At 40.3% G+C, this 576,716-nt stretch overlaps 7 protein-coding genes, 1 long non-coding RNA gene and 1 other non-coding gene across 23 annotated transcripts; 5 read left to right on the top strand and 4 right to left on the bottom strand.

Moving 5' to 3' along the window:
- Positions 1 to 21,336: 21,336 nt before the first annotated feature.
- Positions 21,337 to 74,457, top strand: LOC109621941 (hexosaminidase D). 4 transcript variants are annotated; one of them, XM_062860844.1, is made up of 5 exons: positions 21,337 to 21,729; positions 21,787 to 22,027; positions 57,202 to 57,539; positions 61,819 to 63,392; positions 63,457 to 74,457. In XM_062860844.1, the coding sequence occupies exons 3-5, from the start codon at positions 57,209 to 57,211 to the stop codon at positions 63,619 to 63,621; spliced, it is 2,070 nt and encodes a 689-aa protein (XP_062716828.1). In that variant the 5' UTR covers positions 21,337 to 21,729; positions 21,787 to 22,027; positions 57,202 to 57,208; the 3' UTR covers positions 63,622 to 74,457. The 4 variants fall into 4 exon arrangements, 3 of the variants coding, with proteins under 3 accessions (XP_062716828.1, XP_062716827.1, XP_019931705.3); XR_009999455.1 differs by lacking the exons at positions 21,337 to 21,729; positions 21,787 to 22,027 and adding an exon at positions 46,187 to 47,112 and having other exon boundaries at positions 63,457 to 67,251; positions 67,317 to 74,457; XM_062860843.1 differs by having other exon boundaries at positions 21,337 to 22,027.
- On the bottom strand, positions 74,443 to 93,260 carry LOC109411644 (uncharacterized). The gene is made up of 3 exons (XM_062860845.1): positions 92,638 to 93,260; positions 75,120 to 75,860; positions 74,443 to 75,028 (listed from the first exon to the last, which is right to left on the bottom strand). Exons 1-3 carry the CDS (start codon positions 92,755 to 92,757, stop codon positions 74,603 to 74,605), a joined length of 1,287 nt encoding a protein of 428 aa, XP_062716829.1. The 5' UTR covers positions 92,758 to 93,260; the 3' UTR covers positions 74,443 to 74,602.
- A 10,323-nt stretch (positions 93,261 to 103,583) lies between these two features.
- LOC134291749 (uncharacterized) lies at positions 103,584 to 505,178 on the top strand. Its single transcript, XR_009999268.1, has 3 exons — positions 103,584 to 103,823; positions 315,648 to 315,983; positions 504,957 to 505,178. It is a non-coding gene; the product is annotated as an uncharacterized LOC134291749 (long non-coding RNA).
- Positions 135,518 to 219,486, top strand: LOC109411686 (phosphatidylinositol 4-kinase type 2-alpha). 3 transcript variants are annotated; one of them, XM_029873540.2, is made up of 6 exons: positions 135,518 to 135,997; positions 136,091 to 136,705; positions 201,217 to 201,335; positions 202,947 to 203,077; positions 203,158 to 203,997; positions 218,221 to 219,486. In XM_029873540.2, exons 2-6 carry the CDS (start codon positions 136,153 to 136,155, stop codon positions 218,303 to 218,305), a joined length of 1,728 nt encoding a protein of 575 aa, XP_029729400.1. In that variant the 5' UTR covers positions 135,518 to 135,997; positions 136,091 to 136,152; the 3' UTR covers positions 218,306 to 219,486. The 3 variants fall into 3 exon arrangements, with proteins under 3 accessions (XP_029729400.1, XP_062698519.1, XP_029729406.2); XM_062842535.1 differs by having other exon boundaries at positions 135,518 to 136,705; XM_029873546.2 differs by lacking the exons at positions 135,518 to 135,997; positions 136,091 to 136,705 and adding an exon at positions 173,501 to 174,574.
- On the top strand, positions 236,306 to 268,827 carry LOC109411655 (stabilizer of axonemal microtubules 1). Of its 3 annotated transcripts, none has more exons than XM_062842534.1 (7): positions 236,306 to 236,670; positions 258,952 to 259,208; positions 264,181 to 264,390; positions 266,105 to 266,393; positions 266,473 to 266,819; positions 267,527 to 267,812; positions 268,252 to 268,827. In XM_062842534.1, the coding sequence occupies exons 2-7, from the start codon at positions 259,074 to 259,076 to the stop codon at positions 268,545 to 268,547; spliced, it is 1,563 nt and encodes a 520-aa protein (XP_062698518.1). In that variant the 5' UTR covers positions 236,306 to 236,670; positions 258,952 to 259,073; the 3' UTR covers positions 268,548 to 268,827. The 3 variants fall into 3 exon arrangements, with proteins under 3 accessions (XP_062698518.1, XP_062698517.1, XP_019540771.3); XM_062842533.1 differs by having other exon boundaries at positions 258,911 to 259,208; XM_019685226.3 differs by lacking the exon at positions 236,306 to 236,670 and adding an exon at positions 258,470 to 258,711 and having other exon boundaries at positions 258,911 to 259,208.
- On the bottom strand, positions 276,615 to 291,838 carry LOC109411708 (eukaryotic translation initiation factor 1A, X-chromosomal). Its single transcript, XM_019685283.3, has 2 exons — positions 291,471 to 291,838; positions 276,615 to 277,191 (listed from the first exon to the last, which is right to left on the bottom strand). The coding sequence occupies exons 1-2, from the start codon at positions 291,672 to 291,674 to the stop codon at positions 276,949 to 276,951; spliced, it is 447 nt and encodes a 148-aa protein (XP_019540828.1). The 5' UTR covers positions 291,675 to 291,838; the 3' UTR covers positions 276,615 to 276,948.
- LOC109416217 (uncharacterized) lies at positions 298,005 to 325,434 on the bottom strand. Its single transcript, XR_003897508.2, has 7 exons — positions 324,981 to 325,434; positions 313,293 to 315,063; positions 311,807 to 312,895; positions 311,641 to 311,737; positions 300,410 to 300,490; positions 300,216 to 300,340; positions 298,005 to 298,425 (listed from the first exon to the last, which is right to left on the bottom strand). It is a non-coding gene; the product is annotated as an uncharacterized LOC109416217 (transcript).
- On the top strand, positions 326,195 to 336,369 carry LOC109411724 (SWI/SNF complex subunit SMARCC2). 4 transcript variants are annotated; one of them, XM_062859887.1, is made up of 8 exons: positions 326,195 to 326,405; positions 326,710 to 326,829; positions 326,892 to 327,005; positions 327,079 to 327,393; positions 332,647 to 334,191; positions 334,344 to 334,578; positions 334,889 to 335,410; positions 335,491 to 336,369. In XM_062859887.1, the coding sequence occupies exons 1-8, from the start codon at positions 326,289 to 326,291 to the stop codon at positions 335,958 to 335,960; spliced, it is 3,438 nt and encodes a 1,145-aa protein (XP_062715871.1). In that variant the 5' UTR covers positions 326,195 to 326,288; the 3' UTR covers positions 335,961 to 336,369. The 4 variants fall into 4 exon arrangements, with proteins under 4 accessions (XP_062715871.1, XP_062715869.1, XP_019540852.3 ...); XM_062859885.1 differs by having other exon boundaries at positions 334,820 to 335,410; XM_019685307.3 differs by having other exon boundaries at positions 327,064 to 327,393; positions 334,820 to 335,410.
- On the bottom strand, positions 350,167 to 574,004 carry LOC109411737 (mucin-19). Of its 5 annotated transcripts, none has more exons than XM_062859880.1 (20): positions 573,564 to 574,004; positions 493,254 to 494,060; positions 430,611 to 431,734; positions 402,081 to 402,783; positions 401,346 to 402,015; positions 400,951 to 401,062; positions 400,666 to 400,884; positions 400,481 to 400,602; positions 373,696 to 374,177; positions 371,795 to 373,309; positions 371,319 to 371,688; positions 358,988 to 359,365; positions 357,597 to 357,883; positions 354,128 to 355,017; positions 353,815 to 354,053; positions 352,800 to 352,967; positions 352,519 to 352,718; positions 352,319 to 352,457; positions 350,424 to 350,530; positions 350,167 to 350,360 (listed from the first exon to the last, which is right to left on the bottom strand). In XM_062859880.1, exons 2-19 carry the CDS (start codon positions 493,596 to 493,598, stop codon positions 350,457 to 350,459), a joined length of 8,037 nt encoding a protein of 2,678 aa, XP_062715864.1. In that variant the 5' UTR covers positions 493,599 to 494,060; positions 573,564 to 574,004; the 3' UTR covers positions 350,167 to 350,360; positions 350,424 to 350,456. The 5 variants fall into 5 exon arrangements, with proteins under 5 accessions (XP_062715864.1, XP_062715865.1, XP_062715867.1 ...); XM_062859881.1 differs by having other exon boundaries at positions 352,519 to 352,700; XM_062859883.1 differs by having other exon boundaries at positions 354,128 to 354,768.
- Positions 574,005 to 576,716: the final 2,712 nt, after the last annotated feature.

Raw genomic sequence — 576,716 nt, 5'->3', positions numbered from 1 at the left:
AATAGGAAACAAATTACATATTATAGAATTTAGCACGCAAGAAATGGCATAATAGCCGTCTCGTAGGGGAAGCGTTCGAGCCTGGGAGGTGCGCGGAATGGTCAGAGAGCGAGCACGCGGCAAGCCGATTAGCGATTGGGGGCATAATGGGCAACTTAAGCTGATATTAAGAGCCGATCGAAGAGGCATTAGGACTCTCTTATTTTCCTAATCTTCACTAAAACTGATAAGAATATATGTACTTGTTTAAGCTTAGGAACGATTGCCCCAATAAAACAAAATGGACAAAACGAAGTTTGTCGGGACCACTAGTTTAGCTATCTATTACGCCCCTCATTCCCTCCCTTACGTTTGGGAAAGAAATTCCCATCTTCAATGGTGCGCGGCTCAATTATTCTGCCATCATCCACACCTATCTTTAAGAGTAATATCGATCTCTTTCATGGCAATCACTCTCCGTTTGGGGTCTGTCTAGTGCTGGCTGGGGGCTGGGGGTTGGTGCCATGGAATGCCTATCCCTAGTTGCGTTGCTATTCGGCTGCGGGGTGTTTTGGGCTCCTCTTTGCGAGTAGGGGCATCTGGGGTAATATGCACTGTCGAGGCAAAACGCACCCCCTTGATTTTTCAGGAATTATCGGTTTTGGAGCTTTGAAACCTTGCCAGTCTAATAGAACGTCCTTATAAATGAGCACCTGGAAAATTTTACATATCTGCGTTACGTAATTAGTGAGAAAAATGAATTAAATCAAAACTCAGGTTTCTGATGTAATTTTTCCGATCATTTGTCGAACGATTTGATGATGAAAACCGACCAAATATCTTAAGCTGTTGTATTTATTCAGGTAATTGAGGGTAATACTAAGCGTAGAAATAATAACATAAACAGTAATGTACATAAATTATATATTTTAAACAATTTTATTTTTTACTCTTGATTGGGGCAATATGCACTCCATGTGTTGGGGCAAAACGCACCTATAGAAAACAAGCTGTAATCATATCTATGAGCACTGTGTAAGTAATCGCAAATGAAATTGAGCTATTATTCGTCTTAAAATCTTAGAAAACATGCATTTTCTCTAAAAAGGGAAGAGATTTATAAACTCGACAATGCATCTTGCCCCAATGTTGTGGTGCGTCTTGCCCCTTTGTTTGAGTGCATCCTGCCCCATTGTTGTAGTGCATTTTACCCCGAGCATGGGTGCATACTGCCCCGCATAAACATACGAAGCCGTAATGTTGGTCTTTACAAGAAACGTTATTTTCAAAAGCTATACTATATTAAGGCCAAAGTTTTGTTCGAGATCGCTTGGAATGCAAGTATTTGCAATGAATGCATGCATTAATACAATAAATTATTGTCGTTTTATATGCATTTGGACGCATCTTCCTTAACTGGTGCGTATTACCCCAGAATCCCCTAAAATCTAAGGAATGCGCGCAGGTTTTCTTCCGTTGTTGGTCGAATCCCCTCTCGGACCTGGGTACAAACATAATTCGGTTAATTGATTTGGGCACATTGAATTTCACACATTTTTGTCTGTGAACAGATTTCCTCTGGCTCCGGATTACTGATGGGCGTACAATGGACCAATTGGCTAGTATATAGGAGCGTAAGTTTCTAAAACGAATGATGGAAGTATTAAGTCGCACTTTCGTACTTGGAGTAGAAAGAGTTAATGTATTTTTTTTTGTCTGTATTAACGAGATTTTTAACCCTAGGCTAGTTCATCTCGGGACCCACGCTTTACTTCCCTTCCTAAGGACGACCCACATTTTGTGAGTATGTCGGGAGTGGGATTCGATCCCAGGTCCTCGGAGTGATAGTCTTGTGTTCTAACCACCACACCAGGTCCGCTCCACAGTTAATGTATATGAGTCTGTCCGGAAGGAGCGCTCAATATAGCTAGTTCTCGTAAGTTTCTATGTTAGGCTTCAACGGGTCGATTGATAACAAAAACCACAAGCTCTAAGTTGCATAATTACACAAGAAAGTGGCCCAAACAGAACATTATTGACATCAGGACGCTATCTTCCTATTTTATGGTACAAATGACCCAAACGGAGGATAACGTACCTCTGGAGTCGAACTTATGATACAGTAAAAGCAGACATAAACGACGCAACTGGGCACTGTCGAGTATGAAAAACGGAGTCTACAGAACAAATATTTTGACGAGAAATGCAACGATTTGATGGGAGCATCCTGACGGATGGACGGGAGGTGATTGAAAGGTGGAGGCGGCATTTCGAAGAACACTTGAATGGCGTAAAGACCAAGGTAACGGAGGAAACAAGTGCAGCAGTGGACGAAAATTAACCAATTCCCACGCTGAGGGAAGTAAAAATGCCATTCTCCAGTTCAAAACCAACCAAGGGATTCCTCCAGGCATTCATCCAGAAGTTTCTCCAGGAATTCTTTCAGGTGTTCCTCCAGGGATTGCTCTAGGTATTTCTCTAGGCATTCTTTCTGACATTACTCCAGTAATTCCTCATGGCGTTCCTCCAAGAATTCCCCAGGCATTCTTCCAGGATGTCCTATCCATGAATTCCTCAAGGAATTTCCCCAGAACTTTTTCCAGGAATCCAGGAAAAACCCCCTACAGCAGCTCCTTCAGAGTTTCCGGGAAATCCTTCAGGGATTGCCCCAGGAATTCGTCCAGGAAATTCTTCTCCGGGCATTCCTCTAGAAACTCCTCTAGAGATTTCTCTAGTAATTCCTTCAGAGATTTCTCCAGGGATTCCACCAAGGATTCATATAGAAATTCCTCCAGGCATTCCTCCAAGAATTCTACCATTATTTCAGAAGTTTACCTACAGATTGGTTAAGGAATACCCCCTGAAGCTCCTGCAAAGGATTTTTTTTCAGAAATTCGTTCTGCAATTTCTCAGATTTATACCCTCAGGAATATATCCTGAGATTATGTTTTATTCTTCCAAGAAATCCTGCAAGAAGACATCCATGGATTTCTTTACGATCTCCTCCAGTGGTTCCAGAAATTCCTTCTAATTTTACGATGCCGTCTGAAATTTTTCTTTCCATATAACCAGATGTCCACTCTTCCCGGGAAGGGAATTTCGTGGAATTACAAGCGATTGTAAGATCACTTGGAGCAAGGACAACTTTGTCCCAATTCACCAAAAGTGGAAACAATGAGGTGTGTGTTGAACTGCGGTTCACAGGAGTTTAATCTACACAGATAAAAATAATGAGGTTTACACGTCATGTAAACTTCATTTAAAAAAAAAAATTCCATTTATGATGGTTTACATGATGTATCATGTAAATTTGAGTTATATGTCATGTAAAAACTCAGAGTCATTTTGAATTACATGACATAAAAGGGAAGTCTACATGATATTTCACGAGATTTACATGACATTCCCTGTAAAGTTCTGTGAAATCCCACGCTCCAATTATGTGCATTATATTATGATTCCAGTTCTAAATAGTATTAGCGACATTTATGCTTTGACTGCTTTGCTGCTTTTGCCTTGCGTTAAACACAATGTCGGAAGTGGGGCGCTGTATTGTACACCTGGTGCTCTATACAGCGCCCTACTTCCGACATTGTGTTTAACGCAAGACAAAAGCAGCGAAAGTCAAAGAAAAAATGTCGCTAATTCGGTTTTGAACTGAAAACATAATATGTCACAGAAATTCGATCTGTGTAATTAACCAAGTACCCATAGACGGTAAGAGCAAGAAAGTGCTTCTTGTTTGAGATAAATGTGTAGTGGGGCAACGTCAAAGAGAACTTCGAGCGCTGCCGTAGGAGTTGAAGAGATCGCTCCAGACATCGCCATTAAGCACATCCTTTGGAGATGGCCTAATTTTGATTGGACCGTTCTCACTTCGCCTTTTTGCCACCACACCAGACATCCATAAGCCAATATTGGCCGAACAACAGTTGTGTAGATCCATTCGATATACTTGGGATTTAGACTCCAAGTTGTACCAAAGGTTCGCCGGCATTGGCCGAAGGCCATACAAGCTTTCTTGATTCTGAACTCAATGTGAGGTGTCCAGGAAAGCTTGGAATCAAGAATGACTCCAACATATTTCACCTGTTCAGTCACATCGATTTCAGAATCAAAGAGACGCAAAGGTCGAACGCCATTACGGTTTCACCTTTCCGTAAAAAAAAAAGATGTTTTACTCGGATTAACCGAAAAGCCATATTGGCGACACCAACCCTCAACTATCTGAAGGGCACTTTTTTTTTTTTAAAGACACGGACACGTTCAATGCTTCCAGTGAGCTTTCCGCTCTTTTGAAGGAAGCACGACACTAGACAACGGACTAGCATGCAACGCCCAGTGGCACAGCCGAAAACTTTTCCTGACAGCTGCGGCGGGAATCGAACCCGCGCTCCTCAGCACAATGCGACTAAGAGCTTGGTGACCCTAGCCACACGACCACGGAGCCGCACAATTTGCATCAGGTCGAAAAGGGTGCTGATGCACATACTGACTAACAATGTTAGATAGTCATCGGCAAAACCATAAGTAGGAAAACCGCTATTATTGAGTTGCCTCAATAGCGTATCAGCTACGAGATTCCACAAAAGTGGTGATAAGTCTCCCCCTTGGGGGCATCCACAAACACTCAATTTCCTAATCGCCGCTTGACACAATGTCAAGAAGAGATGTCGGTTTTTGAGCATTTGGTGAATCCAATTGGAAATCATTGGAGATATACCATGACCCCGTGCGGCTTCCAATATGGCATCGAAAGGCACGTTGTCAAAGGCACCCTCGATATCTAAGAAAACACCCAAGCAGGATTGCTTTTGAGCGAATACCTTCTCGATATCGTGAACAACTGTGTGTAAAAGAGTCACAGTGGACTTTCCAGATTGGTAATCATGTTGGTTCACATAAAGAGGCACATTCGCCAGATGAACATTACGGATGTGATGATCGACAATGCGTTCTAAGCATTTCAGAAGAAAAGCGGTCAAATTGATAGGTCTTAAACTTTTTGGTTCTTCATACGACGCACGATCCACTTTCGGAATAAACTAGTAATATGCTGCCAAGATTTGTTAATATACTCAGTAGCAAAACTGCAAACAAGTAGTCTTTTCAAAACATGTTTGAAATAATCAAATCCCTTCTGAAGCAAAATAGGATAAATCCCAATGAGAGTATATTACAGGTGGGGAAGAAGAAGAGATGGCTATGTATTAGTAAGGAAAGAAATATGTAAACGCAAATAGTAACGTCACTATTTGACACGCGTTCTTATGGGAGCTCGCTTTGCTTGTAGTAGTGACATGCTTTGCACCAGACACGGATCTCACCCCGAGCAGAAGAAAATAACAAATGAATAACATATCTAGGTATTTATCTTAAATACTACCATACCTTGATATGCCCTTCATTAGGTGGTAATAAGAGGCAAAATAACATAAATGAATACCAAAATTTCGTATAAATAACACCTAGAAAATAACAAGTCTTGTTATTTCAATAATGAATGCATACCTAAAATTTCAAATGCTGTATTTGTTATACAAAAGTTATTGAATAACAAACTAATAACATTCGTTTACTTGAAAACTCTTAGATTTTGCACGAAATTTGTTCGACCGACTGACTTCACTTAAACTGGAAACATTTCTAAAAATGTTTATCCAGCCGGATCGTTCAGCAGACCGAAGAGCTTTCTGGTAGGCCTTGCGAGCCGACCTGAAAGCCTCCAATCCAGCCGAATGTTGTCTTTTCCAACTCTTTCTACATTGTTCCTGAGCTTCGCCAGATCAGAGTTCCACCAAGGGGTTCCTCTTGTGGTCTTCACAGACCGCAGAGGGCAAGCTTCTTCAAAAGCTTCCATGATGAAGGCCTTTGTAGTATCAGCGGCATCATCTAAATCACTTGGAGTGTGAATGGATGGTGAGTATGCATGAAATTTGGCTGCAATCAAATCGGTAAAGAGATCCCAGTTGGTTGACCGGGGGTTCCTGAAACGCAAAGTTTGCGAAGTAACATTCATATGTTCAAAACAGATGTAGCGATGGTCAGATAAAGATTCTTCATATGGCACATGCCAATTGGTCAGCTCGTGACTAATTCTGCTAGAGCAAAGCGTTATGTCTAACACTTCTTCTCTAGCAGATACCATGTTGGTTGGTTGGTTGCCTATGTTAAGTAATGCAAGATCTGTACTACTTAAGTACTCCATCAAACTGGAGCCTCTCAAATTTATGTCTGAGCTGCCCCAGATTCATTGGCGAATCTAGCTTTTTCTTTTTTCTTGCTCACTCTCATAATCAAACACGAGAAAGAGAAGGATGGAAAGGGGTGCCGTGGCACCCCTTTGTATATCGCTCTTTCTCGTGTTTGTTTATGAGAGTGAGCAAGAAAAAATTAAAAGCTGAATACGCCAATGCCAAGATTATATGGTGAGCATTAGCATCACTGCCAACAATTAGCGGAAGGCCTTTTGAAGTGCAATATGCAAAGACTTGTTTGAAAGCATCCGTAGGGGATGGTTCATGATGCGGTGAATAAACCGAACAATAAACATATTTCGTGTTGAGGTTTGCAACAGATACATCGATTGTGATAGCACATACCTCTCTAGTGATTAGTTCAGAGATGAGTGTAGCAACTATTGCGTTGTTGACAAGCACACTTGCTCGATGCATGACACGCTAGTTTGCCATTTCATTTTTACTGAAAGAGCAAACACCGGATTCCCAAGGTTTCCTAGATAGAAATTCCCGTTACGAAAGTAAGGTTCTTGGACTAACGCCACTTGTACTGTACCATTTTGCATAAGTCTGCAAAGATTGATCGTTGCTGTTCTTTTGTGCTGAAGATTGATCTGAGCTATCCCAACCGTAGCCACTACCCAAACTAGGCTAGATAAAACTCTTAACAATCACAGCACAAAAAAGAACAGCAACAATAAAGTCAGATCGGTATCGATTTGAACGCGCCAATGGCGAGGATGCACAGAATACACTGTGTAAAACGCATGGTGCGAAATTTAAACTATTTAATAACTTCTTCGTAATCCCGCCCTTATTCAGCCCAAGTATGAGATTGAAGATGGGCAGCTGATTGTCTCGGAGAAACACAAGGTCCACCGCGCTATTGCTTCGGTTAGGCCAGTAAGGGCAAAATACTGTGGAGGGTGCCCTAGAATTCCACAGGCTCCGTTTGCGATTAAGCTTTTATAAGTTCTCCCTAACTATTCATTCCTAGACACATAAAGCCACATAACACCTTGAAATAGGGGTCACCTGATTAGAGGACTCCTACCACTGGAACAGGCGATCCGTAGTGCTATTCTTAGCCAGTTGAACCAACCGCTACCGTCACTACACAGCTATCTAGGGTGATCGGTTAAAATAGTCAACTCACCATTAGTCGCTTGCGTGTACTGAGTACACGCGTTTCGGAAAAATGCAAAAACATCATCGAAATTCCCACTAAATTGAACCGGGTGTTGATCCTATTCTAAGATCCACTCTTCTTCTTGTTAGCGAAACAAAAATAAACAGGAAAAATGCACGGAAAGTACTTGAAAATTACGTATTTCTAACCTCAAATTTTAAATGTGTACTCAGTACACCGGCGCTACCGCTGGTGTAACTTTTTTGGAACCAGACCGTTACACGAGCGGTCGCGTCGTGTATTCAGTACACGGCATATGCATTCAAGTATGGTTTTAATGCTTGACTAGATAGAATGTTGGTATCTTCGACAAATTTGTCCAGCTGAATGACGCGCGTCTGGTAGTGGACATGTGGAACTGGCCCACTCGAGCTGGTCCAGACGCGGGCGTCGGAATGGCCCCCGCGGGAACCTGTTCCGTGGACATTTTGATCAGGGCACCAAAACCAGGCATGTGACGTGTTTATCTTCATGATTTCAAATATGCATCATCAGTAAGCTTCCTGGTCATCCCGTAATACACTTAGCCAAATATGCCTAAGATTTTCAAAAGTTCTAGCTTAACCCTTAAAAGCCCTATACGAACTACTTTTTTTTTCAAACGGCTTCTTAGAGTACCATACAACAAAAAAAATTGAAACCAGTTGGTCTTCCAATATCTGGGTGTGGCATTCCCCCTGACCCCTTCCCTTTTCTGGATATTGAGAAATGCCTTATTACGAGGGTATTTTTCGGCAGTTTAATTGAATCTTACACATATTTTCGTTCTGAAATTTGTATTGTAAAATATATTTGGTCATAAAATAATCACTCTGTGCTATGGGCATGCCGCCGCTACGGAACCAGTTATACTGTGGTTCGCATTCATAATCCTTTTTTGCGGCTTCAAGTATTGAATTTATAAATTCATACCTCTATAGAGGTATGATGTCTTAGAAGAGTTCGTTCTATATATTTAACTCTTAATTATGAAATTTTCACCTTGATGATTAATTCACCTAAAAGTGTGGTTGGAATTCACTTTTCTCAAAAACTAAGAGAGTATTGATGCCTTCTACAAAGTAGCAGAAAAAGGTATTATTGGAAAGTTTTCCGAACAAACTATTACCTTATTTGTTCAACTTTAAGAGTTATGTGCCACTGTTTGTGTAATAGGTTTTCTGATATAACTTTCACTATGGATTTTAAGATTTTTCGAGTGTTCTTGAAAGTTCTGCTTATGCTTTTTTCTTCGTACTGGAATAACACTCCAAGTTGAACAGAGCATGTATCTCAACTTGCAAAAATCCCAAAAAGACTCCCTAGACGAGTCTGGAGAAATTCCCATTATTTTAAAGGAATTCATGGAATGATTATAATACTACTCCAAAAATGATTATGTACTGTAATCTCTCATGCAATTACAGCTGAGATTTCTACATACAGAAACATGCTGTAATCTTTCCATGCATTTTTCAATATGTCCTGTGTGACTCCTCCAGTGATTTCTATGGGGATTTCTACAGAAACTTTTCTTAGTATTTATCCAGTAATTCATGCTGAAAATTTACTTGAGATTCATTCAAGAATTTTTGCTAGGATTACTTAAGGAATGCTTCTCGGATTCATTCAGGAATTTCTGAAAGAATCCACCAGGAAGCCTTGTTGAAATTCCTCAACCCATGCCTGCTGGTAATTTACCAGAAATTCTTGGTGGACTCCTTAGAGCAATTAATGAAGAAATCTTAGCTGATACTGTTTGAGAAATTCCAGCAAGAATTCCTGAAAAAAAATAGTAGGTATATCTGAAGAAATCCTAACAAGAACTTCAGCTGATGTTGCAAGATAAATTCCCAAAGGTTTCCTTGAAGAATCTCTGTAGAACTCACAATTAGAATTTTTATATGAACCCTTGCAGGAATTACAGGCAGATCCTTGGAGAAATGTCTGGGGCAATCTCAGCATCTCAGTATCTCAAGAGAAATCCCATCATTAATTTGTGGAGGAATTCCAAGAGGATTTCTCAAAAGACTTTTCCTTTGATTCCTCCATAAATTTCTCTCTGCATTTTTCTGTGTATTTCTCATAGAATACCCAGCCCACAGAAATTTCCTTTTGGGTTTTTTACAGGCTTTTTTTTAAACATTTCTCCAGAAATTTCACTTCAATCCACGAATTCCTCAAGTTGTTCCTCTATTAATACCTCTTGGAATTTATCCAAGAATTCTTCTGGGATAACCTCTAGATTCCATTGTTGGGATTCATTGAATTATTCTTGATATGATTCATCCAGAAACCACTACTGTAACTTCTCTATGAGTTCCGCCAGAAATTCACCCTGAGATTTTTTCCAGGAATTCCTTCAGAATTTCTCTTGGTCTTCTTCCAAGAATGTATCAAGGGATTGTTTCAGGAATTCCTCTACGTTTTCTTGTAGGAAATCCTCTTCAGATTCCTTTGAAAAATTATGTTGAAATTGCTTCAGATTTGTCGAAGAATTCGTGGTGGTAAACCTCTAGGAAGTCTTGCTTAGATTCCTCAAGCAATTAATGGCGGAAATTATTCAGCAATTCCTGGAGGATTCTTAAGAGCAATTACTGCAAAAATACCATCTGGAAATGCTTGTGAAATTCTAGCAAAAAGGCTTGGAGAAATCGTGGTAGGAGTTCTTGAAGGTATCCCACCAAGAATTTATTGACATATTCCGAGAGGATTTGAATAAACTGTAGAATGTTTCTTAAAGGACATTCTTTTCCGAGGGAAGAATCCCGGCAGAAATTTCCAGTAGAATCTCATAAGGCATTCCTGGAGGAATTCTAAGAAGATTTTTCAAAACATTTCTCCAGAAATTTTATAGAGATGACTGCTGGGTAGGTTGTCCCAAAATAGCACATGGTCAAAAAGCTTGGGGGCTCACCCTGCAAATGATAGCTAAGGGTGTTAGAAACAAACTTTTGTATGACGGCAACTTTCAGAAATGACGTTTAGAGGTCGCCCCGGCAAAATTTTTGAAAAATGGCAATTTTTCGTAATAAATTTCATACAAATATTTTTTACCGTACAAAAATTGGCAATACCCACTATTTTTATATTTTTTACAGCTTGATATGGATCCAAACTTCTTGGGAAAAACTATTAACGACATGTTTTGCAGGTAACTTTTTGATACTGAATTTTTGAATTTACTAAGATTTGTAATTTTTTGATATACTGTGCATTTTACCCATCATAAAAAGTATCTGAACCTAATGCTAATTTAAAACAATTTCCATAAAAAGATAGGAAATTTTATGAGAAAAAACTTTGCCGAAGACAGCGTTGCGTTTTTTTTTTCTATCCGTTTTATGGTGGTAAGCTCCACAGCGTCCTAGACGCCAATCACGTATTATCCTCGATTTTCTCAAGCACCAAACGGTATTATCCTTGATTTTAATCTGAGATTTAACTTTAGTGCGCCGATTTCGGCGCATTAAAAATAAATCTCGGATTTACAAGAACTGACTGCGTGCGGAGCACGCCTGCTACGCAATCATGTTGGGAAAACGTCAGAGCATAATAATCAAAACAAACTGTAGAACAAACTGGAGTTTTTGTGGCGGGCGTAAAGTTAAAATTACTTTTTAATCGTAAAACGGTATTTTTCGGAGGAAATCCAACTGGATTTGTGGCAACGTTGGAATGTTACTGAATTTCACGATCATTTACCGCTTGAATTGACGGATCAACGGAACGAAACTTGTGTATGTTCCCGCCACAGAATTGGAACATCGGCATGGAGATCTCCATCTGCGGCTTGCAGGAGAGGCTTTTGCTTCTTATTTTTGGCTTAACCTACCCACTGGAACAAAGCCTGCTTCTAGTAAAAAATCAACCAGTGAATCAGTGATTTTTTTCGGGGATGCCTCCAGGATTTCTATGAATTGCCGTCGTGTTTTTTTTTTTTGAAGATGCCTCCAGAAATACCTTCGCGGATTCTCGCAGGATTTTCTAGGGGGATTCTCCCAGGAATTCCCTCAGAAACTCCAGAATTTTTTTTCATGATTTTCTTCAAGAACACATTTGGGAATTTTGTCGTGTATTATAAAAGGATTTTTTTTTTGGGATTCTCCGGGATTCCTTCGCAAATTCCTGTAGCAATTATTCCGGGAATTGCTTCAGCGATGCCTCCAGGGATTGCTTCGCAGATGCTTCTAGGGATTTTTAAAAGATTCCTTCATGGTTTTGTTTTTGTTTGTTTTTATCTGCGAGTATCTTCAACGATTCTTCGTAGTAATACTTTCTAGGAGATCTCCAGGAAAAGTTTTAAGAATTTCTCTGATTTTTTCAAAGATGCTTCTAAGAAATCCTTTGCAAAATCCGTAAGGAATTTTATCAAACATTCTTTAAGGAATTTATCTAGGACTCCCCCCGAGGAGTCCTTCGGGAATACCTCCAAGAATACTTTCAAGAATTCTCCAACTATAACTTCGGGGATACCTCCAGAAATTTCGTCGGAGATTCCTTCAGGATTTTTTCCATAGATTTCTCGAGAAATTTCTTCGGAGATTCTTCGAGAAATTCCTTCGGGGGTTCCATTGAAAATTCCTGCAATGTTTTCTCTATGACTTCTTTCTTATTTTTTTTTTTTTTGCAGAAAGACCTACAAAAGTTCCTACTCGGATTGCTTTCAAGAATTCCGTCTGGGATGTTTCCAAGAATTCATATAATTTTTTACTGGGATTTCTCCACGTACATTTTGGATTTTGGGGGTTTCTCCAGGAATTTATTCGGGGATTCCTCCACGAACTCATTCGAGGATTCTTCCAGTAATTCCTTTGGAGATTCCTCCAGGATTTTTTTTTTTCAGGGAATCCGCCAGCAATTCTTTCAGGGATTCCTCCAGGATTTTTTTTTTCAGGAAATCCTCCAAGAGATCCTTCAGGGTTTTCTTTCGGGAGTTGCTTCAGGGATTCCTCCAGAAATTCCTTCAGGGATGCCTCTAGGAATTCCTTCAGGGATTCCTCCAGGATTTTTATTTCAGGAAATCCTCCAAGAGATCCTTCAAGGATTCCTACAGAAATTGCTTCAGGAATTCCTCCAGCAATTCCTTCAGGGATTCCTCCGGAATTCCTTCAGAGATTCTTCCAGGAATTCCTTCAGAGATTCCTCCAGGAATTCCTTCAAGGATTCCTCCAGGAATTCCTTCGGGAATTCCTCCAGGAATTCCTTCAGGAATTCCTCCAGGAATTCCTTCAGGGATTCCTCCAGAAATTCATATAGCGATTCCTTCAAAATTTTCTTCAGGGATTCCTCCAGGAATTCCTCCAGGTATTCCTCCAGGAATTCCTCCAGGTATTCCTCCAGGAATTCCTCCAGGGATTCCTCCAGGAATTCCTCCAGGGATTCCTCCAGGAATTCCTCCAGGAATTCCTCCAGGGATTCCTCCAGGAATTCCTCCAGGAATTCCTCCAGGGATTCCTCCAGGAATTTCTCCAGGGATTCCTCCAGGAATTCCTCCAGGGACTCCTCCCAAGAATTTCCTGGGGATTCCTCCAGTAATTTCTTCGGAGATTCTTCCAGGAATTTCCTCGGGAATTCGTCCAGAAATTCCTTCGGGGATTCCACCAGGAATTGATTCGGGGACTCCTACAGGATTCCCTCCAAGAATTTCTTCGGGAATTCTTACAAAAATGCTTTCGTAAATTCCTTCGGGAAGATTCCTCCAGGACTTCCTTCGGGAATTCCTCCAAGAAATTATTCGGCAATTTCTCCAGGATTTTTATTGGAAATTCCTCCAGGATTTTTTTGTTTGGAAATTCCTCCAGGAATTTCTTCAGGAATTCCACAAAGAATTACCTCGGGAATGGCTTTGGGAATTCCTCCAGGATTTGCTTCGGGGTGTCCTCCAGGAATTTGAGGGTTCCTCCAAATATTCCTTTGATGATTCCTCCAGAAGCCATCACTGAGGGATTTTTTTTAGGATTCCTTGAGAATTCTCTGAGGAAATTACTCAAGAAATTCCGAAGAAATTTCTTAAGTAACCACTGCAAAATTTTTTTCAGTAGTCCCTAAAGGAAAGCCTTGAGGATGTTCTGATGTACTTGAAGAATTCGTTAAGTAATGCATGTGGAAATTTTTTATGGATTTTTGAAGACATTTTTTGAGGATCCTTGCCGATGTTTTATGAAATTTCACTGAGGAAGCATATCTGGATTCTCTATAATTCTCGGAGGAATATCAGAAGAATTTCCGGAGAAATTTCTTAAGGACTTTCTGGACGAATTCCCGTAGGAATTTCTGGAGAAACTCTCTGAGGAATTTCAGGAGGAATTTCAGGACAAATTCCCGGAAGAATTTCTGAAAAAAAATCTGGAACAGTTTCCAGAAGAGTTTTTGGGTGAATTCCTCGAGGACTTTCTTGAGGAATACATGGCAGAATTTTTGAAGGAATTCCCGGAGGAAATTTGAAGTGAATTTCAAGAGAAAATCCTAGAGGAATTCCCAGAGGATTTTCTGAAGGTATTATCGGAGGAATTTCTGGATGTATATCCAAAGAAATTCCTTGAGATATTTCATGAAGAATTTCCGATCAAATTTATGGAAGAACTTCCTGAGGAACGCCCGGGAAAAATATGGTGGAATTCCAGAATAAATTTCTAAAGGGTTCCTCCTAAGAATTTTTAGAAGAATTTCTGGAGGAATTTCCGAAGGAATTCCTGGAAGAATCCGTAAAGTAATTCCTGGAGGAATCTCCGAAGAAATTCCTGGAGGAATCTCCGAAGGAATTCCTGGAAGAAACCCCGACGCAAATCCTGGAGAAATGTCCGAAGAAATTCCTGGAGGAATCCCCGAAGAAAATCCTGGAGAAATCCCCAAAAAAATCCTGAAGGAGTTTCCGGAGAAATTCCTGGAGCAATTTCCGAAGCAATTCCTGGAGGAATTCCCGAAGAAATTCTTAAAGGAATTCCTGGAATAAACTTCGAAGCAATTCCTGAAGAAATGTCCGAAGATATTCCTGGACGAATTCCCGAAAAAAATCCTGGAGGAATCCCCAAAGAAATTCCTGAAGGAATTTCCGAAGAAATTCCTGAAGGAATTTCCGAGGAAATTCTCGGAGGAATCCCCGAAAAAAATCCTGGAGAAATCACCGGAAGAATTCCTGGAGGAATCCCCGAACAAATTCCCGTAACCCCGCAGGAATTCCTGGAGGAATATTCCTGAATATAATCCTGGAGAATCCCCTAAGCAATTCTTGGAGGGATTCCCAAGGAAATTCATGCAGTCATTTCCGAGGAAATTTCCAAAGGAATTCCCAAAGAAATTCCTGAAGATATCCTCGCAGCAATTCCTGAAGGAATTCCCGAAGAAATTCCTGGAAGGATTTCTGAAGAAATTCTTGGAGTGATCCTTGAAGGAAGTCCTAGAGAAATCACCGGAGGATCTCCCGAAAAACAAATCCTGGAGAAATTCCCAAACAAATTCCTGGAGGAATCCCCAGAGGAATTTCCGAAGAAATTCAAGGAGGAATTCCTGGAGAAATCACTGCAAGAATATTCCCGAAGAAATTTCTGGAAAAAATCCCGAAGATATTCCTGGAGGGATTCCCGAAGAAATTCCTGGAGGAATTCAACCCGGAGTAATTCCCGAAGCAATTCTTGGAGGAATTTCTAAGGAAATTCCTGGAGGAATTCCCGAAAAATTTCCTGAAAAAATTTCCAAAGGATTTGCTGGAGGAATTCCCGAAGAAAATCCTGGAGGAATCTCTAAAGAAACTCCTGGAGGAATGTCCGAAGAAATTCCTGGTGGATTCCCGAAGGAATTCATGGAGGAATTCCCAAATAAATTCCTGGAGGAATTTCCGAAGAAATTCTTGGAGGAATCCCCGAAGCAATTCCTGGAGAAATTACCGGAAGAGTTCCTGGAAGAATCCCTGAAGGAATTCCTGGAGGAATATTTCCGAAGATATTGCTGGAGGAAATCCCGGATGAATTCTTGGAGGAATTTCTTAAGAAATTCCAAGAGGAATTCTCGAAGAAATTCCTGGAGGAATTTCCGAAGAAATTCTTGGAGGAAATCCTAAAGGAATTCCTGGAGGAATTTCCAAAGGAAATCCAGGAGGAACCCCCGCAGAAATTCCCAGAGGATCTACCGAAGATTTCCCAGAGTAATGTGTTGAGATATTTCCAGGGGATTTTATGGAGTAGGTCTCCAAGCAATTTCTGGACAAATTGCCAGTGAAATTTCTCGAATAATTTCCAGATGAATTCGTGGATAAATTTCTGGAAGGATAGCCGATGGAATTTTTGAAGGAATTCCAGGCGAAGTTTTAGAAGGAACTCGTGTAGTTTTTTTTTTTTCAGGAATAACCGGAGGACCTCCTGCAGAAATTCTCTGAATAATGTCTAGTTTCCCGACGAAATTTCTTGAGAAATTCCTTTATGAATGCCAGGAGAATTTCGTGGACGAATGTCCGGAGGCGTTCTCGTAGGAATGTGTGTTATTACTTCCGTGAGGATTTTTTGAAGTAATTTCAACGGAAATTTTGACCCACAGGCGTTTCTGCTAGAGAAACCTTACAGAAATTTTGATTTGAGGAATCCTTGAACTAATTGAAGAAAATAATCATGGATGAACGTTTCGAGCTACGTACTTCCAAAGAAAATCCTGAAGCAATATGCACTTGAGGAACTTAGGTTGAATTTTAAAAAAATATTTTACGGCAAGTTTTGTAATCTCTCGGTGAATAAGGAGGAATTTAGGAATGAATTTTGTGTAGAGATTTCTGGCATGATCCACCGAAGCAATGGAAAAAAAATCTGGGAAAGAGCTTCTCGAGGAGCCGCCGGGCGGGTTATGTGGTGCTTTCTGTTTGAACTGGAAAACTGACAGCGGTGGGGCGTCTGATAGTATCCACTTATCATCGTTGGGTAAATAACGTTTGCGTTGTGCATCCAACCTAGGAAAGGATGTGACACCTGCAACTTCTCTGTCTAATTTCACAGCTTGCTGTCTTGTTTTTTGCGTTGCTAAGATTATTGGTCCCCAAATTGGTCTCTTTTGGGCTGACTAGTTGGCGTATCCTATCCTAGCATCCAACGCTCCTTCCTGCCCACCGATCATGGGCCATTACGCAGGAGAAACAAACATTTTTTTGCACGAAAAAAAAGAGTAAATAAACACCAGCTGATTGAATGCTGAAGCTAACTGAATTGACAATCACGAGAGAGAAAATGGCTGCGTGCTTTCTTTTTTTTTTTTTTTTATGTCTTTATTTATGAGATTTTCAGCCCGAGGCTGGTTCATCTCAGGTGCTTTCTTTGTTAAATCCTCTCTTGAAGCTCTTTGGTGCTTACCGAACGGGGTATCAAATTTAATCTCGGATTTGATAAATCCCAGATTAAATCGCGGCTAAGACGCGTTGGTGCTTATCACCATAGAGTTATTCACGATTTACTATTTGATAAATTTGATTTTTAGGTACTGTTCTAAAAATGTCACATAAGAACTTCTTAAAAACACATACAAAGTAAGAAATCACGTATGCTTAACAAGTTTTTGTCTTGATTGTGTTATGGAATTATGGTGACATCATTAATTGATTTTTATTTTTTGTTATTCAATCCCTTCATATAGAAATTAACTAGCAAAACTTTCTTAAGAAGCTAGCTCTCTTGACAAGCTTCGTACTGCCTATTGATTTTTAAAGATATTCTCCACAAAATGTTGAGCCATATTTTCGCGTTTATCTTACTTTCCTGTCGATATTCTCAATTATTTTTCTACACGAAGACGAATGAGTCCAGGACCAGTGAAACAGCCCAGGAAACAGTGACAAAGTGAATAAAAGCGAATACGTTGATCCACACCAAATTCAAATCGCGATTACGAACATCTTACGTAAGAATACCAATTTTTAGATACTAATTTGCAATTCAAGACATTCTAAAAAGCAGAGTACATGTGGAGCGGACCTGGTGTGATGGTTAGAACACTTGACTATCACGCCGAGGACCTGGGATCGAATCCCACTCCCGACAGATTCACAAAATGTGAGTTCTTCCTTCGGAAGGGAAGTAAAGCGTGGGTCCCGAGATGAACTAGCCTACGGTTAAAAATCTCGTTAATAAAGATAAAAAAAAAAGCAGAGTACATGTATGTCTTTTTTATATTTACTGACTTGAACTATCTTATCAACACCGAACATAAGATACACCGAGGCAAATTGAAACGGGTGGGATGAGATAAACAAGCGAGTTAACGTAATGTTATTGCGAATCTTTTCTGAAATCCGCATACCGGCCAACAACTGGTGCGCCGACAGCCCATGCGCCGGGCTGTGCGCCATACAAAATGTAAATAAACAAGTGTCAAAATGGTTCGCGCCAAGAGCTTCATCTCTCTTAGGGTTCGGTTCCATTTTTTGTCTAAAACATTGAACGTCTTTATGTCTGGAAATAATGTACAACAAAGATGTTATTGACGGTAACAACGCTTTTACTTCATTAAACCACTGATTAATAGTGATTTGGCTAGTGAAAAACTTGGCGCATAGGCAATCGGCGCGCAAATTGTGCGCTGGTGTGCGGATTTGAGTTAATCGTCGCAAAGTGCCCAACACACATTATACCCTGGCGCGCAACCTAGAGGTCGAAGAGAAACTTGTCGAAATGCTAAAAATTCTCGAGAAGCTCAATATCCAAGGTTAGAACAATTTGATTACCATAACACACACACGGCATACAATCAGACAAGGTAGGCTATTATTGATAAACAACAGTTTTGGACGTAAACAAGTGACGTCATTTTTATCATCCTATATGTTGATCAAAATGATAGGGACTACTAGAACGTTTTATTCATGTCTTTGAACGACTTGAACAACATCATTGAAAAACAAAATCGGCATGTTTTGCAGAATGTATCACCTTCTAAACGATATAGAAAATGTGCCGTGCGTTTGATTGTGTATTATGCTCGTATAAACCATTGTCAGTACATTACCGTTAAAAATGTCATGGCCTACTGAGGCATCTCAAAATGGTGGTACCCAATGATAAAGTCTCTAGCTAGTAGGTACCTTTCTACATCAAAGAAAATGGATTTGTCAACGGAAACAAAAATTCAATAAATGATGCCACATAATTCCTAAATACAATCAAGACAAAAACTTGTTGAGCATACGTGATTTTTTTACTTTGTATGTGTTTTTGGGCAGTTCTTTTGTGATTTTTTTTAAATACCTAAAAATTCAAATTTCACCAAATAGTAAATCGTGAATAACTCTAAACAATAGATAGATAGAAAAAACGCAACGCTGTCTTCGGCAAAGTTTTTCCTCATAAAATTTCCTATCTTTTTATGGAAATTGTTTTAAATTGGCATTAGGTTCAGATACTTTTTATGATGGGTACGGTAAAAAATATTTGTGTGAAATGTATTACGAAAAATGGCCATTTTTCAAAAATCTCGCCGGGGCGACCTCTAAACGTCATTTCTGAAAGTTGCCGTCATACAAAAGCTTGTTTCTTACACCCTTAGCTATCATTTGCAGGGTGAGCCCCCAAGCTTTTTGACCATGTGCAATTTTGGGACAACCTACTGCTGGGGTTCTTCTGATGATCCCTCTAAGATTCCCTCCAGAATTTCTTCCTGGAATTCTTCTCCAAGGATTCCTCTAGGAATTCCTCTTGCAATACATCCAGTTAACAGCAGAGACCTTCTGGAATTTCTTCGGTTATTCTGACTGAGATTTCCATGGAATATTTTCAATAAATATTACTTTTAATTTTAAAGTCCTGCAGAAATTCCTGGAGGATTCTCTGCAGATATTACATGGGAAACCCAGAAAAAAAAAGTTGGAGGGTACCTTCCTGAAATGTCTAGAAAAACCCCCGTAGCAGTGCTGGAGCAATTCCAGCAGTAGTTCTTAATTTATTTTTAAAGGATTCCCAGTAAGAATCACTCATTTCTGGAGAAATCCATGAATAATTTACAGCAGGAATTACTGGAGGAGTCCCAGCAAAAAATACTTTTACGCTTTACTAAACATCGCTTGAATCAAGGCCCAAGTTATTTGAAAAACCTTTATCAGAATGCGTATCTCGAAAAGTTTTCGAAAACCTAGCTATGGCCTTGATAAAAGAACATGTCCAGATACGAGCCAGAATCCCGACGCTTCCACATGATACCAAGCAGTTGTTGCGTCGCAGAAGCCAACACTACAGGGAAGAACAAAAGGACGATGTAAGACTTACATTGTAACTTTAAATGGAATGTATCAAAAAACTTGAGGGCTTTGTTTTATTTTGTATTGTCTCCGAAACAGGTTCCTCCACGGTACATTCCAGAGTCCACGGGTTGGCCAGGGAGGTCACTGGTCCTTCAAACAGTTACTAAGATGATTTACATGAAAAATCCTGAAGATAGAGCCGTCGCCTAGATTTGGCGCCATGGCCGGATTGTCTTCGAAACAGGTTCCTCCGGGGTTCGTTTCGGTGGTCCCGGGTTGGCCAGGGAGGTCATTGGTCCTTTTAACAGTTACTAAGATGACGTGTATGAAAAATCCTGAAAATAGAGCCGTCGCATGCCTAGATTTGGCACCATGAGCAAAATGTCCACGGAACAGGTTCCCGCGGGGACCATTCCGACGCCCGCTCCTGGGCCAGTTCGGGTGGACCAGTTCCACATGTTCACTACCAGACGCACATCAACCATCTGGACATATTTGCCGAAGACACCAACATTCTATCTAGTAAAGCATCGAAACCATTATTGAAAGAACATACCGTGTACTCAGTACACGATGCGACCTCTGGTGTAACTTTTATTGGCGCTACTAATGGAGGGTTAATATTGGTGATCAACTTCATACGGGCCCGAAAAACCGTTGAATCAATTTCAATACTATAATAAATGCTAATATCACTTGGCCCCACAAAAACTAACTATTTGTGTGAAAAATTGATCATGTAAAAGATACAATTACAATAAAATCCAATTTTCAAAAACCGCTCACTAAATAATGCAGGCATCCGTTTTGCATTACAACCTATTACAACTGCATTTCTTCCCCATTAGCTGTAGATAGGTACAATGTAAGCGTTATTATAAATTTAAGCGTTTTGACACGCTTCCGTCAGGGGATGGCCTACATCTGGGCGCATTCACTTTCTCGTCAGACTGGCGCATTCAAGCGTTCTTATTATTGTCCGGTGGTGATGGTAATGGACCACCATGCGCCTCCATCCCACAGCAGTGGTGGTATACGTTGTCCTAGGAGGGACTCGAAGTAGGTTACCGTGCTTTCGGGTGAAACTGCTCTATTTCAGAAGTCAAAAGTAATCAATTCAAGCATAAAAAGTTTGTATATTATGATGTATGAATACATTTTGCCCCGATTTGTTTCCGAATAACGTGCTTCATTTTTTCCAAACCATATAGGCCTTTTTTACGTTTTCCTGAGCGTTGATAAACATTTCTTGAAACTGTATTTTGCACGATCTATAACGACATAACCATCTTTCAATTTGCACTTTCATTAAAATGAAATATAGCACAATAAAAAGTTTAACCCATTCCACAGTGTCACAGTAACGGTATCAATTCAAAAGTTTTACTCAATAAGGTAATGGTCAAAAATGATCAATTCCACCCGAAACGACGGTATCAAAGTGCGAGTGGAATGGGTGCCAATTCATCGCACACCGTAAACAATGTTTCACATGCTTGCGAGTAGGGTACGATTCTGATGTTCGTCATGTAAGATCACATACTTACCTATTGCATACTTTTCAATATTATTTGATCATGTTCATAATCGAGTTTTTGAATTTAGTATCTGGATGATAATATGACTATTAACAGCATATATGACAAATTATAACAAACGAAATGTTAGTTTACCCTAGCCCCACTTTCATTCATAAAACTCGCCCCAGTTGGCACCGTCCACCAAATGGCTGCAATAATTATGTACCTTGACCGGTATGTAAATGGCGCTGGTAAGTGGGACGGAGACACCACCACCCCGAGAGGTCCTCGCACGCGATGTGAACCCTTTCCGAATGAGTCGACAGTTTGCCCCAGTATCGGCCGGTGAGTGGTTCGTGACGGCCAGTAGGTGTGAAAGATAGAAAAGTCGGTAGATCAATTAGTGAGACAAAGACGATGACAAATCAAACCAATGAAACGGTCAATACCGTGAGTGGCAGCGTTGACGACAATGATCAACCAGAACACTTTGTCAATCGGGCCGTTCCGGTACTGTTCAGCAGTCGGCGTGGACTTCAGCTGCGGAAGTTCCACTCGGTGCTCAGCACGGGTCAGGCCAGCTACGTGGTTCAGTTCTGTGACCTGGAACGATGGGTCAGTTAGAAGTGAAAATCTGTTTTTTGTCTTCCTAATTTTCCACCAATTTTTCAGTCCAATCACTTCAAACTGTCGTCCGTTGGGCTAACCCCGGACAGTTCAGTGTCCGAATCAATCGCCATTTCCAAGCGAGCAAAAACCGTGCAATTCGTTCGACAATCTCCGGAAAGCCAATCGAACCGGGATAACGGATAGGAAACAGCTTTTCCCTTAGTTCAATCCCTGAGCCAATGGAAAGCATCGGAAGCAAATCTGGTGTAATGGCAGAAGTCGTCAATTAATCGTTGACTTGCAGGTGAGTCATTAGCACGTCGTCGTCGATGTCGTCGACGTTTCACAACATGCTCTTGTCGAGTCGAGTGCTCTTACACATGGTTTGTGTTTGTACGGGCGCAATTTATACGTGGCACGTCAGGTGCGGAGTCAAATTCAATCGATATTCACTATTATGACGATAGCATCTGTTCAGGGACGTCGGTGATTTCTGACACGTTTCCCAGCACACAGTGGTCGGTCGGATGTAATAACTAAATTGAATCGATATCAATTTGCTATGTAATTCAAATAAGCTATGCAAATAATTTTTAAATTGTCTGCAATTGGTTTCTAGAATCTAGATAACTGAAACCAGATATTTCATAAATTTTGCCGTCTTTTCGGGCCCGTATGAAGTGGATCACCAATATTAACTTCTTTTCCCGCTCAGCCTAGATAGCCGTGCTTGCTGTGCACTGTCGGTAGCGGTTGGTTCAACTGGCTAAGAATAGCACTACGGACCGCCTGTTCCAGTGGTAGGAGAACACTAATCAGGTGACCCCTAATTCATGGTGTGATGCGGCTATATGCTTACCGTGCCTAGTAATGAATGGCTAGGGGGGTCTTATAGAAACCAAATCGCAAACGGAGCCTGTGGAGTACCAGGGCACCATCCACAGTATTTTGCTCTTACTGCGCTAACCGGAGCAATGGTGCAGTGGACCTTGTGTTTCTCCGAGACAATCAGCTGCCCTTCTTTTGTCTCAAACTTGAGGCTAAATAAGGGCGGGATTATGAAGATGTTGTTGTGTTGGTGGTTCATCAATTGTTTTCAGCGAAAAAATAATAAAACTTTAGTTTTGTCAGATTTCCCGGAGGTTTCGTTCGATTTTACTGGCCTAAGACCATCTTCTGCGGACTAATCTTCTAGTCGTCGTTTCACTATCTAACAGCCAGTAAAATCGACCAAAACGTCCGGACAATCCGAAAAAACTGAAGTTTTATTATTTTTTTCGCCAAAAACAATCGATGAACCACCAACACATCAATTCACGGCGATGGAACCATCCATATCATCAGAAGATGTTGTTGATTAGTTTAAATTTTTACCTAGGTATATGGTTTTGCATTATGCGATTTACACAGTGTACAGAGTGCGGCAGGAAAAAAAAATGTGAAAAGTACAAGGCACTATTACACGCTAAATATGGGATATATATGCACGGAGGCAAATTTCGTTGGTTTGAAACAAAAATATTCATGTTTATTCGGTAAACTGATGAAATGTTTAACTAACTCAATTACACATTTATTTCGACAATACCCATTGAGAAGTCCCCCGTTCAGCCGTCGAGAACATAAACAAAGCTCACGAGTTCCAGCTGCAACATCAAACAAGATTTTCTCCTGCACAAAAAAAAAATTCACCGAAAGTTTCCACAAAATCCCGTTGTTTTCGGGAGCGTATGTTATCTAATAGATGTAAACATGATGTTGGCATTGAAAGTACAACCCGGGAGGTGGGTTTTTCCTCTGTTAAGAAAATGACTTTATAAGTTTAATGGGAAAACAAATATTTCCGTAGAGCCGACCTGCCCCAAAAAACAAAAATATTTACATTAATTTCTAACATAATCTGACAGAAGATACATTTTTGTTTCAAACATGGATTGCATTTGCTTCAAATGTGACGTTCAATTTGCTCCAAACAGTTTTATTTTTGTGGCCTGAACAAATTGACAATTTATTTGAATTTACCTCAAATATTTTTGATTTTGACATAGTTTTTTTCTGCATGTGACTATTTTTTCATGACAGTGTATCAGTCAGTGTCTATATTCTAGCACTGCAACATTTGATGTTTAACATGTGATAATGTAAGCCTAATAAGCGGGTTTCAATAAACTCCTCGCCCAATGATCATTAAACAAATTGACTATAACAGTAAAAAATAGCTTAAATTTGATGAACATCCAGACCACACTGATCCAGAGCCATGTAGTTTCACATACTAGATGAAATAAGTACATATATTTGATGATATTGTAGAGAAAATTAAAAACTTTGTTTTATCACATACGAAATTTAGCGACCTGTGTACTTTTCTGCGGTTTGAAAATTCTGATTGTCTTCAGCTTCAGGCGCCGCCCTGTAAAGGTTAGTGACCAAAATGGGAAATTTTTTAATTAACTTTTCAGAAAACTAGCCTTAGAGATCATGGAACATTGAAACATAGATTGGTTAACGTCAAATGGACGAAAATAAGGTTGGAAAACACTTTCGCATTTTTTTTCCTGCCGCATACTGTATTCTGTGTATCCTCGCCTTTGGCGTTTTCCAAACGATACCGATCTGGTTTTATTGTTGTTCTTTGTTGTGCTATGATTGCGAAGAGTTTAATCTTGCCTAGTTTGGGTAGTATCTACGGTTAGGATAGCTCAGATCAATCTTCAGCATAAAAGAACAGCAACGATCAATCTTTGCAGACTTATGCAAAATGGTACAGCCCAAATGGCCAAGGTCCAAGAACCTTACTTTCATAAGGGGAATTTCTATCTAGGAAACCTTGTGAACCCGATGTTTGCTACTTTCAGTAAACATGGCATGGCAAACTCGCGTGTCATGCCTCGAGCCTGTGTGCTTGTCAACGACGCAATAGTTGCTACACTCATCTCTGAACTACCAGAGATGTATGTGCTATCACAATGGATGTATCTGTTGGAAACCTCAACAGGAAATACGTCTATTGTTCGGTGTATTTACCGCATGATGAACCATCCCCTACGGATGCTTTCAAACAAGTCATCGAATACTGTACTTCAAAAGGCCTTCCACTAATTGTTGACAGTGATGCTAATGCTCACTATATCATCTGGGGCAGCTCAGACATTAACTTGAGAGGCTCCAGTTTGATGGAGTACTTAAGTAGTACAGATCTTGCATTACTTAACATTGGCAACCGCCCAACCTTCATGGTATCTGCTAGAGAGGAAGTGTTAGACATAACGCTTTACTCTAGCAGAATTAGTCACGAGCTCACCATCTGGCATGTGTCAAGTGAAGCATCTTTATCTGACTATCGCTATATCTTTTTTGAACATTTGAATGTTACTTCGCAAACATTGCGTTTCAGGAATCCTCGGTCAACAAAGTGATTTAGATGATGCCGTTGATACTACAACGGCCTTCATCATGGAATTTTTGAAGAAGCTTGATCTCTACGGTCTGTGAAGATCACAAGAGGAACCCTTTGGTGGAACTCTGATCTGGCAAAGCTCAGAAAACAATGTAGAAAGAGTTGGAATAGACGACGTTCGGCTGGATCGGAGGCTTTCAGGTCGGCTCGCAAGGCCTACAGGAAAGCTCTCCGGTACAAATGTTTCCATATGATAATTGAATTTTATTGGCTTTTCTCGGTGAACTTAATACTACTCAAAGAAGGAGGGAGTAACGAAAGTAATGGAAGAAACGGTGGATAGAATCGCAAGTGTGCGACGAGAGAAATTGAATAGAAGTTGAAAATTAACAGAGGACCATAATTGAACAACACAAATGTTTCCAGTTTGAGTGGAGTCAGTCGGTTAAACAAAATCCTTAAGAAATCTAAGGATTTCCGAGTAAACGATCTTCGTTTGCCAAATGGTAATCTCACTTCCTCTGATGAGGTAGTTCTGGAATGCTTATTCAGCACACACTACCCTGGATGTGTGAATATTACATCTTCGGAAGAACCTGATGTATTTTCTTGCAGTTATGACTCCCTGGCTTCGACTCGGAGTATTGTTACTATAGAATTGATTGAGTGGGCACTTAATAGCTTTGCTCCTTTCAAATCTTCTGGGGCAGATGGGATTTATCTAATTTTGCTTCAGAAGGGATTTGATTATATCTCAAACATGTTTTGAAAAAATACTTGTTTGCAGTTTTGCTACAGGGTATATTAACAAATCTTGGCGGGATATTACTGTGAAGTTTATTCCGAAAGTGGGTCGTGCATCGTATGAAGAAGCAAAGAGTTTCAGACCTATCAGTTTGACCTCTTTCTGAAATGCTCAGGGTCTGTGTCAATTTGTGAATTAAAAAGTATTTTCACTTAAACTTGACAGTTCGATAATTGTTTCCTTAGGAAAACTGTCAAGTTTAAGTGTTGAACTGTCAAATTTAAGTAAAAATTAATTTTTATTCACCAATTGACACAGACCCTTAGAACGCATTGTGGATCATCACATCCGTGATGTTCATCTGGCCAACGTGCCTCTTCGGTTCTGTCACATTCGCCCGAAAACCATTCGCCCGAATTCCAAATGCCCGAATGACAAACACCCGAATGTAACAAACGCCCGAAAACCATTCGCCCGAAAAGACCATTCGCTCGAAAAGTCCATTCGCCCGAAATACCACTCGCCCGAAAAGACCATTTGCCCGAAAGACCATTCGCCCGAAAACCATAATAATCTAGAACACTTTTCTGAAATCAGTTTAGGCGTTGTCCACGCGTATGGCTGAACGTCATTATCAACTAAAAGTTACTGCAACTATTTTCATCAGAGGTTTTTGCTTTCTTTGAACACAGTCTGATTTAAGACTTATACTGTTACAAACATTTTCGGCAATATGGCTGTGGAAACATTGATTGAAATTGTCCCTTCTTTTGTTAATAGGCATTTCTTTCTCGTTTCACCTCCAAGGAAATTAAATTCAATTTTATGTCATTTGTTACCAGAAATTTGCCCTTCTTGCAATCATGGGCTGTTCTGTGAAGTTATTCTGTTATGGGGAAACTTGACGTTTTACGTTTTTACAACTTCTGGATTCCAAACATGATTTCAAAACAATAGCTTGCTCAAATAAGAATGCTGAATTAGCTCACACGTTCTAATTTTTATTAATTATTGTTCATTTTAACGAAACGTAGTTATTCCGAGTAGATCAGACGTGAACACTATTAACTTAAAAGTGTTGACTACTCTGTGCTGAAGTATTGTCTTTATCCTTTCGATCAGCAATGCTGTAACAATTGATGACCTAATATGTAATATTTTCACAAGCAATTAGGCCTTCTTCAAAACATAGGCCGTTCTTTCAAACTAAGCTGATATGATTATTATTGGCGCTAGTCTAGCTGTTCTTGCGATTGGTCGGATATTAAGTACACCATGGGCCTGTCCTTAAACTTTCATCATGGCAAACAAAAAAAAAAACTTGTCCTAAGAAATTGCATGGAATTGGTGCATGACTTTCGGGTAAATGGTCTTTCGGGCGAATGGTCTTTTCGGGTGAATGGTTATTCGGGCGAATGGTTCATTCGGGCGAATGGTCTATTCGGGCGATTGGTCTATTCGGGCGATTGGAATTCGGGCGTTTGTCATTCGGGCGTTTGTCATTCGGGCGAATGGTTTTCGGGCGAATGTGACAGAATCGCCTCTTCATGTGAGCCAACATGCCTACCAATCTAGTAAGTCCAATATGACTCTTTTACACAAAGATGATTACGATATCGAGAAGGCATTTGCTCAAAAGCAATCCTGCTTGGGTGTTTTCTTACATATCGAGAGTGCTTTTGACAACGTGCCTTTCGATGCCATATTGGAAGCCGCACGGGGCCATGGTATATCTCCAATGATTTCCAATTGGATTCACCAAAAGCTTAAAAACCGAAATCTCTTCTCGATATTGTGTCAAGCGGCGATTAGGAAATTGAGTGTTTGTTCATGCCCGCAAGGAGGAGTCTTATCACCACTTTTCTGGAATCTCGTAGCACATACGCTATTGAGGTAACTCAATTATAGCGGTTTTCCTACTTATGGTTTTGCCGACGACTACCTAACATTGTTAGTCGGTATGTGCATCAGCACCCTTTCGACCTGATGCAAAACGCTCTTCAGGTAGTTGAGGGTTGGTAATGGTGTTCGACCTTTACGTCTCTTTGATTCTGAAATCAATGTGACTGAACAGGTAAAGTACGTTGGAGTCATTCTTGATTCCAAGCTTTCCTGGACGCCTCATGTTGAGTTCAGAATCAAGAAAGCTTGTATGGCCTTCGGGCAATGCCGGCGAACCATCGCACAGTGGGGAAAAACCGACCCAAAAAGGCACCTAATTATTGCGGCTGATTGCGATCTTTGAAGTCCATCTTTTCGGAATGGAAAAATGTCAAGGAATCAATTGGTGATAGTTTCATTCACCGGAATTGAGTGTAAGTGTCCATTTTGCCCCATTTTCCCCTAAAAACACTGTTTTTCTGAATTAAATAATGGTTTCAACTGATTGCGGCTAACCAACCATTTTTTTTATTGATGCAGAATTGGCAGGTGCATTCTATGAGGCATACATCGATCTGTGTCTTTGACTGGAAGTGCCCATTTTGCCTCATTTTCCCCTAAAACACTGTTTTTTCTGGATTAAAAAATAGTTTCAACTGATTGCGGCTAACCAATCATTTTTTTTCTTGATGAAGAATTGACAGGTGCATTCTATGAGACACACCTTGATTTGTGTCATTGACTGAAAGTGCCCATTTTGCTTCATTTTCCCCTAAAATATTGTTTTTCTAAATTAAAAATTAGAATCAACTGCTTACCTACCATTTTTTTTCTTGGTGTAGAATTGACAGGTAAATTTCATGAGGCACACCTCCAGTCAATGACACAGAGCGAGGTATGCCCCATAGAATGCACATGTCAATTATACATCAATAAAAAATTGGTTGGTTAGCCGCAATAAGTTGAAACCATTATTTAATTCAAAAAAACAGTGTTTTTTAGGGGAAAATTAGGCAAAATGGACCCTTACACTCAATTCCGGTGAATGAAACTATCACCAATCGATTCCTTGACATTTTTCCATTCGGAAAAGATGGACTTCAAAGATCGCAATCAGCCGCAATAATTAGGTGCCTTTTTTGGTCGGTTTTACCCCACTGTGCATCGGTACAACCTGGGGTCTTAAACCCAAGTATATCAAATGGATTTACACAACTGTTGTTCGTCCAATATTGGCTTATGGATGTCTGGTGTGGTGGCAAAAAGGCGAAGTGAGAACGGTTCAATCAAAATTAGGCCATCTCCAAAGGATGTGCTTAATGGCGATGTCTGGAGCGTTCTCTTCAACTCCTACGGCAGCGCTCGAAGTGCTCTTTGACGTTGCCCCACTACACATTCATCTCAAACAAGAAGCACTTTCTTGCACTTACCGTCTATGAGTACTCGGTTTACTAGAGGAAACTCCTGTGAACCGCAGTTCAACACACACCTCGTTGTTTCCACTTTTGGTGAATTGGGACAAAGTTGTCCTTGCTCCAAGTGATATTACAATTGCTTGTAATTTTCCATATAGGACATTTTCCACGATATTCCCTTCCCGGGAAGAGTGGACATCTGGTTATCTGGAGAGAAGTATTTCAAACGGCATCGTATGTTACACTGATGGCTCTCTTCTCGAAGGTCGAGCAGGTGCTGGTGTTTATTCTCGTGAGCTAAGGCTGTATCAGTCTTACTTACTTGGTAGACACTGCACCGTTTTTCAGGCCGAAATCTTTGCTCTTATGTGCGGAGTGCAATCAGTACTTCAGCAGCACGTAATGGGAAAAGTAATATACTTCTGTTCAGATAGCCAGGCTGCTATTAAAGCACTTGCTTCGGCCAACTCCAGGTCGAAGGTAGTTATCGCTTGTCGAACTCAAATCGAGGAGCTGAATTCAGCAAACGCTGTTCACCTTGTATGGGTACCTGGCCATTCTTCCATCGCTGGAAATGAATTGGCTGATGAGTTAGCTCGCACTGGAGCATCACATGACTTCATTGGCCCTGAGCCAGCTATTCCGGTATCCGATAAGTGTTGGGTGAAGCTTCAGATTGACACCTGGGCTGCCACTCAGCACAAACAATACTGGAATAGTTTGAAGTCATGTCGTCAAACAAAATTGTATTGTACTGAGCCATCTCTAGGGGTGGCAAAGTATCTAACAAATCTGTCAAAGCAGAATTGCAGCATGATGGTCAAAGCATTGACTGACCACTGCCGTTTCAGCTATCATATGGCGAATATTCAGCAAGCTGATTCATTTGTATGTGATAGCTGTGAATCCGTTTATGGAACTTCGTATCATTTTGCCTTCGTTCAGTTTTTGCACGATTGCGGTTTCCGAGTACTCATCCGAGCAAGATTAGCAAAAGGTACATGAATGTTGTTAGTATCCAATCTACGAAGTATACCGTAACTACGCCAGCGCTAACGCTAATTGCGGTTTCCGAGTACTCGGTAAACATTTATTAAATGAAACTGACTTCAGAAACCTGAATCTTCAGGATGTTTTGTTGTTCTTGACCCGCTATGGTAAAGAGCTAGAGGCTCTATTTACGCTTTATGCGTTATCACAGTGCCCTTTTCAGGACGCTATGTGAACCCATTGTGGTAAGCTTATGCGTGTATGACCTGATACTCAGGTATCCTACAGGCTCCGTTAAACGATCGAACATACATTTTTCGACATGGGTCACTTGACACTTTGAATTGGGGTTACCCCATGTGGTGGAATCATTCCTCAGGAACAGGTCATCCGTAGTTCTATTCATAGGCAACAACTGTTTCTACTTCTTCAAAATGGAAATGGTTCAGTGGTTCAAGAAGGTTCGAGTATGTCCTACCTCCTTCGTTGACTGTTGGAGACGGTCCCCAACCCACACTACCGGAAGCTCCGGCTTAGGTGTCTGATGAGCAGATACACTCAGGATCAGGATGCACCTCAATTTAGCGGAAGTCATAAGGAAATCAATGCTCAAGCTCCTTGGCAACTAAGCACACAATTCATAGCTAACAGTTTTTGTTATCAACTTATAATTTTGCAGCTCAAAAACAAAAAAAAGTTGGATAATAGTAACTATTCTATTTGTCAGCCACCTTTTGTATTATTCATATTGGAGCGGGCCTGGTATGACGGTTGAAACACGTGACTATCACGACGAGGACTTGAGATTGAATCCCACTGCCGACAAACTCACAAAATGTGAGTTCTTCCTTCGGGTGGGTCCCACGATGAACCCGCCTAGGGCTTAAAATCTTCTTGATACAGATAAAAAAATATTAATGGTTAGTTTCAAAAGACTGATTGATTGCAACAGAAACATATTTTCAACCACCCTGCAATAGTGGAAAACTCATCAGTTTAATTGTGAACGCAGCACTATTAATTGCACAGGTTCACAACGGCTACTCGCGTCGTCGTCGTAGTCGCCGTCGTCATCGGTGTAATATTGAATGTGGTACCCGATTCCCCGCGAAAGACTTCCTCTATTTAGAATGCGGAAGGCAAACAAAGCACATATTGCTTGCTTGCTCGCTTGCCATTGATTGCCAACTGAATCGGAAGAACGGGAAAAGGCCCACTCGTTCGATAGAATTTTCCCGTTCTTGCTCCAGGACAGGATACCCAACGATGTGTACGTCGTCATCGTTCACAACCGTAGTGTAGGTAGGCCGGAGCAAACGCAAACATTCCGCCAATTTCGAACGAAAACTATAACGGGATCGAGCAATTGAAAATCTAATGAAGTTTAATTGTTCTGTCAAACGAATAATGGAAAGGAGCAGAAGTGCAGAGCAAGTCAGAGCCCGTTCGGGCACTAATTGGAAAGTTTTTCTTCGGAGAGCAAATATGATATGGAATTGGAATGTTTGTAGTCGGGATTCGTGGGAATTTTTCAAATGCTTGCCCGACTGGAATAATGACCGCTGGTGACGGTGACGACAGCTGGCAAATCTGTGATTGCATTGTTCGGGTTCGGCAGCAAGGTACGGTGGCAGGATTAATATAGTTATTTATTTGAATTGAAGAAAGATCAATTCGTTGCTTTTATCAACCCGAGTGAGATCCAAACATTTGAATGTAAGCTCAGTTTAAATGCGACTTAGGTCTGTTTTATTTTTCATATTAGAATTGTAGCCCTGATATTGAGATCATGACGTGCACTGCCCGTGGTAGGGTAAATTGCTTCTAAACGCAAGCAAATAACGATAAATCACGACACGAAGTTTCTCCAATTATCTATACTAAGTATTCCTAGGTACCCAATTTCCCATTAAAAAAAATACATTTTCCAAATTTGAACAGAGCTTTCTAACTGCTTGAAAGCCTTAACCTTCCGTTAATCGCGCTGTTGTACTTTGTACAACACATGAGTATTATCGACTATTACTTTGAAACCATCTTTTCTATCGATGTCAACCCCATATGTATTCTACAGGAATGTAATATTATAAGACCTTTTTTTGAAAACAGTATAACTCCTTATAATGCGGAAAATTGAAAATCGCAATATGAAGAACGTACTATATTTATGATAAGATAGACAGTTGAATGTGAATTAGTGTATTTCAAAATCTAAATGATCTAGAAATATGGTGTCTTCGGCAAAGTTACTTGGGATATCAAGGGCCTTCGCGAGGTGATCTGAGAAATTCAGATTTCAACCGATAGGCGGCGCTAGTGAGCATGTCATTTTTATATCCCATATAACTCAGGATCCTGAGTACTTAGAAAGATGGTGTCTTCGGCAAAGTTGTTTGGTTAGTTAAACACTATCTGATGGAGAGCCGTTTGGTTTGAAACTCCACATCTAGGTGGCGCTAGTGGGCATTGAAATTTTATAACTCATATATCTCAGGACCCTGATAACTTAGAAAGATGGTGTCTTCTGCAAAGTTGTTTAGTAGATCAAACACTAACTGATGTAGAGCCGTATGATTTGAAACTCCACATCTAGGTGGCGCTAGTGGGTATTCAAATTTTATAACTCATATGTCTCAGGACCCTGATTACTTAGAAAGGTGGTGTCTTCTGAAAAGTTGTTTAGTAGATCAAACACTAACTGATGAAGACAAATATGACTTGCAATTTCACATCCAGGTGAGCATTTCCATTTTATACCTCATACACTACCAGTCATAGACGCCAACTTAGGGGGGCAAGCATAGGTTTGCCCCCCCAATAATTGAGGATTTTTTTAATTTTCCCATACAAAAAATCAGAAAAAAACAGGCTTTGCCCCCCCAATAATTTGACCAAGTTGGCGCGTCTGCTACCAGTCATGAGTACGGACTCACAAAAAGTATTGCAACAATATTGCATCACACTGACTCACCTCAATATCTCTAAAACCAGAACACTTACAAAAATACCGCCTTCAGTAAAGTTATTGCTTTTGAGCTTCTGAATAACTTTGCTGAAGACAGCATCTTTGTAAGTCCTCAGGTTTTGGAGGTGAGTCAGGGTGATGCAATATTGTTGCAATACTTTTTGTGAGTCCGTACTTTTGACGGGTAGTGTATATCTCAAGATCCTGATTACTTAGAAAGATGATGTCTTCGACATTGTTATTTGATGGATAAAGGATGGATGTACTTATCCCGTGACATTGACAACCTTAAGATAGAGTATATTGAAATACGACGGTCAGATATTGAATATTTTACTAAACGCTTTAACTTCATGTAAAATTAATCGATCTAGTGCAAATTTAAACAAATTATAATCAACTAGTTGTGTAATTTTCAAATTTTGAAAACTTTCGGAAGTATACAAATTTACAGCTTGTTGATTTTTTTCTAGATGAATAATAACACGTTCATGCTTTTGCAAATTTACAACTAGCGTCTTCTGGTGGCAGAAGCACGAATCAAATGGTCAATCAACTGAAAGCCCTTGATCGGTAAACCAACCTTGCCAAAGATATCAACTTCCCAGGGAATCAGACTCGGAGATATAAAAGATATAAAATTTACATACTCAATAACACCACTTACTGGCGAAATATTGATTTCAACGACCATCAACCAAATGCACTTAACCTATTTGACAACTTTGCCGAAACCACCATCGCTCTTCTAGTAACCAGGATCCTGAGAACTATTGCATATACATTTTTATGTTCACTAGCGTCATCTAGTGGTGAAATTACAATTCAAACGGACAACTATCTGTAAGTTTTCGATCTTTTAGAAGGTCGGCACGAGAGGTAACTTTTCCTCCATTTGGTCTTTGATCTACCAAACAACTTTGCCGAAGACACCATCTTTATGAGTAAAGTGGAGCTTCGTGGCCGTTCGGTTAGCGTTACCAAGCGTGTAACCGCACCATGCCATCCACTGGTGCATGTAATGTATGTCGTGTCCATGGTCTAGTGTTAAGTTCTGTTCAGTCTGTACAGCCTCTGGCTGAAGACGGTGTCCCGTGCCTTTTTAATCGGGATCCTGAGCTACATGAGATTAAAAATTTACATGCTCACTAGCGCCTCCTAGTGGTGGCATATGAAATCAAACTGTCACTTTTCTATAAGCCCTTGATATACCAAACATCTTTGCCGAAGACACTACCTCTCTAAGGAATAAGGGTCCAGAGATACATTCTATATGATATTGACGTGCTCACTAGCGCCGCCAAGTGATGAAATTTCAAATTAAACTGCGAATCATCCGTAAGTCCTTGACCTACCAAACAACTTTGTCAAAGACACTATCTTTCTAAGTAATCAGGATCCCGAGATACATAGGATATAAAGTTTATTTGCTCACTAGCGTCGCCTAGTGGTGGAATTTCCAATTAAACGGCAAATAATCGGTTAGCCGTTGACTTGCCAAACAACTTTGCCGAAGACACCATCTTTCTAAGACATCAGGATCCTGAGATATAAGATATAACATGATATTGCTCACTAGCGCCGCCTAGTGGACGTATTACGAATCAACTTTGTCAGCATCAAGTAGCCCATGAAATTAACAACAACTTTGCCAAAGACAGTCCTCCTCTAAACAATCAGGATCCTTAGATATTTCAGAATGTATGGGTGTTGTACAAAGTACAACGCGCGACTGCTCGCGTTACAAAAATTGGCGCGAGTACTGAAAGGTTAATAGTAGTTTACGCAACAAGGTGCAGAATGACGATTTTTACAGCACGAGTCGTACATTTATCCAACGAGGCTTGCCGAGTTGGATAATTACGACAAGTGCTGTAAAAATCGAGTTCTGCACCGAGTTGCGTACAACGTTTTTTGCAAGTTCATAAATTACCGCTTGAGGAAAGTTTCAAACAAAACTTTTTCATCAAACTGCATACTGATGCTCATAGCCAAGTTTAAGAAAATCTGATCATAGCAAGTTATACTGTGCAGTTGTCACCATTTTTCAAAACTGCATCCAGAAAGCATCAAGAAGTTTGTCATAACTGAAAACAGTGCTGTAATGGTTCATTACGCAACGCAAATCAGTGCTGTAATGAACCATTACAGCACTGTTAATTTGGTATGGAAAAGTAGGCGTTTTCCTGTCAGATATGCGTGAGGTAAAACAGCCTATTACGATGAGAAATTGCAAAATAGTTATTTATGTGACGAGTTGCAAAAAGTTGATTTTTTCAGCACGAGTCGTACTTTTATCCAACGAGGCTTGCCGAGTTGGATAAATACGAAGAGTGCTGAAAAAATCGAGTTTTGCAACGAGTAGCATACAAAATTTTATGCAATGATTTTTTCATTATACAACTCATTTGAGTTGCATAATGTTCATAATGCAACTCAAATGAGTTGCATAATGAACATTATGCAACTATTTTTCATTATGCAACTCATTTCAGTTGCATAATGAACCAGTTCGGAAAAATTGACCATTATGATACCGAAATGAGTTAAATAAAATAAAAATTATGATACTGAATTCTAAAAAGTTTTTTTATGAAAAAACTTGCCAAACAAACTTTTGCTATATCTGCGCAGTTTTTAGAGATATGTGCCATTATTTATTTATGATTCCTTAAAATCAGTTTATTCGTTGTACCTACACTGAAATAAATTTTGTTGTGGGAACTACAGATTCCATAGTAAAATTAATAACCGTACCTATGGTTTTCAACCAGAGTTGATGTACACGTGCTGTAGTCCCATGTACGGGAGCCACATTGCAAGCGAGCTCCCAGGAGCACTAAGGATCCGAGGTAGACAAATTCCTCCACCACCTCGAAAGTATCCCCGTCTATCGTACATTACTACCAAGACGGATCCGGTCGTGCTCGGTTTCGCCTACCAGCATGTAGGGGCATCTGGGGTAATACGCACTGTCGAGGCAAAACGCACCCCCTATGTTTTTCAGGAATTATCGGTTTTAGAGCTTTGAAACCTTATCAGTCTAATAGAACGTCTTAATAAATGAGCATCTGGAAAATTTTACATATCTGCGTTACGTAATTAGTGAGAAAAATGAATAAAATTGAAAAGCACGATTCTGATGTAATTTTCCCGATCATTTGTCGAATGATTTGATGGTGAAAATCGACCAAACATCTAATGCTGTTGTGTTTATTCAGTTCATTGAGGGCAATGCTAAGCATAGGAAAAATAACGTAAACAGCAATCTACGTAAATTATATGTTTTAAACTATTTTATTTTTTGCTATTGATTGGGGCAATATGCACTCCATTGGTTGGGGCAAAACGCACCTATAGAAAACAAGCTGTAATCATATCTATGAGTGTTCTGTAAGTAATCGCAAACAAAATTGAGCTATTGTTTGTCTTAAAACCTTATAAAACATGCATTTTGTCTAAGAAGTAAAAAGATTGCTAAAGTCGACGGTGCATCTTGCCTCAATGTTGTGGTGCGTCTTGCCCCTTTGTTTGAGTGCATCCTGCCCCATTGTTGTAGTGCATTTTACCCCGAGCAAGGGTGCATACTGCCCCGCATAAACATACGAAGCCGTAATGTTAGTCTTTACAAAAAACGTTATTTTCAAGAGCTGAACTGTATTAAGGCTGAAATTTTGTTTGGTTTCTCTTAGAATGTAAGTATATGCAATGAATGCATGCATTAAACCAATAAATTATTGCCTTTTTATATGCATTTGGACGCATCTTCCTTAAGTGGTGCGTATTACCCCAGAATCCCCTACTTTGTTTCTGAGGCATTAACCACCAGTCCGACCTTTGCTGCTTCGCGTTTCAGGCGGGTGTACAGCTCTCCCACCGTTCCAAATGTTCTGGCGATAATGTCCATGTCATCCGCAAAGCACACAAATTGATCAAGGATGGAAATCTAGTGATCATGATAAGATCCCGAATGTGTCGCGGTTGAAGCATACGCGCGATCATAGCAACAACGATAGAACGTTGTCGTCAACAAACCACGCTCCGCAAAAATTGAATCGCGAGGCATGTGCGGCCATGATGCGATCGTTATCATAAAGTCGAAATGATAAATACCGAAAATCATTCGCTTTTTGTGCATTATTGTTGTTCTAATATCAAGATATGCCAATGAAACTCTAGAGCGTCGTCGGACCATCCAACAAGCAGTGACGGTGGCAAAAATCCTCAATTGTGAAATAGACTGCCCAACCCTCCTTGCACAGCTGCCGTTTCCTACTAGGATTCAACGTTGGACTCTTGACCGTATGCTTGCGATACCATTTCACCGTTCACAGTTTGGCTTCTATGAACCTCTTTCCGCTATGGTAAGAGCTTTTAACGACGTGGCAAATCTCTTTGAATTCGGGATTTCTTCAGTAGAATTCAGACGGAAAATTATTGTTTCAGCACGTCCTGTAAATGTCAATTAGTTTAGTATACATTCATTAAAACCTAAGTCAGAAGGATTAAATAAAATAACAATAATAATAATAATATTGAATGTATTGTTTTTAATCATAAGTTCTGTTTATTGGTCCATAAGTGGTTTAAATCGTAATGAATAAAATTTATCGCGCCTTGTTACCTACTGCAGGAGCAAAGGCAATCTTGGATTGTTCGTATCCTGTTTCATTTGTCACAAGAAGTGATTTTCTTCCACCCTTGAAATTGACCGGATTTTGTGAAAATCGTTCCCCGGCTGTTGAGCCCGGCTCGTCGCATCACACCTTCCAGAGTGATGTTGAAGAGTAGGCATGAGAGTCCATCACCTTGTCGCAGTCCCCGGCGAGATTCGAATGAACTGGATAGTTCACCCGAAACCCTTACGTTGCACACCGTCCATCGTTGCTTTAATAGGCTTTAATCAGTCTAGTCAGCTTCCCAGGAAAGCCGTTTTCGTCCATGATTCTCCATAGCTCTGCGCGGTCGATACTGTCGTATGCCGCTTTGAAGTCGATGAACAGGTGATGCGTTGGGACTTGGTATTCACGGCATTTCTGGAGGATTTGCCGTACGGTAAAGATCTGGTCCGTTGTCGACCGGCCGTCGATGAAGCCGGTTTGATAACTTCCTACGACCTCATTCGTTTTAGGTGACAGACGACGGAAGATGATCTGGGATAGCACTTTGTTGGCAGCATTCAAAATAGTGATCGCCCTGAACTTCTCACATTCCAAACGGTCGCCTTTCTTGTGAATGGGGCAGGTAGGAACTTGTGAGGAACAGAGCTATGTTGGACGCTCTTCTTATCGACTCACCGTTTTGCAGCCCGACTCGTAGAGCTTGATAACGCGTTAAATGGTTAACATTTCTTTCACGACGATACCTGCACTCAAAGTGTTTAAGTTTGATAAAAATAAGAATAAAAAATCGGCCAGAGAAGTATACGAGAAAACCCTGACATCTTTTTTTTTCAGATTTTTTTTCATACATCTGCATATAAAAACGTGGGTACAATGTTGGCCAGGACAACTACTTTCAATTCAATAATTCATGCCAAACATTTCTATAGGTCCTAAGTGCAGATGAGAAGCTCTCTTTAAGTCTCCTCTATTTCTATTATAACGTGATTGTATTTATAAATTTTGATTTACTTCTTGCGTCGAAAGGTAGATTAAACAAGCTTTTTCCAATCTACACATCACACATTGTCAAAATGTCCACTGTGACATCGTAATAATTTAAAGAGAATCGGAACAAAGAGAGCCTTTTTTTGCAGATTGGACCTTTAGATATAGTTGGTTTAGAACGCCAGAAAATGTTATAGAAGAGCTGATATTTTTTTCAAATTTGAGTAGTTGTTTAATCGATTATTTAAGAATAAATGGGCATCCCCACCATTAGAATAGCCCGATCTTTTTCATATTTGGATCACTGATTCACAGCTAGTTTATCAACTTACAGTACAAATTTGAGAATATTTGATGCACTTTTCGGAAAATTACAGCTAGTTGAACATTTTTGAACAGTGGAAATTTTGCCTGTCCCGATCATTTTGTCTATCTCCTGTATTATATGCACATCTGTAATTTTCATGGGGTCCCATTCCTAGCTACACCACTGTTTCATACACACTCTAATGAAATAGCAAACATTATTATATCTATTGTCCTAATGATTCCCAGCTGTCAACGAAAAATAGTTGATTTTATTAGTTGATTAGTTGATACTCCAAGCAATGTATCATGTAGGGTCTGAGTACCCAGCTTCATTCTATGCCCCTATGTTCATCCTATTTCAAAAACAGACGATTTAGGCTCCCATTGTGTCCGTTCTATTTGTTATCATACATGTTCATTTCTAACAAAAATACAAAAATGAAAAACAAAACATAAAGTGCATTATAAGCTTCATTTTAGATAGGATGGAAATGGGAACGCTATGCTTAAGTTGAGTTTCGTTCTCCTATTTGTATGCACACTGTACACATCGTGTATCATGTATTGAACATGTGCCACTAAATACACCGGTGTTGTGTGACACAATTCGGAATCAACAAAATCCATGGAAACCAGTATTTAGATACGGAGCCCAGTCCTGCGCAAACGCATCTCGGAATTGAGCTTGTACGCTCATAATGAACTTCTGAAAACAAGGAGAGAAATGCTACCAGAAGCAAAAGTAAAAGCACGTCGCCTGGTCGGGATTGAGTTGTTTTTCTCGTGACAGAAAATTTTGCTCACACATGCTGGCTGTATAGGAGGACGGTGCGTCTTTCTAACTTTTGATTAAAAATAAAAACTGAAAGAGATATAGAGTAACCCGGAGTAATACGCACCCCCGTGGCAAAACGCCCTCACGCTATTTCTTTGTATAAGTGAAGTTTCGTCCGATGTAAGCAAACTAGACGTAAAATTGAGCCAGACAAGCCCAAGAAAGACAAGAATATATAAATGAAAAGCGTGAAAACGATGATTTCCCACATTTGGAAAGATTGTCTAATTTGAAGCACACGCAATTTAAGCGATTGCGTGCTGATTAGGGGAAAGAGGGGCATCACACCCCGGCTGAGCATTTGTGGTCATAAACCTCAAATGATGCCTATTCTGCCTTGGAGAGCAGTTCACTCCATCACCTAAGAGATTTCAACTTTTGGCCCGCGTGTTCACAAAATTTCCCAAAAAAGTGCTACTTTTTAGGTGCCGGAAAACTGCAGGAGGCAAAACGCTTTTTTGGGTGAGGAAAAACGCCCGCTGGCATTTCCCGCTTTAAAGGCAATTGCCTTGTTGTAAAATACCAAGGGGCTCCATGGAACTCTTCCCAGCAGCAAATGAAGGAATAAGAGGCGCGTGGTAGGTTCATGAGTTGTTTCCATATAATCACCGCGCAATGTCTTATATTCCGGAATCATTCCAAATGTGGAAAATCGTCGTTTTTCACGCTTTACTTTCGACAATAGCAGCCGTTCTTGGGCTTAACCTGCTCAGTTTGAGTTCTAGTTTGCTTGCATCTAACGAAAACCTCCATAATATGATGAAATCGCGTGAAAGCGTTTTGCCCCCGGAGCGCGTTATGCCCGCGGTTTCCCTATATGGAATCAACCCATTAACTATCATCCGCCTCTTACACCTTCCATTTGCTGCCGTAAATACCTAAGATGGAGACGCCTGGAATTCAAAGCGGGTAATGCCAGAGGCCGTTTTGCCCCACCTCAAGTTGCATTTTGCCCACAACAGTTTTTCAGCACACACAACGTAACACTTTTTCAAATTGTTAATTTGATCCGGTAAAATTTATATCACGCGGACCAAAAGTTGGCGTCTCTTAGTGAAAAAAGTAAATTGACTTTCAAAACGCAAGTCACCCATAAAATCATATTAAGCTTAGTTATAGGGCCACGTTTGCTTAGGGGGTGCGTATTACCCCACCTTCCCCTATTGTCCATAATGCTTTTTCCACATGCACTGTGGTAACATGTATTTGTAGGGTCCACTTCCGGAAGCAACTCTCGCAACGGCAAACTCCAGCTCTCCAGTTCAGAAGCTTTCTCCGGTCGTTCGGATTCACCAGACTTCCCACAGGTTCGCTGTCCGTCGTCCGCCGACGCTCCACTTTATCGCAACTGTCACCCTACACGCTCATTTGTAACTGCTCAATTCGCACCATCTACACACTCAATGTAAACATAGAGAGTGCATGCCAGTACAAACCTTACACCCCCATCTTTCTTTAAAAAATGTTATGAACCTGACATCTGAACAATCTCTCTTTATGTAACACTAAAACTACAAGCTCCCTTGAATTCAGCAAATTTAACCCATGCTCTGAAATGCAATACCAGCCTTATTATCACTCAGCACTCATCATTTACGCTATGCAACGCAATACTTGAAAACAACGCTAAAACACCAACACAATAAACGGACCGTAATGTAGACGGTTCAACAATACCGCATACTGTTCGAATTGTACCCCGAATGGGTGGTTAAGCAAATCGTATGGTTATCGTTTATGCGGGAACAATCCACAATGCCTCCGCTGGACTTTGGCCTGCCCAGTAGCAACATTCCATAAGCAATCTAACATCAAGGACCTTCCCGCCTGCTATTGGACGAACTTGCACATTGTGGAAAACTCATTGATATATCACATCCAGGAAATCTCGAATACCTTACGATCGAGACGGGAATCCAACCGAGCAGGAGAAAATAGCAGAAGAATACCAAACTCAGGTATGGAAAACCGAATTACCTACAACCTGAATGAGGTATTAATAAGCCCTGCATAAGAGTTAAAATACCTAAAATAGTAACTGATGTGTATTCTGTGCATAACACGTAAATAATGACATCAGGTATGGCAATACCTAAATAATAATCGGCGATTTTTCCATACAAACAGTGATTTTTCCATAATTGAATAATACCTCAAGCAGTCCTCAACACCAAACCAATAACTCGTTGAGGTATTATATCAATACCAACACAATACCTAAATGATTTATTTTCCCCACCGGGATAACCGACCAATACCTTGTCTTGGTATGATACCTCACTTTGGTATGCTGCAGTTATGTGTCAGTTATTTGTTCGTGCTCGGGCAACTCAGCTTCTCTGTGTTAAGTGCCCCACACAATGCATACGTTTGCGTGTGCGTGACAGTAGTTTGACACATTTCCCATGAGGAAACTGTCAAAAGAACGCAAACCTCGACGGAACGGACGCTATGTGTTCCAGGCTTTAGAAATTGCAAGCCCTATCCATTAGACCAGTGTTGCTCAAACTGCGGCCCGCGGCTTAGACGCTAAATTTCAATTTAGCCCGAGGTATGCTTCAGCCCAAGCACCACTGCATTTGACTAACTGGAGATCCAACATCTGTCAAATACGAAAACACATCCGCGAAACCAGAAACAATTATCCATAACCTTCCCCTCCTTAATTATCAAACCCCGTCACACAAATTATCAGAACAATCCACAAAACAAGACTTTGTGTTCAGCAGCTACCATCAATCTTCTTGCATTTTTTTTTTTGCTTGCCGGCCCACATGCTCCCCAACATCAACGTGATGTGACGTGGCTCAACTATTTCGAATAACATCCCCTTGGCTTTTCAAACCTTTTCCAATTCTAATTCCAACCTTTTATCAATGAACAACAGTCAATAGCTTTGTCAATTGTTTCACATGATGTTCACTTTTCCATAACAAGGAAATAATTTAGTCAAAGTTCAATAGAATTCTATTAGCCGCACTGCACCGATGCGTCAAGCAAGTGAATGAATGAATATAAAAAATGTATATGAGAGAAACTAGACAAAGTATACTTATAAGACAACTTTTAACTCTTCAACCAGTTGATTTTTCCCATTGGTGCAGAGGTAAATCCAAACAAAAACATACCTTAAGGATTTGTTTACCTCTCAAAAATCTCAGTTTTCATGGCACAACACATCTTGGCCATCCACAATGAACCCAAAACTTGAAGTCACTATTTTCTGTCTGTGCCTTATACTCATTTGGTTTGATAGGAGCCACGTGTGTCACTCTCTGAACTTATGCTTCATTTGAACTACTCACTGCTTTTCATAATATTGCTGACCCCTTCGGTCAACCGTGTAAGATATATTATTCATAGACGTCAACTCTTTTCAACACTAGATACAGTGGACGTTTGATAACTGCAACATGATTACGTTTCACTTACCAAATGAAATTTGATAACTGCAATAACTGACAGACGTCACATAGCTGTTAGTTGCTGCAGACGAAAAACATCGCATAGCAACAAAAGTGCATGCGAAAAGCATCGCATTGCTGTTGACATTTCATTTTGACGAATAGCGGTGCGATAACTGCAAAATTGTTGCACTTAACGGACTTGCAGATAAAGCGTTTGCACCGAGCGAACGTCTACTGTATTTTATTTTTCAGCCAACTTCTCAAATGCGCAATTCAATGACGCACAAAGTCCAACCAAAATTTTCTCGTTCCAATACCAACCATCCGCGTACAGATAGCTAGCCAACCTTCAACAACCAAGTTTCAACAACCCTTGGTATAATCAACAATCCATTCTTGAATCCAGCATCCAAGTCAGTAAACAAAACATGTCTCGCTTTCCCTTCCACTCCATGCACAAACCATCAAACATCACACGTTCGCTTGGTGTGACAACTGTTGCATCAAATCCATCGAACTACGAAAACCCTGTTCTCCTCTTCCATGACAGAATCAATGGATCAATGAAAGCAAACTTTTCTAGTGTTCACCGCACAAAGGCGCCAGCGTAAATGGGCATTAACATTGTGACAGCAGTGGAGTTACGTCAAACACACAAGGCTACAGTGGCACTTTCTGTTCGCTTCATAGCAGCCGTTTTAGTTATTTTAGTGATCCATTATATACATGTATTACCCTTTACAAGTACTTTCAAACCATGGAATACAATAATTCATGCCCGCACGTCTCTCGCAAGAACTATCAGGCGATAATACGATTTACTTCTAGTCTCTCGAAAGTCTCAAGTGCAACTTGGAATCTCTAAGTCAGACCAATCTTCTTAGAGGCATCCTCAAACCATGGGAACACTACACTGCCTTCAAACACAACATGCAAGGTATCGCCCCTCCATCATCCAGCCAATTATCACACTGTTCCCAATTAATGGATCCACTTATATACCCAGGTTTTCTTCCTGAAGGAAGGAGCTTCTAAAGCAAATTATTTTATTGTCATGCGCCCCCAGCCATGGAAATGTTACCATGTTGTGGTTACAGGAACTGTCAAAACCACTACCAACTACTATTGTGTATTCAACGCACCCTTAAGTCATGACAACACAACACCTCGATGTCATCTGATTGCAGGAATTTACGGATCCTTTTCCGGGCGCCCCCAAGCCGCAGACAGACGTTCTAGCTCGAACAAAATTATTCAAGTTTTCTATATAAATTTTCACTAGCGACACCTAGGCAACCGAATGCCACAGTGCAGTTGACAGTTTGAGAAACCACGTGCTTCCAGCCGCTTACTTACCACCCAATTCACCACCCACCGAGAAATAAAATCAAAACAAACACTGTCAAAATCATTCCTACATTTGCGTCACATTCACAAAGATTTTCCAATGCCAGTGAAGTTCATCCAAATGCAGTTCTATTCAAGCAAATCTATGTGATATAAAAGTTATAATGTGTAAAATAGTTTACAAGAGTCCTGCGCTAATTTGTGCAAAAGATTTTAGACATTAAATAAAAGTCATTTACTCTGCACAAATTATGTGGAAATATTATTAGATTGCAACACGTGCGATCTTTTCCCGCCATCCGGCTGGAAGACGACCGTGGTGACAGTTGTTGGTCGCAACGCCCATGTGAGGCAGCGATTGAATATGAACGTCGCTAACGCCATCTGTTCGCTGATTGCCACTTGGCAATTTGTGGCGGCCATGTTTTTTACACAAGCTGCTGAGTCAAACTTGAACGTCTGTCTGCGTCCAAGCCATGGAATCACTACCTTGCTCCCAAGCACCTTTGCAGAGACTTTCAAGGTTAATCATTCTCTTTGATCGGCAACCCGCAACGATCAAATGTTCCTTTCGACCGGCAACCCGCAACGGCCTCGATTATAACCGGCACCCACAACGGTTAAATTCCTTTCGACCGGCACCCGCCACGGTCTCAATTGTCCTTTCAACCGGCACCCGCAACGGTTGAATTTCCTTCGACCGGCACCCGCCACGGTCTCATGTGTTCCTTTAACCGGCACCCGCCACGGTTAAAATTTTCTTCAACCGGCAACCCGCCACGGTTGAAAAAAAAAGTTCAGGTAAATACCGATTGTACCACGCACATTCACACTTCTCCACTGAAAATATCATACAAGCACGCTCTCTCAATGAGCTGTCCAAAATTATTAATCAACACGTGCATGTACAAAACACTGTGTCATCAATTCCGTGCAAATAATTACACTTCCTCTTTTAATTTCACCTGCCGAATTGTTGCACCGTTTCTCCCATCATCATAACACCAACCAACCTGCCAGCAATCCATTTGAAAACAAACACGTTCAAAGGGTCAAAAAACATTCACCGTTTACGAGGTCTTCCATCCCATCCTCGTCGCCAATTGTAGGGTCCACTTCCGGAAGCAACTCTCGCAACGGCAAACTCCAGCTCTCCAGTTCAGAAGCTTTCTCCGGTCGTTCGGATTCACCAGACTTCCCACAGGTTCGCTGTCCGTCGTCCGCCGACGCTCCACTTTATCGCAACTGTCACCCTACACGCTCATTCGTAACTGCTCAATTCGCACCATCTACACACTCAATGTAAACATAGAGAGTGCATGCCAGTACAAACCCTACAGTATTATCATTGGTTGAAGTTATGGAATCTTTATTATTGAGAGCAAATTATACTTGAATACATCCCTGGAGATGATTAATACTTTCAAAACATAATCAGGGGCCGTTCATAAACCACGTATACTTTTTGAGGGGAGGGGGGTCTGGCCAAAGTCTACGCTCCATACAAATTTTAAAATTGTCGTATGAACAAAAGTCTACGAGGAGGGAGGGGGGGGGGGTTCTGAGATGGCCAAGTTTTGGTCTACGTGGTTTATGAACAGCCCCTCATCAAATAACAAACGACCACCAACCCAAAACAGAGAGCACGAAAGCTCGCTCACCGCTCTCACTTCATGCGAATCACTTTATCACGCGAGAGAAACCCGAGAGGATCCGCCGCTGGTTGCTCCTATCACGTTCGCAACCGAGATGAGCTCATCCAGCATCCTTTCGTGTCCACCTTCTATCATATAAAACCAAACTCCCGAGCATCAAACGCGCCAGTTTCGTTCACGGGTGGAAGCTTTCCTCATACGCTTCTTTACACCAAGCCTAGCGAGCTCTCCGTTCAGAGCCCCCGGTTCGCGAGCCCCGGACTTGGCCGACCACAAACAGAACCAGAAAGGATTATTTTTTCAAGCAAATTTTCCACCCGTCGTCATCGCCAGCATTTCCTTTCGTTTGCAAGGGGTGCAATTTCACTATCGTTAGACCCGGAGGGTGAAAAGTCGAGCCAGTCGTCGTCGCCATGGAGGATTAAGTGCAAATTTGCAGTTTTGTTTGATTGGAAAATTGAGCTGTGAATGCGGAAAGTGCGTCGGGTGTGAAATTGTGGCTGTGCGAAGTGGGCTCACGGGAACCAGGGAAATGGATGCAGAACGTAAAGTTGCGCTGTGGGGAAAATAATTTTCCTGGTGGACGAGTGAAGTGTGAGGAGGATAATTGAGACGCCGTCAGCCGGGAGCAAAATGTGTATCGCATAGTGGATAGTGGCGAGAAGAAGTAAAAAAAGTGTCATTCAATTTAAAGTGACCAAAAAGTTGGAAGCGGAAGTCATTTTCTCGGAAGTAATTAGGGACAGTGCTGGGTTGTGCCGAATATCTGAGGACTGCCAATTAAAGGAAGAACCATTTTTATTCTGGATTACAAGGAGCTGCCATTCTACAGTAAGCATGATAAAATATTTTATATTTGAAGAGTTTTTGGAGAATATTTCAAAATTGAGGGGGTTAAAAGCAAAGGGGTGTAAGTGACCAAAACCCACGTTTGAGTAATGAAGCTCAAAATTTGTCATCTATTTTTCATCCCATACAAATTTTAGGGAGTTTTAAAATCAACCCAATTTTCTCCTATTTATTGTATATTTTTTAATCATAATCTTAAAAAAGTTTTTTTTGAAAATATTTTTTTTATCTTCTCGGCTCAAAATCGACAAGAAGGTCACTTACATTTATTTTGCATGTATATCCCTCAAAAAGATGAACATATGAAGGAAATTATGTATTTTCGGTAGTTTTGTTCGCATTCATGGTTTTTTAAACCTGTTTAACTCAGAGTTGGTCTCAAATCCTTTCCAACCAAACTGAAATATAGGACCAAGTTTAAGGAAATTTGGCCGCCAAAATCTCTTCATGACGAAAAGAAAAACCTGCCAATAATATCCAAAGCCAAACTAATTGAAATTTATTAAAAACTGAAAGTTTGAAACCTAACTAAGCCGGTTGATAAGAACGAAAAGATGCAAAATATAGTTCATATAGGGGCCCCAAACCCATCTTCAGCCTAGTGCTCTCATTTTCATCATATCGAAAACAAAGCCAGTAAGCATGATTGCCACCAAAAAGCTAGTTTTTAGGACACATTTTGTTTGCAAGAATTTTAATATTTTTTGCTCAATTTCTATAACAATGACGTCAAAGAGGCAAATATTTAATCACAAAACATTAGGGAATATGATGCCGTTGAAAAATATTCAGCTTATTACGTATTATAGAGTGTTCCAGAGCCGTAGCGTGGTCATGGCACCCTTGGCAAGCATCCAGGTTAGCGCACCACTACAATTAGACATTGTTAATTTGATAAGTTTGTAGTTATTCCTTTTTTCACAGTTTCTTTAAAAGTTGTATTTTGATGTTTCGAAGAAACAAATTTTCTTCGATTTTATAAGTAAAAAGAAAATCGGGTTAAGTACTGTTCCTTTGAACTCCACTAAGAATTTGCATCCTTTGATAGATACGTATTTCGACCTCAACTGTAAGGTCGTCTTCAGTGTCAATGAGTCGAGTCAAGTACAAGACACTGAAGACGACCTTACAGTTGAGATCGAAATACGTATCTGTCAAAGGATGCAAATTCTTAGTAGAGTTCAAAAGAGCAGTACTTAACCCGATTTTCTTTTTACTTACAGATATTCCCCTAACAAGCCCAGGTTAATCATCATCATTAGATTTTGTGTTAATATTTTATTGAATCATTCAAAAATTATCCAAAACCTGTTTCTCTTATACTAGTATAAGTACGATTTGCATTTCAAGAATCTCACTAAGAGTAGCACAATAATTGGAAATAACTTTTCAGATTCATAACATAAATTATGCATAATTTTCTTCAGGAAATCTTGCAGTATTTTTTTTATTTTTGCTTGTTTTGTACTTATTTGATTCTCACGGGTTTTAGGGAATCCTCGAACGAACTATTTAAAAAAATTGTGGCAATAATTAAGATTATTGGTTTTAGGGAGTATCCATAAATGACGTAGCATTTTTTACCGATTTTTTACTTCCCCCTCCCCCATAGTAGCGTATCCCATACCTAATACATGGCTCGTCACACAGTTCCAGACTCCCCCTCTCCCCTAAAAAGCTACGTCTTTCATGGACGCTCTCTTACCAGAATTTTCCAATAAATTTACCAAAGGTTTCTTCTATAGTTTAATCAAAATATTTTTCTGAAGATCTGCAAGAAAACTTTTAGTAATCATAAGACGAACCATGGACATAGAAGAATACCAGGAGGAATTCCTGAAGGAATCTACATAAGTTTTTGTTGAAATCTCTGGAAGAATTCCTGTTGGAATCTGTGGATAATATTATTGAAGAATCTCTGGAGGAAGTTCGACAAAAATATCCAGAGGAGTACTTGATGAACATCCTGGAGAAATTTCCGCAAGAATTTTCAGTGGAATCTCTGGAGTAATTCTTGCAGGAATTTATGATCTAGTTTTTGGAACAGTTTGTGAAGAATGCCTGTAAGAATTTGTAAAGAACCACCGGAAGAATTTCTGAAAGAATACTTGGAAGAATTTTTGAAGGACTGCCTGGAAAAATTTCATATACAATCTTTTGGGGATTTAGGAAAAAAAACCTTTAGAAATATTTTGAATGGAATCAAAGCGATTGGTATTACCGAAAATTTGCACTTTGAGTGAGTCGTTTTCGAGCATCTACCTCTACGTAGTTATCCGTCGTATCAAACAGAATGCGAACGACGCGTTTGATCGCCTTCCAGGTAGCAATTGTGCTTGTATGATAGGCATACAGTTTCAAACAATAAACAAATCGCTTTCGCTCTTTGTACATATGTACAACAGAGATGGTTATATTTGTGGTTTAGGGGAAGATGATATAGATCAGGGGTTCTCAAACTTTTCGTGCTTGCGACCCACTTTTGGTTGTAATAGAATTTGGCGACCCACCAGTAGGAATTTCCATAATATTAGTAAAGATAGAAACATTTTAAATTGATTTTCAAAAACATGAATTCTATCGCTTTGTAAAGTAAATTTGGTTGTAAAAAAACAATTAAAGGTTGTAATTAGCTGAAACTTTCAGCGCTCTTCTGGTTCACTAAAAAAATCAAATGTCCAAGCAACCAGTTTTAGTTAACTTCCCATTCTTAGAATTTTGGATAAGTTGACAAGTTTTGTTATACAAACTCAATCACTCTGGGTCCTATTTCCTTCTACAGAACTCCATTTATTAATAGATTCATAAGTTTTTGCCTTTCTCGTACACCAAGGTGTACCGAAAGGCTATATGTTCACTCCAAAAATGAAAATTTGATAGAGCCTCCGGAGGGGTCAAGTCTTATATACCAATCGACTCAGCTCGACGAATTGAGGTGATGTCTGTGTGTGTGTATGTGTGTGTGTGTATGTGTGTATGTGTGTATGTGTACAAAAAAACTCACATCACTTTTTGGCAGTAAACCTCAACCGATTTTAATGACCGACGGTTCATTCGACGCGGAATCTGGTCCCATTGTTTCCTATTGAAAATGGTTCGGATCGGTCCAGCCGTTCCGGAGTTATGGCCATTTAGGTGTTCCGGACCGGTACCCCAGGAAGGGGCCAGATATGAAAATGCATTTAACACATGCATGCGACACATCAAACCACGGGATTTTCGATAACCTGATGAACGGTAAGCAGGAAAATAGTCGCAGACCATATCTGAACCAGTAGTGTTCCGGAACCGGTTCCGGGTGTCCAGCCGGAAGTGGCCAAACATAAAAGTGGACTAAACCCATGCATGCGACATATCAAACTGCGGCTTTTTCGATAACCTGCTGAACAATAAGCAGCAAAATAGTTTCAGACTATATCTGAACCGGTAATGTTCCGGTAAGAGTAAGTACGGTAAGTGGGAAAATAGTTCCACACTATATCTGAACCGGTTGTGTTCCGGAATCGGGCCTAAGTGTCCCACCGGAAGTGGCCAATTGAAAAACTGAACCAAACCCAGGCATGCGGCACATCAAATAGCGAGTTTTTAGATAATCAGGTGAATGTTTAGCAGGAAAATAGTTTCAGACCATATCTGAACCGATTGTGTTCCAGAACCGGTTCCAGGGGTCCCGCCGGAAGTGGCACATTAAGAAAGTGAACCAAACCCATGCATGTGACACATCAAATAGCGGCTTTTTCGATAACCAGATGAACGGTAAAGAGCTGTTTGCAGTTCGGAAGGTATTTCTCACCCTATCTTAATGCATGGGAAATTCCTTGCCTGAATCACTCAAGAAATCGTTTTTCTTCGATTGCAGTACGCAGTTGAGAAGAAATGACAGTTCCAATGGCAGTAATTAAAGAAAGTTTCTGCCAGGAATCGGTCAAGAAATTTCTTGAGCGATTCCTTTCGAACATGAAACTGGGCTTTTAGCAGGAAAATAGTTTCAGATCATATCTGAACCGCTTATACTGACGGAGTCGAAGTGGTGAATCCAGCTGAAGGCATCTGATGCAGACCGAAGAATAGCAGGTCGAAAAGCGTCACGCCAAACAAGCTGCTTCCGTTATTTGTCAACGATAATTGCCAATAAATCCAGATAATAAGATATCTGAACCGGTTGTTGCGGGAGGTGCCCGACACCACCGACTCTTTCAGCAGAAATTAGACAAGTATTTGTCATGATCAGCTACATAGCTGCATACTCAAATTTATTAAATTATAAGTACAAATATACAATAACACTAGTTTACAAAATAAAACGAAAGTCGTGAACTTCCGTCAACGACCAAAATTTTTGAAGCATAATTTAGCGCTGATTTCGAAACCGTGCTTCAAAAAATTTAAAGTAGAACAGTTTTTGAGTTTTAACTCAATATCGAGTTTTACAACTTTTTAAAATATGGAATTTAATAAAATTTAAAAATCTTGCGTTTTGTTCAACCAAATTTAAATCTTTTTCCATAAATTAAAAGCTGAATATAATACAATTCGATCACCTGAATGCAGGTTTTGCGTCAGATTGATGAAATTCAAGATATTGGCGAGTTTTGGGGACGATCTCCTTAAATTTTAGCAAATTTTCCAAAAATATATGATGAAATGTATTTTTTTCAATAAGAAAAAAATAATTTAAAAATTATTTCTTAACGTTTATTTGACATATCATATGTGGGCGCGTTACATTAAAAAAATCAGCTCAATCGGAGCATTGATTACGGAGAATGAGATGTGTGAACTGAGCGACTTTGCTTAAAAATAGAACAAAAATCGATTTCAAATCATCAACCTTGTATGGAAAGTCGAAAAAAAATCTGCTCTACTGTAATTTTTTTCCTTCGCGTTTTTGAACTCAGGGCATGATTCTACACCAAAAACGATCATCAGCTTACCGAGTTCAAAAATGCTGTAAACTAGTGTAATTAACTTACAAATTCGTTGATAAAATTAGGGAGCAAGTTTTGCTCATTTACTGAAGGTACCTTCTCGCTAGCTACTAAATGTCTTTACTGAACTACTGCACAATCATGTCACTGATATGATTTAAAGGGGTGTTCATATTTTCAATAATGTTGGGTTCAAATTTAAGGCTACGCATCTTTGCGTAACACCGGTTGTGTTCCGGAACCGGCTCCAGGTGTCCCGGAGATAAACGGTCAGCAAGAAAATAATCTCTGACCACACCTAAGATTATCGGCTATTCTGATTGCTGCGCTGAAATTACGGAAGTGAAAATTTAAATTTTATCGCATCAAGCCCCTTTTGCGTTTAAAATTGCTGCGCCCAATTTTGATGCAAATGGTTTGTTAAATGTAATGGGTTTCATTCACGTGTTTGCCTTTTTTTCGACAAATTTTATAAGAATCTTATATTCAACGATAATAAAATATAGACTGAAGTGTGCAGAAAAAAATCATCGAATTGTCTTGATAATGATCGGCATCCAGTGCTAGGGAAAGCGGTCAAGCAGTCAACTGAGAGTATAAGTTTCCAAATTTGACTATGGCTTTGATGAAACTCTTGCTTTTCTGAATACTGACACAAATTCCGATTTTCTCCTATGTTAACCCCTCCCCCTCTTGGAAAATTTTAGTCGGAATTCAACATTTTGAGGAAGGGCACAAACAAATAAATCAAGAAATTTTTAAATTTTAAGGTGAAAAAGAGTCCTCCATAAAATTTCTCAACAAATCGCTCGACTAGATTTTGCTTAATTGATTGGGTATTTTTTCATCAAATACATTTATTATTTATCATCTCCCCATTGGCGAGTCAACGAGCACTGTGACAAAAGAAAGAGAAAGGGATTTGTTCTGTTCTAAAGTATCCTCAGGATTCAGGAACACTTTGGCTAACGTCGACGGAAAAATACTGATTACTTATTCGACGAGAAAGGCACTATCACCACTAGGTGGATTAATCTGGGTTTTTTGGTGACAATTTTATACTTCTGTGGAACTTTAAGACTTTGTTTTCAAATGCAAATAATTTAATTTCGTTTCTTCTCGTGCATACATTTTTGGTTCCATTAAAATCAATCAATATCAACATTTTCTGAACACGGGCATTATTGAATGGTCATGAAAATTTTTCATTCTCATGAAAATTTTAATCTTCATACTTATTTTATTTGAACCACTTATTCAGCTTATACGGATTTCAGAAACTAATCATATTTCACCGAAGTTTGGCAAAATGTACAAATAATCCAGAAGAGATTACTGAACGTTCGATGGTTTCTTGTATTCGGCTTTTTTGCTGGGTTTCGGTATACTGGCATGATTTAGAACTTTTAACTACTGAGTATGTCACTAAATATTGTTCCATGTAAATCTGATGAAAATACAAATTCTCAGCAACAAATTGTACTATCTTGGAATACGAATAAGAGCTTGAACATTCGTCATACTAAGACTCATCTTACACAAATTTTTATAGAGTTAAGATGAAACATCACTTCTTTAAATTATTTTGCTGATTCTAGAGAATAGTATTTGTAAATTTCTAATAGGGTTTACTGCTAGGTATGCTGTATAATTTGATATTTGATTTGAGAAGACATTTATTACCATATTGAATAAAACCTTCGCGACCCACCAAAAATTAGACCGCGACCCACCAGTGGGTCGCGACCCATAGTTTGAGAAACGCTGATATAGATCGATGAGATTAGAATTGAACGTTATGACAACTAAGTTGCCGGGTCATTAATTGGCTCGGTAGCTTAGTTGGTAAAGCACTTGTCTAGCGAATAAGGGTCGTGAGTTCAAATCTCACCTGAGCTGTGGATTTTTTCCCAATTTAACCAATAATTTACCCATCTGTACAAATGTACGTTGAGTTATTTGAAATTCATAAATAAAATAGTTTTGTTTTCACCTGGCAACGTGATGCAAAGAGCCGTATTATTCCTGTAGAAAGCACGCCAATACCATCAAGAAGTAATCCAAGGTTTCCACCAAGATTTTTCCAAGAGATGTTTATTGCTCAAGTGATTTCATCAGAGACAAATTCTTTGTTTTAAGGATAAGTTTTAAAATCCTCTTTAGAAATTCCGCTACCGATTTTACCTCAATTAAAGACAGTTATTTGATTTGTATCTGAGACGTATCTAAGATGTGTACGAATTCATAAACCGATTCTTTAAGGATTTCGATGGAAAGTCCAGAAGTTTGTATTGCGATTTTACAGGGCCCATTCCACCCAACTCCTTAAGTGTTAATCGTGTGATTTATCCTGGAATTCTTACGGCGCTCTCAAGTTGCTTGAGAGGCTAACATTGAGCCTTGCTGAAACTTATGTGCGATGTTCCACGAAGGCTCATTTTAATTTCTGAAGCAGCCAGAAAGTTCCATTTGGAACTTTATCTGAACTTATGTGAAGCAAAAGTTTTGGTTACTTGGTAAGACACTACACTTCTTCGAAGAACAGATCTTGAAGTCTACACTCATACTTAATAGTATCCACTTTACAGAGTACCGTTGCTTAATCACCTACATATATGGCTACTGGATCTATAAGATAGTATTGCATACTTTAAGGATAGTCAGGGTATTCCAAACTGTTTTGGAGTTTGCTCTTTGCCATTCACAGCTGTACAATAGCTACTTTCTCTTTTAATTGTTATTCAATTATTATCTATGAGCCCCTTGGAATTGTACGATCCTTTCCAAAATTTATTTGGGGTGTTCCTGGTTTAGATTGAATGAATACTCCCAGAAGCAGAACTTTAGATTTACACTCGTAACATTAGCCATATCCGCTATACAGAGTAAAGTTGTATAACCAACTGAAGTTACTGGACTTAATTGCAGAATGATATAAATTTTTATATACTTTTGGGATATTCAGCGTCGTCCAAACTGTCCTGAAATGTACTCCTAGACATCTAAAGCCGTTACATTAGTTATAAACGGCAACATCACATATCCTACTAAAAGGCTACTATTATCTATAACCAGGGTTGCCACTACATTTTTGAACTTATCTGGCAAGTCCGTAATTAAAAATCTGGCAAAATCTGGCACTACACGTTGCTAAGAAAATCCTTAACTTTGGTCAAATTTGTACTGAATTTATGATTTGAATAATAAAGCAGTGTTAAATAATATTTGTTTTATTAGATTGGAATTCCTTCAAAACAATTTCATATGTAGTATGATAAAAATCATTATCAGTAGTTCAAAATTATCTTAAATTTTAGTATTGTGTTCAAGATGCAAAATGTTTACATTTATTGAGAAAGAACAGAGTTAACTGGACTATTTCTGCATTGAATATTCAAAGCAAAAATACATTGCCGTTTCCCCTCTTCGTCGACTTAGTCATTTTAGTCAATAATATTGCGCAGTTCCCACCCAACTGGACCCCTTTCGCAGTTAGTATAAGTGCGGGATCGTGAATAAAACTGCGATTTTGCATCGAATCGTTTCGGTGTCTTCTGCGCACTTATTCAGCACTTTGTAATGCATAAGTGCGCAGAAGACACCGACACGATTCGATGCAAAATCGCAGTTTTATTCACGATCCCGCACTTATACTAACTGCGAAAGGGGTCCAGTGGGGTGGGAAATACGCAATACGAAGTCGAATAGAATTATTCACCAGTATAGCTACAATTTTCACCAAACCAACTAAACAGTATACAAGCTGTGTAACTCATATTTTTTCAAATGTATCAAAAACGCAAATGTAATTTTATACTTAGATAACATAATTACAAATATTCTCTAAATCTTATTCAGCTGAAAAACGAGAACCGACAATAATTATCGATGATTATTTGAATGAGCAAGAAAATTAACGAGTTTTCGGCAAACAGATTAAGATAAAAGACGCCGAATTTTGTGTTGCCTCAAAATTGCTAGATCGATAAGATTATTTTTCAAAAATCCAAGGAGGAGTTGCGTTGATAAATAATCTGGCTTCAAATAAAAAATCTGGCAAAATCGATGGTTTCTCTTTTTGTCTTTTTGCCACCTGAAAATCTGGCAGCGCCAGATAAATCTGGCATAAAGGCAACCCTGTCTATAACCCCCTTGGAATTGTATGGATCATCCCAAAGTACTGTTCGGTTAGTTACTCCAAATGGCAGGACTTCAAGTCTGCATTGTTAGCAGTAGTTATGTCCACTTTTCAGAGTAACGTTGCATAATAATCTATTTTTGGAACTTATTGGGACACTGATTAATATAATTATATACTTTTGAGACCTTCAGGGTCGTCCAAACTATCCTGCAAGTTAGTCCTTGACATCTACAGTAGTACAGAAATCATTTTCGCAATAAACTGTTATCCAATAATAATTTTTGATTTCGTTAGAATTAGGGATTCTTTTGGGATATATCAGACCAGATGTACACTCGTTACAGAATATCCGTTAAATGAGGTATTTTTTTAATACACTGAGAGTAATATTCATCAGGATTTATATTTGAATTTTCCAAAAACCTTTTTTTGTTCAGCCCATAAACAAAATCTCATTCAAATTGAAAAATATCGAGTCAAAAACGTCAATTTTTCCGTATTTTGGGCTGGAAATACTCTATGGCCAAAATATGAGGCAGGCAAAAACTGATGTTTCTGCCCTAATTTATTAAAAACTTTTCACGAAATCAAATTTTACATTACTTAAATTGTTTATATCACTGAAAGGTAAATTGATCAAACGACCTGATGAACGAATGATTGAAATTAAATTATCGAATGACTTTTTCATTGTCAAGTTCACTCAGCATTTCGATAATATATTCATGTTTAAAATTCTTTAGCGCTGCCATCCGTCTGGTCCACGCCGCTAAATTCCCATGCCAAATGACACATTGGCAGCATTACACAGTCAAAAGTGCCGTCGAAGAATTTCCAGACGACGGACGACGACGGCTTTTAACTGAAAAAGGAATTGAAAATTGAATCCACACCGGTTGGTTGTGAAACGATTGATGACAAACCTGACCTGCATTAGAAATGAGCAATTCAAGCGAGAAGAAGTTGCCCTTCCTAATAAAAAAACATCATTTCAAATTCCAGATTCACAATGCACTCCCGGCTGTTGATGCTGCTATGGCGAAGGAAAATGCTGCTGCTGACTTCGACGCTTCTTTTTCTGCTAGCGCTCTGGTTCTGGGGATTCCTCTACACGACGCATGTGAGCGATAGCGGTGGCAAAATAGTGTCGGTAAAAGAATTGGTGATGGGTTCCGGTGGAAACCCGGCTGGTGGCAGTAGTGGAGCACATCATGAAAGTCTTCTCCAGCGGTTGGGTTTCTACGATGATGCGTCGTTGGACGATGGGCAAGCGGATGGTGCCGGTGCTGGAGGGGTTAAGTTCGTAAGGCCGACGGGGAGCACAGTGAATAGAATAAGAGGTAGGTACACTAAAATCTCTTTTTATGCAGGTTATTTTTATGCACTTTGAATTTATGCAACTTTTTATGGCTGTGCCTTTTTTATGTTGTGACGGTCACAATGGTATCGGCGACAAGGTGACGTTTACACGGGATCGCAAAGGGAGGTTATGGAGGCGTTCCAAGGGATCCCAGGGGGTTTCAGGGGCGTTTCAAGATGGTTCCAATGGGTTGAAGAAGTACCAGGAAATCTCAAAGGTGTTTCAGGCGTCCCCAGCGGATTTCAGAGGGGTGCCTGTAGGTCTTCCAGGGGGATTCAGAGGTCTTCAAGAGGGTCCGATGGGATTTCAGTGGCGTTTCAGGAGGGCGGGATCCAGGTGGCCTCAGGGGCGCTTCAAGGGGTCTTAGAGGCGTTATAGGGGCATTGCATGGAGTACCCGAAGATTTCAGGAACGTTTGAAGGGTGTCCCAGGGGGGCCTCAGGAGCATTTAAAGTGGTCTCAGGTGACGGTTCCAGTGGGTTCCAGGGGATTCTAGGGGGTCACAGGACCACTTCAAAGTGTCTCAGGTTCCAGGGACTTCAAAGACATCAAGGGTTTCAGAGAGGCTTAGGGGCGTTTCCAGGGGATACCATTAGAGCTCAGATGCTGTTCCAGGGTATCCCAGGGTGTTATGGGGATGCACCAGAGGCATTTAAGTAGAGTCAGGGTTCTCTCTGTGGATTTCAGGGGCAGTGCTTTAAACGTCATGACCATGTTGCATACTATCGTCACACACTACATTTATGCTGCCTTCGATGCTTGAATGTCGTTAGCCATGAATGTAGCATATGGCTCCATGATTGTAACACGAATCAAGATGATCGGAGTACAAAATGACAGTTTTGCAATGTAGACCTGGAGTTCCGTGGTTTCGAAATCTGCGAAAGAAACATGCGGATAACTCGAGCTAGAGGGTTTCAGGAGCGTTACATGGGTTCTGGGTGGTTTAAGGGGGATTTTAGAGGCATTCCAAAAAGCTTCAGAGCATTTTCAGCGGGTTGCAGAGACGTTACTTGCCTATGATCGCCTATCAATCCCATATTTGCTGGCTTTCCTATTCATATGGGACAGTTATGCGATCATAGGCAGTTCGGAGGCTCTGAGGTGCGTTACATGGGATCCGAGGGGGCTTATGGGGGATTTCAGAGGCATTCCAAGAAGCTTCAGAGCATTTTCGGGGGATTTCAGAAACGTTACCGATGCCTTACACAAGGCCCTCCGTATGCGTTTCAAGGCGGGGGTTAAAGGGGGATTACAGTGGCATTCCAAGAAGCTTCAAAGTATTTTCGGGGGTTTTGAGGGCCTAATGTGCGTTACATGGGGCCCGAGGGGGTTTAAGGGGGATTTCAAAGACATTCCAAGAAGCTTCAGAGCATTATCGATGGATTTCAAAAACGTTACGGAGGCGTTAAATAGGCGTTTTTGGGGGATTCAGAGAGTCTAGGGTGCATTACATGGGATCCGATGGGGTTTAAGGGAGATTTCAGAGGCATTTCAAGTAGCTTCAATTGCAGCGGGTATCAGAGACAATACGGAGGCGTTACATCGGCGTTTTAGGGAGTTTCAAGGGTCTAAGGTGCGTTACATGGGGTCCGAGGGGAATTTCAGAGACATTCCAAGAAGCTTCAGAACATTTTCGGTGGATTTCTGAGACGTTATAGAGTCGCTACATAGATGTTTCGGGGTTTATAGGGCCTTAGGTGTGTTACATGGGGTCCGAGGGGGTTTAAGGGGTATTTCGGAGGCATTTCAAAAAGTTTCAGAGCATTTGCGGCGGATTTCAGAGCCGTTTCAGAGGCGTTTTTGGAGATTTCTTAACCCCCAGTAGTGCCCCTATATTGTCCCCGAAACCGTAAGCCAATTTCAAATTGGCGTAGGATATCGGGTTCAATGAGCCAGGTCCGAAAATATCCATATGACATGAGTCTTTTTCATTTATTAGACGTGGGTCATAACTATTTAGTTGGGAGCCACTGACTTTTGTTCCACTGCTCAATTGGTGGTTATAACACTCGGAACGCACAATTCGAAAATCTTTGTCTCCGCTTCTTCACACTTCAGATTCCTTAGCTATACGTATGACCCATTCGCACTTTTCGGAATCACAGGTATTTCATTAGTTCACTCAATTTGCCAATCCACTACGATTTTTGTCGTGATTCAAAAATATGTCGCAGTCACCCACGAATGTTTCATCTGGGCATGCGTGAATGTTTTTGTTGCATGATAGTTGCACGATTATCATACAAACTACGGATTTCGACAGTACATTTTAAATCGCTGTTCAAGGGCATTCAGGGGGTGTCAGTGGTGTATCATGGGAGGCTCCAGGGGGCCTCAGGAACCCTTCAAAGAGTCACAGGGGATACCAGGGGACTATCAGAAGGGCTCGTTTCAAGGGGCTTCAAAGGCATTTCAGGGGGTACCATGTGTTTTCAGAGGTGTTAAAGGTGGGTCTTGATACCCTCTGAGAAAACCCTTAGACGCCCTGAAACGCCCCTGAGACCTCATGGTACCTCCTGAAACCCCCTGGAACAACCTTGAAACCCCTGGTACCCTCTAGATACGCCCTTGAGATACCCCCTGAATTCCCATTAAAGGCCCCAGAGACCTTCTGGAATCTCCCTAGAAACCCCTGAGAATCTTTGAAGTTTTCCAAAACCCCACCGTAAGACTCATGAGACCCCATGAAACGCTTCTGAGACCCCTTGAAGCATCCCTGAGACACCCTGAAACATCCCAGGGATCCCCTGCAACCCCACGGATACTTAATGAAACTGAGGAGTTCTCAGTCCTCAAGCATCCTGAGATCCCTGGAGCCCCCTGTACCTCCTGAAGCCCTCTAAAACGGCCCAGAGATACACTTGAGTTCTCTGGGTACCCCTTGAACCTCTTTGAGGCCCTCTAGTAACCCCCTGAGATCCCCTGAGGTCCAGTGAGACTGCCTGAAATGCTCTTGAGACCCCCAGAAACTCCATGAAACGACTCTGAGACCACATGGTTCCTCCTGAAACTCCATGGGACCCCTTGAATCACCACTGATATCTCCTGGTACCCCACTGAAATGCCCCTTTAACTCTCTGGAACTTCCCTGGGAGCTTCTGGGAAGCGCCCTGAGACCAACTGGAAGCCTCCAGAAATGCACTGAAACTCCTCGAAACTCGAAAACTCCCATGAGACTCATAAAGCGATCCTGAGGTCCTCCTGAGGAACCTCCTAAAACCACCTGAGAGGACCCTGAGACTCAATTAAACGCCCCTGAGTAACCCTGAAACCTCCGTTAACGCCCATGAAACTCTCTGAAATGCCCCTGAGACACTTTTATTCGTCCCTGAGGCCTCGTGGAACTGCCTGAGATTATTTAAAGTGCTCTCTCTCTCTCTTCTTGGCGTAACGTCCTCACTGGGACAAAGCCTGCTTCTCAGCTTAGTGTTCTATGAGCACTTCCACAGTTATTAACTGAGAGCTTCCTCTGCCAATGACCATTTTGCATGTGTATATCGTGTGGCAGGCACGAAGATACTCTATGCCCAAGGAAGTCAAGGAAATTTCCTTTACGAAAAGATCCTGGACCGACCGGGAATCGAACCCGTCACCCTCAGCATGGTCATGCTGAATACCCGTGCGTTTACCGCCTCGGCTATATGGGCTCGTGTGGCCCCAAACTTCTCGAGATAGTCCTGAGATCCCCTTGAACGCCCTTGAGCCTGCCTGGTATTGCCTGAAAGGCCCCTGAGATTATTTTAGAAATCTCTAGAGAAATTCTTAAAGAAAATCTTGCATTGGAAGATTTTTTGGGAGGAATATTTGAAGGATTCCTGGAGTTACATCCTCCTCTTGACGTCTCTAGAGTGCACTAGCTTCTTTCCATAATTTCTAACTTCTTGGGGCTTTCGGCTCAACTTGCCTGCTTATTCCATGGTTGACTGGCTTCTTCTTGGTATCTCCATAACCTCCAGTGTTTTTGCATTATTCTGTTAATAACTGCAGCATTTTCTAACTCACTTATTATACTGAATCACTGGCCACTTCAGCCTTGATCTAGTTCAGATTTCCATCAATTCCTTTATTTCCGTGTTAAGGCTTCGTTGCCACGAGCACCTGGCATTGTCTTTGCTGTGATGCCACCATACCTGTAACATCAAACGCAGGCATTGGTTGATGAAAGCGTCTAAATTCTAAAATATTGTTTGTAAATCTTTCTTATCATCATAAGGTATAATTATAAGTGATTCATCATAGAATGTGTTTCTTTCCAGGTAAATTCATCGACGGTTGGGAAAGCATTCTGCAAGACCGCGATGGCAAGCCAAGTAACTCCAAACAAGAACAAGCTAAGCGAAAGTCTGCCGAAGAGCTCCGGATAGCTGTGGAAAAACAGAACCACTACGAACACGAACTGAAAAAGATGGGCGTTCCGGTAATAGCCGGAATCGGTCCCGGAGGTCATCCACCTCCCGTACAGCGGCTGGTTCATCTGGATCTAAAAGGGGCACCGCCGAAGGTTTCCTACCTGAAGAGACTCATGCCAATCATGAAGACCTTGGGAGCCACTGGAATTTTGCTGGAGTACGAAGACATGTTTCCGTACAGTGGAGTGCTCTCTTCAATATCCGCGAAGAACGCGTACAGCAAGGACGATATCTTAGAGATCCTGAAGACGGCCTTCAGTTTGGGACTCAACGTCATTCCTCTGGTACAAACATTCGGGCATTTGGAGTTTGTACTGAAGTTGCAGGAGTTTCAGCATCTTCGAGAGGTAGAGGACGCCCCTCAAGCACTGTGTCCAAGCCAAAATGCTTCAATGGTTTTCTTGGAGGAAATGCTTGACCAAGTGATTGAGTTCCATACGCCCTCGCAAAACATGAATCTTTTACACAAAGAAGACATAGAAAAGCTAACCCCCAAACTGACGCATATCCACATTGGCTGTGACGAGGTGTTCCAGATAGCGCAATGCAATCGATGCAGGAATCGCCAAAAGGATCTGCTCTTCTTGGATCACATCTACAATGTGGCCACGATGATCCGCAAGAAATGGCCTCACCTGAAGATCATCATCTGGGATGATATGTTGCGACACATGTCTATCGACACGCTGCAAACCTCCGGCATCGGTAAACTCGTCGAGCCCATGATCTGGGTCTACGCCGAGGACATCTACAAGTTCATCCAGTCTTCCACGTGGGACAAGTACGCCAATGTCTTCACTACAGCTTGGGCCGCATCGGCCTTTAAAGGAGCCCATGGAGAAGCTCTCATACTTCCACCGATTCGTCGTCATCTGGAAAACACACTTCGATGGCTGGCTGTGATGCAAGGTGAAGGAACACGATTCACCAATGGTATCCAGGGTCTAGCTCTGACCGGATGGCAGCGGTACGATCACTTTGCCATCCTCTGTGAACTGCTTCCGAGCGCTCTTCCATCTCTGGCCGTGTGCCTATCAACGGCTTCACGAGGATACTTCGACGTTAACCCGAAAACCAATCCCGTACTGAGTAGCTTGACCTGCCCGGAACCCACGAGCGAACGGCACGCGTGGGTTGAACTGCACAAAGATTCCGTGTTGTCCACCTTCTCGCGGTGTATGTTTCCGGGCAGCGTAATCTACCGGTTCATGCTCCGACTCATGACGTTGATGACCGAGGCCAAGGAGTACATCGACGAGGTGAAGAACAAACGCGGTTGGCTAACGGAGTACAACATTAGGCACAACTTCTCGGTGGGGACACGTGTGGATGACCTTCTCGGAGAGGACTACCATCTGCTGAACTCCATCACCAACCTGGCGAGGAACGCCGCCTCGACGTTGGCCGATGTCTACGATCACGTGAGTATACTAGCTACAGAGAACTTATCTCACACATGTAACCGCAACTCCGTCTTCGTTTCAGTGGACATCCGGAGAGTTCATCGAGCAGCGCATCTTCCCGATAATGGCCGAGCTAAAAAATCTGGAACGCATTGGGGAATCTCTGAAAAAGCGGAAAACGTGGCCCCAGCGTCCACTGCCATACGTCAAACCGTTCGACGCACTAGGAATTGACGAGAAAACCTAGCTGCAGGAGTACGTCAAGATTCCGCTGAGGCACTAGAGGGTGCATTCCGGCGAGAATCTGGACGGTAGCGTAATGTGATGATGATAACGATGATCAGTTTTTTAATGATTTAGGGTGTGATTTAGAGAGACGATAGTGTTCTACATATTTGTAGTTTAAACTAAAAGGTTCGAGTAGGTACACTTAGAAACGAGAAAAACGGTTGTAGAAAAACAAATGCGAAAATATGTAGAACTGTGTGTTTGGGGTTGTTGCACTTGGGAGATCTCAGCAGATATAAAGAGTCATTTCCTACACACTTTGCATTCCTCCAGTAGTTTGTCTGGATGTCGGAAATTTTCACTTTCAAATTCCATGGGAGTTTCAGCAGGATTTAGAAGGGTTCCCGGAGGTTCAGAGAGCTTCCAAAGGGAGGTTTCAGGGGTGTTTCAGAGGTGTAACAAGGCTTTTAAGGGAACCATCCTCTATGGGATTTCCGTTGGATTAATGAAGAGGAGTTTCAAAGCGCTGGAAGGGGTTCTACAAGGTTTCAGGAGGCTTTCAAAAAGGTTCCAGGGACTCTTTCAGTGGCGTTTTAATGCGTACCTACTACCTAGGCATTTCAGGAGGTTTTAGGGTGCCTTCAAAAGAGAAAGTTTCAAAGGGATTTCAAGGCGTTTCAAGGCATTGCATGTGATTTCACACGTCTGAAAACATCTGAAAACCTCTGAATCCTCTGAATTTCCCTGACGACCTCCGAAGCCCCCTGGAAACCTTCATCACGCCCTTGAAATTCCCTGAAACGCTCCTTGAAACCCTTGAAATCTAATGAGACTCCTGGTACGCCCTTGAAACCTTATGAAACCCCCTGAAATGCCTCTGAAACTCGTTGAAATCCCCTTAACTCCTCTGGGACGCGTCTGCAACCCTCTGAAATATCCTGGGGGAAGTTTTAACCCCCTGAAGACCTCGGTAACGCTCCTGGAACCCTTCTGAAAGCCCTTCAAACCCTCTGGAACGTCATTGACACTCCTGAAACTCCCTACCCATGTAACATTTTGATGGCCAATTAGTCTTGTAGAGGTTTTCGTAACCGTCATATAACCTAATACCTTTTATTTTAGTTTTGTGATAGCATAGCATAGCATAGCATAGCATGAATAATTGCACAAATCTTAGATGGAGTTGCAAAGTCGAATATTTCCATTGACATTGCTGATGTCGCTACTATCTACAATGTCATAGATTCACTCAGCTCCACACACCTGGCCAAGTCCTTGCAGGCATTTATAAATCCCTTCATCAACTTAGAAAGAGCCCAAAACTGAAGCATCTTCCAATAGATGAAAGGATGTTGAAAATAGCGAATTTTCAACTTATATGCAGTAATAAAGTAAATATACTGAAGTAAAATTATTTATCTACCTTTTATTTTAGTTTTGTGATGGTCATAAAAACCTCGTCTAGTCTGGGTAAGACCCCCTGGAACACTTCTGTAAGCAATCTATGCTTGCTCTCCCGGAAATCCAAAAGAAATAGTAGAAGAAATTCCGAGGGAAATTTTCTCAGAAAATTCCTGGAAGAATCACTAAAAAGTATCACAGGGGGCATTTCAAACGAAGAGTGGAGAAGCGCTGACAGGAATCAGTGGAAAAAAGTCATTAAAAATCCCGATGTAAATGTCGGGAGGAGAAATGCCTGGAGGAATCTCCTAGATAAATCCCGAAAGGAATCCGGTCAGATATCCCGGAAATAATCCTTAGAGGAGTTCCTGGAAAAATCCAGGGATTTATCGATGCAGAACCTCCTGGAGAATTCTCGAACGGAGTTCTTGTAGAAGGTCCGGGAGAAATCTTCAGAGGGTTTTAGGGAGTAATATCTAAAGGAATCCCCGGAGCAATCACTGGAGGAATTGTGAGAGCATTCCCTGGAAAAACCGAGAGGGATTCTTGGAGAAATCACTGGAGGATTCCCGGAACAAATCCTTTGAGGCTCGAGACAAATCCTGAGGGACATCTTTTTCACATGTAGAACTTTAGTTATATACTTTGATCCTAGGTTCCTAGGTGAAAAACATGTGTTCAACCGTTTTAAGAGCTCCACCTGTTTCAAGAATTTACCATGACATTCTTAAAATTTCGTTTTAGAGACGAACCAGTCAAGGGCTGAAAGTCTCTTTAATAATACAATAATGAATCAATCAATTAAAATTTCGGGAAATTTAGAGTTTCAGCAAAATGTTGTACAAGTGACTGCAACGTTAAATCAGATTTCTATGTTTCTTGATGTATACCTCTGAAAATCTACTAGAAAAGCCAGAAAAACCTCAACCAATGCAACTATGATTTTTTTTTGGCAAATTCAGTAAGGCGAGAACAAATTTCATTTTGCTTTTTTGTCTGAAATGGGGCATAGTATTTGCCCATTTTTGAAAAAAAATATGAAAATGAATTCTGATTCCAGACCTATGTAAGTGCACAAATGATAGATACAGGGGATGGCCAAAATGTTTGGGATAGGCAACTTTTTTTCTCCCACAAAAAAATTCAACATGCTGTAACTTTTCATAGAGTGCATCAAAAAATCGCAAATTTTGACTGTTTATCAACCTGTTATATGTGCATGATTGGTACAAAATTGGGCTCGATTGAATAATTTTTCGCGAAGTTAGAACCGTTCGGGTAAAACACTATTTTTTAGACAACTCATTTTTGAGCTGTCATATCTCGGAAACCAGTGAACCGAATTGAATGAATTTTTTAACGTTTATGAACAATATATTGATACTTATCACAACGTTATAAAATGTAATATTTTCTCACGACGAATTAAGTTATACCGGGTTGAAATTTTTACCCATATAGAGGAAAATAAGTTAAATTTACAATACCATACAAAAATTGCTAAATGTGTTCTTTCTTCAATCTAGATAGGCTCTAATATATCTGATTAGAGATAACTTGAGAACAGAAGTGGAAAATCTTTGGACATCAACACTAAAATTTATTGACATTGACGTAAAAAAATTACCTTTTTTCGAGAAAAATCCAAAAAGTGCCAATCCATGATAACTTTTTGCAACGTTCAAAAACTATCTATGTTTTAATAGTTTGTGAAGCATTTGTATATTGTTAGTGTACGTTCAAAATTTCATTCAATTCGGTTCATTGGTTTCCGAGATATGACAGCTCAAAAATGAGTTGTCTAAAAAATAGTGTTTCACCCGAACGGTTATAACTTTGCGAAAGTTTAATCAATCGAGCACAAATTTGTACCAGTGATGCACATATAACAGGTTGATAAACAGTCAAAATTTGAGATTTTTTGATGCACTCTACGAAAAGTTATAGCATGTTGATTTTTTTTTTTGAGAGAAAAAAAGTTCCTATCAGGCTTGGTATTGGTCATGAACTTCACAAGCATGCTACGGTTTGACTCGAATCATGCGTCGCTATTGAACGCGAAGTAAGCAAACAAAGATCACATAGGCAAAGCACATTTTCGCGATTTAGAAACCATGGGCAACCGTCATGATTTGCTTTATTACTTGACCTTCAATTAATCTGACCATCGGCTGTTTGACCATCGTTGAAGAAGACTGCAGTGGCAGTACATTTTTGATTTATTGAATTGAAATGGACTTATTCAAAGGTTCGTTCCTCAATATTATTAGCTAGCCAGTCTGCATATTTATACAAGTTATCTTGCTCTTTCAGATGAAGTACGAATTTGGATGGCTCCAGGGCTTAAAAAATGTTTCTTTCCTGAGCAGAAGAGAATAATACAGAGGATAATACAACTTACGAAGAGTCTTTTAGTCAGGCATTGAAAAAGCTCGGCTCACGAGCAAAACTCAGCCAATTTCATGCCAACTTGATGCTCATCAGAAAGATAGGCCTTGAGTGTTCAAGTTCATTGAACTAGGCCGCTCATCAGTTAAATGAGCATTGAGCACCGCAGCTCACTGTACCTAAACTAGCTGAGCTTGGATTTATTATAGAAAAAATGTCACATTTTCGACCGCATTTTTCGTGTATGAAACCTTTACCAATATAAATAACTGTTGTATTTCGATGTTTCTCTTATTCTGAGTAGCCTTTTACAGGCTAAGGTTGGGCCAGGACCGTCTCCAAAGGGCTCAAGATAGTAATGATGCATTTTGACACTTCCTCCCTCATCGTATCCTTTTTTCCCAATCCTAATACATGGTTCGTAGTAAAATAAGAGGGTCCCCCTCCATCTCAAAATACTACGTCACTAATTGATGGTCCCACTCGGTCCGTAGTCAGTGTCGAGCTGTCAAACTATTATTCCTCGGATCGTAGTGTCCTAATCTACAAACATAATGCGGTCTCGTTCGTGGACCATCGATTGCGTCAACAAAGGAAAAGCCACCCAAGCCACTTTCGTAGCAATACGCCATCGCCCAATCAAGCGGCACCGCCACCATTGAAGTGTGCGAATACCAATCCACTAGACCAGTCAATAAGAACTTCACAGTTTTCCATCCGTTTTTTTTGGCGTAGCCCCTCCGGATTACCCATCAACATGCCGGCCCTGTGACTGACTGTGTCAAACGTTCCATACTTCTGACGCTGAGTTTTTTATCCGGAAGTCGTGGTTTATCCGCTGGTTCAATTGAGCAGTTTCTCAGCCTCAGTTAGTATCAACTTCTACAAATTCAGGTCATGACAGAAGTGACTGCATGAAAAAAGTGATGGTTTGCTATGATTTTCGACTGGCACATAATCGACCAAGAAGAAAGGCGTCGTCAAGCAAACTCTAGCTCATTGTTTATTGCAGAAGTGAGCGATGCATTCCTCCGATAACATACGTTCTCTGGAGTTTCAACGATGGTTGAGTAGCCTTGCATACTCATCACCTGCATTGAAGCCGCGTTTTCCAAATGATTCGTTTTTGCCATGTAAATAAAAGATGATTTTTACCAAATTCAAATTCAATAAATTTCGCTCGACTTTTGAACCGACTTCAATCGTACACAAATTAAGCAACATTACACCGTTTTCTTCCACTGATGCCAATTTTTGCGATTGACTTTACAACAAACGGGCGTCCTTCAATTTCAACCATACTCCTGCTTTTCCCATAAAGGGCTATGTTTATTACCAGGCCTGGCCCCGGTAAAATATTTTTTTAACAATATTTGTAGTGGAAGATGATATTTTACCATCTACCAGACGACCATTTTAAAAACTGCATTCCCGGTGAGAACTGGTGTTTGACTGCTTCTACCTAGCTAATTAGTTACTGTATCTAAATACCTATCCTGAGGAAATGCCGATGCAGAAGGTGTCTCGTATCAAAAAATGACCTTTGGCGTCGACTTAGTTTTGCTAGAGCCCAGGCTAGAGTCCGCTTAGCGAGTTCGCAAGAAAACGTCCACTCAAATAAAACCATACGAAAGAAATTCATCTATGCTGGATGGTAAGCATACTGTGGAAAACCCCTCACGACCGTCATTTCACTGTCAGTGAAGGTCGTTTTTCCTAAAACGTTCAGTCGTTTTCTCTATGGTAACTGAACGTCGTCGTCCAATGCATGCTCGCTACACAACAAGCTCTCGAGCAACGTACTTGATGATTTCATGAGCCTATTGCGATTGCACTATACTGAAGACGCCAAACTGGTATTCGTTATTTGAACATGACCACTAACGGTGATTAATCCCAAGCCTGGTTCCTATCCCAAACATTTTGGCCATCCCCTGTATATGTGTCTGAATGTTAATCTCGGTCACTAAGTGCTTTAGACCCGCGTTACAGATGTTCCGGGGAATCGAAGCCGGGGTAAATTTTTGAATATGATTCACCATGGGGCTCCTCAAACTTCGTGGCTTTAACATCACTCTGAGCTGTTTTTGCATTATCTGAAATGTGTAATTTTGACCAGATGAACAAACACCATTTTCCGACATACAGATTCCAAGAATTTCTTCATACTCACTAACAGCTGCGCTATTAAATCCTTCGGAAAATTTAATGATTGTTCTAGATTTGCTTTGGGAACTGCCCAAAATTTCTCCGAATATTCTGTAAAACTATCCTTTATTAACTCTGGTGAAAATTGTTACAAAGCAAGTAAAAGTTCCTCCAGTGTTTCGGGAAATTTCATAAATTTCTTCAAAAAAATATGCTCCAAACGATTTTTTTCAGAAATTTTGCAACATTTTCAGGATTTAAAAAAAAAAATCTGAAAGCAAACACCCAGATAAGGGGGAAACTAATGTATTCGTCAAATAAATTCATCAGGAATTTGCGTCTTAATTCATTAAAATCTCTAGAATTTGAAATATTAATAAAATTTGGAAAAGGAACATAAAACATTTTTTTTTCTAGAATATCCATCAGACGTATAATGTCCTTCTTCTTCTTCTTCTTTTTCTTCTTGTTTTTCTTGTAATAACGCTTCACCTGGAATAAAGCCTGCTATTTGAGAAATTCCAAAACGATTTTCTAAAGGAAATCTTGGGGAAATTCCTGGAGGGATTCAAGGAGGAATTCTTGAAAAATTCCTGCAGGGATTCCAGGAATCCTTCAGAAATTATTGCCGGAATTCCTCCACAAATGTCAGCTGTGATTCTTTCAGTAATTTCTTCATAATTTTCTACTGTGGGGACTTCTACAAGGATTCCTCCAGAAATTATACTTGTAATTTCTCAGTAATTGCTGCCGGGAACCCACTAGAGTTTGCTTTAGGAATGTTTGCTGGAACTGCTTCAGGGCTACTGGCATTTGTTCAGAAAGTGCTGGATGAATCCACGATGTATTCTTGCTGCGATTCCACAGTCAATTTGTGCTGGTAATCCTCCTTTTTGAAAGCTCCCTAGAGCAATTGTCCGGCAAGGATTTCTGGAAAATCCTATCAAGAATTGCTGAAAAAATCCTACTAGGCATTCGTGTTGGCATTCCAAGAGAAATTCCCAAAGGAATCCTTGGAGAAAATATCTCTGAAAAATGACGAATTCTTGAGGAATTTCTCGAGGGATCCCAGGAATCCTGCAGAACCTTTTGCTGGAATTCCTCCACAAATAGCTGCTATGATTGTTTCAGTAATTTCTTTGAAATTTCCAGCTGTGATTCCTTCAGGAATTCCTACAAAAATTCCTCCAAAAATTCTTCTTGGAATTTTCCCAGTGATCTCTGCTGGAAACCCACTAGCGATATTTTTGGGAATTATTGCTGGGATTTTTTCAGGGCTGCTGCTGAGATTTAGTGAGAAATTTCTGGATGAATTCACCATGGAGACTTGCTGGAATTTCTCAGTCAATTCCAAATGTGAAACAACAATTGTTGGATGACAATGCTTGAGAAATCCCTGCAAGAGTTCCTGGAAAATCCTACTTCATGTAGAAATCTAAGCAGGAATTTGTGCTGGTATTCCAAGAGAAATTTCCAAACGATCCGTTTGGGACACCTCTGTAGTAGTCCTAACATGAATTTGTAGAAGAAGCTCATCATGAATTCTTGGAGAAATTTCAAGAGGATTTTTCGGAAACTTTCTCCAGGAATCCCCCTTGGCATTCTTCCAAGAGTGTCTAAAAAAATATCTGGGATTCCCCCTAGCAATTCTTCATGGATTCTCCCAGCGATTCCTGCTGTAATATCTTTATGGATTTCTCCACAAATTCATGCAGAGATTTTTTTTTCAGGGATCCCATCAGAATTACTTCAGTGATTCTTCCAGGAATTTCTGTAAGTACATCTACTGGAAATCCTCTTAAGATTTCTTTGGGAGTTTGTGTAGCAATTGATCCAGGAAATCATTATGGGAATGCTTTTGGAGGTGTTGCTAGTATTCCAACAGACATCATTACTGTACTATGGATGAACAAACTGCTCTTAGGCTTGATTTTAAAAATTTTATCTTAATAAGCTGTTATTCAGCTATCATTGTTACTTTGAGTAGTAGTTCTAAAGCAATCCCGACTAGAAAATTATATCAAGTTTGTATCATATTGTGTTATGATGTTATAATATTTTTCTCTAACTTATTATGTTATAAACTAGCTGCAGGATGATGTTAAAATAACTTAAATTGTAACAAAAAGTACACTGGTCTAATCAAGATTATAACCTATTTTGTTATAATCATATCAAAATTATAACAAAATGTGATATGAATTGTAGCCTCAGGATTGCTGGTTTCTATCATAATTTGATATAACTTTGTTACAATATTTCTCAAATGTCGAAGATTAAAACTAAATTATAATACAATGAGTTATGAAACAACATTTATAACACAATGTGATAAAATTAAGTGATAGTATTTTAAAACACCAAGAATGTTGAACATGTTTATATCACAATGAGTTATAAATATCATGATTTGTTATGATTATGTTCCATTTTTGTTACAATTTCCTAGTCGGGATCTCACCAAGAATTTAAAAAAAAATCAAGAGAATTTTCAGTATAAATATTAAAAAGAATGCATGAAAATGCATGAATTCCAGAAGAAATCTTTGAACGAATTTCTGGAGCAATCCAGGGATTAAGGGGATTTAAGAAAACCTGGAATCCCAGAAAAAAAAACTTCTAAAGATATAATCCCATAGGAATTTCCCTGAATCTGGAGGATTGCATGGAGATATCCCTTAAGCTCTGGAAGATTCCCTGCAGATATTGTATGGAGGACTCGTACCAGAAATGTCTGCAGCAATCCCAGCTGTAGTCCTGGAGCAAACGCTCAAAGAAATTCTAAAAAAAAATCAATAAAGAGGATTTTCAGTACAAATAGGTATCAAGAGAAATTCATGGAAGAATCCCTAGAGGAGTTCCTGAGGAAATCTTTGTATGAATTTCAGGAGAACTTCAGGAATTGCTAAAAGAAGACCATCAAGTGTACCTGCCCGGGTAGAGGTGAAGTACTGACGATCAAAACGTGATATTGGTTTGATTGATATAATTGATAAAAGATCTGAATATAATATCAGAAAAATATTCCTGGAACATCTGAACAATATCAAAATGTGATATTTCAAGATCAAACGAATAGCTTGCTGCTATTGGTTCGATCTTACAAGATCTAAATATGATCTGATGATGATTTCCCAGGAGTAAATTTTAGATACAATTTTTAGATCTTTTATCTCTTATATCAATCAAACCAATATCACATTTTGATCTCAATATCATAATGTATTATTATCGAGCTCTTTTCCTCTACCCGGGTGGAGGAATCCCAACAAAAACTTCTAGAGGTAATTCCAGAGAAATTCCTATACTGCAGTTCTACGCATAGTTGTCCCATGTTATAAGGGAATTCCATGTAACATGGGACAATTGTGCTTAGAACGGCAGTACAGAAGAAATCTTTGAACGAATTTCTGGAGCAACCTAAAGATTGAGAGGATTTAAGAAAACCTGAAGGAATCCCAGCAACAACTTCTAGAGAGATAATCCGATAGGAATTTCCAGATGAATCGTTTTAAAATTTCCTGGAGAAACTTCAGTAGTTGTTAGAGGAATCATTTGAATTCCCCTGTAGAAACCACAGGCGGAATCCCGCAGGCATTGAAACCTCTCTGTAGAAATTACAGAAAGTTCTGCAAGAATCCCAGCGGGAATTCATAGATGAATGTCTGCAAAAACTCTTGGAAAATCTGCAGGCTTTGAAGGAATCCGTGTAGAAATATCTTCAAGAGTCACAAGAAGAGTTTATCGATCAAATCCAGCAGGTATTTATTACTGGAAGATTCCCTGCAGATATTGTATGGGAAACTAAAAAAAATCCTGGAGGATTTCTACAAGAAATGCTTGAAAGAACCCCAGTAATAGTCCTTGAGCAATCCCTGCAAGAATCACTAAAAAATTTATAGGAATTTATGGAAGAACAAAAGAAATTTGTGAAGGAATTTTTAGAAAAAAAAAATCTTTGGATGAATTTCTGGAGAAATCCCAGGAAAATCTTTTAGATATAATCACAGAGGAGTTTCTAGATGAATCGTTGAAAAAAAAGCATCCACAGAGGAATTTCTGGAAAAACTCTTGAAGAAGCCGTGGAAGAATGCTAAAAGGAATACTTGGAGATATCCACGGAAAAATGCCCTGAGAAGTCACAAGAAGTATTCCTGGATGAGTTCCAGCAGGTAATTAATCTTGACTAAGAGCAATTCCTGAACGAATTCTGGAAATATCCTTGAAAGAAACACAGAAGGAGCTTCAAGTGGACCCCCTGGAGGAATTTCTGGAACAATGCCAGCAGGAGAAAACTTTGAAAAAAATCTTTTGAAATTCATCCAGATATGGGATTCTTCTAGATGTTCCTGCTAGGATTGCTCCAAGGATTCCTATACAAATTCTTCCTGTGCTTCCTCCAAAAAATTTCCAAAAAACTCCCTTGTCATATTTGGCCAAATTCAAAAAAAAAGTTCTTCGACAAAACATTTCCATCGAATGGTAAATCCTGCAGAAATAAGGGAAAGACATAAATGCACAGATAAACATTAGGTTTACAATAATTGTAAGGAACACGACTAAAGACTAATTTAAGAAAAAAAATATCCAGAGGGAATTGTTGTGTTTCAATCTACGTTAAGTTTACAAAAGTTCACAAAAATTGAAGTTTTATGTATTCTTGATCGAACCCCAGTGCAATACGTCTCATCACGCAGTTACATCCAACAGGTATAAGCCAAATTCTAGTATCACCTTCATTAACTAGGTATCGTTGAAAAAAAAAACACAAAACGTTTCGGTAAAAAACAAGACTGAAATTCTAAAACATGTGTTATAAATGTTACAGAACCTAACTCCATAAACGACGAACCGAATGCAAATCTTTGTCTATACACTTCATGAAATAAAACAAACGTTGCAGTAGTCTACCATCTAACTGTTTAACTGTTTTAATTTTATTGTTACAATCATAATTGTACTACCATTAATACCACATAAATAATGTTCCTTATCATTCGAATACTGCTGCTTCACGAACCCTGACGTGCGGAATCACCTACCCACCCCTTCACAAACACCCCTTAGATCATCCCCCCATCGACCATCTCCAACACAATATCCGTCATCTTCCGCCGGCACAACTCATTCGGAGGTACGTTCAACTCCGGCGGCGTCGGTGCCGTTTCCGATCCGCTTACATACAAATCGGGAGCCTCCTCCGACGAACAGGTACTGATGGGAAGCATGTCCATTGCCGTTCCCAGTCCGAACGGGGCACAGCTTCGAAACTCGTCCTGAATTTGGCGCAGCAGATCAGCCTCGTCGGTGCAGTAGTCCTGCAGAGATCCCAGCACTTTGAGGGACTTCACCAACTGCTGGTGGTAGATGGAGAGCCACGTCTGCAGGTTGGCCTTCCGTAGTGCGGACTCGGTAAAGCAGTAGATCAGGTAAGCTAGGTCCAGCGCGAGTGAACCGTGGCGGATCAGCTGGAAGTCCAAGAAACATATCTGAAAGGGTGGAAACTTCGTTAACTTTTTGAAAAGTCATAAAAAGCATTATTACATAACATAACAATTGTTTTACCCATCGTCTACAAACCTCAGTTATCGAGCCTTTTTCGTCATGCTTGAACAATATATTATTTGTCCAACAATCGCCATGGCAGATGACCGACAGCTTGCTCTTCCGGCTTACCAACTCCACCAAATTGCCGAAGCAATTATCCAAAAAGCCTTTCATTTTCGCCAAGTACTCCTTCTGATCCGGAATGGTCTGCGTCACCATCTGTAAAGCGTTCTTCGTCAGAATCTCATAGTAGTTCCTGTACCACTCGGTGTTCTCTTTCGTGAATATGCCCTCCGATATCTTCGAAGTCAACCGCTTGAACTCATTCGGATGTTGCATCTTGTAAGCCAAGCTAACCGCATGGAACTTGGACAGTTCCACCAATATAGCCTTCATCTGCTCCATGCCAAGTCCCGCCTGTCGATCGGGCATGGTAAAGCGACGAACCCGCAGATCTTCCAGCATTACCAGATCGTTCTGCGCCAGGTAGCACCGTGGAACTGCCATAAAAATATGGCTCACGTCCTTGGTTTTACGCTTCTGAAACGCGATAAACTCCGGCATGATGCAGTTGTAGAACTCCACCTCATTGCGAAACAGGGCTTCACTTTTGAACGCTTCGCGTTTTATTTTGCAGTCCGGAAGTCGTTTGCAGATGACCGTTCGTTCCCAACGGAGCTTCTTCGATGCGTCCTTGGGACGGGTGTAGCCTTTGAGAGTTATTCGGAAAAGGGCCGCAGTGTAGTTGTCTCCACGGCCGGATCCTTTGGCTTCCTGTGGAAGATAATGGATGTTATACAGATAGCTTTAGAACTTATTTTTTGTATTACAATAAGGATTTTGGAAGTAAATTAATCTTTACGAGGATGTAGCTTATTTTATTATTTTATTATTATAACTGGTGTATCTAACATGTGTTCAAACTGTAGGGGAGACTGGGGAGACTTGATCCCTTTTTCTTAATTAACCTGTAACTTTAAGAAAAACACGAAACTAGATCCGATTTCCGTACAGAATGGCAGGTAAACATCTATTGTAAGTTACCCGACTAGAAGCACCTAACAAGACAATAACAAAATTATAACAACCGTTGTTAGAAATAACATGATTCGATATAATTTTGTTGTAAGGATTCTTATATATGAATGACCATAACGAAATTGTAACAAAATTTGTTATTTTAGAAACAAAATTATAACAAAACTTGTATTATTTATTGAAACAGGTGTATAACAACATTTGTTACATTATGCATATTAAGATAATTACCTATAACATAATTTCCTAACAGATTTATTATAATATTTGCTATGATTTTTGTAACAAAATAATTTCAAAATTTGTTGGTTTTTACCCTTCTTACACCCATAAGAAGGGTATAAATATCGCTCGAAAAACCGACTTTCGATTCGAGGCCCGGAGGGCCGAGTCTTATATACCAATGAACTCAGCTCGACGAACTGAGCAAATGTCTGTATGTGTGTGTGTATGTGTGTATGTGTGTATGTGTGTGTGTGTGTATGTGCGTTACAAAAAAAAGTCACGCACGTTTCTCAGCCGTCTGTCAACCGATTTGAGTTCTATTGGAAGCAAATGAAAGCTACTACATCCTAGTAGAACGCTATTGATTTTTTTTTCGATTGGACGTTTGGTTACCGAGATATCTCTCGAAGAGTACTTATGAGTCATACTTCTAAACTTTTTAAGATTTTTGACCAAGTGTATCATAATAAATATTTCGGCCGTTTGTCAATCGATTTAAGTTCTCTTGGCACCAAATGAAAGCTACAGCATCCTAGTAGATCACCCAGAAATTTTATTTCGATTGGACATTTGGTTACAGAGATATCTTTCGAAGAGTACTTAGGATTTATACAACTAAACTTTTTGAGATTTTTGACCAATTGTATAATAATAAATATCTTAGCCGTCTGTCAACCGATTTCGGTTATCCTGGCACCAAATGAAAGCTACAACATTCTAGAAGAACCCTATACAATTTCATCAGGATTGGACATTTGATTACCGAGATATCTTTCAAAGAGTACTTGGGAGTAATACAGGTTAACTTTTTGAGAGATTTTGGACCAAGGTTACCATAATAAATATCTCAGCCATCTGTCAACCGATTTGGGTTCTCTAAGCACCAAATGAAAGCTACAATATCCTTGTATAAGGCCCTGAAATTTTATTTCGATTCGACATTTGATTACTGAGATATCTTACGAAGAGTATTTCAATAAATTCTTTTTTATTGATATATTCACTTGTTATCTTGCATTAGTTTTTCACCAGTCTATGGGAAATTATTTTCAATAAATTATGCTGATCTCATACAAAGTGTATTCTAGCAGGTTATTGTTTTCAACAAAATTATAATTAACAAATTACAAATACACAGAAATTTTATGAAAACTAACAATATGTTAAATGAAAGCTAGCTTTGAATTTATATATTGTTGGAAAAATGCAAGAACCGGACAGCCAAAATAACTAGTTAATGCCAAAACTGATTAACTTAGTAGATATATCATTTTTTGTCCTTTTTACACCATAGCCATGAATACCAAGTACTTCGGAGCTAATTTATTCGACTGATTAAGAGATATTAGACAAAGTGCATCTCTTTGTTAATCGATTCAAGATTATTTGGCAGTTAACAAAAGATACAATATTCCAGAATATGAAAGATATTTTTTTAACATTCCATATAAGATTCTAGGAGGTGACTGGCATTTCTGGTAAGTCCATGGTCTGATGCTATTTGGGAACCAATTCATTAGATGTCAAACCCACAATATTTTCTAGAACTTTTGGTCAATCACACAAAATAGATTTGCTTAATACGCATAATACAACAATATTTTTAATAAGTGTAAGAAGGGTTCTGTTCACCATAGGTGGATTAAATCGGGGTTTTTTTTTATATTGACGCGTAAAAGTTTGATCATTTGCATAATATTGACCACTCGAGCCAGAAGATAAAAACAAAACGTATAAGCATTCATGTATAACGTAACACTAAAATCGTCGTTTTAACAACCCCCCCTCCTCTTCCGTTACGCTTTTCAGTATGAAAGTCCTAAAATTTTTGTATTGGCCGTATCGCTCGATTGTTCCCTCTTCCTTGAGCGTTACGTAATTTGTGGACGGCGTCATATTTGTTATGAAAAATGAAACAGAACTTATTATCATTTAGTTTTAATCTACCAAATTCACTAACAAGTAGTGTTTTGAAGCAATAGTTATGCGATATCATTATAGCTAAAAGCTGTAGTAAAAAAAAACTGTTGGGATATCAATATGACTGGTTGGAAGTAAACATTATTATCAAAATAAAGTGTAAGCTGGATATATGACTGCAAATCAAATGCTCCACAGGTATCTGTTTTCTAGTGTTTTGGGATTCTTTTATTGCACTCTAATCCAAATCTGAAATAGTTGCTGGATGATGAGCCAATCGAATAAGAATCCGCACCAACAAAACAGCTGCTTTTATACTGTTTATTTGGTAATGTTGCAGCGGTTTGTAGCGTTCTCTAGCAGAAATTGGAGGACCGGCGGAAAAAAAGGCTAACAGGAATGAAAAATCTTCTCTAATGAACTATGCGTATCTTCGAAACTGTGGAAAAGCCGCGTAGAGAAAGTCGTGTAGAAGTGAATCCAGTACATAGCAAATCTGCGCGAAATCGGTAAACGAGAAAACTTTAATATCTCGGTTTCAGGCGAAACTAAGCTAAAGTATTCAGCATAACAGCTTAAGTATTTTGACGTGAGAAAAGATTGTTTGGTTTCGAGAGTAACTTTTGAGAAGAACGTATATGTTTTTGACATAAATGTTCTTGAAAAACTGTAACTCGGAAACTATTCGTATTTTTTACTCATAAAAATCATATTTTAACACAAAAACTCAAATTCCCAAAATACGTTTTTATGCAGTGTATAGTTTTGAAGGAAACTCGGGTGTTTTGGTGACAAAAGGAACATGAAGCACACATTATTGAAAAAAAAAGTTTTTTGAATTGCATCTTTGAGGAGTTTTGAAAAATCGCTTTCAGATAAAAAAAACCCGGATTAGTCCACCTAGTGGTGATAGTGCCTTACTCGTCAAATAAGTATTCATGATATCTCCATTGACGTAGAAGTGTTCTTGAATCACCGTAATACTTGATTTAGAAAAACAACTATAATAGCCATTTTTGAATTGGGAAACTTAATGATTGCATTTATTCCACTGATCATCATTAGAAAACTGAGAGTCTGAGCTTTAAAAACATTCAAATACAGTCGGGTCTCCCATTGGACGCTGCCACCCACTTTACGCCCACAGCGTTTTCCAGGTTGTCCTCTAACCAATTTAGTTCATATTTTTGTATGTGATGAGTCTATAGTAGGCACTTACTACACTTAAAAATTCAGCTAGATTGGATGTAAGACAGTTGAGAAATTGCGGTGGGCGTAAAGTGGGTGGTAGTGTCTAATAGTTAAATAGCTAATCACGAACACAGTGAAAATCGCAATTTAATGATAAAATTCAAAATGGCGGCCAAATTCAAGATGGCTGTCAAAACATTTTCAACTTAAAATGAAAGGTGTATACTTTCTATTCATAGAAATGGTAAGTATTGTACATGTTACAACATGAGTTTTCGAGATATGACGCGATAAATTAGGTGAAATTTGAAGAAAAATCGTCATTTTTGTCACCTTCTTAGCCTCTTGGCAAGAGAGGGGTTTAACAAAGTGGTTTTCATTCTTTTTTATCATTATCTAGCGAATAAGTAAGAAAAAAAATGAAATTCCAGCCTTTTTGTAAATGACGGCTTGGTTTCAGCAAGAATTACCCATGCATGGGTTTGGTTCTCTTTTGCATCTGAATATTTCCGATGGGACATCCAGAACCGGTTCCGGAACAATACCGGCAGTTTCTAATATAGTCTGAGGCTATTTTCTTGATAATTGTTCACCAGGATATTGAAAGAGGCGCCATTTAATGTGTCGAAAGCATGTGTTTGGTTGACGTTTATATTTGACCACTACCGGCGGGACACCTGGAACTGGTTCCGAAACAATGCCGGTTCAGATGTAGCCTGAGACTATTTTTCTGCTTACCGTTCATCAGGTTATCGAAAAACCCGCGGCTTGATATGTCGCATGCATGGGCTTGGTTCCATTTTATGTTTGACCACTTCCGGTGGGACACTCGGAACCGGTTCCGGAACTCTACCGGTTTAGATATGGTTTGAGACTATTTTCTTGCTTACCGTTTGATGTGTCGCATCGATGGGCTTGACTCCCTTAAATTTTTATCCACTTTTGGCGGGACACCCGGAACCGGTACCGGAACAATACCGGTTCAAATATGGTCTGAGACTGTTTTATTGCTTATTGTTCGTCAGGTTATCGAAAATGCCGCAGTTCGATGTGTCACATGCATGGCTTTGCAGCATTTTCATGTCTGGCCCCATCCAGGGGTACCGGCCCGGAACACCTAAATGGCCATAACTCCGGAACGGCTGGACCGATCCGAACCATTTTCAATAGGAAACAATGGGACCAGATTCCGCGTCGAATGAACCGTCGGCCATTAAAATCGGTTAAGGTTTACTGCCAAAAAGTGATGGGAGTTTATTTGTACACACACATACACACACACATACACACACACATACACACACACAGACATCACCTCAATTCGTCGAGCTGTGTCGATTGGTATATGTGACTCGACCCTCCGGGCCTTCTATCAAAAAGTCATTTTTGGAGTGAACATATAGCCTTTCCAGTACACTTAGTGTACGAGAAAGGCAAAAAATATGTTGCAATGCCAGAATATCTAGATTGAGTTTAAATAAGGGCGAAAGTAACATGAGAGAGTTCTCTTCATCGACTCTCTCTTCTGCAAATTAAAGTGACAAGATGCAAATTCAATCAAACTTTTTTACACTTAGACGCTAGATTGCATCGCAACCTAGCGATTCATGACCAAAAAGTTTAACCATACTTCCTTTTTGTCACTTTAATTTGGAGAAGAGAGAGTCGATGAAGAGAACTCTCTCATGTTACTTTCGCCCTTATTTAAACTCAATCTAGATATGATTCTATCAGAAATTGTGGAGCCTCGTAGCCGTGCGGTTAGGGTCACCAAGCTTATAATCGCACCATACTATGGGGTGAGGGTTCGATTCCCGCTTCGGGCGTTGAAACTTTTCGTGAGAATAGTTTCTTCCCCGTTTCCACTGGTGCCTGCTCCGTTGTCCGTTGTCTAATGTTAAGTTTAAAACAGTCTGTACAGCCGAATGCTGAAGACCGTTGTCCGTGTATTTTATTTTTTTTTTCAATCCTTAACCTCGAAACAGCCACGAGTACTTCGGCTTCCCAAACTAACATAGTTTTAAGGCAGTAATAAATTGTAAAATGTAAAACCATTGTAAAAACAAAAGATTTCGGTTCAGTTATGCCCATGTGGCGCCCGAGCCTTCCAAATAAACGAATAAGTAAAAAAACTTGGAAAAATTTCCTTGGTACGTTTCCATGTAACAGTATCAATACGCATTTCTAAAAAAATACTGGGATTTCGATTATCATTTACAATAGATAAATTTGATAAATTTTTGATTGACGGTCAAGCTCATAAAGATATATTAAAACTAAGAATTATTACCGTTTTTCGTGTTCCTCGTTTCCACGGATTCGATGGTGATTCGAGTTGCGCTACGCCACTCAGATTGCGGTACGTGCGTGGAAAACTTTAAAATGAAACCTCTGATTTATAGAACGTGAAATAAGCCATTAAATCATCAAGTTATTAATAGAATACGGTCGATAAATCAGAATATGATATAAAAAGTTTGGCTTAAAAAGAAAAGTGTTCTATCTAATAAGATCGAAAAAAGCTAATAGGAAGAACACGCCGCGATATAGGCATACCCCTACAAACGGAGTGCGAATTCCGAAAAAGCTACTGATCGACAGAACTTGTGATGAAAACAGAACAATACAAAGGCAGTCGGGTGCCTGAAACTTTTGCCAGTCTTGGTCAGGTGGTATAAACTACCAACCAAGCCGATCTGTTTAAAACCACAGGTCGTACGGCAGAAGTTTCACGCATTCGATGTATTCGTTCAATACATGGCCTACTTGCCTAATTTCACCTTCTATAAACAAATTCACACTTGTTCGCTACCCAGCGAATACTATCATATCCTAGATCATATCTATCATTTCATTATCCACTTTGATCTCTACTCCCTTATGCTATGAGTAGAAAAAGACCGATATAGCCATTAAATCATTAAGTTTTTAACTAAGTAAACAACAAATGCCATGGGTCCATCACCAGCCTTACAGGCAAATCCTTAACCTAATACGTCTCACAACCACACACTCCGTAGTCATACGCGCCAACTTGTGACGTAGTTGGGGGGGGGGGCGAGGCCTCTCAAAATCAACCAAATTTGTAAAATTTCGACGCAGTTCATCTAGTTTAGGCATATTTACGTGAAAACTAGTGTATTGAGCTAAAAACAGTTGAATTTTGTCCAATTTTGGAGAGCTTCGCCCCCCCAACTACGTCACAAGTTGGCGCCTATGGTAGTACTTATGAGAGTGTCACTGAGTCGGAGGCCTCTTAAGTAAGTCCTATATCAATATTTCCTTCCCCGGTTCCAAGTTACGGTAAAAATGGTCGTGGCGGGGAATAATAACATTTGTGCTTTTGATATTCTTGCTTAAGATTGGAGCAAAGTTTAACTCCCCGGCCTTATTCCGAAAAGCAATCCGTGCGCGATTATCAAAAGGTGCATGAAAGTTGTTAGTATTGCGGAGATTCCACCTGTTTAGACTCCTGCGCGAAAATAAGTTGCGTTAATTTTTCTTGCGTGGGCCCACAGATATAAAAACAGACCGCATGCAGGGGAATATTTTACGCTGCGTTGTTGAGGGCACCTTTGGCAATATTGTTACATTGAAAACAAACAATTATAATGCACCCACGCTAAAAATAAGCCTAATCATTTTTTAGCGCTGGAATCTATATATGTCCGCAACGAGCAATATCCGATCTACGAAGTATACCGTAACTACGCTAACGTTAACGCATACACTAACGCAAACTGCAAAAATTTGTCATTCGCCGCACGATGCTGGAAATTATTGTATCGGACCCGTTTTACCCCACTCTCTCTTTTTCACCTTTCTGCAAAAATCCTGGAGCGCAAAATAAATGATTTATTTAATTTGTGTTTGTGTAAAAACTTCCCTAGTATCGAACGGAGCTGATTTCACTTACCGCAAGCCATTTATTTTAAACGCCAGCCGGGAATAGATGAGGATTTACGCAAAAAGGTGTGTGAGAGAAAGCGGGATAAAACGAGCTCAATACACTGATTTCCACCATCGTGCGGCGAATGACACCCTCCCTATCTGAAACTTTAGAGATTTTAGCATTTTGTATCAAAAATTCATTCAAATCCATCCACTCCGAGTAAAAATATTGAATTTATTCGCTTTTTATGCCAATTTTTTGCCCTGTGATAACGCATAAAGCGTAAAGAGAGCCTATAGCTCTTCCCGAATAAAAAATACAGTAGAAAAACCGAACGTTATATTGTAACAGTACTATTTAGAACCATATTTTTACAATAGACACCACTGTAAAAATAAAAATACAAAATCAATAAGATGTAATGTTGGATACCATACCGTGAATTGTAAATAAGATTTTTACAATATATTATACAGGTTGTTAAGTATCGTAACAATATAAAAAAATATTTTTCTCCATATATATTTTTTTGCAAAACCATACATTTTATTGTTAATGAATTGTTCAAAACACTGATACGTAGGTTTAAATATACCGTACATTGTATGGTACATGAATGGTTTCAAACAATAAAATGTACCGTAAATAAATTGTTTTTAATTGTAATTTCACTACTGGTTATACATTTAATCAAATGGTTTTGGAATGGTTCTCTTTTGTTATGTTGAATTGTTTTACATCACATAAACCATAGATTGTTAAATTATCTTGCCATTTTCCTCCTGTTAATGGCATCTTAGGCTTATTAGATTTATTAGAATGCGCTTTGGGAATTCCCAGAGCGTTTTGGATAACCCTTCATATATAGGATCGCCCACGTCTAAGTCTGAGTAGTCTCTGATTGCATTAACAGTTGAAGCTTAGGCTCCCATTCCCCACCAGCCAGATAACCGGGTTTCGCAAACTAAGCATTATTTGTGGCAACACTTTGAGCGGCATGATGGAACTATGCCGAGCGCACTAAGTGTTATTAGACCACTAATGTAGTTGCATGAAGTGGGTGACGAGGTACATAAGTATTATTACAGCGTGCTTAACCGTTATTGCAATATTGAGGCACCAGTTTGACTAAAGTTTGAAATACATAACAACTCATGAGATAACTCTCAAGTTCGATTCAAATATTGTCTATCCGGTTGGAATCAAGACCGACATTCAATCAAAAATTGTCATTTTCTTGGTCCACAAGTGTCGCAACTGTTTCGCATCTAGTGCGCTGTGTTGCTGACAACAACGGGAAGGATGCGAACTACCTTTGACATGATTGAAAAACGTCGCGAGTTGGGTCGCGTCGCGACTTCATTGTGCGAAGTCCGGTTTGGTGGCGGCCCGACAATATAAGTTAGGTTAAAAAGCGAACCCGCGGACGAACCTATATTAAAAGTCATTTCAGTGTTCAGTCCAGTCCATATGTTAAAGATGGCTCTACGTCAAAGATAAAGTTTGTCAACCGCATTTGATTCGATTGTGGTCGAAGGCAAGTTCACATGAGAGAAGAGGAGAAAACTCCCCTAAATGCAAATACAGAAAGAATAGTGTTGAAGTGTTGAACTCATCTACTGATTTACGGTAATCTGACCTGCATCTTTCCTGGTTGGCCTGCATTGCATTCGTATTTATCTCATCGCACTCTACACACCTAGCCCGCCCTCGAGCCCGCCATATATCTTGGACCCCTGCTTGGACCTGCAGTTCTTAGGACATCTGGTTTACCACTGATTTAAACATGTTATTGGCATTAACCCTTTGGAGCTGGAGGGGTCATATATGACCCCGGCGATGAAACCGAGCATAACAAACGTGTTCGACACCAGCGAGGTTGCGTCAACTGCGGCGAAAAAAATCGATTCCAAAAGGTTAAATTGATGTTTCAACTTATTCACTTTTTTTTCTTTCCTTTCCTTTGCATCAAAAAAGTCACAAACATCAACAAAACAAAGCACGGAAAAAATCTTAAACTGAATAAATCTGGTGTTCGATTTGAATAGGACGAATCTGCATAGGAATCACAGCAAACATGCGATCTATTCAAATCGAACAACAGAAATAATTAAAAATTCACGGAAAAATAATGTTTCGGAAAAGTGAATGGTTCAAACGTAAGAAAAACAGTATAATATATTGTTACATAAAAATCCAATGTAAATGTATAGTATAGCGAACCATTTCATTACAATACACTTTATTGTAGCTGGTACACTGTATGGTGCAGGAATGGTTTTCACCATACACCCTATGGTTAGTTTTTATCCGGGTTTACCACAGCGGGTCAAGAACAACAGAACGTCCTGAAGATTCAGGTTTCTGAAGTCAGTTTCACTTAATATTTAAGTGTTTACCGAGCACCGCAATATTTAAGTGTTTACCGAGCATATCAAATGATACGAAGTTCCATAATCGGATTCACAACTATCACATAAAATAAATCAGCTTGCTGAATATTCGCCATGTGATATCTGAATCGGCAGTGGTTGGTCAGCGCTTTGATCAGCTTGCTGCATTTCTGCTTAGACATATTAGTTGGATACTTCGCCATAACAATACAATTTTGTTTGGCTACTCTTATCGGCGCTGCAGTCTTGAGGAATCTAAAACAGTCGTTTTGATTCCCCAAGACTGCAGCGCCGATTAGAGTAGCTAAAATCTCTCACATCATCAGTCGAACTCTTTCAAGTATCAATTTTGTTTGACGACATAACTCCAAACTATTCCTAATATTTTTTCCAAACTATTTATAATATTTTTTGTGCTGAGTGGCAGCCCAGGTGTCAATCTGAAGCTTAACCCAACACTTCGATATCGGAATAGCTGGCTTAGGGCCAATGAAGTCATGTGATGCTCCAGTGTGAGCTAACTCATCAGCCAATTCATTTCCAGCGATGGCAAAATGGCTAGGTACCCATACAAGGTGAACAGCATTTGCTGAATTCAGCTCTTCGAATCGAGTTCGACAAGCGATAACTATCTTCGACCTGGAGTTGGCAGAAGCAAGTGCTTTAATAGCGGCTTGCCCATTACGTGCTGCTAAAGTGCTGATTGCACTCCGCACATAAGAGCAAAGATTTCGGCCTGAAAAACGGTGCAGTGCCTACCAAGTGAATAAGACTGATGCAGCCTTAGCTCACGAGAATAAACACCAACACCTGCTCGACCTTCGAGAAGGGAGCCATCAGTGTAACATACGATGCCGTCTGAGATACTTCTCTCCAGGTAACCAGATGTCCACTCTTCCCGAGAAGGGAATTTCGTGGAAAATGTCCTATATAGAAAAATTACAAGCAATTGTGAGATCACTTGGAGCAAGGACAACTTTGTCCCAATTCACCAAAAGTGGAAACAACGAGGTGTGTGTTGATGTGCGGTTCATAGGAGTTTCCTCTAGTAAACCGAGTACCCATAGACGGTAAGTCCAAGAAAGTGCTTCTTGTTTGAGATGAATGTGTAGTGGAGCAACGTCAAAGAGAACTTCGAGCGCTGCCGTAGGAGTTGAAGAGAATGCTCCAGACATCGCCATTAGGCACATTCTTTGGAGATGGCCTAATTTTGATTGGACCGTTCTCACTTCGCCTTTCTGCCACCACACAAGACATCCATAAGCCAATATTGGACGAACAACAGTTGTGTAAATCCATTTGATATACTTGGGTTTAAGACCCCAAGTTGTACCAAAGGTTCGCCGGCATTGCCCGAAGGCCATACAAGCTTTCTTGATTTTGAACTCAATGTGGGGTGTCCAGGAAAGCTTGGAATCAAGAATGACTCTAACGTACTTTACCTGTTCAGTCACATTGATTTCAGAATCAAAGAGACGTAAAGGTCGAACACCATTACGGTTTCGCTTTTCCGTGAAAAGAACAATAGATGTTTTACTCGGATTTACCGAAAGGCCATCTTGGCGACACCAACCCTCAACTACCTGAAAAGCGTTTTGCATCAGGTCGAAAAGGGTACTGATGCACATACCGACTAACATTGTTAGGTAGTCGTCGGCAAAACCATAAGTAGGAAAACCGCTATTATTGAGTTGCCTCAATAGCGTTTCTGCTACGAGATTCCACAAAAGTGATGATAAGACTCCTTTACCAATCGTCACTTGACGCTATGTCGAGAAGAGATGTCAGTTTTTGAGCATTTGGTAAAACCAATTGGAAACATTTAAGATATACCATGACTCCATGCGGCTTTCAATATGGCATAAGGCACGTTGTCAAAAGCACCCTCGATATCTAAGAAAACACCCAAACAAAATTGCTTTTGAGTAAATGCTTTCTCAATATCGTAAACAACCTTTTGTAAAAAAAAGTCACAGTAGACTTTCCAGATTGGTAAGCATGTTGGTTCACATGAAGAAACACGTTGGCCAAATGAACTCACGGATGTGATGATCGACAATGCGTTCTAAGCATTTCAGAAAAAAAGAAGTCAAACTGATAGGTCTGAAGCTCTTTGCTTTTTCATACGATGCTCGACCCACATTCAAAATAAACTTTACAGTAATATTCCACCAGGATTTGGGAATATACCCTGTAGCAAAACTGCAAACAAGTAGTTTTTTCAAAACATGTTTGAAATAAACAAATCTTTCCTGAAGCAATATGGGATATATCCCATCTGTTCCAACAAATTTGAAAGGAGCAAAGCTATTTAGTGCCCACTCAGTTTATTCTTTAGTTATGATACTTCAAGCCGAAGCTAAAAAGAAATATATCAAGTTCATCCGAATATGTAATATCCACACATCCGGGGAAGTGTGTACTGAATAAACATTTCAAAACTTTCTCATCAGGAGAAGTAAAGTCACCATTTGGCAAACGAAGTTCGTTCACTTGGAAATCCTTAGATTTTGCAAGGATTTTGTTCAATCGACTGAGTTCACTCGAACTGGAAACATTTGTACAAAGGTTTTTCCAGCCGGATCGTTCAGCAGACCGGAGAGCCGACCTGAAAGTCTCCGATCCAGCCGAACGTCGTTTGTTCCATCTACCAAGGCATTCCCCTGGTGGTCTTCACAGACCGTAGAGGACAACCTTCTTCAAAAGCTTTCATAATGAGGGCCGTTGTAGTAGGTATCAACAGTATCATCTAAACACTTGGAGTGTCAATGGATGGTGAGTATCAATGAAATTCGGCCGCAACCAAATCAGTGAAGAATTCCCAGTTGATTAAAAAGTTTTCCACTTATTCTTCCAGGTATTGGTAAAAATTCTCCAAAATTCATCATACTTAAGAAGTATGTACATTCCTCGAGCAGTACATTACATTACCAGGGGCCAGATTTATGAGATTCTCCTTGATTTCCCACAGAGCTTCATTACAAACTGCAATTCTTTGAACATGTTCTTCCACGAATTCTTTATTCAAATTTAATAGTAAATTACATATTCTCTGGAGAAAACGTTGTAATGTTGCGCTGAAAAATGACAAGAATATAACACTTTTTGCTCATCTCACAAGTATTTTAAAAAATATTTCAAAGCAAAAGTTAGTTTTGAATAATGATTAGTATTGGAAAGTTATGAGGAAAATAAAACTGTATATAAAATAAAGCCTCATTTTGCACAAGAGATCCGTCATTTAATTCTGTCTAATATTTGTAAAAATAGTTTGGGAAAATTTTGGGAATTCTGTCAGAGACTTTTCGCCAGGAATTATTTCAGAACATTTTGGCAACATAATTTGATGTGACGCATAGCACATAAATTTTTTGACGTAAACTACGTCTTACGGGAAGTACTGGGTGTAAAATGAAAATCTAAAATTTTGCGACCGTCACGAAAAATTGATAGGTTTTGAGCGCTAATAACTCAGCCGTTTCACGACCGATTTTCAAAATTTTTGCACCGATCGATCAGAAATTTATCTACGCGTTGAAATAATTATAGCTAACTATTGATTTTCAACAGCAAACTATTGAAAATTTGGGAAAAGTGAACCCATGTTTTAAGATTTATCCAGCCAATCACGTGCGAGCACATGCATGAGGTTTTCTGTCGAGCACTGGCCCGGTATAAAAGATAACTTCTTCTTCCCATCTTCCTTCATTCTTCATTGACCCATCGAGGGGAACGCATCGGAGGAGAGCTAGCCAGTTTCTCCGTTTGCATTTTCGCTGTCAGTATGCTTGCACATGTCGAGCGCGGTGGTTGCCGACGGTCGCGCGTCGTCGTGCCTGGCCTGAGCTGCTGACCAGTGCAGAAGGGAACGCACAGGGGGGAGTCAAGTTCCTCCGTTGGCATTTTCGCTCAGCATTCTTTGAAAAGCCGAGCGCGGTCGTGCGTGCGTCTTCGCGTCGGAGTGCGCGGCAGCACGAGTGGACCTGACGACCACATCAGAGTTGGAGCACAGGGCAGTTTCTCCGTTTGCATGTTCGTTCAGTATTCTGTGTGACATGCGGAGTGCGGTGGCTGTCGATGGCTGTGCGCGTCGTGCGCGGCGTGCGGTGGTAAAATTGGAGCAGCAAGCCGGATGAGGACATTTCATCGTCGGATGGAAATTATATGAATTAAAACAGTCCTTCTGAGGGCTATAAAACTGTCCCACAAGAGAGAACGGATAATTTTCCAGGTTACGGTTTCAAGTGAAATTACTATGAGATAGCTGTTATAAATGGAAAGAACAAAATCAGCAAAATTTGTACGACTTTGTACGACTTGATTGAAAATTTGTTCATTTCCTTCAACTTAGAAAAATGGTAACTTTGATGAAGAAAATGAGCATTGTTAAACAGTGTTGCCAAATTTGAATAAGTATGTTATTCGTTTAAAATCTGAAATACTTAACCATGTTATGAATTTATTATTTTTAAATATTCAACTTTTAATCAATCTAGTCTACCAATTTGCAAAAGTATGATTTGCAAATTATAATGAATTTGATGAACATTAATCAAACAAATATTGCAAAGAAATCCTATGGCATCACTGATTGTTACCCCTCTCTCATCGAACCAACCACGTTCGAGAGGGGAAAACGAACCGCCTTGCCGCTTGCCGCATAAAAGCAAACTGCTTCTTCCCATTTTCTCTTATTCTTTGCCAACTCTTTGACGGGAACGCATCAGCGGAGCGCTCACTTCACTTCCTTCAGTATGCTTTGGCAAGCCGATCGCGATGGTCGAAGGCGGTTGCGCGAGAGTGCGTCCACTTTAGCATCGTCACGTTTTGCACAGCATCGCTTCGCAAACCCACCATCGGAGTCAACGCCACCGTCGCCGTTCTGGATTTCGCAATCGTACAATTCAATATTTTCTGCAAGAGTTGATTCCGAATTAAGTGAAGACATGCAAATTCCGACATTTTAAAACCATCTACTAATGCGAATGCGGTAAAATTGCATGCAATGGGGTACTTACGCTACCACGGCACTGGAAATCTAAAATTTTACGACGGTCACGAAATTATGTCAGATTTTGCACGCTAATAACTCAGCCATTAATAGTATTATTTCCAAATATTTCATATTAATCGATTGGAAATGTACGTTCCATTTATGACAAATAATCAAAATTATTGATTTTCAAAAGCAAACTATTGAAAAGTAAGCCTCCATCAGTATGCTTTGGCAAGCCGAGCGCGATGGTTGTCGGCGGTTGCGCTCACCTTCACAACGTCGTGCGCAGCGCCAACCGATTCAGACTGGCACACGGCAAAGCTGACACGGTGCGGCAGCAACGAGGTCTTTCTTTTGCCCTGACGTTTTCTCAGCATCGCCATCGCAAATCCATCAGCGAAGTTAACGCCACCGTTGCCATCCTGGATTTATATGGCATAACTACCGAATTTCATCTATACTATGCAATAATAGAACGATTGTTGTACCACTAAGAAATGTAAACAGCCCTTCTCAGGGTTTCGAAAATGTTCCCCCACAAGAATGAACCGAATAATTTTCTAAGGAAGACGAAGCGCCGGGTCACAAATGTGTCAAAATCGGCACAGTCTCGAAGTAGTGGAAATATAATTGCTTATTGTAGCATCTATGATACATTCCATATAAATTTACAAAAGCGAGTTGCTGCGAGTTGATCGGAAATTTTCAATAGTTTTCTTAAACTTGCACGTTTAATAAAGAAATGAAGATAATTTCTCAACCAAATTTCAATTTGTATTATGTCTGCAAAAATCAAAAATCTACCTCTCTTATCAAACTAATTCTTCTTCTATCTATCAAACCAATTCTTCTTCTTCTTCTTCTTCTGGACGTCCTGGTAGAAAGCCTCGTCGCTGTTCTGACTTTTGCTGCCAGAACAATGCAATTTGTGAAACTCACGTGCAATAATTTGATTAAATTCTGGTTCGAATAGCCCTTTCAAGGGCTTTATCAATTTTCTGAAAGAGTAAACGGTGGATTTTCCGATAAAGTGACGCTGGTTACATAATTGTCAAAACTGCCGAATTTTGAAACCTACTACTAAACAACATGCATCAGCACTGTGCGGAAATAAAACCGTGTCTTTACGCCTGGTCGTGTCTCTGAATCTAGCGAGTGCGCTTTCTTCTTACGCTACCACCAAAGCAGCGTATAGTTATAAAGCACGTATATGGCAACCAAAATCCCACCTAATGCATCTGACAGGAGCCAATATCTATCGTGTATCCACAATGGAATGCTTTGTGGATACCCAAATGTTTACATACAAGATGTTGGATTTCTAAGAATGGCGGCCTCGCACCCTGGTGTTATAAAGAGCTTTCCACCTGCTTCGCTTAGGCTTCAAACTGTGGATAACTGATACTGTGGAAGATTGCAAGTGGTAGTCGATACGCGTATCTGTCAATGGATAAGCAAAATAGGGCGGAATTTAAAGGTACAAAACTTATTACACTCATTTGAAGAGGGTATTCTGCTTAGAGAAAAGTCGGTACAAGTTAAAACTATGTTATAATTATTTCCAATACACATTTCCTTGCACCAGAATTGTCAGACTTGCAAAATTTAACTTGTTTCTTATGAAATGATTATTTTTATTGATTGAAACTATTGGTTCAACCAATCACAAATTGCTTTACGTAGTTTACGTCATGCGGTTGTGTCTTGTACACACCCCTCTAATTTTTCTGGGTTGATTTGTTAAACTTGTTGCTTCAGTTAAACTATTGTTGTACCCTACCAGCTTATAAAACATAAAAGACTATTCAAATCCATAAATCATATTTTTTCAAATTTCTTCGACGAGTTTCTAACCTATACCTCACGTGGAATTAAAAATCAATACCACCCACTTACTTCATATGAGTCTATAACCAAGTCCGGTTCATGCTTGACGAAAATTTTCTGCAGCATCTGCAAATCCATCTTCGATGTCGAGGAGACAACCTCTTCATTATCACTATCGTTCACACCCATTTTGTTAAAACTAGTAGTCGAAATTTTCACCAACTTCAGCAGTGAACTTCGATATTTATATAAGAACCGCACTATGCACAAACCGGAATAACTTTTCTTCGTACAGCTTCTTCTGGATACCGATTCACCGAGCCTTTTTCCTGGTGACGTAAAGTCGGCTGACTGCCAGACACAACCGAATGTGAGATTCCTGACCACTCCACTACATCTTGGAAAACAGATGATTTCTCTTCTCACACGAAGTACAGGTTACAGCTTTTCCAGAAAAGCTTCCTTTTTGACATGGGATACCCAGCTACACGCACACAATCACCACCCCAGGAAAACTTCAATCGATTTTCCACTCCTTGTCTGTCAGACTGGCCGCTGTCTGCTCCCAAAAGAGAAAATCTTTTCACGTTTCAATCGCGTCCACGTGTGATACTCGTACCGATAGAGAATCGCAACCGTCTCGAACGCGTGCAAGTGCACTACTGAACCTCCGCTGGTGGCGAAGTAAGTAAGATCTCGTTCAATGATAGACCACCACGACCGCATGTGGCCACTTAACGGAAAGCGACGACGAGTAATTTAAATGATTCTGTTGAATACTAGCCTGTGAATCAACATTAAATTATTTAGCGGGGCGGTTTGTACAGATGTAGCAAGAATAGCAAACAAGAGTCTGAGCCAGATGGTATACGCGCGGAGGATCATTCACCAGTCGGAAGGGTTGCCGTACCATAAGTTCTTTAAGATTTAAACTTAAACTAAGTCTCAATATCTAAAAAAAATAAAGAAAATATAAATAGTTCATAGGTAATTCTGGAAATGTTTTCTCAACAATACTGGAAAAGCTTTCCCTAGATAGTTGTAAAAGCTTTTTCCAGACAACTGAAAATGCTTCTTCCAAAAAGCTGAAAAACTTTCCCAGGAAGCTGGGAAGCGTCCCCCAACAAGCTGGAAGATCTTCTCCAGTAAGTTAAAAAACCTTCCCCCAGGAAGCAGAAAATGTTTCCCCATTCCTTCAGGAAGCTTAAAATGTTTCCTGGGAGAAGCTTTTCCAGTTTCCTGGAGGAAGCCTTTCCAGCTTCCTGGGGAAAGTTTTTCCAGCATTTTGAGGAAGCTTTTCCAACTACCTGGGGGAAGCTTTGCCAGCTTAGAGGGACAAGCTTTTTCAACTACCTGGGGAAAGCTTTTCCAGCTTCCTGGGAATGGTTTTCCAGCTTCCTGGGGAAAGCTTTTACAGTTTCTTGGGGAAAGTTTTTACAGCTGCTTGGGGAAAGCTTTTACAGCTTTTTGGGGATAGCTTTTCTAGCTTCCTGGAAAAACACTATCCAGCTTCCTGGAGGAAGGCTTTTCTAGCTTCCTGCTAGAAAGCTTTCCAGCTTCTGGGATAAAGCTTTTCCAGCTTCTTGAGGAAGGGTTTTCCAGCATCCTGCAATCTTTTCCAGCTCTCTGGAGAAGATTTCCAGGTTCCTAGGGAAAGCTTTTCCAGCTTCCTGGAGAAAGACTTGCCAGCTTCCTGGGGAAAGCTTTTCCAGCTTCCTGGAGAATGCTTTTCCAGCTTCCTGAGGAAAGCTTATCCAGCATTTTGAGGAAGCTTTTCCAACTACCTGGGGGAAGCTTTTCCAGCTTAGAGGGGCAAGCTTTTTCAACTACCTGGGGAAAGTTTTTCCAGCTTCCTGGGAATGGTTTTCCAGCTTCCTGGGGAAAGCTTTTACAGCTTCTTGGGAAAAGTTTTTCCAGCTGCTTGGGGAAAGCTTTTACAGCTTTTTGGGGATAGCTTTTCTAGCTACCTGGAAAAACACTATCCAGCTTCCTGGAGGAAGGCTATTCTAGCTTCCTGCTGGAAAGCTTTCCAGCTTCTGGGATAAAGCTTTTCCAGCTTCTTGAGGAAGGGTTTTCCAGCATCCTGCAATCTTTTCCAGCTCTCTGGAGAAGCTTTTCCAGCTTCCTAGGGAAAGCTTTTCCAGCTTCCTGGAGAAAGACTTGCCAGCTTCCTGGGGATAGCTTTTCCAGCTTCCTGGAGAAAGCTTTTCCAGCTTCCTGAGGAAAGCTTATCCAGCATTTTGAGGAAGCTTTTCCAACTACCTGGGGGAAGCTTTTCCAGCTTAGAGGGGCAAGTCTTTTTAACTACCTGGGGAAAGATTTTCCAGCTTCCTGGAGAAAGCTTTTCTAGCTTCCTGGAGAAAGCTTTTCCAGCTTCCTGGGGAAAGCTTTTCCAGCTTCCTGGAGAAAGCTTTTCCAGCTTCCTGGGGAAAGCTTTTCCAGCTTCCTAGGGAAAGCTTTTCCAAGAGGCAGCGGACCTGGTGTGATGGTTAGAACACTTGACCATAACACCGAATCCCACTCCCGACAAACTCACAAAATGTGAGTTATTCCTTCGAAGGGAAACACAGCGTGGGTTCCGATATGAACTAGGCTAGGTCTTAAAATCTCGTTGATGCAGAAAAAAAAAGCTTTTCCAACATCCTGGGGAAAGCTTTCCCAGCTTCCTGAGGAAAGCTTTTACAGTTTCCTCGGGAAAGCTTTTCCAGCTTCCTGGGATAAAGCTTTTCCAGCATCTTGGGGTAAGCATTTCCAACTACCTGGGGAAAGCTTTTCCAGCGTCCTGAGGAAAGCATTTCCATCGAACAGAGGAAAGCATTTCCAGCTTCCTGAAGAAAGCTTTTCCAGCTTAATAGGGAAAGCTTATCCAGCTTCCTAGGGAAAGCTATTCCAGCTTCCTAGGGAAAGCTTTTCCAGCATACTAGGGAAAGCTTTTCCAGCATCCTAGGGAAAGCTTTTCCAGCTTACTGGAGGAAGCTTTTCCAGCTTCCAGGAGGAAGCTTTTCCAGCTTCCTGGAGGAAGCTTTTCCAGCTTGCTGGAGGAAGCTTTTCCAGCTTCCTGGAGGATGGTTTTCCAGCATCCTGGAGGATGGTTTTCCAGCATCCTGGAGCAAGGTTTTATAGCTTCCTGGAGGAAGCTTTTCCAGCTTCCTGGAGAAAGCTTTTCCAGCTTCCTGGAGGAAGCTTTTCCAGCTTCCTGGAGGAAGCTTTTCCAGCTTCCTGGAGGAAGCTTTTCCAGCTTCCTGGAGGAATCTTTTCCTGCTTCCTGGAGGATGCTTTTCCAGCTTCCTGGAGGAAACTTTTCCAGCTTCCTGGAGGAAGCTTTTCCAGCTTCCTGGAGGAAGCTTTTCCAGCTTCCTGGAGGAAGCTTTTCCAGCTTGCTGGAGAAAGCTTTTCCAGCTTCCTAGGTAAAGCTTTTCCAGCTTCCTGGGGCAAGCTTTTCCAGCTTCCTGGGGCAAGCTTTTCCAGCTTCCTGGGGAAGCTTTTCCAGCTTCCTGGAGGAAGCTTTTCCAGCTTCCTGGAGAAAGCTTTTCCAGCTTCCTGGAGGAAGCTTTTCCAGCTTCCTGGGGGAAGCTTTTCAGCTTCCTGGGGAAAGCTTTTTGAGCTTCCTGGGGAAAGCTTTTCCAGCTTCCTGGGAAAAGCTTTTCCAGCTTCCTGGGGAAAGCTTTTCCAGCTTCCTGGGGAAAGCTTTTCCAGCTCCCTGGGGAAAGCTTTTCCAGCTTCCTGGGGAAAGCTTTTCCAGCTTCCTGGGGAAAGCTTTTCCAGCTTCCTGGGGAAAGCTTTTCCAGCTTCCTGGGGAAAGCTTTTCCAGCTTCCTGGGGAAAGCTTTTCCAGCTTCCTGGGGAAAGCTTTTCCAGCTTCCTGGGGAAAGCTTTTCCAGCTTCCTGGGGAAAGCTTTTCCTGCTTCCTGGGGAAAGCTTTTCCAGCTTCCTGGGGAAAGCTTTCCCAGCTTCCTGGGGAAAGCTTTTCCAGCTTCCTGGGGAAAGCTTTTCCAGCTTCCTGGGGAAAGCTTTTCGAGCTTCCTGGGGAAAGCTTTTCCAGCTTCCTGGGGAAAGCTTTTCCAGCTTCCTGGGGAAAGCTTTTCCAGCTTCCTGGGGAAAGCTTTTCCAGCTTCCTGGGGAAAGTTTTTCCAGCTTCCTGGGGAAAGCTTTTCCAGCTTCCTGCGGAAAGCTTTTCCAGCTTCCTAGGGAAAGCTTTTCCAGCTTGCTGGGGAAAGCTTTTCCAGCTTCCTGCGGAAAGCTTTTCCAGCTTCCTGGGGAAAGCTTTTCCAGCTTCCTGGGGAAAGCTTTTCCAGCTTCCTGGGGAAAGCTTTTCCAGCTTCCTGGGGAAAGCTTTTCCAGCTTCCTGGGGAAAGCTTTTCCAGCTTCCTGGGGAAAGCTTTTCCAGCTTCCTGGGGAATGCTTTTCCAGCTTCCTGGGGAAAGCTTTTCCAGCTTCCTGGGGAAAGCTTTCCCAGCTTCCTGGGGAAAGGTTTTACAGCTTCCTGGGAAAAGCTTTTCCAGTATCCTGGGGAAAGCTTTTCCAGCTTCCTGGGGAAAGCTTTTCCAGCTTCCTGGGGAAAGCTTTTCTAGCTTCCTGGGGAAAGCTTTTCCAGCTTCCTGGAGGAAGCTTTTCCAGCTTCCTGGAGAAAGCTTTTCTAGCTTCCTGGGGAAAGCTTTTACAGCTTCTTGGGGAAAGCTTTTCCAGCTTCTTGGAGAAACACTTTCCAGCATCCTAGGGAAGGCTTTTCTAGCTTCTTGGGGAAAGCTTTTCCAGCTTCCTGGAGAAAGCTTTTCCAGCTTCCTGCGGAAAGCTTTTCCAGCTTCCTGGGGAAAGCTTTTCCAAGAGGAGCGGACCTGGTGTGATGGTTAGAACACTTGACCATAACACCGAGGACCTGGGATCGAATCCCATTACCGACAAACTCACAAAATGTGAGTTATTCCTTCGGAAGGGAAGTACAGCGTGGGTTCCGATATGAACTAGCCTAGGACTAAAAATCTCGTTAATGCAGATAAAAAAAAAGCTATTCCAGTTTCCTGGAGGAAGCTTTTCCAGCTTCCTGGGGCAAACTTTTCCAGCTTCCTGGGGATAGTTTTTCCAGCATTTTGAGGAAGCTTTTCCAACTACCTGGGTGAAGCTTTTTCAACTACCTGGGGGAAGATGTTCCAGCTTCCTGGGACAAGCTTTTCCAGCTTCCTGGGGAAAGCATTTCCAGCTTCCTGGGGAAAGCTTTTCCAGCTTCCTAGGGAAAGCTTTTCCAGCTTCCTGGGGAAAGCTTTTCCAATTTCCTGATGAAAGCTTTCCCAACTTCCTGAAGAAAGCTTTTCCATCATCCGAGAGAAAGCTTATCCAGCTTCCTGGGGAAAGCTTTTCCAGTTTCCTGATGAAAGCTTTCCCAATTTCCTGAAGAAAAATTTTCCAGCATCCGAGAGAAAGCTTTTCCAGCTTCCTGGGGAAAGCTTTTCCAGTTTCCTGATGAAAGCTTTCCCAATTTCCTGAAGAAAAATTTTCCAGCATCCGAGAGAAAGCTTTTCCAGCTTCATTGGGAATGCATTTCCTGTTTCCTGGAGGAAGCTTTTCCAGCTTCCTGAGAAAGCTTTTCCAGCTTCCTGGAATAACTTTTCAAGCTTTCTGAGAAAGCTGTTCCAGATTCCTGAGGAAAGTTTTTCCAACTTCCTGGAGAAAGCTTTTCCAGCTTCTTGGGGAAAGCTTTACCAGCTTCCTGGGGAAAGCTTTTCCAGCTTCCGGGGGAAAGCGTTTCCAGCTTCCTGAAGGAAGCTTCCTGGAGAAAGCTTTTCCAATTTCCTGAGGAAAGCTTTCTCAACTTCCTGAGGAAAGCTTTTCCAACATCCTGGAGAAAGCTTTTCAAACTTCCTGGAGAAAGCTTTTCCAGCTTCCTGGAGAAAGCTTTTCAAACTTCCTGGAGAAAGCTTTTCCAACTTCCTGGGGAAAGCTTTTCCAGCTTCCTGGGGAAGGCTTTTCAAGCTTCCTGGGAAATGCTTTTCCAGCTTCCTTAGGAACGCTTTTCCAGCTTCCTGTAGCAAGCTTTTCCAGCTTTTTGGGGAAAGCTTTTCGAGCTTCCTGCGGAAAGCTTTTCCAGTTTCTGAGAAAGCATTTCCAGCTTCATGGAGAAAGTTTTTTCAGTTTCCTGATGAAAGCTTTCCCAACTTCCTGAAGAGAGCTTTTCCAGCATCCTAGAGAAAGCTTTTCCTGCTTCCTGGGGAAAGCTTTTCCAACTTCCTGGGGAAAGCTTTTCCAAGAGGAGCGGACCTGGTGTGATGGTTAGAACACTTGACCATAACACCGAGGACCTGGGATCGAATCCCATTACCAACAAACTCACAAAATGTGAGTTATTCCTTCGGAAGGGACGTACAGCGTGGGTTCCGATATGAACTAGCCCAGGACTAAAAATCTCGTTAATGCAGATAAAAAAAGCTATTCCAGTTTCCTGGAGGAAGCTTTTCCAGCTTCCTGGGGCAAACTTTTCCAGCTTCCTGGGGATAGTTTTTCCAGCATTTTGAGGAAGCTTTTCCAACTACTTGGGTGAAGCTGTTTCAACTACCTGGGGAAAGATGTTCCAGCTTCCTGGGGAAAGCTTTTCCAGCTTCCAGGAGGAAGCTTTCCCAGCTTCCTGGATTAAGCTTTCCCAGCTTCCAGGAGGAAGCTTTTCCAGCTTCCAGGAGGAAAATTTTCCAGCTTCCTGGAGGGAGCTTTTCCAGCTTCCAGGAGGAAACTTTTCCAGCTTCCTGGAGGAAGCATTTCCAGCTTCCTGGAGGAAGCTTTTCCATCTCCCTGGGGAAAGCTTTTCCAGCTTCCTGGGGAAAGCTTTTCCAGCTTCCTGGAGAAAATTTTTTCAGCTTCCTGGGGAAAACTTTTCCACCTTCCTGGGGTAAGCATTTCCAGCTCCCTTGGGAAAGCTTTTTCATTGTCCTGAGGAAAGCTTTTCCAGCTTCCTGGAGAAAGCTTTTCCACCTTCCTGGGGAATGCTTTTCCAGCTTCCTGGGGAATGCTTTTCCAGCTTCTTAGGAGAAGCTTCCAGCTTCCTAAGGAAAGTTTTTGCAGCTTCCTGGGGAAAGCTTTTCCTGTTTCCTGAGCAAAACTTTTCCTCTTCATAGGGTAAGATTTTCCACATTCCTAGAAAAAGCTTTTCCAGCTTTCTGATTGATGCTTATCCAGATTCCTGGGGGAAGTTATCCAGCTTCCTGGAGAAAGCTTTTCCTGTTTCCTGGGGAAAGATTTTCTAGCTTGCTGGAGGAAGCTGTTCCAGCTTCCTGGGGTAAGCTTTTCCGTTTTTCTGAACGAAGCTTTTCCTGCCTCCTAGAGAAAGACTTTCCACCTTCCTGGGGGAAGCCTTTCCAGCTTCCTGAGCGTAGCTTTTTAAACATTCTGGAGGAAATCTTCACAACTTTGTGGGAAGCTTTTCCATTTTACTGTGGAAAGCTTTTCCAGCTTCCTGGGTGAAGGTTTTCCAGCATCCTGGAGGAAGCTTTTCCAGCTTCCTAAACAAATCTTTTCCAGCTTCCTAGGAGAAGTTTTTCTAGCTTCCTTTCTGGGGAGTCTATTTTAGTTCACTGGGGGAAGCTTTTCCAGCTTCCTGGGGCAAGCTTTTCCAGCTTCCTGGAGAACTTTTCGAGCTTCCTGGAGGAAGCTTTTCCAGTTTCCTGGGGCAAGTTTTACCAGCTTTCTAGGAAAAGATTTTCCAGCTTCCTGGGAAACCTTTCCGTCTTTCTGAAAAAAGCTTTTCAAGTTTCCTGGGAAAAGCTTTTCCAGCTTCCTGGGAAAGGCTTTCCCAGCTTCCTCGTTCCCGGCGGGGGAAAGTTTTTCCAGCTTCCTGGGGAAAGCTCTTCCATCTTCCTGGGGAAAGCTTTTCCAGTGTGCTGGGAAAAGTTTTTCTAGCTTCCTTCCTGGAACAAGCTTTTCCTGGAGGAAGCTTTACCAGCTTCCTGAAAGAAGTTTGTCCAGTTCCCTAAGGGAAGACTTTCTAGCATCCTTGAGGAAGCTTCCTGCTTCCTGAGGGAAGCTTTTCCAGCTTCCTGAAGGAAGCTTTTTATTGGAGGAAACTTTTCCATCTTCTTGGAGGAAGCTTTTCTAGCTACCTGTTGGAAGCATTCCCAGCTTACTGGAGGAGGTTATGCCAGTTTCCATAAGGAAGCTTTTCCAGCTTCCTGGACGAAGCTTTACTATCGTCCTAGAGGAAGCTTTACCAGTTTCCTGGAGCAAGCTTTTCCAGCTTCCAGGAGCAATCTTTTCCAGCTTCCTCAGGGAAGTAAAGCTTTTCCAGCTTCTTTAGGGAATCAAAGCTTTCCGAGCTTCCTGAGCGAAGCTTTTCCAACTTCCTGAAGAAAGTTTTTCCAGCTTCTTGAAGAAAGCTGCTTCCAGAAGATTTTTTTTGGACCTTCCTATAAGAAGCTTTTCCAGCATCCTGCGCGAAGCTTTTTCAACTTGCTGGAAGAAGCTATCCCAGCTTCTTGAATGAAACTTTTCCAGCTCCCAGCCCCAGCTCTAGCGCCAAAACAATCCTGGAGGAAACATTTCCACCTTCCTGGAGGAATCTTTTCCAGCTTCCTAGAAGAAGCTTTCAGCTTCTTAGGGAAGTATTTCCAGTTTCCTGAGGGAAGCTTTTCCAGTTTTCTGGGGAAGCTTTTCTTGCATCCTGGGAGAGGCTTTTTCAGCTTTTGTAGGATGCTTTTCCAGGTTTCTGAGGGAATACTTTCCCAGCTTCTGGAAGGAAACATTTTATTATAGAAGTTTCAATTTAAACATAAATTTTCTATATGTACTGGCATCATTGCCATGTTCTCCACAATTGAAGACTTCACAATAAATGATGCAGGGCACTCAAATTGCCACTGGTTTTACCCTTTGATCTATCCAATTCCACGTACCGTACTTCGTATCTACTCTCACTCAACGCAACGGGACAAAACGTTTGATTCATTTATGTAGTGTCTGATTCTACGCGATCGTTGACGATGTTATACTCAGAGAGACGACGCTTCTAGGTAGGCCTACAAAGACGTATCGCAACATTGAATGTGATAAACAAATTACAGCTAAATGGCGATTTGAAAACGACACAAACAAAAAGAGTCAAAGGCCAACAATACATACGATATCCTAGGAACAACGCAGAAAATACTAGATTTCAAAATTTGGAGAAAACAACTTGCGCGTGGAAACATTCGTCGTAAGTCAGTCTGTCGGTCGGCCGATGGTTGGTTGGTTGATAGATGAGATTGATTCAATTTATTTTACAGCGCCCACCCCCCAATAGACGAGGGTCATGAATCTTCGTAAACGAGGCCCTATTTGTCAATCTAAATAAATGCATTTGAAACAAAACCCGGACCATGGCTACGGCTACATCTACATCGGAATCGTAATAAAGATGAAACGTGACGGTGGAGAATGTTCCGAACGAATGGGGCTCGTTTAAGTCACTTAATTTTACGATGTTGCATACGGAGCGATTCTGTATAGAATGGAGGCGCATGGTTGTCGTTAAGGGAGAAACTATCCACGGTTCTATACATTGTAAATCTAACGATTTATCAAAGTCAAAGTGGAAAGGCATCAGGAAGCAACGCATGTTGAGGATGTTAAGCGAAGTCCTTCACATTCGCCTCAGCTTCAGGGTTTTCCAAATTCCTTACTCAATTTTCTACAGAAATTTCTAGAAAATGTTCAGTTCATGTTTAGTCCAAAAGTTTCTAGAACTTTTCTCTAGAAATTCCTCCTGGTCTAGTAATATCTATCTGAAATTTCCCCAAATCATGAAAATTATTTTTCTCCAGGTATTTCCCGAAAGATTCTGGTAAACATTGAAAAATAGATTGGCTCCTCAAACTAGATACGTCATGCTAAGAGCAAAGTACCTGCGATTTCTTTCTGAATTCTTTCAAGGACACCTTCACAAATTCCTTCAGGTATTTCTTCAGGAACTTCTCCAGGGATTCTTTCAGGAATTCATCAAGTGATTTCTCCAGGAAAATCCTTCGTAAATTCTTCCATGGGCATCTTGCAAGGTTCCGATAGTGATTGTTTCAGGGTTTGTTCCAAAAAATGCTTCAGGAATTTCGCCCACGATTTCATCAGAATTTTTTACAGATACTTCTGCAAGGATACATCGACGAATTCCTTCAGGAATTTTTCCATAGCTTCCTTCAGTGATTCCATCATTAATTGCTCCAGAGATTTTTTCAAGTATTCCTCTAGGTGTTTTGCCAGGCATTCCTCCGGGAATTTCTCCTGGAATATCCTTAGAAGTTCCGCCAGTAAATTTTTCCAGTGCTTTTATCGAGGATACCTCCAAGAATTTCTCCAGGGATTCCTGCAAGTGTTCCTTCACAAATTTCACCAGGCATTTCTCCACATATTCTTTCAAGAATTCTACTAGCGTTTGCTCCAATAATTCCATCTGGAACATCTTCTGTGGTCTCCATATAACCTAGTGGTTAAGGCTATGGATCGCCAATCCGGAGGCGGCGAGTTCGATTCCCGTTCCGGTCGGGAAAATTTTCTCGACTTCCTGGGCATAGAGTATCATGCCACACAATGTACAAATTCATACAATGGCAAGCAAAGAAAGCCCTTCAATTAATAACTGTGGAAGTGCTCCAAAAACGCTAAGTTAAAGAGAGGCAGGCCTAGTTCCAAATGCGAACGTCGAGCCATAAAGCAGAGGCGTCTCGTGACTAGCAGACTGACCTGTTCTACAGATTACTATTTTACTAAATGAAAACACATTAGAGTTATTTTATACTATGCTTGCTGTTTTTTTAGTATTGTGAATTTTAACAAAAGCTGATTCTTATTTTCTTGTTTGTTAACAATTTTCTGAAAAATATCTTCCGCATTTTCATCACAAATAATGATGCGATTCGCATTCAGATGCGCCTTAGAGCGACTTCCGATGTTTGGTATCTCACATAGACTTTAAGAAAAATCCTTTTTCGGTGGAAGTCATTTACTAACGTTCTTCACACACCGACGATATGTACTTGTTTTTTTTTTTCAATCATGTCCAACATGCTCTCTTTTCCGCAAATGTTTGAAATTTCCACCTCCATGAATTCTTTAAGCTCATATCATGGCCTCGAAGTTAAAATTTGGAAACCGTTGTCAACGAGCTTGAGCACATTCGGCACCCCCAGCTTCATCCACGCTGGATGTAATGCATAACAAGCGCGCACGACATTGGGTGTGCCAAAATGTGCTCTAGCTGCGCAAGTTGTTCTCAGCCTACGTAGAACGACAAACCGAGAAGCCACAGTCCAAGCTTTCATTCATTGCTGGTTTTGCTACACACATGTAAACTTTCCACTGAAGAAGCTCTTTGTGTTTAGCTGTGTGCCTCTGGTATCCATCGCTTTTTTCTCTGAAGAGTATACCGAGCAGCATGCTAACAATCATTTACACACATATGAGAACCTGATCGGTAAGCATAGCTGGCAAAGTATCTATTAAATACTGTGCAATCAATGTTCGTTATTCCATTTTTTTTAGATATTGTTAAATAATCCTTTAATTTCCAACAACGATACAACATACATTTTTTAGCATTCTAAAACTGTAAATTTTCAACATGATTTTAAAGACTTTAGTCGATTGCGCTTAGCGTGCGTGTACGCGTGAGAAGCAGGCGGGAAGTGAAAAATGAAAAGAGACGTTGACAACGCTGCTGCTGGTTCTAGACGAGTAGGGAACGTATGAGCGACAGAGTAAAGTGAAATGAATTCGAATGAACACTGCCATTCGGAGGCAAAAAAAGTGAGGAAACGGTTGGTTTGGGAACAGCATCCATCGTTCGCATGAATCGGGGAACCGGTGGCATGTAGTTTCGAAGAGTCGAGCAAGAGAGAGCTGCGCAAGGCTGGCTCTCGCATGCTCTTGTTATATGGTTTCTGCCGGTGGATGGCTTGGAGTCGTCTTTCGTTCTTCATAAACCGGGAACGATGTTTGCGCCTTGTGTGCAAGTTGTTATGGGGTATGTGCGGTGAGAGTTTTAAATATAGTTTATTCTTTTGGTATATCTACTTAAAGATTATTTAACGAGTTTTATTCTCAGCCTATACCCGTTCCAAGAACAGGTCGAACATGTGGACGAGGCGCCTCTGCCATAAAGAAGAAGAAGAAGAAGAAGAAGAAGAAGAAGAAGAAGAATCTTCCAGAAACCCTTTCAGAAAAATTTACTAGAGATTATCTAAAAATAAATCCAGAAATTTCTTTAAAAAAAATGTACAAAACATTCTTTTGGGAGTCCATTCAAAGATTCCTGTAATAACTCCTTCAGAAATTATTGCAGGCATGGATTCCTTTAGATTTTTTTAGGTATTCCTACAGAAACTCTTCCTTCCAAGAGTTTGATAAGAAAGCTTTCCTGGGATTTCCTAAGGAGCTCCTCATGGCGTTTCTTCAGAAATTTTTCCAGGTTTTCCTCCAAGAATCCCTCTAAGGATTCATCCGAGAATTTATTTTGTGTTATTCTTTCAGGAACAACGGCAGGGATTATTTAAAAAAAATCCTCCAAGGACTTCTCAGGAACACTTTTTAGAATTCTTCAAGGAATTCCTCCAGGAATCACAAATTAAATAAATTCATATTGAATATTGAAAAAAAAAAACATCTAAACTATTGTTTAAAACTACTCCTACAAAATCCAACATTTTGCGGAGCTTCTCATGGGTTCAGCCATTATTATCTAGAAGTTTTATCAACTATGTATTCCTTTCAAGGGATTTGTTAAAAATTAATTTCTTAAAAAATTTCATGATTTGTAACGAAAAAATCTATTAGAAATGACTTAAGCAATTACGCCAGTCATTTTTAAGGAATGTCAATTCAACTAAAATCCTCACTCTTGAAAGTTTGTAGAAAGTTTGTTCATACATTTTGATAAAGATATGTTAAGAATTCCATCAGGCATTTTTCCGGGACTTCTGGGTCTCCATTTGATACTTTAGAAACGTTACTGTTCATAATTTTTATCAGAAAATGTTCCGTCCATGTTTAGTCCACCAATGTCTAGAACTTTTTTCTAGAAATTCATCCTGGTCTAGTAATATCTATCTGAAATTTCCCCAAATCATGTTTAAGGAACTGATTTTGCTCCAGGTATTTCCCGAAAGTTTCTGGTAAACATTGAAAAATAGATTGGCTTCTCAAACAAGATACATCATGCTAAAAGCAAAGTACCTGGGATTTCTATCTGAATTCTTTCAAACACACCTTCACAAATTCCTTCAGGTATTTCTTCAGGAACCTCTCCAGGGATTCTTTCAGGAATTCATCAAGTGACTTCTCCAGTAATCCAGAAAAATCCATCGTGATTTCTTCCATGGGCAACTTGCAAGGTTCCGATAGTGATTGTTTCAGATTTTGCACTCCTTTAGAAAAAAGTAAGATATTCCCTAAAGGATTTCCTAAACGAATGCTTTAGAAAATTCTGAATTTTTTTTTTTCAAGAATCTGGAATTTCCTTCTAGAAATTTTCGCCAAGCCTTTAGTCACATCGTGTTGAGGAGCGCGGGTTCGATTTCCGCCGCAGCTGTCAGGAAAAGTTTTCGGCTGTGCCACTGGGCGTTGCATGCTAGTCCGTTGTCTAGTGTCGTGCTTCCTTTAAAGAGCAAATAGCTCACTGGAAGCATTAAACGTGTCCGTGTCTTTAAAAAAAAAAAAATAAATAAATAAATAAAAAAAAATAAAAAAATAAAAAAAAAAAAACAAAAAGAATTGCAAGCAATGGTTATATACATTTCACCAGAATTTCTTCATGATATTTCAGGTTTTCCAGGTAGTAGACACCTTGTCTAAGGATTCCTTCAGGATTTCTCCAAGAATTTCATCTGCGATTCCTCCAGGAATTATTTCAGGTATTCCTCTACGAATTCTTTGAAAGATTCTTCCAGAAATATTTTCTGGAATTCCTCAAGGAATTCTTTCAGGGATTCCTCTGGGAGTTCCAACAGGAGTTTCTCTAAAAATTCCTCCAGAGATTCCTCTAGAAATTCCTGCAGAAATTCTTCAATGAATTGCTCTAGAGATTTTTCCAGGAGTTCCTCTAGAAATTTCTTCAGATATTCCTACAGGCATTCCTGTAGGATATCCTCTAGGGATACCTCCAAGAAATCCTACAGGAATTCTTTCTTGCATTCCTCCAGAGATTCCTCCAGGAATTGCTTCAGGGATTCCTTTAAAATTTACACCAGGAAATTCCCTAGGAATTCTTACAGGGATTCTCCAGGAGTTCTTCAAAGAATTCCTCTAAGCATTTTTCTAGAGACTTCTACAGGAATTCCTCCAAAGATTTCTCCGGAAATTCTTCAGGAATTCCTCAAATAATTCCCCAACGCATTCTTCCAGGTATTTATCTAAGCATTCTTCCAAGGACTTCTCTTTGGATTCTTGCAGAGATTCCTACAGGAATTCTTTCAGCGTTTCCTGCAGATATTCCTCCAGGAATAGCTTCGGAGACTCCTCCAGGAATTCCTCCGGGAATTCCCCAGGAATGCTTCCAGGAGTTTCTTCCTGGGATTTCTCCAGGCATTCCTTCAGGATTTTATCTAGGAATTTTTCAGGGTCTTCTTGGGAAATTCCTCCACAAAGTACCCCAAGAATTTCATCAGGGATTCCTCCAGGAAATTCACCAGGAATTGATCTTCGGGGGTTCCTTCAAAAACTCTTCCAGGATTCTCTCTAGCAATACCTTCTGGATTTGTTTTCAGGGATTCCAGGAATTATTCCAGATTTTCCACCAGGAGTTACTGCAGGAATTCCTTCAGGTTCCTCCAGGAACTTCTTCAGGGATTTTTCCAGGAATTTCTCTACGAATTTCTTTAAGGATTCCCCCAAGTGTTCTTTCAGGAATTCGTTGGAGGATTTCTTCAGGGATTCCTCCAAAAATTCCTTTTGAAATTCCACCAAGAATTTCTCAATGGATTTTTTTCAGAAATTTCTCCCACAGTGCCTCTTAAGACTCCTACAAAAATTCATCCAGTAATTCTTTCAAGAATTCTTCTAAAGATTTATCCAGAGGTTCCTTCAGGAATTTCTCTAAGTATTTCTCCAAAGATTCCTCCAGGAAATCCTTCGGAGATTCATTCAGGAAATCCTCCAGATATTTCTTCAATGATTCTTCCAGGAAACCCTCTAGGTATTTCTTCAGGGATTCTTCCAGGAAATTCTCCAAGAATACCCTAAGAAAAGTTTTTCATGACATTCTCCAGGCATTCTTCCAGTAATTCCACTACAGATTTCTCAAGGAATTTCTTCGGGGATTCCTTCAGGGATTTCTCCACAAATGTCTCCAAAGATTGTCCCAGGAATTCCTTCAGGAATTACTTCGAGGATTTTTCCAAAAGTCCTTCCAGAAATTCCTCTAGAAATTCCTTCTAGAATTTCTCAAGTGATATTTTTTTCAGAAAAAGAAAAATAATAGAAATAAAAAGCTCCCAGAATTCTAGAGGTTCCTTCAGTAATTAATCCAGTAGTGCTTTCAAGAATTCCTCTAGAGATTCCTCCAGGAATTTCATCAGGGATTCTTCCAGTAATTCCCACAGAAATACCTCTAGGAATTGCTCCAGGCATTCCCCCAGGATTTTATCCAGGAATTTCTCAAGGAACTCCTCTGGGAATCTCTCATGGAATATCTCCAGATATTTTGTCATGAATTGCTCCAGGAATTGGCTTCTTTAGCGGTGTTGAGATAATTCCATATTCTGAATCTGCATGCCAAACTGAGCCGAAATTTTCATCAATTTTGGTGCCCGGGAACCTATTTAAAAATCAATTTGAAATTTGTATGAGAGCGATTTGTCGAATCACCCCTCGTCGCATTTTGTACTGAACGGAGCTGTCAAGCAGTTGCCCAGCTGTCAAAAGGTGATTTCAAAAAATCTCTTTGAAATTGATTTTAGATACCAAAATAAAGTTCTAAAAATCTGAAAAAAAACATAGTGGCTCAGAAAAAGGTGCTCTTTCGTTTAAAAATAAAAAATCATTGAATTTTTCTTAATTTAAGAATTTCTAATTTTCTAATTTAATTTAGTGGCTCAGAAAAAGGTGCTCTTTCGTTTAAAAATAAAAAATCATTGAATTTTTCTTAATTTAATAACGCAATTGATCCAAAAATGGCTTCTGGACATCCTTCAGATAGGAAGCGGGACATTTGGCATAAAGTCATTTGGCATAAGGTCATTTGGCATAAGGTCATTTGGCATAATGGACATTTGACATAATGGACATTTAGCATAACGGGCATTTGGCATAATTTTGGACAGTTTTTATGAAGGAGGTCATTTGGCATAATAATGAACAGTGAACATGGCAAAGGTCATCATAATTTTGCAAATTGATTGCGATAAAGACCTTTTGACAATGGACATTTGACATTCATAATGATCTATGATTTTTATAATGTTGGTCAGTAAGGCTGACACAAATTTCGATTTTCTCTAATGTCACCCCCCCCCCCCTCGGAAAATTTTTGTCGGAATTGAGGGGGGGGACAAATAAATTATTTAGGAAATTTAAAAAAATTTAAGTGAAATTTAGAGTCGTCGAGAAATTTCTTAACAAATTCAATGAGTTTGACGATTTTGCCTACTTGTTTGGGTATTTTTTTCATGAAATACGTTTATTATTTATCACCCCCCCCCCCCCTTGACGTGTTGACTCGTAGCAAAGTGACAAAAGAAGAAAATGAGATTTGTTCCGGCCTAATTATAATAGTAATTTAACATATAATAGTCGGGCTACCCAAGTAACACAGTTAGTTGTATAACAGTAAAATATTCACGTTTAAGACATAATCTGATGTTTTTTCGTAGTATTTTTGACTTAATATTAAATACCTATAATATCAAAACAGCGCAAAAAATGGCGGCTTATAAAACATCTTGGAAGTTAGATGAGATGTATCCCAGTACTCAAATATAACTAAAATGATGTTTAAAATATGTGTCATCTAAACCTGATAAGTTATTGCCAAGTCAATTGGTGATAACATAAACTAGCAAAATACCTATTTTATGCAATCAATCAACAATCAATCAATCAATCAATCAATCAAATCTGACTATACATGTCAATGGTTGCTACTCCGTGATTGATCTGAGCTGGTACCAATTGCACTGAGATCCAAATGAATAAGGGCTGGGACACTCCACTTATTCTCAAAGTGCAATTCTAGCAGCTCATACATTTTTTGATCAATAACGGCGCCGGCCACGTCCTTATAGTCAGTTGGGAAGGGAAAGGAATGTTAGAGTGTGCTGGTTGTTGCTACTAAAGACCGAGATCACCTCTGCATCCCCACAACCAGCACGGACTGGGGTATTTGTTAGACTGAAAGGATGGGAGATCTGGGAGTCACCGTTGGGTCGGTGATGCGATCCATGGATATGGGGTTATTTATTTATAGTGTTCGTAAGGTAATAGATTGTGTGGTGAATGAGGTGAATAAGGTCAAGCGGCACAGCACGCTTTGGTTGCATAACTTATAGGCGTTATATACACTGTGCTGTGAGTGGAAATTGGAAGGGAGGCAAACGACTTTTTTCCAATTCGTTTCTGGTTCTAGCGATGGCTATGAACATATGAATATACATGAGTTGTATATATAAAGAAGAGAGAGAGAGAGGAAGTGGATAGAAAGATACAAAGTAGGATGAAAGGGACGGGCCAGGGATTGAACCCATGACCTTCTGCATATGAATCAGAAGCGGTAGCCACTAGACCACCAAGCCCGGTCAAAATACCTATTTTATGCAATCGCAGACAAAGTTAGAATATGGCTATTTTCAAGTTATTTGGCTGACAGAATACATTTATGTTACATGTTGTAGTCATACAAGTTAAACCTGTGATTTTGCCAACTATATAACTTGCAGAAATCATTTATGATACAAACTAACAAGATACCGTAATGTTTGCTGTCAACAAGCTGGCGAAAAGTCGAAAGAAAATAAAAATGTATAAAAGATAAAGCAGTAATATTGTATACCCGCTCCATCCTTAAAAATAATTTGGTTGTGATAAAGCCAATGGTCATGGCCCTATATGATAATATTCGGACGACAAGTTATGCAATAGGTTACGCTTATTAATGATAATGCTCACTGCTGTTCAAAATTTATGGTGAACGTCATGATTTTACTCGCTTATTTTTTAAGCGCCATCCCCTTGAACTAAATAATGTTTCATGATTTCAAATTTATGACATTTTTGTTAATCCCCAGGAAAAAAAAACAATATGGCAGACTCTTCTTGATGCTAACACTGCCGTTCAAAAATGTTAGGAATAGTTTCTTTTTTGTTTAATGACACATTCTACCGTGACGTTACAACGTTTTGACGCATTCGTAGTCAGATTTTCCTCTATAACTCATGAAAACGAGCGTAAACCGCAAAATATTTTTTCATATTCGGATTCCTTGTAAAATTTCTGATATATTTGACCTATTGAACAATTAGTTTTCATTATAAAAACGTGTTCAAAATGCGTATTTGTAGCGTGACGTTACAACGCGCTGGAATCCGACCCTCTCTAACGCGCTATCCACATCTTAAAAAATCTGCTCGGATTTTTATGATATTCTGATTTTTTTTTTCCACCATTGAAATTTATTGGTTTGTTCTTCAATTCAATGGAATAAAACATTTAAATTTCGGATTTGTTTTTGAATAATCGACTTTTACATTTCGTGACGTTACAACGCCCGTTCAGTTTCAAACAGGGTTCTGCTCGCGTTGTAACGTCACGAAAATGCACATCGTTTTTGAATCAGAATAATCAGACAAAATTGTCTGAATTGGTGAATATATTATTGCTTTATTTTTACTGCTCTGTAACTCGCTAGCTCGGGGGTGGGAATCTGCAGGGTCGATGAATGACTTTTCTTTCCCATACATCCACTGCCATGAATGAGATCTAAATCGTTGCAGGAACAGTATGCAATGGAACTCTGACTCACATGAGGGGCAAGTGTCGGAGTAAGGGTGTCCAAACTAAACATTTAGGGGACAAACGCTAAGAAATAACCAATCACTCCAAAGGCGAGGCTTGAACGGTTCTCTATCGGAACCCGGAAACAACGCACAAAGAAAAGGGGTGAGAAAGTCTATAATTCAGGGCTGCTCTCTCTAAATAATGGGCTACCACTGAAGCTATCTAATAACATAGGGTTTATTTACAAGGGTGACGTCACTTAAGGGTACTTATCTTTCGCATGCTTGGTACTTGAAGTCTGGATCCGGATCCTGGCGACGGTTGGTAGTGGTGGTAGCGGGTTTGCTTGGTTCTTCCCGTTGGTTGCTGAACTAGGGTGGGCCAATTCTTGGTAGTTGGCCAGAAGGCGAGGCATCTCTATTGCCGACGGAGTATCGGACAATCGGTTCTTGGTAGCGGTTTGGCTGATTTGATGTCGACGGTACCGAACTAGGGTGGGGCAGTTCGTGACACTTGACTTCCCACGTGCCGACGGATCGCCAAACGGTAGTTGGTTGGTGGTTGGGCTACTTCCATAGAAGCTTTGGGAAACAATGACGATTGGTTCACGGTGACGGAACATGGAAGATGGCGGATGTGCTTCAGCAAGGCGGGTGGATCACAATGGCGTTCTTCCGGCGTGCGCTTCTCACAAGTTGTTCGAACCGGAGACGATTATAACGGAAAATCCGGAACAGCCACCTCATCCACTACCCAATCTTCGGAAATGTCAACCGTTGTTCATCTGTCACTGTTGGAACAATAATACAAAAGAAAAAGGTCCCTGGTGTGGACCTTATCACCAGAAATTAGCACCCGTGACGCACCATACCTAACCTCAAACACCCTCACTATTTAGCTTTATTATAATTACCTTTTTCTTGATTTTAGCCAGTCATAGTGACTATTTTAACAGTTGTTGTGGATCGTTATTGTTATTTGTTCTATGAATTTTAACACACATTAATTTTTATGTTTGTACTAACACTTATTAACATTACTAACCAATTGTTTGTTTTGTTTCTGCATGGCAATTATTAACACTTATGCTGACAAACAACTCTGTACTTTGATCCTAAATTTAAGAAAAGACAACACAAAATTATAGAAATTTTCACCACTAAGAGGTTTCTTTTTAACAATTATTCTAACCTCGAATTATTACACTACTCGCGCGCGCACTACAATTCCTTTCGAGGATCGGTATTAAAAAGAGAGCGTCTTCTGCCAACAAGGAGGCTTTTATAAAACTTCCCCTTCATAGAAATTAATTCTTACTATTATTATTTTATTTTTATTTTGACAGCTATGTTAATTTTATGTTCATGTTTCCACACCCTAATGTCCGCTGGTCACTAGCGTCATCTGTCAGTGAGAATTCAATAAGTATTAGTGGGTATATTTTACCCACGCTCAAACTGCACGACTTTTGTCTGGCATCAATGTCAGGAACACGGGAAAGTGAAACAGGCTCACTCACTGACAAATCATTAACCAGTGAGTGCCAACTGCCTCTGCATGTGTATTTTGTTTATTTTCAGGGTTGTAGTCGGGAGGGGAAAGGAAAAGGGACTTGCGGTGGAGCCAGCAAGTGTAAACTGGGAACCGAACGGTTACAGCTCCAAGAGCAACTTTATTCTATTAAAAATCCGTTTTGTGATAAATGGCTCGGAGGGCCAAGTTATTGCTATCAGCAGTATGAAAACTCCTTCATGAAGGTTAATGGTACCCATCTTCGGCCTAGTACCACCCATATTCATCTAATATTGTTTCAAAGACTAAACCGTTGATATTCATTACTTCGCACCGCCAGATATTTAGATTTTGCAGCATAAAACTAATCACGCCGTCGAATTAAACATTTTTTCAATAATTTATGCATTGTCATTGATTCAATTAAAAACGCTTTAAGATGTGCGAGCAGTTATTGAACCAAAGACATACCTGAGGATCTGCATACCACTTAGGGGCATCAATTTCTGTGATCCAGAGACAAATAGACCTAATTCTGACAAAAAAATCCATCCTATATATGTGACATATTTACTTAGAGAGTTAGGGCCGATTTCTTCATCTACCCGGCTTAACGACGTAAGCCTGGTTTATCTTAAACCACACTTAAAGTTAAGCCAAATTCTTAAGCCAGGTTTAAATATTTGCATTTCTTCACACCGGCTTAGCAAATGAAGGCGATGGCTTACGCTAAGCCAAGCTTAACGAAATTTCCCATATCATTCCAGTGACTTTCCAATGGAAACGTCATTTTAAGCCGCCAATATTTTGAAATGCCCGTTATATGCAGTATGGAGTAACAACAACAAAACATCCGCTGAAATTTTAGTAGGAAAAGCGGAATCGGTAAATTTTTCGGATGCAGAAGGTAATTAACAACGATGAACTATCTATAGTGTTGATATTTTACCCAACGCTAGTATCGAAGATCTTCGATTTAGTACCTACTCCATATGATCGTTCTACAACATTTGGTGTTCAAATTTGCCTTTCATTGTACAAAATGTGAGTGCCACCAGTGCCACATTGCATCAGAGCCGTTGCAATGTTGATTTTATGCTTTGATATCCAGAATCGCCTTCGAATAAATAATCTCCATTATCGCCCTGTTAGAGTTGCATTTCGATAGTGAGTTTTTGAAAATGTGTTGATCGTGAGATACTCCAGCGTCCAGACCATTTTTCGAATATGTTTAAAATTTTGAAGTGTGTATGAAAGCCACAGCAAAGTTCAAGTTCATCTAGAAACTGAAATCCCTCAATAGAAACAGTTTGTTCCACTTTTATTCCATTCGTTGGTGTTTTTAAATACTTTATTTTAAAAATGCTTATGTGCCGTTCACAAAATACGTAACGCTCTTAAGGAAAGGAAAATATGATCGTGCGTTACGGCCCATACAAGATTTAGGATTTTAATATAAAAATGCATTAATACGATGATGGTTGTGGATCAAACAATTGCATTATGATCATTATGAATCGATTCATAATATGTACAACCGAAATCAGTTGCATTATGAATCATATTGCAATTGTTTGGTATAGTACGAAAAACTAGTCCGTTGTGATCTCTTCTTCTTTTCTTCTTCTTTATGGCTCTACGTCCCCACTGGGACTTGGCCTGCCTAGCTTCAACTTAGTGTTCCTTGAGCACTTCCACAGTTATTAGTTGAAGGGTTTTCTTTGCCTGCCATTGCATGAATTTGTATATTGTGAGGTAAGTGCAATGATACACTATGCCCAGGAAGTCGAGAAAATTTACTCGACTGGAACGGGAATCGACCCCGCCGTCTCCGGATTGGCGATCCATAGCCTTAACCACTAGGCTAACTGGAGTCCGTTGTGAACCGGCAAGTATAAATCAAATTTCATACTGCTGATTTACAAAAAGATATTTAAAATCCACTTGCGTCATTTTTAGATATGCGAACTTACGTATTTTCGGCAGTTTTGTTCTCTTCGTCATGGGGGGTTTTTTGAAACTTGTTGAACTCAAAGTTGGCCTCAAATCCTTCCAAAGTGAGCTGAATGATATGCCCATGTTTCAGGCATTTTGGCCGACAAACACCCCCTACGACGAAGAGAACAAACCTGCCGATAATATCCAACGTCACCCTATTAGGTATTCAAAATAAGTCATGTTTAGAAGTACACCACGAATAATACTTTTTATATTAAGAATTATAAGTCAAAATGTTGAATATTCGATGGGCTAAACGTGCTTTGAACTAAGTTTTTCTAAGAAATCAATGTATAAAATGTTATCAGAAGATTTTTTTTTTTTGAGTGTCATCCTAATTTTGTTTGTTAAAAAAATAATACAGTGACGATTCGTTCGTTGAGAGCTCGTTAGATGGGCTGTCTCGATGGTTGAATGTTCACTGGTTGGGGCAAAAACCAACTAAAAAGCACTGTCAATGTCAAAATAGATGTCAAAACGAGTTTGAAGTTTGACCGCCGTCGCATCACAGCTCCTGTATACAGAACGTTTGCGCAAGTATGTGAGTGTTCCGTGCCGTATTTCTCGTCACTTGCGTGTGTATAGAGCATTTTGATCAGTTTTCAGTTGCCCCAACGAACGAACACGATTCGCTAATCGGGGCGCAGTCGTGACCCAACCAACGAATCCGGACTGTATGTCTTGAACCATAAGAGACAAAAATATGTTTATTGTGACCTGAAATTATGGAAGGACTTGACTTCAAATAAATAGAACTTCAATGCAAATGTACTTTCGACTTCTAAATCAGGATGACAAATTTCCAAAAGTATCAACACGGTGCCTTTTTGAAGACTTTCAATCTAATGTAAAAACTTGATTGTCCCAAAAACCGATGTTGAATATTTTATATTGACGACGCACCGGCTGTAGATTATCATTTTCTTTATCATCGCCTCCATCCGTATCCAAACGTTTTACAATTGTATACATACTATATAATGTTTTTTTTTTTAAATATTGTCTGCTGTTTCAAAAATTTTACCATGAAGCAGGTGAAGAAACCCAAACTCTGCAATTTGCGGCTTAAGCCTGGCTTAGCGCTGCTAAGCCACCTCAGAGCACCGCTTAAGATAAGCCACACTTAACGTAAACCGTAGCTTTATTAAACCGGGTTTAGTGGTTAAGCCGAGGTGAAGAAATCGAAAAAATGTTAAGCCCGGCTTAAAATTTTGCTAAGCCTGGTTTAAAATTTAAGCCCGAGTGAAGAAATCGGCCCTTAGTGTCTTTGGCAAAGTTGTTTGATAAGTCAAAAACTTACATCTGATTTACTATTTGATGTGAGATTCAGACACACTGGGCGACGCTTATTAAAAGTTTACAATAGTGTAGAATTTTCCAAAAAGTTTTCAACAAATTTTGATTAGTTGTGCAACTATTTTTTGGCAAAATCTTTGGGCACATTATAAGAAGTTACAACATGTTGAATATTTTTTGACTAAATATAAAGTGCATTATTTTTCAAAATTTCAACTACCACTAGTCAGTTAGAAACATGAACCAAACGGCCTTTAAACTGAAAATTCTTGACAAGATAAACAACTTTTCCAAAGACATCAACATTCTAAAAGTCTAAAGTTTAAGTAATTAGAGTCCCGAGATATATGAGTTTCAATTTCGTAGGTGTTACGTCTGTTTGTCGGTGATTCATGTTATATCAAAAATAGATGTAACACTGACGTAATATCCATCCCATATATTTCAAGATCCTAACTATTTAGACAGTTGGTGTCCTCGACAAAATTGTTTGGCTGGTCAAGAACTTTCAATTGATGGGTCGTATGATTAGGAGGCGCTAGAGGGCATACACATTATTAGTTTTACTTATCTTAGGATCGTGATTAATTGGAAAGATGGTTGCTTCATTAAAGTTGTTTGGTAGATCACTAGACTTTTAGTTTAATAGCCGCATGGTATTAATTTCTGCCACACAGTGGTAGCAGTTGCAAATTTTCAAAGGCATGCCACTTTTAATAATTACCCAAAACACATTCAACAAGCCGTAACTTTTTATAAAATATATCAAAAATTTTCAAATTTTGACTGATAGTTCCTCATCTTGTTATCTGTAATTTCTACAATTTTGGACTTGGTTGGTTAGCTCTACACAAAGATGGAGCGCTTCAAGCAGAATCATATTTTTAACTGTGTTCTATTAACTCTTATATCAAAGGAATAAGTGAATCAAATCAAATTAAATTTTGAGAGTTAAGAATTATATAGGGTATCGGGATGCTTCGTTGGCATAGTCCCCTCGTTTGGCCTATCTCAACGTAAACCAAAAACTCAAACAAACACGCATAACTGGATATCGGAAAAGCTATGCGCCAAACAACTGTAACATTTCGTTTCAATTTAGCATTCAAATTGAATGAAAATGTCATTTTGTTTAGCTTTTGTAGCCGCCATGATTCTTCGGCTTAGTGGGTAGTCTATACACATGATCATAAATGGCATGATTCTGGAACATTTCGAATTGACTTTTCAATAACTGAACATTTTATGCGGCGGTCAAAGACGCTATTTTGACCTTGTATATTTGTTTTCAATGAATAATAACTATTTTACAAATTGAATGTGGGCCGAATATTGAGGACATTTTTTTCACTATGTACCCAAATCTTGGCCAATCAATAAAGTGACGTCAACAAAACCGAAAAGTGACGTCAGAACATTGCTTCCGTAAGAACCACAAAGAACGAACAGGAAGAAAGATTTTTTGTGCGGTAACTCTAAAAATATAACACAAATATAGGGTTGCGTTGTTTTCGTTACTAAATTAAGAAAGAACTTTAGTTATGTGATTTATTTATAGTTTTTTGAGAATTTGGCTCCGAAAATGTAATTTAAAAGTAAGATTGGTGAACAAACAGAGATAATTCTTCAGCAGAAATAATTGGAAAAATGATATAATAAGTGGTTCTAGTGCATGGAAAGCAATAGGCCAACGTTGTATCCACTAATAGGCCAATTTTCGTACCATAGACCAACGTTGCATACCATCGCATCGAATCTTTTCAACTTAATTAAGTAAATTCTTGAATATTTACGTTAGTTTACTTCCTATTGGTGAAACATGCAGTGCCTAGAGTGTATAATAGGGTCAACATATTATTTCTAATGCTTTTAATTCATGAGTTATGGTCAAAATTGTCAAGGCGGCTTGCAAATTAGGCCAAGGAATGGTACATATATCCTATTGATCTTGGATTACAATTTGATTTGAATACAATATGTCCAAAGTGAATAAAGTTCCAGCTTGTAGAATACTTTTCAAGAAATTCTAACCCCTTGCCTGCTTTTGCAAAATGGAAACTAACGTCTTCTAATGGCAAAATCTCACATCTATTGGTAAATCAACTGCAAGTCCTTTACTTACCAAACAACGTTACCGAAGAAATCGTATTTTTATGTACAATGGATCCTTAATGAAATTTAAAATTTGTAAGTTCTCTAGCGCCGCCTGTTGGTGGAACTTTAAATCAAACTGTCCATCAACTGTAAGTCTTTGACCAACTCAATAACTTTGTAGTTTAGTCAGTGTTTCGCCTGTTGGCCACTCATATCACAGAAATTTTCGGTTTGAGTGGTATTAGATGACGATTAAAAGTTTTTACATTATTACAGTGCAATTACATCGTAGATTTTGGCCAAACACCATCTCCCCCGTTCTTCGAAAATCTACGTAGTTTATTAGCCGGCAATGGTACGCAATTTATAAACGATATCTCGAAAAAGAGCTCATACACAACGAGAACGAAACTGTTTTGAATATAGGACTACGTTTGTCCAATTCAGAAGCCGTCCAAGCCAGAAAGATTTGGTCTTTTCCACAGAACTTTTTTTTCGTGACGTTACAACGCAAACTTCAACCAGGTGAAACTCAGGCTTCCGTGAACCGATTTTCTTTTTTTTAGCTCATTTGAAAGATCTTTTCGAGTACAAAGAGCATACAAAATTTCATATATGTAACGTTTTCCGTATTTGAATAAAATTTAAAAATGTTGATTTTTCGTGACGTTACAACGCAATAAAAACCCATGCTATGATCAGCCATATTTCAAAGTTGTAAAGTCTTCCGATTGAAAATCTTTTTTTGCTAAAAAATCTACATACATTTATCGACAAATGATGGAATACTTTTGAAAAATCAGTGTGTTGGTGTTTAAAATACGATAGTTTGGATGAAAAGTGTGCCTAAAAGACTTAAAATCACGATTTTAATGTTAATCTTAATCGTCGTTCAATTTATATTTATTGTCATACTAATATCATGTCGAATACATTTTTGGATGACAAAAGTAATGTAGAATGTGATAAAAATGTCAAATATGTCATTACTCAACTTTGAAAAGTTGGTATTGATGATACGGGGCCCGTAGAATGTGTCTAATCAAGATTAAAGTTGAGCCCCATATTAATTATTGTACATGGCTATTATAAGATGCGAGCGTTTTCAAGAGAAAAAAGCAGGGTCAAGAGAAAAAATATTCCTTTTATTTCACATAATAATTTGTGCATACATACATTCATCTGTCACTGTTATATATATAATTTTTGTAGCAGATTTGGAAATCAGTAAATATTACTCAAAAATTACGCTAAAACAACATCGTGAAAACAACTGTATAATAAACTGTGGAACGTATTTTAATGGTGTTATCAATACGTCTTGGCAGCATCTTTTAAACATGTTCACATATTAGCTACGATAATGTAATGCGACAATCACAAATACAACTTCAAAATAACTTAATTATAACTTACTTCCCAGCTGGACTTCAACTGTCAAAAGAGCAAAACATTGTTTTTCTTTCAGTTTTTTTTGAAGATGGACCAGCGGATCGTCGCAGTTTTATAAAAAAAAATTCTTTCCACGGGAATTTATGTACCTCCGTGCAAAGTGACCAGTCTGTGTGGGAAATATCTAATTCACCGTTGCATGATTCACGCCACCACGGGCAACAAATTGGTCAGCAGCTGGGCAAGAAGGATAACACGACAACAAATCGGATCGCTGAGACCAGATTGCGTTGGAAGTTAAGCCCGCTGGTGGTTCCGTTTGTCATCGGCCACCGGTAGTTATCACTAGTGTCACTGTTCTGAGGTAGAAGGAATATTTAGCATGGGATTTAGATATTTAGCGAATCCTTTCTTGCTAGTAAATGCAAGTAGTGGAGTCGTGGTAAGTAAAAAGTGTGGACCCTTTTTGTGATGCCGAATTTTGTTATAAGAACAGCACAATCTTTGATGATATCTGGAAATTAATAAAAATTTGTTTGTGAACACAAGCGTAGAAAAATGAAGTTCTGCGGCTACGAGGTTTTATTTAGTCAGTTATCTTAAATATTGTTTTTGTTATTACGTATTTGATGCTCTATTTATGTTATACAATTGTAAATTTACCCAAGTTTTAAACCTGGAAAATCTGATAATGTTTGTTTTCAGGTAGTCATCCACAAACATAATTAGAGCTTCTTTATAGCACAAGATGTATTCCTATTCAGTTATATTACACTTATATAACTGAACTGAGTTATATTACACTTATACAACATATTTTATTTTTTTCATTTTTGAAGATGTTTTCTGTGTTACTTGGGTAGAGATCGTTAATCAGTAATAAACCCGTGGAAAGGATTCACTATAGCAAGATTGAAAATATGTAAGTTTTTTTGTACGAAATATGTGGAGAAGACGTTGGATTTGTTATTATCGCCAAGAACAATAAAACAACATAAATTATGGGATATATTTATAAGACTATATTGAATAACAAGAAAAGTGTATAAAAAAAGTAAATAAAATAGTTTTTGCGCTTTTGAATGGGTAAACATTATGTTTCATTTGAATTGATTTGCAACCTGGAGCTCCAGGTAAATGATACATACTAGATACAAACGACGTCCACATTTTTGTCATGTTAAAAATAAAATCTATGGAAATGTTTAAACTACATTGTAACATGAATTAAATATTTGAAAAAATGTACAGTTACTTACATTATTCCGTGGCATTGAACTTCGTTAATTACAAAAGGTTGGCGCTTCTTTGTATTCACTCAACTTTTCGACAAGGTCCATGATCTTCTTGTCATTTTCCTCGGCGCCAGGCTTGCGTTTGCGGCTCGATTTCCCAGACATCAATGCTAAAATCTGCCCACGAGTGTGCTTTTCTTCGAGTTCAGACAGCATTTTCAGAACTCCCACGTGGCTTCCGACTAGGCCATTCCACCGTCTTGTAGTAAACAGTCGTTGAAACACTACACGTCTATGCCAGGCCTCGATCTGATTTGTTGTTCTCGGAATTTCGTTAATGATGCTGTCGTAAACAGACCACCAACACGGTGGGAACAGAGGATCAATGCGAATGATTCGTCCTGTTTTCGTTGTCTTGCGTATCTTACCTGCAACATTGATTGTCTCGAAGTAGGACACGAAGTCGCGAAGAATCGCAGGTGCAGCTTGTTTCAATTTATCGAAAGCATCTGGTATCTTTTCTGAAGGCAGAAATGCCAGAGCTTGGATCTTTTTGAAGAAAATGAAAAGTTCAGGATCATTTGTGAACGTAAGCTGCAGTCCACTTGACTGAATATGCTTCCACATATTTTGACTCAAATGGAAAAAAACATGTGTTGTGTAGAGAATCTGGAAATTCTGCCCTAGAAGCATTGATCAATGCTTTTTCCAGATCGCTCAAGATCGGGTGTGGATTAGGTTCAACGTCCAGCTCTTCAGCTTTTTCGATCAAAACACTTTTCGATAAGTGATTCAGTTTTCGACGACATCAGCACGTACACCATAGGGTAAGTGTGATTATGCGATGGCGCAATGCTGGCGTGTATAGTGAAAAGCTGTCTGAATTGGTTTGGCACGGTGTCGAAGGTTCCGTCACATACCCAATATTTGGCCTCAGACAACTTTTTCAGACTGTCGTTCGTAACGTAAACCAAAGCACGGTTGTTATCGTCGGCGATGCCGGGCGTCGGCACACAAGAATCGATCCCCATCAATAGTATTAGTCAGTTCTTCCGGGACTGTAAACTCATCCAGTGTTTCTGGATCTTTTTCTTGGGTCACTTCAACATTCCGCGTCCTTTTGATGAGTTTTTGTTGTGCTTCGGTTGAGATCCTGTTCTGCATGTGGGACGGGAAATCTGCTGAGGTTTTCTGTATTAATTTCGCAGGCCCACCGGAATCATCACGTGCCCGGCGCTAGAGGTTATTCCTCATTTTAATTTCCATTATTTTCAGCGGGTCATTTCCATGGTTGTGCTTGCTCGTTGATGTGATATTATGACGTCCATTATGAAACACCGACACTACTCGAGCAGGGCATTTTTTTCCTTTCCGTTTATTGCCGTGCGAGCGTTCTCGGCACTCCCAGTAATGGATGTTGTCGACCTAAAACGAATCAATAATACATATGTTCATTCTATTCTGAACCCGAGCACATCGCCCTTGCGAATGATGGTAACATTCAGTTCGTGTATGAAAAGATACAGGAGGCTGAATACACATTTTAGGTTAGGTCATCAAGCACGTGTTTATGTTAGGAAATAATCAAAACAATAAAATAATTGATATTTTTTTCGTCACGAATTCCATTTAGCTAAATGTTATGTGTGCATTTTTTTACATAGTTTCATTGCAAAAGCTTAGAAAGCACAAATTGAAAGAAATAATATCACGAACGCAGGCCTGACTTGCTAAAGCATGCTGCCCGTATAAAAAATACAGTAGAAAAACCGAACGTTGTATTGTAACAGTACTATTTAGAACCATATTTTTACAATAGACACCACTGTAAAAATAAAAATACAAAAACAATAAAATGTAATGTAGAACCCAATACAGTAAATTGTAAATAAGATTTTTACAATATACTATACGGGTGGTTAAGTATCGTAACAATATAAAAAAATATTTTTCTCCATATATATTTTTTTGTAAAACCATACATTATATTGTAAATGAATTGTTATAAATACTGATACGTGGGTTTTAATAAACCGTACATTGTATGGTACACATATGGTTTCAAACAATAAAATGTACCGTAAATATATTGTTTTTAATTGTAGTTTCACTACTGGTTATACATTTAATTAAATGGTTTTGGAATGGTTCTCTTTTGTTATGTTGTATTGGTTTACATTACATAAACCATATAATGTTATATTATCTTGTCATTTTCCTCCTGTTAATGGCATCTTAGGCTTACTAGCATTATAAGAATGCGCTTTGGGAATTCTCCAGAGCGTTTTGGATAACCCTTCATATTGGTTCGCCCATGTCTAAGTCTGAGTCGAGGTCTGAGTAGTCTCTGATTGCATTAACAGTTGAAGCTTAGGCTCCCATGCCCCACCAGCCAGATAACTGGGTTTCGCAAACTAAGCATTATTTGTGGCAACACTTTGAGCGGCATGATGGAACTATGCCGAGCGCGCTAAGTATTATTAGACCACTAATGTAGTTGCATGAAGTGGGTGACGAGGTACATAAGTATCATTACAGCGTGCTTAACCGTTATTGCAATATTGAGGCTCCAGTTTGACTAAAGTTTGAAATACACGGGGAAATACATAACAACTTATGAGAAAACGGTCAAGTTCGATTCAAGTATAAGTTAGGTTAAAAAGCGAATCCACAGACGAACCTATATTAGAATTTCTTTCAGTATTCAGTCCAGTCCATATGTTAAAGATGGCTCTACGATAAAGTACGTCAATCGTATTCCTCTCATCGCACTCTACATACTTAGTCCACCATATCTCTTGGATCTGCAGTTCTTAAGAGATCTGGTTTACTACTTATTTAAACATTTTATTGACTTTAAATTAATGATGATGATTAACCTGGGCTTGTTAGGGGAATATCCGTAAGTAAAAAAAAATCGCGTTAAGTACTGTTCCTTTGATTCTTAGTGGAATTCAAAGGAACAGTACTTAACGCGATTTTCTTTTTACTTTTAAATTGATGTTTCAACTTATTCACTTTTTTCTTTCCTTTCCTTTGCATCAAAAAAGTCACAAACATCAACAAAACAAAGCACGGAAAAAATCTAAAACTGAATAAATAATTAATAATGCACGGAAAAATAATGTTTCGGAAAAGTGAATGGTTCAAACGTAAGAAAAACAGTATAATATATTGTTACATAAAAATCGAATGTAAATGTATAGTAGCTACAATGTGCGAAGCTTTTAGTGAACCATTTCATTACAATATACATTATTGTAGCTGGTACACTGTATGGTGCAGGAATGGTTTTCACCAAACACCCTATGGTTAGTTTTTATCCGGGTGACCTTCGCAAGAAAAAATAACCTCAATCAACACGTGTTCCATCATTCTGACATGTAATTTCTACTTACCGGTCTTCTGTTAGCATAATAAGTAAATCCTTCATAGGTAGGCAAATCTTTCCCTTTCGAAGTTCGGAGAATCTCTGGGGATGGTTCGTCGGATCGGCTGTCATCATATTTCAAAATGTTATCCTCCGTATGAGACATTGCACAACTTTTCACTCCGGCTTCTTGATAGAGAAAGAACTGAGCTATCAATTCAACTAGTCGAGTGGCATTAATAATTATGGAACAAGAGAGAATCTGAGAGAAATGGTGAGAGGCTAAAGAGAAAATGGCCAGGTATCAAATGAAAAGGCCTTTAGACAATCTAGATACAAACTAGTCGATTACAAATGTCTTTATACGAACCTTGTTATTAATTCTGCTATTGTAGTATTTATTTACAAATTTCTGGATACCTTTGGGTTGCCATTTAAGAACTAAGAATTCAAGCCAGCCTTCATGGTCTCGAAAGCCGTTTATGAAGAAAAACGTTGTCAATTTTATTCTCTCGTGGTAACGAAATGCTTTCGATCTTAAAATGTGTTTAATATACAAAGGCCATGTATAGACAGGGCCGATACAATCTTGGACACGAAATAACACATCTTCACTCCATGTATTCTCTCTGTAAATCCTTGACATAACTTCAAGAATATTCACCATTTTTTTAAATTATAATCGAATTTTTACTAGCTATTAGGCAAACCAATCTCCACACAAGACTGTTACTATAGCTGACAAGATAGCTGGTATAACATCTCAAATAGGCTTTTGATTAGTAGTACCACATTAAAACAGACATATCACATTAATCGTTACCAATTGTTCTCATTTAAACTGTAAATTTGAATCGCTGAACCACTTAACCTTTTCTTTGCCGCATTGCCGCAATTATTTTTATGCCAACAAAGAGATTCCGGAAAAAGTGCAAGAAAAACAAAAGTTATTGAAAAACGGCTAACTTTTTCGAAATCAATTTAAACAATTTTAGTTGTAAATCAATAGGTTCATTATTTAACAATAGTTTCACTATTGAAACAAGCAGTTAGCAGTTTGATTAACCATATGAGGTTACAATCACATTCTAAAACTAGTTGCCAAGCTATTTGCATAATTTCGTTTGTCTCAAGTTCGTCGAAAATCGATCGTGCTTTAGAGGGTTGTACTACTTTTCCCTGAATCTCGGTTCCCCGAATTTCGTTTCCCCGAATGACACTTTTCCCCGAATTACACCCTTCTCTTTCCATAGGCTGAAACAGTACTTAACAAATAATGGTGTTATGATTCCTTCTTTCCATTGCTGCCAATGCTTTATAGAAGCAAATTGAACCTAACGAGTAGTCAAATTATGGTCGGATAACTTTTTGAACAGCCTAGTCCCCATGATCACGAACATTTTGAGGTAAGTGATCATTTTGAACATGAATGTACTTTTCAAGGAAACGGGTCATTCAGAGAAACGGGCCATTCAGGGAAACAACCATTCGAGCAACCGACATTCGGGTAAAATTAGCACAATCGCTTAACCATCGGAAGTAGAAGGTTAAAGCGAAGACGACAAATCATTCAATTTTTTTTTTCAGTACAAAACCGTTATTTAGTTTTTAGATTTATGCCCTCGTCCTACCTTCTTCTTGGCGTGACGGCCTCACTAGGACAAAGCCGGCTTCTCAGCTAAGTGTTATATGAACGCTACCATAGTTATTAATTGAGAACATCCTCTGCCAGTGACGTTGCATATGTGTGTCGTATGGCAGACACGAAGATACTCACTCTATGCTCAATAAAAGCCAAGGAAATTTTCTTAACGAAAAGTGCATGGACCGACCGAGAATCGAACCCGTCATCCTCAGCATGGTTATGCTGAATATCTACGCCTTTACAGTTGGTTATAGGGGGCTTCACATTAAATGCGGCATAATTTTGCAAGGTAATAGAGATGCACCCTTCTTTTGTATCTGATGTTAGAAAGTAAAGCATTTGCCCAAAATTGAAAATACATAGTATTACAGTAGACGTTCGGTCGGTGCAAACGGTTTAACTGCAATGCTTTTTAACTTCAAGTCCAATAAGTGCAACAAGTTTGCAATTATCGCACCGCCATCCGTCAAAATGATGCGCCATGTTAGCCCAAATGAACAGTCGGATGAAGTTCACGTTCATTTTACGTCAGTTGATGGTTTGTTGACACTGTCAGGCGTTGCAGTTATCGAATTTTCGTTCGCTTAGTGAAACGTAAATATGTTGCAGTTATCGAACGTCTACTGTACATCAATTTGTCAGAATATAGAATTAAACTTTCAAAAGATGTGTTTTCTTCTGAATATATCAAAATGTGATGAAATCCATCGCCCAGTTTACAATATCATTACTATTGGAGGGTAAAAGAAAGACAACCGTAGGTGTCGAGTGCTCAATATAAACTAAACATTTATTTCGAATAAAAATCTTAGGCTACTATGATTGGTCTCTGCTACCGAGTTGCTTCGTCATACTCCATCACTCCTCCTCAAGCTCGAAGTGCTGAAGACCAATCTTCTCTCGTAATAGCTGCAGCTTGATTCTTGCTAACGGCTTCGTGAGAATGTCAGCAATCATCGTTTCTGTTGGACAGTACACAACGTTCATGACACCGGTACTATTCAGCTCCTTCACGAAATTGTACCGCGTATCGATATGCTTTGTCCGGCTACTTTCTCCTTCCGATCGCAGCATCGCAATACAGCTTTGATTGTCCTCCCGAACCTGTATGGGCTGGTCAACAATCTCTCCTACATCGTCCAACAATTTGAGCAACCAGAGTAACTCCCGACTTGCTTCGGATAAAGCAACATACTCCGCTTCGGTTGACGAGAGTGTCACACACTGTTGCTTCCTGGCTGTCCAGCTGATAGGTCCACCGAGCCGGAATACGAATCCCGTGTTGCTTTTCCGGTCCACACGATCGCCGGCCCAGTCGGCGTCTACGTAGGCTTCCAGTGGTCCTTCATCTCCCAGTCTCAGCTTCAAGTCCGCGGTTGTGTACAAATACCGCAGAGTTCGCTTGGCTTCTGTCCAATCAGCTTCCGTGGGATGACGCACCTTACGCCCTAGAATGGACGCGCTGATCGCAATATCAGGCCTCGTATTTACCGCAATATACAGTAAAGCACCTACAAGGCTTTGGAAATCTTCTTTCCGGGGCATTGGGCTCTCCTCCATTTGCTGCATATTCGGGTATCCGGGGTCCATTGGGATATGCGATGGCTTCGCTTTGTCTTGTCCGAACCTCACCGCTACTCTCCGGATGTACGCGCTCTGGTCCAGCAGGAACTCACCGTTTTGTGTTCGCTAGATCCAGATTCCCAGGTAATTTGACACTGGTCCGAGGCACGTTATCTTGAAGTTTCGTTGCAAATGCAAGCGCTTGCAGTACCTCGTTGATTTTTCCGTTCCACACTCTTCCTGCTGCTTCAGACCGTACAGGCTTTTCCGCAAATGGCAGACCTCACTGTTAGATCCGGTTGCGAAACCTGCAGGCTGCTTCATGAATATCGTCTCGGATAATTCGCCATGCAGGTATGCCGTCTTGATATCCACGTGGTGTACCAAGAGGTTCCGACGTGCAGCGATACTCAAAACGGGGCGAATCGTCGTTTGCTTGGCAACTGGTGCGAATACCGCATCATAGTCCGTTCCGTATTTCTGGTTGAACCCTTGAGCAACCAGACGGGCCTTGTACCGGATCACGTTGCCATTATAGTCCAGCTTCTTCTTGTAGATCCATTTGCTGCCAATGGCCTTCTTGTCCGCCGGTAGACGAACGATCTCCCAAGTGGCATTTTCTCGGTGCGATTCAATTTCCTCGTCCATGGCTTGTTTCCACTGCTCGCGTTCGGGACCATTCATGGCCTCCTGGTAGAAACTCGGCTCATGCTGACGGTCCGTCACAAGATTTACCTCGTCCCGCAAACGATTTGGCGGTAAACCTTTGTTGGCACGGTTGGAACGTCGTGGTGTGCCAACCCCTCGGTCGACACCATTCTCCTCCTGACGCTCGGATGACCTGATCTCTTGCAGAGTTTCATCATGATCGTCGTCAGTCTCTTCGCTGAAGCCGAAATTGTCGTAGGTTGACTCGTAACCGCTGAAGTCCTCTTCGCTGGAACCGCTGTCCTCGTCGTGGTCGTTCACTGTAACAACGGGGACGTCATCAACTTTGGCAGGTTCAGTGGGTTTGAACGGATAATCAATGATACTTCCCTCATGAGGTTCGGTTGCCCGAACCTCCTCCGGTGTCAGGAACACAGCGTCGCGGCTTACAGTCAGCTTGTCGTTCTCGGGGTCCATGAAGCGGTATGCCTTGTGTTGCTGGGAATACCCGACGAACAGCACCTTCCCTGATTTCGCTTCCAGCTTCGATCTCTTCTGTTGGGGAATCCACACATACGCCGGCGATCCAAAAATCTTCAGGTGACTTAGGTCCGGCTTCTCCCCACTCCACATTTCGAACGGGGTCTCCTGCAACAGCTTGGTGGGTAAACGGTTTTGCAGATAGTTGGCCGTGTTGACAGCCTCGGCCCAATACTTCAACGGCAGACGGGAATCCAAAATCATACAACGCGCCATCTCTACGAGTGAGCGATTCTTTCGCTCCGAAACGCCGTTCTGCTGGGGCGTATACGCAACGGTAAATTGCTGCTTGATTCCTTCCTCTTTGCAGAACCTGTCCAACGTGTTGTTTTGGAACTCGCCGCCTTGGTCCGAGCGGATGATTTTGGGCGTCCTCTCAAATAGCGTTTTGACGTACCTCACATAATCTTTGATGCAGTCACTCACCTCTGATTTATTTTTCAGGAAGTACACTACGCAATAGCGGGAGAAATCGTCGATCAAGGTCAGAAAATAGCGGCAACCCCCAGGCGTTGATATTCGCATGGGGCCGCATACGTCCGTGTGGATTAGATCCAGCACCCTGGTGGACCGACGTTTCGATATTTTCGGAAATGGAAGACGTGTCAGCTTACCTTCGAGGCAACATTCGCAAACGACTCGGCAGTCACAATCTTGAATATTGATGCCGGTTGCCAATCGCTTCGTCTCCAGCTCTCGAACCGCATCGTTGTTCCGGTGTCCTAAGATGCGATGCCACGTGTGTTGGCAACTTGATGTGTGCCGGCTCTCTCTTGACGCCAAAGCTTCTTGTGCAACAGCCAGGTGATACAGCCCACCAGCTGACGTGGCCATACCGATGACCTTCTCATTCTTGAGGATACGGCATCCGCTGGCATCAAAAACGATCGTGGCTCCTTTTGCGGCTAGCTTCTTCACCGAGATGAGATTTGACTCGAAGTGCGGCACGTACAGCACATCAGAGAGCCCCACCTTGGATTGCTCACCCTTGGGGGAAACGAATGTCAGATGGCACGATCCGATTCCCTTGGCCGACACTTTCTGACCGTCCGCTAGGATGACCTCCTGCTGCACGCTCTCATCGATGTCCACGAATTGATCCAGGTTTGCACACATGTGGGAAGTTGCTCCAGAGTCGATCACCCAGGCTCTTGCTTGTCGCCCGTTGCCCATCGCCGCAAATGAGTATTCTGGATGCGCTTCACTCCGGGTTTCTTGACGAGCTGCTCTCACCCTAGGAGCGCTCCGCTTCTCACCTTGCGCACGAGACTTGTTCTGGTTCCCACCTGCTTGATCTGCACGTTGCTCGGCCATAGCGCGACAGTCTTTCTGCTTGTGGCCGGACTTGTGGCAAAAGTGGCACGTTACCTTCGATTTCTTCAAATCCGCCTTGAGAACTGACTCACCACGTGCTCCACTGCAGCGCTTCGACACTTCGTCTACCAACTTGGATTTGATGAGCTCCAGCGTAAGCTCGTCGTCCGCTCTGGTCTCCAGTGCCGTCGTCAACGTGTTGAACGATTCTGGTAAGCTCCGGAGTACCATGGCCACCTGCAGATTTTGGTCCAATTCCTGGCCTGCCACCGTTAGCCGTTCGAAAAGCTCCTCCATTTCGAACACGTGTCTCTCGATGTCGTCGCCGTCGGAATACCGTTTATCGCAGATCTTCTTGAGCAGGGACACTTTCGAGGTTAGCGTTACCTTTTCATAGTGTCCTCTCAGCTGCTCCCAGGTCTCCTTCGCCGTTTTGGATCCTTTGATGAGGTTCAACTGGTTGTCCTCCAGCAAAAGCCCAATTGTCGCACGAGCACGTTGGTCACCGCTGTCCCAAGCTTCAGCCATCGCTTCATTCGCCGCTCCAGGTCCTGCACCCGGTTCCGGACGTCTTCCGGTCACGAATCGCCAAAGGTCCTCCCGGATGAGCAGGAACTCCACCTTCGTCTTCCAGGTCGAATAGTTCGCTCCGTTGAGCTTGACGATGCCCAAACGCTCCATTCCGCTGCAGAAATTTTCACTTTTCTTCAAACGGTTGAAAAAATCTTGAGGCTTGAGAAAAATTTTCACTCTTGTTTATCGGTTGCTACGGTAACCACTCCAATCGAGCAAAGGCCCATAACCTATTGGAGGGTAAAAGAAAGACAACCGTAGGTGTCGAGTGCTCAATATAAACTAAACATTTATTTCGAATAAAAATCTTAGGCTACTATGATTGGTCTCTGCTACCGAGTTGCTTCGTCATACTCCATCAATTACCTGGTGGGCATCGTCAGCAGAAAGCGCTAGTGTAAAATGTCAAACGCAAAACAAACGATACACGCGTCTCTGGTTGTAAAGGCCTCAACTATGAAGATTTAAAATGGTCGTTAAAACGGTGGTCTATGAAGATTTTGCCAGTGTTACGTCTGTTTGTCTGTGGATACACCCTTTTTTATTGATGCTGTTGGCGCGAGTTTCTTCGGGATTATGGCAACACATACTGAGAGCAGCGTATTTCACGGCAGCTTCAAAGCTATATTAAATAGAATTCATTTTTAGTATTTTACACTGTTTTTAACTTAAAATTACTTACATGATAGTTTCTTAATCTCTAACGAACTCTTCGACTCAACGCTCAACTTAACACTAAATCTCCTTACAATTCTAATATGTACATTCAATTTAATTAATTCCTATTGGATAGGACAGTTGCCAGATTCACCCAAATACATGAGACTCCGTCGCAACAGATGCATTCATTCAATTTTAAACTTCAATAATGATGCACCCTTCTTTAATTCCAACTTAAATCCGTATCTATCAAAGGATGAAAATACATAGTGGGAATAAAATGAAACATTATCTAACAGGATTTTCTTTTACTTGCAGGTATTAGTATTATGCCAAATGTCATTTAGACCTAATAATCGTTACTTTTCGAACAACTTTCATTATGCCAAATGACCTTATTTTGCATAATTAGAAATTATGCCAAATGTCCATTATGCCAAATGTCCATTATGCCAGATGACCTTATGCCAAATGACTTTATGCCAAATGGCACAGACCCCTTCAGATATTATGTTAGCAATGCCTCCAGGAATTTCTACGCGATATCTTCAGGAATTCCTCCAGACATTCGTCCAGAAATTCCTGCTGGAATTGCTTCAAGGATTTCTCCACGAACTTCTCCAGGGATTTTCCCAGGAATTTCTCCAGAAAACCCACCGAAAACTCCTCCTGGAAATTCACAAGGGATTTTTTTTTTCAGAAATTTCTCCACGAATTCCTCCCTGAATTCCTCTGTAGATTTCTCCAGGAATTCTTCCAGGGACTGCTTCAGGAATTCCTGCTGGGTCTCACCCCATTATACCTCCTGGAATTGCTCCAGCGATTACGTCAGGAATTTGTCCAGAAGTTCCATCAGGCATTTCTCCAGGATTCAGGGATTTTTCAAAGAATTCCTTTCATAGGGCCCTAACATAAGGATCAGACGCTGTTGTGCCACGCGGAGGTAGGGATAGGAGTTGCTGGACAGAGGCTAGTGATCTCAATGGGATCTGTATTGCGCGAATTACCCAGCCTTTACCGTGCCATAATGTCTGCAAGAGTCGACATAAAATCCTGGCTTGTTCTATAAAAAAGAATTTGAATGGATTTTAAATGGGCCAATATGTTTGAAACTATAAGAATTCACAAAATGTCAAAAGAAATTGAATAAATTCAACAAGTGCTTATTGTTTTGTTTCAATGTGAACAATTTTGTCCGTGAAGCAGCAAAAATCTCGCCCACTATGCCCACGTTTTACATTTTCACCACGAAGCATTACAAATGCGCATTTTGCTACCAAACGCAAACACACCACTCACAGCGAGCGCTACCATCTTTGTAAAGCCTACGGGGGGCGCATCAATGCATCTAATGAACGAAAATTGTTAGATAACATTTTCATTAATTTATTTAATCATTGATTTCTTTCACACGGAACTACAAATCAACCCAAATTTAAGTTGTTTTGACGCAATCCCGGTCTTCCGTGGAATAACTCAAATTTGCGTCAAACAGCGAAAGTGGTGAGTGAGTAGTTCTCGTTTGAGAGCGGCAAAAAAATTAACCCACTGGTAAGTTATTTTCACCCAACGGAGGCCTCAAATGACGCAAATTTGGGTTAACTCAAGAAAACCCAAATTTGGCTTCTTCCACGGAAGAGCAGCGGATGCGTCGGTGCTTCTCTCTTTGTTTTCGACAACATTGCGGTGGGGCGAGGGAGAAAACAACCCAACTTTGAGTTAAAACTAAAAGCAGTTTAGCCAAATTTGAGTTTTTAAAACTTATTCTTTGGGTTTTAATATTTTTCCGTGCATACTTTCTTCCTTGTCTGTAAATTAAGCTTTGTGTAAATACTATTTTTGGATAACGGCAAAGCATTTCATTATTGAATATTTATAAATTCATTTACATAGACCTTATCTAATAATGTAACGAGTAAAACAAAATTATCAAAATTTGGTTTTTAAATTAAGAAAAATGTATTAGCTTTTGGTTTTATACGAAAGAGCACCTTTTTCTGAACCACTATAATTTTTTTCAGATTTTTTGAACTTTATTTTGGTACCTAAAATCAATTTCAAATAGATTTTTCGAAATCACCTTTTGACAGCTGAGCAACTGCTTGACAGCTCCGCCCAGTACAAAATGCGACGAGGGGTGATTCGACAAATCGCTCCCATACAAACTTCAAACTGATTTTTAAATAGGTTCCCGAGCACCAAAATTCATGAAAATTTGGATTTCGGCTCAGTTTTGCATGCAGATTCAGAATATGTAATTATCTCAACACCGTTAAAGATGCCAATTTTAAGAAAATCTTTTTTTGTTACCCACGCCCATGGAGTCGCCCCTCGGACGCGCTTTGTTGTTGATGCGCAAGTCGGCCGAGCGGCCGACGAGAAACGTCATTTTCCGCGAAGTCTTTTGTGTCTTGTTGTCTCGCCTTGACGTTTTTGCGTTTTTTTTTCGTACAATCTTTTATCGCACGCGAATTTCCGAACCAGCAGCAGCAGGAGGAACAACCAGCAGCTGTCATCCATCGTTCGTTCCGTTCCGTTCCGTAGCAGATATTGCGGTAAAATAGAAAAAATCGAACGGGGTTGCGGTGGTTCCACGGGGGTGATCACTTCGTTAATATTATTTGATATGGATATTAACACGCATAAATATATTTAATAATTTATGGCAGTAGTCTATGCTATAAAAATCTTTGAACTGAAATTTAGATCGCAGCAAACTTCGTTCAATTCTCTGTTTAATTGTTTATTTGACTGTCAAAGAAAAAACTATCATCTTTCTGTATCGAATGAGAACCATTTTCATTTCATTTAATTTTATTTCCAAAATACTAATGGGTTCTCCAACAGGCGTTAAGTTTTAAATGACAAAATTAGAGCTCTTTTTTGTAGTCCAAGGTGGTCCAAGACTACTCAATCCCAGAAACAAGCATTTCCAATTGAATTGCCAATCTGGAATCATCAGTAGTTGTGGTGTGGGAACTGAAGATCCCACGGACTGACCGAACCGTAGAACAAATGTAATTCTGGACAGATCCTGGCATGTTTCCGGTTATTCCGAAGGACTTCTGCATTTCATTTTGTCAGTGGAGCATCCGTAGAATGTGGGTTCCGCTGGATCTATTGAGGAGCAGGTTGAAAAGTAACGATTAGGAACGGATTTGCTGGACAAGCATGTCCATGTCCATGTCCATGTTTTTTGCAAATCAAATTTGAAATCGCGCATTTCTCACCTCGCTGGACTGCTTCCTCTGTTCTGTACGTGCATATTTATACGATAACTACGAAATTCAAAAACTGTACAGTGGGGTAGGAAATGCCTGATACTTTTCTACGTTACGATCAACAATCGTTTCTTTTATTAGATAATAAACACAATTAATAATAATTAAATTTCCAAGCACTTTATTACCAATATGAACTTTATGTAAAATTCTAAATGCAAGCTTCAGATGTTGGGAAGTCAGTTTCCCAACACGCGATAGATCTCTTTCAAATCAGAGTTCATAAAGCATTGACCGTTGAACTCGTATATAGTCTGCAGGAAAAAAAATGCAGGTAGAAATCCGCGAAAATTTCCTGTCTTTTCATCCTACAATTAAAGAGATTAAGTAAAATTCAATCAAATTTACCTAAATTTTAAGAACCATCGCTTCCGAAAATGTCAGATACATACAATCAACAACAGGACGGCAATGATTGCTGCGATTGAAGATTGTCATTTCAGTTCAGTGAATGAAATTTTATAACATGCATATTTATGGAATTTGCATAAATATATTTAAAATTCGCTAATATTATTGAAGTGATCAACCCCGTGGGTGGTTCCGACCGCCGGAGTCCTACCGCAAATGTCAAAAGTGCTCGATGCACGCTAAGAAGCATTCACTCAGGTGGTTGCTATAAAATTCAAAAATATTCAAAAAATTTCAGTTTTTGGTTTATGTTATCACAATTACTACTACAATAAGTAAATTGTTTTTAAACTATATTAAGCGTAGTTTCAGCACTTTTGAATACAGTTAAACGTCATTAAACATAAATTTAATTTTCACTAATTTATTTTAGTTGCAAGTTTGTGTGCATACTTTTTAAAGTGTGCAGTGGTTTGACGTTTGCGGAACAGGTCTTCTTTGTCTTCTTTACTCCGCAAGGTCGGATGATTTCTCTTGATAAGCAATAAGTGGCTAGTTCGTAAAGTGTCTGAAGCCTCGGCAGCGGGAGAAAGAAAACCTTCGACAGGTGAATTCTCGGATTCGGATGTGATTCAATCTGTAGTGTGTTGTGTTTAGTTCGATAGGTTTATTTTTTCGAAGACGTAGTAAAATCCAAGTGCGACCAACAGCCATTATTTTTGTGTTGTGCTCGAGGAGGTGATTCTAGGGAAAGGAAAATCATCCCCCCAACTCCCGGACGGAATCCGGATCGGTGAAGATTGTGTTTCTCCCCGGGTTGGAATCGTACGAGGCAGCAGCAGCTGGTTGCTTTGAAACGCTCTCGGAAATCGGAATCGGACGGTGGTGGGTGAGGCTTATCAGTGTGCGTTGTGTGTTCTACCCAGCTTTGATTGTTGAAAGGTCACCGGAGGCAGTGAAGTGAAGTCACAGTGAAGCAGTGATTGCTGATAATGGTTCCCAGCAGAAGGAGCTAGTGCACGAACGAGTGAGTCTGCCCGAGAGAGATCTCGCAAGGGGCGAAAGTGTAACGAAAGTGATATTTATTTTTTTGTTTCTATTGTGTGTACCGCTGCTGCAGCGTTTGATGGTGTTTCCGGTGCGGAATAACATCAACCGGAGCCAGCGAGTAAAATACTTCCGATGACCTCAGACGGACCGCTAGTCAATTTGGATTTCGAAGAAACCCACACGAAAGCCAACTTTCCGGTCGGAACGGCGACTACCACGGTAATAGCCGCTGTCCACCACCAGCAGGAACGGGAACCATCGTCCCAAAGGTCGCCACCGTTGCCCACCTCTTCGCTGCTGAACGGAGGCGGTCCCTTTGCCGGAACGGGAGGCGGAGGTGGCGGTGAACCGATCCCAAACACCCGATCCGCATCCCATGTAGTAGACAGCAAACAAGCCAAAGCCAGAACGAAACAATATGAGATAAGCGGAGATCTGTCAACGTCGTTGTCGGACTACGAACGGAACAACGGCAGTGTCAACTCGCTGTCCAGCGGAGATTTTGTTGTGGGAACCGGTGGTGGCGGAGGTGTTGTGGTGGGTAGCAGTACACTGTTCTCGAACTCGCTGACGCTCATTCCGGAAGTGCACTTCGAAGGCATCACGCTGGATTCGGGGATCGATCGGGAGTCGCAGCCGCTGCTCGGCGGCCGCGAGCATGAGATTACCTACAATCAATTCCCAGGTGAGTAGAAAACTGTTCAGCAAGCTGTTTGGTGTAGGGTTATCTTTCTCTCTTCCCTCAAGAAGGGTATTGGAATCGAAACAAAATTTTAACTATTTCAATTTTGAACATAAGCGGCGCACTTTTTGCACTTAGTTCGGACTTTGCATACACTCGAAAAATCATAAACTTTATTTTTAGTGTATTGTCAAAAATGCTTAGTTCTACAAATTATTTCAAAGCAATAAATAATAAATTTACCACAATACAACTTCCAAAAATACTACAAACAGCATGCTTGATTTGAATAGAAGTATTTATTTACTGCAATTTTTAAGTTTGTTCACTCCAGAGGTTGCTAGTCAATGCTGAAGCAAAATGACTATTACAATTTTACAATTTTGATTGAAAACTGGTGACAATGATATGCAGGTATTGTAATGGATGCTGGTATGTAAATCCTGAAAAATGCCTGGAAGCTCAAGAACTCTACGAGAGATTCGTGCAGGAGTTTGTTTGGAAACCATATCAAAATTCTTCCACAAATATTTCCTGAATGTCCGGCTGTACCTTGCATTTCTTACAGAACTTCTTCTGTGATTCCTTCTGACATTCCTCTGAAAATTTCATCCGTGATTCTTCTTTTCAGTGTATAATACACTCGGCAGTTTTTTTTCTTCCCTTGGGGTTGCCTCATGTCTGATCCATAACGGTGTCTGTGTAATAACAACATGGTGTCTACCAAGAAAACCCGGGAATCCTCGAGAAATTTTGTTTGACAGGGAAAAACTTAGAATACTCGGGATCTATCGTAAATGTTTAGGGAACTTTTACGCCGATAACAAAAATATAATATTACAAAATATAACACCTCACATCTAGAAAATCGGCTTCAATTTTCCCAGAAATTCCGTCAGGGTTTCTTTCTGGAATTTCTTTGGAATTACCTCTTGAAATGCCTCCCAGGTTTTTTTCGCGATTCCATCCAGTGTTCCTCTTGAGACTTCCCCAGGAGATTTTCATGAGATTTCTTCCAGCGTTGCTACAGGAGTTATTCCTGGGATTTCTGCTAGAACTCCTCCCAAGGTTTAAAGGAGCTTTTGACTAATTTTCTACAGGAATTTCTCAAGAGATATCACCCAAAATTTCTATTGTAACTTCTTCAAGAAACTTCCCATAGCTTTCTAATTGAGTTTCTCCTTGGATTTCCACAGAACTTTCAGCTGCCCTAAGGTTTGCAATAAATGATGATAAACCTACTTTTTCAAATGCAATCAGACAAAAGGTCTTGGATCTAACACTGTGCAATGCTGCAATCTGTGACAAGATTACAAACTGGCACGTGTCAGATGAGATTTCTCTATCTGATCATAAACAGATAATCTTCAGTTAGAGTGATGGAGATTATTCTAGAACCGCATTTAGAAATCCCAGGAAGACAAACTAGGATAAATACGTAGAATTGTTAAATTCATTTACAATGGGAAAAACTATCGATTCAACCCAAAAGTTAGAATCAGTAGCGATGGGATACTATCCTACGGCGTTTCAAGCAGAGATTCTTGCTATTTTATAATGCGCAAATATCTGTCTTGAGAGAAAATACAGATATGCAAATTTTTGTATCTTCTCAGATAGTCAAGCTGCACTAAAAGCATTATGCGCTTACAAATGCACTTCAAAGCTTGTTCATGTTTTTTCAAGGAGTTTTTTTTCTCGAAATGTCTCCTAGTATAACTTACGAGGTTTCTTGTAAGAAATATCTGAAGAAATCCCGATGAAATTTTGCGAAAAACTTCGCAAAAAATTATTGAAGAATCTCGAGAGGAACTTCAAAAAAGATCCTGACACATACATCTCGAAAAGAACATGTGTGAGTCTCAGGGAGAAGTATTAAGGAAATTTAAAGAGGAACTCTAAAAACCTAAAAAGAAATTCTTGGAAAAGCTTCGGAAAAATGTTGGCAGGATCTCCGATGAACTTTGGAAGAAATCCCTGGGGGTACATACTCTAGTAGAGCCCCATGTGAAAAACTCCTTATGAAATTCTGGGAGGAATTCCCAAGAATACCGAAAAAATCTTGGAAGGGATTATTTATGGAAGCAGATATGCAAATAACTCAGGATATACTTGGAAATACTGGAAAAGCCAGAAAAAAAGCTTTTGATAATTTCAATAAAGAGCTCGCGGGAAGAATTCTGCATGAATTCCGGATGAAATTCAATTAAGAATTCAAGGAAGAATCATAGATAGAATTTCGGAATCTCAACATAACTACGCCACCAGCACAGGGATTAGACATTTAAGTTCAGTTTCAAAACTGTGTAAGAAATCTAATGGTAATAGTAATGGTAATGGTAATGGTAGAATTACTGATTGGACTCCTGCAAGTTTTTTTTTTCTAATTTTTTAAAGTGTTTGGATGTTTATTGTAGGTAAAAATTCAAAGCAATTTCTTGCAATTAACCCATAACAACTCTGGGAAAAATCTAGAAAAACCGAGTTTTGTATTATGTTCCAAAGAGTTTTATTTTAAAAAAAGTTCCTGAGAGAATCCAGGAATTTGATGGGTTCTTTTGGTTCCATTTCGGGTCCTGAAAGACTGTGCAAAATTTGAGCACAATAAAACTTATAACCTACTGATCCTCTGAGTGTGCTTAACATTTAACATGAAACGGAATAGCTTCAATAATTAAATCTCAATTTTTTTACCAGAATTGCCAAGAGTATATCTTTTTCCACATGCATCGGATCGCTTTGCGGTCTTCAACAAAGTTTTTCGACACATCCTGACCTATACTTTGCCATTAGCGATTATAAAGTATAGGAGAATTTTGAGCAACTTTCTTGAAAAATACGAAAAATTGTGTTTTTCAATGTAAAATCCCATACAAACTTCAATCGCGATTCGCCAAATGTATGCCTATAGGCTTAACCAGTCATGCCGAAATTTTGCACATTGTTTGGGACCTCAAAGAGTATCTAAAAAACTTTGATCTAATTGAATCTGAATATTCGCCATGTGATAGCTGAGTCGGCAGTGGCCAGTCAACGCTTTGACCAGCATGCTGCAATTATGCTTAGACAGATTTGTTAGATACTTCACCACCCGTAGCGATGGCTCCGTACAATACAATTTTGTTTGACGACATGACTCCAAACTATTCCAGTATTGTTTGTGCTGAGTGGCAGCCCAGGTGTGAATCTGAAGCTTTGCCCAACACTTTGATACCGGAATAGCTGGTTCACGACCAATGAAGTCATGTGATGCTCCAGTGCGAGCTAGCTCATCAGCCAATTCATTTCCAGCGATGGAAGAATGGCCAGGTACCCATACAAAGTAAACAGCGTTTGCTGAATTTAGCTCCTCGATTTGAGCTCGACAAGCGATAACTATCTTCGACCTGGAGTTGGCCGAAGCAAGTGCTTTATAGCAGCCTGGCTATCCGAACAGAAGTATATTGCTTTGCCCATTACGTGCTGCTGAAGTGCTGATTGCACTCCGTACATAAGAGCAAAGATGCTCGACCTTCGAGAAGGGAGCCATCAGTGTAACATACGATGCCGTCTGAAATACTTCTTTCCAGATAACCAGATGTCCACTCTTCCCGGGAAGGGAATTTCGTGAAAAATGTCCTATATGGATAATTACAAGCAATTGTAAGATCACTTGGAGCAAGGACAACTTTGTCCCAATAGGCTCCTAAAATGAAAAATATTTTCCCGATTTTGTTGTACAACACGAAGAAGCATGCTATTCTGATCTCAATAGCATTATTTCCGAACGTAAACAATGACAGAATAATTAATAAACTTGAAAATAAAACAATGGTTAACAGTTCTTGTTTGACATTCGAGGTCAACCTTGACGTAACAAAAGTGGACCGACGGGTTGCAAAAGAAATCACATTGGCTCACTTTTGACAACAAATGTTCCTGTTTGACATACACGGTAAACAAAATTTATTCAAAATTGAGTGCTAAACAAGGAGAGTTTTAAAAATTATTAAATTTTTCAAAAAGTTATTTTATGGGCTTTACTTGATAGGAATACATGAAAACTGAGTAAATATGTCATATTAACCAATGCTTGACCGATTTATGCAAAAATTGAGATAGGCCTTTAGGAGCCTATTCACTAAAAGTGGAAACAACGAGGTGTGTGTGTTGAACTGCGGTTCACAGGAGTTTCCTCTAATAAACCGAGTACCCATAAGCGGTAAGTGCAAGAAAAAGAAGGTGTTTGAGACGAATGTGTTGTGGGGCAACCTCAAAGAGAACTGCCGTGGGAGTTGAAGAGAACGCTCCTGACATCATTATTAAGCACATCCCTTGGAGATGGCCTAATTTTGATTGGATTGTTCTCACTTCGCGCTTCTGCCACCACACAAGACATCCATAGGTCAATATTAGTGGACCAACAGTTGTGTAAATCCATTTGACATACTTGTGTTTTAGACCCCAAGTTGTACCAAAGGTTCGCCGGCATTGCCCAAAGGCCATACAAGCTTCCTTGATTCCTAACTCAATGCGAGGTATCTATAAAAGGTTGGGAATCAAGAATAACAACGTACTTAATTTGTTCAGTCACTTCTATTTTAGAAACAAAGAGGCCCGGTTTCGCCTTTCCGTGAAAGGATTTACCGAAATGCCATACTGGCGACACCAATCCTCAACTACGTCAAGAGCGCTTTGCATCGGGTCGAAAATAAGTAGGAAACCACTATTTTTGAGTTGCCCGACATCCGACTTAATTCCCTTTTCGCTGCCTGACGCAATGTCGAGTTGTCAAGATGTCGGTTTTATAGCATTTGATAAAACCAATTAGAAATCGTTAGAGATATACCATGGATCCGTGTGGCTTCCAATAAGGCATCGAAAGAAACGTTGTCAAAAACACCCTCGATATTTAAGAAAACACCCAAACAAGATTGCTTTTGAGTAAATGCTTTCGCAATATCGTAAACAGCCTTGTGTAAAAGAGCCAAAGTGGACTTTCCAGATTGATTAGCATGTTGGTTCACATGAAGAGGCACGTTGGCCAGATGAACATCACGGTTGTGATGATCGAAAATGCTTTTTAAGCATTTCAGAAGAATAGAAAACGAAGTGATAGGTCTGAAACTCTTTGCTTCTGCATACGACGCTCGACATACTTTCGGAATAAACTTCACTGTAATATTCCGCCAGAATTTGGGAATATACCCTGTAGTAAAACTGCAAATAAGTAGTTTCGGCAGAACATGTTTGAAACATTCAAATCCCTTCTGAAGCAATAAAGAATATATCACAGACAAACAGACGTTTCACTCTACTCACTTCCTATCGTTTTCCTTTTGAACGGATTATTTAAATATTTCGTAGTTCGCAAATCGATCGCTCATGGCGCTCGCATCGTTTTTGCTCCTGTTTGACGTTTGCTCACTACCGCCATCTTCTCAGTGGGTTTGCGTACCACCGCGTAATTAGCTTTGGGCGATTATGTTTGCGTGACGATGGTTTTTTCCAAGGTTTTTTCGCATTTTGTTCCAAGTGATACGTCTGTTTGTCTTTGGATATTCCATCTGCTCCAGGAGATTTGAAAAAAGCAAAGCTATTTAGTGCCTACTCAATCGATTTCATAACTATGATACTCCCAGCCGAAGCTAGAGAATCATAACTATAAGAAAAGACGTCAAGTTCATCCTGAGATGAATTATCCGCCTTGATATCCGCACATCCGGGGAAGTGTGTACTGAATAAACATTTTAAAACATCCTCATCAGAGGAAGTGAAGTCACCATTTGGCAAACGAAGTTCATTCACTCGAAAACCTTCGATTTCGCAAGGATTTGGTTCAACCGTCTGATTTCGCTCAAACTGGAAATATTTGTACAAACGTTCAGCAGATCGAAGAGCTTTCTGGTAGGCCTTGTGAGCCGACCTAAAAACCTCTGATGAAAAAGATGTAGTGATGATCAGATAAAGATGCTTCATTTGACACATGTCAACTGGTCAACTCGTGGTTGAATCTACTAGCGCAAAGCGTTATGTCTATCACTTACCATTAAGGTTGGGCGGTCTGCTATGTTAAGTAATCCAAGATCTATACTACTTCAGTATTCCATCAAACTTGGGCCTCTCAAGCTAATGTCTGAGCTTCCCCAGATGGTATCACTGCCAAGAATTAGCGAAAGGCCTTTTGATGTACAGTATGCGATTACTTGGTTGAAAGCATGCGTAGGGGATGGTTCATCATGCGGTGAATAAACCGAACAATAGACGTATTTCTTGTTGAGGTTTCCAACAGATACGTAAATTGTGATAGCACTTCTTTGATGGTTAGTTCAGAGATGAGTGTAGTAACTATTGCGTTGTTAACAAGCACACAGGCTCGAGGCATGACACGCGTTTTTGCCATTGCATTTTACTGAAAGTAGCAAACACTGAGTTCACAAGGTTTCCTAGATTGAAATTCTTCTTACGAAAGTAAGGTTCTTGAAGTAAAGCCACTTGGGTTGTACCATTTTGCATTAGTCTACAAAGATTGATCGTTGCTGTTTTTTGCTGAAGATTGATCTGAGCTATCCTAACCGTAGTCACTACCCAAACTAGGCAAGATTAAACTCTTTACAATCACAGCACATAAAAGAACAGCAGCAATAAAACCAGATCTGTATCAATTGGAAAACGCCAAAGGCGAGGATACACAGAATACACTTGTAAATCGCATAATGCGAAACCATGTATGTGAAAATTCAAACTAATCAATGACATCTTCATAATCCCTTATTCAGCCTTAAGTTTGACACTAGAGTAGGGCAGTTGATTGTCTCGGAGAAATACAAGATCCATCGAGCTATTGCTCCGGTTAGCGCAGTAAGGCCAAAATATTGTGCAGGTTGCTCTAGTACCTCCCTAGCCATTCATTCCTAGGTATGGTAAGCCGCATAACACCATGAATTAGGGGTCACCTGATTAGTGGACTCATACCACTAGAACAGACCGTCCGTAGTGCCATTCTTACAGTCAAACTAACCGCTACACAGATATCTAGGCTAATCGGGAAATGAAGTTAATATTGATGAACAATTTCATACGGACCCCAACCGCTATTTATTTATTTATTAATGTAAATTTTAACAAATAATTGTGAACTGATTATATTCACAATAATTATTTGTTTTCAACTATAAGAAAGCTTCATGCTCACCATAGGCAAATGCAAGCTTTAGCTATTTGTATTCCCAATAGTCTTCTCTTGAGTCATTCGCTCTTCGTTCGGTCGTTCATCGCTTCGAACCAACTGCGCACGATGCGTAATATGACTCATGGCTATAATTTAGCGCAGTTGTTGTTGCATCGTAGTTAAACTGCGGGCGCTATCCGCTGTCGTCAGTCAACCAACTCTCCTCGGCTGATGAAATTCATCTCAAGACCTGTGTGAACCGAGAGCGTTATCATTCATACAAATTATTCCCCATCAGTAGTGTGTTTGCGCCTGAACAACTTTTAATCTGTTTTCAGCTCTTGCGAGGAAACGACCTTCAAAACTCGACGTCGTCGCTGACTGTTTCTTTCAGTTTTGTTAGCTTCCTACATGTGTACCCAACAATTGCATCGCAGGCAGCGAGCTCGTCCAACCACTCGGCAATCAATGGCTTCCCCGCTGTTATTTTAGCAAACAGGTTGCGACTGCGAGTGCATTTTTCAATATAGGTGTAGATGAATCCCTACAAATGGTACTTGTTCCCAGACACGGCACCAAAGTCTCAAATAACTGCGGTCAATTATCGCTCGAATTTCGGCTTGTACAAAATTTGCGGGCCCGTATGGATCAATTTATAATAATTGACTGAGTCATTGATGAGCCGAATGGTGGCGAATGGCGAATGATAAATAATTGTACATGCAGTAGGACATAGTTGATTGGATTTGTTTGGTATCGGCTGACTGCGAAACGACCGTGGCATTCAATTTTGTTTTGTGTGCAAGTGGAACTGTGTATGTATATTTTATTTTTCTTGCTGACTTATTAACCCAAGGGGGTTGCAGCCAGCTCCTTTGCGGTGTTTCCCAGAAGAACTTATACATTTAGGGTGTCGATAAAGTATGTCACAACCAAGGATGGGAACACTCACTTGGAAAGAATTACACTCATTTGCAGTTTTCTCAACTCAGAAGCGTACAATCCAGAAACGATGTATGGACGACTTTTACCTTGTGATTTCGTCTAAAACTTTGCCGAATAGAGTAGGGGTCGCACATGCATACCGAAGTCGTGAGGGAGCTGCGAAGGCAACTCTCCAAGAGGTGAATGTAAATTACACTCACATCGTGGAGAGTTGCTTTCACAGCTCTGTCATGACCTTGGGATTCGTGTGCGACCCCTACTCTATTCGGCAAAGTTTTAGACGACATCACAAGGCAAAAGTCGCCCATACATCGTTTCTTGATTGCACGCTTCTGAGCTGAGAAAATAGCAAGTGAATGTAACTCGTTGCAAGTGAGTGTTCCCATCCCTGGTCACAACGTTCCAAAAATTTCGTAAAGGATATTTCTTTGACTTCCTTGCAGATAGAAATAATCTTCGTGCTTGCCACACAATACACATTTGATGTGTAGTTGCCGTTCTAGAATATCTCTACGGGAATGACCTGTTCCGGTGGTAGGGAGTCCACCAAACAGGGTAACCTCAATTCAAGATGTCAAGCGACCCGTGCCAAGAAATGAGTGATCGCTGGGATGAAAAGATGCTCCATCGTTCATGGAGCTTGTGGGACACTTGATTGGCCACCCCTCAAAGTAATGTTTTGCTTACCGTGGTAATGCAGGGCTCTGCTGTGCTCCCGTGCAACTCGTGGCATTAAAATATGAGCGCAACCCAATAATAATCAGAGAATAAGTAAGTAATAGCGGTAGTGACGAGATTAACCCCTTCGCAAGAATTTAACTAGGTGATTAAAGTGGCTTTAAGGAGAGCAAGGACAGTAAGACCGCTGACGAAGTGCCAGCGCAGGGAGTGCCAGCGTCACAAGGTCATGGACAGAGCATGGTTGATAAGGGTCATCCATAACAATAGAAATGGGCTTTCGGCAATGAAGGTGTACTCCGCAACAACTTGACTCCATTGAGTTTGCGTCCTCGAAGTCCAGCATAAATGTAGACCTCAAGCAGACCCTGATGAGACTTCGGAATTCAACAATGGTGGCCAAGCAGGACCATGATAACCTCTTGGCAACTCTGACAACGGCATAATCGTGTAAAACAGCCGTCAGGTAAAGAGCTAACAGGTAGCGCCGGCAAGGCTAGGAGGTTGTTAATCCCGAATGTCAGTAATACAGGTAAGTCAGACTCCAGCCAGACGTCACGGAAAGCTGGGAAGGGTGGGCTTGAAATGGCCGACCCGTTCCGGATCGAAGGAAACAAGTGGGGCGACCATTGGCTCCAGGGGGAAGACGCCCCTTGGACCCTAGTGGAAAAAGGAAAAGAAAGAAATCTGAGAAATAGGAACCTAGGGACACTAACCCAAAGAAAAGTATGAGAGCAGGTACCAAACGCGAGAAGGGTGACGCGCTTATATCATCAAGACTGAAGACAGGACGTCTACTACCCAGAAAAACGTGGAAAACCGGGAATCCTCAGGGAATTTTATTTAACAGGAAAAAAGCTGGCACACTCAATGAATACCGTGAATACTCAGGGAAATCGGGTCGTATGAATTAAAACTAGCGAATTTTATTACTTGTAGATTCATTCAGAAATAGAGTCCACAGATTTTACTACATCGTGGTTAGGTATGAATAAAAAAGTTTTTTATTAAGTAATGTTAGTGTATCCATCTGGATTGTTATGGATGGATAACATTTTTTCCATAAATTCCGTCAGCTCTTTCTGGAATTTTCTTTTAAACACCTCTTGAAATTTCTCCCAGGGATTTTACAAAATTTCTTCCGTATTTGTTCACACCATTTGTCTTTATATTCCTTTTTGAATTCCTTTCGGAGATTCTTCCGGATTCTTACCAGCATTTTTTCCAAGATTTGAACATTTCTTTCTCAGATTCTTTCTTGAGAATTTTCTAGGATTCCGGAAGTCCGACTGATTTCTTCTGGATTGTTACGGGGATCATACAGAATTTCTTCTAGAGACTAGATAACTGACACTGAGGAAGATTACAAGTGGTAGTCGAAATACGCGTATCTGTCAAAGGATAAGCAATTAGGGCGGAATTAAAAGGTACGAAACTGATTACACTCATTCCAAGAGGGTATTCTGCTTAGAGGGTTCGAAAAGTCGGTACAAGATTCTTCTAGAGGTTTTTCCAGTATTGCTCCCAGAGTTTCCGTGGGTTTCTACCAGGATTTATCCCGAGATTTCCACAAGTGTTTCTCTTAGGATATACCGCAGATGTTGTCGCAGAATTTCTGCTAGAGTTTATATCGGTATTCCTCTTGAAGATTTTCCGCGATTTATTCCAGTGTTCCTCTTAGGACCACACCAGGAAGTCTTCCCAGCGTTGCTCAAAGGAGTTATTCCTGGGATTTCTACTAAAGCTTCTCCAAGGGTTTTAAAGAGTTTTCGCTAATTTTCTGCAGGAATTCTTTCCGGGATTTCTTCCGAAGTTTTTCCTGTGATTTCTTCAAAAAATTTCGATATCTTTCTTTCACAGTTTTCTGCAGAAGTTCCAGCTGATATGTTTCTCAAAAGTTCTCACGAGATTTCTTTTGAAGTTTCACCTGAGATTTCCCTCGGGGTTTCTCCCAAGACTTTTCTTTGTGGTTGATCACCTAATTTCTTGCTGTGATACACCTGAGATTATTTTTTACAGATTCTCTAGGGATTATCAGAAGAGCTCTTCCCGGAATCTCTACCAAAAATAACCCCGAGATTCTGGATGATTGGATTTTTTGGAATTTCTTCAATAGTTTATCCCCGAAAAATATTGACATATACAATTTTGTGGACCTTTGGCATCACCTAGTTATGGCATTTTGAATCAAACGACCCATAGTTTTTAGGCCCTTGACCAGCCTAACAACTTTACAGAAAAACTACTTTAAGAGTCCACATTTTTGCCCCATATCGGCGATACCAATACACATCGCATAGTTGTAGGGGTTCGTTTGCATATTAAGTAACGCAAAGAGGGGGAGAGGGTCTACCATTGCGTTACGCTTCATACAAACATTCAAAATTCCTCATACAAAAGGTGGGGGAGAGAAGGGGTTTAAAATTTGGAAATTTTGCGTTACGTAAAGACCGCCCCAGAAAGTATGGACGCAAAGAGAAAATACTGACATTTAAAATTTATTGATGATTAGTTCTATCTGTAGGCTTAGACCGGCCCACATTTGTATGGCGAGAAAAAAAAAGTTGGACAAATTCACGGGGCACCCTCTAGAATCGTGCCTTTGGATGAGTAGAACAATCTGTGAAAGATTCAGCTCAATCGGTTTAAAACTGAGCTGGCGCAAATGAGTTGAAGGTTTGTATGGGATTTTCAGTCCAAATATATAGGAAATTGGATGGCCTACAGTCTCTCACTCAGTACGCCGGTTCAGCGAGTTCGATTTAGCTCAGAATTGAAAGAATGGTAGTTGATACCCTAAGGAACAATTTTGTAGAAGACCATATCATGATAAAACTTAATTTAGTTGCAGTTTCAGCTAACGAAAGCAGGATGAGGAGATCTTCCCCCGTTTAATCTCGGTTGTTACATGCAGCACGTGTTTGTCGGTCGAAGCTTGCGCGCTACATCATAGGCAGCTATTTAATTCTTCATTGTTTCGATACCCGCCCACGTGCGTGAGCAATTGAAATGAAGGACAACATAGCCGCCTATGATGTAGAGCGCAAGTTTCGAACAGCAAACACGTGCTGCATGTAACAACCGAGAGTAAACGGGGGAAGATCTCCTCATCCTGCTTTCGTGAGCTGAAACTGCAACTAAATTAAGTTTTATCATGATATGGTCTTCTACAAAATTGTTCCTTAGGGTATCAACTACCATTCTTTCAATGGGGCACGTTCGGTGTAGTACTAGATTTGTAGTAATGAGCTGAATTTTAGTATGGTGAGAAGGTCAATTCTCCGTTTCTGCAATGAAATGGTGCAAAAAGTGTGGGTATTATGATTCCTTGCATAATTTGATGCTGTTTGAGCAAAACTTTGGATAACTATGTTGTTTATGTTGCAAGAAATGGAGAAAACAACAACACTGTTGTCCAAAGTTTTGCTCAAACAGCATCAAATTAGCCAAGGAATCATAATACCCACGCTTTTTGCACCATTTCATTGCAGAAACGAAGAATTGACCTTCTCACCATACTAAAATTCAGCTCATAACTACAAAACTAGTACTTCACCGATCTGTCCTATTTTGAGCTAAATCAAACTCGCTGAACCGGTGTACTGAGTGAGAGACTGTAAGCCATCCAATTTTCTATATATTTGGACTGAAAATCCCATACAAACCTTCAACTCATTTGCGCCAGCTCAGTTTTAAACCGATTGAGCTGAAATTTTCACAGATTGCTCTTCTCATCCAAAGGCACGATTCTAGAGGGTGCCCCGTGGAATTTTTCGACATTTTTGTATTTGGGCCGGTCTACTGTAGGCTGCATCCTGTAGATCAACCTATTTTCTCAGCATTTGTACAGCGGTTTGCACGATTCCAACAGTTTGTTTTAAAATATATAAACTGTCAGCGGAACACTGTCAAAAAATTGTGCACAAATGATGTTCTGTGGCTACGAATGCCACTTAGGAAATGAGCAAAATGTGGAGAGAGTAAATGAGAAAACTATGTAAGCAGCAAACAGGATGTACGGTGCCTAAGGGCCTGAATCGCAAGCCTAACCGAGATTGCATCACCTGGTACCAAGTCGACTCCAGTTAATCCATCTCTAACACGTCCTAGACGACCCCTCGTAGTGCCGAAAAGATTCGATGATTTTGAAATGTATTGACCAAGACCAAGATGAAAGTTTAAGGACACAAAAAGAAGGAGATGTTATGAGTGTAAGCAAACATACCTACTGAATTAATACTTTGATATGTACAATGTTAATACCTTTGCTATGTATACCTTGATCATTCACAATATAAAGAGGTTCTGTTTCACCTACCATACGAATGACACGCGCTTTTGAACAAAACAAAGCGGAACTCACTTAATTACTTCAAAACGAAGCATTTCTGACACATGGTGTCTTCGACAAAGTTGTTTGACATCAGCAGGGGCATCTATTGTTCAGAACGTAGTAGTTCGCAACTCGTCCGCATAGGTGACGCCACCATCTAACTTCTTTGTTTTACGTCCTAGAGACTTCGCGTGTTCGGCAAAGTTGTTTATTTTGGCAAAATAAACAACTCTTTCTTAAGTTGCCAAAATTCCACAGCCTACTGTTTTCGAATTATTTAAAAAATAAAAACCAATCAATGAAAAACAGTTTTAAGCTTATTTTGACATTTTTACTAGAAACCATGTAGGGTAAGTGTACCAATTATGGCTATAGTACCAACTATTCGCCATAGTTGGTTTTCACCTTTTAACGATATAAACCACAAATAAAAAAAAATCAACAACAGATAACGTTCACAAAAGATGATTGCACTCATTTAAACTCCACATGTTGCTCAAATTCTGGTAGAAATAAATCATTTTCCTTAAAATTTCGGCTTCCTTGCACCCTTTTTCGCCATGGTGTACCAATTATGGCTAATCCCATAAGAAATGCATGCAAATAGTGCGAAAAGGAACCGAAGTTAAAAAATGTAGCCATAACTGGCACAGGGTTCCTATCATTGGCACACGCAGTAATAACTACTAAACGTAGTTTTGGCTCCGTTTCTATATTTTTCCTGTAAAGTATGGAAACTAAGCTATCTTTTAACATATTGATGCCATTTGTTGGTCTTCTCGTTATTTTTGTATAAATAGTTTAGCTTAGGGAGTGCCATAATTGGTACAAGCACCCTAAGTTTATTTTTTTTTCGAATGCATATGTGTCAAACCAAACACATTGTACGGAAATATGTTGAATATTATCATTAGAAATGAAACATAAAAATGCAAAGTCGAAAAAATAGTGTGAATTTCAAATCTTAATATATCTCACAAAGCGCAAAAAATCGCAACTTCAAATTTTCAGCAAATACGAAGCAATACTAGGTGAACATACTGCCAAAAATTTGGAGAGATATTTTTTGGTGTTTTTGAGATAATAGCTTTTTAGTAACAGTATAAATATATATAGTGCCAGCATGTAGCTTTTTACTGTTACACATTAGAGAGTTTATGGTCATTTTGACTAAATAAACAACTCTTTCTTAGACGTCAAAATTCCACGGCCTACTGTTTTCGAGTTATTGTATATAACCTAGAAGTTATTGATAAAAAAAAGATAAAAAAAGACAATTCACACCGTCTTCAGCCAGAGGCTGCACAGACTGAAAACATTACTTACACTAGACAACGGACAACATACAGAACACCCAGTGGCCCAGTGATGAATTTTTCGTTTGACGAAAAGTTTCCACCGACTGGAGCGGGAATCGAACCCACACTCCGAAGCTTACGATACGCTTATTCGACTGTCGCCGCTAACCGCACGGCCACGAAGCCCACAATAAAACACATTTTGATGCAATACTATGAACTATTTTTTATTGCTTTTACTTTTACGATACATAGTAGTCAAGCAAATGTCTGCAGTAATCTGCAACGCAGTCAGCAGCATCCGAAAAAACCACGACTGCGGAATCAAAGCGAGTTTCTAATCGAATCGTTGTCAAGCGCAATCAACGACTTCATCTACGATTCGGAAGCAGGAATAACATTTGAAGCCTGGTTTGCCAAATATGAAGATCTGTTCGAAGAAGACGGTCGAGCTCTGGACGGACCGGTCAAGGTTCGATTGCTGCTTCGGTACTTCAGCACCGTAGCGCATAAAAAGTATGTGAGCTACATCCTTCCGAAGAAACCGAAAGAAATGACTTTTGATAAAACCACATGACGACATGGGTCTCATAGCTTAATTCGTATGTACCGTTACTTTGAACGACGTCGTGAAGCAAGGAAGATGTTGCGTCACAAACGTGGACAATCTCAACTTGTTCGGCAGCGAGTAGATCGAGCTGTTTGGATTGTGGGACATTCCGTTCAACGCAGTCTGCAATCAAATCTCCTCAAAATCACATCCAAAATCGGAAGAACTTGTCCATCGTCTACGATCGAGCATGAGCATGAGCATGAGCATAGATGACCGCACAATTCGTAGTTGCTACTCCGTGATTGACCAGAGCAATCGAAATTGCACAGGGAACCAATGAATAGGGCTTGGGACTAGCTTACTATTCTCAATGTACACAGTTCGAGAACTCTCAACTTTAATAAGGTCAATAACGGCGCCGGCCACGTCCTTGCGGTCCTCGAGGAAGGGAGGGAATGATAGTAAGACAAACGTTGTTAAAAAGACCGCGAATCGCTGCATCTCCACGTTTGTCTCAGGAAGGAATTTTTGTTAGTAGGGTAAGGTACATTGTCAGTCCGGGAGTCACCTATGGTTGGTGATATGATTTGACAATGGATCAGTATACACAAACCGGCGTTAACAACCGACCACTTTTCGACGCAAAAACTAGCCAAAAATAAAATTCTATCGCGCGTCTCCACTCCACTAGGGAGCAGAAACCTTTAGTCTATTCCACACAGAAATACACTGAACGCGATTCACTTGTCGGCGCCCGGATTTCTTCTCGACCGGCGAGATGAGCACAATAAAATCGACGACAACGCCAACCCGGGAGCTACTTGACAGCTGCCGAACAACGTCAGCGTACCTAAAAATTTTGGTCCGGGTGGTACTGTCAGATTCAAAGCGGCAAGCGCTACTTTTGAAAAGGACGAAACCCGACAATAACAAACCGCACAAAAATATTAAAACATTAAACCGAAACCTTAATTTGTTGTTTCCGCTTTTTTGTGGTAGATAAATGCAAATTAAGTGCGGCATGATGAATTTTGTTAATTAGAAGCGAAAATTATATCTATAAAACGAGTAAAGGCAAAACAGTCAGCTTTCATAAAATTTATAAGAAACTCATGTTTTCTTCTAGTGCGGTTATTAAGCACCAGCAAGTAATACATTAGGTTACTTATGTTAACATGTGCTAACATTTTACAGCTACATATCTGGTGGCAAAGCCAAAATGGATGTTAAAAATAATCATTTGTTGATGTTTTTTCCGAGTTTGATCTTCGGTTTGGTCTAGCATGCGCAGTCACCAATTAATATAGAAGACCGTTAAAACATGTGTTTTTATTACATTTCTTACAACAAATAAAAAAAAAATAATTTAAGTTTAATGAACATTAGTTTTTGCGCTTCTGTTGAATACGTCCTTTTGATACGAAACGCTAGCCTCTTCTTGGCTTCCACTCCCCACGAAACAAAAAGATGTTTTCGCGTGGACAAAAATTGTTGCGTCAGTGAAGGATGGACCCGTTGTTTACGAACACTAGCGACATCTGCGATTTGCAAGTAGGTACGCGAAACTGAGCTCATCTGTCAAGTTACGGGGGGGTTGGACAACGCGGCCGGCCGAATGAAAAAAGCGGCAATTCCACATTGCCTCCGAAATCACACTAAACTGTCCCGTACGAAGATGAGCACAATAAAATCGACGACGACGACGCGGCCGACCGAATGAAAAAAGCGGCAATTCCACATTGCCTCCGGAATCAACTTGACAAAACTTATATAATGTAGAAAAAATGTTCAAATTGTGAAATTCATGTAAAAGGTCAATGACGCGCCGAAAAAAATATGTTGAACCTGTCCATCGTCTACGATCGAAGTTCAAAAACGTGATCAGTGAAGACCTTGGGTTGTGCACTAAGAAAGGTAGCGCTATCAGTCAAGCCAGGTACCAAGCCCGTATTTCGTCCGAAGCGTCTAGTTCCGTATGCATCAACAGAGAAGATTGAAGCCGAGCTGGATTCCATACTCCGAGTGGGCGGCTCCCATCGTTGCTGTACGAAAACCCAACAGCAAAGTGAGAATTTGCGCGGACTATTCCACCAGACTAAATGAAGCTTTGGAACCGAATCAACATCCGTTACCGTTACCACAGGACCTGTTTGCGGAGCTGGCGGGAAGAAGTACTTCACTCAAATCGATTTATCCGATGCTTATCTACAAGTAGAAGTCACAGAAGTGTGCAGGAAGATGCTACCAATCAATATTCACAAAGGCTTATTCCAATTCAACCGGCTTTCCCCTGGTGTCAAGACGGTTTCCGGTGAGTTCCAGCATATCGTGGACAATATGATAGCCCATTTGGAGCACGTTAGTGGATATCTCGATGACATCATGGTAGCAAGTGACACCTTGGAGGAGCACATAAAGCAACTAGACCGGTTGTTCGCACGAATTAAAGAATTAAAAATTGAGAACAGCAACTTTTTTCATAAAGCAAATCAAGTACCTTGGACTAATCGCTGATGAAGAGGGACTTCGACCTGATCCAGAAAAGGTCAAGGCAATTGTCAAGATGTCGACGCATCATGGTGTTTAAACACTACGTTCATTCCTGGGAGCAATAAACTACTACGGCAAGTTTGTAAGATCTATGCATGAGCTTCGCCAACCACTTGATGCTCTACTCAAGAAAGATGTTAAATGGAAATTGGAGTCAAGCATGCCAGGAATCATTCAACTAGTTCAAGCAGATCCTTTAATCAGACCTGTTGCTATAATCTTTAATCCGAAACTGGAGATGATAGGAGCAGCGGACGCGTCACAGAATGGCCTGGGTGTTGTTCTTCTTCATCGCTTTCCTGACGGCACCGTTAAAGCAGTTTGTCACGCTTCCCAGACGTTGACCAATGCTGAGAGGAACTACGAACAATGTGAAAAAGAAGGACTTGCTCTTGTATTTTCCTGCATCAAGGACACAATTGCTTCTTCTTTGAAACCCTAAAAGCGCAGATTCTGAATCTTTATGCAACTTGAATTAGAGGAAATAATAAATAAATGGAAAAAAAGATTTTGCTCAGGTTCGAACCATGGACACCAGGAGTATTAACTACTCACCTTACATACTACACCAAACGCTCTGTGAGAGAATTGCTGCTGAACACACCATAAAAGATACTGAAGTTACTTGTCACTTCATGACACCTTCTTTGTCACAAGTTACAGAACTGTCAAAAGGAAAAGACGCGCAAGTTTTTCGCAACACATTTGGAACATAATCTGAACAAACAAACCAGAGTTAGATGTTGCATGACTTTAACATAGCACATTTAATGCAAGCTGACTGTTTTATCACTTCTGAGGAATATGTAAGGTTCGCCTCCACAAATCGAAGTATTTGGTGATTTCTTTAAAACAAAGCCGAAACTTATCAAAATTCGGAGTTTACATGCAATTCAATCGACAGGATGGAAGTTGTGTGTGCTTTCAATGCAACTCATTTGAACCAAAGCATAGGAGGCCATATGTTGCATGATGTTGCAGGTGCTGCTTGGGCTCATCGCTAGTATTCAGCTAGAAGCAAACATCAAAAGTATGCAAGCCGAATCTGCAGCAGTACTTCCAGTAACCTACCAGATTATTCAGCAAGCAACGATGCAGGATAAAACTCTCCAATCCGTCATGCGACATTTTCGGAACAACTGGACAACACCTCCAGAAACCAATGTATTTCAGTGTTTCTTCAAAGAGCGCGAATCGTTGTGTGAAGCAGACGCATGCCTCATGTTCCTGGATCGTATGGTAGTACCACTGTCTTTGCAGAATGCAGTTCTCAAGCAGGGCGCCCCGGAATGCATAGAATGAAATCCATTGCAAGAAGCTTCATCTACTGGCCTAATATTGACGCTCACATTGAGGACTACGTACGCAAGCATAGTGACTGCGCAGCAGCTTCAAAGGCTCCAGTGAAGATTATTCTATCATCGTGGCCTATACCTTCTCAACCACTGTGACGAAGCCTAGCAACTACTGTATCAGGCAGTCGATGTGTGGGAACGGATATTGCCAGGAAATGATAAATGGCATCCTTAACATTTATTAGCGTGAGAGTTCAATCATTTCCGTCCTCTGTTGCACTGACATAGTCGTTTCCTCCGTTACATCCCGTGCCTACATTCATCCAAGATATTCAGGTGCTCATCGAAGTGCTGCTTCCACCTTTCAATCACCTCATAAATATTTAATATTATACCCCACGTTTCACAACGCCACCTTCTGTCAAATTTTGATTCGGCTGATTCAAATAGGCTTGTAACATGGACATATAAACTACATAGAAGTCTCGTCATTTTAGGATGATGAGAAGATATACAGAGATTTATTTCCACTTTCTTCGCGTTCAGTGTTCGGCCCTACAAAAAGCAATACGACACTAGATGCTTAAGCTAGCTAGTGTTCGCGCCTTCAACCAACAACAACGTGTCGGCAGAAAGAAAATAAGCTTTTCTTTGACATAAAAATAGCCACGGACATTATATAGCAGCACATCCCTGCGGGCGGCCGGTAAATGAAAATCGATGCGACTCGCTCACTCGCTCGCTCGCTATGGCACATCATTAGCAACCACTAAGACTGGTCGCAGGATACGGTTCGTTGGAAGCCACGGTCTTCTTAAGCAATCATCCTCACGGAGCAGAGTAGCATATGCTTATATCGGAAGCAATAACATGCACGGACGAAATGGGAAGCTTCTGCCCACAGTACAAAGTGTATTGATGGGAATCTGCACTATACACTGAAGAAGATATCTCACAGCTGGAAAGAGTCAATCTTGAAAGTATCACATAGCATCGGAAACTGAGGAGAGCGAGGAGACTATCGCAACCTACACTAAGTTTCTTAACCTTAACCATGCGAAGGGGCAAGTCGATCGGATTCCGGTATCCTCGGTCATTAAAAGTGGAGAACGTTTTCTTTTTGTTCGCATAATATCGTATCACTATACAAGTATAACACGACAACAAGGATGGTTCGGCTTAATAAATATGATTACGGTGTGGCGTACCTCCCCCACGGTATAGAAAAAAAACGATATGTCTTGTGCTTTCCAGCGCGTAGGACGTCTATTTTGGGATGAAAGGGAAAAACCTGAACGCCAAATATTCAGCTCGGTGTCATTTGGATGTTGGCTTAGGTCCTTTGCGGAATTTATTGCTTACAAAAAGGTCAATCTGGCACTGTTGTGATGTATTTGATAATGTAGATTACTAGAAGTTACAATTTGCTAGATGAATGTTTGTCAGAAACTAAGGGTGTCAACTCTCAACTGATCTTGTGAGGTCACCTAACTGAGGTGTAAAGATTAGGAAATTTAACTGCTAGCTATATTTAAATTCTTTAAGGAGGTCTTCCAGATATTTCTCTAGAAGTCACTTCAAAAGCTTCTTCAGGACTTCTTGTAGAGATTTTTGCAAAAATTCTTACGGATTTGCTTTTTTAAGAATCATTCAAGTTTACCTTCAGAAAAGCTTCCACAAGAAGAAATGCATTGAGTAACACCTGGTATGATTAAAACAAAATAAACATATTCTGATGGATTCCCCGAAGAAACACCTAGACGATTTCCTAAATTCTTTGAAAATTTTCCGCGGTAGCTTAAATAAAATCTTGAAGAGAAGTTTAGATGAATTTGTGAAATATTCTAGAAATTCGTAGTGGAATCTCTGAAGAATCTCAAGAGGAAATCCTGAATAGAGATATCAGATTTTTTTTTTCAAAAACTTACATCGAGTTCATGTTAGTTTTTGAAAGCACAGATAATACAGATTTTTTGTATCGTTGAAGTTAAAGATGCATGAAACAAGGAAAGTCCTCAATTTCCCACTAATAAAATTGTGCTAGTTTGAGAAACGGTTATAAAAAAATTCTGCCCTCTTTTTGAAGAAAATGTTTTGCCGAAAGGAACAACCTTAACTTTTTGCATTAAAAATATTAAAGAACATGCTCTGATTTAATAGATGTGTACAACTACCACTTAGTTTAATCAGTGGCTTGTAAACTTATCTATTCAAATTCTTAAAACAAAACTTTAAAGTTATTTTTTTTCAATTTTCTGAAAAAATCTTCATGTTTAGTTACTGTGTATTTCGTCTTTAGAATCTGCACACATCAAAATTTCTATTACTAGCATCTCTGCTTTTGATGGAATTCCTGAATAAACGTAGAGGAGTGTCTAAGAAAACGCCTCGAGAAATTCCGGAATAAACTCCTTAACCCTCCTTGTGCATCAGGGTCTTTTTTACCCAAACCGTGATCTGCGTCAGCGCGCTGCTGCCAACGTGATGCATTAGGAAAGTTAAGGTGAAACTGGATGCATTTCCTCATATTTAAGTTTTTATTTATTTATTTTTATTAAAGAAACAATATTTTAAACGTCAGCTTTCAAACACATTTAGAGAAAGATTTAAGGTATCTCCTATTTTTTTCCTTCTGAAAAATGTTTTTCATTTTCACAAAAACTTTTTTTTATTTTATTTTCCGTGTTTTTTTTACTTAGACTAATTCTACAATTTTTTTTACAAAAACCATTCTTGAACAAATTAAAAAAAAAAATGATATTTAGAAAAACGGATAACATATTTTACCAGGAAGAAAACCAGAATTTCCGAATTAAACTCTGAGACTCTCTTTTGATTATTTTTTAGGGTAACACACATCAAGAAATGTCGTCAAGAATTCAGTGAGAAATTTTTTTTAAGAAGTTCTATTAAACTCTGTTAAATGTTGTTGAAAAATTCTCGATGAATGCTTTCTGAAGCGGTTTATCTTAATTTCCCAATATTCGCCCTTACCTCTGATTCCGTAGCTAGCTTTTTAAATATTTTTTCCAGAAGTCTGACATGGATTCACCAAAAATATTCACTAGTATTTTCTATCTTTCACTAGAACTTGGTTTTGCAAGGGTTTTCTTTACTTAGATTTAAACAACTTCTCTAGACTGCAACGATAATTCTGAGAGAATACTGCAATTGGGAGTTTCTTGAAAATTTTGTATAAACACTTTTCCAGTTTGCTGCAATCCTTGTGAATGTTTTTGTAGCGCCACGTAGTGAGTGAATTTCGAACTAGAATGCTTTCCATAGGAAAGCTCTTAGTCTTCTGAGTAACTTCGCCGAAGACAGTATCCATCTAAGTGGCCCAGAACGCGAGATATACGACGTTTAGACTGAACTGGAGGCTCCCAAGAGCACTAGCGCAACGTAGTGAGTGATTTTCGAACTAAATTATTTTCTATGTGAAAGCTCTTAGTCTTCTCAGTAAGGTCGCCGAGGAAAGTATCCTTCTTAAGTGTTCAGAACGCGATATATTCCACAACTACTAGCAAAATATAGCTATCCCACATGTCCGACATGTTGCCCTGTGTAGCAGATTTCCGATGGCCAATGTTCTCGCAACCACTGTTTCATCATATCAAACACAATCTTGACGAAATTATCTTTCAAATAAGACTTTGGTCATTTGAATTGGTAAAAAATCATCATTTTACTTATAAGAGCTTGAATTTCTGGGTCATGATGACCCCAATGCATTATTCGTAACTTTTCTAATGCCTGAAGAAGGTTAATTTAAGAAATTTCTCCAACTTGGGAAAATCAAAACACTGCACTCGTCCGATTCAAAAACAAAATCCACAAAAAAATATTCTCCGTTCAGTCTTAGAAACCAAATCATCTGAAATGCTCTTTGCCCTTTGCTCATAAGAGCATTTACAAACTAAGAACCACAATAACCAGGAAAAACATCGCCACTTCTTTCCACATCTCTAAACCTTGCAGTAGAGCAAGACTCTACAATGCAGCAATAGGTAGCAGATAAAGCATCACATCCTGCAAAATTTTGCTAATCTCGGTTGCACAGGATTTCCAGCTTGTCCAATAAAAAGTACCACTCCTTCCATGGTTTACCATTTTCTAGCTGGTTAGCAGTGGTGCTGTCCAAGTGCCCACCCATAGCCAAGCCATCAAGCAATTTGCAGTGACATGCCAGACGCTTTTCCGACCTACAACTTTCCCAAATTAAAAGCTCATCTCCAGTGCGAGCGATGTCGTTGGCGTATTGTGTGTGACTTGTTTTTATCCCAACTAGCTTGATTCGAGATAGGAGTAGGAGCCTATGAACATGGAATCGTGATTAATTCATCTGTTATTTTGTTGCTTGGAGTATGATAAATGTAAGAATCCTTGTATTCCTTCACCATTGTACATGGTATTTTTACAACAAGGTAAATTAAACAAAAAACTCTTTTTCTTGACGTGACGTGACCCACAAAACCTGTCTTTCGGTTTTTGATGAGGTTTTTTTTAAAAAGTTTTGCGAAATTCTTGGAATAAATATTTAGAGGAAAATTTCCAAAATTCTCAATTTTTAAATAATAATAGTTATACAAGCACGTTGCAATGTTACAGGGAATACTACTTTTTCCCCCATGGATAACAAATCATTCTCAAGCGTCTAAAAAGTATCCCTTTACAGATTATAGCGAAAATCGTGCAACCACTGGAAAATAAAAAATTAAGGCATATTCCGCCCATCTCGGTACGGTTGCACTCCGGTTGCATTCCATTTCCATAACAACGAACGTAGTAAATTTCTTTCTCCTTCTTGCCGGTGACATGTGACTTTTTCGAACCATCCGAGCACTACTGTGACGTATGGCTCCTCGAGTGCTTACTAGGTACTTGGTATGTGTGTAAGTATTGTGCTTTATAGCATGTGTTTGTAGGTACGTATGAGAGAAAAAAAAGCATCTGGTTTGAAAGCCAATTTCATACAATTCAGTATCCCTACTGTCAGTTTTCCTAGATTCGAATTCATTCCTGGATTCTTCCTTAAGCATCTTTCGAGATCCCTGTATTTATGCCGATTTCTGCTGAAGCTTTTCATGGAGATCCTACCAAAAAAATTAGAGATTTTTCGGTATTGCTCCCAGAGTCCCTAATGGAAATTTTCCAAAAATTCCTCCTGTGTTTTGCCCAAAGAAAATTTCGCGGGGTTGCTTTAATGATTATTTCCGAGACATCCACAAGAGTTTCTCTCAAGATATATTGCAGGTGTTTTCACAGAACGTCTCCTAAAGTTTATCTCAGGATTCCTCTTACAGATTTTTCGCGATTTCTTCCAGTATTTCTCATGAGACTTTTTCAGTAGATCTTCCCGGGATTTCCTGCAGAGTTGCTGCAGGAGTTATTTATGGGATTTCTACTACACACTTAGAATAAATTACAGTATTCGGTGAAAAAAATCACCGAAACTGGTCTGTAAACAAGCAAACTACAGTATTACGGCGAAATCGATGAAATTGCTGGAGAAAATCGGTGAAATCTAAGAAATCAACGAAGAACCGGTGAAATCAGACAAATTTACAGGAGACCTGTGAGTTTTTTACCGAACAGATCGGTGATGGGACTATTTTACCGTACTACTGTAAAATGCGTTTGACAGCCACGCCGGCAGCTTCGAGCATCAGTTCTATTAGAATTTGCGCATCATCTCCAAGCAAGATTCTCTTGTACAGTGGCAGCAAGTGTGGTTCCTGATCAGAAGGTCATGTATTCAATCCCATCATCGACGTTTTTTATTAAAATATATTTTTTTTGTGCTCGCATAAAATCGCCGTAAATTTGTAAAATTTACCGTACGTTCAGTGATATTGAGAATTCATTTGTAAACAAACATACCGAACGTTCTGCGATTTTTACGGTAAATTTGTAAAAAGTACCGAACGTTCCGATAATTTTGACAGATGCAATTTCCTGAGATTCGCAGAACGTTCGGTGGTTTGAAAAATCACCGAACTTTTTACCGTACGTTCAGCTGTTGAGATTACGGTAAAATTTTACCGTAATCCGTCATTTTTTCTAAGTGTGTAGAGCTCAATTTTCTGCGGGAGCTCTTACCGGGATTTCTCCCCGAGTTTCTCTTGCAATTTCTTAAAAAAAATTCAATGAGCTTTCTTCAAAGTTTTGCCCTGGAATACTTCTTAAAAGTTCTCACGAGGTTTTTTTTTTTTCTAAGTTTCACCTGAAATTTCTCTCGGAGTTTGTCCCGGCACTTCCCTCAGAAGATTCCTTCCGGCATGTCTCTCAGAGTTGAGTTTTTTGAGTGCCTTTTGAAATTTCTCATGGAGTTTTTCCCGTGATTTCTTGCAGAGCTTTTTCTAGGCTTTCAGAGGCTTTCTTTTCTGAGTTTAGTTTTGAAATCCTTCGAAAACCATTCCAAAATTCTGGATGCTCATTTTTGAGATTTCTTTAACTCTTTTAATTTGTGCAAATATGCACACAACTGATTAAATGAGGCATCTTAAATATATATAATTTGGTGCTTTAAGACGCCCTATTTAATTAGTTTAGCGCATATTTGACATATTTTATAAAATGCTTATTATGCCCTTAATTCCCCATCAAATGCTGAAATTATAGAAAAGTCATATACATATATGTCTTTTTGATAACATTGGTTTCAGAACCAATGCTAATAAGGAAAATTCATTTATTCATTACTTGACAAAAAATCAGGGTAAATTGATTTATTCATTTACAATCAGGGCAAATTGGAGTGAAATGGACAGCTATTTATACCATTCCAAGAATGATTGTAGTATTAATCGATAAACCGCATTTTTATATATCAAAAATGATCCAGGGCTTCATGTTTTGCATCCAACGACATCATAAAACCATACAAAATATGTTATTATTCATCAGTTTAAGGGACATGTAGGGTAAAATAGGGAAAATATATTTCTTATATGCGCATGACAACTGTTAGCTTCCAATTGCACCAATAACTAATTTCAACGTTCTATAGCAGTATTTGTTTTCTATAAATACATTTTAAATCTCATTTTCATGAAAATAGGGCAAAATGGGGCAAACTGGACAACTCCCGAAGATGATTTTGGTTATAAAAGATCTAGCGCTTTTTGTTAATGCCAAACAAATCAACTTCAAGTCAGTAACATTAAAAATCCATTCATAACTAGGAAAAATTGTGAATATCCGGCAGTTGTTGGGGCATATGGGGCAAAATAAGCATTTAAAAGGATCTTTCATGTATTCTTATGATTTCTTTTAACTTCCAATTACACCTGCAGCTATTTTCAATGATATACAGACATGTTAGTTGTTTGAAAGTACATTTTGATTCTCTTTTTGAATGAAAAAAAGGGCAAAATAGGGCAAAATGGACCATTTCCCGTGCCGTGCGGTGAATGAATTCAGCACCAATCGATTTCTCGTAATTTTTTACGTCAGAAATGGTCAACTTCACGTACCGAAACCAGCGGCGTTAAAAGATTCGTTTTTTGGGTCGATTTTTTCCACTGTGCAGTGGGTAGATTTTCAAAACCAAAATGTTTTTATCAAGAGGATTAGTTGTGCTGTCATATGCATATATGAAGATTATGTTATGCTAGAACATTTTGGAGATATAGCTGCAAATGTAGTGTGCACCACTTGTTCTTCACTCGATGCCGCTTTTTATTTCTATGTACATGTGATATATTTCAATGGAAATCGCACAATATTCTTTGTTGGGGTAGGGGATATTAGATAGAAATGTCTTATGTCCATTTACAGCTGTAACATGATTCTCAAGGTTATAAAAAACGTCCAGAAGTTTTGAACTTTGTCTACTGAATACAAATAGTTGTGTTTACTTTTTAAACCACTTGAACTTCATGAATTACATTCAAATGTACATTTTGAAACATGAAATGATGGTAGTCATGACCTGGTGATGTTATAGGCAACTTAAAATAGCTCTGGAGTTCTGATTGCAGTGGCGTCGCGTAACCTCACTTTTTACCTGTGCACCAGGTATAAATTCTTGAATTTCTTGAACAAATTTACTTGTAATAATTAGAAACTGACGAGAATAGCTGCTTTCAATCATTTCTATTTCGATTTTGATCATAAATCCCCTGCAATTGCAAGTTTTAGGGTCGGTGCACAGGTAAAAAGTGAGGTTACGCGACGCCACTGTCTGATTGTAAGGCCTTTACCTGTAATAGTATATCAAACTAATGTATGAATGTCAGAACTGATTTCATTAGATCCATACATGTAAATCAGAGTATGAAAGACTAACTGCACATCAATGGCGATGTCATCCAGGCCATCCAAATCATTGTGGAGTTAAGGACAAGGTATTTGGAGTACATAGCTCAAATTTTCTAGAGCACCGTTTTTTAGAACCGTTGAACGGATTTGGATCAAAATGCATCACGCTGTTGACAATCACAGAACAATCAGCATGATGCATTCTCAGCTATATCCGTTCAACGTTTCTAAAAAACGGTGCTCTAGAAAATGTGAGCTATGAATTCCAAACACCTTGTCCTTAAGGCCTTTATATCTACTCGCGTAATAACGCATCGGGTGCATTTCAAACTTGGTATAGTGTGTTTTTGGTAGTCATAAAAGATCAGTGGAATCATTTGATACTTGTATACACATCATAAAGGCATCCTGTATCATCCGAACTAATCTGAAGTTGAGAAATATGGTTTGAATTTCAAATTGTATATCAACAGAAGTGTACAAACATCAGAGTTTTCCCATTTGATTCATACACATAGTGCAAGCCATAGGAGAGAAGTTTCCAGAGCATCAGAGATATCTGAGGTCACCTTTCAGTATTATGTGGTTAAGACCTTCAAATCTACACCCGTAACAAAGCATCCTGCACGTTCAAAACTTGGTGTAGTGTGTTTTAATAGACATACAGATAGACAAAATGATCAGGACATGTAAAATTTTCACTTTTCAAAAAATGGTCAAATAGTTTGTAACGTTTTGAAAAGTGCATCGAAAATTCTAAAATTTTTATTGTAAGATGATCAACTAGTTGTGTATCAAAGGTTCAATTTTGGGAATGATCGGGCTATTCTACACGAAGTTAAAAAGATTCTAGAAAAAGTCAAAATTATCTGATAGCCAACTGTGGACTGTTATATCTCCGGATTCAATTAACCGAATGCAATGAAATTTTGAGCGTCTATGCCTTATATGATAAGCTTTGAAAAACTTTTGACATAACCTAAAATTGTTCACACGGAATAAAACCTCCTTCAATCTTTCCTAAAATTAGACCATTGATACACTAGTTGACAACTTACAGTAAAAATTTTAGATTTTTTGATGAACTTTTCAAAGAGTTACAGCTATTTGGCCATTTTTTGAAAAGTGAAAATTTTGCCTGTCCCGATCATTTTGTCTATCCCCTGTACAGTCAGGTCTTTTTTTACGCGGTTTTCATTTACGCGGCCGCGTAAATGAAAACTCCATACAAAAAAATCATCGTCTTATTTCTATTTCACTAATATCAGCATTTATCTCATTTGATTCAAACATATAATACAAGCCGTGGGAGACAAATTTCCAGTACATCAGCGATATCTGAAGCAATTTTTTTCTTTGATTTTTTTAAACCGATGCAAAATCGACACAAAAAATGGATCTTTCAACGCCGCTGGTTTCGGTACGTGAAGTTAACCATTTCTGACGTAAACAAGTTAGAGAAATCGATTGGCCATAAACTCATTCACCGCACGGCACGGGAAGTGGTCCATATTGCCCCATTTTGCCCTTTTTTATTCATACAAGAAGAGCATGAAATGTACTTTCAAACAACAAACACAGCTGTAGATCGTTGAAAATAGCTGCAGGTGTGATTAGAGGTTAATAGCAATCATTAGAATACATGAAAGATCGTTTCAAATGCTTATTTTGCCCCACATGCCCCAACAGTTGCTGGAAATTGAAACTTCTACCTAATGTTTAATGATTTTTCAATGTTACTGATATGTAGTTGGCATAAATAAAAAGCGCTTGATTTTCACCCAAATTATCTTCGATTGTTGTCCAGTTTACCCTATTTTGCCCTTTTTCATAGAAAAAGGGGATTTAAAATGTATTTTCTAAGAAACTGATACTACTAAGGAACGTTGAAATTAGTTTTAGGTGTAATTAGAAGCAAGCAGTAATCAAGCGCTTATATGGAATATCTTTTATTTTACCCTACATGCCCCAAAAACTGCTGGATAATAACTTTTTTTTGTGGTTATGTAATATCACTGGTTGTAAAACATACCTTCCTATGAAGTCATTGATCATTTTGGATATATACAAATACGGTTTATCGATTAGCTGTAGAATCATTCACGGGAGGGTACAAGTAGCTGTCCATTTTACCCCAATTTGCCCTGATTTTTTGCCATTTAATGAATAAATTAATTTCCCTTATTTGCATTGGTAGTACCAATTTGGTACTGAAACCAATAATGTTATCGAAAAGACAGTCACATAGTTATATGACTTTGTCTAATTCCAGCTTTTGGTGGGGAATTAAGAGCATAATAAGCATTTGATGAAATGTGTCAAATATGCACAAAACTGATCAAATTGAGCGTCTTAAAGCATTAAAATGTATATATTTGAGATGCCTCATTTAATCAGATTTGTGCATATTTGACACATATTACAATTTAGATTAATGCTTATTATGCCCTTAAAGACTTGACTCGAAAAAAAATGATACACAAAGAATAATGTATAAATTTTGATTGCGTGCACAAAAATAGCCGAGTTTTTGACCACGAATAGTACATTATGTGTAGCTAATACCATAAAATTTTCATCAAAATCGGTTCAGTGTTGGCGGAGATATTGTCGAAACAAGAGACTTACCATTTGTATTGTGTCAAAATTTCATTCAATTTGATTTGACCTTTAAAAAGTTATAGCCATATATGTAGCACTATGTCACAATAAGCAGATGTGGTTTTTGGTATAGTGACATTCAAACTACTCTAACTTTTAAAATGTTCAATCAAAATGGCTGAAATTTTCACTGATAACAGATTAACACAACGATTTTACACTGTCAAAGTTTCAAAAAAAAATCGGGACTGTGTTGCCAATACTACAGTCAAAATAATGCACACTGATTTTAAAATGTTAAAAAGTGCCTAAAATTTGAAAACTCGGTTTTTTTTGCTTGAATTGTTAAAAAAAAAGTATTGAACCGATTATAATGAAATTTTCACCACTTTTTATGACTTACTTGAAAAACTTACAGTCAAATTTTCAGACGTTTTGATGAGCTAACAGCCAAGTTATAGCCTAAACAATTTTTAAAATGGAAGACCAAAATTTCCAAAATCACATTTTATTGTATCGACAATATTTGCGTCAATACTGAACCGATTTTGATGAAATTTTTAGGGCATTAACTACACATAACATGCTATTCCTGGCTAGAAAATCAGCTATTTTTGTTAACGCAATCAAAAGTTATACATTATTTTGAGTGTCTCATTTTTTCGAGTCCAGTCTTTAGTTTCCCACCAAAAGCTGGAATTAGAAAAAAGTCATATATTTGAAATGTCATTTCGATTACATTGGTTTCAGTACCAAAAGACGATTAATTCGCACAGAAGCAAATACGGGAAATCAATGGATTCTTGAGACGACAAAATCAGGGCAAAGTGGGGTAAAATGCACAGCTGCTTGTACACTCCCATGAATGATGCTTAAGCTTATCGATAAACCGTATTTTTTATATCAAAAATGATCAATGGCTTTATGTTTTGCGACCAGGGATATTGCCAAAACAATACAAAAAAATGTTATCACAGGTTTTGGGGCATGCAGGGTTAAATAGGGAAAAGATCTTTCATATACGCGCATGATTACTGCATCCAATTGCACCTAAAACTAATTTCAACATTCCTTAGCAGTATTAGTTTGAGCGATTCCAAGCAACAGCATCAAAATTTAGGACTTTTTTTAATTCATGATTTTCTATTGAGCTGAAACTTTGCACAGTTTTTCAGTTCCATCTAAATCACCATTTTTCGATATCATATCTTCATGTTGAGTCACGACTAACTTTTCAAAAGGGTGTATATGAAAATGGTTGAAAAATATTCAAAAAGCTGCACAGCAAAAACGGTTCGTTCGATTGTTATGATTTTTTCAGCAAAGTTAGATAACTAAATGGTGATTACTAAAAAAATATACACTGTAAAAAAAATATTTTTTTTGCATTAAAAAATATAATTTTTGTCACAAAAACTTAAATATCTCAAAACCCTATCTTTTTACCAACGTCATTTTTTTAGGGAAAATGGTCCGTTATATTAGCTATCTACCATAAAAATTTGGTGATGGTAAACTAATAAACAAAAAAGTTATGACATTTCAAACATTTCACAATTTTTTACATTTAGTAGAAAAAAAATTTTTTACCGTGTAAATTATTTCGAGAATCACAGTTTGGTGCTGTTTTTTTTGTTAAGGGTCTTGCGGGAGTTAAACAAGTTGTTTTTACGATATTCAATATTTGTGTATTCATTTGTATTATGTATATTATATGTATAAATATTATATGTATTTATATTATATGTATATACATGTAATATATATATACATATAATATATATACATATAATATTTATACATATAAATGAATTCTCAAATTACACAACAATAATCATAGATTTGACACAATAGGGGTAAGAGAGGGCTAAGAGTTTTGGGTTTGGATTTTATTATGGGTTATGAGATCATGAAAACAGTTTTACTTATTTTTTATTTGATTTTATTTATTTTTTTACAATATCGAACACTTTGGCATTATTGTCAGAACAGTTTGAGTATAGTTTTGCTTTAATTTTATTTTCTGACAATGGAATGAAACAATGGAACTTTTGGGTTCCTTGGATCGTTTTCGCGTTATTATATTGCTCGCTGAGCTCTGAAGCCTTTATTTCGTACTCTTCCGTAGTAGTAAAACAAAATGATAATTTGGTTAAATCTTCTTCTTTTCTACGATTCGCCCATTCAAAAAGTTCTTTCGCAGTTTTAATTGGATGCTCACGTTCTTTGGCTAAACTTGCTCTTGTGGCCATGCGCTTTATTGTTCCTCCAATAGCATCACAAGGACCTTTGCCATGTGACGTAGCAAAAAAATGCCATTCTGCATCAATTCCGTACATTGATTTAAATTGACATAGGCTCGAAAAATTCTTACGGTTTTTGTACTGCGACGCTGCTCCATCAGACATAAAATATATCTTTTTGACTTCTTTATGTTTATCAACGCGTAAAAAGTTAATCATTTTGGCAATGAACAAGCTTACGGATATTGAATCGTGCCTTAAATCTTCGGAAATTACAATGAAACTAAAGTGTTCAATTTGCGAACTTCCATTAAAATAAATAACGAATGGATGAATTGTAGCTTGTTGCACGTTCCAGTGATGGGACTGAACTTCATCTTGCAATACAAAACTGTAATTTTCAGAAAAATCACAAATGACTAAAAATTCACCATTTTGTAACGTATTTTTCGTATTTTTTAAAAAGCTGGATTGCTCTGTTTTAATGAAATCGTGAGGGATTAAACTTTCTAATTTCAAGCAAAAATATGACACAAACTCATCTACAGGTTTTACAATTGTTTCTAGGTCACACCTATCCGTGGTTACCCATTGCTCAAATGATAACTGATCAATATATTTTTCTTCAAACTCACCGAATAAAGTATTTTCCAATAATGAAGAATCTGGACAATCCGAACAAGATCGTAGATAGCAATTTGATGTTGTATTTTCACACAAAAGACTACCAGTTAACATTTTAATATCCTTTGTTAAATTTATTCTTTTCAAACTATGTAAAATAAGGTTAATATTCTCATGGGTTGTGCACACACAAACATTATGTGTTCCTGAATTGGAAAGAAGCTTGCATTGCCTTGGCCGAAGGCTTGCAAATGAGGAAAAACCTACTTTAATATTATTGTGAATTTCCTTGAAGCGTGTGTAAGCTTCTTTCAATGTCGTCATCATTAATCGTTTTTGGATTGCTTGACGCTTTCCATCTTGTTTTACTGATACATAATCTTTCTGGCCAGGCATAGCTCGACTTACTTCATCATCTTCAAAATATTGAACTACTATTTCTTTTGCCTCGTCTGTTAACGCATTACTAGACCTAGTATTTTTGGTTGAAAGACAGTTATTCTTAAATAGTTTTGCCTCTTTTACTGTATATCTATTGGTTTCGAACTCATCAATGGCATCTTGAATAGACCACGAACTTGGCAGCATCGACAAAATCAATAATTTTTCTTTCCTTGTCGTGGCTGGATTCGAGAACCTTTCCTTCATATTCATAATTACCTCATCGTAGTCTGTATTTTCCACATCCTCAGGTCCTAATTTGAAGAGGTTTCTACGTACAGCTTCGTTTATTTCACGGTATTTTTTCTCTGGATAATAAACGTAGTCCATCTTCGTCCATTTAATCGGAGTCACTTTTATCCCAGCTATGCCCTCGTTAAAGCGTTCGATGTTTACCTTTTGAATACACTCATCTTCCGATTGATTTGTTGAAACAGATGTCGCTGATGGTACGGTGGCAAGGCTCTCTGCACTTGGAACTTCTAGTAATTCCTCAGTTGTTGTCGTTTTCGAACTTCCTGCGCCCTGCTCTTCCGATGATATACAGATTGCTCGTTTGTCAACGTTTAGACGGCAGGACGTGCAAATGCGTAAATTTGTATTCAATGTGGACATTGGAGCATAACCTGTCGCTTTCAGTTTATCTATGGTGCTTTCGGTGAGATTTCGTAACTCTTTTGAGCACTTTTTTTCTGCAAACGGCCTACAACAGTTGAGAAAGCGACTACTCATGTTGTTCGTTAGATTTCAACAAACAAAATCACTTTCAAGTTTTTACTGACTAGTTTGGTGTCGTTTACTTGACTGAAGAAAACTTTTACTTTACAATCCTTAATAACCATAGCGGTAGTAATTTTTTGCTTTTTCGTGAGCATTGTCATGGTACCTATCATGCATTTGTTGTTGTTGAAGTTACTCGCTTCCTCCCGATATTTATGATTCTATTCTCTGATAGGTAAATTTTTGCAGGTAAACTAGACGTCTAGAGCATTGTCGTGGTATGCACCTATTATGTATTTGTTGGTGTTGCAGTTACTCGCTTTCTCTCCATCATAAAATCTATTATCTAAGAGGTAAGTTTTTTGCAGGTAAACTAGACGCATTCGTCTATATAAAACTTTTGTTTTGCAGCTTTTATCTTAAAAATAATATTACTTATGTTTCTTATTATCAACAGGTTTTAACCCTATTAACAGAATTTTTCGCCAGTCACGTACAATAAAAATAATGACACTATCAATACTTTTGATCACTACACTGGATCGCGTCTAAGTTTCTAATAGATGCTATAATAGTTATGAATAATTAAATAAAAATATCATGAAAATAACTTGTTTAATTCATGCGGTAGCCTTAACAATAAAATCAGCATCATAATGCGATTCTCTGAATAATGTACACGGTAAAAAAACATATTTTTTTTACTAAATGTAAAAATTGTGAAATGTTTGAAATATCATAACTTTTTTGTTTATTAGTTTACCATCACCAAATTTTTATGGTAGATAGCTAATATAATGGACCGTTTTCCCTGAAAAAATCACGTTGGTAAAAAGATAGGGTTTTGAGATATTTGAGTTTGTGTGATGATATTTTTTTAATGCAAAAAAAAAATTTTTACAGTGTATATTTTCTTAGCAATCCCCATTAAGTTATCTAACTTTGCTGAAAAAATCATAACAATCGAACGAACCGTTTTTGCTGTGCAGCTTTTTGAATATTTTTCAACCATTTTCACATACACCCTTTTGAAAAGTTAGACGTGACTCTATATGAAGATTTGATATCGAAAAATGACGTTTTAGATGAAATTGAAAAACTGTGCAAAGTTTCAGATATTTTTGAAATGGTCGCTCAGGATCGACTTGCGTGCCTCCGTGGAATCCCTCTTCTAATAAATACATTTTAAACCTTATTCTCTTTGAAAAAAGGGAAAAATGGGGCAAATTGGCCAACTCTCGAAGATGATTCTGGTGATAATTAATTTAACGCTTTTTGTTTATGTAAAAAAAACAACTTCAAAATCCATTCATAATTAGGTAAAAGTGTGAATTCCCAGCCGTTGTTGGGGCATATGGGGCAAAATAAGCATTTGAAACGATCGTTAATGTATTCTTATGATTGCTAATTACACTAATTACACTAATTACACCTGCAACTATTTGCAACGATCTACAGCCGTGTTTGTTGTTTGAAAGTACATTTCATTCTCTTCTTGAATAAAAACAGGGCAAAATGGATCACTTTCACTTCCCGTGCCGTGCGGTGAATGAATTTATAACAAATCGATTTCTTTTATTTTTTACGTCAGAAATCGTCAACTTCACGTTAAAAGATCCGTTTTTTGGGTCGATTTGTCCCACTGTGGCGATGTAACTCAAAAATGACAAGAGCTACAAAAAAGTGTTGTATGGCGAAGTATTGTGAAATTCTAAGAAGTTTTTTAGAAAAATATAAAAAATATAACACTACTCCCTACACTGAAAAAAATGTTTTAAAAATTAAACTCGATATTACAAAAAAGCCTATGTTTTTAAATCGATGATCTTTTTCTGAGGAAAGCAGAACTGAAAATGTCATTTGATCATATCTGAATTCAACCACATCCAGCTCATTTTAGAAGCTCAACCTGAGAATATGGTATATAAAAAACTTGTGCGGCTAGACCTGTTCTACAAGAAAGTCACGGAAAACCCGATCTTTTTCGAATATTTAAGATAAATGTCACGGGCTAACTTCGAAAATGCCAATGATATTCATGGTGAATATCAATTGGCTTTTTTCAAAAGGTAGTCCGTGACATTTACTTCAAATATTCAAAAAAAGAGCGGGTTTTCCGTGACTTTCTTGTAGAACGGGTCTAGCCGCACAAGTTTATCATACACCATATTCTCCATACTCTCAGGTTGAGCTTCTAAAATGAGCTGGATGTGGTTGAATTTAGATATGTCGAAATGACATTTTCAACACTGATTTTAATAAAAATCGGTAAGAAACTGTACCACGTTCAACCTCAACTTCTAAATATCTCAACTGTGAAACCTTGACTGTTCCAACCAAAAATTAGAAATTTGTTATGTGAGAGAAACCAAGATTAGCAGACTTGATACACATTTAACAAAATCCGGTCAATTTGTTTGTTCCGCAAATGCCATGACGACGTCATTCGCCTTGACGGAGGCTCTCTGAGAGAATTGCGCTTGCGTGAAAACAATTTTTTTTAACATGGGAAAGGATAGGAGCTGCATTTTCAAATGCTTCTAATTCTTTATAGAAATTTTTTCAAGCAAAACGTTCTTAATGTTATCGAATGAGATTTTGATACGCTATATTATAGACATAACATTGTGATATAAAAACTTTTGTCTAAAACCAGTTATAATGTAGCTAATTGAAAGTATATTGCAAAACATTAACACTTTTTTCAATCTGAAGTCCCTAAAATATTTTAGAAGCATTTGAAAATGCAGCTCCTATCCTTTCCCATGTTAAAAAAAATTGATTTCACGCACAGCGCAATTCTCTCAGAGAGCCTCCGTCAAGGCGAATTATAGGTAGTATGTTTGAATTCATCCCCTTTTTATCGTATCCATACAATCCCAAACACCACCCACACCAACGAACATATTCGCACATACCAAAAGCATACCTCCAGCTGCATACGACTATGACATTCGTGAAAATCGGAGGGAACCTACCCGAGCAGGTCGAAAAGCATATCTTGCCACCCCATCCGTTCGTTGTTGGTGGTATAGTTTGTTCGTCCCGATTCGCAGCCAACAACAAAGACTCTCTTGCTTTTTTGGACGGGTAGCCGCACCGTTCTTCTCTCTATTCGGCGCTAGAAACTGCTGACGACGACGATGGCATCGTCGTCGGAAGGAAGGTTCAGTCAGTTGGAATTTTCACTTTCGTGCCATCGGTGTTGTGACACAGTGTTCTAGCGCCTGAGATACTGAGCGGGCTCTCAGGAGGGTGGTTCTCCAGTGTTGTGCGAAAAACTTCTTGCAGGATAGCGAAAAGGAAGTTCATCGTTACCTACCGTGTTTTGTGTTATTTATGATTGTTCTGGTCAGACAATCGCTGTGCTGTTCAAGGATGTGCTGAGTAAGGAAAATCTCTGCCACAGTTTTTCATTTCGATTGTCTGTTCGGGCGGCATGCTGAAGCTACTATAGCTAGTTTGTGTTTGTGCCAAGAATAAATTATTTGCCATCATGTCTGGTAGTGAAAAATGCGATTTTGTTAATCGGTGCGGCGATTGTGAATGTGTGTGCTCGCGCTGAGAAGGATCAAGTTCAAGGATCTCCGTTCACCCGCCGCCGTCGTCGTCACGCACCACTTCAAGTGTTGTGTTTTAATTATTCTCCTGTCGCCAGGGTTGATAGCTTGTTCAGAAGTGACATACCCACATGGGTGATGGTAGTGCCACGTACGTCTCAGCGAATGGAAAAACTCAAGGAGGACCTCAACATTTTCATTCTAGACGATAGCAATATCCACCAAATGACTACGGCCGGTTTCAGGCAAAACGGAGTAGCAGTTCCGAGTCAACAACAACAGCAATGTCGGAACTCCCCGGTTCGGATTTCTTTCACTCCGCCTCCGATCCGGCCCCTGGATGACGGGCATTCCCTAATGCTGAACCGTATTGTTGCGAATGGCATTAACAATGCAGCTACGGAACGCCTCGATAAGTTGGATACGGATGACTCTCGACGGGTAGACGGCCACCACCCGGAGCGTCACAATCACATCGCCACCGTAGGCGGGGATCACATCGAAGGTGGACACCGAGGGAACTGCTGTGGGAATTCCCCCGCAGCCCTAAGAATCGATAGTAACAATATCGAGTCTTTGATCAGTGACGACGAATACTTTCCGCATAATGATATTCCAGGTAAATACGCATAATACTACACCACGGATGGCATTTCGTGTGCTCTGCTGACCTGCATTCATTCGTTGTACCCCCCAATGGCAAAGGTTGTTGGAAGAAGTTCCTCACACGAATAGGTAGTGCACGTGTACTTTTGCTAGTGCAGTGGTTCCCAATTTTTCTCGATGTTGGGTTTATTCGAAGAATAATGAATGATGTTCTCCACCATTTAGTTTTATTTGTATACCGTATAATGGGGTGTTAAGGGATTCATTTTCACATATTACTTTGAAAAATCGCCAAATCGTTCTTACAAAAATAAAAGAAATTAATTATTACAAAGTATTAACACATCACGGCACACAGAACATTATGAATGCACAAACAAGAAACATTACAAATTGACACAACGCAACACATAACATAAATGTGCCCTGTTATCCAGATGGATAACAACTTCCAATCGCAAGATAACGAGATTTCATAATTGTTCTAGGTCCATCAGTCATCCTGGAATAGTGTTTTGTATGGCATTTCACCTTATAGTTGACAGTCTTTGCTTCTGTTTTCATAGCTTGTTTTTGTCTAGGAAAACTGATCCTAATTGGTCATTTTGTCAGGGAAAGGTTTGTATCTCTAGTATTTATCCACTGAACAAAATGGCCTGAAAGTTGGCAATCAAAATAGGGTTGCACTTCATGGGCCACTATTCTGACAGAACCCTATAAATGTGTATTAAAATTAGGCGAATATATAGGAGATATATAATAATAATATAGATCTAAATATCATTATTATTATTAGCTTTATTTACTAGGCTTTCAGCCCTAGGCTGGTTCGCTTAGGGAAAGATCTAAAAAATATCATACACTGAAATAAATTTTGTTGTTGTTTCCACCGAATCCATGGTAAAATTAAGAACTGTACCAACAATTTTCAACCGCATGCAAAATTCTGTTAATTGTACTGAAACATTGTCAATATTACCATGCGTGAAGTACCATTGGCTAAAAACATTCTTGATGTTACTATTTTGACATTGTATTTTTGACCATGTTTATCTAAGACGCGCAACATTCAAGTCTACATGGTCGAAATTACAATGCCCAAATAGTAGAACCAAGAATGTTTTTAGTCAACAGTAATACACGCATGGTAATATTGACAATGTTTCAGTACAATTAACAGAATTTTGCATTCGGTTGAAAATTGTTGGTACAGTTCTTAATTCTACCATGGATTCGGTGGAAACGACAACAAAATTTATTTCAGTGTAGTGACTTATACAGTGGTGACCCGTTTTTGTCTGCCCCTGATTTAGTCAGCTTTTTGATCAGAATTTGTCAGCTTTTTTCAACAAGACAAAATTTTACTCAGCATTGCCATTTTATATTGATTCAAAATTAATTTGATTAATGTCATTTAGCGTCATATAAAAATTACTTAACACACAAATCTCGCGTAACTTTTGAAAACGGCCAAATATGTTTGCAAACTAACACCTTCTTGCTTCAATAGTGCCTACCCAAGTAACAATGACAGCTGAATAACAGCTTATTCAGCCAAAATTTTCAAAATCAAGCCTAAAGGCGGATTATTCATCTGTTGTACAGCAATAATCCAAACTATCCAAACTTTTAAACCAATATCGTTTTAAATTGCTTGAAGATCGCGTACTTACCGTATCGCCTATATCGGCACCAACATTTCAAAAGGGCGTAACTGCTTTTTGAAATAGTGCCTTCTTTCAAAGCTCTTGATCGTATGTTCAATCTTTTGGACAATCTATAAGCACTAAAAGAAAGCTAAAATCCCCCTCTTTCTGATAGTGGGGATGGATTTCATGGGAAATATGAAATACGATCCACAGCTTCAAAAAAAGGCACTGTTTTGAAATGCAGTTACGCCCTTTTGAAATGTAGGTACCGATATGGGCTGAAAAACTTTTCTTCTCAATAACCTCTGAAACTGAACCAACGTCAAATGTTGCCTGTTGATGTAATTATAAGTTAAACATCGCCAAACATGTGACTCTGGGGTAGAAATCACTTTAGGTAAATCTCGTTCCAATATAAGAAAAAATGCAAAAATTGCCTTTTTTTCAGGAATTCCTCCAAGAGGATTTCCCTGGCCAAGTTCGCAGGGGTTGACGGTATTAAAGTGAAGGAGTTTCATTTTGATTATTGTAATGTAGTGTTCTTTGGTGAAACATATCACCTTTTTAACACTTTAATGCGCCTCCAACGGTTCATCACGAACCGGCTGCTGCAGATGGAGTATGGCTGATCATATGTATCAGACATGCTCGATAAACATGGAGGAACCGCCGGGCTCATTAGAGTCTATTCCCAAGCAATTGTTCCAAGTTGGTTGGATTTGAGAAGGTTTTGATGATCGTTACAAATCCTAATAAAAGTTTTATAGGATTTGTGACAAGTTTTGGAACCTTTTACAGCCAGCTGACTTCAAAATGTTGTTTGGGCTCTATTTCCCACGTTAATCGATTGATTTTGATTAGTAGTTTATTAATGTCATAGTCGCTTTTTTGAATTTTTATAATGTTAGTTGGTCATATTTTCTATAAATAAAGCAATTAAAATTAACCGAAGAATTAATGGGAAGGAGATTTGCAGCACTTGATTGTGCTGATAGATTCGAAGCTAACGTACGAACACTTAAACGCGCTGTTTACGTCAATGCGTTCGACGTGACATTTTGGACACAAACTGACTGCATTGACATAGGTTGACATTCCTAGGCTACGTTTGAGAAAATGACATGGCTTATCTAGGTAGGACCGATAGGACAATTGAGCGAATTTTGGATATTTTTCATAGTTTTTGTGGGGGGATTAATACATAATAGTTGACAAACAATCTTCATTATTTTTAAATTTTATTGAAATCAACTGACCAGCTTGATGTATTTTTGTTTATCTCTTGGGGCCGATTTCTTCACCTACCCGGCTTAACGACGTAAGCCTGGTTTATCTTAAACCACACTTAAAGTTAAGCCGAATTTTTAAGCCAGGTTTAAATATTTGCATTTCTTCACACCGGCTTAGCAAATGAAGGCGGTGGCTTACGCTAAGCCAAGCTTAACGAAATTTCCCATATCATTCCAGTGACTTTCCAATGGAAACGTCATTTTAAGCCGCCGATATTTTGAAATGCCCGTTAATGGCAGTGTGGAGTAACAAAACAAAGCATCCGCTCAAATTTTAGCAGGAAAAGCAGAATCGCACGGTATTTTTTTTTTGGATACAGAAGGAAATTAACAATGATGAACTACCTAGACTGTTGATATTTTACCCAACGCTAGTATCGAAGATCTTCGATTTAGATATGATCGTACCTCAACATTTAATGGTGTTCGAATTTGCCTTTCATTGTACAAAGTTGGAGTGCCATATTGCAGAAAAGGCGTTGCAATGTTGATTTTATGTTTTGATATCCAGAATCGCCTTCGAATAAATAATCTCCATTATCGCCCTGTTATAGAGTTGCATTTCGATAGTGGGTTTTTTGAAAATGTGTTGGCCGTGATATGCTCCAGAGTCCAGATCATTTTTCGAACAAATTTAAAGTTTTGAACTGTGTACATTCGAAAAAGGCAATTAATATTCATCATGAAAAAATGGGATTACATATGCGCTGTAGTAATCGAGTTTTGAAACGAGTTGCGAAACATGTATGCAATGAAAAATAAATCACTAGAACATGATTTTGTCCATCAGTACCATCGTGTTTTGCAGTGGTTCGATAGGAACGGTCATGTGTTCCATCATGCTAGACACTAAATTTTGATCAAGCAAGCTGTACTATAACCGTGACAATTTGGCAAGCTCTTGCCATGACAACTCTGGTTGGGGATCAAACAATTGGCTTCCTTAGCAGTGTTAAGATAATTCCATATTCTGAATCAGTATGCCAAACTGAGCCGCAATCCAAATTTTCATGAATTTTGGTGCCCGGGAACCTATTTAAAAAATAAACTGAAGTTTGTATGGGAGTGATTTGTCGAATCACCCCTGGTTACAATTTGTACTGGGCGGAGCTGTCAAAAGGTGATTTCCAATAATCTCTTTGAAATTGATTTTAGGTATCAAAATAAAGTTCTAAAAATCTGAAAAAAAAATCATAGTGGCTCAGAAAAAGGTGCTCTTTCGTATAAAATCAAAAAATGAATACATTTTTCAAAATTTTAAATCCCAATTGCATTATGATCATAAGGCCGTTCGCAATGCTGTCTTATTTTGTATGGCGAGTTTTAAAAATTTTGAAACTCGCCATACAAAATAAAACAGCATTGCGAACGGTCTAATACAACCGAAATCAGTTGCATTATCAATCATATTGCAATTGTTTGGTTTAGTACGAAAAACTAGTCCGTTGTGATACGCTTGGTGATACGGCAAGTATAAATCAAATTTCATAGTGCTGAGTTGTAAAAAGATATTTATAATCCACTTGCGTCAATTTTAGATAGAGGAACTTACGTATTTTCAGCAGTTTTGTTCTCTTCGTCATGGGAGGTTTTTTGAAACCTATTGAACTCAAAGTTGGCCAAATTAAGCTGAACGATATGGCCATATGGTTCAATTACGGATTATGGTAAAGTTCGATTGAATTTGCATCTTGTCACTTTAATTTGCAGAAGAGGGAGAGTCGATGAAAAGAACTCTCTCATGTTACTTTCGCCCTTATTTAAACTCAATCTAGATATGTTTCGGGCATTTTGGCCGTTAAAAACCCCTCACGACGAAAAGAACAAACCTGCCGTTAATATCCAACGTCACGAAATAAGTCATGTTTAGAAGTATGTACAGGGTGCGGCAGGAAAAAATGCGAAAAGTTCAAGGCACTATTACACGCTAAATATGGGATATATATGACTATTTTTTCATGACAGTGTATCAGTCAATGTCTATATTCTAGCACTGAAAAATAAAAATGAACACATTTGATGTTCAACATGTGATAATGTAGGTCTAATAAGCGGATATCAATAAACTGCGCGCCCAATGGTCATTAAACAAAATGACTATAACAGTAACAATATTAGCTCAAATTCGATGAACAACCAGACTACACTGATCGAGAACCATGTAGTTTCACATACCAGATGAAATAAGTACATATATTTGATGATATTGTAGAGAAAATCAAAAATTTTGTTTTATCAGATGCGAAATTTAGCGACCTGTGCGATTTTCTGCGGTTTGAAAATTCTGGTTGTCTTCATCTTCAGGCGCCGCCCTGTAAAGGTTAGTGACCAAAATGTGATTTTTTTTAATTAACTTTTCAGAAAACTAGCCTATTATAGATCATGGAACGTTGAAACATAGATTGGTTAATATCAAATGGACGAAAATGAGGTTTGAAGTTGAAAAACACTTTCGCATTTTTTCCTGCCGCATACTGTACACCACGAATAATCCTTTTTTTATTTAGAATTTTGAGTCAAAATGTTGAATATTCGATGGGCTAGACGTGCTTTGAACTAAGTTTCTGCAAGAAATCAGTGTATAAAAAGTTATTAGAAGAAATTGTTTTGAGTGTCATCCTAAGTTTGTTTATTAAAAAAATAATAGGGGGATTCACTTAACAGCGTAAGATTAAACTAAATAAACGTCGCGATCAGCAAGGCAATCTTTGATTATTTCATTCGCAAAATCATGAAACATTTCAAATAAGCAGAAAATCATGGCTTACGCAGCAATTTAATCTGTTTAGTGAGTACCCCTAATATCTCTTAAACCATAAGAGACAAACACATGTTTATTGTGACCGGATTAAAATAAATAGAAACTTCAATGCAAATATACTTTCGACTTCCAAATTTGGATGAAAAACTATCAACACGGTGCCTTTTTGAAGACTTTCAATCTAATGTAAACACTTGATTGTCCCAAAAACCGATGTTGAATATTTTATATTGACGACGCGCCGGCCGTAGATTAGGTAATTTTCTTTATCATTGCCTCCATCCGTGTCCAAACGTTTTACAATTGTATTGTTCATGTTACATGTTTTGTTAAAAATATTTTCTGTTGTTTAAAAAATGTATCCATGAAGCAGGTGAAGAAACCCAAACTCTGCAAATTGCGGCTGAAGCCTGGCTTAGCGCTGCTAAGCCACCTCAGAGCACCGCTTAAAATAAGCCACACTTAACGTAAACCGTAGCTTTATTAAACCGGGTTTAGTGGTTAAGCCGAGGTGAAGAAATCGAAAAAAAGTTAAGCCCGGCTTAAAATGTTGCTAAGCCTGGTTTAAAATTTAAGCCCAAATGAAGAAATCGGCCCTTAGGGCCGATTTCTTCACCTCGGCTTAACCGGTAAGCCAGGCTTACCCATATAGTTAAAGCTGGTTTAACGCTTAAGCCAGGGTGAAGAAATCGGCCATTAGATGGTATTATGACACCAAAAAAAAACATATCAGGAGTTCAGTTACATATTTCTGTGGGTCTTGGACCGATGACAATTTCAGGACACAAGAGATGAACGCAGAGAAGTAGAAAACGGTTTGTGATATCAAGAAATCAATTTGAAACATGACCGACTATATTTTAACATACGACACGGGGTTCGAATGATTTGATAAAAAAAAACTAAGATGCGACAACTGACTTAAAAAGCAAAAAAATATATTGAACCATACCTCAAAACCGAACAAGAAGACAAATACAAACCGTGTGACCATACCATAGGCAAATCCTGACTGACTCACCAATTGAAAACTTTCCAATCTTCTACCGTAACTTTCTGAGTCAGATTGCAACAGTGTCTCAACGGATATCATTTTCCGCGTACGGCTGGTAAACTGCTTCTGAAAGATTACGTACTCTTTTCTATCTTCGGGTCTAGTGTAGAGGTCTCAACTCTATTCAGAGTGCAGCTAGAAACCTAGCAAAAAAAATATATATATGCATGAGAATTTTCAGACATTTATTTTACAAGCCCCATTTTTTTCTTTTTTTTTTAATTTGCTGGTTCATTCTTCATTCTACTCGGTCCATGGCTGTGCGACTCCAATTCCGCACTCTGCGGATGGTCCGCAAATCGTCCTCCGTTACAGTAGCTTAAGTATGGCTGAATGTAAGAAAAAAAAATATACATAGTTTTTCATTGGAACTTATACGAATTCATTATTGATATGTATAAAAAATCCCAAAAATTGTTTTTTTAAGTGAAAAGAAAATCGTGTTAATTAAGTACTGTTACTTTTAATTCCACTAAGAATTTGCATCCGTATATACGTATTTCGACCTCAACTGTAAGGTCGTCTTCTGTGTCTTGTGCTTGACTCGACTCTTTAGCTTGTTTTAAAAATCGAAGAAATATTAGAAGCATTTGATCATCATGGGCTACTTGTCAAATTTTAAGGCTCAAAGTCAGTTTTCTAAAGCAACATAATAAAAAAAAAACGAAGGATAGATTTTTGAAAAAAAAAAAGGAAGTTATTATGTAATCTAACGTAGATCCGCGATGAATATTACTCTCAGGGCCGATTTCTTCACCTACCCGGCTTAACGACGTAAGCCTGGTTTATATTAAACCACACTTAAAGTTAAGCCAAATTCTTAAGCCAGGTTTAAATATTTGCATTTCTTCACACCGGCTTAGCAAATAAAGGCGATGGCTTACGCTAAGCCAAGCTTAACGAAATGTCCCATATCATTCCAGTGACTTTCCAATGGAAACGTCATTTTAAGCCGCCGATATTTTGAAATGCCCGTTATAGGCAGTATGGAGTAACAACAACAAATCATCCGCTGAAATTTTAGCAGGAAAAGTGTAATTACTCGGTAAATTTTTCGGATGCAGAAGGAAATAGGCAATGATGAACTACCTAGACTGTTGATATTTTACTCAACGCTAGTATCGAAGATCTTCGATTTAGTACCTACTACATATGATCGTTCCACAACATTTGGTGTTCGAATTTGCCTCTCATTGCACAAAGTTGGAGTGCCACATTGCACAAAAGGCGTTGCAATGTTGATTTAATGTTTTGATATCATGAATCGCCTTCGAGTAAATAATCTCCATTATCGCCCTGTTAGAGTTGCATTTCGATAGGGTAAATGTACCAATAGTGGTGCAATTAGTAGCTCCTTGTAGTAAAATAATTGAATAAAATTTATAAAACCACAAAACAAAAAGTTTAAAAAGTTAATCAGTAGTATTTTACTTAAATTTGCTAGGAAAAATGTAAAAACCATTGTTTATTCCATATTTTGCTAATAAATCACTTGCACCAACTATAGGTACACGGTTCCTATTATGGAGGTAAAATTTAACATTGGTTCCTATAGTGGCGCATCCCATTGAATTCTTATGGGACCCACCACTATAGGAACACTACCACCACAATAGGTGCAAAGGAGCAAAAAAATTAAGGAAAATAATTGTTTAAAATAGGTTTTTCGGCAAATCCTGAACAAAAAACTGAATTAATGTTATTAATTAGGAATGAGACATCTATTAAAAATGTCATTTGCAAGCTTTTTGGTCGAAATAGTGCTTAATTGCCACTACCACCACTATTGGTACTACCTCCACTAAGGGAGCGTTTACCCAAGTGAATTTTTGAAAATGTGTTGGTCGTGAGATGCTTCAGAGTCCAGACCATTTTTCGAAAATGTTTAAAATTTTGTTCTGTGTACATTCAATGAAAGTCACAGCAAAGTTCCTCAACTAGAAATTGAAATCCCTTAACCTTCTTTGTGAATTAGCTTGCGCCTTGGCTTGCGCTCACCTCGCTGACCTAGTGCACGTTTTGGGGTCATAATGATCCCAATGCACGACTAGGGGTAATAGAAACAGTTTATTCCACTTTTATTTCCATTCGATGGTGTTATTAATACTTTGTTTTAAAAATGTTTAAGTGCTGTTCACAAATTACGTAACGCGATATAGGATATTAATATAAAAATGCATCAATGCACGCTGCATTTAGCTTAGCTTAGCTTAGCTTAGACTGACTGCACATATCTATGTTTGCTACTCCGTGATTGACCCGAACCAATGACAGTTGCACAATGAATCAACTGAATAATTGACTGGGTGTGGTCAACATTCTCACTGTGCAGGCTTCAGAGGCTCTCTTTAACGGTACAATAACGGCGCCGGCCACGTCCTTGCAGTCAGGTTGGAAGAGGGAAGGAATGTTAATAGCAACCTTTGTTATGTGAAGTTGGCGTTTACCGCACGTCTCCACCAAAGGCTGCAGGAAGGAGTGATTGTTAGTAGGGAAGGTATCGTTGGGTCAGGATTCACTTTGATAAGTAATATGACCTGTAATATGCACGCTGCATTGTACGAAAATATAAAACAACGTTTTTTTTGCAGTACAGAAAATGTAATTTCGACCTATCTAGATTCAATGTCATCGAATATCTTCGAAAAAGAAAATTAATATTCATCATGAAAAAATGGGATTTCATGTGCGCTGTAAAAATCGAGTTTTGCAACGAGTTGCAAAACATTCTTGTAATGAAAAACAAATCACTAGAATATGATCATTTCCATCAGTATTGTCGGGCCGCCACCAAACCGGACTTCGCACAATCAAGTCGCGACGCGACCCAACTCGCGACGTTTTTCAATCATGTCAAAGGTAGTGCGCATCCTTCCCTTTGTTGTCAGCAACACAGCGCACTAGATGCGAAACAGTTGCGACACTTGTGGACCAAGAAAATGGCAATTTTTGATTGAATGTCGGTCTTGATTCCAACCGGATAGACAATACCATCGCGCTTCGCGGTGGTTCGGTGGAAATGGTCATGTGTTCCATCATGCTAGACACTAAATTTTGATCAAGCAAGCCTAGAAGCAAGCTGTACTATAACCGTGACAATTTGGCAACCTCTTGCTGTGACAACTCTGGTTTGGGTCAAACAATTGCACTATGATTCATAATACAACCGAAATCAGTTGCATTATGAATCATATTGCAATTGGGTTTTTAAATTAAGAAAAATGTATTGATTTTTTGATTTTATACGAAAGAGCACCTTTTTCTGAACCACCATGATTTTTTTCAGATTTTTAGAACTTCATTTTGGTACCTAAAATCGATTTCGAAGAGATTTTTAAAAATCACCTTTTGACAGCTGGCCAACTGCTTGACAGCTCCGCCCAGTACAAAATGCAACGAGGGGTGATTCGACAAATCGCTCCCATACAAACTTCAAACAGATTTTGAAATAGGTTCCCGGGCACCAAAATTCATGAAAATTTGGATTTCGGCTAAGTTTTGCATGCAGATTCTGAATATGGAATTATCTCAACACCACTAAAGAAGCCAATTGTTTGGTATAGTACGAAAAACTAGTCCGTTGTGATACGGCAAGTAGGTAGGTATAAATCAAATTCCATGGTGCTGAGTTGCAAAAAGATTTTCAAAATCTACTTGCGTCAATTTTTAGATAGGGGAACTTACGTATTTTCGGCAGTTTTGTTCTCTTCGTCATGGGAGGTTTTCGAAACCTATTAAACTCAAAGTTGGCCTCAAATCCTTCCAAAGTAAGCTGAATGATATGGTCATATTTCAGGCATTTGGTCGACAAAAACCCCCCACGACGAAGAGAACAAACCAGCCAATAATATCCAACGTCACCCTATTAGGTATTCAAAATAAGTCATGTTTAGAAGTACACCACGAATAATACTTTTTATATTTGAAATTATGAGTCAACATGTTGAATATTCAATGGGCTAAACGTGCTTTGAACTGAGTTTTTGTAAGAAATTAGTGTCTAAAAAGGTATAAGAAAACACTTTTTCTTTAAATTTCATTCTAAGTTTGTTTGTTAAAAAATAATATCTTTTGAACCATAAGAGACAAAAATATGTTTATTGTGACCTGAAATTATGGAGGGACCGGATTAAAATAAATAGAAACGTCAATGCAAATGTACTTTCGACTTCCAAATCAGGATGACAAATTTCCAAAATTATCAACACGGTACCTTTTTGAATTCAAATATAAAAAACTTGATTGTCCCAAATACCGATGTTGAATGTTTTATATTGACGACGAGCCGGCTGTAGATTATGATTTTCTTTATCATCGCCTCCGTCCATATCCAAACGTTTTACAATTGTATCGTTCCTAAGTGTACATGTTTTATTGAAAATGTTTTCTGCTGTTTGGAAAAATTATCCATGAAGCAGGTGAAGAAAACCAAACTCTGCAATTTGCGGCTTAAGCCTGGCTTAGCGCTGCTAAGCCACCTCAGAGCACCGCTTAAAATAAGCCACACTTAACGTAAACCGTAGCTTTGTTAAACCGGGTTTAGGAGTTAAGCCGAGGTGAAGAAATTGAAAAAAAGTTAAGCCCGGCTTAAAATGTTGCTAAGCCTGGTTTAAAATTTAAGCCCGGGTGAAGAAATCGCCCCTCAGTGATTTTTTTAAGTCCTTCAAATATCCTCAAACATCTTCGAAAACATCGTTTCAATCCAACAAACCGTTTTCGAGGAGTGTTGTAGAACTAGCTTTAAGTTAAAACACACATTATTAAATATAAAAAAAACGTTTTCGAGTTATATTTTTTAATAAGATTATTTGGTTTTTTTCTTACGCCCTTTTCATTAGAATTGAAACAGAGCGCCTCTGAAAAAAAAATGGAATGTGTATTGTCTAGCTGGTATACTTTCAGATTATGCAATAAAAAAGTTAGTTTTTTTTTTGCTCTCCAGATATATAACCCCTTAACACAATAACATTTCTGCAGTTTATAGGCTCCGAAGGTTCTTGCACTACAGGGCAAGTTTCAATCATTTATTAAAGCCCTTCTGCTGTATCTTGAGTCGGTCATCGAAAAAGCGAATTCGCTAAGGTGATCCAACAAATATTAAATAAGTGATCGAAAAAGTGACCTTTTTTTGATAGACTGTCACTTGCTAAAATGTATGACGCAGCTCAGGTATGGCACATGACCAGTTACTCAAATAGAACTTAAGATTTTATTATCTTAATCATAAGTTCATAAACAGATTAAAGAGACTCACTAAACAGTTTAAATTGCTGCGTAAGCCATGATTTTCTGTTATTTGAAATGTTTTATGAAATTGCGAATGAAATAATGCTTTAGTGATCGCGACGTTTAATCAGAATAAACTTTAATAAGCAGTTTATGCCCTCTATTATAAATTGATTTTCTCCACGATCTTTGACGGATTGATTTTTAATTTTATTTTTTTATTTTTCTTTTTTTTTGTAAAACTCTTAATAGATTAGTCTAGGAACTTTGTTAAACTCTTCACGAATTGACCTCCGTAGCAATTTTGTCTCAACTGGAATAGAAGATTTTTAGGCTTTGCCTTGCGATTTCCTACGGATAACTTCGAGTTGTTAAACGTTGCATGTTGAAGTAACCCATCTAACAGTTTTGATTTTGGATTCATAATCATTGAATCCTCATGAATTGAAAAGTTCGCAACAAACTTAGCTTCTGTTTTGTCACAGACAGACATTTTAGAGATTATGTCATCATATGTTCAAGTAAATACAAAGGAAAATCTCCGCGCCACATTTGTCGTTTGTTTTGTAACCGGCAATTCTCTTCTCTGCCCAGTGAGGATTCCCTGATCTTAAACCTAGCATTCAAAAAACAGTGTATGCCAAAGCAATCAAACGTTGTAATGTGTTTTTAAAGAATTTTAATTTAGGGTCTGAGTGCCATAAGTAATCTTACGATCCCAAATTCACCCTATTCGAAAACAAGCGATTACGGCACCGATTAGTTCCATTCTTTTTATTTTCATGCGTGCTTGCTTCTAACAAAACATGCAAAAATAAGAATCAAAAAAGCAGCGCTTCAATCCTTTGTTTTTCGTATCATGATAATGGGAGCCAAAAGCTTAATAAAGGAACCAATACCCTACTACAGTATGGTCCATAAAAAAAATTCGGAAGTTTTCGAAGACATTGTTCACCTGCTTCCAATCGATAAACCATGCATTTATCTATTGAGTTATATAGTCGAGACACTAATTTAACAATGACATAGAAACATTTAGTAATTTTAATCATGAACTTTTGGAAAAAAATAATGTTGAACATAAGGATTTTAAAAACGTCTACGAGTCAGAGGCCGTTTTTTGTAAAGATGCTCTGAGACACATTCAATTAAATTTTATTTTAAGAACAGCACTTTCATAGCTAGGCAAGATATTTAGACGTCCGTTGATTATTTGGACAAGTAAGAAAATTTACTTAATTTAACCCTCTAATACCCAAATTTTTTATTTTGATCTAAATATCATTTTTCGACATCTAAAATCGGTTTAAACATGTTTTGGAAAATGATTCTTTTTAATTTTCGATTTCGTGAATTTCAGTTTTTGATTTTTCTAATTTTTATTTTTGAATATCCCCAAACTTTTATATTTTTCCTGGAAGGCTATTTGAGGTACGGATTTTTTGGGATGAAAACATTTTGAGATTTTATGATTAGGCTCAGTGTACCAGTTATGGCTATAGTACCTCAAATTCGCCATAGTTGATTTTCAACCTTTAACGATGCAAATCATCAGGAAAAAATATGTGAACAATCGATCACGTTCATAAAAGATGATTGCACTCATTCAAATTTCACATTTTGCTCAAATTATGATAGAAATAAATCATTTTCCTTAAAATTTCGGCTTCCTTGCACCCTATTTCGCCATAGTGTACCAGTTATGGCAAATCCAATAAGGAATGCATGTAAATAGTGCGAAGTGGAACCGAAATTAAAAAGTATGTCCATAACTGGTACAGGGTTCCTATCATTGGCACACGCCGTAATAAATAGTAAAAAAGGGTTTGGCTCAGATTTTATATTTTTCCTGTATAGAATGAAAACAAATCTATCATTGGACATATCGCCGACATTCGTCGGTCTTCTTCTTATTTTTGTAGAAGTAGTTTTCCTTAGGTAGTGCGATAACTGGTACAGGCACCCTATTGTTGAGATATTTTCATTTTTATTATTTTTACATAGAAAATTTTATTTTCCGTGTAGTTTTGAGGAAAATAATTTTAGAGTGTATTCGATTCACTTAAACTATTAAACTAGGATAGAATGATTTTGGAAAAATTTAAAATATGTTAATTGTAGCGATTCAATATAAAATAAACAATGACTTCTAAAAGGTGACCAAAACATAAATTTTTCAATGATTTAAAAAAATGTAAATACGCTTTAAAATACACCAAAAACCATTTTGAGATATACAAAACAGTCCTAAATATCAGCAAAAAATATAAAAAAATTGATTTCTCACGAAACAAAAATTACATAAATACTCAAACTATACCCCGTCTAAAGGCGGGGTTGGGTATTAGAGGGTTAATTACTTAATTAAATTTATTATCGAACATTTACTGAAAATTGTAGTGTACGACAAATAAAAAAAAATCAGAAAATAATATGTAGGTATAATGCATCAAACTGTTCATCAATCTGAAGGTTTATGAGCCTTCATTAGCAAGAAATTATTTTTATTTTTATTTTTCAAACAGTGTGAAGTTATTAGCTGATGTCTTAGAAATAGCTTTTGAAATATGCGACTTTTTTTTTGCTTCCTAAGCATCTGATATTGTTTTTAAAAAGTTGTTTAAACATGGGCGTTTTCAAGAGTAAATCTAATTTTTTTTATGGGACATACTGTAGTTAGTTCTTCATCAAATTTTCGCTCAAAATGTTTTCGATAAATGTATTCAAAAGTATGTGACCAATAGAAAAAAAACAATATTGTTTCTTTACCACTATACAGTTTATAACGATTTCATTACTGTTAAATATACTGTTAAATATCGATTGTGGAAACTCTTCCATAATTCCAATAATTCGCCTTAGACCTAATGATATCTCAATCATTTGCTACGGGTTGTTTTTCGCTTCATGTTTCAAAAACACTGAAGTGGCCCGCTCAGTCAGATTTGATTGAACACTCCTGAGGTAAAGCTAGAATCGTAGAATGCACGACGATAGGTAAATACAAACGTACACACTACAAGCCAGCAAAAACAGCAAGACACACGACGGACACAACGGCTCTATATGGATGTGACTCAGTGATAAACAAAAAATATTATAAGAACTCTATACGAACTGAACGAAAGCATCGTCCCCAGCGGTACCTACCGTTCATGACTGTGACATACCAAGAGAACAGTGCAAATCTTTATTCCTCTGCAATGAAATTTGTTCAATGGTGGTTTGGGTATTGCGGTAATTTGGATGTTTGCTTTGTCGTTTTAGGAAACTTAAATGGACCACATCTCGCTTAACTAGAAATTGAAGCGGTATTTCTTGATAATCGACTTCAATTGCTTATCAATTCATGGTAAATAGTTGATACATTAACAAAAAATTCGAAATTTTTAGAATTTAGTATTAGAGTTAAGACTTGAAATGAAGCACCGTCAGCTACAGCATTGATTCAAGATTTCTTTAAAGTGACAAATTTAATCAATTGCTACTTGGCTTGGCCAACAACAGTCATATCAAATGTGTACATACACGAACACCCAAACACGTGTACCTACTACATGTGATAGCCAAACTAGGCTATCACCGACCGATTCGTATAGGTAGGTACATAGCCTCACTATTTTTACCCACAACAGAACTTGGCTCAATTTTTCCGGTTGGCGGCTTTTAATTGCCATAAATTTTCGGAGCCGCTTTTGACTGCACTATTTTCCAAATTCGTGTTCCCTTCCACCCATCCAGTCAGTAGTGCGGGAAGGGGTTCGCAGCGTGTTTGCTGTTTGCTGATATGAATTTAGTTTCGCTTACGGTTCACTTAGCAGCGGCGCTGGCTGCAACAATAACGACTTGGCGAACCGAAAATTTCCTGATTACGAATTGGTGTGTGGTCTGGTTGGTGGTGTCATGAAAAGGGTAAGAGAGGTCTAGAATTGGTAAAATGCATTATGGGAAATTTATGGCGTGAAGAAAACGCCAACACCGACCGTCGATCGTTTGTAAGTACACTTTTACTCAACACAAATTCGTCATTGCTGATAACGAACCGCGAAGGAAGTGAAATAATTTGAAAGGGTGAGATGAATGATGGAGTTTTAGTCATCAAGTAGATTTTAGAATATTGAAAAAGTATGACATTGAAAGCGAATACTGGTATGTCCCGTTTTTATTACTATTCATGTTTGTCACTATGTGATTTCGTCAACAACATATTATTCCGTTTTTGTCAACCTTCAAAATGTTTCTTCAAATACTAAGCTTTACTACCCAGTTTGACATAAAAGACTTATGCATCACAGTAGCAGGGCTGTTACACGTGGCGCGGATTTTGCGTTTTTCGCGGGTTTTGCGTTTCGCGCGTTTTTGCTAATTTCGGCGCGGATTTTGCGGAGATCATTTTCAAATGCACTTGCATTAAATATTTAGACATGAGGCTCAACACAATCAGTAAAAAAAATAATGAATATTTTCAAATTAGAGTTATGGGACTGGGCTTTGATATTGAAAGCTATTTGTTTATGGAGTTTGTTAAAGACACCTATCGGAAATTTTGTAGTCACATTCAATAAAATCTCGTAAAGAAAATATTGATTTTGTAGACTGTATGTGTCGTGACAAATCAATCTGATTGGTTTTCTGACACAGTATGTTGTCTAAATTCGGAAATTCCTCAAAAAAAGATACAAGGTAAGACTCCCTGAAGATTTTTATTGTTACATTCTCAGAAAATTCCATGGATAAAGCTTTGGAAAAACTAGCGATTTTTTTAACATGCTGGACTTATTTCATTTATTATGGATGAGTTTAACGGAACTCACGAAATTCCTGAATCAGTTTTTTTTCGTTCTTGAGTTATGTCCAATTATGTGAAAAATTACCATATAATATATGCGCACATGGTTATTTTTCACAAAATTGACCACAACTCAAGAAAGAAAAAAAAAGTCCATTCAAATAATTTCAGCGATCAATGCTTATAAAATTACCTTCTCAAAAATATTTTTTTGAAAATTTTCCGCGAGTTCGGGAATAGTTTTTCCGGCATTTCTTTTTTGATTTTCTCAACGGTGGAAAATTTTGTGGAAAACTTTTTCCACTTCATATTTTTTTATTCCTGAGAAAATTTGCTTTCATTTTCATTAAAAAACTCTGTTTCTACGATTCTTGAGTTAGGGTAGCGAACCACTTGGGCAGCGGCCGGTATTTTGGGCATTCTTTGCTATAACTCAGTCAATTCCAAACCAATTGACTTGAAATTCTGTACACGACTAGATACTATACGTATCTCCTCGCGTTTCAAAAATTGTGTCAATTGATTCAGAATTGGCTGAGTTATAGCAGAAAAATGCCCAAAATAGTTTTTCAAAGAAAAGGCTTATATGATTGGACATATTTCAACAAAATTGGCCATAACTCAAAAACGAAAAAAAAAAGTGCATTCCAAAAATTTCAGCGATTAAAGCTTATGAAATAACCTTCTCAAAAATATTTTTTTTGAAAATGTTTCACCAGTTTGGACATTGTTTTTCCGGCTTTTCTTTACAAATTTTCTCAACTGTGGATTTTTTTTTATTATTTCTGTGAAAATTTGCTTTCATTTCCTAAAAAACTTTGTTTCTATGATGCTTCGTTCTTGAATTATGATTTTTCAAAGTAAGTAGTGTCAGAGGAAAACACAGAATTTCCACCTGAGAATATAGAACGGAAAATAGACGAATATTTCTCAATATTTTTCGTTCATATATTCATGAGCCCCGCCTGTGGAAATTTTTTCATGAACTGAGAACCTTCGGCCCAATTTGTACGATAATAAAAAATGCCCTTAGGAATAATTGAATTTACTAAATATGCAATACATTAAAACGATAAAACTACTGAAGAGTATCTAATAGAATCGTATGAAAATTGTGTGTTGCAAAAATCTTTGGCTGACTCAAAAACTACAAGGAAAATATATACAATGGGTCTCGCTTGAAAACAACCAAAAGTCACAAAAAAAATAAATCAAGTAAATCAAAGAGAATATGCTTATAATTTACGATCTTCTGATAAGTTTGTCAGAAAATTTAGGAAAATTATTCAAAATTCTTTAAAATATTTTGCAAAATTATAGGAAATAGTCTTGGTAATATTATGTGTACCTCAAACCCTATCACACATTTGCCAAGCATATAGTAGTGGAGCGGACCTGGTATGATGGTTAGAACACTTGACTATACCTTGACTATACTATATCTAACTTCGCGAAATAAATTTGTACCAATGATGCACATATAATAGGTTGACAAACAGTCAAAATTTGATATTTTTTAATGCACTGTATGAAAAGTTACAGCATGTTGAATTTTTTTTGTGGGAGAAAAAAAGTTGCCTATCCCAAACATTTTGGCCATCCCCTGTAATTACGTTTATCTGCCAAACTCCAACAAACTTCGGTAAAAATTAGAAACTTTACCGATTTTTCCGATAAACCATTTAATGGATGAGATTTTGGTAAAATATAACCTAATTGAGAGATTCCCCAGGTAACCAATAAGCACTTGAACAAGCCATAATCCAGCGTTATATCTACTTTGCATCTGCTTACTGCTCTATCTGCTTATGCATCTGCTTATGCTCTATAGTAGTTTAACTGCTAAACACATTCAAAATTACTTAAATTACTTAAATCAGATTATAGGAATTTCTCGGCTCTGGCAGTCTGAGTGGGTAGCAAAAGGCTGTTTTGCTCCTACATCCGACGTTTCGGTTATATTTATTTAACCTTCTTCAGGGAATAGGAGTTAGCTTTTTTGTTAAGTTGTGTGAAGCTCTACATTTGTTTGTCCTGTAAATATCATGGCGGCCACTTTTGCTATGGTGCATAGGTGTCAAATAGCTTGAGCGGCACTGTAGTTTGCTGGTGCTTTTATAGCAGCACTTTTTTGAAAGCTCGTTTTAGTTGCTTTTGAAGCTAATCGCGCTACCTGTGTTTTATCGACACCCTCGATCTTGGATCGGGAACTTATACTGGTAAGAGTGCTGCTATAAAAGCACCAGCAAACTACAGTGCCGCTCAAGCTATTTGACACCTATGCACCATAGCAAAAGTGGCCGCCATGATATTTACAGGACAAACAAATGTAGAGCTTCACACAACTTAACAAAAAAGCTAACTCCTATTCCCTGAAGAAGGTTAAATAAATATAACCGAAACGTCGGATGTAGGAGCAAAACAGCCTTTTGCTACCCACTCAGACTGCCAGAGCCGAGAAATTCCTATAATCTGTAGAATCCACAGTCGTAAAATCACACGTTACTTAAATCATAAAACTTAAACGCAGGGGGAAAACGAGAAATGGGAGAGAGAGATATAAGGAGCAATGAGAGACGAAGTAGCCGTATATTAGGCCACAACCTGCATTTAGGCAGGACTTTAGGCGTATATACGGCTAATTTTTATTTAATGTCCTCCTGTACAAGCGCATTTTTACTGCTAATTGGCTACCTGTTTTTTTAGTGTGTGGTGGAACTCCTGAAGGAATTCCCAAAGAAACTCCAGAATTTAAAAATGGACATCTGGATTTTTCCAAAAAAGATTACCTAGGGATACTTTTTCTTTGGAAAAATCTCATAGAATTCCAAAAGATAACCCTGCGGAATGATACGAGATAACCAAGAGAAATCCTAGAAGGAACTTATTGGGAAACGTAGTAGTAAAAGTAGTTCAGGGGTTCCAAGAGATTGTATAGATTTTTTTAGATTTCCTATAAGTATCCCATTTGATGGAACTCTACAGCCACAGCTGAAAAGACCTGGGTAATCCGCATGACTCGGTCCTGGGCCAATCGCCTCCAGTCCCCCGGGACGTGAAGTGCCCTAAGGTTCCCCTCTTCAACCGTGAACAGGTGGCTTATGCGCGGTTTGCCACGGAGGCTCAACTCTGGTCTTTCCCTAGTTTTCTATTGAATATTATCTTCGCATGCGGCTCTATCCTAGCGACGTGACTAGCCCTATCCAACGTGGCGTTCTTCATTAGCTTGAAATATTCCTTTTTTGTGCACTTGGCCTAGCTCGCGACGCCGCTAGATGTCATTGACTTGTTTACCGTTAAGTATTGTTGACAGACATCAAAAGCTCTCCGGCTGATTTCCTTTAACCCTCAAATGAATACCTTAAATGAAGGTCCGTTTTGGGACCCTGGGGTCCATTGGACCCCAACATATATTCTCGTATATCTCGTGATCCTTACTTTTAAAAAGGGTGATGTTTTCAGCAAAGATGTTAGGTATGTCAAGACCTATCTAGTGGTAAACAATTTAGTACAGGAAATTACCGCTAGGTGGCGCTAGAGAGCATTCCAAAATGCTCCCAATCAATAGGACAAAACGTACCTAGCAAGCGAACAAGACGCTCAAAATAATAGGGTAAATCGCACTTCTGTAGATAGGTAGACATACATATCCTGCGGCTCGAAAGGGGCCATTCAAATATTACGTAACGATAGGAGGAACGGGGGGTAAAGCGCGGTGTTACGCTTTAATCAAAATTTCTCAATTTCCCATACAAAAGTTGTTACGTGGCGATCTAAACTTTTTAAATTTAGCGTTACGTATTTTTTGAATGAGCCCAATGTGACATCATAGACAAACAGATGTAACACTGAAGAAATTAACATCTCATATATCGCTAGCTTATGACTGCTAGTAGAGTTGGTGTCTTCGGCAAAATTGTTTGCTTGGGCAAGGGCTTACAGATGCTGAACCGTTTGATTAGTTAGTGTGTTTGATTAGATTAGATTAGTGTGTCTTTGAAGTTGTTCGGTAGGTTGCACATTCAAAGTTGATGAGCCATTTGATTGGGAGCTCTGCCATTAGGTGGCGCTAATGAGCATGTACAGTTTATATCTGTAGTACATCGGGATGCTTATTATTTATAGAGATTTTTTATACTATATAGTAAGTTTAGAGAGCACCAATAGGTTATGACGCCACACAATCCAGACATAGTGGTGCTAGTTGGCATTTAAATTTGATATCTTATAAGAATCTCGGATGCAATTCGTGAAGGACTACCAGGGGAATTTCTTGCATCATGGGAGGAATTTCAGGAATAATAATCGGGAGGAATTCCGAGGAATCCTTTTATGAATTTTTAGTTGAATCGCTGGTGGAGTTCCTGAAACAATCCCTTGAGGAATTCCTGAAAAAAAAAATCCGGAGTGGATTTTCAAGATAAAGCCATGGAAGAACCTTGCAAGAATTACTGAAAGAATCCCCGTATTAATTTTCGAAAAAAAAAATCCCAGGAGGAGTTCCTTCAGAAATTCCTGAATATATCCGTATGAGAATCCCTGGAGCAATCATCGATGAAATTACTGATGACTATTTTGTAGAACTCCTGATGCAATTACTGGAACATCATGAATGCATCCTGAAAGAATCTCTGAGAAATACCCGGATCTCTAAAGGAATTTGTAGAAAAATACCTGATGAAACCTTGGTAGGAATCAAAAGAGGTGTTTTCGAACATGTTGCTTTTTTAGATAAGCTGGCTCTCAATCATTTATGCGCTTTTGTCAAAGATGCTGCCTTTGCATGTTTTCACTGAGCCAAAATTATCAGTAAAATATACCGTCAAACGGGGTTACTTGCAACAGCGGTGTAACTTGCAACACGATGACAAACATTATATGTGAACTATTTTTTCATAATAATGAAAGCTAGTATGATCTACCATTCTATTTATCAAAATTATTAATACTTAAGATCGTTTTAGTGGAAAATCAGTTTTGTTTCTTTGTTAATTAATTACTAAGCTACACGGTCAATACGGTTTGCTCATTTTATGCCATAAAAACAAGTATGAAAATCGTGCTTTACATCTCTCCTATGGTAAGATCGATAGGTCTGACGGCTTCGCTTATAGTGAGGGTATCTAATAGTAAGCCTAGATGAACGATAAAAGTTTGATAAACTTATCGACTTAGTAATGTAAAAAATCATTATCAGATTCGACAACCACTATGGGGTAACTTGCAACAATTGAAATTAACAAAAAAAAAATTTTGATTTTCGTTTCACAATATTTCTGATAGAAATGAATCATTTATTAATTACGTTACGAACTTATTTCAAAAAATCGACCCAATTTAATATATTTTTTTTAACGAGACCTTCAAACATTGTTAAGGACTGCCATATTTTAATATTCTATTCATGTTTCACCTTGTTGAAAGATTAATTCAGTTCATGGACGTTCTTAAACAATCACCAATATCAATTCTGACCCTAGACGGAGCAAATTATTTCAGCTGAATGCTCAAACTAACGGCTACGATATTTACAAAGCTGTATGCGTGTTGTTATTTAATGTTATTTTACCTGAAGTAGCCAAACACCACTTCAAACTGAAAATTATCTAAAGATGACTCACTCTACAGAATTACGTTAAGCAATGTTGACATTTTGTATTTAGTACTGAGTCACGAGATCCATATATATTTTATATTTGAGCGACGTGAGACCTGCAGTGAAATTATATACTCTCGCTTGTAATAACTACCAACCCTTTCATGAAAAAGTATATTTCAGTTTTTTCATGCATTACATCAAAAACTCATAATGTGACCAAGTACTAGAATGTTAGTGCAGTTAGGCGGTAACTAACTAAGCTACATGTCACGTGTTGCAAGTTACCCCACAGATGGGGTAACTTGCAACAAGCATGTATTTCGCACTTCCAGATTAGGTGGCAACGACTTTTGGTAAATCAAGTGCTGCATAATATTCTACTCGTGGTAATTAGTGTACACGATGCTTTACAGTATGTTTCAAATGTTTAGATTTTCAATGATATTGCTTCAAAGTCAAAAAGTGTTGCAAGTTACCCCATTTGACGGTACCCCATTGCCACCCGGTAGTAATACTCTTACCACTAACTGCATTGGGGTCTCCAGTTAGCCTAGTGGTTAAGGCTATGGATCGCCAATCCGGAGACGGCGGGTTTGATTCCCGTTCCAGTCGAGATAATTTTCTCGACTCCCTGGGCATAGTGTATCATTTAGGGTCTTGTACCATTTGGGCAGGTGTACCTATTTTGGGCACTTGCCGCTATAACTAAGTCAATTTCAAAGCGATTGATTTGAAATTTTGTATAGAGTTAGGCACGTACAGTATCTAACTCTGTACAAAATTTCAAATCAATCGGTTTGAAATTGACTTAGTTATAGCGGCAAGTGCCCAAAATAGGTACACCTGCCCAAATGGTACAAGACCCTACTTGCCTCACAATATTCATGCAATATGGCAGGCAAACAAAGCTTTTCAATTAATAACTGTGGAAGTGCTCAAAGAACACTAAGTTGAAGCGAGGCAGGCCAAGTCCCAGTGGGGACGTATAGCCATAAAGAAGAAGAAGAAGAAGAACTACATCGACGTGTAACGCTTAGTCAGCCGAACGTCTTTACAGAAAATACCAAAATTATATCTTTTCGTTGGACTGAGATATTGGCGAAAAAAATGATTGTGCAGGAGAGTATTCTAGTGAGATGATTTTAAATCATATTATTGAAATTTAAAAAAAATACATTCATATAAATAAATCTGCTGGAGCCATCAACTTTCGATCGAGATATCAAGTACCTAACAAATGTACATTACATTTTTGAAATGTGGTTTGAAAATCTTATCCATATGTAATCTTTGAAGCTATGCTTTCGCCACCTGGTGAGTCAATTCTGAAGTAAATTATCCATCAAATAAGAAGTATTGGTATTGTTTGTCATTATATTGTATCAAGACATTCAGCTCAAAAGAAGTATACTTTCTGAGGACGTTTGTCGCTCAGGGTGTTTGGGATTCTGAGCGAATATGCCAGCTTGCAGAAAAAAACATTAGCATAATTTTTATTATCAAATAGATTTTGATGTGTTAAACACTTTTGTCGAAGACACGAACATTCTATGTATTTTGAATATCAAGATATTAAAGTTTTCAATACCTAATTAGAATACACTCTAGCGCCATCTACTGGGCTAATTTCGATTCAATTAATTTATCATAAGATTTCCCTTGGTTTGCAGAACAACTTTGTCGAAGACAGCATTATTCTAGGAAGTCATGATCAAAAGATACAATCATTTGTGCCGTGGGGTCCAATTGGGTCCAATGGACCCCAGGGGTACAAAATCGCCCGGTTCAACTTTGACATTGAGAATAATCCATAATATGACATGAAACTATTGGTATTTTTGTACAAATAACTCATCGCGGTGTAGTTTGAAGGTACTGTAATAATGGAGCCGATATGTCAATCCAAACTTATTTGCGGTAACTTCAAAGTGGCTCTGGGGTCCAATGGACCCCAGGTATTCATTTGAGGGTTAAGGACCAAGTCTTGTATAGAGCCGTATGAAGCAACCGGGAAGATCAGTGTCTTATACAACCTGTATTTTGCCTTCGTATGCAAACTACGAGGCCTCAGCTGCTTGGGCAGGCTGTAGAAAGTCATATTTGCAGCTGCAAAACGCCTTTCCACCTCGCGGGTAAGATAATTATCGTATATCACTGAGATTCAAACACGCAGAAAAATAAATTGTGAACACAATTAAATTCTAGTTCAAGTCAACCAATTTTTCAGTTTGCTATAGCGACAAACTGATTTCTAGTTAAAACTGAACTGCTCCTTTGTTTGATAATACAAATATTTTCATTTGTCGAAATTTTTGACAGTTTGTTAGAACAAACACAGATTTGGTAGTTTCAACATAAAATACCGGATTGTTTTAAACAACTGCACTTTTGCCTCTAACAAAGCCGGAATGTTATTGTGTTGGTGATGGCTGCTCCTCCTCTATTTTTAGACACTCGTCGAGCGGATGGAAGCGAGAACGAAAAAAAAGCCAAAAAGGCAAAACCGACCAACTTTTTGTGTAGGTTGCCTTGAGTGCCTGCGCGTTATGCATCACGGCCAAAACTGCACGTGGAAGTTGGAGTGATGGATTTGCTACACTTTCTTCGTTGTGGCGATGTTGGGGTAAGAATTTTAAAGATGTGTGAGTGCTTCCGGGCCATGTTTATGGTCCTCATTTTGTTGAAACAAATGAAGATTTTAACGTTATATGGAATGATGGGAATTGGTTGTTTTGATCGATAAACTCTAAGTAAGAACAAAGAAATATAACTTTAGAATAAGTATGTAAATGGTCTGTTTGAAAATCAATCATGCGTTTTATTGTTTTAAACAAGCCTCATTTTTCTGCGTGCATGACCAGGAACTTTTCATAAGGCAGCGTTCATTTATCACTTAACGCTAAAATCAGTATTTTCTGACCCACCGCCCTCCCCCCTCCTTTACGCTTTTTTGTATCAAAAGCCTAAAATTTTTGTATAGGCCGAATATTTCATCGCTCGGAGCGGGAATTGAACCCTCACCTCATGGCATGGTACGGTTTTACGCTTGGTGACGCTAACCGCACGAACACGAGCCTCTTTTTAATAACATTTTCTTGACATTCTTGGGCATAGAGTATCTTTGTGCCTGCCACACTATATACAATGCAAAATGGTCATTGACAGAAGAAGCGCTCAGTTAATAACTGTGGAAATGCTCATATAACACTAAGCAGAGAAACAGACCTTGTTCGAAAGGGGACGTTACTCCAAAAAGAAGAAGAATGCCTCTTTCACGGTTCCACGGCCAATTCTGATGAATTTGATATGGTCCGCAGGTCATGGTGTGACCGTGTGACGATGATACCGCTTCTTTGCATGCCAGCTCTTCTAATGGCTTCTTCAAGAGTGATATTGATCAACAAGTTCGACAATGTATTCATCTGCAACAATCCTTCTAAAGTTACTGAGGTCGTCGCAATCTCATCCGCATCCCGTACATTTGATTTCGATCTATCAAGCGTTAAACGAATCAGCCAAATCAGTTTCGTCGGAAAATCGTGTTCTACCATTATCTGCTATTATAACTCATTTCTTTTCACTGAATCGTATGCCACTTTGAAATCACTTTTAGATAGATGGTGGGCCTCCAGTTAGCCGAATGAATAAAGCTGTGGATCGCTAATCCGGATACGGCGAGTTCGATACAATGCCCTTCATGATATCTGGACTACGAGTCATGATTTATTGACTTCAACAGACTCCTCTCTCTCCTCTTCTTGGCGAGTTACTTATTAATTAAAGGGCTTTCTTTGCCTGCCATTACATGAATATGTACATTGTGAGGCAAGTACAGTAATCGAAACCGCCGTCTCCGGATTGGCGATCCTTAACCACTAGGCTAACTGGAGACCCAATAGGGTAGGGGGACCTATTTTAGGCACTTTCCGCTATAACTCAGTCAAATTCATACCAATTGACATGATTTTTTGTACATATATTTACGTTGCTTACAGTGTACAAAAAAAATAAGGCAAAGCCACTAATATCATTATTGATAGCAATGTGAGTGAAAGCTCTCCTTACCAATCATTTCGGGGAGAAATAGTCTCTAATTCCATGAACGCTAGGAACACAATTACAATAATCATGCAATAACATGTACTACCATCAATAATAAGAACATTGGTTATGGGAGCAGTGATTCCTGGCTCCCTGTAAACCTGTCTTTCGCCAATCAAGCTATCTAATACAAAAAACACATTTTCCGGCAAAATTAATTATCAACATTTCTCCGTTTCTTTTCCAGATGACCCCCACTTCAGTGACCTGGTGTACTCAGCCGAAATCGCCATCGATGCCGGTATCTACCCGGAACGAATCTACCAGGGCAGCAGTGGATCCTACTTCGTGAAAAATCCCGCCAATGTAAGTGCTTTCCAAAGGGTATTGGGGTGCTGAATTCCACCCAAAAAAATATTACCTTCACCTCCACAACCAACCGCTCATTCAACGGGAAAACGAGTCTCCAGCTTTGACCGAACCGATTCCTGCAAAAGCGAGCGCACATCAAACGCCACAGTGGTTACCATTTAGCTCGTTAAATTAAGTGATTATCCGGTGTGAAATGCGCGCGGTCCCGCAAGCCACAAGTGGTTCCACACACACACAGGGACATCCATTTCCGCTTTTTTTGTGACATGTTCCTGGATAAAAAGTACGCGTAATTGCTTGTCGTTTTTTTTTCGGTACAAATTTATCTATTCGTCGTCGTTGGGTGCGTCTTCATCATTAACTTAAATGTTAGGTTGCTGACGTTCACCGAACTTCCTAGGGAGATTTGTGCCGTGTGGAAACGTGTGGAGTGAAACGTGTGCTCGGAAACCAATGGAAATTTATGGATGAGCGGAAATGGATTCACCTCCGATGATGGAGGATACAATTTGTGGTTTATGGGATCGGAGAGCCTTAATTTAGCGAGCTAAATGCAAAAGGGGTGTCTGCTCTATCAAGCATCTGTAGAGAAGACATTGGTATTAATCACACAGTTACCCAGTGCAGGGCTGGTAGCGAGTCAAATTGGTATGAGGGAATTCAGGGACACATTTTCCTATACAGGAAACTAATCTAGAACTAGAACTAAAGTATTGTGCAAAACTGAAACTACTAGGCTTCGTAATCAGTTTGGTTTTATATTCCGCAGAATTTTTACTTGTTATGTGGCTTAGTTGGTTAAAGCGCCGGTCTAGCGAATACGGAGTCGTGGGTTCGAATCCCACCAGAACGCGGTTTTTTTTCACAAATTTCATCTCTCAATTTGTCAATTAGCAACATTTCGGGCCTTCTAATTACAAGTTTTTCTAGTATGTTTCAGACATACCAGCAAATCTAGTAAATGTAAAGGGCAATATGTATCATTGCTAGTCACGGAAATTCAATGTTTCTCAATTACTTTCGTATTCGAGGTTTCATCAATCAGTATAATGCTTCACACATAAAACTTCACCGCATACTAACTGGCCCTTACTGCCTTTGATCGCATAACTGTCCCATATGTATAGGAAACCCAGCAAATATGGGAATGATATGCGATCATAGGCAGCATACTAATAATGTTTTAATTTTCGGCTTATTCTGATAGCATTTATCAGGATACTATTGAAACTTCAACAAATCTCAATTCGGCACCAACATTTCAAAAGGGCGTAACTGCATTTACAACCAATGCCTTCTCACAAAGCTGTGGAACGTATCCCATCCCTCTCGAGCAACCCACTAGCACAAATAGAAAGATAAAATCCTCCTCTTTCGATTAATGGATGTGAATTGCGTGAGATGAATGAAATACGACCCACAGCTCCGTGAGAAGGCATTGATTTTAAAAGCAGTTACGCCCTTTTGAAATGTTGGTGCCGAATTGATTAAAGATAGAAAAATTCGCTACCAGCCCTGTCTCATGCCATCCATCCCACATCACCTAAAACGATGAATAATTAAGCACTCAGGTAGTAAATTGTACATTTTCACCATCAATTACAGAAAGTCGTAGCGGTGTTCAAGCCGAAGGATGAAGAACCCTACGGAAGGCTCAACCCAAAGTGGACCAAATGGATGCACAAGCTGTGCTGTCCGTGCTGCTTCGGTCGAGCGTGCCTCATTCCCAATCAAGGGTAATGTCTGCTCTCACTTCTCATTACCGGAACATAATTAGATAATCGAAGCCTCCTTTTATTTTTGTTCCTTTTTTTAGCTACCTCTCGGAGGCCGGCGCCAGTCTAGTGGATCAGAAACTAAATCTTAACATTGTACCAAAAACTCGCGTCGTCCGACTGGTTTCGGAGACGTTCAACTATCCGCGTATCGATCGGCAAAAGGCCCGGATAAAGAAAACTATCAAGGAGCGGATACCAGCGGCCCGTTTCAACCGAATGAGCCTTCCACCGAAGACGGGTTCTTTTCAGCTGTTCGTTGATGGTTACAAAGATGCCGACTATTGGCTGCGGCGGTTTGAGCAGGAACCGCTTCCTACGCGGCTATCGCAAAAGTTTCAGCTCCAGTTCGAGCGGTTAGTCGTGCTGGACTACATCATCCGGAACACGGACCGCGGTAACGATAACTGGCTCATCAAGTACGAACAACCGACGATAGTGTCGCAGGTTAACGGCGGTACACCCAACGGAATGCCCCGGAGTAGCAGTCGGCTGGAGATGACCGAGAACACCGATTGGAACTTGGTTCAGCTGCCGGAGATTCGGATTGCCGCCATCGATAATGGGCTGGCGTTCCCGTTCAAGCATCCGGATTCGTGGCGGGCCTATCCTTACCACTGGGCTTGGCTACCGCAGGCGAAGGTACCGTTCAGCCAGGACATCAAGGATCTCATCCTCCCGCTGCTGTCCGATCTGAACTTCGTGGAGGAATTGTGCAACGAGCTGTTCGAGCTGTTCCGCCAGGACAAGGGCTTCGATCGGGGCCTGTTCGAGCGGCAAATGTCTGTGATGCGCGGCCAGATCCTGAATCTGACGCAGGCCCTCAAGGACGGCAAAAGTCCCGTGCAGCTGGTCCAGATGCCGGCTGTCATCGTTGAACGGTGAGTAGTACCTAGTACGTTGCGAGATTTTGCTAGATCTGCTATGATAATGGTCCTACTACACATTAACTGGATAAAATAAGGGATATGATTAGGGGAGATTTTGAATTCTTTGTTTGGTTCTCTGTATATACAAATTCTCTGTAACTGAATTCTTGTTCAAATTTCTAGAGATTGTTATCTTCTTAACATTAGTGTGGTTTGATCCGGGCATAAGTTAATCATCAGAATGTCTAACAAATTTTAAAAAAGTTTGGCTTCCAGTTTCATAATTACTGAATTGCAATTCGTCCTGATGTTCCAGCATTGTCTAAGTCGACTTTTTTCTGTAGTTTAGGCAAAAACGTGTGTCCTTGTATAGAAGAAAGTTTACTTATTAGATTGACGAGTAAAGATGGATAACAGAACAAACTCAACATATTGAATTTGGTTAAATAGCCTACAAAATATTCAAATGTTTCAAAACTTTTACGAATGCAGAAGCTGTGTCAATTTCTATTTCATTTTGTGTCGTCGCCATCTCCGTGTACAGTTGTAAAAAAAGTATCATAATAATTGTCCATTTTGAATCAAGTCACTTCCCGATTCTCTGGAATGTTAATAGCACCTGCCATTAGGTTCGATACAGTCCTTACTGCTTTCCCTTCTAACGTTTCTGCCAGCCTAGCCATGTTCTCCCAATGCCTGTATCCACCTTCTAATATCATTCAATACTTGCTGACAGCGTGGCCATTCTTTCGCGTTGCTTTTGAACTTAGGCAGCTTCAAGTGTGCTTAGCGCTTTGCATACCTAATTCTGAACATTGACATTACGCAGTCGTAACGAGTCATTAATTCTGGTAGCGAGGTATTTATCCTGGGTTTCCTTCTTAAGAGTTCTTTCCCGTATGATCGTCTTTCCTAGATTCTGTATCTTTTATCTGACTTCGTTCTTTTTTATGTGACATTTAGGACAGAGCCAAGTATCTTTTACGATCCACCTTTACACAACTAAGGTGGAACCATCTATCACACTGGTCGTCACAGACCATGTCACACACATATAACGTCGGGTTCTGTGCATAATCGGCTATGTTCCTTTTTGTAGATGACGTATTGAAATGACATCATATCACTGTTCGAGCCCCAATGCAGGCAATAATCAGCTTCACGGTGTTGCTCCTTTGATTATTTTCGCCGTATTTACTTTAGACCGGTTGCCCTTGAAGAGACAATCCATGCTTTTACGGAATGATGAGTTCGAAGGGTTCCTCTCTGGAGCCACCAATGTTATGTTCGTACCGAGACAATATACCGCGCGAAGGTTTCGGTATTTTTCACTTGTTCCAGTCGCAAACAACGGCAAGACTTCGTAAAGTTCGACGGTATCCCGAGATAAAGGAAATAAATTATGACAAGTTACCATGTAATTCGGCCCTTAATCTTCAGGTCAGGCATCTCTCTAAAGCGATGGGCTAATATGTCAGATATGAATTACTGTACAAGGTTTTAATGTACCAACATTACCGGTCAATAGTCTGGCTGTCACTTGCAATCGTGATGATTAGTTTATGACGACTGCCAAACGTTCTTGCGTCCTATCTTGATTCTCTCATTCTGTTCTTGGAAGCAAATTTGAAACCTCTCATGATGGCGCCACGCCGTTTCCCAACTAACACTTTTGCTGGATAAAAGCTTAAAAGAGCTTACTTTCGAATTCGTTTGCTGCATAAGCTCTTATGCAGCTACTTTTGTTAGTAGGGTTCTGCTTGTCCTACGTTTGAGCAAATTCACGTCGGACGTCAGCTCAGCAAAATAGTCTATCGGCAGTTGACCTAAACTCGCGAACATCGCATCCATAATGGGCCGGAATACCTAAAATTTGATCTCGTCACTCAGCCGGGCTTTGGTCCTGTCCGGCGATTGCCGTTGCAGCATAGCATAGTCTCATAATTTTTCTGTATTATTCGAAAGTCCATTACTTCCTTGTGAAGCGGCGCCTGGCCTTCTTTCTGCTTCGCCTTTGGTGAAAGTATTCAATATAGTCAATGGACTTCTGGAGCATGGATGCCTTGCTGAACATGTAGGGTCATAACTTCCTTGTGAAGCGTCGCCCGGTCTTCAAATTCATTCTATTTAGTTTGGTGCTATTGTACCTACTAACAACAAATATAGAGTTCATGGGTGACTAATCAAAACTCACGAATTTCGCATCCATATCAATCCGGAATACCTGAAATTTGATCTCGTCACTCAGGCAGGCTTCAGCGTTTCTCGGTGATTATTACTGCTCTTGCAGCATCGTTTCATAATTTTTCTGTATTATGCGTAGGGCAGTATCGACCAAAACATGTCTGGAGGAAGTGTCGGTGTAGAATTCAAACCGATACGTGGAATGGCTTTCGGATGCAAACCATAACCACTGGATTGAAGTAAACTAGAATTAGAACTGACTTTATTTCTTACCTAAACTATCTTATATAATACAACTTTCTGCCTGGGTCTTACTGTGCCATGACGCACTTGCATCTGTAACCGGCAACTTTTACTGTCTGTGTCTGCTTATCTCTTTTCTATTTTCTTAACTATCAACAACTCATCGTCGCCAAGATTTACGACCATATCAATTTTGGCTCTGCTCGATCATGTCATCGATTCAATGATTTAATACTATCGCGTTCGTAACAGGGCCAGTACTTCCTTGTGAAGCGACGCCTGGCCTTCTTTCTGTTTCTTTTTATGCTGATGGAGGTATCCGATGTTTTATGTTGATGGAGGTATCCGATATTGTAGAGCTCGGATGCCCTGCGTAACTTGTATCCGGAGGCGTTGTCGGTTTGTTGACATATTGGAACAGATTCCTGCAGCGAGTCGCTAAACCATTTCTGCTTATCCTGCGTTTGAGTTTCACAAGGGCGGTCCTTATAACTCATTGAACTACCCTAGTGAGATAATTTTGGGATGTGATACGAGAAGATGGACTTTGTTTTGAATCTTGAATGAATCTTGTTAAAATTTTCCTGACCTTCAAGCACAGGAATTACGCTTACTGCATAGTTTCTATCAAAAGCCATATTATAAGCAGATGTAAGCAGAAAGCCATATTGTAAGATGAAGAAGAAATTGATGATGTTTCACTGAATTCCAAGTATACACTGTCGTCAAAAAAATCTTCTATTGAAGACATAAGGGTTATTATTTGATTCTGACCTGCGAAATTTTTTATACTTCCATGGATTCCTGGGTGACTGCGGTGCCCTGACCAACAGCCTCCTAGAGTGACTGTTCGGAGCCACAATTCCTGAGTCTCTGGATTGCCACTGTCGCGATTCGTATCCGTACTTTGCCACTGAAGCCTCCGATGGGATTTCTTCGTTGCCGTTCACGTTTACAGTGTTCTTCGTCGTTTGGCTAGCGGTTAGCTAATAACTTTCATCGGTTCTCGTCAGAGCCATCAGTAAAACTCTTCTGGCCAATACAAAACAGACCACACTCGATGCACACGCTATGTCCAAAGGGAAGTATTATGAAAAGTGAATGTTCCTCAAAATTTTTTCGCTAGAACCGTATTTTTGGACCTCTAGATTCAGAATATGTGCGATTTAAAAAAATCCATCTTGGGTTTTTTTCCCATACATTTTTATATGGGATGGAATTAACCTTAAAATGACTTTTTTCGCCATTAGTATGGGAAAATAGGAAAAAAATCGAAGAAAATCGAAAAACCCAAGATGAAATATTTTAAACCGCTCAGATTCTGAAACTAGAGGTCCAAACCTACGATCCTATGGAATAATATTTGAGGTACATTCGTTTTTCATAATACTTCCCTTTGGACATAGCGTGATGCACTCGCGGTTTTGATATTGCACTTCCCGAAAACGTGCTTACAGTTGCAGGCCTGCTATTCGGTGTTGAATTACGGATCGGTTAGGTATCTACATCCAGTCTAACATGGGGAACGTGATGCTTTGCAACTAACACTTTTATGCACGTCTGATGCAGTGATAAATTATTTTTTGCTTGCTTGAAATATAACTGATATATACGGTTTAACCGCTTCCACCGAACTTCCGCCTTTTACTTATCGTATTGCATGTTCAGGAATTTGTATTTGCGTTCCTGCGAATTGAGTTGATCTTCTCCATTTCTTCTGGGTTTTTCAATTGGAACTCGTGTAACCTTTCCAAGGATATCAAGGGTTCCACGTTCTCTTGTTTTATATCTAATCCGTCCGTTCATCATTCCGCTATGAACGATGGGAAGTTTTTGTGGAGTTCCAGGCTGCTGAAAGACTTATTGTTTATTGAAACAGAGCAGTTGTTGAAAAATACTATGAATGATCCCGACAGTATTCTGTTATGATTCATTATTTCTTCTCTAGCTCTTATTATCTGTTTTGTGATTATTGATTATTGTTCGTTTATCATCCTGATTACCTCGTTTATTCTATTCTGGAGTTGTTTATTTATTCCGTTCTGCTGGTAATTTGCTCTGACAAGTTTGTATTGCCTCCTCTCAGGTCGTTTAAATCGTTATTGATTTGGACAAGGTAATTGTCATCAAGATTGCCTGTAATAAGTTTTATTCCAGATACTATAATATTAAATAGTCCCCTCGTTTCGCTGTGTTTGGGATAGAAGCTATTATATAGGAGTTAGAAGCTGAGTAGTTTTACTTAAAAAAAAAAGAAGCTTACTGCTATGTAGGTATATAAGATCTAAACATGAACTGACTCTTTCTTTATTCTCACAAGTATTCATAAGTTCTATACTTACTCGTTTCTAATCAACTACCTAGATTCCCTACTTTCCGTATTTGGTACTGTCCTGTGTCCGATATGTCCGTATCCCCTAACCTCCGGAACGACTGTGATTCTTCTAACGGTCTTTATCTGTATCCGTTCCTTCATGTCTTCGCTGGGCTTTGTTTCCGACCATCGTCGTCTATGGCGGGACTGCATCCTCCAGATGTCTTTATCTCCTGTTACGTTGGTTGGGCGTTGGTAATCGTTGCTGCATTTTGCCTATGATGTGGTGTTGCTCGGTATCTTAGGCTAAACACCATCATGGCTTAGATTTTGCTAAAAAGTAGTTCTTCTTTTACTGCTCAATAATGCTCTATTATTTTTGGAACGTTGTTTGGCCCAAACATAAAATGACTTACGGCTTTCAAAGCATTTCCTTCTAATGCTTGCTGCAAACGTTTTAAATTGTATAAATTGCTGAAGTCACCTTCAGCCGTAGTGGTTTGAAATGTTTTCTTAAATCTTGGCCATTCTTTGGCCGCTCCAATAAAACGTGTCAAACTCATCATGGTTTGTCTCTTCGACAAGATACTTATTTAGTCCTGACCCGGTTCGTTTTTTTATGTTCAGTCGAGCAATCAACTGCTCAAATTGTCCCATAGTAACGGGATTTTTCAGCTTATTCCGCTCCTGGGTCAACCTTGCCTTGCATTAAAAATGCTTTTGAATTTCGGCCATTCACGAGCTTCTCCACTAAATTTTGGAAGCTTGATTAAGGCTTGCCTCGTCGCATTTAAAAGACCTTCAGACTGACGTCTGTTTGCCACATCTTGTTGAATTTTCAGCGATTCATTTAGCTGGTTCGCTAAATCAAACTTCACTTTTACGTCCAATAATGTCGCTCGTTCGATTTCCAGATATTCGCATTTGGCGCAAAGGAATCGCTCTTCTTGTGACGGCGTATGCTTAAGTTGCACACAACTAAGGTGGAACCACCTATCACAATCGTCACAAGACACCATATTATCCTTGGTGTCAGCTTCCTTGCATAAACGGCAGATTTCGTTCTTATTTTCCACGAATTGGGACATAGCTTTTGACTTTGCCATCACAAGTGTTCACTTTACTCTCACCTGGTTGTTTGCTGCTACTTTGCTTCTCTGTTTCCTTTTGCCGGATCTGCGCGTTTACTTCTGATGACAGCTTACAAAGGTATTTCCAAACCTTTTTGTTAATTCACACGCTGCAGTTTCACTATTTTCAAAAAAAGTCCAATGTCCTAGTTTCACTTGAACTACCACTCTGGGTTTTAATAATCAACACACTAGGTATTTTAGACCCGATTCGTGAATATCTATTCACAACTTTCGAATGTTTGTCACTATTGGCTCAAGATTTGTAACAGTTAAATTTTTTGACAATGCACAACACTCAGACTGCACTCCTAGCGACAGTAAACCACGTTACAAAATCAATCACTCTAGCTATTTATTACAACTTTTTTTTTGTCGGAGTCCTTTCCACTTATTCTAGTTGATCTCCGCGCGCCGGTATCACTGCACAATTTCAACACAACACAACGTCGCGAGTACTTTCCTCTCTAGAGCCACCAAAATGTATCGCCGGTGCCTTACGGATTTCGGATGTTGAAAACATACACTGTAGAATTGCGGTCTAGAACTAACTTTATTACTAATGCTAAGCCTTATATACAGGGGGTGGCCAAAATGTTTGGGATAGGCAACTTTTTTTCTCTCACAAAAAAGTTCAACATGCTATAACTTTTCATTGAGCGCATCAAAAAATCTCAAATTTTGACTGTTTGTCAACCTATTATATGTGCATCATTGGTACAAATTTGGGCTCGATTGGTTAATTTTTCGCAAAGTTAGAACCGATTGGGTAAAACACTATTTTTTAGACAACTCATTTTTGAGCTGTCATATCTCGGAAACGAGTGAACCGAATTTAATGAAATTTTGAATGTACACTAACATTATGTAAGTGCTTCACAAACTATTAAAACATAGGTACTTTTTAAACGTTGAAAAGAGTTATCATGGATTGACACTTTTTGGATTTTTCTCTAAAAAATGTAATTTTTTTACATCAATGTCAATAAATTTTAGTGTTGATATCCAAAGATTTTCCACTTCTGTTCTCAAGTTATCTCTAATCAGATATATTAGAGCCTATTTAGATTGAAGGATGAAGACATTTAGTAATTTTTGTGTGGTATTGTAAATTTGACTTATTTTTCTCTATATGGGTAAAAATTTCAACCAGGTATAATTTAATTCGCCATGAGAAAATATTACATTTTATAACGTCGTATTCAGTATCAATATATTGTTGATAAACGTTAAAAAATTCATTCAATTCGGTTCACTGGTTTCGGAGATATGACAGTTCAAAAATTGGAAGTCTAAAAAATAATGTTTTACGAGAACAGTTCTAGCTTCGCGAAAGATTGACCAATCGAGCCCAAATTTGAACCAATGATGCACATGTTATAGGTTGACAAACAGTCAAAATTTGAGATTTTTTGATGCACTCTATGAAAAGTTACAGCATTTTGATTTTTTTGGTGGGAGAAAAAAAGTAGCATATCCCAAACATTTTGGCCATCCCCTGTATATGAATGAATGTACAATACATTCTACCTGATTTTGACCCATTATCTTTTGGGTCCCTTTCTTGTTATCTCTACATTGTTATCGCCGCCACTATCGGTGCGTCATTATTTTTGTTACAATTTATGGGTCTCTTTCTTCGTCCTTCGTAGAAGATTAGTTTATGACGTAATTGTCTTGGGTAGCAGAAAATTATCAACTATGCGCATATTGCAACTAACAATATGTCATGCGGTGCGCTGTATAACTAAACGAAAATGACAACTTGAGTTTGAAATGCAAATTGGTTGATTCGCGTTCGTTACAGAATGTGTTTTCACTGTTGTAGCTCTCCGTATAGATGAACTTTCGTTTAGACTGTCACGCCCTTTCAGCAAGTTGATGCGGTTGCTCTCGACGATTTAGGTTTCTTACGATTAAATTCTAGCTGCTTCTATTTAGTAGGCCTAATCAACCAGAATTAAAACAAAAACTGCAATCTATCTTTTGTTAACTTGTATTGTTGAAAAGTAAAGCCAGTTACTATTCTCCTCTTTGGAGCCACCATACGTTTTGGACTCTTATGACGGATGTCTGTGCCAAATTTGTTCTTTAGTCACTCCATCCACTCATACGGGAGGCTATTCTTAAGTGAATCACGAATACCAACAAATCTTTCAGTTGTGAGTTTGTGTAGGAAAGCAAGAGTCCATGGGCAGCTGATCAAAACTCGCAAACATCTCATCCATAATGGTTCGGACGTTATGCGGAGGCTTTGTCAGTTGACTGACAAATCGGAACAGATTCTTGCAGCGAATCGTATCCTCTTTTGATGAAGCCTCGCCGTTTCTCCCTGATACTTTGGCCGTGTTCTATAGGAACCATCAAAATAAGGCAGGTCTACGAGAGCCTGGCTAGTTACTATTTTATTTGGATGTGAGAATGCGTTTGAATTATTGCAATCTTTGACCGAAAGTGTTGTTTCATAAATTCACACATCCCGTCGTCTTGGTGTATCATCATGGCATAGATATTCGTTGTCTATTTGCGAAGCAACATTATCCAGCCGAGCTTCGTTCTAAGAGCTGTTGGCTCATGTTCCCTACCCATTACCGTTTGTAGATGGCTGTGTTTGATTCCGATCACAATTGTTGACCTTGCTGTTGCATAGTTTTTGATTGGTAAATCCTTTAAGTAAGGCTATTATTTCACCATTGTTTCGAAGTCCAGCGGGCATGGGTAATTGTAAATTTTTGATCGTTCTTACACCCTTCAATGAAAACCGTTTTTGATTAATACCATTGATTTCAAGCTGAACGATTTTAGTATTTGTTGCCTTGGTGTGGTGAACGAACCGCGGCGGTCCCGGGCTGGTCGGGCACCAGCCCGGATGGCTGTGATATTTACAATCACATTACCAGTCTCCTCGGATGTTCTTGTGTTAATAATCTATATTTCTTTATTTTGAATCTATACATATATATACTAATTCTAATGAGGTGAAGGTCTATGAAAAGAGAATGTAAATAGAACTGGTTGACTCATGTCGACCAGATAATGAAAAGCAAACCTGATCGTTATCTGCAATAACCATTCAGTTTGTCCAGTATTATCTCCCTTTTCAATGACCTTCTTCAAAATGTTGGTGCCTAAGGGGAAATGCATGTGATGAGTTACACCACATTGGATATATATTGAATCCTAAGTAACTTCAATGTTTCCGGCCTTCCTTCGAGACCTAAATCGTTTGCAGTATCTTCGTCGAGCAGTGTAAGTGATGATCCTGCGTCCAATAACGCGTATGTTTTTATAATGTTATCTCCATTTCTTAATGTAACCGGCAGTATTTGGAAATATTATGCCGTTTTCAAATCATGGTAATGATTGATTGATTTCACATTTTGCGATTGTTCTTTAGCGTTTGTTCGATGTTGTGGATTTCAGATGCGACAAACGATTGTGCGTTGCTTTACAGTTTCTAAGTTCGCATGGTCGCGATGTTGGACAGTTTGATGATATGTGGTTTAGTCTCAGACATGACCAACATAGCGTGTTATCGTCGTTGATACCTGAAACGCCCGATATACCTTTGCGTGGGAAGATAACCACTTTGAAAAGTCTTTTACAGATGGTACAGTTCTTTGTTTCTTTGTAGCGCTTCTGTCCATTGAACCTGAAGATTGAAGGGTAGCTGGCTGACAGTTTCATCAAATAACCTGAAACCCGTTAGGTATTCTTGTCTCTCCATGACACTTATGTGTGCCACTAGAGAATCCAGTGCATCGGAAAGTTCAACGACTGAATCTGACGAACCGCCTTGTATTTTGGTCAATTTTTTCAGGTATTCCTCGTACACCTGGGCTGATCGGCCAAAAATTTCTTTCAGACGTTCCATTATTTTGGGAACGTTGTTTGACTCAAACAGAACATGACTTACGGCTTTCAAAGCATTTCGTTCTAATGCTTGCTGCAAACGATTTAAACTGTCTAAATTGCTGAATTAGCCTTCAACCGTAGGGGTTTGAAATGTTTTCTTAAATCTTGGCCATTCTTTGGCCGCTCCACTAAAACGTGGCAAACTTATCATGGTTTGCCTTTTCAATAAGATACTTATTTGGTCCTGATCCGGTTCATTTTTTATGTTCAGTCGAGCAATCAATTGCTCAAACTGTTCCATAGTAACGGGATTTGTCAGCTAATTCAGCTTCTGGGATAACCTTTGTTTTTCCAATTCTTGTTCCGTGCATTTCGGGCAAATCCATCGTTGTTTCTTGCTCGGAAGTTGCTCGAGGCTGACGCATTGTTGGTGGAACCAACGATCGCAATCGTCACATTGAATCAGGTTATCCTCCTTGGTACACAATCGGCAATGGCCGCTTGTATTTTTCACCAATTGGATGGACATTTTGACGAATTAACTTCCTTTCCTCCTTGGGGTATGATCTGTGACTGATGATCGTGATTTTAGCTCTAACTTCTTATTCAACTGTTGTGGATATTTTCCTCTCTGGAGCCACCAAAATTATTATATTTTTAACTAAAGGTTTCTTCTAATTGAAGAAACAGTGAATAGTTCCTTTTCAGTGTGAATGGCTTTTTCACTATCTCGTAGCAACAATTTTGAAGAGCGTGAGTTCGGATGAATGAACTTAACGACAGTTCAATCGGTTGTGAGCTTTCAATGTATTTCAGATTTCCTATTTGTAGTCTACTTACATCTAAGAGGTATACAAAAAATACGTTTGGGTAGCTAAAACAAGATCACGAAACGCCTTATCCTTCTTTTCACGTTCGGGAAGTAATATCTCCCAACAATCGCGTCGTAGTTTTCTCTAATTGCTTTGTGAGCGAGCTCGTATATTTGTTCGATTATAATATACTGTTCTTCTTCAGAGGTTACGTCTGCGATTTGTTTTTGGGATATAACCACTCCAAAGTTTTAAGTCTACTGAAATAATTGCGGTACACAATCTGACGAGACTGTATAACGCTTCCTGGGTCGTACATTACGACCGATTCTTCTTGGCGCGTGCACTCCGAAGTTCACTCTAGTGATGACTCGTCGAAATACCCTAGGAAAAATTTCTTTGAAGTAGTCCTTGTCTTCGTTTCCAATCTGTAGAATAATTTGCAAGAAGTTTAATGGTTGCTCATTACATTTCATTAAATCCGCAATATCTGAATCTACAGAATGCACTGATGAAAAGTCCTATGAGTGCTCCATTTGATTATCTGATATGTCTTCGTTTATTTGGAGCTCCAAACTTTCAAGAAGTATCCTGGAAAGTGCTTTGGCAACAACGTTGTGTTAGTAAAATTGAACTCAGATAACCGAAGTCTCCACTACACCAATTTTGAATTTGGAGTCATCAATGTGTATGTAAGTTGTTGATGGTCTATGTACAAGGTGAATTTCTATCCGGATATATCAGGCCGCCTAAAATGCCTGGTAGCCCAATTTATTGCCAAGAGCTCCTTTTCTATGGCTGAGTAATTTTCCTCAGACTTACTCAGAGTGCGGGAGTCATACGCAACTTGGTCTGTCTTTTCCTACAGTATATTTTGCGATAATATACCTATACCTAAAGCATTTCTGACAACATTTCAAGTTTCGTAATGTGAGGCAGTATTATAGGTGATACAGTTTATGTGCATTTTTACACAGTGGGCATGAACTTCGAGATGTTTGATGGATGTTTATTGTCGATCCTCTGTCGTTTGATGTTGTGACAGATTACGAGCATACGAAAATGTTTACTCCTGAGATTGAGCCAAACACTCAAATCAGAAAGTGAGGGTTATGCTGTTTGTATTTCTTAATAGCTCATCTGCCCATTGTAGCTGTATAGGGGCATCTGGGGTAATACGCACTGTCGAGGCAAAACGCACCCCCTTTGTTTTTCAGGGATTATCGGTTTTAGAGCTCTGAAACCTTATCAGTTTAATAGAACGTCTTAATAAATGAGCATCTGGAAAATTTTAAATATCTGCGTTACGTAATTAGTGAGAAAAATGAATAAAATTAGAATGAAAGTATATGCAATGAATGCATGCATTAAACCAATAAATTATTGCCTTTTTATGTGCATTTGGACGCATCTTCCTTAAGTGGTGCGTATTACCCCAGAATCCCCTACTGTGCGGTAGCTTGTCGACGATATCTTGGATTAGACGGTGATCTTGAAGTAGTGTCGTCTTCTTCAGTGCTCTCATGCTGTTAACAAGATTTTTCTGTGCTTCCGATATCTAGAGCACTGAATTCTTGCCCTGTTTTGCTGTTAACCCAACACAACAGATATGGAACCATGCCATGCTCTCGTCACATGCAACCATATCATCCTTTAAATCTGGTCCAATGAATAGACGGCAATAGCCCTTGGTGTTAATTACAAACTTCACAGAAGACATGATCCTCTTCCAATTAGTTAACTACCGGTGACTTTATGTGAGTTTTTTTGTGTTCCTCTTTGGAGTCACCAAACTGTTGTCACTCTTTCGAATTTGTTGATCAAATATAACAGTGAACAACGAGCCTCGGGCTCGTAATCACAAACATGGATTCTATGCCTGATGAAGAATGTTACGCTGCTCTATTAACTAACATTCGGATTTCAAATGTGAAGAGAAAAGACTTTTCTTCAACTCGTCAACTCAACAATTTACTTTATTTCTAAAACTACTAAATGCGTTGATATCTTTGTTCCACTTTTTTTTAATAATGCATTTGTAAGTATGATGTTCGTTCTTGCAAATGCTGCAATGTGTTTTAGGCGAATTGTTGTGAACATTGATCCTAGTCCTTCGTTTTGCGTCCAAATCCTAACACGGAATGTATTTTCACTGTAGCTTTCCGTAAAAAAAAATGAAGTTTTGTTTCGACTGTCACACCCTTTCAGTAAATTGATGTGGTTGCTCTCGACGATTTAGGTTTCTTATGATTGTTTCAACACAGATTTCACAAACTGGAATCTATCTATTATGAGGTAACTGGTATTGTAGAAAAGTAAAACCATCAGTTTTGCTCCTCTCTGGAGCCACCAAATGTTTTGGACTCTAATGGCTGTATTATTCTGTAAGTTCGCCTGTTTTTTAGTTCTTTCGAATAATACGTAAGGCTATTACTTCCTTGTGCAGTGGCGCTCGATGATTTTTCTGTTTCTGTTTCTTATGCTGGTGGAGGTATCCGAAATAATCGATTGATTTCTGGAGCACGGACGCCTTGCTAAACTTGTATCCGGAGGCGAAGTCGGTTTGTTGACAAGTCGGAATCAACTCCTGTAACGAGTAGTTTTCTCTCTTAAGGCGAAACTGGATTTATTTCCTCATTTTTTGGTTTTTGATTTTTTTTATAAATTAACGAAGCAATATTTTCAAAATCGGTTTTCGTGCACATGTAGAGTATGGATCAGGGTATCTGCTGATTTTTTTTCGTGGTGGAAAATGTTTTTCGTTTTTGCAAAAACCATTTTTGAACAAAATTTCACAAAAAAATGGTTTCTGCTAAAATGGAAAACATTTTCCACCTCAAAAAAAAATCAGAAGATACCTTGACGCATACTCTACATGTGTACGAAAACCGATTTTGAAAATATTGCATCGTTAATTTATAAAAAAAATCAAAAACCAAAAAATGAGGAAATGGATCCAGTTTCGCCTTAAGAGAGAAAACTACTCGTTACAGGAGTTGATTCCGAAATGCTTCCAGTTTCACCTTAATGGCGCTACGACATATTTGCTCATTCTGCGTATGAGCTTCACAGGTACGTTCCTTGTGACTCATTGAACTATCCTTGCAAGTAACCTTGTTGTTATCATCGGAATTCTCTTCGTCCTCTCTGAAGGAAATCCTTAACGGTGATACTCAAGTAACCTACTCGTCATTGAATCAATTTTTGTTCACGAGTTATATTCCATAATATTCTACTACTAAGTATTGCACTCTAAGCAAATTTAATCACACCGCTCTCTGAGCACTCTTACTGTTGTCCATGTCGTCGGCTTAGCAGGTTATGCTGTGTGATGGGTCGCCTTATACTAATCGCGTTCTTCTCGTTCCATGTAGAGTCTTCGTTATCGAGTACGATTGTTGATCGAGAACGCAAATCCTTTTCCAGTCCTTTATGATGGACTTTTTATAACATTATTTGACATAACACCTAAGGAAATGCTTTCTGGACTCTTCAAACTTCCCAAATGTCTCTTTCATTTGTTTGTTCTCGTTGCTAGTAGGTAAAATCTTTGACTTGGAATATTGATCAGTATCTTACCAGCCGTAGTACAGGATATCACACAAAAAAAAACATTTTAAATAAATAAAGCACAGTCATTCGTCAAACACTAAATCCATATTTTTTCCATTTCTTCTATCGCCCTCCCTTCTCGCAGATCCAAAGTGAATCCCGGTTCGGCCCGATTTTTCTCATTCCAACAGCGCTTCCAAAACAAGAGCCCTTTCTTCTCCTGGTGTTAGAGAGCATAAAATTCCCTCACGAAACCTCAAACATGAAACCGTTTCGAAAACGAAGAAAACACGGAAAAACACCGAAATGAAGTAAGTTTCAAACTGAACTAACAGCAAAGGAAATACATCGTAATATAACGCAATGTGACTAACTGGGAACGGCGCTGTTTAGGGGAGGGAAACAAATGTTCTGGGAACACTTATCGTTTGTATGTAATCGAGGTAATGAAATGGATCCGTTATAAACTATATATATATAATGCATAGTAAAACAAACTGTATGTATTCAAATTACGAGCAAAATAAAGTTATGCATAGTATAAAAACATGCTACTGAAAGTGAATCATTAGAATGTCTTGTGAAATTCTCTTCTTTTATGTATATTTATTGGATATTGTCAAGCAACAGTCTGGATTATTTATTCCTATATTTTTACCAGTTGTAATCTTGTGTATATAAGTGGTCAATACGAAAGATAATTTCCAAAATTTAAGAGACTTTTGTTCAGTTATTTCTAGTGTACCAAAAATAGTTCCAAGATCCTGTTGTTTCATGATGGTGAAACCTAAGTCAAACATTTCAGTGTGACACTTGAAGGTAGCGACGAGTCTATAAATGAAATCAAACATCACTAGTCTTATTTATTAAAAAACAATTACTACTAAACAACAAACAGTAAATACATAAGCCTAAGTTTGGAATTCAAATTCGACATACGAAAAAAAAACCTTTGTACAATAGATGAAAAATTAGGGAAGAAAATACGCAAAACCGTTTGGTCCAAAAGTTGTTGAAATTTTCGACAAATTCGCAAATCAGTAAATCATAAACCCATGAAAAATCAGAACCAGAATAGTAAAGGATGATAATAGGCTAGAGACATTTCGGTAGCTAGGTAGAACACAACTAGACAATTAACTTCACCAATTACCACGCGAAATGAAAGATTTGCGATCAAACAGTGTAGTAGTGGAAGGAGAATCAAGCGCGACCGTTTCAATTAGATCAATAGCAAAGGATTTAGTTCTCATTCCTATTTACGGACATCACATCTACTACAGACAACAGGTCCACATTAAAACACGCGAAAGCAGAAAGTCCTCAATAGGTCAACTATGTTTTACAATCAATCAGTTACACACTAGACCCGAAAAAGGAAATCAATAATAATCATCAAATACAGTAAGAACGTGGCACGAGTTCAGAATTTTGATGACATCCTTGAAAACAAAAATCTCTGCGACTTGTTTGCGAATAATTGACCCATATTTGAACAAACTTTCTTGTGGGATTTATTATCTCCCTACTGTTGAATACTCGTAAAAAAAGCAATGAGCAGGACAAACTTTCTCAACAGTTAATTATTTACGGTCACGTTAGTCGGCTCGTATCATAAGGGAAAAGTTTGTCTGCCGTTATGCTGACATGCTTTTGTTTTTATGAAAACTCGTACAGTTACAAAACTATCCCCTGACCCTGACGTCAAGTTTTGTCTCCTACATACTGGGTACTTTTATCGAAATAATCGAAATAAAAACTTCGTATCTTTTCTTCTACTTCGTATCTTCTTCCATTCTGGCCTGACGTCTTAAGTAATACGGAGCCTTTTCTGCTTAGTATTCTAAAGGGTGAGTCGTTAATTATTGTGCCACCCTACCTTCAAGTGATTCGCAAATCAGTGCCTAAAAAATTCAGCCCAATGATGTTCAATCAGTGCGAAAACGAACACAAACAAACGAATGCAGTCTCCCACCAACATGACGCCGAGAATGAACATGACAAAGAGAAAGCAAGACAATGAGAGCGACGCCTCGTAGTGTAATCAACTGTAGCTGAAGTTCTGTTTTGATCTTCAGCCCGAGCTCGGTGAATGTGAATATGAATTTTTTAATTTGGAAATGACTTTTTGTGATTTTAGGCTATTTAAGGCACGCAAATGTCGATATGTTGCCCTAATTTTATTTATTATGCTTGCTTCAGGTGAATGGTATCCACCAGCAGCACTTTTTGCCTTTAAATCGTGCTTAAATCAAAAAAATATCAATTGAAGATGAATATGCTGACTTTGAATATCAGTGGGTGGTTTAAATTCAGCAGACAGCGAGGTAATGAATTTTTCATCGCTTGAACTTCAGAGAGTGGCACACGGGTTGTCGGGACGATAATCAAAACAAAAACAAGTCTACGACGCAGTAGCCCCTGGGCGTCGGCAAGGATGACTGTAATTTGACAAATTAAGACACTGTCGCAAATTGTCTACAGTTAACGAAATGAAACCAAATTTTTACTGTAGTTTCGTATATGTATGTATTTCAACTTTTTGGTGTAGGTTCAAATTTAGGATTCGTTTTAGTGAAATTCACGACATTTTCAATTAACGCCCTCCATGTGGACATGTTCAGGCTCCACTTGCAACAAATAATTAAAGCTCTCTGGTTTGTTTATGCGCATCGTGTCTGGTTTTCACCCAGCTCCAAGCTTATGTTTCACTGACAACCGTTCCTGAAACCCATTGACGAACATTAAGATGATCCGATAATGTATAATCATCAATTGTTCCAAGGCGCTATACCATGATTTTAGATTTTAGCATGTGATTGTACAACATCTTTTTTAGAACTGTGAACTAAATTTATTCTATATCGAGCGGAATCTCACTTATCACTGCTCAATTCATTTTATGTAAACAATAGACTCTAAGGAGAACCTGTACAAAATTTGGTTGATTTTGGTGAAGTAGGAAAAAAGTTACGTTAGTTTGAAAATGGCACAATAATTATCGACTCACCCTTTATTAGCACTTTCACATTTATCAACTGCGAGCATTTGTAGCTGTTCATTTCTTCATTAGTATCGTGTAGCAGGCACGAAGATGTTCTATGAATATAGACTATAGAACTTGAATTAGACACCAGCATCTGCTCGATCTTCGAGAGTTGAGAAACGATGCCGTCTGAAATACTTCTCTCCAGATAACCAGATGTCCTTTCTTCCCGGAAAAAGAATTTCGTGGAAAATGTCCTATATGGAAAAGTACAAGCAATTGTAAGATCACTTGGAGCAAGGACAACTTTGTCCCAATCCACCAAAAGTGGAAACGACGAGGCGTGTGTTGATCTGCGGTTCACAGGAGTTTCCTCTAGTAAACCGAGTACCGATAGGCGGTAAGTGCAAGAAAGTGCTTCTTGTTTATGATGAATGTGTAGTGGGACAACGTCAAAGAGAACATCTAACGCTGCCGTGGGAGTTGAAGAAAACGCTCCAGACATCGCCATTAAGCACATCCTTTGGAGATGGCCTAACTTTGATTGGATCGTTCTCATTTCTGCCCTTTTGCCACCACACAAGACATCCATAGGCCAATATTGGCCGAACAACAGTTGTGTAGATCCATTTGATATACTTGGGTTTAAGACCCCAAGTTGTACCAAAGGTTCGCCTGCATTGCCCGAAGGCCATACAAGCTTTCTTGTACTACTCAATGTAAGGTGTCCAGGTAAGCTTGGAATCGAGAATGACTCCAACGTACTTTACCGGGTCAGTCACATCGATTTCAGAATCAAAGAGACGCAAAGGTCGAACGCCATTGCGGTTTCGCCTTTCTGTAAAAATAACAATAGATGTTTTACTCGGATTAACCGAAAGGCCATATTGGCAACACCAACCCTCAACTACCTGAAGGGAATTTTGCATCAGGTCGAAAAGGGTGGTGATACACATACCAACTAACAATGCTAGGTAGTCGTTGGCAAAACCATAAGTAGGAAAACCGCTATTATTGAGTTGACTCAATAGCGTATCTGCTACGATATTCCACAAAAGCAAAGATAAGACTCCCCCTTGGGGGCATCCACACTCAATCCTAATCTCTGCTAGACGCAATGTCGAGAAGAGATATCGGTATTTGAACATTTGATGAATCCAATGGGAAATCATTGGAGATATACCATGGTCCATGACTCCGTGCGGCTTCCAACATGGCATCGAAAGGCACATTGTCAAAGGCACCCTCGATATCTAAGAAAACACCCAAACAAGATTGCTTTTGAGTGAATGCTTTTCGATATCGTAAACAACCTTCTATACAATAGTCACAGTGGACTTACCAGATTGGCAGGCATGTTGGTTCACATGAAGAGGCACGTTGGCCAGATGAACATCCCGGATGTGATAATCCACAATGCTTTCTAAGCATTTCAGAAGAAAAGAGGTCAAACTGATAGGTCTGAAACTCTTTGCTTCTTCATACGACGCACAACCCACTTTCGGAATAAACTTCACAGTAATATCCCTCCAGGATTTGGGAATATACCCTGTAGCAAAACTGCAAACAAGTAGTTTTTTCAAAACATGTTTGAAATAATCAAATCCCTTCTGAAGCAAAATAGGATAAATCCCATCTGCCTCAGGAGATTTGAAAGGAGCAAAGCTATTAAGTGTCCACTCAATCAATTCTATAGTTACAATACTGAAAACGGAAACTGAGTAAGAAAACAAAGGATTTTCTGATTTCTGAGTAAGACCAACTCAGCCTCTGAGTAGAAATATCAAGCCAAACATATCTAAAGGTCCTATCTCTCTTTCAGAGGCTCTCTTTGGTTTCTCTCTCTTCCATTAATATCACAGCTGTTTATTTGAATTATGATTGTCTCCTTGCATAGAACGATGGTCAAAACAATCGTCTTTTGATTTGTACTGCAAAAGTAGTTGAAAAGTGTACCGTTACATTGCAATAATTGAAAGAGAAAGTGAACAAAGAGAGCCTCTCAAATGCAGATAGGATCTATTGAAATGTTTGGCCTGATTCTCTACCCTGCTATCAAATTTTCGTGATTTGTGCCAACGTAAGAACAGTAACGACATTCACAATACGCGCGAAGTGAGACGAAACATAACACTTATAGTTCTTACAATCGTCAAGATATTAAAATTTACCTTTCGTCGACCGGTTTCGGGCGCGATGTCGCCCATCAACAGGACAATGTCCGACTGATTGCCTTCAGTTTTCGTACGATGTTCGTACACGTCCGAAGAGAAGAGATGCTACTGGGGAGTCGTGTCTACCAGACTAAAAAGACACGACGCAATGGGCGGGTCGTCTTCATTCATCAACGGCCTTCGTGTGTTGCTGATGAACATTGACTCCCAAGCGTTTAAGTGTAACGTTTTTCTTACGCTTTTGACGAGTTTGGCATTATTCCAATCAATTTCATGTTGGGAGTCTACTGTATGCGCTGCCACGCTGGATTCGGTTGCTTTGGAAGACTGGACAGCATTTTTGTGCTCTTTTAAACGGACCTTTACTTTCCGGCGGGTTTGGCCAATGTAAACTGCCGGGCAGTCCTTACATGGTATCTCGTATATTCCGGATTGTTCATCCGGCGGTACCTTGTCCTTAAGGTTGCATAAAAGGTCACGTAGGGTCTTGTCGCTCTTATGCACAACGTGTAGGTTTTGTCGGCGAAGGGCTGTTTTTATTTGATTGGTTATCCTGGGGTAAAACGGCAAGCTAATTCTTCTGGTTTCTTCTGGGTTCTGTTGAAGGGTGGTAATGTTCCTGCGGTGGTTTTTCCGTTTGTGCTTCTTCAAAATTTTGTTCACAAAAGGTCTGTCGTATCCGTTCACCTCAGCTGCTGTATACACACGACTTTTTTCTTCTTCAAACTCGTCGCGCTCCATGGGTATATTGTACAGCCGGTGTGCCATGGAGTGAAAAGCAGCTTGCTTCTGAGCTCCAAAGTGATTGGAGTCAGATGTGATATACCTATCCGTTGATGTGGGTTTGCGGTATATACCGAACTTCAACGTGTCGTCTTCCTTTCTGGTGATCAATAAATCGAGAAACGGTAGGCTCCCTTCCACTTCTCTCTCTACAGTAAAATTGATTGTGTTGTGTTGTGAATTTAGCATCGCCAGAGTCTGCTCGAGGTAACGCTCCTTCACCGGGGCGAAAACATCATCTACATATCGCCACCAGATTCTCGGAAACAGTTTTTTCTTCTGAGCTTCATCCTCGAAGTCGCTCATGAAGAGGTCTGCAAGCAGTGGGGACAACTTGCTACCCATGCTAAGTCCAAACGTCTGTTTATAAAACTTTCCCCTGAAGGTGAAAAAGTTTTGATTCATGCATACCTGAGCTACGGATAGATATGCCTCTATATGGTTGGGTGGAGCACGGCTGCGTTCTAGATGTCGGCGTAGGCTGTGCAGGGCTTCGGTGACGGGTACGCTGGGAAACAATGCGGCGACATCAAACGAAACTAAAATTTCCCCCCTCCGCAATTTGAAACCCTCCAATCTCTTCACCAAATCGATCGAGTTTTTCACACTTTTCCCATGCCTAACAGGGTACTTCTTCATCTCATTCACCAGCCAAGCTGCCAGTTTTTCCGTGGGGGTGCGGATGTTGGAGGAAATGGGTCGCATTCCAATGGGATCTTTGTGAATCTTCGGTAGACAGTATAAAGATGCCACCGTTGGATTCGGAACATGAAACTTTCTTTCAAGTTTCTCGTCGCCCATCAGATGAGCCACAGTTTGTCGCGTATGATTTACTTCCTCAATCATTTTGTTGAGAGGATCTTTGGTTTTGCCGTTCTTGAATTTATATTCCTCATACGGACCGGCACTGATCATTGCATGGACTCTCGAATCATAGTCTTCTCGATCCATTACAACCACAGCATTCCCCTTATCTGCTCGGGAATATACCACGTCACGGGCTTTCAGCTGCCGAATTGTGCACCAAGTATCGAAATTTGGGCACTTTCCGTTCTCCCTTTTGCTTGCCGTTCGCAAAAGGCATTGCTTCACGCTGTGACGAGTAGCTGATTTAGCAGTGTGGTTATCGTATTGGATGGCGCTTTCAATGTTATTGACTATATCGGCAAGGGGAGCGCATTGAGGAGAAACAGCGAAATTCAACCCTTTGTTGAGCAGATCCAGCTCTGCTTGTGTAAACACGGTGGACGAGAGATTTACCACAAAATTTTCGATGTTCTGTGGTAATCGTCTCGCTCTCGGTATCTGCGTGCTTTCGAGGGAGCGTAACTTTCGGCGATGTCGTTGTTTGGTATCACGCACTTGTTTTGGTAGATTACGGGTTACACTATACAACGCTTCTTGCCAACACACTTTATTTTCTTCTTCACATCTACGCACGACACACTCGGTTATTGTGTGGAATTCCACTTGCTGTAGCAGTTGCAAATGGAGTGGGTATAACTGCTCTTCCACTTCCGATAATAACCTATGTTTACACCGGATTTCTTCAATTAACCAGATCTGTTTTGCCTTTTCTGTAGCTCTTCCACTTGCTTCACTGTTGGTTGATGGTTTTACTTGGATAAACTTTGGCATAAGGCCTTTTCTTTTGCAACGGGTAAGGAACTGGATATGTAGTTGCAGCATTCTCTTCTTCGCAATCAATCGGCCATAAAGGCGAAAGCACTTGGAGGTTGTAGCCTGCATTTCACTATCAAATTTTCGTGATTTGTGCCAACGTAAGAACAGTAACGACATTCACAATACGCGCGAAGTGAGACGAAACATAACACTTATAGTTCTTACAATCGTCAAGATATTAAAATTTACCTTTCGTCGACCGGTTTCGGGCGCGATGTCGCCCATCAACAGGACAATGTCCGACTGATTGCCTTCAGTTTTCGTACGATGTTCGTACACGTCCGAAGAGAAGAGATGCTACTGGGGAGTCGTGTCTACCAGACTAAAAAGACACGACGCAATGGGCGGGTCGTCTTCATTCATCAACGGCCTTCGTGTGTTGCTGATGAACATTGACTCCCAAGCGTTTAAGTGTAACGTTTTTCTTACGCTTTTGACGAGTTTGGCATTATTCCAATCAATTTCATGTTGGGAGTCTACTGTATGCGCTGCCACGCTGGATTCGGTTGCTTTGGAAGACTGGACAGCATTTTTGTGCTCTTTTAAACGGACCTTTACTTTCCGGCGGGTTTGGCCAATGTAAACTGCCGGGCAGTCCTTACATGGTATCTCGTATATTCCGGATTGTTCATCCGGCGGTACCTTGTCCTTAAGGTTGCATAAAAGGTCACGTAGGGTCTTGTCGCTCTTATGCACAACGTGTAGGTTTTGTCGGCGAAGGGCTGTTTTTATTTGATTGGTTATCCTGGGGTAAAACTGAAGGCAATCAGTCGGACATTGTCCTGTTGATGGGCGACATCGCGCCCGAAACCGGTCGACGAAAGGTAAATTTTAATATCTTGACGATTGTAAGAACTATAAGTGTTATGTTTCGTCTCACTTCGCGCGTATTGTGAATGTCTCTACCCTGCTCTCTAATATTCAATGGGAGTTCACCGGGGTATTGTTCAGAATCCAGAGCTGGAGAAGAAATTTACACTGCAAAAACTTTTCAATGCGATCGATAAATCTAGAGGGCATTCTGTCGGCGTAGATGACATTGGATATCCAATGGTGAAGCGTCTCCCAGTCAACTGTAAAATCAAACTGCTCGTATTCTACAATCAACTATGTAGTACAGGAACTTTTCCTATATCCTGGAGAACGGGAGTGCCTATTCTAAAGACTGGAGAAAAGCACAACTCAACTGAAGTTTTCCGGCCAATCACACTCTTGAGCTGTTTGGGAAACTTTGCGAACGGATGATTAATCTTCGTTCAGTAAGCCATTTGGAGAAGAACTAGATTCTTCATCCGAGTCAACACACATAGAAAAAAGAGTGTAAAATTCTACGACATATGATGAACATAATTGGAGCGTGGGATGTCACAGAATGACGTAAAAGTCATAAAATGTCATGTTAACTTCCATTATATGTCATGTAATTCAGTATGGCTCTGATTGTTTACATGACATATAACACAAATTTACATGATATATCATGTAAACCATCATAATACTAAGTTTACATGACTAAAATGAAGTTTACATGACGTGTAAATCTCATTGTTATAATGGTTTACATGATATATCATGTAAATTTGTGTTATATGTCATGTAAACACACAGAGTCATGTTGAATTACATGACATATAATGGAAGTTTACATGACATTGTATGACTTTTACATGATATGTCATGTAAACTTCTGTGATATCCCACGCTCCAATCATGTGCATCATATGTCACAGAATTTTACACTCTTTTTTCGATCTGTGTATATTATAATTTATTATATACATATAATTATAAGAATTCATATTGTTATTATATAATATTAATTAATTATTAGTACTCTTTATATGATACTAGCTGTCCCGGCAAACGTCGTACTGCCTGCCTACTGTGTTTTTTGACGTGCAGCTCGATAGGGACGTTCCCCGAAAGGTCAATTGTATGGGAGCCCCCCGTTCCAGAGACCGGAGAGATCCCACACCAAGCTAAGAACCTTCCCCGGCCCCGACAGCACCCACATACAAAATTTCACACCGATCGGTCCAGTAGTTTCCGATTCCATAGCGGTCAGACAGACAGACAGACAGACAGACAGACAGACAGACAGAAATCCATTTTTATATATATATATATATATATATATATAGATAGATTTCGGTAACAGAAAGTCCAATCAAAATCTCGGTAAGCCAAATGTCCAATAGAAATAAATTTCAGAAGCGCTCTCCTACAGGATGTTTTGGCTTTCATTTGATGCTAAGAGAGGTATCAGGTATCAGAAGGCCGGCTCCAGAGGCACGTTATCCTCCATTCGGGACATTTGTGCCATCGCCATACATACAAGCCTATTTCATCATTTACCTGAGGGATAATGGGACAAGGGATGGGAATTAGGAAAGGGAAGGTGATGAAATAGGCAGGCTTATTCTGCGCGGCGTGTGAGGTGAGACGAGTGGAATGGGGTGACAAAAGTCGACTCGCCCCATTTGATTTACATTAGTCGTCTCACGTCACGTGAGACGAAACCGTCCGTCTCACCTCACACGCCGCGCAGAGCCTGAGCCTGAGCAAGGGGTGCGAAGAAGAGGGAATGAACGCATAAGCGCAACGAGAGCTCATAGCCCATACCACAGCGGGTTTAATCAGTGCCCTGAAAAGGACACTGTAAAACGCATAAGCGTAAAGAGAGCCTATAGCTCATTGGAGGTAGATTGTGCCCAAGTAACAATTTAAATTCCATTTAGATTTGTTAATTTTTATGGAAGCTTTATCGTAGCATGATTAATTCATGGAACATTTGTGATTGTTTTTATCAAGAGAAAACAATCTTCGTTCGTTTGCGGTTTTTAGGTTTTCTTCAAGTTAATTTTGAAAATTGCGCCTAAAACGACTGGATCTACTAGAGTATTTCATCTTATCATCAGTTTTAAGGCGTATTTGAAGTTATTTTCAACACATAACACCAGAATATTTTGATAAAAGTTTATGCTTCGTTTATTGAAGTGCATTTCATCTGAGTTATCCGTCTTTAAAAACTGCTTGAAACCTTCTATTCTTGAGCTAGAGCCACTACTCTGGAACAAGAACTAAGCGGAATGCGGAAAAAAATGAACTATCTTATCAATTCAAATGATAAATTATGCAACAAATTGGTAGTTAAACCGCGTTCTCATGCAAATATAAACATTTAATCTTTTTGCTCACTGATAATTTATCCATTTTGATGCTCAAAAATAATCATATCGACGAATTGATTATTTTATAGCCAATCAAAAATGTGAGTAGCTTGCTGCTGTCGCCCTACCTCTAGCTAGTTACTCATACAGGCCACAGCTATACGAACCGAAAATGAAATGGGTACTTACTGTGATTCTTCTTATGCTCATGTTAAATAATGTAATTTGAGTAAGTTGCACTTCATTATTGCAAAAATACAGAAAATATCATCGAATTGGCACATCTGACGCGAAATGTACAGAGACAATTTTCTAGCTCCAAAAACGTAAACAAACAACTGTCAAAAGCTGTTACTCTTGAATAAAGCGCACAAGTTTCACATTTAAGACGAACAAATCTACCTTCCCAAGCAACACACATGTTATAATAGAGTTACAACAGCGCAAGTTTTGGTTGTATAGAAGTTTATTTTACGTAATTATAACATTGTGTTGAAATAACGTAAAATAAACTTCTATACAACCAAAACCTGCGCTGTCGTAACTCTTATATAACATGTGTGTTGCTTGGGTTAAGATCACTACTAGTAAAAACAATCTTCAATAAATGCTGTAGCTTTCGTGCAAGGCAACTTAGTTCCATCGTAGCTTTAAAGTGGGTTGGATTAAAGGTAATAACAATTGATGGCGGCTGCACAAGTTATGTTCGCTTGGAACGGCAGCCATGTCTAGAAGGAATTGAAAAAGTGGCGTAGCACTTTGTTTTTATATAAAATTTTTGTCTTCGTATATTTATGAATGATATTATTCTTGAGGTGCTATGTTATTTTCGTATGTTTTAGATGGCATATTAACGAAGAAGTGGGTATGGCACGGAAAATTTTGATTCCCTGTCATCAACGATCTGTCAGGCAATTTAAATGCTTTAGTCATTTCAATTTAAGGAAAATTAATTCGCAGTTCATTTTCATTTCATCTATGAAACAAAACTAGTTCGCATCTGCATAATGCTTAGGTAAAACATTTCATTTATTATGCACTATTAGCACTTTTGGGGAAGACAGCTAAAAGATCAACATGCCTCAAGCTATTTTTGTTAAAGTTTTATGAAGTTCTTATAATCAATCATCAGTGCAAGTACATAAATACAACTAGTTTCAAAGCACTCTTCAAAAGCAGCCTTGGAGATCTCCTGAAGAGTGGGCCAGATTAGTCTTATAGATATTTTATGCCTATCTTATCTCGGATTTGCAGAACAAAGAGCTTTATTGCTAAGTTTTATTATTCTATCTTAGAAATTACTTCAGGATTGCCACAAAAGAATAATTGTTACTTGGGTGACATCATGCGACTTTCAATATGACATTGAGCATCCTCAATATTCAGGAAATCACCCAAGCAAAAACTACGTTTGAGCGAGTGCTTTCTTGAAAAGGCATACACGTTTGTGTAAAAGAGTCACTGTGGACATCCCAAATTGGGAGGCATGTGAGTTCACATGAACAGGCATGTTAGCCAGACGAACATCACAGATGTGATAATCGACAATGCGTTTCAAGCATTTCAGAAAGAACGAGGTACAGTGACCCCACACCGATGAATCACCTTAATTTTGTACACTATTTGTGAATTACCATGTTGATCAAATGAGTGATCCATAAACTGTGGTCATTTTTGCCGATTCATAAATTGTGGGGTCACTGTTACCAGATTAATCTGAAACTCATTCCATCTTTATACAACGCACCCTTTCGGGATAAAACTATGGAGTAATTTCACGCCATGAAAATACCCCATAGAAAACTACAAGAGTTCAAAACATGTTTGAAATACTAAAATCCCTCTAGAGAAAAATAGGACAAAACCCCATTTGCTTCTGGTGATTTGAAATAAGCAGAGCTTTTTAATGCCCACTTAATCGATTCTATAGCTACAATCCTCGGGGTAGAAGCTAAAGATTCGTAGCTATATAAAAGACTGGTTTATCCGAAGATGTTTTGAACTTAAACAGGTCAGAGTTCCATTCAGAAATACCTCTTGCGGTGCGCACAAACCACAGAGAACAAACTTCTTTCAAAGCAATAGCTATGGTATACCACAATGAAGGGCGTTGTAGTAACAAAACCACAATGAAACTCTCTTGGAGTAGCAATGGAAGCGAGTTATCCATAAAATGTGGTCGCAACCAATTATTACAGGTTCCTTAGTTTGTTGCACAGGGACGCCTGAATACGCAAATTTTGCGAAGGAACATGACACATGCCAATCAGTCAACTCATGGCAAAATCTGCTCATGCAGAGTTGGGTTAGGTGCAATTCTATGTTAAGTTATTCATGAACTGCACTACCTAAGTATTCCATCGAACTGAAGCATCTCAAATTAATTTTTGAGCTACTTCAGATGATATAATCATCGTAGCAATACTGCCAAATATCAGCGAAAAGATGCCGAAAACAAGAGCTTGCTCGAAGGCATCCATAAGGAAAGGTTTAAACATACTGTTAACGTTATTCTAAGATATAGCATGCTCGAGGCACGACACTTCATCTATAATGAAAAAAGCAAAACTGGTAACCTGTACAGAAGTTACCCTACGAAAATGAACTTTTTGAAGTAGAACCACTTGGGCTACACACGCTTTTTACGCTGAAAATTGATCTGAGGTTTCCTAGTCGAAGCCACTACTCTAGACAGGATTACACTCTTCACAATCACAGCACGAAAAGGAATCATCAACGGCGAACCAAATCGTGGTCAATTGAAAAACGCCAATGGCGAAAACGCATTCAGCGAACCCATCTAGGTACTAATGTAAGCTAATTAACAACATTTGAATAACCCCGCCCTTATTTAGCCTCAAATTTGAAACTTAAGAAGGGCAACTGATTATCTCGGAGAAACGCAAGGTCCACTGCACCATTGCTCCGGTTAGCGCAGTAAGGGCCTAATACTGGGGAGGACGCCCTAATTCTTCACAGGCTCCGTTTGTGGTTAGGTTTTTATTATAACCCCCTAATGATTCATTCTATAGCACGGTAAGCATAAAGCCGCATAACACCATGAATTAGGGGTTACCTGTTTAGTGGACTCTTTCCCCTGGATCAGACGATCCGTAGTGTTATTCTTAGCCAATTGAGACAACCGCTACCGACACTACACAGCTATTTAGGCTGATCGGGAAAAGAAGTTAACATTGATGGTCAACTTCCAAACGAGTCCGAACAACCGAACTCAAATCGGTGATCAGACGGCTGAGAAATTTGTTGTGTACAGTATGCGGTAGGAAAAAATGCGAAAGTGTTTTTCAAGTTCAAACCTCATTTTCGTCCATTTGACATTAACCAATCTATGTTTCAACGTTCCATGATCTATAATAGGCTAGTTTTCTGAAAAGTTAATTAAAAAATTTCCCATTTTGGTCACTAACCTTTACAGGGCGGCGCCTGAAAATGAAGACAACCAGAATTTTTAAACCGCAGAAAATCGCACAGGTCGCTAAATTTCGCATCTGATAAAACAAAATTTTTGATTTTCTCTAAAATATCATCAAATATATGTACTTATTTCATCTGGTATGTGAAACTACATGGCCCTGGATCAGTGTGGTCTGGTTGTTCATCGAATTTGAGCTAATTTTGTTACTGTTATAGTCATTTTGTTTAATGACCATTGGGCGCGCAGTTTATTGATATCCGCTTATTAGTCCTACATTATCATATGTTAAACATTAAATATGTTCATTTTTTTTTCAGTGCTATAATATAGACATTGACTGATACACTGTCATGAAAAAATAGTCATATATATCCCATATTTAGCGTGTAATAGTGCCTTGAACTTTTCGCATTTTTTCCTGCCGCACCCTGTACATTTAGTCAAAAATCTCTTGAAAAGTTAAGTTGTATAACTCCCAAGAACTCTTCGAAAGATTTTACGGTAACCAAAAGTCCAATCGAAATGGAATTTAATAGGGCCATATACTAGGATACTGTAACTTTCATTTGATTTCAAGAGAATCAAAATCAGATGATGAACGGCAGAGAAATTTACAATAATACATTTTGATAAAAATCTCTTAAATAAATTGTATTACTGCCAAAAACTCTTTGTAGGATATCTCGGTAACCAAATGTCCAATCGAAATAGAATTCAATACCGCTCTACACGATCTTTTAAATGTAAGCGTTTAATTTACTATGATGGTTTAAAAATAATTATATTTTAGGCATTAAAACTCAACAAAGACTTCTACAGAACGTGTTTCATAGATAAATTGGATCCAGACTAGGGTGACGGAGGGTATTATCGGCAGATTTGTTCTCTTCGTCATGGGGGTTTTTTTGTAGGCCGAATTGCCTGAAATTTGGGCATATAACTCAGCTTGATTGGGAAGGAGTTGGGTCCAACTTTGAGCTCAACAGGTTTCAGAAAACCCCTCATGACGAAGAAAACAAAACTGCCGAAAATACGTAAGTTCCCCTATATCACGTTGAAGGCTAGGTTTGGAACGATATGGAAGACCCTTCATTGGCCGAATTTCTCAAAGTTTCATATTCTGCAATTCCACGTAAAGCAGGTCTGAGATGATACTGGAAAATCACTTGGTGTGTTCGAAGAGCAAGCTACTGAGAGCACTCTAAGAAATTTTCCAGAAGCATGAGAGGGATATCATACGACATCGAAATCCTATTTTAACCAGCTGTTGAATGCTGTGATTGACTACAACAGCGAGAATATGAATGGGTTTTGGTTATTTTAGTAAATAGTAACCGTTTATTTGCCATAAATACTATAAAAACCTATGGATATGGGCACAAATTAACATTAAACATACAAATATACATAACACAAACTCACTCGATATACAAATCAACAGGTCACACAATTTCGTACAATTTGTAAACCGTCGGGTTGAAAAGGGTCACGCCGTCTGGTACACTTTTGGGCCATTCGTTCCGGTTGAGTTTGGGAATTCCCTAGCTAGTACACGGACACTACCTGCCGGTGCAGACTATCGCCTCTACTGATCAGCTGTTACTCATCCGTGTGTAAAGTGGTATTAGCCGACGGTGTGATCTGTGTTCTCGCATCAGTGTATTGATTGCTCGAGGGTGTCCATCTATCCGGGAAATACGGGAAAACCGGGAAAAACCCGGGAATTCGAAATTACCGGGAAAAATACGGGAAAACACGGGAAATTGTAAAAGGCACCGGGAAAAAAATGTATGATGTCTGTCTGCACAGGAATTTTAGTAGTTTCTATTGAATCTCGATTAATTCATGTAAAAGATTTTTTTTATCTGTATTAACAGAGATTTTTAGCCCTAGGCTAGTTCATCTCGGGACCCACGCTTTACTTCCCTTCCGAAGGAAGAGTTTTTTCGGGAGTGGGATTCGATCCCAGGTCCTCGGCGTGATAGTCAAGTGTTCTAACCATCACACCAGGTCCGCTCCACAAGTGTAAAAGAAATCTCAATACCATTTTTTGGGTGAAATTGATCGCTTTTCGCAATTTCTAGCGTCTAAATTTTGAATATTTATCGATGGATTTCATCAGTCAATGAGGTTGAAAGTTATACTGCAAAGCATTTCATTATAATGAATGTAATTTGATATAAAAATCAAAAACTTTACTTTTGGGGTGAAAATTATCAATCAGTGAAATGACTTTGTAAGTGCCATCCTGGAATTCCACCAGCTGAGCCAAGACGTAAAATGGCTAACACTCTGTTGCAATTTATGTATACATACTCGTACCCGACTGAAACTTAAAAACAGGTATACTTATCACAGTGCTTATACAACAAAAGGCTGAGAAAATAGTATTTTCTCATTAGTTCCTCACGTAATACTGTGAACAACGTTAATCTCGAATGGTGTAGTTTTGATTGCAAAGCTTGTTATAATTGTAATTGTAAGTTTTATTGTTAAAACTAGTTATTGTTGTGTTATTAAAGATCAAATATTTTTACAGTCTCAATAACACAATAGTAACTGAACTTATGCTACAAACAAAACATGTTATTGAAATGTAATGTAAAGAAAATATACCAATAGCACGATCATAACAAAATAAGATTGTCCAACAAAATGTTATGGAACGGTAATACCTCAATAAGTTTATAATAACAAACCAAGATATAAAAACAGGCTTTATGATTCCGTTGTTATTATTTAGATATTCTCTTCTGCTCGGGTATCTTGGTAGCTACGCTATTGAGCTTGGTAGTAGAATGCTATTGCATTTTATTTCGATTGTAAATTTCCAATCGAAATAAAATTCAATAGTGTTCTACTAGGTTGTAGTAGCTTTCATTTCGTGCTAAGAGAACCCAAATCGGTTTACAGACGGCTGAGAAACGTAAGTGATCGGATCGAAAGTCAGTTTTCCATGCGGCTTTTATACCCTTCTTAGAGGTTAAGAAGGGTAAAATGGCTGGCACGATCTTGACAAGAAGCTGGCAAAATCGGAGATGGACAAAATCAAGGGGTGACAAAATTGGGTCCCCACTGTATCGATATCAATTTTCACGGAGTTCAAAAATTGGTAGTCTAAAATATGGTGGTTTACGAGAACAGTTCCTGCTTCGCGAAAGATTAACCAACTGAGTCCAAATTTGTACCAATGATGCACATATAATAGGTTGACAAACAGTCAAAATTTGATAATTTTTTATGCACTCTATGAAATGTTACAGCATGTTGACTTTTTTTGTGAGAAAAAAAAGTTGCCTATCCCAACATTTTGGCCACCCCCTGCAGCTCATTTTGGTGTCATAATGGCCATTTTTTCCGAACTGGTTCATTATGCAACTGAAATTAGTTGCATTTGAGTTGCATTATAAACATGATGCAGCTCAAATGAGTTTGTTTTGCAATTTTTTATAGGTATTTTCCGAAACTAAAGTCGAAATTGAGCAAGAAATTGAGGACACTTCTTATGTGTTGCACTACTGTGTTTGCATCCCAAATAAATAAAAACTCATTTTAAACGAATATCTCCAGAGTCCAGACGTTTGTCCTTTGATGCCGTATGTTATTCCACCCCCTTCATCTACATATATGACACAGAGAAAGAACACGTGTAAATTGCAGGCGGTAGCCGATCCACCCCAGCAAATACGTAGCAGCAATGATGGGTGGCGCACGACGAATTGTTGATTTCCGAGTTCCGTTGTTGTGTTTGTCTGCACAAGAAGCACTATAGCTAGCACTAGAACTAGGCATTTTGCTGCAGCATACCTCCAAAATTGTGTTTCTGCTGCGCTGCTCTACAGCACACCACCCCGCATGTAACGTAACAAACAGCTTTCAACTGAGAATGAGAGAAGAGGTCACACTCCGCAGAACAGACATCAGAAGCCAGGTCAGGTATACGCGAGTCCGGCGGGCCCGCGTCATCACCAACCCCAATTGTTTTGGGCTTCGTGCTCGCTAGTCGGTGTTTGGCGGTCGCGCGGTTCACATCGACGCGGGAAACCGGAAAGAAGCGTGTGTCCGTTTGCCTAGTTTGAATTTCAAATTCTCAAAAAAAAAACAGCTTGTTTTTTTCGGTCGCATCTAAGTCTAAAAGTTCTCCCGTTAGTGCGTGGCATTTACTTCAAATTGAATTACAGATGACTTATTGATCATTGAGAAGGAAACAACGAAAACAGTCCATTAAAAGGAAGAGTGAAAACCAACAAATCAAGTGCTCGCTGTTTGAAGGTCGTTTTGAACTTGCTAAAACCGTTGAAACACCAAAAAATACCAAACAAAAAAAAGTGGCGCTGAATGGATTTCGTTATTGATTAAAGAGGTGCTTTTCGTTCGGTGGCGTGTTGTTATAACAATTTTATTGTGATGGAATAAGGTCGGTCGACCGATAGTGAAAGTGTTTGCATATCAAAAGCGGGGAGTTCGCAGTGGAGCGAGGAACTCACAGAAGTGGGATGAGAATGCTGCATCAAACGGATGACATGTGGTATCGCAATTTCCTGTATTTTTTTTTTTTTTCATTTTACACAGAATGATCTAGAGGAACGCTTGAACCTTATCAATTTATTAAAGTTCATAATAAGTCATTTTTGACTAATGTGAAAACAGTTTCTTACCGATTTTGGCAACACCCGTTTTTGTCTACTCCCGAATTTGGCAACACCCGTTTTTGGCAACAATTTCTTACCGATTTTGGCAACAAAAATTTTTGACCAAACATTTTTACTGGAAAATCGTTTGTATTTGTAAATGTATTTATATTTTAACCTTACTCTTCTTAAAAAAACAAAATTCATCAAATTTTCCAAAATCAACAATTTTACAAATCATGACGTAATTTATGAACGTCACCTACAGGAATCGTTTTATAACTTGTGAAACGTCCATATTTAAAATATAAGCCAATTTGACGTATAAAAGTTGAAAATCAAATCAAATTTGTAGTGGGAAATAAAACATAACAGGGTTCATAGTCGATCATATCATAAATCTTATCACCACAAAATGTACTTTTTTCAGTGTGCCGCAAAAGTGCAGTAAAAGCATACGTTAGTCTTCGATCGCCTTTTGGAGCACTTATCCCTTTATTAATAAGCAATAAATTGGGTGAAATGCACAATATGTTAATTAGTTTGGAATTAAACTTGTGAAAAAGGAAGATCCATTTCTAAATCTGGAGATAGAAAGGTTTTGATAGCCTTTACATATTGCAGTCGCTCCACGTAGCTGAGCTATCACAAGCCTTGTGCCTGTGTATTACTTAAATAGACCATCGTGGTTGCCTTCGTGATATCTGCTAAAGAAGAAAGTGCTAAACATGCTGCTGTGGTCGGATAGAGTCAGTCACGAATTATTAATTGACAAATTAGGTTGTGTCAGAATTCTTAGAAATGAGAAAGATATTGCGTCCTTCAGCATTTGTTGATTTTACGACAAGGTGCTTAAATGTAATTTAAATTTTTATCTGGTGCACCGCCAAACTTTAAAAATATTGCCTTCACTTTAACGTACATTAGGGTGATTCGTCAATTGTTGAACACTACCCAAATGTTGTACAGTTTCTAAAATTTTATTATAAGTCGAACTTAAATAATTCTCACGCAATGTAAACGGATGATGTAGATGACTTCCAGATGTCTAACTTGCATTTCAAGGGGTTTCAGGGTGTTCCAGATCCAAGGATGTTCCAGAGGTGTTCCAGAGGGTTTCAGGAACGTTCCAGGAGTTTCCAAGAGATTTCAGGGGGTTTGCAGAGGGATTCCGAGGGTTAAGGGGGTCCCAGGGCCCCTAGGCCAGGGGTGTCTTAGGGGGTTTCAGGGTCGTTCTAGAGTGTTCAATGTGTCCCAGGAGGTGTTCCAGGAGCTTAAAAATGCGTTCCAGAGTGTTTCAGGATCGTTCTAGGGGGTTGCAAGGCGTTTCAGAGGGGTACAATAGATCTTCAAGGAGGTTTAAAAGGCATTCCAGGGGATTTCAGGAGTATTCCAGGAAATCTCAAAGGGTTTCATGGGCGTTTCTTGGGGTTTCAGGGGGTTGCAGAAGCATTCCAGAGGTGTGTTTTTTTTTCTTTTAAACCATAGGGGGAAAAATCTGCTCAACAAACACCCTAACAGGAAGGTTAGGGTAGTGTGGGGTTTAGGCCGTCTTCTACAACAAAAGTAAAAGTCAGGACTACTCTATCCTCGACCCACTAAAACACATTCCTATGGTCGCCAAACCCTTCGTCTCTCCGGAACCACCAAGAAGGTGTAACCTGTGGTTACAATTTAGGGCATTTTTCTATGTTGCGTGCATTTTACCCACCTACACCACTGTGTTTTGCAATATTTCAATTTGTTTGTTTTGTTTTTATAAATTTTTATTTGATATTTGTTTAATTAGAATGTAGGGAAATCAAAACGTATTTATTGTACCGGTGAGGCATTTGACCCCCAATCTCCCCCTCATTGCACACATCAACCGCAACAGCATCAGCAGCAGAATAGAAAAGCACGGTGGAGATGTGGTGTGTGGCTGTTTTGTTTTGATTGAGGAGAAAAGTGTCGAACCACGAATCGCGACGGACGCATCTTTTTACTCCGTGGAATACGTGCCGAAGTAATTAATTTAGTGCCGTTTTCGCGTTATCCGTAGGCTAGATGGTTGTTCCTAGCCTCGTCGGGAGTGGAAAGTGAACAGTAATCCCCCCGAACATTTGTGCCGGCCCGTGGTTCGGGCACAGTGAAGTGCAGTGAAAGTGCTGTGCTAGGGTGAGGACCACCGCCATTGCGGTTCGCAAAGTGTCCAATATCCCACCGTCTTCGCTACACGGGCTCAGCCAATAGAGCTTTGTCTCGCCCGTGTAGCTAAGTGCCAAGGAAGACGAAGCAAGAAAGCACAAAGGGGCGTGCTATTCTTGGGTTCGAAACTGCGGTTTCTGCCGGAACTGTCTACGGCGAGTAGGTAGTTCGGTGTTTTTACACCACCGTCGCTAGGGGGGATCCGACAAAGGAGCCCGCTCTTCCCCCTAGCTAAACGTCAAGGACGACTGTTTTACAGTCCAAAAGTGCCCAAAAGTGAAGCAGAAGAAGAAAGAAGAAGAAGAAGAAGAAGCTCCGCATAGTCCGTGCGGGAGCGCAGAAGCCAACAGCGACCATCACCACCACTGCAGCAAGGGCCCCAACGAGTCGACCGAAGCCGAAGTGCCAAAGGGGAGAAAGGGGCAAAACAGGTCAGACGTACATAATAGAGTTTTTATTGCAAAATTGATTTATTATTATTTTTACATTTAATTCCATCCGAAATTCAAATATTAGTGGAGGTACCCTGCTTTAGGCCGCCCTGCCGGGTAACAGCAGGTAAGGGCTGAAAGCGAATTCTTACAATTGGCGCCCAACGTAAATTTTGCGAAAAAATCTTCGATTTTTTCCACTGAGCGAGGGGTACTTCCACCAAAATTTGGATTTTGGGTGGAATAAACACAGTGGTGGGGATATTTTCCACAGTCGCGTGGTCGTATTATTTATTTTATTTTGTTGTTTTGTGTCCTAAATCGGTTATTCGTCTCGTCTGCAGAACGAATTGGTGCATTTTGGGTCTCTTTGTTCTCAGGGCGGGATTTTTGATTCTTCTGGGCCGATTTGGGGTAGCATTTGATTCAACCTGATAACTGAAAACCATTTTGGAACCGTTAATGAGCTAGAAAATTATTCCTCACCGTATGTATACTTACAAAACAGTTGGTAAGTTTTAATTTCGTCCACATTTTGAAAATTTGTGTTGCTCATTTATCAAAATGCCGATCGACATGTTGATGTTGGGGGAGTTCAACGTCGCCTACTTCCATTTGCGTGCCGATCACTTAGAACCTGACGAAATTGACTTTGAATTGAACTCCCGCGGTGTTGTTATCCCTCCTGGATCGGGTCAATCCAGTTCCAACAAGCGTCGTCGACTGCGGGCGTTTTTGATCAGTGAGCAGAAATGCTCCGAGACCGCTGTCCGCTCCTTTAAAGGGGATATTGACGCGGAATTGGAACTTTGTCGTGGCAAATTTGAGTCCATGAAGGAAGATTTGGGGTACAGGTGTCCGAATATGGAGGTATACCGGAGCAGATTGCTCCATCTGGGTGCTCGGCTCCAAATCGTCAAAAACTATGTCGTGGGGGAGGCCAATAAGGCCTTTGCAGATTTGTTGAGCGATGTGGTAGCCCTCCATAACTACCACTTCGCGAATAGTTTGGTGCCTTCTCTCACGCCAACCGAGGAAGACAAAGAAGATGATGGTGAGGATTTGCTGGCTCAAATTGCCGCGGGAAAGGATGTTTCAGCGAAAGGAAACCAACTTCCAATCGTTGAAGCATCCTCCAATCAGGCGGTGGGCGAAGAAATTCGCGATGTCTTACTTGACATAAGGGCGGAGATTAAAAGGACGCAAGAGCAGATCAATCAAAGCGAAACTAGGACTGCATCTAGAGTTGATTCACTCGAAGATGTAGTCAGAAAACTAGGTAGCGGCCTTGCGTCCATTGGCACGATTGCATCCGGACTACAGAAAACTAACCGCGAAGTGCAAACACTTCGCGAGAAGATTTCTGAGTTACAGGACATCGTCAGCAAAATTATTCCTAACGTAAACTCCCCGAGTTTGCCGGTAGATACGCAAGATCTTCGATTGCAACAAAGCCCCGATCTACCGGATTTGCCTGATTTTGACCCGCAAGCGTTAGAAGGTTTGGGTACTCCAGAGAACCTGCAGAAGCAAACTTCTGGCAAGAACTTTGGACTACCCAATCAACCATTTCAAAGACGTTTTGACTACCGTAATGCGGACAGTTCCAAAAGTCCTGAGAATCTCGGACCTTCGCATAATTCCCAGAACTTTTATCAACAGACTACTCTTCCGAATTTAACGCTTCCGCGTCAGTCGGAAAGAGCAGCATCGGTGGAAATCACCGGTTACCAGCGTCGGCCCCAACGGGTGGCCGATTGGAAAATCAGGAAGTATGCTGGGAATGACGAAGGAATGGGACTCAACGAATTTTTGGAATGTGTCCACCATTACGCTGAGTCAGAACAAATGTCCGAGGCAGAACTGTTTAGCTCGGCAATGCATTTGTTCACCGGTAACGCGTTGGCTTGGTTTCAAGCGATGCGTTCCCAGAAGCGGTTCTACAACTGGAACCACCTGGTGTGCGAGTTGAAGGCGAACTTCGTGCACCCGGAACTTGATGCTGCGCTGAGGATGAAAGCGTCTCAGCGGCGACAGCAGAGGAATGAATCCTTCCAAGATTTTTATCTTGAGATGGAGAAAATCTTCCGTGCTATGCCTGCGCCGCTAAGTCTCCACGAGAAGTTGAACATCCTTAAGCGAAACCTGAGACCTGATTACAAGCAGGTTCTCGTCTTCAAGCCGGTGAACACATTGTCCGAGTTGATGCTCATCGGAAAGACCATTGATGCTTCCAAAACCTCCATTTACCAAAAAGTATTTGGAGTTCCCAAGGAAGCATCTACAATTTCAAGTAAGCCTGCATATGATGGTTATAAACAAAGCCAGCAGCAACAACAATCTCGTGACAACGGAAATGGGTACAAACCAAGGGTATTCTACAACAAGAATAGCCCTCCATCGTCACCAAAACGAAATAGACCTCCACCTCTTCGTTTCAAAGAAACGGGAGGTCGACCCGAAAGACATCTCCGAGAGAAGACTAGCCCAATCCCTAAATCTCCACAGTCGCGACAAGAAGGCATAATATGTTTGAGCTCCCTGGTGGACAAACACCGTCCGCCACACTTGGGAGTGTGTTACAACTGCGGAATTCAGGGGCATGAACATGAAAAGTGTTCAAAGCCCAAGCGTGTTTTCTGCGTACTGTGTGGATTTAAGGGATTTGAAGCTTCTCGCTGCCCTTATTGTTTGCAAAATGGGATTAGATCCAACTAATCATGTTGGCAATCTAATCCCTCTGTAAATCTTCAATGAAAACTTCCCGTAGCTTCTATTTGTACCAATTCTTCAAAGGCTGTTTCCATGTCAAAATTTCATAGCGTTTTTTCCCAAATTGGTACAGTGGGAGTGAATACTAAATTTTACTTCAAAGATAAATTTTTCAATTACTTTGATCCAGGCATCCGTTGCTTGCATATTGCTCAACGATGACCTGCAAGTAGATATCAAATTCAGTGTGAGATTGTGGGTTTTGGTTAGTACACTAGCTTTAATCACAATACTCACCTGAAGAAGAATGGTGTCGCCTACACAGCCTGATTGAGCCGTTGGAGGGTGACAGCAAATTTTCCCAAGCCAGCGTGAATATAAAATCTTCCAGGAGCTCCTCGGATCCACCATATCCACTTCACCAGGTTGCTCACTTGGGAGCTTCCGAAGATCGATGGATCCGGGAGCATCACGCATCACTTCACGCTGGCAATCATCTTCTTTCCTCAGGAGCCGACACCTAAATCTCCCGGCACCTGACAACTCTTCGAGGTTGTGAACCTCTAGGGGTTCGAGCCTCATTATACCATCAATACACCCCAACTTAATCTTCCTTCCCTGACAGAAGGACTCAACCACGACCGCCGATCCATTCGGGAGGTCATCTATGTATGCGCACCTGTACACTGAAAGTTATCTTCATGTTTATTTCCCGCGCATAGATGACAACACCTTTTAATCTTTTTTTAATTTGTTTGTTCTTCGTTGTTTTTATCTGCCAGAATCAGGGAAATTCGACTGATTCCAAACGGAATCAGTTCGTAATTGATCTGCATTCACGTTCGGTGTCTTGCTCAAGTATCCTTGGGAAAGGAATTACTTGTAGCGTAAAAGACAATACCTTGCGTCCATTGCCCGTTTGTTTTGGTATTTTGTGTGCTGTATGAGTGGGAAAATGTATTGTGTGAGTGAAAATAATGAGAGTGAATGAAAATAAATGAAAGTGTGTGAAATGGCGGGGTGTTCATTCAAATGTCTTGTGTGATTGTGTGTGCGCGTAGGCCAATGATTGGGATGAATGAGTGATACACTTTGGATGAATGTGGATTGAATTGAAACCCCACCTGTCTAGTAAATATAAATACCGTCAGGACGGGAATACTGGACGTCGGAAGAAAAAAAGAAAACAAGAAAAACAAGACCACGACAACCGTTCCTCTGCTATGCTACTTCCGACCAGAGGCTAGCAGGGTTTTAGGAAGTCAGGTTGTTTTGAGTGTTATCCCGAATTGGTCTGGGGGAGTTGAAGATTCTTAGTTCTCCCATTGAGAACCGGATGTGTCGAGGGTGGTCTGGTGCCGTTAATAGCGACGGGTCCCAGTCCTTGTCTGCAGAACAACCGTGAGACGATGTACCGATTTAGCTTTTTCTTTTTGTTCGGTCGTTCCCTGATTGTGTCTTTGTTACATTTTAATCTGTGGAAAATGTCTTTGTTTGGTTAGGTTAGGCAGATTTTTTATTTACACTTTTTTTATTTATTTTATTCATATTTTCATGTTAATTTATTTCTTTTTAATTCGGTTCATTATTATTGTTATCGGTGTTAGGTGTTAGGGCTAGCTAAAAAAAAATGCTCGCATTTTTTCTCCTCGGTGTGGGCGAGATTGTAACCTGTGGTTACAATTTAGGGCATTTTTCTATGTTGCGTGCATTTTACCCACCTACACCACTGTGTTTTGCAATATTTCAATTTGTTTGTTTTGTTTTTATAAATTTTTATTTGATATTTGTTTAATTAGAATGTAGGGAAATCAAAACGTATTTATTGTACCGGTGAGGCATTTGACCCCCAATCTCCCCCTCATTGCACACATCAACCGCAACAGCATCAGCAGCAGAATAGAAAAGCACGGTGGAGATGTGGTGTGTGGCTGTTTTGTTTTGATTGAGGAGAAAAGTGTCGAACCACGAATCGCGACGGACGCATCTTTTTACTCCGTGGAATACGTGCCGAAGTAATTAATTTAGTGCCGTTTTCGCGTTATCCGTAGGCTAGATGGTTGTTCCTAGCCTCGTCGGGAGTGGAAAGTGAACAGTAATCCCCCCGAACATTTGTGCCGGCCCGTGGTTCGGGCACAGTGAAGTGCAGTGAAAGTGCTGTGCTAGGGTGAGGACCACCGCCATTGCGGTTCGCAAAGTGTCCAATATCCCACCGTCTTCGCTACACGGGCTCAGCCAATAGAGCTTTGTCTCGCCCGTGTAGCTAAGTGCCAAGGAAGACGAAGCAAGAAAGCACAAAGGGGCGTGCTATTCTTGGGTTCGAAACTGCGGTTTCTGCCGGAACTGTCTACGGCGAGTAGGTAGTTCGGTGTTTTTACACCACCGTCGCTAGGGGGGATCCGACAAAGGAGCCCGCTCTTCCCCCTAGCTAAACGTCAAGGACGACTGTTTTACAGTCCAAAAGTGCCCAAAAGTGAAGCAGAAGAAGAAAGAAGAAGAAGAAGAAGAAGCTCCGCATAGTCCGTGCGGGAGCGCAGAAGCCAACAGCGACCATCACCACCACTGCAGCAAGGGCCCCAACGAGTCGACCGAAGCCGAAGTGCCAAAGGGGAGAAAGGGGCAAAACAGGTCAGACGTACATAATAGAGTTTTTATTGCAAAATTGATTTATTATTATTTTTACATTTAATTCCATCCGAAATTCAAATATTAGTGGAGGTACCCTGCTTTAGGCCGCCCTGCCGGGTAACAGCAGGTAAGGGCTGAAAGCGAATTCTTACAAAGGCATTGCTTCAAAAGGGGCTAGTGCCAGAGGTGTATCATGAGGTTCAAGGGTTTTCAGGCGCATTTCACGGGTTTTCCGGACTGTTCTCAAGCTGTTCTCCAGACTGGCCTCAAGCCTCAAGAGGTGTTTCAGTGAGTTACAAGGGGTTTCGTTCGACGTTTTATGATATTTCAGAGGTATTCCAAACGTTCCAGGGGTAGTCCTCTGAAACATCCTTGAAATCCCCCTAAATCCCCTGGATCAGTGCTGCAAAAAATCATCTCATTCATATGAACAGTAACCAACAAATCTTTCAGTCATTTTTGCTTCTAGTCATGCTTAAAACGGTTTCAGTCAATCAGAGCTCTCTTCAAATGAGAAGCGATTTCTTGTCATTTGAATGAAATGTCTAGCTGGGCAAAAAAAAAATGAAAAACCCTGACAAATTTCGACAGACTGATACATAATAGGTTATGTCGGGTTGTACGTCATCAATTACGAGCAAATGAATAATATGAGCTGATTATCAGCCCCAATATACCGATAACTATGGTAGAAGTAAGACCAAATAAGTAAAGCGATTGCCAAATGATCAAAAAACATCCTTGCTCAGAATCTTTTTTTTTTCATATTTATATTGAGTATAGAAATATATAGAAAAATTTCCAATCCTCTCGAAAAATTTCCAATCCTCTGCTCCAAATCATTCTGCACAGGATCCGCTAGAATCACAAGAATGAAATCCTTTTCCAAGACAATCCGACACGGAGTTTTCCTGTGTAAATATGACACGGAGTTTTCCTGTGTAAATATAAATAGACGGAGCTTCACCTTCCTTAGCAGTCATAGTCGTGCAGATCTCTTCATTACAGTTCTATGATGGTATGAGTTATGCCACTAGATTATCAAACTGTATTTGTGAATATTTCAGAATAAGTTTCCAGGAGAATTACGAGTTTTGCTTATCTCTAAAAATGGGTTGGAAAACACAGGAATTTAACGAGACATTCGTTTAGCACCCTTTCCATTTTTTTAGGATTAACCACTACCAAACCCCCAACCGCCACCCCCAAGAACCACAATTTTAGGAACTAATTTTCAGTATAAAACAATATCAGAAGAAATTTTTTTAGCTGCAATTGAAATTTAATGTAGGATGGCGTCGTTGTATACGAAATGTTGAGTGTCAAATAAAAGAAAAATTTTATTGATCGTTGGAAATCCCTTCCTCAGTAAATTTCTGGCTACGCCACTATACCCAAATAACTTGGTTTCGTTTATTTAATTCATATTTTTTTCTAAAAGTTTTCATTGGGCCCCAGATGTTTTGACAATTTTTAAAAGGGGTCACCACCTCAAAAAGGTTGGGAACCCCTGATTAGCAGTTATGATAGTTCTTGCAAAATTTCATTAACTTTGATCAAATGGTTTGAATGCTACTGATGTTGATAAGGGTGAGTGTTAGTGAATTTTTTTTCGTGTTTTTCATGTGCGATGTTTGCCTGTTCATAACTTTTGAATTTCTCTGCCAATTTACATGAAATTTTCACAGAAGGTAGTTGGTTATGTGTCTATTATGCCTGCAAAATTTCATGACTATTGGTATAGTACAATCAATAATAGTACAATCGAAACAATAAAGGGTGCTAACTAATTGCTGTCTGAAGGACTAAAATCACGTTCTGTCCCAATACATCTTTCGACTATAGAATTGTTCATAATGCATCGATTTTTTTTTAATTTTGCCAATGCAACAAATGTAGATTGACAAGTTTAGGTTCAAAATTTCAGCGATTTCCTTTATCAAATTCAAAAGTTACAGCGCTGACAAGCAAAACTAGGGATTGTACAAAATTCAATGGTGCACATTAAATGTAAAATTTTTACTTTTTCATTGCTACAACAAAAAGTTCTGCACCGATTCACATGAAATTTTATAGTTGAAGTGAACATATCTTAAGATGTTATTAGGCCAAATTTGAGCAATTTCAATGTATCTATTGCAGAATTACAGCTGTATTTCTGTGTCCCGATTATTGTGGATACAGGCTTTAATCCAATAATTACTGTTGGATCCCTTCAGGAAATTCTACTAGCATTTCTTCGGGAATTCTTGCTGAAATTACTCAAGAGTTTCTAGCAAGAACAGAAACTCAGAAAAAAATCATAGAGGATGTCTACCACACATGTCTAGAGGAGTCCTGAAGCTATCCCAACAGAAGTTCCCATAATAATCTCTAGAGTATTCGCAGGAGGAATACTACAGTTCTAGACAATCCGTGAACAAATTACAGCAGGAATTTCTAGTGAAATCCCAGCAAAAGTGGTAATCCCATAAGAATTCTTGGTTGAATCCTTGCAGAAATTTCTGGAGGAATACTTGAAGGTATTTCTTCAGCAATCCCAATAGAGAATCCTGCAGCCATTCCTGGAAGCACTCCTAAAGAAATCTTTTTAGAAAACCTTTTAGATTTGATTACCTCCACAAGTGCCTCATGGCATTCCTGTAAAGTCTAAACATTCTTTTTGGGATTGCTTCAGGGATTTCTGCAAAGATTCCTATCGATATCGATCTTGAGATTTTCCCAAGGATTCTTTCAGAGAGGTATCCCAGCAAATTTTTTTGGCGGAGTCAATTATAAATTTCTAAATAAATCCCAGCAGTATTCCTGAACCAATATCAGTGAGAATTCACAAAGGAATCTCAAGGTGATTTCCAACAGGAATTACTGGGAACATTCTAAGACATTTTTTAGTAATTTTCGTAGAAATCCCTGAAGGAATCAAAACAGGATTTTTTTTAAATCTTAGTTGTAGTTACTTGCGTTAGCAGTTTTTTTTTTGTTTCTCCTGTTTATCAGGGAGAATAAGTAGTAAGAAAAAAGAAAAGACTGTCCCAGCTATTTGTTGTCATTGCATAATTCATGCAGGAATCTCAGGTTCAAATTCGATTTTGTTTTACGAGTAGACACCCTACATTTTTTACATTTTTTTTTTGTAAAATAATATTGTTGGAAGAATAGCTGCGATCGTCGCCTGAATTAACCGAATTCATCAACATTTATTGAGAGAAACTGATATAAATTTCTACAAATATAAATTTGTTAATATGTGACGTTAACAATAGGGTTTTACCTTAATTTTAGTAATTCACTATACTTCGAACAAGATCATTCTTCCGAGAAACGTTATCTTTTGAGCAACTGCGATCGATCTGAACTGCTGATAGGATTATTGAAGACTGAGCATACAAATTGTATAATAATTCTGTTAGATTCTTACCAATCTGTGTAGACAACTTTAAACGAGTATGCAGTTTCAATCTGATCCGGGTTTCTCAACTGAATAAACGTCTAGTCGTCAGCTAGCTAAGTAGGAAAACAAACTTATCAGAATGCTGTCGAATTAACGAACTCAAAGTTTACACTTTACCTTTTTAGTAACTAAGTGTTTCAATAACTGACAAAAGAGAACTGAACTAAGTAACAAACTCAGAGAACTTAGGCTTATTTACGTATGAAAAGAGAATTTTCAGCTTAAAAACTATTTGATCTAGCACTTTTCCTAATACGAGCAAAAAACTGTTTCGCCTGATCTCATAGAAACACATTTCTGCCTATCATCATTTGTGACAGCACACATTAGTCCTGTTCAACGACGCAGGTTGAACTTGCTTGAAGTTGCTGCATCTTGCTCTTACCCATTAGTCAACAAACGTGTAAGAGTAGGATGCAGCAACTTCGAGCAAGTTCAACCTACGTCGTTGAACAGGACTTCTTCTTGTCACTCGGGTGGTAGTCTAGTTGGTAATACAGTAATGTTCCGATTTTATTACGCCCTCCGCGCGATAGTCCTTCATTTTTCATTCATTTACTGTTACATTTGAGAGCAAGTGTTTCCCCTCTTCTTCAAGATAAATGTTGAAAGCGCGTTTTGCAACGTTAAAAATATCAAAAATGCGTATAGATTTTGTAGAATATTTAAAAGCATTTTTGAAATGGGGCGTGATAAAATCGGAACAATACTGTAGAACAATTGGTAGCGGTTCGTCGAGGGCCATACTGAACGACGGGCGTAGTTACAAATATTGATATACGGATTTTTCAGAAACGTACAGGATATCATATGGATTTTCCGTAAAATGGAAGTAGGTCGTTCGGCCGAAAGCCATTAGACCGAATGCCGTTAGATCGAAAGGGTCGTTAGGCCGAATACGTTGTCATTATATCTGTATACTGATTTTATCATTATACTACAAACTACAGACATACAGACGTAACACTCTTCAAAACGGTTTGGCGCATGCGTTTAGCGATGAATTTAAGTTTCATTTGATTTCCGCTATCTTCCCACCAGAGACGCTAGTGTTCTATCGCTTTGACGTGTGCCAGTGTACACGTTGCTGAATGGTGCAAACGCAAATTATAGGCGATTCGTGTAATAGACAAACATCTAATCGCAATCCATAATGGCCAACCCGACAGTGTTTCGCGCGGTTCTACCAATAAGTGGCAGTGTGTTCATGAAAAATCAATCGGGAAAAAGTGTTATTGAATTTCTTCTAAGAGTTACGTCTGTGGTTATAGGGTGGCTCTGGGTATTGTCGGCAGGTTTGTTCTCTTCGTCATGAGGTTTTTTTACGGTTTGTAAAGGTCGGTTTCCTCGACTGGGCTAATGTGGCACATCCGTTATTAAAGGGTTAGAGGCACTTTTTTTATAAAATGCCTACTTGGATTATCTAAAAAGTGATCTAACCTCAAAATGACTGACTACTCTCAGGTCATTTTGACAGATGTAACATGAGCATGAGTATGAGCGGTAACAAGATCGATAAAATAGAATATACGATCCGTCTTTTTCGTGCATGTGTGTGGTCTGTCAAAATGGGAAAAACAATAGATGCGCGATTTAGTGTTTAGTATTGTTCTGATCCTTGCTGTGCATTAGTGCAGTTCAGATTTCAAATATGTTGAAAATTCAAAGCTCACATATGTTCATTAGAATCCTTGATGCAAAACTAGAGTCCTGTGAAATTTTCAGCCATTTCGGTGGTGATTTAATGGTGGCCCAACAGCAAAATAGGTTTGTATGGGAATTACTATGGAGAATTTTCAAAAAAAGTTTTCCACCTTGTAGAGCATTTACACATGGATAAAGTCATAGGGTCAAAGCCAAACTGAATTCTTCAGATCTCAATGATGAATGTTGCCGAAGACCGGAACTTATTCCGACAATCGGCAAAAATGACATGATTCCTAGACCTGACAATATACTCTACCCTACTAACAAAAATTCCTTCCTAAGACAATCGTGGAGACACTGGGATTCCCGGTCTCTATAACAACGGTTGTCTTACTAACATTCCATTCCCTCCTCGATGACCGTAAGGACATGGCCAGTGCCGTTATTGACATTACTTGTGAGTTCTCGAACTGTGCACATTGAGAATAGTAAGCTAGTCCCAAGCCCTATTCAATGGTTCCTTGTGCAATTTTGAATGCTCTGGTCAATCGCGGAGTAGCAACTACGAATTGTGCAGTCATATGCTTATGCTCATGCTCATGAGCATTGCTCATGTGTGTGGTCTGTCAAAATGACCTGAGACGTGTCAAACATTTTCATGGCTAGCTGTTGGTGTAATGAATAATCTATCTATCGAGTGAATACACAATATTTTAACTGTTTGGGCCGGAGGAATCATGCATAACCCCGTGGCGATGATACCGAGCATAACTATGTATCTCAATGCGTGGAAAATTCAGGTAAAGAATCGCTCAAGAAATAAACTAGCGTTAAATTTTGCTTAGCCCCAGTACGAAGCTGAGAATGAATGTCAAATCAAATACTGTTATATCTTGAGCGAGTTAGCCCGAGGTCCATACCTAGCATAAGATTTCCAAAATCAGGGAGCTGACCATTTCGTGAGAACCAGTGAACCTTACCCAAGACTCTGCGGCTATGATTTTAGGCATTTGTAACCTGACCTATGCCTAATTGACATAATAATTGGTCATTATTATTCACCCCCAATGTTGGACGCCATTAAACATGACCTTGCATTTGAAATCAATCTTACCTTTACCCAACGGGCATACTCCGAAAAGAATTCCGCCGAGTAACCCAAACCCAGTGTTCTGGAATCAAGTCCACCTAGAAAGAGTGGGCAATCGATTTTCGTCGGAAAACATCATTTGAATTGCATATTTGCCACTTGTTTGGACTATGTTGATTTACGGGTATGCATGCGAAAGCACAAACTTACCAGTTCTCGTCAACATATATGTACCTGTACCTATAGTTGGAAAAAAAATGCTTTGAAAAAAACGGCAGTCTGCCTTGTCACACAACTTTTCGCAGGCATAACATCCTGGTGCTATCCCGGTGGAGTTGAATGAAAGAAGACATGAATAAATAACAATCCTTCGTCGCCGCCGCCATGCGCCATCAACAATGCCGTCTGCTAACTTTGCGCAACCGAGCACGCTTCTACAGGCGGCAGGACCTACATGTTATGTTTACCCAAGTCACAGGACTGTTAGTTTTTCATGCTTACAAACCATGCTGTAGCGAGGCGCGGCTGCCGCATGGCAGGAATGTACCTAGAACATAATCAGGTCGAAGCTGCTGGCATGCTCGCCTTTATCATCGTGGGATAGTCTCGTCATCCACGGCAGGCAAACAAACCTAAACCCTTTTTTGCAGCGGTGTTCAACCATGTTTCCCTGTGGAATCAGTGTAATTATTTATGTGTTACTCAGAACCATTCGCAGCATTTTACGCAAAAAAAAATCCGAAAGCTTTTGGGTCTGCCTACACACCTCGTAACCGGAGATGACCACACGAAGAATCAGTGTTGTCCGGGAAACATCAATGTTAACTGTTCCGAGATACACAAGTTCTTACACAACAACTTCATATCAAACAACATCCTTAAGAGCATCACCCTGCTTCAACCCATTCAATGTAACAAACCAGGTAGACATTTCGTCTGCGATCCAAATGCTTAATTCTGATCCATCCAGTGTTACACGTATTAGTCTAATAAGTTTCGCCGGTGAACCATGTTTCGGTATTATCTGCCAACGCTCAACAGATACTCCGAAATTCATTTAGGATCGGCCCTTAAGTAAACCAGCCCGACATTCTACGACGAAGGACTCCTCAAGAGGTCTCAGTCTGTTGAGCAGGTTGAGGAGGATAGGCGACAGTATTTTGAACGCCAAACTGAAACGGTAATCTGTGCCTCTGTACCTTATTCGTTCGTTCGGACTAAGGCCTGAGTGTCTACTGCTGTACGTAGGAGTCGTCTCCATTCTATGCGGTCCATGGCTGTGCGTCTCCAGTTCCGCATTCTGCGAAGGGACCGCAAATCGTTCTCCACTTGATCGCCCCACCTAGCTCGCTGCGCACCACGTCTTCTTGTACCGGTCGGATGGCTCACGAGAACCATTTTAATCGGGTTGCTTTCGGACATCCTGATGACGTGACCCTCCCACCGTAGCCTCCCGATTTTCGCCGTGTGGACGATGTTTTTTTTTTCCTCATCTGTAGAGCCTTTTAACCACTGCGTCCATTTTAGGAATATTGTGGTATGGACCCATATTTAATTTGGTGCTAATCGATTATCCTGTCACAATTGAGCTGTGATGGACATTGGTTGATATAGCACTCGATCCCAACTAGGCACAACTCGTTTTATAAAGTCTATTAATGTGGAGCGGACCTGGTGTGATGGTTAGAACACTTGACTATTACGCCGAGGACCTGGGATCGAATCCCACTCCCGACAAACTCGCAAAATGTGAGTTCTTCCTTCGGAAGGGAAGTAAAGCGTGGGTCCCGAGATGAACTAGCCCAGGGCTAAACATCTCGTTAATACAGATAAAAAATAAGTCTATTAACCTGTTAGGATTACTTTGCCAAACTTCCAAGGGCTCTAATACCCCTTTTCCAAATATTGACACCCTTGATTGGATAGCTCTCCTTAGCTGCAGAGTAAATGTTAAGCAGTTTCGTTTTCACAATGGCAAAAACGACACTCAGATTGGATTTTTGGCACGGTCTAGGCTGGGTATGCTGCGCAATTCAGATCCCATTGTGATCCACTAGCATCTGCCTAGCAACTCCTATCCCTACCTCCACGTGGTACCGGCCGGAAACTATGAGCAACCTTAGGGAAAATCAGGTAATCAACCCCGGTGGAAACTTTGGTCGTAGGCTGACAGGAAAGGGGGGGGGGTTGCTTCGGCAAACCTGAGCGTCTGTTCTCCAAGAGGAGCGGCTCACAACAGCGTCTGATCCCTATGTTAGGGGCGGCTGATCAACGTCCGAGTGCCAGGGAAGGACTCTAAGCTCAACTGTGCACTATGGTCCTCCGGAAAGAAGGGGGTTGGTGTCAGGCCCTACGAGCCAGCCGTAAAAAACCGTTGTAACGGAAAATCAGCAACAGAATAATACGAACCGAGACCAATGGCAATGACCCCAGCGAACAAAAAGGACTTGCGATTGGAAACTTGGTACGTGGAACTGCCGATCTCTCAACTTCACCGCAGGTTCGGCATCGTAGCGCTGCAGGAGGTGTGTTGGACAGGATCCATGGTGCGAACGTTTAGAGGTAATCATTCCTTCTACCAGAGCTGCGGCAACACACGCGAGCTGGGAACAGCTATCATCGTGATGGGTGATATGCAGAGGCGCGTGATCGGTTGGTGGCCAGTCGACGAAAGAATGTGCAGGTTGAGGATCAAGGGCCGATTCTTCAACTTCAGCATAAGAAACGTGCACATCTCACACTCCGGAAGTACTGATGATGACAAGGACGCATTTTACGCGCAGCTCGAACGCGAGTACGATCGCGTCCCAAGCCACGACGTCCAGATCATCAGGAGATTTGAACGCTCAGGTAGGCCAGGAAGAGGAATTCAGACCGACGATAGGTAAGTTCAGCGCCCACCAGCAGACGAACGAAACGGCCTACGACTCATTGATTTCGCCGCCTCCAGAAATATGGCCATACGTAGCACCTTTTTCCAACACAGCCTCCCTTATCGTTACACCCGGAGATCACCACAGCAGACGGAATCTCAAATCGACCACGTTCTGATTGACGGACGGCACTTCTCCGATATTATCGACGTCAGGACCTATCGTGGCGCCAACATCGACTCCGACCACTATCTGGTGCTGGTCAAACTCTCCGTCATCAACAATGTACGGTACCGGCGACCGCCACGGTATAACCTAGAACGACTGAAGCAACCGGATGTCGCCTCAGCATACACGCAGAATCTCGAGGCCGCGTTGCCAGACGAGGGCGAGCTCGATGAGGCCCCTCTAGAGGACTGCTTGAGTACAGAGAAAGCAGCCATCAACAACACAGCCGAGAGCACCATCGGGTACGTAGAACGGAATCGACGGTACGAATGATTCGACGAAGAGTGCAGAACGGTTTTGGAGGAGAAAAACGCAGCGAGGGCGGTAATGCTGCAGCAAGGGACTCGGCAGAACGTGGAACGTTACAAACAGAAGCGGAAACAGCAGACCCGCCCCCCTTTCGGGAGAAAAAGCGCCGCCTGGAAGAAGCGGAGTGTGAAGAAATGGAACTGCTGTGCCGTTCTCAAGAAACACGGAAGTTCTACCAGAAGCTCAACGCATCCCGCAACGGCTTCGTGTCGCGAGTCGAAATATGCAGGGATGAAGACGAAGGCCTCTTGACGGACGGACGTGAGGTGATCGATAGGTGGAAGCAGCACTTCGATCAGCAGCTGAACGGCGTGGAGAACGTAGGCACGGGTGCCCACGGCAACGGAGGAAACGACGACGCCAGTGCAGCGGAGGACGGAAATGAACCAACTCCCACGCTGAGGGAAGTTAAGGATGCCATTCACTAGCTCAAAACCAACAAAGCAGCTGGTAAGGATGGTATCGCAGCTGAACTCATCAAGATGGGCCCAGAAAAGTTGGCCACCTGTTTGCATCGGCTGGGAAACCGAACAGCTACCGGAAGAGTGGAAGGAAGGGGTAATCTGCCCCATTCACAAGAAAGGCGACCATTTGGAATGTGAGAACTTCAGGGCGATCACTATTTTGAATGCTGGCTACAAAGTGCTATCCCAGATCATCTTCCGTCGTCTGTCACCTAAAAAAAATGAGTTCGTGGGAAGTTATCAAGCCGGCTTCATCGACGGCCGGTTGACAACGGACCAGATCTTTACCGTACGGCAAATCCTCCAGAAATGCCGTGAATACCAGGTCCCAACGCATCACCTGTTCATCGACTTCAAAGCGGCATACGACAGTATCGACAGTATGCACAGAGCTATGGAGAATCATGGACGAAAACGGCTTTCCTGGGAAGCTGACTAGACTGATTAAAGCAACGATGGACGGTGTGCAAAACTGCGTAAGGGTTTCGGGTGAACTATCTAGTTCATTCGAATCTCGCCGGGGACTGCGACAAGGTGATGGACTCTCATGCCTACTCTTCAACATCGCTCTGGAAGGTGTGATGCGACGAGCCGGGCTCAACAACCGGGGAACGATTTTCACAAAATCCGGACAATTTGTGTGCTTTGCGGACGACATGGACATTATGGCCAGAACATTTGGAACGGTGGCAGAGCTGTACACCCATGTGTACACCCGCCTGAAACGCGAAGCAGCAAAGGTCGGACTAGCGGTGAATGCCTCAAAAACAAAGTACATGCTGGTAGGCGGAACCGAACACGACCGGATCCGTCTGGGTAGTAATGTTACGATAAACAGGGATACTTTCAAGGTGGTGGAGGAATTCGTCTACCTCGGATCCTTACTGACGGCTGACAACAACGTGAGCCGTGAAATTCGGAGGCGCATTATCAGCGGAAGTCGGGCCTTTTACGGGCTCCAGAAGAAACTGCGGTCGAAAATTCACCCACGCACCAAATACACCATGTACAGAACGCTAATAAGACCGGTGGCCCTCTACGGGCACGAGACATGGACCATGCTGGAGGAGGACTTGCAAGCACTCGGAGTTTTCGAGCGATTCGTGCTAAGGACGATCTTTGGCGGTGTGCAGGAGAACGGTGTGTGGCGGAGAAGGATGGCCAAAGCCGGAAGGATACGGTGGGCAGGGCATGTTGCAAGAATGCCAGACAACAACCCTGGAAAGCTGGTGTTTGCAACTGATCCGGTTGGCACAAGAAGGCGTGAAGCGCAGAGAGCACGATGGGCGGACCAGGTGGGGCGTGACCTGGCGAGCATTGGGCGCGACCGAGGATGGAGAGCGGCAGCCACAAACCGTCCTTCCGTTTGGCTAGCCTCAATTCTCTGTTGTATTCTGTAAGGGCTTGTTTATACTGAACTCAATCAGATATAACTTTTTCTCCATTTTTTTTTTATTCCTCCAATAGTTCCCCGAGAATTCCACCAGGAGTTCTCCGTTAATTCCTTCAGGCGTTTCCGTGAATTACTCCAAAAGTTCCGCGGAAATTTCTCCATAAAGCTCTCCAAAGTTTTTTTTTTCAGGATATCATAAAAAATTTCTCCAAAAGGTCCCTGGGAATTTCTGCAGAACTTCCTCGGCAATTCCACCAGAGTTTTTTTTCGGGAATTCAGCCAGAAGTTCTTCGGAAATTCCTCCAGAAATTCTTCAAAATTTCTTCCAGAAGCACCTTGGAAATTTCCACCACGACCTACTAGGAAATTCCTCCTGGAGTTTTCCTAGAACTATTGCAGGAATTCCCAGGAAATTCCTTCAGGAGCTTATCGGACACTGCTACAGCAGTTTCTCGAAAATTTCTCAACGAGCTCCTCAGGAATTTGATTGGGACTTCCTCGAGAATCATTTAAGAAGTTCATCGAAAATTCTTCCAAAAGTTCTTTGAGATTTTTTCAAAAAAGTTACTGAAAAATTTCTCCTGAGTTCCTCGGAAATTTGTCCAGGCATTCCTCCAGGAGTTCTTCGAGAATTCCTGCAGGAGTTCACCGAAAATGTGAAACAGCATTTCCTGTTAACGAGTTCCAGTTTTATTTTTGACAGTTCTAAATTTTAACCCTCTACTACCCATGGTTGCTCTATAGCACCATCGATTTTCGGCGAACTCGGGACAAATGGAATTAGATGAATATGACGCAATAATTTTAAAAATATGATTGTAACCTCATAAAGTTGATCCAACTACTAACTACTTGTTTCAATAGTGGAACTATTGATAAACAATTAAAAACCGATTGATTTACAACCAAATTTTTTTTATAGAATTCGAAAAATTTAACCAATTTGCAATAACTTTTGTCCAAGCACTTTTTTAGGAAACGCTTTTTAACATAGATATAGTCGTTCAAAGTCGTGGGAAGGAAAGGGTTAAAACATCAAGCACCTTAAACCGAAATTTAAAACTCAACATTGCGAATGGCCTTACCGTCTACGGATACTCGGTTTACTAGAGTAAACTCCTGCGAACCGCAGATCAACACGCACCTCGTTGTTTCCACTTTTGATGCATTGGGACAAAGTTGTCCTTGCTCCAAGTGATCTTACAATTTGATGTAATTTTCCATATAGGACATTTTCCACGAAATTCCCTTCTCGGGAAGCGTGGACATCTGGTTATCTGGAGAGAAGTATTTCAGAAGGCATCGTATGTTGTTACACTAATGGCTCCCTTCCCGAAGGTCGGGCAGGTGCTGGTGTTTATTCTCGTGAGCTAAAGCTACACCAGTTAACTCACGTGGTAGACACTGGACTGTTGCTTTGCTGTTATGTGCGGAGTGCAATCCAGCAACACGTAATGGGTAAAGTATTATACTTCTGTGCAGATAGCCTACTATTAAAGCACTTGCTTCGGCCAACTCTAGGTTGAAGTAAGTTACCGATTGTCGAACTCAAATTGAGGAGCTGAAATCAGCAAACGCTGTTCACCTTATATGGGCACCTGGCCATTCTTTCATTGCTGGAAATGAATTGGTCGATGAGTTAGCTCGCACTGCAGCATCACATGACTTTATTGTTTCTGAGCCAGCTATTCCGGTCCCAGCATTCTTGCTGTTTTTCTCCAAAAACTGATGATAAAATTTATTATCAAGAATCTCACAAAAAATATCTCGTGTATCCTTTCGTTGAAAGTTAATCATGCTTTCCCAATGCGTCCTGAATCGTTGAGAAATACTGTTCCACATACTGCTCCTTCGTGAATCAATCAATCTACTGCCACCGTTCTAGACCAGGAAACCGGAAACATCTAGAGAAGGTAGATAGGTTTTTGGGTCAGGCCGATGTCATTACTGTTTCCAATATCCTAGGTCCGGAGATTAATATTGTCTATTTGGAACAGCGATATTGAAAACGTTTATGTGACCTTATGCCACGCGTTGCCTATGAATGGAGGCACTTCCGGTAGCGACGCATCGTAGCAACCTGCCCGCCAGACTGCTGTTGTCATGAGTCATTTTTTACACGAAAGTCTTCAAATCTGTCTCGTAAAGTACGGTGTTAGCGCAAATCAAATCGTCCTTCGCAAATTGGGTTCGAAATTACCAGTTCCGGAAACTTATTTATCCCATCATCGAATCTGATTGGTCCTTCGATTGTTCTCCTGCCAAAGTTTCTCCCATTCCCTATCCCATCCCGATCTCAGACGACTTGAAAGCAAATTCCTCCGCTCAAGACATCAAATGGAAAATTGCGATACTACAAAGTAAGTTCCTTCTATGCTAACACACACACATGAACCTGACGGGGCCGTCTATCCGTCTGCCACTTCCCACGGTGAATTTGTTCCGACCTTATTCCGTCCTAATAAGTTTTTATCGATCAAATAAATTCCTTTCTCAACGATATGATTATCTGCTGAACGAACATGAAACTGCGCAATTTTTTTCCGAAAAATAATGAAGCAACCTTCCTCTGGATGCCTGCTGTGCCGAACCGTTGGTAGAACCTGTTGAAGCAGAAGCCGCCCCCGTCCCGTGCATCACCGGAAGTGCCCACGTTGACGACGATGGTGTTCCGTGTGATTTCGTAACGCAGTGTGCCACTGGCAGCGTGTCACAACCGGCCATGACTGAATGCTGCGGGGGAGGCACCCCGGCAGCAGCAGCGCTACCAAGGCAGCGGTCACAAGGTAACATGCCACAGCAGAACTGCTACAACTGTTCCTGCGGGCGGCCGGATTGCGCTCCGGTTAAGAAGGTGGTAAGTGTTCAATTGCTTTTCCCTATACAGACTGATTTACAAAATTATATGTCCACCTCATGCTGACTGGCATATGAATACTAAATTCTGTACCCTGCTTGATGTACCTTGGTGCTTATAGGTAAACAATAGTTTTTTCAGATGTTTAAGAGCTGGAGTATGTTGTTTCGGTTTTAGGCGGGCATTTGCAAAAGCTGATTGTCCTCATGCAAATTAACTTAACCCTCTAATACCCAAATTTTTGATTTTGATCTAAACATCATTTTTTGTCATCTAAAATCGATTTAACCATGTTTTGGAAGATGATTCTTTTTAATTCTCGATTTTATGTATTTCGGTTTTTGATTTTTCTAATTTTTATTTTTGAACATCCCTACACTTTTATATTTTTCCTGGAAGCCTATTTGGAAGACATATTTTTTGAGATGAAAACATTTTGAGATTTTATGATTATTGTTGAAATATTTTTATTTTAAACTAGCAGTCCCGGCAAACGTCGTCCTGCCTGCCTACTCTGTTTTTTGACATACGGTTCCATGAATAAATTCCCCTCAAAATGGAACTTCATATTTTCCCGATTTTCTTGCCTTCCCGCTCACTTTTTCTAATATTTTTTTCGTACGAACACGTCGGAGCCCTGGTGGAATGCAACAATGAAACAATCATGACGATCTGTTGACCCGTTCCCGAGCCTATTCGTGACATACAAACACCATTCCATTTTTATTTATATACAGTAAAACCTCCATGAGTCGATATTGAAGGGACCATCGACTCATGGAAATATCGAGTAGTGGAACAAAAATCCTTTGGGAGGCATTTTGGAGGGACCATCATAGTAACCCAGAAATATTTTTTCAGTATGGAAAAATTTACCTCCATGAGTCGATATCGAGTCAAGGGACATCGACTCATGGAGGTTCGACTGTAGATTTTTTATTTTTATATAGAAATTTTATTTTCCGTGTAATTTTAAGAAAAATAATTTTAGAGTGTATTTGATTCCTTTAAACTTTTTTACTATGATAGTATGACTTGGGAAAAATTTTAAATGTATTAATTGAAGCGATTCAATACAAAATAGACAATGACTTCTGAAAGGTGATTATAACATCAATTTTTCGATGATTATTAAAAAATGTAAATAAGCTTCAAAAGACACCAAAAATCATTTTGAGATATACAGAATAGTCCAAAATATCAGCCAAAAATATAAAAAAATGATTGTCCACGAAACAAAAGTTACAGATACATATGCTCAAACTATACCCCGTCTAAAGGCGGGGTTGGGTATTAGAGGGTTAATTCTTCTGTCTCCATATATACAAGCAAGGGTCCGATTCAGCTTGTTTGAAACCACTTTACACATTCTCGTCGACTGCTTCAATCAGATTTTCAGTGGTCTAAAATCCGGCTTCGTTCCATGCCAAACTTCAAATGGTATCTTTTGAACTGATTTCGTCGGCTAAATATTATAGAGGCAGTTTCTTCTAGAATTCTTCCAGGATACCCTACTAACAAAAGTAGCTGCATAAGAGCTTATGCAGCAAACGAATTTGACAGTAAGCTCTTATCCAGCAAAAGTGTTAGTTGGGTATCCATCTGAAAGTCATTCAAACATTTCTCCAGATATTCGTTGTAGGATTTCTGCAGGATTTTTTTTTTTACTTTTGCAGCAGGAGCTCCTTCTGGAACTTCGATTTTGAATACTCCCATGAAATTTTTCTGGGTTCTACCTTTATACGTCTTTGGAATGTCACCAGCGTATCATCCAAAAGTTCCTTCTGTGAATCCTCCCGGAGTTTATTACATATAGGAATTCTCCGGGAGTTGAGTCTGAGTGTCTTTCAGAAGTTGTTTTTTGGAATTCTCCAAAAGATCTTTCCACAAGCGCTCCAGAAGTTCCTTAAGGGAGCCCTCTTGGTGTTTGTTTTATAGAATGAGAAAATCTGCTGATCGGATACCCCCAGATGTGGGTCCTCGAGTTATGTGGGTTTCGACCCACTAAAAACTCATCCTCTCTCTTCCTTACCTTCGCAGTACGCCCGTTAGGGATGACTTCAAGAAGGGGGGACCATACATGAGTACTCTCTATTGGTTAGCGTTCCATCAGCTCCCGTCTTAAGTTGTCCTCTGGTCCTGGCTAGTACTATAGACTATTCGTTGGACTTAAGCTCCCGGATGGGGAAGAAGGCCAACTCAACTTGCTGTTGGTCGGCCCGCCATTTTCTCTAAAGTTCAAAAACGATTCGCGAAGCCGTGGAAGTAACGGAATCCCACTTGTCCACATCTTGTCAACAATGTTGTCCGGAGTAAGGGACCGTCCATATACCACATGGACAAGTTAGAGGGGGAGGGGGTTCGAGAAAAGTCCACGCTTGTCCATGGAGAGGGGGGTGGGTCCAACAGTTTCCCGGTGGTGTCCAGAAGGCAGATATGTCTGTATGCTGACGGGTCGCCAGGTTGCTTCCCGAGTTTGGGCGGTGGAAACAATCTTTGGCTTTTCCACCTCTCCGGAAATTCACCTCTGTCTAGGCACATCTGCATCGCTATTCTGAACATGACAGGGCTAGCCTCGATGGCCGTCTTTATGGCTATTGTCGGAATAACGTCCGATCTGGGCTCAACTTAAGCGATTTCGATATTGTGATGAGCTCGTCGTTCATTACCGGGAAGACCTCGCTTTAGCCGGTTTGGCCATAGGGGACGGGGGCCGATGGTACTGATCTTCTGCAGCATCTCGGGGGAGTGCTCTGGGGGTGCTGACGCGCTTCGTTTTGGCCATGACTACTCTGTAGGCATCACCCAAAGGGGTCGTGTTGGCTGCCTGGCATAGATTTTCGACGCACGCACGTTCATGCGCCTCTTTGTTTAGTGCCAGTTTAGTCGCCCTGTAGGCCTCACTTCGCTATATTCTACCCTCATCGATGCGAGCTCTTTGCATCCTCCTTCTAGTCCTAGCTCTTAGGTAGGATGCGCGGAGTTCTGCGATTTCTGGACAGCACCAGTAATCAGTATACCGGTTTGTGTCCATTCCTGGGTAGGGATCACCTTGGCATTGCGGCGTCACATGCATGGCTTTGGCTTCCGACTAGATCATCGCTGAATAGATCGACGGTGCTACCCTTCAGAAGCAATCGCTCCACAAATGCCGCCTTGCCGAAGCGCGAGGTCAGCCATCCCCGATGGCGATCGATGACCTTCGGCTGTGACCGTCCTCCTCTGTGTTCCACCCTGTATCGAATCGCCAGATGGTCACTATGTGTGTATCCATCGTCGACAATCTAGTCCGAGGTTTAATCCCGGGCTCCAGAAGGTCACGTCAATGATGGACTCTGCGCCGTTCCTACTGTAGATTTTTTTGTCGCCTACGTTTGCACGCCTACATCCACGTTCAGTCTAGCCATAGCTTCAAGTAGAGACCAGCCTCTCGCGTTAGTCAAGAGACTACCCCACTTAATCGCCCAGGCGTTGGAGTCTCCACCGATGACCACGGGACTCAATCCCACTAGTGCGCTTGATAGCAAATCCAGCATAGACGAGAAATGGTCTATAGACCACCTGGGAGAGTTATGTCCCTTGCAGTAGTACACCCCTTTGATCTTCGTCCTCGTGCGACGTGGAAATTATTTCCTGGACCGTTGTACGAGCGGTTGTACAGATCGCTGCTAGCTTGGCCTTATCCGCTACCCAGTTCCCGTTATCAGGAGGTATGCGGTATGGGTCCGAAAGTAGTGCGATGTCTGTACTTGACTCAGAGACTGACTGCCACAGCAACTGTTGTGCGGCTTCATAGTAGTTCAGCTTTAGCTGTGTGACCTGTATTATCGTCGGTCAATTCGACCTCCTCGCGTGCCTGGACATTTAGGCACGCCCGTCGTGTAATCCTTGTACGCCGTGCAAATCAGGCATTTTGGTGCCGAGTTGCACTCCGTGCCAATGTGGACTTCCATTCCGCTCCGCACTTCCTACAGAGTTTGCTCCTGTCGGGGCCTTACACGCCCACGTGTTGTGTCCTTGCTTGAAGCACTTGAAACACGCCACTGGCGGCTCGTATATGGTAAGCGGGCACACTGGCCAGTCTACCTTGATTTTTCCAACTGCAGGGGCGATCTACGCCTGCCGAGCTCTTTCGCAGGTGGATCGGTGCACTTGGAGCATCTATTTCGCACTCACACTACTGTTTAAGTGCGACTGCGAGCTCTTCTACGTCAGTGATCTCATCCAGGGGATCCGCAAGCGGCAAGGTAGGCCTACTGCTCATCTTTTGCGAGTGTGTTAGTATCGACTGCCAACGCGACCTGGGACTGACCGAAATCTGCTTGGAAATCGGTTTTCGCTACCGATGGGAATGGTCCGCGAAATCGCATTGGGTTGTTTGGGAAGGCCTACTCGATGCACGTTAGGTAGGCGTAGTTTATTCGAGTGAGAGACCATGTTCGCTTCGCATGACCCTCAGTACCTCGGCGTACGTGTCTGTCACGGTTTTGATGACCAGCGCGTCGCTCCTTCATTCCGACCATGATCCAAGGGTCGCTTTTGTTGTTTTGAAGATCCAATTGTGAGGCCACCATGCACAAATTTTATATCACAGGCATCTATTGATGAGGACCTACTGCCTTTGAGTGTTCTCCACTGATACACACCAGGTTTCAATAGCGTACAGCAGCACGGACTTCATGTTTGAGTTAAAAGTTCGGATTTTGAAGCGCCGACTAATCTGGCTGTTTTCCATTTTCTTGAACTCGCAAATTTGCCCTATGGTATCAACTACCATCTACACTCAGTAGCACAAAAAAGCCGAGCCAGTCTAATATCCTACAGGATTGGAAATTTTAAGTGGTCATATAATACATAAAACCAGTATGATTTCAAAACTCAATTTAATCCGCCCTTGATAAATACCTTTATCTATCTGTATTATATCGATAATTGCTCTTACCACTGTGCTTCCATCTCCCCGTACAATCAGCGCTACGTTCAACCAGCGAGGCGCCAGCCCTGCAAGCCGGTCTCGTGCTACAAACCACCGGAAGTCGAATTTCAAGGTGATTCCGTGTATAAAACATCGTTCAATGCCGACCCGGCGACGATCGTGTGTAATGCGCGCCCACTACCGATACCGCCGCGGAACAATCTGGCGATGGCACCCGGATGTCTGGAGCAGAATACCGTTACCTCGGTAAGATTGAATTGGAATAGATCTCGTGGGTGTTAGAAAAGATTGAAATGTGCAGTTTTGTTTGTGTAATGTAATATGTATTTTCAGAATAGCTAGGTTTGTTACTCATAGCTCAGAATGGGTTAGGTATACGTTAAATATGTTTCAATATTTGAATCGTCAATTGGTTCAATCGAAGTCCATTTGTGAAAATGAACGTGACGATTCTTAAAAGTAGGCTATATCATTCCACACGCTAGTTAGGGTTATTTGGACCCTGAGAAACTTTCAAAAGGCGCCAATATCTCTCATCGACTCCTTGACCTCTGATTGTCTGATTAGGCCTTTCATTAAGTCTATTTGTATGAGTAAACCAGGTTTACAAGTTACGTGCAGGTGTAGAAATCGGCTTTTAGGGTTAGTGTTTTGATTAAGGACTGTTCAATTTATAAAACGGACAACTTGCTTGTGCGATATCTTTTTTATTTTTCAATAAAATCGTTATCAGCTTTTTGCATAACTTTCTATAGCTATTCCCAAATGTAGAAAAAATATAACATTAAGCAAAATGTTCTTTATTGTGTAACTGAAGCGATTTTCGTAAAACATCAATAAAAACCCATTTCTCAAAATTCGACATAACATTCCACATACTAAACATGCATATTTTCATGAAGTTTTTAATGTATTGGAATCTTATACTACTCTACTAAAGGTAAAGTTCAATAGTTGGTTAGTAATAATGCACCAAGCCAGCCTTCAGCTTGATAAAGTGAGTTGCCTTGTTTACAAAGAAATTATTAAAAAAATATTTATTTAAGTCCTGTGATGCAATAGCACAACGGATTCGGCTAAAAATTTGTCCAGAGTAGTAGAATATTGTTTTCTGAATGACGGAGAAGAAAAAAAAATACTTTAATTGCATTCTTCATAAAAAAAATAATCCATAAAGATGGTCATTGTAAAAAATTGCATTCTTTTTGCTCCATTGATGCAAATTTTCGACTCTAGCGAATCTTGTTATTATTTATTTTCAAAAAAGTTGATCCTATGTTATTGTACACCTTATTTAATAACAATCGGACGTAAAAAAAATATTTCCAACATCAATGTTATGTAAAATTTGCATTAGGTTGCATTGTTATTTGAAAGAACCTTCAAAGAACGAAACTGTTTTGATTACTGTGCCTGTAATGGCGCACAGTAACCAAACCAGCAATGCTATTAAGAAGCAGTTTTCTGCATTTGAAACCACATCCTTCCTACTTTCGACTGGATGCATAAAAAAATTGTTTATTGAATATTTTCATGTCCTTTTTGCTTTACAATTGAATTTTAATAAAAAAATCGAATCTCACTTGAGACTTTAATATTTCAACAACTAATTTTTCAATTGAGTTTAAACTTCACCAGAATGTTTATTACTCATGCTGCTGCAGCATGGCACATACTTATCTGATATTTAAAACGATATACCATATGTGAACAGTAACTTTATATATATTTTCAAAATTCAGCAATCGTAAAATTCACCTCATTTAACACCTGGCCGTTTTTCTTATAATTAAAACTATTTTTATTCGATTAAAAAATCACTACTATAATGAAAGATGATGTACTAAACAACGAAGCTAGGGTGGTTAAATTTGAACTACGCGTCTTCTTTTTAAAGCCTTGTAAAGTTGTCCGTTTTATAAATTGAACAGTCCTTAATTACTCTTATATGCTCTCTCAGCTTTCTTACCCTGGGTACAACAATGTGGAACGTCAGAAACCAATTCTGCCCACCGGCAACCAAATGATTGCACCCGGCCCTATTCAAGAGGTAACCACAACGAGGCATGACTATGTCGCTAAAACAACTCCAAAGCGTTCCAAGATCATTCCCGAGGGCCACATCCGCAGTGCCAGCGCTCCGTTTGAGAAGCAAACTGTGAACAAACTGTCGTACGGCAGTCCCGACATGGTTCACTTCACGCCGGCAAAGTCCTGTAAACCTATCCGACACTATACAAGATCAGAAGGTTGGTATCTATTTTGCTATGTGGTCATCAAGAATAGTCTAGGAATGGAATGTGTCATTATCTTTTGAACACTTTGCAGTACCGATGGACTCCGAGACAACAGCCAAACTCAGCTACCCTCCAGTGTGTCCGGCACCTAAAGAAGATCATCCGTGGGCGAAACGGGCTGGCTATCAACCACCTTGCATACCAATGGAGCACGACACGACATACAATAAAAGCTTTATGACCAGCTGTGGCGCAGAGCGCCCGAAAATGATTCCGCCTTTCAATAACTTACATGTACCTGCTGATTCCGGGTTTGAATCAAAGACAGTCTACAAAGAAAGTTACCATAGCGCATGTGGCGAACGACCGCCAGCGATCCGCCCTGTCGAACAACTGCGGATACCGCATTCAAAGCTGGAAGATGACACCGTTTACAAGGTATTGCCCTGCTATGTGGTGGATCATTCCAAATTCTTTTGATCGAACAAAAAGCCAAAACCTGCCGATCAAAATCTACCTTCTACATTTTCCGCACACTCCTAAACACACTCATGCATTTACATGAAAGGTAATTCGGATTGACTTATGCACTTTGACTGTTTGACTGAGCCGGAAATGTCCACCGCAACGCATGAGGACATCCATTTTGTACATTACTACCAACCTACAATTTCGATTTAGACAACTTCGTTCCTAGCATGCCATTACATAGGTCCTAGATACGTTTTTTTTTTTGTTTCCACACCAGAATGATCCAAAAGGTTTGCTTTTGTCAGGTAATGTGTTGCACATGTAACAAAAAAGTCAGACAACACTTTTCCTGAAAATTTAAGGTGAATATATGACGAAGCCACAGCTCAAATTTTCAAGAACACAAATCTGAAGAACCGAAAGTACTATTGCGTTGAAAAGTTGATCGATTGGTCACCACCAGCGGGTTACCAATCGATCAACTTTTCAGCGCAATCTGACATTCGGTTCTTCGGATTTGTGCTCTTGAAATTTTTAGCTGTGGCTTCGTCATATATTCACCTTAAACGTTTTAGCTCACAACAAATCACCACTGCTCAAATCCAACACCCGGTTTCAACTAGGCTAAGCAAGTAGTTCCCAGAAGAATACAGCTCCTCTGTCTTACTTTCCAGTTATCCTTCCCTACGTACTGCAATACGGAGCGTCCTGCACCGATTATGCCTAGACCTGCACCGCTGATCGGGGACGGGCCGATCCAGGAGATAACCACTACCCGGCACGACTACAGCTGCAAGAGTGGTACCAAGCGTGAACCGATCGTGCCGCAGAATCTGCTGCACATCCCCCAGGGTAGGCTGGAAAGCAACACCGTCAATCGGTTGTCCTATCCGGCCAACAAGGAAAACGTTCAGCCGCCAAAGTCGTGCAAGCCGATTCTGTCGTACAAGCGGCCTGAAAGTAAGTAGTTTTTTTTCTCTAGAACCGTTTGCTACCAATTTTCCAGGCGTGTAGGTAGCTCTTCATAGTTCTTAGGCGATGTCTTCAATTTCCCTGGACGTTGAGCGTTAATATTGTTTTTTTTTTTGAACCGCCTGAAATCGCTTTGAATAGCTTTCTTCAAAGTCATCGACTTTTCACCTGGTTCTCAATTTTTTGAAACTCTGCCCTCATAATTTCTACTGTCTGCCCCGTTTTTGTGTTGCGCGCCATAAACAATTGCATAAAACCTCTGCATATCGTTCCGATCCATGCTTCCATGCGCTCAAACTTTTACACTAGTTAGTCCATTATTTCCTTTTAATTCGACCGTTGCAAACTGTAACATCGTCTAATAAGTTAATCTCTCCGTTCATCTTTCAAACCCCCTAACATTTAATGATCGTTATTCCCCTTTCAGTTCCGATGGAGAGCGAAACCACAAACAAGTTGAGCTACATGCCGGTTTGTCCAGCGCCAAAAGAATCCTACCCGTGGGCCCAGCGAGCTCGCTATCAGCCACCTCCACTGCCAATGGAATCGGACACGACGGCCAAACTGAGCTATCCTCCGCCCGGTGAGTTTGTGGACGAGTCCTGTGGTTCCGGACCCAGCAGCGGTCCCTGCTGTCAATCGTGCAATCCATCCATCGTCAACTGCTGTGCGAACCTGGTCTCGGATGGTGGCTGCTATCCTCGGGCAGCGATCGTAAGCTAATTCGCCGGGTGCGGCGGTTTAGAAAGCAAACTGGGTCAGGTCATAAGCTACTACCTATTACCAACAACATGTACGTACTATGTGTAGAATGGAAAAACTGTAATTAGCAGCAGCATACCAAATTTTGTACCATATAGATTGAAGGAACAAATTCTTCATGTAGGATATCATATTTATTGAAACTTTATCTGTGTAGTTTATATTTTACGTTATCGGTTTAGCGAAAATTATACGTCCCTATGATAAGACCAAAACAAGATGCCTTACTATGTGTTCCCGATGCGAAATGTGTTTTTTGTGCGAAAGAAATGACCTAGTTATAATAATCCCAATTACACGAAACAGTTCTCTCTCATATTATTCTAGTAGCTCCTTCACGCGAAGTTCTCATCCAAGATTTTCTTTTGAGAATAATCAAATAGTTATTTATGCAACAAGTTGCGAAATGATGATTTTTTCAGCTTGTCAGGGTAGGTGTCAGAAATTTGCAAGTTTTATATCCTTCAAAAGAAGAATAATAAAGATGTTGACAATCCAAGGCTTGTGCAGTCTCCCCTGTGTGGTCCAATGACCACCCTTATTTATACTACTATAGGTAGACATAATAAATCATACCTAGACATTTAGGTACTGTCATGAATGGCATTTCATGTAGGTAGATATCCTATGCACACAACCATTAGGTAGACACTACAGTCCTTTCCCCTTTAGAAAACTTCAAAAAATAACATTCATCACCAAAATAATGATAGCACAAATAAACTGACGAGTCCGTCACTTTCAAAGAACACATCTGTTCGCTAACAAAACTACAAAAACAAAAAGACGATTTCGCTATCCCTACATTGGCAACTTTACCAAAAAATACAAATAACACAAATCCATTCACCAAAACATAACATATGACAATTCCGCCACAAAAGAACAATTTCGTCCACCAAAAAATAACATTTCGTTATTACCAAAACAAAAAGACAATTTCGTCAATGCAACATCGGCCAAAAAAGAACATTCCGTTCACAACATAATGGCAATTCTACCATAAAAGAACAATTCTGTTCTCCACAAAAATAACAATTTGTTATAACAACAACAACCTGAAAAAGAAAAGGAAAACAATCTTGGGAATAACTCAAAAGAAATCACACGCTCCTTGATCCTCGTCGCCACTTTTATATCCTTCAAAAGAAGAATAATAAAGATGTTGACAATCCAAGGCTTGTGCAGTCTCCCCTGTGTGGTCCAATGACCACCCGTATTTATACTACTTTAGGTAGACATAATAAATCATACCTAGACATTTAGGTACTGTCATGAATGGCATTTCATGTAGGTAGATATCCTATGCACACAACCATTAGGTAGACACTACAGCAAGCTCCCGTCGTCGTCATACCGCAGCATGGGCAAGAGTAAAAGTAGTTGCAGCTGCTGTTTCTACGCCGATCTGCTGCAGTTTTAATCAGAACCTGAAAAGTCCTAATTCGGATTCGAGCTGCTCAGAGGATGTAGATGCAGCAGCTGTGTCTACGGTAGCCGCGAAAGTTATCGAAAAGTGGGTTCTGACAAAGGTGCCGAAAAGTGCTACTTTTCAGCACTCTTAAGAGTGCCGAAAAGTAGTACTTTTCGGCACTTTTGTTTTAGTGAAGAAAAGTAGGCCGTTTCATCAATGTAACCGCGAGTGAAAAGTAGAGGAAAACACAACGCAATTACAAAAAATTTATTTTGAGATCCTTCCAAGAGTTCCTTCTAAGATTCCTTCAGAAGTTCCTTCTATAAGGCCTGCAGGAGTTCCTGCAAGAGTATACCTCCAGAAGATCTTTCAGGGGTTTTTTTCTTAGATTTCACCAGTAGTTCCTTCGGATACCCCTCCTCCAGGAATTTCAACCAGTATTTCTTCTGGGAATCCTCCAGAAATTAATTGTAAGATTCACTCAGCTTTTCATTCCGAGATGTCTCCAGGATTCTTTCTGGAATTATTTCAGGAACTCTATCCAAAACTTTTTCAAGGATTCTTCCAGAAATTCTTTCTAAAATTCGTCCAGACCCCAGGAGTTCCTTCCGTGATTCCCAGGAGTTACTCCTGGAATTCTTCCAGGAGGCTGTGTTTCCTTCGATTTTTTTCTGAATTTCCTTCCTGAGTGAGTTCCTCCAAGAGTTCCCTAACGGTAATTCCTCATGGAAACCCTGTAGGAATGTGAAAACTCATGGAAGAACTCATGAAATTTTTACAGTAATTCTTTAAAAGCATCCTGGAGGAATCCGTAATAATCTACTAAAAGTTTTTCATTAAAATCATCTGGGGAATTCGAATATGTACTTTTGGAAGAATTTCAGATCGATCTACAAAAGAAATTCCTGTAGGAATACCTCATTCCTTTTGAAGGAATCCCGAAATACATTTCTAAAGGAATCTTGGAGGGTTCAAGAAAAAAAAAACCCTTGTGAAATCCTAGAAGAATCCCAGATGGAAGGGATTCCTCCACGAATTTCTTCAGACATTCGTACAGGAAATATTTCAGGGATTCCTCTAGGAATTGCTGCATGGATTCCCCCATGAATTTCCCCAAAAATTCATCCAGGGATTTCTTCAAAAATACCTCTAGAGCTAGAGATTCCTCCAGAAATTCCTCGTAGAATTCTTCTAGAGACTCCTCCAGGAGTATTTCTAGAGATTCCTCCGTTAACCCCTCCTAGGATATTCTCTAGGGATTCCTCCAATAATTTCTGCAGGGCTTAACTCGGGAATTCCTTCTGTGATTCTTTCTGGAACTACTTATTTTACAAATTCCTCCAAAGATTCTCCTAGGAACTCTTCTTCAGGAATTCCTTGTATTTTTTAAGGGATTTCTCCAGGAAATAATTCAGTATTGCTGTGTGCAGTCGAAATGCAAATTTCAAATCCGGGAGCACCAAATGCGGTAAGATTTTCTAACTGTGGTGTATACCACCCTGCCACCACTGTGTGGTTAGGAGCAAAACGAACGATCTTCAGCATAACCTAACGTACTTTTCAAAACCAATAAATCCTTTTGCTGCATTAATCACTCTGTTGCTCTGTACGTTGCAAGTTGCATTCTCAATTGTCTCCTTGGGCTGCTCATAGTTCTCTCAAAATCAAATGGATAGTTCTCATACATTGGTGCGATTATCAAGTTTGAATCGGCGATGTTGGCGTTGTGCTGGTGCTGAGAAAATTTACGGGTACTCATGCTCATCATGTACAAACAAAAAAGAAAAACAAAAATAGAACAAAAAAAAGGCAAAATCCAGACCGATCCAGACAAAAGCAAATTTGCTGAACAAAACGAATCGTATTGTGATTCAAAATGGCTTTATTGCAAATGGAACGTTCTATATTAAATTAAAATGAAACACAATAAAATACATTTTTTTTTTCAGTCACACAAAACGAGAAATGCAAAAAAAAACTTAAAAAAATAGAACCTTCTATCCAGGGAAAAAAAACACTGCAAACACAATCTCCTGGACGTCAAAAAACAAAAGGCCAAAAAATATAAATCCGAGCTTCACTGTACAAAAACCAGCCTCCTGTCACGCGGCCATGTTTTTGAGGTCAGCATCAAAATCCAGGAACGATAATTGACTGTGGCTGAATCATATCAATAACAATTCTAAATTTTATGGAAACTTTCTCCCCGTGAAGAAGACGAGCTGGTACTATTACGACTTCATTATGAAATAAATAATTAGGAAATTAAAAGTCATGTTTTGCTTTTAACTAACTGTTTTAAAAGGTGAAAGCAAATTCTGTTGTGTAAAATGTTTCGCCGTTTTCAATTATTGCTCATGGAATCATGTTTGTTTACAAACTTTGCGCTGTCATGGGGAACCAACCACCCGAGCCGCCGCTATTGTGTTCAACGAGGCGGCTGAAAGTGGGACAAAAACGATCATCTATGGCGGGCAAAAAAACCCCAAACACAAACGCACCACAAAAGAAAGCCAATCTCAGTTTTCGTACAAAAATATGTCACTGAAAATGTTCTGTGAATCGGTTTTACTTTGTTATCACATAAAAGATGTCTCATTGTGGCTATTGTTCTGGCGAAAACAAAAACTCCTTGTAGCCTCAGAATCACAGTAAATCACTTCAAAGCCACAAAAAAAAAACAACATCAAAACTTAAACCTTTTGTACAAAAAAAAAAATCTCATCCAGATATAAAAAAAAAACTCTTGCACGCGAAAAAAACATAAGATTTCAAAAACTGTTCATAATTAAAACACAAAACTTGATTTTATCCTCGTACGCCAGTTGTTATGTTCAATAATTGATCGGCATCCTCTCCTCTCCTCTTCTTGGCGTAACGTCCTCATTGGGACAAAGCCTGCTTCTCAGCTTAGTGTTCAATGAGCACTTCCACAGTTTTTAACTGAGAGCTTCCTCTGCCAATGACCATTTTACATGTGTAATATCGTGTGGCAGGCACGAAGATACTCTATGCCCAAGGAAGTCAAGGAAATTTCCTTTACGAAAAGATCCTGGACCGACCGGGAATCGAACCCGTCACCCTCAGCATGGTCATGCTGAATACCCGTGCGTTTACCGCCTCGGCTATATGGGCCCTTGATCGGCATGCATATACAATAAAACACAAGTTGTCTGGTTCACATCTTAAGCCTTTCTGTCTATATTTCACCTAGCACTACTCGGGAAGTCACTCATCTCTCACTACTCGAGAGTATCTCATAATGTTTAACCTATAGATACGTTAAAGGTAGTTTTACACTGCCGTAGCATACAGCACTGATTTGCGTTGCGTAATGAACCATTACAGCACTGTTTTCAATATTGATCAACTTCTTGATGCTTCTGGACGCAGGTTTGAGAATTTGTGACAACTGCACAGCATAACCTGCTATGATCAGACTTTCTTAAACATGGCTATGAACATCAGTGTGGAGTTTGATGAAAACGTTTTGTTTAAAACTATCATTAAGTCTTGCCTAAAGTAGTAATTTATGAAATTGCAAAAAACGTTGTACGCAACTCGGTGCAGAACTCGATTTTACAGCACTCGTCGTAATTATCCAACTCGGCAAGCCTCGTTGGATAAATGTACGACTCGTGCTGTAAAAATCTTCATTCTGCACCTTGTTGCGTAAACTACTATTGTGTAACGAGTTGCAATATGATGATTTTTACAGCATGAGTCGTACATTTATCCAACGAGGCTCGCCGAGTTGGATAAATATGACGGAGTGCTGGAAAAATCGAGTTTTGCAACGAGTTGCATATAACATTTTTTTCAATGAGAAAAAAATAATCACTGTGTTGCCGCTGGTGAAGCCAAATGACATGGAAAGAGATCGGTCAAAATAGATCAGTTGAGTGACGTGAAAAGACATCTATTGGTTTAATTATTTACGTTCATGCAGAAATAATTGAATCACCCTAAATGTCGCAGAATGTATCACAATGAAGCCAATGTATTGTTACGGATACGAACGATTACGGATATTACGAAAAGCAGACATAGATCGCCTTAGACCGAATTATCTTTCAGCTGTACTCGCACCAGATTGGAGATCACAGATTGGAGTTTGTGATCTGCTCAGAAGAATTCGGCTTCTGGCTTCAAACTATCCCTCTCGGAGCCCCTTTTCGCCGTAACACACTGTAATATAATCGTTTCCATCAGCACCATCATGCTTCAAGGGTGTTGTTCGAGATCCCCCACGTGTTCCATCAAGCTAGACGCATAACTTGAATCAAGAAGCTGTGCTATAACCGTCACAGTTTTTCAAGCTCTTGACGTGGACACACAGGTTGTTGCAAAAACAATTGCATTATGATTCATAATGCAACCCAAATGAGTTGCATTATGAATCATAATGCAACTGCTTTTATACTAAAGCCTGGAACACATAGCGTCCGTTCCGCCGAGGTTTGCGTTTTTTTGACAGTTTTCCCATGGGAAATGTGTCAAACTACTGTCACGCACACGCAAACGTATGCATTGTGTGGGGCACTTAAGGAAAAGTAGGCCGTAGTGACACTAAAACAGCAAGTAGGGTGCGGGCACCGGTTTTGGCCAGTCTAAGGGAAATCATTTTTATAAAAATAACCAAAAATCCTATGAAAACAACCAATGCGTCAAAAGAAAGGTTTCAATCTATATTTTGAAGGAAAAATGCAGAAATCATGCCAATACTTGATTTTTGTATTAAAAGTGGCACTGGCCAAAATAGAAGCTCTGCCGCAGTTTTGGCCATATTCTTGAGTTTGGTTTCTATTTTGGCCAATCACGTGTATTTCTTATGGGAGTGGCCAAATTAGAAGCACCCTGGCCAAAATAGATATATGGGAGCAGATTTTTTAAGGAAATATATTTTTTTCTTCCAGTTTTTAATCAAAATGTGTGGTTTTCACAGCTGTAATTATCATATTGTATTAGGATCTACTAGTAAAAAATAAATTTACGCCGATTTAGATCGCAACAGGCTCAATACCGCACTATGGCCAAAACTCCGGGCTGGCCAAAACTGAAGCTTCTACCCTATAAAATGCAATATTATAGGATTATAGTATTATAAATAATTATTATGCAATTATGTATTATAACTGGCTCATTATGCAACTGAAATGAGTTGCATAATAAAAAATAGTTGTATAATGTTCATAATGCAACTCATTTGAGTTGCATTATGAACATTATGCAACTCAAATGGGTTGCATTATGAAAAAGTCATTGCATAAAATTTTGTATGGAACTCGTTGCAAAACTCGATTTTTTTCAGCACTCTTCGTATTTATCCAACTCGGCAAGCCTCGTTGGATAAATGTACAACTCATACTGAAAAAATCATCTTTTTGCAACTCATTGCATAAATAACTATTTATACAATGAGTTGCACAATGAAGATTTTTACAGCACGAGTCATACATTTATCCAAAGAAGCTTGCCGAGCTTTTCCCTACCTATTTCGAAAACCTATGCCAACTCGCTCTCGACAGCCGCATAACTTTGACCCATTTCGCAAAGTCTATCGATTGTAAATATGTAGGCAGAGAAATGAAATTGATACCTATTGTTCCCGTCGCTCCAAGCAACCATGTAGTGTGTAGTGTAATCGAAAGGGAAGTTCGAATGTAATAAATCCAGAACTCTGTTCGATTTTCCTCCTCCCTCCTACTCGTATTCTGTTTTTGCTTCCGTTTCTCCCGACTCTTTTCTACATAAACAATTATTATGTGTAATAGATATTGGATTTATGCATACCTATACGATATATTATCAGGTTTGAACACCAATAATGTTGCCCGCATCCTTTTCTCGGGTGCCGTCTGTTTGGCGTTCAGTTCACTGTTCGCTAAGTGTGATACATATCGGATCGAACAGCATGCTAACAAGGGTATTTTCCGTGGTTCCGCCCATTATCACCGTGATTGTGATATAAAACTTTTAAAGTAAATTATCTTTGCTAATTTACTACAGCTTTCTGGAAGCAAAATTAAAACTAATATCCACCAGATGGGTTACAATGGAAAAAGTAATGATTTTTACACACTTATTATTGTTAGTTAGGAAATATCATAAAACGAATTTCTAAATTATAGAGTCTAATTGTGTTATCTTAGAAACAAACCAAGAACAAAATGTGTTGTAAAAGTAAAAGCAAAATACCAAAACTGATTATCATCAAATTATTGCAAAGAGAATGCTTGAGGAACCGACAGAATAAAATATCCAAATTATCCTATGATGAATTACAGTTTTTTTGTGTTTGGGTTTTGCAAATATGAAAAAAAAAAATATATATATATAAGTCCAGAGCGACCTTCCAATGAACGCATTCCGGCCATAAAAATGTTTAGGGTTAAAGAAATTCTTCACTAAAAACTATAATCAAAATGGGATGGATCTTTTATGTTACAGGTAGTGTATTCAACTAAAAAAAATAGTATATCTGCATTCTGCAACGACTTAAGTTAAAAAGGCATAATTTTCAATAGTTTTGTTCTTGGCTTGTGGTTTACGGCTTGATGGGTGTTTCTCTCAAAATCGGCGGTGGTCCCGATTACTACATATCAACAACAAAGTTCAATGACAATGCATTTAAATAATAAAATAAAACAATGCATGTGAATATATTTGCCTGTCTCATTTAATAATTTTGTTACTCCCACTTCACAATTGGTTGTTGAAATTGTTCTCCCAGTTGCGGATCGTGCAATCCCAACTGGGACGTGGAACCCAATCCGGAGATTGGAAGTTTGGAACCGTTCCTCCCCCCTTTTGCTGTTAAATATGCTTTGAGTGTAATGTAATTATACTGAACAAGTCACGAAACAATCGGAATTTTCTTTTTCTGTGTGTGTTTATATGCTGTTGTTGCAGCTGCTACTGACTGCTGGTGCTCTTGCCGGTGACCGATCATATAGCATCGACGGCGTCCACTTCCTCCTCGGAACTGTACTCGTCACCGAACTCGATGTCATCGTCCAGGTCGTTGTCGACGAATGTGACTGTGTCGTTGATGCGCACCGACTCTGGGAACTCGCCGTAGGTCTTGAGATTTCGCGCCTCGTCCGGGGTGTACTTGAGGATGACGTCCGCTTTCGAGTCCTGGTAGTCACGCAAACCGATGAGGATGATGTCGCCCTGGTTGATCCAGACCTGTGGCGGGGAAACAAGCAAACGTTAGAATAAGTTTTGTTCTGAAGGTTTGTTGAAATTCAAAAATACTCCTGTTGCCAAGTCGGAACCTGGGCATTGCTTGCAAAAACAGTGAGACTATGTTACTGTTGTTCCTTGAAATGTAAAAAATGAAACTCCTTCAAACTGTTTCTAGATTATAGCTTTTCTCAGAGCACTATGAATGCTACGATGCCCGTGAAAGGCACATCTGGACAGATATTGACCGACCCGGCTGACCAATAGGAAGCAATCAGTGAAGTACTAGATTGAAAGTAGTGAGCTGGATTTTTGTATGGTGAGATGATCAATTCTCCGTTTCTGCAATGAAATAGTGCAAACAGCTTGGGTTATTTGATTTCTTGCCTAATTTGATGCTGTTTGAGCAAAAGTTTGGGTAACTGTGTTGTTGTATTATTTATTTCTTGCAACTTCAACAACACAGTTACCCAAAGTTTTGCTCAAACAGCATCAAATTAGGCAAGAAATCAAATAACCCAAGCTGTTTGCACCATTTCATTGCAGAAACGGAGAATTGATCAACTCACCATACAAAAATCCAGCTCACTACTTTCAATCTAGTATTTCACTGATTGCTTCCTATTGAAACGCTGGTTCGAGCCTGGAAACCTTTTTCGAGTGTCGGCCACGCCATTAACACCTCAGCATGACCCGCCAAGAATTCGACGCATTACCCGTGTCAACACCGAAGCTCTATCATTTGCAGAAGATAGAAACATCCATCCGTAGCATGAAGTCGAACAGGACCCCGGAGATCGATCGCATATCAGCCGAGATGCTCAAAGCTGATCCCATAGTATATCTCTCAATTCTCAAGCAGGATTCCATATCGGACGATCCTGTGTGAACCACATTGTCACGGTTCGTATCATCCTGGAGCAAATCAATGAATTCCAAGATTCTCTCTACCTGATGTTCGTTCATTGATTACGAAAAAGCTTTCGACCGTCTCAATCATGAAAACGTGTGAGGAGCCCTCAGGCGCAAAGGTGTCCCTGAGAAAATCATCAGCCTCATTGAGGCACAGTATAAGGCATTTTCGTGCATAGTACTGCACAACGGTATCTTGTCCGATCTCATTCGGGTCGATGCTGGAGTGAGGCAAGGATGTATACTATCACCGCTACTGTTCCTCATCGTAATTGACGAGATTCTGGTAGGTGCCATTGATCGTGAACCGAATCGTGGGTTGCTGTGGCAGCCCATTACCACGACGCGCCTAAATTACTTCGAACTGGCTGATGACGTTGCTCTCTTAGCTAAACGGCGCTCTGATAGATATGCAGAGTAAGCTCAATGAAAATCCCCAATATGAAGCACATCGAGCACCAACAGCAGTCTCACAAAGTCTACCAGAACATTATGCACATACGACAGTCGGGAAGAAGCCCCTACAAAGATGTTTACTCGTCGTAAAACAACTTCCGGCAGCATCCCATCTAACTCAGCATATATATGACCCAAAGCCCTTCGCCCCCAGAAAACGTCAATTCAATCTTAGCTGAAAATAAAATCCTAGTGAAGATTTCGAGAGTAAATCAAACTAGTGTGGCGATAATACCCAACAACAAGCTGTAACTGGAGCTTGTTTCATTGAGACTCGCAATGCATGTGATGTGCACCAACATCACGAGTCTGAAGCTAAAGCATTTTTCATGTGCTCACAGCAAACTTTTCTCAATTTCGTATAGAGATTAGTACGTATAGATCAGGCTTAGGCAGCATCCATTACGTAACGCTAAAATCGAAATTTTTAGACCCCCTCCCCCCTCCGTAACGCTTTTTTGTATGAAAACCCGAACACTTTTGTATGGACCGTAACGCTCGGTCATACTTTCTCCCCTCCCCCTATAGCGTTTCGTAATTTGTGGATAGCGCCTTATGCAGTTTCAGGATGGTCAATGTCGAATGATACCCGCTTTAACCTTCACTTCATAAGACAAACGCAGTCCATCACGCCACAGAATCGAATCACGCCAATCCACTTAAGCCAACCCTCGTTCAAGGCAGAGTCAGACACATCCAACAGCAGATTAGAAAAATAACCACAGAATGACTAACATCTAGTTTGCCACGTCCTAACAGCGTTAGTACCAACACGAATGTTGTTGTTTTTCGGATAACCAACCGAAATGGTATGTTAGACATACGTAATGCCTGAAGTTCATAGGCACAATATGTGTTGAAAAAATGGACAAATTGAGTGGAAAAATTGCGAAAAAATCCACGTAGTGCTGGTGGGATTTGAACCCACGTCTCCCCAAGTTCGCTAGACAGGACAATAAAGCATTAAACAACGGCCATATACCGTGTAAGCACCAAACTTTGCGCAGTTAAGAAAAATCAAATTTCTAGTCGCTATAAAAAATACAAGCAAACAAAATATATCATGAACAACATGCTCATACGATAGACTAATGATCCTTCTTTGAGTCTGCAATATAAAAAAATCATAATATTAACCAAAAAATACTTAAAATAGAAAAACTATTTCATTGCCTTGTTCCTAAATTTGCGCACAAAATCTTCGATTGTTCCTAACTTTGCGCTTGGTGTGCCTAACTTTTCGCATGCTATGAATTGCTCAAAAAAGTCATCAAAAATACTATTATTTAATGTTTTCCCATTAAACTAAAGTTGTTCAGATCAGGTAGTGTGCCCTTAATTGATCTTTGAGGAAATACTTTGTCCTACGAGGGAGGGGGAACGGAGGCCTCCGGAGTTCCTGAATCCGCTGTTCGTACTAGGTACTGTAAGGATTCCGGACGTTCCGCGTTACTTCGGACGATTAACGAAATAAATACTCGGACGATTTACCGACTTTCAATAACACGCGTTTATTCTTTCCAAACATCTAACTCAAAACTCACAGTTTCTCTCTCGCTTCAACAGTGGCAGTGTTGCCACCACACTACCCCCCACCAGTTATGCCAGGAATCGTACTCGATGACCTGATGGCGTAACTTTCGTCCTTGTATCCGATAAGCACTCTGGTTGCTGACTACAGGAGTACGCTGGCTTCAACCTGTCGACGGATATTGTTTGCTTTTTTCCTCTTACCGATATTACCATGTACTTGTCTCCTCGCTCAATTACCTCGAAGGGACCATCATAAGGATGTTGTAGAGGTTTTTTCACCGTATCAACTCTGACAAAAACTCCTTTGCAGGTTTTAAGATCGTTGGGAACAAATACACGCTGCTTTGCATGATGCACTCCTTCGATGGGTTTGATGTTTCCCATAGTACTGCGAAGTGATTTCAGGAAATCCGAACGTCCAACTTCAATCGTAGTGTGTTCAAAAAACTCACCTGGGATACGGAGGGGCTGTCCATACACCTGAGGCCTGAGGATGATAAGCGGTAGTACGGGTACGAACTGTACCGAGCCACGCAGTCAATTCCTGAAACAGCTGCGATTCGAATTGCCGACCTTGGTCAGTACTTATTGTTTCAGGGACGCCAAAGCGGGATACCCATGTATTACAAAAGGCTTGTGCAACGGTTTCCGCTAGTATGTCCGGCAACGGTACTGCTTCAGGCCAACGACTAAACCTATCGACCATTGTTAGCAGATATCGGTAGCCATTAGAAGGTGGTAAAGGTCCAACCAAGTCGATGTGCACATGGCTGAACCGTCCTCGAGGAACACCGAATTCACCAAAAGCTGCATGAGTGTGACGGTTGATTTTGGAACGCTGGCATCTGTCACATGATCTAACGAATTCGGAGACATCCTTATTCATCGATGGCCATACGAATTTAGCGGATATGAGCTTTCGAGTAGCACGTACACCGGGATGGGACAAATCGTGCACAGCGTGCATGACGCTCACACGATGATGCTTCGGAATGAATGGTCGTGGTTGTCCGTTTCCTGAAACATCACAATATATTTGCTTAGATGACTGACCAATGATCCGGGTATCCAAGCGAAGTGAGGAAGTTTTGCTCGTTAACAGCTTCTGCAACTCCGGATCTGCCACTTGATCTACAGCAATATCGTCAAAATTGATTACGGATGGTGTAGTAATGGCATTCACTCTAGACAGGGCATCAGCAACGAAATTGTCTTTTCCGCTAATGTGTCTGATAGATCTCGTGAAGCTAGAGATGTATTGCAAATAACGTTCTTCATGGGGCAAGTGCGTAGAATTCGAGTCAAGAGCGTAGGTAAGCGGTCGATGATCGGTGAAAATAGCAAAATCCTTACCTTCAACCAGGTGACGAAAATACTTGACGGCGAGTTTCATCGCCGTTAGCTCTCGACCGAAAACTGAATATTTCTTCTGCGAACTGGAGAATTTCTGCGAGAAGAATCCCAGAGGTTGCCAACCGCCGTTGTGATACTGTTGCAGCACTGCTCCTGCTGCTATATCCGAAGCATCGACCATTAGAGCCAACGGCTTCGAAACGTCGGGATAATGCAATAATGCCGCCTCGGCTAAACCTTTTTTACATCTGATGAACGCTGCTTCTGCTGTGGAATCCCATTTCAGCTTCCGAGTATCATTCTTGCGATTTCCTTGGATCATATCTTGTAATGTCTTCTGCGTTCCTGCGGCACCTGGTAGAAAACGCTTGTAGCCGTTTACGAGAGCTAGGAACCGCCTTAGTTCCTTGACTGTGGTAGGCTTCGTATATTCGACGACTGCAGATACCCTTTTTGGCTCCGGTTTCACACCTTCAGCATTAACACGATATCCTAAGAAATCCACTTCCGGTTGCGCAAACTTGCATTTCGCCAGGTTCAGTACTAGACCATTTTTCTTCAAACGATCAAAAACGATCCGAACATGGCGCTGATGCTCTTCCTCTGTAGCTGATGCAATGCAAATATCGTCGACAAATACTATTACGAAATCCAAATCCCCGAAAATACTATGCATAAATCGTTGGAACGACTGGCTGGCATTGCACAGCCCGAACTGCATTCTCGTAAATTCGAATAACCCGAACTGCTGTCTTGGGGACGTCGCATTCCTCTACTGGAACGTTGTAGTAAGCTCGCACCATATCCAGTGTTGTGAAGAACTTTTTACCCAGGAAGCTGTTCAGCAGGTCATGGATATGGGGGACAGGGTACCGATCAGGAATAGTGACACGGTTCAAGCTTCGGTAGTCTCCCACAAAACGCCATTCTCCATTCTTCTTCGGGACACAGTGCAGGGGACTGGCCCAGCTACTTTTAGACGGGCGACATATTCCGATTTCCATCATCATCTCGAACTCCTTTTTCGCTGCTTTCAATTTGTCAGGAGCCATTCTGCGTGCTTTGCATGCGACCGGAGGGCCTTTGGTCTGGATGTGGTGCGTAACGTTGTGTTTGATTTCGGATCGCATAGTTGGTGGTGTAGTAATTTCGCGGTATTCAACCAGCAAGTCGCGAAAGGGATGGCCAACATCGATCATCGTGACGCCATGAAGCACGGCTTGTGTGAGTCCACCGGTAGAATGTAGTTTTGTTTTTCCATCGATTAGCCGGTGGCTACCAAGGTCCACAAGGATGTCAAAATAGGCCAGAAAGTCGGCGCCGATTATGGCTGTAGTGACATCAGCGATTAGAAAGTTCCACGTGAAACGGCGCCGCAGTCCCAGATCCATAGTAACAAAGCGGTTTCCGTATGTCCTGATTGTGGATCCGTTAGCGGCGTGAAGTTGAAAGGTAGAAGGACCGTGGGATTTTTCTCTGGAGCTAGCAGGAATAATCGACACATCCGACCCGGTATCGATCAGGAACCGAAATTGCGAAGTTCGGTCGAAGATACGAAGACGATGACTCAACTGGTTCCCGCCCACCTCGTTGACAACAGGCGGGCGGTTGTCTAGTTTTTTGACGCTTGATAACTGCATGGACCGCGGCACTGTTCTGCGTCATTTCCAAACTTGCGATGATACCAACAAACGTTGTTCGAACCAGCTGCTTGCCGACTCCGGGAAGTTGATCGAGTCCGAGAACGTTGTGGATTGGACCTCATTCGGCGGATTTCGGCAGTCAATGCCGCGATTTGGTTGGCCAGGCTTTCCTGTGAGTACGGGTCTTGATTGGACGATGGTGCTACGGATGCCCTAACATCAACGGCAGCCGATGTTGGCGGCGACAAGTCGATCATTTTATCGCCCATTTCCGCGATTTTCGCCAATGTTCCGTCGTGGATGCTTAGAACAGCACGAATGTTAGCCGGGAGACGTTGTAGGAAAAGCATCTTCAGCAGAGACTCATCAACGTTTAGGCCTGCGGACAGCTCCTGCATCTTCGCCAACAAATGTGTTGGCCGCAAATCGCCAAGGTCACAAGAGCTCAGGAGACGCTCGAGACGTGATTGTGGCGTCAGCTCAAAGCGGGAAATGAGTCGAAGTTTAACAGCATCATACTTGTCCGTAGCCGGGGGATTTTTCACCAGATCCGCGATGTGGCATATCACGGATTGGTCTATTTTTGCCACAATGTGATGGAACATCGTGGTGTCTTGCGTGATTCCTGCCAAGGCAAATTGCGCCTCGGCCTGCGCGAACCACATTGCCGGGTCCGATTTCCAAAATTCCGGCAATTTGACAGCAACTGCGGCTGCTGCCGGCTGCGACTGATTGTTTACGTTTTGCGCCTGCCGATTTTCAGTCATGTTTAGAACTTGTTTTTGCTCCGTATTTCGCGTAATTCCGATTGCTATCACCGTCGACGGTCACCAATGTGAGGATTCCGGACGTTCCGCGTTACTTCGGACGATTAACGAAATAAATACTCGGACGATTTACCGACTTTCAATAACACGCGTTTATTCTTTCCAAACATCTAACTCAAAACTCACAGTTTCTCTCTCGCTTCAACAGTGGCAGTGTTGCCACCACAGTACCTATCGTGAAAACAATCCAAACTTCATGAGGAATTTTCCAGTGGCTAAAGACCAAAGGTAAAAGCTTCCTGATAAATGAAGTGACCGTTACGGATAGGAACAATAAGGGGTAATTTAAATATGACGTCCATCTTTGGGGGGAAGGGGTTGGGGTTGTCTGAAAAAGTGTGACATGCCATGTATTAGGTGTACTATGAAGCGTGACGGAGTGGCTCGGGGAAGCAGGGGGTTCTAAAATTAAAAAAAAAAAATGGTGGATGTCATATTTGAAGAATCATCCCTAACATTGACCACCAAAAAAGCCAAATAAAGGACTGTTCACAAATAACGTCACATATTGTAGAAAGACGGAGAGTGCCTGCCGTAGTGCTACGGTTCATACAATTTTCTACTAATTTCTATACAAAATCTGCTACATGGTGAAGAGGCAGGCCTGAAATTGTCAGTACTAGTGTTACATAATATTTAAACAGTTCATGAGTCATGTATTCAAGTTCAACATGCATTTACTGAAACTGCGCAAAAATTAGGAACACTGTGCAAATCATGCTTCCAAACATTGCGCACCACTATTTACTAATTAAATTGAAAAAATATTACGAACTGTGATTGATATTATAAGAATATCACTTTTTTTGTCAATTAACAGCAAAATTAATCATTGTTGCATAGTTTTATCGAGGAAAATGCTGATTTTTAGTAGAGTTACTTCTTGGGAACCGTGTTAAGGCGAGACAAATTTTGACGTTTTTGCGTATTTTTTGTTTATTATTCAACATAAACAAAGATTTTATGGCAATCAAATATTTCTCAAATAATGTTTATGTTTACACAATGCTAGTGCAATGATTAAACTGATGAATATGTTGACATTTAGTTATTTTTTTCGTTATTTTACAAGAATGCGCAAAGTTTGGACCTGCGCAATGTTAGGTGCGCACACGGTAGTACTAAATTGAACTGTCGAAAAACCGTAATGCTTCAATGCATTCATAATGTAGAATAAACGCTTCATTACTTGACATATCTATATAAATAAAAATGGAATGGTGTTTGTATGTCACGAATAGGCCCGGGAACGGGTCAACAGATCGACATGATTCTTTCACTGTTGCATTCCGCCAGGGCTCCGACATGTTCGTACGAAAAAATAATTAGGAAAAGCGACCGGGAAGGCAAGAAAAACGGGAAAATAAGAAATTCCATTTTGAGGGGCATTTCTTCATGGAACGGGATGTTTAAAAACAGAGTAAGCAGGCAGTACGACGTTTGCCGGGACTGCTAGTGTAGAATAAAAGTTATTTCGCATTACTGCTCATGATCGCATGGTTGACGTAACCACCATTGGCAATGTCAGCATTCTCAAGCTAATATCTATTACATGTACATAATTGTGACCAATTTTTTTTCAATAGAGCCAAAGACCTAATCACTAGCTAGATGTGAAAATGAAAAAAAAAAATAACTTCTATTAAATATTTATTGTTAAAATTTCAAAAGTGTGTTGAAAACTGCAGTTGCGCTTACGTCAACTATGCGAATATGGGTAGATCAGCCATACAAAAATACGATTGAATTAATGTTATGATATAATGCTTGTGGTTACTTGGGTCCTTTTCGAACCACAAGACCAAACAATTAGAAGGTGGAGCGGACCTGGTTGGATGGTTAGAACACGTGACTATCACGCCGAGGATCTGGGATCGTATCCCACTCCCGACAAACTCACAAAATGTGAGTTCTTCCTTCGGAAGGGAAGTAAAGCGTGGGTCCTGAGATGAACTAGCCCAGGGCTTAAAATCTCGTTTATACAGATAAAAAAAAACAATTAGAATAGTTATCAAACACGAAGCGATTTTTTGTTCTACGCTTTGAGTTCATATTCATATGGCGTGCTATGTTTGTGTTGGTTGTACCATGCGCAATACTACTTAACCAATTGACCTTCATCCTGACCCTTTCAGATGACAGTCATCCAGCAGTGAGTTGCCACTGTCCGTTTAGGCCACCAGCGCTGGTGGCAATATTCTTGCCACTGCCTGTTTAGGGTACTTTTCTTCTTTTGACTTCAGCAAAAAGCCGAAAAAGAGATTTTAGAGTGGATTAGGGCTTAACCCATAATATAAACTGTGTAGTTCAGCTCATGTCAAACCATAAATTGATTATTTCTTAAAATATTTACCAAATCAATAATTTTACAATAAGTTTGAGCTAATTTTCTTCACGCGGTCAAATTCAGCCATTTTTGAGACTACAAATGGCTCCCAAATTGTTGTTAAAGCTTTGTTTAGTACCAAAAAAAACCAAGCATTGTAAGAAATCCCAATTTTGCGTAAACCAAAAAAAAAGTTCGAAATTGATTATTTTAAATCAGAAAAAAATACAAACAGTAGGTGGCAATATAGTTGCCACTGCCTTATAAAGGGTTAATGTGCGTTCGGCTGCTCAGGAGATTTGCATAGAAAGAGCTCGGTGGGTGCTGATGGAGGAAATAGAAATTTGTTGTTGTTGCGGCCAGGCTTGACAGGCGATTATCTGAGGAGAAAAAATAAAACTCAGAAATCACAACGCAAATCGTCAACAGCACCGAGCGCGAGCTCGTCGCGCAGCGAGGAGTTTGTCCAACACTCATGGTACGGCCAGAGTGGACGCGTCACGCGACGCAACGCGGATTTCCCATACGATTTGACAGCTCCTTATTATTGTTATTCCTTTGCGTGCAAATTTCCGCGCCACGTCGCGTTGCGCGTCCACTCTGGCCGGTACCTCATAATTGTTTGTTGTGTTTCTCACGTCCACTCACACTCAAAAAGCTCTCGCGATTTCCACTGCCATACAAAGAAAGACGCTCGAGGCAAAAATTGGACTCTTTTATCCGAAATCTTCATAGGCTCTATTTTCGTTCCTCTTCCTCGCTCAATTTTTATTGCCACTGTGTTTGGGGTTCGTTCGCTCCCTCGCCACAAGGCAGAAGCAAAACACCGCTCTAGAGCATGTTGCTAAACTCTTTAGATTTTGAGAAGAATAGGCCTAATCGAATAACTAGCCACAGAAGTCCAATATCGCCACTGTTCCTGTGACTAACATCTAGTTTGCCACGCCCTTACAGCGTCAGTAGCGGTACTAGAAGTGTCAGATAAATTTTGTCTACCAAAATAAAAGATGCTCTTCAAGCTGGACACTGCCTAATGTTAGTGATTGTTCAGTCTGTGCAACCTCTGGTTGAAGACGGTGTAGTGTCTTTTCAAAAGCAATCAATTATTACAATAAGAGGTATAAATTTAATTAAAAGGGAAAAGTGACTACAGCGCCATTGGAGTTCTAGTGTATTTCTATTGCCTAATCAGAAGACGTTTAAAGTCAGCTGATTTTGGGGGCCGTTGACAGTTCTCATATGAAAATGACAGTTTAGCGTTTGCGCCTGTGTTCGGGCCTGTCAGCTGAAAAGGTCTTTTATCAAGCCTGGTTGCGGCTTTTTTGTGTCAAGATCGTGATGGTGCACAAGCCTGGTACATATACTCTGAGAAAAACGGGAGCGGGACATTTGGCATAAAGTCATTTGGCATAAGGTCGTTTGGCATAAGGACATTTGGCATAATAGAAATGCACCCTTCTTTATTATGCCAAGTGACCGTTATGCCAAATATCTTTACGCCAAGTGACCTTATGCCAAATGACTTTATGCCAAACGACACAGACCCGGGAAAAACAATCAGATTAGTGGACGCACCGAAATCAGAATTTTCAACTCGAACGTGAAATCTGTGCTGTTGTACGCCAGTGAAACTTGGTATGTATCAGTGGAGAACACTCAACGGCTGCAGGTCTTCATCAATAGATGCTTGCGGTTTATAATTCGTGCATGGTGGCATCACTATTGGATCTCCATCGTCGATGTCATCCCTGATGTCATCAAAAGCCGATAGCGACAGAAATTCAAAAGCGAAAGTGGGGCGATACTCTACGCAGGAGCGGAAACGAAATCTGCTAACAAGCGTTAATTGGAACCCAACAGGACATCGCAGCGAAGGCAGACCCAGAGGCTCATGACAGTCTCGCCAACGAAATCAAGCAAGTCCCCAGAGATGGAGATCTTTCAATTCGGCCCTCTGCACCACCATGGGTGCTCTGGACTGAAAGTAAGTATTTTGTGGATTTGTACCCTCGTCTACGTTTAATGATGCGTGGTTTTCCTATACTTAAAACATTGCTTGTCACAATTGCACAACCACCCCCTCCCCCATAAGCTAAGCTGCTCAAAAGCTTTTGACTGTTAATTAGCATTTCAACAGCTCGAGGTGTTTTTGCTTGGAAGCATTCAGAATGCTTTTTAATTGCTCTTCAAATGCTAGGACCAAAGAGTATGAAAGATATGTTACGTGTTTGATAACGCATGTTATCTCTTTCTTACATAGTCTATGCTGCCGTGAATCGCATATCAGTCCCATTTGCATAGGAAATCCAGCAAAGATGGGACTGATATGCGATTCACGGCAGTATGCCTCTGTTGACAGATTTGTATATCTGAGTTGCTTATTCATTTTTCCCTTGGTTTCTGCACCATAAGTTGCAATTGCAATGAAAATTAATAGTTGCAATTTGCACTAACTCAAATCGAGTTGCGATTTAAAAGTAGGTAGGTATCCCAGGTATCGTACACACTAAGAATGAATCGCAGAATTCTGTGAAATATTTCACCGAATCTAAACTGTAAACTATGTTTTCACAGATCTTTCTGTAAAATTCGAAACTTTCCAATGCAACTGTCGAAACTCCACAGAAAATTCGGTAAAGGTAAATAAATTACAAAATTCTGTGAAATTTTTACATTTCGGTTCGGTAAACAACCAAAGCTTTACCGAAGATTGCGATTTTCACCGAATTTCTGTGAAATCGGTAGTCAGCCATATTCCCAAGAGCGCGCGGGGTGTCAAAACAAAATTAGTTGGATTTATTTGTTATTTCGTGAAAGTAGTGACTCAAACTAAAGTGAAATTCAGCAAAAAATGTCCTATAGGAGGACAAGAGGTTAGTTGGTGTTTATCGTAAGTACTATTTGCACCCTAATATCATTTTATAGTCAATTATTTGCTTTCTGTTTCTGCCAGATTGAAGTACCCGGACATACCACCGCGAAGCATCCCAGCATGAAAAACCGTGTTAAACACCACTTTCGTTCTGTGAATCTGTATCTTCCCTTCCTTATATTTATAGTTGAATGCTGGAATAAGAATTACATGTTTAAACAAACAATATATTTCATTTATTTCTGATTTTTAGTTTTAGGAAAACTAAAAAAACACTGAATAATTCGGTGAAACCAAATAATCAAAACAAAAAATTACCGTATACATTCGTGGAAAATACACCGAAAGTTCTGTGAAACCAACAAAAGTAAATGATGAATTCACAGAAAATCGGTGAAAAAAGTCACCGAAATGTTCGGTGAATTTGACAGAAGAGCATTTTCAATCTTCACAGATTGTTCGGTGAATCGAAAAATCACCGAACAGTTTACCGAAAAATCTGCTGTTGAGAATTCGGTGAAATTTCACAGAATTCTGCGATTTATTCTTAGTGTGTACCAACGACAAAATTCGCGCTGGGCTCTGACGTGTTCGTGCGCAAAAATAATTGGAAAGTGTCAGAGAAGGCAAGAAAAATAGAAAAATCTGAAATCTCGTTTTGAGCGGCACATTTCTATGAAGCTGGATGTCAAAAAACGTTTTAGGCAGGCAGTAGGACGTTTGCCGGGACAGCTAGTATGCACTAAAATGTTGAACACCACTGTCATCCTTCTAGGCTACGAACAAAGGCTATAGGTAACTTAATATCTACAGTCTACATACAGATCTAGTTATTAAAAATAATTGCGTTGTAGTAAATCCTGTATTAGGGGACCCCGGGGCAAAAAGGACACCGGGGCAAGAAGGACACCCTTTGATTTCCCTATGAAACGTAATGATATAGGCATAATTGATGGATGCTGAACCTTCTCCACAATCTTATAATGTAATATTCATCATATTTTGAATTAATAGTTCTGAATTGAGCTAAAAAATTCTAAAAAGATTGCTGCATCTTGGATCTGGTCAAAAATTATAACAGTGACATCGCACAAAATAAGGGTTTTCAAAGGCCATTTCATATTTCTTAAGGTTTATTCGAATTTGATGGCAAGTTTACAATAATTACAGTTATTTGTAATAGAATACTACTGGATGTGCCGTCATTTTATGCAAAAATATGCATTAAAATGCACTATTGACAATCCGGGGCAAAAAGGACACCTCTGCCCGGGGCAAAAGGGTCACTCTTTGATTCGCACTTTGCTTGAACATAACCTTGAATCCAAATGTCAAACAGTTGTTGTTGTTGTTGTTGTGATTTCAAGTGGCCGGCCGAGGATGGTGCGCAGGTAAAAGTGGATCGCGACCCAGAAACAACGACATTCCGCCAGCAGGATCGCGAAAATCAAAGCGGTGGCCGATTCCGGCATGCCGCTAAAGCGAGCAGCCACCCAGCAGGGCATTCACCGAAGAAAGCGGATTTATTAGGTAGGTGTCCTTTTTGCCCCGGTAGAGTGGCCTTCTTGCCCCGGCCCATTTTTTTAATGAGAAAAACAACCGAAAGAAATGTTAATATTTTGTGCACTTTTATAATATGTTTCATATCAATATCGATTTAATTTTGTAGATAGTAATCTACATTACACTTTGCGTTCAATAAACGTTCGATTTACTGATGTTTTACCGTGTAATAGTTCAAAATGCTTAAGGTGACCTTCTTGCCCCGGGCCCCCCTACGATAGGTAGCTACTGTAACAGTAATGTATGAAAGGAAATACTACAACTACCATATTCTGGCGGGGCCCGGGTTCTCTAGCTTTTGTTGAGTATTGAATTAGATTCTGCTATGCCTGACCCCACTTTGTACCTACCACAACAAAAAATCAAAGGGAAAGTGCAATTTGCCACTGCGCTTTGTTGTAAACACAGAATCTGATCTGATGAGTAACAAGATTTCACAACATGAAGTATACGTCATCCTGTTGTTTTATATTTCAAGGAATGGTTATTTTCATCAACATCCCAGATCAATCACTCTGATCGTGAGTGCATACCTACGACTGCAATGCGCGAAAAAAGAAAATAACATTTGCGTCGACGTCATAAACTTTTGCAAACAGACTGCATTCGAAACGAGGAAGGGGTGATTTTGCTCTGTCAGCAAAATCGCAGCGCACTGCCACCCCCTATAATACCTAGCCCTATGGGACCTATTGCTACCTGGCACGAGACGCTTTTCGAGAAAAAAAAATTCGATTTCTTTGTTCGTCATACGCAGGAGATCAAACGATTCCTTGAAACCGGAAGTTAGTGCTCACCTTTTTTCGGAGTTTGCCTCTGATGTGACACAGTCGCTTGACACCGTCGAAGCACATCGCCTCCAGCCTGCCATTGCCGAGCATTTTCGTGACCTGTGCGTATTCCTGTTCGTCTTCCTTGAAGATCAGCTCACGCTTTTCCGACTCGTTTTCGTTCTTACCGCGACGACGGTTCTTTCCTCCCTTTCCTTTATTCTTCGGCATGGTGGTTTCCGGTGCTGTTCGGTCTAGTTTCAAGCACGTCTCGTGGGTTTAACGACGGAATTTCCCGACGACAAAAGCGATTACTCGCAAACACACAAATGGCGAACTTAGTCGCACACGCGAAAAAGAGAGCTGGAAAGCAGTTCGGCCTCGCGGATGACAGAACGTCTCGTCCATCGTGCGCACTCGGCAGAGTTTTGCTCTTCCCGCGATGTCAAAGTTGAGCTAAACTGAAAGTACGTTCAATGCCAACCAGTAAGGTTGGTTCACGCGGGTGGGAACAACAGCAGAATAGATGGCTGCGTCCTTATAAGAGCCACACTGGGCCAAAAACTCATCCTAAAGCTTACGTTGATTTTTAGATTACATTGCAAGTTCACAGCCAAACAGACGATTCAAAACATAGTCACGGAAACATACTCGCCTAACACGCTAAGATCAATTTGCCTTTTTTTCCAAAAAAGTGCTCAACCGCAAATATGCGTAAATGATACTCAATAGGTAAACAAAACTCAAATATGGGTAATGTGGACCCACATATGAGTAATTGTAATCCAAATATGAGTTAATAATATCCATAAATGCGGTTGTGCACTTTTCCAAAATGAGTTTTATTTACACATATTTGCGTAAAGTTTACGCAAATTTGAGTAAAATTTACCCATATTTTAGAAAAATAGGTAAACTGATCTTAGCGTGAATGCCAACCTAATGCGAACCATGAACTAGATGGCGGTAGGGGGTAAACATCAAACTCTTTAACAATATCGATGCGAGCAGCACCAGGTGGACCCGAGGAACAGTTGGTTGGTGTACCACAGACAAACAGACAGCCAACCCTAATACAAAAATATGATACAATGTGTTTTACAACAATAGAGTTAATAAACTATAGAGGACGAATGTCGCTGGTGTTCCCTTTGTTCTCGCTCGGAAACATGTCGGGTATCTATCTGTCAAACTGCATACTTTTTCGCTTTGACACTTATACCCCTGCCTATCTCCGCCAGCAAGAGATGTTGCGGCGGCGACGCCAGCGACATTCTTCCTCTATAGTTTATTAGCTCTATTTTTACAACCCTTTCGGGCTATTATCTCGTTCATACACGAAATCATACAATCATTCACCTAATTGTCAGTGTAAATTACATTTTTATTAGGGCACTCTTCAAAAGGATTTGGCTCATGCATTCAACAATATATTTCAATTTCATTTTCACCAGAGGCGCTAGTGTTTGATCGCTTTCACATTTGATAATGAACACCTTGGGGGCCATGCACAAATTATGTCACGCTTCTAGGAGGGAGGGGGGTTTTGAATAACGTGACGACTCATACAAATAATTTTGAAGTCTCATACAAAAAGTGTGACATAGGGGGGAGGGGGGGTTAAAAATGGTCGATTTTTGCGTGACATAATTTGTGTATCACCCCTTGCGGATGATGAGAACGAATATTACAGGTGTACGATAGGAATGATTAGAGTGTTATGTCTGCTTGTTTGTGGTTCAAACGTTTGAAATAATTCTGGAGCAACATTTGAAAAGGGCGCAAGAGGTCATGTGTCTTTTTTCGAAAATGCTCCGTAGGGCATAACAGCAGCCCGCCCACGCAAATGAACACCGTTATCCGAAAGATCGATGTTTGCTCTATCTGATAACGGTCTTAGTTTTTGTGAATAAGCTGATGGGGGCTCAGGAGCGACGTGTGAAGTCATTGTTTATCAATGCTTGTATGCTCCCAAACACCAAAGATCACAGAATTGAGATAAAAAAATCAACTTTTTAAGGTTTTTTCTGATTACAAATGTGATATGTAATGTTTTCTTCAATTTTATTTGCACACATTGTTCGGAGAAGTTGTAGCAAATAAGTAAATCTTAAAATTTGTGCCAAAAGAATTAAGTTTTGACAAGATTGTACACACCATATTTCGGTTTTTTCGTCCAGCAAAATGAATGGGGCACGCTCGGTGTAGTACTAGATTTGTAGTAATGAGCTGAATTTTAGTATGGTGAGAAGGTCAATGGGGCACGTTCGGTGTAGTACTAGATTTGTAGTAATGAGCTGAATTTTAGTATGGTGAGAAGGTCAATTCTCCGTTTCTGCAATGAAATGGTGCAAAAAGCGTGGGTATTATGATTCCTTGCCTAAATTGATGCTGTTTGAGCAAAACTTTGGATAACTATGTTGTTTATGTTGCAAGAAATGGAGAAAACAACAACACTGTTACCCAAAGTTTTGCTCAAACAGCATCAATTTAGGCAAGGAATCATAATACCCACGCCTTTTGCACCATTTCATTGCAGAAACGGAGAATTGACCTTCTCACCATACTAAAATTCAGCTCATTACTACAAATCTAGTACTTCACCGATCTGTCCTATAGGAGGCAATCAGTGAAGTACTAGATTGAAAGTAGTGAGCTGGATTTTTGTATGGCGAGATGATCAATTCTCCATTTCTGCAATGAAATGGGGCAAACAGCGTGGGTTCCCAACTAACATTTATTGTGAATGTAAACGTCAACAAAGCGTCCTTAATACGGCTTGATGCTGAGTTACTGTGTTGTACATATGGACGGAAGCTTCTATGCAAGCCCTATACCAATGAATCTGGCGAACTTAATCAGCTTGTACATGCTGTGCGATCAGCTTCTATGCCACCTAGTCATAGCTCTTTTCTCGGCTCCTATGTAACCACTAAATGAATAACATCTTGAGAAGGCGCTTTTTCAGCCTTTTCGCAGTTGTTAAATAATAGTCTTACGGCATCCCCAAATTAAACGATTAAATATAATTAGGTTATGGATACCGTGATGCAATACATGTGGAACTGGAATTATCATTTTTAAAATTGAATAATTAAAGTACTTGCCGCTACTTGGAATCGAACTCCCGATCTCCGTATCCACTGGTCCCGATGATGTCCTCGCTGCCACACTGCTATATATAAATAACATAGAAAATAGCCCGTTTTGTTTTACTCCAGACAAGGCTTCATAATTGTGCCACAAGAAACCTTACCCAACTTCATCTTGCTGTAAAAGCTTGTGAAACGTCAAACGCAATAATGTTTACATTGAACAAGCTGTGTGGTTGCGCCAACAGATTCTTCTTCACAGCTTCTAGCTGAAAGAGTGTTCTTTAAACGCCTACGAAGCGCTGCTGTTTTGTGTCTTGGCAACATTACAAAACGTACTGTATAAAATCAGCTGTTGTAGTGGCTGGGACTCTTACTCGATTTGCACATCTTCCAGCATTGAATTAAAGTGCAATAAAAGCAACCCAAATAATTTCACAGCACATACATGGATAGCTGTAAAGAATTTGTGTAGTAGCTATATATCCCGCTTAAAGTTTGTTTTGACAATAATGTTTATATCCGACAAGCCGTGTTGGTAAACCAACAGTTTCTTTATTACAGCTTCTAGCCGTAATGAAATCGCAAAACGGCCTTTAAAGCGCTGCTGGTTTGGGGATTTGTCAGTATAATGAATTGTACTGTATAGTAGCAGCTGTTTTGTTAGTGGGGACTCCTATTCGATGTGTTCAAGTTTTCACATCTTCCGGGAAATCTCCCGGAGTTGGAATAGGGTGGAGTAAAGGCAGCCCCAGTGACAAGTAATGGATTTCTGAAAACCGAGTTTGGTAGCTGTATGGTGCTTGTTTTGCAGTCGTGTATTAGCTTATGATTTATATTTGACTAGCTTTCCTTTTATTCAGCGTTGACTGCTTTTACTCGATGGTTACACAACAGAAAGCAAATGACTGAAGCTTATAGCGCTGAAAATGTTAGTTGGGTTATATGATTTATTGACTAATTTGATGCTGTTTGAGCAAAAGTTTGGATAACTGTGTTGTTGAAGTTGCAGAAAAAAATAATACAACAACACAGTTATTCAAACTTTTGCTCAAATAGCATCAAATTAGCCAATAAATCATATGACCTACGCTGCTTGCACCATTTTATTGCAGAAATGGAGAATTGATCATCTCACCATACAAAAATCCACTGTGTTGTTGAAGTTGCAAGAAATAAATAATACAACAACCCAGTTACCCAAACTTTTGCTCAAATAGCATCAAATTAGTCAAGAAATCATATAACCCATGCTGTTTGTACCATTTCATTACAGATATGGAGAACTGATCATCTCACCATACAAAAATCCAGATGATCGATTCTTCATTTCTGCAATGAAATGGTGCAAACAGCGTGGGTTATATGATTTCTTGCCTAATTTGATGCTGTTTGAGCAAAAGTTTGGTTTACTGTGTAGTTGAAGTTGCAAGAAATAAATAATACAACAACACAGTTACCCAAACTTTTGCTCAAACAGCATCAAATTAGGCAAGAAATCATATAACCCACGCTGTTTGCACCATTTCATTGCAGAAATGGAGAATCGATCATCTCACCATACAAAAATCCAGCTCACTACTTTCAATCTAGTACTTCACTGATTGCCTCCTATTCTCCGTTTCTGCAATGAAAAGGTGTAAAAAGCGTGGGTATTATGATTCCTTGCTTAATTCGATGCTGTTTGAGCAAAACTTTGGATAACTATGTTGTTTATGTTGCAAGAAATGGAGAAAACAACAACACTGTTGCCCAAAGTTTTGCTCAAACAGCATCAAATTAAGCAAGAAATCATAATACCCACGCTTTTTGCACCATTTCATTGCAGAAACGGAGAATAGGAAGCAATCAGTGAAGTACTAGATTGAAAGTAGTGAGCTGGATTTTTGTATGGTGAGATGATCAGTTCTCCATATCTGTAATGAAATGGTACAAACAGCATGGGTTATATGATTTCTTGACTAATTTGATGCTATTTGAGCAAAAGTTTGGGTAATTGGGTTGTTGTATTATTTATTTCTTGCAACTTCAACAACACAGTTACCCAAACTTTTGCTCAAACAGCATTAAATTACGCAAGAATCCATATAACCCATGCTGTTTGCACCATTTCATTGTAGAAATGGAGAACTGATCATCTCACCATACAAAAATCCAGCTCACTACTTTCAATCTAGTACTTCACTGATTGCTTCCTATTGACCTTCTCACCATACTAAAATTCAGCTCATTACTACAAATCTGGTACTTCACCGATCTGTCCTATTGCTGGAACGCCATCAGCAAACTGTAGTGTGCCGAAAACTCAGTAATGATAGCTGAAATTCAGTAAAGTTAAAAATTGCAGAGCATCAGCAAGAGAGTTGTAAAACACTTAGCATTTTCCTAGACACATTTTGCGCGCTCCTGCCCGAGACACTGGAGCGAGCAGAAGGGGAACGTTCAAAAATTACGTCCAACATTTGGGGGAGGGGGGGGGGGTGTCTAGAAAAGTGTGACAGTACGTGTATTGGGTATAGGAAAAGTGCGTGACAGAGGGGGGAGGGGGGGTCTAGAAATCCCAAAAAACGATGGACGTAATATTTGAATCTTCCCAAGGACGTGAAAATTCATCCAAAAAATGTATATTTTTCATCGCGGTTTGCATTAAAATGGAATGCGCCACTTCTATAATAAGCGTTCATCGCGTTTACTGTCTCTGGATACCGAAAATTAACTTCAAACGAACATTTTTATTAATTTTTGTTTCGTCTGAAAAAAAAAAAACATTTCGGCCAGACTCGAGCTCGGACACAATTGCTGAACGACCAGCAAAAAAAGCTAGCAAACCGCATTACTGAAAAATCAGCAAGAAATATTTTACTGGATGGATCGCTGGTTTTAGCAAAATTTTGCTGGTTTTTGACATGCTGTAAAACCAGCGATCCATCTAGTATTGTTGTTTTCTCCATTTATTGTAACATAAACAACATAGTTATCCAAAGTTTTGCTCAAACAGCATCAAATTAGGCAAGGAATCATATTACCCACGATTTTTGCACCATTTCATTGCAGAAACGGAGAATGGACCTTCTCACCATACTAAAATTCAGCTCATTACTACAAATCTAGTACTACACCGAACATGCCCCATATGTGATAAAAATTTCCAGGCTTTCGGAATTAGTTATGAATTTAACCTGTTAATTTATAACATGGAAAAAGAATTTTATTATCAGCATTACATACCGGTGATTATAAATAACAGCACTACGAAAAATAGCTTTTTGTTTAATTTGCAGTCATTTTTGATTATCACTTCTACATTCCAATAAAGAAAAATCACAAAAAGAGAGAAAATCCTAATTCAACGCGAAAACTTTTAACTTAACCCAAACGAAGACATATACGATTTACGCTGACAGGCGTCGAATTGAAATGAATAGCAAACGAACGAAACGAACAAAAAAAACTCGAGACGCGGTACAAATACTAGTTACTTGCTAGCTTTATTAGGCCGGTGACAATACCAGCCCTCAGATCCCTCTGATGTAAAATCGATGGGCATTCAGAGGTAAAAGAAAAACGACCCATCGTCGATGAGATTCCGTGACACCATCGATAAATATGACTCTACATAACGATTACTGAGCTGCGTCTGCGCCGGATGATGACGCATATGGTAGCGACGGGAGGACGGCGCGTTCCGGTCAAACACTAGGATGCGCGTTCGGTTCCCGCCGGATAGACCCTGCTGGTAGGATGCGCTGCTATCGTCTTCCGACCGTCATATGCTGTAGTCTTTGGTTAGGTGCACTTCGATGTCCACTCGGCAGATGGGACAGTGCTTGTTGGTAACCAGCCACTGATCGACACAATCCTTGTGGAATAAATGCATACACGGTAGGCGCCTAGAGGTCGGGAACAAGGGTAAAGAAGGTTCAAGTTAGATTGAAATTGATATTCTGCTCTGCTATTCTGCTATTATCAGTTAGATTGAGATTGATATTGATTTAAAATTCATTGAAGATATGAGATATGATATAAGTTTTATGGGATTTTTTTTTAATCCAACACGTTTCTACTCTCAGGTTTCTACCGTAGAATACATGCTAACGACCCATTGATATTTATCAATAGGTTGTGCTACTTTTCCCAGAATGTCGTTTCTCCGAACGGACTTTCCCCAAATGACCCATGTCCCCGAATGATCCGTTTTTTACTCCAAGGTACACCTTCTTATTTCATAGGCGGTGCTTTTATGTTATAGGTATCCTCAGACCTTAAACAAAAACTGCTGTGCTGACAAAAGAATGATAATACATATGTATTACTCCTTCTTTGCTGCTCTTTCATTCTATAATGCTTTAGATAAGCTTATTATTGATTAAGGCTCAAATAACCATCATTCAGTCATCAGCAATCATCATCAATTTTTCAAAAGCAGTTTTCTTGCTAGGAATCCAAAAACCGTCAATGAAAAATATTTCACTATTATCCAGATGCTGAGTAGAGTACAGTGATAAATTTTCGTTAAAATTGATTGTGATTTCAGCGAAAAAACTGCTTTTGTTTTTCTGGTAAAGGATGATGGTTTGTTTCCTCTTAACTCATCGAGAAACCCAATCCCGAGGGTTTTAGGGCACCTTTAACAAGAATGGAATGTATACTCTTTTCGGGGAAACGGGTCATTCTAGTGACTGGTTTTCGGAAAAAAGGGACATTTGGGGAACTGGTGTTCGGGAAACGTCATTCGGGGAAATGTATCATGTATCTATGTTTTTTTAAAGGATTGTCCATAGACAAATAGACCTAACAGTTAGAACAATCATCTTAAAAATCCGTCACCCAGTTAACGCTATCACCACCTGGCGAACATGTTTCACTATACCGTGCCATGCCCTAATACCGTGTGCCTCCTAATACCGCGTATTTGACAAAAAACTCAAATATTTTACCAAGTGTATTATTTTTTTAACTGAGTAACTAGTTCAATCATTAGCATATTAAACCTGCTCAAGTTAGGCGTGATAAATTTGGCACATATTTATAAAAACAAGCGATTAAAAATATTTACAGAATGTGAGTGCAAAGTACCTATACACGGTATTAGGGCTTGGTTCCTTATGTGTTCCAAATACCGTGTTTCGGCTAAAACTTGCAAACTGAAAATATTATTGATACTTTTTACTTTATGAATCAATTGCACAAACCTCTAGGCAACGTTTGACGCACAAGTTCTTTTAAGTATGAACTTATTATGATTGATATAGTGATGATTCAAAGGACCACCAATGTATGCGGGTCACATACACGGTATTAGGAACAATGCTATGTTTTACAATTTTGATTTTAACAATGGATTAAACATTTGGAATTCCATTAATCATATTTATTATACATAATACACACAATAAGCAATAATGTAGCGTTTGAAAAATCAAGAAACATGGATTATTGATTTTTAAAGGGCTCTTTGAAGTGAAGAGCATCCTTAAGGTCACGGTATTAGGGCATGGCACGGTACACTGCGTTGCGCAATAGCTTCAACAGAAGGCGATAGTGTGAAACGTCAAATGCTAAAAAAAGGATGCACGGAAAAAACTTTTAATGGTAAATATGGGTTTGTTACTTTTCTCCAAATTCCGGTTGCCCGAAGGTACCATTTCCCCGAGAAAAAAAAAACAATTTTTCTACGTACCTCACATCGTTGTCCACCTCAAACTGAGACAAACAGATCGTGCACTTCTCGCTATCTTCGTCGGTCTCGCTGGCCCGACGCAGCCGTTTGTACTTGTGTGGGAAGGTGTTGTGCTCGATCATTTCCTACAACGACAAACAGAATGTGTGATTTTCAACCAATTCCAATTTTTAAATCCATTTTGTAGTAAGAACCTGTGTGGCTCCACGATTGGAACAGGTATCCTCGATGACGCGAACGAAACGATTCAGACTGGACAGTAAACTAGGCCGGAGCTGAAAAATAAGGATTTTGTTGGACATTTAGTTTTGGACTTACACTGTAACAGAGATGAACTAGCAACGGACTGAAAGTTTTTTTTTAATAAAGATAATAAAAAAAATAGTTTTGGACTGTAGGTTTTTATAGTTTAATACACGGGTTCCCAACCAGTGGTCCGCGGCCCCCTGGGGGGCCGCGATGTTACCAAAAAAAATGTACTATTTTGTGCAAATTATAATAAATTACAATTTTGTATACCACGTTGGGGGTTAGGCAAGGAATCATAATACCCACGCTTTTTGCACCATTTCATTGCAGAAACGGAGAATGGGGCACGTTCGGTGTAGTACTAGATTTGTAGTAATGAGCTGAATTTTAGTATGGTGAGAAGGTCAATAGGACAGATTGGTGAAGTACTAGATTTGTAGTAATGAGCTGAATTTTAGTATGGTGAGAAGGTCAATTCTCCGTTTCTGCAATGAAATGGTGCAAAAACCGTGGGTATTATGATTCCTTGCTTAATTTGATGATGTTTGAGCAAAACTTTGGGCAACAGTGTTGTTGTTTTCTTCATTTCTTGCAACATAAACAACAAAGTTATCCAAAGTTTTGCTCAAACAGCATCAAATTAGGCAAGGAATCATAATACCCACGCGTTTTGTACCATTTCATTGCAGAAACAGAGAACTGACCTTCTCACCATACTAAAATTCAGCTCATTACTACAAATCTAGTACTGCACCGAACGTGCCCTATTGGGTTGTTTAGTGAATAAAATATTGCTTTTTTCTACAGCCTAATCGAAAAAGCTCATTTTTCTGAGTATAACGTGATTTTATTGAGTTCCAATTACTTTGTTTTGATGGTTAACTTAACAAAACAATTTCAATTTCCGTGGATATAATGACAGTTCAATCGATAAAATGACAGTTCGACCCGAACAAAAAAAATTCCCCATACAAACTTTAAATGCATTTAAATGTACTCGAAAAATTATGAAATTTTGGATTTCGACTTATTTTTGGGAGGAGATTCCGTTTGTGAAATAATCAGCCTACTCCTAAAGAACCCAATTCTCCGTTTCTGCAATGAAATGGTGCAAAAAGCGTGGGTATTATGATTCCTTGCCTAATTTGATGCTGGTTGAGCAAAACTTTGGATAACTATGTTGTTTATATTGCAAGAAATTGAGAAAACAACAACACTTGTTCAAAGTTTTGCTCAAACAGCATCAAATTAGGCAAGGAATCATAATACCCACGCTTTTTGCACCATTTCATTGCAGAAAAGGAGAATTGACCTTCTCACCATACTAAAACTCAGCTCATTACTACAAATCTAGTACTTCGCCGATCTGTCCTATTGACCTTCTCACCATACAAAAATTCAGCTCATTACTACAAATCTAGTACTACACCGAACGTGCCCCATTAGCATCCATCAATGCACCTTTTTTAATACCAAATGATCGTATGCCAAATTACACCATCTTGGTAGCACAATGTTTAATAGCAGGCATTTAAAGACTACCACTCCATCTCTGTGTGATTCGAACGATTCTATAACACTCTTCCAAGAATCGACTAACCTAGGATATCCGAAAATACCATTTCCCCGAAAAGTATGACTGAGAAACAAGAAAAACATTGTTGAATAGATTTCCTGAGAAATGGAATTCTAAAATTAGGTTTTCTGGGCTATAAAAGTCTAGAGAATAGTTTTCAGGGGAAAATAGAACCAAATCGGTGTCTTGACGTGAACAAGTTTTACCAAAACGATGAAAATAATTAAACGAAGAAACGAGGGATTTTATCAGCATTTGAACATTTGATGTTGCGTAAGTTTCGGAAACGACGTGATTGAATTTTTGGAAGCAGAAGCAGGAGAATAGAACTTTAGCGAAGCGGTTTCATCGAAAATGACACAGACTGCTATGTAAAAATGGAATTGTACAAATACATATATGGTCAGTCAAATCACATCGAATGGGGCACGTTCGGTGTAGTACTAGATTTGTAGTAATGAGCTGAATTTTTGTATGGTGAGAATGTCAATTCTCCGTTTCTGCAAAGAAATGGTGCAAAAAGCGTGGGTATTATAATTCCTTGCTTAATTTGATGCTGTTTCAGCAAAACTTTGGATAACTATGTTGTTTATGTTGTAAGAAATGGAGAAAACAACAACTCTGTTGCCCAAAGTTTTGCTCAAACAGCATCAAATTAGGCAAAAAATCATAATACCCACGCTTTTTGCACCATTTCATTGCGGAAACGGAGAATTGGCCTTCTCACCATACTAAAATTCTGCTCATTACTACAAATCTAGTACTTCACCTATCTGTCCTATAGGATGCAATCAGTGAAGTACTAGATTGAAAGTAGTGAGCTGGATTTTTGTATGGTGAGATGATCAATTCTCCATTTCTGCAATAAAACGGTGCAAACAGCGTGGGTTATATGATTTCCTCGCTAATTTGATGCTGTTTGAGCAAAAGTTTGGGTAACTGTGTTGTTGTATTATTTATTTCTTGCAACTTGAACAACACAGTTACTTAAACTTTTGCTCAAACATCATAAAATTAGGCAAGAAATCGTATAACCCACGCTGTTTGCACCATTTCATTGCAGAAACGGAGAATTGATCATCTCACCATACAAAAATCCAGCTCATTACTTTCAATCTAGTACTTCACTGATTGCATCCTATTGCTGGCAACACTGCTACCTACGTCCAAAGTGCGATTTTCATCGGCTCCCAAATTTTCAAAAATCATTTTGATAGTGCTTTTTTTTATTTGTGAGTGATACGTGCACGGTATATTTCGAGTGCTGCGAATCTTATTTTGTATGTAAGTAGGCTGTTAGTTGCTAAATTATTAGTGAAATAAGTGGTTTTATCTCCCAGCTAAATTCTATAGCAAGGGAGAAAACAAAACAAGTGCATCGTGTGTGTCAATCAATGGACTTCATGCAACTTGCATGCAAGTTCTTGCTTCCCTCATCCCTTGTGAGGTGATTTGTTTTTTTTGGGAAGAAATATATAATTACTTCTCGTGTTTTGCCTCTTTGGCTTGGATACTAAGCAAGCATTGAAATAGTGCGGCTATAATACGGCAATAGTAGCAAACAGTTGGTTAGTGAGGTGCATTAAATACTGCAGTTGATATAATCCGCCATCTGACTTCGGTCACTTTAACTGTATTGATAGTGAGAAAAATTTTCGGGCTAGTGAGATCAACACACTCATACCATCTATGGCGTGTGGCCCTCGCATATAGCCGAAAATGAATGCGTTGGGGAGAGCGGGGAAAAAAGCTCCCGTCACGTAAAAGGGGGGAAAGACTAAAATAAGAAAACATAGACAATATTAATGACTTTATCACCAATTTCACAGTTAAATTATTATTTTTTTGTGTAATCAAATAATAATCAAATATTTTGTTACCTAGACTGTTTACTATTATTATTTCCTTTTTATTATTAATTTATTTTTGTTTTACTATTGTCTACATTTATATATATATATATTTTTTAACATTAAATACTATTATATTTTGCCTATTTTTCTGCTTTTCTTTCCATTTTTTTTTCCTCTATCCTAGTTATTTTGCTTTAGTTTTTGTTGTATTGCTTACTCGATCTTAAAACTAGAATTGCTACTCTCTATATTTTAAGGGGGAAATCAGTTTGGTTTTTCTAACACATGCTTGCTTAATTTTCTCACATGTGTGAGTTTTCAATTGAAGATGAAGAAATACTCGAATTTTCACCACTATCTGATATCGAGTTATTTTAAAATTTGCTTCAACGCTTGCTCAGGACTCTTACCTTATCATTGAAACCAAGAAACACAACATTTTCACAATATTTCACTGCAAAACTGCTAATTTCTAAATTGTGCGCTATATTTTCCAAATTCCCCCCCAACCTGGTGTGCGTTTCACTAGCACTATCTTACCGGGAACAGTCTCACTTTTTAATTGCCTCTCGAAACGTAATTGCTTCCATAATCGAAGTGTAAAATGTTTCACCGGCTTCACAAATGGAATAATATTCACTACATCACGAAAAAGTCCGCGGCGATAGCCACACAATCGCGAAAACTGCACAAAATCGTTTTTCACTTTCCAACCGGCGCGGTATTTACTTCCATGTAGTGCACATACATGGTGTGGCTTTTCTTGATTTGCTGTTTCTTTTATTCTCCCATTGCCTATGCGTGCATATTTCTTGCGTCATATGCACAGCGTGATAAACAAGTTGAAGATGGGAAAGAGACAAATGAAATGCACTAACGAACCTGCCTCATCTGCACATCCGCGTGCAGGAGTGTTTGTTTACTCTCTGTAAAGTCAGTAGGCGCTTTCACCAATACTTATAAATTGTGAGTTGAACCTTAACAGCAGCAGATAAATAAAGTCATCATGAGTGGATCAAAGATGGAAATAGACAGAGAAAGGGAAGGAGAAGATTTCCAACTTGGAAGCAAATCCGTCGACGATGTACTTTCCTGTTCTTCCTCCATCCTAAACACGGATAATGATGGTGTCGAAGGTAATGATGGTTACGATGACGACGACGACTACGAAGATGGCATCAATGTAACATTATTGTCAACTCCGCCACCGGCAATAGTTCCCGTGAAATCGGATGGGCAGACCAAATCCCAGTTTGCCGATAATAAGGGAACAATTGGAAAGAAACTAAGTGGAGCAGGTCAAAAGCGCTTCAAAAAACTGATTGATAGTGGGTATAGCCGAGAAGAAGCTCATCAAATGGCTCAAATACCACTCAATCAACTAGATTTGTCAAAACGACAGAGAAATTCAGACTTGAATGGGTCAAATACAAGCGGCAATCCAACACCCGCCAAAATAGCACGTAATGACTGGGGTGCTCGTAGACCTCCAGGCAGCTCAGTGCAACATCGTATCGATGAAGCACAATCTAGACACTCAGGATCTCATAGAACTGAGGGTATGATTAACCACTCCTACAGAGATGTAGTCAACTCTGTAAAAGTAGGAATTCTTCCAAAAGAATATCCGAATGTGGAGCTCACGAAAGAACAGATGGCAGCTACAAGTAAGGCCATATTGGCGAAAGTTGCAGGACAGCGAAAAGAGGCCCTGAAACCAAAATTCGGTTTGTGTGCGTTCAAACCTGGATACCTAGTCATTGTATGCAAAAACCAGGAAACAGCAAACTGGCTTAAAACTACAATCACTTCGATAACACCCTGGCAAGGGGCAGAATTACTGGCGGTTGATGAAAGCGAAATCCCGCAACCTGAAATCTTGATCGGCTTTTTCCCATGGAGTGCAGAAGACAGTAATGGAGAGATTCTGGCGCTCTTGGAAAGCCAAAATGATGGGCTTACTGTTGATTTGTGGAGAATACTGCAGCGCAATGTCGTAAGTCAAAGACACGTCGAGCTCGTTTTCACTGTCGACGGAGCTTCGCTGAGCTCTATCAAAAAAAGTGAATACAATCTCGACTTCAAATTTGGGATTGCTTATCTTAGGAAGAAATTCCAAAAGAAGTACCAAAATGATGGCAGTGAAAGACCAGGGAGTAGGGATGACAATGATTCTCGACAGACCCACGTAGGCACTGGCGATAACAAGATGGTCGTAGACCAGATTGAGGAAATCCCAGGACCAAGTGGAGTCGGGGAAGCAAAAACAAACCGTAAAGCTACTGGTCACACTGCAAATACTGTCGGCGCTAAAAAAAGTGAAAAGAAACCGACAAACAAAGGATTTAACCCAGAATACCGAGAACTGAAGATTCCAGATGGGAAAAATCTAAATAAGGGGTGTCGCACAACCAAGCAAGGGGATGAAGTAAATCCCCGCTCAAGCGGCGAACAACGACATCTTCAACAGCAAAAAAATTAAGTTCATTCAAGTGAATCTTCACCATGCGAAGGGAGCAACTGCTGTACTTTGCAGAAGATTTACGAAGAGCAAACTGGATATCGCATTAATCCAGGAGCCATGGACAACTAACAGTAGGATAGCAGGAATTCCTACATCTTGTAAGTTAATTTACAACTCTGGGCAGCTTGCTCCCAGAGCTGCAATTTTAATAAATGGAAATGTAAATATTGTCCCAATTACAGAATTTATAAAAAGAGACATCGTCGCAGTAATGGTGGAGGTGCCAACAACCAATGGCAAAACGGAAATCTACGTTGCATCAGCATACTTTCCGGGAGACATAGGAGAAGTTCCTCCACCGGAAGTGGTAGAGTTTGTTGCATACTGCAACAAACAAAATAAAGCGTTTATAATTGGCTGCGATGCAAATGCCCATCACACGGTATGGGCAAGCACGGGCATCAATAGCAGAGGTGAGTACCTTTTAGATTATATCTATAACAATGAAATAGACATATGTAATAGGGGAGAAGCACCAACATTTATAAATGCAATAAGGCAGGAAGTACTTGATTTAACATTGTGTAGTCCGAAAATCTCGGAAAAAATAAAAAATTGGCATGTATCTGATGAAGCATCATTATCGGATCATATGCAAATCTTATTCGAGTATGAGGCTGGTCAACAACTCACACAAACTATAAGAGATCCCAGAAAAACAAACTGGGAGCTTTACAATTCAGAGCTGAGAGCTGGAGTAAACACATTACAAACATCCTCAAAATCATGCACAGAACTTGAAGAAAGTTCAAAACAAATATCAAATTTGATTTTGAATGCATTTAATAAAAGTTGCACTGCTAAAGAACGCTCAACAAACAGAGATGTTCCATGGTGGAATAACCGATTAGCCAAACTTCGAAAGAAAACCCGGAAAATGTTTAACTGGGCTAAACGAACTCAACAGTGGGGCCCATATAAGGAATCCCTTACAAATTATAATAAAGAAATAAGAAGATCAAAAAGGATTAACTGGAGGCATACATGTGAAAGCATTGAAACTACTCCAGAAACCGCCAGGTTGCAAAAAATCCTTGCAAAGGATCATTCTAACGGGTTGGGAACACTGAAAAAAGAAAATGGGACTTTTACAAATTCTGCAAATGAAACGTTAGAGTTGATGATGAAAACACATTTTCCCTGTTCAGTAATCAATTCAACTGAAGACCAAAGTTCAGCTGTAACAGAAACTGGCGTTATTGAAACCAGGACGTATGATCATGAAATAATGAGCGGAACGACTGGATCAAATAGAGACAGGATCGATAGTTGCACTTTGGCCAAACAAATATTTACTGAAAAGAAAGTTGAATGGGCGATTGACTCCTTTGCACCCTTCAAATCACCTGGTAGGGATGGAATTCTTCCTGTACTACTGCAGAAGGGAAAGGCGATTTTAACACCTATTTTAACTAAACTTTTCCAAGCCAGCTTATCTTTAAGTTACATTCCAGTAGGGTGGCGACAAGTACGGGTGATTTTTATCCCCAAGGCCAATAAAAAGGATAAAACACTGCCAAAATCCTTTAGGCCAATAAGCTTATCGTCTGTACTACTAAAAACTATGGAAAAAATAATTGATGAGCACATAAAATCATCATATCTTATTGAAAATCCTCTCAGCAAACACCAGTTTGCCTACCAAGAGGGTAAATCATCAGTAACAGCATTACATAAGCTTGTTACAAAACTTGAAAAATCTCTCAATGCCAAAGAAATTGCTCTTTCTGCTTTTCTTGACATTGAGGGAGCTTTTGATAATTCATCTCATAATTCAATAGCAACGGCCATGATGAAACGAGGTTTCAATAAATGTGTTGTTGATTGGATTAATGTAATGTTAGCCAAAAGGGAGATATCAGCAAACCTTGGAAGCTCCTCTATATCTGTTAGAGCAGTGAAAGGGTGCCCACAAGGAGGCGTCTTATCACCTCTTCTGTGGTCTTTGATAGTTGATGATCTTCTGAAAAACTTAGAATCACAGGGATTTGAAATAATTGGTTTCGCAGACGATATAGTCATAATAGTTCGTGGGAAATATGACCAAATCATCGCAAACAGAATGCAAACTGCTCTAAATTGTATCTCATCGTGGTGTGATAGGGAAGGATTGAATGTAAATCCTTCAAAAACTACTATTGTACCATTTACAAAGAGGAGAAAATTTTCTATAAATAATTTATACCTGAAAGGCATATCTATAGATCTTTCAAATACAGTCAAGTACCTCGGAGTAGTCCTTGACAGCAAACTGAATTGGAATTCACACCTAGAGCAGATAATCACAAAAGCGACAAATGCTCTTTGGATAAGCAAAAAAACATTTGGTAAGCAGTGGGGATTGAAACCGAAAATGATTTATTGGATCTTTTCGGCAATTGTGAGACCCAGGATCACCTATGCCTCACTGGTCTGGTGGCAGAAAACCACAGAATCCGTCGCTCAGAGAAAACTAGGAAGATTACAAAGACTAGCGACTCTCTCAATAACTGGAGCATTGAGAAGCACTCCTTCATTGGCATTGGATGCTCTATTACACATGCTTCCATTACATCAATTTATACAATTTGAAGCTGAAAAGAGCGCTCTAAGAATCAAAAGATCTACGAACCTCTTGGAAGGTGACCTTAATGGGCATCTTAGTATTCTAAAAACTTTCGGCATAAACTCCATAGTTATGAACAACGAAGACTGGATGGAGAAAAAGTACAATTTTGACCGTATGTTTAAAGTTTATGACCCTGATCGAAGTTCGTGGCGAGTCGGTGGTCCAGAATTTCGACCAGGATCGATTATTTTTTATACAGACGGTTCAAAATTGAACAACAAAGTGGGAGCAGGAGTAACTGGCCCAGGGATAAACCTGTCGATACCCATGGGAAAGTATCCAACTGTATTCCAGGCAGAAATTCAAGCAATTTTAGAATGCTCTAATATATGTTTGCAAAGAAACTATAGGCATTCAAATATATGCATATTGTCTGACAGTCAAGCAGCACTAAATGCTTTGAAGTCAGCGGTATGTACATCAAAACATGTTTGGGAGTGCATTAAATCACTTCAAGATCTGTCCTGTCGTAATCAGGTCAACTTATATTGGGTTCCTGGCCATTGTGGAATTGATGGAAATGAAAGAGCCGATGAATTAGCAAGGCTTGGATCATCTCTTCAGTTCATAGGGCCCGAACCTTTTTGTGGGCTATCTGCCTGTGCTTTGCGAATGGAGCTCAAAATAAGAGAACATTCGAAAGTGACGAACAATTGGAAAAACACTTGTATAGCAAGACAAGCAAGGCGATTTATTATTCCAAATGTTTCTAAGACTTGTAAAATACTGGATCTTTTCAAAAAAGATCTAAGCGTATATACTGGGCTTATAACAGGTCATTGTCCGAGCCGATATCACTTGAAGCTTATGGGAAAACTTCAAGATGATATGTGTCGCTTTTGCGGCACAGATAAAGAAGACTCGGAACATCTACTGTGCCACTGTCCGGCACTCTTTACAACAAGACGTAAGTTCTTCGTCAAAGGGCTGTTAGAACCCTCTGACATTTGGAGAACAACACCCAGTACGGTAGTGCAGTTCATTCGAAATGTCGAACCGTGCTGGGTTAATGCTATTAATCAAACGATGGCGATCACTCACAATAGTGGTACGTCATCTTGATATACATAGCTATAATAAAACTTATCAGGGGCATATGTCACAATAGATCAAAAAACTGGTCGCAGTGATGGAAATACCCGACACGGATTAAAAAAAAAAAAAATGCACTTCCCCATATGATCCAGTCCAAAAGGCTCATCACGATAAACCTCAAGAAAACCCAACAACAATGGACGCAATCAGTGAAGTACTAGATTGAGAGTAGTGAGCTGCATTATTGTATGGTGAGAAGATAATTTCGCCATTTCCGCAATAAAATGATACAAACAGCGTGGGTATTATGATTTCTTGAATAGGACGCAATCAGTGAAGTACTAGATTAAAAGTAGTGAGCTGGATTTTTGTATGGTGAGATGATCAATTCTCCATTTAAACAATGAAATGGTGCAAACAGCGTGGGTTATATGATTTATTGGCTAATTTGATGCTGTTTGAGCAAAAGTTTGGATAACTGTGCTGTTGTATTATTTTTTCTTGCAACTTCAACAACACATTTATCCAAACTTTTACTCAAACAGCATCAAATTAGTAAAGAAATCATATAACCCACGCTGTTTACACCATTTCATTGTAGAAATGAAGAATTGATCATCTCACCATACAACAATCCAGCTCACTACTTTCAATCTAGTACTTCACTGATTGCGTCCTATTTGATGCTGTTTGAGTTTGGGTAACTGTAATGTTGTATTATTTATTTCTTGTAACATCAACAACACAGTTACCCAAACATCAAATTATTGAAGAAATCATAATATCAACGCTGTTTGCACCATTTTATTGCAGAAATGGAGAATTGATCATCTCACCATACGAAAATCCAACTCACTACTTTCAATCTAGTACTTCACCGATTACGTCCATTAGGTCTCAACAAAAGGGATCTTAACATGTACCTTTTTTTTCCTCCCCTGTTGGGGAAATTAAGCCACTGCGTCCAATAGGCTGAACTTCTGTGGCATTAACATGTACCTACACCAGTTAGATATGTACTGCTCCAACTCGCATAACAGTCCCATGTGAATAGGAAACCCAGCAAAGATGGGACTGTTATGCGAGTGGGGGCAGTGTACTGCCGTGAATCGCATATCTGTCCCATTTGCATAGGAAATCCAGCAAAGATGGGACTGATATGCGATTCACGGCAGTGTAGATACCATCTACAAAATATCGGAGCAATCCAAACCTGTGATAAGCAGAGAGAAACATCAGAATACATTCTCTGCTATTACAGTGCACTTATCCATTGTAGGTTCAGAATTCTTGGCAAGCCCTTCAATCTTATCCCCCAAGGACGTGGTTGGCTTTGTAAAGCTAGTCTCGCCAGAATGGGGGAACCACATACGGTGAATCACGATCTCTATTCATCAATAATAGTTGCTCTTGAATTCAGTCGATTCCAAGGTATCTCAGTGACACATGTTACTGAGATAACTTGCGAACTTCACAGCAAAAGGGTATATCACAATAGTCCCGAAATTTAAACGCAGTGATCTTTACCCGACAAATGAGAGAGAAAAGGATAACACTGTAAACTTGTCGTCACAACTCACCCCAATGCTCAAGTGGACCTGTGGTGCGTTGTTGAGAATGGCCTGTGGCTGGAAGTGATGGTACATATGATGATGGACGTGCTGGTGATCGTTTCGTCTGTAATAAGAAATTGAAAAAGTGGCCTTTACGTGAATATTCACATTAGAAAATCAATCTATAACGTACCGCATCGGTGGATACACGGTGGTATGATACGAGACGCGCCTCGGACGATGATTAAAGACGCGCAGATCCTGCTGATAGTTCAGCCCGTAACGATTGAAATCCCGATCCGTCCAATGCGTTTCGCCATCTTCGAAGAGTTGTTCCCGGGCACCAGGACCACCAGAACCAGCCCCACCGGAATGAGCCGGATTTGGACCCGCCGGATTGTTGTACAAAAGATGTCTCAGGTTTCTGGGTCGTAGGGCACCGAGGTGATGAGGAGACATCCGCTCGTTGTAATCATTCAGCATACGGCGGTGCGCTTCCTGCATGTTGTGCTGTCGATTCCACAGTTGTTCGTGAACTGCGTACGGTGGTCGGACTCCGCCCGAATGCAGATAGCGGTTACGGTTCAAGTAACCATGAGTGCTACGATAGCTTCGTGGCTCCGGATGGTTGCTTCCTGCCGGAGGAGGTGCTTGTCGCCCAGATTCGTATCCGGGTTGATTATTGTTGTCATCGTTAAACCGTCGATGGTTTGTTTCATCATACTCTCTGCCATTCGAGCCCAGCCTATTGGAGTAGTCGATCGGACTCTCAGCCGTTAAATGGGCGCACATATACCTTTGTTCATTGCTGTTATTACCACTATCACCGCGCTGGGTACCATGCCTGTGATTGGTGACATTCGTTGTATTGTAAGCAAACGTGTCACCCAGAGAGCCATGTTGCACGAAATGATTTCGGTTGAAACTCCCACTGCTGGTGTTGTCTATAACCATTCCTGCATTGCTATCGCTTCCGTTATCTACACCGGGAGCTCCTGGCGTTGCGCCATCTGCCACCGCCGGACGATGTAACTCCAGGCCATGACCCGGAGCTGGATAGTTAGTTGATAGCAGTGGGGTCGGTCGCATCATGCTTGGATCCTGCCGAGAAGTACGTCCATTTGGAAACCAACGCCGAACGCTAGGAGAATATCCTCCATCTCGGCTACCGCTCTGGTGAGAGAAGTTTCGGAAATGCCTCTGTGCAGGAACTGGTGAATGCGGCTGCTGAGAGTTATGATGCTGACGCACACGATACATGTGAGGGGAAGGTGGTGGTGGACTGCAAAAAAATGTGCAATTTCATATTTTTGATACAAATATTACATCTATTGTCCCATATTTAAGTGAACGATTCGTACTTGATCATAAAAAGGAAAAGTGAAATAAAGACTAAACGGTTCTAAAACATTTCTCAGAACTCCTATCTAATCAATTGCATTTTTGTATCTCACTCAATTATGAAAATGGGAACAATTTGGAAAAAAAACTATCGTCATATGGAAGCATCGTAGCCTATCTTGTGAAAACTAGGCATCAGTAATATAAAAATAAAGATGCATACCTAATTACCTAAGGACCAGAACTTTTGAGAATAAAACTCTGCGAAAAGGTTTGTTCTGAGAAACGTTTTAGAACCCCTCACAAGTGTATTACAGAAGCGGACAATAAATACATACGTTGAGCTGTGGCCGCCATTCGCTCCATACGCCGTAAACCCGGAAAATCGATTGAACAAGCCACGGCCTTTCTGATCCGGTGGAAAACCGGAGGGCGACGATCGACTGCCATAACAGTTGCGATCATCTCGGTTACAGCCGTCCTCTAGTCTTCCGCCTGCCACTGTGCCGCTTGCTCCACCATTGTCTTCGTCCGATTCGTTGGTCAGATCAATCGGTTCCCTTCCATTTGCGTTGTCCGGATCCACCAGCACCACATCACTTTCATCACTGATGCTGCTCGTATCGGTGACCCAATCTAGTTGCAAGTCTGGTGCCGAAAGAACGTCGCTGGCTCGCTGATGTGCTGAACTTTGCTGAGGTTCCAGAGGATCTGATACCCGGGCATGATCACCCTGTGCACTGGTGTCACTATTATTATGCTGGCTAGAGGCTTCGCCCAAGGTACTTCCTCCAGAGGAGTTGATCTGAAGACTGATGTCCATAGCCGGAGGGGACGCATCCCTGTAGGTTTCTCGGATGATATCGGTTGTGTTGACCGGATCTACATCTACTTCGGTGAGTTCACTAAAGTCAACGGCGTCCGAAGAATTCCGGACATCCGTAGGCCCATCTGCTGTATTAAAACCATCCTCGTCCGTATCGTCGTCACTATCGTAGTCATCATCGTCGTCGTCATAGGCGAAACGTGGTGGAAAACGTCGCGATCGAGGACCGGATGACTTGTTGGACCCTTCTTGCTCTAGAATTTGATCCACCAGATGACGATTCAGTCCACTTGGACCAGGCATCGGCTCTTCCGGAGGAACAGGTTCTTCCTCCCGTGTTTCATTCGGTTCAGCCTTACATTCTTGCTCTTGCTTGACTTCCGGTTCTTTTTTCACCTTGTTGGAACATTCCACCTTGGGCTCTTTCTTGATCACATTCCGCTGATGGTGAACTGAACAACTTCTTTGCTCTACTGTTGCGCAATCCGCACTACACATTTCACATGGACAGGGATCTTCCTGTTTGATTTGAGCATTTTGGTCTTCAGGTTCAATTTTTTCCTCTTTTTTTACCGGTAACAGTTGACTAATGTCCAATAATATTGGGGAATTGCGAGGAGGTCTCCCTCTGGGGCGTCTATTGTGTTCTACCAGGTGCGTAGGATGAGATCGTTCAACCGGTGTTGGCTTTTTGGGTCTATTGTGTATATCACAGTTGTGGTGCCGTTTCCTATTGAAACCGCCGCGAAGATCTCCTCTGTCTCCGTTGCCGGCACCGGCAGCACAGTAAGGAGCGTGATGAAATCCATACGAGTTCCAATTCGGGGCAATCTCTTCGGATGACCGTGGCGGTCTTGTATGGGACCGAGGCCTCATCACTACATTGGAGCCATCGTTCGATCCGGGCATGTTGTCACCACCGTCCAACGATGGACGTATGATGAAAGATGATCCCGACGACGACGAGGACGGTCTGGATGAACTGGAAGATCCATGATGGAAGGTCGTCGGTGAGTACCGGCTTGCTTGCTGTTGAACATGAGGTGGCGGCTGATGATGATGATGGTGGTGGTGTAAATGGTGATGAGATGGAAAATATCCAAAACTAGTTGGCCCAAATAGGCCGTAGTTGGTGCGAGCTGATTCGACATGCGCCGTAGGAGGGAAATATGTAGGCATCGACTCGTAGTAGTTTTGAGGATTTCTCACCCGTGGTAGAATTATAGGGGGCATATAATCGTGCACGCTGCCGGTAGCAAACAACGGTGGCTCGACGTCCAGTTCTAAAATACAAGAAAAGAAAAAAAACATTAGGAACTATTATACATTTCAGTATGGAATAGGAGAAGATCTTATACATATATTTTTCTATTACGAGATTTTTAACTCTAGGCTAGTTCATCTCGGGACTCACAGATTCACTCTCCTTCCAAAAGAAAAAAAATCACATTTTAAGTTTGTCGGAAGTGGGAGTTAAGTGCTCTTAGTCTCCCACCAGGTCCGCTTTACAGTATGCTACTACTGCTAATACTTTTTTGTACGAGTCGTTGTTTGCTATTACTAAGTCAATTATTTGAACCATTCCAAAGCAATCTTCTGGGTGAAAATGCTAAGCACCTTTATAACTTCCACTGCTATCGACATGCTCAAGAAAAGTTTTTGCTTGCGGCATCAATATCCCACCATCTAGATGTCTCCAATCCTCACTAAATAATGGCTTCTGAGTACAGACGGAGATGACGCACCACCACCGCACTTACGGAAGCCACCTCCCCCCAACATTTGTGGGATTTCTCATTATCTTTTGACTGCATTAGGCATGCAGTGTCATGTTGTTCAGCCTGTTTATCAATCGTCGACCGATTAGGTACACACGGTTACAGAAGTTACACAGATTTGTGTACTACTAGATCAGCCTCACCGCTGTGTCAAATGTACACAGATACTTTTCCGGCTCCAGCGCTGGCATGAAAACAAAATTAACAATTATTTTTGCATTGATCGATTCCTGATAATGCATGTCATCGTTCAGAGAAAATTAGTTATGAACTTTGCTCCCATACCCGCGCTAGAGCCAGAAAAGTGACTGTGTACATTTGACACAGGGGTGGAGGCTGATCTAGTAGTACACAAATCTGTGTACATTGTACACAAGCCTGTGTACATTGTACACAAGCCTGTGTTGTTTCGTTTTAGGGTGCAGGTTGATAGACTGGTGAAAATTGTAGGGGCAAGATGAGCCCAACCTACTTGCGGCAAAAACGATATTTCTCAGTTATACCCGAAAAGAAATCCAAACTATATTGTATGGCTCTACCCCATTTGACATAATGCCGTTTAGCACAATGGCATTTGGCATAACGAGGATTATGCACATTCTTACCAAGAAGGCTGTTCTTCGTATTATGCCAAACGGAATTATGCCAAATGCAGGGATTGGCGGCATGCACCGTGCGGTGCGAAAAAAGGGTGTGCTTCACACAATCGCAAGTGCTCGTCTCCCGTTTTGCCGAGAGACAAGAGACGTATGAGTGAGAGCTTTCGTAATTGTGCGAGAGACAATCGCAGCACTAGCTCTACGGCGCAGGGAGTAATGCACGGTGCTTGGGACTGCGCTTGTCTCCAAACAGAAAAAATCAATTAATAAATTAATTGAAGAGTTTGTGTTTTCGGTAAAGTTGTTAAGCTTGTCAAGGGTTGACAAGTGATGGGTCGTTTGATTCGAAATTTTTGCAATCATGCGTAGTATCAAGCCAAGAGCAAAGTACGGAGACAAGCACCGAGAGAGTGCAGCGTGAGAGACAGGAGAGCTCCAGCGCGCGGCAAAGCGAGCGAGCAACACACAACCGATTGCGCGTACTCGTCTCCTTCTAGTTTGTTGTGCTGTCTCGTAGCAGAGTGTGCAGCACGCAAAGAGTTTTGAGTCGCACCCTATCCCTGGCCAAATGGCTATTAGGCCAAATGGCCATTATGCCAAATGGCCATTATGTCAAATGGCCATTATGCCAAATGGCCATTATGCCAAATGGTATAAGCCATATTGATAGAAAAGAAAGAGATATCTAAGATCATATATTGATGAATTCTCAACCATGCTCACTTCTAGTCTACGCCACCGTCAGTCTTTTGTTAGACAAAACAGACATCATCAACCAAAATCTGAAATTAGTTGAAGTACCCCACAAAATATGCTCTCATTAAACCCAGGCAATCGTGCCGTAATAGGAAAGGTCCACTAGACTAGGGACTAGATTTTAATGTAAAGTTTGTAGAACTAGGTTGACGTACTCTCACATACTCAATAAAAATAGCAAATCTATATAAATAAAAATGGAATGGTGTTTGTATGTCACGAATAGGCTCGGGAACGAGCCAACAGATCGACATGATTCTTTCACTGTTGCATTCCGCCAGGGCTCCGACGTGTTCGTACGAAAAAAATAATGAGGAAAAGTGACCGGGAATGCAAGAAAAACGGGAAAATCTGAAATTCCATTTTGAGAGGCATTTCTTCATGGAACCGGATATCAAAAAAAAAAACAGAGTAGGCAGGCAGTACGACGTTTGCCGGGACAGCTAGTCACAAATAAAAAATAGAATCAGGAATGTTTACTTAACATATACCTATTGTACAGGGGATGGCCAAAATGTTTGGGATAGGCAACTTTTTTTCTCCCACAAAAAAAAATCAACATACTGTCACTTTTCATAGTGTGCATCAAAAAATCTCAAATTTTGACTGTTTATCAACCTATTATATGTGCATCATTGGTACAAATTTGGGCTCGATTGATTAATTTTTCGCGAAGTTAGAACCGTTTGGGTAAAACACTATTATTTGGACAACTAATTTTTGAACTGTCATATCTCGGAAACCACAGAACCGAATTGAATGATTTTTTTAACGTTTATCAACAATATATTGATACTTAATACGACGTTATAAAATGTAATATTTTCTCACGGCAAATTAAGTTATACCAGATTGAAATTTTTACCCATATAGAGGAAAATAAGTCAAATTTACAATACCACACAAAAATTACTTATTATGTTCTTCCTTCAATCTCAATAGGCTCTAATATATCTGATTAGAGATAACTTGAGAACAGAAGTGGAAAATCTTTGGATATCAACACTAAAATTTATTGACATTGATGTAAAAAAATTACATTTTTTCGAGAAAAATCCAAAAAGTGTCAATCCATGATAACTTTTTTCAACGTTTAAAAAATACCTATGTTTTAATAGTTTGTGAATCATTTACATATTGTTAGTGTACGTTCAAAATTTCATTTAATTCGGTTCACTGGTTTGCGAGATATGCCAGCTCAAAAATGAGTTGTCTGAAAAATAGTGTTTTACCCGAACGGTTCTAACTTTGCGAAATATTAATCAATCGAGCCCAAATTTGTACCAATGATGCACACATAATAGGTTGACAAACATTTAAAATTTGAGATTTTTTGATGCGCTCTATGAAAAGTTATAGTTTGTTGAACTTTTTTGTGAAAGAGAAAAAAGTTGCCTATCCCATACATTTTGGCCATCCCCTGTAGCTTCAAAAGCTGCAAAATGGTGAGTTGATATCCCGGAGTATCCAACACAGCTCTTGTCCTCACAAGTTCCTACCTCATGCTCCCATAAGTCAATTGATGACAAAGACCGTAGGCACCAGCCAAGGGCTAAAAGTCTCTATAATAAAGATAAATCAATCAATCAATCAATCAAAGACCGTAGTATAGTAGAGTGGTAGTGCAGCCTGGGCACTGTTGTCCTTCTGACTTCAGCTAGATTGAGGAGGTACATCCCGTCCCGAGCGTCTGCTTGTCAAGATGGTGCGGCTCAAACATCGTCTGATCTCGCACTAAGGATACACAGAAGTTCTATGAGAAGCTGAACAGCTCTCTGCGCTAGCCACAAGCATCCATGTGCCGAGACAATCACGGGAATCTTCTCACGAGCGAGTGTAAGGTCACAGACAAACAGACGTAACACTTTTTTTGAAAGGTTTCAAGTTCGGACCCCAGCAGCGTCAGCAGTTTAAGGTATTTTTTGATTCATTAATTCATTACAGTTCGTGCACGCGTCGCGTGAAGTAGTGCATTGTGATTTATGAAGATACTTAATCAAATGAAGCAATAATTGTAACTTAGTGCATTATCGTACGAATAGTTATGCAATAAAACGTGTAAAAGTTTATTGAAATTGTTTTCGAAATCCACAAGCCACGACTTGTTAATATATCTCCTCTGCTCCAGGAGATTTGAAAGGAGCAAAGCTTTTTAGTGCCCACTCAAGCCGAGCCGAAGCTAAAGAATCATTACTACAAGAAAATACAACAGGTTCATTCGAAGACGTAATATTCATACATCCGGGGAAGCGTGTACTGAACAAACATTCCAAAACTTTCTCATCAGAGGAAGCGAAGCCGCCATTTGGCAAACGAAGTTCGTCCACTTGGAAATCCTTAGATTTTGCAAGGATTTTGTTCAACCGACTGACTTCACTCAAACTGGAAACAAAGTACAAAGGTTTTTCCAGCCCGATCGTTCAGTAGACCGAAGAGCTTTTTGGTAGGCCTTGTGAGCCGACCTGAAAGTCTCCGATCCAGCCGTACCCGAACCCGAACTACATTAGACGTAAAAACTTGTAGTATTTTTAGGCAAAGTACGTTTAATTGGCAAATTGAGAGATAAATTTGTGACAAAATTACCACTTGTTTTGGTGGGATATCGCTAGTCCGGCGCTTTACCCAACCAAAGTCCGGAACTTTAACCAACTAAGAGCCGAAAGAGAGATAAAGTTGTGAAAGACGGACCCGGTTTAGGGTGGTGCTTCGAATCCAGTTTGACTTTCTATTCTGCAGAGTAGTAACTTGTTCTGTAGCTTAGTTGGTTAAAGCGCCGGACTAGCGATAACGGAGTCGTGGGTTCGAATCCCACCAAAACAAGTGGTAATTTTGTCACAAATTCTCTCAATTTGCCAATTAAACGTACTTTGCCTAAAAATACTTCAAGTTTTTACGTCTATTTCAGACATACTAGCCGACTTGTATAGCCGGAAAAAGGGCAAGGGGGCATGCACAAATTACGTCACGCTTTTAGGGGGAGGGGGGGGGGGGGTTGCATAACGTGACGATCCATACAAAAAAAAATTAAGGTGCCATATAAAAAGTGTGACATAGGGGGGAGGGGGGAGGGGGGTTGGAAATGGTCGATTTTTGCGTGACATAATTTGTGTATCACCCCCAATTAAATCATTGTCTTTCTACATTGTTTCCTGAGCTTGGCCAGATCAAAGTTCTACTAAGGGGTTCCTCTTGTGGTCCTCACAGACCGTAGAAGGCAAGCTTCTTCAAAAGCTTCTATGATGAGGGCCGTTGTAGTATCAACAGCATCAATCTAAATCACTTGAAGTGTCGATAAATGGTGAGTATATTCATGAGATATAACCGCAACTAAATCAGTGAAGAGATCCCAGTTGATTGACCGGGGATTCCTCAAAGTTTGCGAAGTAACATTTAGATGTTCAAAAAACATGTTGTGGTGATCAGATAAAGATTCTTTATCTGACACAAGCCAATTGGTCAACTCGTGACTAATTCTTCTGTTCTGTTAGAGTAAAGCGTTAGGTTTAACCAGTGGCGTCTCGTAACCTCACTTTTTACCTGTTCAACGACTCTAAAACTTATATTTGCGGTGAATTCAGGATTATAATTAAATTGAAAGTGGACGGAAACGACGATTCTCGTAATTTTCTACCAATTACAAGCTAATTCGATCAGAAAATTTAAGAATTTACGTTTGTTGAACAGGTAGATTTGAGGTTAGGGAATCGCCACTGGGTTTAACACTTCCTCTCTAGCAGATACCATGAAGGTTGGGGTGTTGCCTTATGTTAAGTATGTAATCCAAGATATGTACTACTTAACCCTCTACTTCCCATGGTTGCTCTAGAGCACCATCGATTTTCGACGAACTCCGGACAAACGGAATTAGATGAATATGATGCAATAATTTTTAGAATATGGTTATAACCTCATAAGGTTAACCCAACTACTACCTACTTGTTTCAATAGTTGAACTATTGATAAACAATCAAAAACCTATTGATTTACAACCAAAATTTTTTTCATTGATTTCGAAAAATTTAGCCAATTTGCAATAACTTTTGTTCTACCACTTTTTTCGGAAACGCTTTTTTGGCATAGATATAGCCGTTCAAAGTCGTGGGAAGGAAAGGGTTAAGTATTCCGTCAATCTGGAGCCTCTCAAGTCAATGTGTGAGCTGCCCCAGATGATATGGTAAGCATTAGCATCATTGCCAACAATTAGCGAAAGGCCTTTTCAAGTGCAGTATGCGATGACTTGTTTGAAAGCATCTGTAGGGGACGGTCCATCATGCGGTAAATCCACCGAACAATAGACGTATTTCCTGTTGAGGTTTTCAACAGATACATCAATTGTGATAGCACATACATCTCTGGTGGTTAGTTCAGAGATGAGTGTAGCAATTATTGCGTTGTTGACAAGCACACAGGCTCGAGGCATGACACACATTTTTACTGAAAGTAGCAAACACCGGTTTCACAACAAGGAATTGGCATTCCTATCCCATCAATGCAATGTTTTCGTAGAAACATAACTGCGGCTCAAGCGTGACAACCTATCTTTTAACACAGCAGCATAGTTTTAATGCTGGGTAAGAAAACAAGAAGACCATATCAGTCCCCTGGTTCACAAGGTGTACCATTTTGCATAAGTCTGCAAAGATTGATCGTTGCTGTTCTTTTATGCTAAAGATTGATCTGAACTATCCTAACCCCCCCCTAACCATTCATTCCTAGGCACGGTAGGCATATAGCCACATCACACCATGAACTAGGGGTCACCTGTTGGTGGACTCTTTACCACCGGACAGGCGGTCCGTAGTGTTATTATTAGCCAATTTAGACAATCGCTTTCGACACTACACAGCTATCTATAGGCTGATTGAGAAAATAAGTTGATTTTGATGATCAACTTCATACGGGATCGAGACCAGCTCTGGCAGATTATGCATGAATACCTACGGACTCTCGGATAAACTAAAACCGATTGACAAAGGCGACGATGGATCGAATGATGTGCCCAGTTCGAGTATCAGGGACACTCTTGAGTCCCTTCGAATCTCGCAGAGGGGTATGGCAAGGTGATGGTCTTTCGGGCTTGCTGTTTAACATTTAGAGGATGTAATAAGGAGAGCGGAGATGAATACGATTGGAACGATATTTACGAAGTCCGTTCAGATGCTTGGTTTCGCTGATGGTAGTGATATTCATTTTCATTTATTTAGTTAACATCAAATTCATGATAATACTGAATCAACAATTTGTCGCCATAAAACTCGATTTGCAGCTGCAGTTCTCCAACGTCGGTCACGCCCAACACTCGCCAGATCACGCTCCACCTGGTCCGTCCATCGTGCTCTCTGCGCTCCACGCCTTCTTGTACCAACCGGATGGTTAGCAAACACCAACTTTGCAGGGTTGTTGTCCGGCATTCTTGCAACATGCCCTGCCCATCGTATCCTTCCGGCTTTGGCCACCTTCTGGATGCTGGGTTCGCCGTAAAGTGCAGCGAGCTCGTGGTTCATCCTTCTCCGCCACACACCGTTCTCCTGCACGCCGCCGAAGATCGTCCTTAGCACCCGTCGCTCGAAAACTCCGAGTGCTTGCAGGTCCTCCTCGAGCATCGTCCATGTCTCGTGTCCGTAGAGAACCACCGGTCTTATTAACGTCTTGTACATGGTACATTTGGTGCGGGGGTTAATCTTTTTTGACCGCAGTTTCTTCTGGAGCCCATAGTAGGCACGACTTCCACTGATGATGCGCCTTCGTATTTCACGGCTCACGTTATTGTCAGCCGTTAGCAAGGAACCGAGGTAGACAAATTCTTCTACCACCTCGAAAGTATCCCCGTCTATCGTAACATTGCTGCCAAGGCTTGTCCTGTCTCGCTCAGTCCCACCTACCAGCATGTACTTTGTCTTAGCCGCATTCACCACCAGTCCGACCTTTGCTGCTTCACGTTTCAGGCGGGTGTACTGTTCTGCCACCGTTCCAAATGTTCTAGCAATAATATCCATGTCATCCGCAAAACAGACAAATTGGCTGGATTTCGTGAAGATCGTACCCCGGCTGTTGAGCCCGGCTCGTCGCATAACACCTTCCAGGGCGATGTTGAATAGTAGGCAGGAAAGTCCATCACCTTGTCGTAGTCCCCGTCGAGATTCGAATGAACTGGATAGTTCACGAAATCCTTACGCTGTTCTGCACACCGTCCATCGTTGCTCTTATCAGTCTAGTCAGCTTCCCGAGAAAGCTGTTCTCGTCCATAATTTTCCATAGCTCTGTGCGGTCGATACTGTCGTATGCCGCTTTAAAATCGATGAACAGGTGATGCGTTGGGACCTGGTATTCACAGCATTTCTGGAGGATTTGCCGTGCGGTGAAGATCTGGTCCGTTGTCGACCGGCCGTCGATGAAACCGGCTTGATAACTTCCCACAAACTCATTTACTTTAGGTGAAAGACGACGGAAGATGATCTGGGATAGCACTTTGTAGGCGGCATTCAAAATGGTGATCGCTCGAAAGTTCTCACACATTAGCTTGTCGCCTTTCTTGTGGATAGGACAGATTATCCCTTCCTTCCACTCCTCCGGTAGCTGTTCGGTTTCCCAGATCTTGACTACTAACTGGTGCAGACAGGTGGCCAATTTTTCCGGGCCCATCTTGATGAGTTCTGATGCGATACCGTCCTTACCAGCCGCTTCGTTGTTTTTGAGCTGGTGGATGGCATCCTTAACTTCCCTCAGCGTGGGAGTTGGTTCGTTCCCGTCCTCTGCTGCACCAACATAGTCATTTCCTCCGCTGCCTTGGTCCTCCGTGCCTACATTCTCTTCGCCATTCAGGTGCTCGTCAAAGTGCTGCTTCCACCTTTCGACCACCTCACGTTTGTCCGTCAGGAGGCTCCCTTCCTTATCCCTGTAGATTTCGGCTTGCGGCACGTAGCCGTTGCGGGATGCGTTGACCTTCTGATAGAACTTTCGTGTTTCTTGAGAACGGCACAGCATTTCCATTTCTTCACACTCCGCTTCTTCCAGGCGGCGCTTTTTCTCCCGGAAGAAACGGGTCTGCTCCTTCCGCCTCTGTCTGTATCGCTCCACATTCTGTCGGGTTCCACGCTGCAGCATTACCATGCATTACCGCCCGCGCTGTATCCTTCTCCTCCAGCTCCTCCAGTGATATTATAGCCCGCAAATAGGCGACGATAGCGGAAACGTATCTACATCCGATTAAAAAATGAAGCCTGGCGAATCGAATTAGTCATTAATGTGTCGAACACAAAGTACATTATGGCAAAGAGCTTAAGGGAGGAATAACCGCGCCCGCCACCCCGAATTTCCATCGACGTTGATGAAACGCCTCGATTTGAAGAATTCGTGTACTTGAACTCCCTGGTGACCGCCGACCACGACACCAGCAGAGAAATTCAGAGACGCATTGTGGTAGGAAATCGAGCTTGCTTTGGACTCCGCAGAACTGTACGATTGAACAAAGTTCGCCGTAAGACGAAGTTAGTTCTTTAGGGAGACATAAAGCATAGACTATACATGCAGAGGACCAACGAATGGAGAAGGCGAATGAACCTCGAGCTGCATCAGCTGCTGAGAGAGCCAACCATCGTCTGCACCGCGAAAATAGGGAGGCTACAGTGGGTGGGTCACGTCTTCAGAATGTCGGATAACAACCCGATAGAAATGGTTCGTGAGTGCAATCTTATCGGTACAAGAAGACCTGGTGAGCAGTCAGCAAGGTAGGTGATCAAGTAAAGGACAATTTGTGGATCCTTCGCAGCGTGTGTCACTGGAGACGCACAGTAGAGGACACTCAAGCCTTTGTCTGACCGGTCAGGTAAGCGAGCTTCGAAAAACTTCAAATTTTCTATATAAATTTTAAAATTTCGGGGACCACTAAACGCTCCGCACAAAACTATTTGGAAACCTCTACTGTACGCTACCTGGTTCTTGATAAAAATAAAGAACTACAAATACATGATACCAAACCAATGTAAACCTGCACTTCTACTCGGCAATATATCTATTTAGGAAACGTTCCAGCACTGTAAACCATATGTAGATGTTCTCGTCACTTACCAGCAGACTCAGTCGCATCGACGTTCGATTGAATGGCCGTGTTCAAAATGTCCCGCAAGGTGTCCGGCCGGAACCCCCGGCCGGAAGATGGCGACGAATGCATGTCCGGTTCCGCTGAGCCACCATTGGCCCCTGCATCGTTGTCCATACTTTGTTGCTAGTGTGCGAATCACCCCGAAACCTTAGATTCACTGACACTTCCCTGTTCTTCCAGGGGCGTTGTTATCGGAACACACTCATTCTTTACAAATCTTTTTATTTCCGCTGTTGCTTCGAGATTTTATTATTGAAAGGTCAAATTCTGATGCGTAAATGATGAGGTTTCTTATTACAAACACGTATGATTAGATTCAGAACGCCAAAAAATCACTAACTTATTTAGAAAACAAACAATAGCACATCCACCATTCAAGCAACATTCAATCGTGTCTAATCCATCTGGCAGCTGGTGCAGCAAAATCAGCAAAATGGCATTCCTTTTCGCGTCTCCGATGAAGCCTTTCAGGGCGTTCCTGCCCGCATTATATACGATGGCAAAATCCTTTGCGTATTGTTCGCTTCTTGCTTCTTACACTCCACTTTCTGGAACAGAAATTATTCACTATTTTCACTTTCCGCCGCACACTCAAAACGAGCACCGAAATTGTACAATCTACGCAACAATTATTTTGATACCCACATCAAGATTTTTTTTCGAATTTTCAGTTCACCACCAGCTGATGGAACAAACACACAATCTTCACACAACATCGAATCCAGACATCCACCTTGCCTTGCCTTGGTGGTGATGTACAGCACAGTCAGCAAATATATTTCACTGTTCTATCTTTTGGCCTAATGGCTTCTTCTAGAAGAGCTGCTGATCCTGCTGATCAGCAGGAAGCGGTGATCGACTGTAGCAGTTCTTTGCGCCTTGCGGAGTTGTTGAGGAATCACCACAGAAGCAGCGATCATTCTTCTTTCTCTTCTGTGCGGCAGGACAGCGGGTTTGAGGAATGAAAATAAAGTCGAAAAACGTCATCGATGGATTGTGCGTAGAATGCGATACGGTTTATGTCAATTGTAGATAGCATTGAACGGTGTGCTTCTCTCGAGTGTGCTGCATGGGTGCGGATCCATTTGACATTTCTCTGTTCCCACCTTTTTTAGCTCAAACTCGACATCTGTACCCATCTTGGCACCATTTTGCCGTAAACAAAAAAAAAAGCACTCGCGGTACGCAGCCACCACGTTCGTCAAACTCGAAGAAAGAAGCGTCCGTCGTGCGAAAGTGTTGTGTTTTGTGAAAATAGGATAATTTCCCAGGAAATGGTCTCCCTCGGGCCGAAAAAGGACGGCAGTCCGAATGCCGAATTCTTCACGGCACCGGAATCGCTGCAGGGATTCGAAACCGTGCGCCAGTGGTTGCAGAAAAACTTCAAAAAGGTGGGTACGGTTGCGGGCGGTTCTTCTGATGTGCAGTTGCCGAATGCCGCCGTGGAAAACGAGCCATCTTGATTTTCTTCTGTGCGGGTGCTTGGTTGATTACTAATGAGAAAAAGTTTTGTTTTCTGTGTGCAGAGTGCTTTTTATCTGGGAATTTGTGCGGATTTAGTGTGACGGATTTGTTCCGCGAAAAACCGTGATTTGCACTAGCTTGGGAACATAGAACCGCATCGGAAAACACGAAAACCAGGTTGTCCGGGATTAAAAATAAGCCGACCACCAACTTGTTTTTGTACAATTTCAGTATTTGGCCCCGGATCCACCGACGAAGGAATCGTTAGCGCAATTGATCATTCAGTTTGTGCAGTACCAGGAGACCAAACTAGGAAAGAATGCCCAGGATCCACCGACGACAAGATTGCCGGTAAGCATCCTATTGATTGACACCTCAAAGAGAACGCTCATATTTCATTCATTTTTGCGCAGATGCGATGTTTCATGGATTTCAAACCGGGCGGAGCGCTGTGCCACATTCTGGCCACGATGTACCGGTACAAGGCCGAGCAGCGCTGGCGAAAGTTCGACTTTACGGTAAACAAGGTTAGCATGTTCCATTCCGGTGTTGTTTTCCTTTTGATCAAATGATTCACACTTTCAGAACCCGATGCGTAAGGACCCCATTATACAGATGCTGTTGGATATGGAAACGGCTCTCATCGAGGCCGAATGCATGCGCCTGCCGATTGTGTACGTCCGGCCGGAGGTGGACAAGGCCACTGCCAATCGGATAACGGACATCGTTACCAATCATCAGGGAGAGATGACAATGGACGAGGAGGAAGCGACGCACATAATCTATCCGGCGGTGGATCCCTTACCGGAGGATTATGCTCGGCCAACGTTCCGTCGCGACAAGCACGTGATGATCCATTGGTGTTACTTCCCGGAGTCGTACGATACCTGGGTGCCGAACACGTTCGATTTGCCGGTGAGTTATGTTTTGTAATTTGTAATTTTATTGTTAACGTAACGTGAACCGGTTAGCATAGCCATTCTCAGGGTCAAGGAAATTATGTTTTGTACAGCTTCCGCTCGATAACTGGGCTTTGACGACAGTTCAGTTAATGAGCGCCGCTCGATAACTGGACTGAGCTCCCGGAGCCGGAGGCTATTGTTATATTTTGTTTTGTTTACTGATTTGCAAAATGTGAGGTTAAATTTCGTTTATTTTTGACAGACAGCTGCTTTTTAACTGGACTTTGGTCCAGTTATCGAGCGCCCAGTTAAAAAGCAGTCCAGTTAAACAGCAGTCAGTTATCGAGCGGATGCTGTACCTATTTGATTTGATCCATCTGACGCGAATTTTGCGGTTTGAGCTCGCCGACAAGTATTGCGTGGCCTTGAGCATTAAGAACGGTGTGAGATTGGTTTTGAGTATTGATGATCGATCAGGCTAAGGGCGGGGTGCCTTCTGCTGTACATAGTAGCCGTCTCCATTCCACTCGGTCCATGGCTGTTTGTCTCCAGTTCCGCACTCTGCGTAGGGTCCACTTGGTCGATCCACCTAGCTCGCTGCGCTCCACGTCTTCTTGTACCGGTCCGCGATGACTCTCGAGAACCATTTTAGTCGGGTTGCTATCCGACATCCTGATGACGTGACCCGCCCACCGTAGCCTCCCGATTTTCGCGGTATGGACGATGGTTGGTTCTCTCAGCAGCTGATGCAGCTCGTGGTTGATTCGCCTTCTCCAAGTCTCGTCTTCCATCTGCACTCCGCCGTAGATGGTACGCAAAACCTTCCGTTCGAAAACTCCAAGGGCGCGTTGGTCCTCTGCACGTAGGGTGCATGTTTCGTGCCCATAGAGGACGACCGGTCTAATCAGCGTTTTATAGATGGTTAACTTCGTGTTACGGCAAACTTTATTCGCTGCGGAGTCCAAAGTAAGCACGATTCCCTGCCACAATGCGCCACTGAATTTCTCTACTGGTGTCGTTGTCGGCGGTCACCAGTGAGCCCAAGTACACGAATTCTTCAACCGCCTCGATTTCTTCACCGTCGATGTAAATTCGGGGTGGCGGGCGCGCTGATTCCACCCTGGAGCCCTTTGCCATTATGTACTTTGTCTTCGACACAATAATGACTAATCCGATTCGTCTGGCTTCACTCTTTAGTCGGATGTACGTTTCCGCCATCGTCTCAAATTTATGAGCAATAACATCAATATCATCAGCGAAACCAAGCAGCTGAACGGACTTCGTGAAAATCGTTCCACTCGTGTTTATCCCCGCTCTCCTAATTACACCCTCTAAAGCAATGTTGAACAGCAAGCCCGAAAGACCATCACCTTGCCGTAACCCTCTGCGAGATTCGAAGGGACTCGAGAGTGTCCCTGATACTCGAACTACGCACATCACTCGATCCATTGTCGCCTTGATCAACCGTATCAGTTTATTCGGGAATCCGTATTCGTGCATAATCTTCCATAGCTGTTCTCGATCGATTGTATCATACGCCGATTGAAATCGATGAACAAGTGATGTGTGGGCACGTTGTATTCGCGGCATTTCTGCAACACCTGGCGGATGGCGAACATCTGGTCCGTTGTAGTGCGTTCACCCATAAATCCAGCCTGATATTGCCCCACGAACTCTCTTGCAATCGGTCATAGACGGGGCATAACATTTGAGAGAGTACCTTGTAGGCAGCGTTCAGTAGTGTGATCGCGCGGTAGTTCCCGCAATCCAACTTGTCGTCCTTTTTGTAGATGGGACACACGACACCTTCCATCCATTCGTCCGGTAATACTTCTTCCTCCCAAATCTTGGTAATGACCCAGTGTAGTGCTCTCACCAGTGCTTCTCCACCGTATTTTAGAAGATCGCTTGGTAGTTGATCTGCTCCAGACGCTTTGTTGTTTTTCAACCGGCCAACTTCCTCCTCAATCTCTTGAAGGTCAGGGGCCGGAAGTCTTTCGTCCTGTGCACATACTCCTAAATCTGTTACCACGCCACCTTCGGTACTTGCAACATCGCCATTGAAGTGCTCATCGTAATGCTGCCGCCATCTCTCGACCACCTCACGCTCGCTCGTGAGAATATTCCCGTGATTATCTCGGCACATGTCGGCTTGTGGCACAAAGCCTTTGCGCGAGCGGTTCAGCTTCTCGTAGCACTTTCGTGTGTCCTTAGCGCGGTACAGCTCTTCCATCGCTTCGCGATCTCGTTCTTCCTGCTGACGCTTCTTCATCTGGAAGACTGAGTTCTGCCTGTTCCGCACCTGTCTGTAACGTGCCTCATTCGCTCTCGTACGGTGTTGCAGCATTCTCGCCCATGCTACATTCTTCTCGTTTTTCAACTGTTCACATTCGCCGTCGTATGTACCAGTCGTTTCTGTGATTCGGAGTCGCGAAGCCTAGTGCTGTAGCCGAGGTACTACCTATGGCGGATCGGATGTCCCTCCAGCCATCTTCAAGTGTAGCTGCGCCGAGCTGCTCTTCCGTTGGTAGGGCCACTGCTAGCTGCTGCGCGTAGTCTTGAGCCACTTCTACGTTACGAAGTTGCTCGATGTTGAGCCGCGGCGTTCGACTTCGACGCGTGGTGATAACTGTCGATAGTTTTGAGCGCATGCATACAGCGACTAAGTAGTGATCCGATCCGAATCTATATTCGCACTGCGGTATGTGCGGACGTTGGTTATATCCGAGAAGAATTTACCGTCGATTAGAACGTGGTCGATTTGATTTTCTGTTTGATGGTCGGGTGATCTCCAGGTGGCTTTGTGGATATCTTTGCGGGGGAAGAAGGTGCTTCGGACTACCATACCATACCATACCACGGGAGGCTGCAAAGTTTACGCATCGCTGGCCGTTATCATTCGATACGGCGTGCAGGCTGTTACGCCCGATTACCGGTCTGTACATTTCCTCCCTTCCTACCTGCGCATTCATGCCGCCGACAACGATTTTCACGTCACGCGGCGAGCAACCATCGTACAAAGTAAAACCGCTCAGCACTAAAATGTGTAAGCCCTACTCATAAGTGCATAATTTCCAGACCACACAAATATGTGTTACAGTTACACATTCTCAAAAACAGCTCGTATACAGTCGTCTAGATGCGAAATGTCGATATTTTTTTTTGTTTTCCAAGGTCACTAGTAGGTAAACCTAGCTAGATTGCTGTACATTTTTTTTTGCGAATTTAACGATTTTGCGGACACAGGAGCTGATTTTGTGAATGTGCAAGGGTTACACATTTCTAGATGAACATTTGAAAAGGGCCTATCTGTTTTGCGTAAACAAACATGTTTCTGTCTCTGTAGGGCCCATCTGCATCCACCCACGCATATCAACACCTTTAACAGATAGCTTGAAGAATACTCTTTCTGATAAGGGTGTTGATGTGCGCGGGTGGATGCAAATGGGCCCTACAGAGACAAAAACATGTTTGTTTACGCAAAGCAGATATGCCCTTTTCAAATGTTTGTCTAGAATTTTTGGTGTAGTCTGAAAATTATGCACTTTAGTGCTGAGCGGCGTTAGCGTGTATGTTTGTTCTAACTGCGCGTAGAACGCTTCTTTCTCGTCATCAGGTCTCCCTTCGTGTGGGCAGTGGACGTTGATGATGCTGTAGTTGAAGAAACGGCCCTTAACTCTCAACATGCACATCCTTGCGTTGATCGGCTGCCACCCGTTGTCGCATCTTGCCCAACACTATAAATCCTGTTTCCAGTTCATTGGTGGTGCCACAGCTTTGGTAGAAGGTAGCCGCTCGATGCCACACTTTCTGTCCAGTCCAACAAAGTTCCTGCAACGCCGATGTCGAAGTTGCGGGGATGTAGTTCGTCGTAAATTATACTGTCACATCCTGCGAAACCTAGTGACTTGCAATTCCATGTTCCAAGTTTCCAATCGTAGTCGCGTAGGTCTATGCCGATTGTATCGAGTCGTATTTTCTCCTATGTTATTCACAATGGGGATTTTTACGGGTGGCTTATTGGGCCTACGCGTTTATGTGTTGTAGGAAATCCCAAATTTCAATGTTCAACTTCTAAAAACCCATTGTATTCGTTCGTTAAGTTTGAATTAAATATTGCGCATTTCCCACCCTACTGGACCCCTTTCGCAGTTGAGTGCGGGATCGGGAATAAAACTGCGATTCCGCATCAAATCGTGTCGGTGTCTTCGACGCACTTATTCATCAATTCATTTTTTCCGCACTTATGCTAACTGCGAAAGGGGTTCAGTGGGGTGGAAAATGCGCAATATTGAATTCAATTGAATTGAATTGATGCAGTAGTTGTGTGGATACTACAGGGTCAGCTTTGAGCATCTCAGCTGATGCGATCGATCCCCGGGGGTCTGTTCGATTTCATGCTACGGATGGCTGTTTCTATCTCTTGAAAGATTTCCAAAGTGCTCGAACTCGCGTTTTAACTGGTCAGCCGGGTCGGTCAGTAACTGTCCAGACGTGTCTTTCACGGGCATCGTAGCATTCATCTTGGTCCCACTAAGGCGACGTGAGACATCGTAGAGGAGACGGATGTCGTCTGTGTTTACGGCTTTCTCGCCTTCGTCGGCGTGGGAGTCCGCCCACGCTCTTTTGTCCCGTCTACATGAGCGTTTCACTTCTTTCTTGAGAGCCGAATAGCGCTGACGGGTTGCGGCTTTGACTCCTCGTGTTTTTGCTCGCTCTACCGCAGCTTTGGCGTTCCTTCGCTCCTCTATCTTCCTCCAGGTGTCATCTGTGAACCACTGCATTCTCCGAGTGCCTAGCTCACCCAAATTTTTCTCGCCGGTGCCTATGAAGGCGTTCTTGATGGCGGTCCATTAATCTTCTACGCTTCCACCTTCCGGATAATATCCGCAGCACGGTTCTCCAGCTCTTCGACGAAGGACCTTTTCACCGCAGCGTCTTCCAGTCGGCGTGTGTTGAAGCGGCGCCCGATTTTCTTTTGCCGATGGATCCTGGTTCTCGTCGATTATGAGATGATGGTTATGATATGTTATGATGACATGTGTAGATTCGTTTTGTGCTCTTCGACAAAATTTTTCTGCTCATTCTTGGCTCTAGTATACCTACCATCATCGGGTACATGGTTTACATAACATCAAATCATGGAAATTATTGACTTTATTTTTAACTAGTTTTCCCTTTTTTGTACACACTGACAAACTTTTAAACTATGAAATGTTTCCACTAGTGCCACTTGTTTGATCTGCTTATGTTTATTTATCCTCAGGAAAATGTACCGGATTCCCCAATGTCTCCGGGTGATCGTTGGCGTGTATCCCTTTCATGGGTCACGGATCTGGATGCATACAACGAGTGGATGGCAGAAGAGGACTACGAAGTGGATGAAGCTGGCCGCAAGAAGATGCACAAATTGCGTCTCGGAGTGGAAGATCTGATGTCCGGATCGGACGATAAAATTAAGAAAACGAAAGTTGTGCATCAGAAGCGCAAACGATCCCCGACGCCACCACTCAAGGGCGGAAAGCGGAAAAGTGGTCGTTCGCCGGCCGTTTTCCAGAAAAAGCCCCGGGCAGATGATGAAGAATCGGAAGACATGACCAAGGATATGGACGATCCACAACCGGAAACCAATCTAACCGAGGTGAAAGCCAGTTCAAGCAATTCTGCTTCGGGTCCGGCCACCCCGCAACCGAAGCGTGATCCAGAGATGATGCCGATAAAGTATGCTACCATAACTGATCTGGATGAGGAAATTGACAGGGCCAATGCTGATCGGACCGGAGATGACAGTCAAGCCGGCAAAACTAGCGATAACAGCAACACTCAAGAGTTCCCGCATGTAAAGGACGATCTGGAGGACAATGTGACGGAACAAACGCATCACATCATTGTCCCGTCGTACTCGGCCTGGTTCGATTACAATTCGATTCATGTTGTTGAAAAGCGAGCCCTTCCGGAGTTCTTCAATGGAAAGAATAAATCAAAAACACCGGAAATCTTTTTAGCTTACCGTAACTTCATGATCGATACCTATAGGTTGAACCCAACTGAATACCTGACCAGCACGGCCTGTCGACGGAATCTAGCCGGAGATGTTTGCGCCATTATGCGGGTTCACGCATTCCTGGAGCAGTGGGGCTTGATCAACTATCAGATCGATGCCGATTCAAGGCCAACTCCCATGGGTCCTCCACCAACTTCGCATTTCCACGTTTTGAGCGATACCCCATCCGGATTGCAGCCGCTTAATCCTCCAAAAACGGCCCAACCATCGGCGGCCAAGAATCTTCTCGATTTGGACAAGAAACCCGATAAAAAGGATGATCCGGCTACCCCTGGAACTCCGGCAACTGCTACCACACCAGCAGAGGCAATCAAATCTGAAACAGGAACTCCTGCCGCTGCAGACCCCAACGGACAATTTGGGCTTCGTTTGGATCAATACGCCAAGAAGCCGTCTGCAATGCGCAACAAGACCGCTGCCAGCATGTCCCGTGACTGGACCGAACAGGAAACCCTCCTGCTGCTGGAAGGCTTGGAAATGTACAAGGACGATTGGAACAAAGTGTGCGAGCATGTGGGATCGCGCACCCAGGACGAGTGCATTCTGCACTTCTTGAGGCTTCCGATCGAGGATCCCTACCTGGAAGATGACAATACCTATCTGGGACCGCTGTCCTACCAGCCGATTCCGTTCAGCAAGGCCGGCAATCCTATCATGTCTACGGTTGCCTTCCTGGCTTCGGTGGTCGATCCGCGAATTGCTGCCAGTGCTGCCAAGGCCGCTATGGAGGAGTTTGCTGCGATAAAGGTAAATGTTTGTTCAAACTGGACACTAATTATAACATACATTTTATTAGCAAAAAAAATAACAAAATCACAATTTTGCTGAGTTTGCTTGTGTAGCGATCTAGTTATTCATCCTTTGACGCCACACTACCATGTCATATGCTATTTTTCCAGGACGAGGTACCCGCTACGATGATGGATGCCCACCTGAAGAACGTGGAGAAATCTAGCTTCGGAGGAAAATTCGATCCGTACGCCGGACTGTCAACGAGTGGTATAGCCGGAACCGATCCAGATGAGGAGAAAGGTCGAGATGAGGGAAAATTGCCAGGAGCAGCTCCTGGTGGTACCTCCGCAACTCCTGGAGCAGCCGATGTAGAAATGAAGGACGTCTCCAAGAAGGATGATGGTGAGTTTTGTTGGCTTGCATGGTTTCTTCTGCTGAGAAAACCGGCTTTTGTACTTGGGTGCTTTTTTTAATGAAAAGAAAATCTGTGATCTTTTAAGGCTCTCATTTCGTATCTCTCTTTGTTTTCGCTTCTCGTTTCATTGATTCTGGCTGTACCTATGCTACCTACATACCTCATTTCATTTTTATTTGTTTTGGGCTTCTTGATTGGTTTGTTTAATATGATTTGTCACTCCCTAAGACAAAGATAAAACCGAAAAATCGGCACTAGAAGAAGGTACTAAAACGTCTGATTCTGATGCTGCGGTAGGAAGCGATCAGCAGAAACTAGATGGTGGTCTGGATGCAGACAAGAGCAAGGATAAGGAAACATCGTCGGAGTTGGCCAAGGAAAATGGCGATCCGAAGGTATTCAACGAAGGAAACCTCCAATCAGCCGCAGCAGCTGCATTGGCCGCGGCGGCCGTCAAGGCCAAACACTTGGCCGCTGTAGAAGAGAGAAAAATTAAAAGCTTGGTCGCATTGTTAGTCGAAACTCAAATGAAGAAGCTTGAAATTAAGCTGCGACACTTTGAAGAGCTCGAAACAACGATGGAACGTGAACGAGAAGGTCTGGAATATCAACGGCAACAACTGATCCAAGAACGTCAACAATTCCACTTGGAACAACTCAAGGCAGCCGAATTCCGAGCTCGGCAACAGGCTCATCAACGGTTCCAGTTAGAACAGGGACAATGGCAGCAACCTACCCCAGGTGGTATCCCATCGCAACAGCAGCTTCCCCAAGGAACACCCCCAGGCCCACCCGGACCAGGCCAGGCCCCTGGAACTAGTGAGTCTGATATTCAAATATAAACTACCACTCTCCCTTCATTGAACCGTACTAACATTATCAATTTACCCCATTTTCAGACTCTCAGCAGCAGCCACCAATGCCATCTACCGGTGGACTTCCTGGGGCTCCAGTCCCACCGAGCAGCGCCAGCACACCCAACAGCAACGGAATCATCTCTGCTCCTCCGCCTACTACGATGCCTACCGACGGTTCTACTCCAAATAACGTTTTGCCTCCGACGGCGCCTGGTCAACCGCCGTCCTCGCAGCAGCAGCATGCGTCGGGCCCACCGCCCCAGCAGCCGCCGACAATGCCACCCCATCCGGGACATCCGGCCGCAGGTGGGCCACCTGGTGGTCAGCAACCACCGGTGAATCCCCATCATCCTCCGCCGGGGGCTATGTCCCAGCAGCAACCGCCTCTACCCCCGCAGCCGCCTACCCAAGGGCCACCGCCGCCGGTGCAGGCAGGACCCGGAAGCGCTCCCATGCCCGGACCCCCGCAAGGTCCACCCCCTACCAGCGGGCCTATTCCTCCACCTTCGTAAATCGTCGTTAAACTATAAGGCAGTCATCGTGACACAAAGGCTTTTTATGGAAGGTAGGACGTTCTCTCAGTATGTGACTCATTATTTATCATGCGCTGATAAGATCAATATGTATGCTGGACAGCGTGGCGTTTAGCCACGGGGTTATTTTTCTCATAGTGTCCAAAAGTGTTTTTGTTTTCCCCATTTTGAATTGTGACAGGATTTCACGATGTCCCGCTAATTCCGATTTTTACAACCTATGGATGGAGCCAATAGATGTATGATTAGTTTTAAAACTTTACGCAAAAATGGGTATTATCGGTGCACTAATGTGATGCTGTTACAATGCCCATTGGAGCGTGCTGGAACCCACAATAGACGATAGTTGCAGTAAACTTAATATATCTTTTATTCTAGGTGTAAAAGATGTGTGGTCTTTTTTGTGAAAATAGTTTTGAGAAATCCGTAAGCCTATCTGTATGAATAATTTTAGTCAAAATCGCTTGCATATGATAAACTGCCCAGCCCATGGTTACCGTACAGGAACGGCTTCTCCAGGAAGTTCACAAGTCTGATCAGCGCGACGGTGGACGGTGTAAAAAAAACTACGTCAGGGTTTCGGGCGATCTGTCCGGTAGTTCGTTCGATTCTCGAGACTTCGACAAGGTGATGGAGTCCACCTGCTGTTCAACATGACCCTGGAAAATATTATGCGATGAGTCAGGCTCAACAGCCGAGGCACAATTTTTACGAAATTCGGCCAATTTGTTTGTTGTGTGGATGACATGGATATTATTGCTAGAACATTTGGAATGGTGGTAAAACTGAACACCCGCCTGAAACGTGAAGCAGCAAAGGTCGGACTGATGGTGAACGTGTCTAAAACGCAGTACAGGCGTGTGTACAGTGTGGTTACATGCTGGTTGGAGAAACCGCGTACGACGGTGTTGCTTACGCCGCCATCCGTCGCTACACAGTAAAGTGAGTGTCCAGAAACTGACCCAGAAAAGTAGACTAAAACAAATTGGTCGGAGTAGAAGCAGGTAGTGCGTTACTCGGTAAAAACCATGAACTACAAACACAAGCTTTCCTGTGGCAGTGAAAACCCCTTCACACTGATCGACACCGATTGGAGCAGCGATACAACAACGGATCGGAAGTCCAATACCGGCTTCGTATTTCAAATAGGAGAAGAGACTATCTGCTGAACGACCCGCTATTGTGGTTCCGCAAATTTATGGAGGATTCCGGGTTTCAACAGGAGCCCACGATTGTGTTCGAGGACAACATCAGTTGCATCGATTGGCAATATACAGGGGATAATCAAAATAATCGGGATAGGCAACATTTTTACTTTTCAAAAGATGTTCAACTAGCTGTAACTTTTGGAAAAGTGCATCAGATATTCTCAAATTTTCACTGTAAGTTGATCAATTAGTTGTGTATCAGTTGTCCAAATTCGGAAAATATCCGGCAATTCTACACGAAGTTAGAAATATTCTAGAAAAAGCTGTGGCGTCCCGTAACCTAATTTTGTACCTGTTCAACGACTCTAAAATTTGCAATTTCCAAGAATGCATCATTAAACTGTAAATGGATGGAAACAGCTATTTTTTGTCATTTTCTACTATTTACAAAAGTTCTTTGTCGGCGAATGCCAGGCTGGTTTTTGTGAGGATCGATCAACGACGGATAATATGTTTAACCTGCAGATGATCCTAGATAAATTTCGGGAATAACTTGCAGCCTCCCTTATCGTTACACCTGGAGATCACCACAGCAGACGGAATCTCAAATCGACCACGTTCTGATTGACGGACGGCACTTCTCCGACATTATCGACGTCAGGACCTATCGTGGCGCCAACATCGACTCCGACCACTATCTGGGGCCTGTAGCATAATGAAAATTTTACTAATAATATTAGTCTTGTAGCTTGTAACTTATAATTTTCTGTTGCATAAAAATACTACAAGTACAAGTTACAAGTCCAATACTACAAGTCGGATGGACTAATATTATTAGTAGAATTTACAAGTGTATGTTGCATAAACAAACTACAAGTATAAAATATTAGCTATGACTTGTACTTTTGATTACAAGTCTCAAAGGTCTTGTAAAATAATTTACAAGTTAGATTTAAAGTATTGCAGAAGTCATATTTAGTTTTGAATATATCGATTTACCATTTTGATGAACTCAAAAGATATTTATCTAACATGTCAACCCTAATTTTAGTTTTCGACGATTAAATTTGGCAGTATGTATTCGAAACTCATTGAAGAGAAAATTGCGTTGATGTACACTTTTTTTTTATTTTATTTTATTTTATTTTATTGATGCACAAGGGGGTCATAGGGCCAAGTCTCCAATGCAAGTCCGAGAACTCACATTGTCCATAATACACCTTTGAATTTGGGAGTAGGCATAGCAACCTCTTTAGCTCTGCGGCTTTTAAGTTTTGCGTGGCCTTAAGGATTGGGAAAGGTGGGAAATCGATGCGGTGTATTGAGCTGTAAGAGAATGTGTTGTTAGTTAAATGGTCAACGTAATTTACCTTTGGGTCGCTTGGTTGGGGTAAGCGTTTTGAACATACTGGTTTTGCTGGGTTGCTCTTTCCTATTTTCGTTCGATCGTGTTGTTTTTTGTGGTAGGTAGTGATTAAATTTTAATTATGTTCTTGGAATGCTACTTCTTCCTCATCGCCATCTCCATTGAAATACGATAAGCCTATGTCATTTGCTGTCTGCGGTTTCTAGCAAATCGTCTTCGTAGTCCAACTTCACCATCTCCTGCTGCAATCGCTTCGTCGCTTTCTTAAACTCGGCTCTGTCATTACCAATGTCCTTCCAATTCCAACGAACATCCGTCCATATCCACCTCTTGTCTACCGCTGGATTTCCACGTGAAATAAGGTCTTTCAACTTTTTTCCCGGGATTTTGTAGATTAGTGCTTTATGCATGCTTCCTTTCCTGACACTTCGGAGCACGTCTTAGACATGGCTGAGTACAAACAATGCTCATCTCCAGCGATATTTTTTACCAGCATCGCACCACCGTCGTACTGCATTACTTCCATTTTTCACTGCTATCCCTGCTTACTGCTATCACTCATGATACTCAGATACATGAAAATATAAAAGAAATATTAGTAGCGCTTTTGGTGATACTTTCACGACGGCCATTCAGAATGGTTCAACGGATGCAGATGCGAAGATCATCCCTGCTGACTAGCAGCGTTCATCAAACTCAATTGAAGATGAAACTTAAAATATACGAACACGAAGAGCAACAAATAGACGAACGCGAATATTCTAAAAAAAAAGAATGATCTTCCATCCGATCTTCAAGTGATCCTCACAAGCAACATCTTTCGTTCAGGCACTTTTGAATGTCCGTATGCAACTTGTTCTCACAAGAAATCTGCCTCGACCAAGTTAGCAGAACGCGCCCATACCCCTTTCTGAACCGAAGGGCAGGGTGAAAATTGCGTTGATGTACACTTTGTATCCAAAATATAATTTCTGCTGAGTCTCTCAAGTTCTCCAAAGTTCCTACAATGCCCATCTTTGATTGGAGGTTCTTGGTAAAGTTATGGTTATTATGGTCACTGCATAAGCACAGGTAAAATTGCAGATGCGAAATAAATTTGAATCAATTGCTTGTATTCAGGCCCGGATTAAGGATTGTGGGGGCCCGGGGCCAGAGCGTATGTGGAGGCCCCTCGGTGGTACAAATTCCATTAGCATTAGCATTAGCATTAGCATTAGCATTAAGCGAGTCGCACAAATTCGTAGGTGGTACAGTCCTAGACCGCTGTTATGAGGGTTGCCTCCTTCCCGTCCGAACCAAAGCACAAAGATGTGGGACTAATCTCTGACTCTTAGACAAGACTGACGCAATCCTCCAATGGTCGAGCACTGTCCTGGCCACGTCCTTGCGACTGCTGAGGAATGGGAAAGGATGGTTAGTTTTGGACACCTATGAAAAATGTAGACAACTCTACGATCTCTCAGGCCTAGGGGTCACGGGATTGTTAGGTTGTTGTTAGTGGAAGGGTAAACTCCAAAGGATACGCTTGGTCAACGTTCAGGCACACCATTGTTAGACTGCTTCGAATCAGTTGTTTGCACAATTCATCCTGTGTCCTCGTCAGCTTGGTTGGATTACTAGCTTCTTCGGTTGGTAATCTGAAATGTAAAATAATATTAACATCGTACGTCAAATAAGCTACATATTAGTGATACGCTCGCCACAGTTACATATTTTCATGATATGATTTATATCATACGATAAATTTACCTGAATCCTGCTAAAATAAAATATTAATTAGTAGTGCACTAGAACAAAATAAACTACAAAACACAAAAAGTGAATCAAACTTTGATCTTGGAATATTTATAAATACGGTAAATATCAAGATCAAAATTTGATTTGGTAGATCTTACACCGCAACACACCATTCTAAGGTGACCTACCCACGTTACGGGAACCCCTCGGTGGTACAAATTCCATGAGCAAATAAGCTTTTTTTGTTTTTGTTAATGTTTAGCAAGCAAAAAGGTTTTTGTGGGGGCCCCTAAAATGTGGGGGCCCGGGGCCCTGCCCCCCCTTAGATCCGGCCCTGCTTGTATTGCGCATCATTAAGCTAATCAAGAGCTACAATATACATACACTATTTCGAATCGAGTTGCGACATATAAAAGTAGGTAAAAGCTCAATTTTTGCATCCCAGATCACTTGGGATTTTAACAAGAAGCATAATACATGTTGCTAAATCTATATACATTGTTTTTCAACCAGTACTTTTAAATTTATGGGACATTTTACTAAAAATCTAGGTACTTGCAGTGCCATACTTTGTAAAAAAATATTTCGTCAGAGCGGCCGAAAATTATCCAAACAGCATATGCTTTTCTTCATCTATCGTATAAAGAATGCAAAACTTCGGAATAAATTAAGTTATTTCCGGATGTTACGCGGAAAATGCAGATTATAAACAAACATCAACTGTCATTTCAAATCAATAGTGAACCGTCGGATGAATTTTGACAGGTAAAAGAACCAAAACAACTTGTATTTTCATGGTCACTAATATTACAAGTGCTAATAATAGACGAGTGCACCGCCCGCTGGAAGTTCACTCGGGCAGCGAATTTTGACACCACAGCGGGGTCGACTCTCAACAACTTCTACCCAGCTAAATATTTGTTTAATTTATTGTAACTAGTTTTCACGATGAAGTTGCAAAAATATGAGCTTGTGCATTAAGTATATGCATATGCATCACTTTAAATGGAAATTCATGTAAGAAATCAAAGAAGAAAAAAAATATCAGCGATTTTGGTAATGCATCTCTGAGTAGAAGTTGTTGAGAGTCGACCCCGCTGTGCTGTCAAAAATTTTCAGGCTTAGTGAACTCAATGTTCATCGGTGCACTCGTTTATATGGACTTATCCACCGATGAACCGAATTCATCGCGGTCCGAGAATTTTGACACTAGAGCGGGGCCGTTCCAATCAGAATTGGACGATTCTGATTGGAACAGACCCCGCTCTAGTGTCAAAATTTTCGGACCGCGATGAATTTGGTTCATCGGTGGATAAGTCCATTAGTGGAAAATTGAGCCTTTATGCAACACAAATTATTAACACTTATAATATTAGTACTTGTAACTTGTAGCTAATATTATTAGCCCGATTATGCTACAGGGCCCTGGTGATGGTCAAACTGCGCCCAAAACTCTCCGTCATCAACAATGTACGGTACCGCCGACCGCCACGGTACAACCTAGAGCGACTGAAGCAACCGGATGTCGCCTCAGCATACGCGCAGAATCTCGAGGCCGCGTTGCCAGACGAGGGCGAGCTCGATGAGGCCCCTCTAGAGGGCTGCTGGAGAACAGTGAAAGCAGCCATCAACGACGCAGCCGAGAGCACCATCGGGTACGTGGAACGGAATCGACAGAATGAATGGTTCGACGAAGAGTGCAGAACGGTTTTAGAGGAGAAGAATGCAGCGAGGGCGGTAATGCTGCAGCAAGGGACTCGACAGAACGTGGAACGTTATAAACAGAAGCGGAAACAGCAGACCCGCCTCTTTCGGGAGAAAAAGCGCCGCCTGAAAGAAGCGGAGTGTGAAGAAATGGAACTGCTGTGCCGTTCCCAAGAAACACGGAAGTTCTATCAGAAGCTCAACGCATTCCGCAACGGCTTCGTGCCGCGAGCCGAAATATGCAGGGATAAAGACGGAAGCCTCTTGACGGACGGACGTGAGGTGATCGAAAAGTGGAAGCAGCACTTCGATCAGCACCTGAACGGCGTGGAGAACGAAGGCACGGGAGCCCACGGCAACGGAGAAAACGACGACGCCAGTGCAGCGGAGGACGGAAATGAACCAACTCCCACGCTGAGGGAAGTTAAGGATGCCATTCACCAGCTCAAAACCAACAAAGCAGCTGATAAGGGGCTGTCCATTTATTACGTAAGGGAATTTTCACGATTTTTCGACACCCCCTCCCCCCCTTGTAAGATTTTTTGTATGGCATGTAAGATTTCTCAAACCCCCCCTCCCCCCAAAATCGCTTACGTAATTAATGGACAGCCCCTAAGGATGGTGTCGCAGCTGAACTAATCAAGATGGGCCCAGAAAAATTGGCCACCTGTCTGCATCGGCTGATAGTCAGGATCTGGGAAACCGAACAGCTACTGGAGCAGTGGAAGGAAGGGGTAATCTGCCCCATTCACAAGAAAGGCGACCATTTGGAATGTGAGAACTTCAGGGCGATCACTATTTTGAATGCTGCCTACAAAGTGATATCCCAGATCATCTTCCGTCGTCTGTCACCTACAACGAATGAGTTCGTGGGAAGTTATCAAGCCGGCTTCATCGCCGGCCGGTCGACAACGGACCAGATCTTCACCGTACGGCAAATCCTCCAGAAATGCCGTGAGTACCAGGTCCCAACGCACCACCTGTTCATCGACTTCAAAGCGGCATACGACAGTATCGACCGCGCAGAGCTATGGAGAATCATGAACGAAAACGGCTTTCCTGGGAAGCTGACTGGACTGATTAAAGCAACTGATCCGGTTGGCACAAGAAGGCGTGGAGCGCAGAGAGCACGATGGGTGGACCAGGTGGAGCGTGACTTGGCGAGCATCGTGCGCAACCGAGGATGGAGAGCGGCAGCCACGAACCGTGTATTATGGAGAAATATTGTTGATTCAGTTTTATCTTGAATTTGATGTAATACTAAATAAATGAATGAACTTGCAGTCTCGCCATCTGTTTGTTGATTTTAGAGCAGCGTACGATTCAGTGAAAACAAATGTGCTTTGGCAGATTTGGCCACGCTAGATGGATCAAAATCAAGTATTCAGATCGCAGGCAAAGTATCTACATACTTCGTTTGTGACCTTGGATGGATTGAAGAAGGGTGATGCTCTTTCAAATTTGCTGTTGAACATTGCACTCGAAGGAGGGATTAGGAGGTCCGGCGTGCAGAGGAATGGCACTATCATTACACGATCGCACATGCTCCTCGGCTTTGCGGACGATATTGATCTCATCGGCATCGATCGTAGGGCAGTGGAGAAAGCTTATGCTGCTTTGAAGAGAGACACAGCGAGGATAGGCTTGACAATTACCTCTACCAAGACGAAGTACATGATAGCGGATAGATACAAAGACAGGCCTAGTGATGTTCGTGCTGAGGTAGTGATTGATGTGGATGTGTTTGAAGATGTTAACCCGGGAGCGGTCGCGTTGTGTACTGAGTACACGCACCATGAAAAATGCACGCATGTGATACTAGGGCAGTACAGACTTTAAATATGTCAACAATTTAAAGCTCCCACATGTTCATTACAATGCTTGGTGCAAAACTAGGGTCCTGTCGAATTTTCAGCCATTTTGGTGGTGATTTAATGGCGGCCCAAAAGCCCTGGGCTTGGATTATATCTTCCAGGAAGCTTTGATTTCAGGCATGTGGTCGATGGCCTTTGCAGTAATGATTAGAATAGCTGAATGTATAATCAATGGCAAACAATTCTGTAAGATTCAGATCTCCAAGTCATCTGATATAGTTATACTGATCATGACGCTGCATAGTATATCGAACATTTGTCGAAGTCATTTATGTGCCGGGAAAATATAATTCCAAGTTGGAGAGAATATTACAAACTGAGGGAGGGTAATAGGCCCAGTCAGACCCCTGAATGGGCAATGTGGGTTAGTTTATGGGAATGCCATTGAAGGTTTGTAATATTCTCCGAGGCTTTCGAAATCCAACAGGGCGCGTCCCCGGGTTGCGGATAGGGGGAAAAGGGAGATTTTTCACATTCGTACTGTAATCAGCCAATGTGGTATTATCTCCTATGGTGTTGTAGTGCGAATGAATGATCTCATTCTATGGGAATTCGAACCTTGTAATGTATTGTTTATCAACTTCAATTTTCTAAGCTTGATAAGGTTTTGAAGACAAACATGAGATGAGAGAATTGCCTAATAGGAAAGTCACATCAGCAAAGCTTTTACATATGCAAATGCTATCCATGGGGTCATGTCTAGCATTTAATATGTATGGCAATGACTGATTCTTACCTAGCAGGGGTACTACAAGACCACGCGGACAATTCGATTAAAGGCTTAATTGGGGATAATATATTTTCCAGAACTGAAGGGACATTTTTTCCGGGGTGACTGGCGAGTCGGAGAGGGTAGAAGTTTCCGTTTGTTATAATTGACAAAATAAACAATCGGGCGCTTTTTCTTTCTATGACTTGCTTGGTATTTTGTGGATTATTGTTTTTTGGGTTTGGAAGGTATGCGATTCACTACACTGCGACCACTTTCTATAGCCGCACCCTCAGTTTCACATGTCTAGCAATATCCAAGATACAATCGATATGGAAAACAATATGCATCTGCTAGTTATTGCAAAATATGATGTTTGCAAGCATAACTTTCTTCATGTGTATATTTTCCATATCAAAAATACAGTTTTTCAACAATTTGGGCGACCATTTTCTATAGCCGCACTTCGGGTATTCCTAAGATCAGCTGCTTTATCATAAAGTATGCTAATTATAACTGCTTTATTAGACCAAATAAAGCTTATTCAGACCAAACCAAAGAAGTTTAACGAAATATTTAAGTTACAAGGTCTTTTAATTCTAGAAATAGGACGCAGAATTGGTAAACTGGTGTTTTATTGAAAAGTTATTAAAGATATCCCAAAAAAACTAAAAAAAACTCAAACTAATGCTCAAGTATAAATGCTATTGACTCAAAACAATCATTGCATTAAACTTCCGGTTTCAATTTTTTGCGTATAACCTTCATAAACCTAATTAAATTGCGAATAAATCGAATTTTTAACCTTTTAAATGGAAAATTCATAAGTTTTTGTGTATCAATCCTGATGAAACTTGGAAAAGACATCGTATACAACATCAGTACATAATGAAGAAACCTCGGGAATTCATCAAACCAAACTTGGAAGGTCAGCATTGTCTTCGCTACCATTTAAACATAAGATGAATATTTTTAATTATGAAGACGATTTGTAATAACAGCTTTTATCCAACTTTCCATCAATTTGACGCTATTTGATAAAGTAATAATGATGTTTTTCTATCAAAAGATTTCAAATATAGACGTTCCTGTTGATTTTAGGGCGAAAGAGAAGGAAGGGGTTATGATTGTAGTCTTCCTGTAGTTCCGGTTGATTTTATATCATAAATTGTAAAACTGGGCAAAATTTTGTGAAGCGCTGGCGCAAAATTAAGTTCTTCTATCCATTAGGATTAATTACATCTGTATTCATAAGGACCATTAGCGACTGTTTAGTTTAATTTTCAGTGATATATTGTCATAAGTATAGCGTATTTATCAAAATAACGCAAATATTAGGCTAAATTTAATTCTAAAGTTCCAGAAAAGCAGTTGTAAAATTGGTATTACAGCTTCAAATCTTATAGAAAGCATACAAGGAATCAGGTTTCAAAGAAATATTGCCGATAGGAAGCAATAAAATATATTTGTCAACTTAAAATATTGTTTTTGGTATTTTAAGAGAACTTTTAAGTAAAAATAGTGAAAATTATGTAGTTTTTTGTACTAAGAAAACTAATTGGTTGATTTTTTCATTGCTTTTCGTTAGTTTTGTTTTGATTTAGTTTAATTGTGTCATTTGAGACAGTTTGATCAAATTATTTCTTATGAAAAATCAGATAACCGAAGAAAAACCCGTAGTGCGGCTATAGAAAATGGTCGCCCGAATTATGAAAATAACGTGTTTTTCGCTTAACAAACAAATAATTTATAAAACTTATTTATGTAAATCATATATTTTACAAACACTATTTGATTCACATCGTTCCACATATCGATTGAAACGTAGAAATTGCTAGAAGTGTGAAATCGTGGGTGCGGCTATAGAAAGTGGCCGCAGTGTATTGAGCCTTAAAGTTATTTTGCATCTGAATAGCATTGATATCGTCAAGTCTGCACCAACACCCTAATCCCACACCAAAATACCCTTTTCCTATCCCATGGCGTTTATGTGGTCAGCAAAGACTATTCAGCCATTACCCCTCCTTATCATCGGCTTTGGACTGACTTGCGCTCTCATTGCCCCACCAAATGCTGCAAAATGAAAATGAAAATGATTTAATGGCGGCCCAAAAGCAAAATAGGTTTATATGAGAATTACTATGGAGAATTCTCATAAAAGGTTCTCCACGCTGTAGAGCATCAATATATGGATGAAGTCATAGGGTCAAAGCCGAATTGAATTCTTCAGACCTCAATGATGAATATTGCCGAAAACCGCAACTCGTTTCGACTGCGAGATGATTCAGTTTTACCCTCAGATTTTCAAGAGCAGATCTGGCCGTGAACGATAGCTCGCTATCAGTCGATGGATATTTGTTTCTAAAAAATGTAGACTTTGATAATGTTATAGATTCAAAGTGGCGGCTTGATTTTAGAAACAATGAAATAAATACAGTAGACGTTCGATAAGTGCAACATGTTTACGTTTCAGTTACCGAATGAAATTCGCTAATTAACTGCAACGACTGACAGCCGTCAAACAGTTGTCAATTACTGTACTCAAAAACATCGCAACACAGTAAAACCGCTCAGCACTAAAATGTGTAAGCCCTACTCATAAGTGCATAATTTCCAGGCCACACAAAAATGTGTTACAGTTACACATTCTCAAAAACAGTTCGTACACTCGTCTAGATGCGAAATGTCGATATTTTTTTGTTTTCCAAGGTCACTAGTAAACCTAGCTAGATTGCTGTACAAAAATATTTGCGAATTTAACGATTTTGCGGACACAGGTGCTGATTTTGTGAATGTGCAAAGGTTACACATTTTTGGTGTAGTCTGGCAATTATGCACTTTAGTGCTGAGGGCGTTTGCGTGAATGCAGCTGTACGCATCTGAAAAACATCGCAACTCTGTTGACATTTCGTTCTTGACAGATATCGGTGCAATAATTGCAAAATTGTTGCACTTAGCGGACTTGCAGTTGAAAAGCATTGCAGTTAAATCGTTTGCACCGAGCGAACGTCTACTGTACTTTGAAACTAATGCCAAATCTAGACGAACATTTGAAAAGGGCCTATCTGCTTTGCGTAAAGAAACATGTTTTTGTCTCTGCATCCACCCACGCACAACAACACCCTTATCAGAAAGAGTGTTCTTCAAGCTATCTGACAAGGGTGTTGATGTGCGTGGGTAGATGCAGATGGGCCCTGCAGAGACAGAAACAAGTTTGTTTACAAAAAGCCGATAGGCCCCTTTCAAATGTTCGTCTAGAAATGTATTAGATTCAAAACAAAATGGTATTAGGCAGTTGTTCAATGATTTATTTTCTTTGGTTCAAAGCACTTTATTTTTGAGTTCAATATATTTTTTTCTACTTGAACTCTTATCTTTGTATAAGAAAAAAATTGAAAGCATCGATTCCAACGAGCGCGGGCTTAAGGATATTTCTCAATATTTAGAATCAGAAAAATGTCATAATTACTGTTTGAACTGTTTGTGTATTTATTCTTCAGTTTTCCATATTTTTTTTATTCAATAATTGTTTCATTTACTTTCACATTCAATAGTTTTACGTTTTCATGTTTCCAATTATTTTACAATGTGTACTTTTGTTTTCTTTTTTCACCTAAAACTTTTTGTTTTTTTTTTTCATCTTCTTTCAAACTGGCGTACGTGTCTGCACACAAAATTCGTTCATTTGCATTTGCTGCTTCGTTTCTCCTCTTCATTAGTTTTGCTCGGCAATACATTAGAATCAAACCGGGGGTTTCCTGTCTCGTGTGTGAAGTATACTTTTTCAAACTTGTTTTTTTTTCGTTCAAAGTGCTAGATTTGTTTTTCAATCTTATGGTCAACTACATCCTTCAAAGACAACATCCATCGGAAACAAGGGCAATGCGTGTTTTGTTAAATATTTTACGTGTTTTATTTCTGTTTCTATTTCGGCGTGTATTTGTTGCTTGTGGTGTATGTGTGAACTCCGTCTACCGAACTTTAGTTCAAAGTTTTCCATCTATAGTTAAGCTTTCTTTTTGTTTTTAGTAAATTGTGGTTGAGTGTGACCTTAGCGATTAGTATTTTCTGGGACTTTACTGACTACGGCGCTTATCTATAGATGTATGGGGGTGTCTTGTTTTCTTTCATAATTTGTGTCTACTTCCAAAAGAGCGCACTTTGATAAATTAATCTCGTTTAAATGTGACTTTCGAAATTTATTTCGTTCGAAGGGTATTACAGGAATGGTTGAAACTCGCAGTTTGTGGAAAAAAACTGCACTAGATGGAAAATGAGAAGTGTCTTATTTCTGGACGAACATTTGAAAAGGGCCTATCTGCTTTTTGTAAACAAACATGTTTCTGTCTCTGTAGGGCCCATCTGCATCCACCCACGCACATCAACACCCTTAACAGATAGCTTGAAGAACACTCTTTCTGATAAGGGTGTTGATGTGCGTGGGTGGATGCAGTTGGGCCCTACAGAGACAAAAACATGTTTGTTTACGCAAAGCAGATAGGCCCTTTTCAAATGTTCGTCCAGATTTGGGATGTTCTAATGGAGGTGCATGAAAAGTCTGTCGTCTTTCTAGGATGTGCAAGTGTATTGGATGAGGTATTGAAGTAGATAGAGAGAGAGAACTAGCAGACAGTTAGAGTTAATTTTTTGATCTGAAAGGGTTGTTGGTTGGTGATGATTCTGCGTACGATTGAAGGTTCCGGGTAAAATAGCACTTGTTGCTCTAAAAATCGTTCGTTTTAGTTGGATGGGAAATGAACGCTCTTGCTTTACAAAGGGGGCGTATAAGTTTAGTATTTTTTTTGTAACGTTTGATTTTGCCACTACTACAACTCACAGTAAAATTTGTTAATAAATTCTTGTACTTTCTACTACATGTCCTAACTCTATCGTTTCTAGTAACGATTTTTCATCATGAATTAACTTTTCAAATAATATTTACAATTTGTTTTAATGTTTAATCATTTTGTTTGCTATAGACATACTTGTAATCATTATTTCTGTATATACCTTGTGCCGATGCACAACTTACCAACTAAGATCACTAGATGCCACCTCGTGGTCGTACACGACATGGATCTGAATAAATTTCACGATACGCTTGTTTAACCTCTAAATTTTTAATTATAGAGACTGGGATTTTCAGTTTTTATTTTTCTCACATTCTCTTCAAATAGGCAGCCGGCAGATGGCGCACTCTCCAGTTCTCCAACTAACAAGAGAATGGAGAGAAAGAGATATCAAACCGGTGCGCGGAGAGTTGATGACCATGAGACAAGGGGGGAGAGAGACTAATTCTTTTCGTTTTCCCCGAAAACAGGATAGATGTACGGTGAATTCGGGTCATTATCGGTAAAGCAGAGCAGACTCAGAGCGATGATTGTATGAACATAGATGAGTGTTGATGATGTTTGAGAGTATGCGATGCGTGTATGTGTTTGGCAAGCAGAGCATTGTTCAATGCGTGATGATTGATATGTGAAAGCCGAAAAAGTTTTCAATCGAAGCAGATTTGAACGCTAAATGGGGATTCCGGGTGTAACCTATTGAGTTCTATTGTTTTCTTTTATCTACTGATTCGTTTTAACGGCTATGTGAAAGTATGTGTGAGTTAGTTTTAAATTGTTTCTTCTATTGTTTTTTATGCTTGTTTTAGTTTCAGTATATTTTGTTTAGGCTATTGAGTAGTGATTGTAATAGTAAATAATTATTATCTATTTGTTTTTTTTTTGTTGTTTCTATCAGCGGGGAGCGTGAGTTTTGCCGAAAGCATCCGGTTTTGCTACGCATTTTGCAAATTACAATATTTAAATCCTCCGATTGATTACGGCTTTTGAAATGCTGAAATTGAGGTGAAAATACATCATATATTGTACGCAAGTATTTTATTAAAAAAAATCTTACCCTTAGCAAAATGTTGTGACCATTGTTCTGTAATTAATCCTGTTGTTGTTGCTGCTGCTGTTGTTGTAAGTTTTGCAATGTTTGCTGCGCCGCTTCGTTTAGCGTACCTAATGGAATACATAAATGTCATGAATTAACATTTGTAAGCATTTGAAATGGTACCTAATGTTGTGGCTTACAACTGAATTGAAATAATGGAATTTAATGTGATATATATGTATGGTAAGTGGGGGCAGGATGGGTCACCTAAGAAATGGATCCCTATAACTTTCTGAATATAAATCGCATTTCTCTGTATTCTACCACGACTCTCAGATACACTAGTCAGCTATGATATAAGAGTATAAAAAGATTATAAAGTTTGAAACCTGCGTCTTGACAAACAATTTTCAAAACATGACCCATCTTGCCCCACCTCATTTTAACGGGGGCAAGATGGGTCAGCTATAAGAAAACTCGATTTTCCTCCAACAAAAAATACTATATCTTCTAGTTTTTCTCTATACATCTAAGCTTCATAGACGTACAGATTACATGAAGAAAGTGTTGAAACATATCGGTAGATTATTCTCAGAACTAGAAGATTTTTGTTCGGGTAGCCATAAACGGACTTTGAAAACCTATATTTTTTGAAGGAAAATTTAAAAAATATGTTCTCAAATTTTCAGTGCTCTCATCGCTTCGATAATGTAGGTCACAGAATAGACTTTTTATGAAAAATAAAACATTTTCAAAAACTATGCAAACATACCGAAAAATTAGGGTGACCCATCTTGCCCCGTCTACACAATACACGTAGTCATATGGAATGTACAGCATAAGGAGTTTGACGAAAAAATATTTTATTTTTTTCTGTGCGAGGAACGTATAGAATTTTCAAAACAATATACCAATTTTTTGTGTATCCCCGTCGTTCATCTGTGAAAATTATTAAAAGATTTAAAACTTATATTGTGCGATTGAAAACGGTACTGACCCATCTTGCCCCCACATACCATATATATCATAATATCACAATAGTTCTAAAACCTGGACGCAGTGATCCTCACTCGACAAACGAGGGAGAGGTACTACTAATGGCCATTCCTCTGACATACTCCCAAATTTCAAATTCTTGAATACAGTAATGTTCCGATTTTATCACGGCCTCCACGCGCCAGTCCTTCATTTTTCATTCATTTGCTTTTACATTTGAGAGCAAGTGTTTTCCCTCTTCTTTAAGGTGAATGTTGAAGACGCGATTTGCAACGTTAAAAATATTTAAAATGCGTGTAGATTTCGTAGAATATTTAAAAGTAGTTTTGAAAAGGGGCGTGATATAATCGGAACAATACTGTATTTGCATTAGAGAATTGGCCCCATGTGCATCACTAAAATAAAACTTGATTTTAATGCATGGTATTATCAAAGTTACCCCATTTCACGGTACCCGTTGGTTGAAGTAATTTATACCTGATACAAACATTTGACTAAGATTGCAAAATTAATGCATTGATCGTATAGATTCAAGTCTGTCATTTTCCCATGAAGCCCATTTGTATTCATCTACTTACCGTTTATCCTTCGGAATCGATGACGTAGTGGACCTAGCTGAGAGTTTCTTTCTTTCGTCTTTCTATTCAAAATTCTTTCAAAAACGTAGACCCCAACATTTGCAACGACAATAGAAAAAGGTTATTTATTCTTCATTCTTGTATGGTACAATTCATAATATAGATTCACTGCGAAACTATTCAACTTTACAATAGACGACACAACTGCCGTAGTATTTGTGGAATTCATCGAACTTGATTCAATCATTCTACTTAAAAAATCGATAACAACAACGGGAACGGGTGCACCCCGAATCAGAAGAACCTAGATTTTCGACCGATTATACTTTCGTTTCAACTTACCGGCACCGAGATCGGTCGGCGTGATCGGCCCTGCCGATTGTGGCGTGAAGCCCGGCGGTTGGGCCATATACTTCTGACGGACTTCGCGGATCTTCAACTGCAAGCTCTGTTTGCTCGGGAAGATGTCACTGTGGGCCAACTGAAACATAAAAAGACTTCTGTTAGGAGACTGTGCCTAGTTGGAGTTACCCGAAGTTTACCTGAAAACTGTTGGTCGCCTGCGATGTCGGGAACATGCCGTGTTCCTGGAACAGCTGCATGACCAAATTGCGCCGCTGCTCCAGAATCTTCCGGTGGCCCTTCTCTTCGGCTGAGTTGACTGACCGTGCCGAGGGCGTCTTCGGAGTTCGAGGCGAACGGTCAGTGTTGTCGGCGGCCATATCTACGAGAGAGAAGTAACCTTCGCTCGATGAGTGACTAGGTTGTTCGTATCGTGCGGGATGGGACACAGGGGCACATGAGTGGGGTTTGGAATGCATACCTTTGTACTGTTCCATGTTGAAATCTGGTCCGAAGAAGCGATTGCCAACGATGTACGCGCTGGAAGGCGTTGCCGTGGACGAAAGCGGAGCACTGCTGTCCGAGGTGAGCTGAGCTGACGGATGGTGATGAGGATGATGCTGCTGCTGCGGATGGTCCTCCTCCATGGCTGTGGATGAAGTTTTAGAATTAGAAGGTTATTTTTTTATTATCAGTGTTGCCAGAAGAGGGCGATGTGCCCCCTCTACATGACTGCTAGAGTATAGTAAAAGCAACCATGAACGTCTCAGCCGAGAGTAACATCGGGTGCGTGGAACAGAGTTGACGGAGTGAATGGTTCGACAAGGAGTGCAGTGCGATTTCAGAAAAGATGGCAGCGCGAGTGGTAATGCTGCAGCATGGAACTGGACAGAACGATACCAACAGAAGCGGGAACAGCAGACCCACCTTTTTACGGTAGGGAAAGAGAGCCTGGAAGAGAGCAAGAAAATGAAGCTACTGGCCCGTTCTCAAGAAACAGGTAAGTTCTATGAGAAGTTGAACGAAACAACTATGCCGCGAGCCAAAATCTGCAAGCAGCACTTCGATAAGCACCTCAATGGCGGTCTCGTATGACCCGTATGAGCGGGAGACATCGAAGGCATCGAAGAATCGACTAAGTTAGTGCAGCATTCAGCAGATGACGGAAATTAACGAGTTGGTTAGCTGAAGGAAGTTGAGGGTGGTAATAATAAATAAACAAACTAACTAATCAACTCAAACCCAACAAAGTAACTGGTAAGGATGGTATCGCAGCAGAAGTCATCACCGTTTCGAATATCGTCTACAAAGTGATAACCCATATAATCTTTCGTCGACTGCCACCTAAAGGAAATGAGTTCATAGGCAGTTGTTCAAGCCGACGGATGAATTCGACTTTTCTGAAGTTCGTTTTCAAGCACTGTCCATGAGCATATTATCTAGGTAGGTACCTATATATTATGATACCAAGTACGACAATACCACTAATTACTTACGAGTTTTCAATTGTTGCTGATGTAATTGCTGTTGTTGTTGCTGCTGCTGCTGCTGCTGTTGTTGTTGCTGTTGTTGTTGGAGTTGCTGCTGCTGCTGTTGCGCTGATTTCTTACGATAGTTTTGTGTGAAAACACGTGGCGACGATGGCACAGAGATTGCACTGGGCGACTGGCAGTCCTCCGGTTTGAACTGGGGTAGGGTTTTGAACTTTTTCTCAAAGTCGACCTGTCTGAGAACGCTGCATGGAAAATTGAGTTGAAAGTGTAATAGTTAGTGATTGTTGGGCTGAAGTAATGCCGGTTGGAAACTCACTTATCCATATCGTCCGGTTTGACCTTTTTGAAGAAGTTCTTCGTTTTGACTGTGGGCGAAATCTGCGGACTCTGGAAGTCGTCAAGCGTGGCCGAGGTCGGTGTCGGCAGTGCGGATGGCATCTGGGTACAAGATGGCGGCTGCTGGTGGGTGGTGCTTCCGTTGCTGTTGTCACTGCTGTCGCCGGAGTTCTGATGTTGCTGTTGATGGCCGGACGACGAGTTGCTGCTGTTGCTCATTTGCCGCCGCTGCAACGGCGCTCGGCCAAGCTGGGCCGGGGTCGGTGCCAGAATGAACTTCTTGCTCTCGGGAGCATCGAAGTCCTCGTCAGTCTCTTCGGAGGCCCCACCGGTCGGAACCGACATGGGGGTGTGCTGTTCGGCCGGATCTGTTGGGACCATGGCAGCCGAAGAGCACGAATTGGGCGTAACAGGAAGGTTTCTTCCGCCAGGGGATTCCGGCGGTTCCTGTTTGATGTTTACGAGCGGTGGCTGTTGTGGCTGGAGGTGCTGCTGGTAGGCCTGTGGTGCGGATGTGGAGATGAGAAGGTTCGGTATTTTTCCTTGTATCAAGTATTGTACTGGTTGGAGTGTCGCGGTTGTTGTTGTACTTGATGATATGGCTGGCTTCAATTGCGGTCCCTGCACCATCGAGGAGGTGGTTAGTGCATAAGCGGTTGAAGCGGCTAGACCTGGCACGGTGGAGGAGGAGCTCTGGGAAGATCCCAAGGAGGAAGAGGACAGGATAGTAGACGACGCAGAAGTAAGAGAGACCGCCGAGGAGGAAGCAGTGGATGATGAGGAAGAAGAGATGGCAGATGATGGAGTGGCGTACAGTTTGGAACGGTCATTGAGAGCGTACTGTTGGCTGTCGGGTAGGACGAGCGTAAACTGGAATCGAAACAGGAGGATAGAATCGGTTAAATGAAGTAAGGTAAGCAAAAGGTTGAGGTTGAGAGAGAAACGACACAGTTAGAGTAAGCGATTTGGTACAAAACCATGCAAAAGAATGATGAAAGTTGGAGCCATTTGCGGTAAAGTGACGACTACGGACCGCTTGTTCCGGCTGTATTGATCTTCTCGAGAATTTTTAGCATTTCGACAAGTTTCTCTTCGACCTTTAGGTTGCGCGCCAGGGTATAATGTGTGTTGGGCACTTTGCGACGATTAACTCAAATCCGCAAACCAACGCACAATTTGCGCGCCGAATGCCTATGCGCCAAGTTTTTCACTAGCCAAATCACTATTAATCATTGGTTTAATGAAATAAAAGCGTTGTTATCGTCAATAATATCTTTGTTGTACATACATTATTTCCAGACATAAGGAAGTCCAATGTTTTAGACAAAAAATGGAACCGAACCCTAAGAGAGATAGAGCTCTTGGCGCGAACCATTTTGACACTTGTTTATTTACATTTTGTATGGCGCACAACGCGGCGCATGGGCTATCGGCGCACAAGTTGTTGGCCAGTATGCGGATTTCAGAAAAGATTCGCAATACCTAAGAACCCACTAAACAGGTACCGTAAAATGGGGTAACTTTGATAGTTTTTCAGCGAATTTTCTCAATATTTTTACATGTAACAGTATTTTCCCGAGTTTTATATTTTTAAAACAAGTACTGGGGTATCAGTTATCAATTGCAATTAAAAGATTCGACAATCTGAAATACTTTGGATAACTTTTAGTTTTTCATAAAACCGCAAATCAGATTTTCATTTTGGGGTAACTTTGATAATGCCCTAAAAACACATCAAATCTCAAAAAATAATCACAGATTGAAATCTTAGGAGTATGAACATGATGAGAGAAGGCTTGTGGAATATATTAGATAGAATTTTTATATCAAAACATTGATTTTTTACTAAATTCTACACATAAAAATGAGTATTGTGGAGTATTGAGTGCAAAACACAATAAATTTAGTTATCAAAAATCATTATCTTTGTAATAATAAATGCTTAACAGTACATCAACACATGATTACATGCTATTCATAGTTAGTTTTCTTTTTTTGGGTAGTTTTTTAATGTTTTATTAACAAATTTTGAACAACACATATTTATCTACATGAAATTACAAGGGCATTGCATACTTTTAGGCGTTTATCAATGTATGGAGATTAATATCCCAATTTACAAAATTGCTTCCATTTCGTAAAAACACACTTCGTTAAGAGATTCAAGGCCAGATTTGGAATCTACTATGATGAATCTATCGAGAATAAAAGTCCATTCATTGAAAAAAATAGTTGTAACGAAGTCGTATAGCAGATTGTTTGAAGGGGTTGATAAATGACAAAAATATCAACAATTTTTATTTTTTGTCCAAAAAGCTGTATATAAACTAGATTTTAATGAAAATACTCTAAGATGAACTTTCATATGTATGGAATTGATTTACGTTTACCGTTTTCTTAACTGGTTGAAGGAATCATAGTTATGAGATAAATTATACAATGCCTGCCGCACTATCACAGTTACCCGCATTATCAAAGATACCCCGTTTTACGGTAACCTCTAATTCAAGGCGCGATGAAACTATAAGTTTACCATGGCTATGAATTAAATATTAGGGAAGTCTAATAAAAACCTAAACGTTCATGGTACCAATGGAGTATCAGAGGACGCCCTCTAACCTAAGCAATGGTGCAGCTTGACATTGCTTTTTCTCCGAGACAATTATAGCTGTTAGCCAGTTTACGTTTGTACACCTCAAAAGTTGCGTTTCATACGTCGAACACTGTGTTGTATTTCCTATGGCATTCTTCAATTGACAGCATTTTTTGTTTTTTTCTCGGTGCTGTTCTTGTGATTTCTCAATGTTTACATTTTGAACTTAGGCCTTTATCACATGTTACGCTAGAATTTTTTTTTCTCGGTGCTGTTCTTGTGTTTTGTGATCGCAAAAGTTCCAATCATGCCTACTTAGGGTAGTGACTCAGAAAGTTCAGATCAATCCTCAGCATGGAAGAACTGCAACGTTTAATTCGAGGCCATAATGTCCCAGGACTTAATGACGCATTTTTTCGGGGCATAACGTCCGAACATGCAGATACACCACTAAGTCCAAGGAAAGAAGACACATAGGATATTATGACGCATCCAATCTCTTGGACGTTATTTCGCAAAAAAAAAAACGCGGCTTAACGGCCGGGACAGTATAGCCTCGGACGTTGTAATCCGGCTCCCTTAAAATGGCCTAGCTCTGAAATTATGTCGCAATTCTTTGCGAAAATCTTTCAAAAAAACGATACTAGGAGTTGTCTTCCAAATGAGTGTCGATGTTGTAATCAAACAAGTTTCAGTTTACAAAAATAACCCTGTTGCCTTCTGTAGTACGACTTCCACCTTTCAAAGTTTCTTGAATCGTATAACAACAATGACTCCAACTTCCACCAAGCAAACTCGGGTACAAATGGAAACAAAACGATAAGCTAGCTTTGAAAGCAATAATCCCAAAACTCACCTGCGGATTATTTGCATTCACGGCGAACATGAACTTCTGCCTACCGGCAGCGGCCGCCGCCGCGGCCAACAGCTGGTTCGACGTGAGAATCGCTGCCGCTGAAGTCGCATTATCCCCGCCATTTGGACCACCGGGGAACGATTGCTGCGACTGCTGCAGGTGGTGATGATGATGAGGATGCTGCTGCTGCTGCTGATGAAAAAGGTGCTGTTGGTGCTGCTGTTGTTGTTGTTGTTGATGGTGGTGCTGTTGTACTGCTGCGGAAATCGCCGACGGGGATGGCACAACTGTTGAATTTGTTGGATTAATCATTATAATCGATTGCTTGATATGGTGGTGATGGCTGAGGTTGAGGTTAGAGTTAGTAGTAGTAGTAGTAGCAGTAGCAGTACAATTAGTTGTGGTGGTTTGACTATGACTGTTATTGACTAGTTGGTTGGCTGCAATTGTTGAAACAGTAGCATTTGGAGGTCCATTGCTGTTGGTTGCCGTTGCAAGGAGTAGTTTCTTGGCAACGGGAGGTCCTGCTGGGTCCTTGCTGTCGGATGTGGCCACGGTCGCTATGGTACCGGATTGCAGCAGTTCGTTGAGGGAGGCCTGCGTTAGGACAATAATGCCGGGCGTTGATTGCTGGCCCGTTGACGGTGCAGCAGTTGCTATTAGAGCCGATCGAGCAGGCTCGCGCCTTTCGATAAGAATCGTTTCATAGAGCACCGTCGGGGAACCATCCTCCTTCTCGAGCTTGATCTTCCCGATGAGGGGTTTTGCGAGCGTTTGCTGTGATTGTGCTTGCGCTGTATTTGTCGTTGTTGCTCGAAGAATGGCACTGTTGGGACTGAAGATTACCATGCTACCACTGCTGTTATTGCTGCTGCTGCTATTATTGCTACTATTGCTTGTGCTGATCAGTCCATTGCTATGGCTGCCAACGGAGCACGCTGGTACAGTTACAACATTCACAACATTCAATGGCTTATTATTGACTGTGGTGGTGGTATTGGTGGAGGTGGCGGTTGTGGTGTTTGCATGATGGGCAATGGCATTATTACTGGTACTATTGTTATTATTGCTATCGTTATTTACAACATGAACAACATTGGTAGTAGTAGTAGTTGAAGTAGTACTAGCAGAAGAGTTAGCAGTGGTAGTAGTAGAAGTAGTAGTAGCACATGTAGTAGTAGTAGCATTACCGTTATTATTACTGGTTTGGATGCAGAGTGTTTTGGATGATGAAAGCTCATGAGTTGGATGATGATTAACATCTAGATGAGTAGTTGTTGTTGGAGGATGGTCATTAACATTAGTAACATTATTATTATTGTTATTATTATTATTGGTACGATTAGTGGTGGTGGTGGTTGTGGTGGTGATAACATCCATTAGTATTTTACCTTGTTTCATGCTCATCAAGATTGTGTTATTGCTATTACTTGTGCCGGTTAGGGAGGCATTGTTGTTACCACCGTTGTTGTTAGTATTTGAGATTGTATAACAAATAGGATTCAAACTAATCGATTTACATTTATTGTCTGTTGAGACAAACGGTTGATGCTGCTGCTGCTGTTGTTGCTGCTGGTGCTCTTTGATAGCCGAGGTCGAAAAGTTGAATATGTTGCCATTGGCGGAAATTTTGCCCATGTTGTTGTTATTGTTATTGCACAGGTTGTCCGTCGGTTCAGATTTGATAGCAGTCGGAGTACTGACTGATTGGTACTGCTCCTGCTTGGCGATGGTTTTCGGGCTTTGCGGCATGGTTTTAAAGGCTCCGCCTGTGGGGTTAGGAAACCAAGATAAGACATGTGAGGTGAGATCAGTGATAACATTTTAGTGTAATTAAACGGGATAAGGGCAAAAGGTCTCTGAAGTAACCGGCCATCGGTACCAAGGAAACAGTTAACAACGGACTCCATGGACGAGGTTTATTCTGTTATAAATTGAAACACGACGTTACTCATGCGATCACAGTTAGAGACTCTTTCTTGCAATTCCTAATATTCTATACCGCTTGCAGTAGAGGTCTTACAGGGTTTTACTCTCTGCTGAGAGAATCTCTTCATGAGATTTTACCGTTAGATGGGGTGTGTTTATCTTGACACCACAGTCTCTAGTAGGATGAAATTGTAAGTACAGGTGGCCAAAATGTTTGGGATAGGCAACTTTTTTCTCCCACAAAAAAATTCAACGTGCTGTAACTTTTCATAGAGTGCATCAAAAAATCTCAAATTTTGACTGTTTATCAACCTGTTATATGTGCATCATTGGTACAAATTTGGGCTCGATTGAATAGTTTTTCACGAAGTTAGAACCGTTCGGGTCAAACACTATTTTTAAACAACTCATTTTTGAGCTGTCATATCTCGGAAACCAGTAAACCGAAATGAATGAATTTTTTAACGTTTATCAACAATATATTGATACTTTTTACAACGTTATAAAATGTAATATTTTTTCACGGCGAATTAAGTTATACCGGGTTGAAATTTTTACCCATACAGAGGCAAATTAGTCAAATTTACAATACCACACAAAAATTACTAAATGTGTTCTTCCTTTAAGCTAAATTGGCTCTAATATATCTGATTAAATATAACTTGAGAACAGAAGTGGAAAATCTTTGGACATCAACACTAAAATTTATTGACATTGACGTAAAAAACTGTCATTTTTTTGAGAAAAATCCAAAAAGTGTCTATCCATGATAATTTTTTTCTACGTTCAAAAAGTATCTATGTTTTAATAGTTGGTGAAGCATTTGTATATTGTTAGTGTACGTTCAAAATTTTATTCAATTCGGTTCACTGGTTTCCGGGTTATGACAGTTCAAAAATGAGTTGTCTAAAAAATAGTGTTTTACCGGAACGGTTCTAACTTTGCAAAAGATTAATCAATCGAGCCCAAATTTGTACCAAAGATGTACATATAATAGGTTGATAAATAGTCAAAATTTAAGATTTTTTGATGCACTCTATGAAAAGTTATAGCATGTTGAATTTTTTTGTGAGAGAAAAGAAGTTGCCTACCCCAAACATTTTAGCCATCCCCTGTAAGTATGTAGTGTAGTATCTTTTAGCTTTGCTAACATACCTACTGCCGTGAATCGCAAATCAGTCCCATCTGCATTTTCGGCAAAAATGAGTTAATGGCCGTTTTCGACCTTTCTTAGGATGATCTATCTGCTACGTGAATAAAAATATATAGTTTGTTCAGTAAAATTGAAAAACAACACCAAGTCAGATTGTCCCATAATGGAATGTAATCGCAAGTCAGTCCCATTACGAACTATTGTACCCTCCAGTACAAAACCTAACACTGTTTTAGCCAGTTTTATATTTTTCACTGTAACGTTTTCATGTTTGAAGCAATGTGTGAAAGTTTCATGATGATCGCAGAAGTATTCAATTTATGGCGATTTTATGAAGTTTCTCATAGAAATAGAATTTAAAAACTTCAGAGTCCATTTTCTCAATGCCTACTTTTTACAGATGGGACTGACTTGCGATTCACGGCAGCCTACATAAAAATATAAAAAGAAAACAAATTAAACTGTTTTGTATTTACCGAGTTGTGAGGATCAATCCTTAGCTGACTCCTCAGCTTGCTCTGCATTGCACAATTATAAGTCACATTGTCATAATTTCCAGCCAGTCAATCCACTAACCCAACTAACCCATAATTGTGGATGACTTCTTAAATGTGCATTAGATATAATTAGATAATATAGTTGACTTTTTACATATGTTAATGAATAATATGGAAGGATCTCACGGAGAATTATATGATGCATTGCATGAACAAGCTCAGCATCCAAACGAACTCAAACAAAAATTAGACCTGAGTCACGGTAAAGGCTGGGTTGTTCGCGCAATACAGATCCCATTGAGATCACTAGCCTCTTCTCAGCACTCTTATCCCTTCCTCCGCGTGGTACCGGCTGGAAACTACGAGCAACATTAGGGAAGACCGGGTAACCAACCCCGGTGTGAACTTTGGCCGTAGGCTGACAGGAAATCAATAATTTGCAACAGACTGGCACTGGAAGGATCGGTGCTCATAAATTGAATCGGCAAAAGTATATGCAGCACCTGTTAGATCGAAATGGATACCGAATGGATACGCCAAGAAGACGTTCAATTCTGCACAGCGATGTTTTCGAATGGATGGTCAACCAGGGTCGGATCGGTGGACGTTTGATGTTATTCCGTGCCCTGATCATCGACCACGCAATCATCACGATCATCCAACAATCATCGTTCTTCATACAGCAGAAGACCGTCGTTATGGTTAACTCCGTCAACCAATTAAAAGGGGGAGATGTTGGGAACCACTGATCAGCTCAGCATTCTTTCCCTGTACTGCTCGCTCACCGAAGGCGATGAGTCTGCTTTCGGTTGATGCACAAAGTAGTTATTTAGGATTCGAAGTATTGTAGTCGTCACCTCGTACACTCAGGAAAATTGCCTTATACTTAATGGTAAATATCCATGTGCCAAACCACATCCAAAGCATATGCAACCAATACCCGATTACGCAGGCAAATTAGCGCATGAATAGTAGAAATCCTCTATATAGAGATGAGCGGAAGTTTTATATGACGAATGGGCAATGCTGTTTGTTTTGTTTACAACTGCTTCCAACACTTGCCACAAAGCTAGATGTTCAAACTTTGTGCGTGACTTTGTGTGGTGCAAATTGTTTTGTTTACGATTGCTAATTGATGGTCGAGCTTTATTTTACAAAATTTTGGAAAAAATAGCAGCGCAATCGAAAAAATATGAAATGCATTGCAAAGAGCAGCGCTAATCATATCAGTAGAAGTGAATCAAGCAGCAGCAATGGAAGGTTTTACGAGAAGAGAAGATACAAAAGTTTCTACGTGAACATGAGTACTTGAAAGCATAATTAATTAATTATTATCTTTTTTACTGCAATTTAATATGCCATCAATTCATCGATATCAAAAGTAAATATTACAATTTGTTTAGTTCTGATCCCAATACCGTTCGAACGACGCATTCCTACAAACAATAAACATGTTCGTTTGGCTCACACTTTGACATTTCTCTCTGCACGATTGGCTCACAATGGCCGCTTCCGCAGATCTCTATAATGTAGGATTACTAATGAATAGTATGTGCTCTAAATTGTATGAGTCGGTGCTGTATGGTGCCTCATCAAAAGTACCCCCATTGTAAAAATCCATGTCCCGGACACATAGAAGGAATGAAGATTTTTTTCCCAGTGTATAGGTACATGTCGCGTCTTAGTCATGTAATTTTAATCTATCTATCTATCTATCTATATATATAAAAATGAATTTCCGTCTGTCTGTCTGTCTGTCTGACCGCTATGCATTCGGAAACTACTGAACCGATCGGTGTGAAATTTTGTATGTAAGTACTTTTGGGGTCGAGGAAGGTTCTTAGCATAGTGTGAGACTCCTCCGGTCGCTGGAAAGGAGGATTCCCAAAGAAATGAACCGGAAATGAGCTGAGAGAGAAGTTCAACACGGTCGCAAACAAAACCAATCTAGCGTGCGGTGCAACAATTGTCAAATGTGAATAGGGCACTGCATGAAAATATCTCCTTCTCTTTCACTCTAACATAAATTTTGTAAACAAGGCCAAGAAACGTCAAAACACCATACAAAATCCAAACAGTGCAGTGCCCTATTGCCAATTGAGTGTTTGCCTAAATAGACAAGGTCAGGGCTGGTAGCGGTCAGGTGGCAAAATAATAGTGACTTTAGTGACCAACATTAACAAAAAAGTGACCAAATAGTGACTGAATAGTGACCTCACAATCAATGGAAAATCGAGTTTATATGTTGAACTTTCGATAAATTAACGAATTCCCAAGAAAACCTATGCATAAATTTCAACTTGCCTATGTGCCTATTGCCTATGAATACTTTATTGTTTAATCCTTTTTTGTTTTGGAAAGTGCACAACTTAGGTAGCCTTAACTACCTATATTTTTCTATTTTCAAAACATTTGATAACTGCTTGTTGGAGAGAATAAAAACACCACCTTATCGTACATATCGTACATCATCACGCAAGCAAATATTTTTTAAATTTGTTTTCACGTTTGCTGGGAACCCTTTAAGTTTAATACTGTCTTGCTTTGCTTACACTTTTCCACAACATTTTTTAATGAATCCGTTGTTATTTTTATATTACTGTGGGCGAATTCTAGCGCACATGTTCTTATTGCTTTTTTCACTGAAAATTTTCCTTGCTTCGCTGAACAACATGACGTTTTCTTCCAGCGAAGGCTTACGCGATACAGAAAATCGCTGAATTTCACACTAACACTGCAGAAAATCTGTCAACAATAACTCAATACACATGCATTTTCAGCGAAAAGATCTATTTGCGTGACAACAATCCACTCCCATGACTAGCGGGCGGCCGCCGTCAAATATCAGGATTGCCAACTGTCCGGCGACTGCTGTCAGTTTTCTTTGTCGCCGAATCTGGCGCTGGGTCTTCGGCGCGGAAACCCAAAGGTGGGAATAAAATTTTGGGGTTTGCGCGCAATACAATAAATCTTCTGTCATTGCCCACCAGCACGAAAATTTCATTTTCTTCGAAGAACAAATCAAAAATTATAGATTCCCGAGACGAATATACGACCACAACTTTCTAAAAGTTTGACCAAATCAAATGAAACTTTGAAAAAAATATTCCTACATACATAATCTTACAAAAATGTTTCATTGCAATCTGTTTAGTATTTCTGTCCCTAGAGATAGATCTCTAAGAAATATATTTTTTCTTAATTCTTTATACAAGATTCCCAAAATCAAATTTTTCTCGCGTCTATGTTTTTCCGATTCCGTTGAAATTTTTATGGTATCATCTGCAGAAATCAGCCGTATTGATGCATGCAATTAACAATTATACACCATATCCCGTAGTGGAATTTGATTCCGTACACTCTTTAGTAAGGTGTTTTATGTGCGGTTTCGTGCCGAGGAAGAATTATCTTCCCCATTCATCATGACAGAGAAGATTTCTAGCAATAACCTTCAGTTAAATAGCTGTTGTTTTTTTCATATTTTTTTACATGAAATCAAAAGTGAAGCAATTAGAATAAATATCTGTTAAAGTTTTAAAAGCGATTAACGTTTTCTTCTTGTGCCTTTGAACGGGAAATGGCTAAATTTCCAAAAGCTATGAAAAAAGTAGTTGTCAATGAAAAGTTGTTGGATTGTTTATCTATGGTTTCCTTATTGAAACAAGCAGTTAGCAATTGTGTTTACCTAATTAAGGTTTCAATCATATTCTTAAAGCAATTACATCATATTCATCTAATTCCGTTTGTCTCGAGTTCGGCGAAAACCGACTGTGCTTTGGAGATACATATGTAGAAGATTAAATTTAACTGCAAAGAATACTGAATATATTTAAACAGAACTTCTGGAAAACTTTCCCAGAAATGTTTTAGAAAAACTGGATTTCTGGTAAAAATTAATTAATTTCGCGAAGACGCAGTTGAAAAACTGATCTATTATTATAGAAGTCAGTGTCTAAAAAATTCAGCCCAATGATGTTCAATCAGTGCGAAAACGAACACAAATAAACGATGCAGTCTCTCACCAACATGACGCCGAGAATGAACATGACAAAGAGAAAGCAAGACAATGAGAGCGACGCCTCGTAGTGTAATCAACTGTGGCTGAAGTTCTGTTTTGATCTTCAGCCCGAGCTCGGTGAATGTGAATATGATTTTTTTAATTTGGAAATGGCTTTTTGTGATTTTAGGCTATTTAAGGCACGCAAATGTCGAAATGTTGCCCTAATTATATTTATTATGCTTGCTTTAGGTGAATGGTATCCACTGGCAGCACTTTTTGCTGTTAAATCGTGCTTAAACCAAAAAATATCAATTGAGGATGAATATGTTGACTTTGAATATCGATGGGTGGTTGAAATTCAGCAGACAGCGAGGTAATGAATTTTTCATCACTTGAACTTCAGAGAAAAACACACGGGTTGTCGAGACGATAATCAAAACAAAACCAAATCTAAAGCGTGTCCGGAAATTTTTTTTGTAACTTTGTCGCGCCAGTGATCGGAGTCAACGTAAGAATTTGTTTCAGTGTATGGCTTATCTGTCAGTGGATCCTTTCTCCTTCGTGTCAGCGTGATCATTGTTTACCTTAAAATTGAAGTTTTGAAAATGGCGTCTCGACAACAGGAGCTGCGAAATCGTGTTTTGGACAAGTGGTTAGAAAATCCTAATCGTTCGCAAAAAACTATCGCGAATTCGGTCGGTGTGACGCAGCAAACGGTGTCGAATGTGATCAGCAGGTTTCTACAAACCAAAACGGTTCTAAGGAAGCCAACCAAGCAGTCGAAAAGGGGAACACGCAACAAACAAAGTGAAAAGCAAGTGGTTAAAGCGTACACGAAGAAGCCAAACTTGTCGGTCAGAGATGTTGCCAAAAAAGTGAATGTAGCTAAGTCAACTGTGCAGGACATTAAAGTGAGATGTGGACTGAGGTCATTCAAAGCCTAGAAGAAACCTCGCCGAGATGACAAAGGGCTTGAATAAGCGAAAAGTCGGGCGCAAAAGTTGTACGATTCATTGTTATCCAAACATACAGGTTGTATCATACAGGATGATGAAACGTACGTGAAGGCAGACTTTTCGCAAATTCCTGGTAACAAGTTTTACACTACGAAGGACAGAGGAAGCCTGGAGCCTAAGTTTAAAGAACAGAAGGTGGAAAAATTTGCGAAAAAATATCTCGTGTGGCAAGCCATCTGTACGTGCGGTAAAATAAGCCAACCATTCATCACAACCGGGAATATCAACAGTGAAACCTATATCAAAGAGTGCCTCCAGAAACGCTTATTACCACTTCTAAAGCAGCATTCTCAAAAACCCTGTTTTGGCCCGATTTGGCATCTTGCCACTACTCAACAGCGACGAGGAAATGGTATGAGGAAAATAATGTTACTGTGGTACCTCGTGACATTAATCCTCCAAACTGTCCGGAGCTTCGACCGATCGAGAAATTTTGGGCAGTAATGAAGGCTGATTGTCGGAAAATGGGAGGAGAGTCGAAGTCGATTCAACACTTTAAGAAAAAGTGGTCAAAAGCTTAATAACCAGAGGAGACAAGCTTGTCCAAAACTTGATGGCAAGAGTAAAGTCGAAGGTTCGAAAGTTTGGGCGTGAAGGTGAAATTTAAATGTATTATTGCAAAAGTGTAAAGGAGCATACTCAGGAAAATAAATGTTGAGAAAAAGATTTGTTTTAAGTTTTAATAAACCCATGATGTTTGTGTATTGATACAAAATTTATTTCCGGACACGCTTTACGACGCAGGAGCCACTGGGCGTCAGTAAAAATGACTGTAATTTGACAAATTAAGACACTGATAGAAGTAGAACAAATTGCGAAAGAAACTTTGGCAGAATTCTGGTTGAATCTCACCATCGCATATTGGATAATATTTTGGTAAAATAGGGTTCCAAGAAAAGCTCAGGAATGAACGAAAGATTCATGAAAAAATATTTGAAGAAACATGAAGATTTTCAACAGAAGCTCTGCCGTGAATTGCAAATCAGTCCCATCTTTTCTGAATTTTCTATACTGGATTTCTACGTTAGCGAGCTGCTCCCAACGTGATGAAGGTTAATAAATACATCAGTAATAATAGCGCAATAAGCGGCGCAGCCGAAATTTTTTCAAAGATAACGTTTTTGAGGGAAATTTGTGCATCCATTTTGACAATACATATTTTTCAATTTAGTCAGATTAACGAAAATAGTGACTTTAGTGACCAATTTACTGAAAAAAGTGACTTTAGTGACTTTTTCATGCAAATAGTGACTTTTTAGTGACCGACTCGAAAATAGTGACCAAATCACTAAAAAGTGACTCGCTACCAGGCCTGCAAGGTTGGTGGCTGGCCAGGAGGGCCCCAATAGCCGCAGGGCCGGGGGTTTCTGACCCACGGGATGCGACAACGGCTTCGTCCCAAAGAAGTAGGCCCGGAATGGCCAGGCGCGGCAGCGTGGGTGGTAAACAACGGAGGAGAGACAACGGCGAGGCGACAACGGTAATGGCTGGCAAGGTTGGTGTCGATAGCCACCGAGAAAAGGGTTTCTAACTCCCGTGGTGTGCCGACTTCGTCCTGAGGAAACAGGCCCAGAAGGACCGGAGGCTGAGCAACTGGCTAGAGAGGGCTGCCACCAACCGGCAGGTTTCTGAGGAAACGATTTCCTAGGAATGAACGGAACATTCATTGGGGAATCCAAAGCTTTTCAAATGAAGACTTATGAAAGACTCTATGTAATAACATCTGAATCTGAAAGTATGCATATCAGAATCTTTGATCAACGTATCTAAAAAGCCTCCGGCGGAATTGCACCGGATGTTAACTGGGGCCATTTGGATGTTAACTGGGGTTGTCTTACACTAACCTAACACTTATGTTTTCCTTTAGGAGTCCATCCAATTGTTTCTCAAATTATTCGTCTAAGATTTTTTTTTATCCAACGATTGCTACAAAAATTCTTCCAGGAATTCGCTAAGAAAACTATCCTGTGATTCCCATATGAATTACTCAAAGGGTTTCTTCAGAAATTTACACGGGAATTCCTTCTGTGATTTTTTCAGGAACAACTTTCGGAATTAATTTAAAAATGACTCCAAGCATTCTTGGGATTCCTCCAAAAATTCCTTCAGGAGTTGTTCCAGGATTCCTTTATGAATTCTTTAAGGGATTCGTCTAAAAATTCCTACAGGGATTCGTCCAGGAATTCCTCTATAAAGTCCACCAGAGATTCTTCTAAAAATTCCTCCAGGTATTCCTCTAGATATACCTCACGCAATTCCTTTAGAGATTCCACGAGGGGTTCATCCAGGAATTACTCTAGAGATTGCTCCAGGAGTTCCTAAGAATATAGCTCAAGGAATTTCTCTAGAGATTTCTCCAAAAAAATCTCTCAGGTAAATATGTCTACTGGAATTCAGGAGCTCCTCCAAGTATTCCTTCAGGAGTTTCTCTAGGGGTTGCTCTTGGAATTCCTCTACGAATTTTTTTAGGAATTCCTCCAGGAATTCTTTTAGAAATACCTCCAGGCATTCCTCCAGGGATTTGTATAGGGATTCCTCCAGGCATTCCATCAGGTTTGAATTCTGGGACTCCTCCAGGAATACCTTTAAGAGTTCCACCAGGAATTACCCCAGGAAATCCTGCAGAATTTACCTCAGGAATTCTGGATTTCATCCAGGCATTTCCTCCAGGATTGCCACCAAGAATACCTCCAGGAATTACAAGAATTGATCAAGGAATTGATCCAGAAAATCATCCAGGGATTCCTTTTTGAAATTCTTTCAAGAATTTCTTCGGTAATGCCTCCATGAGTTTTTCTAGGGATTTCTCCGGGAATTTATCCAGGGTTTACTTGAGGATTTTTTATCCAGAAATTTCTCCTCCAGGTATTCCTCCAAGGATCCCTCCAGAGATTTCTCCAGGAATTGGTTCAAGGGATCCCTCCAGGAATACCACCACCTTTCCTCCAGGAATTCCATCGGGAATTGGTCCAGGTATTTACCACAAATTCCTTAACGGATTCCTCTAAAGATTCTTCCAGAGATTCCTCCAGGAATCCCTTTGATGATTCCTCCAATGATTCATCCAGATATTCATCCAATAATTTTTCCTGGAATTCCTCCAGAATTTCCTCTGTAAATTTCTAATGGAATTTCTGCTTGGATTCCTCCAGGAGTTCCTCTGAGGATTTCTTAAGGATTCCTCGAGAAATTCCTGCAGGTATTTCTCTAGAGATACCTCATGGAATCCCACTAGGTTTTCAAGCAATTGTTCAAGAAAATCATCCAGAAATTCTTCCAGGAGTTCCTCTGAAGATTGTGCTAATTCTGCGAATGGAGTGACGTGAGAAAAGTCGGAGTCGTATATCGAGATGAGGAATCCACTCTCGAATGAAGTGACTCGCCGTGTAAATCAAATGGAGAGTCACCTCATTCGAGTAGAGATTTCTCACCTCGATATACGACTCCGACTTTTCTCACGTCACTCCATTCGCAGAATGAGCACAGATTTCTTAAGGAATTTCTCTAGATATTCCTCCAGGAATTCCTTCAGGAGTTTCGCTAGGGAATCCTTTAGGGATCGCTCTAGGATTTCCTCCAGGAATTCTTTTAGGAATACCTACAGGAGTTCCTCCAGGGATGTTCATAAGGATTCCTCCAGGCATTTGTGCTCATTCTGCGAATGGAGTGACGTGAGAAAAGTCGGAGTCGTATATCGAGATGAGGAATCCACTCTCGAATGAAGTGACTCGCCGTGTAAATCAAATGGAGAGTCACCTCATTCGAGTCGAAATTTCTCACCTCGATATACGACTCCGACTTTTCTCACGTCACTCCATTCGCAGAATGAGCACAATTTCTTCAGGATTTGATTCTGGGACTCCTCCAGGAATAGCTTTAAGCATTCCATCAGGAATTACCCTAGGAACTCCTGCAGAAATTACCTCAGGAATACTTACAAAAATTAATCCAGTAAATCGTTCAGAAATTACAACCAGGCTTATGTGCTCATTCTGCGAATGGAGTGACGTGAGAAAAGTCGGAGTCGTATATCGAGATGAGGAATCCACTCTCGAATGAAGTGACTCGCCGTGCAAATCAAATGGAGAGTCACCTCATTCGAGTCGAGATTTCTCACCTCGATATACGACTCCGACTTTTCTCACGTCACTCCATTCGCAGAATGAGCACATTATTCTGCGCGGCGTGTGAGGTGAGACGAGTCGAATGAGGTGACAAAAGTCGACTCGCCCCATTTGATTTACATTAGTCGTCTCACGTCACGTGAGACGAAACCGTCCGTCTCACCTCACACGCCGCGCAGAATAAGCCTGAACGTTACAACGGCAATTTATCCAGGAATTTCTCCAGGAAATCATCCTTACGGAGTTTATACACGCATTATTCCGAGAACCCAGGGATTTCTCCAAGGATTTCCTCCACAGATTTCTCCAGGAATTGTACACTGCCATGAAAGGCTGTTAAGAGAAAAAATGAAACCATAGATAAAAATTGTTCGGACAATTCAAACATAAACTGTTTATTTCTAAGGTGGAAGAAGTTTTGTTCTACACATACACGATGATCTATCTATATATACAACTGACTTTGCATACCCTTTGTAGTCTATGAAATATTAGAACGATCGGCATGATTTTTGCACGATTCAATTCGACTTCATGGTGGCTATGTTTAGATGTAGAAAAAAATGGGAAAATCAACTACAATTTTTTTATTTAAAAAAAAGTTACATTACTGCGAAGAATTTCAAAAACAATACAATAAAATTAATATTAAACGCAGTAGATAATTGTAAAAAAATACTACATCAGCACAACAAGGTTTGCCGGGTCAGCTAGTATTCAATAAAGTTACGTTTTTAACGTTTTAACCTGGATCATCATTCCACTATCATGCGTCTCGGTCACCCCGAACTCCAGGATGTAACAACAAGAAAGGCGACCATTTGGAATGTGAGAACTTCAGAGCGATCACTATTTTGAATGCTGCCTACAAAGTGCTATCCTAGATCATCTTCCGTCGTCTGTCACCTAAAACTAATGAGTTTTGACCTTAACTAAAACTTCCCATTGCTGGCAGAGACCTTTTGACCAAAACTCCCATTAGAGAAACCCCGAAAGTACTCACCAGTAGGCTGAAACGGCGACACACCGATCGGGTTCTTCGGGCTACCATACGAGTAGCTGAGCGGCGTTTGATGGTGATGGTAGCTGTGGTGAAGCATGCCTCCCGGTGGCCCAGGTGTTGGTTCTCCATGGGGAGTACCACCGCCACCTGGGTGACCACCCTGGGTGGGGTGGGACACCGGTGGAGGCAACAGGGCCACCTTGATCGGTTTCGGTTTGCACGTCAGCGGATCCGAGGGAGTGGACGGCGCCGAGCTACTACTACTACTGCTATTGCTGGCCGGTGGAATCGGTGCCGTCGCCGTTTTCGAGTAATCCGTCGGGATGTTGTCGTTCGCGAGAGAGGATGATGAAACCACTGATTCTGAAACCTGGGGTGTGAGGAAAACTAAGGTTATAAAACTTCTATTTAATAGCTTTGTTTGAGAGAATGAAAAAAGGGAACTTTAAAGCATCCTTACCACCCATACCACTCACCTTGATTCTCGCCCTGTATTCATCTTCTTCGCCAGTGCCGGTAGCACCACCCCCACCAATCCCGGTGGCACCACCGGCGTTGGCGACATCGTCCACGTCCGAATCGCCCACCTTTTCGGCGCACTTGAGATCCATTTCGCCCGTTTCGCCGCTTGCCGCCGGGTTGTGCATTGCCGCAGATTCTTCCGCAATCACCATCTGCTGGTCGTCATCGGACATCGTGCCCCCGTCGTCATGATCCATTTTTTCCCCAGTGCCGTCCGGTCGTCCAGCAGCTTCGTCGCCATCAGGGTTACTTCCGGTAGCACCGGTGTTGTACGGTGCAATGGTCGTCGGAATGATGTCATTCAACTGTGGAACCGCAGCACCGGCCGGACCATGTTCCGACGGTGTCGTGGGACTTTTCTCATCGAATGAATCGTTCCCGTCGAAGGAATCCATCCGACCACGTCCATCCTTGGTGGAGGAGGACGATTTCCGCCGATCTTTGGAACACCACTTCCACTCCGGATGAGCCCGGAAATGAGCCTCTTTGACTTCGCTGGCCAACTCGTGGTACTTGGTTTTCTCCTCTGCCTTCAGGGCGTACCACCATTCCCCAAGGATCTTGCTCACCGTCCGGTTGTCCTGATTGGGATGCTTCTGATGAACGAGCGCTCGGTGTCTTTTGGAGAAGATCATGAACGCATTCATCGGTCGTCGGATCTTGGCGTCCTTCTTGTTCAAGGGACTCTGTGGTTCCTTTGCACTGGGTGGGCCATTTCCTCCTCCGGCTTCCTTAGCCGCCTGCAGCGCTGCACTGCAGGATTGTGTCCGCCTCTTGTTGATGGAATCGCTCTCCGCTTTGCTGCTGTTTGCTCCTCCAGCATTGCCGCCTTGGACTAGATTCTGATTCGCGAACGAACCCGGTCCGGCTTCGATGTCCATTCCCCGGAGCAGCTGTTGCTGGTTTCCTCCACCGGAGCTTTGAAAGTTGTCTCTCCCGGCCAATTGTTGATTGTTGTTGCTATTGTTGTTGTTGGTGCTGTAGTTGGTTTTCACGGGCTCTGCTTCAAAAACATCATCATCTCCCTCATTGTCGTCGCACTCGTCATCGGCAGCCGGTTCCGACGGTGGAGGCGTGCACATCCGGACCGTCGGTGACGCAATGATTGTCTGGTTGACCGCCGTCTGTGGAATGCCGCCGGATGACTGCTGCTGCTGCTGGTGGTGGAGTTGAGCTGGAGAGTAGCTCGATTGATGGTGGTGGTGGACGAACGTTTTCGAGGCCGGAGCTTGGATTATCGGAAGTAATGTATGCCATTGAAAGATGGAACCCGTGCTAATGCCGTTTTTTGGCACGGTCGGTTGTTGTTGTTGCTGTGGTTGTTGCTGTTGAACGATTGATTGCTGCTGCTGCTGTTGTTGTTGCAATTGGATCGCCGTTTGAGGTGCCATGAGAGGCCCCCGATTGGGCACATGTTGCAGTTGTTGTTGCGATGGCGGTTGACCCGGATCGACTATTACCTGTGGCAACTAGAACAAAATGGCGAAAAGAAGAGCTTGCTAAAGATAAACCATGTCGAACGGCATTGATGGTGAAGGGGGGAGCCTGCTAAGAGGGAATTCCTGGGGAAAGATTAGACATATTTTTTGAGGAAGCCCTGAATGAATGGTAGAATTTGTGTAATGACTAATGAATACATTCGCGTACAAGTTCTTGAGGAATTTCATATCAGCAAGAAACGAAAGAACAAAGAGAGTGTAATCACCGACGAATCGACATGACAGCTTGAACAAATAAATTGGTGTGTGATTTCTGAAAGACATGAAGCCATGAATCGGAACGATATGCGGAAGTTTTTGTGTAACTGCGGTAGGAGCACGGTAAGAGTCGAGATCTTATGTACACAATATCTTACCTGTTGTTGGCCGTGAAAGGAAGAGTACAGCCCCGGCGGATGCTGGCCGGAGCTGTGGGACGATGCTGGCGATATCCGTATCACGCTGGTAGCGTGTCCCGTGGGAGGAAGCGACGACACGATCGGCGGCTGCTGGGGCACTACTGTGGTCTGTGAGGGTCGCAACAGTTCCGGTCGTATCAGGGGCGGCTGCTGGGGACCGAGATTCATCGGTATCCCACCGGAACCACCGAGGCCATGCATACCGCTGCCAGCACCACCACCACCGCCGCCACCGTACATGATGGGACTGGGAGTGTTGGTTTTGAATTTACTGTGGTGTTCGGAGGAGGACGGTGCCGGACTCCCGATGGGCATGAAGACGTTCTGCCGGTTCCCGATGGTCACCGGTGACTGGGTTGTGCTGGCCAGGGGAGACGATGCGTGCCCCGTTGGCGATGAGAACGTACATGGCGTTGCCGACCGGGAACTACTCAGGGACACTGGAAATGAAGAATAAAATATTGTTCAATAATATATAGAAAACAATAGAAAAAAAAACAATTTTTTAAATATAGGTACCACTGAATAAATGTTTAACCATCACGCAACAATAACGACAATGTCGCAACCCACTTTGTTGCGACAATAAATACACCCAATGCGACATGATTTTGTCCCAACTTGAACAGAATAGGATGAAGATCGTACAGCACGAGTTTGGAGATTTTTGAGAAGTAACTTCGAGTCGGTAAACACTGCAACGTTGTTGAAGATCTATTATTAAACAGTTTCGATTTTGGGTTAGTAATCAGTCTCTTACCGATTTTGGCAACACAAGGTGATATTTATGTTGCCAAAATAGGTAAAAAAAGATTTATTTTGTGTGTTCTTTTGGCTTCTTCATATTAAAAATTTGTAAGATTCATTCGAGTTCGGGATATCGTTGTTTATACAAGCAACCGCGAACGCGCTCGTAGTACCATTATTAAATTTAGTGGTTTTCGCGATCGTACCGGAATTTGAAGTCCTCGGTCGTTAAAAGGACAGTTATTACAAGTGCTTTCACTCAAATACCAATAAAAATCGGTGAAAACAGTGCCAAAACAGCGGTGTTGAAGTGCCTCGTTTTTGCGGGTACCGCGTGTACAATCATAAGCCATCGCATTGTTCGATGTGCTTCTCTGGACAGTGGTGTGCAGTAAAACCCGAGTAGTAGAAAGTTGCAAAACGAGAACAAACCGGCTTCTTCGGTTTTCCGTGAAAAGTCTGGGAATTTGCGAAAAAGTGTGAAGCGGTGTTTTCCGTGTCGTTTAGTGCCGCGGAACTGACGTTAAGTGTTCCAGGTGTTCCCAAACAACAACTGCGGCTCACGTAAAGTAAAAAGTGTGAAGAACGATTTCTAACATATTTCCCCGAAAAAGTTAAACCTCCCCGCCTGTACTACTGGAGTCGCCCTACCTGTGTTGAATCCCACTCCCGCCTCGCCAGTATGTCACTGGCGAGCGGACAACCACCCCGTCCAGGGGACCCAGGGGGCCCCGGTGGTGGTTGTTATGGTCCATCCAATTTCGTAAATGGGGAATACACCGGAGCTCGTGTTCCGAGCTTCATGGACAGGGATGGCACTGCAGGGCCCTTGCAGTACAGCATCCGCTCGATAACTGACTGCTGTTTAACTGGACTGCTTTTTAACTGGGCGCTCGATAACTGGACCAAAGTCCAGTTAAAAAGCAGCTGTCTGTCAAAAATAAACGAAATTTAACCTCACATTTTGCAAATCAGTAAACAAAACAAAATATAACAATAGCCTCCGGCTCCGGGAGCTCAGTCCAGTTATCGAGCGGCGCTCATTAACTGAACTGTCGTCAAAGCCCAGTTATCGAGCGGAAGCTGTACTTGAAAATGGAAGCTACGTCCGGACCCATGCCGCAGGATCCTTTCCTGCTACGGCTTTCAGTCGAGAAGTACATTAACGCACAAATCGACGGTGCTTACAAGGAGAACCGGGGAATCTCGTACGTTCTCAAGGTGAGAAGCCAAGCCCAGTTTGAAAAGCTGTGTAAGATGACGAAATTGGCTGACGGAACTACAATCAAGATCAGTGAACACCCCCAGCTCAACCAACGACAATGCGTAGTGTCTTGCTACGACTCCGTGACCCTTGACGACGAGTACTTAAGGCAGCAACTGGAACCTCAAGGTGTGAAGGATCTCCGGCGAATTAGACGTCGAAAACCGGATGGAACCTACGAAAACACGCCCACAATTATCCTGACAATTAGTGGAACGGTGATCCCACCGCATGTGGACTTTGGCTGGTCGCGCTGTAAGACTAGGAACTATTATCCATCCCCGATGCAATGCTACCGCTGCTGGTCCTTTGGGCACACGGGAAAACGGTGCACCGAACCCTTTCGCATCTGTGGACGGTGCAGTAAAGTGCACGAAGAGGACCGTATTCAATCAACGGAAGCAGGAGCGGCGAACCATATGGCCATAGATCGACCGCCTTGTGTTGAAACCGTTTTTTGTAAAAATTGCAAGGTAAACGAGCACCCTGCCTCCAGCCGTAAATGCCCGATTTACGAAAAGGAAGTCGAGATCCAGCGTATTCGTATCGACCAAGGAATTTCATATCCCCAAGCCAGTCGTGCGTACGAAGTCCGCAATGGTCAAAACCAACATTCCAGTGCATACTCGAACGTCGTGAGTGCTAGCAAGGATGCCGAAATCGGGGAGCTAAAGGCGGTAGTAGCTCAACTCCAACTCGACTCCAAGAAGAAGGACGAGAGAATCCGTGACATGGAAAGAGCGGTACAGAACCGTAGCGTGAGTGACCGCCTAGATACTGTCAAAGAGCACGGGACCATAGAGGAATTAGTGCGTCAAGTTGCCGCGCTAACAACAACGGTCCGATCTCTCCAAATGGAGTTGAAAAAGAAAGACCAAATTATCGAAAAGCTTCTGTCAAGTGAAACATCCCAACATATCCAGGACGAAAACGTATCCACAGAACTACCTGAACATGGCGAGATGTTCCACTCCCAAACATCAAACTGTGAACTACTTACAAAAACACCAACACTAGATTCGACAACCACGCAGTCCGTTGCAAACTGGATCGAAGCCAGTGCTTTATCGGATTGCAAAGGGCCGAAAAAGGATAAGATAAAGCAGCAACCAAAGCTAAATAAGGATGGATACCTGTCAGACACTAGTATCGCATCACAGCAGTCAATGCAAACTATCACTTCCACACCATCAAAGCGCGGCCACGCGAGTTCCTCCTCCTCCGGTGGCGAATCTTCAAATTACGTTACGGGAGCCAAGCGAGCTAGCAAAGCTGGCAAGGCAAACCCGAATTTGAGAGCACCCAAGAAGTAATCCTTGCTAACGCTCAGTCCTCCCAACTATTGACACCTCGACCAGATATGGACGTATAACCCACCACCATCATCATCTTCCCAAGCCAAGAGCATAACATCGAATCAACGGAGTCGACTGAGCAAAAAACAACACCAAACCGTCAAACCACACCCGTTGTAGCAGTTACAGTGGAGGCTTCAGGCAGCCGAGGCCCCGTCAGTGCGGACGCTACACCCCAACCGGAACTGGCGGACAACCCTCGGCACCTGAATGTCCTCCCTGTCGGGACGCAAAAGGGTTCATACACCCATTCCCCGAAGGACGACGAGGGAGTTTCTGCGCTGGACAACGTGGGAGTCAAGCCAACCCTGAATCCGCTTACAAACCACCGAAAACGCACTACACCTGGAAACAACAATACTGCACCCACATCCGACAAGTTCTCGTTTCGTCCTCTTACGGAAGCGGAAGCGACTAATGCGTCCGCGTACGATGCTCTACATAAGGTAAGATACGGCCAAACCGCCCAGATCCTGCCCGGAACCCTAAAGAATCATCGGAATCTAAACCAGGACTTCGTTGGTTGCAAACCAGCGCAGGCTTCAAGGACACACCATACGAAACATACCAGGTACCCAGGTCTGAGCGACGGCATCACGCCTCCTGGCACGGGGCAAGACCCGCACGGAGAGAATCTTGCTCCAACATTTGGGCACCCCAACCCGAGCGATAAGTCCCACAGAAGCCCTCAACAACAACAACTGCCTAATCAACGTCGCAGAAAACAAACTTTCGCCATCCAGTGGAATATAAACGGATTTTTCCACAATCTGCAGGACCTGGAGATGTTGGTACATGACCTAGAACCCACGGTACTGGCATTACAGGAGATCCACCGAGCCAATCCCAGCACGATGAAGAACACCCTGGGGAAGAAGTATCAATGGTTCTCAAAAAGTGGGCCCAATTTATACCACTCAGTGGCCGTCGGAGTATCTTCCGAGTTAGTCGTCCAGGAAATAGATCTAGACACCGATTTACCCATAGTCGCTGTCCGCATTCCATGGCCTTTCCCTATTTCGGTAGTCTGTGTCTATCTTCCGAACGGAAAGCTTCCAAACCTAGGAAACAGGATAGACATGGTTTTAGACCAGATCCCAGAGCCGATAATCTTCCTTGGCGACGTCAATAGCCACCATCACGCTTGGGGCAGCCGCACCAACAACGCGCGAGGTACTACCATCGCCCGCCTGGCAGGTCGGCGCAATCTTACCATCCTGAACGACGGTTCACCCACCTTTTTTCGTGGCCAGGCAGAATCCTCGATAGATGTCTCGCTTGCATCAGCCTCCACAACTAACCACTTTCTTTGGTCCGTGGATACCGACTTCAAAGGAAGCGATCATGCCCCGATCTGTATCACATTAGAAAACAGGGTCGCACCAGAAACTGAAAGAAGACCACGGTGGCTTTTCGATAAGGCTGACTGGGCCGGATTCCAAACTGCACTCGAAACCCAACTAGACATCCAAGTTCCAACATCGATACCTGACTTTACTGCTATCATCAACAGCGCAGCATCGTCCAATATACCGAGTACCAGCCCAAATCCTGGACGCCGTGCACTTCATTGGTGGAACGAAGACACCAAAACAGCTGTCAAAACGCGTCGAAAACTGCTACGATCAGCCAAACGTGCGATGAAAAAGCTACCGGAAGGTCACCCCGATAGGACCCGAACCTTGGAGGAATATCAGGTAGCCCGCAACACCTGCAGGCAAGTGATCAGGGAAGCGAAAGAGAAATCTTGGGTTGAGTTTCTCGATTCTATTAATGAGAATCAATCCTCCTCAGAGCTGTGGCAACGAATAAACAGCATACAAGGAAAGAGGCGCCACAAAGGAATAGCGATCAAAATAGATGGCACAACGACAAGAGATCCGCAAATTATTACTGATTCCTTGGCGGAATACTTTCACGATCTATCCTCACTACATCGATACCCGGATCGCTTTCTAAAGAAACATCCATCTCCCGAAACAGCGATTCACAGATTCTCGGTCCCACCTGATGAAGGACAAAACTTCAACCTCCCTTTCACAATAAAAGAGCTAGAATACGCTCTTCAGAAGGCTAGCGGAAAGTCGGCGGGTCCTGATGGCATCGGATATCCAATGTTGAAAAAGTTAACGACGGGAGGAAAGGCTACTCTTCTCTCCATCATCAACCAAGAGTGGAGTTCGGGAACTTTTCCAGACGACTGGCGGCACAGTTTCGTCATCCCAATCCCAAAAAACAACGGCCCCGCCAACAGTGTTAGCAGCTACCGACCAATCGCCCTGACAAGCTGCATATGCAAAATCATGGAGCGAATGGTGAACCGGCGGTTGACTGAATATTTGGAAGAGAACCACAGATTAGATTTCCGACAGCACGCTTTCCGTCCTGGTTACGGCACCGGTACTTACCTGGCATCACTCGGCCAGATAATCAACGATGCAACGAAAGAAGGACTCCACATCGAAATGGCGTCCTTGGATTTGGCCAAGGCCTACAATAGGGCATGGACCCCTGATGTCTTACATAGACTGGCCAGCTGGGGCATCACTGGCAATATGCTTACCTTTCTAAAAAACTTCTTGGACGGACGAACATTCCAGGTGCTCGTAGGTAACACAAAATCTAAAATTGTCACAGAGGAGACCGGCGTTCCACAGGGATCGGTAATTGCGGTCACCCTGTTCCTCGTGGCCATGAGTGGCGTTTTCACAGTACTTCCCAATGGGTTATACATACTTGTCTATGCCGACGACATCCTCCTTATTGTAACCGGCGTGCATCCGAAAATTGTCAGGCGGAAGTTGCAGGCAGGTGTCACCGCCGTCGCTAAATGGGCACAAGAAGTTGGTTTCGACATCTCAGCAGAAAAATGTGTTAGATTACATGCCTGTGAAATGAAGCACACACCGCCATCGAAGCCTATTATTGTCAACGGTTACCCGATGCCAAGCAAACGTAGTCTCAAGCTCCTTGGAATCACCATCGACCGGCACCTAACCTTCCGCAGTCACTTTACCAATGTTAAGGACGCCTGTAAAAACCGAGTCTGCCTAGTAAGGAACATCTCCAACCGACGCACCAGAAGCGATCGCGGGACACGTCGCAGAGTAGCCGATGCTATTATTAACAGTAGGCTTTTTTATGGCATCGAAATCACTTGTCGTGCCATGGAGAGCCTACTCGCTATTCTTGCACCAGTATATAACAACACCGTTAGAGCGTTGTCAGGGCTCCTCCCTTCCACACCCGCTCTCTCTGCGTGTGCCGAAGCCGGTATTTTACCCTTTCATCACAAGACGACCCTAGCCGTATGCTGCAGAGCAATAAGCTACCTAGAGAAAACCAGAGGTGACGGAGAGATCTGCTTCATCGAAGAGCAGGCGAACCGAGCCCTAAACAATGTAACCGGATCCGTGCTTCCCCCGGTAGAGGAACTCTACCGTGTCAGGCCGCGAAGCTGGACGGCTAAAGATCCTACTTTCGACAGCACGATGAAAACTCATCTCACCAAGGGAACAAGCTCGATACGGGCAAAAGCTCTTTTTGCGGAAACAATAAGCAGTCGATATGCCTCGACTACAGTCAGATATTCCGACGGATCCAAGGCGGCCGGTACCGTTGGTATAGGCGTTATCGGACCTGATATCCGAAAATGCTACAGTCTACCCGAACAATGCTCCGTCTTCTCGGCGGAGGCAGCAGCCCTCTATATGGCAGCCTCGAAAAGCAGCGACAAACCTGTGTTGGTCGCTACAGATTCAGCTAGCGTTCTTCTAGCTCTGGAGTCGCCGAAGTCAAAACATCCCTGGATCCAGAAAACTCAGAAGTTTCTGGACGAAGAAGGTCACCGTATAATTTTCACGTGGGTCCCGGGTCACTGCGGAATCAGTGGCAACGAAGAAGCCGACACCATGGCAAATATAGGACGGACAGGACGCCGCCGCACCCAGCATGTGCCCGGAGCGGACGTGAAATTGTGGTGCAGACGGACTATTGAAGACGCATGGTCCGCGGAATGGAGGGCAAACCGGTCCTTGTTCGTCCGGAAAATCAAAGGGGACACCGAAACCTGGAAAGACCGTCACAACTGGCGAGAACAAGTTATTTTATCCAGACTACGAACAGGGCACTCCAGGATATCGCACAATTTTTCTGGGGGATCAACTTTCCGCAAGATATGTGACACCTGTAACATCCTCAACACTGTTGAACACGTTCTTTGCGAATGCCCCAAACTGGAATACCTCCGAATATCCCACCAGCTAGGAAGCATCACAGACGTGCTCCAAAATCACGAGACTAGTGAAGCAAAACTGATCACGTTCCTAAAAGAGGCTGGCCTGTTTGTACTAATCTAAACTTCACTACCTGACTAAAGTTCGATTCTGTCGAACCTGACAATAGCCCTCTGGGGTAGTATCCCCCGAGGCTTCAGAATCCCACCTCCAAACCCGACAACGACATAGGCATGACAACGGACAACGATTGGATTTCAACTCTACCAACCCCCAAAAACGGACAACCGAATCAAGCACCACCCACTGACTATGATTGTATCTCTACGTTACCAACCCCCACTTGAAGGCAACCAACCAAGGCTATTCCCACGGATACGAGATGGAAACTTTTTGAACAACAAAGACAAGTAGACAAATTGACAGCCCAGAACTTGAAATGTATATTCCAGACTAGGAAATACCCCTCAGGTCTCCCTAGTTTTCTTTTCTCTCGCTTTGAAACTGAGATGAACCAGCCTCGGGCTGAAAATCTCATAAATAAAGACATAAAAAAAAAAATTTGTAAGATTGCATTTTTTGGAAAATTTAAAGATTTTGATTTTTTTTAAGAAGCGTAAGACGCTTTACCTATAGGTAAAAAAAATGTCAAAAATTTATGTTGCTAAAATCGGTAAGAACTTACTTGATACTTCATATTGTTGAAAGGCTTCGACAGGCTACCTTACCGGGGTCGCGCTGCCTACACCGCATTGGTGGGGCTGCCACCTTATATCCCGGACAGACATGTGATACGAATGTGATTCCTGTACAACGGTACGCACTGTCAAGAAAATTCTAACAAGACTGATTTGAAATGAGAGAATTTTCAGTATGGCACTCATTTCAAGTGCAATTGTACAGTGATTCTTGTATCACATGTGTGTCATAAGTATTAGGTATAGCTGACGCGATACAGCGTTTCATATTCAGCCGCTGGATGCCAGAACAGACGCTGTTTGAGCCGCACCTCCTTGGTGAACAGACGCTCGGGACGTATCTCCTCAATCTAGCTGAAGTCAGAAGGCCAACAGTGCCCAGGTGCTCAGGCTGTACTACCAACTAAGCACACAACTATTAGCTGGCGGTCTTTGTCATCGTTTTACCCGTGGAAGCATGAGGTAGGAACTTGTGAAGACCAGAGCTATGTTGGACGCTCTTCTTATCGACTCACCGTTTTGCAGCCAAAAAAAAAAATTGGTAAGAAATCATTGCCAAAAACGGTAAGAAACTGTAATTGATTATTCACAAGTTGAAAAGAATTTATCCAATTTAGCTTAAGTTTTGTGTTTTGTTTTGTCCGACAATTCTCTTCTCTGATAGTGATAGGTGCCATTACTCCATGCGAAATATTTTCCTTAGAAGATTTTGGAAATCCGGATAGTGTATAAGAAATGTGTTTGGAAGCCGAGGTGATAAATGAATCACTCGGCTGTTTTCTTTCCTTTGTTTCAATTACCACGCGTGATTTTGTTCATCAAATTAGATGGTTCACGAAGGAATACAAAAAAGATACTCCGATGTACAAAAGTGGCGGCGAGAAGCGTACATCACTATGTGTAACACTTTCTGATGCTCTCTCATCTTTGTCTTGGAACAACTGTGAAAATACGTTATGTTTATTACTAGTTTTCGCAATTTCGCTCGAAAAACGTAATACACCATTTAATTTAATTGTATTTATCATGTTGCTGGTTGCGTTGCCATAAAAAAACAAGAATTATTACACTATTTTGACAAAAAATATTGCTTCGCATTCATTAACATTACTGAGCACGTCGCTTCACGATTTATTACATTTGTCGAGTGTTGCACAAGCTGGGTATAGGCCACTTAGTAACTCGCGATAAAATTCCAAACACTGGAAATATGATACCCGCTTTAGGCTGACACAAATGTCGATTTTCTCTTATGTCACCCCCCCTCGGAATTTATTTGTCGGAATTCAAAATGGGAGGGGGGGGGGTGTCGGTGCACAAATAAGTTATCTGAGAAATTTAAAAACTATAAAAAGAAATTAAAGTCGCCGAGAAAATTTCTTAACAAATCCGATGAGTTTGACGATATTGCCTGATTGTTTGGGTAATTTTTCATCAAATACATTTATTACTAGCTGTCCCGGCAAACTTTGTCTTGCCTGGTTGTGGTGGTTTGACAACTGTTGAGCTCAAAATAGCACCGCACTCTAGATTGATTTCATTTCGGTCGTGTTGATATCCTTCCCCGCTCATGGAAAATCAGTTCTTTATCAATTTTGTTACTTTTCTAGTTGATATTTGTAACTTTTTGTACATATAAACACAGCCACCACGAATACAAACCGAACCGTGCAAGGGTCATCCCGATCGGTTCAGCCATTCGTGAGTTTTGTTGCCTCAAAGGGACTTCAAACTCATTTTTATATATATAGATTTATCATCCCCCCCTTGACAAGTCAACGAGCAAAGTGACAAAAGAAGAAAATAAGATTTGTTCCGGCCTTATAATCGATGATCTTTATAGCTATTTGTTTGAGTGATTGTTTTACAAATAGTTTTCTTGATGAGCAATCGCAGTATCTGTAGAGACTAGAGACATGATCATATTCTCTATTCTTGACGGATCGCATGTTCCAACCTGGGATTCTTCCAGAAACTCCATCTGGGGATTCCTTAGGTACGCCATCTGTCTATTACTGCCCCACAACCAAGCCTGTCTTCTTTCTGGAAATTCGTCCAGGAAATCCAGAAGTATCAATTGCTGGTTGGTCATGTTCGAAGTGACCTCTTAAATGATCCTACGCCCACCGAAGCGCGTATTGAAGAGATTATCCCAACTATTCACTCTCTATAACTCTTTCCTTCTTACTCACACGTGCGCCACATTGGCACTAACGAACCCGAATATTGGCGAACAGAAACTGATAATGGACCCTCAATCGGACTGGACAAGGAACAACAGCCACACATCAACGTCATCGGACATAGTAGAAAAGTGAACGCAGCACAAAGGCAACCAGTTCGATATAGTAGAATAGAATACATTTAGGAGCTGTACAAAGTGTAATTGCTGCTGTGAATTGCGCTTACTTTCGCTCACGTAGTACCCTTCTGGACTTATAGAGCTGCAAACAAAAGCTGAAACTCAAACACCAGGAAAGCTCGTTTGGGGACTTCCAAAGGAGTTCAGCCTAGGATTTCTCTAAGAATACTTTCTTTGGGTTGAGCCAGGAGTTAGAACTAGGGATTTTACCAGGAGAGGGCCCTGGAGAAGTTCTTGGAAGAAAACACTGAAGGATTCCCAAACGGAACTCCTGGAGGAATCCCAACAAGAAATCATAGTTAACTTTTATTGGCCTTTTTTCGGTGAATCTAATACTACTCAAAGTAAGAGGAAGTAAGGAAACTAATGAACACAGTGGAGACAAGAGAAGAGACGGTGAAGAGAAATTAAGCAGAAATTAAAATTAACAGAGGACCATTGCTGAACAGCACAATCACGATCTTCTTGCCTAACGTCATGGTCATGAACGGCTATGGATTAATAGTGAATACTATTGCGGATATTTTGTATAGTTTTTCTTTCGTTGCGCAATTTGTGCGCCGGGCAGTTACGCGCAGCTCCACTCCAGTTGCGTGCAGCCAATAAGCTATTTTACGAGACGTTCTACCGGTGGGCCGCTCATTGTTATTGTTTACATTTGATGTTTTTGTTTACGCGAAAAGTAGCATAACATTTGGTGAGCGCCAATCAGATTTTATCTGGCAAAGATGTTTCGGTTTCTAATGTGGCATATATCAATCCCACGAGCTGCATCAAGTCACTAGCAGATGAAAAAACATCCCCGCGGTCTACGGGTATTGATTATAGTGAACGGATTGACGCATTTTTGCAGCTAAATGAACCCCGTTTGTTGGATGGGCCTGTATCACATGTTATGCTAGCGAAAATGTAAATAAATGGGCCCAGCGGTTGGACTTCGAAACTGGTAAACATTCAAAAAACAGCTGATTTGAAACGTCTCATAAAATGCCTTATCAGGAGCAAGAAAGCAAACGACGTCGTTGCGCGCCAAAGCTACATGCAGCACGTTTCCATTGTCTGTGACCAAAACAAACATCGACGCTCGCCCACCGGTTGATTGTTGTTGTTGATAACTTGCGTGGAAAGGTAAGTTGACTCATTATGGTCCCTTTCGACAATGTTTTAATGAAACGGAAATAAATCAATATTTTCTGGAATTGTTGCTGATTCGATGATTCGATTGGTTGTGCCATTATTTGTTGCATTCAGTCTGGTACTGATCGCACGCGGTCGATACCAGTTGGGTATGTTTTAAGTAACGCAAATATGGATACTGCCCATGATCTGAGATTCACCCGTGCGCACAACTGACTGACAGATCTGTAAAAGTGTGAAACTAAATTTTTTCTTGCTAACCCGACGTCTCTACTAGACAGAAATGTCTTGCCATTTTGCTGGACAGATGTGTCATGACAGAAATGTTCTCTCGTAGTTTGCATGGAAAGCAGCGGTGTTGATCATTTCTGTTACGTTTTCTCTTGCTGGCAGCAAAATACTCATGTCTGTTTCATTTGGCAATAAAAAAGGCAAAAGGCTGCATATCAGTTATGCCAAGGTGACCTTATGTCAAATAAACCTAGAAAATACAATAATCCTAACAAGAAGTCATGGAGAGTTTTCACAAGGAACTCCTTGAGGATTCCTACAAAAAAAAAATTTGGAGGGTTCCTTAGAAGTTTGTCAAGAAAAAAAACTTCTTGGGGATTTGCAGAAGGAACTACGTGAGAATTTCTAGATTAAACTCGTGGAAGAAAACTGAACTCTTGGAAGAAAGCAGAAGGAAGTTCTGCAGAAAGTGGAATTATTATTTCTATTCTATTCTATAAGAAATCCAGGAACGGAGTTCTAGAACTACAATAATGTTTTTGGAATCCCTAAAGAATCTTAGAAGGAATGCCTGAACAATTTTTTGACTTGTTCTTGATAAGGTTTTCCTGGAAAAATGCTAGAAGAAACTCGTGATTGAATTACAGGAAGAGCTGTTGGGGTAGATCCTAGAAAGAATTTTTAGAGAAATGCCAAAAGGTTGTTTTGATAGGGGGCAAAATAAAATCTTGAAATAATTCCTGCAAGAACTTCTGAAGAAAATCTGGAGATCCTGGTGGTATTTCAGCAGTAACATTTGAGTGAATCATAAAGAACTTTTGGAGAAATTCCAAGATGTTCCCTAGGTTAAAACTCAGAATGAATTCCGATACCCGATGGAATTCTTGCAGGATTCGCCCTAGGAGGAATTCAAAAATGGGCTTCTGGGTTAATCCCAGAAGGGATAGGGACTCCTGAAAAACCCTTAAAGCCACGTCTGGAGAAATACCAGGAGTCAGGTTCTGTTTCAAGCATCCAAACGATAACTTGAGAAATGACCAGTCAGTATGGTACAAGATAACCTGCATAAATCCCATCAGGGTTTCTGATTTCCACTTTTCATCTTCTTCCATGTTCTAAGTAAGTCAGCAGCAAATGGTTATTTTCTCTTTCCTCTCGGTTATCGCTCTTCTAATTATGATAATAGCCGCTTCGATCGCTCACTAGCATTATTCATCATTCGCCATTCATTCATTCGTTTGCGATTCAAACTGCGACGAACAGCAACGGATATCGATGCTAAGCAACTTGCGCATGATCACGACAATCCGTTTGCTGCATCTTTCTCGATTCACTTCAGCAAAGAGAAGTGAATATGAATGGAATGAGGCGAATACATATACCGATCCTTGAATCCCATTAACATTTGGAGGAAGCCCAGAAGAAATTTCTTAGGGAAAACAAAACAAATGTTTTAGGAATTCCAAGAAAAGCTTCTAAAGAAATCCGTGAAGTCATCCTTGAATATTCTCAGAAGAAGCTCATGGAGTTTACTTCTTCCGGAAAAAGAAACCATAGATACTTCTTTATTAAGTTATCGGAATCGCGTTGCGGGAGATGGATCATTGCTGGAAGTGTATCATCCTAGCACACGTCCCTGCTGCAGGTAGAAAAACTTTCATATGCGTCACTCTTGAGGTTAGACAGTGCATTTTATTGAACCATATAGCCGCTGCTGTAAGCACACGGGTATGTATTCAGCAGCACCATGCTGAGGGTGACGGGTTTAATTCCTGGTCGGTCCAGGAACTTTTCGTAAACGTGAATTTCCTTGATTTTCTTGAGCATACGATATACCCATACAACATCGTTATTGGCAGAGAAAGCACTCAGTTAACAACTGTGGAACGAGTGTGAAAGTGAGAAAGCATGTTTCACGCTTTGTTCCAGTTGAGACGTTACGCCAAAAAGAACAAAATGAATTGCACTTTCTATAAGCTTCTAGGTATTAAAACTCAGATTAAACTTGGATATTAAAACAGTTTAGAGGATTGGATGATTTCGAAGACCAACTATGATGTTCCCTTTAAGGTGTCTTGCTGCATCACTAAGTTTTCAAACGAATCATTGACTTTTTGCTTTTCAATAATTGTTTGCCTCGCGTTTTTGAAGTGATAAAAAACTGTCAATTCTGCAGCAACGCAGCAGTAAAAGTATCATCGCAATCACTGCGAGTGAGCATATAGGATGATACTTTTTCACACGAATATTCGCTCTGATGGCAGAGAATTATCACTTTGAAATTTTGAGACTCATATCCAACATGGCTGCCGATGCTGATGATGCCGTAAAAAGCCATAATGGACGTGGTGATTAAAAGGCTCTTCAGACAAGGAAAAAAAGCTCCTTGGTGCACTCCAGAATCACAAAACTATTGTGAAACCAAAACCACTTGTTGGTGTTAGTTAACAAACTGGAAAATGTGAATAGTGCAACTAAAATAAGCTTATGTGTCAAAGAACAATTAAGATAGATAGTAAGCTGCATATATTGTATAGCTGTTCACATACTGGGACGTGGTACAATTATCTTGAAATCGATTTTCTAAGCAAAACACTGAAACACATTGACCCCTCACTGGCAATCCGCCTCCTAGCTACGTTAGGACAGTCTCAATATTCAATAACTGTAGCAGCAACCGAAAAAGGTTAATGAACCTCTACAGTTCACAGTCATAACGAAGACAAATATCTCACCTTTACTATTGGCTTCTTTAACGATGTTGAGATAATTCGATATTCTGAATCTGCATGTCAAACTGAGCCGAAATCCAAATTTTCATGACTTTTGGTGCCCGGGAACCTATTTGAAAATTAATTTGAAGTTTGTATGGAAGCGTTTTGTCAAATCACCCCTCGTCGCTGTTTGTACTGGGCGGAGCTGTCAAACAGTTGCCCAGCTGTCAAAAGGTGATTTCAAAAAATCTCATTGAAATTGATTTTAGATACCAAAATAAAGTTCGAAAAATTTGAAAAAAACAGCGGCTCAGAAAAAGGTGCTCTTTTATATAAAATCAAAAAATCAATACATTTTTCAAAATTTAAAAACCCAATTGCGCATTTAATTTAGCACTGGACATGACACGCAAAAGTCAAGACGCAGACTTCGCACAAGTTTTCATAAGTGTGAAAACGTAAATAAAAAAATGCGCGATTGCTTCCAATCAACTCGGTGTCTGCAGGGCACTTATTCAGCCTTGTATTCATCATAGATCAGAAAGGTTGGGTGCCTGTACCAGCTATCGCACTATCTAAGGAAAACTTTTTTTTTTACAAAAAAAATAAAAGAAGACCGACGAATGTCATCGATATGTCTGATGATTAATTAGTTTTCATACTTTACAGGAAAAATATAGAAACGGAGCAAAAACTACTTTAAGTATTTATTACGGCGTGTGCCAATGATAGGAACCCTGTACCAGTTATGGACACATTTGTTAATTTGGGTTCCATTTCGCACTTACATGCATTTCTTATGGGATTTGCCATAACTGGTACGCTATGGCGAAATAGTGTTCAAGGAGGTCGAAATATTAAGGAATATGGCCCAAATCAGATTCCCATTTCCTTTATCAAATTACTCTCTCCATTTATCCTCCCACATTTGTCGCATTTGTTCAACTCGATAATTGATACGGAATCCTTCCCGTTAAACTGGAAAAAGGCGATTATCACCCCCATCCCCAAGCAGTCCAATCCAACTCAGCCTAAGGATTACCGACCAATCAGTGTTTTGCCAGCGATATCGAAGGTGTTTGAAAACGTATTGCTATGTCAAGTCACCGATTTCCTCGACAGCTCTCACGTACCTCTGCTAGCATCTCTCCAATCTGGATATCGGAAAGGACATAGTACAACCACCGCACTTGCTAAGATTGTGCATGACGTCTACTCAAATATGGATGATGATAACTGCACCGTTATGGTCCTTGTAGATTTTTCTCTAGCCTTCAACTGCGTGAACCATCGAGTTCTTCGAACCAAGATGCAAAACGAATTCTTCTTCTCCCAAACAGCGTGCGACCTGGTGGTATCGTTTCTTGAACATAGGAAGCAGTCTGTTCGCCTGGGAAATACTGTGTCTGATGAGCTGGACGTCCTCGACGGTACTCCTCAGGGATCATGCCTCAGTGCGCTGCTTTTCAGCCTATATATCAACAGTTTGCCCTCGTCACTAAAATGCCACTATCATCTTTACGCGGATGACCTCCAAGTCTACATATCAGGCCCTGTATCTGAAATCGACAGACTGGTACGAGCCATCAATACGGACCTTGAGGCTATAGTCACATGGGCAGATGCCAACTGCCTGGCGCCTAAGGGTGCCGTTATAGTTACGCGTGAGAGTGAGAGTGCGCGTGTGCGAAGCCGCAAAAAAGAATATCAACAACAGCAAATCCACGAAAATCCTTTGGACGCGCACTCCCACTCTCACTTTGAAGCGGCACTATGTCGCCGCCGTAACCCGAAGAAGACGCAAGCAATCGTCTTTAGCAAGGCGGGTGTTGTTGTACCGCGAATCGACATAACATTCGGTGGGCAAATTGTACCGTTGTCCAACGAAGTCACGAATCTAGGCCTCAAACTTGACCATAACCTCTCGTGGTCGCAACAAGTGAATGATGTTATTCTTAAAGTGTTCAATGTCCTTCGCACTTTTCGTAGGTTTGCCTCTGTGCTCTCCATCCCGAGCAGGAGAAAATAGCTGAAGAATACCAACCTCAGGTATGGAAAACCCAATACCTACAACGTGAATGATGTATTAAGAAGCCCTGCATAAGAGGTAAAATACCTGAAATAATAACTGGTATGTAACCAGTGCATAACAGGTGAATAATGATATCAGGTATGGCAATACCTAAATAATAATCGGCTATTTTTCCATACAAATAGTTATTTTTCCATAATTGAATAATACCTCAAGCAGTCCTCAACACCAAACCAATAACTCGTCGAGGTATTTTATCAATACCTAGAAAATACCAAAATAAGTTATTTTCAATACCTGGGTAACCGACCAATACCTCGTCTTGGTATGATACCTGACTTTGGTATGCTACAGTTATGTGTTAGTTATTCGTTCCTGCTCGGGATGCAGACACGGCGTAAATTGGTTCAGGCAGTTGTAATGCCTATCTTTACATACGCGGATGTCGTGTACTATCCGGGACTCTCAGCGGCGCTCAAGGAACGACTGCATCGCTGCTTCAAATCTGCCGTACGTTTTGTATATGGTCTCCGGCGACGTGAATCAACTGAAACTTTGCGAAGCTCCATTCTTGGTGTCGACCTGCCATCAAACTATCGACTGAGAATTTGCTGCTTCATGAGGCAAGCATACTATGGAGAACTACCTAGCTATATCCAACATCATCTACAGCGAGGACAGATGCGGTTTCATCATCCCAAGGCATACAACCTCGAGCGGGAAGAGTATACTGGTTTACGGACTCACCTGCTGGAACGGCTTACCTAATGATGCCAAGCTGAAACCAACATTAGCCACTTTTAACGCATTAGTTAGAAATCTTGTTTAGTATTTTGTTCAGTATAGTCCTGCTTAAAATTCCATTACATCATTTGTTTAGTTGTTTTTTTGTTTGTTTTTAGGCTTTATTCTTTCCTACATGTAATTTTCCTTAAATCAGATTCCTTGACCTAAGATAAAGTATTGTACTAATAGGTTACCGTTACGAATAAACAAACATACATACATACATGATTTATTTCTATCATAATTTGAGAAAATTGTGAAGTTTGAATGATTGCATTCATTTTTTGTGAACGTGATATGTTGTTCACGATTTTTTTTCTTATTGATTTGCATCTTTCAAGGTTGAATATCAACTATGGCGAATTTGAGGTATAACTGGTACACTGAGCCTAGTGCGCTGAAGACACCAACTCGATTTGATGCGATCGTAATTTTTTATACAGATTTTCGCACTTAAGCGCTGTTTGCAGATCGGAAGGAATTTCTCGGCCTATCTTGATGCATGGGAAATTCCTTGCCTGAATCGCCCATGAAACCACTTTTCTTTGATCGCAGTACGCAGTTGGGAAGAAATGACAATTCAAATGGCAGTCACTGTAGAAAGTTTCTGCCAGGAATCGGTCAAGAAATTTCTTGAGCGATTCCTTTTAAACTCGAAACTGGGCTTTAAGCGTAGTTTCGAGTTCGAAAGGAATCGCTCAAGAAACTTCTTGAGTGGTTCCTGACAGAAACTTTCTTCGGTGACTGCCATTTGAACTGTCATTACTTCGCTACTGCGTACTGCGATCGAAGAAAAACCGGTTTCTTGAGCGATTCAGGCAAGGAATTTCCCATGCATCAAGATAGGCTGAGAAATTCCTTCTGATCTGCAAACAGCGCTTTATGAAGACTAAGTGCACAGTCCAACGGTGAGCTAAATGCACAATATCATTGCGATCCCCCTGCGATCGTCCGAAGTTCTGATAGTATGATTCTAAAAAAATCTAAATAGAATTCGTCAGATACATATCGCAAGAAATACTCCGATGAGGTAAGTGTTTTCATTCCGTAATTTTATATCCTTCATATCATTACTGAAAGAAACATAAATATACAAGTCAAGCATAATTTTTCAAATCGACGTATCTAACTTTTTCACTGATCTGAGTAAACTCATGGTCAATGGTCGTCAATTTCACTAAAATAGTTTTTTTTTTATAAAAAGACTTTTCATAATTGTTTTCGTGTTTAACATCATCAGGGATATAGCACGCACTAGGTAAGAAACAAAACCTACTCATTCCATATCATTTTCACAATGAATTATGACAAAAATACACATACACCGGGTTGGTTCGAGATACGTCATGCCAGATACGTCGTTTTTTATGGTGCCAGTTTGGTGTTTCCGTTACTTTTGATTTTGGGTAGATACGTCGTTTGGTTTTCTCATATATCAAAACGGTGTATCTATCAGTTAAGTTGTAAACATCAAAATAGTTAGATACGTCGTTTCGAAAAATGTGCTTAGTTAAACAAATTAAGCAATAAATCATCAAACAGTGATGTGGATTCTTCAATTTGATTTATAAATCATGCATGCAGCAGTAAACCCGGACTTGTTTACATTCTCGAGTTACGTCGGATTGAAAAGTTATGCTTGAAGTATGCAATGTACAGTAAAGTGGATGCTTGATAGGGAAGTGAGATAACATCCTGAATTCTCGACGATTGATAGCAAGGTTTATAGATGGTACTGAATTAGCCCTAACAACGGATAGATATACAGTAAGGAACCGATTTCATCAGCCCCATTCTGCGACAAACTTTTTGCACACATTATCTTTTGAACAAAATTTAACCAATTATTTAATGTTTATCATCAAACTACAGCTGAAATGCAGAACATTGAGGGATAAAAAGTTTGAAAAACTATTTAGGTATTAGGGTATCGCGCCACTTGGGCGGTGGCTTCCATATTCGTCTGTTTTCCACTATAACTCAGTCAATTTTGAACCAATTGACTTGAAATGTTGTACACGGGTAGATACTATACCTATCTCACCACATTCCAAAAGTTTTGTCAATTGGTTCAAATTTGACTGAGTTATAGTGGAAAACAGACGAATATAGAAGCCACCGCCCAAGTAGCGCGATTCCCTAGGTTAGATGCCCGGGACATAACCCAAACGACAGCATGTAATATTAGATTGTAGAATATTTAATATTGTTTGTTAGTAAGACTACGATAATACATTGTGATCCGTTTGCAAAATAATAGTCAGCTAGTTATAAAATACACCAACATAGAACTGAACTTTCCATAAAATTTAATTAAAGAGCAGCTATAAAAGTGGGGCAACGTTTTCGTTCCGTCATTGCGTACCATTACTTATCGGCATTCGTTCAGGTTCAAGGGTCAAAACATCATCGGCCTATTGATTAGCCAAATTTTAAATGCGCAATAGGCGCACCACCGTTCGCCAATGGGCGACTGTGAAAGGCCAGATACAGACAAACAGAACAGTTAGGCGATGCGGCCGGTCACTCACATACCTAGTCCACTCATCACCTTAGGCATTTTCTTCATACTTACTCAAACACTTCACGTACAGCTCGGCCCCGGTTTGCAAATCACACAAGCTCATATTTAGGTAACTCATTTTTCACTTCTCGACACTCTTCTACCAACGTGCAAAGAAACCGAGTTATTCAAACTTTTAGTTCGGTTTCTTCCAAAGTCTAATAGCAATTTGGATGCTATTTCAGTTTGGTAGAAATCACATAAGAATTTTTGAAATGATTCACACAAAAATACACTACCTAACCCACTCGCGATTACACGTTTTAACCTTGAATTCGAGAAAAGTATTTTCCTACGAAAATCGCACGCGTCGTGATTTTACGAAAAGTCGACAAGGAACCAGCCTCAACGAACTTTCGTTTGTGAATAACGGTACCCGGCCGATCGTACGGTGTTTTTTAATGAAAAGGATGAATGTCGTCGGGCCGCCGGTGTGGGTAGTGAAGTTTTACGACAGATACCGAACGACGCCTTCGGGCGCCAGGTCGGGGACGAACGGAACGTGCGATGCGCTGTTGTCAGATTTTTCGGACCGATCGCTGGAAAGTGTTCATTCTGTTTGACAAGTATTTAGAATTGGGCGCTCTTTCTGAAATAATCGATTGTTTTGAAAAAATGCAAATTGGATAGTGGTTGCAATGCGTGATTTAAAGCAAGATTTAACTCTCCTACACACTATTTTCATCTTGCTGGAAAACAGCAAAGTTTTGCTGGTTTTTGCCATGCTATAAATACAGCAATCCATTCAGCAAAATGTTTTTGCTGGCTATTCAGCAATGCGTTTTGACAGCATATTTGGCTGGTTGACCAGGAATTTTGTCCGCGCTCGATTCTGGCTGGATTTTTTTTTTGCTTTTTTTTCCTTTTGTGAGAAGGATAAGCCACAGACAAACAGACGTAACACTCTGATAATTCCCATCGTACACCGATTTATCGGTCTTTTTCAAAATATGATAGTTGGCCAACTGCCCACCCGTGGCGCTCGCATCGTTTTTGTTCGAGTTTGACGTTTGCTCACTACCGCCACCTAGTTGATGGTCGGCCAAACTTAGCCCTTTTAGCATTGGGCGAATATGTTTCCGTGACTATGATTTTAATCGGAAAATGTTCGAAGTGTTACGTCTGTTTGTATGTGGATAAGCATTAAATAATCGAACAAATCAAGCATAATTTTTCAAATCGACGTATCTAACTTTTTCACTGATCTGAGTAAATTCACACGCAGAAAAATGGCGCTTGTTCAAAACAATAAAACGCATGGTTGATTTTCAAACTGAGAATTTACTTATTCCAAAGTTATATTTAATTGTTTTTATTTAGAGTTTATCGATAAAAACAACCGATTACCATCATTTCATATAATGTCAAAAATTTCATTTGTTTCAATAAAATAAAAACCATAAACATGGTTCGAAAGCACTCACACATCTATAAAATGCTTACCCCAACATCGCCACAACGAAGAAGGTGCAGCAAATCCATCACACCAACTTCCAAGTGCAGCTTAGTAATCCTACATTATAGAGATCTGCGGAGGCGGCCATTGTAAGCCAATCGTGCAGAAAGAACTGTCAAAGTGTGAGCCAAATGAACAGGCTGATCGTTCGTAAGAAGGCGTCGATTGAACGGGGTATTGCAATCCGAACTAAATAAATTAAAATTATTTATTTTTAATATCGAAAAATTGACGGTATATGTAAGTTTAGTAAAAAGATAGAATTTAATTAATTCTGCTTTCAAAAGCTCAAGCTTATGACGAAACTTTTGTTGCTGCACTTCTCGAAAAAACTTTCATTGCTGCTTCTTGCTTCAGTTCTGCGGATATGTTTAGCTTAACACTTTGCAATAAATTTCAGATTTCATCGATTGCTCCGCTATTTTTTTCAAAATTTTGAAAAAAAAAATTCTATCATAATTAGAAAATGTAAACAAAACAACTTGAACCACTACGAAGTCACGCACAAAGTTTGAACATCTAGCTTTGCAGCAAGTGTTGGCAGCTGATGCAAACAAAATGAACAGCGTTGCCGAATCGACATATGTAACTTCCGCTTATCTCTATGTAGAGGATTTCTAGTGCAGCTTTGGCCGTGATGGATAACGCGCAGGTACTCACGACAGCATCCACAAAAAGTTGATCGGATTCGACTTTTTTTACTTTTTTTTAGTCGTTCTCCTCCCTATCCGCTTATCGACGGTCCAAAAATAGATTTCCGAGCTGCCGCAGCTGCTGCCGTCACCAACACAATAACATTCCGGGTTTGTTAGTGGCAAAAGTGCAGTCGTTTGAATCAATCTATTATTTCATGTTTAAAATACCAAATCTCTGTTTGTTTTAAAAAAACTGTCAAAAATTTCGACAAATGAAAATATATGTATTATCAAAAAATAGGACAGTTCAGTTTAAACTAGAAATTAGTTTGTCGCTATAGTAAACTGAAAAATCGGTTGATTTGAACTAGAATTCAATTGTGTTTACAATTTATTTTTCTGCGTGCATGGTCAATGTTGACGACCATTTCACTATAAAATAGTTATTTTATATAAATATACTTTTCATAAGTTTTATCGTGATTTACATCACCAGGGATATAGCATGCACTAGGTGAAAAACAAAACCTAATCATTCCATATTATTTTCACAATGAATTTTGACAAAAATACACATACACCGCCCGAATAAAAAATACAGTTGAAAAACCGAACGTTGTATTGTAACAGTACTATTTAGAACCATATTGTTACAATAGACACCACTGTAAAAATAAAAATATAAAAACAATAAGATGTAATGTAGACACCATATAGTGAATTGTAAATAAGATTTTTACAATAGGGGTACCCACTAAACAGATTGAATTGCTGCGTAAGCCATGATTTTCTGCCTATTTGAAATGTTTCATGATTTTGCGAATGAAATAATCAAATTCTGCCTTGGTGATCGCGACGTTTAATCTGTTTAATCAGTTTACGCTGCTAAGTGAATCCCCCTAATATATTCTACAGGTTGTTAAGTATGGTAACAATACAAAACAATATTTTTCTCCACATATATTTTTTTGCAAAACCATACATTTTATTGTAAATGAATTGTTCGAAATACTGATACGTGGGTTTTAATATACCGTACATTGTACACTCAGGAAAATTGCCTCATACTTAATGGCAAATATCCATGTGCCAAACCACATCCAAAGTATATATATGCAACCAATACCCGATTACGCAGGCAAATTAGCACATGAATAGTATGTGCTCTAAATTGTATGAGTCGCTGCTGTATGGCGTCTCATCAAAAGTATGAGTCGCACTAATGAAAACCATTTGTTTACCCCCATTGCAAAAATCCATGTCCCGGACACAGAAGGAATGAAGATTTTTCCCAGTGTATGGTACATGTATAGTTTCAAACAATAAAATGTACCGTAAATATATTGAATTGTAATTTAACTACTGGCTATACATTTAATCAAATGGTTTTGAAATGGTTCTCTTTTGTTATGTTGTATTGTTTTACATTACATAAACATCTCGTCATGTTTCTTCTATTAATGGCATCTTAGGCTCTAATAGCCAAACTAACCTAAACTCGTATAAGTCTGAGTAGTCTCTGGTTGCATTAACAGTTGAAGCTTAGGCTCCCATGTCTCACCAGCCAGATAACTGGGTTTTGAAAACTAAGCATTATTTGTGGCAACACTTTGAGCGGCATGATGGAACTATGCCGAGCGCGCTAAGTGTTATTAGACCACTAATGTAGTTGCACGAAGTGGGTGACGAGGTACATGAGTATCATTACAGCGCGCTTAACCGTTATTGCAATATTGAGGCTCCAGTTTAACAAAAATTTTAAATACATAACACCTCATGAGAAAACTGTCTAGTTCGATTCAAATATAAGTTGGGTTAAAAAGCGAACCCGCAGACGAACTTATATCAGAAGTCGTTTCAGTGTCCAGTCCAGTCCATATGTTAAAGATGGCTCTACGTCAAAGATGAATCGCATTTGATTCGGTTCACATGAGAGAAGTGGAGAACACTCCCCTAAATGCAAATACAGAAAGAATAGTGTTGAACTCATCCACTGATTTACGGTAATCTGACCTGCGTTTTTCCGGGTTGACCTACATTCCTATTCCTCTCATCGCACTCTACCTACCTAGCACGTCATATCTCTTGGATCTGCAGTCCTTAGGACACCTGGTTTACCACTTAATTAAACATTTTATTGACTTTAAATACAGGGGATGGCCAAAATGTTTGGGATAGGCAACTTTTTTTCTCCCACAAAAAAAAAATCAACATGCTGTAACTTTTCATAGAGTGCATCAAAAAATCTCAAATTTTGACTGTTTGTCAATCTATTATGTGTGCATCATTGGTACAAATTTGGGCTCGGTTGATTAATTTTTCTCGAAGTCAGAACCGTTCGCGTTAAACACTATTTTTTAGACAATTCATTTTTGAGCTGTCATAACTCGGAAACCAGTGAACCAAATTGAATGAATTTTTTAACGTTTATCAACAATATATTGATACTCAATACGACGTTATAAAATGTAATATTTTCTCACGGCGAATTAAGTTATATCGGGTTGAAATTTTTACCCATATAGAGGAAAATAAATCAAATTTACAATACCACACAAAAATTATTAAATGTGTTCTTCCTTCAATCTAAATAGGCTCAAATATATCTGATTAGAGATAATTTGAGAACAGAAGTGGAAAATCTTTGGATATCAACACTTAATGTAAAAAAAATATATTTTTTCGAGAAAAGTCCAAAAAGTGTCAATCCATGATAACTTTTTCCAACGTTCAAAAAGTATCTATGTTTTAATAGTTTGTGAAGCATTTACATATTGTTAGTGTACGTTCAAAATTTCATTCAATTCGGTTTACTGGTTTCCGAGATATGACAGTTCAAAAATACAGTGCGACAGCACTACAAATATTCAGTATGGATGTGACACACTTTAGAAGAAGCTTCCGACGTCCTTTTCCGTTGGAAATCTTATGCTTTCTTTTTAATATTATGTTTCCAGTTCAAAACCGAATTAGCGACATTTTTTCTTTGACTTCCGCTGCTTTTGCCTTGCGTTGGACACAATGTCGGAAGTGGGGCGCTGTATAGTGCACCAGGTGTACAATACAGCGCCCCACTTCCGACATTATGTTTAACGCAGGGCAAAGGCAGCGGAAGTCAAAGAAAAAATGTCGCTAATTCGGTTTTGAACTGGAAACATAATATTTTATTTTATCTTGAAGTGAGGGAGCGTGCGTAAACATATTCGCCCAATGCTAAAAGGACTATGTTTAGCCGACCACCAACTAGATGGCAGTAGTGAGCAAACGTCAAACTCGAACAAAAACGATGCGAGCGCCACGGTTGGGCAGTTGGCCTACAATCAAATTTTGAAAAATACCGTTAAATCGGTGTACGATGCGAATTATCCAGGGAATTATAAGAGTGTTTGTCTGTGGTACTAAGCTAAAAGTCCAAAATGTAAACATTGGGAAATCTGCATGTATATTCATAAACCCTAATAAGTAGAAATCAAACACTCTATTAGCACAGGCAAACAGACATATTACTTAGAAGAAATTTGTTTCAAAAACATCGTTTGGCATCTCACTGGCACCCTCTATAATGCTCAATCCGAAGCGTTCTTTTGAGGTGTTGTTTCCCTCGGTTCGATGTAACACGATGTAACAATGAGTCGTAAAGTTTCTTATATTCCAAATAAATTTATAAAATGTTTACTACTAGATCTTGTTTACTCAGTATGGATATGGAGCATAGGGTAATTGATCCGATCATGGAGGAGTTAAGCACTGGGTTTATGCTTAAACCACAATTGTATCTCCCCAAGCAAACTTTTTACATGGAACGAATTGAAAATAACAAAATCCATCCTTAATCTACGGTAAAATAACGAAATATTGCCACTTTGATGTTGTTATGAGCATTTTATTCGTTTTTATCTGAAAGAACATTGTGTTCCTAATGTTGCGGTATTTGTTCCTATTGTTGCGGTATCCCATTGAAATCATATGGGATACCGCAACATTAGGAACACTACCGCAACAATAGGAACACAGCAGCAAACACATTAAGGAAAATATTTTTTTTAAATAGGTTTTTGGGCAAATCTTAAGCAAACAAATGGTGCAATCTCATAATTTAAGCACCATACTTCTATTAAAAATACCTTTTGGTAACATTTCAGTCGAAAAGGTGCTCAATTGCCATTACCGCAACATTAGGTACTACCACAACGATGGGAACAATTACCCTATATGAATGCGGAACAAATCTTATGTTTTGACGTTTTTTGTTGAGAAAATGTGAATTACTTAAAAGGTGACCCATCTTGTCCCGCGCTTTTTTCACGGACGCAAAATCGATCACTTTTTAAAACTGCTTGTTTAACATCATATTTTGTATTTAATGAACTTTTTATCGACTTTAAGCATAGCTAACGATTGTATTAAAGAGTAGCGGACGAATACAAACTAATAAGATTTGTATTTACAAAGTTTTGGTGATCCATCCTTAGGTGACCCATCTTGCCCCGCCCCACGCTAAGTAGTAATAATTCAATATCGTACTCACCCAGCATATTGGCTACGTCCGTTTCCGTTTCGTCAAACCGTCCGGTTACCCGGTAGTTTGGCGACGTTTCCGAATCCCGAGAAGTGTCCTCGTCCAGTTGAGTTTTGCTGCTAGATCGACTACTGCAATAACAACAAAATATTGGGTTTACAAGTGTAACTATCAGTGAAAACGTCCATTCTCACCTAGCGAAATGGTTGGCCGTGGAACCGGCGGACGAACGCAGGGCGTTTCCTTTTTGGCTGAGATGCCGCGAGCAATAGCCGCGTCGTTGAGATTCTTTAGAGCAAGACTCGTTCGAGCACAACCGTCGCCACTGTTTGCCGTTGAACTTTTTCCGTATACCGTTGGGGGTGGACACGACGTCGCCCTTCTTGAAGCGATGTGGCGTCGCCGCTTGAGATCTGTTTATCCGAAGATTTTTGCATTAATAATACGTAATACGAGTTGTATGTTTTCTTCCCCCTTACCTTGGAGTTGCTGGTTGAGATCTGGGAGTACTGCGCTGGTCCAGTAAGCTAGACGTACTGCCACGACTTTGCATGCTGCTTCGCTTGCTACTGCCTGAGTATTTTTCGTTTTCTGAAAGCAGGTGGAAATTGCAATGTAGCAGTTATATACATATTTTTGTAAAAATAAACGTTTTAAAAGATAAGACATAGCGATAGAAACAAGGATCGGACGCACTCCTTAACAAATAAATCGTATCAAGAAATAAGTTTACAATTATTAGTCATAATGTTGTGAACTTTTTCATTGCGTATAAGATGAATCCGATAAATCTTATTTAAACCACAGACAAACGGACTAAGCACTGAAAACATAGTAGATCCATCCATTTCCAATATGCAATTAGAACACTCACCCCCATCCATACGGAAGTTGATCTCTCCTCGCCGCAGTTCGTCGTCGCTTTCGTAGTCGAAGAAGTTCCGATTTGCAACGTGCAAATCGTCTGGACTGCCAGACGTTAATACTGTATTTGAGCCACCAGGCGCCCCCAACTCGTTCCCTCCTTGCTGCTGTTGGGAGGCGAGGTGATGTGCCTGATAGTGATTATTTGCTATAAGAGTCGTTGTCGGCTGGCCATCGAACCCACCACCACCGGACCCAGTTGGTCCTGCCGTCATCGGTGAGGTCGCCGCCGTCCGATAGTGTTCCTCGTTCACGTGCAGCGTCGGAAGAATCTGATGGAACTGTAATGGCACATGTGACTGTTGTTGCTGCTGCTGCTGTTGGGGATCGTATCGCGCGGCAGCCGCCACACCACGCCCTTGCGTGATGCTGATGGCTTTGTACGGAACTCCCGACGCACTGACCGGGGGAACTGAACTCTGACTGTACACGATGGCATTGGCGGGCAGTTGAGACATTCCGTCCGCGCTGTGATAGCTCACTGGACCGGACCTACTACTACTGACTGGGGTAGGTTGGGATCGGTTCCGGGCACCCTCCACTGCTTCTACCATCTCTTCCAGCTCATCCCACCAGGGGGGTTTCAGCAGTCGGATGTCTACCCTTTTCACCAACTTTATCTGAAATATGGAATTCAAATCATGGAACTCATATTATTTAGGATTGTGACAAATATTATACAAACCTCCTGTGCCCCTCCACCGGGTCCAATGAATTGCACGGAAAACTTCTTAGTACTATTATGCATTTCTTTAACCACAGCCTCGACGAAAACGTTCCCGGTCGGATAGGCGGGCACGGTTTGAATCCGAACGCACACCCTACTGCCGGGACCCACGTCCGACGCGGAAGGACACGCGTCGTCGATGATATCGTAGCGACCAGCGCCAAACACATCATCGTACTTCTGCACGCTTCCCTCCGGATAGTCGAACTGCACCACGACCGTGCTGGGCGACGGTGTAGACCGTATCACCCCCGACTCGTAGAAGTCTTTCCGTCGGGCCAGCACCCGATAGTTGTTGGCCCAGTCGTTCAGATCGATCAAGCTCGATGGTGCCGCCGCCCCGCAGGGACCCGACGTTGACGCCGACGAGGACGCCGACGTTGGTGGCGGTGGAGGTGGTCCGGAGGACGAGGTAGTAGCGTTGCTTGAGATCATTCCGGCGGCGACTGGCGGTGTACTGCTGCTGCTGCTGCTCATGTGATGCGATCCCGTGTCCGGTGGGGTATTGCTGGAGGGTGGACCATGCTGCTGCTGTTGCGGGTGTTGATGCTGTTGCTGGATCGAAGAAGGTGACCCCACGATCTGCTGCTGTTGTTGTTGAATGGACTGCGCCATCGAAGACGGAGGCGTGGCAGCCGGTTTATAGCTGTTGATAGGTGAGCTGTGGAAGAGAATGAATATTTTGCATTAGATTTTTAGATGGAACCATTCGTTAACGAAGAAGCGTAGTTCGAGATCCTTCAACGGAAATCTGAAATGGAATTCATAATGACCTTCTGCTTCTTCATGACGAGACATCTCCACTGGGACAAAGTCTGCTTTATTATTACTGCATTCGTGTATACCTGGTATGGAATACACAGATACTCTCTTTCAAGGGATTTCAAGAAACTTTACATCACTAAAAGATCCTGAGCTGTACTGGGAAGCGAGCCTAGATATGCTCAGAATGATCTTGCTAAAAAGCTGAGCGTGTATTGATTGAGGTTCATGGGCTGGGCTTCCAGATCTTCAAATGGTGTTGCAGAATAAGACAATTCGATAAGGAACTCTAATTTTTCTTTTTTTTATGTCTGTAACAAATGTCTTTGTAACATGTGCTTGTTATTATTAAAACAATTTTAAAATTGTTTAAATAATTCTTTTTTTTAATCTGTTCAATTGTGGTTTACCGTGTATGCCCAACAGTTTGATCGTTTTATCGTTGTGGCGTTTAGAGACACCTAGTGGTAGGAATCGGTATGTCTGCTCGAGTACTAAAACGATAACCTTTAAAAAGCACGTACATTGCATACCTGCAGGCGGAATTCTTTATGCGCTTTTCTTTCGTACTCGAATAATTTGGAAAGTCGAGAAGAAGTGCTAGACTATGGAAAGACAACCCGAAACCGGAAACCCTTTTTCCAGCCAATCAAAATTCACTATAAATTTCAAAAGAAAAACCGGAAACCATATTTGGACCAATCAGAAATCAGGAAAGTAGACAGTACTGATCAGTGGGCTGAACCTATAAAAGGGGTTGGGGCACTCATATCAAACTCTCTTTACTCTGGTGGAAACCGTTGTTCAAGGTGGTTGATTTGAAAACGTAAAAGTGTTAGTTGTTGAATCTTAAAACGGTTAAGTGAGTTGAACTTAATGTTAAGTGTTAGTTAATTTTAATTCTAATTGTTTTCCCAAAGTTGATTTTTTGAATAGTTTATTCGGAAGTGGTTCAATAACGTCAAAAAGAGTGTGAAGTAAAATCGGCCGTACTTAAAGGTAATTTTTTATTGAAATAGTGATGAGTGCTTGGGCTTAAATTGTATGCGTTGAATAGGTGGCTAAACCCATTCAACGTGGGTGTTTGTCTGGAGCCCAAAGTACGTGGCCGTCCCACGCTCGGTCGTCGCTAACTGGCAAGCAGCTGTCCACCACCTACGATTCCGGGACAATTTTCCCGAAGAATCTGCTGTGCGGCCTCTTAGAATACGGCGATTCCCGAACCGCTCCGAGGAACTGAAGTGCGTCGACGCCACGTGAAGCCATCCTTCGTTGGAACCCCAAGCCAGCTGGCCAGCAAGTAAGCCCGTTTTAGTTTTGTGCACTCGAAGAATGAGCTCTGAAAAAAGTTGGGGGAATTTGTAACATATTGTAAATACACGTAGTAGTTAAATACCTTAGTTCCTAGTTTTTGCTTTCACACTTTTTCGCGAATTAAATTTTAAAAATTGAACTTGAATTTTCTTTAGTTTTTCTTTATTTTCTTTGGGAAGCGTTTTAGAATTAAGTTTTCAAGTTGAATTTCTTTAAATTGCCTGAGTTAATCATTTTTTTTGTAAATATTATTTCAATCATTTTAAGTAACCATGCGTCTCCATCAGTGCTCGAGTTTTTTGATATGAAGTGCGATGATTTTATAGTATTTTAGGTCTCAGTTCTAGCTTCGGTTTTCTGATTGGTTTAAGATTGGTTGGGTTTGGAAAGGGAGATTAAGTGAATTTACGGTGATTGGGAACAACAACCTGCCCTCAGAGAAGAGTCTTTGGCCGGACATAAACAGTGCTAGTGGCCCTTCTGTTGAAGGTGGCGCTTAAGTCACTAGCTACGGGTAACCAGACACGTGGATCGCGGATACTTTCGACCCGAATCCAAGCAATTAGGTTACATTTTGGCGCCCAACGTGGGGCGGGTTAAATTAGTTAGAATTTGTTTCAAATTCTTTTTTGGAAACGTGTAATATTTCTGAATTTAGGGTATTTTTTTAAAATTACTTTTATTTAATATTATTTTTGGAGTTTTTTTTTTTTCTTTTTGAGAGTGGGACGTGAGAAGAAACCTCTGGTCAATATGGCCAAGTTTACAGCGAACCTTTATCGTATGAATGCGTCACATTTGGAAGAGTGTGAGTTGGAGTATGAGTTGATTTTGCGGGGATTATCGATTTCGGAACACAGACAGGACAATGAGCGTCGTCTTCGGTCTGCCCTAAGGGATGACGAGAAAGGAAATCGCGATTACTTATCATGGCGAGGAATCTCTGAGGAATGTGCGTTCATAGGGAATCGTTTAAAGGAAATCGAAGATAGTATCATATACCAGGCAAACCTCAAATCAAAATCTAAGTTGTACCATTATTATCTCAGGCTTAGACGATGCCAGGTACAGACTCCGCGCGAAGAAGAGAACCGTTACGTCTTAGTAGACGCCATCAAGGACATGTTGTTGAAGTATTTCAATGAACTGATCGAAAATAAGGACGAATTGTACATGCAAATGCCTTTGGACTCTAGTGGCACCGTGGGTAGAAATGAGATAGGACAGACTCGCGCTGAAAGCGTATCGGTTTCAGGTATTAATCAGAGATCGACAGGGGCAATACCTAAGTCAAACGAGCAAGCGCGTCGCGTTGCATTTTTGTCTTCGACTAGGGACGGTGAAGAAAGTTTAGAATCAAATGGTGACATTATTGATGATTTAGTAGTCTTGAACTCACCAGTCACAGAAGCGGTAAATCCTTTAATTAGCCCAGAGCGGGTACAGAATACCACTCCGGTCAATATGTCACGCAGGCTAAGAACTGAGGAGGTTCAAACAGGTAATTTCCAACAAGAGGCACGGGGAGGTCAGACGTCCCAAACCTCGCGACCCCCGGTGTTTGTGAGTGCTTTTAGACCAAATTCACAAGTGACCAATAATTTTGGACAATCGTCCAGAGATGATTTTGTACATGTGTCACAAATCGAAACTTACGTCCAAAAATGCGTTAGTACAATTTTGGAAAACCAACGAACAGATCGAGTAGGCTCCGATCGGATCAATTTACTCACTGATCAATTAGAAAATGCCAATATTCGTGGGGAAGAAAGTCGCTACACTCCGACATTCCAACGAACCCCAGGATCGACACCGTATTCGACTTCCTTCAGAAGGCAAAATGACGTTCAACATTATTCAGTTATCCCTGGTAATTTGAACATTCCTCCCTCACTAACGAGCACGCAGCGGTCCTCAAACGTGATTTTCAATCGATCTTTGCCTCATCAACCAGAAAGGATTTACTCTGATAGGACTTCCTTGACTAGCGGCCCAAATGCTTTGCGAAACCCCTTTGATCCGCCTCAAACACCGAATATGAGAAACGTTCGGAACCCACCGCACCATTTGTGTAAAATCATTGGCACATGGCCAAAATTCTGTGGCGACAACAATATTGTTCCTTTGGTGTCCTTTTTAAGGACAATTGATATGCTCTGCAGGTCTTATGAAATCGATAAGGAAGAACTTAAACCCCATGCTCACCTTTTGTTTACAGGGGATGCATATACTTGGTATACGACCTACGTTGAACGTTTCGTAGATTGGGACACACTGTTGTACTACCTCTCCATTAGGTACGACAACCCTAATAGGGATAGGTACATTAAAGAAGAAATGCGAAACCGCAAGCAAAAGCCTAATGAGCTTTTCAGCGCTTTTCTTACTGAAATCGAGTCCTTATCGCAACGTTTGATTAACCCATTGCCAGATATCGAAAAATTCGATTTAGTGGTAGAAAATATGAAGATTTCATACAAGAGAAGGCTGGCTTTAGAAGACATTCGGTCGATTGAAGATTTAGCACAAAAGTGTTATCGATTTGATGCCTTGGAATCAAATCTTTTCAATCCAAAGTCACGAGGCACTAACGCCGATATTCATGCTTTAAGTGCTGATGAAGAAGAAAGCGAGGAGGAGTACGTCAATGCGCTAAATGTCAAAGTTGGTCGTAGAACTAATAGGCAAAATGGAAATAAGTACACAAGCGAGCAAAACAATGAGGAAACGGGAATAATTTGTTGGAATTGTCGTGGAAATGATCATATTTGGAAATATTGTCCTGAAGAAAAAAGGATCTTTTGCCATGTTTGTGGGCATAGTGGAAGAACTTCTTTCAACTGTCCTAACAACCATCCAACTAACGCAACATTCGCTAAAGTTCCAAAAAACGAGTTACAGGAGAATGTTTAAGGAACCAATCTTCTCCTTCTGATTCAACAGTGGTTCCCAAAGCTGATCTGACCAATCCTTTTCCTACGTTTTCCGAAGTTTTTGAAATTAAAGTTAAGCCACATCGATGTCCAAAGATCAAGGTTCAGGTCTTAGGTTATGAAGTTGAGGCTTTGGCAGACACTGGGGCAGCTATGTCCATCATAAATTCCAGAGATCTTATTGATCAATTGGGACTGAAAGTTCACAACATTAACCTTAAAATTAAAACTGCGGATGGTACTGCTCATCAATGTCTCGGAGGTGTACAAATGCCCTACACATACGGTAACGTTACGAAAGTCGTCCCTACTGTAATCGTAGTGGGAATATCCCAACCTTTGATACTGGGAATGAACTTCCTAGACCAGTTTGGTTTTGAGTTACGTAGCCCTTATGATCCACAACCCTTAAATAGTGATTCAACTGAGGGTACCGTGAACACGATCGACTTGTTTTTTGTTGAAAACTATTTCGAAAATAGTCTCGATTCAATAGTTTTCCAATTGGTACCTAACGAGATGTTAGAACAGGAAGTCACGCAAAAATCATCGGTGGAGTATGAAAATGACCCCAGTTTGGAACTTCCCACATTAGATTTCCCTCAAAGCTCTTTTAACCATCCAGATGAAATTATCACCGAACATAATCTCAGTTCAAGTCAACGGTTAGAGCTATTTGAGGCGGTTAAGACATTGCCTTGCACTCAAGATGGTCATTTAGGGAAAACAGATCTTATCAAACACAGTATAGAAATACTTCCTGATGCACACCTAAGAAGAAAGCAGCCAATGTATAAATATTCCCCGACTGTAGAACGTGAAGTTGACAGTGAAGTCGAAAGAATGAAAAAACTAGGGGTTATTGAAGAGTGTAGTGGGCCTGTAGACTTCCTTAACCCAATTTTGCCGGTCAAGAAGGCCAGTGGAAAATGGCGAATATGCTTAGATTCACGAGGCTTAAACCAAATAACCAAGCCGGATGATTTTCCTTTTCCGAGCATGACGAACATACTCCATAGGATTAAAAAGTCAAAATACTTTTCGATAATAGATTTATCTGAATCTTATTATCAAGTTCCCCTCGAAGAATCATCCAAAAACAAAACTGGGTTCCGGACAAATAAGGGATTATACAGGTTTACTGTAATGCCTTTCGGCTTAACAAATGCCCCCGCCACAATGGCCCGGTTAATGAGTGAAGTTTTAGGACATGATTTAGAGCCATATGTCCATGTTTATCTGGACGACACTATAATTGCGACCGATGATTTTGAAACCCACATGTATTACCTGAGAATTGTGGCTGAAAGATTTAGGAAGGCGGGATTGACCATAAATGTCCAGAAATCCAGTTTTTGTCAACGGAAAATAAAGTACTTAGGCTACATTATTACCGAGGATGGGTTGTCAATCGACCCCGAAAAGATAAAAGCTGTGCTTGATTACCCCATACCAAAATCTGTTAAAGATATCCGTCGATTGCTAGGCATAGCAGGTTTTTATCAAAAATTTATTAATCAATACTCCGACATAACAGCTCCAATCTCGGACCTTCTTAAAAAGGGAAAAAAGGTTTTATGGACAGAGGATGCAAACTGTGCTTTCCTCAAATTAAAATCTGCACTGGTTACCGCGCCCATTTTAGCCAACCCTGATTTTGAGATGCCATTTATTATTGAGACAGATAGCTCTGATCAGGCTATCGGAGCTGTCCTAACCCAAATACAGAACGGCGAACGTAAATGTTTGGCCTATTATTCAAAAAAACTTTCCAGCACTCAACGACGCTATAGTGCAACAGAAAGGGAGTGCTTGGCGGTGTTACTAAGCATCGAAAATTTTAGGCACTTTGTAGAAGGAACCAGATTTGTAGTTCAAACTGACGCAATGAGTTTGACATTTTTAAAGTCCATGTCCATTGAGTCAAAATCTCCAAGAATTGCCAGATGGGCTCTTAAATTGTCGAAGTATGACGTCACCTTCGAATACAAGAAGGGAAGCGAAAACATTTCTGCGGATTTTCTTTCTAGATGCGTCAACTCATTGTCGGTTGAAATGCCTGATGCTTACTTGAACGGTCTACGGGATCAAATTCAAAAAAACCCTGAACGCTTCAAGGATTTCAAAGTCCATGAAGGGAACGTCTACAAATTCATCTCAAATACCACAGAGCTCGAAGATTCTTGCTTTAAGTGGAAGTATGTAGTACCTGCGGCAGAAAGAAGAGGCGTGATGACGCAAATCCATACCGAAGCACATCTAGGGTTTGCTAAGACTTTAGCGAAAATCCGTGAAAAATTCTACTGGCCTAAAATGGCCGTGGACGTAAAGCGATTTTGTAACACGTGTGAGGTCTGCAAAGAGTCCAAAACGGACAATGTTAATGTTACACCTCCTTGCGGCAAACGCAAGCTGTGTTCCAGACCGTGGGAGATGATCTCCCTAGATTTTTTAGGGCCATATCCCCGATCCAAACGAGGAAACATATGGTGCTTAGTCGTCTCAGATTTTTATTCAAAATTTGTGATGGTTCAGTGTATGAGGTCGGCTACGTCACAAGCGGTTTGCACTTTTCTGGAAAACATGGTTTTCCTAGTATTTGGAGTACCGTCGATTTGCATTTCAGACAATGCTACCGTTTTCACCTCCAAACTATTTGAAAGTTTGTTGCATCAATACCAAGTGACACACTGGAACCTTGCCGTGTATCACCCTGGGCCCAATCCTACTGAGCGTATTAACAGAGTGATCGTAACTGCAATACGGTGTTCGCTTAATGACAAATCCTCCCATAAAGACTGGGACGAGGACGTTAACAAAATTGCAATGGCAATTCGAACCTCGGTTCATGAAAGTACGGGTTTCACCCCTTATTTTCTCAATTTTGGTAGACATATGATCAGCAACGGACAAGAGTATGAAACACTCTTGATCAGTAACCCTAACGCAGACTATCGCCCTGCAATCCTACCAGAAGACCAGAAAAAACTTCACGAAATTGTCCAACGAAATATCAAGAAAGCCTATGATAAGTACTCTCACCATTACAACCTGAGAAGCAATCCTACAAGACAGTTCACTGAAGGTGAAGTTGTCTACAAAAAGAATATTCACCAGTCGGACAAGTCGAAGAACTTTGTGGGAAAATTTGCCAATTTATACACAAAAGTGAAAATACACAAAGTGGTCGGATCAAATACTTTTATATTGGCAAATTTGAACGGGCAACGCATTCCCGGTACCTATCACTCCTCATTCTTAAAGAAAATCAAAGTCTAAGTCCCTAAAGCTATGTCGGTACACACTAAGTTACATAAACCATCACTCACCAAGAGATTAAAAACACACGTAGTGGTCATCACAATCCAAGGCGTCGCATCCATGCCGCGTCCTGCAGTAGAGCCTCCGGGTAGAAAATGGTCCATCTAGAGGAAGAGAAATAGATTAGAAGACGGAACAATTCAAACAACCCCTGTAGTCGACGAAAAGGCTCCAATCGCGACACCTAGCTCAAAGAAAAAAAAAGAAAATAGGTTAATATCATCATAAACAAAAATCAGAATTATGTCAGTAAGTTAGTTTAGGTTATTAAAGATAAAATATACATAAAAACTGAATACTTATCTTAATCAAATATCCCGCGTAGATCTACATAGAATCTGCATATAGTAGCATAAGTTGTTTTCCAATAGTTTCGTCAATCGATTCGAGCCACCGCAGTAGTTTTCTGCATTTTTCCACATCAATGAAAGATCAGCTTCCGTATCACCTCCATGCAATAGAACAAATTCTCCATCTCTCCTAAACGCGAAGTCCGCATCGTTCCTCCAATAGATAAGTACACCCATGCTGTAGCACCAGCGATTCAGTTCTATTCGTATTCCAAATCTGTCCATCACCACCAGCTGTCAAAAAGTCCGATTCGTTCCTTCTAGTTGAACCATATAAATTTGCAAATATCTCCGTTAAAAATATTCTAATTGTGCCGGTTCCACCTATTACAGACGCAGTAAATAAACGAGTTTTAGATTATTTTCATCACTTAATAAATTTTGATTTCCTTACCTCTTAAATAATCAAAAAAACGCTGCCAAATACGTGGTTTCCGTTTCAATATTCTAACTATTATCTTATATAACCGGTACATAAGGAAAATCTCATTCTTTCACTTCTGACAGTTCAATGTAAATAAACCACCCGTTACCACCCCACCCGTTTTGCGATACGAATACTACCACCCATTCCAATAGATTCCAATAAGATACGAAGTTCGAAAACATCCAGTAACCCCAGAAGTTATGCAATAGCCCATGTGATTTCCGAAACGATAATAATGAATGCGTTTAGTAATGTGTGCATGAAATGGGTTAGAATTGGTTAGAAAATAAGTTGAGATCATTTCTTTCATATTTTTATGAAGTTATGCTGAAGCAACAGTCGGCAATTATTTCTTTCATATATTTATGAAGTTATTGGATAATAATTTCCATGTCGGTCATTCATTTTCTTCCATTATGTATGGAGTAATTCAAAATTGGGTAAGGGGGGAATCGCCTATTGCGTAGCAATTGAGGCAATCTTAGTATAGTTGTATGAATGTGAGATGGAATGTTTGCGATTTGAGTTGAGGAATCACCAATTAATCTCCAAGACAAGATAGCTACAAGTTGAAACGATTGACACTTGTAAATAGTTTTTTTTTTCCAACCAGTTAAATGTAGGTCCGTAGTTGTCACATAAAGATTGTAAATATATGTATATATATATTGTAAATATAATACATTCTAATAAAGAAAAGGTCAATATTTATTTCATAGTTATTGCGTGAGAGTGTGTAGCGTATTTTTAAATTTGGAAAAATTAGTATGGGCGAATGTAACAAATGTCTTTGTAACATGTGCTTGTTATTATTAAAACAATTTTAAAATTGTTTAAATAATTCTTTTTTTTAATCTGTTCAATTGTGGTTTACCGTGTATGCCCAACAGTTTGATCGTTTTATCGTTGTGGCGTTTAGAGACACCTAGTGGTAGGAATCGGTATGTCTGCTCGAGTACTAAAACGATAACCTTTAAAAAGCACGTACATTGCATACCTGCAGGCGGAATTCTTTATGCGCTTTTCTTTCGTACTCGAATAATTTGGAAAGTCGAGAAGAAGTGCTAGACTATGGAAAGACAACCCGAAACCGGAAACCCTTTTTCCAGCCAATCAAAATTCACTATAAATTTCAAAAGAAAAACCGGAAACCATATTTGGACCAATCAGAAATCAGGAAAGTAGACAGTACTGATCAGTGGGCTGAACCTATAAAAGGGGTTGGGGCACTCATATCAAACTCTCTTTACTCTGGTGGAAACCGTTGTTCAAGGTGGTTGATTTGAAAACGTAAAAGTGTTAGTTGTTGAATCTTAAAACGGTTAAGTGAGTTGAACTTAATGTTAAGTGTTAGTTAATTTTAATTCTAATTGTTTTCCCAAAGTTGATTTTTTGAATAGTTTATTCGGAAGTGGTTCAATAACGTCAAAAAGAGTGTGAAGTAAAATCGGCCGTACTTAAAGGTAATTTTTTATTGAAATAGTGATGAGTGCTTGGGCTTAAATTGTATGCGTTGAATAGGTGGCTAAACCCATTCAACGTGGGTGTTTGTCTGGAGCCCAAAGTACGTGGCCGTCCCACGCTCGGTCGTCGCTAACTGGCAAGCAGCTGTCCACCACCTACGATTCCGGGACAATTTTCCCGAAGAATCTGCTGTGCGGCCTCTTAGAATACGGCGATTCCCGAACCGCTCCGAGGAACTGAAGTGCGTCGACGCCACGTGAAGCCATCCTTCGTTGGAACCCCAAGCCAGCTGGCCAGCAAGTAAGCCCGTTTTAGTTTTGTGCACTCGAAGAATGAGCTCTGAAAAAAGTTGGGGGAATTTGTAACATATTGTAAATACACGTAGTAGTTAAATACCTTAGTTCCTAGTTTTTGCTTTCACACTTTTTCGCGAATTAAATTTTAAAAATTGAACTTGAATTTTCTTTAGTTTTTCTTTATTTTCTTTGGGAAGCGTTTTAGAATTAAGTTTTCAAGTTGAATTTCTTTAAATTGCCTGAGTTAATCATTTTTTTTGTAAATATTATTTCAATCATTTTAAGTAACCATGCGTCTCCATCAGTGCTCGAGTTTTTTGATATGAAGTGCGATGATTTTATAGTATTTTAGGTCTCAGTTCTAGCTTCGGTTTTCTGATTGGTTTAAGATTGGTTGGGTTTGGAAAGGGAGATTAAGTGAATTTACGGTGATTGGGAACAACAACCTGCCCTCAGAGAAGAGTCTTTGGCCGGACATAAACAGTGCTAGTGGCCCTTCTGTTGAAGGTGGCGCTTAAGTCACTAGCTACGGGTAACCAGACACGTGGATCGCGGATACTTTCGACCCGAATCCAAGCAATTAGGTTACATGTCTAATAATGTACTGCAGAAACATCTGAACTAGGAGAACTTAGAGATGCTTTTCTGGAAAGAGTACTCAAGCACAGAATGAATGAATTTCTAACAATGCTTTTTCCAGAAGATGTTAAAAATTCCTTCTGTGGATTTCTCCACGAGCTCCGTCTGGTGATTCCGCCCGCCAACACGAATTTCTATCGATAGTGATGAAATCGAGGCAGTTGAAGAATTCGTGTACTTGGGTTCACAGGTGACCGCCGGCAACGAAATTCAGAGATGCATTATGACAGGAAATCGAGCTTACTTTGGACTCCGCAGAAATTTACGATCGAATAAATTTCGCCGTCACACGAAGTTAACTATTTACAAAACGCTGATTAGACCGGTACTCTTCTATGGGCACGAAGCATTGACTCTACGTGCAGAGAACCAACGCGTCCTTGGAGTTTTCGAACGGAAGATGCTGCGTACCCTACGGCGGAGTGCAAATGGAAGGCGGGAATTGGAGAAGTCGAATGAACCACGAACTGCATCATCTGCTGAGAGAACCAACCATCGTCTACACCGCGAAAATCGGGAGGCTACGGCGGACGGGTCACTTCATCAAGATGTCGGATAGCAACTCGACTAAAATGGTTCTCGAGAGTTATCTGACCGGTACAAAAAGACGTGGTGCGCAGCGAGCTACGCAGAGTGCGGAACTGAAGACACACAGCCATGGTCCGAGTGGAATGGAGACGGCTACTATGTACAGCAGAGGCCACTCAGGCCTTAGTCTGACCGGAAGAGGAGGAGGAGGAGGAGGAATTTCTCCAGAAACTCCAGGAGGATACCCAGAAGGATCTCCTGGTGGAATAAAAAAAAGCTTATCAAAGTTTTCCATAAACAACTCCAAAAGGAACTCCCGAAAAAATTGTAAAAACAACTTATGGAGGATTTTCTGCAAGAATTTTTCCGAGATTCACAGAAATAACCCCTGGTAGAGTTCCAGAAAAGGCTCATGGAGGATTGCCAGAAGGATCTAATAAAACAATTATCAGAATAAACTCCTAGAAGAAAGTGCTTGGAAGATACCCAAGTGACAATTTAGGTATTGTCGAAGTTTTGCAGCAATTCTAACACCCTAACCATTAAACCGTGATGACTGGAAACTCCTCTCAAGCTGCACAGAAAGATTCTGAAAGAATACTAAAAGGCACATATGTCTATGTTGCCTATGTTGTCCTTCACTGGTATATAGCAGATCTGCTGGTATGACCGAACGTACTTGGGAAAACTTGAAAATTAGAAGACACAGAATGTTGACTAATTGATAAATTGAGCGATAAAAGTGTGTATTAAATTGCGTTCTGATTGGATTCAAAACCACGACTTCGTTTTCGCTAGACCAGTGCTTTTTCCAAACGAGCCACATAATAGGTAACGATTCTACGGAATAGTAAGCCAAACTGATTGTTATTGTAATACCGAAAATTATAGTCCTTGTTATAGTCACACTCCGTATACCTTTCAAGTTTTTCCAAGTAATATCAGAAGGTACTTTGAGAAGAATAATCCAAGAAAGAATTCCAGATGAAATATTTTGGAGGAATTCCTTGAGGAACTCTAGAAGGAACTCAGGAAACTCAGAAAAAAAAAACAGGAAAAGCAAAGGAAAATCAGCAACAGAATCAAGACCAACGTCCCACCTTTGAACTGCCGATTTCTGAACTTCATTGGGAGCACTCGCATACTCGCCGATCTACTGAAGGGCCGCGGGTTACGTGGGGATCGACCCAATGAAACTCATTCTCTCTCTTCCTTACCTTCACGATACGCCCTTTAGGGGCTGTCCATAAACCCCGTGGTCACTTTTTTTGGAGATTTCGAAACCGCGATTTTTCAAAAACACGCGTAAAATAGTCAGGACCACATCTACCGTGACTTGATTTGTTTTACGACGTTTTTTGAAATCACGCGTTTTTCACCACGTTTTTTTTTCAATAACGCGGTTTTTTACGCGGTTTTTTTACGCGCTACCATTACCGTCGTAAAAAAAACTTCTGTGTACGTTGCTAAAGTGTTGTACAGTGTCATTAGCATAAATACTTAATCAAAATATAGTGTTCATCGTGAAAATCATTAATTTTGTGCCTGCAGCTACTCGGTGATAAAGATCAAATAAATCACCATCTTCATCAGTGCTATACTGCGGTTCACTGCAAATGCCATCTCTCACCCGTGCTATACTGCCTTTTAATTGCGAGCTTCATCTTTCATATCAGATATACTGCATTTCACTGTGAATTGCATTCTGCGAGATTTTTTTTGTTTATTCGTGTTCGGGTTTGTCACTGCGACCAGTTTTTAGATCTATTGTGACATTACCCGTATCCTTAGTGTAGTGCATGTCGCATTACTTAATTGCCATTGAGGGGCAATAAAGTATCGATTTTGATACAGTTGTTGTTTTGTTTTCTTAGAAAACAAAACAAGAGTACTGATATTGGCCATGCATCGGAAATCTAGCATCACCCTTGTTTTGCTGCTATATTCTCCCCAGTAGGAAGTTTAGGACCCGGGTTTTAACATTAGCAGCAATATCATTCCAATAATGGAACATGTGTTCAGTAATAAGGATTCTAGTATGTTCCTTGCGTACTAGCACTTTCCAGTCTTCGAAGAGTTAGTACATACATGGATCCCTAACCCAATTTGATTTCCTTTGCATTGAGTTTAGCCTCAGATGGTGAGGTTTTTAACTATATGCAAAGTAAAATTGGTAAACTCAGTTTTATTCAAAAACTGGAAGTCACCAAAACACCAGTAGTAAAGGACTAAATACTATAATTCCTTGAATTACCAGAACACATATTCCAAAATTGAAAAATAGGACGACACTAGATTTCGGTTTGGTAGATCTATCACCGTAACGCAACCCAAAAAGGCGATCTACTCACGCTACGGGCTCCGTTAAAGATCGAGCATCTTTTAAACCCCCTCAACCATTCATCCCTCAGCACGGGTCGCCTGACACCTTGGATTGGGGTTACCTGTTTGGTGGACTTTTACCCCCGGAACAGGTGGTCCGTAGTGCTATTCTAAGCCGGCAGCTACACGGGCATTCTGCGAGATTAGAGTATGCCTACCGGTGTTCTGTAACAATACCAAGTTCGGTTGGAGTGCGCAATTATGGCGAAACAACTTTGTGGCGAATGCAATCTAGAGATAAATGATATCGAGCCTTTTCGTTGCGGTTTCTGTGAAGCATTGTTCCACATCAACCAACAGTGCTGTGGATTAAACTATCGCACCTTCAAAGAAGCGTTTTCATCAGGGAAGGCGATTTTCATCTGTCCTTGTAGAAATGAACTAAACGGTCGTACAATACAGGCTTATCCTGCCGACAATCGCAACAGTCAACATGATGGGACGCCTAATTGCCAACTTGCTGATGTACCAAAACAAGTGCAGGAGCTGTTCACGGCTAGGTTCACGGTGGTTGAAAAACTAAGCCAGAAAATCGACAATTTTACTGGTCAGCCAGCTCGGCCGTTTCAATCTGTCGCTGTTTCCTCACCGTCAGCATGGCCAATACTTGGTGTTAAACGGCGTCGAGAAGACCGTAGACCGGATGTGTCCGTCCCGGCTGTAAATGGTACGAAGGCGGTCGATCTTAGCGAGATCCAACTTTCTGTGCGACTGTGCCATCTATCACGCAAGCCACAGCATCCGACAAGTTTTGGCTGTACATGGCTGGATTGAATCTGCTAATAAGCGACAACGATGTGTAAAAAGTCGTTTCACGATGTTTAAATTTACCTGATGCTGCAGAGTTTGTGCGCCTTGTTCCGAAAGGGAAAGACGTAACCACTTTGACACTTGTCTCTTACAAAATCGGATTAGATCCTGATCTCAAGGATATGGCTCTGGAGCCATCATCCTGGCCTGTCGGCATTCGTTTGAAGGATTTCGTTGATTTCCCAAAAAAACTAATCATGATTTCAACCACTACTCGACGTTCCGTTCACGGAGAACAAAGCCGCTTCAATACTTCGACATCATAACTTGATTCACCAGGACGCACGAGCCACGGCATTATGGAAGCCCCCGAACCGTCTAACCCAGTCGAGCCCTGCTTCCAGCGTCAACACAGCCGTCCTGGTCCTGTAGTTGAGACTGAGGAACGGGGCTTCCACCGTGGCCCGCAAGGCAAGTACAGTCATAGCACAATCAAGGGTCACCCACAATTATGGGTCAATTCCATTTGAATTGCATGGTGAACTGACTGATTAATAATTGTGACAGAGTGACCCATAATTGTGCAATGACTGTACCCTAATATTAGTGTCACTTCGCGATCTGATTTGCCTTTATGGCGTCCACCGACCGTTCCGTAAGCCAAACTGGTTATCCGAAAACCCATAGTCATCTGGTTTCTCGATATAGACCGTCAGCCTCGACAAAATTATACGTTTCAACAGTTTCCGGGTGGTGTCCAGAAGCCAGATAGGACTGTATGCCGACGGGTCTCCAGGTTTAGGCAGTAGAACCAATCTTTGCCTTTTTCACCTCTCCGGAAATTCACCTATATCCAGGCACATCTGCATAGCCGTTCTGAACATATCAGGGCACGCCTCGATGGTCGTCTTGATGGCTATTGTCGGGATACCGTCTGGACCCGGAGCCTTGTTCAACTTGACTAACTTGGCTATTACGATGAGCTCATCGTTCGTCACCGAGGCAACCTCGTTATGGCCAGTTTGGCCATATGAAACGGGGGCCCATGGTTTTGTATCGATAACAGCGTTTCCACGATTTTCTGCAGTATCTCAGGGGAGCGTTCTGGGGGTGCTGACGTGCCCTTGGCTATGACTATTCTGTATGCATCTTCCCAAGGGGTCGTGTTGGCTGCCTGGCAGGGATTTTCGAAGCACACCGGCTTACGTGCCTTAATCTCTTTGTTCAGTGCCAGTTTAGCCGCCCTATGCAGTATTGTCGGTTGGTTCGACCTCCTCACTTGCCTGGACATTTAGACCCGCCCGTTGTGTGACCCTTGTTCGCCGTGCAGATCAGACATTTTGATGCCGAGTTGCGCTCCGTGACGATATGGCCTTCCACTCCGTACTTCCTGCAGAGTTTGCTCCGGTCGAGACTTTTGCGCGCCCATGACTTGCGTCCTTGCCGGAAATACTTCAAACACGCCTCTGGCGGCGCGTATATGCTGGGCGGGCACACTGACCAGCCTACCCTGATCTGATGTTCACCTCCCTACGGGAAGCTTGATAGTGGCAATTTGGGACCTGTCGGGTTCTGTCGCAGGCGGATCGATGCACTTGGTGTTTGAGTGCGGCTGCACTGCTGTTTGAGTGCGGCTGCGAGCTGCGTCGGTGATCTCGTCCAGGTTTTTACACTGGAGAGTCACTTCCGCCGTTATGCCTCTTACCTTCACTTTTTCGCCCAGTACCTCTTGAACTAGTCCTTTGTAGGATGTGCTTTTCTTAGCTGCCTCTATCCATCATCACTCCCGTTTTGGTGCGCCGGAAGGTTTTTACATCCGTACCCAGCGGTGAGAGACGATTTTCGCTTCGCATGGCCCTCAGCACCTTGGTGTACGTATACGTGCATCGGTTTTGAACTTTAATCCCAGTTAACGGTTGGCCTCTTGAGGCTTGGTTTCCCTACCCCTTGCGACCGACTTCGCAGGCTGGCCGTCTCCTTCTTCCTTTGGCTTTTCGCCCATCTCTGCCAGACACTCCTTAGACCGCGTATCCTCTGTAGGTTTTGACCATGCAGTTCGAGCCGTAGGGCGGTTTGACCTCTCCATCTCCAGTTTGACCTGTACCATCTCAGTTACGAATTACAAAGCATGACTAGTATACCATAACCAGGAACTTACTGGCGACGTTCTTGATGTGTCCCATGCACTCCTAGGTGGGCTGTGACATTTTTGAAGCGGTGTCATGTCGCTTGTACAGGGACGCTTCCATATGTGTGGAATTTCTGAAGAGGCCCAGCAGAACGTGGGCCCCCACCACGTCTTGGCTTACTCCGCTTGAGCAATCCGTAGCTTCGGTCACCTCCCTGTGCTAAAGGTGGTGAATCCACACTGATGTGTGGGTATGGTTCGCTTAGGAAAGCATCTTAGGCTCCCACCTAAATTTTGCGAACGTTTAGAGGTAATGATACCGTATACCAAAGTTGCGGCATCATTTGCCGATTCTTCAATTTCAGCTTAATTCACGTGTACACACCACACTCCGCAAGCACTGATAATAACTAGGTCGCATTCAACGCACAGCTCGAACGCGAGTACGACAGTTGCCCAAACCACGACGTCAAAAAGGAGACCTCAACGCTCAGGTAGACCAGGAGGATGAGTTCAGCGCCGATTAGCTGACGAATGAAAACGGGCTATGACTTATCGATTTCGTCGTTCCGATCACTACCTGGTGATGGTCAAACTACGCCCAGAACTTCCCGTCATCAACAGTGTACGGTACCAGCGACCGCCACGATACAATCTACAGCGGCTGATGCAACCGGATGTCGTTTCAACATGCGCACAATATCTTGAGGCAGTATTGCCAGACGCTCGACATGGGCGAAACAACGGTTTTGTACTTGGGGGTGCACTACAAACAAATATTCATGAGTTCATCCATTCATCATTCATTGGTCCATATCTCACAGCAATTCATCATAATTCTAGGGGGTGCCTGGCACCCCCGGCACCCCCGGTAGTTTCGCCTATGACGCTCGATGTGGTTCCTCTAGAGTACTACTGGAAAACAGTAAAAGTAGCCATCAAAGACGCAGCCGAGAGCACCATCGGGTACGTGGAAAGCAGTCGACGAAACGAAAGGTACGACGAGAAGTGCAGAGTGATTTTGAAAGAAAAAAACTTAGCGAGGGTGACAATGCTGCAGCAAGGAACCCGGCAGAACGCGGAACATTACAAACAGAAACGAAAACAGCAGACCCGCCTCTTTCTGGAGAAAAAAAAGCGAAGTGTGAGGAAATGGAGCTGCTGCGCCGTACTCAAGCAAGAAACACGGAAGTATTGCCAGAAGCTCGTCGCATCCTGCAACGGCGTCGTGTCGCGTGCCGATACCTGCAGGGACAAAGATGGGCGCCTCTTGTCAGACGGACATGAGATACTTGAAAGGAGAAAACAGCACTTTGAAGAGCGTGGAATGTAGACACGGGATACCAATGCAACGGAGAAAAAGACTACGCCAGTGCAAAAAGGGACGGACATTATCCAACTCCTACGCTGAGGCAAGTTAAGGTTGTCATACACCTGATGGAAATCAACAAAGTAGCTGGTAAGAATGGCATCGCAGCTGAACTCATCTAGTTGGGCTCAGAAAAGTTAGCCACCTGCCTGCACCGATATGCACCGATGATAGTCAGGATCTGGTGAAACGGACAGCTACCGGAGGATTGGAAGGAGGGAGTAATCTGCCCGATTCCGATTCAAGGCGAGCTTTTAAAATGTAAGAACTTCAGAGTCCTGGAACATGATCAGCAGATGAATTCAACTTAACGAATTGTAACACACCAATTATTTGGCCAAATCATAAAAATAAATCCGGCTACGTGACTAAAACACTGTTCCCGTTGCCGCAAATTTATTCTCCAAATCAGCCTTGCCACTTGCGATGACAACCGCGATTTCCAACTTCCAATCTCATTTAGAACCACAAATTCCAGATGGCATCATTTCATCGGCGAAAAATGTAAATCCAGTACGGAGCAGACAGCACACGAGGAGGAATATTCCAGTCGAATCGCACTAAAGCGAATACATAATACGCAGGTAACAGAGATTGAAACCCACAAATTACCGTCCGCACAAATAGTAGAAGCGAGCGATTAGCGATTTGATACGAGTAAAATAAGAACAGTCACGGTTCTGTTGTAGTATCAGGGGTACCGGGGCACATAAGCCGTACCGTAAATATGCCGCCGACGGCCGGGCCGAGTGATCTCTTCCATCCATTGTGTCGCCGACGACGGATATATGAATGATTCATAATACCCGCGCTGTCACGTCACCCGGCTCCGGCCACTACTGACTGACTGATGGGGTTACGAGTTACGTACGACGATACGAGCCGGAGTACAGAGCATAAAAGCCAAACAACGTGTTTATTTAAAAACTGCCAAGAAATACACACATCTAGTTTGAATAACAATTTGCGCGAAATGGTTTATGCATCGTTGCTCGCTCATACATTGTAAACAAACATCCGTTCCGTAGTCGATCTTGCCTTTCGCGCAGGAGATTCGCACAATCAAAAAATGGGGAAAGTTGGGAACGTGATTTCGATCTTACCTACCCATGGAAAGTAGGATCTTATGGAAATTCTTTGTGGTTTTTAATGCATTTCCTGACAATGCAGGTACTCGTGTGGACTGTGTCTTCGGACAGACAGATAACATCTGAGGAGATCTCTGTTTGTCAAAGTTACCGTTTAAACCAAATACCCAAAAACGTTTCGGAAATTCCTATTAGCAGGACTGGTAGCTAGCCGTGAAACACATAGTTATTTATGAAATAATAGGCAGTTTATGAAAATAGTAATCTAATTATTCACAAATAGCGGAAAACTGACTTAACGCGTTACACGCAAAAAAATAAATTATAAACACAATTAAATTCTAGTTCAAATCAACTGATTTTTCAGTTTGCTGTAGCGATAAATTGATTTCTAGTTTAAACTGAACTGTTCCATTGTTTGAAACAGAAATTTTGTAGTTTTAAAATAAAATAACGGATTGTTTTAAACGACTGCACTTTTGCCACTAGCAAAGCCGTAATGTGATTGTGTTGGTGAGGGCAGCTCCAGCGGCAGCTCGGAAATCTATTTTTAGACACTCGGCAAGCGGATCACGGTGTGCTGAAACACGATTATTATCGAAGTTGCATGAACCTAAAATATTTTTTCGTTATAAGTTAGCCTTTAGCGTGTAGAAAAAGATTCTGGGGGGTAGAAAATCTTTCATCGGGGAAAATTGAAATAAAATGGATTTTAGTATTCTACCATTTTTTCATATAAAGCTAGTGTTACGCAAAAACAGGTAAGTCAAACTCCTCTTCAAAAGTCACTTTTGCAATCATAAAATTAAACATCCACAGAGTAAAATAAATGTAAATCATTTTACAACGAATTACAAGTTATTTGAGACGTTCGTTCTATGTGACCAGCCCACTAGAGTCTGCCAAAATCCATATATCAGATAAATGAATAGCGCATAAATTCAATGCCCAGGGAGCGGACCTGGTGTGGTGGTTAAATCACCTGACTATCACGCCGAGGACCTGGGATCGAATACCACTCCGGACAAAGTCACATAAAAATGTGGGTTCATCATTTGGAAGGGAAATAAAACGTGGGTCCCGAGATAAACTAGCCTAGGGCTAAAATCTCGTTAATACAGATAGAAAAAAAAAAAATGCCCTATAAATATGTGAAGATTCTGCCTCTTATCTCTTGTAAAATTTCAGTTACAACAAACTGTTAATGTATCATCCTTGCATATTCAATGCAAGTTCGATAACAATCGTGTTTCAGCACATAAAATTCAAAATAACAAATATTGAACAAACAAGAAATACTACGAATCGGCTCATGTAGGCTGTAATTTATGCTGTTGTTGGTGTTTGCTGATGGAAGATTTAGGAACGGATGAGATCTAAGACTACGTTGGCGTGTGTTGATGTGCTGGGCAATCAATGTTGCCTTGAATAAGATCGCCAACAATATAAACTTTGATCGCACTGAAAGGTCCAAATTAATAAGCTGACAATGGCTTTTATAGCTTGTCAATGTTAGCGGATTCCTCCACCTGAGATGACGTAGAGAAAAACGAATATATTTACGCTGTACTCTTTCAATGCGGCGAATTTCAATGTTGTAATGAGAAGTCCAGACACCAACCGAGTATTCCAGGATGGGGCGCACTATTGAGCAATATAGCGACTTCAAGCTGTAGATGTCCTTAAACTTCTTGGCGAAGGCGAGGGGAAACCAAAACCGAATGGCAGTTTTGTGTCAAACAGAACTCCGAGATCTTTGACTGTCGATTTGCGCTTTAATTTAACACCTCCCAAAGCGTAGTCAGAGTAGAAAATTGACTTTTTGCGGCCGAATGATATGACAGAGCATTTCGATATATTTAGTGATATCCGATTTGACTAGTACCATACAGCAAAGGTTTTAAGCTGTTGCTGCAGAAAAGCTGCATCGGGACGCTCCTTAATCGTGAAATACAACTGCAGGTCGCAAAAGTTTCATTTAAGGATAATGTTAACGTAATTCATAAATATACAGCTGGGGAAGAAACGATCCAAGATGACTGCCTTTCAGAACGCTGGACCATACTGTAAACGGTGAAGAGACGTCACCAATTTTCCCAGACATACTGCGTCTTTTGATTGGATGGAATTGAAGCCAAATGAGGAGCTTCTTTTTCATACCCAGTTTATCGAATTTGGCCAGTGTGATTTTATGACCCATTTTATCGAAGGTGGCAAAAATGTATGCTTGCAACCAAGGTTGCGACCATTCATTTGCAAAGATTTACATTCATTTGATATTATCTCAGTTCAGAAGCATGCTATCGAAAAACAATGTATGGATGAATTTAACCTTGTAGTTTTATCTGAAAGTTTGCCGAATAACATTGAGGTTGCAAACGTATTCCAAAGTCGTGAGCGAGCTGTGAAGGCAACTCTCCACGCGGTGAATGTAAATTTCATTCACGCTGTGAAAAGTTGCCTCCACAGCTCGCTCACGACTTTGGAATGCGTTTGCGACCCCAATGTTATTCGGCAAACTTTCAGATAAAACTACAAGGTTAAATGCATCCATACATTGTTTTTCGATAGCATGCTTCTGAACTGAGATAATAGCAAATGAATGTAAATCTTTGCAAATGAATGGTTGCAACCTTGCTTGCAACAATTGTAAGATAATAACAGGTCAAACATAAATTTAATCATTTAAATTTGAACACAATTACAGAAAACAATTTCATGTTTTGAAGTTGCAAGAAATGAATAAAAATAAGAAAAAAATGAAGAAATAAATAAAAATAAAACAAGGACGCGGAAATGGCAAGGATAATTGCAGCAAATTTCAGAGCACACAATAATTTAATTTTATTACTAAAATTGTACGTTCTCTTTTTAGGGCTGCCACACAAAACTAGGTATATATTAATATAATTCACATCACAACACATAAAAGAACATTGATGCTGGTCAGGCTTCTGGTATCGTTGACTCAGAATCAAATATTATTATAAGTTTCATCAGAAAAAAACCTAACGTTGCCATTTAGAAGGGAAGTTGGGCCATTGGCATCGACAGGAACTACGGGTAATGTCTGAAAATTCACAAGCCACGTCTATACTTTAGGACGATGTATTGTCATTGTCAGAGTTTGTTATGAGCAAAATTCGTCAAGAGATAAGAGGCAGAACCTTCACATAGAGGGCATTGAATTTATGTGCTATTCTGATATATGAAATTTGGCAGACTCTAGTGGGCTGGTCACACAGAACGAACGTCTTAAACAACTTATGATTCGTTGCAAAATGTTCTACGTTTGTTTCACTCTATGGGTGTTCAAATTAATTATTCGAAAGGTGTCTTTCAAAGAGGAGTTTGACTTAACTGTTTTTGCGTAACACTAGCTTTATATGGAAAAAATGGTAGAATACTAAAATCCATTTTATTTCAAATTTCCCCGGTGAAAGATTTTCTACCCCCCAGCATCTTTTTCTACACGCTAAAGGCTAACTTATAACGAAAAAATATTTTAGGTTCATGCAACTTCGATAATAATCGTGTTTCAGCACACCGTGCGGATGGCGTCTGCTCTAGGAGAATACAAATATGGCTGACTTAAGATGACTTTTAAGCGGCCTGGGCGCCCGATAAGTGAATATGCAAGTCGGCATAGCAGTTTTGAGGAATCAAATTGACTGTTTTAGATTTTAATTCCTAGTTTCATAAACTATATGAGTATGAACAATTCCTCCAGGAATTTTTCCATAACTTGCTGCAGTGCATCATTCCTTCAGAGATTCCTTTAAGAATTCATCTAGGAATTTACCAGACATCTTTGGGGATTTGTCCTGGGATATCTTTAGAGGTTCCTCCAGTGATTGTTACAATGCATTTTCGAGGTTTCCTTCGATAATTTCTCCAGAGATCTTTTAATGTATTTGTGCATATATTCCTTCAGAGATGTCTTCAGGGATTTATCCATATATTCCTTCCAGAATTCCACTAGAGATTGCTCTAATAACTTCATCTGGTATTATTCATAGTATTTCCACCGACGAACCGACGTGACGGTGGTGTTTCAAAACTGTCCCCCCTAAATTTAACGGTTGACCAGCAAAGCCAGCGAACGCTTCTGTCAAATCAGCGCAGGCACGAACCTTTTCCTATATGAATACACAATACACAGGGGTTTGGAGTCAAGCTATCAAAACAACGCGAATCGTTATAGAGGAGGCAGTAGTGTTCGGCGATTTTTCATCATGGCGTCGGGGACAACAAATTTGAATTTATTTGTTGTAGCTGTCACGTCGGTTCGTCGGTGGTATTTCTGCAGAAAAGTCTTCCAGAAAATGTTACTAGCGACTATTCAAAAATTGATCCAGGAATTGTACAAAAAATCCCTCAGGAGTCCATCCAAGTATTCCTTCAATAATTTGTCCGGAAATTACTGCAGACATGGATATTTCATCTAGGAATATATACAGAAATTCTTCCAGGAAATCGCTAAGAAAGCTCTCCTGAGATTCCCCATGGGATTGCTTCCGCGGTTCCTCATGGTGTTTCTTCAGAAGTTCCTCCAAGAATTCCTCCAGGAATTCACCCGGGAATACTTTCTGTGATTCTTTCAGGAACAACTTCAAAGATTATTTAAAAAAATGACTCCAACATTTTTTCTTGCGATGCCTTCAGGAATTCCTTCTTTCTGAAACTCCTCCAGGAATTAATCCAAATTCCTCCAGGAATTCCTTCGGGAATTCCTCCAGGAATTCCTTCGGGAATTCCTCCAGGAATTCCTTCGGGAATTCCTCCAGGAATTCCTTCGGAAATTCCTCCAGGAATTCCTTCGGAAATTCCTCCAGGAATTCCTTCGGAAATTCCTCCAGGAATTCCTTCGGAAATTCCTCCAGGAATTCCTTCGGAAATTCCTCCAGGAATTCCTTCGGAAATTCCTCCAGGAATTCCTTCGGAAATTCCTCCAGGAATTCCTTCGGAAATTCCTCCAGGAATTCCTTCGGAAATTCCTCCAGGAATTCCTTCGGAAATTCCTCCAGGAATTCCTTCGGAAATTCCTCCAGGAATTCCTTCGGAAATTCCTCCAGGAATTCCTTCGGAAATTCCTCCAGGAATTCCTTCGGAAATTCCTCCAGGAATTCCTTCGGAAATTCCTCCAGGAATTCCTTCGGAAATTCCTCCAGGAATTCCTTCGGAAATTCCTCCAGGAATTCCTTCGGAAATTCCTCCAGGAATTCCTTCGGAAATTCCTCCAGGAATTCCTTCGGAAATTCCTCCAGGAATTCCTTCGGAAATTCCTCCAGGAATTCCTTCGGAAATTCCTCCAGGAATTCCTTCGGAAATTCCTCCAGGAATTCCTTCGGAAATTCCTCCAGGAATTCCTTCGGAAATTCCTCCAGGAATTCCTTCGGAAATTCCTCCAGGAATTCCTTCGGAAATTCCTCCAGGAATTCCTTCGGAAATTCCTCCAGGAATTCTTTCGGAAATTCCTCCAGGAATTCTTTCGGAAATTCCTCCAGGAATTCCTTCGGAAATTCCTCCAGGAATTCCTTCGGAAATTCCTCCAGGAATTCCTTCGGAAATTCCTCCAGGAATTCCTTCGGAAATTCCTTCGGAAATTCCTCCAGGAATTCCTTCGGAAATTCCTCCAGGAATTCCTTCGGAAATTCCTCCAGGAATTCCTTCGGAAATTCCTCCAGGAATTCCTTCGGAAATTCCTCCAGGAATTCCTTCGGAAATTCCTCCAGGAATTCCTTCGGAAATTCCTCCAGGAATTCCTTCGGAAATTCCTCCAGGAATTCCTTCGGAAATTCCTCCAGGAATTCCTTCGGAAATTCCTCCAGGAATTCCTTCGGAAATTCCTCCAGGAATTCCTTCGGAAATTCCTCCAGGAATTCCTTCGGAAATTCCTCCAGGAATTCCTTCGGAAATTCCTCCAGGAATTCCTTCGGAAATTCCTCCAGGAATTCCTTCGGAAATTCCTCCAGGAATTCCTTCGGAAATTCTTCCAGGAATTCCTTCGGAAATTCCTCCAGGAATTCCTTCGGAAATTCCTCCAGGAATTCCTTCGGAAATTCCTCCAGGAATTCCTTCGGAAATTCCTCCAGGAATTCCTTCGGAAATTCCTCCAGGAATTCTTTCGGAAATTCCTCCAGGAATTCCTTCGGAAATTCCTCCAGGAATTCCTTCGGAAATTCCTCCAGGAATTCCTTCGGAAATTCCTCCAGGAATTCCTTCGGAAATTCCTCCAGGAATTCCTTCGGAAATTCCTCCAGGAATTTCTTCGGAAATTCTTTCGGGAATTTCTTCGGAAATTCTTCCAGGAATTCCTTCGGAAATTCCTCCAGGAATTCCTTCGGAAATTCCTCCAGGAATTCCTTCGGAAATTCCTCCAGGAATTCCTTCGGAAATTCCTCCAGGAATTCCTTCGGAAATTCCTCCAGGAATTCCTTCGGAAATTCCTCCAGTTATTCCTCCCAGAATTTTTCTAGAGATTCCTCCAGGAATTCTTTCAGGGATATTTCTACGCAATTTTCCCAAGAATTCCTCTAGAGATTTCTCCAGAAGCTCCTCCAAGCATTCCTCATAAGGTTCCTCCAGAAATTTCTTCAGGGAATCCACCAGGAATTCTTTCAGGAATTTCTCCAGAATTTTCTCTCTAAGGATTCCTCCAGGAATTCCTCAGAAGGTTTCTTCAGAAATTTCACCAGAGATCCTTCCCAGGATTCCTTCTATGGTTTACTTTAGCAATTTCTCCAGGTGTTCCTGCAAGAATCCTTTCAGCTATTCTTTTAGGAAATCGTCAACGGATTCATTCAGGAATTTCTACAGGAATACATCTAGGGATTGTTCCGGGAATTCTTCCAGAGGTCACTCCCAGAGTTTCTTTAGATATTCCACCACGATTCATCCAGGGATTGCGCCAGGCATTCGTCCCGGATTTTCTCCATGGGTGCCTCGAGGAAATCATTCTGTTACTTCTTCAGAAATTCCTCCAGGCGTTACTTGAAAAATTCATCTATCGATTTCTCCAGGAATTTCTCCACTTTCGGAAATTACTCCAACAATTTCTCCAGGGATTCAAGCAGGAATTCGTCTAGAAGTTCCCCAAGGATTCCCTTCAGAGATTGCTCTAGAAATTGCTTCAGGCATTTCTCCTGGAATTTCTCCAAGATTTCCTTTAGGTGTTCTTCCAGGAATTCTTCCAGAAAATTCTCCAAAGATTCCTCCAGAAATTTGTCTACTGATTCCTCCAGGAATTCCTCAAAAGATTTCTTCAGAAATTTTTCCAGGGATTTCTCCCATAATTGCTCTACAGGGTTTACTCTAGGCATACCTGCAGGAATCACATCTTCTAGGGATATTCCCCAGGAATTCCTTTTTCAAATTTCTTTTTATTCGTGAATTTCAACTTAGCCTCATTCTTCACACTCCAGAAATTCTTCTATGGATTGCTCCGGGAGTTCTTTCAGGGATTGTCCCAGGGATTCCTGTACTGATTTCTTCAGAAATTCCCCGCGGTCAGAAATGTCAGAAATCCGTCCTTAATCTTTTCCAGGAATTTACCCAACATTTTTTCCAGGATTAACTGAAGATGTTTTGAAATACTTGAAGGATTCCTAGATGAATTCCTCCAGGGATTCGTTTTCAAATTTTCGGAGCCAGGAAATTCTCCAAGAAGTCATCCAGGGATTATTTCACAATTATATCAGAGGAATCTTCAAGGAGTTCATCCACATTTTTATTCAGAAATCCATCCATGAATTCCTTCAAGTATACCCCCTGCAGCTCCTGCAAAGGAGTTTCTTAGAATTTAGTCCTGCGATTCTTTAAGGAATATATCCTTTGATTTTTTTTTCACAGTCACTGTGACTTACTTTAGGCATATAAGTACTTATGTCTTATACTCTTCTATACTAAAAGCGCTTTCAGACATTTCTCCACGAAATTCTTCAGGAATTCACCCAGGGTTTCCTTCCGGAATTTCTCTAGAACATCACGAATTCCTCTATGAATTCCTTCTTGAATTGCTCCAGACGTTTCTTTTTTAATATATTCCAGCTATTCGTCCAGGAATTCGTTCAGACGAATTCCATGGTTTTCCAAGAATTCCATCATTTAAGAGTTCGAAAATACCTTCAAGAATTTCTCCGGAGATTTCCTCCCTGGATTTCCCTCGAAGGTTTCCTTCAGTGATAGTTTCAAGGCTTCTACGAGAATGCCTTCAAAATACTTCCAATGATCCTTTCGAGCATACGTCAATTGACATTTATATTAGATTATGTTCTGTGATGAGTATATGCAGTATAGGAGTATATTAAACTATCTCTTGGGAAATTCCGGCAATATGTACTCGGAACGATACAACTGAAGGTTTGTTCTTAGAGGAATAGAGATCCAGGGACCAGGATATTCCAACATAGGAAACTAGCATAGACGCAATGGTTGATTCATTACTAAAAGAACTCCAGTTAGTCATTGACGACATTCCTAGACATTTTCAAAACATCTTCGGACGGGTTTCCATTATGTTCTGGCCTAGTTGGTTTAGCTACGCCAATGCTAACGACTCCATATTCGCTGGACCGTCGCTTCGAACAGCTAAGCCAAACAACAGGTTGAAATTCTAATGAATAGAAAGCCAAACTAATTCTGAATCCCCTGCTTAACCACATAAATATTTGAATGAAAAAGATTGACAAAATTGGCAATCCGTAATGGGTAAATTATAAACACGATTTCAACTTACCCATAAGAAGTACTGGTGTAGATTTTCTTATTGCCGTAGTATGCATCGGCAGTTTGTTGTATCCTGACTGGTTGCTGCTGCTGCTGTTGCTGCTGGGGAGGCCTCACCGAATCCGATGGCAGCATTATCTGCCTCTGTTGCTGCTGCTGCTGTGGCATGGTCTCGTAGTTCTGTTGCGAATGAAGCCTAGCTCCTTCCATAGTACCGTTGTTACTGTGGCTGCTGTTATTTCTGTTAGTACTGGGACTGCTACAGCTGACAACACGTTCGCTCATCGCGTTTATCGATTGCGGTTGAAGCTGTGCCATCGAAGTAACGGTTATTATTGCACCTAGATTGTTGCCGCTACAACTGCTACTATAGGCCACCGAGGGAGACGCCGAAGAGCCCGACGGTGGCCTACTGTTTGGAAGTTCGGTGTGGCCCGATGTCCCCGAGAAAACATCGCCCGTGCCCGCCGCGTTCTGATCGCTTTCTATGCTAACAACATTGTGACTATTACTACTACTATTATTTACAGCACTGTTACTAATATTGCTCCCGTTTAGCAGCGAGGTTCCTCCCGTGTCGACGGGTTGCGATGGCGGCCCGGAGGAACCTGCACTGCCCCGGTGGGATTCCATCTCCTCGAGGTCAGCCAGATAGAACTTGCGCTTCTTCGGATGCTGGCGGGGTTGATTTGTACTTCCGTTGCTGTTGTTGGCCACCGATGCTGCTGCAGCTGCCGCCGTTGCCGCCGCCGTCGACGACGCTGCGGAACTGTAGACCGTCGGCGTCGAGGAGCTACCGGTGCTGGTTTGTGATATCATCCTTTGGCTGTCGTTGCTGCCACTACCGGATTGATGAAACTGAAGATGTTGTTGTTGCTGCTGCTGCTGCTGTTGCTGATGGTGATGATGATTGGCACTTTCGCTAGCACTGTTGCTGTAGGGTTGGGGATGACCCTTCACATTGTCGTTGCTGCTGCTCGTAGCAGCGGTGATGTTGGTGGCGTGGAAGGCAGTACCGACACCGCCTCCGGACCCATAGCCAACCACCGGTGCCACAACGTACAGCTGCCGGACCGCAGCCGTCGATTGCTGATAGTTTACCGCGCCAACGCTGCTGATGACAGAGGCCGGGATCTGTTGATGGAGGAGACAGAAGCAACGGAGATTAGTATCAGATAAATGATCTATTTGGTATCTGTAAAAGTGCTAATTAAATCGATGACTGAAAAGAATAATATGTAGAACTATTTCATAGCCAAGTATGGTAGGTAAATTGTCCGGTGAATTCAGGAGAAATCCTCGAAAAAATATCTAAATGAATCTCGGGAGGAATACCCGCAGAGTGCCGCAATAAAAGGAACCTAGGACAAAATCCTTAAAGATTCCATGAGAAATCCTTAAAAGAACAACTGAAAGAATCCTGAAAGGATTCCTAGAAGAATCAATAAAAGAATCCCGGGAGGGCTTAACAAAGGAATCCTGGGAGGAACCGAAGAAATCCCCTTTAACTAATCCAAGAAAGTTTCAAAAGAAATCCCATTGAATATCCTGAATGAATCCGGATAGAATCTCGTAAGAGATCTCTGAAAGAATTCTGGAGGAATTCCTTCAGCTGGAACTCCTGAAACTCCTAAAACAAAAACAAAATATTGAGGGAATCTCTGGGGCAATCCCAAGAAAAACTAATGTAGCAATCCCGGGACAACCTAGGAATCCTGGAGAAATCTCGAAAATGATCTGTGAGAGAATTCTGGGAGAAGTCCCTGAAGGAATCTCTAATAGGAAGCAGGAATATATTCATGAAGGAATCCCGGAAGAACTTCATGAAGGAACCCCGGGAGGAATCAATGAAGAAACCTCGCGAGTATTCTAATTCCTAGCGGAATTCCAGAATGAATTCATGTGAAGATCCTTGACAGATATCTCAAAGTATCTCTGAAGGAAACCCAAGAGAAAAATTCAAAGGAAACTAGGGAAGCATTGTTGACAAAACGCCAGAAGAAATCCATATTTTTTTTTGTGATAGTGATAAATTAAGGAATCCCGGGAATAATCTCTGAAAGAAATCCCAAAAGCAATTACTTAATAAATCTTGGGAAAAATTCCGGAAAGAATGTCGGGAGAAATCTTCGAAGAAATTCTGAAAAGAATGCTTGAATCAATCATCATCAATCATGGGAGGTAACCCTAAACCCTGAAGGAATCCCAGGAAAAGCAACGAGGAAATCCCGGCAGATATCAATGTACAATGTTGGAATTCTGGAAGGAATTTTTGAAGAAATGCCTGAAAATATGCCCGAAGGAATCCCGCGAGAGCCAGGAAAGGAGCAATCAATAAAAGAATCCCGGTAGGCATCCCTGATGAAATCTTTAAAAAAAAAAACCCTCTGAAATACGTGAAAAACCTCGGAAGGAATCCCGGAAGAAATCCTAAAAGAAATCAATGAAAACATCCCGGGAGAAATTTCTAATGAAAGAATTCTGGGAGGAATCTCTGATTCAGAGAGGAAAGAATCCGTAGAAGAATACTTGTAGGTATCCAAGCAAGAATGCTGAGTAGAATACCGAAAGGAATTCCAGGGCAAATCCTTAAACCAATTCCTGTAGGATTCTCGGGAAGAATTACAATAAGAGGCAGCTTGCCTTCCTTTTCATCGCACTTTTTCTCTTGCATGTTTAGTAGAATGAGTAAAAAAGAAGAAAAAGCTGGCTCGATCGGAGCTAATTGAACTTCACATTTCGAGAGAGCTTGAATACAAGGGGAGTATTAAAGATAATAAATTCATGTTCTGAAAATACTAAGTCTGTCTAAAGCTTGGACTTTTTCTGGTGTTGGCAGTATATGCTCCTATTGCCAGTTCTTTGGATTTTCTTTTCGCCAGACCGTATACACATAGTAACTGTAGTTTTAACCTGGTTTTCGCTATTTGGCATTAAAAATGACCAATGATTATTTTGCATGTGTGTCAGGCACGAAGATATTTGCTCCATATCAAATTCCATTACGAAAGTCAAGGAAAATCCCATTCCCATTCCTGGACCGATCAGAAATCGAACCTGTGATTATATGGGCCTTCAATCAGTCAGGTGCTGTCCATAAACTACGTAGATTCATTTTCGGCCATCTCAGAACCCTCTCCTCTCGTAGACTTACGATTATGCAAAATTTTCGAAATTTGTATGAAGCGTAGACTTTGGCCAGAACCCCCGTCCACCATAATAGTTCTTCTTCTTCTTTGTGGCTCTACGTCCGCACTGGGGCTTGGTCTGCCTCGCTTCAACTTAGTGTTCTTTGAGCACTTCCACAGTTATTGATTGAAGGGCTTTCTTTGCCTGCCATTGCATGAATTTGTATATTGTGAGGCAAATACAATGATACTCTAAGCCCAGGGAGTCGAGAAAATTTCCCGATCGGAACGGCAATCGAACCCGCCGTCTCCGGATTGGCGAACCAAAGCCTTAATTACTAGGCTAACTGGAGACCCTAATAGTCTACGCAGTTTATGGACAAGCCCTAATGTAACTGCTGTAGATGTCAATGACTCAACTCCAGAACTGTTTGGACGACGCTGAATAACGGGTGGCCACTAATTAACGGGAATGCTTTTAGCAGCTGATTAAAAACAATAGAAGCGTCCATAGAGTAAACATTTTTTAGACAAAACCATCGTCTATCTATCCACAAAGTCAGCGTATTTTTTATTTTGTGTCAACTTATTCTGTTCTGCAGAAAACGACATTGAAACAGGAAGCACTACCAAAACGCCTTGGACGGCTCTACTGATTGCTCAAAACAACCGTAAAAAAAGTTGATAGTAAACCATTATAAAACTAGAACCCGCCCGGTTTTGAATGAATTCCACATTTCGGCATCCCAAGAAACAGATCCTGAAGGAAATAGAGGAAAACTAGCAAAACCAATAAGCATGATATCATTTCACATAATAAAATCTTCTTTTGTGACATGGGCTGGATAAATCAATAGAATGCCTTGTTAAATAACAAATATTTACATCAAATCACATTTACACATTGAACAACATGTAAATGGTTCGTTATAAAAAAAATAGCACAAAAAAAGTTCAACAATGAACCGCAGTGCACAAATTACATCGACACGTTTTGGTGATACAGAAAAATAACATTTTTTGGAAATTTCTATAAATGTCATTTACGGGAAAAGGCTACAACCAAAGCAAAAAAAAAAAAAACAAGTCAGTATCCCCATTTTTTCTTATTACTGTTTGAGTGTGTAGATGCTAAAGGTAGCTGAGAAACCATTTATTTTGACCAACGATTTCACAGACGCAGAAAATGCGTGAAAGTAAACTCTGAAAAGTCGTACAAAGCAGTTGCTCCAACATCACTGCAAAAAAAATACTGTACAAATTACTACGTTCAACTTTCTTAAATTTTATATTTTCCATGGACGTACATTGTTTTTTTTTTTTTTTATTCCTGTTCGGGTCTGTCACTGCGACCAGTTTTTAGATCTATTGTGACATTACCCGTATCCTTAGTGTAGTGCATGTCGCATTACTCAATTGCAATTGAAGGGCAATAAAGTATCGATTTTGATACAGTTTTTGTTTTGCTTTCTTAGAAACTTACGTACATTGTTAAACCTTTATGATAGTTAAATTCAGATTGCCATTTTTAAAGATCATATATTTTTAAGAGCACATTCAAAGCATTCCCGTTATTTAGTGGCCACCCGTTATCCCAAAAATTTAGGCAGGTGCGGTTGTTTCAGTTGATTATGCAACGTTACTCTGTATAGCAAATAAATATAAGACAACTACTACGAGTGTTGATCTGAAGTTCCGCTATTTGAAGCAGTTTTGTTGATCTGGAACATCTCAAATGTATTTTAGTAGGGTTCGTACAATTTCTAGGGGGTCACCTTCTGTCGGGGTACAAGATCCACAGCAACCGTTTGTTGGTCTATTGTGGTATAGGGAATCACAGATGATAATTGGACATGTGAGGATTACACTCCAGGATAGCTTGAACGACCTTGAAAGTATATAATAATTTATATCAGTTTTCAAGCAGGTCCAGTAATCATAGTTGATTATGCAACGTTACTCTGTACAGCAGATACTTTTTCCACTCTGGCACGCTACGGTTCCGAATGCGAGTAACTTTGGCATGGGTCTAGAAAAATGTAAATGCATTGCGATCAACTTTTCCTCATCCGACTAAGTCACGTCTTCGAATGCGATAGAATTTGACCGGATCTGGGAAGGCCAGTTGATCGCTTTGGACTAATCGATTTTAATTATCTACCACTCAATCCTCCGAGTATCAGTAAGTAATTTCGGTCGTTGACAGTTCATTCATTGCGTTTCTCTTGCCTGTTGATCGGCACACGCGGAATCGAATACCGTCTCCCTTCGCAACTGTAAGTGCCCCGTCAACATATGGTGGCTCCAGAGAGGAAATACTGCTGCCAACTTTTGGTGGCCTGCCACAAAGTAGGAAAATCGAACTCCAGGAGCGCGCTGAAAAGTGGAAAGGCGATACCGGATCCTCTTCTGTTGATCACTCCTACGTTCGATTTGGACCAATCGATTTTAATTATCAGTAAGTAGTTTCGGTCGTCGACAGTTCAATCAGTGCGTTTCTTTTGCCTGTTGATCGGCACACGCGGAATCAGTGAAGAGAATTGTCAGACAAAAGAGGCACAAAACAAGCAACAAAGAAGACGCGGCGATTGCTCTTTATCCTAACTGGTAACAGATAATGACATGATCTCAAAAATTTTTGTTGCAGACAAAACGGAAGCTGAATTTGTTGCGTACTTTTCAACTCGTGAATAATCGATTATTACTAACCCAAAATCGAATCTTTTTGATGATACATATTTAGCAGCGTTGCAGTGTTTACCAACTCGAAGTTACCGCTCGAATATCACAATACTAGGCTCAAAAATCTCTAAACTCGTGGTGCACGATCTTTGTCCTATTCTGCTCAAGTTGGGGCAAACCTATGTCGCATTGGGTAGAATGTCGCAACAAATTCAGGTTGCGACATTGTCGTTATTGTTGCGCGATGGTTGAATTTTGATTCACTGCGCGGAATCGAATACCGTCTCCCTTCGCAACGGTACCGTGCAACTACTGTGGTGTGACTGCCATCGTCGTCGTCGTCGAGTGATCGTCGCGTCATCAGAGGAACACCACACGAAGTGTAAGTGCCCCGTCGACAACATATGGTGGCTCCAGAAAGGCAATCCTCAGTAGATTTACGAGGACTGGAATGTTACGAACGCGACGCGTGAAGTACATTAATTTCTAACAACTAGAGCACACTAATTCCAATCATTTCCTACATCTAGCATTGAGCAAATCGCTTCTAATAATCTAACGCAAAAACTTTTTTTTTTTTTTTGGAAAGGTTCCTAGCGGCACGCCGACGGACGTAGAAACCTCTCCCATCACTGTGCGCACAAGCGTCTCGCGTTTGCGCGGACAACGACAGTTCACTAGGCCTTTGGATAGAACAGGGAACGTAATACTTCAGAAGCAGTTTACCAGCCGTGCACGGAACATGTCGTCCAGTAAGATACTGTTGCGTACTGACTCAGAAGGTTACGGTAGAAGGTGTGAAAGTTTCGGTTTTATCATATGGTCGATTTTGTATTTGTTTTTTTTTTTATCATGTCCAGGATTAAAGACTGTTATTGTTCATATTTATGCTATGCCCTATTATTCAGTAATCTTTGGTGTGCCTATGATCTGTTAGATAGTCGATGTGTTTGTTATGTCCATTTTCGTTGATCCTCATTCTAGTATTGTTTTTATTACCTTTGAAAATTGTCTTTCGTCCACATCCCTAGCACTATCAGCATCGGTCCAAATAAGTCCATATTAAAGAAAACCTTTCATACACTCAGTCGAAAAATGTAAAAATATCTAATTTGTCATAAATAGTCTACGTTAGTCAAAGTCGAAGTAGTCAGTTTTTGTCGATTTCGTCTTGATCACACGTTAGCTTCGAATCTATAAGCAAGCACTGTTAAATGCTGCACTTCCCACTATTAGTTTCTTAGTTATTTAAAATTGATATTGAAAATTATAGAGAAAATTGAATCACGAAAGCATATCAAACGTTGAGAACTATGTATAAGTAAATTGAATACGCGAGATACTACTAATTATTTCATATCTATATCTATATATATAAAAATGCAGCGGCATACGTGGGACCGCGCATAACTTGCGAACGGATCGTCCAATTTGGGTCGTCTAAGTTTTGTTCTGTTAGTTTTCACCCAAGGATGGTTTATGAGGCAAAAAACATGGACAAATGGAAAGTTTTTGAAAATCGGGTTTTCATACATTTTGAACGGGGACTTGGGCTTGGCTAGGGACTTGAAACGACAAAAAACGCAGTAGGCAAGACTAAGTTTGCCGGGTACAGCTAGTATATATATATAAATGCAGTGGCATACGTGGGACCGCGAATAAATTGAGAAAGGATGGTGTGATTTGGGTCGTCTGAGTTTTGTTACGGTAATTTTAACGAAAGGAAGGTTTATGAGGTGAAAAACATGGGAAAATTGAAAGTTTTTTAAAAATGGGTTTTCATTCATTTTGAACGGGGTCTTGAACTTGGCTAGGGAGAAGATCGGGTTAAGTACGGTTCCTTTGAATTCCACTAAGAATTTCTTAGTGGAATTCAAAGGAACCGTACTTAACCCGATTTTCTTTTTATTTACAGATATTCCCCTAACAAGCCCAGGTTAATCATCATTGGCTAGGGACTTGAAATGTCAAAAAAAGAAATAGGCGAGACAAAGTTTGCCGGGGAGAGGTAGTTTGAATTAAATTTCTATTTGTATAGTGTATTTGTTAAAATTAACCGAATAGTGGGAAGTCAAGGAAACAATTCAAAGCCTGCTGACTCAAAAAAGATTCCGAGACTCGTCACAAAACACAAAATTTTGCATTATGATTCACAACGACTCTCGAAACCTTCCCAGACTCAATCGACCGGAACTGTTTTCTGGGTATAGAGAAACTACTAGGCCCCAGCAGGTCCCTCCTGTTTATCGAGCATTTCTGATAAATCAGCCATACTCCATCTGTATCAGCCGGTTCGCAATGAACCGTTGGAGGCGCATTAAAGAGTTAAAGGTGATATTTTCATTACAAGAATTACAATTAACATCCTTCACTTTAATACCGTCGAACCCTGTGATCTTGGCCAGGGAATAAATAATCTAACGCAAAAACTTGTATAATAATTGTAAAGGTAACGTTGATTGTCCGTGTAGCTGCCGGCTTAGAATAGCACTACGGACCACCTGTTCCGGGGGTAAAAGTCCACCAAACAGGTAACTCCAATCCAAGGTGTCAGGCGACCCGTGCTGAGGGATGAATGGTTGAGGGGGTTTAAAACATGCTCGATCTTTAACGGAGCCCGTAGCGTGGGTAGATCACCTTTTTGGGTTGCGTTGCGGCGAAAGATCTACCAACCCTAACCCTAGTCCTAACTGCATCCAACATATCTGGGATTAGTGAATTTGCTAAATAATCAAATGACATTTTTATGACATTTTCCATCCCTGGCTCTAAAATTGGGAGGAAGGGAAACGATTGTTCTTTTTTAATCCGCTCCTGGCTATAAACATATGGATATCTTCTTCTTCTTCTTCTTCTTTATGGCTCTACGTCCTTGCCTACCATTGCATGAATTTGTATATTGTGAGCATTGGCGTAACTAGAGGGGGGGCCAGGGGGGCCAGGCCCCCCCCAGAATCCGCCAGGCCCCCCCCAGAAATTTTTCATGACTTTATATATGGAAATTAGAAAAAAATCTGAAAACCACTGTCGTGGTGACAAATATAGATCTATATTCCCAATTTAGTTGAAAATCGGAGTTTTCGACTAACGAAGTTGGGTTTTTCTCCAAATCCGTGCGTCGGCAAACAGCTATACAGCGCACCACTTCCGAAGTTAGGTCCGACGCACGGATTTGGAGAAAAATCCAACTTCGCTAGTCAAAAATTCCGGGTTTCAACTGCACGTACAGTAATAGAAATTTATTTGGCATAATATGTGTTTAAATTTACATTTATTGGAGACAATTCTCAACTTGTCACTCTTTACAAGATCATTATCCAAAATGGTCTATGTAATTAGTTAGTTTTGTTTGGAAATATTATATAATCAGAATTATATAAAAAGCAATACTTTGTACATCTTCTTGTTTAAATCGCTTAGAAATTAAATCTAAATGATAATTTCCAGGAATTCCTGGATGGGTATCTTTAAGAATCTTTGAATTTTCTAGCAGATTTACTGCAAAATATGGTTAAGTGATTCTTTATGCAAATCAAGTATCATGTGGGAAAAAACTCTGGTTGAATTTGCAATGGAATTCCAGCAAAAGTTTGTGAATTCCTAGTGAGAATAGATGTACATAGCTGAAGCGTAAACGCGAGAGTATTCATTAAAACCATGCTGGAGGTGATTTCTAGTCGGTCACTATTAATTTCTTTTATTTCGTGGGCCAAGGGTATTTTTGCGTCTATCAAACAACGCACAAATTCAAATGGTCATTGAGGAAGTTTCAATATATTTTAAAGCTGGTGCTGCAAGATGTAATCGTAAGTTTGAAGGTATTCATGATTGGACTTGTAAAAGACTTGGTATTCATGAGATAATTGTGAAAGAATTCCTGGATGACTTCTTGGAGAATTTCTTGGCTTCTTTGTCCCTCTAAAATTATCTAAAAGAATTTCAATACAAATCGCTGGAGGAATTCCTCTAGAAATCCTTCAAATTATTCAAAAAATCTACAAGTAATCCTAAAAAAACCCTGGGGTTAATCCCTGATAAACATTATGAACGGAATACTGTAATTTTTTAACTAACCGCAGAAGAAATTTTTAAAAAAATCCCGAGAGAAATTCCGGAAGGAATCGTTACAAGAATTCTCGGAGCAATACCTGCAGGAATCCCTGGAGAATTTGTGAAAGTATACCTGTAGGAATCCCTGGATGAATTCCTGGAGGAATCCGAAAAGCAATTATGCTAGGAATTACAGGAAAAAAATCTGAAGAATCAGCATCAGAAATCTTAGTAGAAATTACTAGAAAATTTTTTAGATGAATCCTTGGAGGAATTTCTGAATGCATTCCTGGAGGAATCCTTAGAGGAATTCTTCAAGAAATCACAGGAGGAGTTCCTAGATGTATTTCTGGAGGATATCCGGGAGAACCTTCTGGAAAAATTCCATGCGGAATCTCTGGAAAAGTTCCTGGACTAATGCTTGGAGCATTAGGGGATTTTTTATCATCGTACAAATTGGTATGAAGTTTCTGAAGGTTAATGAAATTAGGTAGGGATCATATATATTTGAAAAACTAAATTGAAAAAAATCAGGGTCGCCTAATTTTCCGGAAAACTCCAGTGAAAATTAAACATTTTCCACAGACACCACCTACTTTGAAAAATCATAGAACGAAGTGTCGTGAATATCCGTTCAGTCCGGAAACCAAATGTGCGCAAATAAAGCCAATCTTTTCTTCGTTCCGAATGTGATTTCCGGAACACCTCCACCAGCAGAGAGCGCGACACGGACACGTCCGTTCGTCTCCAAATCCGCCAAAAGAAGACCGACCAAGCCAAAGCCGAGCAAGTTTGAAGCTTCGCCTGCTTTGTCGATTTATTATTCAACACATCCGTCAATCCAGTGAAAGTGTTATGTCGGCTGTCAGTGCTAGTAAATGCACTGAAATAAAACTACAATTCCAAACCATTTTTTTTCATTTGTTTTTTACGTATATTTTTATAGTTACTCTACAATTACGTTCTATATACTACACGAAGCATCATAGGCACATTTTTTTTTGTGAAATCATAAGCAAATTTTCTCAGCAATTCCAAGATGGATTTCTGGAGGAAATCCTAGAAAATTTTTTGGACAAATTCCTGGCGGATTCCCTGGAAGAGTTAATGGATTGATTGATTGATTTGTCTTTTTTAAAGATACTTTCAGCCCTTGGCTCCAAAGTTAATGGATAAATTTCTGAAGGAGGCATCCCTGGAGAAGTTCCTGGAGTAATGCCTGGAGCATTAAAGAATTTTCTGATGAAATTCCAAGATAAATTTCTAGAATAATTCCCAGAGGAATTTCTGGAGGAATTCCAGAAGGAATTCTTGGTGGAATCTCACGGAAGAATCCTTAGAGGAATCCCTGCAGGGATTTCTGGTTTATTCTTGGAGGAATTCCTGGTGGAATTTCTAGAAGAACCCGTGAAATAACTCCTGGACGGATTTCTAGAGGAATTCGTGGAGTTGAAATTCATGGGTTTATTCCTAGAGGAAACCTGAAAGAATTTCCGGAGGAATCCCTTGGAAAAATTCCTATAGAATTTCCTGAAGAATCTCCTGAAAGAATATCGGAAGCAATCTCTAAAGGATTTCCTGCAGAAATTCCTGGAGGAATGCTGCAGGAATTTCCGAAGAAATTCCTGGATCAATTTCTGAAGAAATTCCTGTAGGAATTTCTGAAGAAATACCTACGGTAAATCTTGGTGGAATTTCTTGAGGAGCCCCTGGAGACACTGCGGTAGTAATTTCTGAGGAATTCCCAGAGGAATTCCTGAAGGAATTCCTATATGAATTCCTGAAGGACTTTCTGAAGGAATTCTTGAAGGACTTTCTGAAGGAATTCCTGGAGTATTTCTGAAGAAACCTCATAAAGAATTCCCGCAAAATTTCTTAGAGAAAATTCTACAAAAATTCTTGAAGGAATCCCTGGAGATATTCTTGGAAAGAACCCTGGAGAAATCCCTGAAACAAATTTCTGAAGGAACCTTAGGAGGGATTCCTGGAGGAACTTCCGGACAAGCTCCAGGTGGAATTTCAGGAGGAATTTCTGGACAAATCTTTATAGGAAATCTTGGAGAAATTCCATGGAACTATTCATGGATGAATTCCAGGAGGAATCCCTTAATCAATTCTTTGAGGAATCCTTCAATGAATTCCTGGAAGAATCTCTAGAGGAATTCTGGAAGGAATCCATAGAGAAATTTCTGAATATATTCATAGAGAAATTCCTAAAGAAATTCCTAGAGAAATTCCTAGAGGAATTCTGAGAGGATTTTTCATGGAGTTCCAGGAGAAATTTCCAGAGGAATTTCTGGAGCACTTACAGGAGCAATTTCAGAAGGAATTTCTGGAAGAATTACTGGAGAAATCATCTGAGGAATTTCTGGAGGAATCCATGAAATAATTCCTGGAGGAATGTGTAGAGGAAACCTCGGAGAAGAAATTCCTGGATTAATTCTTGGGGGAAACCCTGGAAGGGTTTCTGGAGAAATTCCTGGAACAATTCCTGAAGGAAATGCTGCACGAATTTCCGAAGAAATTCCTGGAGGAATTCCTGGATCCATTCCTGAATAAATTACCGAAAGTATTCCTGAAGAAATACCTGGGGTAATTTTTGGTGAAATTCGTGGTAGAACTCCTGGAGGAGTCCCTGGAGAAATGCCTGGATGAAATCCTGGAAGAATGCCAGGAGGAATACCTGGAATAATTCTTGAATAAATTCCAGAAAGAATTTGTGGGGAAATTTTTAAAAGAATCCCTATAGGATTTCCTGGAGGATTCCTGAAAAAATATTTGAAGGAATTCCTAGAGATATCTCAGGAGGAAATCATTCAGGAATCCCAGGAAGAATTATTGGAATTTTTCTTGGATAAACTCCGGGAGGAATTCTTGGGGTAATTTCTAAATAAATCCCTGGAGGATTTTCTAGATAAATTCTTGGAGAAATTTCGGTAGTAATTTCTGAAGGAATCCTGGATTAATGCCTGGAGGAATCCCTATTGAAATCTCTGGAAGAACTTCTGGAGTAATGCCTGGAGTAACCCCTGGATAAATTCCTGGAGACAGGCCTGTATCAATTCCTGAAGGAATCTCTCGAGAAATTCCTTAAGAAATCCCTGGAGGATACCCTGGGGAATTTCCTTAAAAAATCCCTGGAGAAATTCCTGGACTAATGCCTGGAGTAATCTCTGGATACATTTCTAGATGAGTTCCTGGTGGAGTTTTCAGAAGAATTCTGGGAGCAATCTAGTGGAGTTTGGAGTTTTTAGAAGAACTCCCGAAGCACTCTAGATGAATTACTGGAGAAATCCCGGGATGAGTCCATGGAGAAACTCCCAGGAGACATTTCTAAAGAAACCTCTTGAAAAAATCCTAGAGGAATCCTTAGAGAAATTTCTAGAGAAATTCTTGGAAGAATCCCTGGGAAAATTCTTTGAAAAATCCCTGGAGGAATCCCTGAAGCAATTTCTGGGAGAACCTCAGGAGCAATTCATGGACAAATCTCTATAGGAAATCTTGGGAAAAATCCGTGGAGCTATTTATGGAAGAACTGTAGGAGGAATCCCTAAATGAATATCTTGAGAATCCCTGAATGAATTCCTGGAAGAATCTCTAGAGGAATTCTGGAAGGAATCCATGGAGAAATTTCTGAAGGAATTCCTGGAGAAATTTTTAGAGGAATTCAGAAAGGAAATTCTGGTGGAGTTCCAGGAGGATTTTCTGGAGGAATTACTGCAGGAGTCATCGGTGGAATTCCTGGAGGGATCCATGAAATAAATCCTGGTGGAATGTGCAGAGGAAACCCTAAAGAAGAAATTCCTGGAAGAATTTTCGGAGGAATTCATGGAAGAATTCCTGGATCCAAACTTGAATAAATTCCTGGAGTAATTCCTGAGGAAATACCTGGAGAAATTCTTGGTAGAACTCTTGCAGAAGTCTCTGGAGAAATGCTTGAATGAAATCCTAGAGGCATGCCAGCAGGAATACCTGGAATAATTCTTGAAAAAAAAATCCGAGAGGAATTTCCGAAGAAGTTCCTGGAGGAATCTCAAGATTCATTCCTGATGAAATACAAAGTTGGATTTCTGAGGGAATTCCAAGAGGATTTTCTGAAGAATTCTCAGGGGAAATATTGAAGAAACTGCTGAAATTCTTGAGGAAATCCTGATATCCTGGATTATTTCCTGCGGGAGTTTCTGAAGGAATCCCAATAAGAGTTCTTCTAGAAATGTTTAAAATAATCTCGGAATTCGTTTTTGTAAGAATAACAGAAGAAATTTCCGGTGAATCCCTGGAGGAACTCTTGAAGTAATTTCTGAAGAAACCCGATGAGGAATCCCGGAAGCAAGCCCCATTAAGAACTCTTTATGGAATCTCGGAAGAGCTTTCTCAGCGAATACCTGGAAGAATTTTTGTATGAATATTCCTGGATAAAAAAAATGAAGAAATCAATGTCTGCAGTAATTGTTGAAGGAATACTAGGATCCCTAGTGGAGCGGACCTGGTGGGATGGTTAGAACACTTGACTATCACGCCGAGGACCTGGGATCGAATCACACTCCCGACAAACTCGCAAAATGTGAGTTCTTCCTTCGGAAGGGAAGTAAAGCGTGGGTCCCGAGATGAACTAGCCTAGGGCTAAAAATCTCGTTAAGGACTGTCCATTAATTACGTAAGGGAACTGGAATTAAGCTATGGAAAAAAATCTTGGAGGAATTGTTCGTACTCATATAGTTTACAAAACTATGAACAAATCTGAAACAGTCATTTTGATTACTCAAAACTACAATACTGATTTGCATATTCACATATCGGGCGCCCATCCCGCTTAAAATTCATCTCAAGTCAGGCCCCCCCTGGGCCCCCTCCAGGAAAAAATCCTAGTTACGCCAATGATTGTGAGGCAATTACAATGATACACTATGCCCAGGGAGTCGAGAAAATTTTTCCGACCGGAACGGGAATTGAACCTGCCGTCTCCGGATTGGCGATCCATAGCCTTAACCACTAGGCTAACTGGAGACCCCAAACATATGGATATACATGTGTTGTTTATGTAGAGAGGTGAGAGGAAGTAGATAGAACGATACAAAGTAGTAGGGAAGGGACGGGCCAGGAATTGAACCCAGAACCTTTCGCATGATGATATGATATGATATGAAGCCACCACCAGTGCAGGCCTTGCCATGTCGTACGGTTCCTCTTAATAGCAAGATCAATATGCTGAGTAATAAAATATTTCAAAACCTTTGAATAGCGGTCCAAACTAGGAAGACAGTTCCTAAGTACTAGATCAATATACAATCCACTACAAGCAGTGAAACTCCTACAAACTTATGTTCATATCTTACCCCTCAGCTTCTTGCATGCATATTAAGATTTCCGTCTGGTGGTTTGTGACAAAAGTGTTATTCTATAGGGTGCGTCAAACTTATAGCAGACTGCTAGAAGACATCATCGACTATGATCAAGATCCTTAGAATTTTAAACATAGAAGCGATCACCTCCGTAATTTGGGCCTGGTTTCCACGACTCCCGCCTCCAGCCTGCTATTAGTTTGATACCCTCCCTTTTTAGCCCCCATATGGTTTCAATAATGTTGAAATGTAGACCCATATATTTTGAGAATATGATACAACTTACCAGCTTTTCGAGACCTCCGATGAGAAGAACCAATATTGTATGAACCTTTTCGTTTATTTGACCTGTGAAAAACACTTAAAAGCTATCCTGCCTAAAGTCCATTTTTCGACTCTACAGAACCTTTCGCATATGTACAAACCAGAAAATGTAACCATTACACTAACAAACCCGTCCCACCCACGAAGATACTCTATGCCCAAGGAAGTCAAGGAAATTTCCATTACGAAAAGATCCTGGACCGACCGGGAATCGAACCCGTCACCCTCAGCATGGTCATGCTGAATACCCGTGCGTTTACCGCCTCGGCTATATGGGCCCTACCTTTGTGTGCTTATAAGGGTACCAAAAAGGCGTCACGTAATATTTTAAACTGTAATTGAACAAGAATAAACAGCATGTTTGAGGAATGACATTCGGAAAAGAGTTTTCTGGAAAATGTCCTTCTGGTGTATGGTTTTCTGATGAATATTTTTTTGCATATATCATACAATTAAACAAATTTACGTAGCTAATAAAGTATGAGAAAAATGTTACTGAACACAAGTGAAATTCCATATCGGAATCTCATAGCTTATAGCCTATCTCTGACTGTAGAGTTTATTGCAAATGATGCATACGATTGAACTACATGGATTGAATGCATATCTCTCCATGGGGCATCAATACCCCGTTAGATAATTCATTTTTTACAAACCATTTAAACTCATCTCTTGCATGCTACGGCTGCAGGCTTAGTCCGCACTGTAGTAGCTGTGATATAATCACGTTTTCCATTTTTTACCCATAACGAGCAAACAAAACAAACACACGGTAATCCTGTAATGGAGCCAAATCCTACGCATTTCTATTCCGATTCACAGTCCCAGCCAGTGCAGTGTTGGCGTTGTATTGGGTGCAAAATATGTGCCTATTTGCAGCCCACCCACCGCACCGATGTAGCCTTTCTTTTGTTTGTGGGCCGGACCATATTGAATCTATCAATATCAATCTCTGTTACACTCGAATATTGCCACTACAACAGTAACGAACTTATGGCAGAACGATGGTACCATGGCTACGCACTCGATGACGACGACGACGCAGTAAACCCAATTTTAGCGAGTTTTTTTTTTTCGCGGTCGATTCCCCGGAGAAAAGGCTGTGAGCTGTAACAATGATTGCGTGTTATCTACTAGGTATACAACTGCTGTTGCTAGCATTGCGTCTAAATAATTGCTGTATGTAGCAGGATCCGTGATGGTGGGTGGGTGGATGTGACATTTCTGCGGAACTTCCATTTTTACTTCTGCCCAGATTTCTCGCTGTTGAAAAATTTTTAGTGTTGCATCTGATGTTAATCTATTTAGCTAAATGATTTCCGAAAATTCGTTGGTCGAAATGTCAAGAGTTGTTTAAAAATTGCATTGTTGTTGTGTTCAGTTTGAAATAGTTATCGACTTAATATTGGTAGGAGGATCTTGAACAAAAATAACAACGCTTTATACTGTGTGTCGTACCTGCATGGGGCAAATGCACAAAAATGCTAAACCATGCCAGTTTTCCAATAATCAGGACTTTAGTATAAGGGGAGAAGCCATACTCTTATAATATGCAAAGCAGTGCATCCAGAGGATTAATTATTTATTTCTTTACAGGATCTTTGTCAACCCCAATGCAGCTGATGCTTCGTGTGCGTTAGGGGCTATGATACGCACTTCATAAATATGTGCAATGTAGTTGAGGCGAGAGGAATTACGATAATGGCACACATACAGGCACACATACATACGACCTACACCCGCACATTTGCCGTAACTCACGGTTAGTAGAAGACTAGAGGGAAAATCCTGTAGCTATCCACCTAAAAGGTGAACGTAGGTGATATTAGTGCATACACTACAAAAGGTGGAGCAGATTCTGAGGTGCCCGATAATTGGCTTACGTGGTTTATAAATGGTCCTGGAACTCCATTCGGACCTGGGTCTTACCTACACCAAAGGATTTTACAACCCCCTCAGGTTCAGCTGCGTTTCCTGCACTGTGATTTGTCAGCTGCGGCTTTTCTGAAGGCCGGGCATCTTGGACCTCCTGTTGGATGCTTCCGGGAATTCCTCCTGGAGTTCCCCGGGAATTCCTCCTGGAGTTCCCCGGGAATTCCTCTCGGAGTTCTCCGGTAATTCCTGCTGGAGTTCTCCGAGAATTCCTCCTGGAGTTCTCCGGGAATTCCTCCTGGTGTTCTCCGGGAATTCCTCCTGGTGTTCCCCACGATTTCCTCCTGGAGTTCCCTGGAAATTCCTCCTGGAGTTCCCCGGGGAACTAAAGGAGTTCCGCGAGAATTTCTAAAGGAGTTTCTCCTGGAGTTCCCCGGGAATTCCTCCTGGAGTTCCCCGGGAATTCCTCCTGGAGTTCCCCGGGAATTCCTCCTGGAGTTCCCCGGGAATTCCTCCTGGAGTTCCCCGGGAATTCCTCCTGGAGTTCCCCGGGAATTCCTCATGGAGTTCCCCGGGAATTCCTCATGGAGTTCCCCGGGAATTCCTCCTGGAGTTCCCCGGGAATTCCTCCTGGAGTTCCGCGGGAATTCCTCCTGGAGTTCCGCGGGAATTCCTCCTGGAGTTTCCCGGGAATTTCTCCTGGAGTTCCCCGAGAATTCCTCCTGGAGTTCCCCGGGAATTCCTCCTGGAGTTCCCCGGGAAGTCCTCCTGGAGTTCCCCGGAAAGTCCTCCTGCAGTTCCCCGGGAAGTCCTCCTGGAGTTCCCCGGGAATTCCTCCTGGTGTTCGCCGGGAATTCCTCCTGGAGTTCCCCGGGAAGTCCTCCTGGAGTTCCCCGGAAAGTCCTCCTGGAGTTCCCCGGAAAGTCCTCCTGCAGTTCCCCGGGAAGTCCTCCTGGAGTTCCCCGGGAATTCCTCCTGGAGTTCCCCGGGAATTCCTCCTGGAGTTCCCCGGGAATTCCTCCTGGAGTTCCCCGGGAATTTCTCCTGGAGTTCCCCGGGAAGTCCTCCTGCAGTTCCCCGGGAAGTCCTCCTGGAGTTCCCCGGGAATTCCTCCTGGAGTTCCCCGGGAATTCCTCCTGCAGTTCCCCGGGAAGTCCTCCTGGAGTTCCCCGGGAATTCCTCCTGGAGTTCCCCGGGAATTCCTCCTGGAGTTCCCCGGGAATTCCTCCTGGAGTTCCCCGGGAATTCCTCCTGGAGTTCCCCGGGAATTCCTCCTGGAGTTCCCCGGGAATTCCTCCTGGAGTTCCCCGGGAATTCCTCCTGGAGTTCCCCGGGAATTCCTCCTGGAGTTCCCCGGGAATTCCTCCTGGAGTTCCCCGGGAATTCCTCCTGGAGTTCCCCGAGAATTCCTCCTGGAGTTCCCCGGGAATTCCTCCTGGAGTTCCCCGGGAATTCCTCCTGGAGTTCCCCGGGAATTCCTCCTGGAGTTCCCCGGGAAGTCCTCCTGGAGTTCCCCGGGAAGTCCTCCTGGAGTTCCCCGGGAATTCCTCCTGGTGTTCCCCAGGACTTCCTCCTGGAGTTCCCCGGGAATTCCTCCTGGTGTTCCCCAGGACTTCCTCCTGGAGTTCCCCGGGAATTCCTCCTGGAGTTCCCCGGGAATTCCTCCTGGAGTTCCCCGGGAATTCCTCCTGGAGTTCCCCGGGAATTCCTCCTGGAGTTCGCCGGGAATTCCTCCTGGAGTTCGCCGGGAATTCCTCCTGGAGTTCGCCGGGAATTCCTCCTGGAGTTCGCCGGGAATTCCTCCTGGAGTTCGCCGGGAATTCCTCCTGGAGTACCCCGGGAATTTCTCCTGGAGTTCCCCGGGAATTCCTCCTGGAGTTCCCCGGGAATTCCTCCTGGAGTTCCCCAGGAATTCCTCCTGGAGTTCCCCGGGAATTCCTCCTGGAGTTCCCCGGGAATTCCTCCTGGAGTTGCCCGGGAATTCCTCCTGGAGTTCCCCGGGAATTCCTCCTGGAGTTCCCCGGGAATTCCTCCTAAAATTCCTCCTGGAGTTCCCCGGGAATTCCTGCTGGAGTTCCCCGGGAATTTCTCCTGGAGTTCTCCGGGAATTCCTCCTGGAGTTCCCTGGAAATTCCTCCTGGAGTTCCCCGGGAATTCCTAAAGGAGTTCCCCGGGAATTCCTAAAGGAGTTCCCCGGGAATTCCTAAAGGAGTTCCGCGGGAATTCCTCCTGGAGTTCTCCGGGAATTCCTCTTGGAGTTCTCCGGGAATTCCTCTTGGAGTTCTCCGGGAATTCCTCCTGGAGTTCTCCGAGAATTCCTCCTGGAGTTCTCCGGGAATCCCTTCTGGAGTTCCCCGGGAATTCCTTCTGGAGTTCGCCGGGAATTCCTCCTGGAGTTCTCCGGGAATTCCTCCTGGAGTTCTCCGGGAATTCCTCCTGGAGTTCTCCGGGAATTCCTCCTGGAGTTCCTCGGGAATTCCTCCTGGAGTTCCCCGGGAATTCCTCCTGGAGTTCCCCGGGAATTCTTCCCGGAGTTCCCCGGGAATTCCTCCCGGAGTTCCCCGGGAATTCCTCCCGGAGATCCCCGGGAATTCCTCCCGGAGTTCCCCGGGAATTCCTCCCGGAGTTCCCCGGGAATTCCTCCCGGAGTTCCCCGGGAATTCCTCCCGGAGTTCCCCGGGAATTCCTAAAGGAGTTCACCAGGAATTCCTCCTGGAGTTCCCCGGGAATTCCTCCTGGAGTTCCCCGGGAATTCCTCCTGGAGTACCCCGGGAATTCCACCCGGAGTTCCCCGGGAATTCCTAAAGGAGTTCACCAGGAATTCCTCCTGGAGTTTCCCGGGAATTCCTGCTGGAGTTCCCCGGGAATACCTCCTGGAGTTCCCCGGGAATTCCTCCTGGAGTTCCTCGGGAATTCCTCCTGGAGTTCCCCGGGAATTCCTCCTGGAGTACCCCGGGAATTCCTCCTGGAGTACCCCGGGAATTCCTCCTGGAGTACCCTGGGAATTCCTCCTGGACTATCTCGGGAATTCCTCCTGGAGTACCTCAAGAATTCCCCCTGGAGTTCCCGAGAAATTCCTCCAGGAGTTCCTTAGAAATGTCTGCAGGAGTTCTCCGAGAACTCTTCCTGGAGTTCCCTGGGAATTCATCCAAGAGTTTCCGGGTAATTCCTCCAGGAGTTCCATCAGGAGTTTCCCGAGAGTTTCTTCAGGAGTTTCCCGGGAATCTTTCCAGGAGTACCCCGTGAATTACTTTACAAGTTTCTCCAGGAGTTCTATGGGAATTCCTTTAGGAGTTTCCCTAGAATTCCTTCAGGATTTCTCTGGGAATGCCTTAAACCCTCGGGCGATCGCGCTGTTGTATTTTGTACAACACATTGAAAAATCTCACTTTTTGTGTTCAGCATTAGCGCGGCGCTGGTGGTGGTGGCCAACCGCGCGAGTTACGGAAGGTTAAGAGCTCCTACAATAGTTCGCAGAAGCTCCCCAGGAATTCCTCCAGGAGTTCCCCAAGAATTTCTCCAGGAGTTCCCCGGGAGTTGCTACAGGAGCTCCCTAGAAATTCCTCCAAGAGTTCCTAAGAAATGTCCCAAGAGTTCCTAGGAAATGTCCTGAAGAGTTCCTCGGGAATTCCTCCAAGAGTTCGCCAGGAATTCGTCCAGGAGTTCCCCGGATATTACTCCAGGAGAACACCCCAGAGATTTCTTGGTATCCTTTAGAAACGCCTAACCAACCTCTTTTTGCTCTCCATTATACGCTTTTCGGCCACCTCTGGGTCATTAGCTGAAAGGGTCGTTTGGCCGAATGCCGTTTGGCCGAAAAAAGAATGACGAACTTAAGTGACCCTGTCACAGTTCCCCCTTTGACCCCCTGTAATCTGCACATCGTTCAAATAAAAAAATGGTTCAAACGTCATTCTGCTACCGGAACGCAGAATCAAAACATCAAATAAGGCTGCCAACAGTGTGTTTTTCTGTCGTCCACAGGACTGCTAGAAGTTCAAACCAAATTCTACTTTATTTATTTGTCGTTAATCAGGAGTGCAACCTATGAAATAATATGTACTTGTCATTAACATGAAATAAATTAGTCTTTAGTAAACCGTCAATCAGTTCAGTCGAACTTTCCTACACCTCCGAATACCCAATAGATCCACGGAAATCCTCCAGGAGATACCCGGGAATCCCTCTAGCAGATACCCGGGAATTCCTCCAGGAGTTCCCCGGAAATTCCTCCATAAGTTCCCCGAGAATTCCTTCAGAAGTTCCCCTGGAATTCCTTTAGGAGCTCCCCGGGAATTTCTCCAGGAGTTCCCCGGATTTCCTCCTGGAGTTCCCCGGAAATTCCTCCTGGAATTCCCCGGGAATTCCTCCTGGAGTTCGCCGGGAATCCCTCCAGGAGTTCCCCGAGAATTCCTTCAGGAGTCCCATGGAAATTCTTCCAGTAGTTATCCTGGAGTTTCGCAAGGAGTTCTACGGGAATTCCTACGGGAGTTCCATGGAAATTCTGCCAGTAGTTCTCCGGGAATTTCTCGAGGAGTTTCCCGAGAATTCCTCCAGGAGTTTTCCGGGAATTCCTTCAAGAGCTCCTACAATAATTCCGTGGGAATCTCTTCAGGGAACCCCCGGAAATTCCTCAAATAGTTTACCTAATATTCCTTCAGGAGTTCCCCTTGGGATTGCCTCCAGGTGTTCTACGGGCATTATTCCATGAGATCTTTGGAAATTTCTTCAGGCATATTTCAGAAAATCCCCCCAAATATCTCGCAAAAATCATCCTGGAGTTCCTCGGGAATTTCTCCAAGAGTTCCGTAGGAGCGTCTACAAGAGTTCCCAAGGAATTTCTTCATGCGATTCAAGAGGATTCATTTATGAGTTCTTGAGGAGTTTTTCCAGGAGTTCAAGCAAGGGAATTCCTCCATGAGTTCCCCGAGAATTCTTCCAGCAGTTTCCCGGAATCTTCTCTAGGGGTTCTTCATGAATTCTCCCAGAAGTTCCCCGGGAACTTCTCAAGAGATTCCCCGGGAATTCCTTCAGGAGTTTCGCGGAACTTTCTCCAGGAGTTTCACGGAAATTTCTCCTGGAGTTCCTACAGTTACTCCGTGGGAATTTCTTCAGGAGATCCCCAAGAATTCTTCCAGCAGATCTTTGCAAACTTTTTCAGAAATTTTGCCGGATTTCCCCCAAAAGTTCTAGCAAAACTCATCCCGGAATTCCTCGGGCATATCTTCAAGAGTTCCGTGAGAGTTCCTAAAAGAGTTCCAAAATAACTTCTTTATGAGCTTGTCGGGAATTCCTCTATAAGGATTTGATTTGTATATGGGCCTTGGATCAAAAGTCGGGTTTCCAAACGGTAATATACTCTTCGTATGGGTGTAAGCAGGGTAAACATAATTTTAAAAGTTCTATTTACAAAAATATCGCGAAAGAAAAATGACTGAACAAATCTTTAGTGGAAAATTAATAAAGATTACGAGGTGGATTTACAATACCCAAAGAATAGTACACTACTAAACTCAGCAAATTATTCCTACTGGGGCAAGTCCCATCAATTCGCATTCCGAGCATAAGAAGCATAAAAACGGATATAAAGTAAACAAGTGCCCCTTCCGACTGGGGGAGGACCTTTGGTTTAATGCCCAGTACGACAAACTAGAGGCCTTGGATACAGCAGCAATTGCCAAGATCTGGAAAAGTTTCAACCTGCCAGCTGGTGAAAAAGAAAACGAAAATGGATCTCAGTCGGTGACACACGAACCCACTTTGTCTTAAGGGGGTTGTACCACAGTTGTGCGTGGTATCCTAGCATCATCTTATGCGCATCATTATGGAATATACATGGGATGGGAGGTGCTGGCGAAGTAAAACAACAAGACGGAAATGAGGTGTGGGGTAATGAAGGAACGCGGAAAAAGGTGGAGAGATATCTTCATCTACTAGATGTACCTGTATATGTTTGTTATTTTAAAAGGTTGGATGCTAATACAGAAAAGCTCAGAATCAAGTGCGTGTGGGTGTCTTTTGTGAGTTTTTGCTTTTTTTCCCTGCTGTACACCTGCTATTAGTGTAGAAAGGTAAGATATGTAATGATGAATCATATGGGCTTCCCCTTCAAAGTGGAAGAATTGTGCCATCGTCTTTATTGAAAATGACAAGCAAGTAAACAGGAACATATATTTGATAAGGAATTGTTCAACCTACATGCTTAAAGAAATTCTTTAGCTGCATGTTAAAAATGATTCAATCATATCTGGTATGTGCGTACCAAGTAATATCCATTACATGATTGCTACTTGCATAAGTTATTTTACTCAATTCCAAAGTAGTATCAAAGTAGTAAACATAACAATTACATATTTGTAATGGGAAATGGGAAAATGGGAAGTTTTATCGTGAATGACAAAAAAACGAGTTAAATTCGCTTATTCATGTTGACATCAGCAACTCCCAGCGGTAAATCGTGGCGTTCTAGGAACTTCATCGTAATCGTAAATCGCAAATCCAACGTACCACTTTCATCACACAAAACCCCATACCCATAACTTGAAATGCCCCTTGGCAAGAAAAGCAGCATCCATCCATAGCGGGGGCACAGCCGCGCCCAATTGCCTCCAAGTAGCCCCCAGCTCGACGGCCCGCGAACGATTCCAGATAAGGACTACGATAATTACTATACCTTATGCGCGCCTTGGCCTCCGAAACACAAAATAAAAGAACTCAAATTTGAATACTACATCCCCGCCTTCGTTTCTGTCTGTAGTCTCCCTCGCCGCCCCATCTTCCCACGAACGTACATATGTTCGTTGTGTAGATCTCGCCCGTTCGAGTAGAGGAACGTCGAGAGTTTAGAGCTCCTGAGGTATTATAAATCCTACATTTCACCTTTCGCCGCCGAGCACGCTTCATAAGAATCTCTTTCTCTTTCGCGTCGACTTTGAAGAGCCTTTTTACGACCGACAACAACACAGGCTTCTGCTGCAGCCTGCAGCTCCGCAGCCAACAACATCAACATCAACCACTCGTCGCCGGTTGGCTGCTTGGTTGGTTGGTCCGCGCGGATTGGATCAACGAGTTAGAAGCAGTTCCACAGCCAGCGAGCGGTGGTGGCAAAGCGGGATACCTTATTCATCCACGTTGCACAGTGGTTCAGAAGGGGGGGACGGTAATAAATAATATAATATTGTTCCACTAGATAACTTGATACTTTGGTAAGTACGTTAAAATCATAACGTGTTCTAGAGTTCTGCCAGGAAATGTGTCAGAGCAGTAATTTCTTTAGGTTTACCGGAGGTTACTGGATGGTATCGCCATCTTGATCAGTTTCACGTTAGGGATTATGTAGAAGGAGATTTATTTACCTTCAGACCTTTCGTAACTACCATTAACTCTTCGTTGGAGATCCATGAGTCTCTAGAATCGGCATCTCCGTTTTCAAATGGTGTATGCGACTACAACGTTGAGTCATGGTACGAAAAAGGACCTTTCACCTTCCAATCGTCTTCCGGACACATCTCGATGGGAGGTTGTCGGGCCCCTCAACTCCGACGCTACGATTTGATTACTCAATGAATTGGCATTATCTTCTCGGTACAGCTTTTCGAAGCAGTTCGACTTGCTCTGTCTAATCTCCTGTTTGAGAGTGGCACGACCTCTACGAAATACGAGTTTTCGTTCTTCTCTCTCTTACTCTCTTCACACTTCTCCTTGCTCGAAGCTTTTTAAAAGCCGTGCTTGAACATTCAAAGCTGTATATTTTATGGCCTTAATTCCGTCTTCGACCGTCAAAGCTTCGAGCAATGTGGCCATTTCCACGGCAGCTCCAGTGTAGTCCGTAGCGTAGTCTAGTCAGTCTCTTAGATTAGACCACCTTTATTAACGTTACTCTACACTAAGAAGTTCATTCATGACGGCACAAGTTTTTTTAATATAGAATGAGAAAATCTGCTGATCAAATAGAGGTGGTTCCTCGGGTTATGTTGGGATCGACCCACTAAAAACTCATTCTCCCTCTTCCTTACCTTCGCGGTACGCCCGTTAGGGATGACTTCGAGAAGACGGCACAAGGTTTGAATCACCTGATGCGAAATAGCTTACTCCTTTGGTCAACGAATCGTGTTTACGTCACTGAACTAGACGCTCCTGATGACGAACAGCATCGCCATTTATTTCAGGTTCAATGCAGTAAGAGCGAACCTCAAAGTCTTGGTACTGCCTTACCCAGTACTATACTGAAGTACGATATCTCGCGTATCGTAGCTAACGACCCCCCTTACAACTCACTCCACTCTTGTGTGTCGTTCTTAATCCTGGGAAGAAACGTATCCACGTTGTAATACCAGGCTGTATTCAACGTTTCTCTCGAGGTCCGTCTGATCTTGCCGGTTACGTCACAGAGAGGAGCCGAAGTTACCTCCTGCTGCCTGATGCACCCTTGATTTGCTAGTACGTCAGCAGCCTAATTGCCTGCTATATCTGCGTGTCCGGGTTTTGTTCATCTCCTGTTGTACCTTAGTCATCCACGGGTGTCCAACTTTGCAATGCTCTAGGACAGAGAGTCAACTCTCGGAGTCTGAGAAAACAACATCCGGAGACCCGTTTGCATGCCTATAGTAGTGCATAGGCCTCAGCTGAATGTGGTATCTTACAGAGACCGGGTTACCGGCCGCAGCGGCTTATGATCTCTCCTCTCCATATACTCCATAATCTTGTTCTTCTTGTGCTAAAGAGACATCGGTGAAAAAAAGAGTGCTACCAACTTCGAATACGATTTTTGGCGAAATTCGTCAACTCAACTGACAGACTCCATTGATTTTGATTACCACAAAATCGTAGTATTACGAACTCTTGACCATTTCTTGGATCTACCCATGACTTGTATGGGTAACATCTTTGTTGTCGATTGGACTGCCTTTACCTGTTGTTGACCTGGTGATTTGGTGACCAAAATCCTTGAATAGGAAACATTCGATTTGATTTGTGCATCGGATAGCCAGCCAGTTTGGTGGCAGTATCCAGACTGCCGCCGTCTACGTGCCTACATACGGCTTCTTTATCAAAATAACCATCGATTTTGTCCAGCTCTTCTTTGGTGGTAGTTTCCCCCAGATCCTTCGGTGACAAAGCTCTTACGTTGGACTCGCCCGGATATTGCAACTAGCTCCTTGAACGCCGAGTTCTTGATCGTCGAATTCTCCTTGAGCTTCCAAAGCCTCTCTACTTGTTGAGTACGTTCTCGCTCAACTCCTTTAACTCCAGGTCATCCCTCAATCTCCTAAGAAGCGCTGTGTAAGGTATCATGCCATTCATCTCGACAATCAATGCATCGTCCTATCACCTCTTTCTTGGAGCCCAACACGTTCTTCTTTTCTTCCTTCTCCTTACGCTAGTTATTCTTCGCAAGCTGGTTCTCCACAGTGCGCTATCCATCACTTCTCCGATTGCTGGCGTGCTTCTGTTTAATTTCTGTTTCTTCGGAATTTCCTTTTCTTGAGTTTCCCTGTCGTTTTTCTCTGGGCTAGTATTTCGGATGACACTTCGGCGTCTCCTGCTGTTCATCCGTAGTTTGTTCCGTGGCATCCGCTACTGTGTCCGCTTTCAGCTTCGAGTGCCTTCTGCCGCCGTTTCGAACTTGATGCTCATCACCAGATGCATAATCTTCAGGTGTACATTGCATTTGTCTTCGACCAACACGTAGAGCTTGTTCACTGTTCACCTTTCTCTTAATCTCGGTTAAACTTGACTCTTGAACTTTGCTGCTTTTCGAGGTCAGTGTAAGAACTCGATGATTCAGGAACTCTAGCTCCTGCTAGTTTCCTTGGTGTTCGCTCCGTATAGTGATATTACTCGTTCTCGCAGCACTATCTCCACTCGTTGTAGTGGTCAGCTATGGCTCCGTCAATCCAACCAGACAGGCAACACAAATATCGGACTTGTTACTACCGATTACTTGATTTAATACTATCAAAATAATTTTGAAAAACATTCAACAATTCTTAAAAAAAAGGTCAATGATTTCTTCGGGAATTTTCCAAGCAATTTCTTTGGAAATTGCTTAACCCTCTAATGGATACCTGGGGTCCATTTGGACCCCAGGCAACTTTAGAGTGATGACAAACAAGTTGGGTATAACATATTGACTTTATTTTTACAATACCTTCAAACTAGACCTAGTTCTATTATTTAAGCAAAATTAAAGTTGATTTCATGGCATACTTAGATTTTTATTCCATGTCAAAGTTGAACTGGGCGATTTTGTATACCTGGGGTCCATTTGGACCCCACATTGAATTCTCTATATCTTTTGATTTTAATGTTTTAGAATATTCATGTCTTCGGCAAATTTGTTCGGTAAGTCATGCGCCATCTGGCGGTGAATTGGTTAATTCAAATTTTCTCACTAGATGGCGCTATTTGGCATAAACAATTTAGCAATATAATGTCTTCAAACGAAATTATCGGAAGATCTAGAGCTTTTAGAAGCGTCACGTCTTCGGGAAAGTTGCTCAGTAAGTCGAGCGCTCACGGTCCGATTGATTCGAAATTGCGTCACTAGGTGGTGCTAGTGAGCATGTACATTTTGTATCTCATATATCATTGGATCTTTATCACTTTAGAAAGAGGACGCCTTCGAGAAAGTTGTTGTGTTTGTCAATTACTTCCAGATGATGGGCCGTTTGTTTCGAAACTCCACACACAGGTGGTGCTAGTGAGCATGCAAATTGTACATCTCATATATCTCAAGATCCTGGTCACATAGAAAGATGGTGTGTTCGGCAAAGTTGTTTCACATGTCAAGAACTTACAGATGATGCAAAATTTGATTCGGAAATCCACACATAGGTGGCGCCACTGAGTACGCAAATTTTATACTTCAAATATCCCAGGTCCTAATAACTCTCTTACCGTCTCTACTATCTTCAGCAAAGATGTTCGGTAAGTTAAAAGTTTACAGATAATGGACCGTTTGATTCGAACCTCAGTCACTAGATGACGCTAGTGAGCATACAAATTTTGAATCATTTTTACATCAGGATTCAGATTATTTAATAAAATTGAAGATTCTTCGAATAAGTTGCAAGAACTTATAAATGATGAGTAGTTTTACTCTGAATTTTGCTCACTGACGCCATAGTGGGCATGCAATTTGTATATCTCATATATTTAGCACAAGAGCCTGCAAGTCATAATCCCAGTGCACAATTTCTGCGCACACTCAGAAAAAAAAAACACCACTCAGTGCACACGCAGAGTGTTCACAGGGGGCTGTTCAAATATTTTGATGAACCAATCGCATACAAGTGGATCCCAAAAAAAAGTTGAAAGACATCACATCTTGTGATATCAGCGACAAACAGACACAACAATAACACAATTTCTGACCCATATATCTCAGGGTTTTAATTACTTGGAGTGTTGGTGTGCCCGATAATACTGTTTTTTTTTATCTGTATTAACGAGATTTTTAGCCCTAGGCTAGTTCATCTCGGAGACAATACTGTTAAGCTGATCGAGGGCTAACAGTTGATGGGCCGTTTGATTCGAAATTTCACTAATAGGAGGCGCTAAAGAGCCTATATTTTTTAACTTTCTTCGAACTTCGACTGTTGATAATTATGTTGGGAGGTATGGCGTTCAGTCTTTGGAGGAATAACTCAAAAACGGATTCTTAAGCTTTCATCCGACGTTTCGGTCGATATATTGCGCCTTCTTCTGGGAATTAACTATGCAACGTTTTTTTCGTCCGTATGAGCCCACAGCATAGGCCACATTTGTCCCAAACGTAACGCATATTTTTCGGATATTTCATCCAAAGGAACACCGCCGCCGGCGGCAAACGATACGTTACGTCTGGGACAAATGTGGCTTATGCTGTGGGCTCATACGGACGAAAAAACGGAGCATAGCTAATTCCCAGAAGAAGGCGCAATATAGCGACCGAAACGTCGGATGAAAGCTTAAGAATCCGTTTTTGAGTTATTCCTCCAAAGATTGAACGCCATACCTCCCAACATATATTTTTTAACCACAACCAGAGGCACGCGCATCGTTTTTGTATGCGTTTGACGTTTCACACTAGCGCCTTCTGTTGACGATATTGTACAACACAGTGATTTTTGCAGCTTTTCCACCAGGTGATGGTAGTGTGAACTGGGCGATGGATTTCCATGAAAATTGTTCAAGATTTTACATCTGTTTGTCTGTGTTGTCACTATGTTGTACAGCGTGAGCCACGACGCAAAAAGTAACTTGTTCAACAAAAAGAGAAATCCAGAATGTTATGGCAATGAATCCTGAGATAAATGAGATATTTTATTTGCATGCTCGGTACCGCCACCTACATGTGGAGTTCCGAATTATTTGGTCGATTAACTGTAAGTCGTTGATCTACCCAACAACTTTGCCGAATACTCTATGTTTCTTTGAGCTCAGAATCCTAAAATATATGACATATACAATTTGCAGGCTGACCAATGCCTACTACGTATGGCGAATTTCCAAATTCAACGGCCCATAGTCAGTAAGTACTTGGCCTACGCAACAACTTTTCCGAAGACGCCATCTTTCTAACTGATTAGAATCCCGCGATATATGAGATATATAAAATATGCGTGCTCAGTAACGCCACTTATACCTGGAGTTCCAAATCAAACGCTACATCACCTGTAAGTCCTTGACGTATCCAACAACTACGCCGGAGATATCATCTTTCTATGTGGTCAAGATCAGCCTAAACAAATTGGCCGTTGGTAGTGTTAAGTCCGAACTCTGCGCATATTACACAAGTTTACAAAATAAAACGAAAGTCGTGAACTTCTGTCAACGACCAAAATTTTTGAACCACAATTTAGTGCTGATTTCGAAACCGACCTTCAAAAAAATTAAAGTAGAACAGTTTTTAAGTTTTACCTCAATATCGAGTTTTGTAACTTTTCAAAATATGTAATTTACTAAGATTCAAATATATTGCGTTTTGTTCAACCAATTTTAAATCTTTTTCCATAAATTAAAAGCTGAATACAATACCATTCGATCATCTGAATACTGGTTTTGCGTCAGATTGATGAAATTCAAGATATTGGCGAGTTTTGGGGACGATCTTCTTAAATTTTAGCAAAATTCCCAAAAATTTTTGAAGAAATGTATTTTTTTCAATAATAAAAAAACAACTTAAAAATTCTTTAAAAGACACAGACACGTTTAATGCTTCCAGTGAGCTATTTGCTCTTTGAAGGAAGCACGACACTAGACAACGGACTAGCATGCAACGCCCAGTGGCACAGCCGAAAACTTTTCCTGACAGCTGCGGCGGGAATCGAACCCGCGCTCCTTAGCACGATGCGACTAAAGGCTTGGTGACCTTAGCCGCACGACCACGCAGCCACACACTTTCTCGACGTTTATTTGACATATCATATATAGGCGAGTTACAGTAAAAATTTCAGCTCAATCGGAGCATTGATTACGAAGAATGAGATGTTTGAAGTAAGCGACTTTGCTTAAAAATAGAACAAAAATCGATTTCAAATCATCAACGTTGTATGGGAAGTCGAAAAATTTTCCGCTCTACTGTATTTTTTTTCCTTCGCGTTTTCGAATTCAGGGTATGATTCTACACCAAAAATGATCATCAGCTTACCGAGTTCAAAAATGCTGTAAACTAGTGTTATTAGTGTTCTAGAAGTGGATCTCAATGTTTTTTTTTTATACGGATTATGCTTTCACAAAGCTTTTCAGAACGAAAGCGATTAACACTTCTAATTCCCTGAAGAAGATGTAATAAACATCGAAACGTCGGATGAAGGAGAATATCTGATCGTTTGATTGCAATTGCGACTGCCAAGCCGAAAATCGTCCCATATTTCCAGATCCCTCAGTCGGTAGCTACCTCCAAAGATCCTGATATATGAAATATAAAATTTGCACGATTAGTTGTGCCATCTATGTGTGAAATTTTCAAACAAACGGTGCATCATTAGTAAACACTTCACCTAATAAACAACTTTGCTGAAGACACCAAAATTCTATGTGAGCAGGATCTTGATATATATGTGCTCAAATACTGAATACTTACATGCTCACTAGCGCCACCTATAAATATGAAATTCCGAATTTAACGGTCCAGCATCTGTAAGTCCTTGGCCAACCCAACAACTTTACTGAAGACACCGATACTCTAATAAATCAGGATCATGCGATACAGAAGAACGAATTTGGGGTCCAAATAGACCCCAGGTTTCCGAAATGGATTATCAGTTAAGGTTTCCTGTAGAGGGTTAAGGACAAGAAATTTGGAGTACACAGCTCAAATGTTCACGAGCACAAATCTAGAGAATCGTCCAACGGATCTGGCAAGCATCAAGTTACATTTTCAGTCAGATACGTTTGACGGTTCTCTAGATTTGTGCTCGGGAAAATTAGAGCTATGTACTCTAAATACCTTGTCCTTAAACACTTCCTTTAACGCTTTCCTTGAACAAAATTCATTGTAAATTTACTAACGAAAACACTTTTGAAAATCGATAGTTTTTGATTTTTTGATTTGTTGGCAGTTGAGTTTACCTGATGAGATTACATTCATATCACTAAAACTATTGTATCAAATTCATATAAATCGGTTTGCCCCGAGTTCGTCGAAAATCGATAGTGCTCTAGAGAGGTGTAGAGGAAAGTAGAGGGTTAAACTTGCCTGAATTTCTTTGGCAATTCCTTTGCAATTTATTTAGACATCTCTGAGGCATTTAATTTTGGAATTCCGTTTATATCCGTTGAAATCCGTTTATATTTTTTACGAAAATTTAATCGGTTAATTCTTTGAAAAAGTCTTAATCGATTTGATTAAGAATTTCTTCTTCCAGGATTTTTTTGAATAATGCTTTTGAAAATTATCTCTGTACTTCCATGGGAATTCTTAAGACAATTTCTTCGTGAATGTATCCAGCTTGCTTTAAGGAGTATTTCAGACAAATCTTTTAAAGTTAGGAATTTCCAATACTCAGGCATTTTTTTAAATTCGTTCTCCATTTTTTTGAGAATGTCTTCGGCAAATCCTTTGAAAACTTATTCGGGAATTCTATTAGGAATTCTTTTTGTGTCAGCTTTACTTAAGCCATTTCTTTGAAAATTTCTTTCGGCGACTGTTCCTTTAGCAGAGAGTTCTTAGGATAACTTCTTCGTGATTTTTTTAAGCTTGCTTTAATGAGTGTCGATGGGAATCGCCTTGTTCAAAACAGGATTTTTTTCTGATTCCTTTCACAGTTTCTTGGAGAATGTGTTCGGAAAATCCATTGGAAACTTCTTCGGTAATTACTTTGGAAACTCCTACGGAAACACTAGATGTTGGAATTTTAGGCTATGCAGTCTCCAAACTCCTTGGAACGACAACGGGTTTAATTCGTCCCTAAGTTTCGGCAATGTTTATTGCCATCTAGTGCATCCAAACTAGAGATGGGAAAATAATTTAATTTTGAGAGTGAATCGCTACCGATTCACTCTCAAAAAAGAGTCGACTCTTTTGACCGATTCAGCAACTCTTTTCCGTAACTTGATGAAAAATGTCATTTTTGGATGTTAGTCGACCTAGTAGTCGACTCCTTTTTTATATGTCCAGTTTTCTAGGAAATCAGCTCGCAAAGTATAGACGTTGACTCAGCCGTCGACGTGTCTAAACATCACTAAAGTACGCAACTATTTTCGGCACTTGTTGTACTCGCAATGAACTTCAGTGAATCGTAACTCTTTTAAAAAGAATCGTGGTTTACTCACTCGGTTTCGCGAATCGGTTCTTTGAGTCGACTCGCGAGTGAGTTACCCATGTCTAGTTCAGGCATTCGTTCAAGGATTCTTCCAGAGATGCTCCCTGACATATCTTCGTAGATCCCTGCAGGTTTATTTTCAGCAACTTCTCCTGGAATTACTTCTTAAATTCCCCCAAAGTGTTCACATCCGCACTTTACAAAGGAATTCTTCTTCCAACTGTTCGCTAAATTGCTGGCTTATCAACAATCTTCGCATTTGTGCAGTGTTGCCAGTTTCACTAGAAAATCGCCCCAACACCCAGGGTTTTTTTCAGGAATTTCTCCGGGGATTTGTCTAGCTAGATGTTCTTCCATGGACTACTCCAAGGAATATCTCTAAAGGTTCCTTAAATGTCTCCAGCATGCCCTTCTGAGATTCTTGCAGAAATTTCTCTAATGATTCTTCCAAAAGTTCAATCAGAGATTCCTCTAGGGGTTCTTACAGGAAATTGTCCAAAGATTCTACAAATTATTCCTCCTGAAATTGAATGAATATCATTACTGTCGAGACTTTAGACCGGTGGCTGGTTTATCCCCCCAGAAGTCCTCCAAGGTTCTCTCAGCTCTCAGAAGGTCCTCCTGGTACTCCTCCAAAGATTCCTTTATAATTTCTTTCTGAGATTTGAATATAATTTTTATGGGATTTCTTAAGAAACTTTTCCGAGGATAATTCTTTCTTTATTCCAGAAATTTCTTTAGAATTATTCCTTACCATTTTACCAGAAATCCCTCAGAATTTTTTTTGGGAATTCGTGAATTTCTAAAAAAAATGTTCTAGGATTTTTTTTTTCAAAAATCTTATGCAAAGAAGTTATTTCGTCTATTTCTTCAAAGATTCCTAGAGATAATTCTCCAGAGGGGATTATTTTATTTCTTCAAGGGGTCCTTATATATTTTTTCCAGGATTTTTTTCTACAGAGTTTCCTTTGGAAATTATTGCTTTAGGGATGCTTTCCAAAAATTCTTCTAATAATTCATCCAGAGGTATCTCCATGAGTTCTTCTTTTTCTTTTTTTTTTCTAGTATTTCTTCTGAAATTCCTTCAGAAAATTCTCTGGAGATTCCTTCAGAAATATCTTCAGAATCTTTCAAGATTTCAAGATTCATTTCTTGAAATTTCTGCAGAGATTTCTAAATTCCCACAGAGATAGCTTTACAAATACCTCCTGGGATTCTTTATGTAATTCCCCCATAAGTATCTCCAGTATTTTTTCTAGGTATTTTTTCAGGAAATAATTCCTTTAGAGGTTCCTTTAGAAATTCCTTCTGGGTTTAAAGAATTTCCAAAAATTTGTCCTTTGAGACGCTTTCAGATATTTCGCTAAGATTTCAAAAATTGTCACAGAAGTTGCTTCTGGATATTCTTCCCCCATGAAATTATTCTAGCAATTTCTTCAGGACCTCCTTCAGGTATTTACCCAAAAGTTTCTTCAGATTATGTTCAAGGGATTCTTTCAGTTTTTTTCAGGAGATTCAGAGATACTTTCTGAAATGTCTTCTCCAGGAATTACTTTAGAAACTCCTCCAGGGATTCTTTCAGAAATTCCTCCTTCAGGGGATTTTTCAAGAATTTCTTCCAAGGAATACTCCGGGAAATACCTCTAGGGATCCTTTGAAGGTCTCCAACATGTCCTTCTGAAATTATTGCAGGAATTGCTCTAATGATTCTTCCAGATGTTGAATCAGAGATTCCACCCGGGAGTTTAACAGGAAATTATCCAAAGGTTCTCGCAGGTATTCCTCCAGAAATACCTTCACGAAATTCTTTCAAAATATTCTCCAGGAATATTTGAGGGGCCCAGAATCAAAGGGGTGTAAATAACCATTTCGTTGATTTTGAGCTGAGCATATCATAAAATTCTTCAGATTTCAAGCTTTTAGGAACTTTTTTAATATTGTTTCTACGATGATTGGAAAAATTACAATAAATCAGAGAAAATTGAACTGATATTGAAACTCCATACATTTTGTATGGGATGAAAGATTGGTCAAAAACTTCAAACCTCATTTACTCGGAAGTGGGTTTTTGTCACTTACACCCCTTTGCTTTGCCCCCTTGGGGTCTCCAGTTAGTCTAGTGGTTAAGGCTATGGATCGCCAATCCGGAGACGGCGGGTTCGATTCCCGTTCCGGTCGGGAAAATTTTCTCGACACCCTGGGCATAGTGTATCATTGTCCTTGCCTCACAATGTACAAATTCATGCAATGGCAGGCAAAGAAAGCCCTTCAATTGATAACTGTGGAAATGCTCAAAGAACACTAAGTTGAAGTGAGGCAGGCCAAGTCCCAGTGGGGACGTAGAGCCATAAAGAAGAAGAAGACCCCTTTGCTTCTAACCCCCTCAATTTCTTTTGAAAATTCACAAGAGATTCTCCAGGATTTTTTCCAGAAGTTCGTCCAGCTATTCCTCCAGAGATCATTTTATTAATTCCTTCTATATTTTGAACAAAATTTTCAGGATTTTTTTTATCGAAAACTCTGGAGATTCTTCAGGAGTTATTTCTTCATTTCAGACTTTTTTCTTGGCAATTCTCCAGGAATTGCTCCAGAAATTCTTCTATGAATTCATAAATTTCGTAAAAAAAAGTATTGTAGGAATTTTTCCAGGAGTATCTCCAGGAGTTATTTCAGTTATTTCTCTAGGTGTTCTTAGTGCAAATTATCAAGGGATTACTACACAAATTTCTTCAAGGATACCTTCTAAAATTTGTCCTGCAGGGTTTGCCTCAAAAAATTTTTCTAGGATTACTTCAGAGATTGCTTTCTGGATTTTTTTCCAGAAATTATTCTAGTAATAGTGATTTCTCTATGAGTTCCTTAAGATATTCCCTTAGAGCTTACCAAATTATTCTAGGGATTTTTTTTTCGAAAGTTTCTCCAGGTATTCCTTTAAAGATTATTTTATAAATTCCTTCGTGGATTTATACAAAATTTTCAAGATATTTTCAAGAAAATCCTCTGCAGATCCTTCAGGAATTCTTTATTTATTTCAGAAATTTCTTCAAAACTAGCTTCGGGAATTATTCCTTGGATTTTTTTCAGGAATTCCTTCAGAAATTCTTCTAGGAATTCCGAAATTTCCCAAACAAAAATATTATTGGAATTCCAGAAGTATCTCCAGCTGTTATTCCAGCTATTCCTCCGGGGATTACCTCACATATCTCTTTCAGGATTCCTTCTAGATTTTTTCCAGCAATTCTTACTCCAAGCATTCTCTCAAGAAATTCTCAAAAGATTCTTCAAAATTCCTTCTTTTTTTCGGGAATTCCTTAAGCAATAATTATTCCTTGGCATTTCTCCAGCAATTCTTCCAGAAGTTCTTTTTGAAATCCCCAAATTAAAAAAAATCCAGCGATTCTTCCAGATGTATCTTCAGTAGTTATTCTAGCTATTCCTTCAGAGATTACTTCACAAATCTGTTCAAGGATTCCTCTTAGATTTTATTCGGGAATTCCTTCTGCTGGGTTTTCTTCAGAAATTTTCTCACGGTTTACTTCAGAAATGCTTTAGGGATTTTTTCTAGAAATTATTCTAGTAAATCCACCAAAGGTATCTCTATGAGTTTTTCTGGGATTTTTTGTGTATTTCTTCAGGAATTCCTTTAAAAATCCTCCCAAAGTTTCTTCAGAAATGTACTTATAATCCTTCAGCATTTCTGCCAAGATTTTCTTTTTTCAATTTGTGCGGTGATTCCTGAAGATATTCCCTCAGAGATAGCTTCACAAACTCCTCCATGGACCGTCGTGAACTCCTACAGGTAAATCCAGGGATTCGTTCAACCATTTATCCACGGATGCGCCTAAGAATCCCTCCTGAATTTCTCTTTTGATTTATTTAGTAGTTTCAGAGATTCTTTCAGGAATTCCTTCTGAAATTTCTAAAAAAAAATAATGAGATTTTTTGCCCTGTAGGAATTCTTCCAGAAGTATCTCCTCGAGTTATTCCAGCTATTTCTCCAGGTGTTCTTAGAGAAAATTCTCCAGGGATTACTACACAATTTTCTTCAAGGATTCCTCCTAAGATTTGTCCTGCAGGGTTTGCCTCAGAAATTTTCTCTGGGATTACTTCAGAAATTTCTTTCTGGATTTATTTTTCGAGAAATTATTCTAGTCATTCCCCCAGAGATACAGTGATAGACATTCGTTTAGCCGAGAACAAAAAAAGTGTCAGGAGACTCATACAAAAGATTTTATGATAAAACTTTTTCATCGTAGTAATAGTATATCTAGTACAATTTTATAAAAATGTGATACATTTAACTTACATATACACTGAAACAAAACCGAGGGTAAAAACCCTTCAAATTTCATTTTTTTGCCTAGACATTCCGAGCCGAGGGAAATGAAAAATTGGTTTTCAATAGATTTTTTTGCAATTTCGTGAGAATATTTCGAGAATATACTCCAAGGCATTTAGTTTATGACGTATTAGCAAGATATTTGACCTTAAAAGTTTATTTATTTGTGAAATTCACAGAAATATTATAAAAAATGTCCTGATAAGGAGAAGCGACGATAAAAATTATTATTTAAGAAAACTGATTTCTGTAAACACTCAAACGTAAGCTAGATTAGCAGATGGCACAGAATTATTGTCAGAAATGTTTAAATTATTGCATAGAATGTCATGAAAAAAATAAGTATATTGGTTTTTGGTTTGTTAAACTTTAAAATGGGATTGATAAAAGCTAAAATAAATAGTTCTGCATTGAAATAAATACGTGCCCTAATGCCTGTGGAGTATACCTGTTTGATACTACCATTAGACATGGGTAACTCACTCGCGAGTCGACTCAAAGAACCGATTCGCGAAACCGAGTGAGTAAACCACGATTCTTTTTAAAAGAGTTACGATTCACTGAAGTTCATTGCGAGTACAACAAGTGCCGAAAATAGTTGCGTACTTTAGTGATGTTTAGACACGTCGACGGCTGAGTCAACGTCTATACTTTGCGAGCTGATTTCCTAGAAAACTGGACATATAAAAAAGGAGTCGACTACTAGGTCGACTAACATCCAAAAATGACATTTTTCATCAAGTTACGGAAAAGAGTTGCTGAATCGGTCAAAAGAGTCGACTCTTTTTTGAGAGTGAATCGGTAGCGATTCACTCTCAAAATTAAATTATTTTCCCATCTCTAACTACCATTACTAAATGAGTTAGAAGACTGCAAAGTGAAAGAACTGCAAGAAGTGTCAGATTTTGTGTACCCTGTTTATTAAAAAGCAGATGCTCATACAAAAATGCAAGATTTGGTTAAATAATTTACTTATTTCATTCAATCTGAAGAAATATATTATAAATGAGTCTTAGTTGTGAACCACATTCATTTTTAACATGATTTATTTGAAAATAATGTCTAAACTATGAACTACTTATGCTAGAAATTTGAATACTTTCGGTGCCATTTCTCGAAATATGAGCCGTCCAATGTATATTATTTCAGCCTGAATACAGTCTAGAAGTTATTGGGAGCTATTAGAAGACGTAATAGTAGTAAACGCTGTGATTTATGCAAGTGAAACCATCATATTTCATCAAAACAATACTTAAATACGTGATTTTTTGATGATTTGTGTTATTTTTTTTCTGTTAAAAACGTTGTTTTTCGCAAAATTTCAACCTGCTTTGGTCATGAAACTTTCATTAGATTCTTTTGAAACACTTCCGATAAAAATAACTACACCAAATCTCAATTGAGAAACATTTAAAATATTATGACATATTTATATGAGATGCATGTAAAATTAACATGGCAACACTTCCAAAAACGATCTAATTCATGATTTACAAGTCGATCTAGCATGCAGATCACCATACAAAATGACTTGGTTGGATATTTTTCGAAATTTGATAGTTTTTTATTATGGAATTCTAAAAATTGTACAATTCGGCTAAACGAATGTCTAGGTAAAAAATGACATTTGAAGGGTTTTTACCCTCGTTTTTGTTTCAGTGTATATGTAAGTGTGATGTATCACATTTTTATAAAACAGTACTAGATATACTATCACTACGATAAAAAAGTTTTATAATAAAATCTTTTGTATGAGTTTCCTGGCACTTTTTTGAAATTTGTTTAGCCTCGGCTAAACGAATGTCTATCACTGTGTCTCCATGAGTTCTTCTGGCAGTTTTTTTTTCTAGTATTCCTTCTAGAATTACTTTAAGAAATGCGCCAGAGATTCCTTTAGACATATATCCAGAATCTTTTAAGATTTCCCCAAGATTTTTTTTCTGAAATTTCCGCAGAGATTCCTGAAGATATTCCCTTAGAGCTTAACAAATTCTTCTGGGTTTTTTTTTTCGAAAGTTGAACGATTATGTTATAAATTCCTTCGCGGATTTATACAGAATTTTCAAGAGATTTTCAAGAAAATGCTCTGCAGATCCTTCAGGAATTCTTTATTTATTTCAGAAATTTCTACAGAATTAACTTCGGGAACTATTCTTTGGATTTTTTTCAGGAATTCATTCAGAAATTCTTCTAGGAATTCCGGAATTTCCAAAACAGAAATATACTTGGGATTCCAGATGTATCTCCAGCAGTTATTCCAGCTATTCCTCCGGGGATTACCTCACATATCTCTTTCAGGATTCCTTCTAGATTTTGTCCAGGAATTCTTACTCCAAGCATTCTCTCAAGAAATTCTCAAAAGATTCTTCGAATACTCTTCTCTCTTTTTTTAAGAAATTCCTCTAGAATCTCTTCAGTAATTCTTTCTTTTTTTCAGGAATTTCTTAGGCAATTACTATTCCTTGGCATTTCTCCAGCGATTCTTCCAAAAATTCTTGAAATTCCCAAATATCAAAAAAAAGTCCAGGAATTGTTCCAGATTCCTAGTAGTTATTCTAGCTATTCCTTCAGAGATTACTTCACAAATCTCTTCAAGGATTTCTCTTAGATTTTATCCAGGAATTCCTTCTACAGGGTTTTCGTCAGAAATTTTCTCACGGATGACTTGAGAAATGTCTTAGGGATTTTCTCTAGAAATTACTCTAGTAAATCAACCAAAGATATCTCCATGAGCTTTTCTGGGAATTCTTGTATACTTCTTCAGGAATTCCTTTAGGAAATCCTCCCAAAATTCCTTCAGAAATATACTTACAATCCTTCAGGATTTCTCCCAAGTTTTTTTTTTAATTTATTCAGTGATTCCTGAAGTTATTCCCTCAGAGATAGCTTCACAGACTCCTCCATGAACTCCGTCGTGAACTCCTACAGGTAAATCCAGGGATTCGTTCAACCATTTATCCACGGATTCGCCTAAGAATCCCTAAAGAATTCTTCCTTGCGATTTATGCATGTATTACTCTAGAAATTTTCCAAGAGATTCTTCTAGAAAATGCTTCTGCGATTTCTTCTAAAACTGCTCAAGCGATCCTCCAGGGATTGCTTCAAAAATTTCTCTTTTTATTTAGTAGTTTCAGAGATTCTTTCAGGAATTCCTCCAGGATTTCTTGGCATTTCCCCAGTACAATTTCCTACAGAGTTCCAGAGGGATCTGCAGGAGTTATTCAAGCCATTTCTCCTGAGATTCTTACAGAAAATCTGCCAATGATCCTGCATAAATTTCTACAGAACTTTCCTCAAAAATTTCTCCAGGAATTCTTTCTAACATTTCTGCAGGGTTTTCATGAGCAATTACATCAGAAATTGCTTCACGGATGCGCCCAGGAATTCCTCTTCAAATTTCTTAAGAAATTCTTCCCTGGATCCCTCCAGAAGTATCCCCAAGAGTTCTTCTAGGTATTCCTCCAGGGATTCTGTCACAAACTTCTTCAGGGATTTTTTCAAGAATTGGTTCAAGTTTTCTGTTTTTGCGATTCCTTCAAAAATTCCTCCCGTGATTGCATCAGGAATTCTTAGTGAGTCTATAACAGGTAACTCTTTAGAAACTGCTCCAGTGATTCATTCCTGAATTCCTACGGGGATTTTTTCAGGAATTTCTGTATGATTATTTAACAAACTCATCTAAACAGGTCTCCAGCAATTCCTTCACGGAACCTCTAGCAAATTTGGCTAGAATTCTGGCAGATCCTTGTACGAATTTCTCCAGAGATTATTGCAGGATTTTATCCAAAGAGTCTTACGAGTATCTCTACAGAGAATTTCATCTAGAAGTAAACTTTTGGATTTCTCCATGAATTATCCCATAGACTACTTCAGAAATTCTTCCTGGAATTTCTCCAGAGAGATTTTTAGTATTTTCTGCAAGAATTTCTGGAAATATTCCTTCAGGAATAACTTCACAAGAAATTTTTCTCTGAATCCCTTCAGAGGTATCTCCAAAATTTCTTCTAGGTATTCCACCAGGGGCTCTTTCAGAAAATTCTGCAGGGATTCTGTCATTAGCTTCTTCAGGGATCCTTTCAAGAAATGCTTCAGGTTTTCTTTTTCTGAGAATCCTTCAAAAAATCCTCCCGGGACTCCATCAGGAATTCCTAGTGAATCTTTTACAGATATCTCTTTAGAAACTGCTCCAGAGGCTCACTCCTAAATTCCTACGGGGATTTTTTTTTTTCAGGAATTTCTCAACGTATGTTTTAATAAATTCATCCAAGCATGTTTCCAGTAATTCCTTTTCCGAACCTCCAACAATTTTTGCTAGAATTCTTTCAGAGATTCCTGCAGGAATTCCCCAAATTTCTGCAGGATTTCATCCAAAGAGCCTTACAAGTATCTCTACAGAGAATTTCATCCACAAGTAAACCTTTAGATTTCTCCTTCTCCATGAATTCTCCCATAGAATACTTCAGAAGTTCTTCCAGGAATTTCTCCAGAGAGATTTTTTAGTATTTTCTGCTCGAATTTGTGGAGTTATTCCTTCAGAAATAATTTCACAAATTCTCCCAAGGATCACGTACTCCCTTAGGTAATATAAGCAATCCCTTCAAAAATTTGGATTTGTCCAAGAATACCTCCAAAAATTTCTTAAGAAATTCTTTCCTGAATCTCTGCAGATGTATCCCCAAGAGTACCCAAAGGATTCTAGGTAATCCTCCAGGGATTTAATCAGAAAATTCTTCAGGGATTCTATCACAAACTTCTTCAGGGATCCTCTCAAGAACTGCTTAAAGTTTTCTTTTTCTGAGATTGCTTCAAAATTTTCCCCCGGGTTTCCATAAGGAATTCCTAGTGAATCCAGCACAGATATTTCCTTATACTGCTCCAGGGATTCCTTCCTGAACTCCTTCTATATTTTGTTCATAAATTTCTCACTGGATTTTTTTTATTAATCCATGCAGTTTTCCATGAATTCCTCTGGATTTTTTTTTCAGGAGATTCTTCTAGAAAATGCTCCTGGGATTCATTTTAAAACTGCTCCAGAAAAAATCTATACTGATCCATTCAGTTTGTTTTCGGCAATTCCTCCAGAGATCATGAAAACCTCAAGGAGTACTATGGGGACCTCCTCTACTCATTCCTCCAAGCATTATTGCTTGGCATTTCTCCAGAAATTTCTCAAGAAATTCTTGCAGGATTTCCTCCAGAGCTCCAGAGGGATCTCCATGAGTGATTACTACAATTATTCCCTAAAAAAAAAAATACAATTATTCCCTCAGGGATTCAGAATATCTTCCAGTACGAATGTGTATGCTACAACTGTAGCAAGATATCTATTCTTCTGGATTTTTACCAGTGCCTTCGAATTTTCTTGAAATTTCACTCAAAGATCTTCATGGAATTCCTCCAGAGATTTCTAAAATGATTTGCCCAAAGGATTTCAATAACACACTAAACTAAGAATCAGTTTTGCCGTTTACCCCTCACGATCGTTGTAACCGTTCACCTTTGATGTCCATTTCACCAAATTTAAATACTCTCCTCAAGTCTCTCACAAAGGACATTCCAATCCTTATACAGCACAATCAAGTGTACACTTGTTGACTCTGTCCCCATCTGTAATTTGAGCTTGCTTTAGAATCTTCAAATGTGGCCCACCTACCCGTTTTTCGTTAGCAACAGCCATATTCATAAAATGCACAGAAACGGAGGAAAGTGGGTCTGCACAAAACACAGTTCATTAAAATTGTATCTCAAGCAGTAGAAACTAAATCGTGCCTGTGATGCCTTTACGTTGATAACGAACGTCGTCGTTTCTCATTCGTCCGCCCTTCAGGCAATGGCGATTTAGCCCAATTCAAAGGTAACTGACCACTGTATGCATTGCATTGGGGAAAAGGGAGAAACGACTCTCCCCCCATCATCGCATCGTTTGTGTGTCTCCAAACTGTGTCCGTCCATCCATCCACGGAACAAAGGCATCTTTTTTGACAGTCCCACTCTACCGTACCGTAGCGTAGTAGTTGTCGGTCCGATATGTCCGTTTGCTTGACGCTCACCTCAATGGAGACACAGGTGTGAATGGCAATGAGTTTTAGCTATCCGTCCGTCTGTCCATGGGTTGGTTCAAGGTAAATGAGGCTTGGCGACGGTGTTTCAAGCAGTGGATTTATTTAAAAAAAACTGTGCACTGGCGAACCACACCCAGCATTGGAAAATGTCACGGAAATGTCATAGAAGGTATGACATGACATTTTCCATCCCTGATCACAGCTCGAAAACCTAGAACTAATCGAGCCAAATAGCAGAAACGGTAAACACACGATTGTTCGGCTAGACCATGCTGAAGGTGATGCGCTCGATTTCCAGTGGGTACAAGATTTTTTCGTAATGAAAATCTCTTCGAATTAATTGTGCGTATAGTTTCTTTGTAGCTGCAACATGATACATATAAACATGCAAAATGGTCACTGGCAGAGGAAGATCTCAGGTAATAATCGTGGAAGTGTTCATAACTTTAAGGCTTCTCAGGCAGCAATGACGCTTGCTACGTCAGAAAGCAGGTCAGTGTGGAAAAGGATGACTGAATGAGTATGCATGCGCTCGCCCATTGCAGATCGTACATGATAGCAAGAAGCCTTGAAAACATAAAGGATGATGGTAGTTTGAAAAAGAATGAAGATATTTTTGCATGAATCGTTCATAAATTTTCAAAATAGTTCATGAAATAAACACCAGCATCAAACGACGTTCCGCTTCTTTGTAGAGTGGTCATCAACTCACCGAAAGAAGCGTCGCCTATCCCCAAAAAGTAAGCCCCACACCAAACGCGTCGAAAGAAAGTTGAACTTGTCCGTCGTTCAAGATGAAGGCTACTACACCATCGCTGGCTGGCTGCGCCGCCCAGGTAAACACAAAGAGAAAAATAAAACAGGTTTTGCTTCTTCCCGTGCGCTCTGCACTTGGAGTGGAGTTTGCTTCTCCTTTCAACGCCGCGACGCGCCATACCTCTATTCACCCGTCGCAGGTATTCAGGCAGGCCAGGCAACGACCGGACGGTGGCGTGGTGGCGACTTGGGGAGCAACTCAACGACAAAACAGCAATATATTTTGTTTAATTTCAAAATGAATTTGGCTTCTGTTTTACGCCTCTTGAGATGATACGTGCGGAGCGCGCGGTGCTGCTCGTAAGCTCGCTTGCTTTGGTCGTTACCGGTCGTTTTCCTCTTTCACCCTTTCGAATACAGTGGCAGAGTGGTCCGGGAAGGAGGTTTCGTGTATCTAATCTAGATAAAAAAGAATAACGATTCGGAATTCTTCCAGAATAAAAAAGTATGAAACGAACTCATCAATTTTCACATTCAGTGCGCAGGTTTTAAACACTGTCCTGTTACATTGTTTCGAATACTTTTCCATTCATACATACAACAGAAACACATTATTGCTATTAAATTGCGAAAAAATATCCACGTGCTCCGGTGGGAATCAAACCCACGATTCCCCTCTCGTTAGATGGTCGCTTCTGTTCCTCTAAGCTACGGAGTCACTTCATCACCATTTTTTTTTTAATTTCTGTTAGGATAACTCCGTCAGGGATTTCATCACGAACTCCTGTATATATGTAGGTAATATAAGAAATTCTTTCAAAAATTCGAATTTGTGCGAAAGTTTCTCCTGAATTTATCCTCGGGATTTATCTACGAACTGTTCTTGAAATTTTCAAGAGGTTTTCCTAGAAAATACTACTGGGATTCCCTCAAAAACTGCTTTAAAAATTCTCCAGAAGTTTCTCCAGGTATTTCGCCTGGGATTGCTTCACAAATTTCTACCCTAAACTATTCAGTAGGGTCTCCAGTTAGCCTAGTGGTTAAGGCTATGGATCGCCAATCCGGAGACGGCGGGTTCGATTCCAAATCCGGTCGGGAAAATTTTCTCGACTCCCTGGGCATAGTGTATCATTGTGCTTGCCTCACAATATACAAAATTCATGCAATGGCTGGCAAAGAAAGCCCTCCAATTAATAACTGTGGAAGTGCTCAAAAGAACACTAAGTTGGAGAGAGGCAGGCCAAGTCCCAGTTGGGACGTAGAGCCATAAAGAAGAAGAAGAAGAAGAACTATTCAGTATTTTCAGAGATGCTTTCCGAAATTCCTCCAGTAGTTATTTTTTGGCATTTCTCCAGGAATTTGATCGAATTAAAAAAAAAATAATAAAACAAATCTTCTAAAATTCCCTCCTGAGTTCAAAAGGGATCTACAGGAATTATTCGAGCTATTTTTTTGGGATTCTTGCAGAGAAAATCTTCATGAGATCCGTCATGAATTTCGCCAGAAATGCGTTCTGGCGTTTTTGCAGGGTTTCCACGAGCAATTCCTGCAGTGATTACTTCAGAAATTGCTTCAAGAATAAGGGAACCGAGCCATTTGGGCAGTGGCTGATATTTTGTGCACTTTTTCGCTATAACTCAAACAATTCCAAACTAATTGACTAGGAATTTTGAACACGATCATACCAGATACCAGAATTGGTTGAGAATTGACTGAGTTATGGCGGCAAACTGCCCAAAATAGAAGCCCTGTCGAGATGGTTCCATTTCCCTATGTCCAGAAATTCCCCAAGAAATTGTGTAACCTTTTTTTCGTTGAATTCCTCCAATAGTATCTCGAACAGTTATTCTCGGTATTTCACCGGTTTTTTTTATTTTGCAGGGATTCCATCACGAACTTCTTCAGGAATCCTTTAAAGAACTGCTTCAGGCTTTTTTCTGGCATTCCTTCAGAAATTCCTCCCGGGATTCCATAATGAATTCCTAGTGAATCTATTCTATCGCACATCAAGTTTTGAGTTGGTTTGATAATGCATTTGATGGGTTTGAACCGAAATGGGTTTGACGTTTGCTTGCTTTTTTCAGGAATTTTCCCAGAGAATCTTTCAGACGTTCTTCCAGGAATTTCTTTAGATTTTTACAAGAATTTCTCTAGAGAGATTTTCTACAATTTCTGCAGAAATTCCTGATGATATTCCTTCATGGATTACTTTAAAAATACCATCAGGGACTCCATCACGAACAACTACAGGTAATATAAGGATTTCCTTCCTTCTAGAATCGGATTTCCATAAGTTCCTCTAGAAATACTTCTAGAAAATGCTCATGGGATTCCATCTAAAACTGTTTAAGGGATCCTCCAGAAGTTCCTCCAGGTATTACTCCAATCTTCCTGGATTGTTTCAAAAATTTGACATCTGATTTGTTCAGTTACCAACGTAGAAGCATGAAAGTAAGTAAGTTTCGTGGAAAATTAGTGAATACTTTTCAAAAAACGATTCAAGAACACTAAAGACACATAGTTTAAAAAATCAAATTTAACACACAAATATGTATCAAATAAGCTATAAAACATGTTTATTCATCATTCAATAACCCTAGAGACAAAGAATGGACATTTTTTACATATTGTTCAATGTTTAAATCGCTATAAATTTCTCTCAAATTCAGCAGATTCTTGAAAAACTTTCTTTGGTAATTCCTTTGTTGATTTCTGTGATTTTTTTTGCTATGCCTTTGGAAATTTCTTTGGCAATACTTTTGAAATTCCTCCTGTAATTTATTTGTATTTGAATCGAAAAAACCTTACCAAACTGCTTCAGCAATTCTTGTGGGTATTCCTTCCGACAATTTCTTTGGAGGTTTTTTGCGATTCCTTTGGTAATTTGTTTGAAAATTTATCAAGCATTCCGTTTGAAGAATTCTTTGGTGTTTTTTTTTTATTTTTCTTTTCAAAAATTTCTTTGCACATTATTGTTGACTCCTCTGGACATTTCTTAGGGCAACCGTTTGAAAATTTCCTAGACATTTTTTTAAAGGGATCAATCTTATAATTTCTGCTGCATAATCTTTGAGAATTCCTTCGGCAATCTCTTTGTAATTTCATTCAGTCAATTTATTGTAAATTCTAGAATTTCAAGTCGGAATTGTTGAAGGAATTTGCAATGGAATTACAGAAGAAATTGCCGATTTCTAAAATAATTATCGACGAAACTTCAAGATTCGTCAATATTTCAATATATTTTCAAAATGAATTCTCAAAGGAAGTTCCAGAGAAATTATCAAAAAAGGCTTGGGATATTTTCAAAGGAATTTCCAAATGAATTATGATTGTCTATGACATTCACAAATGAATTCAAAAGGAGTTGTAGAAAAAACAAATTGCTGAATAAATTTTCAGATTTTGGATAGGATTACCGAATTGATTTCCAAATTAATTACAAAAACATGATTCCAAGGGATATGCCGAAAAAAATTATACAGTTGTTTACTAAGTAGGGAAGTGGAACCATCTCAGCAGGGGTCCTGTTTTGGGCACTCTTCTGCTATAACTCAGCCAATTTTGAACCAATTGACACAATTTTTGGAACATGATGAGATACGTATAGTATCTAGCCGTGTACAAAATTTCAAGTCAATTGGTTTGGAATTGACTGAGTTATAGCAAAGAGTGTCCAAAATACCGGCCACTGCCCAAGTGGTTCGCTACCCTAATTTCTAAAAAATTCCTAATACAAATGCGTGTAGAATGTTCAAAGACATTTCTGAAGGAATAGTCCAACGCCATTACCGAAGGAATTTTTCAATGAAATTAATTAGGAAAAGCTCAATGACATTTTCTAAAAGAGTTCTCTAGGGAATTGCCGAAAAATTCGCGGAAGGAATTATCAAAGGACTTTCCGTAGGAGTCTGGAGGTTTGAGTGTTCGACTGTTTGGATTAGAGATGGGAAAATAATTTAATTTTGAGAGTGAATCGCTACCGATTCACTCTCAAAAAAGAGTCGACTCTTTTGACCGATTCAGCAACTCTTTTCCGTAACTTGATGAAAAATGTCATTTTTGGATGTTAGTCGACCTAGTAGTCGACTCCTTTTTTATATGTCCAGTTTTCTAGGAAATCAGCTCGCAAAGTATAGACGTTGACTCAGCCGTCGACGTGTCTAAACATCACTAAAGTACGCAACTATTTTCGGCACTTGTTGTACTCGCAATGAACTTCAGTGAATCGTAACTCTTTTAAAAAGAATCGTGGTTTACTCACTCGGTTTCGCGAATCGGTTCTTTGAGTCGACTCGCGAGTGAGTTACCCATGTCTAATGGTAGTATCAAACAGGTATACTCCACAGGCATTAGGGCACGTATTTATTTCAATGCAGAACTATTTATTTTAGCTTTTATCAATCCCATTTTAAAGTTTAACAAACCAAAAACCAATATACTTATTTTTTTCATGACATTCTATGCAATAATTTAAACATTTCTGACAATAATTCTGTGCCATATTTTCAAAACTGCTAATCTAGCTTACGTTTGAGTGTTTACAGAAATCAGTTTTCTTAAATAATAATTTTTATCGTCGCTTCTCCTTATCAGGACATTTTTTATAATATTTCTCTGAATTTCACAAATAAATAAACTTTTAAGGTCAAATATCTTGCTAATACGTCATAAACTAAATGCCTTGGAGTATATTCTCGAAATATTCTCACGAAATTGCAAAAAAATCTATTGAAAACCAATTTTTCATTTCCCTCGGCTCGGAATGTCTAGGCAAAAAAATGAAATTTGAAGGGTTTTTACCCTCGGTTTTGTTTCAGTGTATATGTAAGTTAAATGTATCACATTTTTATAAAATTGTACTAGATATACTATTACTACGATGAAAAAGTTTTATCATAAAATCTTTTGTATGAGTCTCCTGACACTTTTTTTGTTCTCGGCTAAACGAATGTCTATCACTGTATCTCTGGGGGAATGACTAGAATAATTTCTCGAAAAATAAATCCAGAAAGAAATTTCTGAAGTAATCCCAGAGAAAATTTCTGAGGCAAACCCTGCAGGACAAATCTTAGGAGGAATCCTTGAAGAAAATTGTGTAGTAATCCCTGGAGAATTTTCTCTAAGAACACCTGGAGAAATAGCTGGAATAACTCGAGGAGATACTTCTGGAAGAATTCCTACAGGGCAAAAAATCTCATTATTTTTTTTTAGAAATTTCAGAAAGAATTCCTGAAAGAATCTCCGAAACTACTAAATAAATCAAAAGAGAAATTCAGGAGGGATTCTTAGGCGCATCCGTGGATAAATGGTTGAACGAATCCCTGGATTTACCTGTAGGAGTTCACGACGGTCCATGGAGGAGTTTGTGAAGCTATCTCTGAGGGAATATCTTCAGGAATCACCGCACAAATTGAAAAAAGAAAATCTTGGCAGAAATGCTGAAGGATTATAAGTACATTTCTGAAGAAACTTTGGGAGGATTTTTAAAGGAATTCCTGAAGAAATACACAAAAAATCCCAGAAAAACTCATAGAGATACCTTTGGTGGATTTACTAGAATAATTTCTAGAAAAAATCCCTAAAGCATTTCTGAAGTAAACCGTGAGAAAATTTCTGAAGAAAACCCAGCAGAAGGAATTCCCGAATAAAATCTAAGAGGAATCCTTGAACAGATTTGTGAAGTAATCTCTGAAGGAATAGCTAGAATAACTACTGAAGATACATCTGGAAGAATCGCTGGATTTTTTTTAATTTGGGGATTTCAAAAAGAACTTCTGGAAGAATTGCTGGAGAAATGCCAAGGAATAATTATTGCTTAAGGAATTCCCGAAAAAAAGAAGGAATTTTGAAGAATCTTTTGAGAATTTCTTGAGAGAATGCTTGGAGTAAGAATTGCTGGAAAAAATCTAGAAGGAATCCTGAAAGAGATATGTGAGGTAATCCCCGGAGGAATAGCTGGAATAACAGCTGGAGATACTTCTGGAATTCCAATAATATTTTTGTTTGGGAAATTTCGGAATTCCTAGAAGAATTTCTGAAGGAATTCCTGAAAAAAATCCAAGGAATAATTCCCGAAGCTAGTTTTGAAGAAATTTCTGAAATAAATAAAGAATTCCTGAAGGATCTGCAGAGGATTTTCTTGAAAATATCTTGAAAATTTTGTATAAATCCACGAAGGAATTTATAAAATAATCTTTAAAGGAATACCTGGAGAAACTTTCGAAAAAAAAAATCCCTAGAATAATTTGGTAAGCTCTAAGGGAATATCTTAAGGAACTCATAGAGAAATCACTATTACTAGAATAATTTCTGGAAAAAAATCCAGAAAGCAATCTCTGAAGTAATCCTAGAAAAATTTTTTGAGGCAAACCCTGCAGGACAAATTTTAGAAGGTATCCTTGAAGAAATTTGTGTAGTAATCCCTTGATAATTTGCACTAAGAACACCTAGAGAAATAACTGAAATAACTCCTGGAGATACTCCTGGAAAAATTCCTACAATACTTTTTTTTACGAAATTTATGAATTCATAGAAGAATTTCTGGAGCAATTCCTGGAGAATTGCCAAGAAAAAAGTCTGAAATGAAGAAATAACTCCTGAAGAATCTCCAGAGTTTTTGATAAAAAAAATCCTGAAAATTTTGTTCAAAATATAGAAGGAATTAATAAAATGATCTCTGGAGGAATAGCTGGACGAACTTCTGGAAAAAATCCTGGAGAATCTCTTGTGAATTTTCAAAAGAAATTGAGGGGGTTAGAAGCAAAGGGGTCTTCTTCTTCTTTATGGCTCTACGTCCCCACTGGGACTTGGCCTGCCTCACTTCAACTTAGTGTTCTTTGAGCATTTCCACAGTTATCAATTGAAGGGCTTTCTTTGCCTGCCATTGCATGAATTTGTACATTGTGAGGCAAGGACAATGATACACTATGCCCAGGGTGTCGAGAAAATTTTCCCGACCGGAACGGGAATCGAACCCGCCGTCTCCGGATTGGCGATCCATAGCCTTAACCACTAGACTAACTGGAGACCCCAAGGGGGCAAAGCAAAGGGGTGTAAGTGACAAAAACCCACTTCCGAGTAAATGAGGTTTGAAGTTTTTGACCAATCTTTCATCCCATACAAAATGTATGGAGTTTCAATATCAGTTCAATTTTCTCTGATTTATTGTAATTTTTCCAATCATCGTAGAAACAATATTAAAAAAGTTCCTAAAAGCTTGAAATCTGAAGAATTTTATGATATGCTCAGCTCAAAATCAACGAAATGGTTATTTACACCCCTTTGATTCTGGGCCCCTCAAATATTCCTGGAGAATATTTTGAAAGAATTTCGTGAAGGTATTTCTGGAGGAATACCTGCGAGAACCTTTGGATAATTTCCTGTTAAACTCCCGGGTGGAATCTCTGATTCAACATCTGGAAGAATCATTAGAGCAATTCCTGCAATAATTTCAGAAGGACATGTTGGAGACCTTCAAAGGATCCCTAGAGGTATTTCCCGGAGTATTCCTTGGAAGAAATTCTTGAAAAATCCCCTGAAGGAGGAATTTCTGAAAGAATCCCTGGAGGAGTTTCTAAAGTATTTCCTGGAGAAGACATTTCAGAAAGTATCTCTGAATCTCCTGAAAAAAACTGAAAGAATCCCTTGAACATAATCTGAAGAAACTTTTGGGTAAATACCTGAAGGAGGTCCTGAAGAAATTGCTAGAATAATTTCATGGGGGAAGAATATCCAGAAGCAACTTCTGTGACAATTTTTGAAATCTTAGCGAAATATCTGAAAGCGTCTCAAAGGACAAATTTTTGGAAATTCTTTAAACCCAGAAGGAATTTCTAAAGGAACCTCTAAAGGAATTATTTCCTGAAAAAATACCTAGAAAAAATACTGGAGATACTTATGGGGGAATTACATAAAGAATCCCAGGAGGTATTTGTAAAGCTATCTCTGTGGGAATTTAGAAATCTCTGCAGAAATTTCAAGAAATGAATCTTGAAATCTTGAAAGATTCTGAAGATATTTCTGAAGGAATCTCCAGAGAATTTTCTGAAGGAATTTCAGAAGAAATACTAGAAAAAAAAAGAAAAAGAAGAACTCATGGAGATACCTCTGGATGAATTATTAGAAGAATTTTTGGAAAGCATCCCTAAAGCAATAATTTCCAAAGGAAACTCTGTAGAAAAAAATCCTGGAAAAAATATATAAGGACCCCTTGAAGAAATAAAATAATCCCCTCTGGAGAATTATCTCTAGGAATCTTTGAAGAAATAGACGAAATAACTTCTTTGCATAAGATTTTTGAAAAAAAAAATCCTAGAACATTTTTTTTAGAAATTCACGAATTCCCAAAAAAAATTCTGAGGGATTTCTGGTAAAATGGTAAGGAATAATTCTAAAGAAATTTCTGGAATAAAGAAAGAATTATCCTCGGAAAAGTTTCTTAAGAAATCCCATAAAAATTATATTCAAATCTCAGAAAGAAATTATAAAGGAATCTTTGGAGGAGTACCAGGAGGACCTTCTGAGAGCTGAGAGAACCTTGGAGGACTTCTGGGGGGATAAACCAGCCACCGGTCTAAAGTCTCGACAGTAATGATATTCATTCAATTTCAGGAGGAATAATTTGTAGAATCTTTGGACAATTTCCTGTAAGAACCCCTAGAGGAATCTCTGATTGAACTTTTGGAAGAATCATTAGAGAAATTTCTGCAAGAATCTCAGAAGGGCATGCTGGAGACATTTAAGGAACCTTTAGAGATATTCCTTGGAGTAGTCCATGGAAGAACATCTAGCTAGACAAATCCCCGGAGAAATTCCTGAAAAAAACCCTGGGTGTTGGGGCGATTTTCTAGTGAAACTGGCAACACTGCACAAATGCGAAGATTGTTGATAAGCCAGCAATTTAGCGAACAGTTGGAAGAAGAATTCCTTTGTAAAGTGCGGATGTGAACACTTTGGGGGAATTTAAGAAGTAATTCCAGGAGAAGTTGCTGAAAATAAACCTGCAGGGATCTACGAAGATATGTCAGGGAGCATCTCTGGAAGAATCCTTGAACGAATGCCTGAACTAGACATGGGTAACTCACTCGCGAGTCGACTCAAAGAACCGATTCGCGAAACCGAGTGAGTAAACCACGATTCTTTTTAAAAGAGTTACGATTCACTGAAGTTCATTGCGAGTACAACAAGTGCCGAAAATAGTTGCGTACTTTAGTGATGTTTAGACACGTCGACGGCTGAGTCAACGTTTATACTTTGCGAGCTGATTTCCTAGAAAACTGGACATATAAAAAAGGAGTCGACTACTAGGTCGACTAACATCCAAAAATGACATTTTTCATCAAGTTACGGAAAAGAGTTGCTGAATCGGTCAAAAGAGTCGACTCTTTTTTGAGAGTGAATCGGTAGCGATTCACTCTCAAAATTAAATTATTTTCCCATCTCTAGCCTGAACAATATCTGAAAGAAACCTTGGAATATTTTCTGAGGAAATTTCTGGGGAAATACCTGGAGGAGCTCCTGGAGATACCCCTGGAGGGATTCCTAGAAAAAAAATCAAGGGTAGATAAAATCCAGGAATTTTTGAAGAAATCCCTGGAGGATTTACTGAAAAAAATACCGGGAAGAATTTCTAAAGCTATCTCTGAGGGAATATCTTCAGGAATTCCTTCAGAAATTTTAGAAACAAATTGCGGGAAATCTCAAGATATAGGATGACTTTGGGTATTATAGGCAGGTTTGTTCTCTTCGTCATGGGGTGTTTTTGTCGATCAAATTGCCTGAAACTTGGTTATACAATTCAGCTTGGGTGGGGAGGATTTGATGCCAACTTTGAGTTCAACAGGTTTCAAAAACCCCCCATAACGAAGAGAACAAAACGGCCGAAAATGTGTTAGTTTCCCTATCTGAAAGAATTTCTGGAGGAACATGAAACAACTCCCAGAAGAACTTACGCTGGGGGGATTACAAGTTTTTAAAGTAATCCATGAGAAAATTTCTGAAACAATGCAGAAAAAATCCTCGAAGAAATTTATGCAGTAATTCTCGAGGATTTTCTCCAGGAATTCTTGGAAGAATTGCTGGAATAACTCCTGGAGATATCTATGAAAGAATTCCTAGAATATTTTTTTATAGAAATTCAGGAATTTATAGAAGAATTTCAGGAGGGATTTTTGAAGAAATGCCATGGAATAATCCCTGAAGTAATTTCTGAAGATATTCTAGGAATAAAGAAGAATAAAGAAAGAGTTATCACCAGAGAAGTTTCTTAGGAAATCCTTTAAAAAATATGTTTCTGTAGTGTTACGATAATTGGGGATACCCCCGAAGTATTGAAGGAATTTCTCTCTCTCGAATCCTTACTAACGGCTGACAACAATGTGAGTCTAGACATAAGAAGGCGCATCATCAGTGGAAATTCGTGAAGTCACGAAGGGAAGGAATTACCCAACACATTTTCAAAAACATGAATGCAACCGCTACCCTTTTTCCAAAGTAAGCTCAAATCAGCTGTACACCTCGCAAATCAGTAAACAGCTCTGATGACTCTTCACCTCGATTTTTATATTGCCTCATGACCGTGTATCAATAAGACAGGTCTTTGAGTATGTACATAATGTATGTGTATGTATTTCCGACCATTCTTACTACGATCGACGGGTTCTCGCGATTTGATTTTGTTTACCGTCACTCATCGTGATGCGATAAGAACCGGCTGGCTGCCGCCGGCAGCCGATCCGAATACAAAAAAAAAGAATCGTTCGCGATTATTTTGTTTCCAGTTCGTTTGCAACCGGGCGCACCGAGTTCGACCCCCCGAAATGATTTTGATATGCTTCTGTTGGCGGGCGGCACGCGAACAAAAACCACCCTTAATATGGAACTCGAGCGAGTTGCGATTGCGATTGGGCGGTGACTGCGTTTATGGGACACAGTGATGCAAAGGTAGCAAAACGTAAAAATAACAGCATTTACAATAGATCTTCGTAGAAATCGTAGAAATCGATAGTTATTTAGATGGTTTTTGGTGTAATTCCTGAATAACGGTTTGGTGGGATGTTTAAAAAAACTTTAGGAGAAGAATTTGATCTTCATCTTCTCCTTCTTCTTGGTGTAACGTCTCAACTGGGACAAAGCCTGGTTTTCAGCCTAGTGTTTTATGAGCTAAATTTCACTTTTCAAAAATGTTCAACTAGCTGTAAATTTCATCCTTTTGCTAATCATAAATAGTTTTCTCTGGTCCTTGACATACAATGTATTATACCCCATCACAGTATGTTGAAGTTTCGATCCCAGAGCTATTTAAGGCCTCCAAAGTACTCCGAAGTTTGTGTCAAAATTCCACCATCTAAACCAAATTTTATACACGATGAATGATCACAGAACATAGTCTACGTCTACGGTACTCAATAAGGCGTAAAGTACCCCTAGCAAATTCATGGTATATAAATTGGGTAATAAAGTATAAATCTATGTCATCCAAACTACTCTGGAGTTCATTATCTTAAGATCTACAACATCTACCATCATTTGCGTTCACTCTGTTCAAGAAATTTAGTCGCATTGATATCCATTAGACCTCGCAATGCTACGAGCAATTCGATATTGTGGAAGTTGGACATTCCGTGAAATACAAATGGCCTCCAATACACTTTGAAGTTTGGTACTGTGTCATGCTTAAATTGTAAAAAATGTTCGTGGCATGTAGTCTACACTGCTGATGGAGCCGCAGTGCACAACTATAATGCTTTTGATACATTCATAGGATATTCGCTTTCCAAACTATTCTGGAATTAGGACCTTCGAGTTCTACAGGCTCTACTATTGTTTCTCTTCACTCTATCGGCATAATTCTTTTACGATTGTGTCCGTTGCACCTCATAATATTATGACTATTTCTATGTGTTGCTATGGTGTTCAGCTTTATGCCGGTGGATGGACCCAATGTATTCCTAAGTATGGGTCGCAATATCTGTGAATCCTAGGATATTTTTTATGGTAGCGAATGCTCGCGGAATATAATCTACGCTGCTCTCAGAGCTTCAGATCGCAATTCTGGTAACTAAGCAATATTCACTTGGTGATCTAGGTCATCCAACCATTCTGGAATTAAGACCTTCACACTCTACTCTTGTATCTCTTTACTTAATCGATTTTATTCTGTCACAATTTTTTTTGCGTATATCATAATATTTTGAGTATTTCTTTGTGTTATTTGTGCATCCACTGACGTACAAATGATCTTTATGGTATTTTGAAGTGTCGGAATTTTCCCAATAATTCCTTCAGACGTTCCTCGTAAATTCCTCCAGGAGTCTCTCAGAAATTCATCCTGATGTTCTCCGAGAATACCTCTACGAGTTCTTCAAAAATGTCTCCAGGACTTCCCATGGAAGCTTTCCCGAGTTTCCCGGCAGTTTCTCGGAAATTTCTTCAGGCGCTATGCTGAAATTCCTCAGGCAGTTCCTAAGGAACTACTGCAAGAACCTTTCGAAAAATCCTGCAGGAGTTCCTCGGAAATTACTTTGGAAATTCCCAGAGGATTCCACGGGAGTGTCCCTAGGATTTCTCCAAGAGTTCCCTAAAAACTCCTTCAGGCAAATTTCCCTGGGATTCCTCCAGGAAGTTTTCCAGGGATTTATCCAGGAACTTTCCTAGGAAATCCTCCAGGGATACCTCCAGCGATTCTTCCAGGGATTCCTTCAGGGATAACCCCAGGAATTTTTTTTATGAATTCTTCCATGGTTTTTTTCAAGGACTCATTCAGAAATTCATTCAGGTATTCTTCTAGGAATTTCTCCAGAGCTCCAACAGGAATTCAACCAGGATAGTCTTCAACAACTATTCCAGGAATTCCTCAAGGGTTTCTTCTAGAAATTCCGCCAGGAATTCCTCCAGAGTTATCCAGGATTCCACCAGGAATTCCACCAGCGAATTTCTCCGAGTAATTTTCAGAGAAATTGAAAATTTCTCAACTGCTAATTCATCTAGGAATTCATCAAGGGATTCTTCCAAAAAATCCGCCACGATGTCCTCCACAAATTCTTCTAAAGGGCTCCTCCATGAATTCCGCCACAAATCCATGCCGAAATCAATTCCAACAGGGGTTCATCCAGGAAATCCTCACAGTGACTCCCCCTGAAAGTTTTCAAAGAATTCCATCCTCTAGGAATTGTTCCGGGAAATACTACTCTAGGAATTTCTGCAAGAAATATTCCTGGAATTTGTACAGGAGTTACTCTACCATTACTACAGGAATTCCTATAGGAATTGTTCCGGGAGATACTCCAGGTATTGCCCCAGGATATCCTCAAGGAATTACTCCGGGAAATACTTTAGGAATTCCTCGCGTGATTACCTCCAGGAATTTTTTTAAGAATTCCTCCAAGAATTACTCCATGATTTTTTTTTACAGAAAATACTCTAGAAATTAAAAAAAAAATAACTTCAAAAATCCCTCTATGAGTCTCCAGGAATTCCTCAAGGATATCCTTCAGGAATTCATCTAAGAATTCTCCCAGGAAATTGGTTAAAAAATCACAGGTTTTTCTCCAGAAATTTCATTAAGAAATTCATGAAGGAATTCCTAACAGAATTCTTGGAATAATTCTTGGAGGAATTCTTGAAAGAAGTCTCGGAGCAGTTCCTGAGAAATTTCTGCAGGTTTTTTTTTGGATGGGTTCTTGAAGCAATTTGTTGAAAAAATCCCTGGATGTATTTCTGGTGAAATTCTTGGAAGGGATTATTGGCAGAAGTCTTAGAGGGACCCCAGGTGAAATTCTTGGGAATGTCCTGTAAGATTTTTTTGAGGGATTCCTCAAAAAAATCTTGGAAGAATTCTAGGCAGATGTCTTGGAGGAATACCTGGTTTAATTCTTGCAGAAATTGGTTGAATTCCTGCAGGAATTCTTGGGGGAATTCCTAAAGACATTATACGAGAAATTCCTGGATGAAATCCTGGAGGACTTCCTCAAGAAATTTCCGGAGTCATTACTGGGGGAATTTCCAGCAGGTTTACTGAAGGAATTCCAATAAGAATTTATTACGTAATTCCTGAAGAATTTCCGGAGTCATTTCTGGGTGAATTTCCGGAAGGTTCACTGAAGGAATTCCAAGAAGAAATTATTAAGGAATTCCTGAAGGATTTCCTGGAGTAATTCCTGGAATAATTTCGGGAGGAATGCAATTCCCTAAGATTTTTTTGAGGAATTTCTGAGGAAATCCCTGAAGGAATTCTCGGACGAAATCTTAGAGTAATCCAAGGAGTATTTTTTCGAGGAATTTCTAAAGGTTTCCAAGAGGATCCTGTAGGTATTGATGGAGGAATACTTGGAAAAAAAAAACCTAAAAAATCTCTGACGGTATTCCTGGAGGAATTCTTCGAGGAATTCCTGAAGAAGTTCCTGGAGGATTACTTGAAGTAATTTCTCAAGGAATTCCTTGAAAAAATTCTTCACGAATTCTTGGAGAAATCCCTAAAAGTCATCTTGGATGAATCCCTGGAGTAATGTTTGGGATAATTTTTGGAGGGTTTCCTGAAGGTTTCTTGAGAAATTCTTGGAGAAATTCCATGAGAACTTCTTGGTAGAAGTCACAGAGGAGAGAAATTCTTGGAGGAATACCTAGAGGGATCCTTTGAGAAATTCTTGGAAGAATTTTTAGAGGAATATCTGGAGAAATTCTTGAAGAAATTCCTGGTGGAATTCTTGAAGGAATGCTAGGAGAAATTTCTAGAGGGATTCTTGTAAGAATTTCTGGTAGAATTCTTGGAGGAATTGCTGGGTGAATTTTCGAGGAATTTCTTGAAAAATTCCTGGAGGAATTCTCGGAGTAATTATTGGCAGAAATTTTTTGAGGAATTAGAAGGATTCTTTGAGAAATTACAGAAATCAGGTATTGTCTGGGAAAATTGTTGGAGGACAATGTTGTTTAGAGTACCCCCAACAGAATTTTTCGGAGATTTTCCGCATTTAGAGATTTAGAGATTATGAAAAATACTTTTTGAAATATATGGCGAATCACTCGACTCGGTAATTCGGCATCCTCCATTAGTTGGATTGCCTTACAAGTATACTGCCCCCTAGCATTAGGCAAATCTGGCTGAGACATCGATTTTTGTGAATCGATTCGAATCAGATCAGCAGAATCGATTCACCGATTAAATCAAATGCTTTGAATCGATATTTTTACATCGATTCGATACTACAAATTTTACAAAGCTATAAAATGATTCGTTTGCTGCATGTAGTTCAAGTATGTTATCAGGTATGTTTTATTTGTAAACATCAAACACTTCGCGAATCTGATTCGAAAATATAATAAAGTTGAGACAGTATTCTGAGAAAAAAACATTTTTTTTTAATCGAAAGTATAAATCCTGAGATCCTGAGATTCCCCATAACTCTGAGAAGTATTCCCATATAGTACTGGGATAACTTCCCGCAGACTGCTGAGAGAAACTCCTCCAGAATCTTTAAATATACTCCTTAAAAATTCTGAAAGAATTATGAGATAGATTTCTTCAGAATGCTGAAAATACACCAGAATCCTGAGCAAAATTATCTAGAAGAGAAAGACAGACTCTTCCGGTATCTTGGTGGGAATTCCCTCTGAATTCTATTAATGATTTTCCTAGAATCCTGTGAGAGATTATTCCACATCTATGAGACGGGTTGTCTCAGAGTCCCGAGAGTCTTGTGATAGATTGTCTCAGAATCCAAAGAGAAGCTTTCCCTTGGGCATTCTGATTCTGATTCTGATTCCTTCAAAATGTTCCAGAATCCTAAGATGAATTCTCACAGAATCCTGAGAGGAATTCCAAGAGCGTTTCTTCCACATTCTTGAGATAAATTGTGAGAGATCCTCACAAAAAACAAAATTCGGATTCCTAAGATGAATTCTCCATAAAACTTAAAGGAAATGACCCTGAATCCTGAAAAGGGTAGCTTAGAACCCTAAGAAGGATTACTCCACAATCCTGAAAAAGGTTCCCTCAAAATACTAGGCGGGATAGACAAAGAAAACTGAGATATACTCTCACAGAATCCTGGGAGATAGGACCCCAAAATCTTGAGAAGAATTCCTCCAGAATCGTTATAAGAATTCTTCCAGAATTCCCAAAATGTGCTGAGTGGAATCCATTAGAGTGCTGTGAATAACTCTGCCAGAACCCCGGAAGGTACTCCTCGGAATTCTACTAGTGAATCCCCAGCATCTTGAGAGGGATCATATTAAAAGGATCTTACGCAGAATCCTGAGACGAATTCTAGTGATCCTATGTGGGATTCCACCAGAATCCTAAGAAATATTCCACCACAATTCTGAGAGGAATTTCTCCACAATTGCTCAGAATTCTGAGTGGGGTCTTCCAGAATCCTTAGAAAGAGCAGCCCAGATTATCCACAAATTTCTTAGAATCCTGAACAAAAATTTCACCCATGGTAGGGAACCCTGGTAGGGAATACCCCAAAATCCTGAAATGAATTTCCTTAGTATCCAGAAATTCCCTAGAATTCTGATAAGTATTCCCATTTAATACTGTTGAGAAAAAAATCCTCCAGAATTTTCAAAGAAACTCTTCCATTATGGACCATAATACTGAGGATTCCTCTAAAATTTTGTGATAGATACCTCCAAAATGCTGAAAATTCTCACACCAACATCCTGAGAGACCTTATCATAAAATTAAAGAGAGAAAAAATAAGGATTTTGCTAGAATTCTGGGAGGGGTTACTCCAGTTTTCTGACATGGATTCTCTCACGATCTATAGAGGAATTCTTCCAGAATCCCAAGAGATTTCTTCAGATTTCCGAGATGGATTCTCCTGGAATCCTGTGATGGATTCCCTTAGAATCCTGAGAGAAGTATTTCCTCGGGATTCTCCCAGAATGCTTAGACGGATATCCCCAGAACTACCAGACAAATTATTCCAGAATTCTGAGAGGGATTCTCCTAGAATCCTGAGAGAAATTCTCCTGCAGTATTGAAAGACATCCCATTAGAATCCCCAGAGATTGCCCCATAACCCTGAGAAGGTTCCTAAGAGAAGATTTTACACATTATTAAGAAACATTCATCTAGAATCTTAAGAGGGATTGAGCTTGAGCTTGATTGACCGCCCGTAGATGCTACTCCAGTATCGCCAGACCAGCTACACTCACACAAGGAACCAATGAGATATCTGCCGGGGACTAGCAGGCATCTTCAGTGTGTGAGCGTTGGTGATCTTCTATTTTTAGGCGACAATGGCGCCTGCCACGTCAGGTTGCAGGTCAATGTGGGGAAGGGGAAAGAAGTGATGATTGCACTCGTTTGTATCCACATCTGACCGAATATACCTCTGCGCCAGCACAAATTCATGCGGATGTCGGAGTGCTGGTGGGACTTGGTTGGCAGAAGGTACACACCTGGGTAAGGTGATAGAATTGTGTGTTTTTATTATTTTGAAGCTGTGCGGCACAGTTCGCTTGATTGCATAATTTGTAGGCGTTTCTAATAGGATTGAGACACTGTGCTGTGAATGTTTGGAAGGAAGGGAAACGGCTTTTTCAACCCGTTTTTGTTCTAGCGATGGCTATGAACATGTGAATATACATGAGTTGTGAGCAGAAAGAAAGCATATAGAAAGATACAAAGTAGGAGGAAAGGGACGGGCCAGGGATTGCACCCGGGACCTTCTGTATATAAATCAGAAGCGGTAGCCACTAGACCACCAAGCCCGTCTGTCTAGAACCCTGAGATTCTCAACAAAAAAAATGTTCGGAATCCATTTGGAATCATTATAAAAAAAAGAAAAGAAATTTAATATTTTTGAATCTAAAGAAAAATCGAATGTAAAAAATCTATTTGGTCGATTTCGAGGGCTTCAACATCGATTCAAAAAATCCATTAATCGGAACAAAAACATCGATGTTGCGAACATCGATTCAAAATTGCCCAACGCTACTGCCCCCACTCGCATAACAGTCCCATTCGTAAAAAGCAGTAATTGTGAAAACAGCGTTTGAAGTTTGGCAACTCGTTTCCATGTAAAACTTTGAAAAATCGTCATAATTTGAAAAATGTTTCGATCATCTCGAAACTTTTACAGATTGCTTTGCACCTCAATACATACAAAGAAATTCGTAGAAACAAATAATGTTTTTTTTGTTCACAAACTTGAAGAATATATTAATCAAGGTTGTTTATGTCTTGTTTTATGAACGAATGCTAAGGTATTTAAGGAATAGATTCGAGATCCAGAATCGAAAACCTAATCTCTAGCAAATGAATAGTTTGAAAAACCACTTCCAGTCTTTCCCACTACTTTTGAATCAAAAAGAACCACCGTGTGCGATCAATCGCGTGACTCACCTCCGCTTCGGTATCACATTCTGTAGTTATGATTGCACCATGCTGTTGATGTTGTTGTTGTTGCTGTTGCTGCTGCTGTTGTTGGTTCTGTTGACGGTGACCTTGGTTATCACCGCTTCCACCGTTCGTGCCAGCCTGGGTTCTGGCAACCAAATCCCGTTGCTGCTGAAAGCCCTGATGCTGTTGCTGCTGCTGCTGGTAGTACTGTTGACTTTCCGGAGGGTGCTGTCTGCCGGAGGACTGCGAATTGTAGCTAGCTAGCGCTGTTGGTGCGCCTGTTGTCAAAGTCGTCGTACTGTTGCTGCTGCTGCTGCTGCTGTTTGACTGGGTTACTGATAGGTGCATATTATTTCGAGCACATACACACACTCAGTGCCTTCTCCGTGATAAGAGCTTTGCAGTTTTACTTAGCGCTCTCTTTCTTCCTTATTTCTCAACCGCGCGCACAACATCATCCTCGTCCATCCATCACGAGGTAATCATCACAACAAAAACACAACGGGACACTACACTTTACGACATTGGGACGTAAACTTTTCACCTTGCGATTAAAATTGGCCATTGATTACACACAGAGACACGGAGACACACTTTCGCGAACGAACGGGCACGCGCACGCTCGGAATTTCTTCTCTTCCGGGACCAATATGTACGAAAATATAGAACATACACGCAAACAAACACTGTTGCTCTATGCACTACTTAAATTGATTCAACGATTGGGCGTTGTTGTTGTTGCTTCGCGGATTGTCGCTGACCGCGCCAAATTGGAGTTACACAAACCGAGCGGCCGGAATGGGAGTGTCACTGAAATCGAAACAGATAATGAAAATGAATTAGATTAGATAGTCGCACCATTCGTTGGTATTTGTTATGAATGATTGTTGAGTGAACGATTATGAATGACATTAATAAACAGCAATGTCTGGTCCTTTGAAACGTGAACGTCGGAGCAACTACTTCAAACTTCTTATCATTACATTTAGAGATTACCATAGCAGACGTAATCGCAAATCTTTTATGTACTCATTGATTGATGGTACTATCGACTGCAGAATCTACAGTGGCGCTAATACCGTTTCAGACAACTACTTAGGGGTAGTAAAACGGCGGTCAAAACTATCCGTCATCAATGAGATACGGCACTGACGGTCGCATCGGTATAACCTGGACGCTATGACGTAATCGAAAAGTGGAAGCAGCACTTCGACGAACACAGTACATTAGAACTAATATTTACGATAAATGTCTACAATCGACGTTTGTCTAGGTAAGCAGTAAAATTCGAAATAAAACAGAGAAACGTACGCATCGGAATTCACCCAGCTGTACTGCTTGAAAACATCAGGAAAACTTCCATCAACCCAAATGACCACGACGCCGGTAACAATCACAATACGCATTTGCAGTGACGGCTCACTAAATGAATGTACGCACAGAAATCACATTTTTCAGCGTGTGTCACCCCGACAATGGTGCTTTGGTTGACTTTCACTACACAACGAATTGCAGCGTGGTGGATTCCAATCTGTTGCCCTGCCTGACATGTGTCAGACTACGCGACCACACGGTCAGTGTAAGCAGATCTTCTCTACGTTGTTGTTGCGTTGAAGACATGTTTGTGTGTAATTTGGCTGTCCGATAGTTGGGTATTACTGGGGGTCTTTTCCCAGCTGACCATCCGCCCTATAAGCATCACATCACCCTCACCTCTCTAGAGTTTTAACTGGGCGGCCATTGTTGTTGTGACCACTACTGGTCATATATTTGGTAATCGCGGAGCTTTTATCTTTGTACCCATCGTGGTGTATACGCTGTTGTACACACATCCGCGTCGTCGTCCACGACGCCATTCTTTCATCCGTAACCATAAAAAAAAAAAAATCATTCATTCACATCAGCACAAGCCAGGCCAAGTGTGGAGCCAGCAACGATAACTCGTTGCAAATCTCGCGATGCGATACACAACACAACAAAAAACTGACTGCTCGCCAACAACCGTACAAGAGCGCGGTGATGGTGACACCACCCAGGCAGGGGGAAGTCCAATGAGCAGTGGCGTATTTTATTGGACGAGCGCGTAGCCAAAATGCGAGGTGGGACGTTTAGAAACAAAATGATGTGAACAAGTAAAGCTCTGGTAATGCTTTTGGTAACACTAATTTGCAAAATAAAAGGAAAGTCATGAACATCTATCAACGACCAACATTTTCCATGCACATTGACGTCCTGAATTTAGAATCGTGCTAGATTTTTTAAGTAGAACAGATTTTTAGTTATAACTTAAGTTTGAGTTTTACCCTACTAAAAACGTAATACATACCAAAATTAAAATATCTCGCGTTATGGGATGATTCGCCAATTGTTGAACATTTGGGTTGAACAGTTTATGAAAGGTGTTCCAGCAGTTTTCAGGGGCTTTTACGGGCATTCCAGGGGCCTTCTAGGGGGTCCCACGTGGTTTTAATGGGTTTCATGAGCATGCGATGAGGTCTCAGAGGGCTTAAAAGGGCAATGCGGTTTCAGGGATGTTCAAGGGGTGCTTCAGGAGGTTTCCAGGAGGTTTCTGGAGCGTTTCACGGGTCTACAAGGAGTTTCAGAAGCGTTCCAGGTAGTTTCGGATAGGATTTTATGGGCGTTCTATGGAGTTTCAAGAGATTTTGAAGGTGTCTGAGGGTGTTCCAGAGGGTCTCATGAGTGTTACAGTGAGTTTCCGGGGGTCACAAGGGCGTTCCAGAAGTGTTCAAAAAGTTACAGGGACGCCACAGGGGTTTTGGGGCGTTCCATGGAATTTTGTGGACGTTCCTTGAGGTTTCACGAAGTTTTAGAGTCATTTTAGGGTTCGTGAGAGTTTCAAGGATGTTTCAGGGTGACTTACTGGCGTTCCAGCGATGTTCCAGCGGGTTTCAGGAGCTTTGCAACGAGTTTCAGGAGCCTACCTGGAGGCTGGTGTCCCAACGTGCTTTGGGGGGTTTCATGAGTGTTCCAGAGGTTTTCAAGAGGCTTCAGGGGGGTTCCAACTCTAAGGGGTTCAGGGGCGTTTCAGGGAGCTTAATGGGTCCCAGGGGTGTTAGAGCTGGTTGAGCACGTTCCAGGAGTTTTCATGAGCTTTCAGGGTATTTTCAGGGAGCTTCAAGGGTGTTCCATGGAGTTTAAGGACAGACTTGTTAGAATCCCAAAATGGCCGCCACAATGGCCGACTTTGGCAACTACTCACGATTTTGAAAACACAAATCTCCTCATAAACAAAACCAGTGCACCTGAGATTCTTATTTCAAGCTTATTACAAGTGAGCAAAAGCAGAATAATAAAATGCACTGTTGTTTGAAGCTTGCTTCTTGAGATTTGTGCGTCTGAAGTTCTCATGCACTGTTGATGCGGGATTTCAAGACGTTTGTCCTTAATGGACGTTCCAGGGTGTTCCAACGCGCTTTAGAAACGTTCCAGGAGTTTTAAAAGGGCTCCAGGAGTGTTCCAGGGAATTTCCGGGGTGTTCCAGGGAGTTTCAAAGGGTCCCAAGGGATTTCCAGGTACGTTCCAGGGAGTTTCAGGGGCGTTCCATGCGAAACCACGAAATTTTAGAGATGTTCCAGGAGCTCCCATGGGCGTTCCATGGGTGTTCTAGGAGGTTTCAGGGTGTTCTAACGAGTATCAGAAGGTTTCAGGATCGCTACAAGAGTGTCAGGGGCATTCCAGGGAGTTTTTGAGATGATGTTTCAGAAGGTTTAAGGGATGATCAAGGGCATTTCAGCGGGTTTCAGGGGCTTCAGAAGTGTTGCAGGGGATTTCATGGGGTTTCAAGAAAGTTCTATGGGGTTGCAGTGAATTCCAGGGGGTTTTAGGGGCGTTCCATAGGGTTCCATGGATACTTAACCTTTCGGGAGGCGCGCCTGTTTGATTCCAAAACTGCACCGCGTTCGCGCTATATACGAAGAGCGATGGTTTTTGTATATATTTTACCAATGCGCGCGTCCTGATGGGTTAAGGGTGTTCCAACGAGTTTCAGGGAGTTCGATGAGCGTTCAAAGAATATAAGGAGCGTTTCAGAGAGTTTCAGAGGGGTGAGTGAGTTTCAGGGAATCCCAGGGGCGTTGCATGGGGTGTTCCAAGGGGTTTCAGGGATGTTCCAGGGTGTTCGAGCTGGTTTCAGTGCTTCCAGGAGCGGTCCAGTGGTTTTCATAAAGTGTCAAGGGCGTTCCAGGGGATATATCCCTGATATCACCTAAAACTCTGAAACGCCTTGAAACTCCCCCGAAAACCCGTGAAACTTTATTGAAAGCTCTCTAATTTTTTCCTGAATTTCCTGAAAATCCAACTGGATTCTACCTTAAACCTTTAGAAGACATTTCCGAAATTCCTACACAAATTTTCCGACATAAATAAGATGTCAAAAATTTCCTCGCGGTTTGTACCTAGCCAATCTTTTAAAAAATGCTTCATTTACGTCAGAAGTGTCGTCAGTATGTTGAATTTGCAATAATTTTGGATAATTTCTCAAGTTCTTGCTTCATAGATGTCTAATTCCTGAAAATTTGTTTGAAAATCTTGAAAATCTTAGGAGAAATCCCTAAACGACTCCTTAGTCCTTCGTGGTCGTGCAACTAGTGTCACCAAGCACTTAGTCGCATCGTGCTGGGGAGCGTGGGTTCGATTCCCGCCGCAGCTGTCAGGAAAAGTTTTCGACTGTGCCACTGGGCGTTGCATGCTAGTCCGTTGTCTAGTGTCGTACTTCTTTCAAAGAGCGTATAACTCACTGGAAGCATTGAACGTGTCCGTGTCATTTAGTCTCTTTAGTTGAATTTCTGTAGAAATCTTCTTAGAAATTTTAGAGGTAATCCTTGGCTGAACTCCTTTTTTCAAAAGGTCCAATAATAAAATGATATTCTATAAATAAATCATTTGGAGAAATTGCTGAAGATATTTTAGAATACATTTTAGAATACATAGTTGTAAATATCAGAAGAGCTTTAGAGGTAATCTTTGGAAGAATCCACCTGCAATCGTTGGCGAAATTTCTTAATAATTCTTTGGAGGAATCCTGGGACAAATTTCTGAAGGAAACCTTGGAGGAACTTCTGAACAATCTTTTAAGGATTTCTTTTATATGATGATGAATTATAATTATTGGAACATTTTTAACAAACTTTTGGGGCATTCTTGAAGCAATAATTGGAAGAATTCTTTAAAAAAAATACAAAAACCTCCGAAACATTTCACGGAGAAATTCCTGAAGAACTTTGGGAATAATTCATTGTCAAGGGCTGCCAAAAAACAATAGGTGTGAGGAAAGTCCGGAAAAAAAATTGAAAAAAATCATGATGTAATACTTGTAGGAATTTCGAAGGAATTCCTAGAGAGGTTCCTGAAGGAAACTTTGAAGGAACTGCTGAAGCATTTTACTTTCTGAAGAAATCCTTGGAGTACTTCCCGAAGGTGAATTGTGGGAACTTCTTAAGAAATTTTCGGAATTACTACTGATTCCTTCTGGAGTAATTTCAAGCGTAATTACTGAATGAACTCCAGGGGAAATATTTCAAAATATTTAATCAACATAAATAAGCAACTTCAAGGGAAATCTGTTTTAGTTTCGTAATAGTCTCCTGGAGAAAAACCTGATTGTTTCCCTCTAGATGAATATCAGCAAGAATTCAATTCCTTAACCTTTACACCCCGTTTGAGCATTTTTATTTTTTTTTTTCTTTCATGGGCAATCATTTTTTTTATAATTTTTAGAGATATTTAGGGATGTTTTGTATATCTCAAAATGGTTTTTAGTGTCTTATAGCGTATAAACATTTTTCAAAAATCATCGAAAAAGCGATGTTTTGGTCACTTTTTAGATATCATTGTTTTTTTTCGCAACAATTGACATACTGTCGTGCGACGCTACTTTGGACAGTTTTGAATATGGATTTTTTTTTAATTCAAAATATGATTCAAATCTGTTTGATGTCTTTAGGACTATTGTGAAGCAATGATTTCCCTTTGATTTGATTGAATTTGTTTTTCAAACAGACGCTTTATTGCTTGTCAGGACGCGAAAAACATCGAATAAATCAAAAAAATATATATCACGTATCAGAACATTTGCTCTGTAAGCATTGTTTTTACAGCTCATAAATTTCAAAGAGTTGATCAATTCATTGAAGATGTACCAACGCAGCATATTCAATCGAATATTTGTATCGTTATACATTAGCCTAAATAAATGATTGATGGTCCCTTGTTAAGGCTGTCTATATTACAATATCACGCTGGTCAGATCTAGTACAGAACCATCTAAAACGCATATATTTATTGGAATCATATATGATTTATAAACTGTTTCAGAAATTATGAACACACTATGTTTATTAAATAAAATGCACTGTTTTGCTGATATCTACCAACTTATTTTCAGAATACAGCATATTGTGCTCCATATTTTTGTATTTCCTTTCAATTGTCATGATATTTTAAGAACAGCCGAATTCTTTAACAATTAACTTCATTCTCCAAACTTGCATTTGCACAAAGGTGTTTGTTTTATGTTTCAAACATTATTTATCACTAAAAACTAAAAATTATCTTATTTTTTCTCATACTTGCTTTCTCAACAAGTTGTCTGAGAAACGCCTCCACCAAAACCTGGGGCGACAAATGCATTTCCACAACATATTTTCTTAGATCAAATATGATTTATTTTTTTATCGCTTCCCCCTCGACCGATTCTATGACATTTCCCGGAAAATCATTTCCCGGAAAGACATTTCCCGGAAAACCATTTTCCGAAATAACCCATTTCCCGGAAAACCATTTTCCGGAATGGAACATTTCCCGGAAAACTGTTGTCGCAATTCCCAGACTCATTTAATTTCAACCTTTTTATAAAATGCAGAATAATTGATTCATTTTGGTTGGTATTCAATGAAGAATTTAGGCAGGGCTTTCAGCGTTATTTTAAAATCTTCGAGAAAACATTAAAAATATTAACAGTTATGATGCCGACTGTTTTATTACTACAGCTTGAATGAACAGCCATTGTTTAATGAAGGAAATTTTTCAAGGACAATTCTGGCAGCTATAATTCCAATAGATAAGATTCGAAAGAATAGCCTAAAACAAATGAAACGAATAATATCTAATAAAATGGTAGCGGTTGCATTTTGCGCATAGTTTGTAACCAGTATACTCTTGGTGTAAAGTTTCCATACTATTTGCGAGCTCTATAGGTGAGATGCAGATTATTCAATATTGGCTCGGTTGTTTTGTTTATATCGTAACATAGACCATAATAAACAAAAGTTTATCCATTGGAACTACGAAAACACAATGATTCATCTTTTAAGACCAACAAAGTGTTTGTTTTATACCACGATTAGTTTTACCAGACATTTTCACCCGCACTTTCCAAAACGAGTTACCTAGTTCTAGCATTAAGGGGGCAATATGTTCTTTGCCTTTTTGATACTAAACCTTTAATACTGTAAATAACAAAAGGCTAACTTCAACTTTTTGCCTAACGACTCATTCGGTTTAAGGGCCATTTGCACAAATATACTTGAGATATAGCTGTCAGTAAAGGCCCTTCAAATAAAACTGAGGTAATGGTGTGGCTTATTGGGCCGAAAATACATTTGCCCACATTATTACTAAGCCAAATGGTCATTAGGCTAGATTGAAACGAAAGCGATCGAAAAATAGGCCTCGAAAGAACAGCCTATTGCTAGAAGAAGGGATAATCTCTAAAGGTGCAATTGACAGTTTGGCAATTCAACAACTCTGTAACAGTCCAACTTGAAAGAACAACAAATTTTTAAGAGAAGAAAAAATATCAAATGGAGTTAATAGTTTGGCCGCCAATAAAATACGCAACGTTGTAACTAGAAAGAACAGCCTATTAAATAAAGAAGGGTAAATCTCCTACATATAAAACAGCAAGTGCCAATAAAATACAAGTTGGTAACCATATGTTTTATTAGCACTTGTTGTTTTCTATATAGGAGATTTGCCCTTCTTTATTTAATAGGCTGTTTTTTCTACTTACAACGTTGAGTATTTGATTGGCGGCCAAACTATGTATTAACACTATCTGATATTTTTCCTTCTCTTGAATATGTGTTGTTTTTTCATGTCGAAAGAACAACCCATTTTTAAAGAAGGATAAACACCAGGTGGAATTAATAAATTGGGCGCGAATCAATTCTGTAACGTTACTAGGTAGAAATAACAGCCCGTAAATTGAAGAAGGGAGATCTCCTATGCAGTTAGCAGTTTGACTATATAAATGCACCTAGAATAGTCTTTGACGAAAAGGAAGAACAATTTGTTATTGAAAAGTCAGTCAAAATATAACCATTCGGCTCAACGATGCTGGCTTTATATTGTTAAGTGAACTGTAACGAGAATCTTAGTTCCATTCATTTATCTAGTTCTACAATCTTGAAAAAAAAAATAGAATATAGTTTGAAGGCACGATTTTCTGAAAATTGATCATCAACTGATAAAATTAGTCGTAATAGGAAACAAAAAACCAGTTCATGTTTAAGGATTCTAAAATATCTTCTGAAGTCTCAGATTTTCCTCGAATTGCCTCTCCGGGAAATGGGGCATTCCGGGAAATGGAGCATTCCGGAAAATGGTTTTCCGGGAAATGGGTTATTCCGGAAAATGTCTTTCCGGGAAATGGGGTATCCGGGAAATAATTTCCGGGAAATGTCTTTCCGGGAAATAGTATAGAACCCCCTCGACCAGCCAGAGTGGTGGGACAAAAAGTGAAATAAATATTTGTAACGGCCTAACAATGAATTGATACAACTATTGAAAATGTATGAATATCGATTAATTCAATTGATAATTTTATTGGTATTACATGTGTCCAAAGTAACCCCCATCCGGTGTGTCCGAATGATGTATGAACAACTTTTTTGTTTATTGTTGGATTTAGTTTGAATTTACATACATACTCACCATTATTATGTGTGAAAATTGAGAAAATGCGTTCACTACTCTGGGAGTTATAATGTCATAAAGTTGAAAAATCATGAAAAAGTGTAAAAAAAAAGCCCCGCACGACGGTATTTTAGATTTTTAACCAATCATTCTATTGTACTAAAAGAGTTTAGGGAAGTTTAATACACTCTTAAATTATTTTCCTTATCTTACTAAAGTATTATGTTGGTAGCAGCTCGCTGACGTAGTGAACGGTTCGGGTCAGAAATGAACCTAATACACAGGGAGACTTACACGGAAAATACAATTTTCAATGAAAAAAAAAATATACATAAATAAAAATATTTCAACAACAATCATGAAATATCAAAATGTTTTTGTTTTAAATAATCGGTATCTTAAATAGACTTCCATGAAAAATATAAAAGTGTAGGGATGTTAAAAAAACAAAAATTTAAAAATAAAATAAAACTAAAATGCGTACCAAATAGTACCTAAAATGCTCATTTGTATTTGCATTTTCAAAACTATACCTGGAGTTTGTTATAATATTTCTATTGCAGATCCTGAATAACAGTGATGTTAAAGAATAGCCTAGAATGTTCTGAAAAAAACTTCGTCTAATAGCGCAAAGCATTGCAAACGTTGATACAGCAAACAACCGTTGATAAAATAGTGTTACATTTTTGTTGAATATGCCTTTTTGATCCGGACTTGACCGTTCTGACTAAATGGGCCCTTCTTCTTGAAATCACACACAATCACAATTGTACATACATGATTACCTAGTTGTTTAATTTTACTTTTCACCAACGCCGTTGGAACGACGAAACAGTTACACAGCAGGTTGCTTATAGCTATCTACTCTATGCCAACAGCCGCTAACCCGACGTCTCCACTAGACAGAAATGTCTTGCCATTTTGCTGGACAGATGTGTCATGACAGAAATGTTCTCTCGCTGTTTGCATGGAAAGCAGCGGTGTTGATCAATTCTGTTACGTTTTCTCTTTCTGGCAGCAAAATGGCAAGACATTTCTGTCTAGTGGAGACGTAGGGTAAGGTAGGCACAAACGAGTCGTTTTGAAGCGACCGACGACGTGACGACGATGGATTGGTAGACACGACGCCCGTCGTCGTTTTGTTGGGTAATGCACACCCACCCACTCTAATCGTAAGTGAAAACGGTACCACACCCACTGGCCGACCCCTACCTACCTACACGATGATAGACTTCCTCTTGACTGAATTGAGGAGGTTCACCACAAACCCTTTTTTTTTTGTTATCGTTTAATCGTGCCGAAACGCGGCGGTTACTACCAACTGCGGTTGCGGGGGGTTCTGCTTGTAATGTACGTTCGTCGACGAAGTGTGTGAGTTACTCATTAATGATTCAGTGTTTTCTCCGTTTGTCGAGAGTACGATCGCGATGCGCGGACGCTACGCTAGGCTGAGCAGCTGGGCTGGCTGGGCAGAGTAGTATGCTCTTTGTGTTTTCTACGCGGTGGTCAACTTTTTGGCATCCATTCAAAAGATGTCGCATTCCCAAGCGCAGCGCAGGTGCTAAGGTGTTGGTTAGTTGGCGGTAATTTAATGTGATTAATTTCACTCTTTGAAATTTTATTTATTTCGGTTGGGGTGGTGTTCATGCATCATCATGTGGAGGACTGAAATTTGTAGTTGGATTTTTTATTTGATATGTTTTCATTCATTTAGTATTATATCAAATTCTAGATATATACCGCATTTAGTTCACCACTGGACTGCGAACTGCGGCTTCATAAGTGCGAAAACGTAAATAAAAGTGCGCGATTGCATCAAATCAGGTTGATGTCTTCAGCGTACTATTTCTTCAATCTATGGTGAACAAGTGCTCTGAAGACACCGAGTTGATTTGATGCAATCGCGCACTTTTATTAGCGTTTTCGCACTCGTGAAAACTAGTGCGATAGTCCAGTGGTGAACTAAATGCGCTATAACTTAATCAACAATATTTCTCCATAACACACGGTTCGTAGGGTCTTGTACCATTTAGGATGGTGTACCTAATTTGGACACTTGCCGCTATAACTAAGTCAATTTCAAACCGATTGATTTGATTTTTTATATAAATAGAGTAGATACTGTACGTGCCTAGATCTATACATAAATTCAAATCAATCGGTTTTAAAATGACTTAGTTATAGCGGCAAGAGCCCAAAATAAGTACACCTGCCCAAATGGTACAAGACCCTAGCTACCGTCCATCCACGGTCAGGCCCAATGCTCGCCAAGTCATGTTCCACCTGGTCCGCCCATCGTGCTCTCTGCGCTCCAAGCCTTCTTGTACCAACCGAATCAGTCGCGAACACCAACTTTGCAGGGTTGTTGTTCGGTATTCTTGCTACATGCCCTGCCCACCGTATCCTTCCGGCTTTGGCCACCTTCTGGATGCTGGGTTCGCCGTAAAGTGCAGCGACCTCTTGGTTCATCCTTCTCCGCCAAACATCATCATACCGCCGAAGATCGTCCTTAGCACGCGTCACTCGAAAACTCCTAGTGCTTACAGGTCCTCTTCGAGGCTTGAACCCCCCCCCCCCCTAGCCGCACATATATTTTTTTTTAATTCGAACCAACTCAAAGATTATCAACAATTCAGAGTTCCAGAAGAATTTCTCAGGAAATATACTGTTCTAATAATTAAGGTATTTATCCTTAATTATCAAACCTTTTTTACTCGAAAACAGGCTTGATATTCCTCCTCGAAATCAAAAGAATGTTGCAATATGCTCTAGAGCGGTGTTTTGCTTCTGCCTCGTCGCGAGGGAGCGAACGAACCCCAAACAGAGAGGCAATAAAAACTGAGCGAGGAAGAGGGGAACGAAAAAAGAGCCGATGATTATTTCGGGTTTTCGAGTGCGATTTTTGCCTCGAGAGTCTTTCTTTGTATGAGAGTGGAACTCCCGAGTGCTTTTTGAGTGTGAGTGGACGTGAGAAACACAACAAGCAATTATGAGTGTTGGGCGAACTCCTCGCTGCACGACAAGCTCGCGCTCGATGCTGTTGAGGATTTGTGTAGTGATTTCTGTGTTTTATTTTTACTCCTCAGAAAATCGCCAAAATAGCTTCCTCATTTTCTCGCGAGGGAGTTTCTGTCAAGCCTGCTCGAAAACCACAAGAAATTTCGCCAAGTATTTATCCAAGAGGAATTTGTTAAGAAAGCTTTCCTGGGATTTTCTAAGGAATTCCTCATGGGATGACTTCCGGGATTCCTTATGGGATTCCCCCGTGAATTTCTTCTGTGTTCTTTTTAGGGACAACTCCAGGGATAATTTTAAAAATTCCAATGATTCTTCCTGGAACTTTTCTTCAAATTCCTTCTGAAGTTCCTCTTGGAATTCTTTCAGGAACTCCTCCAGGAATTTATCCAGCCTTCCTCCAGGAAATGTTTAGAGATTCCCTTAGAAATTCCTCTTGGTACTGCGTCCGGGATTCCTTCTGGGGTATCTTCATGAATTCCTCCCGGAACTGCTACAGGGATTACTCATGGAGTTCCTCCACGAACTGCTCTTAGGATTCCTTCTGGATTTCTCCAAGAATTTCATCTGTGATTTCTTCAGGAATTCTTCCTGGGACTCCTCCATTCCCCCGAAAATTTCATCTGTGGTTCTTTCAGGAACAACTCCAGAGAAATTTTTCCAAGGATTCTCCCAAGAACTCTTTTTAGCATTCCTTCAGGAGTTTCACTTGGAATTGCTTCCAGGATTCCTCCTGGGGTTTATTCAAAAATTCCTGCAGGGATACTTTCAGAAGCTGCAACAGAGATTCCTCAAGGAGTTCCTTTACTCACTCTTCTTAGAATTCCTTCAGGATTTCTCCAATAATTCCATGTGTGATTTCATTAGAAATTCTTCCTAGGATTCCTCCGAGAATTTCTGCAATTTCTACAGGGATTCCTCCACGAATTATTCCAGAGATTCCTCTGGAAATTACTGCAAGGATTCCTCTAAAAAATCCACCAGGGATTTTTACAGAAATTCCTCCATGAGTTCATCTAGAGATTTCTCTAGGAGTTTCTACAAAGATTCCTCCGGGAATCCCTGCAGGCATTCCTCTTGTATACCTCCAGGGATTCCTCCTAAAATTTCGCCAGGACTTCACTCGGGAATTTCTTCTTTGATTCGTTCAGGAACAACTTATTTTAAAAATTCCTCCATAGATTCCCCCTGGATTTCATCTTAGGATTCCTTCTGGAATTCTTCCTTGTATTATCCGAGAAACTCCTCCAGGAATTTATTTAGTACTTCCTCCACAAACTGTTTAGATATTCCCTCAGGAATTCCTCTTGAAATTGCTTCCGGGATTCTTCTGGAGTGTCTTCAGGAGTTCGTCTAGGGATTTCTTCAGGAACTGCTACAGGGATTCCTCGAAGAACTCTTCTAAGGATTCCTTCAGAATTTCCAAAAGAATTCCATCTGCGATTTTTTCGTGAATTACTCCTGGTATTCCCCTACGAATTTCTTAGGAGATTCCTCCAGAAAAAAATCTCTTAAAATTCCCCCAGGAATTCCTCTAGATATTCCGCCAAAAATTCCTCTAGAGATTTGCTTCATGAATTTCTTCGGGGATATTTCCAAGAATTTCACCAGGAATTAATCAGGGAATTCCTTCATAAATTCTGTTAGCAATTCATCCAAGAATTTCCTCAGGAAATCCTTCATGGATTCCTTCGGAAATTCGTCCAGGATTTTCTCTAGGAATACCTTCTGGATTTTTTCCAGGGATTCCTCCAGGAATTCTTCCAGAATTTCCTTCAGGAATTGCTGCAGGGATTCCTCCAGGAATTCCGCTGAGAATTCCTTCAGGAACTCCTTCAGGGATTTTTCCAGGAATTTCTCCACGATTTTTTCCAGGGATTCTTTTAGTAATTGCTTCGACGATTTTCCAGGAATTCCTCCAGAAATTCTCAAGGGATTGCTTCAGAAATTTCTCCTAGAGGTACTCTAGAAAAGCTTCCAGAAATTCATCCATTAATTGTTTTAATTTCTCAAGAGATTCCTCTAGGAATTCACACAGGAATACCTCAAGGCATCCAGAATTTCATCTAGGAATTACTCCAGGAACTCCTCCACGAATTTCTCCGGGAATTGATCCAGGAATTGCTCCTGGACAACTCTCAGAGATTTTGTCATCAACTTCTCCAGAAATTTCTTCAGAAATTGTTCCAGGATTTTTTTCAAGAATACCTCAGGAATTTTTCTGGGATTTCTTCAGGAATATTTCCAGAGATTCCTTCAGGAATTGCTTCAGGGATTCCTCTAGGGATTTCTCGGCGATTTTTTCCCAGGGATTCCTCTAGAAAATCCTTAGAAGATTCCTTTTGGATATCCTCCAGAAATTCCTCCAAGGATTCTTTCATGAAATCCTCTAGGGCTTGCTGCAGAAATTGTTCCAGGGAATTCTCCAGGAATATCTTCAGGATTTTTCAGGGATTCCTCCAGGAATTCTTACAAAGATTCCTCCAGGAATTGCTTCAGGGATTTCTCCACAATTTTTTTCAACGGTTTGCCCCACGGATTCCGTCACGAATTCCTTCTCCAGAAATATTGAAATAATAAAATAGAAATAGTAATCTCCCAGAACTCTCTACAGATTCCTCCAGACATTCATCCGATCCAGTAATTCTTTCAAGAATTTCCCTAGAGATTCATCCAGGAATGCCTCCAGCAATTCCCACAGAAATAACTCGACGAATTCCTGCAGGCATTCCTCCTGGATTTTTCCATTAATTTCTCTAGGAACTCCTCCAGGAATTACCCTAGGAATTTCTTCAAGAATTCCACTAGGAATTTTCCTGGAATTGCTCCTGTACATTTGTCAGAAATTATGTCAGCAATTTCTCCAAGAATTGCTCCAGGAATTTCTCCAGGAAAACATCTAAGGATTTCTTCAGAGATTCCTCCAAGCATTTCTCCAGGGATTGCTTCAGGGATTCCTCTAGATATTTTTCCATGAATTCCTCCAGGGATTTTAAAAGAAATTCCTCCAGGAAATCCTTCGAAAATTTCTCCAGGAAATCCTCCAGAAATTCCTTCAAGGATTGTTTCAGGAAATCCTCCTGGAACTACTCAAGGGATTTTTTTTTTAATTTCTCCAGGAATTCCTCCCAGAATTCCTCTTGAGATTTCTTCAGGGATTGCTTCAAGAATTTATCCAAGAATTCCTTCAGGAAATTCTCCAGGAATTCCTGCTGGGTCTCATCTAAGAATTGCTCCAGCAATTTCTCCAGGGATTACACTAGAAATTTGTTCAGAAGTTCCTCCAGGCATTCCTTCATGATTCTCTCTAGAGATTTTTCCATGAATTGCTTCAAGGATTCCTCCAGGAATTTCTCTAAGAATTGCTCCAAGGATGTCTTTGAAAATTGCTCTGAGATTTCCTCTAGATATTCCTCAAGGGATTTCTTCTGAAATTTTTCTAGGGATCACTACCTGATTTTTTTTTAGAAATTTCTCCAGGAATTTCTTCCAGAGTTCCTCTTGAGATTTTTCCAGGAATTCTTCCAGGCATTGCTCCTCGAATTTATCCGAGGATTAACTTATTCTTTTCTAGGAAATTCACACAATTTAAAGACAACAGAAGAGGCATGTATAAAATAACGAAAAGTTCTTTCACCACGGTTCCAACTTTTATGAAAAAAAAAAAAAAAACAATCAAATGTTGAAGTCTGAGTAACGTATATTACAAGTTTTATGTTTGTGTTAAATGTACTATTTTAACTTGTAAGCGTTTTCCGAAATTTAATGCACATTTATATGGCTCTGGCAGAATGCAGGCCTGCAATCCTATTTCGATTGTCAACATTCAGACCATTTCGGGCCGCGATTAAGTAATAGAGATGTAAACCTTTCCCTGACACAGACTTCAAGTTATAGGACTCTAGTGATGAAACCCGAATCGGGATGCCCCTTAGGATTAGAAATTCCTAGACAGAACTCAAGCTATGAAAGCAACTAATGCTGCGAACAATAGGCAACCTGCCAGAGAAAATACGATAACAGGATTGACTGATGGACCATCAACATTAATGAAACCTCGTCATCCTGACATCGGAAATTGTTATTCACTAGGGTAACAGGGCAAAATATATGTTTTGTGTTGTGTTTGTCCATTTGTGATGTCCTAATTTATTACGCATTTGTAGTGTTCCACTACAATGTGTTCTATTTCAATATGCATTTGTAGTGCTTCATTATTTTTCGTAATACGTATTAAGATTGTAAGAAAATCATCGCATTTGTAAGGTTCTGATGATGTTTGACGTTCTTCTCTGAAACTTTATATTTAATTGTTTCATTTCTCAACAGATTGATCAACAAACATTTCAGTTTCATCAACTACAATGTAAAGTTTCTTCACATTATACGATTTTTACATGCATACTTTGAACTCGCATCCACCAAAAGCTTTAATTCAGATGACCAATCTCAGGGGTTAAGGTTCGGCATTCTAGATTAGGTCTATTTTGGATCACTCTACTAGGCAACGGAAAAAGAAACCGCTGCAAGTACTCAGGCAGTGAAGAAGACACGTCAGAGAAAAAAAAACACAATGAAACTCTGTAATAGCTGATTCTCATCGATCGTATAATTTTTGCTTGCCATGGCATCCGAAAACGGCACAAAGTCGACTCGAAGAGAGCCGCAGCCACAGCCAGCTGGTGCGGTGGTGCTACTCTTGACGACGAGAGGAGGTGGAGCTGCTGCCTTCTCGACGTCGTCGTCGTCGTAGACCGGCAACAACCGAAAGGAGTGCGGTGGCGATATTGATAGTAAAACTGAAAGAATTTCGCAGTTTGCTGTTCTTGTTGTTACCTACTACACATGTGCTGTGCTGCCTGTACAGTGTACATATATTGTGTATGTTGTCCACTTTTCATGGCAGCTGGCTGCCATACAGCTTGTAAGCACGGTTGTTTGCTTCTAGTTCGAATTGTTTTCCTTATATTGTGTGTAGTTAGCAATTCGTTTTTTTTTTCGTTGTTTGTTGAGTGCTCCATTCGGCAGAAAGATTTTTTTGCTTGTACTGAAATCGAAGCGATGTGTTTTTTGAACCGTACTCGATTGGTGAGGCGGATTTGGAAGTATGGTAGTAACGGTTCAAATTATTTAGTAGATAATTTTCTGAAGCAGAAATGAACTAGATGATTGTCGGACAATCTATTTGTCTTAATTTTTTATCATGATCGCCAGTTTGATTTTGATATCTCTTTCTATATGTACTAAGGGAGTCTATGCGCCGACAACGACAAAACCGATGACGTACTTACTTTCAGGAATTGAAAGATCTACATCCTGGGCGATTGCCGGTATCATCGCCTTGACCTGTGACCAGGTCAAATTCCTGTCGACTTCTTTAATTTCTTTGTTGAGGCAGCGCTGCCATGAGCTTCTGGGTCTGCCTCTGCTGCGATGCCCTGCTGCGTTCCAATCTAGCGCTTGCTTGCAGATTTCGATTCCGCCTCTGCGTAGAGTTTGGCCAACCCATATACAATTCCACTCCCGAATTTCTATCACCATCGCTTTCTGATGACATCGACGATGGAGCTCCACGTTGGAGATGGAATCGTGAACCCATCATGCATGAATTATATACCGCAGGTATCTATTAATGAAGACCTTCAGCAGTTGAGTGTTCTCCACTGATACGCACCAAGTTTCACTGGCACAGATTTCACCAATATATTGGAAGCTTACGTTAACATTCTCCACTGCTTGCCTAGCTACTGTGAAGCTGGAAAGGTTGACCGGGTTTACATCCAACGATTTGGTCTTGCTGATGGTAACTCCTGTCGCCGAGGAGCGATTGGCAAGATGATCGAGTTTGCTCTGGATATCAGAGCGCCGTTGAGCTAGGAGAACAACGTGATCAGCCAGTTCGCTCCAGCCATGGTAATGGGCTGTCGATACAGGAACCCACGATTTGGTTCACGATCAATCGCACCTACCAGGATCTCATCGATTGCTGAACTTCAGCAATGACACGGATGGGATCGGACAAGACACTGTTATGCCGGACTCTGCACGAAAATGCCCTGTACTGTGCTTCAACGAGGCCGATGATTTTCTCAGGGACAGCCTTGCGCCTGAGGGCTTCCCACATGTTTCCGTGATTGAGACGGTCGAAAGCTTTTTCGTAATCAATTAACACCAGGTAGAGAGACTCTTGGAATTCATTGATTTGCTCCAGGATAATACGAAGCGTGACAATGTGGCCCACGCAGGATTGTCCGCCACGGAATCCTGCATGTGTTGCAGCTTTAAGTATCTCAGCTGATTTGCGATCGACCCCTGGGGTCCTGTTTGATTTCATGCTACGAATGGCTGTTTCTATCTCATGCACTGATGGAGCTTCGGTGTTGACACGGGTAATGCGTCGAACTCTTGGCGGATCATCCTGAGGTGTTGATGGCATGGCCAATACTTGGAAAAGGTTTCCAAAGTGCTCGAACCAGTGTTTCAAGTGATCAACCGGGTCAGTCAATAACTGTCCAAACGTGTCTTTCACTCTAATTCCTCCAAGTCCCACTAAGGTGACGTGAAACATCGTAGAGTATACGGATGTCGCCGGTGTATGCGAATTTCTCGCTTTCGTCGGCTAGGGCGTCCGCCCATGTTCTTTTGTCCCGTCTACAGGAGCGTTTCACTTCCTTCTCGAGAGCCGAATTGCCGGCCTCTGCTTCTGCGGGAGGCCATAGAGGAATTTCTGTAGGACCTTCTGAAAAAAGTTGTGAGGGAATCCTTAGAGGATGAATGTGTCCATCCTTGTGCGATTATCTGAAGGAAAACTTTGAGAAATTCCTGAAGGCATACTTGGAGAAAAACGTGAAATTCTTACCGGAATTTCTCAAATGATTCTTGAACGAATAGTAAAAGAGGACTTGTTAAATTCGCCTTCGGAATCTTTGGGAGAATTCTGACAGCAATTATTGGTGAAATTTTTGAAAAAACCTAAAATGAAGATTAAAAAATCGCTTCAGGAAGAACGACTGCAGAAATTAAAAAAAAAACATCATTGGAGGAATCCCTAAAGGATTCCTTTGGGAAAATGCTGAAGGGATCATGTGGGGTAATCCCAAAGGAATCGTTTTTGCAAATCTTAATGGAATTATTGGAATTTAGGGTCTCCAGTTAGCCTAGTGGTTAAGGCTATAGATCGCCAATCCGGAGACGCCGGGTTCGATTCCCGTTCCGGTTGGGAAAATTTTCGCGACTTGCTGGGCATAGTGTATCATTGTGCTTGCCACCACAATATACTAATTCATGCAATGACTGGCAAAAAAGCCATCCAATTAATAACTGTGAAAGTGCTCAAAGAACACTAAGTTGGAGAGAGGCAGGCCAAGTACCAGTGGGAACGTAGAGCCATACAGAAGAAGAAGAACGTATGGAATTTCTAATGGAATACTTCGAGAATTGTTTAATGAACACATTTTAAGAAATTCAAAAACAAAAAACCTGAATGAATTGAGAACGAATCTTTGCAGAAATCGCAAGAGGGTTTATTGGAAGAACTACCACAGACAAACAGACATACTACTTAGAAGAAAATTGCTTCAAAAACATCGTTTGGCATCTCACTAGCACCCTCTATAATGCTCAATCCGAAACATTCATTTGCAGGTGTTGTTTCCCTCGGCTCGGTGTAAAAATTTAGCAGGTGACCACTCCCCCGTGGCGTCATCCATTCATGAAATATGAATGAAGGTTCATGATTGAGTCATTTTATGTAAACATTGATCGGCGTCGCGTTCATTTCTCTCCAAAATTGAGAGGTAATGTAGGCACAGCAGCGCCACCATGACACATGCGAGCACAGTCCGAACCACACGTTATTTTCAAAATGACCGTTAAATCGTGCGATGATTTCGATTTGAGTAGTATGTCTGTTTGTCTGTGGAACTACTAAAGAAACACTTGAAAAAAAAATCCTGAAGGAATTTCGGGAGGAATTTCTTAAAGCATCTTTGAAGGAAATCCTTTTTGATTTTTTAATAAAACCTTGGTGGAATTCCTAAATCAGTCCTTGGAAAAATCACAAAAGGAATCTTCAGTAGAATGTTTGGAAAAATGATTTAAACAAATATATATATATTGGTTACTTTTCAAGACATTTTTCGGAAGAAATACTCAAGAAATCTTTGGAAAATGGATGATTCTAGCCATTCATGAAGAGTTCCTGAAAAAATTTGCAAAACAGTCTTAGGAGCTCAGGAGAAATTCATAAAAAAAATTTAGGAAAAACTTCTGAAGTAATTATTTGATGTTTTTTTATAAAGATAGGGTATCTGTTTCCTTACTAAGACCTTACTGAAAATAAAGGAATGAAGTGTTTCATGTTTTGTTTCTCAGATATTTTTTTAGAGGAATTTCTGGAGGAATCATTCATAATTCCTGAAGAAATTCTTGACTGAGATGCTTGATAGAAACGTTTAATGATTTTTTATAAGGTTTCTCGAAAGAATTAAAAAAAATCCTCTCTAAAATAGCAATAGGATTTTTTTAAAAGAGTTCCTAGAGGAATGCGAGGAATGCTAGCAAAAATTTTTGAAGAGATCTTTGGGAAAACTCCTAGAAAAAATGGATTTTCAAGCATTTTTTGGACGAATTCCAGAAGGATTTTTCGAAAGAATCCCTATAGTTTTTTTTATTAGAGAATCTTATGTAGGAATCCTTGGAGAAATTAATGAATTATTATCTAATGGATTCTTCAGAAATTTCCTGGTGGAAATATCTCTTAGTAAAACCAAATGGAAACTCCTCAAACAATCCTTGAAGAAATGTTTCGAAGAAATCGTTGAAGCAAATCTTGAGAGAATTCTTGGAATTTTTCGAAAAAAAAAACTTTAGAAACCTTTGAAAGAACTTGTGCCGACTTTTTGAACCCTCTAAGCAGAATACCCTCTTGAAATGAATGTAGTCAGTTTTGTACCTTTTAATTACGCCCAATTTTGCTTATCCTTTGACAGATACGCGTACTTCGATTACCTCTTGTAATCTTCCTCAGCGTCAGTTATCCACTGGATAAAACAAAACAAACGCCAAGATGAATGATGATGCATGCTTGAGGAAATACCAAGATAAATCCCTAGAGAATTTCTGAAAGAGTTATGTGAAGGAATAATTGAGAAATCCTTGAAAAGTCATTGGAGAAATACTAGACTTCCATGGAAAAATCATTAAATGAATATATGGAGGATCTCCTGAAACAAACCATGTAGGAATGATTGGAAAAAATCTTAAAAGACTATCAGGTATCAGTAGGTCGGCTCCAGAGGCACGTTCTCCTGCATTTGGGAAATTTTTGCCATCGCCATGAACACGAGCCTATTCATCTTTTACCTGACGGAGAAGGGAAGGAAAAAGGATAGGACAGAGGAAAGGACAGGAAAGGGAATAGGATCGTCATACACGCAAAAGCGAGCCACAATGGGTTCAAACAGCGCCCTGAGAAGGGCACTGTGATAACGCATAAAGCGTAAAGAGAGCCTATAGTTCTTAACCACAGCGGGTCAAGAACAACAGAATGTCCTGAAGATTCAGGTTACTGAAGTCAGTTTCGCTTAATAAGTGTTTTCCGAGTACTCGGAAATGGAGTTGCGCAAAAACTGGACGGTTACATATTAAATGATACGAAGTTCCATAATCGGATTCACAGCTATCACAGGCAAATGAATCAGCTTGCTGAATATTCGCCATGTGATGGCTGAGTCGACAGTGGCCAGTCAATGCTTTGACCAGCATGCTGCAATTCAGCTTTGACAGATTTGTTAGATACTTTGCCACCCCTAGAGATGGCTCAGTACAATACAATTTGGTTTGACGACATGATTCCAAACTATTCCAGTATTGTTTGTGCTGAGATGCAGCCCAGGTGTCATCAGCCAAATTATTTCCAGCGATGGAAGAATGGTCAGGTACCCATACAAGGTGAACAGCGTTTGCTGAATTCAGCTCCTCGATTTGAGTTCGACAAGCGATAACTATCTTCGATCTGGAGTTGGCCTAAGCAAGTGTTTCAATAGCAGCCTGGCTATCTGAATAGAAGTATATTACTTTGCCCATTACGTGCTGCTGAAGTGCTGATTACACTCCACACATAAGAGCAAAGATTTCGGCCTGAAAAACGGTGCAGTGTCTACCATAAGTCTGATACAGCCTTAGCTCACGAGAACATACACCAGCACCTGCTCGATCTTCGAGAAGGGAGCCATCAGTGTAACATACGATGCCGTCTGAAATACTTCTTTCCAGATATCCAGATGTCCACTCTTTCCGGGAAGGGAATTTCGTGGAAAATGTCCTATATGGAAAATTACAAGCAATTGTAAGATTACGTGGAGCAAGGACAACATTATCCCAATTCACCAAAAGCGGAAACAACGAGATGTGTGTTGCACTGCGGTTTACAGGAGTTTCCTCTAGTGAATCGAGTACCCATAGGCGGTAAGTGCAAGAAAATGCTTCTTGTTTGAGATGAATGTGTAGTGGGGCAACGTCAAAGAGAACTTCGAGCGCTGCCGTGGGAGTTGAAGAGAACGCTCCAGACATCGCCATTAAGCACATCCTTTGGAGATGGCCTAACTTTGATTGGACCGTTCTCACTTCGCCCTTTTGCCACCACAAAATACATCCATAGACTAATATTGGCCGAACAACAGTTGTGTAAATCCATTTGATATACTTGGATTTTAGACCCCAAGTTGTACCAAAGGTTCGCTGGTATTGCCCGTAGGCCATACAAGATTTCTTGATTCTGACCTCAATATGAGGTGTCCAGGAAAGCTTGGAATCAAGATGACTCCAACGTACTTTATCTGTTCAGTCACATTGATTTCAGAATCAAGGAGACGCGGGGGTCGAACACCATTACGGTTTCGCTTTTCCGTGAAAAGAACAATAGATATTTTACTCGGATTTACCGAAGGGCCCTATTGGCGACACCAACCCTCAACTACCTGAAGAGCGTTTTGCATCAGGTCGAAAAGGGTGCTGATGCACATACCGACTAACTACGTTAGGTAGTACTCGGCAAAACTATAAGTAGGAAAACCGCTATTATTGAGTTGCCTCAATAGCGTATCTGCTACGAGATTTCAAAAAAGTGGTGATAAGACTCCCCTTTGGGGGCATCCTCTCTCTCTCTCTCTCTCTTCTTGGCGTAACGTCCTCACTGGGACAAAGCCTGCTTCTCAGCTTAGTGTTCAATGAGCACTTCCACAGTTATTAACTGAGAGCTTCCTCTGCCAATGACCATTTTGCATGTGTATATCGTGTGGCAGGCACGAAGATACTCTATGCCCAAGGAAGTCAAGGAAATTTCCTTTACGAAAAGATCCTGGACCGACCGGGAATCGAACCCGTCACCCTCAGCATGGTCATGCTGAATACCCGTGCGTTTACCGCCTCGGCTATATGGGCCCATAAACACTCAATTTCCTAATCGCCGCTTGACGCAATGTCGAGAAGAGATGTCGGTTTTTGAGCATTTGGTGAATCCAATTGGTGAAATCATTGGAGATATATCATGACCCCGTGCGGCTTCCAATACGGCATCGAAAGGCACGTTGTCAAAGGGAACCTCGATATCTAAGAAAACACCCAAGCAGGATTGCTTTTGAGCGAATGCCTTCTCGATATCGTAAACAACTTTGTGTAAAAGAGTCACAGTGGACTTACCAGATTGGTAGGCATGTTGGTTCACATGAAGAGGCACGTTGGCCAGATGAACATCACGGATGTGATGATCCACAATGCGTTCTAAGCATTTCAGAAGAAAAGAGGTCAAACTGATAGGTCTGAAACTCTTTGCTTCTTCATACGACGCACGACCTACTGTCAGAATAAACATTGCAGCAATATCCTGCCAAGATTTGGGAATATACCCTGTAGCAAAACTGCAAAAAGTAGTTTTTTCAAGACATGTTTGAAATAATCAAATCCCTTCTGAAGCAAAATAGGATAAACCCCATCTGCTGATACTCCGAGCCGAAGCTAAAGAATCATAACTACAATAAAAGATATCAGGTTCATCCGAAGATGTAATATCCACACATCCGGGAAGTGTGTACTGACTAAAAATTCCAAAACTTCGTCATCAGAGGAAGTGAAATCACCATTTGGCAAACGAAGTTCGTTCACTTGAAAATCCTTAGATTTTGAAATGATTTTGTTCAACCGACTGGCTTTACTCAGACTGGAAATATTTGTACAAAGCTTTTTCCAACCGGATCGTTCAGCAGACCGAAGAGCTTTCTGGTAGACCTTGCGAGCCGACCTGAAAGCCTCCGAACCAGCCAAACGTCGTCTGTTCCAACTCTTTCTACATTGTTTCCTGAGCTTCGCCAGATCAGAGTTCCACCAAGGGGTTCCTCTTGTGGTCTTCACAGACCGCAGAAGGCAAGCTTCTTCAACAGCTTCCATGAAGAAGGCCGTTGTAGTATCAACAGCAACAATCTGGCTACAATTATCCTCTCAATAATAGGTTCCCACTTCATGAGCGCAGCGTGGTCGTGAGAGCTGAGCAGGAAACCAACTCTACGGTGGCGAGGAGCGTGTTCACCTCGTAGCATAATTTGACCCGACGCCAATCTGTATTCTCCAAAGTTCGGCCAATGGACTTCGCTCAGTCCTAGGATCTCAAGCTTCATGCGACATGCCTCATTGGCTAGTTGTGTACATTCCAAATTCCAATTCTTGTCCGTTGTTTCGCGCTAAAATTCATTGCCGTTGAATCAGTTCGAAATTTTTCTTTTTTGGGTTCTGTAACGGTTTTTGGGTTTTGGGAGCAGTAGGTTGTTCGCCTAAGGTGCCTTATCCACCGTGGTGAGGCTGCAACCTTTGGTATAGCTTCCGGTAGAGGAGCATTTCATATTCAGCCGCTGCATGCCAGAACAGACGCTGTTTGAGCCGCACCTCCTTGGTGAACAGACGTTCGGGACGTACCGCCTCAATCTAGCTGATGTCAGAAGGACGACAGTGTCCCAGGCTGCACTACCAACTAAGCACCCTACTCTTAGATGGCGATCTTTGTAATCAATTGACCCGTGGAAGCATGAGGTAGGAACTTGTGAGGAACATTCACATTTTGGTCGAGAAAATCGATCATTGCAGTTACGCCCGAATGATAATAAACACGAGATACTTTTCATTGGATTTTGCAAAATTGAATTTCATCCAGTGTACATAATCTTATTCAAAGGCGTCGATATCAACAGATCTTGTTGATTCAGTTTTATCTTGAATTTGATGTAATACTAAATAAATATAATAATCAACAGATCTTCATGGGTTCTCTCCAGTCGAGAATTGCAGTATGAACGAAATTCCGGTTTTCATATACAACCGTCTTTGGCTGTTACGGCTCTTCGTTCTGCTTCACTGACCACCGTACTTGGTTCGGTAGTAGAACCATTCTGTGTGTATTGTAGCTATTGAATTTTTAGCAAGTGAACGAAACTGGAATGGAAGTACCCACAGTAGTAAAACCATTCATAGCTCGATTCAAGAGTAAGATATCCAATCGAGTGTGCGAGTGTTGGATGCCGTATGAAAGAAGTGCGCTTATAGAATCCCAAAACCATAAGTGGCGTATTCGAGTGGGTGTCTCATATTTACGAGAAAATTCAATTCCGTTCGACACTCATCGTTCTATCCATGCTTCATGGGAGGAACGGAGGACCACCATCGCATCGCAAACAACATGTGCGAACCGGGTTTTCCTCAGTAGCGCAGCGGCGTCGCCGTCGTCATCCTCCTCGTCGTCGCCAAAACCGTTGTAAAACAAGTTTGACGTCATCGGGTGACAGAGACTGACTGGCTGTGTGAATGGTTGAATGACTGACTACTGACTACACGCAGAACTCGATGTACACAGCGCAACGAGTAACTTTCACGCAGCGACCGAAAAGACAAAAGAATTTTCACGCAGATTTGTGTACCACCGGATCAACACAAAAAATGTGCTGATCCGGTGTTACACAAATCTGCGTGAAAATTCTTTTGTCTTTTTGCTCGCTGCGTGAAAGTTACTCGTGCGCTGTGTTGTTTCATTTAAGGGTGTATGGTCGTTCGTTACAAAGAGAATGGGAGAGAGCAGAGCGTTGAGTTTCATCAGTTTGCGATGCTATGGCGAACTAGTGGTGGGATATTGACTGACTGACTGACTGACTGGGTGCAAGGTCAAACGTCGTCGCCGTATTGTACACCAGGGCCCTGTAGCATAATCGGGCTAATAATATTAGCAACAAGTTACAAGTTACAAGTACTAATATTACAAGTGCTAATAATTTGTGTTGCATAAAGGCTCAATTTTTCACTAATATTATTAGCACTTGTAATATTAGTGACCATGAAAATACAAGTTGTTTTGGTTCATTTACCTGTCAAAATTCATCCGACAGTTCACTATTAATTTGAAATGGCAGTTGATATTTGTTTATATTCTGCATTTTCCGCGTAACATGCGGAAATAACTTCATTTATCCCGAAGTTTTGCATTCTTTATACGGTAGATGAAGAAAAGCATGTGCTGTTTGGATAATTTTCGGCCGCTCTGACGAAATATTTTTTTACAAAGTATGGCACTGCAAGTACCTAGATTTTTAGTAAAATGTCCCAAAGATTTAATAGTACTGGTTGAAAAACAATGTATAAAGATTTAGCAACATGTATTATGCTTCTTGTTAAAATCCGAAGTGATCTGGGATGCAAAAATTGAGCTTTTACCTACTTCTATATGTCGCAACTCGATTCGAGTTAGTGTATGTATATTGTAGCTATTGATTAGCTTAATGATGCGCAATACAAGCAATTGATTCAAATTTATTTCGCATCTGCAACTTTACCTGTGCTTATGCAGTGACCATAATATATAACTTTACCAAGAACCTCCAATCAAAGATGGGTATTGTAGAAGCTTTGGAGAACTTGAGAGACTCAGCAGAAATTATATTTTGGATACAAAGTGTACATCAACGCAATTTTCTCTTCAATGAGTTTCGAATACATACTGCCAAATTTAATCGTCGAAAACTGGAATTAAGGTTGACATGTTAGATAAATAATATCTTTTGAGTTCATCAAAATGGTAAATCGATATATTCAAAACTAAATATGACTTCTGCAATACTTTAAATCTAACTTGTAAATTATTTTACAAGACCTTTGAGACTTGTAATCAAAAGTACAAGTCATAGCTAATATTTTGTACTTGTAGTTTGTTTATGCAACATACACTTGTAAATTCTACTAATAATATTAGTCCAGCCGACTTGTAGTATTGGACTTGTAACTTGTACTTGTAGGATTTTTATGCAACAGAAAATTATAAGTTACAAGCTACAAGACTAATATTATTAGTAAAATTTTCATTATGCTACAGGCCCCAGATGACAATGATGTTCTGATGTTCTGCTGTAAACAAAGACATTTCAAGCATAATTTTTCAAATCGACGTATCTAACTTTTTCACTGATCTGAGTAAATCGATGGTCAATGTTGACGACCATTTCACTAAAATAGTTTTTTATAAAAAGACTTTTCATAAGTTTTTTCGTGCTTAACATCACCAGGGATATAGCACGCACTAGGTAAGAAACAAAACCTACTCATTTCATATCATTTTCACAATGAATTTTGACACGCTTTTGTATGGTGCCAGTTTGGTGTATCTGTTACTTTGATTTTGGCTAGATACGTCGTTTGGTTTTCTCATATATCAAAACGGTGTATCTATCAGTAAAGTTGTAAACATCAAAATAGTTAGATACGTCGTTTTGAACAATATACTTAGTTAAACAAATTAAGCAATAAAACATCAAACAGTGATGTGGGTTCTTCAATTTGCTTTATGAATCATGCATGCAGCAGTTAACCCGGATTTGTTTACATTCTCGAGTTACGTCGGGTTGAAAAGTTATGCTTGATTTGGGGTTTTTTTTTTGGCGATTGACAACAAAGGCTTTTTTCGAGCCTAATCAGGTGATCTGAAGCGGTGTTCGGACAAATTTGTGGGTACCTCAAAGTTGCGTAACATTGTTTGGAAGCGTTGTCTGTGTCATTTGAAGCGGAATTCTATTTTGTTTATTGAAATGAAATTTGTAGTGGAGTTTTGACGAAAGACTGATTTGTGGAACAGCATCATCAGAAAGCGCTAGTGTGAAAGTGAAACGTCAAACGCAAAGAAAAGCGATCTGCGCAACTCTGGTTATCCAATCCACAACAATGAAGATTTAAAATGAAGGGTAGTCGATGGAAATTTTGACAGTGTGGCGTCTACAGGCATGGGAATGAGACTTTTTTCTGTTTACCGTTCATCGATACTGGCAGTCAAATGAAAACAAAACAACGGCAGCACCAATACCATCAGACGCCGCGCCGATGGCAGTCGAGCAGACGCTTGACGGTTTTCGCTTCCCCACGAAAATTTTTATGAGCAGTCATGCTGAAGCGGGTGATTGCGAAAAATGTCAAATATTTTCAACTGCTAATAACTCACTTGTTTTAATAAATAACTTAATTCGATTTGCACAAATAGCTAGAGCACACTCCTAGCCTTGTGATGCATGTAAAGAAGTTTGTCTAGAAGCGGTTTGAAACGCAGAAAAATGCGAAAATGGGAAAGACAGAAATTTCTGTCGTCGTTGTGCTCGAGTACTGGCGCTCTCGCACTTGGAAACCGTTTCGAGGAAGAAGGCTGCAGGAAAAAAAATGTTATGACATTTATTTTTCGAACAGTTTGAGTTTGGCTGGGCCTGTGATGTTCGTGTGGAAAAATGTCAAATGTACAGCCGGTAACCGTTTTTTCCAGTACATTTCTCATCCCTGGGCGTCTATTTGTCTGTGATTCATCGTTGAGGTTCAGGGTTTAGCAGAACTTATGACCTGCTGTTCTGAAGCAGATTCGATAATCATCAGATAAAAAACTCGATTGAATTCCTTAAAAATCCTCGTATTTGGTATGGCGCATAAATTCAAGATAAATAAACAGTGGTTTCGATTAGCTCGTACCAAGAAAAAAAAACCTGCCAAATAAGTGACATTTGCATTTTCAACAAATCATTGATCGCCAAACGCAATCCATCGACCGGCGACGATGCCAACTTTCGGGTCGTCTTCGTTGTCGTTCATCAACCTTGGCCATACCGCGCACACCTGACTACCTTCTTGCACGCACCTCGCGTCACAAATCGATGGCGATGATCGTAGCCGACGACCCCGATGGGAACAATTTGTTGTCACTGCATGTTTCAACTTCATTGTCGTATGTTTGTAGCTACATAAGTATAATGTACACTTTACGCTACCCAGCCCAGCACGGTAACGAGGCCCGGGAACATGCTTCGCCAATCGAAATTTAATATATTGCGCCACACGACAAATAGCAATAACAACAACAGCGACAGCAGCAACATCATTTGCGTATATTTACAATCATAAACAGCGAAACTTGCGGAATCCAGCTGCGCTGGTCGAATTCATGCAACCAACGACTTGGTCCAGACCGGACCAGATCAGAGCCCGTCCAGGTGCCGCCTTGGAATCACCCAGCATTCGGTCATTGAACAGGTTCTCGCCGTAGGGAGTGACGAATACTCTTTTAAATATAGATCTCTAATGATACCCCCTGCTCGGAGGCATCCCCTTCCTCCGTTACCCATCCTAGCATGCAGCAGATCTATTCTGTTGGATAACAGAATACAGTAGTAGACAAAATTAAGTGTACATATAAATATTATTGCTTGACTAATTGTTCGTGTTGGGTTTTAGTTACCCCTGAAGATGACACAAACCCCAGTGTAGAAACGTCGGGTAAACAATAAACCTCGATTTTCCGTATCGAAGACTGCGTAGCCGATCATATCCTGCAGTAAACTTCTCAGTCGATCCGCTACGAGATATAAATATTATTTCATTTACTTTACATAGAAAAGACTGAGTCTACAACAACTCTACGCCACTCATTTCAATTCACTGCTGCTTCTCTCCAACACTCACCACAAATCACTCTCGACCTGGGCAGCCAATGCTCCACGTCGCACAGTAATGCGACTCCATACAAACGGAGGCAAAAAAGTCTTAACGTTGATATTATGTGTCCGAATAAGCAATTGGCACTTGGTAGGTAATTCATTTCAAATCAAAATCTAGATCTGTCCTTAATTTCTATACTAAACCTCGATAACGATCACTTCCAAGGGTGTTCCGGGAACATGATTCCTCCAAGAAAGAGGATAATTATCTGTTGTTTCCGGAACCTACCTTGCGATACATAAAACTTCATGATTTTACAAAACAAGAACACAAGGGATCTCTGTTTAGGAACTACTTAGCCGAACAACAACCATCACACTCTAACATTCCTTTTCCTTATCAACTGTCTGTAAGGACTTGGCCGGCACCAGTATTGATCCAAAATGCATGAACTGCTTAAATTGCAATTCATACCAGTTCAGATCAATCATGGAAGAGCAACAAAAGCTAGCATCTAGGCTTTTGTTGCATTCCTGAAATATTTCTAGAATTCCTCTGCAAGTTTCATCAGGGATTCGAAATATGCTAATGTGATTTCATCAGAGATTTTCTTACCATTTCTCTAGGAATTCTTCCAGAAATTTCAGCTTGTGGGTATCTATCTCCAGCAATATCTTCCAAAATTTCTCCAGAAATTCCAGCTGTGAGTTTTTTCAGAAATACCTCAACGGATTTTTTCTCTGTGATTACTAGAGAAATCCTTGGAGAAATCCATAAATGAATCACATTAGGAGAATTGTTTTAAGAATCTCAGGAGGAATCCCAAGAGCAGTTCCTGGATAATGCCTTGCTAAAGGCTCTGGAGGAATCCGAGCAGTTTTTTAAAGGAATCCCAGTAGGAATACTGCTGGGATTCCTTCGGAAATTTGTGGCGGAACCCCCCAGAAGTTCTTGCTAAGATTGCGGATTAGGCTGTCCCAAAAAAATCGATGTTCGAAAAGTCAAGATGCTCAACTCTTAAATGAAATATACGCATATTTGAAGCATTTTTGTAGAACATTTCGATTTTCTAAAAAAAATCGTTCAGAGGTTCCTCCAGGGCAATTTGTAAAAAATGGCCCTTTTTCACTAAAATTCTCAATTTTTTTTTCAAATATATTTTTTTTTTCTTAGAGAAATTACGCATATGAAAAGTACTATTAGATAAAACTTTCATGGTTGAAAATACAGGGGGTGGCCAAAATGTTTGGGATAGGCAACTTTCTTTTCTCACAAAAAAAGTTCAACATCCTATAACTTTTCATAGAATGCATGAAAAATTCTCAAATTTTGACTGTTTGTCAACCTATTATATGTGCTTCATTGGTACAAAATGTGAGCTCGATTGGTTAATATTTCGTAAATTTAGAACTGTTTACGTAAAACACTATTTTTCGGACAGCTCATTTTTGTACATTCATATTTCAGAAACCAGTGAACCGAATTAAATGAAATTTTGTACGTTTATCAAAAATATATTAATGCTCCACAAGTTATTAAAACATAGGTACTTTTAAAACGTTTAAAAAAGTTATCATAGATTCACACTTTTCGGATCTTATTTGAAAAAAATGTAATTCAATATGTCATTAAATTTTAGTTTTGATATCCAAAGATATTATACTTCTGTTATAATATCTCTATTTAGATATATTAGAGTTTATTTGGATTGAAGGAAAAACACATTTAGTAATTTTTGTGTGGTATTGTAAATTCGACTTATTTTCCCCTATATGGGTAGAAATGTCAAACCGGTATAACTTTATTCGTCGTAAGAAAATATTACATTTTATAATGTTGCATCAAGTATCATTATATTGTTGATAAACGTTCAAAATTTCATTCCATTCGGTTCACTGATTTCGGAGATATGAGAGTTCAAAAATTGGTTGTCGAAACAATAGTCTTTTACGACAACGATTCTAGCTTCGCGAAGGATTAACCTATCGCGCCCAAATTTGAACCAATGATGCACATATAATAGGTTGACAAACAGTTAAAATTTGAGAAATTTTGATGCACTGTATGAAAAGTTACAGCATGTTGAACTTTTTTGTGAGAGAAAAAAAAGTAGCCTATCCCAATCATTTTGGCCACCCCCTGTGTAAAAATAGTACGTGTATTTTTTTTTAATGCATTTTGATGAAAATGCTAAAAAAAATAGAAGTTTAAACAGTTCTGGCGGAACCTCTGAACGATTTTTTTAGAGAATCGAAATATTCTACAAAAATGCTTAAATTATGTATCTTTCATTTAAGAGTTGAGCACTTTGACTTTTCGAACATTGATTTTTTTTGGACAGCCTATTGAGAATTCTTAGCTGAGAAGATTAGATCTGAGGAGTTCCTGCTGGAGAACGCCCAAAAGCTAATACTGGATAAATCCCAGTTGCAAATGCTTAAAAATGTTAACAAGAATACCTGGAGAAATCTTAGTGGTTCTGGAGAAATCTTAGTTATTCCTGAAGGAATTCATGGAAGTATCTATAGAAATCATTGTTCAAATCCATGAAGAAATCACAGCAAAGTTAAGGATACATAGCAAAGTATCCCAGGAGGAATTTCTGGAGGAATCCCAGTAGGAATTCGTGGAAGAATTTCAAGAGGATTTCTCCAAAGATTTCAGCAGAAATTTCTCTTGGAACCACTCAAAGAATGTTTTCCACAATTACTCCAGATATTTTGACTCATTTGACCATAACTCAGATCAGAAACCTTATATTGAAATGTTGTGTTTGGCAAAGTTGTAGATTAGTGTTTTTCCTACAAATACACTGAAGTTTTTTTTACGCGGTTTTTTTACGCGGTTTTTTTTACGCGGTCCGTCCTAAAAAAAACCGCGTTATTTCAAGACCCGTCGTAAAAAAAACCGCGTTATTTCAAAAACCGTCGTAAAAAAAATCCGCGTTTTTTCAAAAACACGCGTGAAATAGTCAGCAACACATCTAACGTGACTTGACTTTTTTTACGACGTTTTTTGAAATAACGCGGTTTTTTTTTACGACGGGTCTTGAAATAACGCGGTTTTTTTTACGCGGCTTTTTCTTACGCGGGACCATTACCGTCGTAAAAAAAACTTCAGTGTATCACCAAGGATGCCATATTATAACTCAAATATTTACGTCGTAAAAGTGTTAGTACCACCTACTCATACTAAACGATCGAATTTTTCGATCGTTTAGTATGAGTAGGTGGTATAGCGCTCTAGCGCTGTATATATAAGAGGTAGAATATGACGTCCTCGGTGATAATTGTAGGATAAACTGTAATCTACAACTCTGCCGAACATCACATTTTAATATTAAGTTTCTGAATTGAGTTATGGACTAATGAGTAAAACGATTGGCAGGTGATCGAAAACATCCCTGTCCTTTTCAAGTTCCTCCAGACCTGTTGGGATTGCTCCAAAAATCTCAAATAAAACATACAGTCATTTGTCGATGGATTTGTTCATGAATTCCTTCAGAAATTTATCCTGAGACTTTTCCCGAAATTCTTGCTGCGATTCCTTCTGGGAGTTGAGCATGAGCATGAGCATAAATGACCGCACAATTCGTAGTTGCTACTCCGTGATTGACCAGAGCAATCTAAATTGGTTCCTTAACCCGTATCGGCCTGAGTCAGCGCATATGAACTAAAAATGTCGCCGTTCAGCGAATACACAACGGATTTGAATAATTTTTTGACAGTGCACTCGTACATATGTCTAGTTTGTAAAAGTGGACACAGAACGTCGGAATGGTCCCTATGGCCGGAGTTATTCCGGTGGGTCACTGGGTCAGATTCGTATAAAAAAGGGCTGTTTTTCGGTACACAGAGTGTTTTCCATTATGATTCGCTATTAAACTTACTCTATTTTTACTAAAACTTATACCTCTGCAACCAAACATTGTTTCCACACAGTTTTTGACCGTTTAGGAACTACCGGATGTGGCCACTGGACATAATCTCCGGAGGAACCTGCCACATACTGTATACTGGGGTACACAACCATAACCCATTTTTTACAGCTCTATGTATTGACTTTTGCGGTATGGTGTCTTAGAAGATTTTGTTCTATATACTGAACTCTTTATTTTGGGATTTTCACTTTTGTGATTAATCCACCTAAAAGTGCGACAGAAATTCACTTTTTTCAAAAATGAAGATAGAGTGTTGGAGTCTTCGGCAAAGTTGTAGAAAAATGTATTGTTGGAAAGTTTGCCGAACAAACTATTACCTTATTTGCTTAATTATTAGAGATATGTGTCGTTTTTTGTAAACGACCCCTCAAAATAGTTTTTTCGTTATATCTTTTTCTGGGGATTTTTGGTAATTTTCGTGTGTTCTACAAAGTTGTTCTTTGTTATGAAATACATCTCCTTCTGCTTTTTTATCATTGAAATAACGCTCCAGATGGAACAGAGCCTACATCTCAACTTGAGAAAACGTAAATGAATTTTTTCTTAATGAGTCCTTGGAGAAATCCCTGGTGGAATCATGGAACGAATGTTATAGAAATACCTGGAATGATAATAGAACTCCTCCAGAATTTATTGAAGGAATTCCCCTAGCAATAACAACCACTAGCGTAGGCAGCCTTTTCTTTTTTGATTAATTCTTTATGATAAATACTAAGAAAAGCGGGATGAAAGAGAGGGCTAATCCCCCTCTTCCATCTGTCTCTGTTTTGTGCTTATTTAGGAGGGTGAGAAGCATGCCAACGCTAGTATTTACAGCTGAGATTCCTTCGAAATTTACTGCTGTAATTCCTTCAAGGATTTCTACGAGGATGTTCTTAGAATGTTCCCAGTAATTCCTATTGAAAATCACCTTGACATTCTTTTAGAAATTCTTACTGGTATTACTTCAGGAATATTGCTGGGTTTTATTTATAAATTTCGGGTAGAAACCATCAGAACCTTTTGCTGGGATTACGCAGGTATCTCTCACTGCAGATAATCCTGGAGTTCTTTCAGCTGAAAATGCTTGAGAAACCCCAGCAGTCATTTCTGGAGAAGTCCTAGTAGTAATATCTGTTGCTATTCTAAGACATAGTCCTGAAGAAATTCTTGAAGAAATCTCTGGAGACATAGCAAGAAGATTTTCTGTAGGACCCCTTAGATAAATCTCTGGAGGAATCCTTGTAAGGATATGTAAAGGAACTATTGCAGACACCTTTGAAGCAATCCCAACAAGAATATTTAGAATAATCCCATCAGGCATTCGTTGAAGAATTCCAAGACAATGTTTTCATAAATTTCTCTTGGATTGTCTCCGGAATGCCTGTTGTGTTCCTCTAGGAATCGATACTGGGATTGTTGATACCATCCAGGATTCGTCCAGCGAGTCCACTTGAAGTTCCTCCAGGAATTCTTCTTGTGATTTGTCAAGTAATTTCTCCAAGTATTTTTCATGAATTCCTCTACGGATTTTTCTAAAAACATCTGCAATAGTTCTTCCAATGATTTCTCTATAGATACTTTCAGAAGTTGCCTTCGAAATTCCTTCATATATTCCGCCTTTAGTTCCAATGATTCCTTTATAATTTATTCTTCAGATTGCTCCTGCAATTTTTGCAAAGATACTTCCAAAAACTCTTCTGGCATTTTCACTAAAAATTCTTGCTGGGATTCCTCCAGCGATACCAGTATGGATTTCTTTAGAAACAAAGTACCGTAAACCGGGGTCAAATTGATCTTCGGGTCGAAATTGATCAGACGTTTTTCAGTTAGGTTGAGAATATTTTACATAGTTTCTTCTTATGTATCGTTCTGTTGGAAACAGATACTAAAAGATATTTGCATCAAAACTATTTGAAGTATACTTTATCCTATGGAAAAACGTCTGATCAATTTCGACCCGGAGATCAATTTGACCCCGGTTTACGGTACTCCTACTAGGAATCCTCTTTAGATTATCTTGGGAACTACTGCTGGGATTGCTACTGGACTGCTGCTGGGATTCTTCTAAAAAATTCAGACTGGAATCCTCCAAGATTTTATCTGAGTTTCCCACCTACAGGAAATCATCCAGGAATCCCTGGAAGATTCTCAACACCAATAATTGGAGATGCTGAAAATTCATGAAATTTCTCAAGAATTCGAAAAAACTCAGTAGGAGTTCCTGAAGAAATCTCAGCAGTAATGACTGGAATACAATAAGAAAATCTCCAGTTAGCCTAGTGGTTAAGACTATGCATCGCCAATCCGGAGACGGCGGGTTCGATTCCCGTTCCGATCGGGAAAATTTTCTCAACTCCCTGGACATAGTGTATCATTGTCCTTGCCTCACAATATACAATTCATGCAATGGCAGGCAAAGAAAGCCCTTCAATCAATAACTGTGGAAGTGCTCAAAGAACACTAAGTTGAAGCGAGGCAGGCCAAGTCCCAGTGGGGACGTAGAGCCACAAAGAAGAAGAAGAACAAAAACAATAAGAAATTCCGAGAGTTATCTTTCACAAGTTCTCTGAAGACCTTTGAAGCAATCTCAACAAGAATATTTAAAATAATCCCATCAGGCATTTGTTGGAATTCTTCCAGAAATGTCTGATGAGTTCTCCTGGAAATTCCTGGAATTCCTCCATGGATTTCTCCTAGGATTCCTCCGCAAATTGCTCCGGTCATCCTTTAAGGGATCTTCCCAAGGATTCCTCCAATAATTTCTCTCGGAATAACCTTATAAATTCCTGCACGGATTCATTCATGAACTTCTACCAGGATTTCTCCAAGAATTCTTGCTGAGAATTCTCAAGCACTTCTAGATGGTATTTCTGCAGTTTTTGGAATCCTCCTGAAGTATTTCTAGCAGGAATTGCTTGAAGAATTCCAGCAACACTTCTTGTAGGATTCCCATCACGAAAGCCTGGAAAAACCACAGTACCATTTCAGGACCACTTTCAACAGGAATTCTCTAAGAAATTTGAAGAGGATTTCCAGAATACGAAGAGAAATTCAGGGAAAAATCACTAGAGGAATTCGGCAAAAAAAACCCTGGGTGAGTTTGTGAAGAAATTATTTGATAATTTCGAAAGAAATTCCTGTAGGAATCATATGAAGTAATCTTGGCGGAAACTCAGCACGCATTCTTGAGTAATCTCCATGATGAATTTTTGGAGGTACCTTTCAAACATCCCTGTAGCAATCACAGAAGGAACTTCTGCAGGAATCACTCACTCACTCATGTATTTTAAGTTCCTCTGGGGATACATAGAACCAACGTAAATGATCTCCATCCTGGGCTGCTGCTGGCTTCAGCCTTGACCTGGACCCAGGACAGGTTCGCCTTCTGTGATTTTCTCGTTAAGGCTTCGTCGCCACGGGCCCCTGGGTCTGTCTGTACTGCGATGTCCTGCCGGATGCCAATCCAGCGCTCGCTTGCAGATTTCGTCTCTGTTCTTTCGTGGTGTCTGGTCGACTTCCTCCATTTACGTTCTCGAACTTCTTTTGAAATCGGTTTCCAATGACATCGTCGATGGAGCTCAGTACTCGAAATCCAGTTGTGAGGCCACCAGGCCTGAATTATAAACCGCAGTATCGGTTGATGAAAATCTGTAGCTTCTGTATGGTCTCTGCTGACACGCACCACGTTTCGTTGGCGTACAACAACATAGATTTCACGTTGGAATTGAAAATTCGAGTTTTGATGCGTTGACTGATCTGATTGGATCTCCATATATTTCGTAGATTTGGAAAAGCAGTCCTAGCGGTCTTGATCCGTGTTGATAGCCAACGATTTGGTCTTGCTGATGGTGATGGTAGACCCGCCGTAGAGGAGCGTTCGGTCTGGTCGTCGAGCTTATTCTGCATGTTAGAGCGTCGTTGGTCTAGTATGCTCCATTGCAATGGACTGCCAAACTAGCCTACGATTTGGTACACGGTCAATCGCCCCCACCATGATCTTGTCGATTACGATGAGAAACAGTAGCGGTGATAGTACCAAGCTCCGTTATGCAGGACTCTGCATCAGTAGGTTGACATTTGAAGAGAGACCAGAGTACCAGGACCAGGACTCTGCATATAAAAGCCACGTACTGCGCTTCCATGAGGTTGACGATTTTATTCGAAACTTCTTTGCGTCTCAGGGCGCTCCACAGATTTTCGAGGCTCAGACGATCGAAAGCTTTTTTGTACTCAATGAACACCAAAAAGAGGGACTCTTGGAATTCGTTAACCTGTTCCAATATAATATGGAGCGTGACAATATAGTTAACACAAGATCTTCCGGCACGGAACCCTCTTGCTGCCGCCGGAGAGCCGCGTCTATTTTTTTCCTGTATCCGATTCAGGGTAACTTTGGCACAGAACTTTCAGAACAACACACAATGGATCAATGCAGAAATCACGGTAGGTATCCTAGAGGAATTCCTGAAGGAACTCTTGGAGAAATCCGCCGAAAATGTCAAGAGAAACTCTTGGGAAAATGAAGAAATCTTTGGACAACGTCTCAAGGAATTCCTGCTGAAATGCTGAAATTCTTGCTGAGATTACTCCAGAAGTATGTCCACGTTATCATATACAAATCCATTCTGAAATTTCTCCAAGGATTTCTATAGATATTTCCAATGATTTTTCCAGATTTCTCTTTTTGGGAATTTCGCTTGAAATACCACTGGAAATCCCTGAAGGAATCACAGCAAGAAACTTTAAAGAATTATCTGGAGGATTCACAGCAGCACTTTTGCAGGAATCTCAGTTGTAAATACACAAGACAAGGGACTTGCCCTCTTCTTCATCCCGCTTTTCTCAGTATTTATCGAAAAGAATTAATCAAAAAAGAAAAGGCTGCCTACGCTAGTGGTTGTTATTGCTAGGGGAATTCCTTCAATAAATTCTGGAGGAGTTCTATTATCATTCCAGGTATTTCTATAACATTCGTTCCATGATTCCACCAGGGATTTCTCCAAGGACTCATTAAGAAAAAATTCATTTACGTTTTCTCAAGTTGAGATGTAGGCTCTGTTCCATCTGGAGCGTTATTTCAATGATAAAAAAGCAGAAGGAGATGTATTTCATAACAAAGAACAACTTTGTAGAACACACGAAAATTACCAAAAATCCCCAGAAAAAGATATAACGAAAAAACTATTTTGAGGGGTCGTTTACAAAAAACGACACATATCTCTAATAATTAAGCAAATAAGGTAATAGTTTGTTCGGCAAACTTTCCAACAATACATTTTTCTACAACTTTGCCGAAGACTCCAACACTCTATCTTCATTTTTGAAAAAAGTGAATTTCTGTCGCACTTTTAGGTGGATTAATCACAAAAGTGAAAATCCCAAAATAAAGAGTTCAGTATATAGAACAAAATCTTCTAAGACACCATACCGCTAAAGTCAATACATAGAGCTGTAAAAAATGGGTTATGGTTGTGTACCCCAGTATACAGTATGTGGCAGGTTCCTCCGGAGATTATGTCCAGTGGCCACATCCGGTAGTTCCTAAACGGTCAAAAACTGTGTGGAAACAATGTTTGGTTGCAGAGGTATAAGTTTTAGTAAAAATAGAGTAAGTTTAATAGCGAATCATAATGGAAAACACTCTGTGTACCGAAAAACAGCCCTTTTTATACGAATCTGACCCAGTGACCCACCGGAATAACTCCGGCCATAGGGACCATTCCGACGTTCTGTGTCCACTTTTACAAACTAGACATATGTACGAGTGCACTGTCAAAAAATTATTCATATCCGTTGTGTATTCGCTGAACGGCGACATTTTTAGTTCATATGCGCTGACTCAGGCCGATACGGGTTAACCAATGAATAGGGCTTGGGACAAGCTTACTGCCGTTCTACGCCCAATTGTCCCATGTTATATGGGAATCCCATATAACATGGGACAATTATGCGTATAACGGCAGCTTACTAGTCACCTGTTATTGGTGATGTGATCTGACAATGGTTCAACAAACACTAACTTTCGCGCACAACCGACCACTTTTCTATACGAAAACATGTCTAATAAAAGAAATCCTGTCGCGCGTCTCCACCCCATTAGGGAGCAGAAGCTTTAAGCCCATTCCACACAGGAATGAACTGAACGCGACAAAGGACAAACCAATGATCCAAACCATATGCATTCACTACAAGAATCAACAAAAAACTAAACACCAAGCATCTATTGATTTCTTTTCCTTTTGGAACTCTTCGAGAAACACCTGCTCCTGTAAATAGCCCCTTTCTAGATCTTTTCGGTGTTCTTTCAGGATTTCCGAGTTGTTCCTGGAAACTCCTACACTCTCGCGGCCTACCATGAACAAGTGTGAGCGTATTGTTTTTCGTGGACCGCGAGAGTGCGGGAGATCTAAGATCCGAAAGAGAGATAAAGTTATGAAAGACGGACAAGGTTAGGGATGTGCTTCGAATCCAGTTTAATTTTATATTCCGCAGAATCATAACTTGCTCTGTGGCTTTGTTAGTTAAAGCGCCGGACTATTTAGCGATACGGAGTCTTGGGTTCGAAACCCACCATAACAGGTGGTAATTTTTCACAAATTTATCTCTCAATTTGTCAATTAAACGTACTTTACCTTCAAATACCTCAAATACAAGTTTTTACGTCTATTTCAGACATACTGGCCGACTGGTATAGCCGGAAGAGGGCAATGAATTCGTTATCCGAAGAAAAACTCCTGGAAAAAGAAGAACTCCGGGAGGAACAATTAAAGAAATCTCAAAAGGAGCATCCAGAATCTTGCAACAATTTCTGGTAGGTATTCCGGGAAGAGCTTTGGGAATAATTCCGAAAAAGTCTGAAGAAAAAATAAGCTTAGGTGAATAAATGTAAGAAATCCGGCAAACAAATACAATATAAAGGCTGGAAAAACTCCTAAAGAAATCACCGGAAGAACTTCATGACAAATTACAGCAAAATTTCTAGCAGAAATCCTAGAAGGCACGGAAAAAATCTTAGGAGAAAATCAAGGGAAAATCCAGCAAAACTTTGAGAAACATTTTAGGACTAACAACGGAAGTAATTTTCTGGGAGAAATCCTGTATGGTGATACTTTTAAAAAACACAAGAAGCTTTGGGAAATATCCCAGCTGGTACTCCCGTAGAAATCCAGAGAGAAATACTAGAAGAAAGCTTACGGAAATACATTTCTTGAAGAAATTACAACTTCAGATGATATGCCGGGAGGAGCTCCTCCTCCTGTTCGTGAAAAACTTCTTGAAAAATTCTTGGGGGAGCTCCAGAAGAAATCCCAGGGATAACTCCTGTAGTAACTCTTAAAGGAATCATGGGGAGATTTCCTGGGGATGTACCAGGACAAACACCGAAAGGAATCGCAAAAATCTTCAGCACGAATGTTGAGAAAAACTCTAACAAAACCCCGCGACAATATCTGGGATATATCTTTAGATAAACTCTTGTGGAGATCTCAGGGTAGATCCTGGTATAAATCCCCTGAAAATATCTTTGGGCAAACGGACAACTACAAGGGACTTTGGGAGCAATCTCGGGAAAACATCAGAAAGAATTCCTGTTAAAAACTCCAGGAGAAACCCGTCGGAATTCAGGAATCCTGGAAGATTCATAAGGAAGAATCTCGCAAAGAATTGTTCGAATCTTGGAAAAATGATGACAGGAATCCGCAAAAACCGCCGGGAAGAATTTAAAAAGGAATGCCAAGAATGGCGTGAAAGAAAAACCGGAGGGAATCTCGTGAGCAATCCTGGTAGACATTCCAAAAAGTGTTTCAAGAGAAATTCCGAAAAGAAACCCTGACGAAATTTCCGAAAAAATATAGTGGAGAATCTATAGACTGTTTCAGAAATTATAAATACACTAACAATCAACTACCATTTCTATTTGAGCACAATATCCAAAAAAGTTTCTTCTAGCTCTTATAGTAAACATGCTAACGAAGCAAATAATACCAATTTTGTTGACGTTTCTGGCAAGAGTTAAACAATAGGGCTCTGTAAACTAGATGATGAAAATTTGAAGTTGCACAAAGTGGTAAAAAATGTAGCATAGTAGGAAAGAAAAAAATCTCACAGATAAAATATTTAATTTCCAAACACAATAAAAATTGCTGTATCGATAATAAAAGATATTTCTCGATTGGTAAGAGTAATTTTTACTGCAATATTTGATCAAGAACCACCATTACGGGCCTTCTAAATACATTTTTTTTTGTTTCAAATTTCTCAACAACACCAGTAGCAAAAAACGTTAAGCAAAAGAATGTCTTGATTACTGCTTTTTGCATTTGTTTTTATGGTATGACAAGCTTTGCCATCTGAAGGACCGAGTGAGCTGAAAAAAATAAGTTTGTTTAGATTAAATGCGTTCAGGAAAGCTAAGAAACTGTGTGGTAGTTCTTATGTTCCGTAGAAAACCTCAAAACATAAGAAACTTGATCTCCGAAAAAATGTTGTGGAAATGCCTCTATCGTTTTTTCCAAATTTTGATCAAGGCATTCCTTAAACAACTTGTTAAGAAAGCGAATGTGATAAAAATTTAGATAATTTTCGATATTTAGTGATAAAAAATGTTTAACTCATTAAAAAACACCTTTGTGCAAATCCAAATTTGAAAAATTTAGTTATTTGTTAGAGAACTCGACTGTTCTTCAAAATATCAAGACAATTGAAAGCAAATATAAAAATATGGAGTACAATATGCCATACTCTGAAAGAAGTTGGTAAAAAATATTAGAACAGTTCATTTAATTTAATAACCAAAGTGTATTTATAATTTCTGAAACACTCCACATGGAATTTGCAACACATTAACTGAATTGTCGGTTTGCCGGAAATACCTGCTAGAACTAGGAGCTCATCTCTAGCAGGGTTTTCCAGCTTTTTCTTGACTTGCTTTTCAAATATTCATGCGAAAGACAGTTCTCACTACAAACATGTACTTTGAAAGACTTAACACTACATATTCGAAACTTATTTATTTATTTATTTACTGACAATGTAGTTAACTCTTTGGATTACTTCCGAGTTGATCTACAAGTAGTAAAGTTCGCTACTTTTTCCCTGAGTATTCCAGATTTTTCCCTGTCAAATCAAATTCAGGTAGTAGTTTCAGGTGTTCGTAGAAGTGCTGCCTCCATCTTACGATCATCAAACGTTGGTCCGTTAAGAGGATCTCGCCCTTATCGTGTCACATTTCTGATCACGGTATGAAGCCGTCGGAGAAGTGACATGCCGAATCCGTGGTCCTTCAGTACATTGACGAATATGCGGATGTTGCCGATAGGTTGAGAGATCTGCAGTTCCACGTACCGAGTTCTCAATCGCAAGTCCTTTTTCATTGCTTGGGTCGTTGGCATTCTTCTTTTTTATGGCTCTACGTTCTCACTGGAACTTGGCTGGCCTATCTTTAACTTAGTGTTCTTTGAGAACTTTCACAGTTATTAATTGAAGGGCTTTCTTTGCCTGCCATTGCATGAATTTGTATATTGTGAGGCAAGGACAATGATATACTATGCCCAGGGAGTCGAGAAAATTTTCCCGACCAGTACGGGAATCGAACCCGCCGTCTTCGGATTGGCAATCCATAACCCTAATCACTAGGCTAACTGGAGACCCCTGGGAGGTTGGGGTCGTTGGCATATATGGATCATATTCTTGTTTTTTCGTATATTACCATTTACCCAGCGTCAAGAATCGTAGAATAACTGTGTTGTAAAAGGGAGTATCTATGTATTAAAGTTCGCTCTGAATATTCAGTAAGAATAGAGTTTTTCTCCGAATTGTAAATTCAGGATCAGTACACTTTATTCCGTCCCCTACTGTATCTCATAGAACAACGACCGGCGGTAGCCGGCAGCGGAGACTCGTCGCCGTCTTAACGAATTAGATAAGCAAAACTGTCGAATCCGACCGGTCTCCCGCACGCAGCACGCTGCTGTCTCGTCGGTGGAGTTCCATAATCTAAATCTAGAGTACACCCGGCACAGGCTAAGGGCAAGGAAAAATTTTTACACTGACTGATGCAGTCAAGTGCAGCAGTAGTAGCAACAGCAGCAGCAGTAGGCGCGCTGCTATGCCATGATATGCACTTGTTCGAAAACAATACAACAAAGATATGCAGATTATTACCTAACTGCGAGCTGTGCGGAAAGTAGTAACGTGTGGTTGAACCCCGAGTTGTGAATAAAGCGAATGAAATAAAAAAAACACTCTCTGATTCGCTTCGTTTAGTAATTATAATTGCATTTACATTTCATTAGGTCGTCGCGCACTGCGTTGTCAGTTGCCACCGGGAACATATTTGTGGCACAGTTGTAGTGGTGGAAGTGGAAATGAGTGCAAACCCTTCTATTACTTTATTATGGAAGATTCTAAGCTGGATAGTTCTGAAGATGCATGTCTAATTGGTCGGAGCAAAACATAAAGACAATTAACCTGTGAGTGGACGGGTCGTCTACTGGATTGCAGACACAAAAACACAAAAACAACGTTTGTTGTAGTACACTTGTAATGATAAGGTTGGCTAGTAGAGAATTGTTGTGCCTAAAGAACTATTTCAAGGTACTGGATTATCGGCCTAAAATTTTCTGAGCAAGGTACTATCCATGTATGTATGACGTAATACAAGTATCTCTAACATTACCTTTTGTATTTCTTTACGCGTTTATGGTTCTGGTGATTCATTTGAAATATTTACCTGGAACGAAAAGAAAAAGGAGAACGTTAAGTTATTGTTAATATTAATAGACACAAATAACTACAAATCGATGTCATTAAAAGTAATTCGTTTTTCTGCATTGTTGAATGGGGTTTCCGCAAGCCGGTTTTACTTTCTCGGTATCGTTAACGGTATAATGTACTTACTAATTCTGCTAGAGCAAAGCGTTCTGTCTAACACTTCCTCTCTAGCAGATAACCTCTTCTCGAAGTCATCCCTAACAGGCGTACCGCGAAGGTAAGGAAGAAAGAGAAAGAGTTTTTAATGGGTCGATCTCCACATAACCCAAGGAACCACCTCTGCTGATCAGATGATCAGCATTCTCATTCGCATTTCTCATTCTATAAAAAAAAAATACCATGAAGTTTGGGCGGTTACCTATGTAAAGTAATCCAAGATCTGTACTACTTAATTATTCCATCAAACTTCAGCCGCTAAAGTTGATGTCTGAGCTGCCCGGATGATATGCTGAGCATTAGCATCACTGCCAACATTTGGTGGAAGGTGTTTTGAAATGCAGTACGCATTGGCTTGTTTGCAGCATACATCGCAGAATTAGTGCGCCGAAGACATCAATTTGATTTGATGCAATCGCGCAGTTTTATTTGCGTTTTCGCACTTATTAAGATTCAGTGCGCAGTCCAGTGGTGAACTAAATGCGGTATATATGCTAAATTTCTATTAATTATAGCACGCGAAATATCGTTATTGAACCAGGGAGTTTTATTTTGTTTTTTTCGTCGAAGAGGTATATGCTGAACATGCAGATAGAGTATATGAAAGTTTAAGAATTCTAACTTTTCATCGGGGGTTTCCATGGAGAAAAACGCATTCCAATCAATTCTATTGAAGTCATCGGATAGTGCACTTGAATCAAAATTGACATAGTCTCGGTAGTAGACAACATCATCATGCCTGTTGAAGGAGTAGCGTAAAAAGCAAAATATTAAGTCGTGGTTGGAGATACCAGGAATAGAATTATGCTCTTGTTTAACAACAGTATCAGGTGTATCCGTAATTAAAAGATCTAGTAAGGAGCATTCAGTTCTGTGGAAATACGTTGGTTCAGAATTTATACATTTATACGACAAAGTATCTAACATTCCGTTAAATCGGCGTGGCCTGCAAGAATTTTTTGATAAATCTGTATTAAAATCACCTATAAAGTACGAACTACTGCAATTAACTATACAATTATCCAGAACACTACATAGAATGTCGGTGCAATCAGTATTTGGGGGATTGTAACGACACCCAACAATATTTGTGTTGTGTTGTTGATAGTGTTATTTAACCACGTTTCCGTGAAACAAATAACGTCAACTTTGCTATCACTAAAGTTCAACTTTAGTTCTTGAAATTTAGAAAAAACTACGCGCAATTAAACTTTGAACATTTAAATGACAGATATTAAGAAATTCGTTTTTCAGAGCAGCATTAAGAACGACTATTGGTATAATGTTTGGAGAAGCATTGTTAACTAGAAAATCATCCGTAGTCAAGACAATTGCACAAATATTGCCTCAAAAAACATCCACCCATAAAATCAACAAGTACGCAAGTTCAAGGTCAAACGAGTAAAAATAATATCTATTAACACATCCATTACTAATTCATCACTGGTCAAAGTTCAGTTGACAAAGGAATTAAACAGCATTATGATCCTTGGTCTCTCTGGTACTACAGCAACTGATTTTCAGGAGTGAATAGGGAGTCATGGAATAACAAAGGAAAGATACATGGAAAATTTTCAGATAGGAGTAGAGAAAGCAATTCAGAGGATAGGAAAAACTTGTTTCAATTGTTATATGTAACTTTCAGGAGTGGCTGGAAACACGGAATCTGAGTGGGAATGGATTCACGGAATAAATTTGGAATGATGAGAGAAAACTATATGGATGGGTTTAACGATGACTGATAACTCAATTGGTCGACGCTGTTGATCGGCTCAGCTTCAGATCAGTCCTTGTGCTGAACATAGACGACTCCGTTGCGTGTGAAGACTTTCAATAGTGTTCCATTCTTTTTCAGTTTGATGGCTTCCGTTCGTATGCTTCTTGCGTGTGGTGTTAGTTCTTGCGTGTGGTGTTAGGCTTTCATTGAAGTAAATTCGTTGGTCACTGTCAAATTCAACGATGCGTAGGGTCAGGTTTCTTGACTAGAGGTATCGTTTGTAGACTTCATCCCTGACGTTTTTGAAAACGAACTGGCAGGCAATCGGTGGGAGGACCCAGGAGTAATGGGAAGGCGCATCAATCTTTTTAGATCCACCAGAGGCAGGTCGGGATCGGTGTAGCCTAGAAAAGAAGCCAGATTACGAAATATTGTTTGAAGGTTCTCGTTAACAGCATAGGGCATTCCAGAAATAATCAAGTCGTTGGCCTACTTGAGACGGTCCATAAGATGCGAAACAGCAGTAACTCCATTACGAACCTGGGTAATTGCTGTGGACAATTTGTTGAGGTTCGCTGTGCAGGCTGACCGAAAGATTGAAAACTGCTTTTCGACACTGGTAATCCTTTCCAGCACTGATATACTCGCGTCGATCTTCGCCTCAATTTTGGAGTTGGAGGCCTCGAAGATTTTCTTTATTTTCTGCAACAGGTCACTATTTTCCTCCGCTCCGGCTGGAGTTACGGTGTCATCCCGGGGTCGTTTCGAACCATTCCCATCAATCACCGAAGATGTTGATACGGAGCGAGTGATGGGTTTGTTTAGGTGCATTTTACAAAAGCTATTGTTAGCAACTGACAGATGGGCACAACGACGAGGTGTTGTTTTATGTCGCTCCAAAGAAGAGTGATACTTCTAAAGGGGCTAAGCGTATATGGTGTTATCAATGAGCTCTTGCAAAGAACTTTGCCGGAAATATAAAAGAGCATTGATACTGGCGATGTGAACTATATGCTCAAACTAGAGGACACTTGGTTCTCGAATGTATTTAACAATAGCAATTGGTGAATATTTCTGGTTGGTAGCAGGAGAAATTTGTCAAAAGAACTTAGACCACTTCCACTAACACACAGTATTGATCATCCCTTCAGGAACTTTGAGCTGTGCCAATTTGCATAAATTTGCAAAGATTGATCCTAACTGTGATCGTTCAAGACGCTCTGCCCAAATGGTTCATCAAATTCAAGTCAAATCCATTTTTCCCGTGGCATTCACCATTTGCAATCAATCGAAATTGGTACAGTTTACCGAGATTTTATCGTCCTATGCATTGGATGCTAATGATCGCCCCCAATACCCCTGATTTTGGCAATGATTTTCCAAAACATCCTCATCTTACTGCTGGCGAACGTTTGCGCTCTTGTCATGACTTTTCGCGTTCCGGTCTCGTAAAACTAAAAACGGTGCATTTTTTTCTGCATCCTATTACCCCGCCAATTCCGTACCCGCGCAAAGGGATCACACACACCCCTTCCCCGATTTACAGTTAGTGGCTAATTTAAAAACGGTGAATCATCGCAAATCGCTCCCCGGCTTGACTGCTATGTGTGCTGCTGACTGCACTTTCGGTTCATATGACGCGCCTCAACGCTAACGACTCGGCACTGCACTTGGTGGCGTAGATATGCATAAATGTGCCTGCATTAACGCAAACTCTTTCGTTGCTGTTCCTCCTCAACCCCGTCGTCGCGTCATCGTCGATGTCGTAGATATTCCTCCCTACCCGGTGGAGCGTGATATGGCAACGAACGAGTTCTCCGCCGCAAATATACCCTCCTCTAGAATGGGTGTATGCACCTAATAATAGGAGAGACTGGATGCACGCACTTTGCCCCCCTGCGCCTCCCGCCACACCTGATCCGAAACCGTGCCACCACCACCAGCAGTGAACCGCGACTTCTAATAATGCAAATTGCGTTGACATTGTGCACAGCCTGGCTGCATGGCACGAATGTTCCTCAGCTAGCGTTCCCCGGTCCCCGGTCGGTGACTGCGCTGAGCTGGTCGATGTTGCTGCAGTAAATGGGTGAATGGGTTTGCTTTTTACATGAACGTCGCAAGAGTAGTGCCGGTTGCTCCCGGTATAAGTCACTTTGGCGGTCAAGGCTGTGCGCCTGGATACCTTTGCCGCGCCACATAGGAACTACGTGCCGACTGGTGCACAATGGTCGGAAAAAGATTAAGTTCGGCCAAAACTCTTTTTATGTGTTTAATCGAAGTTCTAGGTTGTCTGGATATGTTATACAGTATTTTTAGTATTTAAAAAGGGGTATTCAAAAATTACGTAACTTCAATAATTTCAAAAACAGTAAAAATCCGCTAACCCCACATTTTTTGTGTTTTTTGTTAGAAAATCAATTTGAATTTAATTAAATGATCATCTTTCGATCAATCCCAATCAAAGTTGTTCAAAACGTGTGAAAAATGTGGGAAGATAAATTTTATTTCAGTCAAAAATGGAAAAATAACGTAAAACATATGAAAAAACATGACTTTTTTAAATAGCTCTAATTTGAAAAACTGCAAATTTCTGCAAAAAGTTCAAACATTTTTATTTAGCCCTAAGCATGATGTTTAAGATGTACTATTCGAAATTGCGGCGACACGTGACGACACGAACCGTTTTTTAACTTAAAAATTACCAAAATTCCTAAGGTACAATATATGAAAATTTAAAAAGTTTTGTGACATATTAATTTTGCACCATACGTGCATTTAAACAGTCCAATAACAAGCTTTTATATGCTGGATAGCATAAAACATATATTCCATTCTCAAAATATTATTATTTTACTTTTTTCGAATTATTCATTTTTCAATTTTATGACTTAGGCCACTTTGGCAGTGAAAATGTCATTGAAATACAAAAACTGGTATGGTTTTAATTAAGAATGATAAAACTACAATACATTATCTTTGTTATAAGGCGAAAAAAAGTTTAAAAATATCAATTCCGTTTTTTGAGAGTTTTGGCCGCCCCTTAGTATGGAGCCCGACCAATGTGTGGTGGTTACGCGGAGGCGCAACTGCAATTAAGTGCGCGCGCCTGGTTGACTGCGATTGTTCTAATATCCAAGCTGAGGAGGGTACCAATACCGCGGGTCATCGTCGTCGATGATTGCGAATGATGTGACGTGATCGTTAAGGTAGGATGTTATGATGTGTATATTACGGGCAAACTTATTCCGTTGAGAGTAGTGTGTGTAGTTGTATTAGAAGTAATACGATTGTTCGTAAAAGATTTCGAGATGAAAACGTATCCAAAAAAGTTTTGTTTAACCCGTAAATACACGGGACAATCTTCTTTTGGTAGAAATGCAATATCTTCTTTGTTTTAAAACATTTTCCGATGCAGTCTTTTTTATAGTCAAGGGGACTGGTTGTAATAAGAAATGCATGATACCTCCCCCCCTTGCACCCCCCCCCCCCCTTTTGCTGGTAGCCGAAAATACGTGGCTATTTTGTATTTTTTTTTAAATTCTGCATGTTTTTGCTCAAATTTCATCGTTTTGTTAATCATCACTAGTTTTGACTAATCCTTGACATGCAATGTATCACTGACTATCATAGACTGTTGAAGTTTTAATCCTAACGCTATTCTAAGGCCTCCAAAGTACTACGAAGTTTGTGTCACAAATCCAATATTCTAAACCGAATTTATATCCGATGACTGACCACCATACATAGCCTACGGTACTCAAAAAGCCTCAAAACATCCCTAGAAAATTCATGGCGCATGAATTGGTTGATCTAGGTCATCCAAACTACTCTAGAATTTATTTTCTTAGGATCTACTAGGGCTACCATCATTTGTATTGACTCTGTTCAAGAAATTTAGTCACGTTGATGTCCATTAGACCATGCCACGAGCAACTCGATATTGTGGTAGTTGGACATTCCGTGAAATACAAATGGCTCCCAATACACTTTGAAGTTTGGGTTACAATATCCACACACTGTTTTTTTTTCTTTTTTTTTATAGAATGAGAAAATCTGCAACAGATACCCAAGAGGTGGTTCCTCGGGTGATGTGGGGATCGACCCACTAAAAACTCATTTTCTCTCTTCCTTACCTTCGCGGTACGCCCGTTTGTGTGGATGACTTCGAGAAATCCACATACTGTATCATGCTTTAATTGTAAAAAAATATTCGTGGATTGTAGTCTATACTGCTGATGGAGCCTTAGTGCACAACTATAATGCTTTTGGTACATTCATGGGATATTCCAGGCTTTCCAAACTATTCTGGAATTAGGAGATTCAAAGTCTACAGGCTCATGTCTACTCTTGTTTCTTTTAACTTTATAGGCATAATTCTTTCACGATTGCGTCAGTTGCACCTCATAATATTACGAGTATATCTGTATCTTGCTATTTGGGAGTTCAATGGCATACAAATGGGCCCGATTTATTTTTAAGTATGGCTCGCAATATCTGTAAATCTTAGGATATTAGGATAGCGAAGGCTCGTGGAATATAACGGTAACTCTTAGAGCCTCAGAGCGCAATTCTAACTTAGCCTCATTCACTCGGTGATCTAGGTCATCCAAACTATTCTGGAATTAAGACTTGACAAGCTCTACTCTTGTATCTCTTTACTTTATCGATGTAATTCTTTCACGATTATTTCTGTTGTATCTCATAATATTTAGAGTATCTCGTTGTGTTATTTGTGCATCCACTGACATACAAAAGGCTTTTATAGTATTTTGAAGTGTCGGAAATTATCCAAAAATTCCTTCAGAAGTCCCTCAAAAATTCATCGTGGTGTTCTCCGAGTATAGCTCTACGAGTTCCTAAAAAATGCCTCATGGACTTCCCGTGAAATCCTTCACAAGCTTACCGGCAGTTTCTTGAAAATTCCTTCAGGAGCTATTCTGGAATTACTCCAGGAGCAGGGCTGACAATCGTCCTTCTCGTCACGGCTCCATAGAGAGAACAATTAAATCATCTTCGTCCAAAAGAACACCTCTGACGACTAGCTTTTTCGACGCCGAAAAAGGGCTTCACCACGAAGCTCAATAATAAAAATTCGACCACCAACTTTTTCGTCAGCCTCTTTGTTTTTTTGGGAACGAACGACGACGGGCCAAACGAACGCCAACAGGGAATACCTTCTATTGACGTTTCAGCGCATATCTTGGTGTGAATCCTCATCAGCTCAATTGGTCAGAATGCTGGATTGGCAATCTATAAACTCGTTGCAATTATTTAGTAGTTGGTAAGAATCCAGAATCTCGTTGTTTGATTCCAGATGCAATTATTTTGTTTATTAAAATCTATTATTTTTTTGTGTTGCTGGAGGCAACATTGACTTCGTCGGCTAGACACACTTGGACGAAGAGCTAAACAAAACGAATGAAGATTTGGTTTATTCGCGACACAAGCCCTTCACGACGATTCACTGGCTAAAATGAGTCATCCGATGTGGAACGAGCAACGATGACTGCCTAGTTTTCGTTCTCGTCTTCGACTTTGCTGCTCAGACGGTGACGATTTTCAACCCTGTCTAGCAGTTCCTCGGGAATTACTTCAAGAACCTTTCGAAAAATCCTGCAGGAGTTCCTCGAGAATTTTTCCAGGAATTCCACGGGAGTTTCTCCGGGAGATCCCGAAGATTCCTCGGAAATCCTCCAAAGATTTCTCCAGGAGTTGCATACAAACCATATGTCTCATTTTGCGGAATAATTTGGATGATCCCGGAAGCTTCTAATATGTATATTCAAGTATCACGTGCATCAACTGATCTTCTATGACTACCATAACGCGTTATAGTGATTTTGAGGTATAGCCGATGATTTGTTACAAGTGTAAATCCAAGTGTAAATTAAGGCTTCCATTAACCATATAATATAAAAGAGATGCTTCAGATATCTGATGCTCTGGAAACTTCTCTCCCATGGCTTGCACTATGTGTATGAATCAAATGGGCAAATTCTGATATTTGTGCACTTCTGTTGATATACCATTTCAAATTCAAACCATATTTCTAAACTTCAGAATAGTTTGGATGATTTACGATGCCTCTATGATGTGTATACAAGTATCATATGATTCAACAGATCTTCTATGACTACCAAAACGCACTATACTAAGTTTGAAATGCACCCGATGCATTATGGTTGTTTTTCCAGTACAGTAGACGTTCGCTCGGTGCAAACGGTTTAACGCTAAGTGCAACAATTTTGCAGTTATCGCACCATTATCTGTCAAGAACGAAATGTCAACAGAGTTGCGATGTTTTTCAGATGCACTGCAGCTGCATTGCGATGTTTTTGAGTGCATTCTGGCTGCGTCCAACAGCAATTGACAACTGTTTGACGGCTGTCAGTCGTTGCAGTTAGCGAATTTCATTCGATAACTGAAACGTAAACATGTTGCACTTATCGAACGTCTACTGTACAAGTAAAACAATAATATCAATAATGATATCTCAATACTTCGTCTCACTTTGCCTAGGGTATAACTTTTCTCATATGCGTCGGATCACTTTACGGTCTTCGACAAAGTTGTTTGGAATATAGTCACCTACAATAATTATCATTGAATGCTTGCCATTTTTTTGTGGACAACCCGTTGAAATAAGTTTTTATCAAACATTTTCTGTGGATTTTTGGGAATTTTCGTGTGTTCTACAAAGGAATAACTTGTGATAAAAAAACATCTCCTTCTGTTTTTTTTCTTGTCGGAATAACGCTTCAAGTGTAACAGAGCCTGTGTTTCAACCAGGGAAAAATCCATGAAGGAAATCCTGGAGGATTTCCCCATGCAAATACTGCTGAGATTCCTACAAAAAAAAACTTGCTATGATTCCTCCAGATATTTCTCCAAAATTTTCTACTTAGATTCCTTCAGGGATCTTGTAGAAGTTTTGTCCAATTTTTTTTTATAATATTCCGCATTAATTCTAGCTGGTCAATTCTTCAGGAATTCTTACTCCAGGTATGTTGCTGGCATTCATTTCTGGTGGAATGCACCACAGGAAGACTTACTGGGATTCCTCAGGAAATTCCTTTTGGGAATGCTCCAGAAATAATTGGAGGGCTCCTAAGAGTAATTACTAAGGAAATACCTCATCTTTGCAAGAAATCCTGCCAGGAATTTCTGCTGATATTCCTAAAGAGAGAAATCTAAAAAAGCGAGAGGAGTTTTTATGGAATTCCCTGCAGGAATCACAGGACGGATTTGTATAGGAATATTTGAAGAAACCTCTGGAGCGATCTCATAAGAATTTTCCGTTAGGCATTTGTGGAGGAATTCCATGAGGATTTTTCCAAAGATTTCTCCAAGATCCTCCAAGAGTTCTTTCTGGAATTTCTCCGCGGATTTCTGCGAATGTTCCTTCATAAATCTCTCTAGGAATGCCCACTGGGATAACTGCAGAGGCGCTTAGGTGATTTCTATTGGTAATTTTCCAAAGATCCTTACACAAACTCCCCAAGAATCCCTTTTGGGTTTCTTCTGAACATTCCTCATGTGGTACCTTCAGAGATTTTTCCAAGGATTCCTCCCGGAATTCCTCTGGAAGTTTATGCAACAGTCCTAGCTGTTTCACTAGTAATTAACCTTGAGTTTTTCTAGGGTTTCCTTCTGAATTTCTCTGAAGATACTCTTAAGAATTACTCTTATTAAAATTGCTTTTAAAATGCTGCTAGAATATCTCCAGGCATTCGTGGTGGTAATTCTCCAAAAAGTCCTGCTGGGATTCTTCAAGCAATTCTTGCTGAGAGTCCTCCAGGAGATCCTGGAGGACTCTTAGAACAATAACTGCAGAACCACCATCTGGAAATGCTTGAGAAATCTTATGTCGTTTTCGTTTTTGTGGTGGAGCTACACCGGTGTAGCACTTTTGCACCGAAAGTGTTCGTTTTTTATTTTCGTGCTGCACCGGTGTAGCACTTTTCTGCACCGCTCAAGATAGTGCAGCACTCAAAAATTCGAGAGTGTAGCGGGTGTACACCGTGTCCACCAATCAACGTTTGCAAAGTTGTAAATATTTTGGTTTTTATTCACGCACACCAATGCAACTGCACCGAAAATGTTCGTTTTTGTAGTGAAAAGTGTAGCACGAAGCGGTGTAGCACCGCCACAAAAACGAAAACGACATTAGTAAGAATGCTTGGAGAAATCCTGGCGGAGTTCACAAACGAATCACAGGAAAAACTTCTTTAGGATTTCCTCCTGGGATTCCTGGTCCTCTTGAAGTTCTTCCAGGGTTCTAGGTTAGAGAATTCGGCTTATCAGTCCTTGATTCTTTAGAACGAAAACGGTTAAGATTCATCCCTCAGGATGGTAACAACCGTTACCGAAACGTAAGGACAAATCTTTACCATTTCGTTCTAGAGAATCAAGGACTGATAAGTCGAATTCGCTTATCTAGAACATAGATCCAACAGTCGAGTTCTTCCAAGATTTCCTGCCATGATTCCTCCAGCGATTTTTTCGCGGATTCCATCTGCTTTTTGTAATCCGATAATTACTGCTGGGATTCTTTCAGGAAACCCTACTAGTCGTCGCCGTTTCTTGCTGATATTTCTCAAGGATTTTCAGCAGAAAAAAATTACTGGAAAAACAGAAAAAAAATCATGGAGAATTCCTGCAAGAAATGTCCAGCGGAATCCCAGTAGCAGTCCTGGAGAATCCCAGTAGTAGTTCTTAAAATAATCTCAAGAGGATTCCTAGCAGGAATACTACATTTCTAGAGAATCCATGAATAAATTACAGCAGAAATTGCTGGAGAAATCCCGGCAAGAGTTTATAGTGGTATTTATAGTAGAATTCTTGGATGAATCCTTGCAGAAATTTCTGGAGGAATCCTTGAAGGTATACCTTTTATAATTTCTCCACAGGGTTCTGATGGGATTCCTGTAAAGTCTAAACATTCTGTCGTATCAAACAGAATGCAAACGACACGTTTGATCGCATTCCAGGTTTCAATTGTTCTTGCTCAACAAAGTCGTTGGGGAAGCGATGCCTGTACGATAGGCAAACATTTTCAAACAATAAACATATCGCTTTCGCTCGTCTTACATATGTGCACCAGAGATGGTTATATTTGCGATTTAGGGTAAGATGATATAGATCGATGAGATTTGAATTACCTTACAGCAACTAAAAGGTCGTGTCATTAATTGGCTCGGTAGCTTATTTGGTAAAGGGTCGTGAGTTCAAATCTCACTCGAACTGTGGATTTTTTTACCCAAATTTATCCATCTGTACATACGTACGTCGAGTTATTTAAACATCATAATTGGTATTACCGAAAATATGCACTTTGAATGCGTCGTTTTCGAGCATCTGCCTATACTGAAGTTATATGTCGTATCAAACAGAATGCTTTGTTTGATCGCATTCCAGGTTTCAAATCTTGCTCAACACAGTCGTTAGGGAAGCGATGCCTGAATGATAGGCAAACCCAAACAGTTTCAAACAATAAACTAAATATTCTCGTTGGGACTGCTTCAGCAGTCTCTGCAAGGATTCTGCAAAATCCTTGCAGAAATTCCTCCAAGGCTTCTTTCAGAGACTTCTCTAAGGATTCCTAGAGACTCCTGTTGCGATTCCTTCAGATATTTTATCAATGATTTCTTCAGGAATTTCTTTTAGGGTATCAGCAGATATTCCTACTAGAATTTCTCTAGGAATTCTTGCTTGAGTTTCTCAACCATTTTCAGCTGAGATTTTTCCAGTAATTATTGTTGGGAGTGCTTCAAGAATTCCAGGAAGACTCACAACAAAAATTGCCGGAGGTATCCCAGCAAAACTTCATGGTAGAATTTATCAGAAATTTCTAAATAAATCTCAACAGTATTCCTGGAATAATACCAGCGAGAATTCCTAAAGGAAGTTCAAGGCGATTACCAACAGGAATTACTGGGAATATTCTGAAGTAATTTCTGTTATAATCCTCGTAGAAATCCCTGAAAGAATCACAGCAAGAATATTTGGAATAATCTTAGCTGTAATTACTAGCGTTGACAGCTTTGCGTTGACTAGCGTTGACAGAATTCTTACTCGCTCTCTAAACCGTATTACATGTTAAGTTGTTTAGTAGTACAGGCAGTGGCGATTCCCTAACCTCAACTCTACCTGTTCAACAAGTGTAAATTCTTGATTTTTTTTTGGACAAATTAACTTGTAATTAGTAGAATATGACGAGAATAGTTGTTTTCGCTCATTTCCAAATCGATTTTGATAGTAAATTCTTTGCAATTGCATGTTTTTGGGTCGTTGAACAGGTAAAAAGTGAGGTTACGAGACGCCACTGAGTACAGATTGGACTCGACTATCCGGAGTCGGGTTCCGATGCTTTACAAACATATATCTGGAGAGCGGAATGCTTTGTAAAGCTGAAATTTTTACATTTTACCAAGCCAACTTCGATTAGTGGTCAGCAAAAATTTCAGCATCTTACAGCATTCCGTTTGCGAGATATTATTTTGACAAGCGCCAGAACCCGACTCCGGATAATCGAGTCCGACCTGTATTATGAAATTTTGGGTTTTGATTGTTCTGTAGTGAAAATCCAGAGATAATTTGTATACCCTTGAAGAACCCAATTATAATTACTAGAGGGCATACATAACATACAAACGTTGCTCTTTGTATGGCTTCGTTGAGACAAATATGGTTTTTCGGAATTCTTAGGCACTTGCCCCACCCCCTTAAATCCGTGCCTGATTCCAAAATTGTAACGGAAATTCCGCCCATACCAACATCATTTTTGCGAGGAAAGGTTGCCTTGTCAATACATACTAAAAGTCGCATAGAGTTTTGGTGTTCGGTGGTACAATCAGGATTAACGACCCAGTCCTTTCTTAAGTGAAAATTCACACTGTTAAGTTTCCTCCTTATCCCTTAGTGTATGATCAGAGCCGTAGCGTGGCCCATGGCGCCCTTGGCAAGCATCCAGGTTGGCGCCCACAAAAAATATACATTGTTAGTATGCTTTAGTTTGTAATTATTCATTTATTTTTCCAAGTTTCATCAAAAGTTATATTTTGGTGTTTCGAAGAGACAAACTTCCTTTGATTTTGTTTTTATTTTATTGTGGTATTTTTCCTTCGTGTACTTCTTTAGAAATTACAATGGGAGTCACCTAAAAATTATCCGAATAAAATTTCACTTATAAGGACTGTTCAATTTATAAAACGGACAACTTTACAAGGCTATAAAAAGGAGACTCGTAGTTCAAATTTAACCACCCTTGTTTCGTTGTTCAGTACGTCATCTTCCAATATAGTCATCATTTTTGAATCGAATAAAAATAGTTTTATTTTATAGAAAATCGGCCAGGTGTTAAATGAGGTGAATTTTTCGATTGCTGAAAATTGAAAATGTATATAAAATTACTGTTCACATATGGAATATCGTTTTTAATACCAGAAAAGTATGTGCCATGCTGCAGCAGCATGAGTTATAAACATTCTGGCAAAATTTAAACTCGATTGGAAAATTATGTGCTGAGATATTAAAGTCTCAAGTGAGATTCGATTTTTTGAATAAAATTCAATTGTAAATCAAAAAGGGCATGAAAATATTAAATAATCAGTTTTTTTATGCATCCAGTCGAAAGTGGGAATAATGTGGTTTCAAATGCAGGAAACTGCGTCTTAATAGCATTGCTGGTTTGGTTACTGTGCGCCATTACAGACACAGTAATCAAAACAGTTTCGTTCTCTGAAGTTTCTTCCAAATAACCATGCAATCCAATGCAAATTTTGCATAACAATGATGTTGGAAATAAAAAAAATTGCTCCCGATTATTATTAAATAAGGTGTACAATAACAAAGGACCAACTTTGTTGAAAATAAATAATAACAAGATTCGCTAGAGTCGAAAATCTGCATCAATGGAGCAAAAAGTATGAAATTTTTTAATATGACCATCTTTATGGATTAAATTTTTGATGAAAAATGCAATTTATAGTAAATTTCTCTTCTGTATCATTCAGATAGCAATATTCTACTACTCTGGACAAATTTTTAGCCGAATCAGTGATGCTATTGCAACACAGAACTTAAATGAACATTTTTTAATAATTTCTATGAAAACAAGGCAACTCACTATATCAAGCTGGAGACTGCTTGGTGCATTATTACTGATCAACTATTCAGCTTTACCTTTAGTAGAATAGTATAAGCTTCCAATTCATTTAAAACTTCATGAAAATGTGCATGTTAAGTATGTGGAAAGTTATGTCGAATTTGGAGAAATGGGTTTTTATTGATGTTTTGAGAAAATCGCTCCAGTTATACAATAAAGAACATTTTGCTTAATGTTATATTTTTCCTACATTTGAGAATACCTATAGAAAGTTATGCAAAAAACTGATAATGATTTTATGAAAAAATAAAAAAGATATTGCACAAGCAAGTTGTCCGTTTTATAAATTGAACAGTCCTTACAAGTATAAGTACGAACATATTTTGAATTTTAAGAATCTCACTAAAACTAGCACAATAATTAGAAATGGCATTTTAGATTCAAAACAAAAAATATGCTTAATTTTTTCAGGAAATCTTACAGTATTTTTTAAATTATTGTTTATTTTGTACTAAATTGAGTTTCACGTTTCTTCAGGAATTCTTAAAAGAACTATTTTACCAATTTCCGGCGATTAGTTCAATTGGTTTTATAAAAATTTCCAAAAACTTTCCAAAGGTTTCTTTTGATGTTTTATCAAAATATATCTTAGAAGATCTGTAAGAAAACTTTCAGTAATCAGTAGATGAACCATGGACATGAAGGAATACCAGGAGGAACTCCTGAAGAAAACTGAACATAAGTTATTGTGGGAATCTCTTAAAGAATTCCAGCTGGAATCACTGGAATGAATTATTGAAGAATCTCTGGAGGCACTTCAGCAAAAATTTTCGGAGGACTACTAGTTCCTGGAGTAGTTCGTGAAGAAATTTCTGATGTAATGCCTGTAAGAATTTGTAAAAAATCACTGGAAGAATTTCTGAAAGAATACTAGGAAGAAGTAATCCCTGAAAAAGTTTGAATGAATTCCAAGTTTACGATTTTCTGGAGGAGTTTATAAGAAAATTCATGAACATTTTCCTGGCGGAACCCTAGCAGAAATATATGGAACAATCGCTAGTCAGCATGGAACAATTTCGGAAAGTATCAATGGAAGAGTTTCTAAGCGATATGATAGATTTTTTTTAAAGGAATCTATAGATGATTTTCTGAAGGAAAATTTGGTCAAATTTCTAAACAAATTCATGGAAGAATTTCTGAAGGATTTTTGGATTTATATCGGAATCTCTGCAGGATGGAGGAATTACTGAGAAAATCTATTGAAGAGATTTTAAGCACCTAATCTACATTATTGACATTTTTGTAGGAATCTCTAGAAGAATTCCAAAGAAAGCTTTGTAACTCTGAAGAAATTGTGGAAAATATAGGGAGGAATCCTTTGACTAATTTTGAAAAAAAAACTCTTATATAACTAGCTGAAAGCCTCCCTGGAGGAGTTTCTGAATAAATTTAGAAATTTAGAAAAATCTCCAGAAGAATTTTTAGTTTATTTTTTTTAAGAATTCGCGAAGAAGTTTCTGAGAGAATTTCTAGAGGAATTCTTAGAGAATTTTTCAAATAAATCCCTTGAGGAATTTCTAAAATATTTTCAGTAAAGATTTCGGAAGGAAACCCAGCAAAAAAAAATCTGAAAAAATACCTGGTAAAATTGATGAAGGCATTTCTGGAATAATGAAATTGGGGGAATAGGAATAAAAAACTCACTGGCAGTATTTTGGGTAAAGAAGACTTGAACAATTTCTGCTAGATTTGCAAGAGATTAGGCCAAAGAAACATTAACTGGAAATAACAATTGACTGCAAGAGCATCTTCTGAACTTTCTGTAAAAACAGTAAAATATTTCATTAAATGCGATGAAAGTCCTTGAACGTAATCTCACGACCTTTCCCAGTACGAATGTTTAGGAATTTTCAGAAAGAAACTGTCACTAGACTTTCGAAAGCTTATTGATTTTGCATTACTCATTAAAAAAACTAAAATAGCTTCAAAACAAAAAAAAAAGTATCCTAATCCTAGATAACATAATGATAAATATACAAAATAATTTAGAGAAATCTGAGTTTTTGAAGAATACGGAAGAACGTAAAACACATGATTAATCTTGGATAGCGTAAATAATGAAGTCTTTATAACATTCAAGAATACAATAGCATCTTCCGGTATTCCTTCTAGGCTTAGGCCTTTTCGACGCCCCTCTGAGGCTGGCGCCCTTGGCGGGGGTCAACCTGGCCAACCGCACGCTACGGCTCTGTGTATGATTGTCAAAATTTGTGTTCGATTGTTCTCATTGATACTGACAATTTTACTCCGACGTTAGTGCATCGATTACCTGTGATGGCACAGCAAGTATCATTATTCCTCACATGCAATCTATTTGTGGCGATCGACAAAAGTGTTTGGATTCGTAGCTTTTTGATTGGTTATTCGACACATCCATGGCGAAGCTTCTTCATCATCGGTAAGTAACCCAACCCCTGCCTATGCCTAGGTTTCTTTATCTGCTGGGTTAGTCGTATACCATGTATATGTTTACACAACGTTATTAATCGACAGTTCAGGCAGAGCCTCCACCACCGGCCAGCCAGGCAACCAGGCAGCCAGTGCCAGTGGTTCTACGATGCGATGATGATGGGCGTGGGAAGTGAACTTGATTGGTGTGTACCAACACATCGCCATGTATCTGTGTGTACAAACTAATGGAAGCGCGCCTAGTTAGAATCGAGGAGCGTGTTTCATAATGGAAGGTGCTTACAACCATCGCATCGGCGATAGGGTGACGGTTCATAGTTTCTATTTACGTATGCTAGGAAGAAAGACAGATAGAACCAATTCATCAATATTTAAAACACACTTTTTAAACCTGAATCCTTCGTTTTTGTTCGAACACCCGATAGGCCCAACAGAACATAACGCAAGTCACCCTATATGGGTTCGGTTTCGTTCTACTCGGTTACGACAAACGACTTGATTGGTTCGTAGATAGGATAGGTGAGCAGCGGCGAGGATACGTCAAACGAGAAACGGCAAGAAAGCTCGAAAGTGGCTTGTTGGAAGTTAAGATAAACATTGAATAACCGGATTACCTCATGGTGGATCGGGTTTTCAGAAAACGTGTGGGTTTTACATACGAAAGGGTGCTGCCGTTTCGGAATGTACTGTTTCGAGCGAAGCTCATCTTTTCCATTCGGAGACTGATTTCAAATTTGACTTTGGTTAATTAATGAACATGATGTAACTCAACAGTAGCCTTGGATTAGTACAACTTACGATATTATTGTGCAGGATGGACAATTATATATGAGAGAATCATTTTACACTGAGCATGCTTGCTTGCATGGACATCAGCCGACACAATACACGAATGAAGTCGCAGCTTGAACTAAAATTTATTCGACACCTGTGGGATCATAGAGTGCAATCATGTTCCAATATGATTTCTCCTTTTATAGTGCCAGCTCAATCAAGATGTCTCCAATCGAGAAAATGCTAAAAAACATCTTTAGCGCCCATCTTAGTAAGCGAGTCCGCCTTTTCATTCTGGGAAGAAATTGAAAATAAAAGAGAGATGAAATAGTGAAAAAAATCACGTTCAGGTGGGATTCGAACCCACGACTCCTTTTTCGCTAGACCTGCGCATTGACCAACTAAGCCACAGAACAGGTAACGATTCTTCGGAATAGAAAGCCAAACTGACTCCGAGCCCACACCATGAACACTTCTATTTTCACAATGCCATCTCTCTTTCCTACCAGAACGCGATTTTTTACAATTTCATCTCTCATCAGTACGTTCTGTCGTACTAGAAAACTGGTACATGTTTGTAAAGGGTAACATATGTGCTTTATCATTTCCCGAAATCGAGCAATATTAGTGAATCCAAGCCTCGGTGATAGTATGAGGGTGAATTAAATCATGCCCTCAATATTTATTCTCGTCGTCTCTACCATCGATCCTTGTTATTGATAGTCATGAATGTATAGTATACGGTATAATGAAAAATAATACATATTGACAAATTCTCAATCTTTTAAGCAGATTTAATGCTTATCGGTTTCACCTTCAAATTAGCTTCAATAAGAGCAAATGTCACACAGCCTTCTTGTCTTCCATTCATCAAATTTACTTCGCAAATTAGAGATACGCATAGATACCAACGGAACATCGTAAACGCTTCGCACAGCTACGTCTAGATTCGTCTCCAAACCCCCTGTACCTACAGAGCACTGAGTTCATTGAATCGTTCACCTCTAAAAATCCGACCAAGCCTCTGCGCTGTTACTCTCGCTCTACTGAACTGACTGGTGGCTTGCTGCCCAGCTCAGCTCCCACCTTCGCTTCTCACCTCGTTGTTGTTGTATTACACCATTATCAATCTGATTCGACTCGACTTGACTTGGATGCTACGCTACTACCGGCGACGACTAGCTGCTAACTCAGGTTGCCCGTTTCGTTCGACTGACTTCATGCATCTAATTGCTTCCTTTTCCTCCCCCACCCTATCGCCGCCATCAACGTCGTCTTGTTCATCTTCTTCGTCATAGAAGAGTGTTTGTCTCCACCTTCTTGCTGCCGCTGCAGCAGCAACAACACAATGCGAATCCATTCACAACCCGCCTCGCCTCGTCTCGAGGCCGGACGGAAGGCGCGGGGAATAAGCTCAAGCTATTTCACTTGTTTTTCACACAATTATTTGGACGTTTTCGCAGTCTACTGCACTCAACAACACTCTGAGAGTAGCACTACTAGCTAAAATCGACGGTCTTTGTTGTTGCTGGAGACCGTGCTGGAAAAAGCCTTACACACAAACGTCAACGACGACAGATTTTTTTTTTCAAGCTTGTTTCCTCTGCTCCCGTTCGGTGTTGTACAGTGCACACTGGGCCAGGAACAGAGATTAGCAAGACAAAACCTCTAGCACATTGGGGTTACGTCCTATCAAGTTGGTGTCTTCGGCAAAGTTGTTGGGTTTTATCTGCGCCTCAAATTGCGCTTGGAATATAGTTCGCAAAACCGCCGCATAGGCGGCGCTGCGGTGCTAACTTTTTTATTTCACAACCTAGAGCTTTGGTGTCTTCGGAAAAGTTGTAGAACAGGTAAAAATATGAAAAGTTGTCGAAGACACCAAAACTGTAGCTCTTAAAATAACAAAGTTACATTGAATTTTATAAACGAACAACTTAAATTTTCTGGTTTTATGTCATTCTCTTGTTTTTCAGCCTACATGTTGCCATGGCAACAGAAAACAATAATCGCAGTAGTCGAACAAGATCGTACATTTGAAATTGTATTTCACTCTTCACAATCACACATGGGTTTCACAATCATGGGTTTTGAGGAATAATGCATATATATGTCTAGGGCTCCACCCCATTACCCCGAACGCCATTACCCCGAACGCCACTACCCCGAATGCCATTACCCCGAATAGGCCACTACCCCGAAAGCCATTACCCCGAATGGGTCATTACCCCGAAAGCCATTTCCCCGAAAGCCATCACCCCGAAAGCCACTACCCCGAAAGGGCCATTACCCCGAATCGTTCAGGAGATCACCAAAAAAGTGGTGACCGATTAGAAGTTGATAAAGGTGGTTGAAGAGGTCTCCAGTTAGCCTAGTGGTTAAGGCTATGGATCACCAATCCGGAGACGGCGGGTTCGATTCCCGTTCCGGTCGGGGAAATTTTCTCGACTCCCTGGGCATAGTGTATCATTGTACTTGCCTCACAATATACAAATTCATGCAATGGCAGGCAAAGAAAGCCCTTCAATTAATAACTGTGGAAGTGCTCAAAGAACACTAAGTAGAAGCGAGGCAGGCCAAGTCCCAGTGGGGACGTAGAGCCATAAAAAGAAGAAGAAAGAAGAAGAAAGGTGGTTATAAGTTAGAAAAGGGTAATCAGTAACTAGTGTAGGTATGAATACTCTTCTCCATCCTATGTTCCTATGTTAATTCTATTCTTAAACAGACGATTTAGGTATCGATTTTTTCCGTTTTCTTTTTGTAACGAGTAAAAAAAATATAAAAATAAAACACAAATCAAATAGCTCTTATTTACTTCGTTGTAGATAGCATGACAATGGGAGCACATTGTTTAAGATAGGTTCCGTTTCCCTTAGGTTTCCGTATATTGTGCTTCATGCAAAAGTAAGGTTCGTGAAAACGAAAGCAGCAAACGCAATGAAATTAAGAAGACAAGTAAAGACAAATTTTCAATATTTTAAACTAGCTGCTCTTTTGAACGTATAGCTATGGCTTTAAATCTACAAGTATTTGAAACTGACATTTTCCCTTCTTTTAAAAGTTGGTTGGCCTCAAGCACGATTGTAAACTGGTGGCAAACGATTGTGCTGGTTATCAAACTACACTTCTTCGAATATTTGCCTTCTTTTAAAAATAGGCTGTTCTTTTGAGTTTGCAGTTTCCAACCGTGAACTGTTGCAGAGTTGTTTGGTAGCCAAACTGTTAGTTTCTTTATACAAATGTTTCCTTTTTTTCATCAGATGCTGCTCTTTCGAGTTTGAGTGTTACCAGCGGTGTCATGGTCGCGATTTTTTCCGCAGTCAAGTTCGCAGATTGTGAGCAATCCTCGGTACCCACTTTACGTAATTTATGTTTAGTACCTTACTGTCAGAGCTGTCAGATCGGTGTAACACGCTAAATATAATTCACACAAAAGGCAATTTACACGGAAAAATTACACGGTAATGAATATTTATTGGGTACCGGACTGGACACAGAAAATTTAATGGTTTTCTTTGGTACATCGAGGTCTTGAAATTAGTCTATGGTGTTACGTAGTTTATTTGCAGACGAATAACTAACTCCATAGCGGATTTGTTCTTCTTTGAATAATAGGCTGTTCTTTCAAGTAAAATTTTTCAGAACTGACTTGCGGCCAAACTGGCAACTAGATTTCTTTTGATTTTCTTTTGAGTTTCCAGAACATCAAGCCCTAAAATTGTTTTCTGAATATTTTTTTTCAAGATTGTAGTACTGGACTGGATTTTAGATATTCAGTTCAGTTCACTTAGCAAGGTCCAGCAGATCCAGCATTGTTGGACCAAATTAACTATTTTTTTTTTTTCTGGCGACTAAACTGTAACTTTTCTTTTCATGAAAGGCTGTTCTTCTAGCTGCACTTATATAGTTTACTGGGAGTGAAAGCTGCTTACTGTGTATGAGATTTGCCCTTCTTTAATTTATAGGCTGTTCTTTCTAGTTACGTCGTTACCGGGTTGATTGGCGACATATCTCTATTAATTCCATCTGGTGTTTTTCCTTCTTTTAAAGTTGGGCTGTTCTTTCGACTTATATTGTTACAGAGTTGTTTGGTTGCCATGTTGCCCTTTGCAGATTTAAGTATAGGGGCCGTGCATAAACTATGTAAGTAGGAGAGGGTCTATCCAAATTCTAGGCTCTATACAAATTTACAAATTTTTGTATGAACAAATCGTGGACTTCGTGGCCGAGCGGTTAGCGGCGTTAGTCGTTTAGGTATCTCGCATGCCTCGGAGTGTGGGTTCGATTCCCGCTCCGGTCGAGGAAAACTTTTCGTCAAAACAGAAAATACAGTGACCCCAAAATTTATGAATCGGCAAAAATGACCACAGTTTATGGATCACTCCATTTGATCAACATGGTGATTCATAAATAGTGTACAAAAATTAAGGTGATTCATCGGTATGGGGTCACTGTACTCCACCGGGACACTGAGTGTTATACGTGTTGTCCATTGTCTAATGTTAGTAATGTACAGCCTGTGCGGCCTCTGGCCGAAGACGGTGTAATTGTCTTTTAAAATTCTACGATGAGGAGGGGGAGAGGACCCAGGTGACCAAAATTCGGTCTACGTAGTTTATGAATGTTCCCATAGGAGATTTGCCCTTCTTTAATTTATATGCTGTTCTTTCTAGTTATATCCTTGCAGACTTTATTGACGGCCAACCTATCAATCACATTTTTTTTCACATTTAAGATATTTTTTTTAAGTTACACTGTTATTGAGTTTCTATTCCTCGTCCTCTATCGTCTATTCCTCCTTAAAGTATTTTTTGTTTTTCTAACTATAAAATGTTCTTTCCGGGCCTATTTTGCAATTTGTATTATTCGATCTCGCCTAATGATCATTAGACTTATTAGTGATACTTTGGCCAAATGTCTTTTCAGCCTAATGAGCCAATATCGATAGCCAGTATTTGAAGGACCTTTGCTGACAGCTCTATTTCATACAAGATCATCTCTAATACGTATTATTCCATTATTTTGTTTTAAGGTTATTCTTTACAATGATATCTTCTGGTATTAAAGATGTCAGTAATGTTAATAAATTAATAAAAATATAAAATACCCATCAGCAGAATAACCCATCTAAAAATATGCTTTCGGGGTAATGGCGTTCGGGGTAGTGGCCCATTCGGGGTAGTGGCGTTCGGGGTAATGGCCCATTCGGGGTAACGGCTTTCGGGGTAATGGCCTATTCGGGGTAATGGCTTTCGGGGTAGTGGCGTTCGGGGTAATGGCGTTCGGGGTAGTGGCATTCGGGGTAATGGGGTAGAACCATGTCTAGGTATTAGTAGTAGAAATTCCTGTTTTAGTGTATATGAGTGATATAGCGTAATCTGCACCTTCCTGATTTTGCCTGAATGAAACACATGTAGGTGAGTTAATTAACTTCTTGAATCTTTTTAAACATTCGGGACTGCTACAAGACGCTGCCACTCACTTTACGTCCACCGCAAATTCCAGATTGCCGTGCATCCAAATAAGTTTATTTTCAGTATTTGATAGGTCTAAAAAGGAGCCTAATTTGAGCAAAAACGAATTAAAAAAAATAAAATGAATCGGATATAAGGTAGCTGAGATATTGTGGTTGGCGTAAAATGGTTGACAGCGTCTTATATGAGTCTCAACTTTACCTTTGTTTTATCCGTTTTCACGTCAAATCTGAAACAATATCAACTGCAACAGACAATCTAAAAGATTTGTCAGATAAAAGTTTTCGAATTATCAATTTTACAGTTTTTGTGGGATTTCAAAATAGCAGAATGGCTAAAGGTAGATTTTTTATTTCACTAATAGAGTATTCGTACCCTTTTTAAGCATATGGCTCCCATTTTCATTTTGCGACGATCACGGGTTTGAAGCGTTGTTTGTTTTGTTTCTTATTTTTTTGTATTTTTGTTAGAAGTGAGCACAAAAAAAAACAAAAAAAAACGGAATCAAACGGCGCCGTAATTGCTTGTTTTCAAATAGGATGAATTTGGGAGCGTGAGATTACTTATGACACTTACACACTAATTATTATATCAAGCGTAATGCGTTTGCTGAGAAATTTCATGAGCATCTTTTAAAACATTTCACCATCGCGGGGCAATTGATTTTAATTTTCATATCACTTCATCGACAGTTTTATTATGAAATTCAAATAACGCAACGTACATATGTACAGATGGGTAAATTATTGGTTAAATTGGGAAAAAAATCCACAGCTCAGGTGATATTTGAACTCACGACCCTTATTCGCTAGACAAGTGCTTTACCAACTAAGCTACCGTGCCAATTAATGACCCGGCAACTTAGGTGTCATAAGGTTCAATTCTAATCTCATCGATCTATATCATCTTCCCCTAAACCGCAAATATAACCATCTCTGTTGTACATATGTACGAAGAGCGAAAGCGATTTGTTTATTGTTTGAAACTGTTTGCCTATCGTACAGGCAACGCTTCCTCAACCACTTGTAGAGGAAGAACAATGCTACCTGGAAGGCGATCAAACGCGTCGTTCGCATTCTATTTGATACGACGAATAACTACGTAGAGGTAGATGCTCGAAAACGACTCACTTGAAGTGCAAATTGTAGAGAATAGGATTAATAGATTAAAGAAAAAACAACTAGTTCATGCATGGAGTCAATTTAGTTATCGTAGTAGCCAATAAATTAAAAATCATAGGAGACCTGCGTAGGAAAATTTTATAATAAAATGAGTCTTAACAGTGAATTTAGAGAGACAAGTCGAAAAAAAAAAAATATATGGATACATCAAATCGAGAACACTGTTTAAACGATCAATCAATTGTTCAATTTTCACTGGACAATGCTAATGATATCAGGCTTGATCGACAGGAACAGATACCTGGCAGGGTCGCAACGAACAGGGACAGGATTTGCTCCACCACCAGATGAATCGGGACGAGGACCAGACACTTGAACGATGATTTTGACGATAAACGGGCAGATAATGGGAACCACACGAGGCAAAGGGATTTTCTTGTAGATCTGGTAATTAATGAGAGGTTTTGTTTTTTTCGACTTGTCTCTCCAAATTCACTGTTAAGACTCATTTTATTATAAAATTTTCCTACGCAGGTCTCCTATGATTTTTAATTTATTGGCTACTACAATAACTAAATTGACTCCATGCATGAACTAGTTGTTTTTTCTTTAATCTATTAATCCTATTCTCTACACAAATTTTCGGTAATACCAATCCGTGTGGTCAAATTATGAAATTCAAATAACTCAACGTACATATGTACATATGTACAACAGAGATGGTTATATTTGCGGTTTAGGGGAAGATGATATAGATCGATGAGATAAGAATTGAGCCTTATGATAACTAAGTTGCTGGGTCATTAATTGGCTCGGTAGCTTAGTTGGTAAAGCACTTGTCTAGCGAATAAGGGTCGTGAGTTCAAATCTCACCTGAGCTGTGGATTTTTTCCCAATTTAACCAATAATTTACCCATCTGTACATATGTACGTTGAGTTATTTGAATTTCATCATTTGACCACACGGATTGGCATTACCGAAAATTTGCACTTCAAGTGAGACAGTTTTATGTTCAATAAAATCCCGCGATATTCCGCATGCTAATGCTGCTTACTTCAATCATACTTAATAAAATAAATATATTAGTGAATTAAAATAATATACCTTTTGTTCGCTATCTTGACAATCTACAAAGGCCGTGAATGGATAATTTGTTAACTTTTATCTGATAAATTCTTCAGTTTTGCTGTTAATAATGTTTATGATTTGATGTTAAAATGCATGAAACAAAAGTATAAAAGATACTAGAAGTGAATTCACCTACGAAAAATGCGTTTAATTCGGGCAAAATCAGGAAAGTGCACATCGACAGCTAGCGATATAACATTCATATACATTAAACAGGAATTTCTACTACTAATACAAATGAACATATTATTCCTGAAAACGCATGATTATTGCAAGAGTGAAACACAATTTCAAATGTACGATCTTGTTCGACTGCTGCGATTGTTGTTTTCTGTTGCCATGGCAACATGCAGGCTGAAAAACAAGAGAAAGACATAAAACCTTAAATTTTCGGTTCGTTCGTTTATAAAATTCAATGTAACTTTGTTATTTTAAGAGCTACAGTTTTGGTGTCTTCGACAACTTTTCATATTTTTGCCTGTTCTACAACTTTGCCGAAGACGCCAAAGCTCTAGAATGTGAAATAAAAAAGTTAGCAACGCAGCGCCACCTATGCGGCGGTTTTACGAACTAAATTCCAAGCGCAATTTGAGGCGCAGATAAAACCCAACAACTTTGCCGAAGACACCAACTTGATAGGACGTAACCCCAATGTGCTAGAGGTTTTGTCTTGCTAATCTCTGTTCCTGGCCCAGTGTGCAGTGGCGGTCGATGCTCAGTACTATTTAAAGTTCCCTAGACACATCCTTGAGCATAAGTCATCGGATGTACATGCAGAACTTGTGAGTTTGACTTAAATACATGCTTTTAGTTCATTGGATGTACAAGAGTAATCAGTCTAGAACGTTTTGGGTCCTATTGGACCCCTATGAAACCTCTGAAACCCCCTGGAACGCTTTGTAACGCCTCTGGAAACCTGTGAAGCCTCCTCCCCTCTAAAACCTACTAAAGCACCATGAAATGATTTAGCGCCTTGAACCGTCTCTGAAACCAGCTTGAAATCTCCGTGAAGCTCATCTGAAAGGTTGTGGCAAGCCCCCTAAAACCCCTTCTAAGCGACATGAAACGCCTTGAAACGCAAAGTAATTGTTTTGCAACACCTTCGAAACCCCCTGAAACTCCCGTAAAGGTCACCCGAGAGCCACTGAAGCCTTCGTAGGTCCCTCTGAAACCTCCTGAAATGCATTGAAGCATCCCTGAAACCCATCCCCTTAACCCTTTCGGAGCCGAAAGGCTCATATATGACCCCAACATAGAAACGGCTGTATAAATTCACACATTCAACGAAATAGAATACTGTCTTCGGCAAAGTTGTTGCAAATTAAGTCCTCTATTAAAACGAAACAATTGGCATACCAGTTGTTCTAAAAGCTGAATTTGGATATGGGTAACGTTCATATGTATTCATTTAAGCTTCGTCAACAACACCAAAAGGTTTTTTTGTATATTCTGGGATGTTCTAGATGTTCCAAACTGTCCTGTTGTAAAATTCTTCAAAACTACAGGACTAATTTTATGGGTGTTTGCTATAAATAATAGCACTACATAATCTGCTGGGATCCGTGAAGCTCTTGAAACCTACAATGTCATTTATAGAAGCTATATGGATAATCCAGGTCAGCCAAACTACCTTGGAGTTCAGAACATCAGGTCTACACTCGTAACAGTAGCCATATCTGTTAAGCTGAGAAATGTTGCATAATCAACCGCTGTTACTGGACCAATCTGAAGCCTACCTGATATTATTATAAACCTTTGGTAGATTCAGAGTCGTCCAAACTATTCTATAATGAAGTCCTTCAAGTCTACAAGAATAACTGTACGTGTTTTCACCATAAATGAACGCGTTGCATAATCTGCTGGGATCCGTGAAGCCCTTGAAAACTCAAATGTCATTTAGAGAAACCACAGGAACTTTAGAATCTAAATTCAAGAACAGTTTGAATTGCCTAGGATATCCTGACTGATAATGCTGTATTTCAAACTTTCAGAAGACTTACTGAACATGATAGTATACAGTATACGTAGCTTTGTATAATGAAAGAAGCTAACGTTACACCCGTAGACTTCAGGATCTGAACTCAAGAACAGGTATGATGACCTAGGATCCCGACTGATCTGATACAAATCATAGTTTAGTATGTGTTTAGGCTTAAAGTTAGGTTTTGATCCGCATTAGAGAAGTTTGTCTGTACTCTCAGTAAAATGCAACAATGTAGCACTTGTAACCATCAGCGATAATAGATCATGTACATAAGCGCATTCATCACACAGTACAATGCACCAAAGGTCAGCCAAACAGTATTTAACCACTGCCATGTTCTAGTCCAAATCAGTATCAAGTATCAATCCTTGTATCATTGTCAGTATATAGTAGCAATATAGTTGTTTCGAAGTATCCGTCCAAATCGTACTTGCTATAAGTCCCGCGTCCGTTGTAAAGTGTTACAGTCCAATAATTACAAGTTACCGTGTTAATGTTCAGCTAAGTACTTGTAAAGTTAATCAGACCAATATGTTCCGTGTGAAACAGACCCGATTATTCCAACCAATAAAACCAAGCATTCAGACAGACCGCATACTATCCAGTGATTATCATTTCCGGAACTCCAGTGATTAATCAGATACCGACAGATCAGTACAGACGCTCTTATGTGCGCGAACAGTATGATAAAATAATCTACCGTTACACGCGTAGACTTTAGGATCTAAACTCAAGAACAGTTTGAATGAACTAGGATATCCAGAAAAAAAAAATATTCTGCATCATATTCTACCCTTTCTATGCTGTTGAGCACCAAAACCACAGTAGAATACGTAGTAAAAACTATAATAACGCTTGGGAAAAATCCGGCTTTAAAAGGGTAAAGCCCTAGAAAGCCCATTAAAGAATCTTCTGAACACCTCTAAAGCCTGCTGAAACGCCCTGAAATGTCTTGAAACGACTATGATAAAACTCCGCCTCCTGAACCCCCGGAAGTTTTCTAGCAATTCCACAAAAATAATTCTGGAGTGCGAAGCCTTCGGCAAAGTTGATCAGAACATCAACAGCTATTCAATGGTGAACTAGTTGATTCTAGGTTTATCCGCTAATTAGCGCTAGTGAGTTTTAGAAATTCTAAGCTGCTGTATCTCGAGAACCAGACCACCTAGAAGAATTTCGTCTTCAGCAAAGTTGATCAGTACATCAAGAGCTTTCCGATAGTGAACTAGTTGATTCTAAATTCATCCGCCAGGTTGCGCTAGTGAGTCTTAGAAATTCTGAACTGCTGTATCTCATGAACCAGATCACCTAGAAGTATTTCGTTTTTGGCAAGGTTGATCAGCACATCAGGAGCTGTCCGATAGTGAACTTGTTGATTCTAGGTTTATCCGCTAGGTGGTACTAGTGAGTCTAAGAAAACTGCTGCATCATGAGAATTAGACCACATAGAAGAATTTCGTCTTCGACAACGTTGATCAGAACATCAATAGCTGTCCGATAGTGAACTTGTTGAATTAAGGTTAATGCGTTAGGTGGCGCTAATGAGTCTTCGAAATTCTACACTGCTGTATCTCATGAACCAGACCACATAGCAGAATGATCGGCAAAGTTTATCAGTACATCAGGAGCTGACCGGTAGTGAACTATATAGTTTATTCTAGGTTTATCCGCTAGGTGACGCTGTGAAAAACCGTCCCTACTGTTTTATACGTTTTGAAATGTTATTCATTCTTAAAAATGTTGCTGTGGCAAATAGATTAGAAAATCAAGAAGTACTCATGAAGAAATTGTTAGAATGACGATCCGGACAGATTTACACGAATGCATGGCTAATAAAATCTTTCAAGTATTTCCAGTAATTGTTTCGAAAATCCTGGAAAATCCCGGAAAATGTTTGGAAGGAATCCATGGAATATTCCTAGAAGAAATATCTGAAGAATTCTGGACAGATCTCTGGACTAATCACGGGAAATCCCTGCAGGAACTGAAAAATGCTTAAAAAATCACTGGTGGAATCCCGAGACATTTTTTTAAAGCATTGCTTGGAAATACCTTAATAGGAATACTTAAAAGAATCTCGAAAATATTCTATGAATAAATTCATAAATTAAATTGTAAAAAATTACCGGGAAGAGTCTTTACAAAAATCCTGGGAGGCATTCCTGCAGGAATGCTGATCCAGGTACTTCCGTATGTAGCATATCTGTCCCATGTTCTATGGCAATCCTTATTAACATGGGACAACTATACTGCACACGACAGGGTATCTTTCCAGGAACTCCTCAGGGATTTCTGCAAGAAATATTTCAGTATTTTTTCCTAGAATTTTTATGTTTTTTTTCCTAGAACGTTTTGAGGGATTTCTTTATGAACACCTTAATGAATTCCTCCATTAAATTTTCCAGAGATTTTTAAGGGATGCCTCTATGAGTTTGTTCTTGAATGCCTTCAGGAATTATCCTGCAAGTCAGGGGAGGATTTTTCCTGATATTGCTGAAGACATTTCTCCAAGAACTTCATTAATGATTCCTCCAGACACTCCTTCAGAAATTTCTTCTCAAAGTATTCTTAAGAAATTCCTCCAGGAATTTATTCTGAGATTTTCCCAGGAATTGTTTCAGGGATGTCCAGTTAAATTATTTGTAAGATTTTTCCTGAACTTGCTTGAGGTATTTCTCCATAAACTTTTTAAAGGATTTCTAAAGGAACTCCCTCAATAATTTCTACAGGAAATCTTTCACGGATTCTTCGGATATTCCTCAAGCATTTTTTTTTCTTCAATTCCTCTAGGCATTTTTTCAGGGATTATTCCTGGATTTCTTTGAGATATTTCTCCTGACATTTATGAAGCAATTTGCCCAGGATCTCCTTTATGGATTCCTCCAGGGATTTGTTCTCAAATTTCTTCAGGGATTTTAACAGGAACTTCTTCATGGAATTTCTCCAGGAATTCCTTGAAGGATTCCTTCAAGAACTCCTTCAGAAATTTCTTCTTAATTTTTTACAGGAACTCACTCCAGGAACTGCTCCTTCATGGATTTCTGTAGGTACTACTCAAGGATGTAAAAAACTCCTTCTAGGAATATTTTAGGATTTCTCCAGGAATTCCTTCCAGAATTTTTTTCCTGGAGTTATTTAAGGGATTTTTTTTTTCTGGAATTTCTTGAAGAATTTCTCCGGAATAAAAAAAGGAACTCCTCCAAGAATTCCTTCAGAGGTTTATACAGGAGTTGCTTTAGGGATTTCTAATTGAATTCTTTGTGGGATTTGCCCTGAATTTTCATTGAGGGATTTCTTCATGAACACCTTAATGGATTCCTCCAGGAACTCCTTCAATGATTTCTACAGGAATTCTTTCAGGGATTTCTCGGCCATTCCTCAAGGAATATGTTCTTGAATTCCTCTTGGAATTACATCAGGATTTTTTCCTTGATTTCTTTAAGATATTTCTCCTGCAATTGATGAAAATAGTTGCCCAGGTACTCCTTTGAGGATTCTTCCAGGGATTTTTTCCCAAATTCCTGTAGGGGTTTCACTAGGAATTCCTTCATGGATTTCTGCAGGAATCCTTTTTGGGATCCTGGATTTTTTCAAAAATTTTGCCTGTTTTTTTTTTGAAGGATTTCCTTGAGAGATTTTTCTGGAATTTCTTGGGGAATTCCTTAGGGAACCTTTTCAGAGATTTCTCCAGGAGTTTTTACCGAAGATTCACCCAGAAAGTGCATTAGGAATTTATTTATGAATAACTTCAGAGATTCCTCCAAGAATTTATTCTTGAAATTCTTCAGGGAGTTTCCTGGAATTATTTAACCCTTTGAAGCGGGCGATGAATTCCTTCAAAGATTCCTCCAGGAACTATTTCCGGTATTTTTCCTTCAATTCCTTCAAGGTTTTCTCCAGCAATTTTTTTTCAAAAATATCTACAGAAACTCTTTCAGGGATTTCTTCAGGAATTTCATCAGGGATTTTTCTAGGGACTCCTTCAGGAATTTCTCCAGAGGTTCCTCCAGAATTTCCTAGGAATTGTTCAAGAAATTTCTTTAGCGATCCATTCAGTGAGTTCTTTCGGATTTTCTTTTGGGAGTTCCTTCAGAGATTTCTTTAGAAGCACCTGGAGTTCATTCAGAAATTCTTCCGGAAAATTCTTCATGGATTGCTTCAGGATTTAGAAAGTTTTTCAGAGAATCTTCGAGCAATTTCTAGAGGAATGCCTCCAGAAATATGTACTGGGATTCATTAAGAAGTTCCTTTAGTCAGACATTTCTCTAGACCAGATATTCCGTTAGGGGTTTCTCCTGGAGTTTATTCAATGATTCTTGCAGAAGTTTCTTCTGAGATTTCTCCAGGATTTTTTCTTGAATTCCTCCGGGAGTTCCTTAAAGGATTCATCCAGGAAGTTTATGTTCAGGGATTTCTCCAGGAGCTCCTTCAAGAATTTCTTCAGCTATTTTTCTAATAAATGATTCCTCCAGCAGTTCCTTCAAGGATTTCTACAGGAATTTCTTCAAGGATTTCTACAGGAAATACTTTTACTTTCATTTACTTTTTGATAAATAGTTCCTGGAGTTCCGTGAGGGATTGATTTCTTATGGAATTCCATCTGAAATTCTTTGAGAGATTTCTACCTTAGTGATTTCTGCAAAAAAACTTTAAAGTATTTATTGGATTTAGCTAGGTACTTTTCATTCAATTCCTCTGGATTTTTTTTTGCAAATCATTGAGGATTTTGAGAAGTTGCTGATGAGATTTTTCCAGGAACTCCCTCAACAATTCCTCTAGGCTCCTTCAGAGATTTCTCTTGAAATCCCTTCAAAGATTTCACCAGGAATTACTTCAGGGATTTTTCCAGATACTCTTTTAGGAATTTCTCCAGAAATTCCAGGGATTTCTCCATATACTCTTTTAGGAATGTCTCCAGAAACTCCTTCAGGGATTTTACCAGGAATTCCTTCAGAGACTCCAACAGAAGTATTTTAGATATTTCTCAAAAACTTTTCCTGGGTTTCTTCCAGAAATTCATTGAGGATTTTTTAGGAACTCCTACAGGGATTTCTCTTGAAATGCCTTCAAAGATTTCACCAGGAATTTCTTCAGAGATTTCTCCAGATACTCTTTTGGGGCTGTCCATAAACCACGTGGTCATTTTTTTGGGACTTTCAACCCCCCCCCCCCCTCCGCGTGGTCATTTCTCCATACAAATTTTTTTATTTGTCCATACAAAATGGTCATTGGCCGAACCCCCCCCCCCCTCATGACCACGTGGTTTATGGACAGCCCCTTTAGGAATGTCTCCAGAAACTCCTTCAGGGATTTTATCAGGAATTCTTACAGAGACTCCAATAGAAGCATTTCAGATATTTGTCAAAAAACTTTTTCTGGGTTTCTTCCAGAAATTCATTGAGGATTTTTCAGGAATTCCTTCAGGGATTTCTCTTGAAATGCCTTCAAAGATTTCACCAGGAATTTCTTCAGGGATTTCTCCAGATACTCTTTTCGGAATGTCTCCATAAACTCCTTCAGGGATTTTACCAGGAATTCCTACAGAGACTCCAACAGAAGTATTTCAGATATTACTAAAGAAACTTTTTCTGGGTTTCTTCCAGAAATTCATTGAGGATTTTTCAGGAACTCCTTCAGGGATTTCTCTTGAAATGCCTTCAAAAATTTCACCAGGAATTCCTTCAGGGATTTCTCCAGATACTCTTTTAGGAATGTTTCCAGAAATTCCTTCAGGGATTTTACCAGGAATTCCTACAGAGACTCCAGCAGAAGTATTTCAGATATTCCTCAAGAAACTTTTTTTTGGGTTTCTTCCAGAAATTCATTGAGGGTTTTTCAAGAACTCCTTCGGGGATTTCTCTTGAAATGCCTTCAAAGATTTCACCAGGAATTCCTTCAGGGATTTCTCCAGATACTCTTTTGGGAATTTCTCAAAAAACTCCTTCAGGGACTTTACAAGGAATTCCTACAGAGACTCCAACAGAAGTATTTCAGATATTCCTCAAGAACCTTTTTCTGGGTTTCTTCCAGAAATTCATTGAGGATTTTTCAGGAATTTCTTCAGGGAATTCTCTTGAAATGCCTTCAAATATTTCACCAGGAATTTCTTCAGGGATTTCTCCAGATACTCTTTTAGGAATGTCTCCAGAAACTCCTTCAGGGATTTTACCAGGAATACCTACAGACTCCAACAGAAGTATTTCAGATATTTCTCAAAAAAGTTTTTCTGGGTTTCTTCCAGAAATTCATTGAGGATATTTCAGGAATTTCTTCAGGGATTTCTCTTGAAATGCCTTCAAAGATTTCACCAGGAATTCCTTCAGGGATTTCTCCAGATACTCTTTTAGGAATTTCTCCAGAAACTCCTTCAGGGATTTTACAAGACATTCTTACAGAGACTCCATCAGAAGTATTTCAGATATTTCTCAAAAAACTTTTTCTGGGTTTCTTCCAGAAATTCATTGAGGATTTTTCAGGAACTCCTTCAGAGATTTCTCTTGAAATGCCTTCAAAGATTTCACCAGGAATTCCTTCAGGGATTTCTCCAGATACTCTTTTAGGAATTTCTCCAGAAACTCCTTCAGTGATTTTACCAGGAATTCCTACAGAGACTCCAACAGAAGTATTTCAGATATTTCTCAAAAAACTTTTTCTAGGTTTCTTCCAGAAATTCATTGAGGATTTTTCAGGAACTCCTTCAGGGTTTTCTCTTGAAATGCCTTCAAAGATTTCACCAGGAATTCCTTCAGGGATTTCTCCAGATACTCTTTTAGAAATGTTTTTAGAAACTCCTTCAGGGATTTTACCAGGAATTCCTACAGAGACTCCAACAGAAGTATTTCAGATATTTCTCAAAAAACTTTTTCTGGGTTTCTTCCAGAAATTCATTGAGGATTCTTCAGGAACTCTTTCAGGGATTTCTCTTGAAATGCCTTCAAAGATTTCACCAGGAATTCTTTCAGGTATTTCTCCAGATACTCTTTTAGGAATGTCTCCAGAAACTCATTCAGGGATTTTACCAGGAATTCCTACAGATACTCCAACAGAAGTATTTCAGATATTACTCAAGAAACTTTTTCTGGGTTTCTTCCAGAAATTCATTGAGGATTTTTCAGGAACTCCTTCAGGGATTTCTCTTGAAATGCCTTCAAAGATTTCACCACGAATTTCTTCAGGGATTTCTTCAGATACTCTTTTAGGAATGTCTCCAGAAACTCCTTCAGGGATTTTACCAGGAATACCTACAGACTCCAACAGAAGTATTTCAGATATTTCTCAAAAAAGTTTTTCTGGGTTTCTTCCAGAAATTCATTGAGGATATTTCAGGAATTTCTTCAGGGATTTCTCTTGAAATGCCTTCAAAGATTTCACCAGGAATTCCTTCAGGGATTTCTCCAGATACTCTTTTAGGAATTTCTCCAGAAACTCCTTCAGGGATTTTACAAGACATTCTTACAGAGACTCCATCAGAAGTATTTCAGATATTTCTCAAAAAACTTTTTCTGGGTTTCTTCCAGAAATTCATTGAGGATTTTTCAGGAACTCGTTCAGAGATTTCTCTTGAAATGCCTTCAAAGATTTCACCAGGAATTCCTTCAGGGATTTCTCCAGATACTCTTTTAGGAATTTCTCCAGAAACTCCTTCAGGGATTTTACCAGGAATTCCTACAGAGACTCCAACAGAAGTATTTCAGATATTTCTCAAAAAACTTTTTCTAGGTTTCTTCCAGAAATTCATTGAGGATTTTTCAGGAACTCCTTCAGGGTTTTCTCTTGAAATGCCTTCAAAGATTTCACCAGGAATTCCTTCAGGGATTTCTCCAGATACTCTTTTAGAAATGTTTTTAGAAACTCCTTCAGGGATTTTACCAGGAATTCTTACAGAGACTCCAACAGAAGTATTTCAGATATTTCTCAAAAAACTTTTTCTGGGTTTCTTCCAGAAATTCATTGAGGATTCTTCAGGAACTCTTTCAGGGATTTCTCTTGAAATGCCTTCAAAGATTTCACCAGGAATTCTTTCAGGTATTTCTCCAGATACTCTTTTAGGAATGTCTCCAGAAACTCATTCAGGGATTTTACCAGGAATTCCTACAGATACTCCAACAGAAGTATTTCAGATATTACTCAAGAAACTTTTTCTGGGTTTCTTCCAGAAATTCATTGAGGATTTTTCAGGAACTCCTTCAGGGATTTCTCTTGAAATGCCTTCAAAGATTTCACCACGAATTTCTTCAGGGATTTCTTCAGATACTCTTTTAGGAATGTCTCCAGAAACTCCTTCAGAGATTTTACAAGGAATTCCTACAGAGACTCCAACAGAAGTATTTCAGATATTCCTCAAGAAACTTTTTCTGGGTTTCTTACAGAAATTCATTGAGGATTTTTCAGGAATTTCTTCTGGAATCCCTCTAGAAAATCCTTCGGGGTTTCTCTTGGAGTTCATTCAAGGAATCCTGCAGATGTTTCTTCAATGATTGCTCCATGAATAACTTAAGGGATTTTTTCTCCTATAATTTCTAGATAGATAGAGGATTGGGGAAGGAGGAAATTATCCATTTTTCCTAGAGGATAATCGGGAAGAATTCGTAGATGTATTCTGGAAGGAATACCTGCAGAATTTCTTTATAAAGTCTTGGAAACGAAATATCAAATAGCATTTCAAGAAATCTATGTTGATATCCTGGGACGAGAACCTGTATGAATAGCTATAGTTGTAAACGAAAAAAAATCAGGTTATAGATTACTCACCTTAAACTTCAATTTACGACAAACAAAATTTGATAACAAATCCTACAATTTTTCGACCGCTACTGTACGGCTACTCCATACTGACTACCATCCCATCGCGCCGTGTCAACGCGCGATCTGGACTGGATTCTACGAGAGACACGGCCGCGGCGCGCGCTGGCGAGAGTACTCCCAAAGAGTAGAAGCGAACAAACGGAACGGACGGACGCGACGGGCAGCAGCGCGAAAATAAAAATAACAAAAACAACAACACTCCCCGGCACGGCTACTACACGATTCATTGATTTAGATTCAGGCTATTTACCTAAAACAGCTCTCCCCGCGCGCGCGTATACTACACACTGACTAACTAACTAACTACCACGACACTGCTCTCTGTTAGCATTCTGCCAGTCCCGGTCGGTCGTTCGTCGCACACTGAACTGACGCGACGGACTGGTGTTGCTGCTACTTGCTAGCACAAACACAGAGAGAGGCGGTGGCAATCGTTCGTAACTAGAGAATAGAGATAGGTACTCGTCGCAGCAAGTACGCTGCGACCAGTCACTTACAGCGAGCTCGTTCGAACGTCTGAGTTGGACTGGCTGGCTGGCTGGGCTGGAGGCACTGGTTTTGCGTTTTGCGCTGTGGCGTTTCGCTCTCGCGACCAGCCTGCCAGTGGGACCCGGTTCTCCTGTTCTCCGGAGTACAGGGTGGGGTGGAAAAAATCGTGTGAGAAAATTTTCGATTCTGAAATGATTGTAGCTAATAGGCTAGAGGAATTGGATGAGTGTGGATGAATTCAACTCTTTAAAGCCGGAATTTTTCCAAGCATTAGTATAGAGTTATTTCTACGTATTTTTGTGGTTTTGGTGTTCAATAGCATAGAAAAGGTATAATATGATGCAGATTATTTTTTCTAGGTCTTTCTAGGTCATCCAAACTGTTCTTGAGTTTAGATCGTAAAGTCTACGGGTGTAACGGTAACTTCTTTCATTATGTAAAGCTACGATTTGTAATCTATCATGTCCAGTAAGTCTACTGAAAGCTCAAAAGACAGTATAAAGTTAGTCGGGATATCCTAGGTCATCCAAACTGTTCTTGAATTTAGATCGTAAAGTCTACGGCTGTATCGGTAACTTCTTCCATTATACAAAGCTACGATTTGTAATCTATCATGCTCAGTAAGTATTTTGAAAGTTCAAAAATATTATCAGATCAGTCTAGGTCGTCCAAACTGTTCTTGAGTTTAAATCCTAAAGCCTGCGGGTGCAACAGTAATTTGTTTTTATTATACAAAGCTACAGATCCAAAAAAAGGGGGTTTTTATCTAATTCCCGTCTAACTAAGCACCGACCAGTAATGATCACGTTTATTCTTGCATCTCGCCTAATATCTCATGATCAATTTGGTATCAATAAAGCATTTAGTAATGAAGCTTTCATGTCATAAATAATAAAAAAATATTGTGATAGAACCATCCTTTCCTTAAGGACAAACGTCTTGAAATCCCGCTTCAACAGGGCATCAGAACTTCAGACGCACAAATCTCAAGAAGCAAGCTTTAAACAACAGTGCGTTTTATTATTCTGTTCTTTCATACTCGTAAAAAGTTTAAAATGAGAAGATCAGCTGTGCTGATTTTGTTTACGACGAAATCGTGAGTAGGTGCCAAAGTCGGCCATTTTGGGATTGTAACAAGTCCATCCTTAAAATAATAACATTGAATAATTGTCCCTCGATTTCTGTTTCCGTCTAGTCTACGTCTATTTCGGGCACAACTGGAATTCAATTCCCGGCACACCTTCCATGTGACACTATGGTACATACGATGGTCAAAAATTATTATTTGGCCGAGAGTATTTATTCGAAAAATCGGTCAAATTCTTCGCAATCCAAATCAAATCAGGTAATTGAAGTACTTTTGAGTCGAAAGCTTTTGAATTAAGAGGGATGTTGCTTTGGAATATTTATCAAAATATTTAAATTATTATTTTTGCCCAGCACATTATAATACGCCATCACTATGCAACGAAGATACCATTCTCTGTAGTTGTAAAATGAGCGATTCCAAGCAACAGCATCAAAATTAAGGAAAATTTTTAATTCATGATTTTCTATTGAACTGAAACTTTGCACAGTTTTTCAGTTCCATCTAAATCGCCATTTTTCGATATCAAATTTTTATTTAGAGCCACGACTAACTTTTCAAAAGGGTGTATGTGAAAATGGTTCAAAAATATTCAAAAATATGCACAGCAAAAACGGATTGTTCGATTGTTATGAATTTTTCAGCAAAGTTAGATAGCTAAATGGTGATTTCTAAGAAAATATACACTGTGAAAAAAAATCTATTTTATCATTGAAAAACATCATTTTTGTCACAAAAACTCAAATATCTCAAAACCCTATCTTTTTACCAACTTGAATTTTTTAGGGAAAACGGTCCATTGTATTAGCAATCTACCATAAAAATTTGGTGATGGTAAACTAATAAACAAAAAAGTTATAACATTTCAAAAATTTCACAATTTTTACATTTAGTAAAAAAAATTTTTCTGTGTAAATTATTTCGGCCGGGAATCGCGATTTGATGCTGATTTTATTGTTCAGCAAAGTTAGATAACTAAATGACGATTCCTAAGAAAATATACACTGTGAAAAAAATCTTTTTTAACATTAAAAAATATCATTTTTGTCACAAAAACTCAAATATCTCAAAACCCTATCTTTTTACCAACGTAATTTTTTAGAGAAAACGGTCCATTGTATTAGCAATCTACCATGAAAATAAACAAAAAAGTTATGACAATTCAAACATTTCACAATTTTCACATTTAGTAATAATTTTTTTAGTGTAAATTATTTCGGCCGGAAATTGAAGTTTGATGCTGATTTTATTGTTAATGGCCTTACGTGAGTAAAACAAGTTGTTTTTATTATATATTATATATACATATAATATAATATACTATGTACCGTAATGTTCCGATTTTATCACGCCCTCCGCGCATTAGTCGTTTATTCATTAATTTGCTGTTACATTTGAGGACAAGTGTTTTCCCTCTTCTTCAAGATGAATGTTGAAAGCGTGTTTTGCAACGTTAAAAATATTGAAATGGGTATAGATGTTGAAGAATATTACAGGGCATTTTTGAAAAGGGGCGTAATTAA

The sequence above is a fragment of the Aedes albopictus genome, chromosome 3 (assembly GCF_035046485.1).
Source record: "Aedes albopictus strain Foshan chromosome 3, AalbF5, whole genome shotgun sequence".
Lineage (NCBI taxonomy): Eukaryota > Metazoa > Arthropoda > Insecta > Diptera > Culicidae > Aedes > Aedes albopictus.
This window is presented reverse-complemented; position numbering and strand designations above follow the sequence as displayed.

Bases quoted from the DNA above. Each gene is read 5' to 3' on its own strand.
- LOC109621941 (XM_062860844.1), top strand. From the start codon at position 57,209: ATGCACTCCCGGCTGTTGATGCTGCTATGGCGAAGGAAAATGCTGCTG. The intron at 57,540-61,818 runs GTAGGTACACTA...GTTTCTTTCCAG, and splicing joins CACAGTGAATAGAATAAGAG to GTAAATTCATCGACGGTTGG. The intron at 63,393-63,456 runs GTGAGTATACTA...TCTTCGTTTCAG, and splicing joins TGGCCGATGTCTACGATCAC to TGGACATCCGGAGAGTTCAT.
- LOC109411644 (XM_062860845.1), bottom strand. From the start codon at position 92,757: ATGGGTGTGAACGATAGTGATAATGAAGAGGTTGTCTCCTCGACATCG. The intron at 75,861-92,637 runs GTAAGTGGGTGG...TATCTTCCACAG, and splicing joins TGGTTATAGACTCATATGAA to GAAGCCAAAGGATCCGGCCG. The intron at 75,029-75,119 runs GTTTGTAGACGA...CCACCCTTTCAG, and splicing joins AAAAAGGCTCGATAACTGAG to ATATGTTTCTTGGACTTCCA.
- LOC109411686 (XM_029873540.2), top strand. From the start codon at position 136,153: ATGACCTCAGACGGACCGCTAGTCAATTTGGATTTCGAAGAAACCCAC. The intron at 136,706-201,216 runs GTGAGTAGAAAA...TTTCTTTTCCAG, and splicing joins TACCTACAATCAATTCCCAG to ATGACCCCCACTTCAGTGAC. The intron at 203,078-203,157 runs GTAATGTCTGCT...TCCTTTTTTTAG, and splicing joins TGCCTCATTCCCAATCAAGG to CTACCTCTCGGAGGCCGGCG.
- LOC109411655 (XM_019685226.3), top strand. From the start codon at position 258,689: ATGGAAAATTGCGATACTACAAA. The intron at 264,391-266,104 runs GTAAGATTGAAT...ATGCTCTCTCAG, and splicing joins AGCAGAATACCGTTACCTCG to CTTTCTTACCCTGGGTACAA. The intron at 267,813-268,251 runs GTAAGTAGTTTT...TTCCCCTTTCAG, and splicing joins GTCGTACAAGCGGCCTGAAA to TTCCGATGGAGAGCGAAACC.
- LOC109411708 (XM_019685283.3), bottom strand. From the start codon at position 291,674: ATGCCGAAGAATAAAGGAAAGGGAGGAAAGAACCGTCGTCGCGGTAAG. The intron at 277,192-291,470 runs GTGAGCACTAAC...TCCCCGCCACAG, and splicing joins GAGGCAAACTCCGAAAAAAG to GTCTGGATCAACCAGGGCGA.
- LOC109411724 (XM_019685307.3), top strand. From the start codon at position 326,289: ATGGTCTCCCTCGGGCCGAAAAAGGACGGCAGTCCGAATGCCGAATTC. The intron at 327,394-332,646 runs GTGAGTTATGTT...ATTTATCCTCAG, and splicing joins CGAACACGTTCGATTTGCCG to GAAAATGTACCGGATTCCCC. The intron at 335,411-335,490 runs GTGAGTCTGATA...CCCCATTTTCAG, and splicing joins AGGCCAGGCCCCTGGAACTA to ACTCTCAGCAGCAGCCACCA.
- LOC109411737 (XM_062859880.1), bottom strand. From the start codon at position 493,598: ATGCACCTATCAGTAACCCAGTCAAACAGCAGCAGCAGCAGCAGCAAC. The intron at 401,063-401,345 runs GTGAGTGTTCTA...ACCTGCTTTCAG, and splicing joins CAACTTCCGTATGGATGGGG to AAAACGAAAAATACTCAGGC. The intron at 352,458-352,518 runs GTAAACTTCGGG...TTTATGTTTCAG, and splicing joins AGGCGACCAACAGTTTTCAG to TTGGCCCACAGTGACATCTT.